The sequence below is a fragment of the Colletotrichum truncatum genome, assembly GCF_014235925.2.
Source record: "Colletotrichum truncatum strain CMES1059 chromosome Unknown Contig_0001, whole genome shotgun sequence".
NCBI classification, from domain to species: Eukaryota; Fungi; Ascomycota; class Sordariomycetes; order Glomerellales; family Glomerellaceae; genus Colletotrichum; species Colletotrichum truncatum.
This window is the reverse complement of record NW_027222398.1, coordinates 472,838-1,024,410: the sequence shown is the minus strand read 5'-3', so window position 1 is coordinate 1,024,410 and position 551,573 is coordinate 472,838. Positions and strand designations below refer to the sequence as shown.

Genomic DNA, 551,573 nt, shown 5'->3' with positions numbered 1-551,573 from the left:
CAATCAGCTGATGTTGACCGGCACGGTTGAACTGACTGCCGGAACGTTCCTGAGTAACCATGACTGCGAATTTTGAAACTAAACATTCTAAACGGCATCATACCCGGCTAGTCCTAGGGATACTCTCATGAACCCCTGATAGTAGTGGCTTACTTCAAAGTCAGGAGAACTTTTCATCGAGGAAAACACGCGAGTCGCCGGTTTCTGTCTATACATTATATCAGGGAAGATAGGCACCCAAGCTCCCGCTCAGTAGTCCTGCATGGCAGTTAAGTTAGTTTTACGTACCGGGATCTGGGTGGCATATAGAAAAAGTATTTTAAGGCTAGATACTCCCGCCCATTCATAAGGGTCGGCACCTCAGCGTGTCGCGCACCATCAATCTGACCTGACACGTTGTTGGCTGGTCAACATCATAACCGTGGACTCAATGACAACGCACTTGGCCCGCTCACTAGAGCAGCATGCTCATGATATTGCTCCGTCATGGAAATAAACACGAGCGTTGCCGAAATTTGGTCGCTTTATGCGATTGCGACTACGATGATCGCGATGAGAATCTTCTGCCGCACAAAGATGGTTGGCGTATCAGGCTATCGCCCTGACGATTATTTGGTTTTCTTTGCATGGGTAAACTCACATTCAGTTGATGTTGCGAAATGGAGGCTGATACATAACGGGCAGGCTGTATATACTACAGTATCCACGATGGCGACGCTCTTCGTGTTGGTCGCCCAGGGCAGATACACCTCACTGCTTACACACGAACAGCGAGAGACGATGCCAGAATCAGAATTGTATGTAAGAGCAGAAGAAATCACCAACGCAAAACAAATGGATCTAACCGGCTAGATCGCAGCCCGATTTGGGAGTACGGCTCGAAGAACTTCGTGATTGGGATGTGTTGTTATGCCACAATTGTCTGGACATTAAAATTAAACAGTAAGTGGGCGTCTTTTTTATGTCCTTCCTCTGGCCAAACATTGAGCTGACTAGAGGAATAAAGTGCTTTTCTTCTATCGACGATTAGTTGAGGGTCAATGGGTGGAAAAGTTCATATTTCCCGTCATGGGTCTAGTTGGGGTTACAGCGGTCGCTATGGTTTTAATTATTCTTCTAACTTGCCGTCCAATCACCCTGATGTGGCAAATACGGCCGGATCCTGGGGGTGCGCCAGCATCGTTAACCTGTTGTTCGAAGGCGTTCCACTAACATGCATACAGAGAATTGCACACCTCAAAACAAAGTTTATTTCTACAGTATTCTAGCCATGAATCTGACAACAGATTTATGTATCATTACTATACCTATTCCGGTCAGTATCCTGGGACAAAAAGAACCCTCCCTGTTAGCTCACTACCCTGGTTTGTATTTTGTGACTAAATCTTCATGTAGGTTATCAGTCTCGTCCGAGCATCGATCTGGCGCAGACTCGGCGTCTACTTCCTTTTCATTTAGGTGTTTTTGTCATGACGGCAGCAATTATCCGTGTGATTTTGATCTTCCATGCAAGTCTTCATCGACCGCATTAAACATCTAACACTTTACTGACTTGCGCAATCAGCCCACCGGACAGTTTGGCCCTGGTGCAATGTGGTCTATTCGAGAAGATTTCGTAGCGATATTCGTCGGACAAGCTCCAATGATTGTCCCCATGTTTAAGAAAAGATTTTGGCAACAACCAAGGAGCAGATTTACACCAAAGTCCAGTCAAGGATCTGAAGGCCATGAACTCGGTCACGGAATGTCGAACCAAAACCAAAACAAGAAACCAAAAGATCCATACAGCTTAACCCAAATGGGTTTTACTCACATCACCAATATTACCAATGTGACACGCAATACTCAAGCTGAGAAGAGTGTTGTAGGGAAAGGTAGCCAGGAAGAGATTACCGTGACGGAAGAGAATATTGGAACTGAAGGCGCCAAATCACAAAGCGAACATGTCGGCGTAGGTTTGGGGGTGAACGGCCACGTGGAGTATGACGAAAGAAGTCACAGTCTTGATATCACACGTGCTCCAGATCTAGAATCTTGGAGGCCGGAGGTTTTGACAACAGCAAAAGGGACACCAGGCGTATAGGATTGTAATCAGCAGCGGATGGTTGAAAGCTCCGATGATTAATTAAGACTAAGTATAGCTACCTCTTTCTTCTCATAAGCCTTGGTGATTTGAATCCAGCGACAATCTTTTCACGTATTAGATCTGCCTCAGATATTCGACCTAAACACAACCCATTTCCTTATCAATAAAGAGCGTGCAATGTAGAAACAAATGCCCCCCAACACAACAGACGCAAGGTACAGTGCAGCGGCGCCCATGGGTCCAACTTGCTCAAGCACCGCACCCCCAGCGGGTAGTGAGGCGAGCGCGCCAAAGGCTACTACGAAAGTGCTGGTCCCTGCATCGACTCAAGGTTAGACTGAACCGTTGGCACACAAGTTACACCGTGGGTTAATGTTGATGGCAACTTACCGTAATATCTACCATAGTCTTTCGGGTCGCAAGTTTTGCCTACACACACTGTGATGAGTTAGCTGCTGAGTATTCAAGTTTTCTCCTTTTGTTGGATTCCTTTCTTGGGAGATATAACTTACCTGGCGTGATGGAGAGAAAAGAGCCAGATCCAAAACCCCATGTGGCAGCGAAGGCATACAAAACTTCCACAGATTTAGTTCCAAAAGGAACAAAAAGGACTGCTGTAAAAACTGAAGTGAGTGTAACCATGAACAGGATAACATCAAAATGCCCCACATGGTCTCCAGCAAGGCCTGGCAAAAGGCGTCCGAGACACGAACACCCATTAAGGGTAGCAACTAAGGTAAATCCCGAATTGGGCAGAAACCCTGCCTCAACTGCAAAAGTCGGAAGCAGAACACCTATACCTATGACTGAGACTTCGAATAGAAAGAATCCAACTGTGATGAAGAGAAAGGGCGTTGATCGAAAAGCAGCGAAATTGAGGGCTGCTGACTTTTGTTCGCTGGGGCTTTGTGCGGGTTTAATCAACTTGGGAAATGGCAAAAGGCATATCATCCCAACGATTGTGAGTCCTAAAATGATGAAACCAAGCATTCTAGCTGTCCAACTCCAGCCTATCTCTGGTAGAGTACGACGCAGAATCAAAGGAAATATAACTCCCGCAAAAGATGAACCGGCTAAGGCAGCCCCCATGGCCAAACCACGGCGGCGAGCAAACAGTTTGCCAATCGACGATATAGCAAGTGAGGATGATACAGCTGCACCAAAACCGCCAAGCACACCCAGACAGAGTAAAAACTGCCAATACTCCTTGCATTCAGCTAAGAAGAAAAACTTGGGAACTGTGAGGAAGATAGCAACTGGAGCTAGAAATCGGGGTCCGTAACGGTCCATCAACGGTCCGACTTGAATTCCGAATAGCAGTGCAATTGCAGTGTCTAGTCCAGTGATCCATCCGATATCTCTAGAAGAGTAGTCTTTCAACTGATTCAGTTGGAGATAAGACTGAATGGTTCCGATAGATTGGGAGAAACCTTTGGTAGCGTTAGCTTGGCGGTATTGAAACAAGGAGGCTAGTTCCATTACCGAAGGAAGACATCAGGAAAAGAGACGACCCGAAAACACAAATCCATCGTCGTAAGTCGGACTCATTGTGAGAAGATTTAGAAGCCTCTATCTCGTTATTACTAGTATTTTCGAAGTTGGGCTCGGCTTCAACAGTTGTACTTGTAGAATGTAGGTTAGGATGCTCGGGCGTGCTCATTGTGTTGCGACTCAAAAGAAATTTGCTAATCAAGTGAAAAATTGGTACGGCTATGCCCAAATTTGTGCAGCTTTTATGGCCTAGGTATTATTTATCTGCTTTCAACGTATCTTTTGTAAAAGTCTTGCCGTATGTGTGTGTCACCGAATGTATGATTGCGCCGTGCGTTAGACTAGACCCTCATTCTGTCATCCGCGCCCAACATTTAACAGATTTGCCTTCCTAAAATGGGCAAAAATATGACACACATTCGACATGAGCGCTGAAAGATGAAGAGATCCAGAAATAGAGGGGAGGGGGAAGGGCTTAAGATTGCCAGCTCGGGTCGGTTTTCCTCCGTCCCCTTACAACTTACGGCAACTAGGCCATTGTTTTCAAATAAAAATGGAGGTATGGCAGCCAAGTTCGCCTGCTTTGCATGCAAGCACTCTCAGAGTATCAGCTAGATTATAATGTTGAACGCCTTGACTTGGTGTAGTAAATTCTTCTATTCTGCCCTGATAGTTTCTAACGACGGCAGAAACAAAGCCCTCCTGAGTTCTGTTACAGAACCCTTTGCCACTCGAGACACTTGACATGGCCGGCTTCGGACGTCTACCAGCATCCCGTCAGACACTGACCAACAACCTCAGTCGATGGGGCATAGCGTTGTGGTTCTAGTGTAAGGCGTACTTGACGTATGTGCCGTTCAACCAATCACAAAGAAATAAAGGGTGGAGACGACCGCCGATTTTGGTATATCGAGTCAATGCATGAAGACATGGATTGACCCTCAGCACCGCCCTCCACATCATCTTGTGCAAAATATCCTCGCCAGCCACGTCAGGTCAGTATTTCGGGGGTCACACACATTACGCCCTACGCTGAAATTCGATCTCTCACGCAATCAAGTCTTAACTATTACGACTCTTTGACAAGGGGCTTGTTCCACTGAGTGCTACAACTGGCGGTGGAGAACCGAAGTATTGGCGCCATTATGAACCAAGAAACGCCGCATCACTTTCACGAGACCACCTTGTCTATTGCCAGTGGGCTTGCCGTAGAAGCGGTAGACTCAAGCGAACTTCGGCCCAGCCTCTCATTAGGCGACATAACAAGCGATGAATCTCTCCAGTTTACTTCGTTTGAGCCATTCAGCGGCGAGAACTCCCCTTTTGAATTCGACGGATCTCTCGATTACGTTGGTAATGGGCTTGGAAGCGGATGGGTGACTCCCATTGCATCTTGCGCCAACTGTATCACTTGGGGCTATCAATGTCAGACAGCACAAGAATGTGAGTCTCAAGGTCGCTGTATCCCGTGTGCATCGCTTGGGTGCGACTGCAGCTTTACCGAATCCTATCTAGGTGCACCTGGAGAAGGAATCAGTAACATCCTTGATGGCAGGAGACTGGAGCCAGACAACTTGCAAACGTCTCCCAGAGAAGACACTTTGAAAAGCTCGAGTGACGCATTCCGCGCCATCACAGGTTCAAACACCTCGACGCCTCCCCCTCCCAAGATTGGCACGAGTTTTTCTCGAGATTCAACTCGAATATTAAGGCAATGGCTGTCTTCGCACACTCACCATCCATATCCGAGTGATGAAGAGAAAAAGATTCTGCAGCATCAGACGGGCCTTAGCAAAATTCAAATCACGAATTGGCTTATTAATGCGCGAAGGCGAGGCAAAGTGCAGAATCGTCAACGATCCATCTCACCCTACTCAGGAAGTACAAAAACAACACCAATCGATGTTCCTAAGAGGCCGGGGACGCCAGCACCAAGAAACAATCCACGCCATCAGGGCCTGAACCCGTTGGAGCGATGGGTTGACTCCCCCCCGGAACACGAACCAGCAACAGTGACTGCCATCGCGCGGGCAGTTGCCTCCAGCCATGCTGGATCTTCAGGTATATTGCCCCAAGGATATGATTGACAATTTTTGCAAAGAAAGACTGGACGGCTAATAGGGTTTGGAGTTACAGACGATAGTTATATCGCCAGCTATATTAACGATGAGCCAGCACGGTCGCTTCGGTCGTCTGCCAGCAGCGCTGGTACCTCTAGCGGAGGCTCATTTGCTTCTGCATATTCCCACAACTCTAGTGGCTCTGTCACGATTCCTCGCCCACTTCCTCGAGGTCGTATACGCCAACGGAGACGACCGAAACGAACATCTTTAGCACATCCCCGAAATCAGTACCAGTGCACGTTTTGTACAGAAACTTTTAGAACCAAGCATGACTGGCAACGGCATGAAAAGTCTTTACACATGCCTCTGGAAAGATGGATGTGCTCTCCAGATGGACCCAGCGCTGTCAACCCAGAGACTGGACAGATCTGTTGCGTGTTTTGTGGTGAAGTTGACCCCAGCCAAGCCCACATAGACAGCCACAATCCTTCGGCTTGTCAAGAACGAACATTCAACCGAAAGGATCACCTTAAGCAGCATTTACGCTTGGTTCATAACGCTGGGCTACTTGAATGGCCTACCAAGCTTTGGAAAATGGCTATTCCAGACATCAGATCTCGCTGTGGCTTTTGCGGTGCGCTTCTGGATACATGGGCTTTTAGAGCCGATCATTTGGCAGATCATTTTAAAATGGGTCAAGATATGGCCAATTGGAAAGGTGACTGGGGATTTGAGAAAGACGTATTGGACATGGTCGAGAACTCTGTCCCACCATGTGAGTACAATTGTCCTTAAGGTAAGTGCTACTTCTGTTAACTTCTATGACAGATCTTATCGAATACGAACGGTTTTCTCCGTTCCCGTATCAGGCCAGCGAAACACCGCCGGAGTCCCCGCGAAATGCGTTTGGTCTGCTGACTTTGGAGCTCAACCACTTTCTGGGAATGTTTTATGAAAATACAGGAAGCATGCCCGACAATGATGACATTCAGCTCGAGGCTTGTCGCATAGTTTTTGCGTCCAAGACATCATCATCGCTAGAAAAAGACATCAGCGCACAGCACGAGTCGTGGTTGCGAGATTTAATTACATCTTCTCATGAGATCACGCGGAAGGCTCGCTTTGGTCCCATTAGGTCATCTGCCGAAGGCATGATGTCCGTCCTTCAGATCAAAGGGAAAAAGAGTCTGTTCGAGCAATGCCCATGCGAAATGCAACTTCAAACGTTCGTGGAAGCTCGCCGGATACTGGGCTCGAGAATCATCAGCGATCAAGAGCTACAGAATGAGGCTTGCAAGATTGTGGTCGACATGGGAAAGAATTGCGGTGTCTCACCTTCCGACTTCGTGGCTAATTGGCTCATTAACCTTATCGGATCATCAACGGAATGGCTTCATGGGTTTAGGGCCAGAAAACAACTAAACGCTGCCGAAAGCGCACCCAGCTTCCTAAGTCCGTACACAGCCAATGTAGTTCAGGAAGAACCAGCAGCACCTCTTACTGGCAAACAGGCCCTTTATGCGGAGGCACAATCGCAACAGTTGAATAAAATGACCACAAACAACCTGCGTGCCGACCTCCATGACAAAGGATTGAAGACCAGACTGGGTGAAGATGGCAGCTCTTTCCTTTCACAACTAGGAAACTTTGACGCCAGATTCGACAATAGTCTGAGCCCGGCAACTTTGTCCACGGTGATTGAGCCTGATGTACTGACGATGCCGATACCATCAAGCTCTCCCAATGAACTTTACTCTGCTTTGGCAGCAGGGCCTGGCCTGGAGTGCCAAGGGCCAGAGAGTCCTGAAACGGAAGAGAGTAAGATAGACAAGGACCTCCCGCCGACCTGGCCAAGAGTCAAAGCGAACTACTCTTTCTTCAATGATGCAAACTTCAACCGATGGCTCGCTCTGGAATTGAGGCGCTGGGTTGCGGCGACAATGTCACCTAACAACCCTAACTGCCATGTCCCATCGGATGAGGAGCTCCAGCATCAGGCCCGATTCATTGTTTTTGAAGAGTAAGTAACTCCACAACCGCCAATAGTTGCGACACTTTCTTAAACGATATTAGTGGTGATCCTTGGAACCAAACTTCAGCAGATAACCTCGAATGGCTGCGACGGTTCAAGCGCGACATTGGCATCTTGTCGGAAACAGATCCAGAATCGGCCTGGAGGCGACCTAGTACATTTTCAAAGAATTAACTGACCCGAGCCCAAAAATGTTGTACATTGGCAGGAAAATCAGGTAGGTCAAACCACCAGATGAGTACCTGTTGATCACCACAGTCTCTGTTTCATTTCATCGTACCTTAGTTGATAGAACTTCTTGTTCAAGCGGACGATGTAAGACTTATCGCAATTTTTAATAAAGCTTGCAATTAACTCCTCGGGTAATTTTCAGCATTTACCGCAGTTTCGAGCAAGTTAGATGAGGCTAAGTTATCATTCCGCAATCCCCCAGCAAAATTCGCCGTGTTGTCCCTCAATGGCAGTGATACTGAGTAAGATGTGAAGGTAAGGTTGTCATGACCAGTTTTCCGCGCCTGCTCCGATATTACAATGAAAACGATGCCAAGCAAGACGCTTTTTTCTTTGCTTTTAATATCCAAACACTCCCATCGCAGATTGGCCTTAACTTTTTCGAGCATTAGCTAATGTTAATCAAAGTTGAAATACGTACTGTTATTGCCAGTTGCAAAATGATCTTGAGATTGGCAACTATAATGGTGTTGGAGTTGTGGTGGGTAACGCCACAGGTAAGATGCCCCGCGTTCTGCGCAACAACCACCTGTGAATAGCTTCAACTAGTCAATAAAATCGTAAAGCAAATGCTTAATAGTTGTTACTGCGATATATCAGCAACTGTAGAACCATCTGTTTGGCAATTTGCAGATAAGCCCTAGTACTGTTGGCGCCCCAGTAGTTTAGTTAAAGGCTTCCATTTAAACATTGCTTTAGTGTCCGAAGTCTCTGGCTCAAGCACTGACTTCAAAAGGTGTCTCCGTCCAAAATGGTCAGAAAGGCTGAGGGGGACATAACGACCTTAGCCTGGTGCTATAGTGAAGTAACCTGTCTTGTCGAATAGCTGGCAGTGGCCTTTTTATGATTTTAGATTGGCCACATAGAACCAGGAAGCAACGGCACGAAAGTGCCGAGTATATTCCAACCGACCGGCTTCTACTGTTGTTAGTGGGTGTTGCGATAGTTGGAATACGGAGTCGTGTGGCACTTCCAGCCACACGCCCGCCAGGCTGAGAGGCCCAAGCCTCCTGTTACGACCCGACAGTTAACAGACCACTGACGACGACCCCGCAGGGGCTCAGCGGTTATAGGGACGGCCGTCAGCCGTTACGTCGTAACAACCCCCACGGAACGGAAGAACTAGGATACAGGTCACGTGACGATAAGCAGGACCGACGGTGCCAAGGGCGGTCCATGGCGATGGACCGACGTCCTGGGTGTCGGTCCCCCAGGATCAGGAAGTGTTCAGCATGGAACCAGACTTGTATATAGTTGGGACTCGAGTCCTCTCGAGTCCTACCTTTCCTAGTTCTTCAGCAATCAACTTTGTGATTACCCTAACCGGTACTTTCAGCTATACCTAAGTGACGACTACTCTACGACTCTTGTTGAGGCCTTGACTGATCACCAAGACCTTTGAAGATCTACGATCTATTCGACCAGGACCACGGAACGACTGTTACTACTCTCAATCCCTGGCTTACTGTTAACACAAACCCACTGTCAGTTAGCTGGCCGTAACACCTCCCAGACCTACGTGACAGGCCAAGGGGGAATATCCCTACCTTCTAGTTAACAACACTACTTTCAACTATCATAAACTATCGATTAAAACTAATTTACTATTATTTGTTATTTGACGAACGGAATTCCGTTTTACCCCTTGTAAAACCTATACTGATTAGTAGTAAACCTTATAGTTGCTATTAATTTAGTTAACTTTATAATTACTACTCTGCTACAGATAAACCGTAGATTAGCAAGGTTAATACTAGAAGAGACGACTTCTTGAACTAGATACCTAAGCCTAGGTAAAAGTAGGGATTTCGTACTAACGAGAGAAGAAGTAAGAGTAACTAGGATCTACGGAAACTAGCAGAAGAAAGCTTCTTTTCCTCGAATCTACTAGCAATCCGATTATTCGAGTAACCTAGGGACTGCTATGCTTACCCTAGGCGGGATAAGGTTAATCGTAGCTAATTATCGCTAGCAAGAGCGTTCCATCACGCGTTTTCAATTACTAGAAGAAGAGACCTACCAAATCGACGGTCTTCTAACCTTTTTACGCTATAAAGGCGAAGATTTACAAATCTTATAAAGGATAACAACTTCCCTAACTATAACTATCCCCTACGCGCGGTGCTAATTACGAGGCGCCTGCTAGTTTCTTAATAAATCCCTAGACAAGGTGCTAACCGCGAGGCGCCTACTATAAGAGACCTCCCTACTAGAAGAAGAACACGCCGAAAGGCAAGCGGAGACTACTAGCAGTAATCCGCCTATATAGCTATACGTATACGCCTCCGAGGCTACGGCTTAGGAGAAACGCACGTAGTTGTAGGCGTCATAAGGCTAACTGTCCGCTAGATTCTAAACTTCCTAACAGTGAGGAGCGAAGCCTGAAGCGAGAAAAGAGATTTACGAGAGAATCTACGAACATTAGCGAGAACGGCGCTGACGGAAACAAACGACGAACCGACGAAAATCACCGATTTCACAATTCTTTCCTCTTAGAATTAATTCAAGATTCTAAACAGAAGTAATCCTTTTATACTATTAGAATAAAGCGAAATTTACGAGAAGGATCGCTTGCAAGCAGCGTTACTACTAAAAGCTAATCAATAGTCCCTATCCTATAAAGAATCGAAAGTATAATCAATCTAGTAGTATAGGGTAACTAGGCAATCGACCTTATAAACGCTAGCCTATAGCAACTAGGTTCCTATATAGGTTTCCTACTTAAGACCTATAAGAAGAGGAATCTTATAAGCCTCGAGCTATAGAACGAAGTTTCTCCCGATTTCGCTAACTAGTTAGAAGAAGACTTCTAGAATATACCTCCCCTAATCCTATAATTCTTTAGAGACTATTTAATCGGTAACGGCGTCTACGTCGAAATAGATAGCAAGAAAATCTTGAAAAACATAGCATTAGCCTTCAAAAAGGAAGAATTCTACTACTAGTCACCCTAAGAACTCGAACAAGGCGTTAAGAGATATCGCAACCTAAAGGCTTTAATAAAAGACCCTGAATTCTACGAAGAGATCACGAGACCGGCAATAGTAGCTAACAGCATAGGAAGAAGAGTCGAACCAACCCTATAGCTACCTCCTCTACAAGAACAACAATAGTAGCAACTACCGTACCGACCGCTATATCCTACGGTCTCTCCGTTAACAGACTTCTAACTATACGAGTTAACAAACCGTATCGGAAAGCAATTAACAGAATTTGCGAAACTATACCCCGACGATATAAAATATAGCGGCGATATGTACGATGTACTTGAAAAGAAGATGCTAGTATTCGTAGATTACTATAGAATGCTAGGAATTCATACCTCCTAATACAATAGGGTACTTCCCCTAATACTAAAAGGAATAGCTAAAACCTACTTCTACGCCTCGATTAAAGTAATCAACCTATAGCCTAACTTCGAGACTATGATTAACTAATTAAAATCATACTTCGAGACTAGGGAAAGGCAATAAGCATACGTTACGTAGTAGAATATAACTACTCTTCCCTAAATCATTTGCAATAACCTTAGAAAGACTAAATCGGAGTATTTTGATATACTATATAACAAATTAAGCAAGATTCAGCCTGGTTTGCTATAATAGGATTATAACGACCGATCCCTTTATACCTAACTTCTATATGCTTATAGAGATATTCTAGAGTATGTAATAGCGTTATTTATACCGGCTAAGACGTACGAGGGACTTTATAGCTAATTAATCTCGTCGATCGAGACAGCTACCCGTCTTAACTAATAACAATTTAACATAGTAGCTAACCTACTAAAGTAGTACTAGACCGATAGAACTTTTAACGGTCGAGGGCGTTATTTACGATATAGTCGTTTATTACGAAGTCGATTATTACGAGGAAGAAGCCGTAACAGACCCCTATTACCGCTAACGCCTAAGAAGTGCTACGTATATAGAAAACCTAACTGCTAGTCAACTAAATATACTATAGAAGAAAGACGAAAAGCGTACGAGAAGTTTAAAACTACTTAATATGCTTAGGATACGTTACTTCTAGCATATAGCTAATTTCTTATCTAATACGAGGGTTTCGACGGGTTAGACTTATAACCTACCGCCGAAGACCCCTAGCAATACTACTACGTAACCGAATAAACTAGTAAAAGTAACGAAGAGGAAGAGACCGGCAGCGATAGTTAATTCCAAGTTACCGCCTATTTTACTATAATAGCAATTAATAGTAATAGGATCGCTACGATCCTAGCAGACTAGTTAACCTGCTATACTATTACGAAAGAAGACCTCTTCCGCAACTAACTAGAACCGAAAAAGCTACCTTCGCAATTTATACTCGAGGGATGCTACTCTGCTTAGAACTTCTAAGGGATTATGCCCGACTCGGGCGTAGCAGGATTCTTAACCGCTAGCTACTTATAATTCGTGGCTTTATAATAAATTTACGAAGGAATTACGTTAAATACTAAGGCAGCTAGCGGCGTTATAGTAAAATTCGGCGATAGGATACTACTAGAGTCTATAGGGACTACTAAAGTGCTAACGCCGTTTGGAAGCGTTAAATTTTACGTTATTAAGACTAATACTCCCTTCCTTATATGCTTAGGAGATATAGACCGATTGAAGGTCTATTTTAACAACGTTACGAATACCCTTATCTAAGGAAATAAGGTTATATTTATTATTCGTAAATAAGGCTACCTATAGTTATTACTTAATAAGGAGAAACTACTTGCCTAGAACTACCTTATAGACGCTAAATTGCGACGGGTTTACTATCGCTTTGGATACCTATCTATTTAACAATTATATGTTAGAAGTATAAGTATATTATACTTCTATTTTACTTATTTATCCTATTTAGTCTTATCTAAGACTTAGTAGGACTTACAAAAGTAACTAGCTAAGAATGGCTGCTTGCTAGTTTAAACATATGACATTCAGATCCCTATGGAATACTCTCTTTAACCTTATCTAAAAGTCTATTTAGTTAAAGAAGATTCTAGTCTGATTTATAAGCTGCTTTATAAGCTAGTTGACGTATATACTTACGTATACTAAACCTAGCTTATAGCTTCCTATATTAGCTATTATAGGCGACGTTATACTACTATATAACTAGCCTAATTCTCTCCCTTAGCTAGCTATTAGTTCCTCAACCAACTCAGCTTCAATATAAGCCTATACATTCTTTACTATTAAAGCCCTACTTCATAAGTACAAGTTCCCTTACTCTAATACCCTGTTATAAGGATATCGTACTATCTACGAGATTCCTACCTACCGTTCCAACAGCTACTTAGGAAGCCTTACGCCTCTGCTAGATAGATATATATTAAGGACCCCTAGACTAGCTAGTTACCGACGCTAGAATAAACTTCCGCTTAATAGAATTCCGAAACGCAGCGAGAAGAATAGTAATTAAAATCAAGGAAATTCTTATAAAATCTTATAATAGTATTAGGAAAGTTAAATAATATTATATACCTCTAAAGAAGGCGTACGAAATCATTAAAGTAAAAGACCTAACAATTACGCTAGAATTAGTACTTTAAATAGTAGTCAAAGTAGTTAACGATACTGCTAGCCTGAACGGAATAGTACTAATACTCTTAGTATTCGGCTTATACCTATGAATTACCGATAATTTGCTACTATCTCCTAAAGTTATAAGGTAGGCAAAAGCGATTAAGAAGGCGATAAGCGAAGTATGCGAACTTTACGTAAGGCGATAGGTAGTAGAAGCTATCGCTACCTGTAATAGCCTTGATATAAGGCTAATTATTAATTTACTACTACGGTCGTAAGTATAAGTATAGCGCAAAAAGAAGGGCTAGACTAGACCGTTTACTTTAGTAGCTATAAACGGCAAAACCTATACTATCGATACGCTACGTAGTCTAAAGACCTTCCGGTCTATTATAGTTAAACTATACTATGAAGATCCTAATTAATTACTTAATTCTATCGCCGTGCTAGAAGAAAAAGAACCTGAAGCTAAGATACCGTAGTAGGAAGTAGTATGCGACGAAATTATCGTCGCCGGCGGAAGTAGTAAACCGGACGAACTGCAAGAGGCACCGGAGCTATCGAGAAGACGCCCGGGCAGACCCCGGAAGAGACTATTACTAATCGCCTACTTTATAAAGGAATTTAACAATAACCCGGATTATTAATAAATATTCCTATCGATTAAGGAGTAAGTAGATAAAGAATTAGCAATTAAACTATAACGAGAAGGTATTATTACTATACTAGGCGAACCGTTCGAATAGTTAACTAAATAAGAGATTAATAGCCTTATCGCTAGAAGAGTATTTAAATTTACTTAGTTTAATAAGAGAAGGTATTAGAACGTACGAATCTTCCGATCTCGTATCGTTAATAAAGTCAAAGGTAAAACAACCGAACCCTACGAGAAATCGAGACTTATAATATAGGGTTACGCCGACGATAGCAAGAAGGCTATATTAACCTAATCGCTAACGATTTAGTAGGCGAGTTAATAGCTAATTCTATTAATTACCTTGTTACTCTTACGAGAAGGGAAATAACTATAGCTTCGAGATATTATATAAGCCTACGTTTAATCCTCTATAAGGCTTAATCGTACTATTCTCGCCTATCTACCGAAGCAAATTCAAGACTAGTACCTAAAAGGGATTATTATAAAGGTTGTAAAGCCTCTATACGGAATCGCAGAAGCTAGAACCTACTAGTAGGCAACGTATTATAAGCATTATAGAGAGAATCTCTAGATAGTTACTTCTTCGTACGATCTATGCTTATTAATCTTATCTACTAAAAATCTATACTTTAGCTATATTAGTATGCAAACCGACGATACCCTCGGTTTATTAGACAAGGCGTTCTTATAATTAGAAGACGAATAGTTAGAAAAAGCAGCTTTTATAGCAAAAGCAAAGAATATCCTTATAATTAACAAACCCTTCTAATTTAATAGAGGGATAATCGCGCTGTCAACCGATAATTCAATTAATTTAAGGTAAAAGGGATAAGCTAAGAAGTTACGATATATTAAGACTACTAAACCTAACCTAAAATAGCAATATATCGAACAACGCGCTAGAGGGGCGTATATCGCGTTAATTTGCTAACCCGAGGCCTGTTTCAATTTATCTACTACTGCCTAATACTAAGACCCCTCGCTAGAAGCGATAAAAGTACTAAATCAACGGATTTAATAGTAAATAGAATCGCCTAACCGAGGAATAACGTTTATCCTACTCGACCTTATAATAGCTAAGCTATTCGTTTTCGTTAATAGGTTATTTACTGATAACTATAACCTTTCTTCCTAATTAGGGTTTCTAATCATCCTAGCTAACGATACTTCTTCTAATAGTAATAATAGAGAATTTACAATTTACGGTAACCTTATTTATTATAGCTCTACGAAGAGTAAACAAGTTACCCATAGCATATTAACGTTAGAGATCTATAAGATAGTCGCTAGCATCGATATAGCCTACGCTTTTGCTATAACCTTAGCGATAATTACTAACTATCTTAACTTACTAACGATTTAGATAGTTGTCTATACTAATTCTTATTCGCTATACGAGTATCTCGTAAAGCTAGGCACTACTAAAGAAAAGCGACTTATAATCGATATCATAGCGTTAAGACAATCGTATAAAAGACGAGAACTATAAAAAATTCGTTAGATTAACGGCGAAGACAACCTTGCTAATACCCTCACGAAAAGCAAACCAAATCAAGCCCTCGAGAGATTCGTTAATAGCAACATAATAACGATATGTATAGAGGGATAGGTAACAAGACCGTAACTACGGGAGAAAGTAGGGATAGGAGGCCGAATTGACGAGGAGACGGAACTATATAGGGACAACGTATTCCAACCGCTTCAACACTATAAAAAGAGAGTTTCCAGTGTTGCGATAGTTGGAATACGGAGTCGTGTGGCACTTCCAGCCACACGCCCGCCAGGCTGAGAGGCCCAAGCCTCCCAGACCCACGTGACAGGCCAAGGGGGAATATCCCCACCTTCTAGTCAACAACACCACTTTCAACTATCATGAACCATCGATTAGAACCAATTTACTGTTATTTGTTATTTGACGAACGGAATTCCGTTTCACCCCCTGTGAAACCTACAGTGGGAAAGTCAATATAGCTGCGGCTCGGAACTACCCTCTCAGGATCAAGTCTCTGACATTACAGGGAAGAGGCCCAATTATGTCAGTTTCGATGGGAAAACAGTCCTGCGAAACGGTCTTGAGTTGCGCAAAATTGATCGCAAGGCAATAAACAACAACATGACCCAATGGCTGGATCATACTATTGCTTGCAACTGCACCTTCGACAAAAATCACTGCCTCATCCCAGAAACTATGTTTTTTTCTTTTTCCTATTCACAGTCTCACCATTTCGTGCATAAAATATTTGTTGCATCAATGACCAAGAGACTCCCCGATGGTTTATCACTAGAAAGGCGACAAGCGACAATCTCGTTGCTTCTGTAAGTTCCGGTTTGTTACATTTACATAGTAATTACTTAGCGTGGACTGGGGCTACTTTCCCCTCCACTATGAGAAATAATTGTCCACCACTGGATGGTTTCATGACAATAACCTGGTACAACCTTCCCCCACTGTATTGGACATATTTGTACACCGTTAGGCTGTTTCATGGCTATGACCTGTATAGTGGAAATGGTGAGGTGGATGTGAACAATGAACCAGGCCGGCCATTCTCCCCTGCGAGGATTTTCAGTCACCCGTATAGGGGTGATTTCCAGTCCTTAAGTCAATATCCGCAATCTGCTATTTTGTATAAAGACCATGAATCTGCCAAGAGGTACGATGCCTCTTTCGTTCAAACTGTTCCATTTCCAAACTATCCGTCGATACATTCTTTTCTCAACTTTCGGACTTTAATTATTCCCCTTTGCTCCAGAACCCTGCCATTTTCGTTTTCGCCCCTTCAAGATGCGTGCCTTCGCTGCTACTGCGCTTGCTATTGCCGGCGCCAACATCGTCAATGCTCAAGACAAGGTCAGCTTTGGCCCAGCCTTCTCTCTTGGCCCGACCAAGAGCTGGATCCGAGAGGCCATCACCACTATTGTTCTGCCCCCTGCTCCTAGCCCCCAGATGGACCGTCTAGCGTTGTGGCCCGGTATGGGTACAAGCGGCGGCGACCTGATTCAGGCTCTTGCAGTCTCTTTCAGCGATCCTAGCGCGTAGGTAGCAAGCACATTTATCTCACATTGAAAATCTAGCTGACAATTCTTCTTAAGGAACTGTGGCGCCAAGGCCGGTCAGTGGTGCACCTGGGCCAGTACCCTCAAAGGTAAATTCTCAATGCAACTTTTGTATGTTTGCAAAGCTGTCTTTCTAACACATGGGTGTAGGCGAGCAGCTTGGAGGAAAGCAAGTTCCTGCTTCAGCGGGCGATAAGGTTACTATGCATTGTACGGCATATATCATATCATCATGATCACTTCCATAGTCGCATGCTGACAAGATGATGACAGACAAGTACAATGACAGTACCGGCAATTATGACCAGACCGTATCCCTTAATGGCCAGGTCATCTCGACCCTGTCAACTAGTTCGTGCCCTTGCTTCCATAACAAAGAACTGATGTACGTGGAACATAGCTAACAAGTCTCAGATGATGGACATGCTCAGGGTTGGGGTACCGCAGTCGAGTGCCAAGATGACGCCTGCAAAGGCACCGTTATTGGTCACAGTAAGTTCTTTGCACCCGGAAACCCTGAATGTAACATAGATATTTATTTTTGGTCTCACAGAGTACACTGATACCACAATTATTCTCGATGCTGCCGACAATTCTTTCATCGAAACTCTCGGTCTCAACGAAGTGGACTCCACAGGTCTCACCACCGCTGATAACGGCAAAACCTGGACGGTCAAGACCATCAACATCCATACCCATACTTTCAACTAAATGGTAATGCGTAATTCGTTTTTACGTGAGTACTTTGTGATGGGATTATCTCATAGTTAAAAAACGGCAACCTGTACGTACAGAGGCTTGTGGACCATGCCTCAATAGAATTTGTACGAGAGGTTTCCTGCTACGCTGAGTATACACAGGCTCTGGATTGATTGTATAAATTGATAAAGACTATAAAAGCAGGAAGTAATACTTGAATATCACCCAGATTTTGATTTGTCATGCCTGCCCCGGAATATTTTCTCATATTGAGAAAGGTCGCAGTTCTGAATATCCTCCTTTAAGACCCATTTACCAACCGCGTTCAACCTCAAGGACCGAGAATACTCCCAGAAGATAGTTCAGTAAGCTTATACCAAACCAATTCGTTGGCCAAATCCTGAAAATAAATGAATCTTCGGATACGCCCTGCTGGACTTGGCCCACAAAAGATCGAAATTTGTCTTTATAAGCTTCGAAAGCCTTGGTAAGATTACTTCGGTCGACATCTTGCCCACAATGCCTGGTATCTCGCCTGCCAAAACGTACGCACCGACAATAGCAGATGTACCCATGCCAGTCATCGGCGAAGGACAGTACGCTGCATCTCCAACGAGACTGACACTGCCTTTAAACCACGTGTCTATCTTGACAAAGCCGATACGCTCACAGTAGAAATCACTCGAATCCCATCATGCCCCGGATGGTGACTTTTGTCTGCCAACCAGCGTCCTGAAAGACTCTAGCCATTACATTCTCCATAGCTTGGCCGTCAATTCTTTAAGTCACTTGTTGGATTATATGAGTGACGAGAATACAAATGTCTACCTAGGTAGTCAGTGACGTTTTACTCCGAATTTTGGGGATGGAGTTTGAAATCAGATTTCTTTTTCATGCCGTAAAAAAAAGCTTGAGAGAGAATAAGAAGCAGAGTCTTTTGTTTCTAAAGGGAAATCTATTGGACAGGAAGAAGTCCGAATTCCAGTCTGCATCGAAACGCTCATCTGCAAACTCAAGACAGTTTGATAAAAAGACTGCATTATCTCCCCACGGAGACTTTACATTATTAACCTGGATCTGAAGGATTGATTGGCAGAAATCTAGGGTCCCATCAAGACGCTGAATCTCTACCACAGCAACGTCCTCGATACTGATCATACTCGTGTGACCTGCTCAAGCCCCGAGCTAGCCTTTGCCCGGAATATTTACAACTACACCACTTCACAACTAAGACAGAAAGCTGGCCCATTAAATCAAGGTGGAGATGGCTCAAAAACGTCCTCCAGCACATCAATGACGCCGCTCATCCAACTGTCCCAAGATTCAGGGTCTTCCTCGTCCTTGAAAAACTTTAGCCATCTCAACAGTATACGATACGACCCTTTCTTCAACCCCAATCCTTTGGAAGCTGAGATGTCAAATATGCTGTAAGACCAACTGGCCTGATAGTTGGTTCGCGGAAGCCACCCTTCCATGATCTCGATTGTGCCGAGGATGGGAACGCCTGCCACAGTACCGTTCTCCACCATTTTCGTCTCGGTAAGGTTGTGCAGTTTCACGCTCGGGTCAAACCCGTACCAGTTTGGTGTGAAGTTGGTGCTTGCGCGGACGATATCGAGACGGTACTTGCGTACTGGTTGAAGCGACGTGAAGTAGGCCACGGGATAATCGGGATACTGGAACTTGAAGGATCGGTAGTTACCAATATCAGCCTTATCGTTATTACCGAAGACTTGGGGGCCAGAAAGAGGGTCGCGCTTGGGAGTTAGGGCGTTGATTCTCTGCTCCTCGGTGATAGGTTTCAGCCCAATCACAGGTGTGCTGCTGTAATTGTAGGCGGGTCCCATGTATGGAATGGTGAAGCTCTCATTGATGGAGGATTTGACATCGATAAATCCAGAAAAGATGGGAACAGCATTGGCGTCCACATTTGTAGGGGGGCTAACTTGGAAAGTGATATTCTGCGAACCTCCCGGTTGTATCGTAACTCGCTCTCCCTCGGTAAAGGTAACTTTGGCTGAAAAGGGTTGAACGATAAAACCAACCTCGGCAGATCTGCCACCTTCTGCGAAAGAAACCGCACCGCTGGCGGGGACATTGGTGAGAGTATAGGTCACAGCACTGTCCGAAGGGTTGTCAATAGAGAAGGTGATTGCTTCAGCGTCCAATACTTTGAACTCTCCAGGTTGAATGACAGATTTGGAGAAAATGGCGTCGTAGGCTTGAACTAAACCAGCTCCCTGCTGAATGGTAGGTGAAATTATGTCGAAGTTAGCCATGCTCATTTGAGTAGCTGTTGTTTGCATGAGACTGAAAATCTCTTCCACTGTGTAAGAAGGATATTGGGACTTTATCAGAGCATAAACACCAGATATGTAAGGTGTTGCCATTGATGTCCCACTGATAATCCCAAAGCCGCCGCTCTTTTCCATGAGTGGGAAAGTAGCCAAGATCATGCCACCAGGAGCTGAAATATCAGGTTTGAAGGCAAAATCTGCGTTAGGACCTGTATGATGGGCAATCCTGTTAACGTGGGTGCGCATACGGGGTTCAGAAGAAGCTAGTCTTACCAATACTGCTAAAGTTGTTAGGGGAGCCTCCACCAGGCTGGTCCCCCAGAAGAGGTGTCTGAGACTGAACGAGTAATCTATAGGAACTAATACTCTTGTCGACTTTTGACAAGGTCTCATCAATGGTGCTACCCATGGGGAATACAGATCCATCAGCGGTTAGGGAAGGAGTCGGAACAGCATGGCCCCTGATGAAAACATCTTCGACAGTGCGATCCACGTAGGTGATAACCCGGGTGTAATTCGCAGCAGAGGCATGGCTCTGGACTTGGGTTGGTGAACATGAGTAGCCCCTTTTGACGGCGAGAATGTACTTGGAAATAGGCTCGGATAGGCTACTGGCAGGAGGATAATCGGAGGCCGAGCAGCCAAAATTGTAGCTGGTAGTATTCCCACCAGCCCATGCGACTGGATATTCTCCTTCGTGGAAAGGGTAGAGAGCACCGTAACGGAACTCAGCACCGTTGGAGTCGCGGATCGGATAGGTTGGGAACTTGGAGTTCTCTACCGAAGCAACGCCAAGGGCATCATCCGATCCGCCGGGCAGATTGATGGAAAACATTCCAAGGGTTCCGGAGTTTCCAGCAGCAGCAATAACAGCGACACCCTTTGCCTTCAAGGCAGCAGCTACTCCCGGGAGTGGTGAACGAGGATAGCCGGACCACATGCCATACTCTCCAATCGAGATGCTAACTACGTCTGCGCCTTCTTCAACCGACATCTGCATGGCGGCCATAATGGCGTCGTCCGACGCAAATCCGGAACAGCCGAACACACGGTACATACCTAGGGTTGCCCGAGGAGCAACTCCAATTAGCCCCGGAAACAACGAGGAGTTTGAAGACACATCCATGCCAATTATGCCGGCGACGTGCGTGCCGTGAAAGCCGTCGTAACAGCCAGGCCTCGGGTCAGAGCTTGGGTTAAGGATGAACCCAGAATCTCCACCATAATCATCCCCAACGAAATCATACCCAAACTCGACTTTGCAACCTTTGCCGAAACATCCACCCAAAGCCGGGTGCTTCCAGTCGATACCGGTGTCAATGATAGAAATACGCATGCCTTCACCCAAGATACCCTTGGCATGAACGCGGTCCACGCCCGTCATAGCATGTGGGTTGTTCCAGTCAACCTCTGATCTGGGTGAGAGGATGGATCCCGTTTGAGGTTTCCTCCCGTCGAAATTGCGATTTTTAGGTTGGAGTTCCGTGGATGGGACATCATTCTCGAAGGGTCGTTGGGGATGCGCAAGTTGTTCCACCGGTATGACATCCTTGACACCTGGGAGAGATCGCAGCTTCTCGGCGTCGTTATCGTCGGTGAGGAAGACCGATACTCCGTAGAATAAGCTTTTGTCGTTAAACTTGAATCGTACCTGCATTGATATGGAAACCTCGGCTGCTTGCTTTGAGAGGGTTTCGGGGCTGACACCAGACTTATCTCCTTCGACATCTTTTAAGAGTTCCACGAAGTAGGCCTTCGGTATTACTTGAGAGGTTACCAAAGTCAAGCAGTATGCCACTGCAATGGCGAAAGGTGTGAAAAGACGCATTACCCGAGTGTCTCTTCAGTAGAGGTTCCAGATCAATTCACAGTTTCTTTGGTTAGCTGTATCAAGGTGAAGCCTGTTAACTCCCACTTCTATGGCTCAACTCACCAGAACTCATAATCTGGGCTAAAGAAACCTGAATGATCTTCGTCCCCAAATAAGGGAGAGCCATTTGTGGGCCCATCTAGAAAGGCGGGGAACATCTCGTATCGGGAGATTCGCAACCCTTGCAGTCATATGCATACCCTGCTACAACCTCAGTAACTACTGGTCACTAACCAAATAGTGGATATAGCAGTGAGCATCAGTGCTACACAGTCTTGGTATTAATCTGTAGTTCAGTCAAAATAGACCTAGTGTCTTGTTTAATTTTCTCCGTAGATGCCGGAGGCAACTACATCGTGAAAGGAGTGTACAGATACAGTTCGCTGTATCGTTCATACTGAGGCTCAGAACAGGCAATTCTACCAGGTATGGAACTCTCATGTGAGATTTTTTCTTCGTTCAAACGTCTAGCACATCGTTAGTATGGCAAGGTCAACAAATAATCAAACACATACTACAGTTGCCTACACGTTCATAACCGAAGAATATATCAATTACAGGCAGTTCAACCTTCAGCCCAAGGGTTTAGATAAACTTCTTCCAGTGTAGCAATTGCTGAATTTCTAGTGACATGTGTTCCTTTCCCCCGAGGTGTACCAGGAGACAAATCCATCACGTTTCTCGATGTACAGGTCTTTGAAAGCCAAGTTTCGACGACGGCATGGAGCGGTAGCCGTTCCATATTGCTTACAGACCCGTCACTGTGGTCGACTTGCTTAGTATCAAAGTTTCTGCGCGTCTCTTCCCCTCTGTTATCAGATTGCTCTTCACATTGGTGGAACGTCTTTGCGGCTGATTCAGCAGCTATCGCATCCATCTGGCATGTCTCTGTCTGTTGGTAACCCGGATCCTCGTAGATACCACTGTCCACTTTTTGCAATGCTTGAGCTTCTGTGTCTGAAGACATAAAACTTGGGGAAGATTCAGGCTGGTTTGATGACATCACAGAGGCGGAATCCAAGCCCAGATCTTCATGTTCATAGTACGGGCACATATGCTCCATTCCCTCCCACATACTTTCAAAGTCGGTCCGCGAGTAACCCCGTCTGCAATACGAGGCATGCCGAGGGTGGTCTTGCAAAAACGCCTCCATTTCTGAATGATAACCACTGTACGCCAGTGCAAAATCCCACATGTCGCGTGCATAGCTACCTCTTCGGCGGTTTCGCACCGCAGTGTCCCAAATAGACCAACCGCCATCATCTCGAGAAGATATATCTGCACCGCTTTCGATAAGATACACCAGTGATCGTTGGTCGTTTTCAATGGAACCTCCGACAAGTCGTATGTGAGACACCAGATATTGTAAACTAGTACACCCACGGTCGTCTCGCGCATCAACTGTTGCACCGTGATCGATCAGAGTACGCATCGCGTCAAATTCTGAGTTCAAACAGCACTCATGTAGCATACTGCCACCTGTTTTTCTTACTTCGTTGATGTCGATGAAATCGCCTCTTAACTTAATCAAGAGGCCGAAGTAACTCATTACCGACTGACCGAGAAAGATTAGAGAATTTTCAGCTTCAACCATGCCAAACCGTTATTCAAGTAAAAGAGAGACGTACTCTACTGAATAAGATTGATCTCCATAGCGGACGGTTTCTCCTGAAAACTCCCTTCGATAAATGCGCCTCGATGGTTGGGTCTGCACCAGCCATGAGCAAATGCTCAAAGATGTAGCATGACGATGACCTAGTGGTGAGAAACAATGGCGTCCTGGATGTTCAGATTGTAAGAGCGCTTTGCAAGATATTTTCTAACTGGGGCCTTCAGCGACTTACGCTTGCGCCCTCGTGACCAAGTTCAAATCTGCTATATGGTCGCAATAGGCCACATCATCAACGTCCGCGCCATGTTGAACTAGAAAGCGACATATTTCAGAATTCTCAAAAGCATACTGCTGAGCCAATATATCAGTAACTTGGCACACAGATGTAGTATGCTGGGTCACTTGCATGCAACAAAGAGGCCCCCTTTTCGTCCCGGTCTTGCAATGAAGCCTCTCCTGATGCGAGTAGACGTAGAAACTCGCTCATCTCTCCTGACCTGACGCACTGAAAGACTCTGGAGTTTCCGGGTCTCATACGACTAACAGAAATAGTCGGTAGGAGCGAATGAAAACCGTGCGTCGTTTGAAATTGCTGGACCGATATTTTGATGACATACCGCCGGTTACAGTATCTCGACTTGAATGATACGCTTGCAGCGTTTTCTTGTCGCAGTCTCTCGCCACTCTCGGCCACACAGGTTCGCCATCGCGTTCGTGTCAGAATCGTCCATCGTCCGTGGTGGCTTTTGTATCCGTGTGACATTTGCACTATTCGGCTAACTTTTCCGCCGGCCATCATGAACATGCGCTGGTCTAACCATAATGAGAAAACGTTGGGTTCTGGGGTTTGAACATGATTTTTTTTACCTTTGTTAAATTTATTCAGAAACAGCTGTGTGGTAAATCCCAAAATCCCACGCACCCTCCGTATGTCCCTTGAAAGTCCTTTTGTATCCAAAACAGACTGAGTTGCATATCCTTGGAAATCACCATCTTTCTCCAAAATTTCTACAGAATCGAGATCCTTCACCATGGTTTCCAAATTATCTATCATGTCTTGTGCTTCCTCAAGCTCAACGATGCGACCATTTTCACCAGCGAGAGCGCACAATCTCCCGATGGCAAGCAAAACAGCGGAGCTTTCCTCGTTATCGGATTCCACGTCTTCGGTGCCTGTATTAGAGAGACAATTGGAATCCAGCCTCTGGCAGCTTGGGGATGTCTTAGCCTGTAGCTGAAACTTTGCGATCTCCCCCTCAAGCTTTATTAGTCTCTCGAGAACGTCAGCAAGCTGTTCTGAAGACAATAAATACATTTCCGTAGCTTTAGAATCTAGCAAATCGATAGTTTCCTGGAGTTTCTGGGTCTGGGAGGCAGCACGAAAAAGCTCCCGGTCTATGGATTTTGTATGCTTCCCACAGTCGGTATTTAGTGGAGATATGCTGTTGAAGTTTTCTTGTGTAAGCCGCCTGAGACACGCAAGTTAGCACGGAACATACCAATACCTCCTTGTAGCTCACAGATGAATCACGCTGATCTCCAAAGTGAGTGCATTAAGGTAGCCCGACATTACACTCAACATGTGCGCGACATCCTTTTCATTTATGGCTACTTTGAGCCTCTTCCACAAAATGCCATGCATCCTATCCCGCGGCTGAATAGAGAGTCTCCCAATTTTCGTTTCGAACCTCGAAACATCTTCGTTGCATTGACGAATAAGATGCACTAGGGATTGACTGGAACATGTGCTCCCATGTGAACCCCCCAGAGAAGAGGTATGCTCGTACGCCGCGCGGAGACTTGCAAGAACTCTTCCGAGATCTCGCAGCTTTTCGGGGCCATCCTTGATACTTGAAACGAATTGGCAGGATGTCTTTATGGACGCCAGTCCGAAGCCGATAAAGGCAACTAGACTTGCGCCGACTTCCATGGCTCTGCCAAAACACAGTAAGGTGACGCTGCAATGGGAGAAGAGTCAAAAAAGTAAGACTGCGGGGATGACGAGACTATAAATGAATGCGTTAAGTGGACGGGGTTGAGCTGGCGCTGCGCCTCCCTGTCAGCCCAACTGGTGTCAATCAACCCATCTTTTTGGTACCTTACCTCACTAACTTGCTGTGGCTGCATGTCACCGAAAACGCGGCAAGCGATGGCTGTCAATGTCTGTTGTGGAAGTGGTTTGGCTTGCTTGAAGCGTCCCTTGGCCGGAACGAAATTGCTCTTTATGTTCAACAACCATGACGGCCTGGGACACATTACAACATCACCTCCGCGCCAAAGTCAACTCAAAAGACACTAAGATTAAGTCTAATCATATTGAACCCGATGTTCAAAATAATGCACAGCCCGGCACCTCGGGCTTCACCTCCTTCCTTCCTCTACCTCAACCTCGTCGTCCCCCTCCAGCCAGATTTCATGGCCATCTCCCTCCCAAACAAACAAACTCGCAAACACGCCGAGCATCGCAACGCCAGCTAACCCCCACCATACCGCCCCGACAATCCCGTTCGCCAGTCCCTGGCCGTAGAGATACCCGCACAGTATGGGGCCGATTGTTCTTGCCGCACTGCTGACGCTCTGTCCCAGCCCGTGGATAGTACCCAGGACGCTGGGGTGGGGTGTGCAGTTGTTGATGAGGATAGTCTGTCCCGGCAGGGCGAACGTACGGCCGAGGACCTGGAAGAGGAGCACCCCGACGATGGCGAACCAGATTGCCGGCCCCCCCTTCGGTCCCGGCGGCGGAGCAGAGTCGGTGGTGGGTACGACGGACAAGTAGGGAACGAGGAAGTACGTTATGGGGAAGAAGTACAAGAACAACCGCCACGCTCTTACTGTGCCCAGGTGCGCGGAGAGGCGCGGGTACACGAAGAGTTGGAGGGTGATGCCGATGACGCCGAGGATGGCCATGGCCATACCCACGGATTTGGGGGCCATGCCAAGGCCGCCGGTGAACCGGAACGGTAGATGCGGAGGTTCGGTTGACGTGGGCGTCGAGAGGAAGACGAACCATAGCGCATTGAACGTGCCGACGTGGAAAGCCAGGAAGAAATGCGCGGAAAAGGTCATGATTACGTTCCTTGTGAAGAGGCGCCGGAAAGGTAGACGATGTCGGTACCTGGGCCTGGGTTTCGGTTTCGGCTGGGGAGCGTTCTCCGGAGACATCTCGACGTCGGTGCTGCTCGCGGAACTAGAATGGATCTGCGCGTACGAGGTATCGTCCAAACGAATGGCACCACGGCGGCCGTGGCGGAGTCTAGCCCACACACGGCGGATGGTGTTTGCGATGTTGGAGCCGATACGGGTTCCGAGGTCTGGACCCTCTTCGCGCAGTGCGTCAAGAGTCTCGTCGAGGCAGAGCCAGACGGAGAGGGCTGCGCACGACAGGAAGATGGCGCTGAGGATGTTGGGAGTCGCGTATGGGTACTTTTTGAAGAACTCCACGTCGCCGAAGAGCGAGGGGTAGCTGCCCGCTGGGTCGGAGAGGATACCTCCCAGGATGGGGCCGATGATGACGCCGATATTGAAGGTCATGGGCAAGAGGATAAAAGCTCGGGCCTGGTATTTCTTTTCACGGACGATTTCGCTTATCCTGTTATACTGTCAGTCTTTCTCTTCCCTATTCTCATACATGATCCATAGTATCAGAGAGAGAGAAATGAAGAAGCGAGGGGAGGGCATACATCGTCCTTAATACACCGACATTACCATTCGTCGCACCACCGATACACCGGAAAAACAGCGCCTGCGCGAAGCTCCTGGAGAAACCAAAGCCAATGCACGAGAGGCAAGTGCCGAGCAGGCCAATCATCAACACCGTCTTGCGGCCGAAGCGCTTCGAATCTGCAAGACGGCCCCACACCATGGCCGTAATGAATTGCGCCGCCGTGAAGGAGGCGTGCAAGACACCGGCCTGGCTTGAGATGACCGAGTCCGGAAGGCTTGGGTCAAACCATTTGAGTTGGTAAAACATGTATGACTGCAAACATGTCAGCAAACTCAGGTCCTTACACGAAACGTCTGTTCATCATCTCGTGGGGGCAGACGTTGAGCGAACGGAGAGCAACGGGAACAAGACGAACCTGAAGCGACGTCTGCACAAGAGGTTCACTCAACCTCGTGAGCGTAATGACCAATAACTGCTGCTTCTGCGGTAAATCGCGCCACGCCACGGGCTTGGGCTTCTCGGGCGGCTTGACCAACGGTTCCTGGCTCTGCGGCGCGGGGCTGGGGAGCGACTGGGTGTCGGCGGCTTCGACCTCTGGAATAGCGCCATCGGGGTGTGCTAACAAAGTCGCATCCTCTCCGGCGTCGTCGTCCGAGTCTGGGAGTTCGGTATCTGCTTCGTCTCCATCGCGATACGGATGTTGCACCGGGTCATCTTCCGTGCGCGACGGCATGCCTTATTCCCACTCCCGCGACGAAGGTCCGGGCTGTTTGGTGTCGTGGGAGGCTACGCTACGTCACTCGCAGAACGGGTGTGGTATTAAGAGCAAGTTGATGACGTCGACCGTAGATTCCTACAATCTGGAGATTGTACTATTTCAAAGGCGTACAAGATGGGGAAAGAAAAATAAATAAGAATGAGAAAAAAACCGTTAGGTATATTTTTACCAAAAAGAGAAAATGCGACGTCTGAAATGCTTTCCTTGTCGGTAAAACCCCGACGGACGGGACGGGCTGCAGCCGGATGGGGGTAGTGGAGGCCAACCACCATCTTCATAAATCAAACGAAACGGAAAACACTTGCCGCCGCCTACTGTAGTGCAAGGGGGAGGCATGCAACAAGAGTCAGCAGCAGTTTCCCCGAACGAGCAATTTTCTTAACGCCGAGCTAGAAGAGTTCGCAAACCCGTTTTCTCGGTGCTATCCTATTCTTCCCCTCTCTCTTTCTCTCTCACATTTTTTCTGTATTCCCCCTGGTAGGTACGATGCCGAAGTTCCAGACCGCCTGACGTAGGTACCCGCATAGTGAAGAAGAAAAACAGTGGCGACTCATGTCTAATCGGCCGATTGCGGCGCCGGGGGAAGCGGACGGTGCCCGTTCCTGGTCTCTCCTCACTTGAGGTCGGGAATTTTGGGGACTACTACGGCCCGTTTAGGTTGACTGTTGCGGATCCTCCCCCCCGAGTCCTTCCGACCGACCGACCGCGAAACCGGGACCGTTGGTCTCGATTGATTATTATACTATGAACCCCATGGCACACAGATGTAATTCACTCCTTGCATGGCGAGGAGCGACATCTGCGATGCACATCATCCATTTATTGCCAAATCTGACTGAAAAGAGACCCACAACCCGCCAAACGCTTAAATGTCGCAATCGGCCGATTCGGTGCCGAACACCGTTATCGCTTGTGCGGCATTGCGCTGTAACACAGAGCTAGGATCTAGATCGTTCATAGTCACACACGCCGCTTGCCAATTTGATGAGTTGTCAATCTGACGGTCGAGTCCTCATTGGGAATGTTATTTTTTTGGCGCGAAGCCACCCAGGTTCCGGTACGAATACATTACATGTACAAATCGCTTTAGCTTAATCATACATCAAGAGAGCAAAATTCCAGGCTGTTACCGGTGGCCGTTCATTCAGTTTCGTTTCCCTTCCTCGCAACGCCAATAGTGCAAAACATCACCACATCAACAGACTTGATGGTCTGATTTAGACCATCTCCCGGGGTTGATGCGCCGAACCAAGGTCGTTGTTCCGGTAGTCACGGCTGCCGCTCCGCTCCTTAGTTGGCTGCGCCGGATTCGCCACCATGCTCGTCAACCCAATGTTTTGTTGAGAGGGAGGTTGGTACGCAGGCGGAGCGGCCGCGTACGAATAGCCGCCCGCTGTAGGAGCCTGGCGCCACGGCTCCGGGTTGTATCCACCGGGTTGGGCTCCGAACTTAGTGGGGCCCCGACGGCGGAGGAACGACTTGCCAAAGGTGAAGAACAACGAGACTGCCAGAAGTAGGATGATGAGGCCGGCAAGGAAGTAGGTGAACTTGCGGTTCAGGGCGAAGTTGAAGCCACTGCGAAATTTGTTAGTTAACAGATAGCAGGGACTAACAGTGCACGAACGTACAGGAAGGCGTTGAATGTGCCGAGGAAAATGACGATGCGGCCGAGCCACACGTGGACCGGCTTGTAGGGTGTTGGCTGTCCCGTCTTCTTGAACTTGGTGTGGTGCAGGAAGCCGATGGCAAACTGTATCATGCAAAAGGCGACAACAATGAAGCCGAGGATCTGGTGGGCAGAGTTGAATCCGCGGGACTAGCCTTCGTTAGTACGGTTGCCATCTCCTCCGGAAATCCACGACTTACACGGCTGTACCAGAAGCTGGTCAGGACACCTAGAATAAAGCCAACGATGACGATGAGCAGAGCAACGCCCTGGTTAAGGGCGTGCCAGCGCACCATGTCACCAAACCGGAGAAGCAGTGCGCCAAGAGGCATGAGGAAGACCAGCGAGCCGATCATTAGTACCGCGTGGAAGATGGACTTGTAATCGCGGCGTCCGTCGTTAGCGGAGACCTGCGCCGTTCCCTCGTTTGCCGAGTCATCTTTGAGCACGGGCGCATCACCAGGGCCAATTGTGCGCTTCATATTAATGGTGAACCGCCCAAACTCCTCGTGATATCTGACCGACGCATCGATTTTGCTGGAGAAAAAGCCTCCTTTGGGACCGACGGCATAAATGGCTCTCTGTGACTCGCTAGACACGTCGACATATCCGCCCGGCCAATTTCTGCAGTGGGCGGTGCACCTCGCGCTGAAGTACATGGAGCCATTAAAGACACCGGTGCCGGGCAGGACCTCCCACTTGACATGGTCGTAATACGTCGGCTCGTAGTTGCCGTAGGCCACACGGGGCGAGAATGTGACGTTGTTGCCCGTCGAGTCGCGGTAGATCATCAGGATCAAACTTCCGGCCATCTGGGCCTGACCGATACCGATGGCAGCCCACTGGCGGTCGAGCGGGGCGCGAATCGTGATAAAGACATCCTCGCCGCTGTTTTCTGGAACTGTAAAGCCGAAAGCGACGTTGTTTTCGGGGGCAACGAAGGTCGATTGTCCAAGGTCGGACTTTTCTGCAGCGAATGTGGGTGCAGCGAATGTAGCTATGAGACAGGGAATATTGTCAGCGGGGGGAAGCTTTCAATGACGAACATGTTCCTTCGCCATGGGTTTGCGTGGAGCTGTCGGCTGTACCTCTCCAGGAAACGTGAAGGAGAGGCCAAAGGCCCATTGTAGCAAGACGGGGATAGAACCCACGTCACAGGCGAAATCGCCTATCAGGGATGGCAGAAACAAGCAGTTGGACCACTAACCTGCAGCAAGGACAGCGCGCGCGACTCTGGAGAACAGCATCGTCGCGCGAAATTGCGTCGTCCAAACGGCGTTCGGGGTTTCAACGTCGTTGGTGTTGACTGAGGATGGCAAAAAAAGAAAGGGAGGGAGAAAGGAGGGGGAAGATAGGGAAAGTAACGTGATGGACCAGAGAGGGCAAGAAAAAGAAGGGAAGAAGAAAAAAAAGGCAGAAACGCAAATTACTCCCCCATTGAGCGCTTCAGAACGGACGACGTGTGTGCCTGTAAAGAGAAGCAGGTCTTGGCAGCCCAAGACAGCTGAGGGTACCCTCCATTTCCCTACGTCCCTCTTTGACTGGCTGTGTACCTCTCTGCCAGCCAAAAAATGACCGTCTTCGCCCGCTGGCAATTACGATTGTACTTCATGCTTGATTCACATTGTAATTTCGAGACCAGCACAACCCCAGCAGAGTCTGGGCAGATCAGGCACGCTATACTACGACGTACATACTATGTAGTAGGAGCAACCACCAACAAGGAAGGTTGGCAGATGGTGGCCCTGCTCCCCAGGGGCCGCTAGTGAAAAGCGGGTGCTGATTCATCTGCCTTTGGCCAATGGGAGGATCCGCTTACGATTTGGTCTCCTCTCACAGCGCTACCATCCCTTGCTCTGGGGGATGGCCTCCACCGCCCGTTGCTTTTTTCAGACTTTTAGCTTTTTGGGGCCCAGCAGGTACATACCCGCACCCGCAGCTACCATGTTGATTGAGCATGTGTCGAGAATAGAGCAGAGGCTTGAAGACCACACCCATATTTCCTCCTTGTCTTCCCGCTTTCGTCATTCCTCCTGCTTGTCGGAGAATATGTGTTGCGGACAATAAAAGCAAACATCGCACCGTCATTCGATCTATTCTAAGTACGGAGTACGGACACAAATGCGATTGACAGTTCCCCCCCCCCCTGGTACGAGATGCTCTCCAGGGTTTTCCAGCATTTTGCTCCAGAGAGAAAGATTACGATGAGCCAAGCTTTACGCGTCCTCTTCGTCCATCATTACTCAGCATGCTGGGACGGAATATCAAGCCAGAGCTTTCTCATTGGGACCTACATGCCTACATTGCATGGCAACTGACATTAGCTGACATTGAACCGACAGCCACCATGGCCAACAGTGTGTCTGCCTATCCAAGAGTCATGGTCGTTGTCGCATCCTGATTGGTTGCGGCCCATCCATGTCCAACGACCGTGCGATCATCTGTTGGTGTGTCTCTTCAGATGTATCCCAGCCCAGACCCTACGGTGACTGGCCTGTCATTCATTCACAGAGTCGTCATTGAAGTGTGTTCCAGCTTGTGACAAGGTTTCGTATGTTTGGAGGTTGCAACCAACAGAGCGTTTGCGTGGCCACTCACTCTTCGATACTAGCATCAACGTTACGAGGTGGGCAAACTCTACGGCATGTGAGACAATGGCGGTAATGACTGGCTATATTTATTCTGTTTATCGCATACTGTGATTTCGATGCAAGTCCTAAATGATTGGTCAAGGTCTTGTACGCATCGACCTCAAAAGACAAAAAAAGGCAAAAAAACAACAACCAAAAAGGGTTGCGGGCCACGTGGCACGGCAAGAACGGAACAGATTGACGGCCACTTATCCATGGCAATGCAGGGCGGCTCGTTTAGTACAACTTGTGCTCCAGCGTCATGTCGGATTCAGGCTCCAGACCGACGCAGGCACGAAAGATGTTTGTAAGCGCAGCACGCTGCTTGCTCAGTGCGTTGATGACAGGTGCGCCAGGGGGCGTCATGGGTGCCTTGAGCATGTAGCTCAGGATGCTGAGCACGCTGTGGAAGCCCTTGAAGTCCTTGGTCGCAGCACCGTCCGAAGATACCGCCTTCCACTGGATGCGAGTCATCATCTCGGCCACGAGCACGAGGTCGATGATGAGCGGCGACGCCAGCAGGGAGTCCTCGCAGACGTTGAACATGGAGATGGTCTGGTGGCCACCCATGAAGATCTCGGCGTAGTACTCATCCAGCGCACGCTTGTTGTCGCCCACGGCGGGCATGTACTTGATGACGACCGTGTGGTCCGGGTGCTCACCCTCCTTGTACAGCACCGTGTTGGCCTCGACCATGTCGTCGACCACGTTAGACTTTGAGATCTCCTTGGATCGGAACTGCTTGTGCGAGCTGAGGTTTTTGCCGTCGTTGTTGCCGAGGTGGTTGTAACTCGCGATCGAGGTGAGCTTGATACCAGCGTTGATCAGGAAGTCGACGAGCGCGGACTTCATCTTGGTCTGGCCCGACTTGAAGTCGTCGCCACCGATGAATGCGCCGTGCTTCTCGGCCAGCTCAATGGCACCGGGCACAAAGGTGTTTTGCGGGGAGCCGTTGATGAAGGGGACACCCTCCAAGGTACAGGCCACGGAGAAGACGGTGGAGGGGGAGACCTCCTCGTGACCGTTCTCGATGGCCTTCAGCAGGTTGTCGGCTGTGTCGTTGACACCCGGGATGATATCGGCATAACGCTCGGTGTTGGCAGTCCACTGGACGATAACCTTGTCAAGGCCGTTGGCCTCCTTGAAGTCGCTTTAATCAAATTAGCACCACCTCATACTCCTCCGCTAAGCCCACATGTGAAAACTTACCGGATATCCTTGCGAATCTGTTCAACGTGAGCGATGCAGGCCTTGGTTCCGGGCAGCACATTGTCAGCTCTATCCTCCTGGTTGGCGGCAATAAAGTCGGGATAGTAAATGCTTGGCAGGGGAACCATCTCGGCCATCTCCTTCTTGACCTGCATCTTCAGGGTCGGCTCCAGCACCTGGGCGCGGTCCATGGCCTGAGCAAGGTTCATTCCACTGATGTCCCAGCCGCCGATGGCAAGGTCGTTGGGGTGGACCATGGGCAGCAGGTCGTGGAAGGGGATGTTGATGTCCTTGGCCGTCTCGGCATCGGTGCCCAGCTTGACGGTCGATCCCATGATGACGGAACCGTAGTAATTGGCGGCGCGGGGTCCCTCACGGGTGTCCCAGACGAGACCACGGCGGTTGGCGAGGATACCGGCGGTGACAGTGGTGCCATTGTTGCCGCCCCAGCCGACGAGCATCATGCCGACCTTGGGGACCTTGCGGTCGGTCTTGAACTCGTAAAGGGTCTCGGAGGGGGTGGCGACGTATTTACCGGAGGCATCCTTGGTGACCTTGGTAGTGCGGTAGGTGTACTTGGACAGGATCTCGTTGTCGGTGTAGACGACGTTGGAGGAGTTGACGGTGAAGAGGTCTCGGTGTTGAGTGTTGGCGGCGAGGCCGTTGGCGGGGGAAAGGGGTCCATCTCCGTGCGCGGAGCCCGAGTCTACCTCTGCATGGGGAGCCATGGTGACAGAGGTAAAAAAAAAAAAAAGGAAGGGGTGGGTTTAAGTTGTTCTGGTTCAGGCGAATTGGGCTAGCTTTTTTTGGTGATTGGGACCTTTAGAGATCAAAGGTCGAGTCCGCTGAAGCCCCAGGGGCGGCAGAGCAGCGGGCTCCTGCGTACGGGTGATGGACCCTGGAGGCATCGTCAGCAACTGTCCTTGGCCATTGGCGTAAGAGGATGTGAGGGAACTTACGAGTTGAGGAGATTGGAAAACGTCTTGACGACGGGGTGATCGCGACTCGTAAGCGCGATCAGAAAATGAACAAGGGTTTTAGGGTTAAGGGTGTTTTGTTGTTGCGGGAGAGAGTGTGTGCGTTATCCTCGATGCTGAAAGTCTGAATTCGGGATGAAGAACAAGAAGAAGAAGAGGAAGAGGGAAACAGAAAGGGTGGCAAGGAGGGTTGCGGGATGGAAGCGGGTTCAAATAGTCATGTCAGTTCAACCGGCGCCGTCCGGGAAGCCGGGGACTAGGCGAAGCCGTGCTCTCTTCCAAGAAGCCATGGAGCTAACGACACGTCAGGCGTTATTTGGTCCAGTCTTTGTCAAGCGTCGAGCGGTGAGGCGTCTGCGCGCTTTCATTCAAAATGATGTGGAGCCTCGCTCCTGGGATGCGACAGATAACGCGAATTTGAGGGCTTGGCTCTTGCCGTGCAATGGGACGGGTTTGAATGGTTGGATGAACCGGAGGGACACGGTACAAAGTGGGCGATGGGAAAGGAAAGGTAATTTGCATTGCGCGGGACAACCGGTCTTCGGGAGCACAAGGGACGAGCAGCAAGTGGCAGTAGTAGCAGTATGTAGGTACCCCCAATTTAATGTACGCGTACCCAGGATTGGGAGAGGTACTTTTGAGCAGTTTTGTCAGGATTAGCTTGGATAAGGAAAGCGTCATCTGCAGTCAGAAAGAGACTTGCAGATATTGTCTGTGGTTTCTAATTGAGGTCTCGTGCCGTTTGCTATGTCGAAACCTAAGATTTGCACGGATAAGGCATAGATGAGCTGTGCGCGTTATCTACGTAGTTATCTGTTGTTGAATACAGTGCCCTTTTTTTTTTTGTTTTTTTCCTTCTTCCGACGAACATGGCATGGTTTTCACATGCCGTCGTGCCTGACCAGACAGTGACCTACTTATCTTAGTTATCTCAGCCACCTAGTCTAGAAAGCTCTCACACGACACACACTAGTTAGCTGCCTCTATCCCACTTTGTCTCTATCTGCAGAATAACCATGTCAATCCAACTTTCGCGTGATCTTGGCTGGGGTTCTTCTTTAGAATGTAGCTGTTTTCGCAGAGTAATTTGCAGTTCTCAACAAGTCTCTACTTTTCAGCTCGTCAAATCGGCAAGCTTTGGCGGAGTATCCATACTGGGGGATGCAGCTGGCACCGGCGTGGTGGGATGGCGGGGCCGAAGCTATTGCACAGGCACAGGCACCGTTAACCCACTGCAGCCAGGCGGTTGGGGGAAAATGGAGTGATTAGGTCATTGGCGTGAACAGGGGGGGAGGGGGAGGGGCACTGAACCGACCTGTCCGACCTGGGAAGGAGGGGTCAAGTTGCTGGGCCGCATGATTGGGCCCCCGTTCCCCGGCGACGTCGGAGCGGATTCTTCGGTTGGTTGTGGGGCCCTTCGCTAAAGTGCTGCTGCTGTTGTCACTGGCAATAGCGCTTCTGTGTCGCTTACCGTCCCTGAGGAACCCTGAGGGACTGGCGGTTTCTAGGTTGATGAGTATATTTGCTCTCCCGGGCCATTCCCTCCTGGGCGTATTATGGACTCAATACCTGGCATGGAGAATGTTGGGGGCGGAAAGGAAACGACCACAATGAACCAACCCTCCACTGTGTAGTAAGTTTCAATTGACTTCCAACCCGCCCCGAGAACTCCTTGCCCTTCTCATCACGATTCCGCCAGGCTCTTTTCCTGCATAGTTCCCTGTCCTTTAGTGCATCAACCTGCATCTCAATAACACGAGGGATACTAGCAGACAGGCACAACAAACAAAAAACAAACCCCACTCCGTTCTTCAACTACACAGGTTGAACGCCGTAACGAAAATAGAAGAAGAAAAAAAAAAATAACGCGAACCCTTGAATCCCGTCTGCAGGAGTTGTGCATAACCAAGCGTGATTTCCGCCGCAGGAATTCAATCCCTCCCGTATTCACAATCCCGGAAAACGGCTGGTCTAGCGGGCTTGGGCAAACTCGCGCTGACCGCTAGTCTTCCCAAACCCCAAAAGGCACCATCTACATTGCACCAGTGCCCCTTCGAATCGAACGAGGTTCTGGGTCATCCTTGCCTTATATGGGCAGGAGGGACATTGCGAGGGGGATATTGAACTGCAGAACCGCGGTAAGCTCGGGGGGGCTTCCAGCTGTAATCTCCTGCTGCCAACCTCGGGCTTTCCTGACTGTGGAGGTCTACCTAGCACAAGCCACCACTGCGATACAACCGACCGGAATGTCGGGTCCTCTCGCCGACCCGTTCGCCGACTGAAATTTCCGGTCTTGCGAGTCCGCTGGCTCGAGGATACGCCCGAGGGCCGAGTACCGCCGGGACACTTGCCCGCTCGTCGTCCCGCTGAGATCTCTCCCCGCCCACCATTCGTTTCAATCGTTCCGCGGAATTCCCCCCTCTTTGAGAGAGGGAGTCCGGTGATGCAGCGCGTATCCAGACAAAACAATGATTCTTGGCAGTAAAGAAACAACAGCAGGACTGGACCGGGACCAAGCATTTGGAATCATCAAAAACGGCCTGGAAAGCGAATAAACGCCAAGAAACGAAACCAATGATGCCGAAAACCTTTCTTCCCCCAACGGCTTTTCCATGGAGACCGCCATCTCCGCTGACTTCGTACAACCCTTCCCCTCAACAGACGGTCCCCCCCTTTCTAGAAGCGGGAAAACACAGTTGCGGGTGTCCATTTTTAAGCTTTCTTTCGTGCTGAGATGTGCATGACGGGGATGTCTCCTCCTTGTGCAACAGGAATAGGAAGTGAGGCGGCGGCGGCCACGGCCGTGGGGGTGTTCACGACTGGCTGGCACACCCACCCAGCCAGCCGCGGAAATCTTATATTATGTGATTTTTGCAAAAAGAAAAAGTCAACCACACAACTTTCTTTTCCCCGATTACGAATCCCGTACCGTCGGGACGGTGCGGCTGATTCCTCAACTGTCCGAGGGGAAACACATGTTTCTGACGCTGCGTCAAATCATCAGCTGGCCGTGGCGAGGAACTTTGGACGACGGAATGTCGGCGAGTGCTCCAACGGTTCTTTTTTTTTTTTTTTTTTTTTTCCCGTGGTTCGGGATCCCGCCAAGTGGTTCTGGTTACCTGGTGTCACCTTTTTGCACAGGTACTTCGCGTCGTGGATCTCCTTTGGTGGGAGTTTTGTTGCTGTTTCGGCCGGCGTGAACACCCAAGTTTGAAGAAAAAAAGACAAGTGCTCCACGACAGCTGATTAAGACACTGGAAAACTCCCCGGTCTACGTAGTCGATACCGTCCGTAAAATTTCTGGCGATCCTCCGCGTTTCATCCCAATACCAGGGCCCCCCCTTTTTCAAAAACGCACATCTTTCCACATTCACAAGTCAAGCATCATCTCATGTTTCTTACAGGGATGGGCTGAGTTACGGGAAGCTCGTCCACTGCGAGAAAGTGAACAAACGCCAAGAAGCAAACAATCACAGGGCAAAATTCACGAGCAGAACAAGACAGAGAGAGAGAGAGAGAGAGAATTTTCAAGAACCATAAGCATCGTTATTGTCATCAACCACAAGTCTAAGTAGCAGGATTATACACAAATGACCCCAAAGTATCCACAGGATATCACTGAAAGGATTGGTAAAAACGATACACCATGAGAAGGAAAAAAGTGACCATAGTATGCCGCTTATTCCCCTGTGCTGTATCCCCCCCGGGCCCGGTTCGCCATGCGGTGCCCCAGGCACGCGTGCGCGAAGACCGGCAAAAAAAGCAACAGCAAATTATAGAAGGGGCCCTCCTAGCTCCTTAGGGATGTGCTGTAACTGACTCCCCGATGCCGCTGAAAAGTGCGAGACCACTTCTTTAGGCCTGGAAAGAGCGAGCGGCGTTGCGCTTGCGGAGGTTGAACTCGACGGCGCGCTTGCGGGCAGTGGCGGACTGAGTGAAGGCGACCGAGCCGCCAAAGGGGCCAGCCAGGGCAGCGTTGCGCAGGCGAGCAACGCAGACGTTGCTGGCACCGCCGACGTTGGCGTCACAGGTCATGCCAGCGGGCATCTTGATGGCGACGGGGAAGTCCATGGTGGAGGCACCAGAGAGACCACCGATACCAATGCCGGGGACGTTCTGGGTGACCTCGGCCTTCTTGAAGGCAGAAGTGTCAGTACCGCCAGAGGTGCCGTCGACCTCAGCAGTGAGAGGGCCAGCGCCGTCCTGGTTGACCTGGTGGTAGGTCATCTTGAGGGTGCCGTCGTCGGAGGTGGTGGGCATGCCAGCGGAGGCAGCCATACCAGTGGCGGCCTTGACGGAGGTCTCGGCGGTGCCCTTGGGGGTCTTGGTGCCCTTGCCGGACTGGCGAGAGACAAGACTGCGGCGCGCCATGCTGGCTTCGTGGATCTCGCGGGCCTGCTTGACAGCAGTGGTGTTGCCACCGGCGCCGTCCATGAACATCTGAACCATGGAAGCGGCATCGACAGGGCCGCCGCCCTGTGTGCGGCCAAGGGCGGAGGCTCTGGCGGTGCCCATCTCACGGTCGCGCATGATGGCAGTATCGGCCTCAGAGCCGCAGCGAGGGGAGGCGCAGTCACGAGGAGTGCCATCAATCACTATTCATGTTAGTTGGAGGTGATTCCTGAGCTGGACAAGGTGGTTGTTGTCTGAGGCTTACAAGAAAGACCGGGCAGGTTGACGCCGTTGGCACCCTGGACACCGTCGACGACACCATGGCCGAAGACGTTGGTGGCAGCGAAGGCAGCAAGGAGAATGGTAGAGGCGTACTTCATTTTGGCGGTTTGAAAGATTGGTGAAAGTTAAATCTGAATAAGAATTTGTAAGTTATTAACTGTAACAGGCGATCTAGGAGCTCCGGGCTCTTGTTGGAAAGAAAGGCAGATGAAAGAAGGCTGAGTAGTTGATGAGATGCTGATGAGAGAGAGTAAAATCATGAAAGTTCGACCGGACATGCGAATGATTCTTATACAAGATCTTGGCAGACTGGATGACAGCTCTTGGGCAGGCTTGGAAGACAGTTGATGGGGCTTGGCAAACACGGGCCCAGTTCGTACAGCCAGGGATTACGGCCACAAGATCCTTCAGTGGTGAAGCAACTCGCCGCTGACTCCTCACGAAAGATCAGTTGAGGCATTGATCTGACGACTGGACGACACAGGCTGTGCTCTCTAGTGACGACAAGCCTTCCAAAGATGCGATTGGCTTGAAAGCCGTTTCGAGGGGCCGGCGGGCCCTGGTCATGGCCAGGGGAGAAGAAACACCAGGCTGAGAGTAAGACCGACTGCAGTTTAGCCGGCAAGATCGGCCAAGACGGGTTTACGCATGACAAGCCGTTGGGGATCTGAGCTCCGATAGGTAGATCTCGAAATCAAGGCTGTGGGGGAGCGACGAGGCTCTCAGGAGTAAGCCTAAACGCTTCTCCACAAGTGGTTTGGGGCTCGGCGTCGACGAGGGTATAGAGGTCGCTGGGCAGGGTTTAGGGACGGGAGCGTTCCTGGGAATAACAGGGAGAATCCCACATTCCCGAATAAAGAATTTGAGAACGACGCCAGGATGGTGTCGATCCTAAAACGCGAGGTGTGTGAGGATGTTGACCCAGGGTCAACGAGCTTGGGCCAGTTGCCTAGCTGCTGGAAGATTGAGACGGGGCAAAAACATTGTGGATTTGCAAGTGTCTCCGTCGTAACCAGGAGACTCTGGGAAGCAAGTGGGCGTGCCCTTGAGGTCTCCATAGCCATGTGCGGGAGAGCGGCGACACTATGCCCTCTTTGGCAATGGCCCCGGTTCGCTTCAGACAGTTCAACATACCACAGTCGGGTTGAAGTTAGAGGCCGAGGACATGCCAGGTAGAATGGGAGAGAAGCAGTGAGTCTAACGGGCCTCTGCGCGGTTTCGCCTTTCGGAAAGAAAACGGCAAAGGCTTGAATTATGGTCCTTTCTCCATAACAGTATGGAGCCTAGCGGTTAGACAATGACAAAACAGAAGCCCAGAAGGCCCATCTCTGAAGTCCAGCGTGGCAGAGAAGGTATACACGACGTGACGTTGCCAGTTGGTGTTGACGTGCCTTGGCAGAAGTACCATGGCGGGATGAAAGCTCGGCAATGACATGCCGACTCTACCTCAAAGCGTTGTGACAAGCCTTTCGACGACCGTTGACAGTGCTTGGCACACTTCTGGGCAACCCATTCGGGAGTCGGCGGTATTCCACGTTTCGTCATTGAGCGCACGGTTGTTTCCTACCAGCGGTTAAGCCGAAAAGAAGAAATACGGCAAAGTGGGCGGTTGCAGTGAATCTGCCGTTGTTTCCATAGGGGCAAGCAAGCATAACCAAATCTGGCTGAAGTCGATCGTAGGCCATGCCCGCTACCTTGCTCCGCTCCCGACACATATCTGAAAAATCTGCCCTCGATGGGTCACATTCTAAATTGTTTAGTTTGGCGATCCTGTAATCCCGACCTGGTCATAGTGTATGGGCGCTTGCTGTCTCATGAATTGTCATTATTGTATGCTCCTCACAGATTCATGCCACGCCGTGTTGTCCTCTCAACCCCGACAACATCGCAGTCTCGGACTCGGTGTAAACCAGTCATTAGATGCCTGCAGGTTTACTAAGTTCTATGAAAGCTCCTTTTCAGAGCGAACACGAGCGATGCGGCCATAACGGCAGCTTCGGAACGGACTTCGCCACAAGTTTCTCCACCTGATTAGTGCGGCCAGTGCGTGACTCGAGCCGTGATGCGCGGGAACACGAGTGAGGATTTCGAGTCAAGCAATGTAAACCTAGCAGTTTGAAGTGTCGCAGGTGGATTTGGAAGAACTTTTATTCACGAGGGCCGACCAACCAGCCGTTCCAAGTTCTAGCAGGCCATAGGATAAGCACGCATATTTACCACAAGGTTTCTACACTTCTACACTTCAGCAACCTGGTGCTGAAGAGGTAGGCAAACTGTATGCAGTACACTTCATTTATGGTGAGTTGGGTCTAAATGATGAGCCCCTTCCGTAAAACGTGAGACGGTAGGTGCGTATTCAACCACTAGCTGGTTTAGCTTGTATCTTCTTCTAGCGATCCGAGGTTACTCGTCGAGCGCAGCGAGGTGCATCGTCCGAAGACGTCGGCTGCTGCATAAGTGCATTCAACTTGCCAGAATGGGACGGTTGGGCTGTGTTCAACAGATGACGGGCGCTTGCTGTGTACTTGCGACGAGCATCTAACAAAAGGTGTGTGCTCGCGGGATGGCCTGTATGATTTGCAGATAAGATTGTCGTAAAGACGACGATATCGATATAGCTATAAGGTTTATCACAAAGGAGGAGGCCTGTACTAAAATATTATAACTCAACCGACATATTGGCGCGTGCGTGCATTAGTTATTGAACGGAAGCTGGAGACGATCTCGATGGGTCGGATTTCAGTAGCTTGACTCCTGTCCCTTAAAGCCAAGTTCTGACAATTACAAACAACTTCAAATGTCTGGAAAATTGGAGGAACGTAAATAGTTCTTGGAAGTGCTGATGAGGAGAGTTCGAAATGTGGTCGAAACTCCATCGGCTGAGTTCTAGATGTAGGCTTTACTAGATTCATGTCGTTGTTAGACGATAGACAGAGAATAAGGGTTGCACGCACCTCTCGGAGCGGCACTAGACCAAGACAACCTTCAAAAGATGCTTAAGCAGAGGCTAGCATCGTAGCGGCTGCCTTGCGTCGCAGTTGACTCTTGTTGCATATTTAAATGTAAGACTCTGGTCCCTTGATGTTGTTGAATGAAGACAAAGGCATTTCCCAAGAGGGCAGGAGAACATGGGTCCATCTGCAGAGCTGCAGGTGGAGCAATCAAGCGACCTCAGGCACCAGACCAATAAGGCCGTGCGGCCCCTTGCCAGCTGCCCCTCTCACTTTCCTCCCCTGAGCGGCTCCCGTTACTAGCCGCTCTAGCGCCATTTCCACTCCTCCTTCCAGCGCCCCTGGCTCCGGTGACCATCACCACGTGTGGATGCTTTCTAGACCGTCATTCGTCGACGTTCCTGTTTCACTTAACGACCATGGCGACCACCACTTTTGCCATCTTTTCCTTGGAGCCAACGTACTACCACTCAGATCAGTGCCTTCTGACAACCACGTCTTTAGTGTCTTCGGTCGCAACAAGCCGGTATTTGCATGCGCGATGAGTGTATCTTTCGGACATGCAGGCGACCAATGACGCGGGCGAAAGGGACACGGGCATATGCCACGCTCAACATCAACCAGACGAAGAAACACCTGGTTTCTTTCTCTCCTTATCCTCTGCCCGAAGAGGAGTGTTTCGCCGCTATCCAATGCGTGAGTGAGTAGCCATGCATCTTAGAGTTGCAGTTATGAATGGATGTAGCAAGCTATCCCGTCTTGGCAGGATTTCAAGCTCATGCAATTCACATTTGTCCTTAACAATCTTATTCGCCTCCCAAGGTCTTGCGCCGTGATCCAATCACAAGACTAAGGGCGGGCACCTGAAGAGCATATAACCAACGATACAGAAACCCGATGTCTTGGGTTTCATAGCTCACATGCCGGACGGTTCCATTAAGAGGATCTAGTCAGCTCCTGGCCAGAAAGAAATCCCCCAGTGGGCGCCCAATATTTTGCCCATGGCGCTGTCAATGGTCACATATGACACCTGATTCGCCAGCCCATCCGATATCTTAACTATGTTCTTTTAGCTATAGCCAACCCAAATGGACATTGAACCCAGATGCAGGAAGTGTAGATGAGCTAATAATCTAAAGCCGACATTATAAAACCGATGTGTCTTCCGTTGCGATGTTGTTCAGGCGTGCATGTTGATACCAACTCTTTCCACCAGCTCTCATTGTCTTTTTAGCATGCGCGTCGCTCGTTTTCTTCCTGCGCTTGTGGGCATCGCCGCCGCTTGCAACGGTAATCAGGCACTATGCGGGAAGAAGTATTCTGAGATTACCTTCGTTGGTTCTCATAATAGCGCTTTTGTCGGAATCGGCCCTGCGCACAACCAACTGGTTTCCGTACAGGAGCAGCTCAATCTGGGCGTCCGCTTCCTCCAAGCTCAGACACAGAACAAGAGGGGCAACATTCAGTTGTGCCATACTGACTGCCTTCTTTTGGACGTGGGTACGCTATCCGAATACCTGGATAAGATCAACAAATGGATGAACACCAACCCGAATGAGGTCGTCACCTTACTCCTGACCAACATCGACAAGATTCCCGTGGAGAAGTTCGCCGAGGTTTTCAAAAGCACAGGGCTGGAAAAGTACGTCTTCAGGCCTGGGAAGAAAGTTGCCATCGACCAGTGGCCCACGTTACAAACGCTTATCAACAGCGGAACGAGACTCATTGTCTTTATGGGTAACACACACTCTATGCAGTTGATTGACGCCAAGAAACTGATTTGTATAGACTATCACTCCGACACGAGCAAAGTAGACTACATCCTTGACGAGTTCCAGTACTTCTGGGAGACACCCTTTGGCGAAACGGATCCAAACTTCCCTCGTTGCAACATCGACCGGCCGCAAGGCGTTGACCCTAACGGGTACATGTATATGATAAACCATTTTCTGAACTTTGAAATCCTCGGGATCAAGATCCCTGATCTTCCCAATTCAGCAAAGACGAATTCCCTTCAGTCTATAGATAAGCAGGTCAACCTCTGCAGAGGTATGTGGGGAAAGACACCGAACGTCATTTTGGTAAGTCGGTCACAGTCTTCTGAAACGCCGGGGCTGGCTGTCATGTCAGATCGGGGCGATTATATTGCGTTGTTCTCGGGGTTGCTAACAATGCGGGCCTAAAATTAAGCTTGACTGGATCAACATTGGCGAAGCAATAAAGGCGCAAAACCAGTATAACGCGTAGAAGGAATCGACCTTCCATGCATGGAATGCAACCTGTAGCCTACACAAAAGCGGGCGGTTTTGTCTCAAAAATAGCAGTAAGGGTACAGGAGAGATGGAGAAAGAGGCAAAAAAATAATTAAGGCAGGGCAACCTTCGGCCAGCCCTGCAAGCCAGAAGGGGTAGTGGACGCGTAGTCGCTTGGCTTAGAGGAAAACATGCAACCGTGCCGCCCCCAAAACTCGTTGTCCAGCAATTAAATCGCGCGTGCAAAGGATTCGACGGCCTCTTTAGCAGGGCGGACGAGGTCACGTTTGCGCTGAAAGCGAGATGAGGGGTCTCATCCTGGGTGGCTCTTCGAGGCGTGAGCAAAGCCACTTTCGGTGTCCCGATTCGGGAAAGGAGCTTCGGGAGACAATCGCCAGATGGCCGCCTGCACCTCCTATCCACTTTCGGCCACCGATCTATGAATACCATGCAGTACAGCCTGCCCCTCGCTGCTGTCGTCAACTCTCACTTTTCCATCTGTCTTTTGTCCTCGATCCAGAACCGCTGTGTCGCGTGTCTATGCCCATCGACTGCCTGGGATAAATATCTTGCCATGGCTCGACTTCATCACTGACAGCTCGTTTTGAGTTTGTCCGATATTACCATCTAGTTCATCGCAACTTTTGCATTTTGGCACGCATACCGCATACGCTTACTCCTTTACTTGCTTGCCTGGAATGAGCATTGTTTTCTACCGCCATGGAGAAAGACGGAGCATGGCTAGCTGACGGCGAGTATCTGGACTTTGTCAGGTCACTTTCCTTCTCGGACCCGCGGCTTAGGCAGCGGGATCCCAAAGCTACCACCCAGCGCATCCCGTTCACAGATGACAATGTCAGAGTTGTCAAGCTTAGCCTCGAAAATGGCAAGTTCACAAGGAAGGCAGAGTTCAGCGAGCCGGCTAGCCTGCAAACCCACTTCCGCAATACCGCACTGCAACGCGGTCGTCAGAATGTCTATATTGTCGAAGGACTTGGTCCTGGTTTCGCCAGCGTGCTGGGAGAACAGTTTTCTCTTCACCCCTCGTTCTTCGTAGAGCATGAGCGCGTCGTTGTGCATAACCTCAACTGGACGGGAGAGAGCGACGGTGTACAATTGCCGTCCGTCATCCAAAGCCGTGGCCATCTCGAGGTGAAGTACTACGAGGTTGTCACGTTTGACAGGAAACCGACAAGTTTCCGCTGGGTATGCGCGGCTACCGGGAGACACATCGGTGTCTCTCGAGACTTCAGATGGGACAATTCTCCTGATGAGATTGACAATTTCATGGATGCTGGTGTTGTGCGGAGGAAGTGTGGTGTATGGTCCTGGAGGACTGAGGGTGGCGGTTGGGACTGTAAGTCTACTCATTCCCATTCCACATACAACATAACGTAACTCACAATTTCTAGGCCTCGTCCTCTGCGACCCTCCAGTCAGAAGCGTTAGGACAGGAGACCGGTACAACGTCGAGTATCTCGTCAAGACTTGGCCTTATCAGGGCGGCTACCTGGACTTTGTTCCCGAAGAAGAGCAAATCCGCGTCGCCAAAGAGGGCTTCTATCGAGGACCGCCGCGGATTTCCATGTTGGAAGACCTTTCCTTCTACCTGGAAACGCACTCGCGCCTTGTGGACGTTGCAGAGCCCGAATCTGTCGCCATCTTCGTCAAAAAACTCGTGGCATCCCATTTCCTCAAGCAGACTGAGCACCTCCGCGCAACCCTCTCCGCGGTTCAGCGCGGGCTCACGCGCAAGCAGGACCTGGCCAAGATGCCTATGAACAAAGTCGAGGCCTTGTGGAGCGACATGCAGGGCTGGGAGCGGCGAACGGGTGAATATCTTGAGGACCTCGAGGGCATAATGCTGCAGCTGGGTATTCCTCTATCACACCCCGCTGGCCCCGTTGTGGCCACGCCGCCGACGACGAGGGGGGCGTTATCAGCAGCCAGCATTGCGTGGCAGGATTGCACGGCGGACTTCCAGTTTCTTTACCTTCGTTTCCGAGAATTAAGGCACCGCACGGAGACGCTCAACGCTGCGGTGACGGGATTGGCGAGCATCACAGGCAATCGACAGGCTTACAAGGAACAGCAGCGGAGCATAAGCGAAGCCAAGCGGACCAAAGCTATTACGCTTCTCGGTCTCGTGTTCATTCCTTTGGCGTTTACCACGTCATTGTTCGGAATGGAATCGCCATATAAGCCTGGCGACGGAAAGTTTTGGGTGTTTTTTGTCACATCAGTCCCTCTGATCTTGGTGGTGTTGCTGGGGTACTATGTGTTGGATTTCGGGTACAATGATGAAGGAAGAGCATGGTCACTGGACAATTTCTATAATTCCGTGGCTGGGAGGTTGGACAGGTTGAAGAGGCAAGAAACTGCCGTCCTACAAGAATTACAGGAAAGTAAGGCGTGACTTGTTCAAAAGCGTATTGTTATAGGCAGATGAATAGAAAACGGAACTGGCTCCTGACTATCAAACAGCACCTAAAAATGTCGTCATTCATGCTGAAGCTACTTGTACAGTGGGAAAGGAGCTGAACCGATAACATTAGAGTGGGTCGGTCGCCCACCACTTCAGCGCTTCTTATCGGCGTGTTTAGTGGCGCCACGCTCGCGATAAGCTCCCGTCCTGCAAATCGACACTAACACGTCGCGTCGCCGCGACGCGTTCAAGAGCTCTTAATTGACGACCCGCTCCACCACCCACCACCCACCACACAACTCTACCCCAACACTCGTCTATGATAGAGAATATTCGTTTGTACCTTGCAAGTACATATGACAGCTTCATTTTAGTCTTTTCATGTTTTGATACCCATACTCCTACCTGTCTACCTTAATCATATTCCACAATGGCTTCGCAGCAGCCCGCGGCGCGTTCGCCCAGCGCGAGCCCGGCGCCCGAGTCTTTGCAAGCGCGAATCGCCGCCCGTTTGGCCGCCATTGACACCGACTCCGAAGACGACGAGCCCAAGACGACCGGCCGTAAGAGCAGGACGTCTCCCAGCCACATGGATCTTAGCGACTCTGAAGAAGAAGAAGTCGTCCGGCGGCCTAGAGGCCGTCTCGCTGCCCAGATGCAGGGCGGTACCCAGAAATCCGATTCAGAAGAGCCTGAGAGCTTCCTCGATCGCATACAAAAACGACTCGCAGCCGCAGAGAAGGCAAACGACAAAGATACGGAGGACACGGTTATGGAGGAGGCCGAGGATAACGAGGACGACATTCCTGTAGCACCTCGACGACTGCAGAGAAAACAAGCGAGGGAGGCCACGCCGAGGGCTGAAAGCCCCGTAGCCCGCTCTCCTACTCCAGGACTCTTCGTGTCTCCAGAAAAACAATCGCCAAGTAGACTGGCAAACCGAACAACAGCTAACGAGTCCGATTCGGACGCGTCACTACCCGCTCTTAAGAGCTCCAGATTCCAGGCCCTTGTGGAGCGCAAGCGCCAGGAAAGGTTGGCACGCGAGGCCGAGGAAGAAAAGAAGAAGGCTGAGCGCATAGAGCGCCAAATGGCCATGAATGCCGATCTTTTTGACGACGATGACGCCAACGTGTCTGACATCACCGACGACGAGGGCGGCAGGAAGCTCAGCCAGGCGGCGAGGCCCGCAAGGAAGGCGGGCAAGAAGGCCATCGAGGAGATGAACCGCGAGACACAGCGCATGGCTCGTAACATGCAGCTCGCTCATGAAGCTAAGACGAGGAAGAAGTTCAGCAAGTCAGACTTCCTGGAGCGCTTCAACTTCAGGACCGCCGAGACGAAGTCGGACCCCAAGACGACCAGCTCTAGCCGGCCAACTACACCGGTCTCAGCCCACCAGACTGATGCCGAGATGAAGGACCCCGAGACGCCCCCTAGCTCTCCACCTGTAGATAAGGCATCCACTCCCACTAAGCTTCAGGAGACTACCACTACTGTACCGCAGCTCACGGAAAGCACTGAGGAGGCGGACCTGCCTTCTCTGGACGTATTTGACGCCTCAAAAGTGCTGGATAAGGGCAAAGGAAAAGCTGTTGCTTCTCCCAGCCCCAAGAAGTCGCCTGTAAAGGCCAAAGAAGTTAAGCCGAAGCGTCAAGTCCGCATCAAGTTACCTTCAATTTCAGCACACCATGCTGTAATCGACCTGGATGACGACCTGGAGATCACCGACGTGAGGAAGGGCAAACTTGACGCGGTTTTCAACAGTATTCCTGAGAAGAAGTCCAAGCAGTCTACCTCCCTGCACGCCCTGCGCCGCCTCGCCCAGGTTGGGTCACCCGACAGAGGGAGGAAGAGGCGAGACGAGAAGATCGGTATGACTGTTGCGCAGTTGCAGTATACTCTCCAACAAAGGGCTCGACAGCAGGCGAAGATGGAGCGTGAGAAGCGTCTCGAATACCTCAAGTCCAAGGGCATTGTCGTACAGACGGCCGAGGAACGTGAGCGCGAGATGCAAGAAGTCGAGGACATTGTCACCAGAGCCAGAAGAGAGGCCGAGGAGATCATGGATCGCGAGAGAGAGGCAGCGAAACAGGAGAAGAAGGAGAAGAGGGAGAATGGCGAACTGGACGCCTGGGATGATAGTGATGATGAGTATGAAGGCTCCGAGGAGGAGGTTGAAGAGGACGCTGAGGTAGAACTTTCCGGTTCTGAAGAGGAGAATGACGCCTCTGATGAGGAGGAGGAGGGCAATGACCTCGTTGATAACGAGGCTGGCGACAGTGGCTCTGAGCGTTCAGATGCCGAGTCGGAAGATGAATTAGATCTGCCCACCAAGAATGTTCGCCGCGCGAGAAAAGCCCAGGTCATCTCTGACGACGAGGATGAGGACGATAGGATTGAGGCCACGCCCAGACCAAAAACCGCAACTCAACGATCGCCCGTCGCCCCTAACACCAAGTCACCCGCTGTACCTACCTCAGTCTTGAGATCGGCGAAGAAAACCTTCATCCCTGGCCTTCCCGTCACAGGAGCCGCAGGACTCGGCTTGACCCAAATATTCGCCGGGACCATGGATGACAGTCAGGCAGCACCCGGGACGTTTCCCTCCCAGTCACCAATGCCCGACTTCGACAGTCTTCCCGATTCAAACCTCATCGGCAACAGCACCCAGCAAGACAGTCTCATATTCGATAGCCAGAGTGGTGACACCCAGCGCGCTGAGACACAACCTGACTCTGCAGACGGCGTTCACCTGCACTTCACCCAGTCACAAGTGCACGGCTTTGACAGTATGATGCGAGACGAGCCTTCTACACAGATCTCTGTTGAGGCCACCCAAGACGCGGGCTTGCAAGACTACACCCCTCTGAGGTCCCGTTTCGTTGAAGCCCCCGCTTCAACCGTCGAGACGATGATGCTTGACGGTGATGCGGAGGTCGACACAGTGCTTGAGTCCCCTCTTGTACGCAGGGGCAGGTTGCGCCGTAAGGTCGATGTCGTTGCTACTCCTGCTGATGAAGAAGAGGAGGAGGAGGAAGAGGTAACACCCAGAGCTGTTAGTCCCGAGACTGACGAATTCGGCTTCAACACGACTGCCTTCAGTGTCATGAAGGCTGCCGTTGACAAGCAAAACAAACAGAAGAAGGCTGCAGAGTACAACCGCAAGAAGAGCAAGGCAAAGGAGATGATTGAGGAACAGGCCGAGGAGTCTGAGGATGAGTACGCTGGCCTCGGAGGTGCGGACGGCGAGGACAGCGATGACGACGATGCCGCCTCCGTCAAGGAGATGATTGACGACCAAGGAGGTATGACTGCCGAAGATGAGCGCAAGCTGGCGGCGCTTTATGCGTAAGTTGATGCCCATGTCCGCCCGTTTCACTCAACTAACACGACTCAGTGAGCGTGAGCGCGCAACCGATGAAAAGATGGTGGACAAGCTGTTCCACGACATCACCACCGGTATGCTCCGTCGCAAGCGTGGCGCCGATTACGACCTCTCCGACTCTGATGACGGCGGCGAGGCACGTCGGCGTATGAAGCGCCGGCAGTTCCAGAAGATGCAACAGGCCCTCTTCGCCGATGAGCGCATCAAGAAGATTGCAGAGAAGCCCGGCAACCAGGCTTTCCTTCGTACCATCGAGGACCGTGGCAGCGATGACGAGATGGACTTCCTTGACATTGCTGCGCCGGAGCCAATGGATACGGAAGAGTCTCAGTCCCAAGATCAGACCGTGCCGGACAGCCAGCCTACAACGCAGCGGGAGCCCCTCACATCGGGACCCGCGAACCGGCCGGCCGCCAACATGCGCAGGACCAAGGACGGCAAGAAGCCGTCTAACCTCGGCGAGATCCGCGAGTCCGTGTCCAGCCTTCTCGAGGACCTCAACGCCGAGATCATCCCCGCCACGGACCCCGCCTCCGACAGCGAAGCAGACGACGAGGAACGCCCGTCAACGTCGCGGAGTAACAAGGAGAACCACTCCCCCGGCAAGAACCCGCGCCGCACCGCATCATCTCGGCCGGCCATTGTCGACCGCATCTCCCTCAAACGCCAATCATCGTCCAACATGTCTACAATGTCCTCCAACCTCGCCTTCGCCATGCCCAACGTTGCAGGTGGCGTGGCCGCCGCCTCCGGCGGCAGCTTCAAGGTTCCCAACCTCCTCCGCCGCGCCACGACCAACTCTTCGTTCAAGTCGAGCTCAAGCAGCAGCATCACCGGCGGCGGCGGCAGCGGTGGCGCGCCGTTCTCTGCCTCCGGCGGCGGTACGAGTGGCTTCGGAGACGACGGCAAAATCAAGAAGAATGCAAGCAAGCGATCTGGCGTCAGCGCGCTTGCGAGAGAGAACGAGCGTAGGGCGGCGATCCAGGAGAACGAGAAAAGACGCGAGGCGAGGAAGTGGAAGGGCGCCGAGATGCGCGTCAAGGCTGTTGGCGGTTTATTTGCGGCGGGCAAGTTTGAGTAAACTAAACGGTGAGGTTTTGTGCGTGGTTTTTGGAAGCGTAGGAAACAAAACAAGAAGAATGCCGTGATGAATATGGGATTGGGATCAGGAATGGTCAAATAGTGATTTGGAGTTCTCGGTTGCCTATGTGGTAGGATTATTGGCGTTTTTGGGCATTATCATCATATCATGCCTTGAAGGAGGGGAGTCATCATAGTTTGTGGTTATCGACATTATTTCTTCACAATGAAGGCATGTTTCTACTCGGTGAGATGTGCAGGTGTTTACGTTGCATTTTGCGTTGCACCTTTGGTTGTACCAGTAGCGTGTATTTTGATCAATGATATGATACTCTTCACATTCTTTCGAGGCTCGTCTGGCATTTTACTCGGTTCTGTCCGTATACGTTCACAATGCTTTTCATTGAATAAATCGTACGTGTGTATGTAAAAAAGGAAAAACCCTCCTGCCGATTTTTGTCTTCCACGTCCGCAGGGTCTCTCTAGCTCGCTTCCTCGCTTCAATGCCCAGCACATTTCGCTTATTTCTTCTTCTGGCCAGCGACAACAGTAATCTCCTTGGGAAGTTCTGCAACGTAAGGCAGGAACTCGGGCTGGCCGGGGATGTACTTGCGGAGGACCTCGGGGACCTTGAAGCCGTCGGGGGTCTGGTAGTTCTCCAAGATGCAGCAAAGGGTACGCTCCGTGGCGCAGAGGGTCTGTGATGGGGTGTCAGCGACATGTGCATCTTTGAGACAACGAGGTACCGAATGGTGGTGAGAAAGGAAAGGTACTTACGGCGTTGAGGGCGTGGACATACTCCTTGCGTCCACCACCGGGGGCCTATGAAAATTGTTGGTCAGTTGGTGATCTCTTATCAAATTGGGTTAAGCTTGCGAACAACTCACCTCCTTGGCCTTCTTGACACCATAGCGAACCTCGAGCTCACGGGTCTGGTAGTCGGTGCCTGAGATTGTTAGCCTTTTTAAACGTCATACTCTGAGGCAATGCCACTCACAGTTGGAGCAGGAGACGAGCTCCTTGTACTCCTCCTGGAAGGGGAACCAGGCCTCCAGGTCGTACTTCTTGGCAGCGGCGTTGTTCCTGTATTCGTTAATGTCTCAGTTCAGGTCAACATGTACGCTACCAACTCACAGAGCTCCAGAGACGATGGAGACAACCCGGTAGGGCAGGCCAAGGCTCTGGTAGAACTCCTCAGAAGCACCAATCATCTCGTCGAAGTGCTTCCAGCTGTCCTCAGGTTTGCAGAAAACGAACTGCTCAATCTTCTCGAACTGGTGGACACGGAAAAGACCCCAGGCCTCCTTGCCACTGTTGGAATTATCTCGTCAGCACACCGTGTTCTCATAAGATGTTACCATCGAAGGCCAAGGGGAGTGACATACTGCTTGCCAGCCTCCTTGCGGAAGCACGTGCTGTAACCTGCATACTTGATGGGCAGCTGGCTGCCCTGGATCCACTCCTCGCTGTGCAGGGCAGAGAGAGGCTGCTCAGAGGTAGCGATGAGATACTTCTCCTCGCCGTCGCCGGTAACCTTGTACCTAGCTCGCGTGTCAGAGAAATGTCAAAGGGCTAAGTTTCCGGACTTCTTGTCTCACAGTTCCTCGTCGAATTGCTCAAGTTGAGCGGTCTTGGCCATCTGGTTACGGTTCATGAAGAAAGGGGGCTGGTTGGGAGTGTAACCCTTGTTGAAAAGGAACTCGAGACCGTAGTTAATCAGAGCCTGGTTGCTGTTGAAATGTTAGCATTAGTTTAATCTTGAGGAACGCCAGCCACTATTCGTAGCCGCCGAAGAAAACCCCCCAAAAAGCCCAGTGATATCTTACAGGAAGAGACCGTAACCGGTCAAGCAGTAACCTCTGTGACCGACAAGCTTGATAGCTCTTTCGGAATCATAACCAGCCAGACGCGTAACGATCTGGTGATGGCTGAGCGTTTGCTCGGTCTTGGGGGCAAGGCCAGCCTCGGGCTTCCACTCGCGTTCTGTCACATTGTTGTCCTCGTTATCGCTGATGGGGACGGATTCGTGGACGTAGTTGCCGATGCTCTTGGCCTTGGCGTTCAGCGTGACGAGCTTCGCGGCCGCCTCGTCCTCCTTATCCTTCTTCTGCTTCTGCAGGTCCTCCTTCTTCTTGAGCAGGTCGTCGGCGTTCTCCTTGTTCTTCTTCTTCATGCCAATCTCCTTTTGCGTAGCGTTAATGTCGCTGCCAATCTGTGTCGCAGCGTATTGAGTCTTGCGGTGATCTAATCATTGCGCGCGGTTGCGGTCAGCCCATTATATTTCCTCCACAAGAATGCACGAGATGGGCCGCCGAGAAAGAAGTTCGAGGTTCCGTACCTTCCCACAGAGCAATAACTTCATCTACAGCCTCAATAGGCGCATGGCGACGGCGCTGAGACTCGCGGATCTTCTCCGGGTCGCCGCCACGCTCCTTGATAAAATCCTGAAGGTCGAGCATGATGTATGATTTTTTTTTTAAATGGGTGGAGGGAGAAGGTTGGCGAAGCGGGGCTGTGAGGACGGTGACACGTTAATAAAATATCCCGACAGCAGTTCAACTCGATTCGACAAAGACTCACTCGTTCCTGGGATTGGGCAATGGGCTCGCAGGAGGTTCGGCGTGACGATTCCACGGTGACTCACGAGCAACTTGATCAGTGGTAAATTGTCGTTGCTGTGGTGGGGTTATTTTGGCGGGGGCGGGGCTGAGGCGGTCAAACGCAAGGGTCTCTCACACCCTCTCTCTTTACAGGCGCATATCAATTGGACTTGTACGATAAACTCCAAAAGCCACCAATGCAACCATAATCATGTAAATTTGAGGCTGTGTCAATCAAACGATCCCTACCACGAAACACATGCCCATTTTCGGCCTTCCAGAGCGTAAAATAGTATACAGTTCTGCCGTGCAAATCCCCAAGCAGTAACCCAAAGCCATTTCCTAGGACTCACGCTGTCCTTGTGATCAATCTCAACAGAAAATAATGATACAACATGATCTAAACCACAGCAGGTGATTCCTCGACCTTGGCCTTCTTAGATGCCTCGTCCTCCTCTGCAGGTTCCTCGGCCTTGCGCTTGCTACCATTGGCCTCCCCGCCATTAGACTGGGACGCAGCAGGCTTAGGCTCCTCCTTGTTCTTCTTCCTGACCAATCCAGTAAGGTCGGTGGCCGTCTTTTTGGCTTCCTCGATGCGAGCCTGAGTCTGCTCGGCCGATTCGCCGAGAGCGGCACCCAGGATGCCTCCCATGGCGTCACCGCCAGCATCGCGAAGAGCGGCATTCATATCGATAGGTGGCTTGCGGAGCTCCACGAGCTGCACATTGTTAGTATAAACATTTTCTGCAAAGAACGCCCACTTACACGTTGCTCCATATCCGTAATCATGTCTTTGACATCCGTAATTGTTGCTCTTGTAACCTCGTTGTCCTCTGGCGAGGCCATGGTGGCCAACTCAACCTCCTTGTTTTGAAGCTTTAACTTCGTGCTGTTGATGGCTGCTTCCAATTCATTTGCTGCCTCCTCACGAAGCTTCTCATCAAAGGCTTGCTTATCCGCCTTCTCACCTTCCTCCTGGGTAGTTGTTACGGAGGCGAACTCAAGAGCCAATGACAGCTTGAAATGTGCTTCAGCAATGATTTCGGAGTCATCAGTGTACAGGTCTTTCTTGTACTTCAATGACTTGCGAGAGTCTTCGATCGCATCGGGGTATCTAGCCGCGGTTAGGTCCTGGCCAGTTGGCTATGGGTAGAATGTCCTACCTCTCATTCTCTAGGGAAATTTCAGCAAGGAGATCGTGGGTATCGGCGAGGCGCTCCTTGACGTGCTTGATGGTAAGCTTTTCACTGTCAACCTGTTCTTGTGCCTTGCCATTGGGCTCCTCCTTCTCTAGTTGTTCCAGCTGGCGGCTGTAGAGGATGCGGGCCATGTCAAGAACACCGAAAGCAACGGCGAGATCGTCTTCGTCTTCCTCTTCTTCCTCGCCTTCGCCCTCGGCCTTGTATACAGTCAGCTGTCATCCGATCTGCTGACTGGTCCCCGCTTACCTCTTCCTCGTCCGAGTCGTCAAAGTTTTCGTCGCCGGTAAACTGGAAGAGAGGTTTCTTCTCTCCAGCCTTCTCATCTGTATCCGCTCCGGCCACTTCGCTGGCAACAATTGCGACACCCTCTTCTGTTACTCTCTCTGCGTCGGTCTCGACAGACGCATTGATGGATGCGACAGGTGCGGCCTTCTTGGTCTTTGGTTTCGATTTCTCGGGTTTTTTCTCGCTGGCGGCCTTGCCTCCTAGGACATCACTTTTGCTTTGGCCAACCTTGAAAACACTGCGGCCGTAGAGGAACAAGATCTCGGCATTCTGGGGCTGCATCTCGCCATTAATTTCGTCCTGCAGCTCAGCCGCTCTCGTGAAGCAGTCGGCTGCCTCCTCGTACTGTTTCTTCGCATAAAGCGCAGTGCCCTTAGCAGTCAAATCCGCAAGAGTCACCTTCTTGGAGTTGACGTCTTCTTCTGACTCTTCGCCGCCAACGGTGGCGGGCGTATCCTGCTGGGCAGGCGCATCTTGCTTGATCTCTGGGTTTGCGACAGGCACCTCCACAACTGGGGCCTCGGCAGCAGGGACCTCTACGGCATTCGCGGATTGCTCTGTTGAATCGGTCATCATGAAGGATGGAAGAATTGAATTGATGCAGTGAGTGATTGATAATAAATGGATAGAGAAGAGCAGAATCTCTTTTGAGAAGTGGATGGAACAGGAGAAAAAGGTCTTGCGACAGCAAGAAACGAGACTGGCAGCTGCCTTTGTCCGTGGTACGACGCGCGAGCAAGCTGCAGGAAGGTGCGTTGATTGGGGAACGAAACTGCAGGGATAGCTTCTTTCCAGCACGTCGACCTAGTCCTAGCCAATCACAACTCAAGCGCGGGATACAGTACTTTAACTGCCATTTACACTGTATTAGATCCCATCATTTTTGGGAAAGACCAGCTTGAAGTGCAGGGTGCTACTGCCGCTACCACTGCAACTACCGCCGCCTTCAATTACCCTGTTAAACTTGACATGTTCCCAGACGCCTCAATTCCGCCTCTGTCTTCGCCTTCTTTCATCGTAGATTACCGTACATGCTAGTCTTCCCAATTAGTCAAGGAACAGACGACTACAATTGCATGTTTGCAGAGGGCGTTCGGCTTGGTTGTCCTCTCAGGTGTGCCGACGAGCCCTTGAATAAACTCTGCCAAATAAATGCTTCACTCAGCAGCAGTTCAATATCCTTTTCTGTCCATGACTTTGTCGGCAGGCTCTGCAGGAACATCATTATCTCCTGAAAATCCATTTTAACCAGTTTATCCGACCATTTCACCAAGAAGGCAGCGCACACATATAAATGGAATTCTGAAAAGCCCTGCTCCTCAGCCTGTGACATGTTAGTTTTGTTCATCATGTTGGGGACATTGATGCACTTACCAAGTACGTGTCCCACATCCTGATCGTATTTCGCACACTTATCTCTCGCATTAAGAGACAATTCATCCATCGAAAACTAAACTGGATAAACTCAACATGCTCCGCTTCGAGATGTTTTGCCAATCCCGCATCAATTCGTGCTGTAAGGTCACGTAAGGCCGCGACTTGCCTCTGAATGCCTGGTTGAGCCACGATGTAGTGGTCTTGGATTCCATCCAAGAGTTTGGTCAAACACCAAAAGGAGTCTGCCTCCACGGCATCTAAAACGGTTTTGGGCAACTGGCCAGGGTCCATACCGGATTCTATGTCGGAATCCGCGATGTATACACTCAAAAAGACTTGCCAGAAAGGCGTCACAAGGTCGTTGATGCCTTGTACATAGCCACTGGCAGGATGCCGAACTGCCCAAACATAAAGAATTCGCTCCAAGGATCTTTGAGTCGCCTCATATGAGTAAAGCTCAATATGGGGGTTTGTCCTTGGAACGTCAATGCTGATTTGATGCCAGATTGCCTCATCTAATCCTCTCGCCTTGCCTGTCGGGGCAGCGCTCGTGCCACCTCGTTCAAACGCCTGCCGGACACCATCCAGGTACTCTTTTCGTTTTCTCTCCAGGGTTGCAACTCTTCTCTCGCTATTAGTAGGCAAGTAGCTGAGTAGCAATTGCCAGGTCATGGCGCGAACCTCTTGAGGAACACCAGACCAAGCTAGCTGCCGGAGCTCCTGCAGAGGGATTGTGGACGCCTGCAGAAGTTTTTTGAACTTATTGATCCGGGTTATCCTAGAATTAGCTGCGTCAATCTCTTTGGGCGTTGCATTAGCAGGAAGAGCAGGGTGGTCAATTAGATGTAGGGCGTTTGCGGGGTCTGGTATTGTCAGCGTAGCACGTTTTAGCCCTCAGGTCGATACTTACCTCTCAATATCTCCTTGTATTGCGGTCTCAAAATTTTACCCTCGCTCTTCTTTGGCATAGGATATGTCGGTGCAGGTCTTTCAATAGCGATATCCGCACTGTTAGAGTATCTTCTGGTATGAAGCCCAAGCCCAAAGGAGTCAACCATAGGCGACAGGCTTCCATTAGGGTCTGTTTTGTTCTGCGCGGCCATCTTGCGTGTTCGCCTTTTCATGTTGGACAGACTGGGCAAACCGAAGTCATCGCCATCGTCATCCTCGTAGCCCATCATATCGTCCTCATCCGCTTTCCAGTCATCATTCGTGTTGGAGAGGAAATTTATATAACTCTTGATTGGTGGCGATGACAGCCCTGACGAGGGCCTCGAGGTGGGAGGGGAGACATCGCTGGGTCGGCCTTTAGTCGAATGGGAGGAAGGAGGAGTTTTGGGTCTCGAAGAGGAGTTGGATAGGTTTCTGCCCGCAAGTTAGCAAAATGGCTGCGCCACAACACCAGCAAAGAGAGTCGCACAGGGAGTCGAATTTCAGAATGTCTGCATGTGAATATGCAGCCCCAACGACCAGGTTGGGATCGCGACCTGTCCTTTTCGCTGCATTCTCACGTGGGGGCGGCGGTTTCCAAAACGGTGATGAAGAACTACCCCATGTCAGTTCTAGGAATTTGGACTGCAAGTTTGCGAAGCCAACCTACTCTGAGCGGTCTGCGCCGTGTAAAATGTCATGTTAGCCAAGGTTTCCAAAGGCATCATTCAACGCCCGAGCCTCTGCTGCTCCAGGCATCTCAAGATGCAAAAGGTATGACGAAACCCACCGACTTGGACCATCTCCTGCTGCGGGGCAACTTAGCATGCGACGATGTCTTCTTGCAAGGGCGCTTCGGGGCATACCTGTTGCGAGGGCTTCTTCCCACTCCCTGAAGAGGAGAACATCATGTCGTTTCTCTATTGAGACGATATCATTGTGTGTCTTGTTGTTAAGATGCGCCAGGCGAGTCGCCTGAGCTCCGAGCAAGTGACCAGTGGCCGGACCCTTGCTTCACATTAGTGTACAGCCCGCCGCTTGGAGCAGCAGTTGAAGTGGAGTAGAAGAGGTCACTGTGGCTTCGGCCGCTTAGCTGTGGCGCTGTACGGTGATTCCGGTTACGGGCATGAATCGGACACTCTCGTTGTAGGTTTTCAAGGTTTCCCACAGCGCATCTACAGCTAGGTTGCAGCGACAATTTTGAAGTTGGCTCTGTAACTGTCAAGACAGGACCCTTTAACCTTGAGTGAGAGATAATGCAAGGGGGCTTCCTTCGTTGTTGTGGAAATTCCAAGCGGGTCGCAAACGGTTGCTCTAACAATTCGGTACCTTACATGAACCAGAGATAGACCCGCCCCGGCCTCAGTCGCAAACTTCCCCAAGCCCAGTACGTCTGGTCCACACGTATCTGGCTCTCAGACTTTTCTGATCACGTGATAAATGAGCCGTGCTTCCCTTTGCTTTGGGCCTAAGGAATCACTAGGTATCCCTAAGGTTAGCCTATGGCTTTGGGCTTCTTCCCCAGCCTTTGTAGCTCTGATTGGATTGGGCGCGCCCATTGGCTCCGCTTCCTCCCTCTAGCTCCACCTTCCCTCCTCTTCTACTCTTCTCTAAGAAATATCCAAACAACACGACGACGTCGTTGCCCCCCATCTTTTTCGTTGGTTGTCCACGTTCATTAAACGGCCTAGTTTTCTTCGTTTTATTTCCGAGCTGTGGCTATTAATCGACATCTGGGGTAGCTCACACGCGACACCAGTAACCTCTTCGACTATCGACCGACAAGATGACGGAGCCTGAGAACTTCGAGGAGGATCTCTTCGCTGACCTGTTAGTGACGATAGTCGCTGCCTGCGACTCTTCTCATCAAACAAGACGCTGATTTTCCATAGCTACGATGACGATACCCCCGCGAAGCCAGCTGCCGCTCCACCACCACCACCACCACCGGCTGCCCCTGCCCAAACTGCGGCTCCCGTCCAGAACCACGAGATCCATGCAGAACCACATCCTCCAGCCGAACCAGAGCACGGGGGCGAGGAGATGAAGTATGAAGATGACGAAGATGATGACGAGGTAGACTTTAACCTTGGCAGCGGCGGCGGCGGCGGCGGCAACAGTAGTGGCGGAGTCCCCTCTAACGCGACCCCTTCAAACGGTATGGGCGCGGTCAAGCATGAGGAACATACATATTCCACTAGCACTGCAAAGAACCCCAGTGCCAAGGAAGACGGGTAAGTGATTTTCGCACGCTGCATGATATTCGTATTTGCTCTACACCCCAATGGCATGGTACCTGTAGTAGGGTTGCCGTGAATCGATTAATCAGTAATGGTTTGATGGAGTTTGGGTATCAGTGCCCATGGAATCTCGTATCAGACCTGCGTGGTCTTGGGACTTGGAAAGGGAGTGAGAAGGTATCAACAGAAGATGTTGGTCATTCGCGTCTTTGGATCAAACTTCAGGGCGAGTCAAGAAAGCCAAGGAAGAAAGACATGAGAGTCCAGAAAGAGAAGCCAGAAAGAGGTGCCGCAAAATTCAGCTGGAAAGCAGCCTGAGAACACCGAGATATACCGCCGATAGTCAGTCACTCAATCAGTCAGATCAGGGTGCCCACGTGCGCCTTCTATAGCCCAGTCGCAGATGGTCTTAGAGCACGACGAGAACCGTCAGCGTTCTTTGGCTGCTGTAGCAAGAATAGCAGCGGATAGCGCTCGAGGCTAGAATCTAGCACAGACTTGACGATAGCAAAAGACAACAAACATTCGACAATGATCAGGCTATCCACTTGCGATTCTCCCAGATGTGAGAGTTTTCGTGGCTGGCTGGCATCATTTATCAACGGCAATTACTCTGGCCCCGTTTACGGACTAGAAACTCAAATCTCATACGGCTTGATGTGGTTGGTGTCGGGCGCCTCGCACTAATAATCGACTATTGAGTATCATGCTCTGTCTGAACTGCCATTGTTACCGAAGTGGACATTCTCGGCCGACGCATCCAAGATACGAAGACAATACATGAAAACCAGGAACCACATCAAGCCGCTGCCCTTATCCAGCCCCAGCTTCAGGATCTTTCAGCACCCTGTAAGAGGAGGAAAACTGCCCCCATGCCAAACGTTATTCTGCTGTTCTTGAATGTCCAGTCATGGCCAATCTTCGCTGAACAACGCGCATGCTGTTTGCACCTGAACTCCACGAATTGCAGTTACTTGAAACAATCTGTTCCATCAATAACAAAGTCGAGACGTATTTGCAGTTTTAAATTGCCGTCCAGGAATGCTGACCAAGCTCGTTTGCAGAAAAATGTTTATTGGTGGTTTGAACTGGGAGACAACTGATCGTAAGTCGTGCCACATGTCGGCTCCCATGCAGCTCGCTAACGGCTGGCAGAATCCCTGCGAGACTACTTCACTCAATTTGGCGAAGTCGTCGAGTGCACTGTGATGCGCGACAGCAGCACAGGTCGGTCCAGAGGTTTTGGTTTCTTGACATTCAGAGACCCGAAGACCGTAAATGTTGTTATGGTTAAGGAACATTTTCTGGACGGCAAAATTGTGTGTTTCTAAATCCTACACTTGATAATCAAACCCATGCTTACAACTACAGATCGACCCCAAACGCGCGATCCCTCGCGATGAGCAGGAAAAGACCAGCAAGATCTTCGTTGGCGGCGTCAGCCAAGATACCACGGACCAAGAGTTTAAAGACTACTTTGCGCAATTTGGCCGCGTTGTTGATGCCACCCTTATGATGGACAAGGACACTGGACGCCCTCGTGGTTTCGGTTTCGTTACCTTTGAAAGCGAGGCTGGCGTCGATGCGTGCCTCAGCACAAGTCTCGAAATCCACGGCAAGCCAATTGAGGTCAAGAAGGCTCAGCCACGAGGCAATCTTAGGGAGGAAGAAGAGGCAGCCCGTCGTGGAGGCAAGTTCCGTAAGGGCGAAGATAGTGCTGCGGCGCAGAGCGGGATGGGAGGTAATCAAATGGGAGCCACTGGCGGTATGACTCCGCAGGTCATGGCTCAGTATTTTCAACGCATGCAGCAAGCATTCGCCATGATGCAGCAACAGATGGCGATGAGCCGTGGCATGGGTCCGATGAACCCGGCCATGATGCAGCAGATGATGCAAATGCAACAGATGCAGCAAATGCAGAGCCAGATGATGGGCCGCGGCGGAGGCGGCAACGGTCAGAACATGATGGGCAACATGTCACCTCAGATGATGCAGCAGATGCAACAGCAGATGCAGCAGATGCAGCAGATGGGAGGACAACAAGGGGGTCCACCTTCTGGCCCTAGTGGCAGCTTCAGCCCTCAGCAACAGATGTTTGATCCGTCTCAAGGAGGTCAGCCGCAACAGCAGCCAACCGGACCGCGACGGGGCGGCAGCAGTGGTAGCGGCGGCGCTGGACGCGAACAGTACAATCAGGCTGCCTATGGCGGCATGGGTGGCGGAGGAGGCGGGCCGACGTCCTGGGAAGGCATGTATGACGACGTTCCGCAACCCAACATGAACCCCGGTGGCGGCCGTGGTGGAGGTTTCAACCGCGGACAACGCGGCGCGCATCAAGGATCGCCGGACCCGGCGCACGCCCCTCCGGCCAACGCGCCTACGGGACCGAAAAACGCTGGCAAGCCGGGCGCCAACTACCGTGGCGGCGGACGCAGCGGCACCCGCGGCTTCCACCCTTACTCGCGCTAGTAGGCGGTAATGGTGCGGCAAGGTCGCGGTCAGCAAGACGCAAAGATTATTCCTGGTTCAAGTGGAAGGAAGACGAATATATCCAATCGTCCTCTGGTTTGGCTATCATAAACGGCCTTTCGAAATGAAGGAACCAGGGAAAGCATAAAGTCGAGCGTCTTAAAAGTCACAGGAACACAATATGGTTCGGTCCGGCAGCTATTCAAGCGCAGGTCAATTCAAGTTCACGAAAAGAAGAACAAGACGACATAGTTCTTCGAAATTGCGGATTAGGGGGTTGATTAGGGGACAGGGTCTGGGTGGGCTGGCTTGTTTTCATGCTTTTACACACATTTCCTTGCACACTATCTAGACATTTTGTATTATATGAGGACCCCCAAAAAAAATCAATTACTAATCCGCCATCTTGGCTCGCAATGTCCTGATATCTCGAGTGACAGTTGGAAGTGTCTGTTCAGTCCGCATTACCACGATCTTGCCTGCTGCCAATTCCCTTGATACTAGCATTTCTTCGTGTGGCATTTTCTTGCACTTGAATACGGAAAAAGGTTCAACCAACCAAGGATGAAGTACCTATTTTAATCATACGCATGATGGTATGCAATAGATCGAAAGGTATCCTCTCGCCATTTATAATCCCCTTGTCCTACGACATGACAAATCCATGTGAGCCGACGATGGCGCCTAACTCGCTTCTACATACAACCCCTCTCAAGCTGCCCCCTCTTCTCAGCCCCTGACCTTGATGACTCGCCATCAGCTGTCCGAACCAGACCCGAGCCCGACATTGAACCAAACATTGAGAAGTGAGAAGAATAGGACGAGTTCTTTACTACTCGAATCGGATTTGAGTGGATACGCAGATACTGCTTAACACCACGGGATATATGGTCCGTTATTATAAGAATTAAAAAAAAAAAAAATAAAGACACTAACACCATTGCGCCGTCATCGGGGCGTCAACACTCCCTACACAACTGTAGAGCCCACTTACCGTGCCTACCCAAATCGTTGACAACAAGACCGTGCACTCAAAACGGCGCAGCCAAACCAGTCGAATCTGTGTTGTTCCTCTCCACCCCTCCAGGCGCGAAAGAAGCCGGACAACCGCCGAGGCTTCCCCAGACCTACCACTCAACAACAACAGGCCATCCATTCAAAAACCCGAGTGAAAATCATTAACCTCTAAACTTCCCGTCCCAGTCGGCCGCTCCGATGGCACCCGGAACTAAATTTTACATCACCCTGCCAGACCCCACGTCCATGGGCCTAGAAAAAAATGATAATAGTAATTAAAATCCCAAAACTGAACATGGGAAAGAAAAAAAATAAGACACGGCCCCTTCCAGCCCCGGTCAAGGATACCTAAGCAAGGCATGTGATTTCTAATCAACCCCTCCATTTTACCCCTCCATCGATTATCGTGCGGTACTGCCGCGACAGAGACAAGCGGGAAAAAATCGCAAAAAGGTCAGAAGAACAAGGAGAAAGAAAAAAAAAAAAAAACAAAGATTCCAACCCCACATACCATTAAACAATCCCGCGCTTTTACCTGCGCAATTACCATACCTTATCCCCCCCCTCTCTTCCCATTCTAGAATTTCTCCCCTCCGTCCAATCCCCTTCTCCTCTTTCAAATGTTGACGTGATTCGAAGAAAGAAACATTTCCCCGGGCAACCGAAATCACATTACCGCATACCAATACCAGCCCGGTTGTCCACCCCCCACCTTTTAGCCCGCCGTCGGCTGTCGGGCTGAGCCGCAAGTCTACATTTCACATCGCATAAACTGCAGCAACAACGTCCAATTTGGCAAGCATCCCCGTTGCCTAGACTATTGCGCCATCGTCGTCTCTGCTGAAGAAACAACCACACTCGCGCTGCCGTCATCGCATCCTTACCTCGCCTTGCCTTGTCTGCATCGGCATCGCGACCCAGCTTTGGTTTTGGGGGGGTCTGACGTCTTATCTCGTACCCGCCGCCCTAGATCCTTGACACCACAACGCGTGCCACCAAACTTTACACCCCTCACCAAGGGTTTCTCCATAGCGGCATCAAGAACACAGATGATCCAGCGCCTCTTCTTCAGTTCCTAATTACGGCCTTTTGCAAACCATCTTCTCATTTTTTGGGGGGTTGCCAGGAAATTCGCCACTTGCCTCTAAAACACTCGTCTAACAGGAAATCCCGAACCCCCCGGAGCCCAGAAACGGAACCCGGTCGTAGCCCGCCAAAAAAAAAGAAAAAAAAAGAAACCCCGCCAACAAACCGCAACTACCGCAACTACCGCACAACTCAATCACCCACCATGGGTCTCCTGCAAGTCTCCGCGCATTGCCTTCTCTTCTTTTTGAGATTTGCCTTTACTCTTGTAGTCGAAAAAGAAGGAAACTCCTAACATAAGAATCTGTAGAGCCCTAGGAACCGCCCTTGACTGGCCGGATGCTAAGCAGCGCGCCGATCAAGTCCGGGAGTGGGGTATCAAGGTTCGAATGACCCTGTCATATCTTACATGAAATGACTGCATCACTCAGGAACAACAGCTTTTGCTAATCTGTATCTTTGAGACGTGCAGCAACTCCTAGAGATATGGAACAAGGCCAAGGGCAAAGAGCGCGATGCCATGTTGTGGGGAGATGAGGTACGTAACCCTCCTGCCGCTCTCTCTCTCTCTCTCTCGCTCTCATATGAGCCAAGGCATCTAATTCGTCGATATAGGTTGAGTACCTAGTCGTTACTTACTCCAAAGATGAGCCAAAGGTCCGTCTGTCTCTCAGACAGGCCGAGATTTTAACGGCACTTGCCGAGAGCCCCGATCTGGCCAAGGAGGGAGGTTGCGTGCCGGACCTGCAGCAGGTAGCCAGAGAGTCGTGCGTCTCCCTAGTCCCCTCCTCACTCGTCAATAGTCACTCGCCATGTGCATATACACATGACGTATGACCTTGGTGGAAAAGTGAGAGAGTGAGTGGTATGCAAAGTAGCCGGCTAATATCGTGAACGCAGCACGACCACTCTGCCCGTTTTCCACCCGGAATTCGGCCGTTTCATGCTCGAGGCCACGCCAGGCAAGCCCTGGGGCATAGGCTTCAAGGAGCTCCTCGACGTTGAGCCAGACATGAAGCTCCGCCGCAAGATTGCAAAGGACCACATGCACTCCAACGAGTACCCCATTACCCTGACCACATTCCCCCGCATCGGCTGCCCCGGTGACTTCACCGAGCCCTACTACCCTCCCTCCGGCTCCAAGCTGCGCTCGCAGTTCGTGCCGGACGAGATTGCGAACCCGCACATCCGGTTCCCGACCTTGGCGGCGAACATCCGCTGGCGCCGTGGCCGCAAGGTCCAGGTGAACGTCCCCGTCTTCCACGACAAGAACACCCCCAACCCCTGGAAAGATCCGACTGTGAACTATGACTTGCACAACTGGCCCGAAGATGACGACGTCCGCAACGGCGCCGCGCCGGATAACTTCATTCACATGGACGCCATGGCTTTCGGCATGGGTAGCTGCTGTCTGCAAATCACGTTCCAGGCGAAGAACATCACCGAGGGTAGGAAGATGTACGACCAGCTCAGCCCGCTTGGTCCCATCCTGCTTGCACTAACGGCGGCTACGCCTGTATACAAGGGCTTCCTCGCCAACACCGACGTGCGGTGGAACCAGATCAGCCGCGCCGTGGATTGTAGAACACCAGAGGAGCTGGGAGAGAAGGTGAGCACAAACTTTTTTGGTTCCCAAAACCTCCCCACGTCGCTATTAAGCAAACTGACATGGCCATGTAGCCACTCAAGAACGACCGCTGGCGCATCCCCAAGTCCAGGTACGCATCCAACTCGACTTACATCTCGACGGACCCGCGCCTGCGTCAAGAGTACCTCTACCCCAACCTCGTCATCGACGAAGACATCAAAGCCAAGCTTATGGACGGCGGCATGGACGACCGGCTCGCGACGCACTTTGCTCATCTCTTCATTCGTGATCCCATTGTCGTCTTCGAGGAAGACTTGCAGGAGCTTGATCTGTCCAAGACGGACCACTTTGAGAACCTGCAGTCCACCAACTGGCAGCACATGCGCTTCAAGCCGCCCCCAGCCGACAACAGCATCGGCTGGCGCGTGGAGTTCCGGCCCATGGAGATCCAGCTGACGGACTTTGAGAACGCCGCCTTTTCGGTGTTTATGGTTCTCGTCACCCGCGCCATCTTGTCCTTTGACCTCAACTTCTACATCCCCATCACCAAGGTTGACGAGAACATGGAGCGCGCACACGCCGTTGACGCGGTGCTCAAGGAAAAGTTCTTCTTCCGCAAAAACCCCTTTTCCAGCCGGCCCCGCCAGGGCGAAAACTCGCGTCCCGGATCGAGACCGGGATCGGCGGTGCCGAGTAGGCCGCCTACGCCGGTCCTCCCGGTCGAGGAGGAGTACGAGGAGATGACGGTGAACGACATCATCAACGGCAGCGCCGATGGAGAGTTCCCCGGTCTGATCCCGTTGGTGGAGAGCTACCTTGACGGCGTCAACGTAGATGTCCAGACGCGCTGCGAGCTCGACACGTATCTGCGCCTTGTCAGCCAGCGCGCAAGCGGCAAGCTCACGACGGCTGCCCGTTGGCTGCGCGACTTTATTGACGTTCACCCTGCATACAAGCACGATAGTGTCATTGGGGAGGAGATTCAGAAGGATATCGTCGCGGCGGTTATTGCTATCGGGGAACGGGAGACGGCTGGCAAGGGCTTCAGCGGGCTCGATATCTACGGTTTGCCACAGCTGCTTGGCAACTTCAGGCGAGGCTGTGGAAGCGCGTAGAAAAGGGGCTTGCCTTCGTCTGGGCGCTAGCGATGCAGAGGGAATGGGAGGTGTCGAACGAATATCAGATAAGACAGGCACGCAATGGGTGGGGGACCATATTGTATAGGCTTTGCCTCCGTCTCTCCGCTAGGAGATCATTTGCACGTAATGAACTCATAGAATACAAAAGATACTTTAAAAGACAGCATAGTTTGTTTGTATTTCTCAGAGGCACCAGCCCCTGGAACGAGTTGCCAAGGCGGCGTCGATCAGCGGCAGATGAGGCTTTCTCAAGGGAACGGCAGTTGGAGGATTCCCTCAGAATAGGTTTGGTCGCTCTCGGACGAGCTTCGTCTCGACATAGAGACCATAGCCTGACCTTTTGGATTTGACGTCTCTCTCCTCTGACGTGAAGACAAGACGGACTACACATCGACATCGAGCAATATGATGTCTTGGATGAATGCAAACCCTATGCGGCATTGCGCCGCCTTTCCTTGCGTGGTATTCCCAGAACAGATCAAGTTCACTTATGAAGCGTCAAAGGACAGCAGAGTGATCCCTTAGGAGGGACTGGCCAGTAGCCATGTTCATATTTGGGGGGAGAGGGGGGGCTATATGTGACCCAGCCCCGCGGAACTGGAGTTATACTCGACCTGAGTGCCACTTCACACGGAATGTGGGTTGGTCAACCAAGCAGAACAAGCCGCTTCACATCATGCGCCATTTTGCTAGAAGCTATCTAGAGCTTTCGCTGAGGCTGGCTGATTGGAGCGCATAGTAGTATTCCAATGAGCCGGAATCGGCCGTAAAATGGGGAGAGTGAACGAAATGAAGGTGGCGTACGTTGATGGAGTTTCCCAGTACCAGTTTCCAGGGAAGGGATGACCCGGAAAACTGGTACCTTACTCTACACTAAGACGAAGGGGTGTGTGTGAGTGCGGCGTGTAGGTTGTGTGGGGAGGCGTGGTGTACTGTGATGTGCCCTGTTAGCAGCCCGCAACGCTGGGATGGACAATGAAATCGACACGGGGTTCGTGCAATGCTTTCCCGCAAAAGGCGGGAGCCTAGGCGCTGCTAGGCTAGCTTGACCGAGGTGGCTGCTGGGCTACCACCAGGCCGTGTCTTAAATCTACTCACCGGTGGCACGCCATAGTACGTGCGATCCTGTGGCAGAGATAGTTGTACCGGCAGTTCGGTTGAGAAAGGGCGTATGTCCTGGTTCAGAAGAGAAAAGGTCAACTAAGGGGCGTTGATTGGCGCAAGACCGACTAGGAACCAGCCGTGGGCCACGAGCTGCTCGTTGTAGTGACAGCCAACCCTCACGGCAGATTGCTGTGATGTCGATATCACATTCCTCTCTATTAACCAAAGCCACGTTGCTACATGGTCATGCGGCTTCAACACTGGCGTGTTGAGCTCCGTATCGCCAAGGTGACGAGATCGAGCCATACCAAACCTGCCCTCTGAGACACTATATGCGCCCGGCTTCGCCTGCCTGTCCAGGGCATGATACATTCATCTGCAGCACGGCACGGAAGAAGCTGAGCTTGTCTGAGGATTTCGAGCAAAACTTTTCTGAAAGCGGAGCCAAGCCCAGAGCTGTCAACGGAACCCTTCACTGGGGAAGACTTATGCGACTTCGCATCTCAGCTTGGCTGTTTGAGCTCCGGCTGGGCGATGTGGTAGTAGTAGCGGGCTGCATCGTCTCACCCTTGAGCCCAAGGATAAAATGAAGAGGCGGACCTTCCCTAAGGCCACGACCCTAAGACATGGTGGACAATCTGGAAGGATTCCACTGATGCTCTCGGACCTCTAAGGCTGACATAGAGAGCCCCATCCCAAACAAATGGAGATGAAGGCTGAACGGCGATGCATGGAAGTTCAGACCAGAATATGAAAGCTGTCGCCATTCTCATCTCCCTACATTCCTAGGTCAATAGTATTGCCGCCAAACAGCGTGATGCGGCAAGAAGAAAACATGCTGTCACGATCGTTCCTCGGCTTTGGATGTGTTCAGCTTTTCGTCAGGAAAGGTCTTTGCTCTGGTATGTCGCGTGGGAGCCGTGTGGGTAGGCTGAAAGGGCTAGGTGGTTGGTTGGCAACCGCAAGCGGCTGTGATCGAGGCGAGGCGCCATGGTTCGATTGCTGGACCATAATGACGTAACGGGCTGGGCTAGACGTGCGATGACGGTTCGCACAAAGCAAGCTATTGGAAGGAAGATGAGCTAGTCTCCTGCGGGCAGGATTGGAGAGCAATTTGGGGCTTGGTCTAGCAACACGAGAAGATGTTGCCATTGTAGTCTGTACTGGGGTCCAAGTTGGACCCTTCGTCAGATCAACATATGGGTAGGTTTGGCAGATAGTGGGCATCTAACCATAAACGAACTGAACGGCCGTAGGTACTGTGTAAGATCGCAACGGGTCATCAACCAAAAGTTGAATGCGGCCATATCCTGTACGGCTATTGGCGCTCGGTACGAGCTCATTACACGCCCCAGGCAGTCAGATGTGACAAAGTAATTAAGAGATTGGCGAGCCGGTTAGGTGGTAGCGCGCAAGCTGGGTGCGAAACGGGGTTCAATGGACCCTACCCTTGTAGAGTGTAAGATCGTCTAATGAGATCCAACCAGATCTCGGCCCGGTGACCTCGTGGAATGTTGCGTAGACAAAACCGGAGCAAATCGGGGCTGGAGGGCAGACAAGGGACCTCGGTTGACAAGGCATGGCGAAGCGATGGACGAAGCTAAGGCGGATCGTACGATGCAATTCTGGGGAAACGCGACACTGACACCAAAGTAACAAGCGTGTGCTTCGAGTGCTTTGAGTATAGCTAGTAGGCGAAACCTGTGAGGTGGTCTCCAGGGGCCTTCCTGCAGCGTAGCATTCTTTTAGTCCTATGGGTTCGAGTCGAGTCAGCGTGTTTGAAGGGGTGAATATGGGGGGGGGGGGAGACGATTGGTATGGTCGATTTGGTCATGTACCCATACCAAAGAGGGAGCAACGCCGTACATTGTTGTCAACCAAGGGCATAGTAGCCGCCTGGTGGTGGAATAGAGCAAAAGCCTGGTTATGGCTGTTTCCACCCTAGCGAGATTCGCACCGGTTTTAATTTCTGTTTCCTTCATTTTACACTAATTTGTCTGCGATTCAAGGTACAAGGTGCCAATAAGCTGTGCGTGTTTTGTCCTCTCCTGTATAAATCATTTAGACGGCAAATAGGCTGGAGCCCAGATCCAGAGATCTGAGCAGCATAGCTTATCTGCTTTCAGGGCTTGGGATCCCACGTGGCTGGGAGAGGCACGGAGTTTTGGGCCAAAGCAAAGATCAACGGGCAACGGGCTTTGTCTTGGTCTTTGGCCGTGGTTAGACTAGCCTAGACGACGAAGTGATTTCCCAGACGGTACTGGCGGCAGATGGAGGAAGTAAAAGTGGCAGATTGGATGGGCTGTTTGGTTGGGTACAGAGCGACTAAAACGCCAGGTCTTAGTCCTTAGTGCCACTCTCTAAGTGCCATCATTCAGATCGGCTTTGCCAACCTGGTCGACCATGTCGCGTGTCTCGTGGGTGTCTCTGCAGAGGGTGCTCTGACGTGTCCGAGGTACAAAGACCTGGTGAGGACAGACAGCGGGGGGAAACAAGACGAAGGAGTACAAAGCATATATTACTGTGCATCATCCATCTTCAAGGTTCGAAGCACCGAATGTGTAATCCGAGACCGAGGAAGGAAGCGAGAAAGACAGCAGTCGGTCGGTCAGTGTAGTGTAGTAGTCGATGCATCTGCACAATGTAAACCCAAAGATCGGGGTCTCCTTCCCTTGGCGGCCCACCTGGGCGAGGGGCATCTCGCAGTCAGCGACAGAGCAACGAACATGCTTCTCGTGAGTCACCCTTGGCAAAGTACTTTGGGCTGACAATTGGGGGGGAGGGGTATGGTTTCTCCAGCTTTGCCTTCTCGTGTTGGCTGTGAAGACGAGGGCGGGGGAATGACAGTGATTGGTCGCGGAGCACTCTCACCGAGGTGGAGAAATGTGCCTAATCTTGCATGGCATCACTGGTTTGGTCGATACGTTTCAGCACTCGAACGACGGCCTTGACATTGGGGTCGAAAAGATGGTGATGCATCCGACCAGTCCGTATAGTGCATAGCACAGGCAGATTCTTCGTGAGACCTCGTTCCAGAACAACCTCCGTTTCAGACCCTGCCATTGAGGGAATTTTGGCCGCCCCTCCACTGCGACCCTGACTGAGTAGCGTGCTTTGGTGTAGGCAGGCTGACACCAACTGCCCTGCAGACAGGTGGCAAAACGGCAAGGCGATTAGCAAGTCGCTACACCAGGTCAGATTCAAGCAGGCGTGACGGGTCAGGTAGGCCCCTTGAGGGACGATGGGTGATGCGGAAAGTAAGGCATGAAAGCTCCAGTGCATGAGATAACGAAGTCCGCTAAGATTTTGGCAACGGACGGGAAGTCATAAATCACGCCACGCACGAGTCGTGGAGTGTGAATATGGGACGAACATTCTGTGGGAGGTGGTGGTGGTGGTAGTGGTGGAGGTATTGGTGGTGTAGTGAGATAGTGTGTAGATGGGGAGCAGAGAGTGTGATTGAGAATGGAGGGATGCCTGGCTTAGGAGGATCCACCCCCGTTGCTCCCGCCCAAAGTGAATCGCAATCAAATCGACGCAAATCTGCGATCGCATCCGGGGAGCCTCCGGGGTCCAGTGTGGACCAGCAGGCTCAATTAGGTAAGCTACTCCAAGCAAACCTAGATGGAGGTGGATACCTCAATCCCAAGGGTGGGCATGGCTGGCACCTCAGGCGCCCAAGTACCCCGGCGTACCACACGTGCAGGAGACACACCCCCTTTCGAGGTCATAGCTCCAAGTACATCAAGTATACGCTGTACCTTCCCAGTCCGCGAGTGTTGTGCCCCACCCATCCACCCAAAATAGCGCCGGGACATTTTCCTTTTGTTCCCCGATCGAGCTCTCATCCCTGATGATGATCTGATTTCAGAGGATTCCTTGTTCCTTTTCATCTGGTTCAAGTGCCCACCGCCTACGAATAATGGAGACCCTAAGAAATTAGCGCTATTGCCGTTTCTTTGGATGTCAACAGGGACTATCGCAGTTTAGGGACCGACGCCGGCGCTTTCCCACGAGGTCCCATATTCAGGGATCCTGCTTGTTTGACCGCTAGATGCATCTTCGGCACATCGTGCTCATCTAAAGGTTTCAATAATGAAAACGATGGATCTTACACTAACCAACCGTGAGTCAATCTAGGGAACTTAGACTTTCGTCAGATGGCTACAAACACCCCGCTTGGCGATGATGAAAATAGTATGGCGAGTTGGAGACAGATGATAGAGGTCTAGCCGAGTCAAGCAGCACCATGCGAATATTTTCTGCTTCATCTGTCCGTCGCCGATCGTCGCTTCGTCGGACTGATTGCCCCCATCTGCATGGAATGGCATTTCCCCGTCAAAAGCAGCCAATCCCGAAAATCCACCGCACCGGCGCTAAGTGATAAACACGGCGTGCAAAATTGTTTGACAAGCAAAGTCCAGACAGACCGTTCAAGGGCCGTGTGTTGATGATGAAGACGGAATGTGTGCCCGGCAGAGACGACGACTGACGCTTGACCTGGCCACCGGCGAACGGGGTATATGGGCTTCAGAGAGGCCCGGCAGATGGACTCATATCCAGCGCAACCGTAGCCATCATCTCCCGCAACCGACACCTTCAGTCATTAGCGCCTTTGACTAAAAACAATTGAGATACTGTCTGATCCCCAGGCACCGACAAAGAAATACAGAGAGGGCTACTGTCCAACGCCTGAATTCCTCTAGCTGTGGCGTCCCCATCATTCAGCATTCCCAAGTTCCCACCCCGCAAGATTTAGGCTAGTTGAAATATCTTCTGGGCATTGCTCTCGCGTTGCGGTCAAACCAACTAGCAGCGTCGGCCTGTTGTCTCCCGACTCTGCAAAGCCGCCGACGGCACACTGCCTAGCCCAGCTCTCTACTGAAGATACCAGACACGCCCGCAAAAACGATTGACACACTCCTCATCGCCAGTACCTGCCCCATCATCCATTATATCCACCATGTATGCAAGATGTTGAGATGCGGTGCCGGTGTCAACCTTGATTTCAGTCACTAAACTCAGAATGATACGTCTTTCAGAGATCGGCTGAGATGATGGGCACGTCCGCAACCTTACTATGTAACTGCCCACCTCTAATCCCCACGATACACGGCCCATTTGCTCCTGGAAATGACTCGTGCGTTCTTTAGGAAGTCTCGGGCCTGAGCAACTATTAGACTTCCTACTTCACGCTAGCAGAAGAGATGTCGGCTAAATGTCACTGTATCGTCCTAGCCATTCGGCATATCATCTGGATCGATCATGCATCGTTCCCGGATAGGCCCGCGCATCTCAAGTTGTCCCCGCGGCCCAAGCAAGGTTCAACTTTGCGTCTAGAAGCCTTTCTGACACTGACTATAAGCAACGGTCGGTTAGTTGCCCCGATCTTGAATCATCTAGACACCAAACCCCAACATTTTTCTAGCGGGATACTCCCGCTGCTTTGCCGAAGTCATTGGCTCGAAACCGAGGAGACTGCGACCAATTAAGAATTTTCAAAATTGAAAACCAGCTTCGAGAAGAGATGCCTCCAGACTTGCCTGTTTCCGAATCATTTTTTGTTGCACTCTCGAAGTCTTGAATGTCGCGGCTGTGGCATGTGCCTCTGTCCGTGCATTAAGTGGTTCACCAATAGCCCTGACAACAAAGAGTACTCGGTCGTCGCTGGTATGCTTCGTACACTGACCTCACTCAATATCCTTCATTACCGCACAGCTTGCTTGGGCTGACTGCCAATCTCTTTCTGGCTTGGTTGGAATGATGCAACGGAGATTCTGTTCCTACAGCATTGACTTTGCGGCTGCCACGAGATCACTGCCGCGAAGTGGTCTCCCGTCACTGACACTTTTTGTCCTCGCCCGAGTGCAGCCCGCTAACCTCTACATCTACACTCTCGAACAAAACATATGCTCCACAAGCCTTTCTCACAGCCAAATCGTCCCGCTACCCAACCGCAATGGCCCGCACGTATTCAGCCGTTCTTCATCGGACAATAACCCGAATCGTTCGCTCTCGCATTCCCCCCTATGCCCTGGATCGCATCGCAGCTGGCTTGGGCTACGCCACAACATGACCATCGCTTACCTCTCTCCCTTTTTCAAATCAAGTTCACACAGCGCGACACGATGATCTCAAATAGATGCAGATCCGCATGGCTGCAGGTTAAGATTCTGATACCGTTGTACAGTCCCATTACCTTGTCAAACCATGTACAGTGGCAACGGTGACATCAACTATGCGATAATTAGTGTTAAGATACACCACGATACCTAGCCGACCTATAAAGGGCACACCCTTATGCTGGTCTCTCGTGGAAGGGAAAGACGAGCCGGCCAAGCCAAGAAGCGGGTGAGCACTTGCAGGTTTGCATGAATGAGCGCTAGCACTCTCAAGCAGAGACGAGAATGTTGAGAGACGAAATGACAACTCGCGGCTCACAGCCCCTCGCAGCCTAACGTACATGGTCAAAATAGCGGGCATTGAAGCTTGTGGCGGGAAGGGGTGTTCGTCCACAGGCCTGTAGCGCATGGGCGACACGCAGAGACGCCGCCACCAGCTGTGCGCTGCCACTAGTTGGGATACTATGCCAGCCCGGGCCGGGGCCGACGTCTACCAGCATTGTGCATACCGAGACTCCCGTGTGCCATGTGGCTAGCCCACTTTATGCTACTTTTCTGTTTAATTTTTTCTTTCTTTCTTCTTCTCGTTCTCGGAGCAAGAGTTTCGGCTTCTCGAGCAAGGGCAGGCGACGCCCTGTCAACGACCATGACAGGCGATGTCATTTGTATTGCTCATGCCCGTCAATATTATGCCAGGTATAGCTCCATTCCTCATCTCCAGTCCGAATGTCCCCGGGCCCCAAACACATCGACAGCCTTGTCATAAAGTTTAAATCATTCCATATGGCCAGGAATGTGACTCGTGAACCAACTTCGCGTATGGAAATGCAACCAAGAAGCTCCGCGGCACTTTGTAACAAGTCCTTTTTTTTTTTTTCAATCATAGAAACATTGACCACGCATATTGGCCCTGTCGGCCACAGCAACCGGCAGCCCACATCGAGGTCAAATGCTCGAAAGGGGGGGGTGGATGTTGATTGAGTGGCCAAACCAGATGTCGCATTGTCACGATGCCAAAGCGTACAGCGCAGAAAATGTTGAATGACACACCAAACGCCACAAGAGCCGAAATATACGTCTTCTTGACACAAAGGGGGACCATGTTTTCCTGCCCTAACCTTGTAATGATGCCACATGGGCCTCATCTCGAACACTGCCCTTACCATCCTCCCATACTACTAAAAGGGAGACAATGGCGACAACAGAAGGGCACAAGTTCTTGGCATCTGTTTTTGGCACGGGCAGAAAAAGACGCGCACGCGCGCGCAAGAGACCCCATCAAGCAAGCCGGGCATGTCCTGACTTGACGCCGGCGCAGGGCATGGACATATTACATCTCGCATGGTTGATGTGCGGGACGGGAGCCCCACGTCCCTGCGCATGTCAGCCTTTATTTTCACCCTGCTTTAATCTTTTTTTTTCTTTTTTTTTTCTTTAAATTCCAGTAGTAGTCCAAACGACCACCACACCCCCTGGGCATGCTAGTAAACTGGCAGCTGGAACGGTGCTGCAAGGGAACCGCAAGCTGCAAACCTCGCCGACCGAGGACGGTCGGTCGTTCGATTATTGTATGGTACACAGTATCAAAGGAAAGAATTACAGTCTGAAAAGCATCATTCCGCATGCCAAGAGTTGACTGAGGGTGAACGCCCGACCTCGTGAAAGCCAAGACATACTTGATGGTGAGACGAACAAGACAGCCCCGTCTCATTTGCTTTTGGTGACATGTCGTATTTCGAGTGGTAATGGAACCGGAGCTAGAATTCACAGAAGACCATACCAGTCAATAGTGGTGTTCGTTGGCGCGGAATCGAAGGATCTCGTCTTCTTCTCCCTTCAGCCACAAGTTTAAGGCTAGGACCAGCCAGTGTGGGAATTTGGAGAGGGGAGAGACCAAGAGCGGTAAAGCCCAGGTGGTGGTGGGGGGAGGAGGAAATGAGAAATAACCAAACAAGCCCAAGACGCAGATGAGTACCGAACCGAACAGCCGCACCAAAAGCCAGGAAAAAGAAAGAAAGAAAGAAAATGGAAGGAATCGTTTTGAGGGGGGGAGAAGGTGTGGTTCGCATCCAAACGATTGGACTACACAGAGCGAGCGCTGGCCCGAGAGACAAGACACGGACGAGAGAGCAGCTCACTCAGCCAGGGAAATCTCACCCTTCTCAGTGGCAGAGAGAGGCCCGTGGAGATGTGAGATAATGTGACGACTCACATCCCACAAAGACAAGTACCAGCTCGGCCATCGCCAACATCCCCCGACATCGTAAATATACGCATCCGCTGAGAAATGTGGCCGGGGAAAACAAAACCGCCCTCATTCTGTTTCCTCGTCTTGTGTGTGTGTGTGTGTGTTTGGGGTTGCTCCAGATTCTTGTCCCTTCCTGCGGCCGTAAGACGTAAACAGACAACATTGACTGACATGCGCCCACCCCCCCCATTTTCCCTTCTCATTCACTCACATATGTCCATCTGTACGACAACGACGACGACGACAACAGGCTCGAGTTGCCAAACCTGCGACTTGCTTTGGTCGTGGTTGGTGGCGGCGACGGCGGTGGTGTTGGTTACATTACACCACGAGGGAAGGGGGGGGGGGGGGGGGGCGGCAGCGATTGCAGCGTCAGCAACAAGAAGAGTTCACTCATTGCTCATCCCTTCATCAATTCTTCCTTCCCCCCCTCCTCTCCTCGTGGACCCTGTAAAACGTCCCACGAAAGGCCGATATGAACAAGCAAGCTACCCGTTTACGATCTGTGATCCCCCTCTTCGGTAATGGTCCGCATGTGGTTGGCCTCGTACACGATGTCTTCGTCGTCGTCGCACGCGGAAGATTTAGAAAAACCAAAAAAAAGAAAAAGAATAGACACACACCCACCCCCCCTAATCCGAACTTTGGTTGTGATATGACGGAGGTATTACAGAACCTAAAATACCTCCTCTCTGACTTTTGTTTCTGCTTTAGCATTTATTATTATTATTATTTATTTATTTTTGCAATGAGCGATTTGATGCTATTGCCTCCATTATTGATGCTGCTACTCCTCCTCCTCCTCCTCCTCCTCCTCCTGCTCGTGTCACAGCGTAGCGAAAGGACCGCAGCCACATATACCGCATGTGTCATTTGCCATGTGTCCGTCAACGCTAACGGACCCCTCTCTCTCTCACACACACACATTGACAAAACGCAATGAGCTCAGATGCAGGCGCATGTCAGAGGTTCATGTGATGGGGTAGCCTTGCAGTCCCCCGTAACAAGATAATGTCGTCCCAGCCTTAAGGCAAGCCCAGAGTAAAATAGAATACCTGGCGGTACCGAGAATCGGGTCGACCTTGCCAAGCAGGGAACTTGCCAGTTAGATGTTGTTCCCCCATCGGACGGGGGGGGGGGGGGGGGGGGGGGGGGGGGGAGGAGACATGTCAGGCAAGGGAGGTCCTTGTGACCAAGGAACTCTGGGTTGCTCGGGGGGGTGGACGGCAGGGAAACCTCGGGAAAAGCTGACCCATTCTTGATCTTGACGGCCGAAAACATAACCAAAAAAAAGGTTGTTGCTAGAGATCATCCTGTTTCGAGCGAGCTACCTTATCATTATCCGCGCGTATTAAGATTTCTCAACCTTCTGGACCCCTCTGGAGCAATTGCTCCACCATACTTCCCGGTAGGCCCGGCATGTCAATTCCGAGCGCATTCATTTTCCCTTGATCCTTTTTTTTTTTTTATCTTGCTCTCGTCCATCTGTTTGATCCTTGACACATGGCATGTACGGATGCCGTGACATGACATGGCGTGACAATTTCGGTGTTTAGTCACGCATTTTTTGTGCAATTACATACACGTAGTACGGAGTATGTATATGTGAGTCTCTTGCGCCTTATACGGAGTATGGGTCCGCCAATTATCATCCTAGGAAGACAGTTCTACCAGCCCACCCCCCTCCCCCCTTCCCTCTTCGCCTCCCCTCCGATCGGAGAACCCTGGGAAAAGGGAGAAGAGGCAGGCAGATAGATCTGGTGGAAAGAAAGGAAGGGGAGAAAAAAAAAAAAAAAAAACGCCCCACGCCACGAGATTTGATCAATGATTGTTTAAATCTCGCTTCATCGCCTTCTATGCTTACAAAGACCTTACATTTATTTTTAAACTTTCATTCTAATGGTGATTGCCCCCCTCCCCATCCCGCCGCTACACATTTAAATGGTTGGTGCTGATGTTGCGTTACGTTATCTAGTGAGTGAGAGCGGTGGTTCATTTATGATCACTTCTCATAACAGCAAGGTCCGCTCTCCGAGATTCCCGGCCCGCTTATCGTACGGGAATTGGAAGGGGAAGGAAGGTTTAAAAAAAAAAAAAAAAAAAGAATAACGGGGAGTGCTGCAGGACTACGGATAAACAGGCAGGATTAAAAAAAGAATAAGAAAGGATAAGAAAGGATAAAAGGGAAAAAATGCATAATTCGCCCCGCGCGGGTCCCATCTCCACCTAAACCCCCCTAGTACGCTTACATCTCATCGAATCGAAATCGCGATGAGATGCTACCCGTCCCGTCCAGCCCGTCCCATCGGGTAATTTGTCTTTTTTTTTTCTTCTTGTATCGTTTCCAGTCACGAGGAACCGGGCGTGGGAGAGAGAAGGGGGGGGGAGGAAGAAGAAGTGGAAAGGGGTGGAAAAAGGGGAGGAGGGGTGGAAAAAGGGGAGGAGGGGTGGGCTTGCTTACCTTACGGATACCACCAAAAGGCTGGCTGGCTTTTTTTTTTTTTTTTTTTTGTCACTTACGCTCTGCTCTTTTTATTCCTTCCTTCCAAGGGGCCCCCGAAACAAAGCGGAGAAAGGCACGTATGCTCTCATCTACATCATACAATTCCCACGGCGGAGATTTCCCAAAATTGCGGCTAGTTATAGCCCGCCAGCCCACTTTGACGGCTTTGGCTCTCCAGGCATGCCCTTGCGCTTTCGTGCAAGCGAGGTTCGTCTTGCCTGTCCCAAAACCCAATCTATTGGAACGGTCATATCCGCCCGCGCGCCTGTTGAGAGAGAGAGAGAGGATACCGGAGCGGGGCCCGGGCTTTGGCAGGGTCGATTAAGATGGAGGGAAAAATAAAAAGTGGATAAAGGTGTCACGCTCAGTTCGTAAATGGCCAAGTCAGATGTCACGCTGTTTTTCGAGGCTTAAGAAATAGTATGGAACAAGATATGTTGCTTGACCCAGTAAAAAAAGAACATGATGTGATGGTCTTCTTCTCTTTCCTATTTTCGATGCAACCGACCCACTTTCCATCCCTCACCATTGTGGTATCTGCGCATCCGGCTACTCTTACAATTAATAAAAAGAAAATCAGCTAATACTGTGTTTGTGTTTGTGCCCTACGCCTTTGTAGAGCCCAATAGCCAGAGAGTAGTACTTCCTCTTCCCTCGGTGTCCATCAATAAGAATATAGGGGAAAACAGAAAGAGAAGAAGAGATGTAACAAAAATCAAAATGCCATAATAATAATAAAAAACCCCATGGACTTGCGCCAGTCGGGGACCGATCTCAGATGACGACGCCAACGTCATTTGTCTACTTCCTGTCCTCAAAGGGACCACTGGCGAAATGCTCTTCCCTGAAATTTTCCCTTCATCCCTATGAACCACACCCAGTTAAGATCAAGAAAAACGATTTGTGGAAATAAAAAAAAATATTTGGTAAGAGGAATGTCGTTGTTGCCTGTTTAGATAGCGATCGACTGTCGGGGGTTCTGCGGTTGCTCGCTCCAAGGGACCTCCGTAAGCATCCTGATTGCATAGCGCCCATTTTCTCTAAAATCAAAAAGCACAGAACAAAAATGGACTTTGCAAAAGGAAAAGAAGAAAAAAAAAAAAGAATCCGCTTTGCTTCGTCGGGTTGTGAACAGGTCCAAGATAACGAAGCCTCGCAGGGTGTAAGAAAATGAAGATAAAATAAAAAATGTGGTAATGAACGCCGCCAGATGAATGCCTTGTCCCTTGGTGCCCATCCGATGAGTATGTTGAAGAGCATGATATATACAATAAAAAGAAGTGCAGGGGTCGATGCCGGGTATTGAGAAATGATAATGTAACCAGTTTTGTTGCTAGTATATGAAGTGTGACGCAGCGCGGACGCCGCTCATTTGATGAGATGCCTCTTTTTTGGGTCGGCCGGGGGTATCTGAGATTTGTGTGAAGGTGCAAAACTGAACCGAATGCAATGATGTAGTGTCAAGTTATGCGCGATCCACGAAGCCTATGCTTCTATCGGTATGTACTGTTTAGGTTTGGTGTGGGAAAACCATGAGCGGAGTTAGGTAATTTGATTTTAGCTCCTCTCGTCAGAGGGTTTAGGGCGGATTTGTCGTGCTTCAAGCTGGCGCTTCCGCTCCAATTTGGCGTAATGCAGTCCGCAAGCGTTGCAGAGCGTCCGGGCACCGTCAGGTCCGCGTCGCCATTCCGGTGTATCAATTCTGTTGCAGCTATGGCACCTTCCGGGGGGCGCGGCTCTCTGTTGCGGCATGTCAGCTCCTTCATTTGGGCTTTGTTAAGGGCGGCAAATGCTTACTCCTCGGCGCTTCTTGACCTCAGTGATGCCGTAGCTGTTCTTGTTCATACCGTCATACATCGGCGTGTCCTCGTCTTCGTATCCTTTTTGCTTTCCAGCCGCCCGTGCACGTTCGTTGCTTTCCTTGACAAGCTGTCGTACCGAGTCCAGTGAGTTTCTGATGTACTCAACGTTGTCGAGCATATCATTCACTTCGCGCTCCGTTGGGAGTCTGTCAGGCAGAGGATGGGCGCCATGCTGCTCCGCTGCAATTCTGCCATATGCCTCGGCGAAGTTGTAGATCGTCCTCGTCGCACCAGCAATCTGAGAGAACTTATTGGTAAGCTTGACGGACATGGCGTCACTCATGGGACCACTCACTCTAGAAAGGCAATCCTGGTAGCCCCATGCGTCCAAGTGGCGATTGAGGGTTCGGTCGTACTGAGCGCGTGCTGGGCCATATTCTGAATCCTCGGCGTGAACTCCAGGACGCTGGGCGTCGTATGGCGAAGGTAGAGGCGGGCCGCCGTGGCGGGGCGACACAGGATACGCCGGAAGGGGAACCTGTCCAGGTGGAAGCTGGCTTGGGTGAGGATGAGGATATATCGTGGGAGGCGGCGGCGGCGGCGGCGCATGATGATGCGTATACGGACCCGTCGGCTCAGGCGCTCTCGTATCAGGATCGCGCATATGTTCAGGCTTGTGAGGCGGGCTGGGTTGAGGGCCGGGGAAGCTGCTCATGGGTGCAGGAGGGCGACCAGCAAAAGGTGGCGGTCTTGGAGCGTCAGAGATGGCTGGTAACGCTTCCGGCCTGGGAGGGTAGGTTGAAGCAAGATGGAGAGGTCGAGGTGAGTTTTTGTCGGTGGACGATTCGGCATATGATCTTGGAGGCCCTGGTGCGAAGGGTGAAGGAAAGCTTTGAGAGCCCGACATGCTGGAGGCTTGAGAAGGCGGATACGCGCTGGGTTTCGCACCAGAGATGACCTCGGAGAGTGAAGGGAGCGATTGACGATGAGGAGTCTCGGACTCATCTGAAGGTCTTCGGGGCTCAACTGGCGAAATCATGCCTGCGATGCTGGGGCCGGGAGCTGCGTGCTGGTAGCCGGATGAAAAAGATGTAGGATGGCCGTACGGGGTGGTGCTCGGGCTAATAAGGGCTGCGGTCGCCATGGCGGGGCCGTCACGGTAATGTCTGTTGAGAGGCTCTCTGGGAGGAAGTTGAGTTTCAAAGCGATCAGGCTTGCTGGCAGAAGGTGGACGGCTGTTAAAAAGAAGTACTGGTTAATGTCTGGAACTGGTCTAAGGGGTAGGGCGAACGATATGATGAGGTAACGGAGGAGGGGCGTCTGTGAGAATTGAACGGACCTTTGCCTAGTACCAGATCCGCCCGCTTCCATAGCGGGTTTACCGGGAGAACAGATGAATGTTGACTAGAACCCCAGATGCGATCTATGAGTCTCTGTGCATCTGACTCGACCGAGGCGTGAAGGGACGAGAGCGGGCCTAGTCCGTGGGCTCGGTGTCAAGACGGGAGTCCGGTGAAGTTTGCTGTCAATGGGTGGAGATGATAGAGAGAATGATTGAAGGTGGGAAGCCCAGAGTCATGTAAGAATAAAAAGCCTGGCAGGGAAGAATTCGTGGAGACGAGAGAGGGTGTGAGTGTGAGTGACGGGCGGCCCAAAAAAAAAAAAAACCAAACCAAACAGAGACAGGGTGGTGTGGTGTGGCTTGGCCTGGGACGAGGAAGTGAGGTTAGGTTAGGTTAAATCAGTCGAACTTCTCCAGCTGGGTACCCGGTAGGCAAGATCTGATCAAGCTATCGGCGCGTGTGTGGTGCGTGGTGGCGGGACGGGAAGGTCACCGCATGTATCTTTCTTAGGGGGTGTGGGTGTGTGGTGTGTGAGAATGAGAAGGGGGGATGAGGGGAGGATCGGGGGTAATGCTGGTTCCAATTGGGCTTGTCAAGAGGTTCCGAGCTGAGAAAGAAAAAGCCGCCTAGCGTCGGTCAAGTTACCACGCTGCTCTTTGTGGCGGCTTTTTGGGATATGTGGTCCAAGACACACTGTTAGAATCCCTTGACGCCTCGTTGAGGCTAGTCGGGGTGAACCTATTCCGACGGGGTCTGGGAGTGAGACTCAGACTCGGCGAGGGGCGTGGGCGTGTCAAAATACCGTGGGCCTGGGCCGGTGGAATTTCTGAATTTCTTTTCGATGCCGTTGCTTTTTGGTGGCAGTCTAGCGTCTTGGGGGCGGGCGCGCTTCAACAGGCGTTGAAGAGAAGGAGATAGACGGAGAGCGGGAGAGGAGAGGAAGAGAGACAGCTAAAGTGGATGTGTGCGTGTCGTGGTTGCTTAGAGCTGTCGCGCGTAGCCGGTCTGGTATGTGCAGCAAGCGGGCAAATGAGGCGATCAAGTATGCAAAGATCGTGTTATTTGAGCGCGGGGGCTGAATCCAAGTGCTTTTCCGTCTCGAGGCTGAGATCGTACCTCTAGATCTGACACCCGATCCAGAGAGTTTCGGAGGTTGAGATGATGATAGGTCAGGTCCTGAATGGTCGCAGTATCGGTGCTGGGTTTGTCGGAGGAGTGAGATGCATTGAAATTTGGTGACGAAGGAGAAGAAACGAGGAGACCGGAAGAAGAGGAGGCAAGAGAGAAAACGCGGATGTGTGGGTTTTGAGAGGAAATGACAGAGGTGTTATGAGATCAGGGACTGACACCCAGGGCGAGCGAGGTGTGATTTTTGGATGGACGTATATTTCACACGCAGCTAAGGTACAATATGTACACAGGCACTTGCAAAAGCTACAGGGGGTAGGGGGCAGGTTAAGGTAGCCTACGGTACAGTGCCTCAACAGCGGTACGTCCATGCCCCTTTGCCTGCTTCTGATAACCCAGATCCTTTCCACGACTGTTCTTGGGGTTGTGTGGGGGGGAGAGGAGGGCAAGGAATCATTGCTTGGGTCCAGATGTGCGGTGTGTTGGACTGGGAACTGTCGCGAGGAGCAGAGAGATGCGTGTGCAGTCTGCGCCTTTGCATGTACCGGTCAAAGCGAACAGGGATGAAAGGGGGATCAGGTAAGGCATCGTATTGTCCAGGTATACATCCACTCGATGGGCCGGGGGGTCGGAGGAAGGGGCCAGATTTTAGCATCCAGATTGGCGGCGACGTGAGGTCGATTGATTGACTGATGTGCAGATTGTCTGCATTTCGGGCTTCAAGCTTTTGGACTCGTTCCGTCCGGCCGTGTCTTCTTCAGTCTCTCACCGGTTTATGGCACCGTTAAGGTGGCCTTCTAGCGACAATTGTGGTGCGAGACAAGCATTCACTTCTGACGGTGACGCTCTTTGCAGAGAAGTGGCCAGACACCTGCGAGAACAGCGTTGTTGCAGCCAGTCATTCACAGCGGCGATTGCGGTAGTAAGCCAGTGATGGCGACTGGCCCACGACCGGTAGGTATTGAGTCTCCTACTCAGCTTCTTCAAAAGCATGCTATGCACATCCGACTCTTTAACTACTGACGGCCCCAGGCCAGAGAAGCCTGGTAGTCTAGGAACAGCGGCTTCAAGTGCCAATGGACCCCTCCCCAAAAAACGAGGTCGAGTCTAGCAATCTCTGATGGCGAACAAAATGGTACGACTTTTTGCGGTCATTGCATCTCAGGCAGGGAATATGCCCCACGATAATTGGTCTGCTGTCACGGATGGATCGCAGATTGGTTGCTGAGGGGGGTAGCGGCTGGGCAGGGGGTTCACCGGGATCAGGATCAGTGATGACTGGGGCAGTAAAAGAATCCCAGTCAGTCATCAGTAACGACAGCCCCCTAATCCCTGTCCCGGCGTTGGCATTTGCACCTCCCAGTGATGGCTGGCGCATCGTTGGCAACGCTGGCTTTGTTGTTGATGGTGGTGGTGGTAGTAGTGGTGTGGCAGCTAAGATGGATGGAGGCAGAGATGCTGGGTGCGGTGGTAAAAAGTAGAAGAGGAAGACGAAGAGGGGAGAAGTAGCACGACGCCAAGCGATCAGCCATTGGTGTCGGTCGATTCGCGTCTGTCTGTCGCATCGTCTTGGCGAGATTGGGGTTGTCTAGATTGGGCCTTGACAGCTTTTTTGGAAACCAACGATGATGTATCATAGAGACAGGGCTGGGCCACAGGCTGAAGCAGAGGCGTGTAGATACTTAGCCAGATATGCCGCGGTATGAGACGGCCTGTGGAGGAGCAAAAGTCGAGACAGAACGACATCTTGATTGCCGGGTGAATGCTGGGCAGTGGCGTGAGATGGAAACGGTGCTTTGTCTTTTGGGGACTCTTCATTTCCATCCATGATCCATTCTCTCTCCCCGGCGATGTCAAGAACCTTGCGGTTACTTCTTTTGACCATGTCTTTTCTGACGGCGACCTCAGTTGCTTGGGCCTGGCCCTGGGCTTTGTGTCCTTCCAGTCCAACAGGCCCAGGGGTGGTTCTTGAGAATGAGAGGAGGATGGGAGACCGAAGGACAGGGAGCGGGGAAGGACTAGAAGGGGGGGGCCACTGGCATTGGAGGCGTTGCCAGGGATGAATGCTATGGTGAGAGCCCCAGTTCCAGTTGAGGTTGCAGCTCCCGTAGCAAGATAGCGAGTGGTTGGGCTCAGGTCCCGTACTGTGTGCTGTGAAGAACTCTGTGACGGTGCTCCATAGCTGTAGCCGTAGCCGCGGCGCATCACATCGCGGTGCATCGTATCGTACGCTGGCCGGGGCTTTTCTGGACGTCAGATGCCCGTGACCAGGGGTCAGTAGATGGCACGAATCCTGTACTCCCAAGTACTTAGCCCATGTCCGGGTGTAATCCATGTCCATGTCCTGGCATCGCCTCGTGTCAACCAGGCGCTGACTTCTTTGAGCGAGATTTGACCCTGAGTGTTGCCATTCCAAGTGAGAGTCGGTAGTTCTTTGCGCGGTTGTCTGAACTTTGGGGGTGACAATGGGCTCTCGCCCTTGATGAAACAGGACATAGTGGACAGACGATCGAATCGCATGCAATGACGAGCTTTGATGACGAGGGTTGAGAACGAGACTCAGACCGGAGCCAGGCCCGAACCCGACTGCATTTGAGGTTGTTGTAAGGTTTCCCCTCTCCTTCTAATTAAAGCCACTTCGGTCCAAGTTTTCACCGCGAGCCGGTATGTTACCAAGCTGAAAACAGTGAAAGGAAGCATTCACATGGAAGGGGAAGATGAGGATAAAGAGAGGGAAGGGTAGAAGAAGGTAGTCAATCTCACAGTCCAATGTCAGGTGCGATGAACACCCAGAGCTCCTTCCCTTACTCTGTGTGTGGTCTGCCTAAACTTACTTTTATTACACTACTTCCACAAAGAAGCACCACCCATGATCCCCCCACCACTCTTTCCTGAAGAGGAAAAAAAAAAAAAAAAAAAACTGGATGGTGCCCAACACTGGGAGGATACAGCGGCCACGTGCTGTAACCCGCCTCTTGAAGCCCTGTAGGGTAAAAAGCGCCCCAAAACATCTAGCCGATTACCGTAGTAGAGCTACCCATAGCTTCCCTCCAGTCCAGTGCTCTACAACAGACCATAGCAAAAAATACCAAACCACCTTCCCAGTACAAACAGTGCACATTATACAGTGGATGAAGTGACCGTTTTCTGGTTCTATCCTGCCTTGTTTTCAATCGTGCCACTATGTAGTATTGCACTGATGGCTTGGGGCAAGTGTGAAAAATAAAGAAAAGCGATTTGACGGGGTTATATGTATTAGGTAAGCTTGATCCATCTCTGGGTTTGGTGTGTGCCTTACCTCACTCTGTACATCTGTGCCCAGCGTTCCTTCCACTCACTTGCTTTCCTGTTGTTGTGTTTTATTTCACTTTCCAGCTTATTCTGTTTTGTTCCCATTCTCCAGCTCCGCCTTCCACCGCCGCCCGCCATCCATTTCCTCTCCTATCACATCCATTTCTTTACCCTTTCGTTCCTTCAGGGGTGTCGGAGTAAATGGAGAGAAAATCCATCCGACCTACACAGAACCCATTACCAACCCACCCATCAACCACATCCCAACCACCACCCCCCCGTACGTCATATCTTGCCCATGTCTTCAACTCCTTCTCGTTCCTAGCCCAATGTGGCTGGCGGCCTTTGACCGAGCTTCTATTTGTGCTCGGACATGCTGCAAAGTGCCCCGGCTCACCCCGTCATCTCGTGCAGCCGAGCTTCGTCTGTCATATTTTCACTCCGACAATCTGGTTGACAGAATTTGCCTTGTGACAGTTCACAATCCACCCGCAGCCGCTCCGCCTGGTCAAGGCTTCAAAGAGCCCTCTCGCCAGCAAGCCAGCTCTCAACTGGTCGCACCGCGCATCGCTATTGCTTACCTGCTGCTCGCTTTATGCACCCCCTAAACCTGGCTATCTGTATCGGGCTTAACCGCTGGACGGACTGCATATGTCACAGCCTTTACCGTCCGCCGAGACCACTGGCAGAAGCACAAAGATACATCCCATCAGTGTCAGGCTACACATTCTCTACCCTCCTCCTTCTCCACGATACACTAGCCTCGAGGCAGAGAGAAGACTAGGTGCCCTCCCCTGCCACATCATTCTCGATTCCGGGTCCACACCATAATACTGCCCCCGCCACTGGAGCAACAGATCGGGTTCCGGCTCCTAGAGGCATCTCGGCTGGCCTACACCGTCTCAAACGGCGAAACCCATCAGCATATTGAAGCCAAGCCATAATTTTCTCTCGTGCGACCCGCTCGAAAATCGATATTTACTGGTCTTACCAACGGTATTTCCGCCGGGGCGGCTATATTCGCGTTTGTACCACCTTGAACGATACGGCCTGCTTCCTAGGTCGTGTATTCTTGCCTCACCGAAGCAACACGTCAGAAAATGCAATAGCAACGCAAACCGCCTGCGGCAGGCTGTTTAACTGACTTTGCATTACAGACCAATGGATGCTTCAGCCTCTTCCCGTCATACTTCGCCTTCAGGGTTTTCTCGTCGTAACCTGAACCGGCGCCTCTCGTATCGACCCAGACAAAGAGACCGGCTTGGGTCCAGCTGCCCCATCTACTTGCCGCTGGATCATCATGGATGGTCACCGCCGACCAGCTAGCCACTTCACCGGTCTTCCAACGCCCCCGCCATGGAAACTGAGCCCTGGGAACCAACGGTGTCGATACAAATCAGGGGTCCTTCCTCATGGGCAGTTAGCGCATCATCTTGCCCCATCTCGGTGCATCCGCGATCAATGGGGATGTAAGAACCGTCCTTCGCCGTCCAGTCAGCCAGCGGTTCCTCCACCCAAGGCTCCTCTCCCAGTCGATTGGAATACTGAATCGTATCATCTTCTCTCCCTCCAATAAGGAAGCCATCGAGAACAGGGTCATGTGCGGCAGGATGGCAGGGCAAGCACGCTAGATCGATGCGCACCTGCTACAACAGCTCCTTATTCGCATCCAACGAACAGTTATTCGTCGTCCCAAGGAGCACCCACCTGCACCTTTGCCGGATCAAATTCTGGGTCCGCTAAACCATTAGCAGATCTCTTACCGGTTGGCGTACATTAACCGCATCGGAGGACATTTGGCTATCTCGATACGTGCGGCTAACATGCCAACTCTTCTTGTCAGTTTACAGCACGTCATCGGTTGTCACCACGAGCCGGAATTCCTGTCAGCGCATAACCGACACGGAACGCCTTGGGCCAAATTGAATCACCACCCATCCCTCTGTTTCATTACGACGCTTGGATGGACAGATTCCACCTCAACCAGTAAATGAACATTCGTTCTCCATTCCGCACCCACTGCAGCCAATACCGACGACCCCTGTCTCTGTAATTTGCTCGCACAGCTTTCGGACGGGGTGTCTGCACATCTGTCGTACCAGCGTCGATCGCTACCGGTCTTGTCCCTACTCTCTGATGTTTCGGCCCCACAAACTCAAATGCACCCAAGGAAAAAGTTGCAAGATCTACAGGTCTCATCTCAAGCCTCTCAAGCCTCTGTCTCTATTGATGAGCAGCGGGCTGGCTGACCTCAAGCTCGGTGTGCCATTGGGGCTCCATTATGTCCGCTGAACTTCACACCTCAAACTTTATGTCTGAGCGCTGATGCCCAACGAACCACGGTGTCGAAACCCAAATGACGAAGCAGTGCAGATTTTATATTACTTTTGTTCCATCAGATTTCGAACACTGAAATGTGAGCCAATTTTGGCCCGGTACTGTATCTGTATCTTGATAGGCATCTCACATCCCGCATCCCGCAAAGCTTAGGTTGTCTTGGGCAGCACTTTAAAAACAGTGAAACATTTCGCGACTGGCGCGTGACATGCGCTACAACACACCTTACCCTCAATGCCATCAAGCCTCATTCGCCCTTATCCGAGGATTGGCGACAATTGCGAATTGGCGGTCCCTCTCCCCACGGCGGGCAACGTCACACCAAAGAACCCCAATCAACCAGCGGTCGTCAATGTGGTCGCCAAGTCGAGGCCGTCGCATTGTTTCGAACAGCTCCCCCCCTCGTCATAGTTGCAAGAAGAGATGTTGAGATGGAACCCATGAAGTTCAACGCTCCCTTTTTGCCTTCTTGAGACTAGGAGTTTTGCCCCTAGCGGAACGCTCCACGGACCAGCATTAATGCGGCAATCTGACCGTAGGTCATCATTTCGTAATCCGATCCTGCTACATGCCTATTGAGGCGGACTTTCTTAGCGGATCCTTAAGGGGCCTGAGAAAAACCACCCGCACTGCGCCATAACTTATTTTTGACGTGAAGCGTCAACGCCTGGTCATGAAGACCCCAGTGAGTCGGAATATTGTTGTCATAACACTGGCTTGACGTCTTCTCAACAAGCTCCGGGCCAGGTCATCGCGCCTAGGTGAGATTAGGTATCTTGCTCGCAATAGAGAGTGAATTTAGGAGGACTTCCCCCATGGTGCCTCTGAGAGGGTAATCACCCCGTTTGCAGTACGAACGGAGATGGCATATGCACCATTGGAATTTTGTTCGTAGAGGCCTTTGTGACACGCTTGGACGCCAAATTGCCGTCTTCAATGTTACCATCTTCGACTCGCGATACCAAGATTGCTCTTGCCTATCAAAACTTCGAGCCTGGCCTTCCTGTGGAGCATGTTGATTCCGGGATGCGTCAGGTACCATTCCGAAGGCTGGGCAATACAAAGATGGCCACGCGAGAATAGACATGGATGTGCCCCAGCCGGCAGCTGTCTCACGAAGGACGCAAACCCTAATGTAAGAAGGGTATTGCCATACGTATGGTAGTTGTGCATGACATCGGAGCATTGTACTCAACGCTCACATCAGTAAAGGAAAATCCCTCTGGGCTCCTTGTTTGTGTACGTTTATTGCTCCCTTACACCGTGCTTTGGTTTGGACGAAAGCCAGCCTACAAGAGCAATGTGCTAATTTAGATTACGGGACGGTTTCTAACTGGGTATGCCCGGTTGACAACTTGTGATCGGTGCGCAGAGCACAAAGGATCTGAGCTATAAAAGCTCATCCTGGCCATTTATGTAACGTCCTTAACTGCGTTTATAAACCCAGGAACACTCAACAACGCAACGTGCATGGCCTGCAAAGCTTGGTTTTCGTCCAACATTTCAAGAAAACTGATTAGTGAACACGGCTGTCGATTAGGCTAGTCAGTGCATGTTGTCAAAATTGTAAACCATTTCAAAGCAGATCGAGGCCGATGCGCTCCTTCTTGCGCGACTCGCTGAGCTGCTAATGCGTTGTGCATAAACGCCGTCACTCATCTCACCGTCACACTTAAGCTACGTGGACAGGGGCAGCTACAACGGTCGCTTGCTTTATCAAAGCTTGTTCATTTGCTACGCCGACGCGGGAGTAGGTATCACAAAAATGGCAGATATGGTTTACCCTCCGAATATCAACATCAACAAGGGGCGGCCAGGGCTAAATCAGATTTGGAGCTGGAGCCGTCAGTGATCGCCAAATGTGCTGCATTTGTCCAGGTATGTGGCAAAATTGCAGCGAGGTATCCCCGCCCCGTCTCCCTTATCAAGTGACATTCTGTAGCTTCAAAGTGGACACTTCAAGTTGAGAGGCCGTTGCCGTTGAGCATTATCGTATGATGGATCTGGCTTCAACGGCGGCGTCACACGCACAGAAACGGATTGTTTGCGGGCAGTTCCGGCCAACGATAGGCTTAGGCGACAGCTAGCTACCAGCTAGAGATCCTTGGGGTTAGCGGAGGATATTCATGACGAGTCACAGAGGATATTGTGGCTCTCAAAGACACAGCAATGCCTGTAATATTACAGACGTCAAAGCGCATCATCATGTACAGGTGGCATGGTCGCTTCTGCCGAAAGATGGAGTACTTTCGATACCTACCTTTGGCAAACCACATGGCGGCAAAGACTCTGCAACATTCGCTTAACATTAAATAAAGACATGCGCCAAATATGTCTTAATATATACAACTGGAGCAAATCTTGTTAAGTCGAAGTGCAACGCTGGATGGAGATGCTGAACTGAACTTCCACGGAGGGAACAATATGCAGCATGTTAGCGCATGCGGCGGTGCGGTGGCTGGACAAGAGAGTTTCTCCCGTGTTCATCTCTGTGGACAGCAGTGGTATCAATAAGATCAGGAACAGACAGTCCGAGGAAAACGGATCAGGTCTACATAGTGCACCCCGGTGTGGGCCGGCGTCCCGCAATAGAAGACGGGCGGTGGGCCGGGCTCACGGTTATGGTGCAGCCGTCCGCGAGGTTGTAGTGGCTCGCATCTACACATAGGAATTCCATTATGTTGCAGTACTGCGAGCCCTCTCCACCAAGCGGTGGGGGCATCTCATCATTGGGGTTCCGGCGGCTTGCATCCGCCCCCCCGTCGAGTCGAGTCGAGTCGGGGGGGCTTAATCTCAGAAAGTTCATGATTATGGCTCCGCTACTGGCCTAGACGAGTTGTCCGAGCCGCACTATCCAGCATTCCCTGCTAGAGAATCTGCTACGCGGGAGCACGACGTGTGCTTGTGCTGTTCACTACGTACCTTTGCAAATGGTGATGATTTGCGGCACCGTCAACTCCGAAAGGTAGAGTTGTTGCCTCGCTGACAAGAGAGGATAAGGGGGAGGGAAAACACGACCCCCACTTGCCTTGTTCATACCATTCCCTGACCACGGTCCATCAACTAGGATCTTTTGCTTCCTCTTTTGAATCGTCATATCATGGGGGTAACTTGCTCGCCTGGTCAATACGCCGAACTCGGCAGAACTGGTTTCATTCTTTGTCAACCATTCGTGACCCCCCCGAGTCTTTTCTGGGCAGATCCGGGCCTACAAAGCGCTGTTTTGTGACACAAGAGCTTATAACGAAAGGATTCTTAAGCGGTTCATACGACAATGAGCAGGCTAGAAGACGAAGAAGCACTGGAGCGAGCAGGAGCAAATCATCTGGCAATGTCGGTTGATCGTGTGATGAGATGACACGTCACAAATTTAAACTCGTCAGTTCTAACAGCAGTGGGTGATGAAAGCACCCAACCGTCACGCCTCCACAGGGCTATCTGACCAGATTCGCATTGTCGCTTCATCGATTTAGGACCAAGACAAACGCGTTGACTCTGCTAGCTGCCATCTGTCTCGTATAGATGGATACGCAAGTTTCGGGCCAGTAGGGGGTCGAGCGCTCAGGCCTTTTCTCTGCTTTTTTGAGAGGCTTCCCGATGAGCCTGGCATATCAGGGTATCTCTGTACTTGGATCATTGCGACAGTGGAGAGCAGACGAATCACTAACATGAAGTGCCCATACAGCCAGCCCGGAGCATCTCCTCACAACAAGGTCCCCCGTACCTCGCTACGTTCCTGCCCGGTCTCACAACGCTTTCCCTGCATGGTGGATACTTCCCGTCATTTGACAGCTGCGGCGGATGCCAAAATGGCCTTTTCCCGACGTCCCTTGGGATCTCGCTTGCATCCCCCCCCCCGCTTTTCCTTCTCGAAAGATTGAAAATTGAAACCGAAACGAACACCGGTGGCCTCCCCCGAAAGAAGTTTCGATTTCTATTCCGTTGCTGCTCTGCTATTGCAAGGGTCTCGGAACATCAAACCGATCATCATCTACGCCTACAAGACAAGCGGGGGTAGCGAACAGATAAAAGGGGTTGTGTCGTTCCAGTGATGCCACGTGATCCCACAACCAAGAAGGGCATGCGGCACATTTTCTTCCCGTCTTTGGCCAGTGGATTAGAGCTAGTCATGGCCCTGGGTCGGCATCATACATGGTCACAATGTGGCTCTTTGTGTCTACTTCACTCAAAAGCCAACAGTCTTGTTTCAGCCGGAGATGAACCACGATAAACCTCACATCATCCAGCAGGATTCCTCCAGTCTCCTCGTGCTCCTTTCGGCCATCCACGTCCGGCACCCTACAGGACTGCTAAACATCACAACAGGACAATGGGTATTGCGGAAGAAGATGGGGAAAGGAATCAGACAAGCAGCTTGGGAGGTTATCTACGCAGCATCCTAGTTGCCGCCTCTTGATCTTCTTACCGCATCTTTACTTTATCTGCAGGATTGATGCCGCGTGGTTACTGCCATGCTACCGTTGCGCCGCTCCTTCTGCGCGCCTCCATCCACTAGAAAAGTGAGATCGACGATGCACAGCCAGACAACCATCTCATGATATGCTCTTCACTCGGTGCTACTCCGAATTTGGTAGGCCTGTCTGCTTTAGGCTGCCTTGCTCGAAGGACGTCTCTCCTTTCGTTCAAGAGCCGCCTCACATTTGTCGTTTTCCCACGTCCCCAACTGCCACTTCCCATCCCTTGCAAGAGGGTAACCGAATTGGACGACGTTTCGGAGCAGTACTACGCAGATTATCACCAAAGCGCTGACCAGAAAGAAGACACTGCTCACCTCGATATCCTCAGGGATCTAGCACGGTTCTCTCGATCTCCTGCAGGCTTAGCGAGCCATGTTGGTATATATCACACTCCCCAGCTTGCATCGCACCCCAGTAGCCTGAGATTCAGACAATACTCGATTGGCCTTCCATTTGATAGAAAAACACCAACTCATCACCCCCCCCCCCCTTGCCCGGGGGTTTTACCACTTCTGGAAACTTGTCCCTTCCAACAAGCGAATCACCGACTGTCATCGAGCTCAGATACCTCCGCTTTCCTGGGCTTTGTGCCAGATTCGGCCATCGCCATCAGAGCGCATCACATCTCAACCCGTCCACTGGGTCGTTTCCACTGTATTGACATGGGCTGATACAGGGGGGCAGCCCTTCATGTACCGGACAAGTCACCCACCGGTACCTTGAAAGTTCCTGCTCCAAAGGCTCAATCCTAAACCCACTGGCAGAGAAGCCTGATCATGACCGGGTTTGGCAGCATGAACTTCCCAAATCTCAGTGGCTGCCCTCAACTTCGGACCGACGGCCGGAAATCCTAGCAGCACAGCACCACCTCCAGCCGACGAACGCGGATATCGACTTAACCCACCAGCTTTTTTGGCGCTGGTTTCTCCGTATTATTTTTATGTCTGGAATGCTCTCGTCATTGCAAAAATTTACTTCTGGTCTGCAACGCGGCTTACCCGATGACTCAAGACAAGAAGCCATTGTCAATGGTATTGCATTTGGCAGATACAACCACCCACGACGCAGATAGAGCGGCGGCGATTATGAGCTAGTTGTGTATTACTAGGTTACCCGAGCCTCGTGGTTCACGCTGCACATATTGATGAACGTTCATGTGAGAGTGATCGTGTGGCGCCTATAATGCCACGACTGATGCGGTGCCAACAGGTGCATCCCCCCTCTAAGCTTACGTCGCTTTCCTCTCAAGAGAAACGTCTGCATTCAGCATCCTTCACTGAGCGGTTGGATCTCATCACCCCAATACAAAATTCACGTCGCTACCTCTCAGACATGAGCGGACCATGTGGCAATCCATGATGGGCTAGAGGAAATTCCGGGATGAAATTCAAGGCGAGCAGCTGGCGAGGCAATGATGATGGCCGCCTTTTGCCAAGCCAATTCAGGAGCTCGTAAGGACGGCAACCTTGGAAACTCGACCGTTCAAACCCATTATGATCCCACACAACCATCGTCCCGGATGAATTGCCAGCAGCATATGGTGGCACACCGGTGTCGCTCGACCCTTTTCTCACGCGAGCCGGCTGCTCTTTATGGCGGTCACTTGATGATCTGCTGCACCTGGTTAATGCAACCACAAGTCGGATGGTTGGTTACCTTGGAGCCCAAAGATCCTTGACTGGGAGATCTTTCCCCGTCGATTCAGTACCATGTTGCCGTTAATTGTGCCGAGGCCGGTATGCTGACACACAAAATGGAATGAATGGTTCACAACTCAGTTGTGTACGATTCTTCCGGGCCGAGGCTGGGTTGATGGGCAGGGAAAATCACTTAACTTTCTATTGCCTGCAACTTCAGGCCACATGTTGGAAGGTGAACGCAAAGTCTTTACGATTATGCTGCTGGCTTTCATGTTCAGCAGTCTGAAATGTTGCGTCTGATTCCGACCCATCTTCAAGGTCAGCCGCTTGGGCGATCGCGCTGTCGCCACATACAGGAAGTAGGGACGACAAGCACTCCTGGTGTCGCTCCCCCCCTTTGTATCTTCGATAAATCGGTGATCCTTTGAACGGGTATCTTGAAAGCGGCGCATACGGGTTAAAGCGCTTACTAGGTGCTACGCGCCATGCCCTCGTCAGCACTTCCCTAGGATCTGGCTCAGGTGTGCCACTGATGCTTGGCTCGTGGTGCGATCGTCTGATCTGGAGATCGGTCTGCCACGCCGTCCACACACACACGTTATCATCTCGCATCTCTGACAGTCAAATAACGTGTCATGGTTAGTGCTACTCGCCCCGTCCATGACGAATCGAAAGAGGCCAAGGGTCAGGGAGTAGGACCGGTGAGGGAGACTGCATCGGCAACCAATCTCGAAACCCCTACACATCGGGCGACTGACATTAACACATAGGAAGGAGCAGCATTCACAGAAATAATATGGCCCGACGATTGTCACCTGCAGCTTATGCATCGACATATCCAGCGCAGTCGTCAGATGGCTCCCAGTGCATTTACAGCGAACAACGTCCCGACGGTAGCTCCAGAAGTTACCGAAGAAACGGGTTAGTGCCCGAAGCGTAGTCCACCCCGCTTCCCGGCCATGTGGCTAAAACACTTGGAGCACCGTCAGCAAGGACAATTAAAGTGGTGGCAAACCAGGTGCCCCATGCTCGGTTTCTAGGTCTCGACGAGAGATCAGGCCAGAAAGAGCCCTGGTGGAATGCTGGTCCGTTGAAACATCCCCACGCCGCAAGCACTCGGAATGCTGGGACAGAAGCAGCGTTATGCCCGGCCGATTATGCAATTCGCTTGAGATTGAGACCCGTGAATAGCACGCACGGTCAGCGATTTTTGCAGGCAAAATGCGACAAGAAACGGTGCATGAATCACTTGACATTATAGCTAGCTATCATGTTCCGTTTCCACAGTGCGGCTTTTGTCTTTTGGGTCGACTCCTGGTCAACGGGGGAGATACTGCAGTTTGCTTGTCGACCGAACAAGGGTAATGGCAACGAGCCACATGTCCTCACGATTGATCACTCCAAGAAGTTATCATTTGTGTCTGATTTGATTTGTTCCAATCTCAAGCCGGGGCAAAGGCTCCTGTCGAAATGTTTCATCAGTAGGCACGGAAAAGTACCAACCTTGACAAAATGTCGCCAACAGCACCAGCAAACAAGGTATGTTGTAAGTCGATCGTCTCCAGGAGCCTTTCATAGCCACATGCATTTACATTGGGACAACAGTCACTTGCTCTGATCTACTCCAAAGTCAGTGATTGAACCTGGTAGTTTGGTGGATTATGGTTCTTGTCTGGTCGGCACAGCATTGGCAAAGCACTCAAGTTGACGGATGTTAACGTTATGTGGTTTTGGGTGTTCTCTTGGGGGGCCACAGAAGTGTCGGTTGGACCTTGATAGTAGTAACGCTTCAGTTATAACACTTTCCAGTACACAGGCAGTGTAACTTTACTGACCAAGCAGTGTACCAACCGACTGCCAGAGAACCAATCTCAATTCCCCAAATGGCACCTCGGCGACAAAACGCAGAAGAAAAAGCTTCCCTGGCCAGGCGATGAGACTTGCTCCCCACGCCCGGGGTATATGGTGGTACGTTGCACAATAATACGGCGAAGAACTATTACCGTTGCTTCTCACCCGCCATTGCATCAGATCATGATTAATATATTCCTTGTCTGTCCCCTGCTAGTTTCTTATTGCGAGCCGACAACCCTCCAACACGACAAGGAGCACTGAACAGCTCCGTTGCGCCATTAAAAAGACAGGGGTTTGGGTTTTAACGCACTCGCTTCACATTGTCCGCCGCGCTGTACATTTGCGCGTCACGTCAAAGCTGGGAGGCCGCCTGCTCCTGCTGTCGAGGTTTCTACGCCGCGAACGTGGTGTAATTGGAGCACGCACGCGACTTCACATGTCGGCAAGATACTCTCGGTTCTCTTCATCACCAAGTCGACCGGGTCACATTTTCGAATTCCGTATAGTATAGTAGTAATGTCGGCTCCGTCCCCGCAGATTCGGTAATATTTCTCATACGGAAACTCTCAGGGACTTAAAGTTTGACCGGAGGCTTGGTTCCCGCTGTTCAGCCTTACGACGTTGGGCCCGTCGGCAACACTAAACAAAGTATTATGGCTGGCCTTTTTGCTTGCTTTTTCGTGTTGCTTGGCCGTCTAGATCGGCAGAGCTGCGCTATCGTATGATCACGGGAAAGCTGATAGATCATCAGAAGGCTTACAGCGCCATTCGCTCTCTCCTTGACGCCGCTGTCGAACGTTCAGTCATTATCACGAACCACGAAAATCAGTTTTCTCGCCAGGTCTCGTCAGGCCTTGAACATGGTGGAGAGGACTGTTACGACTCTTCTCTCAGTTCATATCTAGCAGTTGCTAGTCACCACAAGATCGCCCGCCGAAAGGCAAGGCACGACATCATGTTTCTCGCACTTGCCACCGGGGAACAGGTCACTTTCTGCCGGACACTACTGTCTTATGTCCACGGCACGAAGCAAGGGCTGTGCCAGAATCAAACAGGGCCATTTTCCTATCTAGTCTCGTCCCAGGAGCGGTGCTTGGTACGGGCAACTGCAAGTTGTGATTGAATTGAGACATTTCATGAAAACCCAGGTACTGACAATGACCTGTCATGCTATGTCTCATGCAAGGCCCCTTTTTCTTTCTTTTTCCTTCACCATAATCAATTCTGCCGCAGGTCAACCAATCTGGGCCTGAACCTTCCTATTTCTACCAAACCTGTATCCATAAGGCATGCAAGAAAGGCATTAAGCAAAGTCTCTCCTCAACAAGGTTGAAGCACCATACGGTTTTGAAAAGCCCACAAGACACTATTGAAGTCGTTTTCACCCTCTGCATCTGTCCCCCACGTCTCCCAGAATCCTCGTCCATGTCTGGTGCCCCTGCTTGCCGTCTCACTTCGAACCGTTTTAGTAGTCTTTCGCCCCATTTCGCAAGTACCGAGAAATTTCTGTCTCTTCAACTTCTCTTTCCAGCGGAGGCAAGCCTCACTCTTCCTTTTGGGGCCGAGCTAGAGCTGCCAATGAGCAAGGGTGGCGGCCTCGAACGAAACATTGAGCTCGGTCGTCGTGTCTGGATGTGCCTCCTAATGGCGATCTCGAGCTAGGGCTAGGCAATCACAGGAAAACTTGCTATCCATTCTCCAACTAGATTACCGGCGAAGTCGTTCAAACCGTGAAACAAACAAAATCATTTCTCACTTGCATAACAACCCGTCGTCTTCCCGTCCCTGCCTCGCCTTGTTTCCCCCAAGAGGCTGTTACTCGGCCAATTCCTGGTGCCCCTTCCCTTCCTCTCAAGGGTTTTAGAAAAACAATCCCTCCAACATTGAACCTCAAAAATGGAAAAAAATATATAAAAAATACTTGGCAGTTACTATTCCGAGTCTGGCTGCTCTTGGGCCTTTGCTAGCGCAACACGGATGACCCCCGGGCGTACATCATTGTCAAGCAAACATGAGAAAAGCGCCTGTCTTATGTCGTTGCATTCGGCGGAGCTGGTAGGCTTTGCTGAGACCTGTGGTCCGCCTCATGCTTAGCCACTTGGTTCGACAACTCCGCGGATTCCTGTTGGGGCTGGTGGTGACATCGTCCCGAGCCCGGCAGCTGAAGAAACCAATACATGGCTTGATACTAGAGGGGTCTTCCCCAGACTCAAACCTTTTGTGTGGGTTCGATGGCTGGCTGCGACAGGCATGGTGGACAGGCAAGGTGACGAAGGGTGACGCTTTTCGATCGCCGGACAACCACCACCGGACAACGATCCCTAGACACCGGAATCTGGCACAGATGCTATGGGCTTCTATGAGCGGCATGGGTCAAAGCAAGGGCGCCGACGATATCACGTTCGGGATTTGAACTTACTCGAGGGGTCTCGGGTGGGCTTTTTTTTTTTTTTTTTATCGACTATCATGCCTTCCTTCGTTGAGACTGATGCCCCCGAGTGGAGCCTGGCGGCCGCAGTGGGTGTTTAGTTTGCCTGCCACGGTGGCTAACCTGAACTCGAGGGCTTTGGCCCAGAGAACCGGTTCTCGTCACATACGCGGGGGTAACGTGGTGACCTCCTACAGGCATCACTCCAAGCTGGCCGGGAGGGGGGTGAAGAAGGTGTCAGTTCTCTCTTACTTTAAAAGGGTCCATGTTGCATATGCCGGTGATTAGCCCGATATCCACTTCTTGACCGGTCGCTGACGGCGCATGCCTCCTGCGTTTCCCGGAGGAGAAGATCCACGATCGAGGATTTGCAGGAGGCTCAGCAGCCCAATCGCAAGAGTTGCGGATCGGAGGTATCACACTGCGGTACACGTAGAAGCAGCAAACAGTAGCAGCAGACTAGCATCGCCAGACGCGGATCTTGGCCTTGAGGAGGGGGGGGGGGGGGGGGGGGGGGGGGGGGGGGGGGGGGGGGGAGAGGAGAAGGGTGCGGGAGGAAGAGGGGAGGTGTGGAACTGTATTGGATCCAAGCCAGATCTTGCGTAGTAGTACAAACGTTAGGTCGGCGACTTGGCAGCGATGGTTGAGATGTCTCTGGCGATGGCGAGGATTCTGGTTCATCGTCTAGGATTCAGTTTACGACTAAGGTACGCTTCGACTGGTTATTCAGACATCTAGAAAGGGGACAGAATGAGGGCGGCGGGGATGGAATATCCAGCGTCTGAGATGCCGGGCGAATGCATTTCCCGATTTGGGCTCGACCCTGAAGTTTTGAGGGCGCATCCCTTGGCTTCATCATCGCGCGTTCTTGCGGGGGGTCCAGTCCTCGGGTTGGGTCTTTTCGTTCTAGACACGACGACACCTCAAGAAAGACAAGGGAAGCGCACAGACGCCGCACACCGGTCTGTCTGTCTGCTATCCTGCATTGCTTTTCGGGGAGTTTTTAATCCCATGGGATTTTGCTTTTCTGAGTGGGTGTTGTTTTTAGTCACATCTGACAAGCAAGTGACAATGACGGCGGGAAGCGAGCGGGCTTACAAGCAAGCAGGATGACGGAGGAACGGCCGCCGGGGGAGAGGGGGGGGGTCATGGGGAAGGGGGAATAGGGTGGTGGTGCTTTTGGTGGGCAAGGCAGGTAAGGTGCGGCGGCCGGGGGTTGCCCGGGGTCCCGGGGGTGAAGAGTCCCGCTAATGTGAACTAGATGATGCTGGCTGAGGACGGTTGCGTCGATCGGCGATCCTTGCTTGAAGGGAGGGGCGTTGAGATAGATTTTGTAAAAAAGAGGCAGAGGCAGAGAATGGATGGAGGAGGAAGGGGAGGGGGGCGGCGGGAGGTTTTTTCTTTGGTTGTGTTTTTGCTTTTTCCGAGACTTCTTGAAAGTTGAGAGGTGAGAATAACTGGGAAGTTTTGCTTTTTGTTATGGATTCGGTTAGTCTCCGCTGCGGGCCTTTTTTACGATTCACGGAGGTGAGGGGGTGGAAGGGGGTTTGATGGACGGAGTGTGCGTACGGAGGGGAATATGTCGTTGCTGCCAGCCCCCCCCCCCCTCCTCTTCTTTCTTTGGAACCCCGTTTGTGGATAGGAGGAGAGGAAGAGAGAGGGGCCAACAAAGAAAGAAGTAAAAGAGAATGCTGGCTACTTGCGTTAGAGATACACCCAACGAGCATCAACCATGGGATGGATGATTCCTGGTCCTTGTTAGTATTGCTGTTGTTGTTGTTGTTTTTCTTAGTTTGCTTGTTTTTCTCGGGTTGTTGTTTTTAGGATTTAATAGACGTCACCGGAGGCGAGCGGGCGGGACGGGGCTGGGGTGTAGGAGGGCGGTTCGACGGCGGCCGGTGTGAGTGAGGCTTGCAGATTTGTGTAAAAGCCGGGGCGTCTAACCGGGGGGGCGGGCACTATCTGATACCTAAGAAAGAAGAGGGAGGGGGCGGCGGAGGGAAGGGATTTCGCAAAAGGGAAGCTTGTGAAGCCGTTGACCGAGAGGCCGGGAGGGCGGCGGCGGTCCCGCTTGGCGGTGGTTTAGACTGGACTTGTTTTTTTTTTTTTTTTTCATTGACGGATGTGACTTGACGCTACGACTCTTTTTTGGGGGGGCGGTGACGGCCTTGGCCTCGGACTGCCGAAGGGGAGGGGATCAACAGGCTTTCTAGGCAAGTGTGAAGTAAGGGACGAGGACAGCACTCTGACGTCTCTGTCCTAGTAAGAAGGCTACTGTGGGAATCTAATCTAGGTAGGGTTTGATACTCGTAAAGTAGATGGGTATTGGGGGGGTCGAGCTCTCTTCGGTTACGGTAGTTTTCTTGGGCTACTGGTTTAGTTGTCTAGGTAAGGGTGTTGACGTGCATTGGTATGTTGAACGGATAGGGGTCCGAGATGGCTATCGCGGCAAGGAGTGCGAAAGGGAGTAACCTATTCCGGGAGGCAAACAACTGATCTATGCTACGCTGGAAGACAGATTCATTCTTCAAGCTGAAATTTGAAATGTTCTACTGCCCTCGGTTTTTTTATTTTAATGACGGGCTAGTTTCACGCTTTGAGTGGGGGAAAGACCCGAGTTTGTGAGTTGTGATGACGGTCGAGTGGCTAAGACAACTTTTGCTACGTGGACAAGCTTGCCTGGAGGTTATGGCGGCTGGGGAAGGTGGGCTATGGACTGGGACGTTTTTCTGAGATTCTCGGCTTTTGAGAGAGAGGGATGGCTTATGAGATTGGTATGGAGTTTTTTTTGGCGGTTCTAGAAAGGGGGGTGTGGTCGGTCTGAGACTTTGCAGTGTTTGTTTTGCATGCTTGAGATATGAGAGCCACGAAGGAGGGTAGAAGAAGAGCGGGTATTTGCGGTTGATGAGTGTGGGGGATTAGGGGGGAAAGCGATCCATTGGTAAAATGAGTTTCACGGGGTTCGATGATGAGATTGTGGCGGCTACTTTGGGTGGGTGGGAGTTGTCGTACTTTGGTTTGAGATCTATGGCTTGGTGGTTTTGGCTGCAGGGTTGTTTTTTTTTTTTTTTTTTTTGCTTTATCTGTCTTTTGGGGCGGCGTTGGCTGTGCCGTCCACCGGGTTTGTCGCTGAGCATCCTTTTTGACTCAAGGAGGGAAAACGAAGAGGCCTTTGGAGGTGGTTGTCTGGTATCTGTTGTCTTGGCTGTTGTTTCGAAACGCGGTGAGTGGCGTAAACAATCACTGGCCCGAGTACCTGGTGTCGAACTGTCGTTAACAACGTAATGTGTTCAAATGTGCAGAACGGTGGCGGTGGTGGCTTTGACTACTTGTTGTTGTTCGTAAGTCGTCATGATGGAGCGTAACGAGTTGTAACACCGGAAATGTTTAATGTGTAAGAACATTTAACAACTGTAACAACAACTGATGGGCTTCTTCTTCCATCGCCAGCAATGCTTGAAGAAAGTGATTAAAACTTGACTTGGTCTTGGCACTTGCGGCTTAACTTATGCCTGTATTATCATTTTCCATAGTCATCGTTGGAAACTTTTTGTAGGTAGGCAATTCAAGGAAAGTGGTGAATGCCCGTGTTATATGGATCATGCGTTAAAGCTCTTTGAAGGGTGACTTGCTGATGCTGCTTCAGTGTTGACCCTATGGGTATGCTCCTCTAGCCGCTGTTTTTATCAGATTGTCTAGGCGAGCACTTCTTCCGTATCTGGAACGCTAGTTTTGCTGGTTGTTGATTAAAAGGTCATTTGTGTGATAAACGCATATAATGGAAATTCACTTTGAAATCTCGCAACCGGCGTGTTTTATCAATGGCATAAAATTCATATTGCCTGTGACTCGAATGGCTCAATGCATTACATCAGTTGATCTGCCTTCGAAGCGTTAGTGAGATAATAAGTCGAGCTTGCTCCACGGCGGAACAGAATAAGTTGTAGCGCATTCCTGCATGGCGCGAGACAGAAGGATAATGCTGCCTTGTCACTTTAAGATACAGAAGCTCTAATAACGACTCAAGTTAAGCCCCAATCTCAACTGCTCCACTGATACTCCTTACTTAGTTTGATTCTGCCCCAAGCCATGGTTATCCTGCTCGGTATAAAAGCATTGTGGCCTATCCTCCGATTGATCAACTTAAGCAGGAGACTCGAGCAGCCTTCGTGGGATGATGTTTGTCGATAATTGGTATTAGTGATCACTAAGTCACGATTATGGGCATGGTCACGATTACTACAGCGTGCAAACTATGTCCAGGGTATTGTGAATGTCAGGTAATCAATCAGCGAAACCCCGTTATCAATGAAACCCTAAGGGCTTTAAGATCCTCTGCACCTTAAGAGGAGGGCTTTAGTATGGTTATCCCTGGAAACCAAAATTTCTGTTGCGAAGAGAGCGACAGTGATACCGTTGTGATACAGTTGTTGAATCAAGCGGCAAGTCAGAATTCCGTTTTTTTGTATCTTGTCGTTGATGAAAAATGTGCACAAGTATGCTAACTTGAGGTGGTCAATATCATGGGCATCGCCTTAACCAGAACACATCTACTTGTACAGTGCAGATTAGCCTTAGTCACTATCAGAATCATTGGCATCTCTCTTGCTCTCTGCCTTGTCGGTACTCTATCCTTAGTGATCTCGGCCACGGTGCAACGAAGCAGGTCTAAGTCTATATATCTTATGCGGCGATATGCAATCCTAACATTTTGTCATTTATGAACACCTTAGCTGGGTCATAGAATGTATGAAAACGGTTTTCATTAAAAGCTATCGAAGTTTCTAACTACGACGAGAAGTTGAACTCGAACTGATCTTGTAATTTGAGAAGGTTGTTCCGCTCAAAAGGTACAGGCACACTTGGAATCATTGAATTTCGGCCTGCGTGGGGGTTGCCCTTGCCTGCTTCGAACAGTAGGTCGACCAGGCCACCTGGCTGCGAATACGCAAAGACCTTGGTGTACTGACTCACAACCCTGATGTCGAAGTTGGTTCCAGCTGGTAGCCAGACCACTTCAGCAGGTCCGACGCGTGATGGATTGGAGTCGTTGACCTTGATCTCCATGTATCCATCGGTGACGTACAAACAATGGTCTACAGTAGGAAACTGTATACCGCCGGAGAGTACCTGAGTTTCATAGGCCTGAGACCCCTCAATTGTTCCTAAAGAAAATGTAGAGCCCGACTCAGCTGCTGTGACGTAGCGACGTATAACGGTGCCGCCCAACACAGCACTCGGACCTGTGCCGTTGCGTAAGAAGTAAGGGTCCTGAGTTCCCGGGAGGATGGTATCCGTGTCATTCCAGGGCTGCGGCTCGACGAGTTTGTGCTCCGGAACAGGGATCACGTCATACTCGGTTGCGGCGACGGCGGCCCCGGATTTCAGCTTTTCGCCGGCCCTTTCAACCTCCACATCAGGCCACATGGGTCCATCGTAGGCTTCACCAAAGAGACGGAACATCCCCTCAAATCCGCCAGGGGTTATAATTCCGAAGATCTCTGTATGGTCACCGAGAAATTGGTAACCATGAATAGCTCCCTAAGCGCAATAAGTTTGCTTTCATTCCCAACGTGTAGCACTTTTTGATGGGATGCTAACTTACTGGCGCTACGCTTGCGTAATCACCGGGGTTAAGAATTCGACATCGACCATTCAACCACACCTTTATCTGCCCTTTGATACAGAGGAAGTCATGATGTGTGTATTTGTGGTAGTGAAATGGTACCGGATGAGGGAATGGTAGTCCGCCGCTGGTTACAAAGGTGAATTTGTTCTTAGTTTCTTCTCCAGTTACTACATGACGAATTGAAGAAGGAGAACCCGGGAGGTAAATGTTCTCTCCGCCGAAAGCTTCTGTTGCGATAGTTGGAATACGGAGTCGTGTGGCACTTCCAGCCACACGCCCGCCAGGCTGAGAGGCCCAAGCCTCCCAGACCTACGTGACAGGCCAAGGGGGAATATCCCCACCTTCTAGTCAACAACACTACTTTCAACTATCATAAACTATCGATTAGAACTAATTTACTATTATTTATTATTAATAAACGGAATTCCGTTTTACCCCTTATAAAACCTATACTAATTAGTAGTAAACCTTATAGTTGCTATTAATTTAGTTAACTTTATAATTACTACTTTACTATGGATAAACCGTAGATTAGTAAGGTTAATACTAGAAGAGACGACTTCTTAAACTAGATACCTAAGCCTAGGTAAAAGTAGGGATTTCGTGCTAACGAGAGAAGAAGCGAGAGTAACTAGGATCTATAGAAACTAGTAGAAGAAAGCTTTTTTTCCTTAAATCTACTAATAATCCGATTATTTAAGTAACCTAGGGACTATTATGCTTACCTTAGGCGGGATAAGGTTAATTATAGCTAATTATCGCTAGCAAAAGCATTCTATTACGCGTTTTTAATTACTAGAAGAAGAAACCTACTAAATCGATAGTCTTCTAACCTTTTTACGTTATAAAGGCAAAGATTTACGAATCTTATAAAGGATAATAACTTCCCTAACTATAACTATCCCCTACGCATAGTACTAATTACGAAGCGCCTGCTAGTTTCTTAATAAATCCCTAGACAAGGTGCTAACCGCAAGGCGCTTATTATAAGAGACCTCCCTACTAGAAGAAGAATATGCTGAAAGGCAAGCAGAGACTACTAGTAGTAATCCGCCTATATAGCTATACGTATATGCTTCCGAGGCTACGGCTTAGGAGAAACGTACATAGTTATAAGCGTTATAAGGCTAACTATCTACTAGATTCTAAACTTCTTAATAGTAAGGAGCAAAGCCTAAAGTAAGAAAGAAAGATTTACGAGAGAATCTACGGTAGAACTTTCTCTTTACTAATTCGAGACCTATATATACCTTTATACCCTTCGAGAATATTAGCAAGAACGGCGCTGATAGAAATAAATAACAAACTAACGAAAATCCCTAATTTTACGATTCTTTCCCCTTAGAATCATAATATCTTAAATCGTTTTTTAACTCCTACTTCTAGGCTTATATCTTATACTAATCGTAGCTAACGCTATTAAGGATTAGAATTTAAGATTCTAAATAGAAGTAATCCTTTTATATTGTTAGAATAAAGCAAAATTTACGAGAAGGATCGCTTATAAGTAGCGTTACTACTAAAAGCTAATTAATAATCCCTATCTTATAAAGAATCGAAAGTATAATCGATCTAGTAATATAAAGCAACTAAGCAATTAACCTTATAAATGCTAGCTTATAGCAACTAGGTTCCTATATAGGTTTCTTACTTAAGACTTATAAGAAGAGGAATCTTATAGGCTTTGAGTTATAGAACAAAGTTTCTCCCGATTTCGCCGACTAGTTAGAAGAAGACTTTTAAAACATACCTCCCCTAATCCTACGATTTTTTAAAGACTATTTAATCGGTAATAGCGTCTACGTCGAAATAGATAGTAAGAAAATCTTAAAAAATATAGTATTAGCTTTTAAAAAGGAAGAATTCTACTACTAGTTACTTTAAAAACTTAAATAAAGCGTTAAGAGATATTGCAACCTAAAGGCTTTAATAAAAGACCCCAAAATCTACGAAGAGATTACGAGACCGGTAATAATAGCTAATAGTATAAGAGGAAGAGTCGAACCAACCCTATAGCTACCTCCTCTATAAGAATAATAATAGTAGCAACTACTATACCGACTACTATATCTTATAATTTCTCCGTTAATAGACTTCTAACTATATAAGTTAATAGACCGTATTAGAAAGTAATTAATAGAATTTGCAAAACTATACCCCGACAATATAAAATATAGCGGCGATATATACGATATACTCGAAAAAAAGATGCTAGTATTTATAGATTACTATAGAATGCTAGGAATTTATACCTCTTAATATAACAAGGCACTTCCCCTAATACTAAAAGGAATAGCTAAAACCTACTTCTATGCCTTGATTAAAGTAATCAACCTATTGTCACAGTTAATAAGTCGTTCTAGTCATTGTTGTCTATTAGGTTAGGTCTATCCTAGGTCTAGCGAACAGGTGGTCTAATATACCTATAGGGCGGTCTAGGGCGACAGTATCGCCCCACGTGTGGCAGCCCCACTGGCAGCCACACTGGCAGCCCCATAACTGTGGCATCCCTACTGTTGTGTCTAATAGAACTGTGACAGGTGCCCGTCCCGAAAAAGACGATCGTCCCGATCGTTTCGGCTGCCTAAACATGACTTTAAACGGCTTAATAACATGACTTCCTTAGGCCTCTATTAGTGCGAGGCGTAATAGGGGGGTATGCCTAAGGCTGGCTGTAATTAACTGGCTGGGCGTAACTGTCTGGCTGGCTGGCTGGCTGGCTGTAATTAACTAGCTGGGCGTAACTGTCTGGCTGGGCGTAACTGTCTGGCTGGCTGGCTGGCTGGCTGTAATTAACTGGCTGGGCGTAACTGTCTGGCTGGCTGGCTGGCTGGCTGTAATTAACTAGCTGGGTTGGCCCAAAGCGGGCACTTAGTCCCTTCTGTAGGCCGTACCATCCTAGGGCCCTATACCGGTTCCTTTCCACGGGCCTAAGGTGATATTGTCAAAAAGGGTGGTAGGCCAGGGGCGCTGGAAGCGATGCACACGCAGAGCGCCTAGGATGCCAGGAAGGCGCTAGGAGGAATGTTTGGCCGAGGACCGCGCTAGGTGCGCTTAGTCACAGGGAACACGCCGGAAGAAGGCGCGTAAGGGATACGGACAGGTCTTAGGAAAAGAAGAAGCACAATACACATCACGATTGACCCCTGAATGTGCGCCTACGAATATTCGAACAATTAACAGTCTGATTACCTACCAATTGGCCTACCTACAGGCAAAACGAAGCTATTCGAAGATCCGATCAACTGCAAAACACACGAACACCCCGTTTACGTCCCTCAAAACCCACGCGATAAGCCCGAATCAATAACGACATAAGCAAAGATGGAATCCATTGTCCTCAACAACCCCAGTCAATGGCCAACCTGGTATAAGGTTTTCCAGGGTAAAGCCACCGACTTGGACGTCTGGGAGCAAGTGGATCCCGGCGCCGAAAACCCCGAGAAGCGGATGCCGAAGCCGGAGCCTCCGGCCTTCTCCGACTACAAGAAGAAAGGTATACCGCGACATACCCGCGGATCAATCATCGAGGTGTCACAGACACCAGATATCGAAGAAGTTCGATCGAACGAGACGGCTAGACGCCTCCAAGACCTTGTCAAGGAGGACCGTGAGGAGTATGTACAGCTCCGGAGCGACTACAACCATGATATCCGTATCTACGAGCGTGAAGCGGCTGCTCTACGAGAGCTCCGCAACTGGGTCCTATCGACAGCAGCCGAGAAGTACGTCAATGCGTGCTGTAAACCTACGGAGACCCTCCACGCCTGGATGGTCAAGCTGAAGGGCGTGGCCTCGATCTCGAACAATGAACAAAAGAGCGCCGCGCGTGAGGAGTACGAGAAGACCGTCAAGCAAGCGGCTACAAAGCGGATAACCACGAAGGCCGAGATCGAGAACTGGCTCGAGCAATGGGAGGCCGCAATGTTGAAGGGACAAGAGGTCAACCTTGCCCAGACAAGGGACTTCAGCGAGTGGAGCGAGGACTTCCTAAAGGTCATTGCGAAGACCGCTATTTCTGCGTTCCACGCCACGTTCGAGGCGAAGTTCCACGAGTCGGACAACCCCTCGATCAGCGAGATCTCTGCGGAAGTACGACGATATATACGAATCCACGCAGATACCCTATCGACAGGACCAAGAGCCTCAAGAGGTGCCTTTGCCACAACAAGAGAAGGACCCAAGGAGACCATGCCTCGGAGTACAACCAAGAAGCGACATAGGGCCGCCGATTCGCGGACCCAAAACGAGATGCCAACGTGTCACGGATGTGATCTGCCACGACACCTACTTGCCAACTGCTTCTACTGCTTCCCAGAGGAAGCGTATGAAGGATGGAGGCCCAGCAACGACATCATGAAGAAGGTCACCGAGCGTCTCAAGGCCGATGACGACCTCGCGGACCGCGTGAAGAAGATCCGTGAACAACGCGAGAAGGAAGCGAAGCAGACCTGACTGTATGGTCGGTGTATGGGGTCAGCCAACGCATCGTGGAGGAAGCAGTATACGAGTGACCGTTCTGCGTTCATGATCCGGACTGAGTACCCCTTACACAACTCTGCGATATACGACTCAGGATCATCGCTACACGTGTTCAACAACCGGGCTCGATTCTCAGGTTTCAGAGCAGCTGAACCAGGGGATTACCTATGGGCAGGAGCCTCACAAGTCCCAATCCTAGGGTATGGAAACGTGGATATAACGGCTGACGCTGAGCGGGGGAAGAAGGTAAGACTCCGCTTATACAACGTCGCTTACTGCGAAGAATTCGCAACGAATCTAGTCTCCTACCGCCTTCTACGGCAACGAGGGATGTGGTGGGATAACCGCCCAGGCCAGAATTGCGTACGAAGAGCGGATGGGACACTCGTCTGCTACCTTCACGATCTCCATGGACAACAGGTTATCGAGGACAATACCAAAGCAGGATTCGTCACGCAGGCGAAGCAGCGCCACACATCGTTTACACCGCGCAAAAGACTCGCAGGAAGACCGTTCAGATAGCACCAGAGACTAGGTCACCCGGGCGAGGGGGTGCTGGAGCACCTCGTCAACGCCTCTCGAGGCGTGAAGATCATGGGTGACCTACGCAACAAGCTGCCTGACTGCTCAGCGTGTAGAAAAGGGAAGACAAGACGAATTGTTCGACGTGCCCCACGCGAGTCTATAGCGTGGGCAAAACCAGGATCAAGAGTGGCGTTCGACTTTCACTCGATTAGCCCTCAAGGATACGGAGGCTATATGTCTACGGTAATACTCTCTGACCGACTAACAGGATACTCGTGGGACTACTACCTTAAGGACCGTACAACAGAGACGCTCCTCGAGGTATTCGATCTCTTCATGGCCATGATGAAGACGCAATATAATATACAGGTCAAAGTCTTCGAATGTAACCGCGAGGTTGCAACGATTCATCAGCAAGTCGCCACTCACCTTCAATCTCAAGGGGTGGTCCTCGAACCCTCTGCGCCCAATACGCAGGCCCAGAACGGAGGCGCCGAGCGAATCGCAGCAGTTATCAAGGAGAAGGCTAGGACCCTTCGCGAGGCAGGCAAGTTCCCTGAGATGCTGTGGCCCGAAATCGTTGCCGCCGCGACGTATTTATACAACAGGACGCCGTCAGCGGCGCGCGGCTGGAAAACGCCCTTCGAACGGTTCCATAATCAGTTTCGCGGCCCAGATCTCGGGAAGCCTCATCAAGCCCACCTTCGAGCGTACGGCTGCAAAGTGTATGCGCTCACAACAGACGCACAGCTGGGCAGGAATAAGTCGAGAAAGCTTCAACCGAGAGGATGGATAGGCTACCTCATTGGGTACAGTACTAGCAACTCCTACCGCGTGTGGAATCCGCTTACTGCCCGCGTTATCACAACGCGAGACGTTGTGTTCAGGGAAACCGAGTTCTTTAATAGAGATATCAACGAGCTGCGGGATAACCTCAAAGACCTCGACGTGAACGAGCTCAACGCTCTTCTCGCGCGACTAGAGGTCTCGCCCACAGGGATAACATCTCCAGAGTACGCACACACCGCAGACGAAGAAGTCGATGAAGTCCAGTACATTGAAGACGAAGAGGCACAAGAATACACCGCACCGCCGTCGCCTAAGTACGTGGAGTCACGATTCGAACTCAATACACCACCGCGGACGCCACCCACCTCGTTCTTCGCAGGCCTTGAGGAGGCACTCGGAGTGAAGGGGTGGAGGAAGAGACGTGCTTCGATCGCTCCTGAGGCGGTTCATGCACGCGAATCGATCCACGAAGAGTTTCCAATTACCACTCCGCGTACCTCCTAGCAAGCCGCTTTCCTCGGCAGCACTAGAACGGGTAGAAAACGAGTGAAGATGAAGCAAAAGGCGAAGAACGCCGATACCAGCCTGGAAGCGGTAGTATGTTGGAACAACAGACTCGAAGGTCTCACCGTAGCCGGACGTGGTAATGGTATGAACCCTGCCCCTGGGCCCAGGAGGAGTCTTAGAAACCCTGGGTGTGAGCGTGCCTTCGACCTCCGTCAGGGAAGAAACCACGTTGATTCGAGGGTAAAGGAAGACCTTCCCTCTGGGCTAAGCTCCCACAACGGTAGGCCCGTGTCAGGTGACGGGGGGCCCGCGGTTGAGACCGTGGCCTCTAGCGTTCCGGGAGAGGACCGTCCTCTGCCCCAGCGAAAAAGCCAAGCAGGCGTACTACCCCCAGTGCCTCAGAAACATGCCGATCTATACGGCCACCCCTACGAGAGGGGATTCCGAGAAGCGGAAGAGAAGCACCTCGCGAGCCACGATGAGATAGATACATACGTCGTCGTGGACCGTAGAGAAGCCGCCGGGCACCAGATTCTGGGTTGCCGGTGGGTATACGTCTATAAAACGGACGAGAAGGGAGCACTCCAGAAACTCAAGGCAAGGATCGTTGTTCGAGGAGATCAACAGGCTAAAAACGCTTTCAAGGATACATACGCTGCGACCCTCGCTGGACAATCGTTCCGAACCCTTATTGCCACCGCGGCCCAGCAAGATCTTACCTTACTACAGTACGACGCAGTTAATGCCTTTGTCCACGCTCCGATCGACGAGACAGTATATATAGAGTTTCCACCGGGCCATGAGCAGCAGGGGAAGGTCCTGCGGCTGAAGAAGGCTCTATACGGCCTTCGCAGGTCCCCTCTACTGTGGCAACGGCATCTAGAGAACGGTCTGAAAGCAATGGGGATGGAACGCGTCGCAGGCGAGAATTGCTGCTGGCGGAAGGGACGCGTGCTCTTCTTCTTCTATGTCGACGACTGTGTTCTCGCGTTTCCCCCTGAGTGTAGAAACGCTGCTGAGCGCCTCATTAACGGGCTCAAAGAGAAGTACCACCTGGAAGGCGGAGACCCTCTTCACTAGTTTCTAGGAATCGAGGTCACGCGCGACCGAGCCAAGAAGAAAATCTGGCTATCTCAGGCAGCATACGCACAGAAGATCGCACGGTTGATTGGTCAAGGCACACATAAAGGATCACAGAGGAAGAACACTCGATTTACGACACCTATGACGAACGAGGAGCTACTGCCCGCCGAGGAGCACGCCTCAAAGAGCGAAATAACGGCATACCAACGAAAGATTGGATCGATCCTATACTTAGCGGTGATGACGCGCCCCGATATCGCCTTTGCTGCAAGCCGTCTGGCGAGGTTTAACCAGAATCCCTCTCAGAAGCATCATCGCGCTGCAGATCGAGTATTGCGGTACATCTTGGACACCTGCTTCCTTAGTCTCGAGTACGATGGCAACAACAAGAGTTTCGAAGTCGCATCAGACGCCAGCTTCGCAGATAACTCGCTAGATCGAAAGAGCTCTCAGGCGTACGCACTACGGCTTGCTGGAGGATTGATCGGATGGAGAGCGAACAAACAAGACACAGTCACAACATCAACGACAGAAGCAGAGCTTCTCGCCCTCTCACAAGCAGCACGCGAAGCTATATTCGTTAGCCGTCTGTTGAGTGCTCTTAATACGACGATTCCAAGCGGCGGAATAACGATCCAGTGCGACAACCTCCAGACGATTCGAATAGTAACTGAGGAACTCGTGACTCTAAAGACGAGGCTTCGTCACGTTGATATACACAACCACTGGTTGAGACAGGAGGTTGAGAACGGCACCATCAACGTCGTCCACACACCAACGAAAGACCTTGTTGCGGACGGACTCACGAAGAGCCTCGCAAGGCAACCGTTTGAAGACTTCATAAAACAGCTCAACTTGGTGAAGAAGGAGACGGAACCACTACGCGAAGAGAGGGACCCTCTCGCAGAGACCGCATGGAGCGGAGGGATCTTTGAAGGAGGAGAGGAATAAGGAAGAAGTCGGTTGGCCTGCCACCCCTAAGGGTAGCCTCCGCTGCTGCGTATGAAGCGCGCAGGAGCGCCCTAGGACCGAGGTCTCGAGCCGCGAAGGCTAAAGGGGTGTGTCAAAAAGGGTGGTAGGCCAGGGGCGCTGGAAGCGATGCACACGCAGAGCGCCTAGGATGCCAGGAAGGCGCTAGGAGGAATGTTTGGCCGAGGACCGCGCTAGGTGCGCTTAGTCACAGGGAACACGCCGGAAGAAGGCGCGTAAGGGATACGGACAGGTCTTAGGAAAAGAAGAAGCACAATACACATCACGATTGACCCCTGAATGTGCGCCTACGAATATTCGAACAGATATTCCCACCAGCTGAGTGCTTTACCTCTGAGTAGGCTCTGCCATTCTCGGAGGACTTCGTCTCGAGCGTATGGATTAACGATTTTCCTTCCAATTGCTAAGAGCCATAGATCTACGTCTCGGTAGCATAGTGTCTGTTGGTCATAGAATATAGGCTCCCTGCCGTACTTGCTGTCGGCGTCGGGCCAGAATACTCCGTATCGTTGCTGAATGTTCGTTATAGCTGCGAATCTTCTCCCTGGGTCTGGTAGGAAAAGCAGTTGCTGTTGTTGTCGTTGGGACTGTAGCATAGTCATACAGAGGCTAATTTCGGTATAGATATGGGCATGCTTAGCGGCGTTGAATAGGGTCTGTAGAAACGGCGCAGAAGCCCGTTCTATAACTTCTATGGTCTGGCCGGCAGTCTCGGCAGTAGTCTCGGCAGTCTCGGCAGTAGTCTCGGCAGTAGTCTCGGTAGTAGTCTCGGCAGTCTCGGCAGTAGTCTCGGCAGTAGTCTCGGCAGTCTCGGCAGTCTCGGCAGTAGTCTCGGCAGTAGTCTCGGCAGTCTCGGCAGTAGTCTCGGCAGTAGTCTCGGTAGTAGTCTCGGCAGTCTCGGCAGTAGTCTCGGCAGTAGTCTCGGCAGTCTCGGCAGTCTCGGCAGTAGTCTCGGCAGTAGTCTCGGCAGTCTCGGCAGTAGTCTCGGCAGTAGTCTCGGCAGTCTCGGCAGTCTCGGCAGTCTCAGTAATCTCGGCAGTCTTAGCAGTCTCCTGCTGTGGGATTCTAGCCCTACAGGCTGAGGGCTGGCAGCCCTGTTGTAGGTGTCGGAATAGGGCGTTGCGAGATGTGAAATCGCTATAGCAGATGCGACAGCGAAACTGGCTTCCACAGCTATTGGCATAGACGTGGCGGAAGAGAGCGTTCTTGCTGGGGAATCTAGCGCTACACTTCCGGCAGGGCTCTGGGCGCTGTTGGCGGGTCTGGATAGCCTTGAGGTCGTCAATTGACGGCCATACCGTTGGGTCCCACGCTGGCGTAGGCGTAGAGGGATAACGGCGTTGACGGTACGAGGGGTGATGGTCTCGCGTAGGGTCTTGAGGGGAGGCGAATAGTATAGCTGGTGCGCGCATATTGGCGGCGTCGGCGTTAGCAGCAGCGTTAGCAGCAGAATTAGCCTGGTGCGGGCGGATTGGCCACGGTCTGGTGTTTCTCAACGGATTGAAAAAAGTAGCTTATTTGCCCATGCTGAAAAATTAACTATGAGGTCGCGAGGGATCGCAAAGTAGGTTGTGCTACCACTTGTCACAGTTAATAAGTCGTTCTAGTCATTGTTGTCTATTAGGTTAGGTCTATCCTAGGTCTAGCGAACAGGTGGTCTAATATACCTATAGGGCGGTCTAGGGCGACAGTATCGCCCCACGTGTGGCAGCCCCACTGGCAGCCACACTGGCAGCCCCATAACTGTGGCATCCCTACTGTTGTGTCTAATAGAACTGTGACACCTATAGCCTAACTTCAAGACTATAATTAACTAATTAAAATTATACTTTGAGACTAGGGAAAGGCAATAAGCATATGTTATATAGTAGAATATAACTACTCTTCCCTAAATCATTCGCGATAACCTTAGAAAGACTAAATCAAAGTATTTTAATATACTATATAATAAATTAAGCAAGATTTAGCCTGGTTTATTATAATAGGATTATAACGACCGATCCCTCTATACCTAACTTCTATACGCTTATAAAGATATTCTAAAGTATATAATAGCGTTATTTATACCGGCTAAGACGTACAAAGGACTTCGTAGCTAATTAATCTTGTCGATCGAGACAGCTACCTGTCTTAACTAATAACAATTTAACATAGTAGCTAACCTACTAAAGCAGTACTAGACTGATAGAACTTTCAATAGTTGAGGGCGTTATTTACGATATAGTCGTTTATTACGAAGTCGATTATTACGAAGAAGAAGCCGTAACAAACCCTTATTACTACTAACGCCTAAGAAGTACTACGTATATAGAAAACCTAACTGCTAGTTAACTAAATATACTATAGAAGAGAGACGAAAAGCGTATAAGAAGTTTAAAACCACTTAATATGCCTAGGATACGTTACTTCTAGCATATAGCTAATTTCTTATCTAATACGAGGGTTTTGATAGGTTAGACTTATAACCTACCGCCGAAGACCCCTAGCAATACTACTACGTAACCGAACAAACTAGTAAAAGTAACGAAGAGAAAGAGACCGGTAGCGATAGTTAATTCTAGGTTACCGCCTATTTCATTATAATAGTAATTAATAGCAATAGGATTGCTACGATCCTAGTAGACTAGTTAACCTGCTATACTATTACGAAAGAAGACTTTTTCCGTAACTAACTAGAACCGAAAGAGCTACCTTTGCAATTTATACTTAAGGGACGCTACTTTACTTAGAACTTCTAAGAGATCATGCCTGACTCGGGCGTAGTAAGATTCTCAACCGCTAGCTACTTATAATTCGTAGCCTTATAATAAATTTACGAAGGAATTATGTTAAATACTAAGGCGGCTAGCGGCGTTATAGTGAAATTCGGCGATAGGATACTACTAGAGTCTATAGGGACTACTAAAGTACTAACGCTGTTTAGAAGCGTTAAATTTTATATTATTAAGACTAATACTCCCTTCCTTATATGCCTAGGAGATATAAACCGATTAAAGGTCTACTTTAATAACGTTACGAATACCTTTATCTAAGGAAATAAGGTCGTACCTATTATTTGTAAATAAGGCTACTTATAGTTATTACTCGATAAGGAGAAACTACTTGCTTAGAACTACCTTATAGACGCTAAATTGCGACGGGTTTACTATTACTTCGGATATTTATCTATTTAACGATTATATAAAGTACTTTAGAAGGCTAGCTACCTAGTTGAAATTACGGTAATTAAGTAACTATCAAAAGTCTATTATCGATACTAAATATATATACTAGCGTTATTACGGTTTAAATTTATATTATAAGACGATTACGAATTTAACTATAAGGTTATTACCGACGTAATATACCTTAAAGGTAATAGACTAGTCTTCTACGTTGTCGATACCGTTATAGCGTTTAACGCTGCCTAGTTCCTTAAGGATATTTCTACGAAAGCTATTTAGGAAGCCTTACGCTTCTGCTAGATAGATATATATCAGAGACCCCTAGACTAGCTAGTTACCGACGCTAGAATAAACTTCTACTTAATAGAATTCCGAAACGCGGCGAGAGGAATAGTAATTAAAATTAAGGAAATTCTTATAAAAGCTTATAATAGTATTAGGAAAGTTAAACGATACTATATACTTCTAAGGAAAGCGTACGAAATTATTAAAGTAGAAGACTTAATAATTATGCTAGAATTAGTATTTTAAATAGTAGTTAAAGTAGTTAATAATACTACTAGCCTAAACGGAATAATACTAATACTCTTAGTATTCGGCTTATACCTACGAATTATTAACGATTTGCTATTATCTCCCGAAGTTATAAGGTAGGCGAAAGCGATTAAAAAGGCGATAAGCAAAGTATATAAACTTTACGTAAGGCGATAAGTAGTAGAAGCTATCGCTACTTATAATAGCCTTGATATAAAGCTAATTATTAATTTACTACTATAGTTATAAGTATAAGTATAGCGTAAAAAGAAAGGCTAGACTAGACTATTTACTTTAGTAGTTATAAATAGCGAAACCTATACTATCGATACGCTATATAGTCCGAAGACCTTCTAGTCTACTATAGTTAAACTATACTACGAAGATCTTAATTAACTACCTAATTCTATCGCCGCGCTAGAAGAAGAAGAACTTAAAGCTAAGATACCGTAGTAGGAAGTAGTACGCGACGAAATTATTATCGCTAGCAGAGGTAGTAAACCGGACGAACCGCAAGAGGCACTAAAGCTACCGAGAAGACGCCCAGGCAGACCTTAGAAGAGACTACTACTAATCGCCTACTTTATAAAAGAATTTAATAATAACCTAGATTATTAATAAATATTCTTATCGATTAAGGAGTAAGTAGATAAAGAATTAGTAATCAAACTATAATAAAAAGGTATTATTATTATACTAAGCAAACCGTTCGAATAGTTAACTAAATAAGAGATTAATAGCCTTATTACTAAAGGAGTATTTAAATTTACCTAGTTTAATAAGAGAAAGTATTAGAATATATAAATCTTCCGATCTCGTATTATTAACGAAGTTAAAAGTAAAATAACTAAACCTTATAAGAAATCAAGACTTATAATATAGGGTTATGCTAACGATAGTAAGAAGGCTATATTAACCTAATCGCTAACGATTTAGTAAGCAAGTTAATAGCTAATTCTATTAATTACCTTATTACTCCTATAAGAAGGGAAATAACTATAGCTTCGAGATATTATATAAGCCTACGTTTAATCCTCTATAAGGCTTAATTATACTATTCTCGCCTACTTACTAAAGCAAATTTAAGACTAGTACTTAAAAGGGACTATTATAAAGGTTATAAAGCCTTTATATAGAATCGTAAAAGCTAGAACCTACTAGTAGGCAACGTATTATAAGCATTATAAAGAGAATCTCTAGATAGTTACTTCTTTGTACGATCTATACTTATTAATCTTATCTACTAAAAATCTATACTTTAGTTATATTAGTATATAAACCGACGATACCCTCGGTTTATTAGACAAGGCGTTCTTATAATTAGAAGACGAATAGTTAGAAAAAGTAGCTTTTATAGTAAAAGCGAAGAATATCCTTATAATTAACAAACCTTTCTAATTTAATAGAGGAATAATCGCGCTATTAACTAATAATTCGATTAATTTAAAGCAAAAGGGATAAGCTAAGAAGTTACAATATATTAAGACTACTAAACCTAACCTAAAATAGTAATATGTTAAACAACGCGCTAGAAAGGCGTATATCGCGTTAATTTACTAACCTAAGGCTTGTTTCGATTTATCTACTACTACCTAATACTAAGACCCCTTGCTAAAAGCAATAAAAATACTAAATTAATAGATTCGATAGCAAATAGAATTACCTAACCGAGGAATAACGTTTATCTTACTCGACCTTATAATAGCTAAGCTATTCGTTTCCGTTAATAAGTCGTTTACTAATAACTACGACCTTTCTTCCTAATTAAGGTTTCTAATTATCCTAGCTAATAATACTTCCTTTAATAGTAATAATAAAGAATTTACGATTTATAATAACCTTATTTATTATAGCTTTACGAAAAGTAAATAAGTTACCTATAGCGTATTAGTATTAGAGATCTACGGGATAGTCGCTAGCGTCGATATAGCTTACGCTTTCGCTATAACCTTAGCGATAATTACTAACTACCTTAACCTACTAACGATTTAGATAGTTATCTATACCGATTCTTATTTACTATATAAGTATCTCGTAAAGCTAAGTATTACTAAAGAAAAGCGACTTATAATCGATATTATAGCGTTAAGATAATTATACGAAAGACGAGAACTATAAGAAATTCGTTAGATTAATAGCGAAGACAACCTTGCTAATACCCTTACGAAGAGCAAACTAAATCAAGCCTTCGAGAGATTTATTAATAGCAACACGATAACGATACGTATAGAGGGATAGGTAACAAGACCGTAACTATAGGAGAAAGTAGGGATAGGAGGCCGAATTAACGAGGAGACGGAACTATATAGGGATAACGTATTCTAACCGCTTTAATACTATAAAAAGAGAGTTTCCAGTGTTGCGATAGTTAGAATACGGAGTCGTATAGCACTTCCAGCCACACGCCCGCCAGGCTGAGAGGCCCAAGCCTCCCAGACCCACGTGACAGGCCAAGGGGGAATATCCCCACCTTCTAGTCAACAACACCACTTTCAACTATCATGAACCATCGATTAGAACCAATTTACTGTTATTTGTTATTGACGAACGGAATTCCGTTTCACCCCCTGTGAAACCTACAGCTTCAACTAAGTATGGCTGCCCAGCCAAAGATTGTTTTCCTGAGATGGACGGTGGCACCAAGATTCGTTCCATCTCTGCGGGGTGTATCGGTTGAGTAATAGAGTCAAAAAGATGGTACTTACAAAAGAGTCTATTGAAGTGCAGAGCAGCCGCCGAATGAAGAGCGCTATCGCAGGGCATATATCAATATTAATCAGGGGCATCGACTTTTCGGCTAATTGTGATACGCTTCTTGCGATCGGATAATGGATCCGGGGCGTTTTCTTCATCGGATGTCGGCACCTCATATTGCCAGCATCCATTGGCACTGAGTATGACAAGCCAGTCAGTTGATCACGAAGTTGTTGCTATAAGTCGGCAGAAATGGGCGCCGATGGCTCGGCGCCGGACATGTCTTCAAGACCGAGGCCGCCCGCCGCGAAAGGCAAACGTGTTTTGGGTAAGGTACGTATAGTATTCGACGTCGCGACGGACCCTGCTTGGAACGATCCGATATATCCGATGGTTAGGGGTCGGCCACTCTATGATTAGTCTCACCAAACCAAGGCGACCATTCAGTTAGATGAACAATGATGTATGACTGCGTAGGCATCTGACTACATGGGTCTTCTTAAGTATGCTGATTGAGGTGTATATAAATAAATTACCTAGCACGAATGCATGGCACAACTACGTTGTTCAGTCCAATGTCGCTCGACACGAGTGGACTTCAGTTTCTGTACTTATCGCATATGAAATACGACACAAGGACTCTGTCCAAGACGAAGGGGAGCCTAGCAGGAGTTCTTATCTAGAGGCACAACGGCTTGATGCAGGATTTAAGCCTTGCTAGCGCTTTTACTATGCAATGGGGTAAAAGAAACTGTAAAGGCCCACTAGTACAGAAAAACTCAATTAGAGTACCTTTGTAAAAACGTAAAGCTACACTATAACGCAAGTCAGATTTATTTGTCAGCGGACTTTCGAAGGAAGAAAAAGGGGAACATGACTCCCTAGCAGAGTTGCCATGTCACAAGGGCCCGTTGTCTGCAGAGATACTTAGAAGAGTCAAGTATATCCCGTGTATCTGATAAATAAATAAACAAGATTTTGTCTTGTGCCGTCATCGAAGATACGGTTTTGGTATGATGATACAACTCCTAAATGCTACTGAGGATGATATTCTCCTTCGACAAGAAGTAAACACAATCCTAACATTAGTACGTCATGAGAGAGCGATGGTGTTGGATTTTCAGCGCTGTAGCACTTCCTAATCAGCGTCTACTATACTTGTTGTACCTAGCATTGACAAAAACAAACTTGAAAATGGAAACAACTAAGGTTATCAAGTGTGGTCATTCAGCAAACTCTTGAAGGTTCATCTCGGCATGAGTATTAGCCAGCTTACAAGGGTCAAATTTACTCTTCCGAAAGTGTCACTCAACGATAGTCATCTCAGAGAGGAGAAAGTGGTTAAGCAAAAGCTGCTGGAGAAACTACAAAGCGTTCAATTGACGTCGGAAAATTAAAGGTAAGTGGTTCCCTCGGTACACCACACAGAAGGTATATGCTTCCTAGATAATCCGTTAAATGCCCTGGATTGGAAACCAAATGCTTCCAGGCAATATGACTGCGAATTCAATCCTTTCGCTTATGTGTCAGTAATAGGCAGCAAAGCCACGTGATATCACTGAACCTATCTCTTCCTTTCATTGGGTCTACCTGCAATGTACCCAACCCCACATCAACCATCTGGCAAGGCTGTGCTGTGTTCAACTGCTATGATATTTATCTTCCCGTATCTCTCCACATCAGCATGTCAATCCCAATAGAAAGATTTACGACGAGACTTCGCCATCACTCTTAGTCGGGTCATGTGAAATCTTGGCGAGATGTCGCAACAGTTGGCAAACGAAAATTACACAGTCGGTTGGATATGTGCCATCGCCACGGAACGTGTTGCCGCGCAAGCATTTTTGGACGAAGAACATGCAGAACCCTCATTCGTGGCTGAACGCGACGATAACGATTACACGTTAGGAAGGATTGGGAAGCATAATGTGGTTATTGCTGCCTTGCCAGACGGAGAATATGGCATAGCTTCTGCAACCGGTGTGGCGACAGACATGCTTCACAGCTTCCCCAATATTCGAATCGGCCTGATGGTTGGGATTGGAGGCGGGGCTCCCAGCCCCAGAAATGATATCCGTCTAGGTGATATTGTTGTTAGCGCTCCTCGTGACGGCCGCGGCGGCGTATTTCAGTACGATTTTGGGAAGGCGATACAGGACCAGGCCTTTCGAACGACAGGATTTCTTGAACAACCACCAACTGTCTTGCGTACAGCTGTCAGTGGACTTAAAGCTCAACATGAGATTAATGGCCATCAGTTACAGGAAGCCATCAAAGAGGCTCTTAACAGAAAGCCAAGGTTGCGGAAGCGATATAGTCAACCAGACCCCTTAAGTGATAGGCTGTATCGGTCCGACTTTATACATCCATCTGGTGATGAAACGGATTGTGCGACCTCCTGTGGTTATGATTCTTCAAGGATGATCGCAAGACCTCCACGGGAAGAGGAAGATGACAACCCGGCTATTCACTACGGCTTGGTAGCCTCTGCTAACCGGCTGATGAAGGATGCCTTGGTTCGGGACAAGCTTGCCCAAGAGAAAGGGGTTCTTTGTTTCGAGATGGAAGCGGCCGGGCTGATGAACCGCTTCCCGTGCCTAGTCATACGTGGCGTATGCGACTATTCTGACACGCATAAAAACAAAGAATGGCGAGGGTATGCAGCCATGGCGGCAGCTGCTTATGCAAAGGACCTACTGAAGAGAATTGCTCCAAACAAAGTGGAAGCTGAGAAAAAGATGGCTGAGCTTCTTGGAGATGGTTAGTCGTTTTTTTTTTTTTTTTTTTTTTGCGTATTCGTAATTATCTGAAGACAATTTAAATTATTGGCTGATATTTATAAGTCAAGGAACAATTGTCCAACATTCAAAACACAGCCAACGAGACTAGCGACAAGATTGAGAGTCTTCAGGCTGAAAATCTTGTTATGGAGATCAGAAAATGGCTTGCACCCCCCGATGCCTCTAGCAACTTCAACAGAGCGCGATCGCAACATCAGCAAGGTACTAGTCAATGGCTCCTACAAAGCGACATTTATCAGAAATGGAAAGGAAAGAGCGACCCAAATACTTTCCTGTGGCTCAATGGCATCCCAGGCTGCGGCAAAACAATTCTCAGCTCTTCCATTATTGCTGATTTAGACGCTAACCCTGCTTCCTCTTCGGGGCTACTTTTCTTCTACTTTGACTTCAGTGATACAGAGAAACAGACTGTGAGGCAGGCTCTACGCTCGCTCATCAGCCAGCTATACAGCAAGCAACACGATACCCGGAAAGAGGTCCACCGCCTTTTCTCTTCTTGTAATTCCGGAGGCCGGCAGCCAAGCGACGGCGAGCTGCTCTCTTTGTTTCAGAGCATGGCCAAAGAAACGTGCGAGTTGTGGATCGTTTTGGATGCACTTGATGAATGCGAGGCGCGGAATGGAAACTCTGCCAATAGGCTTCTATCATGGATCAAGAGCCTTCACAACACGGCATCTAGCATCCACCTTCTTGTCACTAGTCGGCCTGAACAACATTTGAAAGCTGATATTGAGCAGTGGGCGAATGATGAAGATGTTATCTCTCTTCAAGGCAACCTGGTGGAGGACGACATCGCACTGTATGTTAAAAATGAAGTTAGCAGGATGAAACGATGGCATCAGCGACAGGATATCCAGCACGAGATCCAGCAAGCTCTGACGGAAAAAGCCGGCGCAATGTAAGTTGTTTTTGTCTTTGATACCCGGGAAGAGAAGGTTAAAGGAAAAACAGGTTTCGCTGGGTCTCATGCCAGGTTGACATGTTGCAAAACTGTCTCGATCCGCTTGCGATACGGAGAGAACTGTCAAGTCTTCCACGGACGTTGGATGAGACATATGCACGAATTTTGCGACAGTTGCGGCCAGAACACGTGCCTTATGCTACACGACTACTTCAATTCTTGACCTACTCTGAGCGACCACTCCAGCTCGAAGAAGCTGTCGATGCAATTGCGGTGGATACTACACGACGCCCTGGGTTCAAACCGGAAAATCGAATGCCCAGCCCAGACGAAATCACAAGGTACTGCTCCGGTCTAGTAGTTGTTGTGTCACGGCCAAATATCTACGGCAGACACATCGCAAGAGAGATACAGCTTGCGCATTTCTCTGTACAGGAGTACCTCAGGTCTGACCGCCTACAGCCAGAGTTAGCTCGAGAGCTTAACGAATCAGCTTCTAGAACCGCAATGGCGGAAGTATGCCTCTACTACTTACTAGACTTGGACCACTCCCTCGCAAGAGATGCCGCGAAGTTATATCCTACATATTTGGCACACTACTCCGCCCAATATTGGGTCAGAAATGCTAAAGTGGCTGAAATTTGTAACAGAGAAGCTCTTCCAGCTGTCAAAGAGTATCTTTCGTCGCCAAAAGCCTTTGGTTTTGGGTTCAATCTATATCCACCGGAACCTAAAATGTCTCGAAAACTTCCAGAAGAAAACCCAATGTATTATGCAGCTCTAGGAGGGCTGGTCTTTTCTGTCTGGACGTGTATACAAGACGGAGCAGATGTCAACGCACAAGGTGGAGAGTATCATAATGCACTTCAGGCTGCTTCAAACGGAGGTCACCGGGAAACAGTACAGCTCCTACTACAGAACGGTGCTGATGTTAATAAGCAAGGTGGATTCTTCGGAAATGCGCTACAGGTTGCTTCGTTCCGGGGTCAGGTTGAAACTGTAAAGCTCTTACTTATGAAAGGCGCTAACGTTAACATACAAGGGGGCGTGTATGGCAATGCTCTACAGGCTGCTTCACGATGTGGACATGGTGAGATTGTAGAGATGCTGCTTTCAATGGGTGCGGATATCAATGCAAAAGGCGGATTATACGGTACTGCCCTTCAGGCGGCTTCAGGGAGAGGAAATGAGAGGATTGTGTTGACACTACTTTCGAAGGGCGCAGATGTTAACATAGAAGGCGGCTGGGATGGGACGGCACTTTGCGCTGCTTCGCTGAATGGAAATGAGAGGGTTGTAAAGATGCTATTGGATAAGGGCGCAAACGTTCATGCAAACGTTCATTCAAACGGCGGAGAACGTATCAATGCTCTTGACGCCGCTTTATTGTCTGGCTACGGAAAGATTGCGGAGATGTTGTTGGAGAAAGGTGCCAAAAACTCGAATAATGTCACGAAGAGATACGGTAACCACAAGGGTCTCCTTTCAAGAGCGAAAATTGGCATGTTTCTGTTAACCTACTATTAATCATATAAATAACCATCTTTAAGGTTTATACTTTTTATAACAACCTTTAAGATTAACGTACATGATAAGCGAGTGAGACAGACAAGCGAGTGAGACAGACAAGCGAGTGAGACAGTAAACCAGACCTTCGCGACAATAATATCGAAATCTATAACAAGAAATCTTAGATTGATTAATACTACTCGGATTCCTGTTCTTCGGATGTTTCCTCAATAAATTGACATGTTCTCGCGTTGTGGCCTGTATTCCCGCATACGCCACACCGACGATGAGTCGTCTCAGACCTCACTTTGCGACCACTACTCCGTCGCGTTTCCTCTTGTAGTTGCGTGTCTGCCTCTCTTTGCGACTGTATATCCTCTCCAGTAGATATAGTAAGACTTCCTCCTTTCTGTAGACGTGTTTTCTTAGCCCTTCGACGCCGACTTAATATTGCATTCTCCTCTCGAAGGATTTGAACCTCTGACTCTAGTAATGCTACCCGATGCCCTAGTCCTTCTGTCCCTCTGGCTAGCTTACTCACAGCACTATAAATTGATGCTGGAGAGCTGCTTCGGTGGCGTGAGATTCGACTCTTAATAAAAGTAGACTGTGATCTTGCTTCGCTTAGGTTGCTCGGCGTCCTAGAGATCCAAGGGTCTGGTGTCTGAGGGACCCCCTCCTCAGGCGTTGGCGTTCGGAACTTTACATCCAGCTTTGAGAGAACACTTTCTGCATTCAAAGGGACAAGTCCAGCTCCTCGGAAACCTCCCTGGATATTTTTCCTCGTAAAAGACTGCTTAAAAGCTTCGTGAAATGCTGCAAAGAAATCTTCCTTCGAGATATGGGTTGTGCCTCGCCGCATCTTATTCTCAATTTGCCGACCGTAGGCATTCTTTAACGGCTGAAAACAACCAACATCTAAGGGTTGAAGTAGATGAGACGAGTGAGCCGGCATGCACAGTGTAATAATGTTGTTTTCTTGACAAAAGAGCTCGAAGGCTGCGGAGTGGTGACTTTCATGACCATCAACAACGAGGAGGCGATATTTCCCAGACGTACGTGGTTTTGTATAAATGTCGAAGTGTCTGATCCAGTCAATACCTCTCTCGTTTGTTGTCCATCCATTTTCAGACGTTGCAATAGCCCAATCGCCCGGAAGAGAGGTTTCTGTATACCAGCTTGAGAGGTGATACTGGCCTGCAACGATGATGTATGGCGGGATGCTCTCCCCTTGGGAATTAATAGCCTGGATAACTGTAACCCATTCCCTATTGCCAGGCTGTGTCATCTTCGTATTTGAACGCCTTTCAGCACTTGTAACAACCATTCCAGAAGCAATAACGCCCATCATAAAGCCGGTCTCATCAAAGTTGTAGATATCAGCATCAGCAATACCATACTTCGCAATTGTATTCTTCACAAGCGAAAACCAGCCACGAATCACCTCTGGATCTTCGCATTGAGCTCTCTTATAGTCATACTTGCGAAAGAAACGCGTCCTAAGCTGTGGTTGTCGCTTGACGAAATTAGAAGCCCAGCGCTTCCCAACTGGAGGCGCGTCGCGCTCTGCGAGAAGTCGATTGGCCATTTCTTCCACACCACTCAGCCGGGGAGGAAATGATCGCGCATCTAGGTCGAGAATATACTCAACTATTGTCTTCTCTTCTAAATCTGATAAATTCCGTGAATTAGGCATGCTGTCGCGTCGTGAGACTATTCCCTTTAGTCGCCGGCTTAATGTTGCGTGACTGACTGTATAGAGTGCACCTGCGGCCCGAGCACTAAGTTTTGGGTCATTTCTCATTGCTTGAAGGGCAATTTGTAACCTTCTTTCAATACTAGCTGATTCCATGATTTATTGTAGAGGAAAAGGTGCCGGTCGCGTCAAGGTGCGACGGTCGCGGTTTACTGTCTCACTCGCTTGTCTGTCTCACTCGCTTATCATGTACGTTATACTTCTTACAAAATAACCAAGCGTTGCCGAGTTATCCTTATCAGCTTGCCACTGTGTTCCGATGCAACCTGAGTTCCTGAAATCAGAAAGACACATAACAGAATCTACACAATGCCGTAAACATGAAGAAAATTTCCAGATCATCCAGTGTTGTTTCAACTAAGTGCCTACTCAACTTGTGACCACTGCTCCGTCAGCTGTGCGATCATCATCCAAGTGCTGGCGCTATTAGACTGGCTCATCCCCGCGGACATCTGGTTCCTGAACGCCGCGCTTGTGGCGCCTTCTGCCGTCTCATGCCACCCAAGTGTGCTGTTGCCGTGCATATATCCATCTCCTGTACCATTGATAAGCTTTATACTCTCGATCCCCTGATACGTAATGCTCATCATTCCAGCATGCATGGCGTTCATCATTTGCATCTCCTGCATCTGCCTCAACATCCGGATTTGCAGAACCGTCTGAACGTACACACCATGCCTCACCCTTGAAAACTCCACGAGTTCATCGGCGCTGCCCGTCTTACACGCTTCTACCCACTTTCCTCGCATGCGTGGAGAGTACATACAGCACATCCTCGTTTCGGCGACAAGCTGGTTGTCAAACTCCATTTTGACCCCAGGAGCAGGGGACGAGTCCTTGCAAAAGGTAACCCAGCATTCTGGACAAATCGTGCAGTCATCCCAGCCGTACCATTTGCGGTTACCAACCTGATCTATCTTAGGGCACGTCGGGATCCCCGAGAACTTACGCACCCAGGCAGAATATCTAGACCAGACTCCTGTCTCGATCCCCTCCTGCATTCTGTACAACTGCTGAAACCATCGCGGCGCCGAGCGCTGGAAGCTGCACAGGTACGCCTGGGAGCTGTCTAACCCCGTTACCCTCTGGTAGAATCGGTCGAGTTTCCATGTGTTGACGTAGGCAGCGTAGCACGCGGCACAGAGCATTAAGTCGTCGCAACCGCCCCCAGCCAGAGTATACCATGTCCCATCGACGATGCCTTGCTCGGTACATGAAGGAGAGGACACGATGACCTCTGCCGCCTTGACGAGGACGTTGATGTCTTTCTGTGATTTAGCCGCTGCTATCGCGACGTACACCGGAAAACTTGAGGCGCTGCAGACCCAGGGGTCGGGGGCTTGCGTGCGGTATCCAAGGGCCACGTCCATCCAGTCCAAGCCTGTCGCGCTAGGCTCTACATCGATCAGTTCAAATTCGAGTCCAAGGGGTGTGTATGCTAGTGTCTCCTCGTAACACTTTTCGCAGATCTTCATTTCCGGGACCTTCTTCCCGCAGAGATGTACCCATCGCCTAGAGGAGGGGGAGACAGCCTTGGTTTTCTCGCACTGAGGAAGTTTTACGTGCTTGGCAGCTGCCTCCACCCAACCCTCCCAAGTATGTCCGGGTAGTTTGGAGTATTTGAGTATGGTCCTGCCGAGGAAAGGAATGCATATATCGCAAGCCCAGCTTGCGTCTGCAGCTTGTATCTTATCGTGCGGTCCCCAATGCTGGCGCAGTGAGGTGCCGAGAATGATGTCTTCATAGCAAGCCTCGCACGAGATCATACCCATGTCCGAAAGACTCTTCTCAAGAGGTATGAACCATTTGATCCCCGCAGTCCCCTTGACACCTGCTTGGCCATGACAGTCCGGTACTTCGAGACGCTTGGACATAAAGTCCTTGATAGGCTGGAAATCTTTGGTCTTGAGATATTCCGGAAGGAGCGCTCTGGTAATGCGAGGAACGTTAAAGCGGCATCGTCCTTCAGGCCGTTTTACACGAGTAAACGAGCTTGAAGAAGGCGTTCCTGAAAGGTACATCTCATGGCAGCGGGTACAGACGATAAAATCCGGGATCTCTGGTATATGATACCACTCGCATTCATAGTCGATAACGCGCTGATCCGGACACTCCCAGATGACGTCGTTGGGTTTTCCATCTTCGACTACAGTAGGAATCGGCCTCTTCCACTCGTGGAAGTCTTCATCTTCAGGGCCCAGAGGGGTAGGGTCCGGCAAAAGAGTGGGCTTTAGGCTTACTCGACTCAGTTGAGAGGAGATTTGGTCAATGGCCGGAGCTGGAATTTGCTGTTGTGGAGCAGCCACATGTCCAGATCGAACATCCTGGACCGGATGATAAGGCGTCTCAGGCTTCGAGACTGGAGTATCGGCAGGTCCTGGCGGCCCTACTGGCTTAGAAATACTCGGAATGGGTGGAGTATATCCTGTAATTGGCTCCTGAGGGCCGGTTGCATGGCTGCCTACAGGAGGTGTCATCTGAGGCACTGGTGGGGGAGGAGGGTAGTAATTTTGCTGTACATGGTTGGATGGTGCGCCGCTTTGTGTTTCCTCCGCTGGAATGACGGTAGTTGCAGTTGTTTGGTTTGTGGGTGTGTTCAAATGACTTGGCGGTTGGCTATGATAGGGCTCATGGATGGAGTATCGAGCATCGCTTGGGGCCTCGTAAATATCCGTAGCGTGGGCCTGTTGAACGGATTGTGCCTGAGGAACTTGTTGAAGTATTGGCTGCTCGTTAACTGCTGGAACAGGAGGAAGCTGTGGCAGAATAGCTCCAGGTATGTTTGGGATCGGAGTTGCAGGGGAAACACTTGGGTGATGTTGAAAGGAAGATATTGGCGGAGATACAGCAGGGGAACTAAAAGCAGGGGAAGGTTGTCCTGCTGGCAGTGTTGGGTGATGGGGTTGTTGAATTATACTCTGCCTTTGTGGAACAGTCGTAGGTACCGTTGGTGTTGAAGGATGATGGTGGTTTTGAGGTTGTACCGGCACGGAGGCGTTGTAGGAGTGAGGCGGTGGCGTCTGCACTGCTCCCGGAGGAGTACCAGTATGTATGACTTGATGATACTGGGCGGCCTGAGGGTAATGATACTGAGGCTGTGAACTCGCCGTTCCTGGTTGAGTTGGAGGCACAGATGACGGATTGACGTTTTGATATTGAGCGTGAGGTTTCACATGGGCATTGGGCTGCGATGGTTGCTGTGGAGGTTGGACAAGATATTGGGAAAGTTTGGTTCTCGCTTTAGACTTGAGATCCTGATAGGACCCAAGTAGCTTTTGAGTGTTCAAATAGGGTTGAATGGTTTGCAGCTGGCTTTTCATTGGGGGTCTGGTAGAGGATGGAACGGGGCTAGGCGTCTGATACGCGTGCGTTGAGGGTGATCCGTACGGCTGCTGAGCAGACGGAGTCGTCGCGACATGCTGTGGCTGCTGTGGCTGCTGTAGCCAGCTTCCCGTAGGGTATCCCTGCGGGTTGGCTGGATAGGAGAGGGGAGGAGGGGCAGCGTGAGAGGGCATCGGTTGCACGTTGAAGCCACCAGCGGCTGGTACATACCCTCCCACATTCTGAGGAGGTTGATAGTGTTGAGCTGGGGGATATGGTGTCTGGGCATTCGGCTGCGGTGGGTACTGAGCCGCCTCCGGACTCACGATACGGGGCGGAAGAGGCGGAGGAACACCAGTTTGTCCTGGAGGAGGGGGAAAGTAGGGGTAGTTCTTATTAGGATCCATGTTTGCTTCTGGATTTCGAAATTCACTGACTCTTGATATTCCTCTTGCCAAGGTAGTGGGATAACTATAAGATGAGGTTTAAGAGAAACTCTGCCCTGGCATGCGGAATGAATGGGAAATGTTGTTGGGTATCAACTGGCGTAACCAGGGCCTCAGCCGCAGCGGGGCGCCGGGCTGATTTTTGGCCGTCTGAGAATGTGCATATGATTAGTTCGTGAGGTTGCAAGCCTGACTGTTTTGGAGTAACACCTGAGACCTCACATGGGTTAGCGCCATTGCTGGCTGAAGGCAACTATCAAGCCACAATCATGCAAGCCGTTGAAAGCAGCTTCCTAGGCGTTTTCGACTGCTGACTACATCACTTCTATCATGACCGGAAATGAACATAACTAGAGCTTAAAGAAAGAATTTGGATGAAAACCAATGATCGGCAGTCGACGGTCAGCGTGATTGCTGGCAAGGCTGATTTGCACAGATTTTGGTTTTGTGTTAATTGTGATACACTCTTAACTGCAACGTAACTTTTGATTAGGAACCAAGAACGCCTGTGAACAGTGTGTAAAAGAGCATCCTTTAAATAGCTAGGGATTTTAATCACCAGTCCTCCCGTTTTTCTACCTGCCCGAGATGATGTGTTGTTGCCTTCTAAATGGGAGGCTATCAAATGATTTTGCACTTTGTTTGTTACCAAAAAGTAGAATTGACACCAAAAATGCGTGACTGGAAGCCATCTGGTATGGGGAACGTATACTTCAAAGGTCGATTGCAGGCTCACGAACTAACATACTGTTTACCAAAACTGTTTTAAGTCAAAATGCAAGAAAACAGCCATGCGGTGGAAAAAGACTAGCGGCCACTTTATCTCCTAAACTAACCACGGAGATGTGCTAATATGGAAATAAAACAACTTCCAAAGATGTAGTCAGACAGGGTCCACGATCACCATCGTGTTCATCTTCTCAATGCGTCCATTTTGTTGGAGGACCTAGTCACCCACGAATAACCTCGAACTACGTGGAATAAATTAAGCTAAAAGATTCGCCAAATACTTCGGTTTTTTGTTTGATTCTGTAGGAAATCTCATATATGGTCGGTTGCTCAGTCCATGTTTAGAGCGACTAGCATGATAACGAGGCTTACCGTCGACACAAGAGCAAACTACCAAAGTTCCATTTTGAGTATCTCAAAGCTACAGATAAGCTAAATCCACACAATTCCTATAGGAATGAGCTTTTATGTTACTCACTTTATGCCCTAACATATTGGATGATCTTGGCCCGGCCGCACAGTCTTTAGAACTCAACCACGATCGCCTAGGGTTTCTTGTTGTCATAATTGTCCCTGTGACCATTGTTAACTTTAGGATACACAAACATCAACACTGTTGGGCAAAGAACCCTTAAAAGCGATACCAAGATGATTTTAAGTAGTTGTCATTAAATTTGATCTGATATTATACAAGAAAAATTCATGTACTGCCAAAGCAGATGTGGTATCATATTCGTACAACACAATTTCATTCCATCCATAACATTATCCCTCCCAATACGCCTGCGCTAGTTTTGGGCTGTCATATTCGTATACACATCATGTTTACAGCTCGGCAGTCAATGAAAAAAACTGCTGTTGGTCCTACTCGGCACGGAGCGTCCCAAGTTTAGTAGCGGCGACGGTGCCACCAGCGGCGGCGACGGTAGGCAGTATGGGTAGCAGGGGGAGAGTAGTGGTCGACCTTGGCGCGCTGCTGGCGGCGCTTATGCAAGCGACCGCTGCAGCAGGTGAAGAAGACGACGATGGTACCGATAAACAGGCAGATGGCGGCGGCCAGCAGGGTCCAGAGCGCGACGTCGAAGTGGGCGTAGCTGTCGCTGTCACCACCATCCTCGTCGTTGTTGACGTTGGAGCGGATAAGAGCAAAGCCAACCCAGTCGCAGACAAGGGACACCAAGGTGAGAAGGAAGGCAATACCAGAGACCAGGGCTGCAAAGAGCGAGCCAAACATGCCAGCGCCAACGGACAGGATGAAGGCGATGAAGGAGACGCCTGCAGCGATGGGGTGGATAATCATGACGCGGGTCAGAGCCTCAGCAGTGTTGGAAGAGTAGTCCGAGTACCGAGTGCCGTCGGACTCGGCCACGATGCTGGCGGGGTCGTAGCCGATCTGCGACTTTGAGCAACGGTCGGAGCCACTGGGCATGAGTTAGCTAGTATTGATAAAGTGAAGGAGAAGCTGTCTTACTCTGCGTTGGCACCACGGATGCAGTACCCAAAGGTGCCGAAAGTTATCTCATCGCCGGCAGAAGCATCTCCGAGCTTCACTGTCAAGATCGAGATGTTGTTTACCACTGGCGAGGAAATGCTGGTAACGACCAGGAGGACTGTTGCTACGAGAAGCAAAAATGTCCCAAAGTGGTGGATGAAGCCTGTGACAGCCATGGTGATAAAAGCTTTACTGCCGGCTGGCTATTTGGGAAAGGTGTTTATTGATTATTGTGAATATTATTTAAATTGATGAACGGCGATGGAGTACAGAACGGATGAGCAAATCGTCCAAGGGAGGGCGAGGCCGTCCGCATATAAGCACGCCGTCTCAAGACCCCTGAGCTGGACTGGGCATCAGGGAATTCGTATGATGTACGATGATCTGTGACCGTAACCACGCTGGGCAGAAGGTTCGGGACCTAAGCTGCCGTGTAAGTCAGGGACTCTACGAAGACTGACGGGTGCGACGTCATAATCGTGGCCGTGGCCAAGACTGGCAGTCAATTTTCGTGGCTTGAAAATTGGAATGGTCCCTTGTTCGTGTAGACACCTCCCCTGTGTCACGCTTGGCGAATTGGAGAGACGCCCCGGTGATTATTCTCTAAGCTTCGAGCAAAAGCCGGTGATGGCTTTGGCAATAGAACGTGGCATTGGGGCAGCCTATCGTGACGTACTAGCGTAATCGCTAAGTTGATTGGCCCGTCGCGGCGTTGCTTGCCGATCTAGGGTATTGCAGGCTGCAGGCGTTCCTTGTTTTGTGGTCCTGTAATGACGCCACGCCCTGAGCCAACCCTGGCAATCGTAGTCCAACTTCAACGTCAGAGTCGCTTGCCAGCTGACCGTCCCTATTGCCAGCCTTAGAGATTTCCTTGCAGATGGACCTGCGGCTTGTCGTCAGGAAACAAACATCGCGTAGCGCTAGCGAGGACCCTGAAAGACATTTTCGTCATTACCAAGACTTTTGTCTAAAGTTTTGCCGATGTTGAAATGTCAACTGTTTGTACTGTGGGTGGTTCGCTGGCAACAGCGATAATATTGACAGTTCAGTGCATCGCCGAGACCCGCATAAAATGAGTTTATGCAGCCGAAACATTAACAGTTCCGTCCGATGATCTGGCCCAATCCAAAGCCCTTTTTTGCAGCCATAACTGCCATCTTGTCTGCTGAAGGGGCTAGCTGCCAACGGTCGGAAAATGCTATTCCGTAACGTGGCATGCCTGGCCAAGCTGGGCCAGTTTTACACCAGCTAATCATAGGCCTGTGTGCAGAGGGCAGCGCCCTTTCCAAAATCCTCATCTTCGGAACAGCAAGGTTAAATCGCAAATTCTTGAAACCAGTGCCATGACTGAATCCTAGTGGTTAGTGCCATGCCATAGCCGAGTGAAGATGCGCAGTATCGATGCACAATGTTCATTCCGAAGAAGAATGTTGTGTGCTCATGTAGCATGCCGAGCTCACTGGTGTCGTTGCTGCTCTTGGAGATGCAAAAGTCCATCCATGATAGCAGGCAACTTCTCCCGTTGTTCACGGCGCTGTATACGGTCGATAACAGCGCGCGTGCTCGCGTCAACTGACTTGGTTCCTAGGAGAATATCTTCCCAAAGCTGGCCTCTGGCAGAGACTGGAACCTGGCCCCCGGTCTCCCAGTCTGATAACCCGTCCGTCATGATATCTTGAGGCAGGGACTCCTTCAATATAGCCGAAATAGCTGTTTCTCGGCGTGTCTCGGGCCAAGGCCCGTGAAGAGGTGATGACTTGATCGCAGCGGAGTGTATGTACGTATCGGCGGGGAAGATGTGCACCGTGAAGTCTTTATGATCATCCTCAGACGGCGCTTCTTTTGAATCTTCAGCCTTCTGTGGCTCTTTTGAATTGATAATTGGATCGGTCGAGGTCGCGGTCGTCAAAAACGTCTTTACGGATCCGTTGGGTCGAGGCATCGCGAGTTGATAATGCAGCGGGCTCATGTTGACAAGCTCCTTGGCTTTGGACTTGTCTGCAAGGACAGATATAAAGGATGAGTTATGGTCCTGAATTGAAGCGATCGAGTCAGCCGGAGGTCATAGTGTAAGTTACCAAGTAGAGCCTTACATCGAGCTTTCTAAACACGTCGACTTTGGCGAACTTTTGCAGCGAGTGCAGCACGGCGCGTCGCTCCGCGAAACTTGCTGGCCTCGGGGACACGGTGACCTGGATTGTACGGGAGGCCACCTTTTGAGAAAGGCCCTGGAGAACGGCGTACCCTTTGGAAGACATTGCGCGGGGCGGAACGGTGATTGCAGCGAAATGTCACATGTATCGCGAAATTCCCATCTTCGACTTGGAGCTCCACTCAAAGTTGTCAAGCTCCAGTGGAGTCTTTTTACCGTGTGATTTCAAAGATTTGTGGACGTTCGCACTGCCCCTGGGCTGGGGTGCCCCGCCATTGGCGGGGGGTGAGCGCTCTGCGCCCGAGCCCTTCTAGAACAGCTTGGAATGCGCCTACGACATCCAACTCTGCTATCCATCTCTCGAATCCAGACCCGAATCCAAGAAGTCTTGGTTACAGGCACAACTTACAGACACCGCATTACCCAAGCAAACAGTCTGCTCAACCCAACTTCCACAGCCGCCTCGAAATACCCAGCAAGTCGTCCCACTCCAAGATCGAAATAATCAACCATGGCCGCCATCATTGACGCAGACGACGTGATGGAGCCCACGCTCCAATCCCTCCTCGACCAGCGCTCGCTGCGCTGGATCTTCGTCGGTGGAAAGGGTGGTGTCGGAAAGACCACCACATCTTGCTCCCTTGCCATCCAGCTCGCCAAGCACCGCAGGTCGGTTCTCCTCATCTCCACCGACCCGGCGCACAACTTGTCGGACGCCTTCAACCAAAAGTTCGGAAAGGAGGCCCGCCTCATTGACGGCTTCACCAACCTGAGCGCTATGGAGATCGACCCCAACGGCAGCATGCAGGACCTTCTCGCTGGTCAGGGCGAGGACGTGGACGCCATGGGCGGTGGTTTGGGCGGTATGATGCAGGACCTTGCGTTTGCTGTACGTTTACTACGTCACCTTTTCTTCTCCGAAACCCCAAGACTAACTTTTTGCTTCTACAGATCCCTGGTATCGATGAAGCCATGTCCTTCGCCGAAGTTCTCAAGCAGGTGAAGTCCATGTCCTACGAGACCATCATCTTCGATACCGCACCAACGGGCCACACCCTGCGCTTCCTCTCCTTCCCCTCCGTCCTCGAAAAGGCTCTCGCAAAGGTCTCTCAGCTGTCCTCCCAATATGGTCCTCTCCTGAACGGCTTCCTTGGCCAGGGTGGCCAGCTGCCCAACGGGCAGAACCTTAACGACATGATGGAGAAGCTCGAGACGCTGCGGGAGACCATCTCCGAGGTCAACACTCAGTTCAAGGATGAGGCCCTGACAACGTTCGTGTGCGTCTGTATCCCAGAGTTCCTGTCTCTGTACGAGACGGAGCGCATGATCCAGGAACTGTCCAACTACGGCATCGACACCCACAGCATTGTCGTGAACCAGCTCCTCTTCCCCAAGAAGGGCAGCAACTGCGACCAATGTAACGCCCGCCGCAAGATGCAGAAGAAGTACCTCGAGCAGATCGAGGAGCTGTACGACGAGTTCAACGTGGTCAAGATGCCCCTGCTCGTCGAGGAGGTCCGCGGTAAGGAGAAGCTGGAGAGGTTCAGCGAGATGCTGACTACGCCGTATACCCCTCCTGAGATGGACGCGTAAAAGAGTTGATGATATATGGTGCTGGTTTGGGCTGTGGTGTTGAGGGCGGCGGCGAGTGCAAAAGGGGGGGGTTTAAACATGAACATGGAAAAGGGTTGTCACGAATGGGATTATAGCATAGGGCGTCCAGAGTCACTAGTGAAGACATAGAATACATTCACAAAAACTATTTTGATAACCCCGTGATATGTGCAGGAGATTTATTGATCATCTTGGATGCGTGTTTACATACAGAAAGAGCTCCACGCTGAGCAAACTGTTTTTAGACGCGGCATATTTTTTTCTTCTTGAATAGCCTTATTACCCTGCGGTGTGTCGACATGTCCCCGAGATGCGATCACACAAGTGTCGTACGTCACTGGTCCAACCTGAACCCCTTTCAACGTAAAAGAAACCACCTCCTATCCCATCCCATGAACGCCGTGGACTTCAAAAGAGTCCTGTCCAAGTTTCCCCCCCTTGACATGTGAAGACTTAAGTTATGCCATATTTCCAGAATGTTTGAGCCGTATTGTGGTGCGTGTCGTCTAAAATTACAAGTGAAGAGTTTGGGGGTGACTGAATAATGTAACAATGGTCTTGAGGGCGATACAGATGGCTATGGCTCATCACAGCTCCCTGTAGTCGCTGGGCCGCACACGTCGCTGGCGGTTTTGGTGACGATGGGGGTTGACTGGCCTCCGGAAATAGGCGTCATCCTCGTTGTTTGGTTGGGTAAAGTTATGGCGTTGTTGTTGGTTGAAGCCGCCGGCCATGCCAGCCACGCCACCTCCATTCATTCCACCATTCATGCCGTTCATGCCATTCATGGTGTTCATGCCGTTCATGCCGTTCATGTTGCCACCAAAGTTGCCGCCATACATGTTGTTGCCCATGTCAAAACCGCCCCCATTCATGGGGTTAAATCCGGGCATGCCCATCATGGGGTTCATCATGCCCATCATGGGCATACCCATGTTCATATTATTCATGTTGTTCATGTTGCCGCCCATGTTGCCCATGTTCGGCATGCCCATGAAGCCGTTCATCATGTTCATATTGCCAAATCCCATCATGGGGTTCATGGGCATATTACCCATACCGTTCATGCCGTTCATCATTGCTTGCTGTTGTTCTTGTTGCTTCTGCATCGCCTTTGGGGCCTTGGGGATCTTGGGATTCTCCATTAACTCATCGGCAGGGCGCTTTTTAGAGCTAGATTCCTCAGATCCGGCGCGATCAACAGGCTTTGCTGGAGCGGCTGCGGGTGTTGCTGATGTGGATTTAGGGGTGCCATCTGTCGTTGGAGCAGCAGCAGCGGTTGCTACTGTGGTTGAAGGTGACTTCTGGGGTGTCGGTGACTGAGCGGTCCCGTCAGCTGCTTCCGCCTTTACGTCCTCGGCCTTCTCCTTAGGGGAGGAGGCTCGAGATGGTGAAGCTGCGGTTGCGCTGGGGCTCTTGGCCTCAGTCTTCTCCTTAAGGTACTCTTTGATCTTGTCGGCGGACTCTTCATCAGCTTTAAGGTCGTCGATTAGAACACCCTCGTTAGAGCAGTTAGGGCAGACGAAGTCCGATTCGATGAGAGCATTTGTGATGCAATCATTGCAATACGTCTTCTGGCAGCACGGGGTCTTCATTGGGTCTATGAACATCTTCTTGTCGATGGGGCATTCCAGTCCCTTCTCCTGCAACTCCTTGTCTCCCATAGCAATTGCCTTGGCAGCGGAGGCTGAAGACTTAGCCTTAGCTTGGAACTGTTCCCACGACGCCTGATCAGGTTCAGCGATAACGAACTCTCCCTCTGCGTTGACCATGATGCCCGATGGTCTCTTGGTCTCGTCATCGCCACTTTGAGCCAGAGCGACCGACTTATCGACAGTACGCAAGAATGACCTTGGGATACCAGTAGTACGCTTTACACGGGGACGATTATCAAACTCTGGGTCATCGTTGGTCGGGCACAACTGGATCCAGTGACCCTTCTCCCCGCAACGATAGCAAATATATCCATTAGGAGGGTCATGATCAGGCACATTCGCTGGCTTCTTGGATCCCGGCTTGAAGACAGGGGTTTGACTACGGAAAGAATGATTAGCTTTAGTGACTTAATGTTTGGAGGAACTACGTACTGAGACATTTCCTCTTGTTGAGCAGACCAAGACTCAGTTTGGGCCTGGAACATGGCCGCCATTTTCTCTTCCTCCGTCATGGCGTTGTTCATCTGATTAATGGCATTTGATGCTGCCTTAACGGTGGCCAACTTCGTTGTCTGCTCCTTTCGAGACGAGTTTTTCGCGGCAACGGGCATCTTGCCAGAGACATATCTAGCGCCACGGCCGGCTCCAGGCTTCGCGGCCGGTAGGCGGCGGGCGACAACGGTCGTGGATCGGGGGATAATTGTCGTATCATCATCATATTCTGGTTCTTGTTAGAAATAATTTATCGTATCGGCTAGTAACAACGGCTTACCTTCACTACCGTCTTCTGAGTAAATAGCCAGGTCAAAGTCGGTACCATCACCTAGACCGCTTTTCAAGATAATATCGCGCTTTAGTTCGAACACAGAAATACCAGTGCCATCGAACTCGACTCGCGTCGGCTCTTTTTGAGACTTGAACTTGAAGAAGACGGAGGACGCCATTATGACTCGGGTCGCGTTCTCTGGCTACAGCACCAGTTGATCGGAGCAAAAGTCGGCAGCAGTAATACCTGTGTTCAAGTACTGATTGAATGCGGCGATGTGAACTCGGGGGCGACCACAAAGACGCGAAGCTAGGTGAGTAGAGAGTGATTTGATGCTAGTAATTTTTCTTGTTTTTTTTGTTTGTGATCTCTCTTGCGCTCAGCACCTCTCAAGAGTAATGGAAATCAATTCTGATTTACTTGGAAGAACAAGGAAATAAGGGTTGTGGAGTGTAGAGAAAGAGTACAATGCCAAAGAGGCCGACACCAAATGGAATATAGGCAGCCCTTTGAGTGAATCCCTCCAAGCATCCAAGTCACCTCGACACCATGCGTACCATCAGTTAAAAAGCCTCAGTAAGCCAAAGATCAATTTCCTAGTCAGTATTCAGATCGGTGCGAGATAAGTCGCAAAGCTATGCTTTGTTGCTTGCTGGAAAAAGGAGGCGAATGCCGGGGATTGAAATGATCGCAGAGCGGGCACTTGCGTCGCTCGTCGCTCGTCGCTAGTAATTCCCAACGTGTTTGGTCGAAGGGTTGGCTGGGCGGCTGAAAACGTTTCGCACAGTCGTACGGGAGCGTATATCGCAGCAGGGCGAGAGGTCGCGATTAAATGACGAGAAAGAGGGGAGCGTGGTGCTGATGTTCGTGGCAGGAAAAAGAGGAGTAAAGCAAAGGGGGAGGCGAGGAGATATACCCGGCTTGGGCTGCAGGCAGAGACGGAGAAAGAACTCTGGAACCCACTTGGGTCACTGCCACCGGATTCTGTAGCACAATTCTGGGCAGGTTGCGGATGGCGGGAGAGCTATCGGAATTTCTAAGCAAAGGGGAGTTTTTCCGACGGAACCTGCCACCCGCCTTTGTCAGGAATTTCTGCTTCTATCAAAAAATCGATCTGAGTCATCAAGACCCACAAGAGCAACCAAAGGGACCACCAAGGTGGGAAGGTCACGTGCAGTAGCACGCAAAAGTCCTTCGAGATGTCTTAGCGTCCCCACGTATTAGCAATTGGTGGCTCCTCAGTGCTGATACGCCGTTGCTTGCCGAAACCCCGCCATCCGAGAGCAGTGTGGGCAGGTGTGCATGTGGTGGTACTCTGCTGTGTAGCAGAGTTCTGGTCAGCTCTTTTGCGCCCGATGTAGAAGGTCCAGTCCAGCGTCATGCCCCGCACCTCGTTGTTGAGCGGCATTGTCCGCCCTCAAACTACTCGAAAGTTTCTTCCTACATCTCCCAGACTCTTCCCGTGTTGGCAGACGACTCGGATAGCTAACTCCCATCGTCCCTACCTTACTTCCGCAATACAAGCACACCAAGCTCGCAAAATGGCTCCTCAACTCGACGGATACTTCAAGCAGGTCGATGCCGACGCTGACCACTTCATCGAACGCCTCAGGAAGGCCGTTGCTATCCCCTCGATCTCTGCCGACGTCTCCCGCCGTCCCGATGTCGTCAAGATGGGCGAGTGGCTCGCCGCCGAGCTGAAGGCTCTGGGTGCTTCCGTTGAGCTTCGTCCTCTTGGCGAGCAGCCTGATATTCCTGGCCTCCAGCTGCCTCCTGTCGTGCTTGGTAGATACGGAAACGACAAGAATAAGAGAACCATTTTGGTCTACGGCCATTACGACGTCCAGCCCGCTGAGAAGAGCGACGGCTGGGCCACCGAGCCTTTCGAGCTCTCTGTCGATGACAAGGGCCGTATGTTCGGTCGTGGTGCCACTGACGACAAGGGACCCGTTCTTGGCTGGTTGAACGCCATCGAGGCTCACCAGAAGGCCGGCATTGACTTCCCCGTCAACCTGCTCATGTGCTTTGAGGGTATGGAAGAATACGGCTCTGAGGGTCTTGATGATCTTATCAACGCTGAGGCTAAGAAGTACTTTGCCGATGCGGACGCTGTTTGCATTTCTGACAACTACTGGCTGGGTACCGAGAAGCCCTGCCTGACTTACGGTCTTCGCGGCTGCAACTACTACTCTGTTGAGATCTCCGGCCCTGGCGCTGATCTTCACAGCGGTGTCTTTGGCGGCACTGCCCAGGAGCCCATGACTGACTTGGTTCGCATCCTCGGCTCCCTTGTCGACACCGACGGCAAGATCCAAATCCCCGGCATCAGCGAGCAGGTTGCTCCTGTTACTGCTGAGGAGGAGACTTTGTACGACGGCATTGCCTTCACCATGGAGACCCTCCAGGAGTCCCTTGGCAGCAAGACTACCATCTTCGAGGAGAAGAAGCCCACACTCATGGCGAGATGGCGCTACCCCTCTCTTTCCGTTCACGGCATCGAAGGCGCTTTCTCTGCTCCTGGTGCGAAGACTGTCATTCCTGCCAAGGTTACTGGCAAGTTCTCCATCCGTACCGTGCCCAACATGGAGATTGAGGCCACGAACGAGGCTGTCTACAAGTACGTCAAGGAGCAGTTTGCCAAGCTCAAGAGCAAGAACACGCTCAAGGTTTGGGCTCAGCACACCGGCAAGTGGTGGGTTGCGTCGCCCAAGCACTGGAACTTCAGCGCTGCCGCCAAGGCTACTGAGCGCGTCTGGGGTGTCCAGCCCGACTTTACTCGTGAGGGTGGAAGGTAAGTTTGGACGGCGTCCCCATTTCATAACATCAGCTGACCTTTGATAGTATTCCTGTTACCCTGACCTTCGAGCAGGCCACGGGCAAGAACGTCCTGCTGTTGCCCATGGGCAGCTCCACCGATGGAGCTCACTCCATCAACGAGAAGTTGGACAAGCGCAACTACATTGAGGGCATTAAGCTCTTGGGTGCCTACCTGCACTACGTTGCTGAGGAGCCCACCGCATAAGTGGTGTTGTGATTTCGGGCATGGAGTAAGCCAGTAGTGGCAGTCCGGCGACGCACCTTAGGTCAGGTGCACTTGTACAGCCAATGACGGGTCGAGCTCGGCCTACAAGCCGATTAATCTGATGGCAAACTGCGAACACACATATTGTGTAGCAGTAAACCGCTAAACAGAAGAAGCCCAAGGAGCTAAGTTTAGCTCCGAATCTTCATAGTTCAGATCAGGAGTTACGTAGCAGAAGTAAAATACCCAAATAACTCATATCATTCGTGCTATCATTCGTGCCTAATATCAAATCTAAATGTGGGGGTATTAATCTGTAAGACATGACACCTCGCATCCAGCTGAGGTGGTATAGCACTACGCCATAAAAAGAGCCCTTAAAACATGAGAGAAAGAAAAAGAAAAAGAAAAAAACAGCACAAAACGCTAGTGTCTGGATGGTGAGGCCCATATGGCTCCGGGATATCTCGTGCAATCCGTATGAGTGGGGGGGGGGGGGGGGTGGGGGGGTATATCGGAGCTTCGCTGCGCGCGAAGCTCTACTTCTTCCGGGCGGCCGTGACTCGACGGCCCCGCCTCTTGGCCACAACCTCCGGGTCCCACGTCCCGGAGAACATATCTTCCAAGTCATCCTCGTCCTCTGAATCGAACACAATCTCCACCTCGTCGTCACCTTCGGAACTCTCCCCGGCGCCTTCGTCGCCGTTTCGCTCGCTCACGTCATTATCAAGTCTGTTCCCCTCCATCTCGTCATCCTCATCTTCGCCCACGCTCCCTTGCGACTCGCCGTCGTTGTCGTCGTCATCATCCTCTTCAGAGACATCCTCCCAAGACCGAAACGGCACGACGCGCTCGACCTCGAGGATAAACTTGCCGACCTTGTATTTCTGACTGAGCTCCTTGGCGTCGACGTACTTCCACCCCAGCTTTGCGCTGCAGAGAAGACAGGTGATGTCGGCGACGACGTGCCACCCGGTCACGAGCTGGCGGTTCTCGCACTTTCCGATGCGGACGTTGGCCAGCATCTCGGGCCCCGCGGCGCTGTTCGCGATGGTACCCGGCGAACGCGGCGGGGCGGGGACGGTGGGGGCGACCAGGTATGCGCGGCCGTAGCGTCCCGTGAAGCCCTTGCTCACGATCTGAGAGGAGAAGGCGATGTCGCTGGAGCAGGTCGAGCAGCGGAGGGTATCGGGCTGGGTGCGGGTTAGGCGTTTCGGGCGGCGGGTTTGGCGTTTGCCGGGGGGGAGGTGGTCTGCGACGACGGGGCCGGACGAGACGATTGCGTCTTGGTACGACGGCGGCGGCGGCGGGGGACTGTTTGGAGGTGTTATCGTCTCGTCTGTCGTCGACTGTGTTGGCGAGGAGCTGAGCGAGGGGACTTGGCTTGCGTCTGGTGTCGAGCTCGGCTCCGAGGTTGTCGTCGAGGATGAGGATGGCCTCCTCCGGCGGAAGGGGAAGCTTATGCTCGGCAGGAGGTAAATGGGGAAAGTCGGGCGGGACACGACGATGTTTGGCGCCATGATTCCTTTCACTTTTTTTTCTTTCTTTCTTTTTTTTTTTCTTTTTCTTTTCTTCTTGTCCTTCGGGTTTCCTTTGTGTTGTACCGTTTCCCTTGTGTACCGTTCCCTTTGCACCTCCGGACCCGGTTCCGGACGGGCGCAAGTATACGGACGGCGAGCTGTGGTGTTGCAAACGTCTATGTACGCTGCTGCTGATGTTTGCGGCGCAAAACGAAATATTTCGGATTTCAAACCATGGCCGGTAGTTATTTTTTTTGGCAGTGTGTTTTTCTACATTCAATATTAATATGTAGCTGCTAGTGGTCCGGGACCGAAGGGCATGACTATTTGGGACGATGGAACGGGCTATGGCGTTGGGCTTGTATGTCACGCTCCCGCGCGACCGGAGGGGTCGGAGTAAGGAATAATTGGAGGGTTAGACCGTGAATTTTGGAGAAAAGTCCCCAAGGTAGAAAAAAAAAAAAGCCAGGACTGGTGTGAGTGGGCGAAGAGACAGTCCGGCACGAGACGGAGGGTAGGTCGGGCTGACTATCTAGGGTGGATGGATGGAGGGGGTCTCGCATTGGGTCTTGGGAGGGGGGCTCGCGCGCTGCAAATGTGTAAATTCGTCACAGTTTCCTGTAGTAATGGCATATGTCCGTTCCTTGACTTTTATTGCAGGTCGTTGCAACACCCCGCCTTGTTTTGCGGTGAGGGACGGTGTGTATGAGATAGTTCAAGGTCTGGGCGCTACATGTGTTTATTGACCTTTTGAGTCGTGACAACGGGGGGACGCACTTCTGCACTTGGGATCGGCTTTACGATGTGTAGCATCTCAGATGTTGAGAATGACGGGAAGATGCCATAGAAGGCAGTCACAAGCACTGGTTGAGAATTGTAAATCAAGGAGGAATCAGGCTTGGATACTTGTGACTGCTTCTTACAAGCCCGAACTGAGCCATCGACAGACCACCTGCCACGCTAGTACCATTCCCTCGGACCAACAGTCCAGTCTCAGACGACCATGGACCATGCTCGGAGGTGCGGGCGGCAGCGGCTTTGCATGAGCGATCAGCAGTCGTTAGCTTGGGTAAGGTCAGTCCAGGTTCAGGTAGCGTTGAGCGGTTGGGTTATAGATTCCTCCCCCCTTCTACATAGTTACCCCCCACCCACCATCAGAGTTATCGATAAAGCCCATGAGACGATAAGAGATGGGCAGAAGAAGGGTGGAGAAAGCTGCATCCACATACATTCCCACTTCCTTTTGGGGGAATTGGCGTCGGTACTGCGAGACAGCTCGCACTTTGTCATTTCTCGCCCTCTTTCTCAACCCACCACCAGCACCACCTCCTCCAACCTGAAGAGTGTGCCCAGCTGCATGACTGCGTGGAATGTGGGTATGATCACCTCATTCGACCACCCGTCAGATGTGACTCCAACAAACGGGTGTGCGGCAAACTTTGACTGTAGGTCTTCTTCCCCTCTTTTGGAGACCCGAAGGGAAGAGGGGAAAAACCCAAGCGAACCGAAAGTCAGAGAGCGCTTCTAGAAAGAGCGAAACCATGTTTCAGGGTCTTTTGGGCATGGAGTTTCGTTTCCTTTGAGATTTCTCATTATCGGGATTTTGATGATGAAATTGATTCCTTTCTTCCTGGAAACCCAAATGGCAATTCTTTGCGGCAGCATTGAGGATTGACTGGCCTGATGGTTTCCTCCGCTGTACACCGGGCGACGAGATGGGTCATCTGGTCTATCTCGTAGTTCCTAGCTGCTGACTGAACCAGTCCACCCGCCCCGGGCGGATGTCTCCGGGGGGTCGGCGATCGCAAACACTGCTGCAGTTGAACTTATCCGAGCTAGTAATCATCATGAAGCATCACCATTATTCTCGGTCTGAGACCCGTCAGACGAGCCGGATATTCTTAGCTGAGAATGATGGCATTTCAGGGTTATCATTAGCAAACGCCCAGCACTCTCATCCATGCCATGCCTACATAATACGTAGTAGGTGGTAGTAGTAGGGAGTAACGGAGCTGCTCAAGGCCCCGGAGTCGATGACTCGCAATCATTAATGTGGAGAACGGAGCGGCTGGGCGGTCAAGTGACCCCGAATGGAAACACTGACCCCAGAGAAGTAACTGTCTTTCCTCCCCCCTAAGAGGTGGCCTTCTCCACTCTCCAATACGTTCCTGGCACCTGGGCTGGCGGAGGCAGATTCATGGCATGGCATGGCAATCCTTCAAATCTATCAGCAATCAACCACATCTCCATACTCCCGTCACGCGGGTTGTGGGCTCCGATTATGCCGGTGGACATGAAATGGGAATCACAGCATTGACGCCTTGCCTTGCACTAGTTTGCGTTCACTTGCAATAAGACGCCACGTCGCATCCCCGTGGAGTGCTTTAATTGTTTTGGGCTATGTATAATTCTGTACGACGGGACAGCGAATGTCTGTGATAGACGAGCTTGGAGATCACGCAAGCCAGGCGTGGGCATGCAGGGAGAGACAAGTTCCTGAGTCTCGGAAAGTCAAATGTCTGAAGAGGAGGGGGGAAAATGCAGTGCAGATAAGCGTTGACTCTACACACAAACCTAACCCAAACTGTGGCGGTGATCTAAGAGTCCACGGTTATCTGTCATTTGATGCGACGATCTACTTGTCCTTGCGACCAGCGCACGCAATCCATGTGTTTGGGGGGGTCTTATTCGATTACCTCAATTTCTCCAGTCAATGTCATGATCGAGGCAAGGTTACTCATTCATGTGGAATCCATCACTAACAGAGGCGAATACTGTGTCGCCGCTGATGGGCTGGGAGGTACGGTACACCGTCCTCAACGCACTGGCTGACTGAGGTTGGACTTGGCCTGAGGGGATGCACATGGAGATAGAATGAGAAAGTATGTATGTGCTGTGCATGTGAAGTGCAGCTCCCATGTCACTGTAATTGGCAAACCAGTCAAAGTTGCCAAGCGCCGTGCCGGATCCGGATTGGGAGCGTCCAGCCGAATTACGATAGTTGGCGACGCTCGGTTTGACATGGGGGGAGCAGGTCGCCCGACGTTTCTGGTCAATTAGGCAAAATCCAATCATTGAGGCTTCTATGAATTCAGAGAAGTCCGTCGATATGGGCAATTGGGTCAGTCCAGGACCGGAGAAGAGGCGGACCATGTGGAAGTTAACCCATTGGCGGGCTGAAGCATAAAAAAAAGGGCAAGCAACCAAGTAACCAATGCAATGCAGTACAGCGGAAAACGTGCTCGACAGTGCAACATGTACGGCGCGCCGCAGTGGGCTTTACCAGCCGGTTTCGTAAGCCTAGACCCGTTCCACCAGCGGTATCCCTCCCTAGGGGATTTGGGGAGAAAGAAAAGTCTTGGAGCTCCCTGGCTAGACCCATCTTTTGAGGTAACGGGAATTGGTGATTTACTCATACTATGAAATCATAAGAGTTCCCCGTGACTTGGAAACCTAATTCGGTTTGCTCGATAATCATCAATAGAGTCAGAAAATCCAAGGCATTTGCAAACATGTTACGAATTAGATGCCATGCCGTGGAGGTGCATTGCCTTTTGAGTAAAGAGGGGGGATGAGGAACATGGGTCTTTGTGAAGGAAGATAAGGTGGAGATGACATGCAAAGCCCGATTATGACTGTCCGTCCTTGTCCTGTGTGGCCCGGTTGGTCCACTGAGAGAGAGAGGGGGCCGCTTCTTGGTGGTTGCCCCTTGGATGCTGCTGTGTGGTTGCGCTGCGGCTTCTGGGTGGTGGGTGTCTCCTCTCTTTTTCTCCGCCACACTAGACGATTCTACGCTCCGGGCTCCGCTGTGGTTTTAAAGGTACTTAGCGGCCAGTCTCACCCGCTGACCTCTTGCCCTTCTCCTCCCACACCGTTCTTCACCGCTGCAAAAGATAGGTACCGCTTCGCTCCTCCCGCAACAACCGCCGTTCGCAACGAAAAAAAAAAAGAAGTTCGACAAGAAAAAAACAACTACTCCGTCTCAACAACATAAGCAATCGCTGTTTTACAGTCATCACCACTAGCCCATTTCGCACAATCGACTATCCCAGTCTTGCACGAATCGTCGATCCAAGACTCGCCTCACTTTTTTCCCATCAAAACTACCTGACGAACGGTTCCGAATTTCGAGAACCGCACCTACCACCCATTTACCAAAACCATCCGATTCAAGACAAGAAACCCCAGGAAATCTGTAGCAATGGCGCCAATGAGACAGCAGAGTAATTACAGTAGTAGTAATTTTGATGGCGAGGCCGTTGTCCGTCAGGCCAATGTCCTTGCCAGCTGCTACATCGTCGACTCTACCGCGACTCTTCGCGGTCTCCACTACTGCACTACCGGGGCCGCAGGTATGTAGCTTCATTCATGTTTCCATTCCACCATGTCTTCAGCCTCATCTTCACTCCCGCCGATCATCTGTCTCTCCTTCACCCCGACCCCACACACTCACACAAACCCCCAACGCATTTGGCATGCATTAGACGATACGACGGTTTCCGCTAACATCAATTTCAACAGGGGCCGAGTGGTATTCCTGAGGTCCCCTCCTCAGGACTACCATCCCCTCCATCAAGTCCCCCCCTCGCGGCCATAACGGCATCCAACGAGCTCGCGCTGCTTCCAAAGGCCAGTCACAAGCAGCGGCGCGATGTCCCCGGCAAGAGGATCAGCCGTCGAGGGGGGGCAGCACTTTCGATCAGGGAAGAATGTGAGAGATTCTTTTGCGAGTCCATGAGAGCTGTGTTCCGCGGTGAGAGGAACACTGGTTCGAATGACTCCGGCCTGACGGGTGTTTATTTGCAGACTCCGCCGCCCGACGAGGACCTGGCTGTCCAGCCGCACTTCGGTGGTAAGGTGGGGGCCAACGCTCCCGCCCCCGCTACGGCGTGGTTGGAGATCTGGGACTTTGCCGGCGGTGCGAGTTTCCGGGCATTTGTGGCGGATGACGGGGCTGAAAAGTCCCTGTTCGCCTTGTTTGACAGGAACGTCATTGGACGTGACCTGAAGCCTGTGTATGTTGCATATCATCTTCTTGTATATCGACCTTGCAGCTAACGTATACCCAGACTCATGGCTTTGATGGAGTTGGTTGACGGTCCGCTGGACTGCCAACACCTCGTCATTTGCATCGACCGAGGCATTGAGGAGGAAGACGCAAAATCGCTGATGAAGAGCCTGCAATGGGTGGGCTTCGAGCTGACTTTGGACCACTGGGCGCATGATGTGGACGTGACGAGCAACAGGTGGCTGTTTATGGGCATGGAAATCTAGCACTTTTACAGCCACCTCGAATGTTTTTGTCTTTCTCTATTCATGAAGCTAGGCAGTTGGGAGTTTTCGGCTTTTCATTTTTTGTCGTTTTTTTTTTTTGCCCCTCTTCTCAGTTCTCAGGAGGAACAGCACAAGCACAGGCATCACCAGCAGTAATCGGAAACAGAAAAGGGGAAACGCCATAAAAAGCAACGGGGTTGACAAAAATGTATCACTACGGTCTCACGTTTTTGGACACTTTTTTTCTTGTCTTTTCTGTATCTGGGAAAAAGTTGGGGAGCCGGCTGTTTCCTAATTTTCTCTCCGTCGTCTCTTTATTTTTGCGCATCTCGACTTGGCTTTGGAGTTTGTTCATCGCCGGTAGGGGGAGGAGTCACTTCTTTCGAGGTTCATCTCTTGACTTTGCTTTCGGGATATTTGTGCTGCAACTTTTTTTTGATTTTGGAGGGAGTAACAGCACGTTTTGACATCCGATGGAATGAGATCATGACACACGCAAAGTCTTGTCTGGTTGTTTATAATCGGCGCTCGCGTCAGATTGTTCACTCATGGTAAAAGCTTCCAAGCTTTTCTTTTTCCGTAACGTAGCTTTAGCACCACAATATTCAACCAAAGGACAATACTTTTTTTATTATAAGTCTTCTTCTTCTCTTCCCAGTGCCAGAAATTGTCTAAATGCGTATGTTTTGTGACGACCAAATCATCTTATATCTTCATCCTACGTCTCTTGATATACATCCCCGACATTTTTTTTTTTTTTTTTTTTTGAAAAAAAGAATCCTGGCTATATGTCCTCCTCAAACTGCCTCACTTTAAGCCCCTTGGACGCCAGGAAATCCTTGACCTGCTTCACCGTGTACTCGCCGCGGTGGAACATGCCGGCGCCCAGCGCGGCGTCCGTCGTCGTCTTCTCAAACACCTCCTCAAAGTGCATAGGGTGACCGGCGCCGCTGGACGCGATGACGGGGATCTTGACGGCGGCCTTGACCTGGGAGATGAGCTCGAGGTCGAAGCCGCTGTTGGTGCCGTCGCGGTCGATGCAGTTGAGCAGGATCTCGCCGGTTCCCATGGCCTCGACGGCCTGCGCGAGCTCGACGACGTCCATGTCGCGCGTCTCGCGGCCGCCCTTGATCGTGCAGGCGTACCAGCAGTACTCCTCGCCCTTGGGGCCCGGCGTCGACGTCTTGATGATGTTGTGCCGCGTCGCGTCCGGCTTGGGCACGTACACCCTCTTGGGGTCCACCGACACCACGACGGCCTGGTTGCCGTACGCCTTGGAGATCTGCTCGATGGCCGTGTTGCCGAACAGCTTGCGCCCCGCGCCGTAGTACTCCTCCGCCGCGAGCACGGCGTCGGAACCGATGGAGACCTTGTCGGCGCCCGACTTGAAGTACATGGTGGCGATCTCCAGCGCCGACACCTTGGTGCCGTCCGTGTCGACCGTGTCGCGGATGCCGCCGCCGATGGTCAGCGGCACGAAGACGGTCTCGGACGTGCGGCGGAGGATCTCGAGCATGGGGACGTCGGCGAGCGGGCAGTCGCGGAAGGACGTGATGTTGAGGAAGGTGACCTCGTCGGCGCCCTGCTCGTAGTACTTCCTCGCCATCTCGACGGGCTTGCCGAGGTTGCGGACGTTGCCGCCTTCCGTCTTCTCGCGCACGTCGTACTGGTCGCCCTTTGTCACGACGAGGTCGCCCTGGTCGTTTGTGCGCACGTCGAGGCAGGCGATGACGCGCCGCGTGAGGCCGTCCTGGAACGGCACCGCCTCGGCGCTCGGGGTGATGATGGAGTTGCCGCCGGCCAGCGAGGCCGCGCCGGAGCCGTCGAGGAAGGCGCGGAGGCAGCGCAGACCTGCGGCGCCCGACTTTTCGGGGTGGAACTGCGTGGCAAAGATGTTGCCGCGCGCGATGGCGCCGACAAAGGTCTCGGTGCCGTAGGTGCCCGTCGCCACGGTCCATCCCTGGGCCTCGAGCTCGCCGCGGACGTAGGGGAACTTGTATGTGTGGACGTAGTAATATTTAGAGTCCGGACGGAGGTCGTAGAGGTTCGCGCCGCCCGTGTTGGCGCTGTTCCAGCCGATATGGGGGACCGACTTCGTCGAGGCGTCGAAGCTGTTGAGGCGGCCCTTTACGACGCCGAGACCGGGGACGTCAGGGTCTTCCAGGGAGCCCTCGAAGAGAGCCTGGATACCTACGCAGATACCCATGAACGGCTTGCCCGCGGCGATGTGGGCGGAGATGGCGGGGAGGAAGCCAGCTTGAGCGAGCTGGGAGAGGCAGTGACCAAAGTGGCCGACGCCGGGGAGGATCAGTTTCTGTGAGGGCGGCGGTTAGACTTTTCTTTTTGTGGTACGAGGCTTTGGGAATAGTTGCTCTGAGCCGTACCTCTGCTGAGGGAACATCTTCCGGTTTCCTAATCCATTCGACCTCGTAGCCGACCTTTTCGATGGCGTTGACCAGACTGCGAACGTTGCCGGCGACGTAGTCCAGCAGGTGGACTTTTGGCATGGTGGGCGACTGTTGGTGCGATGTAAGACTGTGGTATAATATGACACTTGCGAGTGAGTGTAGAACAACGTTTGGGAATGAATGAAATGCGCCGTCACAAAAGTCGTCACACGTCAGGAAAGTTCAATTATGAGTCAAAGATAGGTTGGTCCCGTCGCCGGTCACTCGGAGGGCGTCTAAGGGAAATTTACTTGCGATAGCGGGGCAGAGGGGTTGTGAGTCGGCGCGGCCTGCCCCGCAGTGAGGGGCCCTGGTCGATTATGTCGGTGCACTGAGGTAATCTGCCGCACTGGGGCAGCGAGAGCTGCTGCTGCTGCTGCTGGCTGGCTGGAATGGGAAATCTGCTTCATGCTCTGCTTTTCGAGCTCCCTCCAAAATTTTCTTCAACACCGCAACACCGCGTCTGGAAATTCTACCCCCGTAGCAACGCGACCAATGCTCTGAGTAGGTCTTTTAATGTCGGCCACTGCGCCTATTTTCCTTTTTTAGCCTTGGGCATCGACCTGATAGCACCACTTTTACCCTCCGACCAGAATCTTTTTATAAAGATTCATACGGTAACATGGCAACCAACAATGCGCCAACCTCCTCCGTTGCGCCGGTGATGGCGGCAACGGCACCTGCGGATAAGCTCCCGCGAGCGCCTAGCCAGGTCGACGATGGCGATGACTCGGAGTGGGAGTACGAATACTCGACCACTGAGACTGAGGTGGGAAACCCAGCGATTGCCTGAACCGACAGATTCCTAACGCGCCGCATCGCATCAGACATACTACTTGACCGTCGATCTCTCTATTCCGCAGCTCCTCCGTCGAAGACGTAACGCGCCGGTGTCAGGACGAGGCGGATATCACTATAAGCATTGGGCCGGCCCTCACAAGAAACCCGACGAACCCAAGCACCACCGCATCTTATCGGACGACGAGAACGACGATGAACCCGCGCCCGAACCCGAGGACGAAGGAGATCTGGACCAGAATCAAATGGACCCCAACGGAGAGAAGAATGCGGATAACGCCGACGCCGAGAGCGAGTCGGATCCGGCTGCAGACATACAAATTCTAGACTTGCACTCCGACAAGCCCATGTTTGCGTACAAGGGGAAGGTTTTTGAAGGGCAATGGGCACGGAATCTTGGAACAGAAGTCATCTTCGCTGAGCACAACGATGAAGATCTCTTGCCGACGCTGCGGCATCTACCTGGCGGTGTAGACATGCTGGCGGCCAGCTGGTCGCGAATCAACACTACAGAAAAGAGGCTACAACCGAAACACGAGACGGCCGCCAAGGACGACCCCCTAGGTGAAATTCGGAAGCAGTTTGGTATTCACATTCCCATCACGGCGGACAAGACGGGCGAGCGTAAGCGGCAGACACGATTTTTGGAGAACTTAATGGCAATCAAAAAGAAGAGGGGCGAGACGGACGAAGTAACAGTGTATGCGCATGCGGCGCCGCGGCATATCAATGAGGGCACGTCTGGGCGTAGGAAAAAGCGGAAGCCGTTGCCCGAGGGACCACCAAGGAAGCGCCGGGGCCGTGGCGGCGCAGCATCCGGCGGACGCGGAGGCCCTTCAGCGATGGAGATTGGTTTTGACAAGAAGAGCATCGGTGCCGCTGCGCAAAGTGACGCGGCTGGCGGTGCTGGTCCTGGTGGTGCGGAGGATGGGGCACTGTCAACGCCTACGCCAGCTGCATGGACGGATCTGCAGGGGCAGGCTGACGGAGCCGCGAATCAGGATGCAGGCGCAAATGAGTATGAGGATGGTAGCGATAAGGACTCGGAGGATTACGAAGAGGCTGAGGAGTGAAGCTGTCTAACGAACCTTTGACGACAACGAGGCTGGACTGCTCTACTCGTAAAAGAAAGAGAGTTTGGTGGTGCATTACGCACCGCAACTTTACCTCTCAATTCGAGTCTAGCTATGGTTTGATGCCCATCTGTTGGGTTTAGATCAAGAGCAAGAGGTTTCTTGGTAGGGATGTTGCAGCTTTGCGGGCAGCACGGTGAAACGGGGCAACATCAGTCGTTGCGGCTCGAGTTCATCCGGCGGCGGGCATATCCTGGGCAGGGCACATGATGCGTTGCGGGAGAGACATGCGTGGCTGCATGATGTGGTCAGGCTGGAAGAAAGTCAATCAGGGAACAGCCGTCTCGCGGGCACCGGACACCTCGAGGACGCGGAAACCCCAAACGATTATGCTTGAACGGCGAAAGCTATGTTGGCTCAAATTCCTGCACCGTGGGATGCTCCTGTTTGCACATCTACCAGTGCGTGGTGGAAAGCTATTGGAGTGAGGGGACGGGGATTGGATGGCGGTGTAGTAGTATTCCCCCCCTTCCTGTATACCCCCTAGTAGAGTGGATGAGGGCAAGGGACTAAAAGGCCTCACAATGCGAATTCCGTTACAGGAACAAGATAAGTCCGAAAGACCGCCTTGAAAAAAAAATACATAGAACATACAGGCTATTTAGCCCTGCTTTTGGAAAAAAGACACTCATCCCAGCTTGGCACTCAGAGACAGCGTAGTCCACCGGCCCACCAATGGCCAGCTCACATGCAATCTCCCTTTTTGAATAGTGCCGCTCGTGATGCGATGTCCCACCGAGTAGGCAGGTCGGTGTGTCTGCCCCTTGCGGCAAACATGGTCCAGCCAACTGAGCACATTCTCCAAAGAGTCGGTGGAGAATAAGAAGAAGAAGAAGAAGAAGAAAGGACACCAAATAAAAAAAGTCCGCAGGTGGCAGCGTCGCAGTGACTCCGCCAAGGACGCAGAGAACGAACTGGGCCAGAGTGGGCAGTACTCAATCGCCTCCCCTCGTGGGAAATCTGCAGGGATCTGACTGGCCCCGCCGATCTGAACCCTTTCCCCCCCCCCCCCCCCCCTTTGCCAGGTTTCGTTGATTCCCATTTCCTCCTCGGCATGCGGTGGCGGAGGTATCTGTACATCGGCGACTTTTTTTATTTTACTCTTTGCGAGGCTTGCGAAAAGGGATGAACGGACGTCCTCGTTGGAGAATATCACTCACACCTAAAGTCCCTTTTCTGCCGACTACCGTCTTGGAGGTCATTGACTACTTAGTGTTGATGGACGGCGCCAACCACGGATGGTGCGAAATCCCGTCTACCACGTAAGAGGGTGCGTATGATCATTGCTGGGCTAAGGGACTGGGTGTGACGCAATGACGCAGCATTTCTGCCTTTAACTAGTGATCTTGATCGGTTCTACTCGGGTTTGCGGGGCTGCATTCGTGTCTAGTTCAAGCTCGGGCATAAACAAACTCGTCGGGATACGGTTGTGACAGGAGTTTGGTTACTGAACCGCATCCCGCGGCCGGCTCAGGAGTTTATAGAACGGTTGCGACGGCCCCGACGGGGCCCACCAGAACTACCGGAGCTGCCGGGTTTGTCATAGATTGTCGAAACTCTTACTCAGGCGTCTTGAGAAGGCAGAGAATGAGAAGAAGTACATGGCCAGCAATACTTTGAATGGGAATTGTCCGGAGTGCTCGTATGCCGAGGTGAGTAAGTCGTTGTTGTTACTGATGACCTCTTGACCACCCTTAATACCACATGATGGTTCTCTACCAGCAAAGATCACTCCTAGATCTTCCATTTGTCTGGGCCTTTTCAATTGTGCATGATTTATATCATCGGGAGCCTATCTTCAGGTAAAGCAGTACACCACAACCGCCGCTAGTCATGAATTTGTTTGAAGATATCACTTCAGTCCAGTAAAGATCAGAGATGATGTACCGGTACTTGATTCCCCGCCAGAGTTCCTTAGCTAAGCGGCTGAATCCTCAGAAAGACCTGCTTCAGGTTTAGCGTGCAAACTGACTTATAGTGGGTGGCGGCTGCATTGCCCGAGCCAGACCGGGATGTCGCCCACCCTCAGCTCCAGTTGCAGCGTCCCTGGTGCCTGCTGCCGCTGTTGGTACCGCTGCCGTTGCCGCCCTGCCGTTGTCGCTGTTCGTTGTCGCTTTCCTTTGACATGCCCGCTGTCACCGCACCGTCAGCGCCCGCATGCGCATCCCTCCCACCCCATTTCGTCCAAAACCCAACCCGAAGCTTGCTGCTCCATCCTCTCACAAAGTTTCCTTTAAACAACAACACAAAACACCGTCCACGGGGCCTCAGCGTCCACCGGCCATGCGTCCCCGCTCGTTCCCCCTCCTTTCCAGCTCCTCTTGACAACTTCACTACAACTTATCAACATCTAACGCCCCAAGTTGTGATGCTGTGCGAGATCCCGCGGGCCATTGAAAGACGTGCCGGTATCCCGAGACCCCTCCAGAACATCACTCAGCCTCCGTAACCAAGCGCTGGTATTTAAAGAACTCGGCAAAACAACCACCAGGCAAAGTCGCCGCGGCCAGTCCGTTCCCCGACTCTCTCACTCTCCTTTAACAGCATCCTCCCAACCTGAGGAACAGGCCTGGAGCCGACCCTACGACCTTCCCGATGTACTACCTACGCCGCATTACCATCTTTCTCGCCTTCCTGCTATCCATCTCGTTCCTGGCATGGTTCCTACCCCGCTACCTTAATCCCAACCCGCCTGATCCGGCCAAGCAGCGTGAGGACAAGAGATGGATCAGTAGCAGCCCGTACTGGCTCGATCGCCAGGCATGCCGATGGTTGAGCCTTTGCGGTGTACACCATTTGTCGTGGGATCCTGCGGCTTTGTTCCCCTTCAAGAACAATACCGATGCTGGCGATTTGCGCCTTGAGCTCCGGTCCCTGTACAACGACGAGGGACGCCATCATGGTTGGGAATCGGTCTCCAGAGGTCGGAAACCGGAGGTCAAATCGGATCCAAAGACGCTCAAGGAAATCCCCGACTACGTTCTAAAGTATGCGCCGCTTGTTCACCTGTACTCTGGCGAGAACTTTTGGCCTGCCGACATCGCGGAACACATCAAGCACATGACACCCTACCTAAAGAAGGAAGCCTTGAATCGGTCGATTCTCCTTTCGGACTTGAACGAGCTCAACAAGGAGGATGGCATGGTTTACTTGACGAGCAACGACGACGTGGAGAAGAGACCGGAGTGGTTACACAGCCACGTTGGCATACCTGAGCCCTGGAACGACGACGCAGACGACGGTGAGAAGGACGGTGAGGATGACGGCAGGGGTGACCAGTCCACCGACGACCCCGACCACATGCGAAATCCCACAGAAGGCACGACATGGTTCGATGTCTCGCGCGACCACCCAGTTTCCCGCATTTCGGACCCTCGTCGCCTAGCCCCACAGTTTGCACCCTCAGCTGCTCGCTCCGGCGGCTTTCACCTCCGCCGCCGAGATCAAAAGCCGATTCCCGATACGCCTACCCACAAGCCTAATCAGGAAGGCTACTCCAAGGCCCCCGCTGTCCTCGTTCTCGTCGACAAGGGTTCGGGTATTGTCGACGCTTTCTGGTTCTTCTTTTACTCGTACAACCTGGGACAGACAGTTTTGACCATTCGTTTTGGTAACCATGTCGGCGATTGGGAGCACTGCATGATGCGCTTCGAAGATGGCGTTCCTCGTGGCGTCTTCTTCTCCGAACACGAAGGTGGTCAGGCCTACACGTACCATGCCGTTGAGAAACGAGGTGACCGCCCGGTTATCTACTCGGCTGTTGGATCTCATGCCATGTATGCGCAGGCTGGCGAGCATCCTTACGTCTTGCCTTTTAAGATGCTCAAGGACGTTACCGACAAGGGCCCTCTCTGGGACCCCGCCAAGAATGCTTACTCGTACTGGTATGACTACGTCCAGGACTTGGACGAAGATTTAGACGATGATCTCGATGACGAGGTCGATGTCGCCAGCGGACATCAAAAGGACAACAATACCAGTCTCGTGCCTACCGCAGAGAATCCCGACGCGCCAACCTCCTGGTTCCACTATGCTGGCCCTTGGGGTGACAAGCTCTACAGCCTCGCCGATATGCGACAGTGGCGTCTCTTTGCCCAGTATCATTACGTTTCGGGTCCTCTGGGCCCCAAGTTCAAGCGTCTTGACCGCGAAAAGCTTTGCATTACCAACCGGTGCCGTATCCTCAACAGCCTGAAGCCAGGACAGACTTGGTACGGATAGACACCAAGCTTTCATTTTTCTTAAGGGTATCGGTGTTCAAGGGAGAGACTATAGAGATCCTCACTGGGATACGTACGCTCGTTACGTCGACTGGCCTCTCAAGAGGTTCACAAGCAGACACACTGTGATTTCATGTAGATAAAGTTCTTTGCCACAGTCGCCGTATCTTGACGTGCCGGGATTAGGCGTTTTGCGGTACTTGGTGTTTTTTTGGAATTAGCCTGGGCTTGATACCCAATGACGAGCACTCAATAGATTATATCTTAAAAAGCTGGCGGTCTTTTGCTTTGATCGCATTTAGCCAGACGTTTGGCTGTGAGCTTGAACTAACTATGTTTTATCGTCTGCTCTAACGATCCTCATACTTTCTCACACCGACTTTTGGAGCGTCCTGGTTTGCCGTATTCGACAATTTTGGGATGCTTTCACCTAGCAGCTGTACCACCAAGGCCGCCAACAAAGACTTGACGAAAGCTAGCAGCTCATCCTTGAGCTTCTCGAACAAGACGGACAGAGCGACGCATTGTCGCACTTGTTACGAGCGCAAATCCTCACCATCGTAAAAAGCTGCGCTGGCTGCGCTGGCTGCGCTGGTATCGTAGCGAGTATCACGCAGCCTTGGGGTGTTGTTGTTGTAAGGGAAACCCAGAGCTTTCATGTGGGACCTCGACGGCAAGGGAGGTCGAGGGCCCTTGGACGAGAGCTGGAGGTTTACCGGGGGGCTTGCTGAGCCTCACGGTCGACGGTCACTTTTGTGGATGTCACCTAGAAACAAAACTACTCTGGTTGCATTACGGCATCGCAGTGCTGGCTGATTCCTGCGTTCGTCAAGGCTCATAGTCAGGAGTATCGAAGGTACCGAGGTCATCTTGCGACAGACGTAGGCCGTCCCGGATTTCAAGCGCAATACCGAGAGGATATAGAGGGGCCCAGAGAGCTACGGATCTTACAACCGCCTTAGAGGGTCGAATTGCTTGATTATTATCTCGATGGACCAAGTCCTTCGCAGGGACGTTTTCGGAGAGATAATATGGGAATCAGCGGAGGACGAAGAGAGCAAGGTCGCCAATGTCCCGCTGCCAAAGAAATAACACCCCCAACTATACAGTAGGCCCTTGGCTCGCGAAGAGTACTAGCTAGGCATGAGGAACAGCAATCACCTCCAACTAGGGAGACCAGAGCCCAGAGACAAAATCTGCGTGATGTCGGAAACGGCAACAGGGCGAGCATTGATACTCAAGTGCGGCCGGCCACTGGATGTGCAAAGGATGTACCCGGGCGAAATACAAGCACGCGCTTCGTGACTACTTTCAGAGGCCTCAGGGTTGCGGTGCGTTTCGGCTTAGCTTTGAGGAAGACCTGCCTGACAGACGTTACCAACCAGTTCAGCGAACTCTGGGTGCTGGAAAGTCTCCTGCTCTTTACAGACATGCAATGCACTCCTTTACTGCCTCTCCCCAGGCACGTGGATAGACAAATGAAAAGCTGCCGGAATTGCGACGAGAATCTGCTTGTGGAGGGGTAGAAGTGGCATTCCCAACCAAGTGCAGACTGTGGGAGGCCAAGTCTAAATTTCGGTCCGTCCTCGCCTGAAGACATTTTTTTCCAGGCCGGCTTGAATCATTTCTGAGGACATTAGAACACCGGGAATTGCCGTGGCACATGTAATATCACTCCAACTTGAATTCATTCTAGAGCAGCTCGGGGGTCATCAGCTTCGTTTTGGGCTCTGGGTGAACAATGACAAACGGGCGGACGTAGGAGCATCACTAATCAACGCGAGCCCCGGCTTTACTCGGCATTAGCTCAACAGACTAGAGGACGGTTTGAACGATTTGACGGCTGCTTATTGTTCCGCCGCATAGTGGGAACATAAGTGCTGGGGATATCGTCTTTCCGAAGAGTTCACCAAACCCGTCTCGGACTTGGACTGCCAGCACTTACAAAAGGAGACGGGCACTAGGGGGCCGCTAGCGAGTGTATTTGATATTCGAGATCTGGGCGCAACCGCTGGCGGCGTGGCTCAGTAATCGGCTAAGGAGCTTAATCGTTCAGACATCAAATTGCGTTCTGGCCGGGAACGGGAACAGCATTCTTGAAAGTGTCTGGTGATTTGGAGTGGGATTGTTGAGAGCACGCTAATAGTAGGCACGGACAGGTGCTGAAGAATGATCTGCGAGTGACTTTCGGTGGTGTGATTCGCGGAACCGCTGGGACTGGAGAGTAGAGTTTTTTGGATCAACCCTCAGTCTAAGCAGCTCTCGGTGGCATGTTTTGTTCTTTATTCCAGGTTTTTTTTTTTTTTTTCTTTCCTCTCCCCATCGTGGCCGGCATGGAGATGCCGAGTAATCAGGAGGGGCGGGAGTGGATGAACCGTGGTCGGGGTCGCCGCAACGGCGTCATGGGGAACAGTGAGCAAAAGGGCGGGCGGGGGAGGTCGGCAGATGTATTCTCTAGATTGGGTATAGTGGCGGCAGGGCACTGGGAGAGTAGCATTTGTGATCATTCTCGGTGAATGTTCCCCCGCCTCTGCCCAAAGCAGTCCCTCGGTTCAGTTGGGAAAGAACAATGATGGAAAGATTCACGGAGGCCGCGTAACGCGGCCACTGTGGCTGGTCTGGGCCTGCATCATTGGCGAGGACCCAATGGGACTGACATCCTAATCGGGGCATATCCACTATGCTGTGGCGTAGAGCACTGCGGACCAATGAGAGATGAGGCGCAGCTCCCCAGTTGCGTCAGGCACTTCAGGGTCCTACGGTGAGTCCCGCAATTCCTGGAAGAGGTATAGAGAGGTTGCTCTGGCACCGATTATACTAGTACTACTTTGTACGCTCCTGGATGAGGCAGGGGAGCAGGGGCAGGGGGTGGCAGAGAGGCTCATACTACAGAGGCTCCAGGAACCATGTCCAGCTGCGTGAGGCAGGCGCAGAGGCTTTTAGTGTGGGACTTAGGAGGGCCCGAGGGCAATGAAGACAAGCTCGGTCCCTTCGGGTCGCAGACATTCCTCATCTCCCTCAATTTACGACGGGCACCAGCTACCGCAATAGGGTTGGCGTTGATAGGTCTTCTTCCCATATGAAAGACCGGTCTCACGCTAATCCAAATCGGGGCTATAATCGGTAGTGGCGTGGTAACGAAGGGAGGAGCAAAAGAAGCATAGATGGATTTAGAAATAGAGATAGGTACCCTGGCGATGCTACCTTGTACATTTAGGATACGCCGACCCTAAATGGCTCTAAAGGGGGGCAGCAATCAACGTGGACATTTGGGGTGAAGGGACTGGACGAGCGGCGATGGGATCCTGTCAGACCAAAAGAGAGAGAGAAAAAAGCCTGTCTGCGGTCATCTTTGACCAAAAGAGTGCCTTGGGTAAATTCCGTTAGACATTCGTGTCGAGGTCTGCTGCGACACACATTGCCACACCAAGCCAGTAAGGCAATGGGCGGCGAGACAATGCCAGCGCCGACTTGCAGCGATGTAGGCCACACAGTCTACAGGTTTGATGGACACCGCCAGATCACCTGGAGCACTGGATGGTTCAAGGAAAACAGCAAGAAGCGGTTTTGCTTGCAGTAGATGAACGAGGTCTGGGGTTGTTTGTCTTGCGTACGCGCCTGGAGGGGTGGTGAATCGTTACTCTCTTTGGGCAGGTTTCTGGAGGGCATGAGTAGTGAGTCCCCCCCGACGTCAGCAGCGGCATATCGTTGAGCCAGTAAGGGGAGAGGCTTGTTTGCTACTGATGTGAGGGGGGAAAAGGAAGAAAGCAACTGTAAGGTAGCAGTGGTCCAGTGACACGGACACTTACCGACCACTTGCGTTATTACGATCTGAGGCTTAAACCGTAGTCTACTTTGTGACGAGTAAGGCAGAGAGAGGGTATGTTGGTCTTGCAGTTCAGGTTTACACAAAAAAGGTACCGCCTGCTACTACGTATTTGCCCCCGAGGAGAAAGTACCTGCCAGCCATGGACGGACATGACCGACCAGCCGGGTTGGTCTGCGGGCCCCCTCCCAGAAATACCACTACTACCTGGTGATCAACACAGGTATGCTTAGCTTGACACGTCTTTATTCTTTCAGTGTCTCTCGGTGTCTTCTCATGTGTGTTCTCATGATATAAACGAACCCTGTTGCCGCCTTCCCGTGGGTTCGGTTTTCCTTGTTCACCTAATGTCATCACTCGCCTCCACTCTCAGCATATCACATACAACGTCAACTGTCAATCACAACCCACTTCACTTACGACGACTACGGAACACGAACGAGTAATATTAACGACCCGACATCCCCGACCCAAAACCTAACGGGATTCTGTCCCACGATTCCTTCCCACTTTCTCTCCCTCCCGAAGCGTCCTACAAAACTTATCCGCCTTCACACGAAGTAGCGATTGCCTCACCGACCCCCGCAAATCCGTTTCAGCTTCGACCTCTGCAGGCATTTTGCTTCTCTTTTGCTTGCCTTCTTGTCTTTCGGGAAGCTGGGTTCTCTCCCACTAAACAACCCATATTCCCTACCGCGCGCTTGTTCAGTGGAGAAAACGCCGAGCCCATCTCCCTCGATTCTTTCGTCATTCCTGTTCTATCATTCGTCGCAGAATCCCGTTCGACAGCGATAGGACCTTGAGTCCACGGATACCTCTCGGTGTAAATCACACACATACACACACACTCAACGCCCAGCATTGCGCTCCGCTCCGCGGGTCTTACCGCCTTCCAAGTCCAGCAGGACCAAGTTTTGAGGTACCACCCTCTGACGCCCAGCTCCGGAATACCGGCACCGAATCGCACCAATGGCCTCGGCCGGACAAGGTAAGCCATGCCATTTCCCGTCATCCACTCTCTTTTCCCATGTCTCTTTTCCTGCCCTATTGTTTTTTTCTTTTTTTTCTTTTCCAAAGCTCTGTTCGCTGTCAAGTCACTTCACACACTCCCGATCCGTGGGAACTGGACCCTTGTCCTCCACTCATTACTACTCGGCTCAGCAAAGAGGAAACGCCTTGCGGTCACGCGGCCAGGTTATCCGTGCCTTCTAGAAGAAAAGAGGCTCCTCTATTACCCACCCCCAGTCATGTTATTTTGCCTTTTTTCGTCTTTTTGTTGGGCGGTTGGGAAAGTTCCTACGTAGTATGGGCACAGTCGTCCACTTTATCCAATGACGGCGACTCGATCAAAGTTCGGAACATGACACAGCCAAACGTCAGTCGTCATGACTTCCAACCGTACGTGCAATGCTGCATTGCAATGACCGAGTGCCTCATGCAGATCTGTCCATCCCCAGACCCAGAGGCTCAGGCCTCGTTGTTTTCCACTCTGGGCGAGCTTAGTTTGCTCTTGATCTCTGTTCCTGTGCTCCGGCTTAGGTTTGCTTCTGCTGCATTCCTGTAGGTTTATTGGGCACTCTAATCCCCCGCCTCCACTGCACAATCCCTCCCCCAGTCGTCACTCGTTGGCACTGCTGCAACTGCGGTAGCTGCTGCGGCCAGTCGTTTACGTTCATACCATTCGCAAGCGGAAGGCCGAGCTTTAAACGAGGAGCTGCCATGAAGCGAGAGCGACAAGCAAGACTCACACACACCACCCGCACAAGATGCGGGACGTTACGTGGTGTCAGATGCAGCCATAGCGAGAGAAGCATAGGCCAGTGGCCACCGCAATGCACCTCATCCTGCACCCCCTCTAAATACCCAGCGTCTCCCCCCGCCCAGTTCGGCGGTTGTTGGGGCTTCAGAAGAGGGGTTCACTGCTCGTAGTCTCGCTTTCCTATTTGCCTACCGCTGCTGCTGCTCTCGTCTCGTTCCTTGGGCCTGCCAGGTCTCATTAACTGGTCTCGCCTCTTTCGGGAGGGGATTCGTAATTGCCCAAGACGCTAAAGGATCGAACGGCAACCTCATAAACCGACGAGAAAGAAACCCGTCGGCGTCTCGCCTGAGCCCGGCCCAGTCTGGCCTTTATTTCCGTCTTTTGTTTTCTTTCCTATTATCCTGAGGATTCCAGTTACGTTCCTGAAACGAATACTGTCGCCTTATCTCTTTTTTTATTGAACAGACAGCAGTCTCTCGCACATTCCCCAGTCTTCTTATAACCTATTTCCCCTTTGTGCTATTATTCCATTGAATAACAGCCGCAAGGCCCTCACTGCAACCACCCTTTATTCCAAACCCTGTTCCACACTATTTATCGTCGATCGGCTGCTCCCCACAGAAAACTAAGATCGCATCACCACAGAGCCTCACACAATGACCAACTCACCACGGAGCCCGTCAACCAAGAGCACGAAGAGCCACAACAGCTTTCGTGATACCGGCTTTCCCGAACCTTTTAACGGAGGTAAGAATACTACATCTCGCTTACTAGTCAAGGATGAGAAAACTGACATGGGCAGAACGCAACACCACATTACCACATCCCGACGCCAACTTGTCACCAAACGCCGTCATCTCACAGGATGATATCAACTCTAGCAGGGTGATTGCCCGGACACGGCGTTCGTTCTTGCAAAAGTACAAGCGGACCATTAGCCATGGTGTTATTACTCCACAAATGGCTGCCATGTACGGCGACCTCGGCAGCGACGCCGACTCGACCGCTATTCTAGAGCACGACATCCATTCCAACGCCAGCCAAGCCAGCCTGCCCGCAGGCCGCTTCAGCAAGGACGGTTCCGACAGCATTCTCTCGAACAGCGGTGGAGATCTTTCACCCGTCACCTCTGAGCAAGGACGCAGGGCCAGTTTGCTGAAGAAGCTCGGCTGGCGGAAGTAGGATGCCACAGTCGAGATGCCAAACTTTTCAAACAACCATAGTCTGAAGAGTGACGACACCGCAAAGCGGGCAGAAGTCACGACGACGAACCGCAAATGATTAAACGGCCGAAGATTGTAAAAAAAAAACAGAATTACAGCGCAAGCGTGGAGTTGTTCATGGATTTTCTGGGATTGGGGGTTACCGGCAGGTTAGGTTTTCTGGGATTACGGTATCAGGAGTATAAATTGGAGGGCGGGCGGCTTTAACAGATCCACGAGGAGATATTTTTCTGTTTCCTCGTTGCTGTTTTTTTCTTTGTCATTATCGAAGCCCGCCCTGCTGGCAGGTTGCTGGCGGGGACAAACACACACCCCTCGCAAGGGATTCGCACCAACCTCATGGGATGAGATGATGGAAGACGACTATCGTTAATCAGCAGATTATAGTAATTCTATCGTTAAGATGCAAGGTTCTTGCTATCTGGATATCACGTTTTTATGTTTTGTCTGCCACATGCCTAGTGCCTAGTGATACCGGCAAACTTTGTGTTGTGTCGTTTGCCCTCATGCATCCTCACCTCCAGTCGCCGTCCATAACTCGCTCTCAATACGCCTTTTCAACCGGAACCAATACGGCGTTTGAAATACAAACGATTCTGACTAATTCCCAAACACACGTCAACTTCAACGACCATCAAACCCCCCCGCCTTATCTCTCAACCGGTTCCACAGGCGACGCTCAGCTGCCACGGTAGGTGGTGTAGCTGTAAGGACTCAGCAGCAGCGGGACGTGATAATGCTGGCCCTCCTGGACGGTGAAGACGACGACGGCCTCGGGGAAGAAGGTCTTGTCGTCGCCGCCAAAGTACGCGGCCGTGTCGAAGCGCAGCGTCCAGCGCGAGGGGCCCCTGATCTCGCCCAGGACGTCCTCGAGCGTGTACACGGGGACCTCGCCGGCGGTGTCCTCGGACGAGTAGGGGAGCCAGGCCTTGACGCGGCCGTCGTCGTCCGTCTGCGACTCGAACGTCTTCTGGATCGCCGGCTGGCCCGGCGGCGACGGCGCCGAGGACGTCGTCGTCGAGAGCTGGACGCGCACGCCGCGCGCCGGTTTACCCTGCGCCGTGTCCAGGACGTGGCATGTTATGCGGTCTTTTGTTTGGGTTGCCATTTTTGGGTATTTTTTTTTTTTTTTTTGGGATTTGTTTTCTTCGGATTCGAGGGGTATTGTGTTCTCTGGCAGCTAAGGTGAGGTGAAGAGAATTTGGCTGGGTATGAAAATGAAGGTTTGGAAGAGAGATTCGGCGGGGAATTTCAGTGGCAGAACCCCAGGGAATGGGAAGATGAGGGTGAATGAGTGTGCTTGTCGGGCAAAGTGAGCTGAGGCTGGCTGGAATCAGGCGTCAGTGAGGCTCTCTCTCTCTTTCTGTGTCTTTGTGTCCTTGTGTCCGGCCGATGGCGGGGTAAGGAATGGCGGTGTTGGTGGTACCGTGGCCCGGTGCTTGGCGGGGTCCGTTGGGCCCCCTGCCTGGGAAAGTGGGGTTGGGGGATGGCCCCAGGGGGGGGGGAGCATCAGCGGGAGGTTTCTTACCTTGTTTGCAGAACAACGAGAGGCTGCCGTTTGCCGATGCTCAAAGGGGTGCAGACGATGGTTCTTCAAAGGTTTTCATGAAGAGAATTCCAAAATTAGGAGAAGGAAAAGGTGAAAAGAGAAAAGAAGTAACTTCTTTTACTCTCTCAAAAACGGGATTACAGCCTTTTATGAAGTGCGGTCCCGAAAGGGGCCCGCTGGCATTTATTCGGACCCAGTCGATATCGCGTTTGGCGTCGCAGGGCGCCGGGCTGCGATGCGGAGACCCCAGCCCGTCCCAGCCCAGCTGAATGGCCGATTTGGAGTGGTTACCTAACGGGCTGCAGTCCTGTTTCTAGGACTCTGGCATAGGACAGGCAGATTGGGGTTTTCTTCCCCTTCTCGCTCTTAAGCTGAGGAGCTAGGGATCTATCCATACGACATGCCGTCTGAGGAGTCGTAGCTGGGTGGTGCAGCACAGCCCCTGTGAATTCACCGCTTTGGGTGTTTGGCTTGGTAGCTGAACATGTTCTCCACGTATGTCAGCTTTGAAAGGCATGGATGACATTCTGTTGAGTAAGAACACGTGGAGGACGCAAGAATGAGGTTTTTAAATAGAAACAGGATGCGGGAGATTGACGTGAGATTCTCCCCTTTGGTGTTGGTTGATGGTGTGTACCGGTAGGACTGCCATGTCCTCATGTCCTGTAGTCTTCAGCGTCAAGTCCTAGGGTTGGTTGTCTCTTAGACCCGACACCGGAGACGCGCCGACTGTAACCGGATCTGGACTCAAGTTCAAAACTGCTGTCTCTGAAATCGTAATGTCTGTAGTCGCTTGCTGGCCATCAAGCTGGAGCTTCGGCAGGCTACCGGCACATGCCGGACCCTGAACGGGATGCCCCGGAGGTCTGGGCCTCTGTCACTAGCGACTCACAAGTCGGCTCAGTGAAGAGAGCAGAAACAGCGAGGTTGCGTCATTGGCCCGTGCGTCAGCGGCATAGGACACCCCAGTGACGCTCAAGTAGCCAAACCTTATCAAACCAATCACAGGTCCCCAGTTTGACAGGCACAGCAACGAATGGACCTCAACCGAACATACACCAAGAAAAAGCCAAGACGAGCGGTTTCCGCATGGCATTTTACGCTCCCACAAAAAATCGAAAAAAAAACCTGTAATCTTGCCTAGGCCTCTCCCAGCCTTTAAGGTTACGCGCCAAGTCATGCCAGCGCAGCTTGTCGGGACCAGCTCGAGACCTGGCCGCGCCATATCACGCTATGGCTACCTCATAGACGGCTTAGAGGCTTGGGGTTCTCGCATACAAACATGTCGATAAGCCTCCAAAGGGACGATGATCTCACGCTGAAGTGAACCCTGGTCGAAAATAATGCTCTTGGTATCGACCCGTCGCATCAAACACCAAGAAGCTTGGCTTCCCACCCGCTGACGTACACATACTCGGCCCAGCCCGAAAACACCATGACCAGCACGTAGAGTAAGGGGTGGAAAGGGGAAATCACCGCCCAGAAGGCCAAGAGAATCGCGTCAAATGAAATGAATTCCACTACTCCTCTGTAGGCACCATACAAAAATGAGCCTGTTCCCCGTCCGCGCTCCCTCCCCTTCCCCCTAGGTTTTGGAGGAATCAGTCCTCGAGCGAAACACATTTCGTCCATACGGTAGCAACAGCACCAGTCGACTGAAGAAAGGCCCTGATGGCAGACCATCCCGTCACAAACCCAGGCGAGGGCGTTCAGTACCTCACCGAAGACGAAATCAACTCCTTTCTGGACGATCTCGACCACAACGACGACGGGTACATTGATTACGCCGAGGTCGAGGCAAAGCTCGACGCGGCGCACGATGAGCTTGCGCCCGCCAACCAGTTGAAATCCCACCACACCATCAAGAAATCCCACGATTCATACGATGACCAGCGCCGCCATGAGTTTTTGAGGAGCATCATGGGTTTGTCCCGGTCCCGTCCGGGTACCCACTCCGGCGCCGATGATGATGCTTCCGAGGGCGCGGAGACGGACGCACGTAAAATTCGCATCCCCCGTGCCGAATTCGCGGAGCGTGTACGTGATTGGAAGATTCCTTCCCTGAAGCAAGATAAAGCCTCCGAGGACAACCAAAAGACGTACGTACGCCGCCTGCGCCCGTGGCGCCGCTTACGCGCCTACTGGGCCGTTCATGGGCCCGAGATCGCTTTCCTGGCTCTAGTAGTTGGCTTCATCCTCGCCTTCGGCATCTGGCAGTGCGTAAAGTACGTGACGACACCGCAATATCGCGCTGCCTTTGGCTGGGGTGTCGTTATGGCCAAGACCTGCGCTGGCTTGCTCTACCCAACCTTCTTCTTCCTCATCCTCAGCATGTCGCGATACTTCTCGACGTTCCTCCGGCGGTCATACTACGTCTCACGCTTCATCAACTGGGACCTCAGCCAAGCTTTCCACATCAGGATCTCCATGGCAGCACTTCTCTTCGCCACGCTACACGCCATCGGCCACTTGACGGGCTCCTTCAACCACGGCAGTCGTCCCCAGAATCAGGACAGCGTGGCGGAGGTCCTGGGCCCGGATATGGTGCCCCGTCCGTACATTGAATATGTCCGCTCTCTCCCCGGATTCACGGGCCTAACCGCCCTCGGGCTGTTCTACACCCTCGCAATCTGCAGCCTACCGCAAGTCCGCCGTTGGAACTACGAGCTCTTCCAGCTTTCTCACCTTCTGATGTACCCGATCATCGGGCTGATGATGGCTCACGGCACCGCGGCACTTCTGCAGTGGCCTATGTTTGGCTACTTCCTCGCCTTCCCCACGCTCCTCATCCTCGTAGAGCGTGTCGTCCGCGTCGGTACGGGATTCCACCGCATTCCCGCGAAGCTCAAAGTGCTCGACGGCGAGACGGTCGAAATTACCGCCACTATCCCTAGCGAGCGCATCTGGAAGTACCAAGCCGGGCAGTATGTGTTCCTGCAGGTGCCCAAGATAAGCACCTTCCAATGGCACCCGTTTACCGTCTCGATTTGCAAAGGAAGAGAGTTCCAGCTGCACATCAAGACGGACGGCAACTGGACGAAGAAGCTACGGGATCTAGGAGGGGAGACGGGAGAATCACAGATTGACGTGGGCATCAACGGGCCTTTTGGCGCGCCAGCGCAGCGGTTCTACGATTTTAGTCACAGCATCATCGTGGGCTCAGGCATCGGCGTCACGCCCTTTTCTGGCATCCTCGCGGACCTCCAGGCGAAGGATGACGAAGATCACGGCGGACCGGCACATCACGGCCACCACCGGGACCGTCATGACTCCGAGACGACGGTCACATCAAGTAAGGAACAGACAGACGACGAAGAGCGCAGAAAGAAGCAATCAGAGGCGACAGACGGCAACGACCCTTCGAAACCGCCGCACCCCTCCGAGTCCTACACGTTCGCGAGCGACTATCGGCGCGTAGACTTCCACTGGACGGTCCGCGACAGGAACTACCTGCTCTGGATCGCGGACCTGCTCAACTCGGTATCGCGCAGCCAGGACTGGCACCGCGCGCACGAGGGCCCGTCGCAGCACCTAGACATCCGCATCGCGACGCACGTCACGCAGAAGCGGCGCGACATCGTCACGCACGTGTACCGCTGGCTGCTCGAGATGCACCGCACAGACGAGCACCCCGAGTCGCCCCTCACAGGGCTGCTGAACCCGACGCACTTTGGCAGGCCTGATTTCGACGACATATTGGACAGGCACTACGAGGACATGCGGAAATTCCGGGCGAGCAAGAGGCGCAACGGAAAAGTCGACGGCGGAAATGCCACCACCGGAGACGCCAAGCCTGTCAACGAGAAGGACAGTGGAGGAGGACAAGGGGGATCAGACAGCGCGGGGACAGACGAGAAGGCGAAAAATAGCAACGGCGGCGGCAATGGGAGTGCAAACGGCAATAGCCCCGACGCGGACCCCAGCGCTCGCCAGAGCAGGGCAGAGGAGGAGGAGGAAGAGGACGAGGAGATGAAGGTCGGCGTGTTCTACTGCGGAGCGCCGGTTGTCGGGGAGATCCTGGCGGACAAGTGCCGGCAACTCACGGTGCGGGGGCGGCACGACGGGAGCAAGATTGAGTACCATTTCATGATTGAGGTATTCGGTTAAGCGGGGGGGGGGGGGGGGGGTCTCGGTTGGTTTTCACTCCCAAGCAGAGCAAGGCAGAGTAGAGCAGAAGAAAGCAGAATGTATCATGTATATCGTATATCAGGGAAATATCAAGGCGTCATGGACGTCAAGTGAATTGCAGCAAGAACCTTACACGGACGTGACGACTACGACGACGACGACGACGAACGGCGTTCGGCACGCATTCCGAATTCCCCCTCCCCCCCATTTCTTCACTTGAGCGTCAACTTTTGAATTCTGACACGCATGGCTGACGTGTAAGGCTACGAGTTACTGGTACGGCTTCATGAATTAGAATGCTTAAGCAGAAGTGAAGAAGAAGAGGAAGGGGAAAAGAGGAAAATAAGGTTTCAGACTACTGTCTTATTCCCCTGTTTTTTTGTTTTTTTTTTTGACTCCCTTTAGGCATTGAATTCACGGCCGTCGGAACTCTCGCCCTGCGAACTCATCAAGGGTCGAGGAGGGTCGGGGGGGTGGGGGGTGTATAGATAGATTTGGCCGCGGGTTATGCGGTTCTCGAGACAAGGTGAAAAGTATACAAAAAACCCGCTCATTCACGAGGCGTGTAAGAGAAAAAAGGGCGGGAAAATAATAGAGAAGACGTGAGTTTCCATTTCGGCAACTCCTTTCTCTTTCGCTTTACTACTACAACTTTTACTACCATTACTACTATTATGACTACAAAACTCCCGACGACGCGCCGAAACACCCATGAACCTAGTCGATCAATCAAGTGTTTCCAGTTGTGGCATATGCGCATCCAGTTTTCCCCCCCCTCTCTACCCTTTTTCCCGTCCTCTTCTGCGTATGCCTGGTTGTTCCTCACTTTAGCCCCCTTGTTAGGTTTCTCCCGGTAGGGCGAGCCGCCCACTTCAAACCCGCAGAAGGGGAAAATAAAAAACAACACACGTCCCGCGCAGGAAAATTCTCCGGCGGGCTGACTGGAAAAAAACCCAGGATTCTACATGCCATCGGTTCCCTGCCCAAACCGTGCGTGTGTGCGCGCGGGCACGACTCGGTCTCGTTACCCACTTGACACACGTCTCGTCTTGGCCTCGCCTTACACTTGACCCTCTTCCCCTCCCCCTTCCCTCCTCTTGTTCTCTTTCTTTCACTGTTTAGTAGTGCTGCTAAACCCCGTAACGTGTGAAGCTTGACTTGTCCAGTCCTAATGGTGTCTCGAGAACGTGACCTGAATCCGTAATTGGATGCCAAGGTGTGAGTGTACAAGGTGATTTTGACCCGGGATTGGGCTTTTTGGGGTCGTCAAGGACTCCCTGTGAAGGTAGTAAGGAAAAGGAAAAAACAAGGGTAAATCGAACCAGGAAGCCAAGAAGAAACGCCGTGTGGACGTCGATCACGGGCATCAGTATCTGCAGCAATTGCAGCAAATACCGTCTTGAGACGGCGGGGTGTAAAATGATCTGACCATTCATGGTTTTTTCTTTTTGTCATTATTTCCCTTGAACTGTCAATGGTGTTTTTTCGCCGAGGCGCTTTGCTACAAATGCTATGCATTTTGCCGAAGCGGCAGCGAGGACGGCAGGGTGGGAATCAAAACGTAGCACTGCAGTGCAGAGCAGAGCAGGACAGGGCAAAGAGACGACACGACTTGACGGAAACTGAGAAGAGGGGATGACACACAGAGTTTTCCAGACGACAACGGACCATGTTCTCCATTCGCCCTGCTTCAATTTTTTTTTGCAGGAAAAGACGAGAACGGGCACGCTCGCAGTTTGGCCCCACGACGAGATGACGACGCCGTGTACTGTGGTTAGAGCAATATAATAAGAAGAAGAGAGCGCGAGGACCACCATACTCGCCTCACCTTCGGCGGTAAGCGAAAGATTAAAATTAGAAGAGCCAGATAGACAGACGGACCCTGAAGGCCACGGCCGAGAGAAGACCCTTTACGCCAGACCCTTCCTTTATTATTTTCCACCGAGGTTGATTATCAGCAATATCAATTCGAGACTCCCAAGCCTCGTGTGCATTGAGCCGCAATCGCCAAGAAAGCATTTGCTGATCTACGCCAGGCTAAAGCCAAGTCATTCAACAGCCGGAAAAAAGCTCGACTGCATTTGTCCTCCAGTAGTGCCTGCGCCCAACGACTAGGAAGGCAACGGCAGCGGCGGCGGCGCTAGGCGTAAAATGGATGTGCGTTTGGATCTGCTTGTTCTGCGTTACATCGCTTACTCTCATCATCTTGGCACACCTGATTGACATTCTGCTGCCAGAGCTTGGGTCGTGCAAGGTTTGGACCGAACATCATCCGCAAATCCATTTTTGGACACAGCAACATCGCCGCCCTATGATTGGGGAGCAGCGATGGAGCCAGAACGAGGTAAGCTGCGTGTACTAGTATGGTGCTGTAATCCTCCAAGAGGCGAAAAGGCAAGCAGACCGAGACGCTCTAAAACGAACTGGATCCCTGCTCTTCTTCTTCTCTCCCCCATGGTCTGGTAGTGCTGTCGATCGATCAACAGTGTTTCGCAGCGTCCGGGCAGGGGTGTCTGAAACGGACAATGCGTGGGTGCCGGGATTGACGTTGGAAAGAGAGGGGCCTGCCAGAAATTGCCGTTTGAGCCGCATCTGAAGCACTAGAGAATACTCAACTGGATCCATATGTTTGCAGTCGCAGCAACTCGTCACCACGTCGCCTATCTGCCGTGGCATTTCTATTGCATGCCATAAAAGTGTCAGGTTAAAAACAACAGTCCATGTAAAAAGAGTCCGTGATGTTTGCTCTCCGCCATCGCCTCCCACTTCCCGCCGGGGGGGACACGTCAGATTCGTGAATAGCGTGTAACGAACAAACTTCAGATAGTTTGTCAATGGTTAGGGTTCCGTAACACACAATTCATGTTCGAGTCGGCGCAGATCAGCCTATCGAGGGCCATTATTACCGCAAGTACAATCAGAGGTAAAGACAGGCTAGCTGCGTAGTAGGCAAAAGAAACGAAGCTCGAGCGTAGGTGGCAGTCGAGGGTTGACCCGTGTAAGCCAGTCAAGTGCCCTCCGCATTTGGGTTTTTCCTGCCACTTAGTTGAGGCATGTGTCCGCTGAACAGAGAATGGAAAGCGAGAAGGCCAGCAAACTGTGTGTGAGTGGACACAGCTAGCCAGGCACCGCGTAGCGGAAGAGAGGGTCGAGACATGCCATCTGAAGGGCGATTCGTTGAACGGGGGCAACCATTCTGGGGCTCAAAGTGCGTTTGGTATGTCGGTTTCGTGCGAGTGCCGTTGAGGGGGGGGGCCGAACATCTGAGATGGGATGAAAATCCACGGACGGTTGAGACCCGGGTTGGGCGAAATAGGTGTGGGTGGTATGGGTGGTGGTCCGCGTGGGGTGTGGGAAGGAGGGTTTGGTATAAGACTTGGCCTTCTCTGCCTCGATCCCACCTTTCACCGGTTCAGCGGCCTGCGGTCATCTCATCCCGATATCTTCTATTCTAGTAGCTTGTCTTTCTTTACTGCGGCCGGACCGCCTTTTTTTATTTCTTTATAAAAAAAAGTCTCATAAGCGTATAACGTATATTCCCTCGAAACCGCCATCATGCAGCTATCCTATCTTCTCCTGTCCGTCTTATCTGCTACGGCTCTTGCCAGAGACCACAATGGGGGTCGCAACTCGACACAGGCTCAGTGCAAGCGGTTCCTGAAGGGCGAGGCGTTGGTCAAGGTTGCCGGTAACGACACCCTCTTGGCCCAGATCACGCACAACAACGCTACCAAGATCGACCTGATCAAGAAGAAGGCGGCCGAGGTTCAGCCCAAGCTTGATGAGGCCAAGAAGAACACCACTTTGATGGCAACATGCGAACAGGTCCGTGCCGTCCAGATGGAGAACGGACAGTGCCGCTTCATGAACCGTATGGACCATCTTCAGAAGCTGGTTGCCAACGAGACCACTCTCAACGCCGTTACCAAGAACAACGCCACCAAGGCCGAGAAACTCAAGGCAAAGGTTCAGGAGGGTATGGCCAAGCTGGGCGAGATGCAGAAGAATCAGACTCTTCTCCAGTACTGCTCGGCAAGAACCACCAAGGGAGAGTGCAAGGAAATGAACCATCTCAAGTAAGTCCTCTAGTAGTGGAAGAGTCTGCCGAGACAACTGGCTAATCACAACCTATAGCAAACTCATTGCTCTCTCTAAGAACGACACCGCCCTGAACGACAAGTTCAAGGGCAACGCCACTAAGATCGAGAAGTTCAAGGCCAAGGCTGCCAAGAAGGAAGCCAAGCTCAACGAGATGATGAACAACTCGACCCTCATGGGTGTCTGCCAGCAGCTCAAGGCCGGCAAGGGCGGCAAGGGTGGTGCCAACAACAGCCAGAACGGTATCGACAGTGGCGCCGCTGGCGTCAGAGCTGCCGGTGCCTTCAGCTTGGCTGCTGTTGTCGCCGTCGCCGTTGGCTTGGTGATGTAAGCTGGCGACGAGGACGAGCTGACATTATCCTGCTGGACCTAGTTGGTTATGCACAGAGATGGGTGTCGAGGGGGACGTCGGCCTCAAGTAACAGCACAGAGGAGGCCGACGTGGTTCGCTACGACGTTGGTGTGCGTCCGTCTTGTACAAAACTGCAGTCAGTTAGCTGGGGATGCATTTTAGTGTTTCACTCATTCGGACAGCTCGACGTGGACCTGACCGAGGCAGTCCATCGTTGAAAGGGCTCCAAGCTATGATATATTCGTATATAATGAGTGGTTCTAAGTAATGTGTTGGTAGAGCAAAGAGAAATCGGAAAGTTACAGTCGTTACCAGGTCATTAGATTGTGATGCCACGTTGATAATATCGTTATATATGGATATTAGATATGACAAAAAACGCCTCTATTTCTGGTCAATTTGCTGAACGAACCGACCCGAAATATCCTGGAGCTGAAGTAATGATGGGACCGAACCAGTCACCAGTGAAAGTAAATGCAAGTGAGAGTTGTTGTCGCAGCCGAACACCATATGCCCTTCTTGACCAAGTCCAAATGTGATGCAGGTAAACGCCTGTTATAAATTAACTCATGTGTCTAGAAACGGGCTTTGGAAACTTACCAATACTGGAAGAATGGTGAAAGTCACAAACGACCAATGTGCCGCAGGGTCCCATCCATAAAAGTCAGATGCAAATGCACCTTTGCAGAGGTGAGTGGGAATGAGTCTGAAGTCCTTTGTAAGTACATCTCATTAAGAAAGAGCCTGTCTCTTACACAAATTGATGTCAAATAAGTATGTATTTGTTCTGTAAACCAGAAAATGTTGTTGTGGCTGGAGTTAAGTGCGTTGCTGATCAGGATGAGGTGTGATTCAACTGTCAGAATCACTAGCGGCATCATTGAAGAGACCATTACCAACTCTTGTTCCGCGAGTGCTGACAGCAAGTGTTTGGCGCAAAGAATCTCCGAATGCCATCTTTCGGCTAGGAGACCAAGGCATGATCGGTGACCAACGCCCTGAAGGCCGAGGCCGGGGCTGGCGACGACTGTGTCTGTGTTTACGAACTGATTCAAGCTCACGATATTCAGGCGTTTGAGCTCTAGAAATGTTTCGACGATAGGTTTTTTGAGGCAAGGTTGCAGGATTACGTGCATCTTTTTCATGGGAAGCTTCATCAATGCTAGCATTGTTAGACACCGCGCCGACAGCCGGCGATGTCTCAAGATATGGCTTTTTAGTAGGAATCCACATGCTGCTTTCGTGGCCTGCTTCGGCAATTAAAGAGCGCTGATTGTTGCCCCTACCATAGTTAGATGGTGTTTTGTCACGTTTTGGTAGCCCGACCCCTTCTTCCATCTTGTCTGTCAGTGCAACTGAGCTGTGGGCAGCTGTGTGGCTGCGATCATGCAGAGGCGAAGTTTGGGGGTGATATGGTGGGATTAAATGGTTCTGACAGACGCTGGAAAGAGTTGTACGACTGTGCGTTGGACTGACGGATGCAGAAAGCTGAGCGGCAAGCTCCACACCTGGAGCTGGAGCTGGAAGTGTAGCGTAGATACTCTCGGGGGTCCTAGGTGACAGCTGAGATGTAGTGTAAGTATTAGAGAGTTTGCGATTGAGAGTTGGGAAAAGTAATCCTTACCGTGGCCGTGATTGATGAGTTACCGAGTTCGGGATTCTCAGGGGAGGAGCAGACAATTTCGTTGCTTACAACTCCCTTTGCAACCTCAAACGTCACGGATCCGGCCATGGGCAGGCCGACATCGAGATTCTTTGATGGTGTAGAGCATAATGATTCTCTTGAGTTTTGCTCAGGCTCAAGCGCTTGGATGTCTCTAACGAGACGAAGCTCATCAATCATGTGGTCAGGTGTGAGGAGCGGCGCAAGAAGAAGAAGCGGAGCATCCTTGCAATTGACATTGTAATCATCAACGGCAGCCTTGACCGCTCCAACGAACCGGGCAAGTACCTCAACGTAGCTCAGGGCTGTGGAAGTCATTGGAGACGTGGTAGAATATTTGATGGGACCGCGGCCAGCCGACCGAAGGTTGTAGGCCTTCATCTCGTAGATGGTCGAACTAAAAGCTGGCACTTTTAGTGAGAGATTATTGAAGGATGAAGTGATTGGTGAAAGTGATGTGCCTGAGATTGAGAAAAAGCCGACGCAAGAACTGAGGAAGAGAAAAAGAGCACAGGAGAAAGTACTGTTCTGGTTTTCGTGGAAAGAACAAGAGCGCACAGAGGTTGCGTTGCCAGAACTGTAATGGAAGGAAGGAGGTTAGACTCTGTGGAAGTTCTTACCTTGATTGCTTATCAAACCCGTCAACATTGTCAAGCTTAACGTTTCCAATGGTATTTGAGACCGACGTAAGAGGACCTGTGCCGCCCCTTCCTTTTCGTTTCTTGTGTCCCAGTTTTTAAAAAGAGCTTTATAAAAAATCAAAACGACAAGAAGCACCGGGGCGCCTGCTGTTTGTGGTAGTTTACAGAGCTGGAAGGTGAAACCTAATGCCAACTCACCAGTGTTAGTTGTCCCGAAAAATGGTGATGCTGGTGATCCCCGGGTGCTTGATATTGTTTACTGAGAGCTTTCTGAGGTGAGCCCATTTTGTCAATTGACATGAGTTGGTCTGATTCTGATGATAACAGAGGCTATTCGGGACCATAACTTTTTGTCGAAAACATACACCCATTCAATGAGAGAATGTCACAAAAGAACCTTCAAAGACCGTATAGGCGAACCAGAAGGTAGGATTTCCCAAAAAAAAAACCAAGTAGGTAGCTATTGACCTATGGGCTCCTGTTGAGATGCGTAATACCTCATCTATCTTACAGCTCACATCCATGCCTGTCACCTCCACCAAGAATCGCAATGATCCTCCAGCTTCTATAGGTCAAGCCAACCAGCAACTCCCAACATTATCGCATCGGATATGCCATATCCATTTTCTGAGTGGGCGTCTTCAATTTCTTCAATCTTTCCAAAGCCGACGATGGCCTTCGCCGCAGGCTTACCTTTTGAACCTTCCACCTTGATTATGGGAACCCTTAAGCACCCTCCCTTCATAGCCGGGATCAAGATGCCTTGACCATCTTCCTCCTCAAAGTAGGGAAGCTTTATCCTCCCCCAGCTTTCGGGGTCCTTGCCCCCCGGACCCTCGGGCTTCCATAACCACGTGACGCTCTTGACCTCCAAGTCCGCCTCAGGGACGTTTTCCGCAGCAAGAGAGCCGTTCTTACGCTGCTGAAATCGCTTCAGCCATTCCTTGACGCGATCCGGCCTCTCCACGACTTGCACGTCCTCGAAAATGAGCCTTAATACCTTCTGGTCACCATGATGCATTGCCTCGCACCACATTGGGCCAAGCACCCGTTGACGAAGGACAATATCGTCAGCAGACCACTTGGACCAGTTCACCTGCCGGTCGTGCTTCGTCACCTTCGGCGCGTGGCATAGATTATCCTCTTCCTCCCCTTGAGGCTTCCAGCCAACATCTTCAAGAGGCGGGACGTGCAAACCGCGGCGCAGGCCATCAACAAGCATCTCCGCAGCTAGAGGCGTAACGATGTCATGCAGGTGCTGTGTGGTACAGTTATCAGGAACCGGGATGCCTGGCAGTGGAGTCTGGGAAAGGATAGTGCCATGGTCAAAAGTCTTATGGTGGAGGGTCTGGAGTGTGATGCCCGTATGAGTACGCCTTTGGAGGAGGGTGTGCTGGAGGGGCGCGGGGCCTCGAAAGCTGATGATGTTGGTCAACGACGGAGGCACTTGAGGGGATATGATGAAGTTTACTCTGGGAGAAGAGAGGGGTGGACGTTCAGTCCCCCGTACTTTGCCAGGTTCAGAAGCCTCGGCGGAACGAAGAGGCCGAAGGAGACGGCAATGATGAGGTTAATGTTGTTTTCAGGCTGTCCGTGTCAATGGATGAGTTGGCCTGCGGATCATCAAGGATGCCATACCTGCCACCCGGTAAACGTGTCTCTGACATGAATCGGTAAATCAAGATCCTGCGCAAGGTTCTTCAAAGGAACTGCGACGCGGCATTAGCTGAGCTCGTACAATGGCACCACAATCACCAACTCACCTTCACGAATCTTTTTCATCCCTCTCCCCGTCAGCTTTCCTGGGCGCACCACAACATCCAGGGATTCGATAAGGGCCGGGTTGCGCCTCTTCTCCGCGTTCAAAGCAGTAAGCGCCGCGCAGCTAAACTCATCGGAGCCGCAAAATAGGATCCGGAGCGGGTCCGAAGTAGCGGCCCGCGAGTAGTGTCGGCAAGTTGGCCGGCGTATGAGGCCGGATGCCCGCGCGAGAGCGGCTGAACGCACCGCCAGCCACATCGTCGGTTTTGAGAAGAAGATTAGTTATCCTGTGACATTACCTCGTACGGCGGCGCGTCTGAGGCGCTTGGTGGATTCTAAGAAACCCCGTTTGAAATAAGCAGGCACACACACACACACACCTGAGGACATAATGATGGAAATAGTGGGGCATCGCGTTGCTCCGAGTTGTCGATACTGGGTCACTAAATGCTTGTGAATTATGCAACTATGAGATTATGCAACAATCATTTCCTCAAGAAAGTGACATGGACGAATATGGACATGTAACATCTTGAATGCAAAGAGTCACGAAATGATATTGCAAGAGATTTTATATACATCGAGTATCCTGTGATTTTACTTTGGGCTAAGAGTGGATGCACAAGGTATATTCAGTTATCCGGACAGTTTTCCTAGCCCTTGTAGATCCTATTCACATCTAACCTTGTGTCGTGAGGTTCCAACAACTACAACAGTCTGCATTTATTTGGGCGTCCATAGTGACATACTTGGTCTCTGAACCGATTCCAGCCGCAGTGAAGCCCATTCACAAAACTGCCCAATCGCATGCAACAATCCACTTCGTTCCCTGCAGCACGACTTCCCAAGCAGGCTGCGAGATCGCAACACTGCTTCCCACGACGACGGATGCCTTCTGACCTAAGCCTGTCAGCCGTCCCTCTCCAGCTAACATTAATCTCGCCGCGATCTCCTCCCTCATCTCTCCCGCCTCAACAATCCTCCGTCCCTTGACGATACACATCCTATTGCCAGGACGTACCTCATCGATAACAATCCTCATGACCAAGTCTGCTGGCCTATGTTCATCTCCCCAACCTTTGACGTCTGCTAGCCACGATTGTAGCTCAGCGGCAAGCCCGCCGGCAACATACTTTGGGCCTCGACGCTGGGGCGAAAACGCAACCGCCAGACTTTCTTGGCGCGCCGCCTCTATGTCGGAAACCTTAAAGCGCGGTGCACGCTGGAACGTGGGTTGTATTTTAGTCACATCTGTCTCGTCAAAGTCGGGGATATCAGGTTCTTCGCTCATGCGTGAGTCTTCATCTGGAAGAATAGCGTCTTTGTCGTCTAGCAACATCTCGTTCTGCTCGCTTGTGGAATGATAAACATCATCCTCCTCCTTCAAATGTGCGGTGTCGTTGTCAATGGCGTTGTTTTCCCAGCTATGCGTCGGTGTAATCGAAATGCGCCTCCTTTTCGGTGTCCTCTCCACAAGGTCGCTTTGCGTGTCGCCTTGCGTGTCGCCAGGAGCATCTGATTCGATTTCGATTGAATCTTTCGCCACAAGCCGGCTAGGCCTTGATATATGCTCCTCGTCGTCATCTTGGGAGTTGCTGTCGGCATCTGAATCGATTTCGATCCTCTCCTTCACCCTCTGCGTGCTTGCTTTCAGAGTCGAACGCGCCGACTGTATCACAGTGGCAGTTGCATCTGGAGGGGAGCTGTTCAACGGAGAACTATCCAGCGCATCATGGATAGGATCCTGGTGTCTTGGCAGCCGTGCCGTACTAGGAAAACCAGGCGTGGAAGGCGGGCGCTGTGTCGAAGGTCGCTGTGTCGACGACGGCTGAGCGAAGCGTGGCGTTGTCTGGAATCGCTGACTGCTCGCGAAGACCGGGGGCCCGCTAACTGGAGTACGCTGTGATTGTGGCGGTCTTTTTGAAAGCAAAAAGCGACGAGGCGTAGGTGTCTGAATAGCTCGAAGTCAGCGGATGAGGTGGACAGAATGCGAACTGGGCGAAACGTACTGATGGTGGTGGTTGCGTCATTGTCCCAGGGTCAGCCGAAGGGACCGCGTCGTCGTCGTCGAGCGATGTCAAAAGCACAATGAGATATTGTCATTGCGGAGATTGCTACGCGCGGGCGAGATCGCCAGACTGTCCGTCCCAACGGTATGAATGAAGGGCGGATTTAGTGGTTGACGTCGACGATTGAGTTGAAGACGCGTGTGGGGTCGCGTAAAGCAGTGGTAGACGCGGGTGCCAGATGTAGTAGGTGGGGTATTTCATGAGCTTCGGTAGATGCATAGCTTTACCGGGTGTCGGATATGGACTTGGGGCAACAGAGGAAAGTAGCACATAAAGATCAAAATTTGGGGCGTTCTGATGAGAGTTTATTGGGCTAGAAAATTGTTTGGACGATCAAGTTCATTGGCGTTGAGGCCCCGGCTTGAATGGGTAAGGGATACAGTTATGATGCTGGGATTCAGGCAAAGGAGGCATACCTGCAGCCTTCGCTTCCAGTGAGAGAGAGATTCGGTTTTTAAACTTGTAGTAGACAACACTCAAGTCTCGAAAGTTTAAAATACATAAGCTTTCAGTCGAATCAATAAACTAGGCCATGCCATGACATAGTGCTGGAGGATCCTGAGTGGTCCTTTATTAAGCTTTCATGGGTACCTGCAATTGGATGGCTGATTATAAAACTGCCATCCTCTCTACCCGGGGGAAAGCTTATTGCCACTTAACCATTGTTCAATAGATATTGAAACGCTTGAGTGCAATTGTATCAATAGGTTGTTTGCTGTTTTTGATTCACAATATTCATTGCAAGATTCCAACACATATTTCAGACCTGATGTGCATGTTTAATGTGAAAGTCTCAATGAGCTTGCTAAAATGACAGCCGCTACGGTATTTAATTTATACCACCTTTAATGTTTCCCTCTTTTTCCGTTTCATGTTTTATCCACAAGAATGGCCTTCGTCTCTTATGGCAGTAGTAATTAGACACACAACGCCTGAGGGACGGTTGCCGAAGCGCTGCCTTCTGCCACCCAACGATGCTAGACATGGCCGACCAAAAAAAAAAAGGCTGCTCACCAGTGATCGTTCCCTCACCTACTCATCCAAGTAAAGCTATTTAACATATAATTGAATTATACCTAAGATAGACTGGTTTCATTTTTCTGTTTTTATTTATAGTAATTGAAAGCCTCACATACCGACCGCAAGACCGTCCTGATTACCAGATTTATCCAATACCTACCAATATCTTCTCCCTACACGGCCTTTCAGAAATAGGCAGCACTTTCGCTTGCATCACAGTATGGGATAAGTTGAATGCTGACTCCTTTTTTGGCCGTCCAATCGTGAACGAGATCCTCCCATTCAAGCTTTAGTCAGCTTACCTTGTTTCCCCAATCGCATTTCTCTTGGCTCAACAGCAACCAACTCACTTCTTGCACACAGCATTGATATTTCTTAAAGAGCCATGGCTAAAAAGGTTTACTCACGAACTGTCGTAGAAGAGGCACCAAGCCACGATGGCAAGATTTGCTACGCTGCCTGGAAGCTAACGGAATCGGATCCCGATGTCAGAACATCGCCGGAAGCCTCCAACCGGCCAAAGTGGTCTATCCAAGTCTACGACACCACTCCCATGGCCGGTGATCGAGAACATATAATAACAGTCGCACAGAAGCTAGAAGAGTCGACCCGCCAAGGTCGCGACAGGAGGGGAGCGCCCAACCGCATCGAGGTCCACGGCCTCCCGCTACACGCCGACACGCCAGAGAATGAGCGCGTGGCGCGTTGCACGGCGCATCACCGGGCCGAGGTCGCCGAGCGGAATGCCACCGGGGTGACGGACTTTTTCATTCCTCCAACGTTCGACGACACCTGGAAGCACCGGGTCCTGATTATTGACAAGCCCGAAGGCTCGTGGGATGAGTCGGAGAAACAAGATGGTGCTTTCCTCGCTGTATTTTTCGACCTGCAGCCACAGGCCAGGGCCGAAGATCCCGATGGATCTGACCTTCATTCAATACGCTTCACTGGTGCTGATTTGGTTGAAAATTTGCGGAGTTTCACCAAGTCAATTGAGTGGTTTTACGAATCATACGTTGAAGACGGTACCATCTACAGAGATCTGGAGAAATGGCAACAGAAGGCATAGGCACGCCATCGAACAAGCTAAGGGATAAAGACACAGCGGAAAGCGGAAACCAAGAATAGCAAAAAGGGCTGTTCTACTCATTTGTTGTCTATAGCAAAAGTAATCGAATCCAGTCATCAAAGACAACGTGCGACCCAACATTGTAGAAGAATACAAGGCCAGAACCAGCAACAGCCAAACCAAACGCCATCTTGACACCGAAATAACGAGAGCATATCGGTTAATGTCCTGTCTCAAGAACATACTAGAGCGCGGCCTTCACCGGCAGGTTTGCGACCGCGTTGCCAGCAGCGTCAAAGGTCATGGCAGGATTTCCATACGCCCCGTATGCCGACATGTGGGGGGGACTGTTTTCTGGTCGAGGAAATACCATTCGTTCTGCAGTCGCAAATCCGTTTGCGCCAAAAGCTTTTCTCACCCATTCTTTCTCGGCATTGGCTTCTCCGGCTCCGTAATTCAGCCGGAAGGCTTCTCTAGCCGCTGTAGCCCAGGTGCCAGCCTTGAATTCAATGTCGCCTAGATAGGTGTCGATCCAGTAGCTATACAGCGACCGCAGCGACGGATTAGCGCCGTCAACGCGCCTCGGCTCGTCTGCGTGCGATCCCCAAGGGTAGCTCAGATCGAACTCGTGCAGGACTAGGTCGATCCAGTTGGAGACGCGCATCCACTTGTTCCAGATACGCTCCTTGCCGTTTGGAGGGACGTAGTTAAGGTATTGGAAAACGCCAGCGTGCTGTCAAACGTACGGGGCCGGTCAGTAACCATTTCTGTCTCGTATCCCCAGCACGGATACCGTATATTTCTGACGCACTGCGCCGGACCAAATCACTTACAGTCCTGATCCAATTCCTATCCTTGTTCACTTTTCTGCCAGCCTCGATGTCCAATGGAGATGGCTGAGAACCTTTGAAGAAGGTCCCCTTGTTCTCGTTCACCTTGTCCTGGACAAGAGCAAAGTTTCTTGTCGTCTTGTCGATACTCATCCCGCCGCGCGCGGCAACAGGATCGGATCGTGCAATGCCGTAGGCCATGACATCGTCGACCGACGCTCCCCCGTTAGGAATTCCGAGGGCTGCCCTATCTGACGGCTGGAGAAGGAAGATCCGGTTGCTATCAGTCTTCAAGAGAACCTCTGCAACCCAAGCAGGGCCTGGCTTCAAAGTGGAACCAATTTGAACGCCGTCCCCGTTGCCGAGCCACTCGAAAAACAAGGCCAAAGTCTGCTTCTCGTACACATGGTCGTCTACAGTTTCACGGGTTAGTCTCTACTTCCACCATTGGCAGAAGAGACGGGTAGAAACATACTTTGAAATTTCAAGCCTTCAACTTGCGCGCTTGAGCCAACTGCAAAATCCCCTCCGCATTTTGCGTCTTGTTCGAGATAGTAATACTTGTCAATCTTGCTGTCAGTTCTGGCATCAGCGCAAGGCTTGTGCTTCCCGCACTCGATCACCAACTCCTCGCCATTGACCTTGACAACGGGGTTATCTTCGGTCAGAGCACGGTCTTGCAAGATTCCGTCGCGGACCTTGACGACGGCGTTGGAAGCTGGGCAAGCCTGGCCGCCTTTGCCGTTCGATTTGTCCAAGATGCAAGTGTCACCGGCAGCGCGAGCTTCGAACATGGAACCCCATCTGGCCTCCCTCGCCTCCCTTTTCAACTTTGGCGAACTGCACAACTGGCAATTGACCGCAGTCTGGCCAGGGGAATCGGAGCTCGTCGTAGTGCTTGTACTGCTCGTAGTGGTTGTCGTAGTCTGGGGATCTGCTGTCGTTGTGGCCTCCGGTTGCTTCGTGGATGCCGGAACTTCTCGGTCCTGAGTAGGTGTCGGACCATCCTCTTTCTTCGTCTGAGGGGGATCAGGCCTGGGGTCAAGTTTCTTACAAGCCTTCTTGTTCTTCTGTTTGCACCCAACGCTCGTTCCGACTGAATCCGGCGCGCCAACGAGTGCGTTGAAGGTGTCATCGTAGGCCAGGTCGATCTTATCTAGACCGCAGCTCTTGCTAACCCAGTCATCAAAGTAGGCGGCAGGCCCCAAGCCGTTCTCTGCGAAGGACTTTGCACCTTCGACAGCCAGTTTCGTCGCTTGTCTCGCCGCAGTGGCAGCCTGTCCCACACCCGGCACTAAAGCGAAGCCAATTTCGATGCTGTTCACAACAGCCTGGGTGAACACAGCGCAGATGACTTCGTCGAGTTTGGATAGAGCTTCGAGGACAGGCGTTATGAAGGCCTCGGCGATTGGTTCGATCTCCTCGGCGCAGAAACAGTCCCCTGGCTGCCATTTGTAGCCGTCGCGGTCTGTGGGATAGCTCCCATCAGGAACGGGTATGTGCGAGGAGTGGCACTTTGTTTCGGCGTGTTAGTCTCAGCTATAATGACTTTGAGGGTTGTTGGACATCTCTCTTACCCCAACAGAGTCCTCTGGCTGCCCTTTCGCCTTGCACCAAATCCTGCAAGGCTCCAAGCCGTCATTGGGGCTTGGATCTATGTAGTTGATACACTGGCCTTCCTCGGCCATGAATGCAATGAACTCATCCCAGCTATCTCTTCGAGCTAAGTTGAGGGATACATCTTGGGAGCTAACCGCAGCGAAGAGCATGCCGCAGAGCAGCGGTAGACCCGCAAAGACTTTCATCTTCGCAGCTTGACTGACGAATACTTGGAACCGAAAGAAAAGGAAGTGACTGACAAAGAAACAATGAAGGAATTTAGCTTGCTATTTCATGAGAGATACTCAAAATTCCACTGACAGGATCTTGATTCTTTATACACTTGAATGGTGAATGAGGTCCCTAGCCTACGGTGACCACGATTGAGATTCATCGCATCCCTGATCCTCTATTTTGGTCAATAGCGAGGCTCTATCTCGAAATCATCTGTTTCAGCCACGGGATATCGGCGTAGCTATTCCTGATGTCGATTGTCGCAATGGGGGCAGCAAGTTCTTCGCCATATCTCATTGCTCCAATAGGGACAAGAAAATAGCCAAGAGCGCGCTTATCTTATTCGCCCTCGGGGTCGCGCCTCTAAAATCAGACATCCCTAACTAAATTCGCAGCCGTGAGATAATTGAGTTACTTGTAATACTGCCAGGCACCCAGGTCGTAAGTAGATGCTGGGCAGCTGTCAGCTTACCATTGCAGGCAAATGGGGGGCGGTGTTCAGAACCGAATTAGACGCAGCCGCTACTTCGCCGTTCCGTGCTTCTGCCCCTGGACCTGCCAAGATATTACCCGGCGCTTAATTTCTGGTACTCTTTTTTTACAGAATGAAAATAGTTTGGCCAACATTGAAACTGCATCTGAGAAGCTTCTGTCCTGATGCCAAGGTTTAGATCTATATTCAGCAAAAGAATGCTGTTCCTTGGCGGTTTCTCATTACCAAATCTAGCTCATTCCCAGGCCAAGCATCGTTCAACAACAAAGGTGCACTGTCAATATGGTTGCATACTCAGTCCTGCATTCGGCTGGGCGTAATTATAGGTGGAATAAACTTCGGTGGACAGGAGTTAGCACAATTGCGCGTTACGAGTTGCATACGTTTGAAGACTAAACCTAACTCTAAATCTACACATAGTGATCAAGTTGCGCAATCATATACGGCTCATACGTCAAAGAAAAGTGCTAACACCCAGAGAGATGGATTGAAGGACTGGTTCTACTTAGTTTTGAACCTTGGGAAAGACTGAAACAAACGACAACGTCAGCAGAGACACGTCAAGATGCGATCTTGCAAGGTGTTTGAATATATTGTTCCAGACTAAAGATGGCATTATACTTGAGTACGTTAGTTCTACAATGCTGTGGTACTTACGGACGATGAAATTGACTCGAAGCTACGCCGGAATCCTTTCATAGAGACGGCCAAGCCGTCCTCACATTTTATTCAAGACTCCGGAGGCCTTGCCATCTACATTTATGTAATTGTACTGAAACTGATACAGCCGTGGTTGAAGTCAAAAGTAGTAAGGGCAAACAGTTTGTGTTTTGAAGACCGGGACTACTCAAAAACTTGAGAATGCTCGACTGTTAAAATACCTAGAACAAGTCAAATTTCTCACATCATCTTCATCTTCCTTGCCAAGTATAATATGGTTTCTGAATATGGGGAAGAATTTACAGCAAGACCACTAAGTAAACGGAATAGTGAGCTAAACCCTGCTTTCGAATGTGGTATGAGAGCCCTGGAGCAGTGCCCATTGCATTTACACACCTAATGAATGTGGCTGTTACGTGGCATCGAATTGAACGCGGCAAAAACAAGTGAGAACCACAATCTTCTATCATTACACCCAGTCCAGATCGCCAAACGGCCGTCGGATGAATGATTGCTTGTCTAACCGTCCCGTGATTTGATCCACCGGTAAAGAACAGACGACAGCCTCACTGGCGCCCCGGTTCCCACACCGATCACGTCCCACAACAGCCAGACACCACATGGCATCACCTCCGAGCCTGACGGTACCGCGATATTGCCACTGTCACAAGGCCGGATGTTGACGTGGCCGCCCTCGGCTGTCCGCAGCCAAGTATCTGCAACATCATGCTAGGGCCTGCACGGCAATCGGAGAATATCCCATTTGCCGGATACGCATTGATGTTGTGTAACCTCTGGGAAGTGCAGAAAGGCTTGAGAATAAAGTCGACATGTGTGAAGCAACTGACAGCAAACAGATGAGAGAGTCATGAGTTCTGCTAGCCGGCAAAACAGGATCCTCTGTACACAGACGACAAGAGGCCGCAATAGAAAGAACGTGAGGCATTCCTAGCATCTCAAAACCGTCGTCATTTCCTCTTAAGTTATGTTTTTCCTTGGATTTTCCGTTAGATAAATCCTTCTGCCTCAATCTTCCTCTCTAATCCTCGGCTCTGTAACCTCATCCCCTCAGTCTCTTCCCCCATCTTGTAGCAAGTAAGACTAACCTGCGTAAAAGCATCGAACTGGCTTCTATATAAGTATCACAAACAAGAGACTTGGGAATTTGAGTGTAGGTATACAGAAGCGTATGTGTCGCGGAGAGCCTGAGCTCAAACGGCAACGTAGGTATGTAGAGTATGATCTCAAGTCGAACATACCAGACGCCTACGTGCTGGTCTCAACTCATCCACCCTCACTATCCCCCTTCACAAGCACATGCGTCTCAACAGGCTTCAACAAGCTCTCACTCTTCTCTCTCAAAACGGTCGGCTGCCAAGTATGAGCCTCACACCATTCTTAACGCTCATATTAACAAATAACGCTTAAGTTCCTCGGCACAGTCACCACAAGGCCTCTACACAGCTTCCTTAGACTCTGGCTTCATCAACTCCTCAAAGTTAACCCTGTAGATATCCTTGTTCACTTCTGCAATGCCAAATGTGATCTTCAGCTCATGACCGCTCGTAGAAACGAACCCCTCTCCCCCAAAATGGCCAGTCTCCAGCAACAGGGACAACCAAAGTAGGGTTTCCGCACCTCAAGTAATGACAGTCTTCTGATGCTGCCGTGGTGGACCAGAACCATACAAAGGAGGAATAGCCTCTAGTTGCGCCTCGTCAATAGCCAAAACATACTCCATATCCCCCGTTTCGCCGTCCAACCTGCCAACGTCTATGATGAGACTACGCCGCCGCTTCTACACCACTAACCTGGCCCCAACATCTTTCAGAAACTCAAACCATGCTCTAGGATACCTCCTTGTGCTGGACCTGACATGCTAACATGAAATCATGTAACTACTATAGAACAACAAAACTCCCGTTTCCTTCACAGCCTGTCCAGCCAACGAATACGGGATCGCCTCCGAAAACGTACTTAGATACGTATTAGACAAGTGTGAAGGAATGTATAGCAAGCCAAAGCAGAAGTCTGATTGAAACCAAGATTAAAGATTAAGCGTCGTAGAAACAGTACAATGAGCAACAGAACCACCGGGTTCCCTCCTAACTCGTCCAACCTATCTTCGTAAACCTCATCAACACAAGTCCCTACAACTCATAACCCATCTCTCTGAACTCATCTTTCTTAAGAGGAATGAATATCTTTCTCATTTTTTCCCCTTGGAAGAACCACTCTCCCTCCCATCATCATCGTGATCACAGCTATCCCATGTAATGCGAGTCCACGCCCACAGCCTCGACAGAAGCTCGGTATTCAGATGACTCGCTAACCCCACGCTGGCCATGCCTTTTCTGGAGAAGTTTCGCGTTAAAGATTGATTGCGGAATATCTCCACGGGAACTGCTAAACTGAACCACAATATTGAAGCGCTTTGTGGCCGCGGCGGTCGCCAACCAGATTGTTGCCGCTGAGACCGGATGTCACGACTACGTAACGAACATGTTGGACTGTACTCGGGTGTATAATCAAAGGTAGCGACCTCAAAATGGATGGTGTTTCAAGGAATATGGACATACAGATTACATCTTCCGGTTATTGGCACAGTAGCGTATTCCACTAGAGGTTTTTCAATTTCTGAGCCTTTATAACGAGACATTTGAAAGAATGACATGGAAGCCGACTGAGTTAAACCGAAAAACAAACTCTACTGTTTCTATTGAAGATATTCTGTCTTCTTCTAGTTTCGAGTCTCCCAGTTCAATAGTTCGTGAGACGGGAGCAAGCGACGCAAACGTACCGATTCTTGTCATGACGGCTACCTAGATACTTGCATGGCCAAGAACTTCCATGATGGGCAAGATTGAACAAGTATTAAAAATCCCATAACAAGATGAACATCAACATACCCAGAGCTACGAGGCAGAGGTCTGGAGCGGTTGTCTATTGCAGTGGGCAATCCGGAGCGGAGTTGTGTCCTTCGGCTCCGGGAATGGTCGCCAGGCTGCTGTCCGGCGCTGTCCGTCGCTGCCCCATCCACATGTCTTTTGTTCAGTTTTGCCACTCAATGTCTCACGGGCCAGCCCACCACCACCATCATGTCGTTGTCACAGGTTAACAGCACTCTTTTGCGTTTTTCGCCTCGCCAGAGACAAAGTTCAGATCGAATACCGAGGCCACCATATCCTAGGTTGACCAGGCCTCCGATGCGACCTTGAAAAGGTTCGAGCGCATGGATTCAACTGCGATCGGACGCCCATTATACTTATTCGAATACTCTTAACTCTGGGGTTTCCCCATCGGATGATGACACATGTGAGACCTTAACTTGTCAAAGAGTAAAAAATGGGAAACCTGAGGGCAGCATGGAGACGTTGCATCTGTCCACGTCCGAAGTTTCCGGACAGTTCGCGCGAGGCAAACAGGACTGGAAGAACCCAAGGCAGAAGGTCTGATGGTGGGAGGCTCCCATCCCAGGGCGTTCGTTGCCCGTGAGACGCACTGCAACGCTACGACACAACTGACAGCCTGACTCGAAAAGGAAACTGGACGTTGGAATTGTCTCAAGCAATCACAACTAGACTGGAGGGCCAAGCGAAAAACGTCGCTTCCAGAAAACAAAATGGAATGAAACAAAATAACGTTGCCCAGACAGGTGTCGCACCCACGGGCCTCTTCATGAAGCCTTGGAATTTTCTATATTCGGCAGCGGAGGATGTCTCACGAAGCGGATGGAAATTGGAGGATCTTGTGGAGGATAAGGTAGCGGCTGAAATGACCGATGGCGGCCCGGCAGTAGATCAGCTTTGGGGCTCCCGGCTGCTGGGCTCATCACCACGGGCATTCTCCTGACTCGCTAATCTGTTCAGGTTGGCGGCCGATTGATGCTCAATGACAGGATCAAAATGGGAGAAAGATGGATGAATTTGCAACCGTGGCCGTGCATGTTGAATGCACCACGCCACAGCGGCGAGCATCTTCGAAGCCTTCCAGGCGGCGCTTTTTTTTTTCTCTTCTTGCCAAAGGCCTCGAAGAGTAAGTTACTTGCATAACACGCCCTAAAACATTCTGAGAGCTTGCAGAAGGCCAGACGCAACCAGACCAAGGTTGGTTAACCTTAATGTTAGCGGCTTCCCACTGCAGGCACCTGACACGCCTTTGCCGACTGATCGCACATGATAGGGCGGACTGAGCAATGTTGGCTCTGCGGAATATTTTGTGATTCGGGGCGCCGCTAAACCTACTGTCGTCGTCGTTGTTGCAGTGTATAAGTGTGGTCGTAGTCGTATTTTGGGATGGCGTTGATCCACGTCGTTTTCGGCGTCGTAACCGCAAGGAACAGGCCGCTGAGGAATATTCGTCCCCTCATCGTTCGAACTCTTGGGGCCACTAGCCAAATCCGCAAGGGATGGGTTGACAAAAACTACAGCAGAGTGGAGTTGTGGGAGGGGATGGAGGGGACGGGACAGCTCGTGCTGGCAAATGACAGCGACAAGTGGCAATGGCAGTGGCTCTGTTTGAGTGGCACTGGAGCATGTCCCGAGTCTTTGCCCGTATCATGATAGCTTTAGTGCAGAGGGCAAAAGTTGAGATGAAACCATTGTAAATCACTCGAGACCGGGATCAGAGAGTGGGTGAGTGTGTCGCCTCGAGATGATCGGCGCAGGGATGTCACCCTGCAGCAGTCCTTGTCAGAGGTTGGCCTGGTCTGGTGGGCTGTTGTGTCGGTCGCAGGGCCTGGAGACATGCCCTTTCCGTACGCACTCGCACAACGGCCTTAGGCCCGAGACCGAGGACTGAGTAGTAACTTTGGAGCAATTGCCAACAAACAATTCCCTCAATCCAGACCGCGGAACGTCGTCTGTTTTTGAGGACAGACGACGTGTCGTAAGGCATCCGGCTAACCGTGACTTGGCTCCGTCTCTATACAGGTCTAATGTGTATGGTCGTGGCCGGCAGCGTGGTGTAGAACCGGGGAACCAGATGCTGGCGCAGAAGATGGTCGGATGTGCCCTGGAGCTAGGCCTTGTCGACCTAAGCTTCTGTGGGCCGAGTTTGCATCGCATGCCCTCTCCATCAACCCATCTTCAGCCGGGGAGCCAAGATTGAGGTACCTTAGCTGCTACTCAAGCACCTTACTTGAGGCCACAGGAGAAGCACTAGATGACGTCCGTTGTCTTTAGTCTGGACTGGGCGGGAGCCTAGGTGCTTTTCGCAACGTGTATGATGGGTGGCCGTGCTCACCGACTTTCATCAGCAAGGGAAGCACTCGAACAGGAGGGAAAGGATGGGTCATTGGTAGGCGGGAAGGCGTTGTCCGTCAGTGAACAGCTGGCTAGTGCCTTTTGGTGGGGTTCAAAACTGAATAAGGGCATGTTGATGATGCATTTGCCGCAACAGCCCAGCAGTAATAGTGTCAGTATGGGTGTCAGCAGCGGAGACAGAGGCGGCGGTAGGATGAAGAAAAACAGAAGATCTTGTTTTGGGATAGCAAAGGCATGGGCAAACTTGAAGTGCAGATTGTAGAGTGCAGTAAAAGCTTGAGCGTGCGCGTGTCAGCGTTGTGTTTGTCTGACAGGCTCGCATCGTATTGCTTGTCAGACTCTGGCACTTTGCGAATGGGCCTTGGTCTTTCCTTGACTTTGGCGTTTTGCCTCGTCTCTGCTGCAGTACGTTGCCATCCGTTTTTTTTTTTTTTTCCCCTTTTGTCTCTCCTCGTCTTCTTCTTCGGGTTGAGTCCTGCATCGCGGACCTCGCATTCTCTGTTCCTTCATCCAAAGTGCGGTGGCCGGATGTTGAGCTTATCCGCAGAAACTAGTCCAAAAGGGGGGGTTGGATGCTGGAGCGGAAAGGGAGCGTGCAAAGCAAGCTGAGATAGTCGGGGCTTGGATTGTATGCGTCGAGGAAGCAGCAGAGAGGTGTGACCGGGACCTGGGGTGACCGTTGGAGATGTTCCTGAGTCTTTTCATTCAACGTTCCATTCTTGTCTCCAATGACAAGAGGTGTGGACATCAGCTGAAACATCTGCAGGCTGTTGAAGGGGGAAGATGGCCCCGCAAGACCCGCTGTACCCACCATCATAGGTGGTTGTCGCACCCTTTTCCAGCGGCGTGGCTGTTGTAGTGTAGGTATCCGTAGGGGCTAAGCTGAGTGGCTTCGACTAGTGTGTTCTGGCTATTGTGTGTTATGTGTATTAAGATGAATATGTGCCTTGCGTTATGCCCCGGTAGTTGAGTGGACGAGTGGGTTGGATGAGTACTAGCAGATGGTGGGATGGATGAATTAGATGGTTCAAAGATGGGACAGATTGATATTTCGCCTCTTAATGCTGTGAATAAGGAGGGTTATGCTTGTGCTAGTACGCGGTGGATAGATTGTTGAGGCTAAAAACTGCGCCTGGTATGTGATAGCCATACGTGGCCGTGGCAATGGCATTAAAAGTATTGGTATATGGCGAACTAACCACAGCTTCAATCTGGCCCTTCATGCTGAACCGAGAATAGAGCAATTGCTATGTAATAGAAAATGGAAGGCATGGTAGATAAGGCGGATACCTACGAAGAGGTTTCCTTCCAGAGAAACGGACAGTTTCTGCCGTATTGTGTTCTGGCTCCATCTTGCCTCCTTCGTTCCTGCCCCCGCTGACAAAAATAATCTTTAGGCAGGGAAGGCTCGTCCGGACCAGCTTCCCCCCTCGAACAACAGAGGAAAAGCACAGGCAAGAAAGAGAGGGGAAGAGAAAAACGAGAAGGAGTAACGCGGGACAAAGTGAAAGAGTTCCTTGTGGAGGGGAACAAGGAAGGTTGGCCTCAAAGAGCAGGACGCAACTAGTAGTACACACTTGCCTTGCTCAGCTCAGTAAAGATGGGACTTACTCCGTTACGTAGCGCCTACGGACCGGACATAGAAAGTAGCAGTCGCGTCTCCACCAATCTCTCCATTGTGGATTCCAAGCTGCAACATCCAAATCCACATGGGGGAGGGGATGGGGACATTGGTACACTGGACACACTGGACATTGAACACTGGATGCCGGACGACGGGCCACGGAAGGAGGTGTCTCGTCGTCCCACCACTGGCCTTCCAAATAGAGGGTTTGACCTGGAAAGTCACTGCGGGAATGGCGCGGGAGAGCTTCCACTTTCCTGCCTTTCTATCCCGCCGAACACTGCCAGTGTTGCAACCCCCAGTCCTTCTTCTGGGGTCGTGAACCTGAACACCAAACCATCTCTAGACCTTGTCCTGGACGGACCTAATCCTAGACCTCGCCCTTGAACAAGGGCAAGACCACTCACTATAGCACCCCCCCCCCCCCCGATTCCCCCGGGAGGAGGCTGCTCTGGACTCTTCACCTCATGCACAATCTGATTCTTTTGGCGCGCCCCGCCATCCATCAATCCCTTCATCCATCTACCCATTACACATGCACCCTGAGCAAGCCCCGTTATGGTGCTGCACCACCACCACCACCACAGCCAACCCAGCGTCCATTCATCTCTTCGCCCCAACATCCTGGATCGGTCCCATCCATCCCTTCCTTTACACTACACTCTGCATCTCCATCGCTGCGGCCACCACTGCTAGAGCTAAAGTAACGCCGCAGTGCCACACAATGCCCATCCACACCGGCCCGATCACCCTATCCCATCCCATCCCCATGCCCTTGTCCTGCTGCCCTGCCTCTTGTCACACCCTCCGTCCTTCGACATCTCACCATACCGGATTGCAGAGACTCCATTTTGAAACGTCGAGTTTGGTTTCCACAAGCCAATCGCAAATCACGCATTGCAGCCTCCGACATCCACCGTGGATCGTCGCCGCCTGCCTATCGAGATGGCCGAACCTGTCCAATATTGCCGCGCCGTGCTATAGGCTTCTATGCAGCAAATGCCCTTGCTACTATGCAATTCCCTGCAGCACATCAGTCCGCGCCGCCCTGATGACGGAGCCAGCCCACCATATGCTCGCTGGGCTGGCCGCCGCTCTCGAGACGCCGTCGGCTCTGCCACGTACGGGAGATGCCACCGGTTCTTTGATACCTTCCGCGCCTGGTCCCGTCTACTTGATGGCTCAGCGCCCATTGATGGAGCAATCTCTTCATTCGATTGGCTCGTCTTTGCTAGATAAATGTCCATAGGATTGGGCCATGCCACGTGACGCATGCGGTACGTTTTGCTGGGCAAGCCAACGAACGACTCGTCTAGTCTCGCATGCTGTCTAGCAGCCAAAGATACATCACAGGACAAGGGGGGTCACGAACCCTGCTGTCCAAGTGGCAGGCAGAGTGGCAGCCCGGTGCGAGATGCCGTCCCATGCGTCTTACACTGTCAGAAGGACCGTCATAACCACCGACTCGTTGTGCTGAGAAGCATGCCCATAGGAGACAGTAGACTAGACAGCTGCGCCATTACAGGAGCTGCCCTCAGAGGCATTGGCATTTTGCGCCATTTGCATATGCGTCTCCAATGTACGTCTGCGACGAAAACATGACACTGAATAACTTCAGTCAACAAGCGGCCGCCAAGGGCAACAGCCTGTGCCTGGACCTGTGCTCGATTGGATGGTAACGCAAATGGGAATCGTCCGTCTCTTGCGGGTTCGTAAACATTGCTCACTGACTGGTGCACTGCGCTATGCTACGGTGCATTGTCCATTGTCATGGGCCGCCCCGAGTTCCAAGCCTCAGCTACAACGATAGCAGAACGCAAACAAGAACCAAAACTTACCCTATCTAGAATGGGCCAAGAAAGTCAACACAATTCAAGCAATCAATCATCAAGGACCCACCACCTCGTGTTGGGAAGTGAGATGAATGGAAATATGCAGATAACAGAGACGTTTTCTACCAGCCGAGCACGGGCTGGCGTCACATCTAGTGGCAGTTGGAGGATTATGAGACACACCAGAAAAATTGCAAACCAGACAGCTCCCTCCTTTTCGCATCTCTTGTTAGATCAGAGTCGGCATGGCAGCTCTGTCCCAAGTCACCGTGTGGCTGCCGCGCCGTTGCTTAATTGAGTGTAACAGCAACACATGCACAAGCACAGCAGACACAATACGTAGTGACGACGACAAAGAGGCACTTGGCCAGCCGTTAGGCGGGATCCATCGCCTCTCCCGGCCGCCTTGTGGCTACTCTCGTGCGCCCAGCCATGTGGTTTACCTCTCCTCATCTGGTCGCTTGCATCCATCCAATTTGTCTCGACAGCACCGTTACAACAACAACCCACCAGCTGGTGGCCTGTCTTTAAGCCTCGGCGGGGTTTCTTTTGCTTGCCATACAGATGACATACAATGGAAAGAAAGCGGCAGCCGCCGAGCTACACGGGGCAAGATGACAGTTCCGGCATTCGCTTCGGCATCTCCCGACCGAGTGAACACTCACCTGCGCATGCCCGTGGGTTACTGTGCTAGTTGGGCCCCTCTCGCCCACGGTCAGATACCAATCCGGTCAGAGATCGCACACCTGAGCCCTGTCCCCATTCGCGACCCACCCCATCACAGATCCTGGTACCTTCAAACGGAGTGCTTCCTTGACAAGTTTCACGCCCAATCCCGGGTCTCAGCTTGCAGATCGATGGGTAACTGCGCCTCATGGCCTCCCATTTGCATCAACTGAGGAGGCGTAGTGCACTCTACGCGGGCCCAGCAGCCCGCCGCCCCAGAAGCCCATCACACGGTAACGTCTGTTGTTTTCGACGACCCTACTAATGTTGGGTGCGCCAATGGAACGAACACGAGGTCCATTTCGCGCGCCTTACCGCAACCTATATCACGTCTATTATCACGTTGCCCTGGTTTTCTATTTGGAAATCTAAGCCCTGCCCGGACATTTTCCCTGCGGAGATCATGGTTCAGACGGAGTATCTGACGCCATGATCTACTAAGGTCAAATCTGATGCACAACTCGATGTCAAAGGCAGTCGCCCTAGTCACCGGCAACGGCCAGCATGCCAAGCTACTTCGGCAACACACCCCCAAAAAGACGCAAACCACCGTTGTCCGCCGTCCGTCCCTAGTTTGTTAACAGGATTGGGGGCCGACGACGGACAAAAACAGCACAACAGGGCACAAATACAATTGTATTGAGCGGGCTTCAACCCGTAAGGCGGGAGGGGGGTGGGAAGGGGAGGCAGAGGTAGAGGCTGTCGCCTCTTGTGCCAGTTACACAACTTAACCCAGGCCACCCTTGTCCCAGAACGCACATGGACCCTCATTGAGCCAGCGGCCAGTCGGGCGCTTTTTTTCCCACCGGCGCCCAAACCTACTGTGGGGAAGTCTAAACATTGACTACATCCCTTCCCCTTCAACGCATAATGCCCAGCATCCTTGCGTTGCCGCAAGTGGAAACTCTGATCAGATTCTCTAGCTCCCACTCTACTCCTTGCGCAGTGATCATGCTGGTTCCCGTTGCGAGCCTCCTCTCCGTCCCCATCTTTTTCTCCGATGCTTGCTTGTGGTTTTCGGGCCTTGCGCCAGCCTAGTCTTGTCGTCCCTCTCTTTCCACGAGAGAGTGAGGTGTGTGTAAGAGCCCTGACCTGACAGCACCCGGGCTCGGTCCAGACATCCGTCGTCCTTGTACCCATTTCAAGCCTCTTGACCTAGTCATGACCTTCGATGCTGCTTCTGTTCTGACCATCTCTACACCCTCCACTCAGATTCCTAAACAGCTACCGTCTTCAATCCCTACCGTCCCTTTATGCGCTCTTCAGCACAGCCCTACTTCTGCGTGTCCCTGGCCAACCGAGCTCGTCCCTGGCTCTCGCTGACCATTCGTCTTATCTTTGTTTCTTCCTGACCTTTCCGAACACTGGCTTTGAACTCCCACCTCCCATTCCATCACCCTCAGCAACTGTCTGAAGCCTGCCAAAATCTGTCACAATTTGGTTATATCAAGCATTTCGTGTACCCTCACCCATGGCATGATAGTACCTGCGTTCCCGAAACGAAACTTTGACGAACTTCATAGAGACAGTCAAAACTGTTAGCAAGTACACCTTGAGAGAAACAAGTCGGGCTTGCCCCAAAACTTGCCGTCTTCTATTATTTTCTCTTTTCTCCAAGCAACAAGTATTCCAGTCCCAGCGTGGTCAAGACTACAGGACCTGGAAACGATACAAACGACACCATCGTTCGGAAAGCGAGGTTCGCGGATCCGAACGACATCCCCTTTATTCAACACCGCATGCAGGACACTGCCACAAATCACCCCTTGATTGTACAGCCTTAACTTCAGCAACGGAGAAGGCACTGTTTCCTCTGTTTCTTCTCGGTTCGAGGCCGATCCGACAGCTGCGAACCACTTGAGCATGTTCAAAGCCCATGGTAGTAAACCCTTCGGACGACCTTTCACGTACACCACTGGCCAGCTTGAAGGTGTTTCGGCTGTTTCAATCCACTTTTGGAACTGTCAGTGCGACTCTGAAACGGCGATCCCAACGATAGGTCTGATATTCTTATCGTTTGCTTCTTAACTTGTCATCGCCCTCCTGTCCTACCCCTTCCCTTCCCTCGTTGCCTCCCGCCCCCCGGGCGCCACACACAAAAGCTTTGGGATCTCCCACCAACCTTATCGCTCCCTTGCCCTTTCCTTCATTGCTGCCACCTTACGTTACCGACTCCAAGTTGTGCGTCCTTCGCAGCCTGGGTGTACAAGACGCGTATCCGATGTTATCGGACTGGATCCTAGAGATCGGACATTATCATTAACGGCGACGACGACTATAACAGTAACAGCGACTACCGAGAGGCAACACTTAACGGCAACATTATCAATAGCTATATTAGCGAGACTTGATCCACGTAGCCATTTAACGACGACGACGACGACGGCAACGACGATTCTAGGTACTGGGACGTTGCGCAGTCTGTAAATTTGTACAAGCGGAGAACGTCACAAGAATCTATGTCAACATCACCCCGAGGAACCGTCAAACTGGACTCTCCCCGGCGATAAACCCTTTCCCAAGTCGTCCGCGCTTGAGCGATGGACGTGACATCACTACTGAACGTAGCGGCGGGAAACAAGCCCATTATTCGGAACAACACCACTGAAAGCACTTTTGCGACTATCATCGACAAGAAGATTACAACTACCGCGTCCACGGAGAAGACTGCTTCTTCCAGGCGCACAAGCGACCCCCGAGCACCGCGGAACCGCACGCCATGGGATGCGGGCGGTTATTCTCTTCCATTATCAGTAGACACCACCAAGATTCCTGCTCCCTCCGCGAAGCCTGCGTTTTATAGCGAGTCCGACGTAGACCAGTCGGCATCCGCAAGTTCATACGACTTGCCTTCATCGGGCTGCCATTCCAGGGCCAGCTCTCTTAGTTCTTTGGCACACGAGATGGCGCACTCCGCCAACATTACTCCGATGACGAGTACACACCCCGGCCGGTACGTAATATGGTGCTTGTAGTTCTGTCTTGCTTTTTTCTTGCTTGGTCGCATCGCATATTTGCGACCTTGTGTGGTCGGGCCGGCTAATTCGGAATAAAGCCCGACAAACATGGGTGAGCTGGAGCCGCAACTTCATATTGCGACGGGCCCAAGGTGAGCCGGCTACTGGCGGGGGTGGTGGTTATTATAATTGCACTGCGTTCGCGTCCAAGTAGTACAAGGTCATTGGCTAACTATTTCAGACACAGTATATCTGGTGACTCGGATGCACAACTGACAGCAAGGTAAGCATATCTGGTCTGTTGGGCTTTATCGCGTTCAACAACTCACTATACTGCTCATTCACTTGGCCGGCCTCAGTGGGTCCCGCACTTTTCGGCACAATCCCATGAGCTTGACGTCCAAGAGGCTAACAAGGAGACAGGCCTAATTTGCCGCGTGAGGATGATGGCCAACATGTCACGGGCGGGTTTCCCAAATCCCCTAAGCACAAGTTTTCGGACAGCCATAGTAGTCTGTCTTCCTACACGTCCTCTACACAATCTGGAGGCCACTCTAGGATATCATCGCTATCCACAGTAAGCGGTATCCAGCCATTTACATCCTTGTTGAACGATGTGCCGGCCTTCGACACCAAGTTGGCAGAACACCAACAAAGCATGACTGGACCTGCCATGGTTGATATCCAGCCGCCCTCGCCGAGAACCATTCCTCAGTCTGATCCCAACGCACAAGGACCGTTGGATCCTAGTTTGAAGGGTCCGGGGAGACCAGGAAGTCCATCCGATGCAATCTTGATTACTCGGGGTATGGGCAGCAACAGGTCGAGTCCTACTGACGGTTTAAGGTACGTTCAGTTACCCCTTTTGACACACTTGCACCGCATATCCAATGGCACCACATTGCACAAAAAAGCACTTCTGGCGGGTGTATAGAATGAAGCCTTGAGGGAAAGAAGGATGGGGACCACCTTCATCTCATGTACAAACCAGGTTTTCGCGCCTTCCTCACCCAACAGTATTGGTCATGCTCTTTCCCTTCGCGTCGGTCTTTCCTCTTGGCTTCTGCCTCACTTCACCTCCAGACGAGCCTCTTGTGAGGGTCACGCGGGCCGATCAGTCACTTCCTTCACTTCATCTCAACTTCCAGAGTCGAGTGAGGTTGAATTAGCCTTCTCGTGATTCACTTCTAAACCTATATCGCCCACCAGGAGCAGTGCATCACAACTTCATCTCTCTCTGCCATATATAAACTTAGCTCTTTGAGCTGCACCAATCTGAATCTTCCTTCCAAACACAAACACGATCAATTTGAGCTGGACTCTGCTGACCATTCGAACTTTCAGCCCTCATTCAAAACACCCGCAGGACAACCTCAACTACCTTTCACTACCTCAGGATCATCCCCAGTCAAGGACTCACAAGCGCACGGTTTCTGCTCCAGACTTCGCAGCCATATCTGCCCCTACTTTCCAACCGTTCCCTTCCGTTTCAGAGACGGCCCCGTTCCCGCCGCAGCAGCCGTACGCCATGTCTCCCCCGCAGTCACCGCCGACTGCGGCTAATCAGGATGAGATCAAGTGTATGTATATCGAGAACTGCGACACCGGATCCCAACCTCGTAAGGCCATTTCCCACATTTTCGGCCGCAACAAACTCTGCACCCGCATGATTCCTGCTCACGTCTGGGTTCACTTCTGCCGCAAACATTACCAGCGCAGTCGTTATCGCAACGCCCATGAGTACTCGAAGCTTCAGGTCGACCTCGTTCAGAAGCAGATCGCTCGCGTTCAGCAATGGAGTGATGAGAACGAGCGCGCAGGGAAGGCGGGTGTAGTAAACAGCTGGTCTTTAGCTATCCGCAAGCGTGAGCAGAAGCGTCTGGAGGACAAGAAGGAGTCCAAGAAGCGCGCGTATCAAGACGAATCCGACGACGAGCAGCTTGATGGTGCAATGCTTAATGGAACTGCCGTCCCCGAATGGCTGCTAAGCAAATGCGGTGCTGGTTACACGACTGTTGCTATTCAGGAGATTGTGGCCCAATTAAAGACCGAGATCGACAATGGCGGTCTCAGCCAAATCCCTGATATCGAGATCCTGCCTACCATCAGCAGCGACGGCCCCGACGAGAAGCCCAAGACTTATCTTAAGCGAAAGACGAGCGGCGCCGCCGCCCACAAGCGTTCCCAATCGATGGGTGTAGCTCTCAGACCCGAGGCACTCCCCATGGCTAGACGTGTCAGCCAGCCCAACACTTATTGGGGTCATGAAGGTTTCGATGCCTCCTCCTTTGATAATCACCATCGCGTTACTGACATGGAAGCTGGCTACTTTGGAGACCGAAATGCCATGCCCGGTATGCCTAGAGTTCCCTCCGGCATGCGCCGTATGAACATCCCGCACCGTCCTGCATTCGGCAACATTCGCGAGGGTCACCCTGAGGAGGACTACTACCGACAACCTCAGATGGGATCAGGCCCCTTTGTATTCGGCGCGGGTGGTCCTCAAGGCGGCCCTCTGCCTGCCCCGACTCCACAGCGTCGTGGTAGCAAGTCGATGGCCTCCCATCTCGAGACCTCAACGACAACCATGCCAACATACCCCGACCCTCGCCGCGCGTATCACCAGCGGTCTCAGAGTGAGATTGGTGGATTCCACCAGGGACAGGCTCCCAACTACCGCCCTTCCTCATCCTCTGGATACGCCCCACCCGCCTATGGCTACGGACCTGGCCCCGTTGAGCAAGACAGCTATGATGGCACTTACCCTCGTCCCCATGACAACCCATTCGTTCAGGGTGCCCAACCCAACTACTATGAGGATCCGCAACGGCAGTATGCCTACGGAGCATCACCGTTCCAGCCCAATCCTGTGCCTCGACTCGGCCCGGTTGGCGTCAACAGGCACACCCGCCATCAGAGCACTCCGAACGCACCCCGTGCCATGCACCGTGCTCCCTCTACGCACGGCTTCGCGGTCGGCGCGAACATGGCTCCTCAGCATGACCAACGTGGCTATGAGCGCACGTCTTCGGAGCACTCACGCCACTCCTCATACGCCACGCCGCCCATGCAACCCATGCAGCACATGCCGGATGCTGCCCGTCACTGATCAGCACCTAGATCCGAGCAAAGAAGAAAAACAGCACTCTTTTGAAACGGCCTTCCTTATACCCGCACAATCATGTCACGTTGACACGGCATCAAACAGGAGTAAACATTGGGGAAGGCAAGCGGTCATTTGGTTTCTGTCCTATATCCTCTCTCTTTTAATCAGTCGCACACAACTCTCTCATATCTCTCTCTCGTTGCACACACAAGGAACATTGCATAAGGACAGCGGGGAAAAACAGCCAAAACTTAAACGGACTTTCTTTATTTCTTTTTTTTTGGAGCCCGAAGCCATGTGGGGGTATTATATGGCTCTTGGAGGCAAATGATGGATGACTGGACATCGTCAGGGATCAACGGCACAACCTGGGATTCACGGTTGGGATCAAGTCTAGAGAAAACAAAACAAAAAGGGAACCCTTTTTTTCTTTTTCTTTTTTTCGATTGGCTTTTGTCGGACACAGAGCGAGAGATAAGAGTTCACAACACACGTTGAGGGGATCGAGCGGGAGGATGAACGAATGGCGGCGGCGGCGGTCTAGGCTGGTCTTGGTCTCGGCGGGATGGGAAGGATTAAAAGTGGCGTTGGTTTTGGTAACTTTTTTTCCCCCCCCTCCCCCTTCCTCTTCTTTTTTCAGCTGCACTGTTTGTTCTTTTTTCACAATAGTTATCGTTATTTTTTTTTCTGATCCGGCTGCGGTTCCGTTTACAGCGCATGACGGATGGTTTGGGATGGGTTGATGGGGGGTTGTGGGGGTGGGACATCTCTACTTTCCTTGTACCATGTTGATAATGCTTCTTTTCGGCTTCCTTTTATTTCTATTTTTAAGCTCTGCAGGCTTTGAATGCTTAGATAGCTCGGCCTAATGAACACATGCAGTTGAGTCAGAAAGATATACGGTTCTGCCATTGTGATTGATGAAAGTTTTTTCTTTATGTGTGAAGTCGGTGACTGATTGGATCGTAAGGTCTTGAAATGTGTCGTGGCCCTGATTATGAATTGGTAATTGTTCAGTTTTCTTTTTTTTTTTCTTTTTTCATGGCATATAAATCCATTTTTTATTTATTTATTTTTTTGTATTAAATCGCTCATTCTCTATACATGATGGAACCTCCTCTCCAATCGGCCAACCTACCCACGTTTGCTTTCCCTTTGACTTCGAACCCTAACCTCTCGTAAAACGGCTCGACGCCCTCGAGCCCAATGAGCCACGCCGCCACGCCCTCCTCGTCAACACGCTTCAACCCTTCCCTGACGAGAATCGACCCGTACCCTTTACCCTGAAACTCGGGGTACACCCCCAGCGTCGAGAGGTACCACCCCGTCTTGCGCTTGGGGTGCTCCGGGTCGTCCTTCATGGGGTCGCTGACGACGTGCGTGTCGGCTAGCACGTCCAGCATGGCCGGGTCCTGAGACCGCGGGGGCCAGAGGTAGCCCGACAGGGAGTTCAGGCCGAGCAGGACGGGTTTGAGCCAGCCGCGGAGCGTCAAGAAGCCCTCGTGGGCCGCTTTCTCGGCGGGCGTGGGGTACGGCCGGCGCCACCACGCAAAGGCCACGACACGTTCGCCCGAGGCGGAGGATGCGTCTGGGATCGTGAGGACATGGAAGATTTGTTGCTCCGGACCCCAGTACCGCGCGTAGAAGAAGCGATAGGCCCATGCGCGCCAGTCGTCTGGGTGTTCGTGGCGGTGGGGGTGCATTTTGGCGATGGCCCAGTCGTTGCCGAAGGCTGCCATGAAGATCTCGGCTGCGGATGCCGAGTCGGCCGAGGTTCCTTCACGGATGCGGAATTCTGGCTCCGTCATGATGGGCTTTTTTTTTTATTCTTGTTGTATCGATGTGGATAAGAAGAGATAAGAGCTTCAGTTGGTTCCGTTCATGAACGGCTTCAAGATGCTTGGTGGAGTCTGTGGATTGTGACGCAATTGGTTGCTGATGCCAGAGCTTGAAATCCACTTGTCCGCAATGACACCATTCAAGCGACGAATGCTGATGGAGTCGACGAGGAACAATATGATTGCCGAATCGGATTGAAGGCTCTGTTGCTGTTAAAAGGACTTTTGTGTTGGTTCGCGTGGTTTAAACGAAGGGCGTACGGGCATCCCTGGCTCGTCAATAACGAGGCGAATGACTCAATCGGCAAGACGCAACGTGGGGAAACTGACTCTCCCAAAAGTTCCTTGCTGCAGTTTAGCACCAATACGGGGCCGGGCCGGCCCCCGGCACGGAAGCCGCATTTGGCCTCTTCGGGGGAACGTCTCTCACGGCGGTGGGACGAAATGTTCTGTGATGTCCGTCGAGTCGATTGGATTTAGTCGGCCGATTGTCAGTCACACGGCGAAACCAGAAGTGCCGTTTGCTTCGGCCTGTCATTTTGAGACATGGGTTATCCTTTTTTCTTTTTCGGGGAGTGCCGGTCCGAAGCCGAGGCCAGGATGTTGCGCGAACACCCGCCCGGTCGGCGGCCATCGTCCTGCCTCGAACATGAAGTCATTTTCGGCCCCCAATGCCAGCCCCGCGCCGGGAGAGTGTTGGGCAGAATTTCCACGTCCCCCTCCAGGTCCCCTAATGTGGTAAAAAGTGCTCATCCCGTCCACGTGGAATACACGGTCCGTTATCCACACCAAGAGTCGACCCAACCTTGCGGATAAAGTGCTGGGCGGACCAACCCGCGGCTCCCCCCCACGGCGAACGAACAGGGTAGAGGGGTGAAAGGTGAGCGCCTCGTACTATCTCGTGGAGGGTAGGGGAGGATAGGTAACACAAGGCCTACAATACAGCCCTAGCGGCTCCCATCTCGTTGGGAATGCCGTGATCAGTTGACACGGGACGCCCTCCGCTACTTTAGTAGCGTAAACCCCGGCGGCAACGGTAACGGCGGCGGTGTGGCGGTTCTCGAGCGACAGCTTGCCCGCAGACGCTGTGTAACGTCGGTTGGAAATCAGCGGGCGTCCAGAAAGAAAGCAGGCCATGTTCTCATCCCCCCCTCAACGCGTCAGCCCTACAGCGAAAAAGCGGTGCCAGAGCCAACCAACTGACCTAGCAGGACATATATAGGTAGGCGTATGCATTACTTCTTTTGTGGCTGACAGGACTGACAAGCTGGCGGTCTTTCACCCCCGAATTTTGCGTCACACATCGTCCGGATTCGGAGGACGAACGGTTCATGACAAAGCCGAATGTTGTGCGATTGGTTCCATAATGGGGAAGTCCTGCCCACGGGGAAGCAGAAGGCATGGTCAGACCACCACATTTGGCAGTATCTCCCGCATCTGCTGATTGGCTCGGACTTTTGCCGAGACCGTTTCTTTAAATAAAACGATGTTACCTGCCCTCGGGATTTGATAGAAAAAGAGACACGGGGCTGGGTTAGCCGTATGTTTTGTCGATGCGATCGGTGATATCAGTGGCCTCATTGGGAAAGCGCATTGAGGTGGGATCGGGGGACAGCATAAGTAGCTAAGTGGTGGTGGTGGTGGTGGCAGAACATGTGTCAGATATGATTGATTATGCTGCATTACCATGCTACTAGGACGGATGCGGGATGAACCTGCTCAAGGGGAAACTGCTGACTAAATCTGCTCTAAGGCACCTCTTTGTCACATAAGACAAAATGGCATCGGGGGGGAAGGGGCGTTGTTGCTGGAGAGAGGAAAGAGGGGAAAGGGGGAGGGAAGGGAAACAAACGATAAATACCCTTCTTGTCTCCTATGTCTTTCATCTGGAATCTGCCGTTGGGTAACTCTGAAGGGGAGAAGAAAAAAAGCTCCAACCCGAAATATTGGATCGTCCAAAGACGCTACGCATATAGGAATGTCCACCTACCTAGTGCGTCCGGATTGTGGAATCTGGTCTGGCCCCTTGTCCTGTTAAAAAAAAAAAAAAAAAACAGACCAAAGCAACATGTGAAATGGGCCTTGGCTATGTCAAGTTGGCAGAATTCCAACACCTTGTCTGTCCTAGGGTTACACAATGTCAGAAATTAGTATGCATCCCATATACTACGTAGCAGCATACACGGCACACTCTGGCGTCTAAACCGTCTATCCTGGTTACACACGCCTCGACGTCGTCAGTCCCGGCGGAAAACCTCTCCCCCTCGAGAAAGCCGTTCCCGTGTTACACCAGACAAAGGGAGTTGCGGGGTTGTCTTCAGTGGCCTACAGTGGCTCTCATTCGCGGTGGGGCCGGGATTAAGGCTCTGTTGAGAAAGGATCCGCTTGGAATCCCTCGATCCTCCTTTTTTCCCTCTCCTCCTGCCTTGCCCTCCCATACGATAGACCGGGGGGTCAAGTCTGGGCCTGTGGAGCAAAAACCCGGCACTGGACCAGTCGACAGTGGACTGCTTGGAACGCTACTGCCGACGGGTACAGGTAGTTAGCTCTACCTCACCTTAATAATCCTCACAACCCAGCCCAAGCTCTTCTCAGAAGCGAATGAGCTTGGCATGTTACTGCTTCTCGTTCGGCTTTTGCCTTCGTGCCTTTTGCTCTTGCTCTGAAAGCAAGACATTGCCCGCTTTGCTGCTTTGTGCTTCTTCTACGCCTGCAGTCTTTTTTCCACATTATTGTTTTTGTTCCTTCCTTGTTTTGTTTTATTCTTTCTCTTTTTGCTCCTTCGTTGCATTTTCTCCCGTTTTTTTCTGCGCCAATTTCCAACTGCGCCCCCCATTCGCCTCCTCCATCCAACGTAAGAGACGTCTCAGTCAGAATTGGAGTTCCTAAGGCCAGAAAAAAAAAGGGGGGGGAACATATCACTCGAAATGTCATCGCGGCCGCTACAGCGGCTCGCCGTGACGCCGCCATCTGAAGACTCTGACAACGTCAATTCGAGTTCGCGTTACACAAGTCGTGTGTCACCGGCCTCGTCAAATCATCAAACCACCCCAGACGCCCCGCCACGCGCGCACCGCGCCTGCGAAAAATGCACGAGAACCAAAAAGAAATGCGACAAGGGCTTGCCCGCTTGTTCGAGATGCACGAGGTGAGGCCACTTGGCTGAGAGAAGACTTCTGAGAACCGAATCTAACTCCTGCGATAGACTCGCCACCAACTGCTGCTATGACTTTGTCGTCAACCCACCGTTGCTGACCGTTGTCGACCATGGAACCTTCAAGGCTGCTGGAGACGTGCGGCCTGTCTTTGAATGGCTCAACCAGGTGGATTTCACCGCCGCCCAGATCATGCAGCTCCTGTCCAGCCGTGGCATCGACTGGAAAGCTTCGGTCAAGATCTACTTTTGCACCGTCAACACCTGGCTGGCCATCATTCACCCGGATCTCTGGCAGAGGCGCTGTGCTGCTGCCCAGCTCGATGTGAATCCCAATGACGTCGATACGGCTTTGATCGTACTGTGCATCCATCTCCTTACCATCTGGAACTGCGACGAATTCTCTTCGACCGCCATGTTCGAGCATCCCCTATATCAATCAGCCAAGCGGATATGGACCCTGAGGAAGGCGTTCTCGAGGCCCTCAATTGAGCTCATCCAGTGCGGTGTTCTGATATCCTTGTTTGAACTGGGTCATGGCGACATCACTCGGTGCTATCAGACCTTTGGTGAGGCCGCTGCCATTGGCAAGGTGATGAACCTGAAGCCGGGGAAATACGTAAAGGAGGAAGAGGACCTACCGGCCGACCACGAAGACGAGCAGAGGAGAGCTCTCTGGTGGGTTCTCGTTATTATGGATAAGTAAGCGCCGCCCGTCCTTGTACCCGATGAGTGGTGGGTGGAGCCTTTTGCTGACTGCCTAGGATCTCGCATGAACAATCGGCAACACTATGGACGCCCCTTCAAATGGACATGCCCTCTGAGGATGACCTTCTCCCAACCGAGCATTACCTGTGGGACAACGAGCAGAATGGAACCATCAAGATGTGCAAACGATACCCTGTGACAATACCGGCTTCGGTACGTGTCGGCGCATTTCAACGGTCATGCCAAGCTGCCATCCTCCTTGGTTATGCCGCCGCATGGGAGGTGGCCAGCTCTGAGCAAGAGGAGCCCCCGAGCGTATACTCGTTCATCCAGCTTGAGTCGGCCACACGACAACTCATCGAGGCTCTCATCACCCGCTCCGAGACATGGGGCGAGAACCTGAATACCTACGCTCTGTGTGCAAGGTGCGTCATTACTGACCCAAGGCGCAAAGTAACCGCTAATCTTTTTTTAATCAGCCTCTTTTGCCTTCTCTTCTACTCTTTCATGTACTCGGCGAATCGGCCGGATGCGCCATCCCGAGACCCCGAGACGGATATGGAGATGAAGAAGGCTGTTGCCGGCATCAACTTTACCATTTCTCTTGTGATTGACGGCTCCAAAGGTATCTTCAATGCTTATTCCAATAGAGAAGATGTCCTCGAACATTGCGCGCCGGTTTGGCCTTACGCGCAGTACCATACGATGCAGCTCCTTTTCCATTACGAGGCTCTGCTGGAAGATGCGGAAAGCCGAATGGCGGAAGTCAGACAGAGCGTCGAGAGTACTGCAAAGCGATGGGCATGTTCTCGTACGTCCCTTCACATGCCCAAAGTGTTGATTGGCTGCTAAATTTGTGTCATCGCAGGCTGGTTGCTGGAAGAGTTCGACAGAGTGCAGGCCGCACGGAGAAGCGGGGCGCAGATGTGCAAGAAGTGAGCCTCGATCGTGGTCCCAACTTGAGAAGAGTCAGAAGCTAACCCTGGTAGGTGCACTATCGGAAGCAGAACTTGCGGGCATTGTCCAATGCCCGAATGAACAAAGGCTGTCCTTGCAGATGGCAATCTCTGTTATTTACGGGTTCAAACCGACCAGTTGGGCCTCTGTTCTCGAGTTGAGCGAGACTGAGTTATCGGTCTTGGCGTTTGGCCCACGGGCCTAGCCGACCTCGACTTGTTATTGCGAGACAAGGACGAGGAAGGTGATATCTGGTTTAAAGATTAATCAGAGACCGACAGGAAGACGCGAGAGTGTAAGGTGTCTCGGAAGGCATTTCACCGTTGCCGTAAGGTGATCCGTGTCGGCCATATGCACCATCGTAAAAGGATGCCTCGTCATCCTTCATGAGGCTGTTGTCGACCACACAGACGATGATTGCGACGAACCATGTTATCCCAAAACAGACAGCAGGATTATGCGAGAGGTCCGGCAGTCAATCTTTACGACACAGACCGGCAAAAACTGCTGGTAGAGAGAGAATTATGCGTCGGGGGGTGCCCAATGTGTTTCGTAAGGCTCCTGCGCATTGCCAGGCAAAGATCTGGGGAAAGCAGCTGCTTCCAGGGGATAGGATGAAGACTAGGTCGGCCGTGAGAGCAGGCTTGCTCTCAATGGGCGTGAGTCGTGATTGCGAGATTTGCAGCAGCGCCGACGCTGGGCCATGTCCCTGCTTGAATCTTAACGTTCAAGCTGAAGCCTTTTCCTAGGGTATCGAGAGCCCATTACCAGTGCAGTGCATTCGAATGTTGTCCAATAATCGAGTATTGTATCCCTGGTCCACGATGTCGTCCGTCATGTCCATGGAGGCAGCTGGGTTTCGTATGCAGATGTATGATCACGCAGGTGACCCGTGAACGGACTCCCACTGGGGCATACTCTGCCCGACGCCGGACAAAATGGGTTTAGGTGGATAACTGACGCTGGAGATTGGACATGCGAGCTGATTGCCACACCTTGGCAGTTAAGCTAATAGTTGAGGCTCTGGTCGACTGGTGAAGCAGCAACTCCTCAGCCTCCTCTTACAGAAACAGAGGCATAATTTTACCTGCCACCCCGCCCGCATCTGGGATACACTCGGACTGGGCGACGACAGAATCAGCCGGACTGCGCGTGTCAAACGGCCCAAACCGTTGTGATCTGACGAAACGCTGCGCCTCGCTCCAATCCTTTCATTGGCCCTTTCCCCTCTTGTGTCTCTGTAATCTCTAGCCCCCGTCTCGTCCTTTGTGCTCGCGTGACCCATTGACGAAAGCAAACCCCGCAATCGCGTCGAGTTGCGCAAGGGAACTTGCCAATGCCGTAATGACTTTGCATCCGTGGTGGACAGCGCGCGTAGGCACTGCGACCCAAGACCCTCGAGTACAGCATTCCAGCAGGCGAGTGCAACATGGACGCAGGGTATGTTGTTTCTCTGTCTGTGTCTCTGTGTGTCTGTCTGTCTTCGTCGGTGTGCGTGTGCGTCTGAGACACTTACTCGTGTGGCGGCGGGGCGGCGTCAATGAACACAGTTAGTGTGTAGTTTCTCTCTTGCGGCTGCAGCCAGCCATTGGAAGTTTTTTTTGTTTTTTTGTTTTTTTTTTTTCGAAATGTTTCGCTGGGTGTGTCTGTCTGTCTGTCTGTCTGTCTGTCTGTCTGTCTGTCTGTCTGTCTGTCTGTCTGTCTGTCTGTCTGTCTGTCTGTCTGTCTGTCTGTCTGTATTCGTACTTCGTTACTCCCGTTTTGCGGATTCGTTATTTTACGATGATGATTCTTCTTCTTCTTCTGGCGTAGTATTCCTGCTCCCCCCCCCCCCCCCCCCCCCCCCCCCCCCTTTTTTTTTTTTTTTTTCACCCGAAAACAAAACCAAAACATGCCACATGCCGGTTTTCTGGCTCCACGATTTGGGAGTTCGATTGCAGCGGCGCAGGCACGCAGGCAACTAACTGACTGGCAGGGCACGACACGGCTTCAGTGTTTACCGTCGAAATGATCGTGTCAAGGTCTTGCAAGGCCTTTTTCTTCTTTTGCTTTTTTTCCTCCTATTATTTTCGTAAATTTTTATTGGGTCCCCGAGTCGGCCTTTTTTATTGTCTTGGCATCGACGAAAGCGCATTATGGGCCTGCTTAACCAAAAAAATGAATTGGACAGGCGGTCCCGTCCCGTCCCATCCCACACCCCTTCATTCCGTTCCGTGATGGCATCATTTGTGTATTTGAACGAGCTCAGTATGTTACATACTTGTCAAGTCTCTTCGAAAAGTCCTTGTCTTTGCGTCGTCGTTTCATTGGCTTCTACATACATCTTTGACAGATTGAGTTCCGATATGTATACTAGTACTAGTGTAGACGGTAATCTCAACCTGGTTGTCTTCGATTGGTAGGGAAACAAAAAAGATGTGGAGAGTGCAGTGCAGGCAGGCAGGCAAGGCGGGTGGGGAACCAAGTCGTGGGTGGAAGTGAAAGTGTGCTGGGGCCAGCGCATGTTAGTTACCGTAATAGTACTTTGTACGCAATAGCATGGTGCGTTGTACTAGTCAACGTCAACTCTTGACTCCCCCCCCCCAGGCTAGTTTCTTAGCATGGCCTAGATTTAGTGGGTCGGGAAAGAACAAGCGTGGCTTCCAAAAACAGCGATAGAGACAGCGATGGAAGCTGAACGGGACAATGAGAAAATATTTTGACAATTTCGCATTGGATTTTCTAGTAAAAACCTATGGCTAACAACAAAAGTTTTGTGATCCAGAGCCAAAAAAAAAAAAAAAAAAAAAAAAGCACAGCCTTCCCGGTTCTAATAGGTGTGGTATCCATGTGGGTTGAACAAAAATAAGAAAAGCAGTGATGCCGGCCGGTATTTGTTGAAAAAGCAGTTCAAAGAAAAAAAAAACCACAGAAACGCCATTCGGGAAATTCCTTCATGTCAATTTCCTCATCCGCCTGCCAGTCCCACAAAATTCAAGAGGATCCCTCCCGTTTCGTAGCCCGCTGCCAATGCAATGAGATACATGGGAGAGCGCATGGTCTGTAAGATATGACCTAACAAACAAAAGAAAAATAGGGGCTGCTCGGGGTGGTCCGGTGCGTCATTATGCCGCGTTCCCCACCACGAGAATTAGGAGCATGCCGTTGAGCACGCACGACGTGATGAAGGTGGTATACACGGCCACACGCTGCCAGATGCCGATTGGGTCCCGTCGGTAGATGGTCATCCCCAGACCGATGCAACCGCTAAAGAGGGAAGCGACGACACCGACCGTAACGCCAGCGTCGACCTCGGCGCGGAGCTTATGGCGGCCCGTGGAGATGAGAATGCTGGCAACGAGAAGCAATAGGAAGGACACGCCGAAGCAGCCAATGGTGCTCCAGAAGAGAACCCGTTCACGGTACAACCTCACTTGCTGCTCGTTAATGCTTGGCAACGCGGCGTAATGCGCGGCGTAGCCCGATGTCGGAATGCCATCTGAGCTGGCATACTCGTCGTCCGTATCAGTGCCCAGGGGTGAGATTCCGCCATAGCTTTCCAACAAGGGACCGTTGCCCCCCAAGAGCCGTTGTCCCTCAGGGGACTGCCGCCGCGAGAACCAGGTCCTGGCGTGACGGAAGGGTGCCGCGAGGATCGCACGCATCGAGTCCAATCCGGGAAAGCTCATGTCGTCGTCGGGGTTGATGTAAATGGCGTACTCGTCCTCCGGGCCTCCTGCTTCACTTCCATCGTCATATTCGTTCCAGTAGTGCTGCTGCGGCTGGTTTTGTTGACGGTGTGTTTGCTGCGGCGGCGGCAGCGGAGAAAAAAACTCGTTACCGGAGCCTCGGCGGGACATGTTTGGCTGCTCGTCGGATGAAGGCGAACTAGGCTCGCTCAGCTGCGGTGTGGAAGTGCGAAGGGTGTTGAGCAGTTCTTCGTAACGGGTTTGGAGTTGGTTGAAGTCTCGACGGGTGAAACTCTTGGGGTTAGCAAGTACGTTTTCGCGGAACCGCGCGCCGAGCGTGGGTGACCCTGTCCATTTCTTGACTCGTTGTCAGCGGGCGATAAGAGCGGACTTGTGAGACGAGGGATGGTTACCTTGTACTTCTTTGTGATCTTGCGAAAAGCGACAATCTGGGCATTGATGAAGCGGGCGAGTGCCAATATATCCTCTCCGCAGCGTAGCAGGTCTCTCTCATACTTGGCAAACCGGCGATGCCGCTTAAGGGAGATACGATCACCGTCTTCGGCGCATTTGACGATCAACTTCTGGACTTGGTCGGATACATGCTCTGCGATAATCTTGTTAGAGAATCCGCTGCCGTACAACTGCGAATTACCGTTGATGGAAACTTACGGAGGCGCCGGGTGATCTCGTCGGCCTTGCTCGTTACGAAAAGATCGACGCGGTCGTGCTGCTGGCAAAGCTCGTTGTAGAGATTGTCCTCGAACCTCTTGAGGGCGGCATCTTGGTGACCGGGGATTGCGATGGCGGTGGCCTGGTCGCGGGTCGTGTGGACTTTGATCTCGTGCTTGAGAGAGTTGTAATCGACGTTATCTGTATAGGGGGTGGAAGGTTCCAGTTAGTCGGGACTTTCTTCACATGCCAATTGGGCGGTGGGCCGCATCGACGGGGCAACTAACGTAGACTCCATTCGGGAACGGATTCCTGCTCGAGTTGTTCGCCGTATTTCATAGCCTCGAGGTCTTCCCTTGATCTAGAGGGATCGTCGCCAATTGCGTGAAGTGTAGGTTGAGATGTATTGGCGCGCCCGGGCAGTGGTTTTTTTTTTTGGTATTGGCGCGGGTATTAGTATCTAGTCGATTTGGGAGTGCCCGCGGGGATTGGGCTGGTCTCGAACGTGTGGCAGAGATAAGAGGCCGGGACTAGGACTGTGTTGGGATGACGCAATGACAATCACTTTGCTGGTCAATACGTGGCGTGGCGGGTGGGCGCAAGAGTCAGTTTAAAAAGAGATCGAGCAATTGAAGGACCCGGACAAAAAAAAAGACGGTTCTTAGTGCAGATGCGAGGGACGGGCTCGTTGTAAGAGGAATATGACTCGAATCGAGGAGGGAACTGAGGAAGGGGAGGGAAAGCGACGTGCGATGGCCTACCTTAAGAAAGGCGTAAAGTCTAAATATAATGGAGATTGGAGAGATTGGAGAAAAGGTACCATGTACTTTGGGCTCCGTACCTCCCCAAGGTAGTGGCCAGGACGGCGAACCAGGGCTCCTGCCTTGGTGTGGAAAGAAAAGGCGACATGGATTAGATTAGATGGAGAGAGGGGAGGGGGGGAGGGAGTGGTCAAAAGGAAGGGGGGGACCCGAGGCAGTGAAGGGTCTGGTTGCATGGGTGGGCTCTCTGGATCAGGCCGAGTCCAGGTTCAGTGCCCGGGGTGGCTTGCGATAGGTGCGATACGGCGACACGGTATCGGTGCTAGCGGCCCAAAAAAGCTGCCCGCTAGAAGTGGGAAGTCCATGAACCCGTTCCAGAGCTCACTCACTCAGCGTGTCGATTAACTGCCCTGGGACTAGGCAAGTTTCTTGGAGGGTGGCCGTCTTCAACGTCAATTGCTCACACCCGACTGGACAATTCTGTCTCGGCCAGTCAGGAACATAGTAGGCAAGGTCCCTGGCTCTTGAATGTGTTGGGGTCATTGCTCACGAATGAAGACGGAAGATCAAGATCGCTGTCTGCAGCGGCAGAGGCTGGTGCAGAAGCGTAAGAAGCAAAAAATTTAAATAAATAAAGGTGCGGTGCCTTGAATACGCCGTCTTGGCTCGCAGCAGTAGAATCATTTGGTGCATCAACCCCTCGCCTCAATGACGCCGGTAGGTGCCACATTGGTGGTCCATAGGAAAGTCTTGGCCAAGCCAGCTAGCACATCAGTACTCTTTCTGGGCAACGCATCACCGATTGACCTTTTGCAGAATAGAAGAGGCAAGTCTAAGCTAAGGCACGGCCTGGGATGCAATGTGCCATGCCTCGAGGAGGTATCCGCTCTCAGGGCTCCAGATTTAACATCATACTACTTGACTGCCACACTGCGTAGTAACGTCTAGGTAGCTGGTATCCTACACGTGCACTCGCTGGTAATGTCCCGAGAGGGGTGAACATTCGGGGAGGCGCTGCGCAGCAAGTGGATGGCCCAGTAAATGCACCCACTCCGGGTCTGAGGCCAGCAATCCTTCAGGGTCCCTCCTTTTTTTTCTTTCCCTTTCCTCTGTACCTCTGTAGAGGCCGCCAAGAAATGTGTATCAACGACTGCACCCAGATGCGACTGTGCATCCACCAGTGGTCTACTTCCATGTGAGCGCTGTGAGAGGTTATCGAGAGGTTGATGGTGTTTGGATTGACGCGGATTGTGAGATGGTTGCTACCCTTGCCGTTGCAGTCTTGCACCAATTGTCCAGGGAAGGTGATGCTTTGCCTGGTTCCTGCCCGCCTATGGAAGCTGTCTCGCAGCTGTTTCCGTGCCAGAGGTAAACTGACCGTATTCCTACCCTGCAAGGTGCAAGGCCATGCATGCACGCTCTTGCAGTTGCTGCAAGTTGTGGCAGGGAAGGCTGTCTCCACACTCCGACCCTCTTTCCCTCGTCCGTCCACGTCGTGTGTCAGAGAAGGATGTCCCCAGTCGCTGCCCTGCGATACGGGGACATGACCCCCGTGCCATTCCCCCCCTCTTCATGTTAGGCAATACTTGCTCATCTCGGCCATTGTTTCCATCTACGTTTTATCGTCTCCAATTCTCTGACCAAAACAACATGCATATTGGACTAGAAAGCCAGCGATGTTGCAACTCACGCCATGCAACTATTTAGCTCGCACTCACTCGTCGCTATCGTCAATCGATACCTTCTGCCAAACCCTGTCACCAAGAAGAACCAGATTGGCCCGGCTACTACACTAGAGCAGGAAAAAAAAGTTGAAAAAAACCTATTCATTTCTTTCCATGTCTTTTGCATTGCTACTATACTATATAGACCAACAGAGGCCCACATCATCCAATAGAAGTCACATCTTAGATGATAAACTTGCTTTCGATTTAGCCTCTGCAGCGCAGACACAGGCTCAGACCCAGTAACAGCTGGCCTAGCTGGCCTTACCGCCGTGCCTTTTTACTTTCCGTCATCCAATTCAGCTACTTTGCTCATCCAGCTACCACTCGGGCTCCCAGTGTCTGACGGAGACGCACTGTCAAACCCGAGAAAAGAAATCTGAGCCATACAGTGCTCTTGATGCTACTTCTGCACTGCTCATTTCTACCTTCGCGGTTGCTTGACATATGCCGTCTGGCGTGTTCAAATGACCATCTCGTCGCCGGTGCAGCAACTCACGTACGATTGACTTTGGCCTCTCCACGCCCGTTCGGGTTCGTCGGACTTGCCATCACGCCGCAACCTTGTCTCGTCTCCTCGTCTGCATGCACCTCAAGAAGAGCGGCAATGTATTATACCAGGACAGAGTTTGGCTTGCAAGGGCGCCTGACCTAGTCGCTCGCCATCTCGGCCTCCGTTAGATCGGCACGTACCAAGCCCAGCCCAGCACAACCTGGTCTGGAGAATGACCCGGCACAGATAAGATTTCAGGTTCCGTTCCCCCCTCTCTCGTAAGCAGATGAACCTAACTTAGTCAATGGGCACATGCTCACTTTCTTCTTTTGATAACTGGCTGTCTCACTATCACGACAACATAGACTTTCATGTCACCGCTTTGCTCCATCCTTCAAGTCTGACTGGCCGTGTCTCGGCTAAAAGCCCATGCTTTTACACCCCTCTAATTGCCAGCTACTAGCGAAGCATGCTCAAGTATCCCGACCAAATGCATGTACTACTGCACAGCATGCTCGTCCATTGCCTCATTTTTTTATTTTTTTTTAAACTGTTCCGCACATTTGCGTCTCTGCCGTCCTTGCGTTACTGGGTCTGTATCCTTGCCAGCCATTCGGCACCCTCCTGCTTCAAGGCCAGCTCTCAATAGGGGAGAATACCCGGAATCGGTGTGGGGGCCTCTTGTTCGTGTTGGAAGTGACCACCAAATCAAGTCTCGCAATAACACTTGGGGCAGCAACATTCCTGCATGTAACTCAAATACCGGCCATATCTGTCATTTCTCATCATGCATGGCGACTCCATACTTGATCAGTAACAACGTTGCGCACTCATCTTTGTCCCGCCAGTATTCCGCCCGATGTCCCCTCCAGGGCCTCCGAAGCGGACTAACCTGGTAGCTAAGCCGAGTCTATGAAAGGCCGAGCCGCTCCTACCACGTCGTCGACGGGGCCCGTTAAGCCTTTCTGGGCCTATCCAATGCTGAATAAGGATTCAGAAAGATTCTGGATTGGTTGGTAAGTTGGTTATCAAATCACAATTCATCAGGTAGTCATCTGCCGCCTTTCGTTCGTCCAACATCAGTCAATAGCACATAAGCAGCCACTTGTTTCTCCCCAATTCTCCACACTTCTCTATGTTGGAGATGCGGTGCAATGGGGCAATTGGTGATGCAAGTGCGCCCTGACCACCCTGCTTTTTCCCTCCAAGGGTCCAAAGTCCTCCCCGGCTCATGGCCCGCGAGCCGCTTACACCACATGCAACCTCCACTTTAATGCTGCAGTGGATCAACAAATGCCTGCTCTTGTATATCCCACGTGCTCGACATAAGAAATCTATTGGCCTCAACGACCTCTGCACCCCTGCATTTGCTATGTGAAAGTGCTGCAGCCGTGCATCATCAAGCGTCGCGATGGGATTTTTTGGCATCTAGCCCACTTGTGGCGGTTTGCTACCGATAGGCTGTCGTCCGTTCTTGCTGTCAAGACAAGCAAGAACGCCAAGCCGCGATTCGGCTCTCGTACAAAGTTGCTACAATACCACATTTGTATTGAAAGGCGTATTGATGAAAATAAGGTGATGGCACATGTGCCTAAAGGCCTGATGGGGCTTAAGTTGGCTAGCCCCATCGTTCACCATACGGTCTAGATACCTTGGTTGATCTCAAAGCCACCGATCACTGAGGTTCGAACTCGGATTGGAGCGGGAACAAAACAACATGTTTCGCCGTCTGCAGCTTCTGATTGCCTGCGGAATGGTGGCTCTCGAGGATCTAACAGCTCGCTTCAGGATCGAGACCTCAGACCCTGTTAACCGAGAGCTGCAGGGCCGTGGCCAGGTAATTGGACGTTTCCAGGGTTATCACAACGAGGTACCAGGGACTACCAGGGACAACAACGGCCCTGAAGACCTCAAGATACTCCACCATTGAAGGTGTTACGAGGGGGGGATATACCAGGAGATGTCCTCGCAGTTCACGGAGCCGCCTCTGCACGGATATCAAACCCCAGTCACAGGTGAAAAGTGCAACAGCAACTACAGTCATGCAGAAGTTGGCGGGGAAAAACAACGAGCGCGTTGGAGCCCTGGAGGGGTCAAACCCCCCAATGTCCCACCTGCCGGGCATTTTCGATACGGAGCACGCGACTCTATTCCGTATCCGTCACCGAGACATTCGTTGAGAAGAACCACAATCGTGGGCGGTTGGACATCCCAGATTAATGTCTCGCGGCAGCGGATAAGTGGCTGCTTGAAGGAGTATTTGCTCGCGTGCTCATCAACCACCCTCGGTCGCAGAGTAAGTGGAGTGAGCCCGTTCTGTGGGAAGAGAAGCAGAAAAAAAGGTTCCCAATTGCTGTTTTCGCATAGAACCTCGATTATCCGAAGCGGATCAACGGATAGTGACCCCCTCGACATCTTCCGATAATGACCCGCTCACACAGGTCTAGCCCCCCTGACCTGTATGGTGCTCTAGTCCCTCCATTTGGATTATTTTCCTTTTCATCAGCGTCTTGTTCCCGAAGCCCCGCAAGCAGCCCTCATTAAAAAGAGAAAAAAAATGAGGCCCAGTATTCGGACAATCCCATGGGGTTGAGTCTTACTGAGACTGGGGGTCAACGGTGCAAATCCCGCGCGAAGGCTCAGAGGTGACTGCGGATCTCCACCGCTAAGGAGACAACAACGTCTCCATTTCATTGAATGGTTGCCTCCTCAGCCGCTCTATACCCTGACATCGAAAAAAAAAAAAAAAAAAAAAAAAAAAAAAAAGTCGACCCGTTGCGGAACGGAAGTACGGGGCAGAGAGTATCGCGAGCAACTCGGTTGACATTCACGGTGCAACGACCCACTCCAACACGGCCGAAACTCTCCATCCTCTCGCAGATGCAGTCTTATGCCGGGCCCCGACTTAGCAGATTCTTCAGCGGCGACAAGTGTGCCGACAAGCGTTCTCGAACCTGTTAACCTGAGAACGGGGGATCTGCAATAGACGTCCAACGGGGATTCTACCTTCCTAAAACTATCTAGAACTCAGCGCCAGCCGTATGTACATGACCACTGCAGACCATTGCCACAATTAGAAGGACCCTTATGGGCGTGTAAGAGTGTGTAAGGGTAGTTTGGACAAGCGGTGGAGAGTCTGGGCTGCGAAACCACTGCCCGAATAGGAGATTCCCTGCGCTAACCCAATGTATGTTGTCGTTTGGCTTTACGAATAAGATAACGCAATCGATCTGATTGACTACGCGTCGTCGCTTAGCGGTCGACGGAGATGCATGTGTGAAGGCGAAAGAAAAAAAAAAAAAAAAAAAAAAAAAAGAAGAATTTGCTTCCCCCTCAACTTCCAAGACCAAGAAAATGAAAAATGAGATAAAAAAAATTTCACTTTGTTCAAGGGGAGAAAGAAGAAAAAAAAAAGAAACACTATGCACCTGTCAAAATCTAACCAACCAATTGACTTGGCCTCTGTTTGTTGGTGCCAACGTTCTTTCCGCCATGCTCGGTGAGCCGAAGCGGCTCAAGTGCCCAGCACGATTGCCAAGATCCCGATGCCAAGCGCGGTACGATGCCAAGATGGGTTTTTCAGGTTCAACGTGTGGGTCCCGGGTGGTCGGTGTTCTGGGGCCGGGTTCTCAAGAGCGGGACGGCGGGGCAGGCCATTTTTACCCCCTTCCCCTTCCCTTGCTTTCCCTTTTCCTGAGGAGGGGGGAGGGGGTTTCTATCCTCTTGCCTGCCGCTTCGTCTGTGGCTTTTTAGCCGCTTGAGCTGAAATCTCTTTTTTGGGAGTAGTTGCCTCGCTTCGATGATGCCGCGCCCCGCGCGCTGCGGCACTGCAGTAAACTTCGCCTATTTTTTTTCTATCCTATTCCTTTACACTAGTGGTGATGCTATGGTTTAGTGGAGGGGGAAATCGTACGTGACTTTTCGACCGATGTAAGGGGGGAAAACGGGGGACCTGGGGGTGCTTTTGAGCTACCTTACCTAGGAGTTAAAGGGTCCAGACGGTTTGAGAAGAGCCGCTGTTGATTAAAAGGCCGCAACAAAGTGAGACATCGGGTGTTGAAGGGGAACAAGCTGGGCTCGAACGGTGGAAAAGTGGACTTTGTGGAATGGGAAAAGAGAGTAGATGATAATATCTCGGGTCGGGAATCGGGAGTTGGGTTTATTACTGGATTTGTTCATGTAAGATTGGCAAGGTTGGGGCTTCTGGACCGCTTTGTGAGTTGTAACGTTACTACGCGTGTTCTGGAAGTTTCTCTATGGCTTTAGTTTTGAGGCGAGAGGCATTTTGGCGACTTGTTGGTCTTCAACAGGGCGGCGATTGCCGTTCCCCTTTTTGACATGGTAGTGAATGCTGTTCAAGGTACATCTTGAAGAGGTCTGCAAGGGTTTGCTGGTTGTAGGCTTGCTTCCAACGCCGTTTCTCCCTTCAGGCAGTTTGAAATTTGCTCGTATAGACAAATCCTGGAGTTGATACCACATTTCAGACGATGGCAGCTTTGAACCCGTTGGGTTGTCTGGCTCATGACAGGTGCGAATCTTTAGCAACCAGTCTTCCGGTTGCCCTTGTGAAGCTGGCTTCTCGGCTTCGTGTGGGAGATGCTATGGCGAATGATAAGTGTGATGCTCGTTGGACGGTAGTCTATCTACGAGTTACCTAGATCGCCTCGGGGTAATAATCTGACGATTCTTACAATAAGGCACATAGAAGCCGCTTATTCTGTCGCACGGTGACATGAGCAGCATCCCTGATTTCAAACTTCACTCTCGCTCCTTGGTCGATTGCATAGTCAAACTCTCGTCTTGGCATACGTAACCCACGGGAATTTCCAACTCCCAAAACCCCGACTATAAGTTATTAGACTGTAACAGACACAGCCAATGAGAGTTGGTTCACCCAGTTCACAGCAATAGTACGTGGCCCGTGTACCGACCACGCTAGTTTTAGACATTGTCGAAAGCGGAAGTTTGCTTAAGAATCAGATCCCATGGCAGCTAACAAAGATACTGCACGAAATTACAGTTTTAAAGTTAGTTATATCTATAATACCATTTGTTAAGATTGTTCATGTGTGGACACTCGTTCCCAAGAAACTTTTTGGACACATATGGTGAGTTGGCCAAGCTATTTCTGGTATCTTGGATGGACGTTGTCACATTGATTAAGCCAAGTTTTTGGTACATGCCCCTATCACTATGGTGAAGAACCCGTTACCGACATCATGCAAATGCGTTTCCGTTACCGGTAATTTAAAGAGTCGACGTAGGTTAAGAAATCACGGGATGCCCGACGGGTCCTTTCGTTGAGATGCGACCAACCACCCGCCGCTTTTAGCTGATGGGAATTGCGGTGACCAGGCAGCTTGTAGGCCCCAAGTGGCAAAGGAGACTTATAATATAAGAATCGTTGACGAATTTTGATTCGCGAGTTCTCGTTGTTATGTTTCCTACCGAATGAAACTAGATGGATAGGAGGGAAGTAAACTGATAATTCAATATTTAAGGTTCGATCATCAAGTCGCCTCAAGTATCACCTGCAGTCATACAGATCAACATGTACCCTCAAAAAAATATATATATCTTCAAATGGAACACAGCCTCTGTCTAGCTGGTTCTGACAAAACCTGCGTCAAGTCACAAAATGCAACCGCTACAGCATTGCAGCCAGCCGAACCCATAGCAGTATTTCACACGTAAGCAATGTCTTTGCGTGTATATTCTCAGCACAAACTAATTTCAAAACGTTTTCCATAAGTCTAACGGTTTTTAGAATGGTCTTAATGCTACAAGTGAGTTTAGAAATTAGATACTTTGATTTCATAGTGCTATTTAATGCACTCACGGCAAACAGCTTTGACCAGTGCGATATATGAGATTTGTAATTAGTAGGCGCCTCGTAACTACCAATGCTCGTGATATAATTTGAGCTTTCTAAGTGATTGTAAGAAGTATTGTAAGCCTGTTGTTTCTCGGTCATGGCTGGGAAAGCTTTAGGGGAAGGTTTAAACACCGTGAACAGGTAAATTTAGAACACCGAAAGGTGATGACATGAAAGATTAAAGAAACAGATGTGGACAGAGATTGGCGCAATATAAACTGTCATACCCAAATCACCAGTGATCGGGTGTGAATTATGATGTATTAAATCACGTATCCAATCTGTTGAAATATACGAAGGCCTAAGCCCATAGTTAGGGACCATCTCATGAATAGACCTTTTTATCCCTACGCCACTGATATCTGGCTTTGAGCGTTTGATGGAGTCCCGAATTCAGGTTCTGGAAGAAGGATTTGCTCGACAGGCTTCGAAACAAGGCCACAGCCACTTTGACGGCTCGTAGATTCCGGAGCTGGATGGTGGCTCTCTCATGTTAGTTGATAAGTCGAGAAAAGACACCATAGACGCAAAACCAGATCCAATCACCAACAAGGAGCAAAAAGTAGGCAGAATTCTTGTCTGGCAAATTCCCACGACTGAAAAATGATTTTTGAGCCTTCGATGGAGCCAACTTATGGAAAAGATTGTGACATTTTTAGGCTTGTATCATAAAGCCACCACGCCTGCCAAACTTGGGGGATTTTGCACTGCCATCTGCTACGGTTTACATCCACTCTAAAACAGTCAAGCGACAGAGCAAATCATCAGCCTTGGAAAGACGATCTAAAGCCAGGCAAGTTGATAGCAATTCAGTAGCGTCTCAATATAGCAGTAGCTATGGTCTTCTCAAAGAACACCTTGGAACTCGGGAAGATGAACCCAAATTTCCTGGGCATTCCCCACTACGGATAACATTATGGCGTCACAATCAAAGGCATTCGACACCCAGTTGTTCAAAGCCTCAGGGAGCAGAGTAGCATTGCCCGGAAATTGGTTTACCCTTCGAGGATGACATGCTACATCAAATAAAATGCAAATCCTTGTGGATACGACTGAAAAAGGTGGCCAGAATATCATTAACCAAAAAAAAAAAAAAAAAAAGAGGACCACTAAAAGGGAGAAAGCAAAGTCGTATGCGAAAACAAATACAGGATCACGAGGAATTTAACTTACCATTGGCGTCATTGTGTGTTAGGTGAACAAAACTGGACACGGCAGGAACCCGGTGGCAATCTAGGCAACATCTTTCGAGGGTCGCCATACTTAAGTTAAGCTCGGGCCGGATGTTCCAGTACCACGGACTGCCCCGGTGAATATCATGCCTCCAAACACGTGCAGGTTCAGTTGATGGCTGTTCCCTAAATCTATGTTAAACAAAGCCCATAACTCACCTAAGGGATGGGCGGGGTCTACCGTTGGTCTGGCGAGCCTCTATTGCTCAATAGTAAGGGTCATAGCTACGCAGTTAGGACAATTTCCTACATAATCTGAACGCCTGCACTGCAAGTAAACTAAATTCTGGCACAATCTGGAATCTAACACCGATAATCTGTTATGCATCCACTAATTCTCATTGCTCGTACCTGGTCTTGTCCTTCCTGACTTTGACTCCTATCTCAAACCCCCATCAGCCGACTGATCCGTAAAATTTACTCCAATCGGGAAAATTTTGGCCCGTAACCAGGATAGATGTATACCGGGGAAGAGTAGCATTATTATTGTTGTCTACGAGGCGCCGTCGGCGGATCACCAAAATAGCGAGACGGAAACTCGCGGTTACGGGTCTCCTGTTCCTAAGCATGGTTAAGTAACAAGACCCCGCAGATTTCTATTCCCAAATTGCAAGCTTAGAGGCTTAGCATGACTCTATATGAAAGGTAGACGATCTCGAAGCTGAATACATGGGTTTGATTTAGGGGCTGCCTGGATTGGGCAATATGATCGTATTGGCCGATCTCGATACCTAAAGTGTTGTTCCATTAGCGTGGGGTTAATGATGGGCGCTTCGGCAGTTCAACAAAAGAAGCTACAGCCGGCTTGGTACAGTTCAGCTTCTGGTTCAATCAGATAGTAGCTGTAAGCGACTATATCCACTGATTGCCATAAATGGTCACGTATATTTGGGCTTGGGTCTTCGGTCGGTTTACCACGTACTATGTATGAAGAGCCAATCCGATGTTAGCGTCATGTTCGAAACGGAAATTTTGAACTACACCAATGAAAATGTTGACATGTCTTGTAGGCCGTTTCACGTTAATTCTTAACCCCGCCGACCAGCGTTGCATCCCCGGGGTCAGCGCTTTGGGCTCGACTCCGAAAACAAAAACAGGAGCAAGATTTCATCGGAACTACCTTGTCGTTATGATGCACATCATTACCACATGTTTCTTTTTCTCTCTCGAACGATTAACTACATAACACCAAAAACATGAGATGACAGATATTAGGAGTAGCGTGCAAGTTAAAGAGATTTTAACGAATTACAGAACACTTGCCTAGCGTTAATGCCATAAGCCGTCGAGTTAAATCGACTTTGACACCATCAAACTGCCTCGTCATTCAACCAGAAGACATCACATTGGTTGTGGAACACGCACACAACTGATACAACCCTTGGATGAATATATAATGTAGAGCGGTAGAAGCCAGCCCGTCAATGTAGTATTCATTGCTCATGTCAGACATATCGTAGAATCTCAGGTGCAAGCTGTGGAACGACGGCAATGCAATTCGGGACGATTGCATGCTTGGCATGCAATACGGGATCATCACGCCACCAAAAGTGGTTTACAAAGACCGCACATAGAATACGAATTGTGCCCCTTTACAGGCCATCTGCCCATCAGATCTTGGAATTACCTGGGGCCTGGGGGAGAAGCTTTAAACAGGAAACAGGCCCACCTAACTAGGTATAGGCTTTCTTATGCACCCCTGCACCAGCATGCCTAGGCCCTTCGAATAGGTGAGGTAACCCATTAGAGTGAATCCCGCCAAGGAAAAAAACGAATAAAAGAGGCCTTTGAGCTCCCAAACCTCGCCCCGCAGGCGTCTAATGTGTGGCTATGGTCTCGGAGAAATTGGCAAACCCGTTAGCTCCTCCTGAATATGTCACATCTGTCATCCAAAAAACGCGCCCACAAACAAAAGAAGTAATTTCCGGGGGGCGGATCAAGGACCCCTACATGCCCTCAGCAAGTAGTCACGAATAGAGTCCCCTTTTCACTCTATTCAATGGCGTTTTCGTCCGGTCTTGAGTTGTACTACAGGGAAGCTATAGCCAAATTGAGCTTATTGAAACCCCAAAGCTTGCAAGGTCAAGAAACATGGGGCATGGCAAGGCTTGAGATTGGATCGACTGTGGTTGATCGCTGCAAAGGGGTCGCAACCTGCTCTTGGCACCTAAGCAAAGCTCGTAATGATCGCTCCATCTTGAGCATCCAAGGAGGGTGAATAAGGGGACAGCATTCCCACCAACCAGCCATTATCCCATCTCCCAGTTTCTCTGTGCTTTGTCTGCTCCTCTCGAAGACATCTTCCGTTCTTTACCTGTCTCTTTCCACTCGTTATGTTCTGAGAACACTACACATTCTTTTCTTCTAAACCTCAGTTTCCAACCAAGAGCATCCAAAATGCTCGGATCTTCCATTCTTTTGCTGTCGTCCCTGGTGGCCGGCGCTTTCGCCGCTGCCCGGACCTCGCCCCCGTCCGGCGCCCTCGTCGTCGCCAAATCTGGCGGCAAGTACAGCAGCATCCAACAGGCTGTCAACGCCGCCAAGTCCGGCAGTGTCATCTTTATTCAGCCCGGAACCTACAACGAGCAGGTTTTGATCCCGGCTTCCGTTGGTGCTCTTACCATTTACGGTTACACCACAAACGACCAGGACTACTCCAAGAACCAGGTCACTCTCACACACAGTCTCGGCGCTGACCAAGCCGGCAGCAACGATGCCTCCGGCACGCTCCGCGCCAAGAACGATAACCTCAAGGTGTACAACATCAACATTGTCAACTCGCGCGGCAAGGGCATCCAGGCTATTGCTCTCTCTGCTTATGGTAACCAGCAGGGCTACTACGGCATCCAGGCCAAGGGCTACCAGGACACCATCTTGACGAACCAGGGCAAGCACTACTTCCACGGCTCTTACATTGAGGGCGCTACCGATTTCATCTTTGGCCAGAAGTCCGTTGCTTGGTTTGAGTCTTGCACGCTTGCCATCAGCGGTAAGGGTTACATCACCGCCAACGGCCGTGACACTTCGAGCAACCCCTCGTGGTACGTGATCAACAAGTCCACCGTCAAGGCCTTGTCCGGCGTCGGCGCTGGTCAGACCTATCTCGGCCGCCCCTGGCGCACCTACGCCCGCGTCACCTTCCAAAACACCAACCTCGGCTCCGTCGTCAACTCTGCGGGTTGGATCAAGTGGGGAGACAACCCGACCAACAACGTCCAGTACAGCGAATATGGCAACACTGGTGCAGGCGCCAGCGGCACCCGCGCCAGCTTCTCTAAGAAGCTGAGTGCTGCTCTGAAGATCGGTGACATCCTCGGCTCCACTTCTTGGATCGACTCCCAGTACACCAGCGGCCAGAAGTCCGCCGCCGTCTCAGCCGAGGTTTCTGCTCCTGCCGTTGCCGCTGACGTCAAGGTCTCCCCGACTACATTGGCCACCGTCGTTAAGGCTGTTGCTACTCCTGCTGCCCAGGCTGCCGCTGCTGACGACTGCAGTGGTACCGCTGATGGCTTTGCTTCCCTGAATGGCGGCACTACTGGTGGCAAGGGAGGACAGGTTGTTGTTGTCAAGACTCAGGCCGACCTTGAGAAGTACGCCAGTGCCTCGGGCAAGTATGTCATCAAGGTCTCTGGCAAGATCACCATCACTCCCAAGGGCAAGGAGGTCAAGGTTTCTTCTGACAAGACCATCGTTGGTATTGGAGCGACGGCCGAGATCGACCAGGGTGGCTTCAACGTTCAGAACCAGCGTAACATTATCTTCCGCAACATCAAGATCGGCAACACCTATGTCGAGGGAGATGAGGAGGGTAAGACTCAGGACTTTGACGGCATTCAGATGGTAAGACTATATCATAACGCATGGGATTGATTTCACCAATGCTTACAAGTGAATAGGACAACTGCACCAACATCTGGATCGATCACGTCCACCTTGAGAAGGGCGGTGATGGTCTCATTGACAGCCGTAAGGACACCACCTTTTTGACCGTTTCCTGGACCATCCTCCGCAACCACAACAAGGCCTTTGGCATTGGTAAGTTTACCTTCAGCATTGACCAAACCTCACGCGACACTACTAACATATCCGTTTCCAGGCTGGACCGACAACGTCAGCACCCAAATTACTATCCACCACAACTACTTCGACCAGACGAAGCAGCGCAACCCTTCTGTAGACAACGTCAAGAACGCTCATCTGTACAACAACTACCTGGTCGGTCAGACCTCGTACGGCCACTACGCTCGCGGCAAGACCGAGATGCGCATGGAGAACTGCTACTTCGAGAAGGTCAAGAACCCCATCCAGGCCGACAGCACTGCCAAGCTCAGCGCCACCGGCAACGTCTTCAAGAGCACCAGCGGCACCACCGCCAAGAACGCGGGTACCGTCTTCGACCCCAAGAAGTTCTACAGCTACAAGGTCGACGCCGCCAACGACGTCCCCAGCATTGTCTCCAAGGGTGCTGGTCGCCAGGCCAGCATCTGCGCTGCTTAAACGTGTATATGAGGAGTCGAAAGTCAGGGGAGATGCCTGGTTGCTTTCTTAGCGAGCTACGTGGAAGCATAAAGGCGAGAGGAAGCTGAATTTCTATGTATTTACTTTTACCGGCATATTGCCATCGACACCGTGTATATACTTGCACGCCAGAGCTGTTCATATTAACTACGGACATTGACATCAATGCAAACTCATTTCAGTGACATTAATGACTCCCATCAAAACTCTGTGTTGTGGATTGTTTAGCTTGTGATATATTCTAGACTCGGGTGAGTAATGTTCATGGCCAATCACGTGGTGAGGAGGTAAACTTTCTTCTTGGAAATGTGGTCCAATGCAATTGAACTTAATAGCAGTTGCGCAACTAGCTGCGTTGTGGATAAATGATCCTATCCGGGTTGTTGAACTAGCTCCTGAACGCACCTTTGTTCCCAGCAACTCATGAATGACGTTGTAAAATCAAGGTGCGAGTTGCGAAGGTTAAGCACGCAAATGTTCATTCCCGTTGATCATGTCTTTAATAGCCTAGTTTTGAATACATGTCTTTTCTAATTACTAGTAGACTCGGCTTTGCTTCAATCCCAACCGCAACAGTAGACACATGACTCGATAGCCGGGTATACCAAATCCAGCGCGAAAGAAGAGCAAAATCGCTCTACTGTTAAACTTTGTTTCATAATTGACACTTGCCGCTGTCATTCAAAACCTTTAGAGCATGGCGATTGCTACTTTGTTTGCTGCAGTCTAGGCGTTGAACGGCCTCATGCAAAAATTCGTCGTCGTCCAGGATGATGTCTGATTACATCCACACAGTACTTGTCTACCCCCACACTTGCATGAGAAAGTCCAGGTTCTGGAAACGGTAATTTACGCCTAGCAAGTTCTGGGACAGTTGCTGGACATTGATTCTTGGCTGGTATTCATTGGCCGCAATGAAATGTCCTGAGCTGAATCGTTCCATTGGAGGGCTTAGTACCGAGTCATTCGCCAAATGAGTTCAGGTGGTATATTGGTTCACAGCTCTTTTAGCAGTATACCTCAACTCAATTGCAAATCGACTGACATCGCATAACACCTATCAGCTACGTCTGGTTATTGCTGGGCGATAGACTGCGAATAAGCTTCAATGAATGGATTTGTATGCTTGAGATGCAATGAGACCTTGTCCAGCCAAAAGTTGCACTCCTCAAGTGCCAGTCTGCCCTGCAGGCATCGTACGACTCTTTGAGCCCGTTATGCTGTGTAATTCTGTAAGAGTTGGACTTTACTGTCAAGCGCACTTATGGTTGTCATTGGACGATATTTCGGCGGATGCTGCTGAGTAAGTCGAGTAAACAGTCTCCATAAGGCACCTTGATAGTTGATCCACAGGCTACAATTACAGACATAGGTGCAAGGAGGTCACAAAGATGACCTATCAGCATCCCCAAAGAATGTGATGCTGTCCTATGCATTACCAGAAATCAAGACACGACAGCACATCTCACCAATCGGCAGGCGGTGGACTTTCTCCTCTGGCTACCACTTTCAAGTACGTCGAGAAAACCTCATCAACCGTGGGATATCATTCAAACGCTACCAACCCAGCTTTTTTGGCTCCGTCGCGAAACGGCATTCGTTTAGTTCCGCTTTGAGTACATTACATCAGTACAATTTTCCCTCCCATCCATGCTATTTTTCTTTATTTCCTTTTCCCTTTTACAACTTGGAGAACACCGTCGGTACGCTTCCACCCATCTCGACAAGGGTGCTCTTGTTCCGCACCCACGCATCGAGACCCTTGCGTCCGTTCTCCACGCCGACACCGCTCTGCTTCCATCCGCCAACGGCCATCTCGGCCGGCGACTCGCCCCACGTGTTAACCCACGTGATGCCGGCCTCGAGCTGAGAGATGACCTTGTGGCACGCGTCGACATCTCTGCCGAACACGCCCGCCGCCAGACCCAGCTCCGTGGTGTTGGCGCGGCGAACCGCCTCGTCGACGTTGTCGTACGTCAGAATGCACATGACGGGGCCGAAAATCTCCTCCTTGACGATGGTCATGTCGTCGGTGCAGTCAGTGAAGACGGAGGGCTGGATCCAGTGGCCGTCCTTGAGTGCGGACGGCAGGCCCTTGGGCTGGCTGGTGCCACCGACCAGCAGCGTCGCCTTGTCCTCCATGACGCCCTTGCGGACGTAGCTCTGCACCTTCTCGAGGTGGGCCTTGCTGTTCAGGGGGCCGAAGTTGGTGGCCGGGTCGAAGAGGTCGCCCGCGCGGACGTACTGCATCTTCTCCAGGATGACACGCTCAAAGTCGGCCTTCATGGCCTTGGGAATGAAGACGCGCGTGCCGTTGGTGCACACCTGGCCTGAGCTGTAAAAGTTGGCTAGCATGGCACCGTCTACGGCCTGCTCGACGTCGGCATCGGGGAGCACGATGACGGGGCTCTTGCCGCCGAGCTCCATGGTAACGTACTTCATGCCGCCGGCCGCGGAGCCGGCAACCTTCTTGCCGGTGCTCACTTGGCCGGTGAAGCTCACCTTGGCGATGTCAGGGTGCGTCGTCAGCGCGGCGCCGACCTCGCCGGCACCGTAGACGACGTTGAAAACACCATCAGGAACACCGGCCTCCTTGTAGATGGAGGCGAGGTACTGAGCGTGAAGAGGAGTGAACTCGCTGGGCTTGTAGACCATGCAGTTACCGGCTGCCAGGCAAGGTGCGGACTTCCAGAGGGCGATCTGGATGGGGTAGTTCCAGGCACCAATGCCTGCGCAGACGCCGAGGGCCTCCTTGGTGGTGTAAACCCAGGCGGAGGATCTCAGGCGGAAAGACTCGCCGTTGAGACCGCCGCTGGCGACGAGGTTGGCGAAGTACTCAAGGACATCGGCGCCGGTGACGACGTCGACGTATTGGGTCTCGGAAAAGGCCTTGCCGGTGTCGAGGGTCTCGATCTTGGCCAGCTCGTCGTTCCGCTCCCTCAGCAGGGCAACGGCCTTGAGCAGGATACGCGAGCGCTCGATGGGCGGGGTGCTGGACCACGAGGGGAAAGCAGCCTTGGCCGCGTCCACGGCGGCGTTGATGGATGCCGGCGAGGTGGTGTGAATGGTGCAGACGGGCTTCGCCGTTGAAGGATCAATGGACTGGAAGGTGCCTGGGGATTCCGAGTCCGGTTGCGGCTTCCCCGCATAGAAGGTGTGACGGTCCTGCTCTTGTGGTGCCATTTTTTGTGATATAAAGTTGAGCTGGTGGAGGAATATAATGGGACTGAAACCTCACTAACAGAAAGTTACGAAAAGGAGAAGGAATGACAACTGTGGATGAAATTGGGGGGTATAGTTGTTTGGGATGATGCAGGAGCAGCAGGTAGGAGATAGGGTAAAGAAGGGTTTAGCTGCAGGGTGGTTTACACCGGAGAATGGGCAGTTCGGTCGGACGTTCGGATCGGAAGTCAACGACGGTCACGGAAGGCTGAGGCTGGTGGTTAGTGAGAGCGTGGGAAAAAAAAAAATCGATACAGATCGGTGCAAGATCGCGGTTGCGCGGAGGGCCTCGCCGGTCAGCTGACAATCGAGGCTAAACTGGGGCTGTAGGCCGGGGGTTCCAGATTTGCCGGGAGGCCCCCTTGTCGACCCGCTTTCTACGGCGGTGTGATGTCATGATCAATACGTCATTGGATGGAACTCCACTTCAATGCAACAGTCCCCACAGAGGAGCCCTACCAAAGGCCACTCAAAAAGGAGTGATATGAGCTCCACTGCAGAAGTTTCAGAACTTGAGGATCGAATATTGGAAAGAAAAAAAGAAAGCAAAGGAATTCCGGGTGTTTGGCTGCCTACGTTTGATAGATCGCTGCAGCCATGGCTTGGTAGTCCAAAATCGTCCCGGGTCCGTCCGCTAGGATCGAACGACATGGCGGCACGAAGGGACTAGGTTATCAAGGGTTTACAAGGGTCCAAGACGACGTGTTTCGGTGGTTGGCTGGTGAGAAAGGAGGGTGTCCTGTAAGCGGACAGGAGATACGGCGTAGAGATAATCAGATACGGCTACGCCGAAATGTACAGATACAGAGATAAGGCGAGCAGTAAAGTTTCAGCCTTGCATATGCCGAGATATCTCCCAGCCTGGACAAAAGCATGATGACCAGGCGATAGATAGGGCGGTTTGGGGGTTCGTCTACTCGGTCGTCTTGACATCAGACACAAACAATCTTCTGGTGACACAGTCTTGGAACTCGGCGACACAAGATCAAGGTCAACGTTGGCTTGGCATGGAATCCCGGGCTGGACGGCGCGGCGGATGACCCGGATGAGGTCTACCGCGGTAAACGATGCAGCACGCAGCCACTCGTTTGGTGCCACCTCACCAAGCGCGAGGCAAAGTCAAGCAAACGACCGAATCGTCGTCGTCGTCGTCGTCGTCAGAGACAGGGCCCTTGGCAACGGATAGAATCCGAAGGCTTAGCGCAGGTGACGCATGGGACACATGGCAGATTGGGGAATGTCGAGTGCAAGTCTTGCATATGGCCCTGGCAACCAACAACGACACCGCGGAATTAAGTTAATGCACGCTTGGCGGCGGAAAGGAAGACACTCAAAGAGAGGGAGAGAAAAATCTGTCGTTTCTGCACTAGGCATGTAAAGCGCTTAGAGAGAATGGACTGAATATGGTACCGGGCAATTACTCGCGGGGTCAGCCAGACAGAGTCGAAACGTCATGATTGGTCTGTGCCGTCGAGTTGCTTTGCGGCAGTTAGCGTGCTCTGGCCATTATTCGTAATTCCAATTCAACTACGTCGGACAGTTTCCACTTAAGTGGACATTTTCAAAGAACTTGGCAATCCGAGGCCACCATCAAGGATGGAGGCAGAGAGTGTGTGCTGGTAAGTAGCCTCACAGTGCTGACACCTGCCTGCTTGCCTTCCTTGGCTTGCTGGTGAAGCGATTACACCGTGGTGGTTGCCCAGCTGTGCGGGAGAAGGGTGGAGCACGGGACCTCTACCTACCAATCAAGAGCAACGGATGTTAAATATTCCGGGCGTGACTTCTTTCTGCTGCAGTGGCGACAGGGATGGCAGGCCTTTCCCAGGGAGTAGGGGAAAGATGGGGTGGGGACCCTGCCTTGAGGGGCCTGCAAATAAGCGGAAACAGGGAGCCAAATAAAGAAGAAAGAGAAGGAAGGGAAAAAACAAAAAAAAGGATAAAAAAAAAAAAACTGGACGGTTGGCAGCAACTAAACGGCCATTGTCCAATAGGCTGTCGCCTCTTGCGCTGCCCGGACTTGGATGCCGCTCGAGCACGGCGAGTCAGTTACAATGCCTCAAAACCCGCTTTCCCTTCAGGGCCCCGCCACCCACTTTCGCGGGGTCTGTATCCACCTTCTTGTGCCTGTACGAAGGAAGGTACTATTACGAAGAGCTCCTGAGGGGCCCTAGACAAAATTTCTCAACACAATTCGGCCGGTAAGGATAGACCAGCTTTGAGTCTACGTCTCCGAGGCCATCCTCCGTTGATAATAAGACCCGGTTGTCCTCTTTTGATCGACAGGATTCCGATACAAGCTCTTTCTTTCTCCTCCGTGTGCCTCCTCGGTCCAGAAATCCCCAAAAATCTCACCTCAGACCGCCCTCGTGCCGAGTCTTTTAGTACATACTCATTCGGGTTTTATATAGCTAAACCCTTTCCCCTCAACCACTCATTTTGTATACTGGCCGGGCGCCTTTCTGTTTGAGTATCACCACCCTCCTATCCTACGTCGATCGCCAAAATGTCCACCACTCAGCTCCCCGTCTCCGACGTCGACAGATACGACTATGTTGTTGTCGGCGGTGGTACCGCTGGCTGCGTTATCGCCTCCCGTCTGGCCGAGGCCCTGCCCCAGAAGCGCATCCTCCTGATTGAGGCTGGTCCCAGTGACTTCATGGACGACCGTGTGCTGGACCTGCGAAAATGGTTGAACCTTCTTGGCGGCGAGCTCGACTACGACTACGGCACCACTGAACAGCCCATGGGTAAGCTCTCCCTTCACGATCCCCCCATTAGCTCTGACATGGGTTCATCCCATCGTGAGAGCGATTGATTGCACGTCAAATGAAACTCACACCAATCGCGCGCACAGGCAACTCTCACATTCGTCACTCCCGCGCCAAGGTCCTGGGCGGTTGCTCATCACACAACACCCTCATTTCCTTCAGGCCTTTTGAGTATGACCTGAAGATCTGGCAGTCCATGGGCGCCCATGGCTGGACCTTCCACGACTTCATGCGTGTTATGGACAAGCTGCGCAACACCGTCCAGCCCGTCCACGCCCGCCACCAAAACGAGCTCTGCCTCGACTGGGTCAACTCCTGCAGCTCCGCCCTCAACATCCCCATTCTCCACAACTTCAACAAGCACATCGCTCAGGATGGCGCTCTCAAGCAGGGTGTCGGCTTCTTCTCCGTCTCCTACAACCCTGACGACGGCCGTCGCTCCTCCGCTTCCGTCGCCTACATCCACCCCATCCTCCGCGGCGACGAGCAGCGCCCCAACCTTACCATTCTCACCAATGCTTGGGTTTCCAAGCTCAACGTCAAGGGCGACACCGTCACCGGTGTTAACTTGACCCTCAACGATGGTTCCAAGCGCACCATCACCGCCAAGAAGGAGACCATCCTGACCGCTGGTGCCGTTGACACCCCCCGTCTGATGCTCCTGTCTGGTATTGGCCCCAAGCAGCAGCTCAACGACCTCGGCATCCCTGTCATCCACGACTTGCCTGGTGTCGGTGAGAACCTCCAGGACCACCCCGAGTCCATCATCATGTGGGAGCTCAACAAGCCCGTCCCTGCCAACCAGACCACCATGGACTCCGACGCTGGTATCTTCCTCCGTCGCGAGCCTCCCAACGCCGCTGCCAAGAAGACTTTCTTCAACCCCAACGGCATCCCTGACGGTGACATCGCCGATGTCATGATGCACTGCTACCAGATTCCCTTCACCCTTAACACCGGCCGTCTCGGCTACGACGAGCCCAAGGAGGGCTACGCCTTCTGCATGACGCCCAACATCCCTCGCCCCCGTTCCCGCGGCCGTCTCTTCCTGACCTCTGCCGACCCCAACGTCAAGCCCGCTCTTGACTTCCGCTACTTCACCGACGAGGAGGGCTACGACGCCGCCACTCTCGTCCACGGCATGCGCGCCGCTCGCAAGGTCGCCGAGCAGGCCCCCTTCAAGGACTGGATCAAGCGTGAGGTCGCCCCCGGCCCCAAGGTTCAGACCGACGAGGAGCTGTCCCTGTACGCCCGCCGTGCCGCTCACACCGTCTACCACCCTTGTGGAACCACCAAGATGGGCGATGTCCGCAAGGACCCGCTCGCCGTCGTTGACGAGCGCCTTAACATCAAGGGCCTCAAGCGGGTCCGCATCTGCGACGCCGGTGTCTTCCCCACCATCCCCACCATCAACCCTATGCTTACCGTGCTTGGTGTCGCCGAGAAGGCTGCCGAGTTCATCATTGAGGAGGCCAAGGAGACTGCCCGTCTGTAAAAAATATCACCACCAAAAGGATTATGTGTGTGTGAAAAATGTCACAAAAAGGAGGATTGAATATTTCAAAAAGCATCTTGTTGCACTTTGTTTAAACGTTAGAGCTAGCTGTCAGGCATTATACCAATGATATCACGACATGACCATTTATGGCAAGCAATTTTTTTTTTCTTCGTCTTCTCTCTCTCCATCCCGTGATGATGTACCTACACTGTATGCGCAGCATAAATGGTGACTGTGCCGAGGCACGCCGAGGAAACCCACATGAGCCACCATAGAGCATGAAGAATTTTCTTTTTTTGTTGAACTATTCTCAAACGCCACATGTACTAGTCCATCAAACCATTGAGTGGATGCAAATCGTTCAACCAAGGGCAACTCGCACCACGATGTCGTGGAGCTCCAAACGTTGGCCTCAGGGGCCGGGTGATAATCCCGGTATATATCCTGGATCGCAGGACACCGCCAGCTGGCCCAAGTGTGGAAACTTTTCTTTCCATGCGCTCGCTCTTCTAGCGTAGCTGACCTAAGCTGGAACGATGGAACGATCGATCCCTTAACCAGAGCTGGTTGGTTTGTGTGGTTGGTTCCTGGGCGTGGCTGGCTAGTAGTGTATCTACCTAGTTTTCCATCCCGAGAGGTCCACTTTCGATCGCATGCCGAAGGACGTAGCCGAGGAGTTCCCCCGATATAGAAAGACCCCCCCCCCTTTTGTGATGGGCAGGATTCCTACTTGAATAGGAATGAATCGCATCCTACGGATTCTGTAAGGCTGGTTGGATCTGCCCGGTTCGCGGACATGCGCGTGTACTGCCATTGGTTGGGGTGAATGGAGCCTTGAGTCCTGTGGCGGGTGACTCCGTCTCTCCCAATCAAAAGGGTTTTCTTTAACCACTGGCTTGTTTGGTCTGGGGTATCGGTTAATTTCATGATTGGCGGGGAGATTTGCTGCGAAGATACGTCTGTTTTCTTAGGTTGTAGGTATACATTATGGAATCTGCAAGTATAAAAGTAGTAGGCAGCGGGCTTCGTTCTCCGTTTTTGGTCCTTGTGCTGATGGTATTTAGTCAGGAAGTAAGCGGAGTATCCCGTGGCTCCTGGCAGTGGCCTTCAATAAGCCATTTCTTTTTGATGGGATAGCCACTGACCCTGAGCTGAAGTTGATGCCTCAAGTTGAATTAGAATGGAGGGAATGCCTGTCTCGTCACGTTCTAACTGGCTTCTTTTTGTCCAACAGCAGGTCTACGCTAATACGTCGGAACATTAAGCCGGTAAGGGTCAAGGGATGCCGGAACCACGGACAACTGTTCGCTGATTTCGCGAATATAGCACCTAGGTAGGTATATCAAGGAAAGACATAAAGTAGAATCATACACTGCGCATACGAGGATTACGGAAATGCGAGAAACTCAAAGCCAAGCGCTTGTTATACACGATCAATAGTCAATCTAATTCCAGATTTACATATTTAATTAGCTGAATAAAGCCACTCTTTATTCAAGGCCCCCGTTCACCTATTCAACAGAAAGCCAATCACGAACAGTTGGCTGTGCCTGCTCCGAGCGGTATACATCCGTTTCCGAGGACTTTACACGGGTTACTCTGTTTGGCGTTACCAAGTTAGTAGTCTATAAACACCTATCGACATGTTTGGAAAAAAAAGAGTTACTGACCTCTCCACAAGCTAGGGCATTGTTCTCATTGCCATTCTCAAGGCAAAGTCCGTAGTCGCCGGTGCCGACGGGAAGCTTGCAGTTCTGTAGAGTCGTCAGCAAGAGAGCTGTGGTATTGGAGCAGGGATTCTTCTTCGTACCCAGTAGCCAAAGACTGAAGGAAGGAAACAGGTGAGAAGGACCGCTTGCAACTTCATTGTTCCTGATTTTGCAGATGAAACGTAGGCGTTGTGAGGCAAGAAAGATGGCTCGAAAGGCTCACATTATAAGGGGTAAGAACGGGCTTTAAATACAACGAGATACTGTGATTGTCACCTGTCACAATCCAACTTGTGGGCCGATCATGCCAGGCAGCATTCCATCATTGGATTTTAAATACATGAAACGAACTGGCATATGAAAGCTGCATCCTGGCTATACTCCTTAAAGATCCATGCCTATTGAAATGAACAAAGTTCTAAAGACGGCTATGCGGCTCTCCATGTGGTGTGCGACCCGCTTCTCTAACAGCAACTTCATGTGCGACGCTGACAGTGATCGTCGCTAACCCTGGCAGAAACTGATCTACCCTCCACAGCCACGAGTCATCGAAATCGATAATTCCATGGTGCGCAGCGTGAGGCCCTTCGAATAAGGGAATTCTCCCCGTGATTGTTGCAGTTCCCTCACACGTTTTGGGCGACCTTGGCGCACGTGGTGGCTATGCGCCGGGTAATGATATAGCCATGGTCCTGTCCTGGTGACAAAATACGTATATTGTTCTTCTCGCGCGTATCGCTCCCAATTTCGTATACATATATATACGTGACTTGTGCACAGATAATCGGTTCAATTGCCACGATATAGTCTTGTCCCACTAATTAGCCTTTTCGATATATTGCGAGATGAGGTTATAGGGAAGCACCACTATGTGGACAACAGCTACCGCCTTTGTTTAAAAAGAAGCTCTAGGACCTCCACCACTTAAAAATAGTCATGGAAATACAATACATTTGTAATGATACCGGGTTTCTTTTCTTTCTTAATTACTTCAAGCCCATTAACGACGCCTAGACATGCTGATTCCGAATGTTGAGATTTTCCATCCATAATTGACGTGACTACACAGACAACACCCATCGTCCCATTAACTCAGCCTTGGTTCCCCCTGAATCCGTCAGGATCCTCAAAATTTCCCAGTGGGAGCTGTGGGTTAAGCGGTAGACTCCAATCTCTCATCTGCAAGTATCCCGCAGACAGCCAGTCGTGGCCGCCGAGTGATAGGTTGGCCCATTCGCCTCCCACATCCAACATGGAAATGGGCAAAGTGGCCGGTGCGGTGCCCGTGTCACTGTTTAAACCAATTTCCGCAGCCAAGGCCTGCGGGCATGAAATCGTGGTCGTTGCCGGCGATGAACCCTGACTGTAAGCCCCCGACGGACCCAACACCACAGAGGAGGCGACTTCATACAGAGCTTTGACGATGTGGTACACAGCCACGTTCTGGTGGTTGGGATCGTAACTCTCGAAAAAATTAAGAACCATTCTGATCAGTTCAAGATCGTGCAGTGACGTGGCAGACGTCTTGTGCTCGAGGATGTTGACGAAAAGGATATCAATGCTCCAAACGACTTGATATAACAGATAGCTATTCTGGTTAGCATTTTTTTTGGGGGTCCAAAGGCAATATCGCAAATGGGGGGGTACTTACATGGTGAATGGATGCTGCAGGCGCTGATATTTCAACAACGAGATCGCCGCCCTCGCTGCGTTAACGCACAGTGCCACGCTCGGCTGTATTCCGTCCTCGTCCTCGTCAAGCAGCGGCAGCCTGAAGGCCGCGGAATGAATGGCGACGACCATCTGGAAATACATGAAGTGCAACACGCTCAAGGTCATCTGCCTGGCATGTTCATCATCCAACAATCCCATCGACGGCTCGGGCCGGATCAGTTCCGGTATGCCCTCGCGCCACTCCTGCAACTCGGCGTCAAGCAGTCCAATCTCAAACTCCAAGGCAGCAGCTGACGTGATACTTCCGCCCTGAGAGTAGAGCTTGGAGTAAATATGACCTTGGATCTGGGACAGCCGGACCTGCTGGTGAAAGTAGCTGAGCGCGACGTTGCCGGGGAAGTAGTACACCCCATACCCGTCCAACGGGTATTCTTCTGGTAGTTCGACGAGGAAGTCGTCGCTGATGAGAGGGGGCTTGCCGATGCGTAGCATGAGGTCATGGTCCAGCACGTAGGCCTGCCAGAATAGGCGGCGTCGGTGCATGTACTCGTCGGGCGGTGCTGTAGCCTTGATGGGGTGGTCCGGGTTGTGGTAACCTGCTAGAAGGATAAATTGTGTTGCAAGAGCGAGGATAGAGATTGCGATGTGATTCTCGGCGGAGAAGACGAAGTGGAGAGCCTGCTACGAGTAAGTACGGAGACGGACGAGATCTGAGAGAGAGGGACAGTTGAGTACTATTAAGAGGAGGGCTCCTATTGTCGTGGGATTTGGCGGCCGAAGTATCGCTTCGGGGATCAAAGCCAGCGCATTGTTGAGGTAATGCTCGTACTCGCGGGAGCCGCAGGTCCAGTCACGCTTCTTGAGCGTGTGCGCGAGGATGGCGTTCAGTGCTAGTTTCCATCCTGGCTCGTCGAACGGCTGGCCATACATGTATGCCTGAACTGCCGCACGAACTTTGGACTCTTGCAGAAGCCTCACCCCAGAATTCAGATGTTGAAAGAATTCTATGAGACCAAAAGTCAGTTGACATCATCACACAGAGGTGGAGGCGCGACCTACCATTCATGCACGATATGATGACATCGTTCGGCGGAAAAGGGTAATCCTTGATAGACGAAGCGAAGTCGAGGCTTTTTTGGGGCGCAACGGCCTGTACCCGTTGCAAAAGACTCCGCACCGCGTCTGAGAAGCGCGTGTCACCAACCAATGCGTCGATCTTGGCGATCCCCTCGTTAGAGAAGAGTGAACATGAGCCTTTTTGCACTGGTTAGAAGGATGCACCGAGATGGAATGGCTGTGGGAAAGGAAAATGGGAGCTTACCGGCGGTTCCGACAGCGTCTTCAGAGGCGGCTGCTCCGGAATAGTACGCCTTTGTCGTCCTCGGCGAACTTGCAGCCGGCGAGGGCGGAAGAGCCGGTGAGGTTTGAGTAGAAGTGGTAGCGAGAGCGGCGGCGAGAGCCGCACGACCTGGCTGAGAGGGTTTGGTACTGGACGTTGATTCTTCTGGCGTCAAAAGTGGTTGATTCTTTTTGGACTCTTTTGCTGGGGCCGGCTGCTTCGGCTCCTGGAGCTCTTCTACTAAGCGCTCCATCTGCGCCAGCCTTGTGACGATGTTCTCAAAAAGCCTGCGCCCCGAAAATTTTCAGCATGTTAGCTAGGCGCCAGATGAAATTCACATCAATGCGCGTTTGATCATCTTTACTCACTTTTTCTCCCCCCGCCTTGAGGTCTTCTTCCTCTCTGGCCAGACGCACTCCCCACCAAATTTCTCACATCCTGAACAGACCGGTCGCTTATGATCACACTTGACCTGTGAATGCCATTTGAGTTAGTCTCAGATGAGAAGTGATGCGATGAAAGTGAACTGCAGAGATCCAACACCAACCTTTCGACTCCTGCAAGCCGTGCACGACAGAGAGATAGCCTTGGAAGCCGGCTTTTGAGCCTCCGATGTTTGTTGCATCGTACTCGGCCGGGAACGGAAAGAATAATACCGAGGGCTTGATGGGCCAGACAGTTATGGAGAATGAAGTTGTCCGGTACAACGGGGGAGCCGCGACGGGATAAGAACAGTACGGGCGTGCTCGCCCGGGCCTACCAGTTTGCCCGGCGCGGCTTGACCGGTTTCGGTTCTCGCGGACAACGTAAACTCCGGCGCTAGGCCGGGAGTAGTACCCAATGGCAGATTTGGGAATGGAAAAAATAGGTTTTAAGACTGGACTGCTCGCTGATCCGCGCCCCCATTTTACTTTCGGCAAATTCTGTATCGTTGAAGTTGATTGGTTAGCCCACCGGCTTTTATCTCAACTTCGGAGGGTTTTTAGCTTTTTAATTGTCAATAATGAGTCATTACTGCCTGAAATCTCCCTTGAGTCATCAATGTTAACCTGTTTTTGAATTACTAATTTCCTGTCTGGCTTGGACTTAGAGTAGTTGGCTTGTGCTTGTAGTACACAAGTGGGTATCATCGGCTGTCTTGTTCTCGGGGATTACAAAGAAATCTACAACACGCACAGACGTTTTTTATGTTGCGCGATAGCTGAAAATCACAACAAGAACACCAAAGATGTCCTTCCGCGAGTCTCTCACTTTATACGACATCTGCGAGTTGTTTCGAGTCTTTAAATACTTTGCATTATGTTTGCTACTGATGGATTGCGATCAAACGCTTACAGGAGTGATGGATGAATTCAGGGCAAAGCTTTGAACGTTGATAGTAATGTCTAATAACAAAGGTAAGGACAGAAATGGAACTGAAGAATGCGAAATCCTGACTTAAACTGACATGCCACACTCAATATTCACCTTGCACTACTATCCATCCTGGTTAGCCGCCAAACTACACTTTTTTAGTCGAGTTACGAGGTCCTCATCTTCTGTTAAATTGTCCGGCTTGTGCAATATACTATCAAGTCGTAATTTCAGATCTTCTGACTGCAGACCTTGGTCCAGTGCTTCCTTGATTATATTCTGCCATACTTCGGAAAAGGACTGCTTCCAGTCTTCAACGAAAGCCTCTGCTTGATCTTTAGTTCTAAAATGTTTATGACAAGCGCCTTTCAAGCTATCAGTCTGTTCCTTCGCCCCACCCTCACCACTGAATCTCGTCAACAATAGGTACTGTTTGTGAATTGTTTGAAGGAGCACTTACTACCAGTACGCATGAATACCTGGCTTTGAACCATATGCAACAGCGTAGAATGCTTCACTGTTCCATTCCGGTGTGGTTGGAATGTTTCCGTTCTTGATAACCTCCTTGTGTTCGCTCGCACCTAGCCCTTTCAAATACAACCGAGCCTTGTCAATCGTATCAAAGCCTTTGAATTTAGCGTGGCATCCAGTCACACGAGGATGAGCATCTCCCCTGTTTGTAATCAGCTTGTGTCTAGATTGTAGAAGTACGGACCCAAGTTGTACCATGACGAAAATATCGTAGGCTCGTCGACACGCCCTTTGAATACTGCGTAGTATTCCTTATTCTTACGCTTCGATACCATACTTGGGATCCTCGATAGTATGAAGGAGCAGTAACTGCATATGCTGTCTAAGGTCAACTGAGAGAGCAGCAATATTGGTCGAACTATGGCAGAGCTTTTATCTTGATGCTTTGGGATAAATTGAAAAAAGCCGTGGGAATATAGCCTGCTCACTTGGGCATGTGAAAAAACCAGTGCGGGGAATGGTGGTGTGTTGTTTGCATCACCCAATCCTGCATTCACGCCCGACTTGTGTGCTGACGCCTGTGCATCGACAAAAGTATTCGTTGATTATTGGAGTATATCCAAGTATACTTGAAGCCTTGGAAGCTATTTGAGGTTCCCAAATGCAATTAAAGGAGGCATTTTGGGCGCGAATATAGTTGGGCTTTAAGAACGATATCACGCGTTCCCGCTTCTAGCGAGAGATTGCCGTGCCTAAATTGTCATTTGGCAGCCCAAGATGGCGTGCGAAAGAATATTCAGAGACTGGTCGCGAATCGCTGCGGATCCAAGCTGGAAGCCAACATGGTTATTGTTCAATAGGTATGTTAGAACAACAGCCCTATGGTTCGAATGTTTTAACGCTGTTGACCCCAATAGTGGTCTTGTTTACATTTCGATTAAATGTGTCACAATACATGAAGCTAACACTATCGTCTTTTACTCTCTACTGGTAACTCTGAACAAAACTCTTCAATCCCTTGTCGCCAGTAACGTGCCCTGTATATACCTTACTTCACACTCCGTTTCTTCACGACTTTTTTAGTCGTTTAGTTGTCAATTGCCATTCTCAAAGTCGATGATTCGAATTTCCTACCATATCAGCAAGGCCACGTACACGCCTTACGAGCATTACACCCAACCCGTTTGGAAATTCACTAATTTTTATTCAAGGCTTGAATACTCTGACGTCAGTGGCCATATCATGGCTGTGCCAAGAAATTTATACCGCCCTTAAGAACCCACCCGGGTGCCCTCGCTTTCGCGGTTGCATTTGACTCATCAGTTCACCATGAGAAGTAAAGTGAGCCTATGACCGGCAGAGGCTCAGTGTAAGAGCCTAAGCTGGTGGTGCGGGTTATGGGGGCGAAACGCCCGCCTTCTTCTGTAGGCCAACCGTGAAACAACGGCAAGAATGGTGAGATACTGTCCTTTTCTTCTTCTGCTCTTTTTTTGGCATTCCATCCATTCCTCTTCTTGACTAGTAGTGCTCACGGACTGTTGTTTCCAACAACCAGTAGGCCTCTCGCATCATTTGCTCCGCCGGAGACAATCATCCATTCACTAACAATCACTAGCGTAAGTCCGCATTCCCTAATCCATCACAATCTTAGCATCTTTCCGAGAAGTATGTAAATCCAATGTTCTGTAGAAGGCTAATTTTACATTCTTCCAGCTACATCTCTCCATCCATGGCTGGCCCGAGTATTGTAGGATAAGAGTGTTCGTATGGACAGGGGTCATGATTGTCATGCGACTTCATCAGATACAAGTTTTTCCGTTATGGATGCTGTTATTTCTCATTATAAATTGCCGGAGGCTGTCAATTACTCTTAAGATTCTACTTGTATTCAATAAAAGAAATCGTAGCTCACTGCGTATTGCCCAGTCCAATGTAGGTGCATGCAGGCGTCAATAACCGAAGATGAAGAGCTTTTAAATGCTCGTCAAATTGGCAGAAGCGGCAGCCCTAAGGAAGAGACCGGAATTTGAGGGAAATTCATACCGATCGGCTGGAGCGGGGAATTATGTTTGGCATGACGCAAATTCCTAGCAAAGAGTCCACCCCTTGGGAGATCCGCGGGAGAAGGCAGAAATTACATCATGCAAACTCGGCTTCTTTAGAAAAGGAGAATTGAACCAAGACTGGAATTTGATTCTCAACGCAGAGACATATTCGAAAAAGCCAGTACTTCCCTTTATAAATTTCGTTTTCCTACTATCTCACAAACTACATTATCATTTTCGACCACTTTCTCGTCTATTCAATTAATGAGTGAGCAGATGTTTGTTTTATTCTTGGCAATGGCTTCAGTTATCATCTGCTCTCATCGTTCACAATTCAGTCGCCAACTCCCTGCCTTTTGCCTCTTCTTTTTTCAAAAGAAAAAGTAAAGAAGAAAAGAACACCGGCACTCACTCCGAGACTTTCCAAATTTCTATCTGGGTGCTGTAAGATAGAGGCGCAAAGATGATTTGGGCAATCCAAATGGCGGTTTTGGCCTCTTTTTTCTACGCCGTAGTTGCTCAAGATACCTTGAACAACTTGGCGTCAGCGGACCCATTGGGTGGCGTGGGCTTTGTGCTTACTATCGTGGACGACATAGAGCCTAACAGCATCAGCTCTACGAGCTCTTTCAGCAATCTTGTCCCGCCGTCTTTAAACTTACCCACGCTACCCAGTATTTCCAGTACCACTTCATCTATTAAATCTTCGTAGGTAGCTTCATATGACCTCGTGACGGCCAACGTAGCTTCATCTACTAATTTACTTACTAGGAGTTCATCCTTGTCTAGTTCTTTGAACGACAGCACCACTGCCAATCCCACCAACCCCATCCCCGTCAGGACCACCAATTCTGCGAACATTTTCAACTACAATACCAGCAGCTTCACTACTCACTCCCCAATCACATCCACAAGCGCTTCCACCAACGCCAACGCCACCGCCACCATTGGTGCCAACAGCACAGGCTTCACAATTCCTACAGTGATAACCACTGGTGGCAGCTCTTACAACACTTCAACTATCACCTTTACTCCCTCAGACAGTAACACAGAGAGTACTACAACAACGTCCACTTCCATTAATAGCGCTTCAGACAGCTCTGCTACCACCACCCCCATTTCAAGCAGCTCTTCTACCATAACCACCAGTAATTCCAGCAGCTCTATTTACAGCAGCTCCAACAGTTCTACTATCTCCAGTAGTTCTAGCAGTTCTAGCAGTTCTAGCAGTTCTAGCAGTTCTAGCAGTTCTAGCAGTTCTAGCAGTTCTAGCAGTTCTAGCAGTTCTAGCAGTTCTAGCAGTTCTAGCAGTTCTAGCAGTTCTAGCAGTTCTAGCAGTTCTAGCAGTTCTAGCAGTTCTAGCAGTTCTAGCAGTTCTAGCAGTTCTAGCAGTTCTAGCAGTTCTAGCAGTTCTAGCAGTTCTAGCAGTTCTAGCAGTTCTAGCAGTTCTAGCAGCTCTAGCAGTTCTAGCAGCAGTGCTGTAGGTTTCCGTATATACATCTACGTAGAGACATATATATTGACTGTGGTTTAGGTTCCTGTCCCTACCCCTTGCCCTATTGCTGCTGGTAACTACTTTCTACAGGCTGTAAGCCCTGGTAACTCTGTCATCAACAACAAATTTGCCGTTGCTCGAAATGGCCAGTACATTGGTTTCACTGCCAACAGCTTAAACGCTGAAAGATTCACATTACGGTCAGATTGCACACTGGTCGTCTCCGTCGGCGGTCAACCTTTGCAGGCCCTTGTAATTAGTCGGGCATCTGCTACGAACGCAATGCTTTTCCCGGACGTTAGCTCTGGTGAATCTATATTTGGGGTTGCAATGGAGGCCATACTATGCCAAAAGTATCCTGACGATACTCTCGGTTGCACTGCCTCAAGAAACAGAAGTTTATTCACGTTTGACGTAGGTAACAACTTACTTGTGTTGGTTGCTCCGGATAGTACGACGAACTACGCCGAAATAGCCACGATCAAAATGACACCAGCGCCCTGAGCACCATCGATGTGATATTTAGATATTCTTTTAAACAGTTTAGTATCGGAGCATCTTATCAGTAGGACGCATGCCAGGGCAGAGAATGTCTCAGGATGTATCAGAGTGAGTCACTTATACTAGCAGTTTAGCTCCGATTAGATACCTTTGCAATTGCGTAAACTCTTCTCTCTTTAGTACTGATACTATTCAGATTTATGCTCTTGGACGCTCTATTCTTTGTTTGACAGCGATATTTATGACAAAAAAACATAATTGACAGTTTGCGTTGGCTAATTGACATGAGCCCAACTGACAACTCAGTTTTGGGAGCTCCAAATATGTTCGAATACAGGCAACGAAGATGGAAGAAAAAATCAGCCCATAGGCTCATACTAATTTCTGAAGCTCCTAGGGGAGTATATACATGATAGAAATGCCCTATACCACCAACCCAGGTCTTTTGGGTCACTCCCAGCTTCAAATACTATGATGTGACGACTACTATGTTCACTGAACACAACGAGCAAGGAGTGTTTATGCAATTCCTCTGAAATGAGCCCCGTAGACGTATGAGTATACGCTTTTCTACGCATATCCTCTCTTTCTAAACCAATTAACTCTTTTTCACATTTTATAGCCTGCTTCCTATATGACTAGGTAGTTCGTCGTATAGGGAAGGTATGTCTCGTCTGTTGCCTTAGCTGCAGAGAGAAGCTCTAAAAGTGGCAAGCATCCATCCATCTTGCTTATTGTCGGCGTGAAGGCATCAACCTTGAATTCTTAGTACCCAAAGCTCTATGAGTACGGAATAAACAATACTAGAGTTATATGCAAGAAGATAATAGTTTGTGAATCTACCCTATCCTAAACGGGCGAGTAGCCCAGCCGATAAAAAGACAGCCTGCTGAGGGGGAACCAACCCAGGAGTGCAACCTGAAAAGGAAACTAGGTTATATGCCTCCTTGAACTGAAGAAGCTTCATACTTTGTTTTGTGAGTGGTGACTGGGAGTCTATCTATCACTCATATGCTGCTCCTCTGAATTGAGACTGGCGATAGCGGCGCTTTGGTTTGGTGGATGTAAGGCGAGTGTGCGGCGTTTTTGGTCCGCTGTGGGGCGCTCAGCCCCAATCCATCATGACTGTAGTGAAATTCCCTTCACCGGGATGCAGCAGGGGGGGGGATTTAGGCGGCTGACTGCTGAAGTGGGTTCCTCTGCATACCAACAAAGCAAGAGTAGTCACCTCGCGCAGGATCAGAAAACAGCTAGTCCTAGTCTCGCTACACAACCAACGACGCTGGGTAATCCTCAGGGCCCGAACGCCAGGGAAATACAATCAAGACTTGTTCGTTCACCGCACTTACCCGCTTCTTACAACCAACATCTCAGTATGGCTGAGCCGTTTGAACTTCTCGGCCTCATCGGGGTGATACTCCAGATCTTCGAAACAGGCGCCAAGTACGGGTTAAACTGGGAAGAAGCCCCAAAAGAGGCGCGCGCTTTTAAGACTGAGCTTGAATCTCTGCGAACAGTTCTTTCGGAAACCAACGCCAACCTGGTTCTCAATGCAGGTTTCAAGGCGGCATTTGAGGGACGAAAGTCCGCGGTCCCATCACATGACGTTGCATCGCCCGAATACAGTACTGCAAACCTCCTCCTTGCATGTCGCAAGGAGTTGGAGACAGTTGTAGAAAAGCTAACAAAGACCGCCGAAGGAGATCGCTTGGGATGGAGCAGGCTGAAGGGGGCGTTTAACGCGGAGCGAACGCATTCGGCTGTGGAAGACTTGCATCGACGTTGCCAGGCGCTCAATAGCCTGGTACTAATCGACAGCGCCGAGACATTAACAGAGGTTCGAACAGCCAACAACGCGCTCGAAGATCAAAGGCGGACTAAGGAAGAAGCACAAATTCTCAATTGGCTGACGCCCTCCAACCATGGACCCCAGCTGAAAGACAATCTTGACCAGCGAGAGCTAGGTACCGGGCATTGGCTCCTTGAATCGCCGGAATACCAAGGCTGGGTAAAGGCTGACAAGCAGACTCTCTTCTGCCCCGGTATGCCAGGCGCCGGGAAGACTATCTTATCTTCAATCGTAATCGACGACCTGCACCGGAAGTTTCAAAAGGACTCAAGTGTTGGAGTTGCATTCATGTTTTGCAACTTCAGACTACACGATGAGCAGACCCTGAACGAGCTTCTGGCAAGCCTGCTGAAGCAACTTAGCCAAGGGCAAAAACCATTTCCTGAATTGGTATCAGAGCTCTACAACAAACACAAAGGCAGGAGTACACGACCGTCGACTGATGAGATGATGAAATCACTTCAGGCTGTAGGGTCATCGTTGTCAAAGGCTTACATTGTCATTGATGCCTTGGATGAGTGCAGTGCGGAACTTGGATGTCGAGATAAACTCATTTCCGCGATCCTACACTTACAAAAAGTCTGCAATATCAACTTATTCGCTACATCGAGGTTCACAACGGCCATTGCCGCCTCCTTTGAAGTCAAAGTTGAACTCGAGATCAAAGCCACCGAGAGCGACGTCAGGCGATACCTGGACAGCCATATGTCGCAACTTCCCATGTTCGTGAAGAAGAACACCGATCTTCAAGAGGAAATCAAGACTCAGATCACAAAGTCTGCTCATGGAATGTAAACCTCACACCTTCTTACCTTGATTCATGTTTCGTACTACCGCTTACAGGCTCTTTAGGTTCCTCTTGGCTCGTTTGCATTTGCAGTCTCTGAAAGGCAAGCGTTCTCCAAAGGCCATTAAAAGTACGCTGGCAAAACTTTGCTCCGGCCCTGACGCCTATGACATCGCTTACGAAGAAGCTATGCGCCGAATCGAAAGCCAAATAGAAGACCAGACCGTTCTCGCCAAAGACGCATTGTCGTGGATCGTATGCGCCAGGCGGCCCCTGACCACGGTGGAACTACAGCACGCCCTGGCTATAGAGAAAGACACAGCAGAGCTCGACGAAGATAACGTTACCGATTTGGAAGACGTTGTTTCAGCATGTGCTGGTCTCGTCTCGATCGATAAAGAGAGCGATGTTATTCGTCTAGTCCATCACACAGCCCAGGAATACTTCGAACGCACCCGCAGCCGTTGGTTACCTGGGGCAGAAAATCTCTTGGCATCCTCATGCATCACATATCTGACTTTCAAAACACCCGAGGAGTCTTCCGACTACTACGACATCTTCACATATAGAACACTAGATAAGTTCAGTCCGCTGTACGACTATGCGGCCAGAAATTGGGGATACCATACCCGCGAACTGTCTGTCCCATGCCAAGACACACTCAGCTTTTTGCAAAACCAATTACCCTATGCAGCTGCATCGTTCGAGTTAGTATGGGAAATAGATGTTCCGTATCAACTGGGCGGCTATCCGACGTCGGAAAACATAAGCGGTTTGCACATAGCGGCATACTTTGGTCTCAAATCAGCCTTTATTAATTTGTTGGAGGTGGCTGATCCGCAGGTAAGTAAGAGCCGGTCACTCATCTCTCGGAACGTAACAGCTAACTAGTAAGACTGGTCTGAATATCAAGGACAGCCGGGGTTTCACACCCCTTGTGTATGGCATCCTGGGCCAGAGCGGAGACTTTTTACGATTTCTCCTTGCGCTATACCAAGACGAATGTGACAAGGCGACCAATTTTAAAAATTGGAGACCGATATTCTTTGCTACCGCCACCGGGAATGAAGCCGTGGTTGACAGCCTCATACAAACAAACAGAATCAATATCGATCCGATTGATTGCGACGGCAGGACGCCCTTGACATTGGCTGCCAAAAAAGGCCACGTTACCATAGTCAAACGTCTGATGGACACAAACCAGGTTGATGTCGACTCTCGAGATAGACTCGGCCGAACTCCGCTGTCTTACGCCGCAGGGAGCGATTGTATTGAGATAGTAAGGCTTCTGGTACAGACAAACCGGGTCGATTTGAATTCTCGAGACGACCATGGCCGAAGCCCCTTGTCGTATGCTGCTGAAGAAAGTCACGTTGCCGTGGCCAAGTATCTACTGGAGACAAACCGGGTCGACGCCAACTCGCGAGGCCGACGAGGTCGAAGTCCTTTATCGTACGCCTCGACAAAAAGCAGGGACATATGCGAGCTTTTATTACGGATGGAAGGGGTTGAAGCTGACTCACGGGATAGCCGAGGCCGAACTCCTTTATCGTATGCTTCGGAATGGGGCAAAAAGGGAATCTGCGAGATGTTGCTGCAGACGGGAAAGGTTGATGCCGACTCGCGAGATTTCCGAGGTCGAAGTCCTCTATCATACGCTTCGGATGAGGGCCACGAGGACGCATGCAGACTCTTACTGCAGACGGGAAAAGTCGAACCCGACTCTCGAGATCAGCAAGGTCGCAGTCCTCTGTCGTACGCATCGGAGGCGGGCTACGACGAGATATGCGATCTTTTAATACAGACAGGAAAGGTCGATGTCAACTCCCGCGATAACGAAGGACATGGTTGCTTGACGCGCGCCGCAAGTGGAAAGTATGAGGACGCATCGAGGTGCTCGGAAAACGTCTTAAAGGTTATTATACTCCAGTCAAGCGAGGCGAATGTCGACTTACCAGACTCCTCGGGCCGGACCCCCTTGTCGTACGCCGCGCAGAGTGGCCACTTCAACTTTATCAAAACTCTCATGGCCACGGGGAAAGTCGATCCTAACTCAGCAGACGTTGACGGGCTCACGCCACTTTTTTGGGCTACTCATATGGGAAGACAGGAAGTAGTCGAGTACCTGCTCTGTGAAGGCAAAGTTGACGCTAGTTTATTCAGAGTGGATTCGGAGGGAGAAACGCCCTTGGATCTTGCCGTGAGAGTCCTAAAGCCAAGTCATCCGATTACAAAACTTCTTGCAGAGAGAATGAAAGCCGTTAAGAGGAGAAACACGGAAGAACTGGCATGATTTGGCAGAATATTTGCCTAGAAACAGAAGAACCTAAACAACACGGTCGAAGTTGACTGAATAAAACAAGCGCATCTACACTTGCCAATGACCTTGGTTCTGTAAGTAAAGCTGTTGTGTAGCTAGCATAATAACTGCCTTATGACCCATGGTTGCTGACAAAACCCAACTTCACAATGTTCAGAAACACAATTTGTTTTTTATGGTATAATAATGCAATGTTTACTAAGGAAAGTCTGCTGCTTCAGCTGCTAATTCTAATGAAAAGAGAAAAAAAAAAAAAAAACTCAGACTGTGAGCTATGGGAAAAAAACACGAAAAGCAAATGACATTAAAACTCCCAATCCAATGATTCCAATCTCATCCTCCATCCATCTCTCTTTCTCTCTCTCTCTCTCCATATTTCCGTCTTTGTCAAATCATGCCGCGATTTCCAGGCGGGTTTCATAAGCGTACACACGAAAATAGACACTAGACACTCACTCATAACAGATATAAAAACAAAAGCTGATCCAGCATTGTGGTCTGGTCGCCCTTGTCGTGTCGCCCTCCGTGTGACCCCTCATATCGGCCCTTGCCTCTGTTTCCCTGGTTCTGTTTACCAGCCCAAATACGCCCCCTATTAATACTTCCCACCTCCCAATCAAAAAATGGACAATCTAGTAATACTGCTTTCCAATCTTCATCTCTTCATGCATTGTGCTGTGTTGCTGTGTAAAATGACAAAATGCTGCTGCTGCTCATGTCGTCTTTGTCTAACTGCTCCAGTCGAAGCCGACGCAAAGCTTGCTCTTCTTGCAGACGGCCTTGGTGAGCGTCTGGATGCTACCGCTGGAAAGCAATTCAAGGACCTGCATGTTGGCCTCGAACTCGCGGGTAATGAAGTTGCGGATCTCGATAGCGACGAGGGAGTCCAGAGGGTAGTGTGACAAACTGCGGGTGACATCAAGATCCTCAGTTTCCATCATCAGGACGGCGGCAATCTTCTCGACCAGGCCGCGGCACACAACCTCCATAGCCTCGGCCTCGCTGCGGGAAGCCTTGAGGGCTGCGTTCAGAGACACGGCACCAGAACCGGCCTCGGCAGCGGCGAGCTCCTCGGCAGCCAGACGCATGCCCTTGAACTTGGCGTCGGGCGTCCAGAACGGCTGAACGGTAGGGGTGATGCGCATACCAGTGATGACATGGTGGTTGCAGATGGACGTCTTGCCGGAGATGGAAGCTCCCAAGAGAGCGAGAACCTCGGCCTCGCAGATGGTATCAGAGCCCAAGTTCTTCATGACCTCGGCAGCACGTTCAGCACCGCTGTCGGCAACATAGCCGGCATCGGAGACAGCGGTAAGATCAAGGGAAACAGCGGGCAGACCCTGGGCGAGACGGTGCTGGACGAAGGCGTTAAGGAAGCAGTTAGCGGCTGCGTAGGCGGCCTGGCCACGGTTACCGACAGCGCCGGCGGCAGAGGAGATGGCGACGAAGAAGTCCAGAGGAACGTTGCGCTCTTGCAGGGCGTTATGGAAGTTCCAGGCACCCTGGACCTTGGATTCGGTGACCGAGGTATAGTCGCTGTAGGTCATCTTCTCGAAAAGGACATCCTATGCAGTGTTAGTTTTATGCCGAAATGGGTACAGAGTCAGTATAAGCAAACTTACGCGAAGAACCATGGCACCGTGGATAACACCACGGACAGGGGGCAGACCCTTGAGACCAGTGTTGAAGAGCTCATCAACGCTGGCCTTGTCGGCGACGTTGCAGGGGCGGACGGTGATGTGAGCACCCTCCTCCGCGGCCTCGTCAATGAGCTCCTTGACCTTGCCAGTGGCAGAGCCGCTACGAGACAGAAGGACAAGGTTCCTAGCACCGTGAGCGACCATCCACCTGGACATGCTGCGACCGAGACCACCAGTACCACCGATGAGGAGGTAGGTAGCGTCACCCTTGAGCAAGGTCATCATAGCCTTGGAAGGAGTGGCCATGACCACATCGGTGGGGCTGGGAACAACGACCAACTTGCCGGGGCCCTGGTTGCTTTGAAGCGTCTTGAAGGCAGTCTCCATGGTAGAGACAGGGAAGACGGTTGCAGGGTCGATAGGCCGGAGCTCATCGTCAGCGAGAAGCTTAGAAACATCCTTGACGAGTCTCTCCATGATCTTGGGTCTCTCATTGGCGAGGCCGAAAATATCAACGCTCAAGAAGGAAGCATTGGTCTCGGCCTGGCCCATGTCCAGGCGACTGGCGCGAGAGCCATCCTTGCGGCGGACATCGACAAGATATCCGAAGCGGCTGAGACAAGCCCAGCTCTCCCTCAAAGCGTCAGCGCCAGGCAGGGTGTTGAGTACGACATCAACACCCTCATCGTTGGTTGCGCGTCTGACAGCGGCTCTCCAGGTGGTGTTGCGGCTGTAGAAGATGTGATCCTCAGGAATATTGTAGTGTTGCATGAGGAGCTTCTTCTTAGCTGCGGAGCTAACAGTGACAAACACCTCGGCGCCAATCATCTTGGAAAGGCAGACTGAGGCTTGGCCAATGCCACCACCGGCAGAGTGAACGAGCACACGCTGACCCTCACGAAGGCGAGCCTGTTCAATCAAGCTGTAGTAGGCAGTGCAGTAGGCAAGAGGGAGGGTGGCAGCATCCACGAATGACATCTTGGGAGGGATGGGCATAACATTGGCGGCTGTGGTGCGAGTGCGGGTGGCATAGGCACCGTTGCTAATGGTAAGAGCGGCAATGCGGTCACCGACCTTGTGAGACTTGACAGCGGAGCCAACTCTGGTGATGATACCGGAGGCCTCAACACCAAGAGCATGCTTGGAAGCGTCAGGAATCTGGCCCTTGGCGAGCATGACATCGCGGACGTTCATACCGACAGCCTTGACCTCGAATTCAACATCCTCATCACCAAGAGGCTGGGTGACAGAGACATCATCAACAAAGTGAACAGTTTCAACAGCGCCAGGGGTGGAGAACTCCATCTTGAGGCAGCGGTTATCCTTGCCAAAGGGCTGAAGCTCGACAATGCTGGGGTTAGTCTCACGGTGGACGAACTCGTTCATCTCCTCGTCGTGGACGATGCGAGGAGTGAAGAACTTGCCAGAGCGCTCCATGAACTCAAGCTCGCTGGTGGAGGAAGCATTGGTGTTGAAGGCAAGCTTGAAGATCTCGTAGATGACAGCGGAAGCATCATCCTCATCCAACTTATTGGTATCATCCAGATCAAGAGTGGCGAAGGGAAGGACAGCCTCAGAACGGACACTTCTGCTGAGACCAACAATCATGTTAGACTCGGGAGAGGTGGCCTTGTCATAGGCACCACGGACGACCCAGAGGCAGCCCTGAACACCGGCAATCATGTTGCGGATATCAGCGAACTGCTCCTTGGTAGGGTTGGCCAAGAATGGCTGCTCGATCTCGGTGAGCACGATGCAGAGCTTGCCCTCGGTGTTGACCTCATGCAGGGTACCCATCTCAGGAAGTCTGGAAGTGGAGCTAGCCAGTGCAATAGCCAGACCGTTCGCCAACATCTGCTGGGAGTTGGACTCGCCGTGGATGATAGCGAGGTCAACATCTGGTAGAGGGGCTTCAACCTTGACTCCGTTGGACGCACTCTTCTTGGCCTTGCCGGAGAGAGACTTGAGGTCACCGATGGCCTCCCAGTCGAGCTTGTAGCAAAGCTCACGAGCAGGGTTGTTGCCCAACTGAGTCTCGCCGTCAATGATGGGAGAAACGGTAAGCTCGTCAATCTCAATGACCAAGTCCTTGGCCTCGTTGGTGGCAAAGATGGAGACCTTGGTGGGGCGAACCTCGGTGGCAGAGAACTCAGCCTTGGCATAGGCCTTGAGGGTGCTGCCGGCCTCCTTGGTTAGGGCGGTGATATCACGAGAAATACATATTCTCGCAATCGATGATGGAAGGTAGACAGTGTTGATGTCAGTGCGCCCAGCGCCCAGAATGGGCCAGTACATCTCAATGAGAGACTCCAAGAAGGTAGGGTGGAGGACAGTGCTCGTCATGTAGTGATTGGGCATGTCATTGGCGATGTCGGCGGCAGCAATGCTTCCAACGGAGTACTTGTTGGAGGCCTTGCAATTCTTGACACCTTGGAATGTAGGGCCGTAGCCAACGCCAAGCTCAGTGAGGCGCTCGTACATCTCAGTCTCGTTAACGGAAACAGAGTCAGGGCCCTCACTGGCATTGATGGTAGCCTCAGCGCCACGGCGGGCAGCGAGCTTCTGCTCCTTGCCGTCGACCTCGTTGGTCTCGGTACCATGGAGGGCGATGAGACCGACGCAGTGCTCAGTCCAACCGCTGCCTTGCGACCAGGAGCAAATGCGGAACTCCTTCCAGGTCTCAGAGGCAGTAAGGTTGGTCTCCTGATGGGGACGGAGGTTGATGGTCATCTCAACATCAGTGTCGTTCAGCGCCAGAGGCTTGATGACAGAGACATCTCTCAGCTCAAACTTCTCGAATGAGATCTCCTTACGCTGCGCCCACTGAGCGGAGGCTTCAAGAGCCATACCGATGAAACCAGCCATGGGGAAGACAGTCAAGGACTGGATCTGGTGATGACGGAGCCAAGGAAGATCGTCAAGATGGACAATGTTTCTCCAGGTAGGCTCAAGGTCACTGGAGTAGATGGCCTCGAGACCGATCAAGTCGTTTCGTGGAGACTTGCGGTACTTGTGCATCTGAGTCATGCGAGACTCCTGCCAGTACTTGTTCTGGTAGTTCCAGGCATATCGAGGCAGATCAGTGAGCAGGGATGGCTTCTTGGTTGTGTTGGGGAAGTTGATGGCGTCCATGTTGAGGATGGCACCCTTGGTGATGACACTGCACGCCAAGTCCATGGCAGATTCGCAAGCGTCCTTCTTGCGGATAAGAGGAGCAGCATAAGGGATCTTCATGGCGCTGTCACCAACATGCTTGAGGATCTGCTTGATGGGGCCCTGGAGCGCAGAGTGGGGGCCCAATTCGATGATCATGTTGACACCGTGCTTGTGGTCACCAACGGGCTCCAGCATGGTCTCAAGAGCCTCAGAGAAACGGACAGCGCAGGTCAGGTTGTTAACCCAGTAGTGGGCCTGGCACTCGAAGCCATCGATCTGGTGGCCATAGAGAGAAGAGTGGAAGCGCACGTCAGTAGTGCGAGGGTGAGGGAGCTCAGAGATGGACTCTCTGTACTCCTTGGCAACCAGGTTCATGTGGTGAGAATGGTAGGCAGTCTCAACCTGCAGACGTCTGTTGAACATCTGCTTCTCCTCGAGGTTCTTCTCAAGCTCAGAGAGAGCTCCGGCGTCACCGGAAATGGTCAAGCTGGAAGGGCTGTTGTAGCAGGCAATTCTGACCTGCTGCTCCTTCAAAGCGTCAATCATGGGCTGAACTTCCTCCTTTGTGCCGCCGACAGCCATCATGGCACCCTGAAGTTCAGGGTGTCTCTTCTTGAGGATGGGGATGAGTCTGCCGCGGTGGTAGGCAATGGCCATGGCGGCGTCGAAGCCAATGATACCGGCAGCGTATGCCGCTCCGATTTCACCACTGGAGTGGCCAGCAACGGCCACGGGGCGGATACCCCAGGTGCGGAGCAAGTCCGTCAACGCGAGCTGGACGGCACTGCAAGCGGGCTGACTGATGTGAGCCTCAGAGACCTTGGAGGTCTCGGCGTCCTTGCTAAGCTCCTCCTTGAGAGACCAGTCGGCGCCGAGCTTTCTCAGGCACTCGTCGGCTCTGTCGATGGCGGCGGTGTAGACAGGGTACTGGCCATAGAGCTCGCGGCCCATGCCGTACCACTGAGCACCCTGACCGGTGAAAACAAAGCCGATCCTCAACGGCTCTGACTCCTTTCCGGGAATAACCTTGCCGCTGTTAAGGGTCTCGATGAGCTCGAAGGAATCATCAGCAGGGATGGCAACCCTCCAAGGAAGCATAGAACGGCGCGAACCAAGGGTATACGCGATGTTGTCCATGAGGTCGTTCTGGAAAATTTCAGGCCTCTGCTCGAGGTAGACGACGAGGTTCTTCATGACAGCTTGAACGGAGTTCTTGTCGTTGGCAGACAAGACATACAGCTTCTTGCTGCCCTTGGTCTTCTTAGCATCAAGATTAGGCAATGTCTTGTTGTCAGGCTTGGGGGCAGCGTTGAAAGGCGCCTTCTCAAGGACGACGTGGGCGTTGGTGCCACCGAAACCGAAGTTGTTGACGCTGATGTACTTCTTGTTCTTGGGCCAAGGCCTCTGAGTGGCGGGAACCTTCATGTTCCACTCCTTCCAAGGGATCTTCTCATTGGGCTTCTTGAAGTCATGGTTGGGCAAGAGGAAACCTCTCTCCAGCATCATAGCTGCCTTGATGACACCAGCAATACCAGAGGCGGCTTCCAAATGGCCAATGTTGGACTTCACAGAGCCAATAAAGAGGGGATCCTTGGCGGATCTGTTTTGGCCAAAGACATTATGGAGAGCGGTGGCTTCAATCGGGTCACCAACCTTGGTACCCGTACCGTGGGCCTCAACGTAACCAGTGTCGTGAGGGTCGAGGCCTGCGTTTCTGTAGACCTGCTTCATGAGTTTCTCTACAGTTTTTGTCAGCATTCGGTTTCACGGTGTTGGATACAGTTTTGTTGCGTACCCTGTGCCGCACCACTTGGCATTGTAATGCCGGGCGTCTTGCCATCCTGGTTGATGCCGGTACCGCGAATAACGGCACGGATGGAGTCGTTATCCCTGATGGCCTGGTCAAGAGGCTTGAGGACAATGATGCCGCAACCTTCACCGCGACCGAATCCGGTACCACGGTTGTCGAAGGCAATAGAGCGACCTGTGTCTGAAAGCAATCTGCGTGCGCACACATTAGCATCATCGAGAAAACACAAAAGCCCTGAACAAAAATGCCGAAAGTGCTTACCGGCATGATGAGAAAGAGATCCAGAACTCAGGGAGCATGTTCAGATGGCAACCGCCAACAATCGCAGAGGTGGCCTCGCCAGCGCGCAGACTCTGGCACGCCAAATGCAGTGCGACCAGACTGGCTGAGCAGGCAGTGTCTGCTGTGAAACTAGGTCCTCTAAGATCGAAGAAATGTGAGAGTCGGTTGGACTGCATCGCATGGGCACATCCTGTGGGGAATGTTAGAGCGAGGTTGTGTCTGGGGGTGCAGGGGTCATCCTCATACCTGTGGCCTGGTGCATGGGTATCGTGTCACTGTCGCGGAAAAGGTGACTTTCGTACTCAGCAAAGCTACCACCGACGAAAACACCAACGTCCTTGCCGACGATTGTGTGCTTGGGGATACCAGCGTTCTCAAGTGCCTCGAATGTGCACTCGAGCAACAAACGTTGCTGGGGATCCATTGAGATGGCCTCCTTCTCTGTCAAGCCGAAGAAAGGGGCATCAAAGGACGCCAAGTCGACGTCCAAGAAGTTACCACCAGAGGCGTGGTAAGCGCCAGTCTTGCCTGGGTTCGGGTGGTAGAAGGCCTCGTGGTTGAAGCGCTCCTTGGGAACGGGAGTGAAGCCAGTTCTGGCGCGGGAGCACAGCTCCCAGAATTCGGCAGGGCTCGAGACGCTGCCAGGCATGCGGCATGCCATACCGACAATGGCAATGGGCATCTGCTTCAAGCCGGCGTCGCTGCCACCGACCGGGTTGGTGTAAGAGGCACCGTTTGAGTGGCCGTTGGAGTGACCATTAGAGTGACCGTTCATCGGCTGGCCGTTGACGCCGAGGCCGACACCATCTAGGGGGCCAACAGAAAGGCTCGTGAAGCCATCGGACGTGGTATCGGAGTGATCGATTGGAGTCATCATGACAGGACTCCCGGAAGGCGATGTCCCGGAAGAGGAGTAGGACAGGACACCGGGCGCCATGGTGGATGACGGGGGAGGAGATTGCGGAGGCCGCTATTTGTGGTCGTTCTCTATGCTACAGGCATTCGTCGAATCAACGAGAGATGGTGCAGCGAAAGTTTGGCGCTCTAGGCGTTCCGTAAATGAAAAAAGGGGGTGAAAGAGAAGTGAAGTGGGAGGAGGAGGAGGAAGCGAAAGGCGGACTGCGAATGCTCTAAGACGTGCGTATCTTGGGGCTTGGAGGGGGGGCAGGCCGTGTTGATATTGAATACTTACCAAGCCTCCTTGATGGGGATGAGATGAGTGAGTGTGACGAGTATTTTTTTCTGGTCCGGTTTGGGATTCTTTGTAGGCTTTTTAGCTGATCAACGGCATGGGGAATATCATGGTGCTCGCTCCGTTGCGAGTGAGTTGACATGGAAGGGACTGGTAGGTGATCAGATCGCCAAGTCGGCCGGAGTTCTTTGCACAGACTAGCCTGTGTGATTTAGATTTGCTTGACGGTTAGGTAGATCATAGGGAGATCCCGAACGTGCATGTAGGCGCATACACTGTCTGATAGTGAGCTGGGCCATTACGGAGAGGTGCCAGGGCACATCCGATGCCGGGCTGTCCATGTAGAGCCGGAGGGACGGAGCAGCGGCAGACCTTGCTCGTCACGAATTTCCCTCCTCATGTTTTGAAAGCAAGGAGGTACCTGTGATGGCGGAGATGGAGGCGATGGTTCCATGTCAGTCTGTATTACAGGGCTTATAGTAATTTCGGCCAAAAGCAAGTTCGATGGACTGATTATGCGTATTAACGGGTGAGCACGAGGAACGATGCTCGAAACGGTCATACCGGAAAGTGACCGGATGGTACAGGGAGTTGGTGGTCAACTCTAGCCAGTAAGGGCCAGATTCAGGACCATCTGCAGGTCCAATCGCTTTCCTCGACACAGGGGCAGCAGAAGTGAGAGGGCTGCAAGACCGGTTTGTCTCTAATGGAGCGGATGTGCCTTAGTTTGTTTGCGATTGAACAGCACTGGCAGGCTGCCATGCAGTTTCCATGCAGATTGCAGAAGGCGGACGTTTGACTCGGACTAAGACATGGCAGCGCAATGAACCCTCGAACCCCCCGCGGACGGGGGCCCGGTGGCGTGGTTCGGAGTTGAGGTGGTGGAGGGCGAGCAGAACCACGTACGATGCGCAGTGCTGTGGTGCCAATGTTAGGTGTGTGTTGGTGCTGGTGCTTATGTTGGTGCAGCTTGGAATAGTGGAGTCGAGTGGGCACCTGGAATCGCTGGACACTGGGGAGTTGGGGGCAACGGGGGAGCAAGGGCCAGGCGGAATACCAGTAACGGCAGCAACGCAACAGCGCAATAGGGCGCGTGCAGTAACTAAACGCTGCGCCGGTATCAGCAACGGAGCAGGGCGTTGGGGGTGGGGGGGCAGAGCGCCGCCAATCCGGTTTTGCGGGTCGGGTAAACATCCCCTCGGTTATTGATTATGTAACGCAGCTTGGCTCCCAGCGAGAGGTTTATTTGCAGAGGGAAGCATTTGAGGCCCGATTTCCCTGACTGGAGATTCCCGAAGCAGTGGCGACCCAATGAATGGTCGACCAGTCCCAAGGAGAAGGATGAGGAAACAATTCAGCCCCAGTCAATGCTGCCCGTAGACGAGATGATGGGGCGAAGTGCCTTGCAGATGCTACATCTTGGCCTCCGTTGTTTGGGAGGGACGATATCAAGCTTCATCTTCACCGCCAGGCTGCCATCGTCCGGTCACGAAATGACAAGAGTCTTGAACTCTGCCATGGGTTGAAGTGAGGCCGCATCTGCAGGAGACGGGAATTGCATGAGAACCAGCGAGGCGGTGCTTGTTTCTTCGTCCGCTCTCATGTTTTGGTCTGGACATCGGCGCTCGTTTGTTGTTCGGTTTGGAAAAGATTGTGTCTTGTGTCAAAAGCACCGACAATGGAAATTGCGGCGGCGGAGGGCGTCGAGGCGTCGCGTCTGTTCTTGCCGATTTTCTGACTGCCGCCGGGTCAAGGCCACTCAGTTTATCGGGTATATTTCCAAGTAATATTGCCTCAGGATTGCCACACAGAGCGACTTCAATACCGTTGTTGATCGGAATAGAGTGGGGGAACTGCAAGGAGGTGGAGGGAAGGGGAGGGAAGAGGAAGAAGCAGGGGTGCATGTACAGAAAGATGCGGCTACTTTGCTACAGGAGAAGGTGCAGATGTCTCAACCACTCAAAATGCAAGAGCAGCCTGTGATGCAGGTCCGGTTCACCAATTTTACAGTAGCGCCTTCTCCAGAGCGTTGGTCGAAGGCCGCCGAAAAAGGAATAGTCGGGACTCTCTCCCGAATTGGTCACCTTGGGACTCACCGAGGCAATCAAGTGAGGTTGAGTCAAGGTGAGTTGGTCCACCGCGGATACTACTATGTACGTACCTTATCGACTTGAAGTGGGTCCATTTACATACATTGGCATGCGCACAGGGTACGTATCTTTAGCATTCATTATCGAGGGAGGCACTTCACCGTTTAAGACATTCCCATGCAAAGATGCATATCTCGTCATCCTTCTCCGTCCACCTCATCTCTTATTCAACCTCCATCATCAATCCCTCCTCCCAGCATCCTTATTCGCCTCCATCTCCGCCAGTTCAAGCTGATCAGTTTCGGACCCAAAAACCATAATCGCCCATATCCCAGCATCACCTATGAAATACGTCCCAAAGAGCCAGCCCAAAGGAGCGAGGGTGTTTCTAAAACTGCTTCTGTCAGAAAGCTTTGGCAGCTTCCAAATCACAAGCGCGTCTGTCGCACTTCTTCTCGTGCCGTTGCAGTATCAGAGCTCTCGTTTGACACGCGCCAGCCACACTAGAGCCCTTGTCCCTGCACCGCAAAGCAATTTGCCTTGACTTGCCTTGCCTTGCGCTGACGCTGTGCCCCTCTGTTTGCACTCTCCAGGAGCCCAGGTACTCGAATCGCTGTTACAGGATACCCCTACAGGACTCGACTAGACCAACTCAATCACTGAGCCTCGTCACATTGACCACCTCCATCATTTGCCGCTAAGACAGCGCATCCCATCTGTCTCTCTCTCAAAGTCTACTGAGCATTTGTTCCAAAGAAACGCATGTTTTTGAAAACAATGTTTCTTCTCTGCAAACACACGCGCCTACGCTTGCCCGCCGTAGCCACCCAGATCGCCCCATCTCTCTCACTCACTCACTCACTCATTCGCTCACTCGCTCATCCATCCTCATTCACGCTCCCTTTCCTACATCTACGCACGTACACACGCCCGCATACAACTCACGCACACAACCTTGCCTGCTGCGCTCCTACATTTGGCCACCCATCTCATCACGTATCCTCTCCCTCTTGTCCAGTCAGATAATCAAGCCGTCACACACTCCCACTGCGCCCCCGCGCGGGCGATTCCTTATCCCGTTTCAAGCTTACAAGGTGACAGAAGACCGGACCGAAGTCCAGCCCAAAAGCCCAATTCCCACCTATCAGCATCTCATCGGTTGCACCAGTGCATCACCAGCGCCTCGTCCACTGATGATTCGGATTTCGGGAGGCCCAGACCACATGAGCTGCCACGCCTGCCAGACGGGCTGCCAAGTGTCTCGCTCCTCTGCAAGAGAAGCGTCTCCCTCTGGGGAGAGACCCTTCTCGATTCTTTCCATGTGGCCTGGCGTCTCCTCGCGCTTGTTTCGCTTCTCCCAGCCCAAACTGCTGCGCATCATATCCTCGTCCACCTTTTTCTTTCCCAAGAGTTGAGGACCGGGTCACCCAGCCAAGCCAAGCCTGCCTTCCTGTACCGACGCCCACAGGCCTAGTCTCATACTTCACCCAAGTCGTACACTTCCGCCCATCTTATCCACTATCCAATGGAAACGACACTGCAGCAAGATGCCAGTATCATCACTAAGCAGTTCCTTACAGTCCCAGTTCCAAAGAAACCCCATTCCGTCTCATTTGCTGTGTGCTATGCTGGTCCCATACTCTCGGCGACAAGGCACCGCCACATCGTCCCTTGCCTCAATCATGATGAGGTGCATAGTTTCAAATTTTCCTTTTTTTGCTCTCGGCTTTCGGTCAATCTGAGTTGTTTACTGTTCCAGCCTGGGGGGCAGATGGATCACTCAGCCTCCTCCTGTCTTGTCATCGTCCCGCGTCGACAGCTGTGCCGTCTCATTGTTTTGTCTGAGCTGATGATTGCCTCATGAGTCGAATGCCCGTGAATCAGCCGCCCGTACATCATCTTACAGGTGTTTCTTAGATAACTTCAAATTGATTAAAACGCTGCCGTTTGGCCGGTTTATTTCAGACAATCCAATCCACACAACTCGCTGATTCATCAACATCACAACCATCAACACTCTCATATCATTATCAACATCCTACAACAGACATCTTCGCCGCGGTTTTTAGATTTACCATCCATTGCCTTCTTACTTCAACCGGCTCTCTCAAGTCACGCTAACCCATACCACTCTTCACCATGACTATGCGCTTTCTCTGCCTCCCCGGTGCCTACGGCAGCTCGGACGTGAGTACTCGCATGCCCCTAGTCCATTGTCTACCTAGCTAACGCATATTAGAAATTCCAAGTTCAACTTGGTGAGTCTTAAGCAAGAAGCCACCCCAAACCACCAAAAGTGGCTTCTTCTTCAAAGCTTTTGTTATCATACTGACCAAACCTTCGCAGCCCCCATCCTGAAGGAGCTCACCGGAGATGGCACGGCACAGTTCCATTTCATCCACGGACCTTGCAAGGCCGTTCCTCCCCCGGGCTTCGAGGACTACTTCGGCGCACCTCCCTACTACCGCTTCATTGAGCCCGATAGGGATGTCGAGAAGACTCACAGCGATGACGTCCTTGCCCGTATCCGTGACTTCCCTCAGTGCGAGAGCCCTGAAGACACCATGAGAGAGCTCATGAGAGAAGGTATCGCGACAACGCACCGCAGCACCGACAGGGCTATCAAGTACCTTAGCGAGATCGTCCAGAAGCGCGGTCCCTTCGACGGCATCATTGGCTATTCCGAGGGTGCCACCGTTGCCTCGACATTCATGCTCTACGAACAACGCCGCCTGAAGCGCTCAGGTCACAAGCCGGCGTTCAAGTACGGCATCTTCTTTGCTGGCTGGCCCCCCGTCGATCCCAAGACTCATGCCCTCGTGCTGTCTGACGAGACCGATGAGAGAATCGAGGCCCGTACTCTTCACATCAGTAAGCTACCTCTTTTTTTGCGGATTCAACCGATGATCATCCATTTTTAGCTATTGGGACACACTTGCTGACAATGCATCTTTTTTAGTCGGATCCTTGGATCCTTATGTGGACGGTTCTATGGCCCTGTACAACATGTGCGATCCTGACACCGCCTATCTTTTCGATCACGCAAAGGGCCACACCCTCCCCCGTGACAAGGAGACCATCAAGGAACTCGGCGACATTGTGCGCGAGACCATGGTCGATATGCAAGAGGAGGGCCTGTTGTAATGGTTGTGGCGTGGCCACGGAAGGGACATCCCGGCGAAGGGAACATTTCCGAATAATAACCATCGATACGGCTTGTTCGTCTCTGAGTTTGGGGGTAACGCAAGGGGCCGGTTTCCTATTTCCCATATAGCATCGGATAGAGGGCGCATATCCTGGGGAGCCTGCTGGAGTCGGGACATGATGATTTGGGTTTTTTGGTTTTGGTTTTTTTGTTGCATGGATTTCATGTCGACGTTTATTTCTTTATTGCTTCTTTTTTTTTGCAAATCATGGCACGCCGCTCAAACACCCTGGGTGGCGTCGTCCTCGTTGTTCTAGTCGCAACGCAAACCAGACTACACAAATCTAGATGGCGTTTCTGAAATATTTGACAGCAGTTCGCAGCAGTGCCCACGCCCGTCAAACTTGTCAAGCCTTGTTCCGTTCAGGGTCTTGCATAAATGCATGATCCGGTAAAAACGTCCTCCGTGGAGTCAAGTGGGCAGAGGCTGCCCTATGTCAAGTGTCAAGACGAATGCTCTTACAACATCCATCTGCCAAAAACGAACAAGAAAGAATGCCAAATCTCTTGTACAAAACAAAAGTGGCCGTGCCAGATGACAGATAGTCTTACTTTGAACAGTAATGAGAAGAGCGAAGCGAAAGCGAATACTATGCAAATGCTGTCACTTCACATGGTTCCTCGGGACAAGCCTGTTCGTTTCTAATTCGAACCAATCCTCGAGACACTTCCGCGAACTTGGATCAGACCAACCACTTGTGATATCGCCATTATTCAAACACTAGATGAAAAATCTTGCATGGAATTTCCTCATTAGGGCATCGATCATCAGAAACAGGTCGCACAAATGAACAGGTTGCAGGGTGGTGGCACATTGGGAAAGGGGAAAAGAGGAAGAAAGGTGGAGAGGAGAAACAGAGTAGAGGAGGGGTGGGGGGGAAGGGAAGTGCTATGGAAGGGGATGGCTGTCTCTCTCTCTCCCTCTCCTGTCTGTCTTGATTCGCAAAACATGCATGTCCTGGCTTTGCCCCAGACCCTGTTTTCACGAGTTCACGAGCGCAAGATTCATACTTGGCACAGGGAACCGGGCTCCAAAGCGTGGGATGGTGGCCCATTCCTCCCGCACGGGCAATCCCAGACTGACTAACCCCTCGACCTGCATATGTGGGTAAAACAAATAAACGAGCAAATACTACTCGGTTAAGGTCCCGGTACGGTACGTCCTGCGCTTTGGGATCTGGGAAAATGCAAAAACGGAAGAGTGTAAGACATTCTGCGGGAGGCAACAGAATTGAACGGGGGCAGAGGAGAGGGAGGGGGGGCAAAAACGGGGAGAAGGGATAAGCAAAGAACAATGAACAGATGCCCACCAAAGGTTCCCATATCGCTCAAGGTCACCCGTTTCATCTTTACCTCACACTGGTAATAGAGGAGAAGAAACCACGTCCGTTCATTACTCGTTTCCACCTTCCCAAGACCGAACCGAGCGAAGACAGCTACAGGACACTCACTCACTCACTCAGCCTCCTTTCCCATGTGCCTCCAGATCCTTAATTCTCCACGTCAAACCCAGTAAAACACTGATTGCGATTGGATTATAGAGTGCGTCTATCTTACGTAGGGGGGCCATCTGGGATAGATGACGGGGAATTACACGCACAACTCTCCTCTCTCTCCCTCTCTCTCTCCTTGTCTATATTTCCGCATATACTTATCCACTCACAAAGTGATACGATAGCCAAGATACAGTTGCATACTCCTCTAACAAGCAAATCGTTCCCTCGTCTCCACTCTTATCTAACATCCTCTCTCAATCTCACTCTCAATCTCGTCCCAACTCGCCGCCGCCGCATCCCAAGAATCTCACAAAGTCTCAAAACCAACTCTCTCGGCGCTGGGTCGTTTTTGTCTCCTACTCTCGCGCTCGTTTCGCAACAGGCGATGCACCAGCGGAGGCGGCAACGAACACAGCCGCTTTTTTGGTTCCCTTTGCAAGTCCTCACAAGTGATCCGTTGACATTCTCGCGCCGCGGTTTCCAGTGCCCTTCTACCAGTCGCCCCCCCATCTCACAACCATCCCCAATCTCCCTCTCCTACTAGTCCTTTTTTTTTTCCTTCCTTCTAAACCCTTGTCTTGTTCTCCTCTTACCCCCCCTTCCCCCCTTCGCCTCCTGCTACTCTCTCGTCTGGTGCATCTTTGGCTCATTTTCCTGCCTTGTATCGTCTCTACACACACCTTCGTCTTCGTTCTTCCCCGGTTCCCTGAAAGAACTCTTCCATTCAGTCGCCGCGGGACGACCAAACCGAACTCTCTTTCGAATCACGAATCTTGACAAATATCCTGATACGCGAGTTGTTCGCATAAGACAGAAGTTTCCATTTGGAAAAAATCCACGATTCAACACCCACCCACACACACACACACACTTTTAGCCTCTTTCCCTTCCCTTGCCAGCCCGCCGATCCCAGGCCCCCCATACCCCCACCCACACATGGCCCGGACCTCCACATAGCTGACCCCCGATAAAACTTCCTATTCGACCGGAGCTCTACCCCGATCGGAAGACCCACTTCGCCACCCCACCCAATCATTATGGCCACGCCGGCCGGCGCCGCTGATGCGGCAGTCCCGGGCCCGGCTGCCGGTGGAGCAGTCCCCGCCGACCCCAATGCCACACCCGAGGCTCCCAAGAGGGCGTGGTGGAAGCTCAGCGCCAAGAACGTCGCGACTCTGCGCAATTTCATTGTACGTTCTCGTCGATCACTCTTGGGATTCACCATGTTTGCGTGCATTCATCACGTTGCTAACTTGCTTCACAGAGGATCTTGTCCTACGGTACCTGGTATGATAAGCTCATCATCGTGCTGTCGGTGTTGGGTGCCATCGGCGCTGGTCTTACCATGCCGGTGATGAACATTGTGTTTGGTAGGTCCATTGCCATCTCCCTGGCGCAATCTTGCCTGCTAACACACACATAGGACAACTCGTCGGGACCTTTACCGGTTTCTTCAAACAAGGCACGTCAGAGACTCAGGAGGAATTCACGCGTACCGTCAACCAGGGCGTGCTGTACATCGTCTATCTCTTCATCGCGAGACTAATCCTGACCTACCTCTCCAACGTGAGTGCCGCTCATTCAAACAATCGTCACATCATCCGTCGCTGACAGTCTCCCCTCTAGCTTGGTTTCCGCATGACGAGTATCCGCATCTCCGCCGCAATCCGCCTGGCCTACCTCCGCTCCATCTTCGACCTCCCGATCTCGATGCTAGACATGCTGGCCCCAGGACAAACGGCCGCCATCATTACCATCACCGCCAGCATCCTGCAGCTCGGCATTTCCGAGAAGCTGGGCACCTTTTTCTCCAGTCTGGCCACCGTCATCGCCGGCTTCGTCATCGCCTTCGCATACAACTGGCTGCTCACGCTGACGACTGCTTCGGGCTTGGTTTTCATTCTCTTCGTCTACATGTTCACCACGCCGCCCATCATCACGCGCCTCAAGGACGTCCAGGACATGGACATCCAGGCTGCCTCCGTCGCCACCGAGGCTTTCAGCTCCATCAGGATGCTGGCTGCGTGCGGTGCCGAGTTCAAGATGCTGGAGAAGTACGGCATCCTCGCCGATCAGTCGAGACAGCGGGGAGCGAGCATGGCATGGCTGATTGCGTTCCAGCAGGGACTAAGTGAGTTTATTCTTTTGGTTCTCTTCGTGAGAAATTCCAGCCCAGCTAACCTTGGAAACAGTCTTTTTCGGAATCTATGCGTAAGCATCTCGATCACCCAACAGTATCTAGCGACACGAGTGGCTGTGTGACTGACTTTTCTTTCTCTCACAGGACGTTTGCGCTATCCTTCTGGTACGCGTTCAGGATGTACACCATGATGGCCTTGACCACCCCGGCGTCCCTCATCGTGTAAGTGGGCTCACTCCCCCTACCCCACCCCCAGGATGAAACTCGGTCACTGACCCTGAGCGTTTTTTTTTTTTTTTTAGCGTTCTTCTCTGCATCATGATGATGGCCTCGTCCGTCGGCCAGCTCACTGCCCCTCTGTCAGCGGCGTCTCAGGCAGCTGACGCTAACGGCATCTTCCACACCATCATCGACGCCCCGAAGCCGACATACGGCAAGATCACTGGCCCCGAGGCGTCCGCCGAGGGTGACATCGTCTTCCAAAACGTAAACTTTGTCTACCCCAAGCGGCCCGACGTCAAGATCCTCGGCAACCTGTGCCTCACCTTCCCTGCCGGCAAGGTCACTGCTATCGTCGGCCCTTCTGGCTCTGGAAAGAGTACCATTGTCGGTATCTTGGAGCGCTGGTATGAGTTTAACGGAGATTTGCAGACCAATCAGCTGGTAAGTGACTGCTGACTACTGTATTTCCTCACCACAAGACTAATTCGTTGCAGGTTCTGTGGCTCAGAAACGGCATCATCAGCTGCGGAGGTCGCCTCCTCAGCGAGATCGAACCCAAATGGTGGCGCAGCCAAATCGGTCTGGTCCAGCAAGACAACGCCCTCTTCAACACCACCATCTTCAAGAACGTCGAGTATGGTCTCATCGGTACCGAGTGGGAACACGAGGACCACGCCATCAAGGCCAGACTCATCAAGGAAGCATGCAGGGACGCCTTCGCCGACGAGTTCATCAGCCGTCTCCCCGAGGGCTACCAAACTGAAGTCGGCGACGCAGGCATCAAGCTTAGCGGTGGCCAGCGTCAACGTCTTGCCATCGCCCGTGCCATCGTCAAGCAGCCCAAGATCCTCATCCTCGATGAAGCCACCTCCGCTATCGACGTCCGTTCCGAGCAGATTGTCCAAGCCGCCTTGGACCGCGCCTGCCGCGGTCGCACCACCATCATCATTGCTCATCGTCTAGGAACCATCAAGAAGGCTGATAACATCATCCTCCTCCGTAAAGGACAGGTCGTACAACAGGGCACACACACGGAACTCATGTCCCAGATCGACGGACCGTATCACCTTCTCGCTACCGCGCAGAAGCTGGACATGGGTGTCGAGGAAGATGATGACATCCTCTTTGGCGACCTCAGCTGGAGACGCCCCGAACCCGAGAGAAACTCTGTCCGCAAGTCGCTTCCCTACGGCAGCAGCACTGGAGACCTTACCGAGAAGCGACCCAGTACCGATGCTGGCTCTTCTGGAGACAGCAACCCGGTCACTGAGCGCGATGGCTCTGACGAGGAGCTTGAGCGCGGCGAGGGTGCGTTGAGAGTCGTCAAGGAGCCCACCGGTCTGCTTGCTCGATGGAGGGCCTGGCGCTTGTTTGGAAGCTTCGGCCAGTTGCTCGGCGAGCAGAAGAAGCGGTGGAAGACGTACGTCGTGATTGCGTTCGCCGCACTCGGTGCCGGAGCCAGCACCCCCGTGCAAGCCTACCTCTTTGCCGTCCTCGTGTCTCTCTTCTCGTACTGGGGAACGTTCCTCCGCGTCATCGCCAACCACTGGTGCATCATGTTCGTCTACCTCGCCGCGGGCGTCGGAGTGTCCCACTTCCTCCTCGGCTGGGCGACCACCACCATCGGCTTCGGCATCACCCGCGTCTACCGCAAGGAATACTTCCGCAACATCCTCAACAAGCCGTCTGCCTTCTTCGACATTGAGGAAAACAACGCCGGTGCCCTCACGGCCCGCCTCGCCATCGACCCGACCATGCTGCAGCAGCTTCTCGGCACCAACATGGCCTTTGTCCTCATCTCTTTGTTCAACGTCATCGGCTGCATCGTCGTCGGTCTCGTCTTCGGCTGGAAGCTCACGCTCGTCGCTCTGGGGACATCCATGCCCATCATCGTCGCAGCCATGTTCTACCGCGTACGCCACGAGACTCAGTTTGAGGAGGCCAACAACGCCGTCTTTGCCGAGAGCGCCAAGTTCGCGTCAGAGAGCATCGGCGCCATCCGCACCGTTTCCAGCTTGACCATGGAGGAGGGTATCTGCCAGCGTTACAACCAGTTGCTCAACGACCACACCAAGGATGCGTTCCGCAAGTCGAGGTTCAGCGTGTTGCTGTTCTCCTTCAGCGACAGTATCTCTCTGCTCTGCATGGCGTTCGTGCTTTGGTACGGAGGCCGCTTGCTTTCCGACCACGAGTACACTCCTTTCCAGTACAGTAAGTATAAAGCCATCAGTGATATCTTGACCAGGGGACTAATAGTATTCTAGTGGTTGTTTACATTGCTGTTGTCCAGGGTGGCATGAGCGCCGGCCAGTGGCTCAGTTTCGGACCCAGTAAGTGTTGATCAGCTCACCACCGTAGAACGCCATTAACATTCCCCAGATATTGCCAAAGCAAAGACTGCCGCCGACCGCATTCTCGCCATGCGCGATAACGATGAGTATGAGACAAACCCCGCCGGCCGCATCAGTGACATCGTGCCATATGAGGTTCACTACGAGAAGGGCGTCGAAATCGACTTCAGGGATGTCTGGTTCAGCTACCCGACGCGCCCGACTCCCGTCTTGAAGGGTCTTGATCTGCACATCGAGCGTGGCCAGTTCGCCGCCATTGTCGGCCCCTCCGGCTCCGGAAAGACAACCATTATTTCCCTCCTGGAGCGCTTCTACACTTTGCAGGAGGGTCAGATCAGCTACAACGGTCACGACATCAACACCCTCGAACTCAACAAGTACCGTCAGAACATCTCCCTGGTCGCACAGGAGCCTTCGCTCTTCACCGGTACCATCCGTGATAATATCCTCCTCGGCATCGAAGACGAGTCTTCTGTTTCAGACGAGGCGATCCATGCCGCTGCAAAGGACGCCGGTATCCACGAGTTCGTCATGTCTCTGCCAGAGGGATACAACACCGCCGTGGGACAAGCCGGTGTCGCCCTCTCCGGCGGCCAAAAGCAGCGTGTGTCCATCGCAAGAGCTCTCATCCGCCGCCCTTCGCTGCTTCTCCTCGACGAGGCGACGAGTTCGTTGGACAGCGAGACAGAGCGCGCGGTGCAGGCCGTCTTTGACGCCACCAAGGGCAGCAGGACGATGATTATGGTCGCGCATCGTCTCGCCACCGTGCAGAACGCCGACGTAATTTTCGTAATGGCGGATGGCAAGGTCGTTGAGAGAGGTGACCACGCAAGTTTAATCGCCGAGAGGGGTGTCTATTTCCAGATGGTAAGTTTCCATTGTCTACACACCATTTCTACTCTATATTGAGACTAGCTACTTTTCGGACAATCACGGCTAACTTTTCTACAGTGTCAATCACAGGCGTTGGACAAGTAAATGGATTTCCAGAGGGACGGATTTATTGGGATAGAAGAGGAGCGAGAGACTATTGTCTTGGACGTGGTAGAGGTTCCCCGCTGACCTATTATTGATCGAGGCGTTGGAAAGATTGTAACAACATACCACGGGTTTACCATCATTTTATCATGAATCTTTTTTTTTTTTGTTTATTATCATAGTTGCCAAACGCTATCTCGGCTCCATCTAGAAGAACTACTTTCTAGTTTTACAAGACAATTCCTTTAGTTCATACGTTTACGATGTTGAGTTGCAAGACCGGAATGAGAGCAATTCTCAACCATAACCTGTGACGATAGCCACGCTCAGCTCACTAGCTCAGGCGTTTTACGCTGGTTCAGAGATTCCCATGAGTAAGCTCAAATCGAAGCATCATCACCTGCAGTTCAGTCATCACATGTCAAAACCTACACGAGTTGACCAAGGTTGTGCATTCTCAACACTATTCTATACATTGACACACTATGCTCTACTTTTACGAGACTATTTCTTTTCCCCATCCTGAAGAAGTACCGTGCACCAACGACAACATCGGAAAATAAACATACTGACAAAGAGAAAAACGCGATACCGAGACGGAGTGGAAACCAAAGGCACGGACACGCACACTCCCCCTCATCGCCAAGTGTGCCAAGTGAGCGCGGCGCCGCAAATCCCTCACGGGTTCATCCCATAATCGGCGACCGACGACGGAACCCCGTCCAAAACACTCGTGTAGAGATTCCCAGATTCTAAAACGTCAAAACGTGGGCGCAACCTTCTCCTCGCTCTGCTCCATCACGCTCCGCAGCTTCAACGCGCGTAGCGAGCTCGTCGACGCCCGCGGCACATGCTGTCCTCTGCCCTCTCTCCCTCCGCTGCTGCCCATGCTCATCAGTGACCGCGTGCGCGTGAGACCGTTCGGTTGGGTGTGCATGTTGCTATTCGCAGACATCACAGCAGCGGACCCGCTTCGAGGTCTCGTGTTGAGGCGGCTCATCATCGAGTTGAGCGCCGTCTGCGCGTCAACAACCGGGTGACTCGGCGACGGGGCCTGTGATCCGATTACGGGATACGGCGCAGCGTGCGGGTTCGCGCCCGATGACGACGCTGGTGGTGCTGCTGCTCCCCGAGTAAGCGATGCCCCGCGTGGTCGGTTGAGTTTGGAGAGGAGCATCTCAGCGGCAGGCCTGCCTCCGACGGCAAACGACTGGCCGAATCTCGTAGGCGAACGACTTGAACCGCGGCTCGACGGCGGCGTCGGCAGGATCCTGTTGCTCCCGCCTTTCCTCATCTGCAATGTGTCTATGTGCATATCGCCTGCCATCTCAGGCGGCGACAACATGCCGCCGTTCACGCCGCCGGCGCCGCCGCCGGTTTGTGACATCTCCAGGAGCGCGGCTCGCTGGATGTCGTCAAAGTTCATCGGCACGGCGGGCATCTTGCTCAGCCGCCTTATTGCACGGCTGTTCTTCTCGACGAAACTGTTCATCGCTCTGAGAGCATCAGCGTTCTCGCGACTCGCGACCGCGCTGACATCACCCGTGCTCCGGCCTCGGGCCTGGTGTACTGCGTTGAGGGTCAGAGGTTGCTGCTGCTGACTTGACATGTGAGCGGGATTCATTGACGACGACGAAACGTCCTGTCGCAGGCTCGCTTGCACCTGCGCCATGACTCGGTCAAAGTCAATGTTCTGATTAGGGTTGGCGCGCGACATGTAATAGGGCTGATGTTGCTGCTGGCTCAGGAGGTTCGAAGAGAGCTCAGCCTTGGTCGCCAGGACGAAGAGGCTGCCGTCACGGATTCGTCGGCGGACGAGGGCCCAGCGGGTGCGGGCCGGGTTCTTCTCGAGCTGCGGTTGGTAGACTGAGCACCGCGCGAGTTGCGTGTAGAAGATCTCCAAGTGTCTCGCCATGCGCTCGAGGACTTGGAGGAGGAAAGTGGAGAGCGCGGTGAGTCGGGCGTTTTCGACGTCCGGATCCGAGGAGTCCTTGATGGAGTCGGCGATGCTGTCGAAGGCGTCCATGCCGTTACAGGCCTCTTGGCGGAGGTCTTCCAGTAGGGCAATGTCCAACTCGACGCTTCGGGCGGCGTATGCGAATACGCCGCGTTCTTGGAAGCGGAGAGACGCATCTGCGTCGCAGACAAACTGGCCGACTAGTGCTACTTCCTTGGTGCAGGTTGCCGCGTCGCCGCTGGTCTTTGCGCGGGCGACGGTGCCGAGGACATCGGGGAGTTTGGTATCGGCGGCGGGGCCGTTTGCGCTTGCGACGACGAAGGAGAGTTTTAGGACAAGTTCTTGGAGTTTGGGGCCGAAAAGAGCCGCGAAGCCGCCTTGGAGAAGACGCGACTGGTACCCGTAGAAGGTTCGGACGGCGATGATATTGGGCAGGCTTTCGCGGAGCCAAATGTTGTTGCTTCCAGCAGGGTCGTGAGAGGAAGATGTCTCTAGAGACGCTCCCATGATTTCGTACATTTCGAACTGATGAGCAACAAGCGTTTCGACTGTAGTTCTGAGGTAGGCTGACCAGAGGTCGTGGAGGGCTGAGATCTCGTCACTGCCGTAGTCGGGCTTAGGGGTCAAGTGGCCGACAAAGTATTTTGTCAGGAGACTGGACACTTCGGGATTGTTGGTGTGGGCGAGGTTGTCGAATGACTTGGTGCAATCGACACCGGCGTTCGACTTGATGATAAGAGTCCCGCCTGGGTGCATAGGACAGAAGTCGGTGACATCGTAGACGCTTCCGTGAACTCCAATCCACATGCGTGATCCGGGACGATGACCTGTATGGAGTGCCAGCTGGGACAGAGGAATAGTCGGTAGTGTGCATGGCAGTGGCTTAGGTGTCATGAACACATCGAGCATGAAGCGTCTTTCGGCAAATGCCTTGTTGACAATGGTATCCACGCCGCTTTCGGTAGCTGTTCTGTAGGTGTAAATAGCTTTGCGGATGCCATTCATGACAGAGTCAAAAACGGCAACGGAGCCGCAGATATAGAGATAGCCACCAAGACCGCCCTGCTTCTTGGACATTACAAGGTCGCAAATCGCAGCACCTTGTTCGACAATCAAAGTATCGATGTAGCGAGGGGGAATATGCTTCTCAACGAGGTCCCGGCCATCGTAAGCCAACCCTCGAGAGTCTCTTGAGAATGCGATATGAACCTCCATAAATCCCGCATCAACGTATTGCCTCAGCTCTTCTTCAAAACAGAACTTCTCCCGTGACTGAACGCCGAGATACAGCAAGTTCTTGCCCCCTGATAGACCACTTTGGGCGAGACGAGCCTGCCAGAAGCTTCGGAAAGGTGCAATACCACTACCGCCAGCAAAGAAGGCACAAGGAGCCATGGAGTCCAGAGGAAGTTGAAAGGCAGCTGGCCTAGAAACACCGATAAGGATCTCATCATCAGAGTCGATTTCTTCCACCTCTACAGGAGGGTTGAGAAAGCCGCTGGCAACGCCTGCACGGGAGACTTCGCTGTTCTTGGCAAAGGTCGAGCACAACTTATACTCGGAGCGAGATACCGCCAAATCAACAGTCTCAGGAAGGAGTTCCTCAGTGTAGCTTGCGATAGAGTAGGTGCGCGGGACCTCGAGAGGGACGAGATCAGCCAGCCAAGATACGTTCTCAAGATTGAAGACTCGGTCCCAGATCTGGGGCGGAGTGTCTGTGACGGCATCCTGTAAAAGGTCACCCAAAGAGCCCCTGACGGGCCACTCATCGGTGCTCAAGACCTGTAAGACGGTGTTGGAGGAGGCGTGGAGCATGCCATGGATCTTGAGGGCCATATCTTTTGTAATGGGAGCCAGATGGCCGCGTCGCAAGATGTCGCCTATAGTCAGCTTGGGTGTAGCAGTTCTCCTTACTGAGCCTAGGTGCATTTCAAACCGGGCCCATGTTCCGGTAACATCAACAGGGGCGTCGATATGCTCCTCCAAGCCGAGAGCGGCGATCACTTTGGCGCATTCCTCCCAGCTGTTCAGGGGCATCACTGCCAAGCGGTCTCCAGGTGCAAATGTGATTCCAGTTTCCCGAATATCGAGTGTGGCCATTGCAATAGAGCGTGCTGGATCAGAATCGACAAATGATCTGCTCAAGACCCGGCTGACGTAGCGGCACTCTTCAAAAGTGCCTCGCATTTGGTGCGGCTCAACCGGCAGAGCCCCTCGGTAAGGTTCAAGTCGTTCCTTCATGGCTTCGGAGAATTGACGGTGAGTCTCTTCCCATGGGCGCTCGCCGTCGGCGGCTCCTGATGCGCCGTTGGTCTCAGTACGACCAGTTTTAGCTGCAACCTCGAGAATTCCAAAGACTTTGTAACGGTGAACACCCATAAAGCCTCGCTCGCCAGTGTAGGCTTCGACAATGCCATCAAGAACACCCATCAAGCGGGGGTCCCCAGATTGCTGAACGAACTCGGGAACACGGTAGTGGTACTCGATGGCTGCAATGAAGGCGCGCAGGTTGGATGGGAGCCAAGCACGAAGGTGGACTCCCTAAGCACCAAGGAAAGATGAGTACCTTCACGTCAGTTAGCCAGTTGAATATACCTACTTTTCGTCTTCGTTCGGAGTGAATATCCAAAATTGTAAATGTTAGAAACTTACTTCTTTCTGCCCAAAAATGCATCCATCACCAGATACGGCGGGAACTGCAAGCCGGAAGAGGCAGGGCATCGCTTTGAAAGGGGCGCAGAGAACTTGGCCCAGCGGACCCATTGTTGAACGGGAACATAGTTTTCGCCCGCATTGGGGTTTGTGGAAATGGAATGAAAAGCATTAGGCATGCGCTCGAGGATTTCCTTCAGTCGGATCATTTCATGAAGAAGACCCTCGATGTTGCGGTTCATGACATGCTCTTGGCAAGCAGCAATAGCATCAGGGCCGTGTTGAAAAGAAGCTATGAATCATTGTCAGCGAGACTTGCAAACCACTGACGATAGAGTGAAGAAGCTGGCTAAACTAACCAGATGTCTCTGCAACTCCTTTCAAAAATGCCACCTCGGCACGTTCGCCGAACATTGGCCATCTCAGTTCGATGTTGTCGAAACGTGCAAGGTAAGGATAGCTCGAAGTGACATCCTTGATGTTGAGGTTGTAGGAAGATTGGTCGACAAATGTGAGATGCGGTAGTGTTCTACCCATTCGACGAGATACTTGAAAGTACGGTAAAGCAATGCTGAGAGGAATTCCCACTAACTCCTCTCCAAGGTAGTCACCCATCTTGCAATTCAGCCTCAGTTTTGACGGGCTGGTTGTGGCGTTCACTCCATCATGCCCGTCATACTTTTGCTCGAAGCGGTATATGGAGCAGAGTATTCCCAGGGCGACTATCGCGGCCCAGAGTGCTTGGTCGGGGATGACGTCCTCGGTTCCTTCGATGACGGGTGCTGCGGCAATCGATTCTCTGACGCGGCCGCGAGACACACATCCTGGCATTCTCTCACAGAGGTCAGACCACACACGTCCCGGAGACCTGGCCAGGGCACCTGCAGCCTCGTCATAATCCGGTGGGCAAAAGCCGTGCTCTGTGCTGAGGTATCCATCTTTCCAGCCTGTTTGTGAACCGATTTCTTCCGCTCTCAGCATCACTTGTCTCGCTGGCGCTCCAAGGGCGACGGCTAGCAGGTCTTGTTCGTTGACATTAAAGGCGTCCATCTGTGCTTGGTCCTTGGCCATGTCGATTTCTTGTCCTGAGGGGTAGCTGGAGTATAGAATCTGGTTGATCGACCTTCGCTCTCTGTCACGATAAATTAGTATCTATTCCAGTTGGATGTTGTTCGACATCACCTTCCTCATACGAAGCCACTCCTCGGCATCAACTCCTCGAGGGATCTGTAAGTTTGTCAGTATGCTCCAAGTCATCATATCCCCCCAGGCTTTCACTTACATCGAATGCTGCATGAATGTCGCCCGGTTGAGAGAAGCCAGAAAACGAACATCCTCGGGGTCCCATGCGGCTGCTTGCTCTGCTTTGTTTGCCTTGAGCAGCAGCACCAGCTGGACATCTTCCTCTCATGGAGCCCGAAACCGGACAGGATCTCTCTGAGTAAGCCATTTCTAAATGTGGCAGTGGTTTGGTCGATGTCTGCTCGCAAAATATAGACAAAAAGTAGAGTAATTATGAACAATAGTCAAGATGGCCTCCAGGGCAGGAAGAAATTAACACCTCCAGGGCAAAGAATGAGAATGACCTCTAGCTGAAGGTCTCCATGCGCAGGGGCAAAAATAAAGAATCAAATCAGTTATAGAAGACTAAATGAAATGAAGCCCTCATAAGAACGGGATCGAAAGCATTCCAAAAGGGACATCAAGCACCGAAGACATTGAGGTCGTTTGTGGATCCTTCAGTCTATGACAGGAGAAGCGACATGGTTAGCCCCTGCATGCATGTCCGTCCCATGGGCAAACAAAATATCAACCCGCAGACTGGGGTTACTTGACGGGAAGTCTCCGCGGCCGTTTGAACTCTGATTCACAGCTGTCAGGAACTCGTGGGCCAATGGCAGGAAAAGAAAAAAAACACTTTGGTGGAGAGTTTTGGACGGACAAAGCTGCACTAGCAGCTGATACTCCATGTGGCCAAAACACGCTAAGCTGTCGTCTTAGGACGATGTTGAAGCCATCCAAAGTTCAGATCTTGGCTGTGTGTCCCAGGAGAGGTTGCTTGGGTTACATTCATATGAAGTGCCAAGACGATGGACATGCGCCAGGTTTCGAGAGTCGAGAACGGCCGGGGGACTTCATGCAGCCCTGGGGAGCATCTAGGCACATCAACGGCAGTACAGTTCTCGGTAATGGATGGAAAAATCTATCCTGGCGTCCGTCTAATTCATTTAGCATTCACGGGGGTTTAGTCAACGAACATTCCAGCTTAGGGAAATAGCCCGTTAGTCTGGCCCGCCCTTATTGATGAATCTAGGGGTACTAGCAAAGGCGAGGCGAAGAGAGCTGAAAATGAGGAGAGGCAGGGGATGGGAAGAAAATAGCCTCATCCTCAACAGCCGGTCACAGTGGTGTGGATGTCGACTTTAAAGTCAGCCAATCCAATGATATCATCTTGTCACACTTGGTTTGTTGCGAGCAATTCACATACCTGATCTACTGATCCACAATTTCTTTTTTCTGAATCTACGGGATGGTGGGGGGGTTTGGGGGCTTGGCATTTTGTTCCCAGTGAGTTTGTGACTTTCATCGTCGTAGGACAAGGTTCCGATGCAGTGGATATCTTGTTCCTGACCAGTTCTGCTGACAACGTTAGGTAGCCCAAACCGCCACTTCAAGTATCATCTGCTGGTCGTTTCTTTTCTTCTCAGATTTTAATCGAGGATACAGAGTCCTTTGAACGGAGTACATCCAATGACCAGGATTAAGGTCGAGAACCGCCCCCACACGGCTCCTTTCCCCATTGATCTCCTCAGACGAGTGGCAGCAGGGGTCAGCCTGGCAACGCTCCCCTGTTACATTTGATGCCGCCTTTTTCTTTAGAAATTGCCCAGGGTGAGCCATTTTTACACCTACCTCTGAATTGAATGACTGGTTGAAGTTTGGCTAAACTCCCGTTGACGCGCGTTCCAGAATCTCAGAGTGCTGGCCACAACTCTTGGCAACCGAACATGGCATAATATGGCCCATAATACGACCCAGCCACGCGTTTCTGCCATATCCAGGAGTAGACCGTTATTGACGAACGTATCCCTTGTGAATATGTCATGTCATCGTTGCAGGCCATAGCATCGTTTGATGTTGAATCTACTGTAGGTTTCACAGGGGGTGAAACGGAATTCCGTTCGTCAATAACAAATAACAGTAAATTGGTTCTAATCGATGGTTCATGATAGTTGAAAGTGGTGTTGTTGACTAGAAGGTGGGGATATTCCCCCTTGGCCTGTTACGTGGGTCTGGGAGGCTTGGGCCTCTCAGCCTGGCGGGCGTGTAGCTGGAAGTGCCATACGACTCCGTATTCCAACTATCGCAACACTAGAAACTCTCTTTTTATAGTGTTAAAACGGTTGGAATACGTTGTCCCTATATAGTTCCGTCTCCTCGTTAATTCGGCCTCCTATCCTTACTTTCTCCCGTAGTTACGGTCTTATTACCTATCCCTCTATACGTATCGTTATCGTATTGCTATCAACGAATCTCTCGAAGGCTTGATTTGGTTTGCTCTTCGTAAGGGTATTAGCAGGGTTGTCTTCGCCGTTAATCTAACGAATTTCTTATAGTTCTCGTCTTTCGTACGATTGTCTTAACGTTATAATATTGATTATAAGTTGCTTTTCTTTAGTAATGCCTAGCTTTACGAGATACTCGTATAGCGAATAAGAATCAGTATAGATAACTATCTAAATCGTTAGTAGGTTAAGGTAGTTAGTAATTATTACTAAGGTTATAGCAAGGGCGTAGGCTATATCGACGCTAGCGACTATCCCGTAGATCTCTAACGTTAATACGCTATAGGTAACTTATTTACTTTTCGTAAAGCTATAATAAACAAGGTTATTATAAATCGTAAATTCTCTATTATTACTATTAGAGGAAGTATCGTTAGCTAAGATGATTAGAAACCTTAATTAGGAGGAAAAGTTATAGTTATTAGTAAACGACTTATTAACGAAAACGAATAGCTTAGCTATTATAAGGTCGAGTAAGATAAACGTTATTCCTTAGTTAGGCGATTCTATTTACTATCGAATCCGTTAATTTAGTACTTTTATTGCTTCTAGCGAAGGGTCTTAGTATTAAGCAGTAGTAGATAAATCGAAACAAGCCTTAGGTTAGCAAATTGACGCGATATACGCCCTTCTAGCGCGTTGTTCGACATATTACTATTTTAGGTTAGGTTTAGTAGTCTTAATACATCGTAACTTCTTAGCTTATCCCTTTTACTTTAAATTAATCGAATTATCGGTTAATAACGCGACTATCCCTCTATTAAATTAGAAAGGTTTGTTAATTATAAGAATATTTTTCGCTTTTATTATAAAAGCTGCTTTTTCTAACTATTCGTCTTCTAATTATAAGAACGCCTTATCTAATAAACCAAGGGTATCGTCGGTTTATATGCCGATATAGCTAAAGTATAGATTTTCGGTAGATAAGATTAATAAGCATAGATCGTACGAAGAAGTAACTATCTAGAGATTCTCTTTATAATACTTATAATACGTTACCTACTAGTAGGTTCTAGCTTTTACGATTCTATATAAAGGCTTTATAACCTTTATAATAGTCCCTTTTAAGTACTAGTCTTGAATTTGCTTCGGTAGGTAGGCGAGAATAGTATAATTAAGCCTTATAGAGGATTAAACGTAGGCTTATATAATATCTCGAAGCTATAGTTATTTCCCTTCTCGTAAGAGTAACGAGGTAATTAATAAAATTAGCTGTTAACTTGCTTGCTAAATCGTTAGCAATTAAGTTAATATAGCCTTCTTACTATCGTTAGCATAACCTTATATTATAAGTCTCGATTTCTTATAAGGTTCGGTTGTTTTACTTTTAACTTCGTTAACGATACGAGATCGGAAGATTCGTACGTTTTAATACCTTCTCTTATTAAACTAGGTAAATTTAAATACTCTTCTAGCGATAAGGCTATTAATCTCTTATTTAGTTAACTATTCGAACGGTTTGCTTAGTATAGTAATAATACCTTCTCGTCGTAGTTTAATTACTAATTCTTCGTTTACTTACTTTTTAATCGATAGGAATATTTATTAATAATCCGGGTTATTATTAAATTCCTTTATAAAGTAGGCGATTAGTAGTAGTCTCTTCCAGGGTCTGCCTAGGCGTCTTCTCGGTAGCTCTAGTGCCTCTTGTAGTTTGTCTAGTTTACTACCTCTGCTAGCGACGATAATTTCGTCGCGTACTACTTCCTACTATAGTATTTTAGCTTTAGGTTCTTCTTCTTCTAGCATAGCGATAGAATTAGGTAGTTAATTAGGATCTTTATAGTATAGTTTAACTATAGTAGACTAGAAGGTCTTTAGACTACGTAGCGTATCGATAGTATAGGTTTCGCCGTTTATAGCTACTAAAGTAAATAGTCTAGTCTAGCCCTTCTTTTCGCGCTATACTTATACTTATAACCATAGTAGTAAATTAATAATTAGCCTTATATTAAGGCTATTATAAGTAGCGATAGCTTCTACTACCTATCGCCTTACGTAAAGTTTGTATACTTTGCTTATTACCTTCTTAATCGCTTTCGCCTGCCTTATAACTTTAAGAGATAGTAGCAAATCGTTAGTAATTCGTAAGTATAAGCCAAATACTAAGAGTATTAGCATTATTCTATTCAAGCTAGTAGTATCGTTAACTACTTTAACTACTATTTAAAATACTAATTCTAACGTAATTATTAAGTTTTCTACTTTAATAATTTTGTACGCCTTCTTTAGAAGTATATAGTATCGTTTAACTTTCTTAATACTATTATAAGCTTTTATAAGAATTTCCTTGATTTTAATTACTATTCCTCTCGCCGCGTTTCGGAATTCTATTAAGCGGAAGTTTATTCTAGCGTTAGTAACTAGCTAGTCTAGGGGTCCTTGATATATATCTATCTAGCAGAGGCGTAAGGCTTCCTAAGTAGCTTTCGTAGAAATATCCTTAAGGAACTAAGCGGCGTTAAACGCTATAGCGGTATCGACGACGTAGAGGACCGGTTTATTACCCTTAAGGTATATTACGTCGGCAATAACCTTATAGTTAAATTTGTAATCGTCTCGTAACGTAAATTTAAACTATAATAGCGTTAGTACGTATATTTAGCATCGATAGTAGACTTTCGATAGTTACTTAATTACCGTAATTTTAACTAGGTAGCTAGCCTTCTAAAGCACCTTATATAATCGTTAAATAGATAGGTATCCGAAGCGATAGTAAACCCGTCGCAATTTAGTATCTATAAGGTAGTTCTAAGCAAGTAGTTTCTCCTTATTAAGTAATAACCATAAGTAGCCCTATTTATAAATAATAGGTACGACCTTATTTCCTTAGATAAAGGTATTCGTAACGTTATTAAAATAGACCTTTAATCGGTCTATATCTCCTAAGCATATAAGGAAGGGAGTATTAGTCTTAATAACGTAAAATTTAATACTTCTAAACGGCGTTAGTACTTTAGTAGTCTCTATAGACTCTAGTAGTATCCTATCGCCGAATTTCACTATAACGCTGCTAGCCGTCTTAGTATTTAACGTAATTCCTTCGTAAATTTGTTATAAGGCTACGAATTATAAGTAGCTAGCAGTTAAGAATCCTACTACGCCCGAGTCAGGCATGATCCCTTAGAAGTTCTAAGCAGAATAGCGTCCCTCGAGTATAAATTACGAAGGTAGCTCTTTCGGTTCTAGTTAGTTACGGAAGAGGTCTTCTTTTGTAATAGCATAGCAGGTTAACTAGTCTGCTAGGATCGTAGCGATCTTATTACTATTAATTGCTATTATAGTAAAATAAGTAGTAACCTAGAATTAACTATCGCTACCGGTCTCTTCCTTTTCGTTACCTTTACTAGTTTGTTCGGTTACGTAGTAGTATTGCTAGGGGTCTTCGGCAGTAAGTTATAGGTCTAACCCGTCGAAACCCTTGTATTAGACGAGAAATTAGCTATATGCTAGAAGTAACGTATCCTAGGCATATTAGGTAGTTTTAAACTTCTCGTATGCTTTTCGTCTCTCTTCTATAGTATGTTTAGTTAACTAGCAGTTAGGTTTTCTATATACGTAGTACTTCTTAAGCGTTAGTAGTAATAAGGGTTTATTACGGCTTCTTCTTCGTAATAATTAACTTCGTAATAAACGACTATATTATAAATAACGCCCTCGACCGTTAAAAGTTCTATCGGTCTAGTACTGCTTTAGTAGGTTAGCTACTATATTAAATTGTTATTAGTTAAGACGGGTAGCTATCTCGATCGACGAGATTAATTAGCTACGAAGTCCCTCGTACGTCTTAGCTAGTATAAATAACGCTATTACATACTTTAGAATATCTTTATAAGCGTATAGAAGTTAGGTATAGAGGGATCGGTCGTTATAATTCTATTATAGCAAACCAGGCTAAATCTTACTTAATTTATTATATAGTATGTTAAAATACTCCGATTTAGTCTTTCTAAGGTTATTACGAATGATTTAGGGAAGAATAGTTATATTCTACTACGTAACGTACGCTTATTACCTTTCCCTAGTCTCGAAGTATGATTTTAATTAGTTAATTATAGTCTCGAAGTTAGGCTATAGGTTAATTACTTTAATCAAGGCGTAGAAGTAGGTTTTAGCTATTCCTTTTAGTATTAGGGGAAGTACCTTGTTATATTAGGAGGTATAAATTCCTAGCATTCTATAGTAATCTACGAATACTAACATCTTCTTTTTAAGTATATCGTATATATCGCTACTATATTTTATATCGTCAAGGTATAGTTTTGCAAATTCTATTAATTGCTTTCCGATACGGTCTATTAACTCGTATAGTTAGAAGTCTGTTAACAGAAAGACCGTAGGATATAGCGGTCGGTACGGTAGTTACTACTATTATTATTCTTATAAAGGAGGTAGCTATAAGGTTAGTTCGACTCTTCCTCCTATGCTGTTAGCTACTATTGCCGGTCTTGTAATCTCTTCGTAGAATTCAGGGTTTTTTATTAAAGCCTTTAGGTTACGATATCTCTTAACGCCTTGTTCGAGTTCTTAAGGTAACTAGTAGTAGAATTCTTCCTTTTTAAAGGCTAATACTATGTTTTTTAAGATTTTCTTACTATCTATTTCGACGTAGACGCTGTTACTAATTAAATAGTCTTTAAAGAATCGTAAGATTAAGGGAGGTATGTTCTAGAAGTCTTCTTCTAACTAGTCGGCGAAATCGGGAGAAACTTCGTTCTATAGCTTAAAGCCTATAAGATTCCTCTTCTTATAGGTCTTAAGTAGGAAACCTATATAGGAACCTAGTTGCTATAAGCTAGCGTTTATAAGGTTGATTGCCTAGTTACCTTATACTACTAGATCGATTATACTTTCGATTCTTTATAAGATAGGGATTATTAATTAGCTTTTAGTAGTAACGCTACTTGCAAGCGATCCTTCTTATAAATTTCGCTCTATTCTAATAGTATAAAAGGATTACTTCTATTTAGAATCTTAAATTCTAATCCTTAATAGCGTTAGCTACGATTAGTATAAGATATAAGCCTAGAAGTAGGAGTTAAAAGACGATTCGGGATATTACGATTCTAAGAAGAAAGAATCGTAAAATCGGTAATTTTCGTCGGTTTGTCGTTTATTTCTATCGACGCCGTTCTTGCTAATATTCTCGAAAGGTATAAAGGTATATATAGGTCTCGAATTAGTAAGGAGAAAGTTTTATTATAAATTCTCTAGTAAATCTCTCTTTCTCGCTTTAAGCTTCGCTCCTTACTATTAGGAAGTTTAGAATCTAGCAGGTAGTTAGCCTTATAACGCTTATAACTACGTACGTTTCTCCTAAGCCGTAGCCTCGGAGGTATATATATATAGCTATATAGGCGGATTACTGCTAGTAGTCTCTACTTGCCTTTCGGCGTATTCTTCTTTTAGTAGGGAGGTCTTTTATAGCAGGCGCCTCGCGGTTAGCACCTTGTCTAGGGATTTATTAAGAAACTAGCAAGCGCTTCGTAATTAGCACCGCGCGTAGGGGATAGTTATAGTTAGGGAAGTTATTATCCCTTATAGGATTTATAAATCTTTGCTTTTATAACGTAAAAAGGTTAGAAGACCGTCGATTTAGTAGGTTTCTTCTTTTAGTAATTAAAAATATATAATAAAACGCTCTTGCTAGCGATAATTAGCTACGATTAACCTTATCCCGCCTAAGGTAAGCATAGCAGTCCCTAGGTTACTTAAATAATCGGATTGCTAGTAGATTTAAGGAAAAGAAGCTTTCTTCTACTAGTTTCCGTAGATCCTAGTTACTCTCGCTTCTTCTCTCGTTAGTACGAAATCCCTACTTTTACCTAGGCTTAGGTATCTAGTTTAAGAAGTCGTCTCTTCTAATATTAACCTTGCTAATCTACGGTTTATCCGTAGTAGAGTAGTAATTATAAAGTTAACTAAATTAATAGCAACTATAAGGTTTACTACTAATTAGTATAGGTTTTATAAGGAGTAAAACGGAATTCCGTTCGTTAATAATAAATAATAGTAAATTAGTTCTAATCGATAGTTTATGATAGTTGAAAGTAGTATTGTTGACTAGAAGGTAGGGACATTCCCCCTTGGCCTGTCACGTAGGTCTGGGAGGCTTAGGCCTCTCAGCCTGGCGGGCGTGTGGCTGGAAGTGCCACACGACTCCGTATTCCAACTATCGCAACATCTACCTTGCCACACTCGTCCCTAGAGTAACAATAACCGGCCCATGCTTACTTTTCGCTTTCATATTCCCTTTTATAGCATGCCCCGACAAGACATCTGCCTTAGTGCCAGTCAGGGCTCCTTGTCATGTGGTGATGTAAATAAGGGATGGGCAATGTTGTATACAGGTTATGCAACATTCTACCGTGTTCTTTAAGAACAAAATGCCACAAAACCGTCTGGATGAAAACTTGCTTAGCGATCTCCTCACGACTTATTGAACGATGTCATTATAGCCCAAGTTGAAAGTGCTCAGCCCCAGTTAGGGTTCAATAGCACGACTTGTATTCATCTAGAGCATGGGTCCATGATGTGATTGATGCCTCGGGCTCCCCCCACCGATACTTGGCGTCCAAGCAACGACAGAGGTCCATCAACACGTGGGGAGAGTGGATGGTTAGCGCCTACGTTGTTGCGCACAAGCTTATTTGATGCCTAGCTTGGTTATTAATGGAATTTCCTTGCCTTGCGAGTCTTACGAATACTTTCTCTGAGAGTTGCGTGTTCAACAAAATCCGCGCCACGTTGGAAAGAGTTCCTCGGCTCCCGCTTAGAGTAGATGAAGCCCAACATTCCCTTGCCAATATCCACGTAACTCTCAAAAGTTCATTTTCGTAATCAAGATCAACGGCTTGTTGGATACATCCATCGCTTCTCCCGTATAGTGCGTCCAGAAGAGTTCGGATATGTGTGGAGAACACAACGGAGAAGTGGGGAGTTCCTACTCTAAGTAGCTGTACATAGAACGGATATGGCGTGTCTCACAAGTCTAGTTTTTTATCCATTTTTTCCCGATTCCTTCGAAAAAGTGCGACAATCGAAGTGCCACAGTCTTGTCTCACACAGATAGCTGCCGATCGTTAAAACGCCTGATGAAATGGACAAAGGTCAGTGTGTGAACTGTCTTGATATCAGCTCGTCCGGCGCCATCTCGTGGGGCATTCGAACTTGAGGAAACATATTGTTTATTAAAGAAAAGTAGTTTTAGTCGAAGACTTGAGGCTTGCGTCAGCAACATGGCACCTAACAAGCGGGAAATATTTCACGTCGGGGATGTTTGTAGGCAAATATCACCTGTCTTCCTCGATGAGGGACTGCCTCTTGCCACGAGCACAGTGTTTCTGTATATATGACTATTTGGCTCTATGTTCATCGATACGTGTCCAATGGGCCAGAAATGTTACTAACTCTGCATCACGAACTACTAGGCATAAGAAAATACGCAGTTTCTATCAAAAGTGCTAAAACGAACCCACTCACGTCACTGTCCATGCGTGGAAAAGGGCATAAAGTTGCACTCTCTAGTGGTTTTTATCCCACAAGCCCACCTCTTTTGCCCTCTCTCAAAAGATTAGTGGGGATTACGTGGAGTTGTAGCGGTTTCTTGCACGTGTTATGATGTTGTAAGGACCACCTCCTCCCACAGAGGGGGTTCTGACCTGTTTCAACTACTGTTCGCAACTTATGGTGCCCCGTCGCTCTCGGGCTAAAACGAAAGGCTTTGGAATTAGATAATGTCAAGCGGTCGACTCTTCTTTCCGTAGTTCTCTGCCAGTTCCCCACAGACCAATATGATGGTAGATTGCCATGGGATGCCAGTCGTTGAAGGTTTCAGGGCTCATAGCTACGGTCAGAAGTGAACCAAAGACTAAAATCGAGAGTTTAAAACAGGTTATTAATCAAACATGAAGTAGAGGCCAGGTAGCACAGTCATCGTGGATTTATGAGTATCAGACTGGGCTTTAAATGCCAATAGATAACAAAAGCCCGTAATTTATAGATGAACTGCGTTTCTAAGTGCCTAAAGGTTTGTGAACGTTGTGGCTACAAAATATCGCTTCATCTTGAAATGTCAGAACTCTTGAAATTTTCATATTCGCTACTCTATGATCGTAACTAATAACATGAACACGCTTGCTAATTTAAATCAGAAATCACAATCATCAAATGTTCATATCTTCATCGCGGCATCCATCAACAAATAGACCCTTTTCTGAATCGCACTCATAGTGCGTATGCCTTGATGGGAGGTTCGTTCTTGACCTTCCCCTTGTACATCAAGACGTTCTTGGCGGCCTGACCCAGAATGCCTTCTGTGGCTTTAATCTCCTCCTTGTCCATCTGGCCTGCAGCCGGGTCTTTACAGACTGATTTGTCGATTCTGGCGAGGTTCGCAGGTCCTTCATTGCCCAGGGCATCTTTCAAAAGCGCGAATGCTAGTGCGTTATACAGCATGCCCTCATGCGTAACACCCTGGCCTGCCGCACCTACAGGGCACGCTTTCTGGACCTCGACGTTGGTGACATCCACGCCGTTGCCATCTTTAAGAATAGCCGAGGCAGCGACGCCTGTTTGTGGTTGCACGATTTCGTCAGTAGCGCTAAAAATAGTCGTCGTCGGAACTGTCGAGGAGCCATCAGCATCAACGTAGCTTTTAAACATTCAGTGTAAAGTTCAACTTACCATAAGCACTGTCACCTCCATTCGCTCGAAGGGTTTGAACAAAGGTTGAATCGTACTTCTGCTGGTATACACTAGGTGTACATCCTAGGATCGCTGCTGCCGTATCACAAGCCAAGAAAGCTTCCGTAGTCCCATGAAAGTCGGGAGAAAATGACACGAAATCAGTCACCGTGTCTCTCGTGCTTGGCCAATACTTCAACGCCCATTGCACGTTGAGGTTGCCCTGGCTCCAGGCAGCAACCGCAGCTTTCTTTCCTGTCATGCTTTGGACGTAGTTCATGGCGTAGGCGACGTACTCCGCATTCACTTGGGCATCGCCTAATGACGCTTCAGGAATGTTAACCCATAAAGGATCCGCAAAGTCAGAGTTGGCCAACAGAGGACCGAGGTTCGCGCGATAGGTTGTTCCCGCCATGGCTGCTGTTCCAGGGATAAAAATTACTGGTTGTTTGTTTGAGGAGGCGGAAAATGTTGCTGGAAAATAGATTTTGCTCCGGAGCTCCTGTTCAGATAGGGAATATGGCGCGTCTTGTTGGGATCTTTTGGGGAAGATTTGGTTCTTGGGCGCAGGATTGACGTTTTTCATCGAGTTCATCTCTTGACCCAAATATTTGTTCAGGTTCTGAACTTCCATGTCCATTGATTCCAAGGTTTGGTTGGCGGCAATGTCGCGAACGTTGAGGTGCGGTTCGCGTACCGGTCGTCCAACGACTCCCGTACAGGCGAGAAGAACCCTCAACGCGGTGGTGTAGCTAGTTTTCATATTGATTATTTCAGGATGTTATTTTGGTGGTATGTGATGGTGAGATCCAAAAGATTAACGAAAGGGTCAAGGGACTCGTGGGAAGTTATATAGAAGTATGTTGCACTGGCGCTGACACCCATTTGCTTTATTCGTGTAAGCATCCTTCGGGAACCCCGGTCACATTATTGACTTTGATCAAGGTTAATACCTGACCTTAAATCTGAATGACGGCAAGTTGCTACTGCGTATCTGCCGTTTGTAGCTCCCAGTCATTGCTGTGAACACAACAACATCATCAGTTTACTTTACCATTAGCTTGGTTCGGACTCGTGATGTTCCCGATCAATCTACCCAGGCCGACTGAGCGTTGACGTAAATGTTCTGGCGGACTTCAAATGATGACACGCCGGCGCGTTTTTTGACTGGAATCATCTGAAGTTTTCAGGGCTGTGTAACTGCCATGATGTCCGCCTTGCCATTAGATCTCAGATGTCCTACTTCGCTGCGATTCTAGCGCTTGACATGCTTGGAGAACTCTGTCGTGTTCTGAGGGTCCCACCCAAGAGAATTGGGAAAAGGGTCTACTTCAGATGATGTGCCGTGGTCAAAGCTTGCCTCCCGAGGCTCCCTGAAGGCCGTCTCGGGTGACATCATGGTCCATTTCCTGGTGACTTTTCGGGTCTTTGTCCCAAATAGGCATGCAAACACTCATCTTACTGCCTCGGTAACCATCTGAACTTGGTGGACATAGCCAACATGAACAGGCTGTAAGTTTGGAAATAAGATGGAGTCGTGTTCGGCTCCCGTCTTATCGTCCGCCTCTCACTTCCAAGAAGACTCAGATTCGATTCCGAACTCTGCAAGCAACCTTCAATCGCGGGGTAGGAACGAGATTGGGGGCAGGCAGAGTAAACACAGTTACATAACTTATTGTGCATCATTCTTGTCGATTGGGAGCCGTTTCAAAGTTGGCAAAGTTACACAGGATTCGTTGTTTCTCCTTTTTCCGCTCTGGAAATTTTAGTGATTTCGCCGGTAAGCTTGTTTAGCTAGATGTTTGTAAGAACGACAATACAGTTGTTGCACGTGTGGGTTTAATTTGGTGTTCGTCGCGACCACAGACCCCTTTGCCACTTAATGGTATTTTAAACCTCTAATGACCCGGCGGGGTTGCTGATGACGGAACTTGTGAGTGCAAACAAAGTTCAGTCGCGGTACAACTTTCCACAGCTGCCGGGGGCTTCCAGAGCGGCCGATTACTTGGCCACTGAGGTAATTCGTCTCATCTTTCAGCTTACAGAATGCTTACCTGCGGACCAACATTTCCGTATCTCGCCGAATCGGGAATAAACATTGGAAGAAAAAACGCAGTTTACGGATGTCCGAAATCCCCGTTCAAGGCTGTCGGTCGTATTCGTAGCCGCTTACAGGCAAGCAGCCTAAAGACAACAGTATGTGTATAGTAAAGAAATTCATCATTATTGCTGGACTTGGTTCGTACTATAAACTGATTGCCACCGCTCACACGTAGAATATCACCGTGTTAATAGCCTTGACCAATCCTGCAGTTAATGGATGCTTGGAAAAGAGCGGCATTACTTGAATTGAACAATTTCGCGAAATTCATCCCATGGAATCCTGTGGCATCCGCCACCATGCTTGACTACACTTGGAACCAAGAAATCGCCTCCATTATGCCCTCGAGTGGGTCAAAGATTGCCACTTTGTCTAGTGAAGATGTCTAAGCAGTTGATTCACTTCATAGCCTCGATGTGTAGATTCAACCAAGATGTTGAGATCATGACAGCTGAAGATCTTATACGTCATAATCCGCAGCAATCGAGACAATTTTGTCGAAGAGAAGAACCAGATTCTCTGAAATGTTCAATGCGAGTGTTCATTGTAAGAGATACCGTAACACAACCTGCATTTTTACCTCTAGTTGAATTCTATATACTGCCATCATACGCTAATTATTATACTGAACCTCATCAACTGAAACCCTGATCACGAGAAACCGAACCCTTGAGCGTCAAGGACCCCTCGAAGTCGTTCCCTGCCGTCTAAATTCTCGCTTGCCATGGCAGAGGCAGCAAAGGAACTCCATGGCTCCCTGTTGAGCTTATTTTGACTCTCATAGAACGAGTTTAGAGCTTTGTCATATGAAGAAACCCGTTCCTCTTGTCCTTCGTCGTTCCAAACCTCTCGGTGAAGTACTTCGTCTATAGGCAACCGGGGCTTGACAGTATTCAAGGATTCCGGATCAGATTTCCCAACACTCATCCCGAAGATCGCAACGGCGCGAGGTGGGAGATTCAAGAGCTCGGTGAGTTGGGCGGCGTTGTTTCGCGCGGCCCCGACGTAGCACATTCCGAGGCCTAGTGATTCGGCAGCGATGGCCATATTCTGGGCCGCCAGCGTAGCGTCGATAGTAGCCATGAGAAACGAGTCCATCTTTTGGAGCGCCAGCCCAGGCTTTTGCAGTCTTTTCGAAATCTTGTCGAGACGACTAAGATCAGCACAGAATAGGATAAACAAAGGGGCTTGGCGAATGAAGTCCTGGTCGCCGGCAAGAGTCGCAACTGCGTCCTTGCGTGCTGGGTCAGTTATCGCCACGGCACTCCAAGACTGGAGCATTGATGATGTTGATGCACTTTGCCCTGCCGCAATCAGGATCTCTAAAGTGCCGGCGGGGAGGGCGTCAGGCAGAAAAGAGCGGACGGAGGTATGTCGTAGAAGGAGAGACAAAGTTGGTGACCATGGCAAATCACTCGACCCTTCTTTTGGTGAATGGCCATATTTTTGCTGAAGTAAAAGGTCCCTTTCTTCGCTCATTTCGAATGATGAGTGGCGGGCGAGCGACAGGTAAATTCAATAACACGATGTGCGGTAAATTATACAAGTATCAACTAAAAAACTTTGAATGCCGCTTATAACTTGGTAGACTTGCAAATCGTCTTAGTGGTTATTAGTATTTATAGCTTTAGTTAAGAGTGTGTTAAACTAATTTCATTCGATTCCCTTTTTTCGCAGCAGCAATAGCAATCCTTCACGATATGCAGCAAATTTTACCCTCGTTTGACGCCTTTCACTCCCTTTAACGGGTCTGGGGTCTCCAGTATGATAAAACACACTACGTAGTAATCTCAGTATGTAATCCAATCACAAATTTGACCGGTAATAGCAGTAAATCCAATGACGGATATATCCGAAAACGAGAGCTGTTCTGCAAAGCCATACCAAGCGATAGGCGTCATCCGGCGTACTACGTGGTGAAGACGAGTGGGTCTACGTGGGTGCGGTATGCGGGGCCAGCTCCGGCTGCTTTTCCTGGTATGCCCAGTTATCTGTTGGGTTGAAAGCCTCGTCCATTACAAAGCACTGTATGCTTACAAACCAGACGGATTGCGCATACTTGTAGGGTTACTGCGTAATTTTTTCCTCGTGAGACGAATTTTACGCAGTAAACATGAGAAGCTAATCAATACTCGTAAACAAACACATTCGCTGGCCTGTGGTGCTTTTTTCCAACTGCCCTGGCTTCCTTGAAGGCTTGAGTTTCTACATGAGCTCAAAAAGCCTCAAAGCACCCTGAGGAAACCGGACAATTCAACATTATGAGTTTCAGCTTCCTTTTTGTCGCACAGTTCCGGACGGATTAGGACGCTTGTGTTCGTAGGTTTCTTTCAAACACTGTCAGGAAACTTGAGTTCCTTCTCATCATGATAACGAGTAATGTCTTCTCGGCAAGATGACATCTTGTAGGCACGAGCCGCACTTTCTTGCACTCAAAAGCTGAATATCTTACTTTTAACCCCCAAAAATTTGCTTATCTGTTCATTGGCAAGCAGATTAACTGACAATTGACAGTTGACCTTTTAATATAATAGGAATTTGGACCATGGTAAAATGCTCTGCTATTGGAGCATTGATAGTTGGAAGGATCATCAAAAAGAGAATACTTGTAAATTGGGCTCGGTAAACGAGGGAGACCAAAATCCCATTAACGTGCTATTAGACCGCAGTGCAAACTTGTCCATTTTAAGCCCGTAATCTCCAAGTACTTATACCACGGTACTCATGATTCAAGAAAAAAGTCGTATTGTTGATCTCCTGGTACCCCGCACTTCACGCAAGGTAGACCTGTGGCACTCAATGGAATACCTTGGCCGCCAAAAGACCACTAGCTTTTCCATGGGGATCATACACACTAGCTCATTTACCAATTGCTCTTACTCCTTTTTTCTTTCTTTTTTGGGCATCAATGCCATGCGTGCTTGTGAAGCCTGACCTACTCATTGTCATCTATCTTCGTGTTGGAGAGATACCAAATGTCATTACTCCATGCTAGTGGTGCATTGGCCTAGATGAGGGGTTACGGGTGGTAGTGCCAGTTGGGGAAATCAGAGTGAGAGCACTCATCTCACCCAGCGTTTCACCAACCACAACCATCAGCCATTCCTGATACGGTAAGAACACTCGTTGAAGGGAATGTAACAGAAGCACTCTAGACTCAGAACCCCTGTTCACCTCATAGACCATATCGATGCAGAGAGACAACAAACAGAAGTCACAGATAATTGAAGTATAACTACAGACCTAAGCCTGGTTTTCTGATTAGGTTCTTTCAAGAGAGGAAACCCCAATTCATGAGCTTCCTCATCTCATACGAGCGCATAATTTCCACCCATTAATCATACTTCCTCATTTAACAGACAACATGTCTGAGCTAAAGATTTCCAAGATTGATGTTTTTCAAGTAACCCTTCCGTACGCAGGAGGCCTTTATCATCTTTCTGGCGGACGCACATACCCAAGCTTTGACGCCACGATCGTTCGCATTACAACCAACACCGGCCTCGAAGGCTGGGGTGAAAGCACACCATTCGGCTCAACTTATGTAGCTGCGCACGCACTCGGTGTCAGGGCCGGTATTGCAGAGATCGCCCCCAAACTCATCGGCCTGGACCCGCGGAAGGTCGACCGAATCAACGATGCCATGGACGAGGCCCTTGTCGGCCATCTACACGCCAAAACACCCATCGACGTTGCTTGTTGGGACATTTTTGGCAAATCCGTCGGCCTTCCCGTCTGTGAACTTCTTGGCGGCCGAACCGGCCCCGGGTTGCCGCTCATTTCTTCCATTGGTGTTTTGTCGCCGGAGGAAATGCGAGCGGATGTTGACAAGTATAGAAAGAGGGGATACGTCGGCCATTCGATCAAGATCTCCGGCGACGACCCTGCCATTGATGCTGCGCGGATCGCCGCATCTCTTGCAGATAGACAGCAGGGCGAGTTCTTCCTCGTTGATGCCAACGGCGGTTTGACGGTTGAGATGGCTCTCAGGATGTTCAGACTCTTGCCAGACGGGCTTGACTTTGTTCTGGAGGCCCCGTGCGCCACTTCCCGGGAGTCTCGTTCTCTGCGCCAAAGAACCGACATCCCCATCATTATCGATGAGCTTGCTACGGACGAGGCCTCAGTCGTTCAGCTCATTGCAGACGACGCCGCGGAGGGAATCAACTTCAAGATATCCAAGAATGGCGGCCTGACAAGAGGTCGTCGCCAGCGAGACATTTGTGTTGCTGCGGGTTATACCATGAGCATCCAGGATACGACCGGCTCGGACATTTCGTTTGCTGCCATTGTGCATTTGGCGCAAACGGTGCCTGAGCGTAATCTGCGGTGTATTCTAGGTTCTACGGACATGGTCACCGTCAAGACGGCAGATGGAGATTTCCAGGCTCGTGATGGCCGTGTCACAGCACCGACTGCACCTGGCCTTGGGATTACCCCTCGCTTGGAGGTTTTGGGCGAACCGGTCGCCACGTATTCTTAGGATGTATCTTAACTTTCTTTTAGGCTGGGAGATGTTGTGTCATGGCTTGTGCGTAATCCGTTTGTGGGTTTAGCATTTCAGTTTAAACTGCCAGGCGGTGAATACAAGCAAATACCATTGTGATAATTCAGCCAATTATTAAATACTAAAATGATTCCATTCTACAAATCGACTTGAGAAGTTACATGATTGTTCACCAATAACCACATCAAGGGTGATGAAAGTAGTTTGCTAGATGTCACGATTAACCAAGGCCTATTGCGTAGCAGAGTACCCCTTGCTGACTGACTCCTGGGCAGATTTCTGGTACGGTACCCATGCCTGATAAGTTATACATTAAAGGTGCGGGGTAAGGAGTCTCTATTCAGTGCATGTCAAAACTGGTTGCGTACAGAGCGGTACCCCGCGTAAACTTAAACCGGTTTGGGTAAAGATGATGAGAACACCACGACGTGTCTATGCATATTTTGGAGATGATCAATCGAACCTTTGAAAGATCACGGACCCTGTTGAACAAGGAAGGAGTGCACTTATGGAGTAGAGATTCCGCTGACGCTCATGTGCTCCACAGGACACATGTCGGAACTGGCTCGTTTTCGGTTTTGATACAACGCCCTCCGGTATCTTTACCAAGCTGCTCAACATAACGACAATGCCAATTTCTAAGCAGCATGCTTGATTTTATTACTAATATTCGTATGATTTATGACCTTTTTTTTCTAGCCGAATTGAACTCCCTCTCTCAGCCAGCGTATCTACTTCAACAGTATTTACCAATGTTAAAGGCTGGCAATCCCCTTGCTGTACTTCGACGGCTGTGCTGGTTACATACACCAAGATTGTAACTGCGTAGCATCTCTGATTGATAGTTTCTAGGTGCTATATTTGCTATCTCATTGTCTTTACTAATAACAGTATTGAGTAAGCCCTACGATAACCGTTGGTCCCCAATTGGGTATTAAAGGTGAGAGCAACTTGGCTTTAAGGCGTCATGTGTGGAGACGACTACCCCGCATCTCTTCAACGTTTGGGGGTAAAGCCTCTGTCTGACATTCAACGTCGCCTCCGATATCTCTTGTGTAATTTGATCGGCTTTGGTGCAAGGGTTGAGCCTTTCCTAAACTGTACTTAAACAGGACGAGCCCGATGAGCTTTATCAAAATCAAGAGAAACAGTCATATACTTGCTGAATATTTTCTGAAATCCATACACAGCTGTCAAGCAGTTAAGCTTTACCTTCAGTAATCCGTCCCGATCCCTGTAAACGAGACCGCCCTTATTCTCGTCTTGAAAAGGGTGCCACATCTTCTGGAAGAGTTTGTATTCAGCTCCCACATTACACCAAAATTAGCACCTGAAAACCATGGCCGGAGACCTCCCCACGCATCGCCGCGCCTGGCGCCGTACTGACGATTACGCCCCCGGCACTGCCAAGGTCAACCTCGTCACCGAGCCCCTGCCTCTCCCACTGGCCCCAACCCAGGTTCTTATCAAGGTCCACGCCGTCGCACTCAACTACCGTGATGCCAACATCGCCAACGGCGGCAACCCATGGCCCGTCATCCCTCACGGTGTCCTAGGTAATGACGCCGCAGGCGAGATTATTGCCGTGGGCGATAAGGTCAAGGCCTTGCGCGTTGGTGACCGTGTAAGCCCCGTAACCGACACGGAATTCGTCACAGGGCGCGAGACCGGCCGGTCATGGCTTGCTGCCAATGAGGATGGCGTGCTCGCGGACTACTTGGTGTTCGATGAGCATTTGATTGCCAAGGTCCCTGAGCATTTGGATTGGGTCAACTGTGCCATTTTGCCGTGCGCTGGGACGACAGCTTGGTCTGCTATCAAGGGCCTAACGATCGGCCAGAGTGTGTTTATTCAAGGTACGATTCAAATTTTACAGCTTGTGTCAAATGATGTACGCTGACGAATGAAGGAACCGGTGGTGTTTCCATGTTCGCCCTGAAGCTCGCACAGGCTGCGGGACTCAAAGTCATCCTGAGCTCATCTAGTGATGAGAAGATCAAGAAGATTCAAGAGTCTTTCCCCTCCGCGCCCATATACGGCGTCAACTATAAGAAGAACCCTGATTGGGAGAACGAGGTTCTTAAGCTCACAAATGGAGCTGGTGTCGATTTGACCATCGACAATGGAGGTGCCCCATCATTAGTAAAGAGCGCGCTGTGCACTCGTCGCGGTGGTACTGTCAGCCAGGTAGGGTACCTGGGCAAACAAGACCCTATCCACCTTAAGGATTTTGTCTCGACCATCATTGACCGACGAACAAATGTTAGGTGAGTAAGAAAGGGATATTAACCCGGCTTAAGTTAGGAATGCTAACATTGCGGCAGGGGTATCAACGCCGGATCAAGACTTGACATGGAAGATATGGCTGCGGCAATCTCGGCTACCGGTCTTACTTTTGATGATATTATCGACACAGTATATGACTTTGAGAAGGCGGAGGAGGCGCTTCAGTACCTCTGGGAGGGTAAACAAGTTGGAAAGCTGGTTTTGAAACTGTAGATCTAGCGAGTCGCATTGGTGGGAGACACCGCTAACAAGTCAATAAACAAGTCAATAATAACGTGATAACATAAGAGTGCCGTCACCTTTTATATTGAATTAAATTTGGAACAAGTCGAAGGCGACCCCTAAAAGCGCCAACTTTTTGTCAAAGGAGAAAGTGATTATCAACGATGTCTTAACATTCATTACTACTCCCTGGACCCGTGCTGGTAACAGACTCTGATTAAACTTTCGCTACCACGACGTCGAGATGACCGTTGCGAGGGCCCTCAAGGGCCACCGGCTTTGATAGCCACAATCGAAGCGAGGTCCAACATCCCGTTTTATGTGAGGGGTGACTACAAGAGAGGGACTTCTATGGCAAGCAGTTAAACTTTGGGCACACCCAAAGTAACGTAATACACGAACTAGTTGGGTTTCATGACTAATTAAGAGAATGTGTACCAATATTTGATAAACCAGAGCTATGAGCTGGCTAAACGAGCCTACATGCTGCATTCCATGTTGGAGGAAACTGATCCTAAGTATACGCTAATACGAAACTATTCCCTATCTTCCGACACAGAACTAAGCAACCTACGGGTTATAATGCTGTGGCTACTGGGGGATCAAAACCAAATTCTGCCCTTGATCGTAAACGCAAGTCTTATGAGTACTCCCCTGGAACGTACATTGGAACGCTCGAAGCAGCCAGGTTAGGCCCACTACCTGCGGCAGGAGCCACGCGCCTTCATTTCCTGTACGGGATGCTGCTATACTGTATATCTTCATTGATATAACCTCGAGGCGTGTGAGGGATGTTGCTGCACTTAAATATCATCATCGCTGTAACCCCTATTAGTTTTCACTTTTCTAGCACCGGCATTGCTTGAGCGGCCGCGGGATTCATCGGCTAGTGCGGGGCGCTCGTAATAAACCTCCTCGTGGTAAGGTGTCAAGTGATCAGGCTCCACTTGAATAGCTCGAGTGCCGAAAACAGTGTATCGAGTCGAGTACGACTGTTGATGGTCGAATGGAATAGCCTGCTCAACCTTGTGTCGATAGCTCCGGCGAAAAAGAGGGCGATCCGTCTCAGATTCTATTTGAGTACGGCCTCTCGACTCATAAATGTACTCCTTAGCGAGAGATTCAGAACCCCGATGTTTCCTCCGGGTTTCTTTTTTTTCTGCGAAGGTTGAGGTTAACGCCGCATAATCATAATCAGATGGAGTTTTCGATTCTTGACCAGAAGCTCTGCTCAAGCCAAGCTCATCGACCACGTCTCTAAAGGGTCCCGGGACAAACTTGCCGCTGAAACTATCGTTTTATTTTATTTCAGAGGATAGCTCAAGGTTTGGGGAGTTATTTAAGAAACGTACCTAGGGGACGGGCTCCTAGTAACGGGAGATACGGGCCCTGAGTGAGGCGAGAATGCATTCGCAGACGGCCACATATCTTCCTCTCTCTCGGCTGCTGGAGACGACAAGTGCGATCCCGGTGAACCGAAAAACTTCCAAGTGGAAGGAGGGAACCAACTTCTCATGTTGGAATCAGGATCCAGTTGCGTCTGGGCAGGCACGACGTGCGTGGTCCTGCTCACCTGATAGGTTGGAGGGTTAACCGGAATAACTGGCCCGAGTTTCGATATTTCCAACAAATCAGGCGAGATGGTCTCCGCATATGATTCCGCATAGTCTTTGTCTTTATCAAACAAGTTGTTAGAATGAGGTCCAGAGAATACAGAATCATTATCTGTCTTGTCCATGTGGAATGGTTGCTGACCGACCAGTCTGTCCCAATTCTGACGCAGACTTCTGCTGTTGGGTTGATGGCATGCTAACTTGCTTATCTAGAAGATGACGCTGCCTTTTCTGGCCCCATTCTTCGAGTAAACAATCATTTCGGAAGTTGTCACCTGCAGTATTGTCTCTAGATATTGTGTAGCTCATGGACACTGCCGAAAGGTCATTAGACGCCTTTGGTATCGCAGTTCGGCCGAGCCTTGCGCCAAAAGCACTCAGCAGGTGAATCTCTTGGTCAGGATCCATTCAGATATCAAGAGACCACGCAGAAGCCTGTTGTAGAGTAGGTTCGTGAAGTGTCGGGCGGGTTTGCGGAGTGGTTGTTGGAATCAACGTCGGGATTGAGAGCATCCCTCAAGGCTGAGGCGTGAAGGCAATCCATGTGAATAATCTTGCAGACGCGCAACAGGACGCATCTTAGGCCTTCTTGGCGGCAAGGCTTTCCGGGAAAATAGCGGAAGAGCGCTCATAATGTGACCACGTGCTCTGTGATGCTGCGCCGTAAAGAATCGCCGCTAATGCAGTTGGCATGCAAACGTCCAATCATAATTGAACGACGAGCACTATATAAGCTCAAATTCAGGATTCCTCTATTTCACCTCGCCTCTATATCGTACTGTATCTCATCAACAGAAAGCCCTTAGCAAAGTAAGGTAGTCATTAGACAGACTTTTTAGCCTCTATCATAGTTCCTAAATTTATATGTTAACGGCAATTCATGTTACCAAAAAAGCGGCTGAGCCGTTAAGATAATATTCCAAACTTCTTAACCGTTTGGATTTCAAATACATCTTCATAAGATGAACTAACGACTTTCAAACCAGCCAAGACTTAAACCTTTCTAACCAACTATATAATTTACTTTAAAGGTGCTTATTATCTATAGACTCTAACTATAATCTATGAGTAGCAGCAATTATCAAATTTACAATAACGCAGCTAGGGCAACACATGGATTGACAGCAAATAGTTATGTACTCCTGACTTGAGGAGAAGAAGGCTGCAAGATCGGTGGCCATGTACCTGGAGTTAAACAGGTCTTGATGGGATACTTCCGTTCACTTTAACAGGTTGCTTTGATATTTATCAATACTAGAGCCTGACCATCAACTTGCGCTTCACTGCTCCTGTTCTCAAAGTTGTTCCTCGAAAATTCCATGTTTGATTCAAGTCTATAAAACCAACGCTCGTGCAGTCATTGGTGGCACATTGCTTCACATCTACCGACATCAAAGACATTCAGAACACCGAAAATATAAAGCTCCATGGAAGAATAAAGGAAGCTCCCAAAACATGAACCACGCCACAGCAGTCTTTCATCATCTCAAATGAGCAGGAACCACAAGGTTTATTAGGCCAAAAAGTCTATGAATCTACCCTAGTTGTCCTCTACTCATATTTGTACATAGAAATCAGTAGTCTACGAAAGGCATGGCTTTTAACTCCAACAGTTTAAATGCCTTGCTTGATGATTTCCGCGGCCTGTCATTCAAAATTTCGTTAGTATAAAGAAACATCAAGGGGCAAGGAGACTCATTCAGCATCGACTCACCTTCTCGGCCAGAGCGTAGGTAGGCTGGCACGTGTTGGCTCCGGGAACCATGGGCATGACACTAGCGTCAACGACTCTCAGGTTCTTCACTCCGTAGACTCGGAGAGTTTGGTCGACAACACCGCCCAGTTCCAAAGGAAGCATGGACGCCGTGCCGACGGGGTGGTAGTCAGTGGGCGACATGGCCCCGGCAATGTAGGCCTTGAGGTCTTCGTCCGAGGTGACGTCAGGGCCGGGGGCGTACTCGACGGGCTCGAACTCAGTGGCCAGCGAGGTCTCGAAGTTGTAGCGACGGAGGAACTTGATGGACTCGACGAAGAAGTCGGCCTCGAGGGGGTTAGACAAGGCGCGGTAGTCGATGACGGGCTCCGTGTTCCACGGGTCGGCAGTGTTGATGTTGACGGTACCGCGGCTGAAGGACTGCATCGCGACAGGGCCCTGGGCGCCGTGGTTGGCGATGAGCTGAAGGCGGGTGAATGACGAGTGCTTGGAGCGCATCTGGGCGGCCAGAAGCTTCATCTGCGCTGCGAATCCGGCGACGACGGTGGCAGCGGTGCCGGCCGGCAACAGGCTGGCAAAGTCTTGTTGCTCCAGCTTGGTGGCAAGCTCATCAGCCTTGTTCGAGATGACGGTGAAGGGGAGCCAGCCAGCCAAGTTGGTCAGTGCAATAGAGTAGGGGCCTGTTTGGTATGAGTAACGAAACATCAGGGGGCGGGTTTAGGGTGGAGTGTAAGGTGCTTACCGGTCTTGTTGGCTTGCCAGACTTCGTCGGCCCAGGCCTTGAATTCGTTTCCTTCCACCAAGTCTGTTGGGTTAGGGTGAATGGAAGCGAGCTTAGTGACTATGTTCCGGTCAGATAATCCAAAGCCATCAGAAGCGCTTGTTACCAGTCCACTTCACTGGGTGGTCTCGTCACTTACGCGTGATGTTCATCTGAGACAGACTGCTGTGGTCCTGGAAGTTCTGGCCGACACCGGGCAGATCGACACGCACATCGATGCCACCCTCCTCGAGAACATTCTTGGGACCGATACCGCTAAGCTGCAAGAGCTGAGGGGTGTGGATGGTACCAGCAGAGAGAATGACCTCCTTCTTTGCATTGACGGTGATCAATGTGTTGTTTCCAGCCGGGAACTCAACACCGGTGACGGACAGCTGATCGTCCAACACCAACTTGCGAGCCAGGGTGTTGACTAGGAGGTGGTAGTTGGGACGGGTGGCGTTGACGTTGAGGTAGTGGCCGGTACCGGCATAGGAACGGGTGACAGTGCGAGGGTCCATGAGCGTGGGGAACCAGAAGACGCCGGGTTGTCCGGCACCACTGTCGGCCGGGAACTCAACGCCGTCGATCTCCTTGAAAGCTTCAACCAGGGGGGTCACGCCCGGGTAGTAGTAGCGAGGCCATCCTGCGTAGATCTCCGAGGAGTCGCCCCAGTAGGATGCGTCATACTTGACGCTGTCGAAGTTGTCGGTCAGCTCGGGAGGCGGCTGAGTGAAGTGGAGGCCCTTTCAAGATAAGTGTTAGCTTCGTGTCATGGTGACCAGGTAAGGGCAGGCTTAATACCTTCTTGAAGAACGGCAAGATGCCATTCCAACTCCAGTCGGCAGTTCCCTGCGCCGCCTCGGATCCGAAAAGGCTAGCCCAGCGGTCGTAGTCCTCCGCATTTCCTCGCATGTTCATCATGGCGTTCACGGACGCACCGCCGCCGACCTGCTTGGCGATGAAGACGTTGCCGGTCCTTCCATTCAGGCCGGGCTGCGGTACAGACTGAACTCCGGGCCACAACAAGTCGGTGAAAGCTGAAGTTCGAGTCGAGATGGAAACCACAAGGTTGTCAGTCATGTTGCCCCAGTCACCGGCCTCGAGAACCAAGACATTGATAGCAGGGTCCTCGGTCAGACGGTCTGCCACAGTCAAGCCCGCAGTTCCACCTCCGACGATAACATAATCATAGCTCTTCAGCAACTGAGAGGGAAGAATCTGGCGAGGAATCACGTAGGCGTCGGCAACACAGCTGGCGCCGAGGAGAGCCGCGAGGGCCACTCCCGACCACTGGGACTTAGTTTGGCTAAAGAATGGCATGGCGAGCAAATAATATTGTCGCCCAAGAGCAGAAAATGAGTGGAATGAGCTGGTTAGAGACACATCTAGAGCGCCAGCAAAAGCTCAAGTGATCAACAGCAATACTTATACATTGGTGTCCATGGTGCAATATAGATCCCTGTCAATGTGTCAGTTGCCATGTCTACCGGATGTCCGACATACGCATGTCGCATTAGAATTCTGATCTGGAAGGTCAAGATATGCAGGGTCGCAATCCGGAGATACGCCGGCTGGATAGGACAGGCCAAGATGCCAAGACGACATGAGTTGACGGTTGAACTCTGGTTGTTGCGCCGTTGGATCGTTCACAGGGGGCGGCGGAGATGCCAGTTCACGCGAGTCGCAATCAAGTTGGGCACCCATAAATCCTGCTGGTTATGTGGAACATTATTCTGGGCCCGCTTACACGACAGACACGAGTGGATGTATTATCCTAATTTGTCTTAAGAAAGTCATATAACTTGCCTGCGCCGTATTCCTGCAGCGGGTGATCACAATATGAAACTCCCGACTGAAGAAATTTACCAAAAAAGGGGCCATTAAGTAAGAATATGTCATATCGCCTTTTGTTGCTGTGCTTCCTTTTACCTATCTATCTGGTTCGCTTCAATTCGCACTATCCGTCTTACGTTACATCAATCAAGCACGCCTTTCCTCTAATTGACGATAGCCCTACCGCTTTTGTGGCTGTTCTCCCGCGCGGCAGTCCTGCTCCATTTATCGTGGGGTTTCTTGGCGACAGTGTTATTCGAGCAGGTGTCTTCCAGCGCCCGGGTCATATATCCGAGCTTTTTCCTCGATGCGGCGGAGAAAAGAAGGTTAACCTTCGGCGATTAGGGGCTCGGACAGGGATATGTGCATTGGGATAGACTAGCAAGCGCTGAGGTTACTTCAACGCAGCCATACTATATACGTCGGTTAATCTCGCTGACCTACTTGGCACGGAAGAGTCTATATTAGGTAGGTCAAACGGAGCGACCGTGATGGAGTACTGACTCTCAATCACCAGAAGGATGAGCCTTCTCAGAAGAATGATGTACGTGCATAAGAACTGTTTGTTGTATATGACGCCAAGATAATGGCGGTAACACGGCCACAATTAATCAGCAGTGGTGCTGAACTTTGGCCTCCTTACTATGGGGTACTTTCTCAAAGTCTAAATGACAAGGTTCACGTTACACATCTCAGATATAAGTGTCTATAAGGGGGATTCAACGCCGAGCCGGCTGGTAAGGGTCGGAAGCCGCGGAAGGCAAAAACAACGTCTCGCTTATAGTGTAAGATATCCAGCGTCTTTTGTCAGCTATTACGAATTGCCATAGGGACTGATAGGATTCAAGAAACAAGGACATGAGTTTGCGAACACATGTGATCAATTGTAGTTGATTGGCTTCGCCGCTAGGCGGAGAAGATGTATTTGTGAATTTGAGTTAGAGTTAGTTCCTGAGCGGTGTTAAGGATAAACACCGGCTTGGGTCGTCAGCAAGAGTGAGGCGTTACTCGTGCAACCCTGACATCGTCCAGCGCTCTGCTGAGGAAGAGCAGGGGTACCTAGGTACCCTATGCAAGGGACGAGGGGCTGCAGCTACTGTAGATCACCCATCAGATGACAAACAATACTACGCTTTCTGATGAGGTGTGAGTGTTGTGACGATCAGTTAACATTCTACCCAAGGCATCATCGAATAAACAAGACGATCTATAATTTCAAGCCTCAAGATATTTTTAGTTGGTTTTTTTCTCCACCTTTCTTAACACAAGCTGTCGCGCCCCTTTACGATAGTTATGTATGTATAGTACAACAACAGCGACCAGCACATTTTCTTCTCGCCCCCCTTGGTCACTTAGGCGACACGACCAGCTGGTATAGTAATCATGCCGATGATCTGTTCAATTTTTCTTCAACTTGCTCCACTGTTCGGGTTGCCTGTATAAACCTCATTGCCGGCCTCCCGCCGTGGCACTTTAAATGCAATAAGTTTGTTAATAGATTTCCCCAAGTGAGTCCCGCCTAGTATGAGATATGACAGGCGGGTGACGGGCCAGCATAGCCTGGAAAAGAGAGTGGAACGTGCGGCTTTAGTTACTGCTCTCGTCTTTTAGTAAGCCAGTTGGTACTCGAACCGAACAGGGAATAGGCGGGGTAATACCCCTCAGGGCGCATTACAGTTTGTTCGTCAGCAGCGTCCAAAAATCCATCATTCGTTATTTAAGCAAGATGCTGCAATGAGATGTAGCCAAAACTGCTCGCAACTTCATATCTGAATAACTGAACAGGGAAGAAACCCGCTACAACGAAAAGTATACTTTAAGAGTCGCTGAATTGGAGCCTATCTAAAGGTATAAGTTTTGTTATAGCGTATGCCTTACTCAATTAGTTACATGTATAATTTCAAATGGCTTTGACAATCTCGCCTTTCTACTCATTTCATGAAGTGAAGACCAAATTTTCGGACGTATATGAAGTCATTCTCTGCTGATCTGCTGAGCCTATCAAGAAGAGAATCTATCTACCTAAAGTTGACCAATCCTTGACCCAGATCCTCGTAAAGGCGCACCTATATTGACTACTATTGTACGCTTCATGTACACACGAGGCACCAACAACTGCAGGCAAGTTGCACGTGGTCAGCTGTGCATACAGCCTTGTCGCTGCCCAACAACATGATGGCTGCATCCTATCATACCCGTCGACTTAGTTCGCCTCAATCTGCCGTTGTCAACGTCCATCAGCTCGCGATCCATAGCCATGGAAGGACTAGGTGTCGCGGCCAACGTCATCGCCGTCGTGGACCTATCTGCGAAGGTCGCGTCAATATGCCTTCAGTACTCAAAGGACGTCAAAAATGCGAGGGACGAGATCATGAGGGTCGAGAAGGAGCTCAATACCCTCAAATACGTCGCGTCGGGCGCTTCAGACCTTCTTGAAGGCCCCCAGGGCGCCAAACTCGAAACATCGCACCAGCTTCTCGGTGCCGTCGTGAGCGCTAGGTCACGACTCGAACAACTCCAGGATGAGCTCAATCCTCGAAGCACTCGTAAGGCCATGAGCCGGCTAGGGCTTCGGGCTCTGAAATGGCCTTTCCAGAGCAAGGATGTCAAAAATATTATACAGGAAATAGCACGATGCACGCAGACCATCTCGACAGGTCTGCAGATCGACCAGACGTACGAGCTTCAACCACCTGCTTACCCTAAGCTAATTGAATTGTGCTCAGATCGATTCTTCTAAACCTCGAGCAGAAGGTTATCCTTGACAAGCTGCCAATCGCTCCCAACGCTTCCTTCGATTCCCACGCCGAGGAACATAACGCAACCTGCCTACCGGCTACGCGGGTCGAGCTCTTGGAACGAATACATGAATGGGTTGAAGATTCCCACGCCAAACCGGTCTTCTGGCTTAATGGCATGGCAGGCACGGGCAAGTCGACAATTTCTCGTACTATCGCCCGATCCTTGGCTGAAAAAGCCCAGCTTGGCGCCAGTTTCTTCTTCAAGAGAGGCGAGGGCGATCGGGGCAGCATGTCAAAGTTCTTTCCGACGATAGCTTCGCAGCTGACGAATACTCTGCCTGCACTGGCGTCGCATATAAAACGGGCCATCGACGACGACTCGATCATAGCAACCAAAGCCTTACGAGAACAGTTCGAGAAGCTCATTCTCAGTCCTTTATCGGAGCTACAAGTAAACGGCTATACTAGCAGTCCAATTGCTATTGTTGTTGATGCTTTAGACGAGTGTGAGCGAGACGATGACATTAGGCTCGTCATTAAACTCCTCTCCCGCGTCAAGGCTCTGCGTGCCCCCGGACTTAAAGTATTCCTCACCAGCCGGCCAGAACTACCCATTCGACTAGGCTTTAACGAGGTAAAGGGAAGTTATCAAGACTTGATTCTTCACGAGATCCCGCCACCTATTATCGAGCGAGACATTCAATCATTCTTTGAACACGAGCTTCTAAGGATCAGGAAGATCTACAACAATTCGGTTTCAAAGGAGCGGCAATTGCCCGAGAGCTGGCCAGGTCATCCTCAAATTCAAACTCTGGTCAACATGGCTGTCCCGCTTTTTATCTTCGCTGCAACAGCGTGTCGTTTCCTCAGCCAGCGTGGATTTGGGGGTCCGAATCATCAACTGCGTCTAATTCTGGATTACAAGGCCAGAGTCCAATCGTCAGAACTTGAATTGGCATCCAAGTTCGAGCTGACATACCAGCCAGCTCTCAACCAGCAACTCGTTGATCTGTCCCCCACAGAAACAGAGAAAGCAGTCAAGCAATTTCGATACATCGTCGGCACTATTATCATACTCTCAAGTCCCCTTTCAACTACAGCTTTAGGCCATCTCTTAGATGTTCCTAGACAAGTCATAGATGACAGACTCGACATGTTACATTCTGTACTTAGCGTTCCCAAAGACTCGAAGTCCCCTGTAAGACTTCTTCACCTGTCTTTTCGAGACTATGTATTGGACATCACACAGCGAGAGAGAAACCCTTTTTGGGTTGATGAGAAGCAAAGCCACTACAATCTTGCCGAAAAATGTCTAAGTACTATGCAAAAAAGTTTACATGAGGATATCTGCGATTTGAGATCCCCTGGCACTCTTCGGTCTACTATCGACTCTGACAGAGTTGACACGTGTGTGCCTCCAGAGGTCAAGTATGCTTGTCTTTACTGGGCATATCACGTACAGGAAGCAAGTAGCGAGGCCATGCTCGCTAGCTCCATCTACCGTTTCTTATCTCGCTATTTACTATACTGGCTTGAAGCTCTGAGTTTAATCGGGAAGGTATCCGAAAGCCTTGCTATCCTTCGGACGCTACAGCCTAGTGTTAAGGCGAGAAGTCTCCATCGTTATTATAGATCTTTAACTAACAGGACGCCCGCTACAGGACGACAAGTTTATTCTCGAGTTCGTTGATGATGCAATCAGGTTTATTCGATCGCATATTTTTATGATTAATACTGCGCCCCTTCAACTGTATTCATCTGCACTTGTATTTACACCTCAGAAAAGTCTAGTTCGTCAGGCTTTTGAAAAGGATATACCTGCCTGGATTTCACTCAGGCCAGTACCTGAGATGGACTGGAACCAATGCATCCAGAGACTTGAAGGCCACGGCAACGCAATCACTTCGGTTGCTTTCTCGCACGACTCAGCACTTGTGGCATCGGCTTCGCTCGACAAGACCGTCCGGCTTTGGCAGACCAGTACAGGCGACTGCGTGCAGCTACTCAAGGGCCACAACGAACCGGTCACTTCGGTTGCTTTCTCACACGACTCAACACTTGTGGCATCGTCTTCATACGACGGCACAGAACAACATGGGGTGATACGGCTTTGGCAAACCGATACGGGCGACTGTATACGGGAGCTCAAGGGCCATAGCAAAGGATCTTCCTCGGCCGCCTTCTCGCACGACTCAGCTTTTGTAGCATCAGCTTCAGACGACTGTACGGTACTGCTTTGGCAGACCGACACCGGCGACTGTACACAGAAACTCAAGGGCCACAGAAGGGCGGTTACCTCAGTCGCCTTCTCCCACGACTCAGCGCTTGTGGCGTCGGGTTCCTACGACGGTACAATAAGGCTTTGGCAGCTTGATACAGGTAACTGTGTGCGGGAACTACAATTCCCTAGCACATTTGTCAGCTCGGTCGCCTTTTCGCATGACTCAGCTCTTATAGCGTCGGCTTCATATGACGATACAGAAGCATATGGGATGGTACGGCTTTGGCAGACTGATACGGGCGACTGTGTCCAGGAACTCCACGGCATGGTTACCTCAATTGCCTTCTCACATGACTCATCCCTCTTAGCATCAAACTCAGGAGACGGGACAATACGGCTTTGGAAAACCGATACGGGCGACTGTATACAGAAACTCAAGGGCCATGGCGAAGAATTCTCCTCAGTCGCCTTCTCGCACGACTCAGCTCTTATAGCATCAGCTTCAAGTGACGAGACGGTACGGCTTTGGCGGACCGACATAGACAACTACATGCAGGAATCCCAAAGTCACGGCAGCTGGGTTGGGCCAACCTCGAAAGATGAGACGGTACGGCGTCGGCGGACCGATACGAGCGACTGCGTAGAGGAACCTCAGGTCCAAAGCGGCTCTATTAAATTAGTTATTTTCTCATATGACTCCGCTTTGATAGCATCAGTTTCAGACGAGGCGGTGTGGCTTTGGCAGAACGAAACAGGCAAATGCATACAGAAACTCCAAGGCTACGGCACGATAGGCTCGGTCGCCTTCTCATATAACTCGGCTCTTTTAGTATTTGCTTCAGCAAACGGGATATTGCGGCTTTGGCGACCCGATACAGGCGACTGCGTACAGGAACTCCAGGGCCACGACGACTGGATTTGCTTACTCGCTTTCTCACATGACTCAGCGCTTATAGCGTCAGTTTCCCGGGATAATACGGTACAAGTTTGGCGACCCGATACAGGCGAATGCATACAGAAACTACAGGGCCACGACGACTTTGTGGGTTCAGCTTCCTTTTCACACGACTCAGCACTTATAGCATCGGCTTCACACGACAGGACGGTACGACTTTGGAAAACCGATACGGGCGAATGCGTACTTGAACTACAGGGCCACGACGACTGGGTGAGCTCAGTCGCTTTTTCCCACGACTCAACGCTTATAGCATCAGCTTCATACGACAGGACGGTACGACTTTGGAAACCCGACACGGGCGACTGCGTACAGCAGGCTCACATCGGGACTGCCTACGATCACTTGTCATTTGCGATTAGTGATACCCATGTGATAACCGACGCCGGTGCTATATCTATCGAGAATCGAATCTCCGATGCCACACTCTTAGACTCCGGTCCCCAGCATCAGGATTCTCTTCCCGACGAGTTTCGAATTAGTCCGGATCGCTGCTGGATCACTCTAGGAGGTCAAAACTTACTATGGCTACCAGTGGAGTTTCGCCTTAGTCTCTCAGCTATAGAAGGCTCTACAGTAGTACTTGGCTGTAATTCTGGGAGAGTTATTATAATGCGGTTCTCTGTAGAGCTCCTGGAACAGCTCTCGGAAAACCAATTTTCCTAACCATGGCAAACAAAGTGGGTTGAAGGGGATCTAACCTCTGTGCATTCTGTAGAATTCGCAGCCTGGAGTGCTAAAACTTTTGAAAATTCCAGACGCTGCTATTTGTGGCTAACCCTCCCATCTAGGAGATGGTTCTGAGGGCTGGAAAGTGGTCGGATCTGTGATGACCGGCGAATGCTCCGTTATGCATGTCTTTTTGATATTTTTGGGCCTTGAGGGTCGGTAAATTAAGGTAGTACTCGGAGTGTAAGACTGTTTCAACGATTATGGCGAAGATCGAACCAGAAAACCGCCGCGGGTGCTTTCACAGACGTGTGGAATAAGTACGAAACACGACGTTGGAATACCGTCGCCGCTATCTTCATCACGAACCACACGATTGAAATTAGGCCTCTTTGCCGCGGGTCGAGGTGAGTTAAGTGTGACGTGTTTCTGGTCTTAGAAAGCCTACATAAGAGAGTCCCATGAGGCCACCGCGTTCCGGTGGGAATAGTGAAATTGAGGGGACTGCGAGGCACTTTTTCAACATATACCGCATTAACTACCGTTAAGGGCTGCAAATATATATCATGCAGGGGCACAGCCAATTGGGAACAGGTAGTATGACCTTATCTTCAGCCCATACCCTTTCCGACGGGGTTGAATATGTGTGGATTATTGTGTGGCTTGCAATGTTTGTAGCCTAACGGCAGTCGATTGGATAAATGTCGAAAATCTGGAGGGCTTAGAGCTCAAGACAGCTGTTGAAATGGGATTAGAACGGGGTTTGAACGGGATTGATAGAACGGAATTGGTAGAACCCAGGTAGAACGGAGTTGACGCAACGGAAATGGCACCAATCTCGAAGGATGTTCGGCAACCCAATGGATTGGAATCGCAGGGATATTCACTATATAAATTAGTGAAATATAATCCGTTGAACCAGGCTCTGGTTACAATGTATCGACTGGCTGCGCAACGCAAGTAAAAGACCGGCTGTCTAAACAACAGCCAAGGGTACATATCGACAACCTCCTTAAGCTCAGGTCACACTAAGCTAGGAGCTTAAGCAGCGGCCCGTGCCGTTAGCCCGAAGTTATTAGAAGGCAGGTAAGGAAAGTACAGTTCATATACATCTGCCAGGAATTAAAAGGTGATTTGTGAATTTGTCCACCGGTTGACGCTGAAAGCTCTACATAGTTGATGTTCTCCGGAATATTGTTACTACCATAGAAAACTAGGTGAGAGAAACAATACCAAGGCCCGCAAACATGGAGACCATCGCCACGACAGCCTTTAAGGTGCTTGAGAGGACTTGGGATATCAGATACCTCAAAGAATTAGCATGGGATAGCACTGATGTTTTCAACCTTCCCAGAGATATAGAAGAGTTTTCTCCAACCTCATCTTCACCGCGCCAAACCAACCCAGGCTCTTGTGTCAACCCACGCATGTTCTCTTGACACAAGGTTCGTGATTCCTTCCCGCAGCCTCGTTAAGACACCATAAGGACAACGATATCAGCCGGCGGTTGCAGATTTGGCGTGACCGCTACGGAACACTCTGCCAACATGGAGAAGCCTACCAGCAGCACTTCTCTACCCGCCACAACCCCAGAGAAAAGCAACCACACCGACGACATCAGCTACAGCGATGGCAAATCCCCAAACGCGAACAAAACACAGGAGCTGACCGACGATGGCGAAGGCGAAAAGCGCGAGTATCTCTCAGGCGTTCGGCTCTGGCTGTTGCTTGCCTCTGTTACCCTTGTCGCCTTTGTCATGTTACTCGACATGTCCATTATCGTAACGGTAAGTGTCCACCGTCCACCATGCCGTCCGGCTACTCTACAGACTTCTGACCGAGTGTGACGACAAGGCCATCCCCCAAATCACAAACGACTTTCACTCGCTCGCCGACGTCGGGTGGTACGGGAGCGCCTTTCTGCTGGCCAAGTACGTCAAATCCCGTCCTCACTGGTCCCTACCCCGATGTCCACTCACTGACTGTTATTGTCTATCAGCTGTGCTTTGCAGCCTCTAGCCGGCCGACTGTATACACTGACAAGCTACAAGGCACGCACACCATCCTCACATCTCTGGCTCGTCTCCCGTACCAGTGGCTAATGCAGTGCAGTACACTTTCCTTGCTTTCCTCTTCGTCTTCGAGATCGGATCTGCCGTCTGTGGATCTGCCCAGTCATCAAAGGCAATGATAGCCGGCCGGGTCGTGGCTGGTCTAGGCGCTTCCGGCATCATGAATGGGGCACTCACCATCGTCTCTGCCAGCGCTCCCAGGGACAAGCAACCGCGTGAGTGCCACCTGCCTCTGTGTTATCCGTACATCATTTGGGCGCTGGCTGACAATATCAAAAGTCATGGTAGGGACCATGATGGGACGTAGGTAATCCCGTGATTAACGCAAAGTGATGGTTCCACCTCTGACCTTTGCAGTGAGTCAAATGGGCATCGTGTGTGGCCCGCTCGTTGGCGGTGCCTTGACACAAGGAGCCAGTTGGCGATGGTGTGCGTATCCTTCTGCTACCCTCCGGAATGCGTCTCTTCTAATGATTCCGTCAGGCTTCTACATCAACCTACCCATTGGTGCTATTGCAGCTATCCTGTTCCTGAGCATTCGCATCCCTGAACATCGCTCCGCCGAAACCTTATCGGTACAAACGAGCTTGAAGACCGTCCTTTCTAAACTCGACCTCACCGGCTTTGTGTTCTTCGCTGGTTTCGCCGTTATGGTCGAGCTGGCGCTTTCGTGGGGAGGATCCGACTTCCCCTGGAACAGTCCCACCGTGATCGGCCTTCTCTGCGGTGGTTTCGTGTCTCTGGTCATATTCGCGGCATGGGAGCACCGAGTTGGCGACAGTGCAATGATTCCTGCATCAGTTGCCCGCCGGCACGAAGTCTGGAGCGCCTCCATTTACTTGGGCTTCTTCTCTGGCGCGTTGCTCTGCTTCTCGTATTACATGCCAATCTATTTCCAAGCCGTCAAGGGAGTATCTGCCCTTATGAGTGGCATATACCTCCTCTCAGGCATCTTGCCCCAATTAGTCATGGCCATCTTATCCGGCGCACTAAGTAAGTGATCAGCTGCATACGGCATGGGTTGTAAGAAGGGGATGTGGCTAACTTTGATAGTTGGGAAAACGGGCTACTACCTTCCCTGGGCGTTGGTTAGTTCTGCCATCATGCTTGTTGGCGCTGGCTTAACGACAACCTTAACGGTGCAGGCAACTGTTGCCCAGTGGGTCATGTATCAATTTGTCGCAGGATTCGGTCGAGGCTGCGGCATGCAAACGGTGAGTAGTTGAAGCATCTCCTGGTTCACCCATTCCATACAGACAAGCTGCTAACCGGGTGCCATCTCCCTCCAACCAGCCTGTCATTGCAATCCAAAACGTACTCCCAGCGGAGAAAATACCACTCGGCATGTCTCTGGTCATCTTCACACAGACATTTGGGGGGTCTCTCGCATTGACGATTGCGCAATTTGTTTTCAACAGCTCCTTGGAGACGGCCATTCCCAAGTTCTCCCCTACGGTCGACGCGGCAGCCATTACCCACGCCGGCGCTACTGGGTTTGCCTCGGTGGTCACGCCGGACCAGCTCCCTGGTGTGTTACGTTCATACGCCTACGCCATTGATAGGACTTTTTACGTTGCGCTGGGTGCTTCGGCAGGGAGTTTCTTGTTCGCTTGGGGCATGGGATGGCGAAGGATTGACCGGAAGAAAAGCAGCGACACCTCTCAAAGTCAACCAGCAACTATTGACGAGAGCAGGAAGAAGGGTAACGAGGTTTAGACTTTGTCCGTGAAAGAATATCGGTTGATTGGCATCGTATAGGTCGTCATTGTGTGTAACAAGGGGGGTTACCGCAATTGGACTGTGACTCCAGGAGAAGCAGAGTATGGAGTGCACAAATCAGTCTTCGAATGTGCTGAAAGCATAATCTTTTGATATCATTTATCTTTTGATACGATAGCGGTGGTGTGATCGGTATCGCCTAATACTATTTTGCCATACATTCTTAATAAATGTTTCGCTGTCAGTCTCCCACATTATCAAATCCCTGTTTGGCAAGCGGAAAGAGGTTGGGAGCGGGAGCTTGGAAAAAGCCTTTGTAGACGACCAAAGAGTTGAGATCTTTGCAGTGTGGTGATTCAAGATGTCCCTTGGGCGGCAACCGAGCTATCGCAGGTATAATCTGGCAGGGCATTCTAGGATGTTAGTTCGGCAGTGGTTGTCTCGCTAATCTGAGAAGAACGAGCACTAGCCCATCAACGGTTGACTGCATGAGCCGCAGCCCTTGTTCGAAAACGTTGTAAACAGTTTTCTACTATGCAGAACATTTCTTGAGGTTGCGAATCCTAAAGCGACTGGGTGAAAAACAGGGCTGGCAGCTTGTCATTCTGACTTTGAACATTGAACTAGATAACCTACGGATCGGGTTCCGACACGATAGAATGTGGGGGCTCTTATGGAGCCTGGTTCCTCCGCTCCGACTAGCGCAGGGACCAGGGTCTGTGAGCCGCCCCCTGTTCGGATGAGGTCAGCTTTCGATACTGGTTGCGTCAAAACGCCAGCAAGGCCCCAAGCTACATCACCAATTGACATTTCTGTCCAGCTTCATCCACCACCTCCCATCCCACCATCTGCTGGCCGACCCTCGCCGCACCTCGACCGTAGTCGCGAGACATAATTCTTCTTAAGTAATGCTTAAGAACTTAAAATGTCCAACGCCCTCTCCCTCATAGGCTGGGCCTTTTTGCCCAACGTACGCGATAATTCCTCTCCAACCTACGTCTGTGCTCGATAACTAACCCACTCAAAGCTAGCAACTTCCTGGGTTCAGACGATCTACTACGGCATCACCATTCGTGCAGGCGATCCAAAGCCCCAGCCTGGCAGCGCCAAATATGCCATCCACCGTCGAAGAATCCACATCCTCGTCGTGTCTCTCTATCTCCTCTACACCCTCATCGAGGCAGATCGCACCCTCCGCTTAGAGGGCACCTTTTACACAGACCTCGACGTCGCCTCCAATGCGCCTGTTCGGATCATCAAGTCCCGTTTTCGACGACTTGCCGCGGTTTACCACCCCGACAAGCAGACGGGCGATACAAGCGGAGCAGCGGCACGCTTCATGCACCTTAAAACCGCCTCCGAAACGTTGGCCGATGAGCCCCGGCGCTTCGCCTACGAGCGGTTCGGCCCCATTGTAGGCTCGTGGCAGAACTGCAAGACGATACATGACTACGTTTCCCGGGGTGTCTTCCAGAGCACACTTCCCCACTACGGCATTGCCGCTGCTGCTACGTATGGTCTCGGCCTGTTGGGCTACCTGGACTGGGGCCGCTACTGGCGTTGGGTGATTCTCCTCCTCTTTTTCGTTGGAGAGCTTATTGTTGTCACGCGTCCTGCGATGCCGCCGTATCTGGAGATGGCCAACACCGCACTCAGCACGGTTCTTCGACGTCCGCCCTACCTGCAATTCCAGCTTGTGTCGCTCGCGCGCCAGGCTGCGGTTACGATATACATCGCTTTTAGCCAGATCGGTCCCCTGCTGAACCCAGAAGGCCAGGCGGCGCAGCGGGCTGCGGAGGGATCTGCGGCGGCTGTCGACGAGGGGCTGCAGCGGCTCGAGATGCTCGTCCGCGGGCTCGATGGGGAGACCACTAGGTTGCTGGATATGGAGATGATGCCGTTCGCGGGAGAGAAGGCGGCGCTCAGCAGTGTGCGTGCCAAGGTCAAGGACTGGTTGATTCAGAACACCATCCGGTCTGATCCGATGGTGAGAGACGCGATGGGCAACTCGTTCCGGAAGAGGAGAGTAGATGCGCCGGCTGGCGCCAAAGGTAACAGGTAGAAGTGGCAGTAGACTTTGTACTTTAGAAGCAATGGGGGCGTCCTGAGAAGATACCGGCAACAAATATATAAATATTCAATATTCTGTCCAATAATACCAGGTTTTGGTGACTTGGGTATAAACTGCCAGAAAGGTGTCCAGAGTTTGCCATTACAACTCTTGTGAATCTGTCACAGTCAGCCTTGAAATATAGAATCAAATGTTTCAACATGCCTTTCCCTGACATCGTGAAGCAAATACGCTGTGGCGTTGTGGCTGAGTGTGGCTCGTGTCAAAAACCCTCATCCACAATATCCTCCCCTCAATCATCACTCAATGCCCCGGCATCGGACATGAGATCTGAACTGTATCTCTTTATCCATTTTCATTGTCTCATAATCTAACAACAAAAAAAATCAAAAGACGTTGAAATTCACACAATGTCAGCCTCATCATCATGGCTCCTCCTGCCCCCAGACCTCATCGAGCACCAAATAGGCCAAATAGACTTGTTGATGGCAATGTACCCTACAGAAGACGAAGTGACTCTCGACAGAGACTCTGAAGAACTCCTCAACTCCCTGAAATTGGACGTCGAAAACGGCACAACTACAATACAGTCACAGAGAAAATCAGCCCCCATAGTGACACTAGTCCTGAAACTGGCCGTGCCGGAGTACGACGATAAGACGCTACACCTCGACATCAACGTGCCCTTCTCACACGAGGGACCCGAATCGCCAGATGAACCGCCGCGGATAAGACTAAGGATACGCCAACCGGACTGGATGAACCGCGCCGCGGCGACGCAACTCAACTCGCAAATCCCCGAAACGGAAGACCTCTTCAGCACAATCGAGGCGGTAAGCGAAGCGGCATCCCGCCAAGCCGCCGCCGCCGCCGCAGAAGAAGAAGAACAAGAAAAGACGACAACCTCGTCAACTTGCGCGGACGCGGGGCCCTTGGTGCGCGTCTGGTTCTATTTCCCGTCCATCTCCACGCGTTCCAAGCGCGACGACTTCATCATCCACGCACCGTCCTACGGCCTCACGGGGTTCCTGTACGCGGGCAAGCCGGGGCTATTGTGCGTGGAGGGCGCGTCGCAGAACATTGACGACTACATGAAGTTCATCAAGACGGAGAGCTGGGGCGACATCCCCGCGCACCACAAAAAGGTCAGCGAGCGCCACCGCGAGAAGGACGTGCAGAAGAGGGTGTTTGCGGACATGGAGGAGATCACGGACTCGGTCGGCGAGAGGCGCGGGCAGAGGGCCAACCGCGGGGACATGAAAGCCGTGGAGGGGTGGCTTGTGGACAGGGGACTCGGAGACGCTTTTGCCAAGGTGCTGATGTAGTTGCTGCTACTGCTGCTGTTGCTGCTGCTGCTGCTGCTACGACGACATGTCAATGAGAAGCACGGGGTTGACGAGACCAAGAAACGAAAACTCCCATTTTTTTACGTATTCGTACTCCCCGGCAGTACCTCTTGGAGCAAAACACTCGACAGACCCTTCTAGATTCCCTCATGACGCAAACCTCTAGCGTGTATCAAACAGACAACCAAAAAAAAAAAAAAAAAAAAAAAAAAAAAAAAACACCATTATAGCCTCTGTCGTCCCCTCGTCTCGATGGGAATCAGACACATCCCCACGAACGCCGCAAGAATCAGCGCTCCAGACAGATAAATCGGCGTCGTCGTCCCGTCGCCAGGCATGTTCGCCGCCAAAAGCGGCGCCATGAGCCCCATTGCGCGGTTCAGAAAACTCGCCATCCCCGTGCCGGCGCCCCGCACCGGCGCGGGGAAGATCTCCGGCGTGAAGGCGTAGAGCACGCCGTACATGATGTTCTGCGAGAAGGCCTCGACGCAGGAGAAGAAGAGCTGCGAGGCGGGCGACGTCCCGAACTTTACAAACATGAACAGGAAGACGGCCGACACGAAACTGGAGGACGCGAGGGTGCCGCGGCGGCCCAGCCAGGGAGACTTGTGGTCGACCAGGTACGCGGCCAGCAGGCTCCCCGGGACGCCGACGGCGGAGGTGATGGCGTAGGTGCGGTACGTGTCCGGGGTGATGGGCGTCGCGCCCTCGTCGGGGGACCCCTCGGGAGGCGCGGAGCCGCCGTGGGAGAGGTACTGCGGGAGGAAGGCGTTGAAGAGCGGGTATCCCATGCCGATCGTCGCCCAGACGAACCAGACTATCGCCGTCGCGAGGCCGAGGGTGCGTGTTTTGAACAGGGGACGGAGGCGGTCTCCCGAGAACGACTTTAGCCTTTCGCGGAGGACGCTCGTGGTTCTTCCCGGGCGGGAGGACGACCGGCCGAGAGGTTCTCCGTCGACGACGACGCCTTCGGCGACCGCGTCGAGGATTTCTTCGGTGAGCCACGTCTTTGCGCCGTTGCGGAACGCGATGCCGTGGATCACGGCTACCGCCTCCGCCTGTCTGTTCTTCGACAGCAGGAACTTGGGCGACTCGAAGAGCTGGAAGGCGAAGAAGCGGACGACAAACATCAGAAAGGTCACCAGTCCAATCGTCAGGACGAACCTCCTCCACCCTTCGGCGGGCGGCCAGTTCGCGATGAAGTACCACGCCGCCAGCGACGACGATAACTGGCCCACGGGCCACCACACAGACAGCAGCGTCAGGAGCGAAGACGACGCGTCGGGGAGGAACTCGAGGAACAGCGCGCCGTCGACGGGCAAATTGCCGCCCACACCGAAACCGAGCGCCGCGAAGAGGAGGCAGACCCAGCCCCAGCTCGGCGCGAAGGCCAAAAGAATGCCAAAGATGCCGGTGATGAGGAGGGTCATGTTGAATGCGATGCGGCGGCCGAGGACGTCGGAACCGATGCCCCAAATGAAGGAGCCGAAACAGAGGCCGAGGAAGACGGATGAGGTGGTGTAGCGGACCGACTTTTCCGAAATGTTGAATTCGGCGGATAGTGAAGGGAGGGTCAGGGAGACGCCCTAGTGCTGGTCAGCATCTGTATATCTATGGCATAAGGTGAGTGAGGGTAGTTGAGGATGAAGACTTACGTGCATCCACAGACTTTGAAAAGTTAGTGAAGCTCAGTAAATAATAGATAAGATATGGTCAAACTTACTTATCTGCAAACCATCCAAAACCACATAGTACAAAGAGTTGCCAGTTGTACTTGCCCATGCCGATATCCTGAATAGCCTTGTTGATGAGTTTAGATTTCACTGCGCCTTCATCAGTATCCATCCCACCATCCTCACCCACCATCACAGAAACACTCACGCTCATACTCGGTCCACTGACCCTTCCCGCCCCTCCTAACCTCCTTCCTAAGCCCCTCGATCGTGTACTCGGCAGCACTCATCTCCAGCATCCCCGTGCTCTCGCCCTGGTCCTTGCCATCCTCCTCCTCCTCCTCTTCGGCATCCTCATCATGCCCCGGCCGCTCCTCAAACTCGCACCTTCCGATGCGCGCCGAATGACTGTGCAAATGCGCCTCTTCCAGCGGGACCACGACGCCGATGTAGTTGCTCACGGACTCGGTCTGGTCCGACATCAGGCGCCGCAGCAGGGAGCGCAACATGAACGCCATCTTCGGGTTCTTCGCCGTGAAACCGGGTCCTCCGGTACTTTGAAAGTGTCTTGAGATGGACCGACTTTACCAGTGGCGCGTCTCACGTGATGAATCGATGGGCGTCTCCAGGTCACGGTCGTTAAGGGAAAGTGGCCGAACAAACCGGCAGCATTCAATTCACCCTCCACACACCCAAAGATGGTCGCAAACCAGCCTTGCGTCTCCAACGTAACTCCACAGATGCAATTCAGAAAGGGTCCCCAGAGCGCTTTTCACATCTTTTCCATCTAAGAAAACAAAAAAAAGAGTATTATTTCCAAGTCAAAAGGTAAGCTGTATCTTGAGTGAAATGGAAGGAAAATAACGATGCAGCCAGAACAAAAGGCGGGAACGGATAAGATGGATGAGAATACGGTGTGTGTGTGTGTACCTCCAAAAGTCATCCATCCCGCTGTAGTTGGCCAACGCACCTGACTAAAAGAAACACGAACCGCCGCGCCCGTAGTGCTTACTTAGGTAATATAGGGGGGGGGGGGGGGGGTTGACTTTCCCCGACATGGCTAATGCCCACAGCGCCAGCGGCGACCTTCCCCCGCTAGATCACTCCCAGAATAGCGTTGCAGCTTTTTCGTTGAACGCTCGCTAACAGATCGACACCGCGTGGTATCGGGGTCGAGTTAGTGCAGTTGCTTTGATTGATTGATTGATTCCTACACGGTTATGAAGCCGCTCTTATGCTAGCAGCTATGCCCGGAAAGCGGGGTTTGGCAGACAGCCGAAGCATCGACGATAAACCGCGACGCCCCACTTCGCCCTGTTGTTGGATCAGGACCAGCTGTCCCCAAGCTCCCACTATGCTATCTATTCTTGTGTGTTTATGCCCTCTGTTGAAGATTGTTGTCCTCCTGCCTGCTCTCTCGCTTGGTGTTGCCTTCTAGAATCCTTCTTTCGCGTCCTCCTACTTCGGTTCTGTTGGTGCTAGGCACCATGTCTGGTTCTGTATACCTATAGTCTCCCCCCAGCCCTCAGCTTCGTCTCTTTATCTTGTCCGCATCCTCTCAGACTCGCATGTGCTATATCTCAGTTGAATCTGTAAATCTTTTTGTTGCCTCATGCTGGGTTCCTATGTGGCTCTATGTTTCCATCTTTCGACCACCACCTCCATCCACCGCCTGGAGTCGGACTCAATCCGCAAAACACAATGCTCCAACCGCTTCGATTCGTCCGATTACTAAGTATGAGAGCTCGTACACAGATTCCGCAGACATTGTCATACGTTGAAGGGGCGACAATCCTTCTTCGCGGAGGGGGCGACAGGGGACCAATCTGTCTGCAAACTGTAGTATTTTGTGGCATCGATCGTAGCATGCCTGGTGTCTGGTGCTTTCTCTATGCAGGAGGTGATACCGTTCTGTCGGGCTTGTCGTCGTTGTTGTCGCGGGACGTTGCAAACTTTGTCGGGGGTGATAGGCGACCCATAACCTATCGGTAGCTGTAGTATTGATGTTTGTTTGGGCTTGGTCGTTGTGCTCACGTGATAGCCCGTGACTCAACCGCGGTGGTGTCGATGGTGTTGTCTATTGACGTGTCATACTTTGTGGCTTGCTCTCGAATTTTTCGTGGTCAGAGCCCGCCCGCGGCCACGAGCAGGCTCTTTGGGAGCAGAATCAATGCCGAGGATGACATTATGCCCAAAGTGACCTCTGAGAGCGCGAGCGGGCGTGGTTTGATCAATTTGATGCTGTTTTCAAAAATTTCGTTCTCGCTGTTGTTGATGTTTTTGTTAGTGCAGTTGCGAGGGCAGTGGGAAATGTGAAACATGCTGCACATCGGTCACGGGCCGCGGCCAGCTGGCTGGCCTGTGTGGGGGAGATCCCTGTCATCTGCATCTGCACCTCTACTATGGTGTATGTATGCGGTGGATTATGCGCATCATTATCGCAGTGGGAGGGCAAGGCATGTGGACGGGACGGGTTCCGGTATTTATGACGGTCGATGATTTGCTGGATCCAAGCATATTCGTGAATGTGCAATGGAAGTGACTTTTTCACACACAAAAAGAAGCAGGGCTTGTTGCGTCGAGGATCTCCTACGACGAATCTCGATGCTGGGAGAGGGGAAAACACAAAGTTCGCCGTCTTTTCCGGAGAACCGTCGGTTGTGATAGGATCGACTTCATCTTGTACGACATGACATGTACTTCGCCGGTTCCCGGGTCAATAAACAGTACACTTGGTATGCAGCAAGATGTACGACGAAGAGTAAATCCATAGGTAACAACCAACTCGATAAACAGTCTTCGTTAAAGCTATCATGATGCAAACCTCGTTTAGAAACGACCATGCCAAAACGCCTGCCGATACCCCAAGACATTGCAGCGAGACTGCACATGACATAATAACCCATAAGTAACTCCGTGCCTGGTCTAGCAAACCTTGAAGACATCTACTCCTGCATCTTTTAAATCAACTCACCCTCGCCGTCGTCAAAAAACTCCTCATCATCCTCAATCTCCATTGCAGCAGCCCGCCTCTCGGCCTCACGCTGTACCTCCGCCAGCCCTGACAGCTCCGCCACGTAGTCTTTCTCTTGCAGAGCCTTCTTGACAAAGGCCCAGCCATCCTTCCTGTACGCATCCAACACCGGAGGGCCACAAGCGCTGCAGCATGGGTATGACTGACCACGGATCACTTTGTTGCTGAAGTTGTGGACGTAACCGCGAACCGTGTGAGGGACCAACCCAAGAGCGTGGTCAACGGGGTCCTTTTCGTCGTTCGAGGTATGAGGTGCCGCAGCATGATGCTTAAGAGGATGCTGCTGCAAGCTGGCGAAAAGCTCAACAAGAGCTGCCGAAGCCATGGGCGCTACACCTGGCCGTGTAACGGTGCACTGCTGGTCGAGAGTTTGATCCTTTTGTGACTGCATAGGGTTAGTACATGAAAGATAAAGGAGTACGAACACTCACATCAGCCGGTGCAACCACATCATTGCAGAAGTAGCAACCAAGCGTGGCACGCTCCTTGTCTTCTGGCTGAACATTCTCCGGTTCAACACCATGTCGCATAACCACCCACGAGTCGAATCCGAGAGCAGCGTTGAGCACAATCTTGCCTGTAGCCTTTCCTATCACACTCGGAAGCCATCGCGACTCTCTGCTGTCCATCAAGAGGAAGACTGCATCATGCTCGTCGATGAGCTTCTTCAACTTGTCAAAATCGGCTCTGGTTTTCGCCTCATCTGTAAAGGGATGACCAAGCATAGGAACAGACAACGCATGGCCCTCGCTTTCAACCCCGGGATAGATCTCCTTCAGTGCCTCTGCAGCGCGGATCGCTTTGGGCTTTCCGCCCTCTAGGCAGTCAGCAAAGTTGAATAGGGGCTGTCGTACGGGGTTAGAGTAAGAGACTCGGCCGTAGTCCACAAAAGTAATCTTTCGCACGCCCCAGCCCATAAGATTCCTGGAGACGTAGCTACCCAGAGTACCGGCTCCCAATAGTAAGCACTTGCTGTTCTTGATCGAATCCAAATCCAGGTTTGGTGATATGCGCCACTTCATGAGCTTGAGATTCAGGTCCACGGACTGGTCTGCAAGACGTGCCGGATCCATGTACTCGCCGAGGTTTGCGAGTCTAGCTCGAAGCTTCCCCTCCGCATCTCTCTCCCACCCAGTGACCTTGGGCATTTCAGTAACCGCAAGAGGCTCGACAGGGTCCATCTCAAGAGGCAAAATGATGCTTCTGGCAGCGTGTCTACTGGCTCTGATGTCTCTGTAGCAGAGAATCTGCACCTTTGTCAAACGGTACCGCTGCCGAACAAGCCAGAGCAGGTTGCGGAGAGGCCAGGATGGGTTCTCGGGGTATGTAGAAGGGTCGACGAAAGAAACGTATCTGTCCTCCTCAGCAACGCCGTCGAAAAAGCCGTTTTCGAATTCGCCCAAGTTCGCAACCTCCCACACATAGCCAAACGTGTCGTTAAGATCGTGCAGATCGCTGTTGGCATCCTTGTCAAGATCGCTGACATCAACCCCACGGGCCTTCTTCGCAAGGAAAAAGCCGTTCTGGCGCTTATCGCGGTTCGCCGCCCATGTCCCTACGCAATCAACCAACGACGTGCTCTCTTTGGGGTCAAGGCGACCGATAGGGCCTGTTCGTTTCCACTGGGGGTCTGAGTGAAGCGCGGGAAATGCGAACCAGTATGTAAATCGGTACTTCTTCAGGTCGGCGTAGGAAAGAATCGTGAAGGAGGAGAGGAGTGACGGTACGGAATAAATAGTGCCGTCGTTGATCGCGTCCCAGATCTAGAAAAAATTAGCAAGCTCGTCAGTGGATGCGCCGCCCGTGTCTGGGCAAAATCAAACTCACATGCCGCGCAGCTAGCTTCAGCATGGCAGGCTTGTCGGTGTTTTTGAAATCCTCGATGGTGTTGACGTTCTTGATCCAGCCCTCGCCGCGGACGTGCTCATCGTTGGGCCTACTCTCCTCATCAGTCCTGTGACGGTCAACATGATACAGGCCTCCAAGCCCATAGGCCAGGCTTACTGGTCGGCCTTGAGCGCGTTACCCAGGATGGACATCTTGCAGCTCTGGCCCGGCTCGACCGGCAGCGGGGTATACTGGCCCAGTACCCTACGCGCCGAGTCGTCCAGTTTGTCATGTTCAAGTTTGGAAGAAAATAGGGCAGCGTAAAAGGGAAGCTCGATCTCGGAAGAGAACGGCGCGTATTGGATTGCTGCCATCGTAGGCGAGCGAGCTGTGTGTGTGGGTGATCGCGATGCGCCTCGGAGATATGCGTCGGAATCTTTGGTTCGCAATACACGTAATGAGGGCGAATTATACTCTGGTGAAGATGGAGAGCTCTAGAAAAAAGACGCCTAGGATTTTGGATGTATACGATGGCGGGGAACGAGACTGAAAACAGAGACCGTTCAGGCACGAAATGACTCAAAAGTGGGAGTCCGCGATGCGACGGAAAAGGTAAGTTGCACGTCCGGGAGAGGCTCCAGGCAAACTAGATGTATGCGCTTTTGAGTTGAGGGAGGAGAAAAGAAGTCAGCTGCGCAGGCAACCAGGCACGTCTTCTTGGGATTATGAATCACGAGAACAACGAGACAACTTCATGAGAGTGAAATGGTAAGTATCTGACAAGGTAAGCATGATAGGGCTAGAGAGGGTAAGGGTAGCTTCCCCCTCCCCCATCGGGCTGTGACCTGCCACCTGCCCAGCTGGACATAAGGTGGGGGTGAAGCTCGGGGCCACGGGGTTATTGTGTCATGCTCTGCAGGTCCCGCCGGATAAACTCCGGTGCGGTCGGAGCGCGGGGTACAATCTACCGACCCGAACGGGAAAAACCCCTTTACGCGTAAACCGCGTTTGTGGAATTGGGGGCTTCAGAGTCGCGACTTTTCAATTGGACCCTCGTTGCCGGGTTGTTGCAGAGCTTTGCACATCAGCATTGGCTGTTTCTGCGTAGCTACACAGCTGTAGTTTGATACTCAGACCACTGCAACTGTGCCTTGGCGCTTTTTTGTTCAGACTTGTACCTTTTTGATTGAGAGAGTTTTGATTCAGATATTCGTCAAGATGCTTATTGGAATTTGCGGCGGTAAGTCACTCTCATCTGAACTGAGCCTATATAACAAACAAGTCTTTATTTCTTTTATATAAACCAACCTGACACCACAACAGGCATTTGCGCCGGAAAGAAGACTGTTGCTCAGTATCTGGTCGAGCACCATGGCTTTAAGCTGCTCCGTCTTACTGCCCCCTCAGAAATCTCTATCCGCAATGAGACTTCTCACAATGGCGCTGTTCAAGATAAAACCCCTGACAGTGCTACTCCCGGTGATACCAACGTCGGCGCCCCAGTCCTCGCCGCATCCTCGATGCCGTCGGTCGCACCATCTGTCAGCGGCGACACTGATGCTGGCGCTCAAAAGCAGCCAGGTAAGAAGGGCAAAAAGAAGAAGAACAAGTGCTTCTATTGTGACGGGGTGGGTCACACCAAGAAAGACTGTCCCATCGCAAATGCGCCCTTCGTTCTCGGTGTGACCATGCCCGTCCGAGGACCGCCTCCGCCTCCCTCCACCAGCGGTACTTCCGTCCGAGGGCCGCTTCCGCCCCCATCTGTCAGTGGCGCCTCCGTCTCTGCCGCTGCCGCCGCTACCGCCACAGAGGTCACCTTTTCTTCCGCCGACGCCCTCCTCGAATATGTCACAACCCGTTGGCAGTCTCGATTCGTCATGACCGATGTCCACACCGAGGCCATCCTCGACCAGCTCTCCCGCCGCCCCTTCTTCATGCTGATCTCCGTCGACGCGCCCCTGACCGTCCGCCACGCCCGCTACCGCGCCCTACACAACCCTCACTGCACCCTCGAATCTTTCGCCCTAACCTCGGACGCTCACCTCTACGATCCGTTCGACGGCCTGCAGCCCCTCATCTCGCGCGCCACGGTCCGTCTCCTCAACACTTCGTCTTCGCTGGCACACCTCTACGCCACGCTGGGCAAGCTCAAGCTCGCGGATCCCGTAAGATTGCGCCCTAGCTGGGACGCCTATTTCATGTCCCTCGCAACGCTCGCCTCTCTGCGCTCAAACTGCATGAAGCGCCGCGTCGGCGCCGTGCTGGTCGGCCGCGAGAAGCGCGTCATATCCACCGGCTACAACGGCACGCCGCGTGGTCTGCAGAACTGCTCTGACGGCGGGTGCTCGCGCTGCAACTCTGGCAACTCATCCGGCGTCGGGCTGGCTACGTGCCTGTGCATCCACGCCGAGGAGAACGCGCTGCTGGAAGCCGGTCGGGAGCGCATTCGCGAGGGGGCGGTGCTGTACTGCGACACCTGCCCTTGTCTTACCTGCAGCATCAAGATTTGCCAGGTCGGCATCGACGAGGTGGTGTATGCTCAGGGGTACAGCATGGACACGGAGACGGCAGCGGTGTTCCGACAGGCTGGCGTGAAGTTGAGGCAATACATCCCGGTGAGTCTTTAACAGCAGTCCTTGCTTTGGAAGAGAACTAACAGGTGTGTATAGCCTCCTAATGGATTGATTCACTTGGAGAATTTGGAAAAGGTTGAACTTTATTAAGAGCGTGGATTTGACCGAGGACCTTGATGGGTCGGCCTATCTCGACAGGGGGTATGCTTTGGCTCAGCCCTACATCAGCGTTGCAGTTAATTACGAAGACATGATGACTCCCACATTAGATTTCTTTCGAGTGATACTAGGTGATGTGCAGGTGATGTGTAGGTGATGCTCATGTAGCACTTCACTGCCATCATGACATGGAACGAAGATGTTGCATTAGCAAGACTCCAGTGTAAGCCGCATCATTTGTTCATTAGTGCTGGATACAATAGACCCAGAGACAGGCACCCAGGTAGGCATTTAACGATACTAGGATAACTTTCTCATCCTAAACTTACACACTGACGAGTTTCCTCCGGTACGCCATAACAGGTTTGCAAGTTGCTCAGCTTTCAAATAGCCTATTAGGGTATGCGTAAGCCTCAATAACAATAGTAGACGCCGACTTAAGCAACTCGCCACATCCCGACTTGAGAAACCGAAACCCGCGGAGCGTACACCGATGCCAAGACTACTACAACGCGCAGTAAAACGACGGCTCAACTCTAATTTCTTAAAATCTCTCCGGCGGCGCATAGGGCGTATCCTGGCCGAACTAGGACATGTTTTACCGCACCGTACCGGTCTAAAGTTGACAGTCATTGGCTGCGTGGTTTTAAAGTCTAACCAACATGGTTCCAATTTTCTCTCACGAACGACCCGTGGCGAATACGATGGAATTGGTTTCGCAGCTTGTCGGAACTCTGCTGCATCATCATTCGCCTTCCTGGCATGGCCGAGTCAGGGCTTCACTCTTCGCGGGTATAAATGCCTACATGACGGCTCCGTAGTTACATTCCGTGAACGTTCTCTTCTTGTGGAATTTACCCTGCACGCAACTCTGTGACTTCAGACTCCAACGCCACATTCTCAATACTCTATCCTACTGTGTCCTGCAGTTTCTCAACCCAAACATTCAAGCATCATGCATATCCTGTCTACTCTCGCCGCCAGCTTCGTCGCCTTCACCGGCGTACAATGCCTTGGTCTCAATTTCCCCGGCAATGCCGCGCTCAGCGTGGTAAGTAGCACGACCCCAACTTACGCTCTATCCTTATTGCTTCCGTATGTATCTCAGCTCCCGTCGATTCGCTGACCGTCATGCATCAGGCCCCAGTACTTGCTCTCGCAGCACCTGTCGCCGCTTTAGGCCCTCGAAAGGAGCAGGTAGAGGCTGCCGACAGATGTCGGTCCATTGATCCTGCTCAGTGCATGCAGGACTGATGAGGGGAAGGAGACAAGTAGATGGGCTGTGCCTTTCTGTCGACTCTTCCAACGTGAGGCAATATCTGGTAGTTCAATATGAATGCAACATGTTGTCTCTTGACCGAGTTGAATCATTTCTCATCACTTCTCTAGATCGTGTCCTAGTTGTTGGAGACGAACGTCCTCATTATTCTAGACTGCAAGACAGCTTAACGTCTCCACGCAGTAAAGCAGACAGGAACAGCGTTCTAGAGTTGGATTAACTGGGTTACCAAATTCGTCCAACGTAAATCGGACATCTAAAACGAATGGTGACGAAAGGGTTGTCATCGAAGACCGAAGTATACTGTATGAGACGTTTACTTGGTTTTGAAGATGTTGCTCTGCAAAGTAGCTTTTACCGTCCTCTTGAAGAAGATCAAAAGATGCTTGAACTGTACAGCTTGAACCTGGTCTAAGCGCGTTCTTCTACGTCTGATCCACAACTACATAAAACACCTCTTCACCAAGGTGTCTATCATCCCCTCACGCACCGATAAATGTAAGGCAATGCAAGTGAATCACGACAGAAGATATCTTCACACACACATCCAATCACTTAAAAGGAACCCTCAGCCCGATACTCCATGTCCGCCACAGGTATACCAGAAAAGGATCACAAAAAGGCTATGAAGATATAGCAAATCACATACACACACCCATACCACCACTCTCTACTCGTCTACCCAGCATAAACAACCTGCAAAACTCCAGAAATGACACTGCATCACCGCATTTTCAATGCCAACCCTCAAGATCCCAAATCCCCGGAACTCAGCTCCATCAAGCTGCCCCAAGAAAAGCAAACTTCACACCAAGTCGGCGGCCCAGCCCAACAAAACCAGACAAGCGGACAACTAAGCTGACGTCGGAGCCGGACGACCGGGTGAGACGGCACCGGAATGTGGGGAGGTTTGACCTCCGGGATACAAAAGCTGAGGTCATACCTTGCAACACCCAGATAACACGCCCAATGCAACAACAGCGGGCATCAAGCAGTAAAACCGCACCTTTCCTCCCATCCCTCCCGGCGGATTCTGGTCTTACTAAGACACCCAAAGAAACAGGAGTCACCGCGTAAATACAAAGTACCCGCGGACCAACGACGGCACTTACAATCTCACTGCATGCAGAACCACACCGATCCGTCTTCCTCCAGTGGAAATTAAACAATTTTTGAATTTTGACAATCATAGTCCAACTAAAAACAAATGCTTGAATCCCATCATCTAAATGGCACGTACCGAAAAAAAAGAGGCCCACGTCAAAAGGTATCCATGCCCGAAACTCCAGCTTATGCACGTACGCAAACTATTACCTGCAGCTCAACGCAAGCTGAACATGACATATGTCCAATAATGAAAACCCTTCATTCTTCCAAATCATTCGCTTTCGAGGCCGATCATTAGTGATGAGTCTAAATGAGTGGACTCAGATCCCTGCATCCTCGTAAAATGCACATGAGTGGTGTGTGAGTGTGGTCCGGAAAGGAGTATGGGCCTTTCCAACGTCAAATGGAAAGGGGAAAAAAATAAAAAACAAGAAGAAGCCTTAAGCGCTCAAAATCATGCCGTGGTGCGGTAGTCACGGAAAGGGTGTATGGCCACGCGACAGGATAGCCTACCCAAACCAAAAAAAAAAAAATTACTGTTGGTCAGAAGTAAAATGTGCATGCCGAGTAAATGACGTTGAAGGCTTGCGGCGTCCAGACTTGGTGCGCTCGTGTTGCCGCCCCGGCTATTGCTACGCAAGGCAGTTGGACGCCACTGCAGCTGTCATCAGCGCCGCCCTTTCTGTCCGATTTTCAGCCTCAGGCGCGCATCATTTACAACCCAGAGTCGTGCTTCGGGTAGTACGCTGTCGGGTAGTATCTCCTCCAAGCCTCGCAGTTGGGTTGCATGTCTTGTAGCTTCAGCGTTCGGGCAATCTCTTCCTTGCGCTCAAGGAACTGCACGCTGAGGCCCATGCTAACGTGCCAGGCAATGTGGCAATGCATGAGCCAGGCGCCTGGGTTGTCTGTTTTGAACGCGATCACCATCCAGCCACCGCCTGGGAGCTGAGCAACATCTCTTCGGATGGGATTCTTGAAGTTTAGGCCTTGGTGAGAGGTGGCAGAGTAAGGACCCGTGCCGTTGGTCGCGCCTTGGCTGCTTGCAAAGGTGCCACTGCCCGTGCCGAGCAACATAAAGTCATGGCCGTGCAGATGAATAGGGTGGGGAAGGGCGCCGGTGTTCTCGATAACCCACCAAGTCCAGACGTTAGCTGAGGGGATGTCAATGACGTTGGTGTAGTGTGGCCAAGAGTAGTTGCCCTCGGCGATGAATTCGAGGGTGGGCTTGTCCCAGTGCACATCAATGGAGGAACCATTGACCTTCCAGCGGAAGACCTTCTCGCCGTTGATGACAGGCTGATCCAGGGAGACGTCGAGGATTTGCTTATTGGGGTTGAACTCAGACGCAGGCGCGTTTCGGGGCAGCACGGGGGTGAATCCCACGGTGTCGGCGCAGCTGGCCCCGGCCGGTGGGATGCCTTTGTTAGAAGGGAGCGCGTCGCGTGCGCCCTTGTAGGTGAAGATTGAGGCAGGGAAGGGGTTTCTAGACTTTCCGCAGAGTCCGCCGCCGCCCAGGGTTGCGTTGAACCAGTAGTTGCCGACCTTCTGGTCGGCTTCGATGATCACATCGTAGCGCTGGCCGACAGACATGAAGAGGCTGTCCTTTTTTACGGGCTTGACGGGGACAAGGTCGGTTGCAATGACGGTGAAACTGTGGCCTACCAGGGAGACGGTGAAGGTGTTGTCGACGGAGGTGTTGATCAGCCTAAGAAGATGCTTCTTGCCAGGAGTAAGCTTCGTCTTTTGGTACTGACCGCCACCCTGGACGTTGACGTTCTTTCCGTTGAAGAGAATGTTATCACTGTCCGGAGGAGGTCCATTGGCGACAAGCTCAGCACGGCGCTCAAGGCGGTCGGCAGTGTCGTAGTACCAGTCGCTGATACTGTATGGGCCGAGGTCAATGTCGTAGTTAGCGGATGCCGGGCCATTAATCTGAATGGCGCCCACAATGCCGTTGCCGTATTGGGCGGAAAAGTGGCTGTGGTACCTGTTCCAGACGCATTAGAAACGGGTCCCTTGTTCTTCAACAGAGAAGAAAGCGCCTACCAGGAAGTACCATATTGAATCATCTGATAGGAGTAGGTCTTGCTGTGTCCAGGTGGAATGGGACACTCAGTAATACCGTTGGCACCGTCCTGATCATTGGTGTTGCGCTGGTGCATGCCATGCCAGTGGATAGAGGTACTGATATCTCGTTAGATCTGATCCGCAATGCATATTCTGGTATACTCACCCGTTATCAGTCAGTTGGTTGTGGACATTGATTTTCACAAAGTCGCCCCAATCCGCCTCAATCGTCGGACCTGGGAATTGGCCGTTGATTAGCATGGCTGGTTTGCTGACGCCATCTGGTGCGAAGTCTGTGTGGTTGGTAATTGTAAGATCAAACTGTAGAAAGGTGAGCTGGGATGCGTAAAATTTTGCGAGGATGAAGGAGCATACCACTCTCGTTTTCCCGGTAGGCGGCGTCACGTATTCATAGTCAGTATCGATGCTGTACTTCCCCTTCCAGCAGGCACGGTTTCTGGGCCCGTGAGTACCGCAGCCTTTTTGACTTATGCGTGTTTCTAACGATTGAAGAGGGTTGCCAGTGACAAGAGAAGCAAGGAAAATACCAGCTCCGAAGGCGGTTCGAATCATGCTGGAATGCATAGTGAGTTTGCTAACAGACAGGAGACTGTATTAGACAATAGGAGATGAGCGACTGACTTGTTGCTTCCATAACCTGAGATCTGCGAAGAAATGAAGAGGTTATATACATCTCGTGTATATCAGCAAGAGGCTTTGACAACAACTTAACCTATTTCGGAGAAGAACATCAATAGTTTTGTTATACCTGCAGGTTCATGAGCTTAGAGTGGCGTCTGCACAGGATGGATAGTCCACCAGGAGTGCCACGATGCGAGTGAGAGCTAGAGGGGTGAGTAGAAGTGAGGTACATTGCACCCCTACCTTTCGGGCAGATAACATACCATACCATGCCTCATTCTGACATGGAGGGAACAACTAGGCCAGGCCCCGTTCGTCGTGGGCACGGGAACACGACGTGGGGACGATTGCCTGTTCCACCGTGGAGGTGATGGAACATGCTTCTCTGCAAAGTCCCGCCTTGGCTTGACAGGCAAAAAGGTACTAAGGAGAATGCCAGGCCAAATAATGATACATTTGGGATGAGGCTGAGCTCCGGATTGCCGCGGGTGGCAGTAGCCAGGCAGACGGAAAGCAACAAAACGGATTATAGGAAAGGCCATGCCAGATCCCCAAATTGGGTACTCGATCTGCCCCTTTTTTGGTCCAATGTTTGCCCTATCCATATGAGGTGTATGAAATCCGGCAACATTTGACTGGCTCATTTGGCGGAGGCTGATAATAGTTGAAGGATGGGGCTGACGGCCACTTGGAGGCAAACTATATGTCATAGTACCCGGCAATGAGCTACACATGTGGCCGTGGGTCTACGGTCGCATCGATGGACGCCTAACTCGGCATATGTCACGCAGACAATCGGTGTAATCCAATATTGAAGCGTCCGGTTGCAATGGTACGTTCAAAGTTCTGATGTGATAATGGAGGGTGTCTTGGTGTCTCGGGGACACACTCGCGCCAACCGAGAAGGGTCTGACCACATTTCAGAGGAGACGTGACTGGCTCACAACCGAGAGAGCAATGAAAAAATGATCTCAGCACGGTATGGATCCTTGGGAAGTTGTTGGCAAAGCACTCTAAACTGTACAATCTCAGCTGGGAACCTCGTATGGCATGGTGCAGAACGCCCAGACTTGGCACGGGAGCCCCTCGAGGAAGACATGAGCCAGGCTACTGGGATCTCTGGCCCGGCAGGTAAAAAACTGGACCTGCTTTCATCGCCAATAAATCTCCGACAGGAATTTGAACGGCTAGCAGGAGGGAAACATGACGAGCCGGATGTCTGCTCTTGTTGAGGAGTACTCTTGAGTCGGCGGTGAGGTTCACGGGCCGGTTCCCATGCGCAAATCGCCGGAGGACAGAGGTTGTGAGAATACGAGTGACAGGCGCAAAAGCAAAAATGCATCTCTTGGTAGTAACAATCGTGGAGAAAGACTGCCCCCAGAATACGGACCCCGGCAAACGCGGAGATGGGCACACCTGATTTGTTGTGAGGTCCTAGATGGCCTGTCTACTTGCAGGCAGCGCGGTACCATCCAATGACCAAGCGGCGCGGTTCTTGAGCGAATCATGAAGCGTCGAGTCTCAGTCCTCTCGAGGCCCGGTTTCTGCTTGCTTAGAAGAGTCATCGCCAGATGAACCCAGATGGCGGTGCTGCCGCTACTGTTCGAATGATGGGACACGGCATCTGGGGGCTATTTTTAGGGGCAACCCGCCATTCAGACCACGAGGAGGATAAACGGAAGGGCGCAAGGTCATGGCAATAGGGATTATCTGCAGAAAACTATTAGCAGAAGTAGTAGCCCTATGGGACGAAAAAAGATGATCTGATGTAATGGCAATCGGCGACACTTTGGCTAGGATAGCCCTGTATCATTTCCAAGGACATGGAAGAAGGATGATGGCTGCAGCCAGCGATGCCATCATCCGGCGAATGATAGTAGCTGGATGAGCTGGAGGAAGGGCACTACTCCGTAAGCCAAAGTGCCTTTGGACTGCAGCCTGTATGTGCCGCACAGTGAGGTCAGGATGGACGAACCTAGGATAGAAAGATACTGACTGGTAAGTCTTGAGGTAGGGAAGTTGGCTGCGAGGTCGGGATTGGGTTGTTGGGAAGATGGGCTGTGGTCCGGGGAAGCTGATGCTGCTGCTGTACGTACCATAGACATACAGTGCAGTTAAATCACACACTGTCCTGTGCACACCCAAATATAAGACTCACCGCGTCCTGGTATTGTTGTTATTCACTGTGTAGGTACTTGTACTCGGGACTTCTTGGAAAGTCCTAGCATAAGGTAGCAAGTAAGGTGTGGCTTCCTTCCGCAGCAGGTCAGAGATAGCTTAGCGCCAGTAACCAGCCACAGGCCCACAGCCCATGGCGGAGGGCCAAAAGAGTAAAACACGCAGCACAATCTCACCGGCCATAGCGCTATTCTCACCGCTGAGGCCCCTAAACAGGGTCAGGGCCTCTTGCTACAGGCATCAGGATTTGCTTTTTCCCAACTCCTCCCGCCTTTAAGCCAACTATCAGCTGGACATTGATGGTGGCCTGCCTCTTCCGCCTAGCAAGGAACCTAGCAAGGAAGATTCTTCCTACATTTCCAGCAAACTGAATCAGCTAAGGCCAACATGACGGCCAACATCATGCCATCCGTTTTTCCAGGCCTCAACGCCATCCAATACCAACCAACACTCTCCACCTCTTCGGCCTCAGCTACCAACCCTATTACTACTGCTGCTGGTGCTCTTCCTCCACTTCTCACGGTCTCCCACTTCCCGCTATCTTACACTCACAGCGCATATGCATGTCTTACAGGATCAACAAGAACACGAGAGATTCTAGGCTCACACGCATTTTAGCTGACAACGCATAACTCGAGTACCGGAGAGCTCCATCCAATCTGGGTTCACTACGAACTTTGACCGACCCCTCATACCATGAAGCCGCAGTAGGAGAACTCATGATGCAAAAAATCCCTGATTTGGTGGGTTAGGCTGGCAGCCACTTCTGTTGTCTGTCTGATCCGATCTGTCCAGGGCGGCGTCGATCCCTCCAACCCATTCGCTCCCCGAGCAAGGCTGGCAATAACAAGACAATGTGCCTCTTCGGCCCTTTGGCTTTTTCCCTTGCTCCTCACCTCAGCCAACATATCCGGGCTACCCGCCCTCGACTATTTCCGTCTGGTCCGCTCCGTGGAACTCCGAGGCGAAGTCCGGGCGACTGGCTCAAATCATTGCCTATTCCACGCTCGACACGTGGGCGCCCACAGACGACTTGAAGAACGGTCGACCATGTTTTTTGTTTTTGTTTCTTCGAGGCTTGAAGCCACACTTTGTCTTCCAGACATGACTGACTATGAAACGGTTCGTCTGGTCTCGCGTCTTCTGCGAGATCCAGTCCATTCTGCTTGTCTAACCACCACGCGGGCCGCTGAGCACCACCTGTTTCTGTGTGAAGCCTGTCCTTCCTAGGCGCACTTATACCTCGTATCGCGAAGGAGGGGGGCTTGAGTTTGGGTGAAATTACCTTCCGCTCGGCCACTCATAGGTTTTAGTTCCGTCATTATTCTACATCGGTTCTATGCCAGCTTGTCACCCACTAATCATTGAGCCTGAGGCTCGTCTGCTATTCCTGGGCCAGTAGCGCCCTTCAAGATAGCAACCACACTTGCGCTTGCAGCTACTTCTCTTCCTTCTCGAAAGAAAGAAAGCTGCCGAAGTCACTCCTGGCCTTACATCACCCTATGGCATCACAGGTGCCGATGCTTGGTCCGATATCGACCATGAACGTGTTGCTCATTTCAGAACACGAATTCGGTGTACGTTCCACAGAAAATGTTCATCTTATGTCCTTTTTTGGACGCAGCTTTCGTTTGGGTTACAGCGCGTGGGTGCCTGTCAGCTGGCTTCTACCCCTGATGGGGATCTAGCTGGGGTTTGGCAGCCGGGGTCACTCTAGGTGTTGGTAAGCTTGCTATTTTAACATCATGTCTAATTATGCCATAATGAAAACCGTCATTGGGCAAAAGGCGCCCCATGAGACCGAAATTACCCACCATGGTCGCCCTTTCGCTCTGCTATGGTTACTGTTCACCACTGCTCTTTGCGTCAGCCCTCTCGGCGGAAATCCGGTGTCAGAGTCGGCACCGGCTTTCTTGTTCTCAGACTGCCTCGCAAACATCTTTGGCTGTGCACAATAATTGCGGTCTTGCGTTGTTCTCTCGGCATGCTCGGCAACTCGTCAAGTCGATTGTATTGTCCTGTGGCGTAGACACAAGGCGTCTAAGCATTATTGACGCAACGTACACATGCCGCGAAACCAAATAGTCAATATTCATCCCGATAGAGCCGCATCAAAACCAAAATAAGAGGTCAAAGATCTCAAAGTAACGGTAGTATGCTGACGTCGCACTGCGGATTTTCTAGTGCAGCACCGCTCTAACAGCCCATGTCCTAAAATCAATCTCGTATGCAAGGTCCCGAAGCCAACATAGCGTCGTACTAATATGCCAAGCACTTAAGTAACATCATGCCAACCATCCGTCCGATCGAGCCGCAACGAGCCTCCTCTCGGATGCCGAGGCCGCCGGATGGCACCTTTTACAACTTTTGAAATCTCGTGAATGCGGAGCCGGTGCCATGGGCCCAACGGTGATGTTGGGGTATCGACACCGTTAGAGTTGCAGCACCGGTTGAGACAGGGAAAGCAATTATGTCGGTAGGGTTAGTCACGTCAGATTCCCTGCGCTTCCTTCGACGAAGCGTTGGTCGCTGGGATGAACGTCCATGTCTCAAACCCGCATTCTTATCACCATTGACATTTACACATCTTATGGTGCATGCCTGCACGCGGGTTCCGATTAGGGTCCGTCGCCCCGCTTATGATGCCGGTGCCCACTGTGGAGGCCGGCGCGGGCCGCTTCTCTCTCCGGCGCCGCTCCGCTTTTTGCACGTTCCCTTGGCATGACCCATTGTCAGCTCACACCATTGACACTTATAGATGGCGTACGGAGATGACAAGCAAGAAGCACAATATAACACTGGCTTTTGGCGATCCTTGGGTACACCTCTCTCAAGTTCGACCTAATCATCGCTCATTATTCCAGATGAACAACTGGAAACTGAGGCTCAATATGTCCAAGTTGCTTAGTACTTACATGGTTTTGAAGCTGGTGGGTCAGGATGTGGAATTACCCCGTACTAGAGCTTGAAGTTTGACGTATTCCGCGATTGTCCCAACCACCTGTCATCCCCGTCACTCGACCTTTTCCTCTAGCATCAAGACATTGTAGGATAAGAGCAATCCGCCAAAATGGGTCCACAAGTTTCTTAATCTCTCTATCCTTGAAAGCCCCTTTTCCGCAAATATCGAAAGTTAAGCCAAACCTATTCAGACGACCCAACACCAGACCGCCTGCAATCGAAGAGTAATCAACAAATCCTGTACACGGCCAAATTCCGTTCCTCCTCACCGCCGTATCTAGTTACTTCACTTCATCGATGCCCCCCGGAGTTTCCCGCCAGTTGGTCTTCCACATCACGTATCCGGAGACGCCATGTCTCAACTCCATCTCTCCAACTGGACACAACCACTCAGCCGCACCTCCTATTGCAAGCATTCTTTCGAATATGAACGAGAGCAAGGTGTTATATCCCAACAACAAGATCAAGTGGGCGATTGGTTTAGTGGTATAACGACCGCTTCGCATGCGGTAGGTCCTAGGTTCGATTCCTAGATTGTCCAGCACATCTTCTTTTTGCCCTGTGTAGCTATTCTTTTGTCATGCCATTGCTGCCCCTGGAACTTCCCGCCTGTCAGTCTTCCACCTCACCTATCCGGAGGCGCCATGTCTCTATTCCACCTCCCTAACTGGACACAACCACTCAGCCGCAGTTCCTCTTACAAACATTCTTTCGAATATGAACGAGAGCAAGGTGTTTTAACCTAACAGCAACAACAAATGGGCGATTGGTTTAGTGGTATAACGACCGCTTCGCATGCGGTAGGTCCTAGGTTCGATTCCTAGATTGTCCAGCTCATATTCTTTTGGCCCTGTGTAGCTATTTCTTCATGTATGTAACCTACCCCTAAGCCTCCCTCGGCTCGTTCTGAAGCGGGGCAGTACCTACAGAGCCCTATTTAATAGTTTTATTTATCAGCATTTGTTGCTCACCTGATCCTGTCTCTAGTTCATCGTTAGAAAAGATCGTTGAGTCTGGAGTGACAGTATCAGGAACGGCGAGAGTGTACTCCACCCTACGGTTATTGAGGATCTGTACATTCCAAGAAAGCTTCACCGCCTACGTCAATAGCTTGCCTTCTTTGGCATACTTGATTGAAAATCCATCCAGACTCATCGATATTAAGGGCTAATCAGCATGATCTTTCTTGGTATTCAGTAAGGGCGCACGTCCCGACGCGTATTTTCCATCAAAACATCAGATAACGCTCTTGTGGAACTTGTCTAGTTGTGTCGCTTACCTTGCCTGATCTCTCCCTTGGTTGGAAGCAGTGGTTCAAAGGATGTCTCCCTAGCATTCATCACCACCCCACGCATTGAAATAGCAGCCGTTAATTCCGGTAACAGGCCGTACGCAACCACTGAGGTGTCGTGGCTTCTAGAGAAAGGACATATCCGGCACCCATTTTCAGTGCATATTTCATCTCGAGCAGCACAAACCACTATAATCTCTAAATCATAATGCCTGTATTGCTCTACTTTGAATGAAATTTTTGGCTGAGGCGTAAGGAACAACGCGTGGTTAGGGTGCAACTGAGGCATGAATATACTCGGATACAGTAACGACATCGTAATTATTGCTCATTATAAGTCAAATCCTCATCTCTAGATGACAAGAAGCGTTGAATTACAATCTGCTTCATCAAAACTACCACAAAATCATGAAACTTATCAAAAGAGCGTCACACACAGCACCAAAACGACTGACAACAGAGATCAGGAAAAGCCTACAACATGTATCCCCAGTCCCCCATCCCCGCAGGTCTATCAACGATCAACAATTTCCGACGACGATGAAGAAGACGTGCTCGAGGACGACCGGATCGACGAAGCATCATCGTACCACGGCATAGTCCCCGAGTCAGTGTTGAACTCGGTATCGACGGCATTCGTCCACTGCGCGACTATCTTTCCGAGGTTCTTCCACTTCTCGTCATCCAGGTCCTTCTCCCGCGTCGGCTCGGGCCCGAAGTCGATCTCAAAACCCATCTCCCATTCTTCCATCTCCCGCTCGGTGCTGGTGGTGCTATCGCTGCTGGCGCTGCTTATGCTCCCGGCGGCCCCGCCCTTCTTCTTGGGGGGCTTGCCGGCCAGCCAGCTCAGCATCGACGACTTGGCAGCAGGGCGGGGGCGTACGTTGACCACATGGGGCGGCCTCACGTGAGGCGGCATATTCCATCCGGGCGGCGCTCGCGGCGGTCCAGCGAAAGTCGGAGCTGGTGGGTAAGCCATGCCACCTGGCCTTGGCGGCATACCCGCGTGGAACATGCCTGGTGGTCGCCCGTGGCCCACGTGAGCAGGCCGGAACGCCCAGGAGTCATTGTTAGGTGTTATGGAGCTTAGGTCTTCGTCGTTAAATGCTGAGAGGCGCATCGTTAGGACAGCGCCAGGCTTGATGATGGCCTCCCAGGACCCAGGAGGGATGACCACACCCTCTTCATTGACGATTTCGAACGCGCCGTCTTTGACGATCGGCCACAACCGCGCAATGTCGGCGAAACGATTGTGGATGGCCGTGCGGGCACCCTTTTTCGATATATTAGCAATGTCTCGACTGTACGCCTCAAGTGGATGAAAACCTACCTTCAAAGTTCGGCACTGTTCATACGGCAAGACAATCTTGCGGTCCAAGGGGTCTGTCAGGCGGATAGGCTCCATTGCTGGATCTATGGACATGTACGCAACGATAAAGTCAGGCAGGCCGCGGGTATCAACGGCAATCAAGCTCCTGTTCCGGCCATCTTTCTTCTGAGCACGTTGGGGAGCGTCCTGCACGGAGATACGGAAATGGCGTTCAAGGCCGATCAACTGGTCTCCGGGTTTGTCTCCAACTTTACGGAGGACGCACTTGAGCTGTCGTAGCAGTATCTTCGGCTCGAGGGCTAAGACGGGAGGCTTCCGGTCGGGGAGCAGATGTCCTCTCTGCAAAATTGTCGCCTCCAGCTCCATATGATCAAGAGGTGGGAGACCGTGGCCGAAGAGACCTTGTACCCACTCAGCCATACTGATGAAGACCTTGGACGGGAATCGACGCTTTGGGGCCACCAGTTTCACATCAATAGGATCGATAGGAGCAGGAACAGGGGTCGGTATTTCCACTGGCGCAGGAGTGGGCACTGACGGCGGTGGCGGCGGCCGACAATCTTCAATGACAATAATCTCATCTTTCTTATCGGCTTTCAACTCACATACGGATGGCGGTCGGGATTCTTTGGCGGTCGCACCAGATTTCCAGGTTGCAGCGTCGTCGTCGTCGTTGGAGCAGACGCTAACAGCATCAGCCTCAGCGGCCTTCGCGGCCTTGGCAGCCTTTTTAGCTAGTCTGGCTTCGCGCTCGGCTTTAATCTCTGCGTCTTTCTCGCACTGTTCTACGAGCGTTTCGGCGGCCTTGTTTCTCTTGCAGAGGAGCCGGCTGGCCATTGCCCTTGAGGCAAGCTCCTCATCAAAGCTGCCGGGAGCTCTGGGGGCTCTGTAGCAGTTTGTTAGTGGAAATGCGCAGAAGTGGAAGAGTGTGACGACTGACTTGACTTGGAGGCGAGCGACATCGAACACTTGAAAGTGAAGCAGGAGGCTGCTATAGAGCCACTCCAACTGATTTTCGGCGTTTTGGATGGCGGTTCTCACCATGCGCCAGTCCATGTTCGCCTTGATAGCACACAGCCTGGCAGCCTTCAAGTCCTCCACCCCAACGGCGTCCCAGGAAACGTCCTCAACAACCTTATCTGCGAGACTGGCTCTGTATACGGTACGTATGATGGTGGTATACGTCTTCCCGCACCGAGTTGCAAGGTCTTCTACATCCTTGCGGCCGGCTTCCTTATACGCGGCCAACGTACCGTATCTGTCAGTGCTGAGGAAGTCCCAGAGCTGAACGAGAGCTGATGTCGTAGCATCAACGCCTTCTCCCAGCTCAGTGATGCGCCAATGAGGTGCCTTGGTACCCTGCCCATAGAGTCTCAGCTTGTTAGCTAACTGGAACCCCAAGTTCACGATAGCTGGCACATTAGGGGAGGGGGGCACGCTGGCCGGAAGCTCAGCCATGTTGACGGTCTGGATTTGGGAAGAAAATCAAAAAGGTGCTGGTTTGTCTAAGATCTCTTCGATTCATATCACGATCAGGAGCGGGGTATTTAACCATCAGCACTGCATCCGTTGTAAGCCTCTTTTGTCCATTGGGCTGGCAGGCCGAATGGTTGGTCATTTTCGTTGAGCTAGTTGGCGTGCGGCCAATGAGCCGCATAAACCGACAGTGGTTGGCACTGCAATATGATTATGATGCAGAGAACTAAGCCTGCAGGTACCTACAGCCCAATCGTGGCGATAGGTGTTTGTTGCTCCAAACGAAGTATTTCGTGTGAAACATGAAGCCATTGGGGTTCACCTGCAGTCGATTCACAACAATACACGACTAGATGTTGACCTCCAAAGAAAATGAGGCCGTCAAAAGAGCGTCATGTGAGCAAGGCTATTCAGTCCCGCGGCATGGTTCTTGGTGAGGTCATCGAGATGTGACTGGGGATGAGCGCATGATATGTCCGTTTGTTTTAGAGCCTGCCGAAAACCATGCAGGCTACGGGCTGCTGCGGCAGGCTGTAAGCCCGAGACAATGCGGATTCCCTTTTGCAGTGGTGGGAGTCCGCCTCGAAAATGTGCCTTAGGAGAGAGTGCGAGCTTGCAATGCAAAGGGACGTGGACGCCGCAACACCACTGCCTGAAGTACCATGCATCATCACGTGATGCGCTTCGGCCGCTCCGACCAATACGGGGCCGGTCCAGCTTCCCCCGCACCCCGTCCGCCCCACAATTATTTTACCGGAAGGCTTCGAAGGTAGAGCCGGGAGACGCTTCGCATGCACCTTCCGGATGTCTCTGATTCAGTGCTTACAACATACGATTGGCCCTCATTCACGCAACAAGTACCATCTTAATGCGTGTCAAACACATGTTGTAGCGGCAAATGCCACGACTTTTCTGCGCCATGTCCACGTTTGGGATCTTGAACCCGCCAGGCACAATCCTCCTCTAGGACACCCTGCTGGATCGTACTTCTCTGCAGCCTCACGCATTTTCTGAACATTGTATTCGCCGTAATTTCCAATGGAATCTTATGGAGTATTACAATGGCTGAGATAACGAAAAGGGACGTCGCCATAGATGAACTTGGCGTACACCTCAAGCTCGTCAGTAGCCTCCTTCATCATTGGAAATCCGACCTCTGTCCTACCTCCGACATTGCCACTGAGAAAACCCACAAGAAAAATACGTAGGTCCAAACATATTACACCCGAGGGTAGCCGAATGTTAACCGAAGGAAACAGGCAAAGGGACGCATGAACATGAAGGAGCAACAGTCTTGCTCGAGCTGAGCATTGAGAGTTTCGACACCCGAAGCAAACATTTCTGCAACCTTCTTCATAAGTCCCTCGATCGATCTTGAATGTCAAGGTGAGCCACAGGTGCCTGGCAAGCCATCAGTGAGCGGCCGCGAATACTGCGATGAATCAAACTTGCCCCTTGCCTCACGGAACAGCATCTTGAGACCTTTTAGTTGCGTCCGACTGATTTATTGTCATCTTGAATCCAGCAACATCTAGAGACCTTTTCAGAGACTTTGTCGCTTCTTCGCCATTCAAACTCGTCAAGATAACCCCGGTATAAGTATCCTTCATCCCTCGCAGGCGTGCCCATATGACCACAACGTGAGCATCGCGATGTGCCTTGAGAACATCGATAAAATCCGACAGCGCTTTGATTACTTTGGGTTTTTATTCGAGCCTGCTTGCAAACTTGATGCTTTGTACGTTATGCGCGGGAAATGTGGCCATATCGGTCGACAATGGCAAAAAGGTTGGGACCAGGAGCCAGGGACGGCCCAGCCCGTCACAATTTGCACGACCATCATCTGAAAAGACCAACCTACGTACCGCAAATATGCACTCCGTTGTCGCCACAAGCAGGTTGCTATAGCTGTGACTTACTCTTTTAGCCTATTTAGATGCTGCCGAGGCCTTCAACGACTACCGTTGCTCAAATAACGGATTGCAGCTGTCCTGGTAACTGGGCGCTTCAGTGTTTTATGGTAAAGTTTTCAACATTCATCGCAGCCTGTGAAGATGGTCAGCTAAAGCTGAGTCAGATGAATATCTTCTCAAAATAGGCAAAAGGAAGTATCGCAGTACCAGTAATCTACGACTGGATCCATATTCACTATGTCTTCAGTGTTGTCAACTTTGGTGTTCTAGGGCTCAGCTGTCCTATTAGTTATTCCCATGCATGCCCGAGCTTCGAGCTGGCTAAGAATCACACTTGTCTCTGACGACTGCCTAGCATTCAAGTTGTTTCGGATGACAGTCAATAAGTGGTTGATGTCCAGATCCTCTCTGAGGGCATGGGCATATCCGTGTGCAGTCCGTACGTAATTACGTATTTCGCGGCCGTTGGTGTGTAACTGGCCCAGCAGCTCGTATGTCTCCTCAGACCACTGATTCTTGCTCTCGTCGCAGTGAGTGCTGCCTCTCACACGTTCAAGGTGTTGGCGCCAGATGTTGGTCCGCTGAGAAAGATCCGGGTCGTAGTACCGTAAATGTACATTTATATGGCTGAAAAGGGGGTTCTTGTACGAAATCTCATCCGCATTCGTTGTGATAAAGAGCATACCTTCGTAGTACTCAATCAAGTGGCAAAGTACTGGCAAAGCTACATTAGCGCACTCGAGCTCCGTTTCATCAAGAACATTGCACGAAACATTAGTGGGATTGGTCCAGAAGAAAAACATATTTACCAGCATTTCGCGGAGACAATATTGTAGACTCTAAGAGAAACTCTCCAAGATTGTCAAACAGCACGACGGCACCCCAGCGTGACCCCAGGCGGAATATATCTTTGAGCTGCTTCTCCAGCGACGACGGTTCACTGCTCAACTCCCCTGTCGATACATGGTAAAGAGGCCGCTGAGTACTCTCGGCCACACTTTCTGTAGGGGTTCAATCAGTAAAGCTGCAAGCCCCTTGATGGCGGGATTGCCAGTTACCTGCCGTTAGGGTCTTGCCTACTCCAGGAGGGCCTTGGAGTAAGAATATTAAGCCTTTCCCTTTCCCTTCAATGACATCTCTGTAAGGATCATCTTCCAATTTCCAGGGTCCCTTATTGAACCCTTCGACAAGACTCTTGATTAATTTCTTCTGATCTGGTTGAAGTTGGAGAGAGATAAATGGATCTTCTTTCCACTCGATAGGCATCAGGTATTCAATGTGAACCCAGGACCATGATTTCTTGCGCAACAAGAATGCAACCATGGCTGACGGACACATGAGGTAGTCGTGATCTTGCCAACGATAGTCTGCATTCCAGACTTCTTCGGACCAGCGATCCATCTTCGGTTCCTGACAGAGATGTTCGTCCTTGACAAAATTAGACCACGACCTTTTCCTCATTTTCGACGCTACTTTTTCCTCGAATGGCGTCGACTCATCCAAGCAGTATCCAATGTGTTCGTCAAGGCACTGGTCAATGAGATGGCTGCTTTCACGCATCTTCAACATCTCTCTCTCGGCCTGTCTGTCGATCATGACTTTTTGGTCTGTCTGCGCAAAACATTAGCATCTCCATTATTTTTCTACCCACATACTGAAGCTGAAATTTACCGTCCAGTTCCAGTTGATTCTGTTCCGGCTTATTATCTGTCCATTGAGTACTTGAGCCTCGCCGTCTGGAGGTTGAGCCATATGCCCTCTGTAGTGCATCATGGTATTCGGGGTCGAAAGTATACTGTAATACTTTTTACCCCGCTCAATGAGCCTTTGTGAGACTTTTTGCAAGTCATCTTTGTCCAGAAATCGCAAAGGTAAAACAATGAGCTTGTCCGCATCAATACTGACAATTTCTTTGGAAGCGGATCCCAACGGCTTCCGACGTTGAATCAGTCCGAAGCTGAGACCATCGTGTGAGCTACTGACATAATGCAGCATATGCGTGGACTTGTCGATGCTGTCTGCCGTGACAGTTCTTTCTTCTATAGCCGTCACAAAGCCACACTTCTCGTCAATATAAGAGCCAATTTGATGTCTAATGTACACGAATTCATGTGGTCTAAAAAGTGACCAATGCAAATCCCGTGTGATGTTACCTCTAGGTACAAGTTCATCGTATGGTTTAATGATGCGCTGCAGGGCTGGTTCCGCGGAGATAAATGCCGTCAGCTCGGCCAATTCTCTTTTCACGTCTTCTTTTAAAAGGTTTGAGTGCTCCAAAGTCTTTATCTTGCCGCGGAGGTGAAACAAAGACCGAAATGGGTAGGGTATAACAATCGGGTCCGCATCCAAATTCAGCTCGATATACGGCCTTCCGATCTCCCTGAAGATATTTTGCAGGTTTTTGGAACGTAGCTCGAGTCGATACTCCTGCAAGCTGAAATTTTCATCAAGGATACGACGCAAAATAATGGAGTACTTGCGCCAACGGTAATCGATGCTTTTCTCGTTCGCTTTCTTTTCGTAAGAGAATTCCTCAACAGGTAAGACCTGTGTGTTCTTCCGAAGGTCCTGGAACTGGACCAGCCGCTTGACTTCCGGTACCCATCCATCTTTCTCATTTTCATCATTGACGCCCCCGTCTTGGGGAGTCGGTTGGTCAACTGTAGCCTGTTCCGGTGCTAGCTCAGCGCCTGGTGCTAAGGCATCTGGTGCGTTAGATGCGTCATTTAACTTCGCATTTGAGTCCAGCTTAGGTTGCCCGCCAACTATTCGGCTAAAAATGTCAAACACTTCGTCAGAGTCCATATTTGCCCGACTGAAAAAGGCAGTTTGACACTGCGGATGAAGTCTAGAGTGCTGGCTTCTAGAGACGAAACTATCACCTTCGATCGCTGACGGGATTTCTTCGAGGGTCCGGCCTGTTTCTCTCTTTCTAAGTCGCGTTCAAAATCAGCCTCGCAAGGCATATCTGAACAGATGAGGGGTTGGAAGCTATTGGGGGACGCATAACGATACCCAAGGTACTTAGAGGCAGCCGTTTGCCGAGAGGGTACAGATGCATGCCAAGCCTCATGCTGTTGGTTGTTGGGCATCATTGACGCTTACATCGTCTGGAAAAGTGTACCTTCAAAATATTACCAACCGATCGTTCTCACTTACGTTCTACAATCGCCGCAAGATGTAAATAGATGACTTGGACAAGTCACGTTAAATGGAGATGAAAGCCAAGACCAGCATCACATCTAACAATCGCCCAGCTACAGGTGACACACCTAATGTGCCTCGGCAACGGAAAGCGCGTCACTTCTTCCATGGCCATGGCAGAAAGAGCGATGCCAATACCAGCAGGAAGGAATACCATGGTCTAGAGCAGGAGCTACCTGTGCCGAGTAAGTTTGCAGTGCTGAGGACGACACACGACAAAATCACAAAGTTTATCCATTCGCATGAGTCCTATGTACCACCTGGCCTTGGCGAAGCGATTGTTAATCAGCCCAAATTCGATGATATCTGTCAATATGGTATATCCGCTGCCCAGGAGACGCAGCTCTGGCAGCTCGAGACCAAAAGGCTCATAGCCGCCTTCGAAGCTGCCCAAGGATCGAGGCCTTGCCGATTCACACTCAAGGAAGATCTGCCGGCCAGCAGACAAAATTTGGAGCTCCTGTCAAGCCTGGCTGATTGGGCGATGTGCAACATCGCAATATGCAACTACGATAACCAACTAATCTTGTTCGAACACCAACCGGCGACATTCGATGCCGACGTATACTTCACCGCGAGACGAACGATATCGCAGCGCTATAATCCACGGAAGTCAACCAGCGGCATATCGCCCACGGTACCGGAGAAGAACCACAGACTTTTCTGTTCCCTAGTAGACTATGTGACGACTGTGACGGCTTTGTACGCATGTCACGCCATACCGACCGAGTTCTGGCATATACGCGCGTTGGCGGCACTAGCCAAATGTGCTGCCAAGCTAAAATTTCTCATTCTAAAACCGGAAAAGTTCGCCAGCCAGGCTCTCGAGAACGGGATGGATATCCTAGCTACAGAAGAGGCTCGTAATTTCATCGCCTCCCTACAGAAGCAGCAGAAATCAACCTCTGAGTCCACATCCCCCAACTTTTACCAGACTCGAGCCTACGGTCAGAGGTCTCCTCAAATCGGGACCATGGAGAAGCTTCTACGTGCCGATGAAGTCAAAACTGACATCTACTTTACCGATATGGCCATGACATCCTCGTGGGCTCTAGACACCATGATGTATATCTTTAATGATCTCAAAGGCAGCAGACTGTCCGGGCTTGCAGTAGACACATTCGATATATGTTCCGTCGTCTATAGAACAGGCTGGAACGACGTGTCAACGCTGCTGAGCCAGGACCGCCACGGAGAGGTAACCGGAACGAGTGCTCGTAGTTCTTTACGAACGATTTACGGGGCTTTTTGTATAATTCGCCAGGTTGCCCTTGCCCTCGACGTCGACAGGATCAAACCTATTCAACCCGTTTTCAGGGAGCACGAAGATTACAGTCACCGAATCGGTGCAGACCTCATTTTCAACTTTCAGGACCGAAACGAGGTAGGACAGCATTGCATTGATAAGTGGTCGGGCCCTAGGTTGGCGGAGCTGCGATTGGATATGATTGCAGAGGTTATTTCGATCATGGTTCCTCTCCTCTACACCCAACTCGAACCTTTATCCTACCTAAACAGGGCATCGGGATTAATAATGAAAATCTCAACATCTCCCAGTGCCATCGATTTTGGTTCTTTCCCTGTCGTCAAGTTCTCTGCATTCGTGGCCCTACGCTCAAAGGCGTACCACCAGCAGCTCTTGGTGAGAGCTCATAATGTTGATTTCCTGCCACTCTCGCAATGTGTCCCATCCCAGAACCCCCTTTACGTCCGGAATACTTCAGAAGACGGTACAATGATGAACGTCCTTCAATCTCCGCCAGCACTCAGATGGTTCAAGCGGGTAAACGGCCTCGGACAAACTGGAGAACATGGGGCAAGGGATCAAAGGAGGCTGGAGCATGCCGTACGCAGCTGGGTCATTGAGGAGAAGGTCATCGTTGTAAGGCGACGGGTATTCGTCGCGATTACGATGACAGCATGCGGCGCGCTCGTCATTGGCGGCATTCTGGCGGGCCTGCTCATCGGCGAGCGCCTAGCGGGCGTTGACCCCTTCAATATCACCATGTTCGCTTGGGTCCTCGCCGGTTTCGTCACCCTCGTGGCAAAGAGCGTTTCTGTCCGCGAATGGCCATGGCGCGACTTTCTGCGTGGACAGGTTCCCTGCCGCAGCGTGTCGGAACTACATGCCGTCACAGGGGTAGACAAGCAGGACATCATGGAATACCTTTTGGCCAAGGAGTCGTATACGATCTTGGTCACAAAGGGCCCATTCAACCGCCTTTTCAGCCGCCAAAGCGACGACGGCTTCTCCATCGATGTTATGATGGAGCTGCGTACGCTCTTATCCGGAGGCATCGTGGTGGTGAAGGTGGCGACGCACATGGGACCGGCGCTGGTATGTCTCGACGTCCGGAGAGGCGCCGATGGCCGCACCAGCATAAGACACGCCGACGGCGCTGCAAAAGACGAACGCCTCCTAGGCTGCTTCGACTTTCCCGAGGCATTCGACGAGAACGAAGAGGTCCCCCTCCAAACTCTGTCTGCGTCAATGACGTGGACGCGGATTTTGGGCGTTTATAACTCGGCTAACAAAAAGTTTCGATAGGACATTTCATTCCGTTATCGGTCGTAAACATGGAAGTATGTTGCCTCGAAGTCATTTGTTGAGTGGAATTCTTCAGATCTGGATCAAGGTATCGCTGTTTCGGTCTCACTGGAGATGGCAAATACCTAAGGAGACGGAGGAGGGGGGGGGGCATTGTCTCCCGTTGCTCGGTTCATAAGAATCGTAGACACTGCGAGCGATGAACGGGCCGATGATGGGGAAGTGACCATTTTTCGATCTCCCGAACGACAAGAGATCCACGTCAGTCTGGAATGGGTGGAGGGATGATAATTAATTATTGTCTTTTGCAGCATTCCTCGGTTGTAGAGTTGAGAGCAACCATGCGCCGCGTACAATCTCCCAAAACCCCTTGTACAGCATCCTCAAAAGTTTAAAATCGGATCTGCCTGAACCCGTAGTCTCGTATATTTGAAAATGGTGCCGTTTTGGGGGTATCATTGCAGATGCTGAAGCACGAAGGATATCTCCCTCAGGATGTACTCGCGCTTTCTTCTCGGTGAAAGACAGGGTCGAGTTTCTAAAGGGAAGCTAGCCCACAGTCTCAAGATGAGCAAATTTCAAAGTTGTATTCTTATGGCGTTTCTCGGAATAGTATCACTACTGAGACAATTTCCATTCGTTGCGAGACCATTAAGATGAAAGTCTCGTCGTTTGAATCGTAAGCCGTAGTGTAAGCTGCAGCTGGTGCCAGCTGTCATTGTGACCTAGGCATCATAAGTTTGTAAAATGCCAAAAACTCCTATGCGGCGTGGTGGCAGAGTGGTCTAATGCGCAAGACTAGAAATCTTGTTCCTTCGGGAGCGTCTGTTCGAATCAGGCCCACGTCGACATTGCTTTTGCTTTTTTGGTTGAATTTGTGTAAGTACATGGTATTTTTGCTTGGACAAAGTCCATGTGTTTCCATTTACCACCAATGCTGAAGAGTCTCAATGTAAAACTGTCCGCATGTAGTGAGTCAGTTCCCTTACGGAATATTCAAAGAGCGCATGGATCCTTCAGGCACGAGATACTGATATGACGAAGAGAGGGGGTTCAATAAAGAGATGGCAAAAAAAAAAAAAGAGGATCTTCGCATGATCAGCCATGTCACGGTCACAGGTTCGACGATCTGTACAAAGGACGGATTTTGCTTCTTCTCTTTTTTTCTCCTAGTGTATAGGCCACATGGAGTATCTACACAGGGATGATGCCGGTTCATGGGCCATATGCTCGATCTGCAAAGCGTGTGTCGGACTGGACTGAGAAGAGGCGAGACGGCATCAAGTCGCGTCAATGTTCCGACGTCTCGAGTTCAGGGAAGGGGGGGACCGTTATTTTTTTCTTTACCCCGACGCTCGGAGCGGACTGCGGCGCGGCGGCTAAATGTCCTGAGTCGGGTTGACTCGGGGGGTTTCTGTCTCTGTCTGATTCTCGAATGTGACTAACAAAAGGAAGAAAACACAAGTACACACACACATTGGTGACTGGGGAGGAGGGGGCGCAGGACATGTATGCCAAGGTGAGACCTTCAATGCGCGAGTTTCTCTTTACGGTTGACATGCATCTCATTTGGGGAGGTGCGATGATTGGGAATAGAGGGGGGGGGGACCTGCCGGCGGCATTTGAAAGACACGGCGTAGTTAGTAAAGATAGGCGACGGGGGGTAAACAGCGATTCTGTTAGTGATGCTTGATATGGCCATCTGTCGGAGATCCTTATCAGCGGACCTAGACAGGCGGAGACGTGATATTGGCAGGTTGCGCCGCTGACCGCATGTTTGTGCGTCGTGAGCGGTCCCGTCAACTGTGAGCCGCATTCCCGGAGAATATATCACGTCTGCTGCAATTCGATAGTGTGTGTTCGTGTGTCCCTGTGGAAAGCCAACGGGGAAGAAGGTCACGGCGGACGCTGCAGATTTCCAGAAGGCCGTGATGACTGGGGCAAGATCAAGAAAAAACAATAAAATAAAAAAGACGCCATCGCTCGGATTGCGTCACGTAGCGTCCTTGATGCTCGGTGATGGGCGGAGCAAGAAGAGCACGTCCTGTTGGCACTGATGTGCCCCCCCCGATGGCTTGGTGGAATGACACCATGATGGCTCAGATTACTCAGATTAGAGCTGCAGCCTAGGTTCAAGACTAATTATTCATGGCTGTTTGTCTCTGGTTGATAGCCGTTCAGCCTACGGCGATTTATTGGACGTAATGAACTCCCGCTTGTCTGGTCTGGGGCCTCTGTAAATGACGACTGCCACAGGAACGGGCCTCTGGCACACGGCCAAGCGCGACTCAAAGCCAGTGTCATCTCCCGCACAGCGTCTACAAAAGCTTCACAAGAGGGGACAGAGAGTCGTGGTGGGCGTTGATCGATATAGCGAGTCTCATCTGCCGCCAAAGGGGTCCCGCCCAGACGATCATGAGGGGAGAAGGAAGCTAATGAACCTCCACTGTGACTTGCGGCGTCATGTGCTGTGCGTCTCTTGATTTGACCATGGGCGGTGGTGGACGAACTTGAGTTTGCGAAAAGGAAATGGCTCTGAGGAGGATCATCAACCAGTGAGCAAACAGGGAGCCACGGTTTGGTATGTGCGGCGGAACCAGGTCAGGGGGTGACGGTACCAGGGGGGAGGGGGTGGGTGGTCAGAGCAGAGAGGTCCAGACCAGCGCGAATTCGTAGGTTGAGATGCTTCGACTGCTGCTGCAGCGAGGTTCGATGCAGTTCTTTCTATACTTTGCCTGCAGTCTGCGACCCGATATTCCGACGACGTTCACCTCTTGGTGCCATGGAGATGCCCACCTTCAGCTCCAGTAGAGCAGCGTGGCGCTAGACCATTGTACTGCCAAGATGTTCCGGGGGAGAAAAATAAAATAAAATAAGCCGAACTACGACGCTGTAGTAGGAGGTGGTCGAATCGCCGTAGGGCAGTTGCCACGAGGCGTGCAGTGGTGTCGGAGGATTCGAATCATTAGTGCAGAATTGTGCAACGCCGGCTAAGGGCTGCAGGTAAATTGCGGTGAGATGGGTGATTCCCTGGAAACTCTACTCCGTTGAGGGGTGTTGGAAGGTGTTGGAAGGCCTCACGTTTCCAAAGGGGCCTTTCGGCAACCCCATTTAACTTATTCCCTTTTCGATATTGGAACTTTGAGTCCGTCGTACCCCGGTGCTCCAGGACTCTGCATTTTTCTATTTTATTTTATTTGGAGTCTGGACCGAGACCGGGCGGAAGATGGTATCCACTTTCCACCCACTTACCTCCCGCTTGGCAGTTGGGCAGACGGCGGCGCATTAGCATTGAAGTCGCAGTATTGAGTCGGACATCGGAGGGATTGCTCAATGCCGGAAGCTCTCCATCCCAGGAGGCCACATAGCATGCTACGAAGGCCCAATCTACTCCGTCGGAAGGCCGTCAATGTTACCAGTGGTGATGTCGACGACACGGTCTGATTGAGCCAGGCTTCTTATTAACTGAAATGATGCGTACCAAGCTTCAAAGCCGGTTGGCCCAATAAGGTTTCAGAGAGGAACGGCCGTCTCCACGACGACTGAGACGTCTAAGAGAAAGAGCAATATAGCAAAACCACATACTATGTTCCAAACAAACTCCAGAGCAGCACTGCGGGCGGACACGTCGGGTCGGCCGCTCGGGGTTGCGCTGGAGGCCCTGCGGTGAGAAAAAAAAAAAAAAAAGGGCCTGTGGTTGAGATGTGACAGCTTGGCGGGTGAGGAGTGACAGTCAGCAATGACAGGAAACCGTGCCGTTATATCGATGGGCTAAGACGAGGAGGCAGCTGACTGAAGGACGTGTGACGAGCTTAAGCAGTAACCGTACCCTGGAGTAGCGTTGATGATCGAGAATAGCGCAATCTTGTCAAGGTGCTGGGTGAGTATCCAAGCGAAGCCGCCAAAGGCGCAGGTGTAAGTGAGTATGGGTGAAGTGGGGCCATACGCACACGACATCGGCAGTAGTATAACTAATAGTACGGATATGGCGCTATGGTGAGTAGAAGTCGACCGGGCAAGTGCGGGTCGACGAGGTTCTGGTCCAGTTTTTACCTTGGTCAAAGACAGATGAAAGAGAGAAGCGAGCGAGGGGTGTTTAGGTGGTTTAGACGGTTGTGTGGATTGGAAGCCCGCCTGCATCGGGAATAAATCCACCCGCTATCTCCATTTTGCCTTGGGTTGATTGTTGAAGCGAACCAACTCAAGGAAGCTGGAGAGGGTACTCTTTCTCTATGGGAAGGGCTCTTTCCATGGTAGAATATGCTGACCACCCAGTGTCCAGCAAGATGGTTCCTGGCCGATATTATGTTTGGCCTGTACATAACAAAAGGTACGTACCGTTCAAGGTTCGTTTGGCCAGGGGCAAGCGAGGCCGCTAGTAGCGATAGGCTTCTGGAGGCCATGAGGCTCCACAGGCACCGTATCGTGCTGCAAGGTACCCGGCCCTCCAATAAGCTCCAATAAGGCACAGCGCCACCAGGTGCCCGCGTGAGGTCTTTTGGCTGGAGGGGGGCAGCATTCTGCGGCTGTGACTGGTCAGTAATGGAAGATTAGGGAAGTGACCGAAGGCTAAGACAGCCAGAAAATAGAGCCAGGAGGAGTAAGAGGGAAGAAGATGACAAGCGGGAGAAAAAAAAAAAAAAAAAAAAGGGTGAAAATGCGCCCCCCCCGCGCGGCGCGAACTCCTTTTGGCGGCGCCGTTCGTGTTAATTAAAATTTGGCAGAGATGAAGACAACCGAATTTGGGCATGTTGGATGGCCCCATGTCGTATTGGCTGCCATTTCAGTCACTACTAGGTAATATGAACCCGCAAAAACCTAATGCCTATTGCTTTTTTGGGTGTTTGGGGCTTGCCAATACAGACAGCTTTTACTTAATACTAGGCAGTCTGATACGTAGTAGTTAGCCTTGCCTTGCGCCGTGTTCCGAAAAGAGTGTCGAAGAGAGACTATTCATATTTAGAAATATTCAATCCGGACTCCGAAAGCCCCTCTTCCAAGTCATGTCATGCCGAATTCTAAATATGGGAACAAAAAAAAGGGTTGCTTGCTTGCAGATGGATGACTGAGTTAGTTCGTTTGTGTGTGTGTGTGTGTGTGTGTGTGTGTGTGTGTGTGTGTGGACTGATTGGGGCCGTTTCCCCCCCCCAGCTGGTATCACCATGATTGCAGCTTCACCTGAAAATAAGCCCTCTGCGCCCGGCAAGTAATCAATTCAGAAATATTGCGGCTTCATCTTGATTAGCGTTTACCGCGCAGTATGAGGGATGATGGATGATGAATGTTCGCGGTAGGGCCGGGTCAGGCGCTTCTTCCGTCTGCAGCGCGTCCTTCATTGTAGCTTGTATATTGCTGGATAGAGGACCTGAAACATGCGATTACTGGGGAAGGCTGTCGTCGTTTTCCCTCAGAATGAGAGAGAGGTGTGGTGGTCCTGCGGCTACTTTTTTTTTTCTTTCTTCCATCGTTTTTTTGTCGTTATTTATTTTCTGCGCATGTTTCCCACTGCAATCTGCTCCATTCCGCCCGAACCAGGTCGTCTTGCCCGGTTATCCTGCCAATCCATAGCGGTCATCCTCCTAATCCGGCCAAGGGCTGCTGTAAGGTGCAGGTGGAAGAATTCCTCTGCAAGGCAAGCAACGCCGTAGACCCTGATCCACCTCGCCGTTTTCCCACTTTGCCCAACGATCCTGTGCCATTTTGTTCTGCACTCGTTGGACCCCTCGCCCGGTGCATTTGTCGCAGGTGAACAGGTCTGCTCCTGGTGTAATTCGACCTCACAATCAAATCATCGACATGGTCTGTCTGCGTAACGGAGAGAGGGATGAAGTCGGTTGTCCGCTCCGATCTCCAACGCATCTATCTTTGTACCTGAATTTTAATTTTTGTTCTTATTTTGTCTCTACTTTGCGTTACCTTGCTGTTACAGGCACACGTGCGAAGTCTAAACAACGGAAAAAGCTTGCACATTTCGACATCATCATCATCACCACCACCACCATCACATCCACCCCCCTCAGGGCCACCCACCACACCCTTCAAAGGCCCCTCCGCCAGCTCCGTCTGGGCCCTGCTCCATCTCGTTCCCCCCCTGGGCGCGCATCAACACCAAGCAAATCACCCTCGTCCCCTGCTTGATGCTCGTCAACCGCCAGGCCTAACCTGGAAAGGCCCGGACAAGGCCGCCAGGGGTGCTCGACAGCCACTGTCCGTGCTTCTCTCTGACCACCCACACCATTGACAAGGGGGAGTGTCTCTTCATTGAACAGCTCCAGCTCCGGCACACTGAGACAGTCAGTGACTCTCCTCTACTCCCCCAAATCCGTCAAACATCCCGACACCATCTTTCCCAACTTCGAGACACGAGACGCAACATCTCTCCTCCAAGCGACTGATCCTCAGACCAGCTTATCCTGTCCCGTTTATCGTCTGTTACTCATTGTAGCCCATGTTTCTCGCATTTGCGCTGGTCCCAAAACACGCTCCAACACTGCATTCTTGACAGCAACCAAGATCCTGGGACGGACTGCGAGACTCTGCAGCAACGCGCTTCGCTTCCACTTGAGTCGAAAGAAGGGGGAGAACAAAAAAAAAAAAAAAGAAACCACAGCAACCCGTTCCAGACCAAAGCGGCGTCTGCTGAGCATCCCAAGGTCACACGCCTCTCCTGTTCAGAACTGCGCCTGCAACGGGGATCCATACTCCTTCCCCTCGACCCCGTCACATCACATTTACATAGTTTCCGATCTTAAGCTGGAAACAAGGCGTGATCGTGCGTCCACCCTGCAAACTTTCAGGGACAACGTCAGTTCACGTCACTGCCGCATTTGGTCTTCTAGAAACACTCAAGAGGAGCCTCGTCCCCCCATTGCTCTCTGAGCACCTTTCCTCTTCCGCTACTTCCGTTTTTGGACCACAGCCCGCGTCAACGGAATTTTGAACCTTGATGCGGTCTGTAAATGAGTCTTGAAATACAGACCGCTCGCCTTTCAGTAGACAACAAGACGACTTTGGCCCGTCCAGCCAAAACACGGATTTCAACTCTGCAAAAATGGCTATGCCGCGGGAGTCCAGTTTTATGCCCACCATCAAGTGCTCGTCATGCGGTAGACAGGTCGAGATCTCCATGATGGGCGAGCATCTCTGCAGTGGTCCCCCAGCAGCAGATGATGAGCGTATGTAGCAGCCCTCACCCATCACCTTGAGAAGACAGTCGGGACTTACACTCATCATAGCATCACCGCCTCTGGGCCGCCGTCCCGATAGTTTCGATTCATACGACCAGCCGCCTCCGCCGCTCGACAAGTATGGCCGGATGGCACCCCCTACTCTAGACACAAGCGCAGCTAGTATGTCTTCCCTACGCACTCTTGAGCACCACCCGCTGACCAGAATAGACATGCCATATATGCGTCAAAGTCAGCTCACACCAGTTAGCACGTCGACCGGATCCATCAGTGTTTCGCCCAAGACGCCCAACAGTCAAGCTCTTGGTCGATCAGATGACTACTTCCAACCACAGATTGCCAACGACTACGGCTCGAATCAGCAAACTCGACGACCCGGCGGCTATGGAGCGTTCGACGACAATGACGAGTTCGGTGATCAGATGTATCCAAGTGAGCCCAAGAAACAGGCCCCGAGCTTGCTTCAACGCATGAACACCATCGCACCAGGACCGTTCGACGCTGGTAGAAGGGGAGGAGCCGCGCCATCAGCCGCAAAGCTTGCCATGAGGTCGTCTCGAAAGGAGTCCCTCACGCCGGAGGACAACTTTGGCGACCGTCCACTAACGTCAGCTTCAAACAACTCTTTCATGTCTTCTGGGAGCAGTAACGCCGGCGGCATTGCACCACCAAGACTACCGAGAAAGAATGGGTATGGGGGGTTTGGTCCTCCGGGGACGAATCCGGACGAATTCGAGCCTGAGCCGTTTGGAAGCCGAGCAGGTACTTTCCCTCGCCCTAGCGAGCCGACGGAAGCGCCCGCGAGGACGCCGTCGGCTCCTGGCCTACGACCCGACAGGCTCAGCAGACCTGACCATGAGAGGAAGCGTTCCATGGGACCGGACACATCGAGAGCGCCCCCGCCGAGAACGAGCCTGCTGCGACCGACAACTTCTGGAAGGGACGCTGCGCCGCCTGTTGATTTAGCCAGCGAGTTTGGAGCGAACAACCCGTATCACACACCCTCTACCTCGACGTCATCTGGGGCCTCCGTGTTCAGCCATGGCCGCCAGACAAGCTCGCAGAGCAGCTCACAATCTAGCACGATGCAGCGTGGACGAAGGAAGCCTTCCGACACGTCTGGTTTTGACAGCTTGATGAACGAGCTCGAGTCGTCGATGGCTGCTATGCCAGGTATGAACGACATGCCGCCCCCGCCGCCCAAGAAGTCGCCGAGGGATCCGTATTTCAGCCGTCGTGAACCCTCTGAGGATTTCCGAAACGACCCTGCCATCCAAGGTGGACGCCCGCGCGCCAGATCTCCGCTTGCAACACAAGACCGCGATGCCACCAGGTACCCCACGGATCGCTATGACCAGGGCCACGAGCGTCAACCCAGTGATCTACAAAGCGTTTCATCACCGCCCCGCACCCGTCGCCGTGACCCTGCTGTTCAACCCTCTCGCGGAAACTGCAAGTCGTGCGGCGACCCGATCAAGGGCAAGAGCATTTCGTCCGCCGATGGCCGTCTCACCGGCCGCTACCACAAGGCCTGCTTCGTCTGCACGACCTGCCGCGAGCCCTTCTCGTCCGCCGAGTTCTACGTTCTCGACGACAAGCCCTACTGCGAGCAGCACTACCACAAGCTGAACGGCAGCTTGTGCGGAACATGCGGACGCGGCATCGAGGGTCAGTACCTTGAGGACGAAGAGCGAGTCAAGTATCACGTCGGCTGCTTCCGGTGCGGCGACTGCGGCATGTCTCTGTCCAACGGCTATTTCGAGGTTAACGGCAGGGCCTTTTGTGAACGGGATGCATGGCGCCGTGTGCAAAAGTCGACCCGAGGACCCCCGCCTGGCAGCCTCGGCGTTCCTGGAGGACCTGGAGGACCCGGAGACCGCGGTCGACGACCCAGTAACGGCCAGTCGGGCATGCGGCCTCCTGTTGGTCTCCCGCGCGGCCAGCGGATGCCTCCCGGAGCCGGCCTTGCTGCGCCGATGCCTCGCATGAACAAGCGCATGACGAGACTGGGAATGATGTAAGCTGCAAGAGACCAACACCGACATCTCTTGAAGGCAGCATTCCAATAACAACCACAACAACCGCATGCATGGTCTTTTATGGACCGTTATATCTACTGCATTTTTAATACCCACGAACACATCTCACGACTACGATATACCAACCCTCATCTCGCCACCTTGACACATTTTTTCTTCTTTTCTTTCTGCCGTCTGGAGTTATATATACCCGGTCCCTAGTGGACTCTGTTGATACCTGCATAGAGTGGACGACGTGGATGTCGTCTCGTTTGTTGTCGATGACTGGGAAGGAGCCCTGCCCTGAAAAAAAAGGGGAATAGCATGTTTGCATGGGGACAAGGCGTTTACGCTGAGGAGGGACGAAGACTTGGCAGGCAACAAACAGGGTGCACACGGGTGCTCGCAGCATTATTGGCCGTTTGATGGGCCAGGCGGCTACAAGGCCGAGATATATAGGACAAGCCAATTCAAGAAACGATTAGTTTAACTTTGTGTGTGTATGTGTGTGTGTGTGTCAGTGTCAAAGGGTAAACTTTTTGTTCCGTGGTGTGATGGTTTGGCTGTTTAAACGGGTTTTTCGTACCGTTGGGAGTTTAACGGTTCGGGTCGACATATAGTTTATTTATTTCCTTTTTCCCACTACCTCCCCCGTTTGCAACGATGTCTCGGTCTGAGGGTTAATAAATCGAATGCGGCTGTTAGACATTTTTTGATGGTAAACGGGCCGAAAACGGGAGGGTACGTTTATTTTAACTTTTCGGTTGTCTTGACGTGTTCAGGCAACAAACACACTTTGAGTAGTATTTATACCCTAGCTGGATAATGAAATTGCTTCGTTATCTAGGAATATGAGAGAGTGCAACCGTGTTGGCATGTCACTTTGTTACGTGGATATATATTCATTCATGCTAGTTAGTCTCTTGAGGGTGTTCCGGGGGGGACGGAAGTGAAAGTCTTGACACTTTTATCACGGTCAACGAGTCAACTGTCATCACTCGATGAGTCCCCCGTTCCGTCCCGGATGTGGGATTGGATATCCGCCGCCGAGACGGGGCGCCGTGTCCGATAACAATTTCCTCAATTTTTTTTTTTTTTTTAATTCTTTCCCTCAGGCATGCTCAGGCATACGTGCCTCCGCCGGCCCGAATCGGGTGGTGGTGGACGAGGTTACGTGGGTCCTACGGCACAATGTCTTTTTTTTCTTCATTGTTATTTTGGAGAAATGGCTATGGTCACGGTGTAATGATGTTGGTGTTCGTGGCCTTTGCGGGCGGGCAGTAGTATCCTACAAGATGGCAAGTCGGTGAACCCCGTTAACAGCAGATAAACTGCCTCAGCGGGTTACTCTCGATGAAAGGGTCTCCACAAGGGGGGGGAATTGTTTCATGGAGAGTGGTGGTTTGGGAAAGTGCGCTAGTGTCGTGGGTTGACGAAGCTGACTTGCTGCTGCGGCTGTGCTGCAACCTGTACGGTGTACGGTGTAACCCCCCCACGACGAACTCCTGCAGCCTGTTATCTGTGGTTGTGTACGCGGTGGTACCGTAAGACGAAGATAGAGAGAAGAGTGAGTGGGTGTGGACGGACAACCTGGACTGAGGTGCCAGGGGAATAGGGGTTCAAAGTGGGTACCTGATGCAACGTAGTGATTGGTTGGTTGGGCTGGTTTCAGCTTTTTTTTTTTTCTTTTTGCCCTTCTATTCTTGCCGCTTATGGGGGCTAAGTGGGTGGGATGGAAATAGAATTTAAATAAGGACGGCCAGGCCAGGGCAGAGGAGGATGAGGACGGAGGAGTACTTTGCAGAAGAGATTGCTGCGTTTTCTGATGAACCCGACAGAGGAAGTGACCATGGCGTGATGGAACGAGAAAATTCCTTCTCTATGCTTCAGAGTCGTTCAGCAATCAAATCCCTACGTAGTAAATCCTGGAATGACGATATGAGGCATCGCAGCTTCGTTGCTTTTTTGAAATTCTCCGGCCAGGTCGCCAGCGCATGTCTCACCCTCAAATAAGACTTTCTTCACTGGGAGCTCCCTACGTCGGCGGCGCTAACTTTAGCACCCCAGCTTATAAACGTGGCGCCCACGGCTTGTTTGTCCTGGCTGAGGTGCGACGACGCTGGCTGCTGCGTGGCGTTGATTGAGCATTGCAGATTATTTTTCTGGTCACAAGTCTTTTTTGCTTCCGGAAAAGTCTACTTCAGATAGAAGTCCAGGAGAGAGGCAACGTTAAGATGGTCCCACCAACGGTATGCATGTCTATCCGAGGTAACTCGAGGTGGTTGTCTGTCGTGCTTCTGCTGCCGCTTCGCTGTCCAAGGGTGATGATGATGTAAAGCACTGTCAAATGCGGGTGTCCGTGTGTGCGTAGGATTTCTTACAGCTGCCAGCTGTGGGTGCTCGTGTATGTCAATGTGCGCTCAAGCGCTGCGGCGTCCTTGACGTTTGAGCTTGGGAAGGGGGAAACTGTCGGTCTGGCGTCCGTGATTTCGCCAGTCTCCGTGGGTTCTAATCAGTCATTCCAATGTAACCTTCTTGAAGAGGGAGCATAGAGAGCCGATCCGTGACGATCTTGCTTCGGAGTTCCTGGCGCTTCAGCAGGCGTGGTGGTCGGGGTTTGGGACGGTTCGGGACCCGACTCCGGAGAGCAGCAAGTCGACTTATTGACCGTATGTCACCTCAAGCGGGAGCCTGAGTCGCGATGCATGTTTGTCGACGGGACCTTGTTGCCTCTTTTGATCTTTTGTCGTGCCGGGCTTCCTCGCGTGGGAGCTGTAATACCACACGTGTAAAGTGCTTCCTCTTTATTCCTGGCGCTGTGGATGGTACTTCGCTACGAGCATTTGGTGTCTCGGTACTTGGAATGATCGACAGGGGAGAGTAGCTCCATTTTCTTTTCTTCTTTTCTGGGTTTTCCCCTTCTCTCTCTTCTCTCGCCCTATCATAAACGCCACCTGTCGAAAAGCAGGTGCAGCATCTTGTCTGTCTGTGGGTTAGGCGACAACCAAAATGGCTTGAAGCTAAAATAGTCAGGGGAAAACGACGGGGGGGAAGGGAATGACGGCCGTTGGTGAGAAATTTTCAAAAATTGCCCATGCTCTTGTCAATGGGAAAGTTGGACAGGGCCAACCAAGCCTCAATTTTTACTTGCTTTTTTAGATCAGACGGTAGGTTTCAACCCATCCAACGGCCCGACGAACAACGCGTGGCTGATTCCATACTTCTTTGTTCATGTCTCACTGGGCGAGCCGAAAACCGGGATTGCAGCCAAGGGAAAGAAAAATCCTCCTAGGTTGTAATTGATAACGTCGAAGGAAGGAATTAAAGCCGGGCTGGCGCAATCACGTCCTAAGATTGGGACATCCACTGATCGTTGGCCTGGCGGCGAAAGCACAAAAAAAAAAAAAAAATCCACTACCCGCGCTTGTTAGCATCCAAAACTTGGCCCCCCCTTTACTTACTAGCAGTAGGTCTAAATCACATAATGTCATCCCGGAAACAAGAGAGTCTCCACGCTCCTACACCGCACGAGGTCGTGGAGGTCTTTGCGATGTGATGGATTGATTGCTTGATTGCCGGACGCCGGAGTACTAGGTAGTGTGTAAAGGCCAAGTCTCCCGCCCCCATCCAATCATTCATCGTCACTAAGGGCAGATGGGGAGGGGGCCCGCTAGAAAGTCGTTCCCTTCCCTGGAGATTAGTTGGTCTGTGGCCACTCTCGTTCTTGCTCATACTGGCGATCACCACCCTTTCGCACCCAGATATTCCGTGGGTCCCTTTTTCTCGTTGGTGCTGCCGCGCTCGGCAGTGGGTGAAGTGGTACGTGTCCCATCTCTAGGTAGTCTGCAGGTTTCCCCTTGGAAACACAAGACGGGGGCGGGTTTCCACATTACCATTTACATACTATTCAAGGCTTCTTGTTGTGTGCTGCGTGGAATCCACTTCCCCTCTGTATCGAGTACTAGTATTAGCAGGTATCATGACGATTCTGCACCGCAGCAGGAGAGTGTGCCTCCCCTGCGCCTAACCCTTGCCTTCAACCCCAACAAAGCCTTCGGATTGGTGGTATTCCTCCTCTATTTTGTTTCCTCTCCCCTTTCCCAAGATCCTGCTTTGCTGCTGGATGTGCCATACTATCTATGTATGCTTATGGATCTTCTACCACTCCTTTCCCTATCCATCGTTGATTGACCCTCATTTTTGGGTTCCATCCACCAGCAACGTGCGTGCCTCCCCTCCTTCTCCTTCTTTTTCACTGCCGCTCTTCTTCTCACAACTGCAGTTCGCAGCATCTGTAGGAGCCAGCAGCACAACCTTTTTTTCTTCTTTGCTTGTTTCATCTTTTCGATTCAACCTTCATCTTTATCCGTGGAGCTTCTCCCCGCGCCAACTGTCATCCACACACCAACACCAATCCGCACCAACCACGCCAGGGGGGAAAAAATACCGAACGGGGTCTTCTTTGATAGGAGCCGTACCACTCTTTTAATCATCAGGCCTTATCCAATCTCGCCAAGTCCCCAGTCCAGGTCCCGCTTCGACCGCCGCGCGCTGTTTGTTAAACCGGTTTGTCGATTAGGCTACCTGCGAGAAACAACTGTCGTCTCTTCGTCTTTCGTCCTTCGTCAATTACTTCGTGGCTGCGTACTGCGCCTGTCCTTTCATTTTGGTCCAGATTGCGAGCTTATCGCAGCATGCCTCTATAGTTACGAGGCTCTTTTGCACCATCGCCCAGCCACCACCGCCGTCACCGCCGCCACCATCTGATAGCGACATCATACCCGTTTCAAACCGTTGCGGTTTTTTGTTAATATAGTAGCTGCCGCCGCCACCGCGAACGCCGCCTGCGCCCGCATCGGCAATGATGACCATGCTTAAACAACAGTCATCGAGAGGCATCATTCTCCCGAGGGCTCGTCCCAAGACGTTGCTCTTCTTGGCCCTTGCTCTTGTTTCTGTATATTTTCTCGCGACTCGCGGTGCTCCCGCTGGTTATCGTGTTGTCCCTTGGGATCAAAATGGCGCCGTCGCTCCCGGCCAGCCCGTGAAGCCCGCCGAGCCGCCCAAGTCGGAGGAAGAGCGCAAGCAGGAGGAGGAGAAGTTGAAGCAGGAGCGGGAAAAATATGAGCAATCTCTTCGAGATGAATTCGCCGCAGAGTACGAGGCCGCCAAAAGGTACGTGCTTCCTTCCTGCTGATGAACCGGCAGAAACATCATCTGTCACGAAAGCCAGCATAAACTAACTCAGTCTAAACTTTACCAGGCTTCCTGGCAACGATGCCATCTACGGCAACACAATCAATTCGTTGGCCAACAAGGACAACAGAACCGCCGAGCATGCTGCCGCTCTCCGCGAGGCCGGCTCCCAGGAGCTGGCGTACACGAACCAGCGACCAGTTTACTACAACCCGTACCCCGACTACAACAGCGAGGAATGGAACAAGACGCACCGCGCGCCTCATGTGCCATGCATTGGAGCCACCGGCGAGGCTGTCGAGGATCTCCTTGTCTTCAAGGGTCAACCCAAAAAGTTTCCCGCGACCGGTTTCGGCAGCTTCGACGTTTTGAACATGGATGGAAACATCTGCTACGAGCGCGAGACTCGCCTTGGCCCTTACGGTCTCCTACCCCAGCTTAGCAAGGCCGGCCTCCGTATTGATTGGGACAACATCAACTGGGGCGACTTGCAGGAGAAGTGTATCGAGAGAAATGCCGCTCGTTTCGACGAGGGTAAGCCTAACCCCTACATCAAGACCGCCTATCCCGAGATTGCCGAGAAGTACGGTAGTGAAGTCGAAGACGAAGAGTCCAAAAAGCGCGGCTTCACCAGCAAATCAAAGGATGCGAAGGCCAAGAAGGCCGACCCTCGCACCGCTGTTCTCTTGAGGTCTTACACCGGTAAGAAGTATAGCGAAAACGACAAGCAGGTCATCCGCGCCCTAATTTCCGAGCTGTCGCTCCGATCTGGTGGTGAATTCCAGGTTTTCCTGCTGCTGCACGTGCGCGAGCAAGAGCTTGATATCTTGAACGATGAGGCCACTTACCAGTACGTTCTCAACGAGCATGTGCCTCTCGAGTTCCACGGCATTACAAAGTTGTGGAACGATAAGGCCGTTTGGGATGTTTACACGGCCCTCACGGACGAAAACGAGCGGAGCGTTCACTCTGCTCAGTGGCTTTCGGTGCAGAAGTTTAGCCAAGACCATCCCGAATTCGACTTCATCTGGAACTGGGAGATGGACGCCCGAATTGTTGGCCACCACTACGACTTCCTGAAGCGCCTTGACGAGTTCGCCAAGAAGCAGCCTCGCAGAGGTCTCTGGGAGCGCAACGAGCGCTACTACATCCCCGAATACCACGGAGACTATGACAACGACTTCCGCAACGATGTCGAGAAGCGCACCCGTGGCAACCAGATCTGGGGACCTCCCAAGCTGCCCTTCATCAACCCCGTTGGTCCTAAGCCGCCTGTTGACAACCCCGAGAGGGACTCGTACAAGTGGGGAGTTGGCGAGGATGCGGATATGATTACCGTCGGTCCCATTTTCAACCCCATCAACAGCAGCTGGATTATTTCCGATCATATTTGGGGTTACAGAGACGAGGCTCACCCTGACCCCGCCAAAACGCTCCCCCGCCGCACCACGATTGTCACTCAGTCCCGTGTCTCAAAGCGCCTGTTGGACATCATGCACGTCGAGAACCTCCGCGGCAACCACATCGCCTCCGAGATGACGCCTCAAACTGTTGCGCTCCTCCACGGCTTTAAGACCGTCTTTGCGCCCCACCCCACCTGGTTCGACCGCCCGTGGAACGGTACCTTCCTCGCCAAGTGGTTCAATCCCGGACCTCGCGGCGAGAGCGGTGGTGAGGGAAGCCCCATGGGCTGGGGAAGAGAGCGCAGATACCAGGGCATGACTTGGTACTACCGCGCCGAGCCTCCCGCGAGATTGTACAACAACTGGATCGGTTACGAGGACACGTCGTACGGAGGCAAAGAATGGGAGCGAACTCACGGCCGCCCTTGCTTGCCTCCGATGATTCTTCACCCCATCAAGGAGGTGAAGCCGACAGAACCCGGTTTCAAGACTAAGTTTGAGCTGTTCTACGGCTGAACGCGCTCATGCTACGATGGTGTATGATGTACGAACACGGCTGGCTTCAACGGGGTTCCGCGTTTATGATGGCGAGTGTAGGTAGCAGCGGAACGCCGGTAGTCGAGGCCACAGAGCCCAAGACCACACGTCCAGAGGGAAGCGCCTATGGCATGCCGAACCTGGTCATGAAAGCTGGTCGAGGTCACGAAAAGGACGGCAGACTTCTAGCTGGGAGTCTACGGTCTCAACCCTCGCGCATTGTGCATCCGCATGCGATGCGAGCTGAGAAAAAGAAGGGAGAAATCGGCGCAATTGTCGTCGTAGGAGCTCGGCGTTCTTTGTTTTGCTTTCCGCTTGTGGGCGCTGGCTTGTATCTTTACCGTACCAGCCCGCAGGCAACGGCATCTCGAAACATACCACTGTTTTTTTCTTTTATCTGTTTCATTACGATAACTTTTGTTCTTTCTTTCTATTTTTCTTACGCCTTGGGCATTTTGAAGCGACTAGACCATTTTCTTACCCGCTCACGGCTGTTGGGCCTTTAGTTGTACAAATGATGGTGTGGCGAGTAGACGGGTAGATACCGAGTAAGCTCCCAAAGGAGCATAGACGTGTCAATTGTAATTGTCATGGTCATTCAATCATACATAATGTGACGTGTTTACACATCAAATTGGCTTCGTATTGTGAGCCTTTGGATGCCCTCTTATGTCTGCTCACCACAGGTCCGGATTGACGACTTTCGGATTATGGGCAGAATATCGGGATTTCAGTTTCTTCCCTAAAATGGTATCGAAGTCCACGAGTTATCAGGCAGCCGTCGTAGTCGATAGACGTTGTAATCAACAGCCAAATCGGACAAATGGTAAACGGAAATTGTAAGAGGGCATGACCTCATCTAGACACCAGGGGAGAAAACGGGACAGAAGATTTGGAAATTAATAGATTAATCGGAAAGGACAGCTTGGGAGGGGGTAGTTACTCGTTCTCCCAATAAAAAAACATGACTTTCACACCTCATTACATTTGACGCCGTACACTTCCTCGTCCTGCCACCATCGCCACCCTCCGGACAAGCAACTCAGGGGCGCCCAGCATCCTTGAGCAGCCATATATCCGGACGGATTCCATCTTGGTCAGAGTGTGCCATACATACAGATCTCCGCACTATGTAACGATGTCTGGGGTTTGCTAGTTTATCGTGAATTACACCGACCACCCATGTTTGTAGTTTATGTTTCTTCGTTGTAGATACTTGTTCGATGTCCGGGTATTTTCCTATCCACCCTTCACGCCCAGTTAATCTTTGCCTTACGGAGATTAAAGTTGGGGGCTAGGTAGGCTTTCACCCCGTGGAAAAATTGTGCTGGTCGTTGTATAGGACTGTCTACATCTCACAGTCAGCGGTTTGGGTTCCGACGACAAAATGTCTATCCTGACAGGGGGAAAGGGGGGGGGCTTTTTTTTAAAAAAAAAAAAAAAAAAATTTTTTTACTTACCGTTGGATTTATGCACAGGTGCTAGCATCAATATCGACCGTGGCCGCTTCCCTTCGGGCATTCTCGCCGTCGCGCTTGCAAAGAGCGCCGATTACGAGAGGCGCGGCTTCTCTCGGGACGTTCTCGCCATCGCGCTTGTTGACGACAGTGGTGCCGAGGACGGTGGCGATGCCGCCGACGCTGTTGGTGACGCCCACGGCGCCCGCAAAGCTGTCATCTATGACGCCCGACTTGGACACGCCTTCCAGCAAGGAAGAAGGGCCCTTGCTGCTGCTGCTGCTGCTGTCTCGCTTTGGGATGTCCAGGATAACTGTACCGATAGCCCCGGTGATGGGGTTATTAAGTGTAGAAGTGACCCCCCCGATGATTTGACGGGGAACGACGCCGTGAGCGGGCTCCTTGTTCTCGCGCTTGATGACGCCTGACTTGGACGCACCTTCCATCGAGGAAGAAGGGTTCTTGCTGCTGCTCCCTCGCTTTGTGACGCTCTCGACAAGGTCATCGACTGCCCCGGTGACGGGGTCAGTAACTCCGTTGACGGTTTCCGTGATGGTGTCACGCGGAACGGCGCCGTGAGCGGGCTCCTTGTTCTCGCGCTTGGTGCCGGTGACAGCCAGTCCTTCCAGCAGAGCGAGGATGGCGTCGAGGGAGGCGGCGTCTCCACCAGTCAAGTCCTCGATCATGGCCATGATGGTGTCGATGTCGGTGCGGGCGCGCACATCGCGGGCGTTCCGCTTGTGTCTGGCTTCGCCGGGCGCCTGCCGGAGGAGGTCTGGGCTGACGGATGTCGTTTTGGCAGTCTCTTTGGTGGCCGTGTCATCCACGTCTTCTGTGTTTGGGAGCTCGCTTTCAGCGGGGAGTTTGGCGGCCGTTGCGTTGGGCATTGTCGTCAAGGGGGCCGCGACGGCCACCGAGGCGAGGAGGCCTGATGCGAGGAGGAAGAGTGTGGTACGCATTATGAGATTATTGTGTACGGAAAAGAAAATGTATTCGTGTATGCTGAAATGAATAGGATAGAGAGTGCGGAAGGGAATGAGGGAGAGAGGAGAGGTTGTGTATCTGTTAGGGGGATTTGTATCTCGGCTTGGCTTATATGTAGGAAGAGCTCGCAGAATAGGATATGGCTAATGTGTCTTGGTGTATATGTTCGTTGAGGCTGGTTTTCTTGTTCGGCCTCACTTCGTCTCCTATATGTGAGGCGCAGGTGTAATGAGACGACGGGTTTGATGAACGGAGGCGCACATCTTGTCCATCGTTGTAGAAGCTTCACGAGGCTTGGTTGACATGTTTCTAGGTGATGATATGTATGTTGTCTCCTGTCAAATGGCGCATTGAGACAAATTCTCGAAGGCCGTACTACCGCGATGACCGTTGCGACTGGCTTTCACGACCTCAGTTTCTTACAGCCATGACATCATATACCATCGTGAAAGCGACGCAGTAACCCCCTGTTTTTCCCACCATTTTACTCAGCTTGTAAGTGTTGTTCCTCGTGCAACAGGGTCCTTTCAATTTCGATCAGCATCAAGGTGGAAAAAGCACATAAACTGATCAAGTGCATACTCACTCATTTCGTAGCATCTTGGCAACACAAACACGGATTGCGATGGGCAACCGTCATCTCGACTGTCAGCCTCGTCGAAACCGAATGTTTAACATGGGTTGTAAGCCAAGAAGATCCTTTCGCCGACAGGCTAGCGCCTTTTCCTTCCCAACGTAAGCACTCTAAGTCAGCCTTAGTACCTGTAGCCGCGTATGCCTCGACGCGCGTTGCAATACGAGCCAGCTTACTTCGTAGCATCAACTGCTTTCTGTTTTATTCCATTTTCAGCATTTGGTGAGACTCCTTCACGCCACAGAACCTACTTCATAAAATCGTCGAGACCCTGGCACCCAGCCAAGACCGCGGAAACCCTTTTACTTTGTTTGATTTACTCAACAGCCACAATCAAAATCAAAAGATGGCTCACCAAGACGCATCATCCAATTCAATTCAAACCCAAGATGCGGGCTTCCCAGACCCAGCAGAATACATCAATGACCCTCGCTTCCATCAGACCTTCACCCTCCCGACAAGCCCGTCCCGGTCGCAAGAGTTCAAAGTGACGTACAGCGACTATGGCTACCGCAACCCAGATCATCCGGAGCGCGAGCGAGTCCTTCTCCTCTGCGGCCCCCTGCTAGGCAGGTAAGACCTCCCAAAGAAGAAGAAGAAAAGAACCCGATGAGTCGGTCTCGGTCTCACAAACCTCCCCGCTAAAACACATGAACCACCGCAAGTCGGTATCTCCACATCGCCAAGGACACCCTCGCCAAGAAATACTGCGTCCGCATAGTCGACGTCGACCGGCCGGGCTTCGGCGGCACCACCGCCGTCCCCAGCCCCGGCGACCGCGTACAGGCCTGGCTCGAGCTCGTACCTGCGCTACTCTCGCACCTTGGCATCCGCCACGGCGTCTCCCTGGCGGCGCACAGCGGCGGCGCCGTCTACGCTCTCAACTTTCTGCTCTACCTGGGCCATCTGCTCTCCCCTGCTCGCCCATACGTCGCGCTCTGCGCGCCATGGATACACCCTTCGCATTCTGGCGCGTCGCTCATGACGCTCGCGAGCGGGTTGCCCGAGGGAATGGTCGGCGCGTTCGACAAGGTCGCCGGCTTCTTCAACCGTAATCTCGCCCCCGTGACGGGGTTCAGCGGTGCCGCGAGCGATGCCATCAGCGGGTTGATCCCTAGCTTGCAGGGCAAGAGCCTGTATATCGCGCCTGGAGTTGATGCCAAGCTGGCTGAGTTTGAGGAGAAGCTTTGGGGGCCTCTTATTGCGAAGGTGTATTCCGAGAATACGCAGGGGCTGGGGCAGGATGCGGTTTTGCTGTTGAAGAGGCAGGGGCACGATGACTTTTGGGGGGAATGGAGGGATTACGACAAGTATGTCCCTTTGTTAGCGGAAAAGGAGAGGAGTTTGAGATCTGGTGGCGTGAAGCTGCGCGTGGACGTCTTCTTTTCCGAGTCGGACTCCATGATTGGGACTGGCAATGGACCGAAGTGGTTTGATCACTGCTGGAGAGAAGAGCAGCGGGGGGGCGGGATCGACTATACCAGCTGTGTGATCCCGAAAGCAGAGCATGATACCATTGTGAGCTTGAGATTCGGCATTTTGGAGCGAATCTTTCGGGAGATCGCTGGAGAGAATGAGGTTGGATCAGAAGCTGCAACACCTTCTGTTTCTGCGGAGCAGCCTACTCATTTGAGGGGGGTTGTTGCTTAATTTATGCCGTTAGACGATGTCATAGCAATGTGTAAATATCTACTAGTCTTTAACCTCTATTGAATCTGGCCTCAACCGCAAACCCTAGGCAGTCCAATTTGGGATATTTACAGTTTCTTGAATCTCCATGTTTACAAGGCGGGCGGAGATATGTGCACGAGCCGTGTACAAGAGATGATTGACGGTTGAGCTCAGTAAGCTAGGCCGGTAACAAAGTCCTAGTCTTTATAGAAGACTTCATTAAGGCGGCCTTCATCACAAGGTGAAGCACAAGCTGAAAATCCCATTGAGGCTTCTTCCTCAAACATGTGATCGATTCCATGAACCAACACATCGAAGATGAGGATCTAGTCGCAGGCCGAGGCACCTCCAAACGCCCTCTGTATCCTCGTGAACTGAACCCCGCCATTCCCCACTGTCTCCAAACAAGCAAAACGGCATCAGACGACGTAGAGTTTAAGTAACATAGCCTCGAACAACACAACGAACAGCTGAGCAGGCGGGAAATTCAGCGGAGAAAGGAACGCGAGATGGACTTTCGAATCAGCCTCTCCGAAACCAAAATGTCGACTGTGGTGGGTAAACCAGCAGCAGGCAAACTCACATTAGACTCAGGCTGGCGATAGCTTCAAGTAGCTCAGACTTGAAGAGCTATTTGAAGTGAGATGCCAACAGGAGTAGATTTATTACTGGACTCTGAAATCTTCAATTGGCAATCATTCAACTAAGCTGGCTTCTCTTGCTCTCGCGAGATGTAATCCATCAATGACAAGTATTATATGCCGCGAACCCAGGATGAAGCTGGCTCAGTTCGATAGTAATTAGTTTAGACCGTCCCTGCTCCTAGTCAGCTACATCTCACAACCTGATGAACCTCGGACCTCGTTAATAGAGACACCTGGGTCATTTCGTCTTTCCAGAAACAGAGTTGCCCTGATACCACTGCACGAGCCATGACTCGGCGACATCGGCGTCATACGACCAGAAGCTCGAAATGGCAACTCAGGGTCTCATGATGTGACTGCACACGGAGTTCCCCTGGAGGAGACGCAATGCGCTGGTCATGCTCATGCTCGTCCAAGTCAACAAATTGACCCCCAAAAAAACGCCGCTGCGTCATTGGCAACATCTACACAGCCATGGCCAAGTGTCAACCCAGCATTTGCATACCTACTACAGCTGTCAGCTTTTGGCGGCAATCAACCCATCATAATGAATGCCGGATAAACACCGACGACCACACAACCCACCCCGGAGAAACAATCCCCAACATGCTCGACGTTGATGTTGGGAGAGTTGGGGAGTGTCCGAGACAATGCGTTCCAACTGCGCCCCACCGGCGGCTGCATCTCTCTTTTCTCATCAGCTCCAGAGGAAATTGATAGGTCTAGATGACATTTGTTAATGACTCCGTGAACGGATCCCCACAATCCTTATCAGACCCCATCCGTCACCCGCACCGAGGCACACACGCACAGACCAACACTCACCCACTGAAGAGTAGCAAAGCTTCAGCAGCTCCGCCAGCTAGCTTGGACAAAGCTCCGCCAAGCTTTTTGCCCACCTCAATCAAGCTCATGAAAGCCGATCTGAGCTTCATTGAACCTCCCATATCCCCTCCCACCCCCTCCACCTCCACCTCCACCTCCACCTTCACCTTCAACCACCAACCGCTCATCTCAATCTCAAATCTCACTCAATCCCAATCCATCATCTCATCCAAAACAAACGGAACTTACCAACACTAGATTGAAGAAACAAAGAAAGAAAAGAAAAAAAAGAAAAAAGAAGAAGAAACTCAAAGACAAGAGGAAAGAAAAGCACTCCGCGCAATGCCGACCACACTCACAACCCCTCTCACCCTCCTCATCCCCGCCGAGCCACTCACCCGGGGCTCCTTCTCCCCCTTTGGCGACGTGATCGAGAACCCTCACCCGGACATCCGGCCCAGCACATCCCTCCCCTCAAACCTCTACCACCAGGCCGTCTCCGCGAACCAGGGCACCGCAATCAAGTACCAGAACGTCTCGACGCCCCTGGACCTCTACTCCCAAGCACCCTCAAAGTCATCAAAGCCCATAGTAAGCATCTTCTCCTGCGCCGCCCGCGCCCTCGAGCCCGCATCCCCGCCGCCCGCGCCCCCGATCTCGACCCTGCTGCCGTACACCTACGCGGGGCCCTCCCGCGGCGGCCGCTTCCGCGTGACGATCCTGGAGAGGCACCCCTTCACCACGCAGACCTTCGTCCCCTTCGCCGCGGCGGGAAACGTCGCCGGCGCGGGCTACCTCGTCATCGTGGCCCCCACGCTCCCCGAGTCCAGCGTCACACAGGCCCTCCCCGCCCCGCAGGCGGGCGGCAGGGGTCGCGGACTGCCCGACCTCAAGGGCCTCAAGGCCTTCGTAGCGAGCCCCGGACAGGCGGTGACGTACGGCGCGGGGACGTGGCATGCGCCGATGGTGGCGTTGGGTCCGCAGGGGACCGCGATCGATTTCGTAGTGAACCAGTTCGCGAGCGGCGTCGGCGTCGAGGATTGCCAGGAGGTCATCTTCGAGGCTGCCGGCGACGGGGCGGGCATAGTCGTGCAGGTCCCGGAGCGTATGCCTGTTGTCGCGAAGCTGTGAGTGTTGCGTCAAGAGGAATGCACTTTCGTAGATGTGAAAGTGGCCGCGGCGAACCCGCATGACGTATGAGGATGGTAGTCTTCTGTACGATGAGATTTAGTAAAGACACGGGCGAGTTTTGCGGATCTTCTCGCTCATGCACGTTTGGTATCGTTTGCTTTTTGGGATGGTTTGGTGAGGGCGTCGAGCATGTCTCAGAAAAACGGTGTGGCATAGATAAGGTAATACCACAGATTGATCATTGATTGCACATTTGACAAATATAGAAGCAGGTGCCATGATTGTATGTTTATTGATGTTTACTCTGGGAGAAACTACAAATATCGAGTCACGATGAGTGCTCCCAAGTATATGCTGTTATGGAGCGATTACAAGCCAAGACCATGTTGGCTCGACATCACGGTGAAGTGAAGCAATAGGCCACACTGCGGCCTCTCAATGGTGATCAAAGATCTTTTCTAGTTTTCAAAGCTACCTAATCGTCGATTCCCTTTTGCGTTCTCAGTATCCGTGGTACTCATACAATCTCAACCTTGGGTCCTTGGCCATATCCGAATGATATCCTCAGACACTAGTGACAAAAACCTCCCATTATGGGCTCACTCCGAATCTCAATCTTCCTCATATCCTCGTGGAGAATTCCAATTCCTGTCCAGTCTCTCGTATTTTCTCCAATTTTTGTTTGAGCACGACAAACTGCCTTCTGCAGATTCGTGCATGTAAGAGAAATCCCAAGCTGACGGCTCTTTTCTCCTCATGATAAGCCATGGCCATGTTTTCTGTTGGCCTTTAGCCTGTGTCGAGAAAATTGATGACACCAAATGTCACCCGCGTTCATATTCATTAACACTTTTTGGCGGCGGAATTCTTCAATCCAAGCCTCCAATACCCCACCAATATTACGAGAGCCAACTCCCTTATTTGTCCTCAAACTCACCGACTTCGATTGAACGAAGAAGCTTTCGTGACTGGGCCAGATCTAGGAATGGTCGAAACTTCCGAGGATAGTCAAGGTCGGCTGGAGCATCGTCGGGAATCGGCAGCGGGACAAACTCGCCCGGCTGGCCCCAGTTGCGGAGCTTTCCTTTCAATCTCTTGTTCATGACGTCGAACTCCATCGTAGCCGGTGATACAAAGTGATATATACGTACCGGTCGCTCCTGTCCCTGCCGAACAACTCTCCCCTTGGCTTGTTGCATGTACATTTCGTAATTCTCCGAGTCGGTGCAGAGGGTGCCGGCAAACATGAGATGGCTCGCCTGAGTCAAATTCGTTCCAGCAGACTCCGAGGACATGAGGCTCTGGATGAGCACTGCGCTGCCCTCATGCTTCTTGAAGTTTTCGATGCTTTCCGAGTCATCATGACCTCCATCAGTCATGTAGACACCAAGAGGGCCTGTCTGGTTTTCGGCCTTCAAGAAATTGTAGACCTCCTCTTTAATACCCTTGTGGGCCGCAAAGATTAGGACTTTCTCTCCAGGCTCGACCTCATCGACAATGGTATCATGGATACACTCGACCTTTAGGCTAGGAAACTCTGCCAAATCTTCGTGTAAATTGCCGTAGGTTGGGTCCACGAAACTAGTCCACGGAAGAAAAGTGCCTCGAGATGTGGAGGTGCACTCTGCCGGGCACATTTGCTCGTCGCTGTGGTTGAAATCATCACAACATTTCTTGCAGAGTGTATGCCCACACGCTACCGACAAGGATCCGGAGGTTTTATCCAAGCAGTGGCACTGATCGCACCTCGTAGCGTAGTCCCTGTGATCGCCAAGCTGGCCCGATACTAGGATGGCGGCCTTTGTTGCGAACGTGTTCCGTCGCCACGCTTCTGTCGTGATCTTGATGCCAGCTTGAATGCTTTGAATCACCAGCATAAAGTAGTTGAGAGTTGCGTCTATGCTTTGACCTCGAGGAGACGTGTTCTCGCCAACCTTGGGGCGCTTGGATGGAAGCTGGATCCCAAACTCGAAGTCATCCTTCGTCGACTTGCCGCTCAAGTGCTTGGCAAGGCGGACTGAAATGTCCTTGTCGGATGAATCTAGCTTGAGCCCAATGGGACGATTCATCATCTGAATACCCTCGACTTCCTGCCTTTCACGAATCTTGACAATCAACTCTTCCTTGTCGAGGTCAACATCATCCGGCAGATGATGCCGAAGATCCTGCATTTCGTCATCGGGCAAGTCTTCACCAGGTTCCAAAAGCCACCAATTGGCACGGTTATATCTTCCAGGCCCACCCTTGTTTCTCTTCCAAGTGCTGTAGTGCCACAGCTTGTTTGCGGGTGGTCGTCGGTAACAGAAGCCTGGGCCATTGATGTGGTGCTTGTGGATGATGGTCTCTTTGACGTAGAACAGGCAGTCCTGGTCGCCAAAGGCTGTGCTATTGCTGCCCTTCTTGAAAATCGTGAGAATATCCTCCATGTGTGCCATGTAGGAATCTTCTTTGGCCTTGCGAGTGTTGCTTCGCTCAGACTTGTCCTGCTTGATGGCATCAGCCAGGTACATCATCAAGTCCATCTGTGATGACAATATTTCGCAGCATTGGTTCAGGTAGGAAAGTGCTGTGCCCTTCGCATTTTTCATGATGGTGTCCATCGTAAGCTTCTGTCCTTCTTTGACCCAGCCCATGGCATGAAGGGCGCTTCGACTGTACGAAGTCGAGACCGAGGACAACAGTAGTAAAACGTCAATCGCTTCCGAATAAGTCGACTTTCCTGCCCCCCTCACCCTGGAGCCGATGCTCCCAGCTTTTTCGCGGTCAAGTATGTGGCGAGCCAGGTGTTTAAGATAGCTGGGTATCTCATTCACGTCCCACTTCGCACCGTATAGCACTTGTTGCATAAGGTTGTAGATGAGAGCATCATGGTGGCTCATCGGGGCAAAGACGACGTACTCATCAACTTTGACATGGCTAGAATTCGTTGAGTTTTTACGAAAGAAGTGTTCAATGAATTTCTGGCCCTGTTCATGCCGTTCAGTTGCGAGCTGCGCAGACGAAGGGTCACGGTAGCTAAGGAACTCTTCGCCAGCAGTCTGTTCCGTCACCCGGGGCCCAGTCGTGATATACGGGAAGTACCCTGGTGTCGGCGTAAAACGCGCAACATGCGTATTGATCAAACTGCTTGTGTCGCAAAGGTCCGCGAGCTTACTCATCGGAGGTGTGCCCGAAAGTATGAATTTTGCTTGTGCATTGACGTGCTGAATGAAGAGAGCGACCTGAGGATTCTCGTATGAGAACTCATCAAGTACGACTCGCCCAAATGCGTACATCTCCAATAGCTGACCTTTCTTGAAAATATCGAGTATGTCAAGGGTCTTAGAGCCATTGCCGTTCTTTGATGATTTCTTTGCGGCCGCCTTCGTAAGTGCCTTGGCTGTGAGCTGACCTTTTCGGGAGCTGGGCCCAACATTACCAGACGATGCCTGTTGAGCCTGGCTTTTAGAGTCGATACGGAGATTCGCCAGCCGCTCCTCTAGCTGAGATCCATTCATCATGTTGGGATTGGCAAAGTCGAATCCAGACTCGCCCAATGCTTTCAAGACGTCCAAGTACCAATCTTGAAAGTCTCGACCCTTGAGAGCCGACTTCGTCTGATGAATAGATGGAAGCATGGACATGGCGGCCATCTTGTCCAATACTTTATCAGAGGATTGGATCGAGGTGCTTGCAACAATGATGTCTGCTTTAGACATCTTCTCGCGATCAATGTCAGTATGTTTGCGGATCACATGGACCTTCCAGTTAGATCCTAGGAATCTTCTGATCTCCTCGACCCATTGGGACACAATATGTGGAGGGACCACAATCAGCGTGGCATCGATGCAGATCAACCCATTTCCTGGAATCTTGTGATACTGGTGCTCCTGGATCGAACCAGTTTGCGACTGGGGGCCCTTGGGCGATAAATCGATAAGGCCGAGAGTCACCACAGTTTTTCCGTAACCAATGTCGTGGGCCAAGACACCTCCTCGAGAACGGTTCATGATCTCGGCGGCGCCATACATACGTACGTTGACGGACGGCAAAACACACTCCTCGATTTCCTTTTCAATGAACGCTTTCTCGCTGTTCTCGCGCTTGAGCATCCATTCCACAGCTGCCAACTGGTCATCTCGCAAAGTCATGCCATTTTTAAGAAAGCTGGGTGGCTGTTGAATAGTAAAGGTGTCGTCACCAGCCGTAGACCGCAGACTTTCACGGTAAGGAGCCAGCTCTTTGAGGCTTGGGTCCGAGAAGTTGAATTGCACTTTGAAACTTCCCTTGCCATGTCTTAACTTGGCGATATTAGACAATGCGTTCGCATTCTGTGGGATGTAGCTGAATGCGCGATGAACAAGTGCCAGCGGGTTCAGAGAAATCTGCATGCTCAAGAGAAGGAAACCAGGGTCCCCACCATAGCCGCGGTTGAGCCAAGCCTCGACCTTGAAGGGAAACTCACGGCTGTGGTGGTTCCGGACGATTTGGGTAGCCACCTGTGAATCCTCAATTCTTTCAAGCGAGCCATCGTCGTGCCAAACATGACAAATTTGTGGCTGTGGCAACGCGCAGGAAACACACTTCTTTTCGCCATCCAGAGTAATGTCTTGAATATGAAGTCGGCTGCTGTTACCGTCGATCCTGTTCATAGCAAACGCAACTTGACCCAAAGCGTCCTTGACGTGATGATCTGGAACGGTGACCCAGGGTTCTTCGTCCTTGGTCAAATGTCCTTTAGGGCAAGAGTTTTGGTTAGGGGTCCAGTGTGCCGAGAGGGATGGAACTGGAAAGTGCATGTCGACGACATTAAGTCTCAATTTAATTGAGACTTTGGTGGACTCACAGCTACCTCCATGAATTTCTTGCGAATCCAAATTCCTTAGCTGTATCGCATTAGAAGTATCTCTTCCGATGGTGTGAATGTGGAAGCTAGGCTGCAAGCGCATCCACACGCCAGGCAAAGTTGCCAATATCTCTCGAGCTGAAGGATGTTCAACCTCGTCCATGTAACGGCAGAAGTGAACGTAGTCTTGGTCGAAAGACAACATTATGTTGCGTGTTTGGTCGGTTTCAAGCTTGCGGGGGTTGTCTGTCACTACCCATCGATCATGAGTGGTGACGGGTAGTGGTTCAACGTGTTGAATATGGTAAACACGGTGGGACGGGTCGTCATTGCGAACGTAGAGCAAGCCTCCAGGTGTTGCGCACTTATTGGTGAATTTGAAAACACCCTCAAGGTTTGGGGCAACGTCGGTCTTCAAGCTGGGAAATCCCTGGACTTCAGTGATGGTTTGGGAGAAGCTGCCAACATCGTTTTCAAGTGGTTCTTGACGAAGCTGAAGCTTGATGTCATGCTGCAAGAACAAGTTCTAGTGGTCCATGGTTGGCATGAATGAAGGTTCATCGGTAAGGGTAGCTCGAATGAGCGGCTGGCGTAGGTCATATTTCAGAGCGCTGAGCAGCTGGCTGGCATCGGTAGACAGACAGTTCGAGGTCAGGTCAAAATAGGCCACTCGCAAGTAGACACTCCAGGTAACAGACTCGGGAGTTGCAACGATAATGATTCGAGACTTTTCAGACTCGTAGGTGACGGTGAGGTCGTCGCGAAACTCAAGGTCAGTTTGGTAGTAGTGAACGCCACCGGTGCAGGTCCGGATAGCCGTCTCCAGCGCGTCACTATGGCTACCAAGTCCCTTCTCATCGATTTCCTCGAAAAGGCTATCATCAGAACTCGCAAGATTGAGAATGATCTTGGCAGGGAACAAGGCAATAGCAGCCTGGTAAGCGGTGTTTCTGTCGGTTGAAAGAGTAGTATTGACAGGGTGATCCTTGTCGAAATGATGCTTTGGGTTGCCAGCACAGGAAGTGCAACGAACCTCATCACAGAAATCGCAACGATAGTACTTGCCAGATTTCTGATGCTTGCGGTAATCATCACAGAGGCAGTATCGGCGGCCCTCCTGGCAAAGCATGCGAAGCTTCCAAACAGGCGTCATGGAATCATCCATATGGACTTCCGCGACCTCCCATTCCGGCGCCTCCATCTTCACCTCAACTTCCTGAGTATTGAGGAAAAATTCAGAAGCTGGGTTTTTTCCCTTGTTGCAATGGCCAGGAAGATTGGTGTGGAGGTTGTTGAGGTTGAAGGTTGTGTCTTCCGCAGTTGAAGAAGGGGAAAAAGTCTGCCGGTTCACTTGCTCAGTGAGGTGGGCGGTGCCTTCCATATCCACATCCATACCTGCCTGAGAAGAATTATAACGTCGGCGTTCACCGGCGACCACGTGATTGGCCTTAGGCAGGCCGGTTCCGAAAAGGTCGTCGGGGTCTACCACGACAGTGTGCTGCCGCTCTGCAATAAGAGCACATAAAATCGTTGCACCTACCACTGTAGTCGTCATAGCATTCCCAGCCAGGTCTCTGAGTTGACTTTCCTTGTCCACAAAAGGCTTGATACGGTCAATCGGAATACCTTGCAACGACATACACTCCAAACCAAGGATGGGCCGTCCGGCGCTGGAAAGGAATAGCTCTGCAAACGGTAGAACGCAGGGCGCTGTGCCTTGTTTCCGGTTTTGCCGGTCGACGTTCTGACCAAGATCGAGAATGATTGGTTTGTAGCTGAAATCTTGGCTCTTCTTCGCTGCTCGGAGAGAAGAAATGTCCATCAAGTCCTGCATCCGAGGCGTGGTGCCCTTGCCTACGTACCCCGTCCAACAGTCCTCGCGAGGTTGGACATTGCCGTAGTCGTCCATCTGCGTGTACGGGTGACTCCCGCCGAGACCCTCGTTCCGGCGAGCTGAAAGATGATCCATCCTACAATTCGTAGCCTCTACTTCCTTCTTGTTCTTGGTGGATACGGTGCGCTCCATTTGGAAGCGGGCTTGGGAAACCCGACGATCAGAAGGATTCAAAAGGAAGCTGTCTAACCTGGGCGGGTTTTGAAACCAGTTGCTTCGCCCCATCAGCTCAACCCATTTTTCAGAAATGCTCTCCGCTCCATCAAGTCCATAATACCGGGCGTCGATGGCAATGAGATACTTTCGTTGACGTGTCTGTGGGACAAGGAAGTTCTTTGAGTCCACTGGTGTGACGGCTGCATGGTAACCGATATTGGAAAACCAGAAAGTTCTAAACTCATTCCAAGGAGCGCTCATGACGTTTTCCAAAATCACAATCTTGGGCCGGTACTGCCTGGCATACTGCAGAATTGATATGAAGGTTTTGGTGGACTCTCTCTCAGCGTCGAGATTCTCTGTCAATGAGTTGAGATCACGAAGGAATGACTCGTCATCTTCAAGAGCAACAATAGGTCCACTGTCGTTCTTCATGACGGCTTTGAAGATCTTCTTCATCCCCGATAGTTCCGCGATCTTCTGCTTCTGAGTATTCAGACTCGAGAAATCAACACAGGAACTGCCTGCAATGAGAATGTCCACTTCTGTAGGTATGGGCGCCATCGATCCCGAGGCAGTCATTCTATGAATCGGTCAGTAATTCTGAATAACTTCAATATTGAACACTCAACGGGTGGTTTGGCATACGCTGTGACCGCTCCGGGCCTGCCAAGATCGTAAACATTGCGAAATATTTCTCCGGTAGGGCGAACATTTCTGTCAATGAATGCCTGCTTGAAGGGCTCAATCTCGACGCTGAATTTGTGCTCAAATTTCATCGTACCAGAGAGGCCACAGGCTCCGAGTGCGTCTTCAAACTCTTGAAGTGCCATGATTGGACCATCAGTACCCGAGCACATTGTACCAATAGAGAAGCTCACGCCGCCATTCTCGAGGATGGATTGTAAGCCAAGGCCGAGTGCCTTTAACGCAATGATTGGAAATGAATCTCTTGGCCGGTTGACAGATCTCTCATCCTTGACTTTATCAGGGTTGAATTCGGGCTTGTTGTCCGGGAGGGGAAGAGGAATCGCGCTGCTGTGCTGCACAGCCTCCATTATCGCATTGAAGAGATTTTCAATATCTGAGTAGATATCAAGCATGTTGAACTCGGGATGCGAGGTTTGCAACAGGCTCATGATGCTTTTGGCTGTATCTGTGCCGTTTTCTTGGTGACCAGTTTGCTGCAAATCTTGCTGGGGCTCGATCGGTTGCTCCTCTTCTTGCTGGACAAACATATCCGAATCGCCTTCTTCAAAAACCCTTGGAGGCTCATCAGCATTGCTGTCAGATATGTAGCCATTCTCATAGTCGAGGAACATGTTGCTCATATAATCATTGTTCTGCCGCGTTGAACCGCGCTGCTGCTGTGAAGCAGACCAATATTGGCGATGTTGAGGCTCATTATTTTCCTCTCCCTCTTCCATGAAGTCTTGTTGCTGCCCATAGGAGTAGCCAAGACTCTCCTGGCCAACTTCAGAAGAGTCTTCTTCAGTGTCCATCGCGAGAAGACTTGATAGATAACCTCAGGTGAATGGATGAGGATAGCAATTGGGAATGAACAGGGAATATTGAGGGAAAGGTAATGTTTATACGCGAACAACGCGACAGGAGACGACAAAAGGGCAAAGAAGTGTTTTGAAGGATGACAAGACACAAAGCCCGCCGATTATCGACAAAGCTTGATCTTTGAAGGGTGATAATCAGCAGACAATATGGGAGGCAAGGTGTGCTCAGTGAAGGTGATGATGTTTGGAGATGGATTTTTTAAGGGAGTGGAAAGGAGAGTTTTTTTTTTTGTTTATTTTGATTAAATTAATCTGTGGAAAGGGTTCATGTGTCGTCGAGATAATGCCTTGAGCCCTCACATGGACGAGATTCGTACCAATTGTGGTCAACGACCTGATAAAAGAAAATTCCGGCTCCCTTGGTTGAGGACAATATGGCATAATAAAGCGTCGTGAGGCAGTTGTGGGTCATGGTTCTCGCCATTTGACAATAGTCATGCCCTCACGAGCTCCCACCTTGAAAGCATTCTTGTGAACTAGAGACAGCTGCGAGAGAAGATTCTGGGCTCTTGCTAGGAGCATGAAGTCATGTCAAAAAAGACGAGAGTCATGGTAAACAGTAAAGGCATTGAATATGGAATTCCCTAAGTTCTATACTACTATTCTCATGAAGATGGGACTGAGGATTCTAAAAGAGCACCAAGGAAGACTTCGGGTTATGTGCATTTGATTTTGAGTCTTTTTCATTGTATTGTAACAGTGTTCGTCAACATGGAATACCAGCTTGATGCAAACTCACAATACGATATGCAGTGCTTTGTTACTTAATTTCCTGAGGTCTGTAACATGAGAATTTCCCTGATGCCAGAAATGTAAACGAGTGTCGTGAATGATTAATTCCATAGACAGATATGCTGTCGAGAAGAGCACCTTCACAATATCAAAACGAATCGTGGCCTGAGGGGCGTCAACAGAGGTCAAAGTACCTGACCTCATGCTTCATATTGTCGGTCACTTGTCAGCACACCCAATGCGAAATAGATGGTTATTTCCTTCTGGTTTGGTTTTCATGCAAGCACTAGTCTTCATCAGTCTGCGGTGCCAACCTCAAGTCCATTATTGAGGTGATCGTAGTATTGATTATCCCCGTAAAAGCTGGTAGCGCTAACCTGTTACACAAGTGTCTCTCTATGTCCGGCACCTCCATGACCTGGTATCTGAGTTCTTTCAATGATTCTAGTATGTCTGTGGAGTTTCCTACATATACCTCGCAGCGAAGAATCCTTTCTGTACCAAAAGATAGAGTATATCATTTGTGAATGATCTCCTACTTATGTGATTTGTTAGCCAATACCATGCGAAAACTGCTGTTGAATGCCAAATACTGCCTTTCATTTCATATGACTTGTGAAGGACTCATAGTAATCATTCAAGAATAAGAACAATGACAAGAGATACCTATGACCATAGCAAGAGTTAAGAAAGAGGGCAAAGCAAAGAATTGAGTTGAAAGGGAATAAATTACACGATGGAAAGTTATGAAGCTGCCAGCAATCAGTGAAAGAACAGTGGATACTATAATTAGCTACCACAGTAGCCTTATAATAACCTTCTGCTCTGACAACCAAGACTCGAACCAAGAGTGAGCTTCGGTTCAAGAGAAACCCGAGTGGTTGAGAGACCTACAGGCAGTGTTGAGAGGCTGCACAGATATGCCAAATACTCGTTCTGCTGAGGGGTATTCACCGTACAAGGATGAGATACGTCAAGCGACCACTCAAATGTCTGTAGCAGAGAGTTCTCCTTTTTCCTCAATTGATCAGCAGAACAATGAGAAACTGATGGCGGGCAACGCTCATCTATAGAGCAGCCCGCCTAGCTGAGCTGGACACACGACGACTGAGGAGGCCGAAAAGCACTGAGGAATGCCCCATTCCCATTAAGAAAAGACCACGAATTACAAACGACCCGTGACACTGGTACATGTTTCCACTCCCTGGCGTGGAGGTAAGGCTGCACTAGGTTTTCAAGAACGCAATTCAAAAGTAGTCGAACATACGTGCGCATATACCACAATGCTCACTTGACTTGGAATCGAGGCCCCAGCTCTACTCCCGGGCCAGCGGGACGCGTGTTCTCATCCCGTAATCCGAGGTCCGCGCATTTGGGTTGACGTGGAAGCCCGGATCCCCATAAACAGCCCGTTTTGACGGACCTCGCAAGGTCGGGATCCCATCCAATAAGACATCAGGCACACTGAACGGGAAAACTGAGGTCGAAACAAGAATAGTGAATCTTGGGAGGTGACGGCCAATTGGTGCAGTCTGATGGAACTTCTGGAGCCTCCGGATATGGTGACCCACCCAGGAGGATCCTGGCTTTTGAATGTGGTGAAATTAGTCAGCAGTCGGTTTTCAGCTACTGGGGGCGCGGCCCACAAAGCTCCAATTAATTGGTCTGAAGGGCGCACCAGAAAAGGATAGAGAGTTGATTGGCTGTGCCAATGACTCCCTTGTATGAGTCTTCAGCTTCTATCAACATCGGTCCTCCTATACGAGGTATTGATACGGGACATATTCTTGGTGTATTTTTTTTTTAACCCCTCTCTCATTAGCTGCTCCTCTTCTTAAAGGTGGTCTGCAGGCTGCCTTCGTCCTTGTTTCTCTGTTCTGATTGAACCAATAACCTCTTCTCTTCAGACGAAACTTGCAACATTAACACAAGATGGGCTCCCAACTTGTCTCAACTGATGCCAAAAACAAATTAGAAGATCTCTCCGGCATTACGATCTTGCCAGGCGAGAATCCTTACCAAGCCCTCATCAAGGCCTGCAATGACGACCCTGTAACGTTACCCGCATACCCCGTGAAGCATCATACATGTCCTGATATGGCACACCGTAGGCAGAGATCCAAGCCCTCTACCACGCTCATAGAACGAAGAGAAATGAACAGCAAAAGGGGAAATTTCTGAGTCCCGAGTTCAAGGAGCTCATCATCGATCCTTTCCTGTTGAGATTGGAGAATCCGGAAATGGAGCCCGGCTTCCAAGACCCGAGGAACTGCTTCGTTTTCTGGGCTCGCCCGCCTGATCATATCGTGAGACTGGCGGCCCATCTACAGGCCTTGCTGAAGAAAGTTGCTCCAAGTAAGTTATTAAGTCTTGATTATGTCAATGAATGATGTGTTTCTGTAGAAGTTGTAAATGCTTGCCGCCAGAGGACTCTCTATCTGGGATGTCTGCTTGAGGAATGACGGCATCCCTCCCAGACCTCGTCCGATGTCAGATTAGGCGTACTAAAAAACGGAGCTGACAAAAACGTCAGCCATCTGGCTCATGCCTCAACATAGAATGCACCTCACGACGCTGGAGGCCACCCACTCCAAGACGCCAGAGGAAATCGTCGCCCTTACCGACACAATGCGCCCCGGGATCCCCTACATCACAGACTTTACCTACTCCCACCGTGCGCGCCTCGTCAAGCCCATGATTTCGCACGACCTTTCCGCCTTCGCCGTCTCCTTCCTCCCGGCCTCAGGCGAGGCGGCCACGGGCCCGCCGCCGGGACTGACAGCGGCGCAAAAGGGCGTGGTTGGAGGCGACGCGTACACGTATCACCACCTCCGCCGTGACGTCTTTGACTTGGCACAGTCGACGGGCGTCCAGATCGAGAGTCGGTACCAGGTTCCTAGCGCACACATCACGCTGGGTAGGTTCTTGTCAGATGAAGATCACAAGACGCCCGAAGCCAGGGCGCGCTGGGTGGAGACTATTGATGAGATCAACGCTTGGCTTGAGAGGGAGGTATGGGATCGTGAGGGGGGCGAGTGGATTGGCGAGTGGGCTGTCGGGCAGGAGAGAGGGTTGGACGCAAGGATTGGCACGTTGTGGTATGGCGGTGGCAGAACAATCAAGGTCGGCGAGGGCTACTGAGGCAAGAGGTTTTCATCATCAAGCTACGATGTACCTCGATGGACACGCAAAGGGCAACCAAACAGGACTAGACCGTTTCTTCATAGACTCATGTATTTCATTGACCGGTTGAGCCTTCATAGAACGCATCTATCTTCCAAAGGCCACACATATGGGGGAGGAGCGTAGACACATCTCGACAGTGACGCCAGCCATCCCACATCGGATTCCCATACTGGTAACCCTCAGGACGCCTCGCCTGTCGAGCTCATACGCATTTCCCGCATTTTTCTTTCTTGTCACTCGTGTGGCCTCCAGGCGCACGACAGCGCGCAAAACAGACAGCGATGGCCTTGTTGAACTTTTTTTTCTTTCCGTTCGCAAGCAAGGGCTTTTATTTGTTCCCTATGTAGTGTTCCGCAATTGAGAACTGGTAACCCTCTTCGCCATTGTTCCAGCCTGATGATGATCCGTATGCCGTGAAAGGAGCCATAAAAGTCGGTCGACCGAAAACACAATGCGTTTAGAAAACCAGAGCAGCACCCTTAGTCTTCTTGTCACCACTGTAGTCATTGTCAGTACTGTTTCTCGAGATGGAGAGAAGGGATCGTACCCCAACTCGAAGTGCTTGCAGCGCTTCAGGGCGAGCTGCAGCTTGGTCTTGCACTTGACGCACTCCAACCGCAGGACAACCTTCTTGGTGGTCTTAGCCTTCTTGTGGAAGACAGGCTTGGTCTGACCACCGTAACCGGACTGCTTTCGGTCGTAACGTCTCTTTCCCTGCGCGAACAGCGAGGCCTATGATACACAACTAGTTTAGTACGTCGTCCTGGTAATGTTGATTTCTGAAAGGGGCCCGTCGCTCGAGTTCGTCGTCGGCGCGTTCGTGTGGACATACCTTGCCGGCCTTGTACTGGGTGACCTTGTGCTGGGTGTGCTTGCGGCACTCCTTGCCCTTGCAGTAGGTCATACGCGTCTTGGGAATGTTCACTGCAAATCCCGAGTCAGCCAACCATCCCAGAAGAAATCAAAAACCATCTCCCCAGAAGCTATCGTGGTCGCAGCCGAATCGTTTTCCCCCTTGAAGATCGTCATGCTGCGCTGTAGATGTGGTACAGTCGGCCGGTCGTCGTTGTTCGATCCCCCTCGTGCCCAAAATAATTTTCTTGTCGAGTGCGCATCATCGGCGGTGGCGGCGTGTTGTCGGTAATCGCGTGCAGTTCCTCCTCTTCTAAAATCGAATTCGGCTGCTAAACCACGCTGAGAAAATAAAATGCTTTCAAGCAATACTCACCCATCTTGGCGGCTGTTTGGTCGATGTCGCTTGCCGGAGTGTCGTGACGATGAATTTGTCGGCGGGGAAAAGTGAAATTGATCGTTTTGCTGAAATGTCGCTTGTGTGCGGCTAGGGCAGACCGACGCTAGTGAAATCCGCAGGTGTGGCTGATGACATGATTAGCCTCATCTCCAGCCATCCGGGCTATGTCATGTGACTTAGGTCGGGACTCGCTAGGGGAGGGTGCCCAGAGTGGAGCAGTTGTCCCCAGAGCAGCAGCAAAGCACGGTGTGTGTGTGTTTGTGTGTGTGGTGATTTACCGACGGAAACCCCCAATCAGCCGCCGTCAGCTGCATACGGAGAGTCCAAGAGCCGGCAGCAAGATTGCCCCTGACTAATATGGGACTACCGTTGGCTCTCATTTGGCTCCGTTACCTCATATCTCCCTCTCAACATTGTCTGTCATTGACATCTCGATCTTCCGTCTAAACAACGAAACACAAGCCGTTCAGATTTAGGGCAGGCGGGTTGATTTGGTCGACAAGAGCGCGTCAGAACAGTGTTTCCGCAATAGACACGCAATCACTTGTTTCGCTCTCGCCTTGTCTGGAAAGTCTCAAATCATCTCCCGACTCGGACGAGTCATGGTCGGGGAGGGTTGCCAACCTCATTAATACTGTTGTAGTGTGCCGTCTTCGACACCCTCTTTCACTCTTCCGTAACCAGCAACTCCCAAACTCGGCGTTTTCTTACTCTCCTCGTTTTCCCATCCGAGGCTACTGGCCAAATTCAGCTGCCAGACAATGCCATCGCACAACACATTACTGTCAGTTGTTCCCGGCTGCTGGCCGTCGGCACTGACGTCAGACTAACCCAGCCTTTGTTGTCCGGCTTTGACCTTGCAAAGCACACTCAACTCGACACCCAGAGGAGTCAGTTTCGGAAAAACTTAATCAATTTATTAGTGACGTGATCTGTTTATACCGGCTCACGCGGGTGCCAAATATTCACTAGCATGACGCACATTGAGTGATTATCCATTCCGATATCTTCGGAATTTCGGTTGTCTACATCAAACCTCTAGGTGGGCCTGGCTTGTTGGCAGGTCTTTTGGGGCTCCCTGGTTCGTGGTTGCGGGGGACAGAAAGGTTAGTTGATAGGTTTGTCTATCTCACGACAAACAGGTCGATTCTGACGGAGCTCGGTTGATGGAGGCACAGCGCCATCAATCGACCTGGGCGCGCTCTAATCTCAACTAGCTCCGTCGGAATCCCGTATTGGGCCCGTCAGTCACCCGTCATGACCTGCTAGCCAAAAAAATTCATTCGTTTCTGACGACGAGTGATGGCCTCAGGGCGTGGTTGTTCTGGCTAAGTTGCCTATGGCATGCTAACGGATCCCCGCCGCCTTGCCGCCGGCTTCGCGAGCAACGAAGCTCATGCAGTTGTCTGGGGCGAATACTTCCTGTGGCTCGGATCTTTCTGAACTATCAGCATCTGTAGGGGCAATCATCCGTCAGTGCTCTCTTTCCCTTGTGAACGTCCACGCCATGGCCCCTCGAGACAACACAACACTTGTGGAATGGAAGGGTCCAGCGGGTGAGAACGAAGACAGCGACCCGTCAGAGTGTCTACGGGATGAAACCTCTACGCAATACAAGCAATGGAAACAAAGCCTTGGTGCAGACGGGATCAGATTGATTTGGGGGCCCAGCAAACAAGTCGCGCAGAACCAAGCAAATGCCCAAAGTGACCAGACGAAATAAGAACTGAAATGAAGCATACACCCGACTGGAATTACGGCCATCCTGCTTGGACCCAAAGCTAAAGTACCGGAGGAACGGCTTTGAGTGGACGAGAAAGTGTTCGGCTTACCGTCAGATGGCCTTCCGGTGGCGGGCAATTACGACGACGTGCCAAAATAGACAAGAGATGGGATTTCAGGATTCGCGCATACAAGGCAACACGAGACGCTACTTGGTGGTTGTAAACGAACCATGAACTTCCCCATTTGTCGAGCTCGACTACGTCGTACGAACCACCAAAACCCGAGCCGCAACAGGGACGGCTCCAAAACGGTTTGGTCGTACCACACGCGTGGCGCGGAGCAGCGAAGCAGCGATGAGAACCAAACCCCAGACTCTGTAGGTAGGGTCCATTGTCTTTTGCGGAGCCGTTTTTTTTTTTTTTTTCCGATGAGTACAACCACGCCACATAACAAGGAACCAGGGCTACTTTGACAAACTGCGACTGTCCCTGCACCGGATTTTCCAAGTTGATACCAAAATTCAGGGCTTCTTTCAATTTTTCTGTAATTTCTTGCCTTCTTCGACTATCTATTCTTTGACAAATCGCACCAGTCTCGCAACGTGGGTTGATCTTGGCATGAAACGTCGCCCAGCGTCGCAACATCGACGGTTTCAGATGCACCAACTCCCGTGCACCCAAGCTACGTTCCTTGCATGTCCACACCTAAATCACTCGCCCCATTCGCGTCCCAGTTTCTTTCTTTAGCAACCGGTTACAACCACATCCCCTGATTGTCACCCTGCCGCTGAAGGATTGGGTGGAATAGTATCTGCGGTTTTCTGGGCGAGTCTGATCTATGCATAAGCCAGTGCCCCACAGGGGACGCGCAACCACTTTTCATCTTCTCGAGTGTCCCTTCCTGTTTTCCACACCAGCGAGCCGCTGATCCCATACGCTCTGATACAGGTCCGCCAAAGCCTGTCTTGCCTATGCTGCACATTCGTCTGTCTATCTGGCGTTCGCTTATGACGGGGCCCCGAAGCTCTAATTGTGACCAGCAGAGTCCAAGACCCAATCTCAAGGATGCGGCAAAGTGCGGCATAGGAAACAGCAACATCAAAAATTAGGTGCTCATTTGGTAATGTCAACCACAACCTAACCACAACCCCGACGGGGAAGGGGTTGACAACCTGGGGCCTAGGCTTAACTCCCGAGAATAACCTGCCAAGCTACCTTCAATCCAAACGATACGATGATGGGCTTGGGAGCTGGGGAAGGGATGGAAGAAGCACTTGGTTCGCAACAACTTGAGGCTCACTGCCCCTTGTTCCAAGCTTGGCACCTCAAGGGCCGTCCTTGCTTGTCCCCCCGCGACGTTGGGAGCTGAGACAAGCTGGCGTGGGATTTGGTGGGCAGTCAAGTCTGAGCAAAAGAGACAAGGAGGCTCGGCAGCCCCCGAACCCTGGACATCCCAACTTGCACAACCTCCTTGCCTCTCCGCAGTTCAGCCCGGCCAGACCCCCCTGACTACCTTCTCTTCGGTCCCATCTGCTCGCTCTGTTGCATAATATGTATGTGGCTTGCGTCTCCTCTACGTCCAACATCCTGTGCTGGGAGTGTGCTTGTTTTGGATGTAAGGTCTGAGCCGGTAGCTGAACGTAGAGGCAAAAACGTCACTCTCACAAACTGCGTCCTTTTCTTTATAGCATTAACCTTTGCCGTTTCCCTTCTTCTAGATTTCCCCTGCGTTCGATTTCTTGTTGCAACAGTTCCATCACCAGATGTTTTCGTGATACCCAAACACCCAACTATCTCTCTCCAGCAATCATGGAGCGAGCACACTCTCTTCTTACCAGCACCACCCGATCTATCAGCAGCAGTCGATCCAGTACTCGCTCATCTCGTTCAAATTCTTTGTACTTGGCCACACCAGGGCATGAGAAAGGGGAGTTCATTCTCCCAGCGCCATCCACAACGATTCACCAGCCGAAGATCCGGGTACGGGCGATTCTGGGCCATTGCCTCTACCGAAGGGTTGTGATATGGACAGTCACCATCTCATTACTGCTTGGGCTTGCTTATCTCAACACCCCATTATACACACGCGATGGCAAGATTCTCGCCGATGATTATAGGATAGGCGGGCTGGGGGGCGAGCCAAACAAGCAGGGAACCGTGATACCGAATGAGGAGATGCCCGAGATTGACAGCAGCATGCCGCCATGGCTCAAATTCAAGCAGTAAGTGAAGGCCATGTGGTCAGTGCTGGGACTCCTCACTAACAAAATGAAGCCTCAACGGCTACTTCAACGGCCTCAAGTCTATCGTTCCGTTTGTCAACCACACAGCAGAGTATCCCAACGCCTCATTTCCGGCACCTGTCACTACAGTGCCTATCTATCATGACACCCCTCCAACTCCCACACCTTATTCTGCTTACCCAGATTATGAGTCTCGCCAGTACCAGAAGGAGCATCACGCTGTCAAGGAGTGCTTCCTCGATGATGAGGACAAGATTGCGGTTCCAGATATTTTTGCCTATGATGGCGTTCCTCAAAACCAGCCCGACCCAGCTATCGGCTCTCACACAGTACTGGGGCTGCGCAACGACATTTGCTTCGACCGTTTCGGACGCTATGGCCCCTACGGTCTCGGATACGACATCCGCGAGGGAGGCACCTCTCAAGGAATGGATACCGAACAGGAGGGTGCCGACATCGTTTGGTCCAAGACGGGTCGAATTAACTACAGCCGCGTCGATTGGGGCTCTGCCCAGGAGCGATGCGTTGAACGTAACAGCGCCCGTTTCCGCAACAGCACCAAGGAAGTCGGCACTTCGTACGACTCAGTTTACAGCGAACCCGACACCACCGAGGCGGGTCTCAAGAAGATGGACCGCATCGCCGTCGTTATTCGCACCTATGTCGGTTTCGAGTGGACGCAGCTTGCTATTGTCAATTTCCGGGCCATGATCTCTGAGCTCTCACTGAAATCCGGCGGAGAATACACCGTGCATTTCCTTTTGCATGTCAAGGACAATGAGGCACCTATTTGGTCAGACCCGTCCGTCGTCCAAAAAATTCTCGACGACAACGTGCCTACTGAGTTCCACGCTCTCTGCACGCTTTGGTCCGAGGCCGAGATGAAACTCTACTATCCAGGACATTTCGCCGACGCCCTCGAAAACCCTTCTAACGCCGACATTCACGGTGTTTATCGCAGCGCCCAGATGCCCCTGCAGGTGTTTGCCCTTCAGCACCCTGAATACGCTCACTTTTGGAACTGGGAGATGGACATGCGCTATATCGGTTCTTACTACGAACTTCTCGACCGTCTCGGCTCATGGGCCCGCAAGCAGTCCCGCACTCTCCTCTGGGAGCGCTCGTCGAAGTACTACATCCCCTCCGTCCATGGCTCCTGGGACGAATTCGCCAACGTCGTCGAGAAGGAGCTCAACGCCTCCGGTCGCCGCGCTATTCTCGGTCCCCAGATTTTCCCCGGTCGCATGTCCCTGAGGTCCGAGGAGGCCGGTGTCTCCGTCATGCCGGCCTCTTGTGCCCGCGGTGGCGACCCTGCCGAGTGCGGCGTTGGTGAAGAGGCCGATCTTATTACGCTCAACCCGCTGTTTGACGCCGATGAGTCCGGCTGGGTCTTTGCTAAGGATGTTACCGGCTACGAAATGGTATTTGCCCCTCCTCCGCGCCGTTGCTCCATTGTCACTGCCTCCCGCCTCTCACGCCGTCTGCTGGCGGCCATGCACGAGGAAATGTGGCGTATGCATCACAGCATGTTCTCTGAGATGTTCCCGGCCTCAATGGCCCTGCATCACGGGTTCAAGGCTGCTTACGCACCACACCCGGTCTACCTTGACCGCGCGTGGTACCCCTTCGATACTATCGAGAAGGCTTTTAACGGTGGCCGCGACGGCACGACTGGTGGCCACGGCAGTCCTTTCGATCTGAAGAACGAGCATAACCACAAGGGTACTAGCTGGTACTACAATTCCGAATTCGCGGGTCTGCTTTGGCGCCGCTGGTTAGGCTACGCCCAGATGGACGGTCGCGGCACCAACGGCGGCCGTGCCAACGAGGGCACGCTCCGCGGTGGTATGACAGACGAGTCCCACAAAGACAGCTCGGGACGTCTCTGCATGCGCAGCATGCTTGTCCACCCTATCAAGTGGGAGAACCCAATCGAGAGAGCATAGGTAGACCGACTTGCGGTCGTATTACCTTTTTTCGGATTACTACATTTGGAGAAAAGAATTAAGTTTCCTCGGCAAAGTTTCAGCCTAAAATGACGAGCAGACACCACCACCATCATCACCACCACCAGTAGAGCAACTCTACCAAAGATTTGTCGAACAAAGTTTCTTCTCCATCTGTACTTGCTTCATCTTACTTGTCATTGTTTTTTTCCCTGCATTTACAACTTTAGAGTGTACATAACTACACACGACAGCACGGATTGGAGGTTATACCAGCCGGGATCACGGTTCGAAGGGTTTCAAAGCATTCGCATTTTCTTTCTTCCAAAAAAAGAGAACAGGAACGGGTGTGTCGAATGTCAACCGCGCAGGCCGCGCGGGAACATTGGCACAAGTGGAGATTTGTTTGTCTACTTTTTTCTTTTTTTTTTTTTATTCTTATGTACATAGAGCATCTACGAAGCCCTTTGATCATTGCTCTGTCTTATTTTTTCGAAGCACCCGTACAAGCACACGTACACACAAAGACGGGAGGGCACACCTTGCGACGGCGTTTGGGGTAAATTATTAGGGCCAAATTTTAGGTTTTTGGGAGCCTTGTGGATTATCAGATACTAGCGAAAGCCAAATGTCAGAGACAAATTTGAAAGGCGAAAGAAACAATATCCTCCACACATTCTACGTGACGATCAACCTATAAGTGAAGTTTGGAAGTATAAGATATATTGGCAATCTATTCGAGGACAAAAACACGAGGATTTGACAGCTCGGGAAACACGGCATCTAGTCTGGGCTCTGTGCTCGACGGCAGCGATGTGTTCGTCGCATGCCTGTACCAGAGGTATGGTATTCGTCTTGAGGCCCGCCTTTTACGTCTGCCGTTCTCTCCTCAGGTTTGTGTGGAAATCAGATGTCAACGGAGTTGTTCTCGGCTTTTCTCTCCTTTCGATCATCTTCTCTTACCCTTCATACCACATCCAACATGCCTCCGCTCAACAGCCGTCGATTCCATGGTACTCCACCTCCACTTCCACCAAGATCTTGGTCGCCACGGCCTTCCCTCCGTCGTCTCATCCTCATGAGGCGGGGGGTGGTGTTAAGTTCACTGCCGCGATTTTCCTCCGAAAATAGTGCCCCCCCCCCCCGGATCCCGCGTGTCAGGCCAGAGACTAATGGGACAAGGTTGTCCCGGCGGGCTGTAGGGGGAGGGGAAGGGATTCGGCCGCAGCGCAATAGAAATCCCGGGCCGAGTGGGCAGGGGCGGAGTCCGCGCAATCCCGGGCTGGACCGTGTTGCTACACACCATTTTTCTGAGCCAACCATGACTTCCCGCGCCACCCACTTCCCAGCTGCCGTGCCGCATGTGTGTGGATAATTACTTTCCACGGCCAACAGCATGGCCAGCCATGGATGAGACTGGGAAACATGGTCGGTGTCTCCGGACGAACTCGCCGAGGGCAAAATATTTCTCGCATGTCGGATTCGGGATGATGTAAGCTTGCCATGCATGTGTCAGTGGTAACCCTACAGCCTGACGCATGAGAGAGAGAGAGAGAGAGAGAGAGAGAGAGCGAAAAAGGTAAGGGAGTCCCACCCCCTCACTTGTGAGGGAGAGATTAAACTCGTGCTGAGTAGGTGTTTCGCCAACCTAGTTCGATGGTAATATAGCCCGTAATATACTTGCCTTTAATAAACACGAGAAAGGCAAAATCCGGGGGGGACTTATTAATCTAGAGCTATTCGCCCACGGAAGTATATTATATATCGGATCTTTAAAGGCTATAGCTACAGCTTGAGCTGTACTTGTTATTCTTTTTAATTCGTCCAAAACCCGGATAAGTTATTTACGACGAACTGTGTGCGTGGTAAGTGAGGCGAAGCACTCATTTTGTCCGAAGTTGACGATGACTGCCCGCCCGCCCAGTCAGGTACGGCTTAAAATGGCCATGATTGAGTTTTCTTGCCATGGAAAGATTAGGCCATGCCTGCATGGCAGGAACAAGAAACTTGGAATACTTGGCCAGAGGGTGCCACTCTACCAGTAAGCATAATACGAAGGGGAAGGATACAGCGGCACACGATTCAGGGCGGGTGATGAAGGCGAAACCGATCGGCGGTGGGAATGATGCTGCCGGCACACCAAAAACTTTGAAAGGACCTTGGTCATGCTGGATGGATGATACAGTGGGGACAGACGGCTGTTGACGTCGGCGGTCGATCAAAGAGGATGGGGGCGCGGCGGCACGGCGGCTATTGCGGGTGGGGTGTCACCGGGTGCCGATTCGCTGCCGGCGCGGCGGACCGCAGGCCGCTTTACGGACTACCTCTGTGCCGACCACGTCCGGAGAAAATGGCGTCCCTAGTCCTCTTTTATGAGTACGGATTTGCTGGGAAACGTTTCTTTTTCTTACCTGGCACTTTGAATGTTCGAAGCCGTATCAGGCGGGCGCTGACGATGAATAGGTTTTGACAGACTTCTCTTTGGCTTCTTACCAGCTGAGGCATGGCTAACTATTCAATTTTCCAGCTTGTTATTCAACCTATAAATGTAATTGTGAGAAAATCTACTTGGAATATTGAAACTTAGTTCGACTAATCACTTTTCTCGTTTGGTAAGGCCTTATTCCAGTTTCGCTGTATAGATGATCATTTTCACACTGAAGCTTCACAATCGACGTCTTTCACGTGTCGTCATACCATTTGTAGCTCATCAAGCGCCTTGGGCTAGTATATTCAAAGAGATTGCTCATAAGAAGGGTATACGCACTAAAGTTTTTTTTTTTAACACACACGAAGAATCATCCTCATCTCCCCATCATCCAAACCCACACACACACCCACGTCCACTCCCAAAGACCACCCCAAATCGAACCACATCCATCTAGCAGGTCTCAGTCAGACCCGTGACAGTGCAGAACTCGCCGTCCGGGCCGCTGCCAATCTTCTTGGGCTCGTCGCCGGACGAGTTGCCCGTGTACCGGTCGCAGCTCTTGCCGGCGTTCTGGCACGAGCCCGCGACGGTGCAGGTGTCGCCGTAGTTGGTGTTGATGCCGCAGAGCACGCCTCCGTCGACGGCGACGACGTTCTCGATGATGATGTCGCGAGGTCCGCCGTTGTCCTTGCAGTTGCCGCAGTTGCGAACGAGCTTGCCGTAGTCCTCGACGTAAAAGTCCTTGATGGAGACGGTGCCGCGGCCGTTGAACTGGACGACCTTGTCAGAGGCGTGGAACGCGCCGCCACCGATGATGTTGGAGGTTCCGGACTTTTGCTTGAGCGTGATGGCGTCCTCGCAGACGTCGGAGTGCCAGACGTTGATCAGAGTGCTGTTTGTTTAGGTGATTCGTTAGTGGGATGGGTTGTGGATGGAAGGGTGAGGTAAAAGGAGTGACTTACCAGCTTCCCTTGCAGTGGACACCCTCAGCCTGGCCGGGTCCGATGATGACGTTGGAGAGAGTAGCGCCGTCTTCGAGGATGAACATGGCGTCCTTCTCGCCCGTCTCGCTTTGGTCCTTGCAGACCTTGGCTGTATCACAGTCAGCACTCTGCGGTGAGTTTTTCACAGGAGCAAGGGCACTTACGGTTACGGTCGTACAGCTTCATGCCACCGTCAAACTCGCCAGAAACGGGAATCGCGGCATCTGTCTCAACGGTACCAGCAGCCTGGGGGAGGGTCTTGGTGACTCCCGAAGGCGCGGCGATGACTGTGGTAGCGGGCTTGGTGGCGGTGGCCAGAGTGGTAGCAGGCTCAGAAACAGGGGCCTCGGTGGTAGGCTCAGCCTCGTCCTCTTCAGAAGAAGTGGCCGTAACGGCGGCGGCCTCGGAGGTAGACGATGGGGCCTCGGTGACGAAGGTGGGGGCAGGCGCTTCGTCGACGGTTGACGGAGCAGCCGGGGGGTCGGTGACGGCAGGGGAGCAGTCGTCGTCTTCCTCGACGGCGGTAGGGGCAGCCGTGGACTCGGCAGAGGAGACCTGGGGAGCGCTGGGCTCGGCACTGGGCTCGGGCTCGGGCTCAGTTTCGTCACTGTCGCCGCCAGCGATGCACTGGCTGTACCACTCGTTGTAAGAGACGCAGGTGGCGCCGGAGACACAGGTGGTAGGGCCGGTCCAGCCTTGCCTGTTGAGGACGGAATCAGCTTCATGTTTTCCATTCGGTATCAAAAATCTTCAGCAGACACGGGGACAAGATGTGATTTTGGAAAGAGGAAAAGAGAACATACCCTCCACACTGGCCGTAAAGAGTCGCCTGGGAGACGGCAACGGCGCTCAGCGCCGAAAGTGAGAGAATGACAGAGGTCTTCATGTTTGCTTGGAAGTAAAAGAACGAATGTGTAAATGAATGAATGCACTCTAAAAACAGAAATGAATGACTAGAGAAACAACACAGCAAAAGGGGGAGTAATTCTTGACAGTACAGAGGCTCGACATCACCATTTATTCATCCAGCTTCATGTTGGACCATTTCCCGAGGGAGTCCTCGAAGGATGCCAAGAATCAAAGGACTGGGTCTAGAGAGTGATAACTGGAGCCTCACCTGAAAGCTCTCCAATTATTTCTTGGAAATTTATCGCTGGCTGTCGCCCCCTTTGGTCAGTTTGTGATGACCTGCGGGTACCTGCATCAGGGCCAAGAAGGCCACCAGCACGAAGGAGTCTCCCGATACGGCCTACTGTTTCTATGACACCTGCTGAAAACACGCAAGTTGGCATTAGAGAACGACACGGCGAGCCAATAAAACGACATCACTACCCTGTGTGTCATGAGAATATTGGACGATCCGGTTGCTACCGGGCGGCTCCGCCAAGCCCACTAACTGGTGAAACAGCGTCCAAGAGAAAACTCCATCACCCAAGAAATGAAAATGAAAGAAAAAAGAAAGATGGGGATGCTATGGTAGATCTCCTCGGGAGGCTCATTTGCCCCCCCCCCCCCCCCCTCACTGGCTGACTGTCAGGAACGGGGAAAGCGCACCGTTTCAAGGTATGCGCCAAGGCGGCGGTGGAGCAACTGTCGACGGGCTCAACGAACTAATGAGATGTGATGGAAAGATAGCCGTCTACGCCAAATGCCGCTTTGCGTACGGTAAACTTTAACGGAGAAAGAAAAAAAGAAAACATTGGATTGTTTGTCCGTCACAGGAGTCAAAGCCTGAAATGATTCATAGCAAGAAGAAAAGAGCGCTGAACACTGGCTCACCCGAGACCCGATGAATCCGGGGGCGAGGTGGAGTGCCATCCCGGTCCGGAGCTTGAGCCAACTCGGCGCATGCCCCCGTCCTTCATTTAACGCGCCGCCGGAAAACCCACCTTGGTATATGCGGGGAGATTTTTGCTGCAGGGGAAATGGTCAAGCCGCAGTCTGAACACAAACCACACGTTGGCTGAGCCGCTGAGAAACAATGCCCAGAGAGATTCAAGAACCAATCTCGGTTTGGTGCGCTACGAGAGAAAATATGTTGGTCCTCATTTAACACGGTCGGGCAAACAAAGGCCGGAAGAATGGCAAGCTGGACATCGACATCATAGCCGCCGACTCAAGATGCCCAGTGATGCTTCTTATTGAGCCAGCCCCGTGCCGATCAACGCTTACAACAGTCACAATGAACCACTGGTCATGAGCGAGAATTCAAGTTTCTTGGTCGACACATGTCTTCACCAGTCCTCGCCGGCGGACACCAGACTATCAAACCTATTGCCTCTTCCCGTCACAAACTTCATCTCCTCCCCTTCATCCCAATCTGACGTCTCACCCGTCCGATTTGGGATCAGATCCTCAATTGCCCATGCAACTCTCTCCGCACCCGCCCTTGCGCCTCCAAGATTGCCCGCTCCAGGACCAAGCCTCAGTGCAGCAAGCCGGCCGGTCACGAATAACGGCACTCCTTCTTGCCACATTAGATCATCATTGATACACGGCATGCCGCCGTGGCCGTGGATCGGATAATCCTGCAGCATGGTCTGCAAGTATGGAAGACTAGAGTAATCCGTCTGCACACCAGTAGCAAAGTAAATGTAATCCATCCCGGGCATCTCTACTGGCGGCTCAGTCCGCAAATTCCACACCTTTTTCTCTTCATCGAAATTTGCTTCCACCAGCTTCGTGTTGGTGTGCAGTGCCAGAGAGCCCTTGGCGATGTGATGCTTCAGCCTCTTGTGATACGGCGGCGTGATGCTTCCACCGCCTCTGGCACTCTGGATTTGCTGCAGCCTTTCTTCGTCAGAGTCAGCAGACCAGAAGTACGCTTGCTCGACATTCCTAAACTTCCCCATCCATGCAAGGTCCACGTCAAAAGGCTTCACCCTCAACGGGCCTCTCATAAGATGCCACACCTTCGTGACACCCCTTCGGATGGCGAGATCCGACAGCTGTGCCGAGGTCAACCCCCCACCGACAACAAGCACATTGGTACTCTTCCGCGCCGAAATCTTAGCCTGGACCACCGGGTCCGGAAACTTTTGAATCTGCATGCTGTGGCAGGCTTGCGGGGGAGCCGAACCAGGCACGCTGTTGAGGCCCAAGACGGGCGGGATAGTGGGCGCGTTTCCGGGACCGACAGCGAGCACAACTGCCTTGGCGTAGTGTATTGTTTTGTCTGTGTGTACTGCAAACAGATTTGTATCGGGAGACACGTGCTTGATTATGCGGTACTCGATGTCCTGGACTTTCTCGTTTTGGATCAGCCCCTCGCGGAGACCGTAACGGTCAACGATGCATTCGCAGTGGTTTGCGAATAGCGTAGTCGGTGGAGTGAAGTAGTCTTTCCTGTCTCGTTCGTCTACCTCAACGACAGCATGTTGTCTAAGGCGTGTTAGCGGCTTTAAGTATATAGTATGGGATCAGAGGACTTACTTTGGGTTCCGCGACTTTACTCTGGCTTTGCGCAGATGCTTGCTAATCTCCTTACCAACACAGGCCCGGAGTTCAACGAGCTCATTTTCCTGGTTCCGCTCATGTGCCCTGGCCAACAGGGAATCCCGATCCATTGGATCGACATGGAAGAACATGGGGCTGCGAAGGTGGGTGATGTCAAAGGTCTTGAAGAGGCGGTTCCATTTGTTCAGCCACTCATCACCCGTGGCGTCGAGAACGAGAGTCGAGTATCTCTGGCTTTGGCTGGGCGTTCTCTTCTCAATGATGCCGCCGTTTCGTCTGTTCTTCAGCGGCATCCGGCGTCCATACTTGCGGATCCAGTGGTAGCGCTGATGCTCCTCGTCTGTGAAGAGGGCCGAGGGGGAGTGTTCGCAAAGACGAGAAGCCACAGCTAGGCCGCAGGGGCCGGCGCCGATGATGATAACATCGTGGATGAATTGTTCAGTCATGGCGAAGCTTCCCTAAAGTAATTCACTCAAGGATGTATTTTCGCGGGGTAAGAAGTGATCTGAAGGAAAATCGGACAGCGAGGGTAAGAGGGGGTTTTGACATGACCATGGCGACACTGCCGACTCCGGATGTTTCTCAGTCATGGAGTCACGAGGGAGCATGTCATTCTCTGGAACACACCTTGATGGCCGGCAGACAATGGCAGAGTAAGCCAATGAAAGATATCACAGATAGTGATACCCCCTGTCTTGGTGTTTCTCATAGCTCCATTGAAGTTGGGAACCTTGATGGGCAGGGCTGATGGAGTAGATGAGGCAACAACACTTGACTTGAAGCAGTTGTTAAGGTCACACGTCTACTATTGATGGAATAGGAATATGACTCTTACTTTTGTCAATAAGAGCCAACAATGGAAATTATTCAGGTTAACAAAAAATCATTGAGCCGAGTTTACTCATAAACATAACCATTACTCCGTACTGAAGTTGGCTAAAGACTCTGTGGACCGAGCATTCTAGAACTGCATCCTGTACGCCGATGAAGAAGCAAGATAAATCAAGTAAAATCGGTGCATAGGACTTCTCCTTGTATCAACCCGCGTTGCAACTCTTGCAAGTCACGAAACTTGTCACTTTCGGTTCCGACCACGGCCCACGTCGGCGGTGGTCCGGTATCCACCTGCCGACTAAACAACCGGCCTACCCCGCACCTCCGACACCGTACGACGGATTCCCGGTCCAGAGCCCGACCTGAAGGTGTCCTCGACAAGATTGTCGACCGCCTCATGTCCCCTTGATCATCAAAATAAGGCAGTTGATCCATGCATGGCGTTCCATTCTGGCAGAAGCTTTCTTGCGGTGGGTCAGCCGCATGAACCGGCCAAATTTGATTCGATGCGCCTCGCATTGTTCCCCTTCGACAACGAAAATAGACAAACAAGGCGATGGAACGACAAAAGAAAAAGCCGCATCTTCCATTCGTTTCGATGCAAGGAGAGTCTCGTCTCAATCACTTCGCTACAGCACAGGCCTCGATCGTGTTACAGGAAAGTGTAGACCGATGCTCAGAAAAAGCCGATCCTCGTCACCTGACATGTCACGCTGCTATCTCCAAAGAAGAAGTCGGATCGAACCGGAGTTCAACCGTACCTGCCCACGTGTCGACTTTCTGTCACTGTTCGCGTCGGTTCCTCTCTCTTTCTCTTGGTCCTTTTTTTTTTTCTGCCCACATGGAACAGGTTAATGGGACGGGCGGTTGCGGTACGTACCGACTAGAGCGAAGAGAACCCACTTTCTCCCCAACAGAACTGAGAAATCTCGAACCATCCCTGCCCGGGTGGAAATGACCCGCTTAGATGCACCTTTTATTTTTATTTATTCTTATTTTTTTTAACTCCTACTCGCCCATGCAGCTATTGGCCGAGCTAGCAAGCCACGACCACTCCGACGTAATTGTGCGTGCATTGGTCGGGCTCAAGCCACAAAGATGACGCCACTGCCTTGCACAACGCTGGCAATTACGCATGTGCAAGGCGAAATCCAACCAAGCACAGCACAAATCTCCTTGTGATTCCCTCTCCTTTTCGGACTGTCCCAGTTCTCCGTCGGGGCAAAAAGAGGAGCAAGTGCAGGGGGGTTGGTTACCTGTCCGGTTCCCCGAATTTCGAAGAGCAATCCGAGAAAAAGGGAGATAGGAGAGGAGGACAGGCATGTTGCTCCTCCGCGTATGCATTTTGTGTGTGTATGGGTGAAATCTCGATGGACATCGTGGCATTTTCCCACCGTGACACGCGACTTGACCAAAAAAAAAAAAAAAAGATTCTTGGTCAAGAAGTATCCCTTGTGATTTTTTTCCCACATTAGCAACTCTCTACCAAATCTGATAGCCGCGATTGACACGTGTAGTCAGTCAACCTAATTCCATCATCAACATCTGTCACTTGGGTTTTGAATACGTTAAACACCCCAACTTAAACTTCCCTAAACCTCCCCCGTGGCCCGCATCCCGCCGACCGGACAAGACGCTCCCACCCCACTAGCTGCAGGTCTAATCCGTATCATATGCGCAATCTTGCTTGCTGGTTCCTCCTCCTTCTCCTCCAGTAACCTGCAATCACCCAATCACCCGAGCACTTACTCTTACTGGACTGGCTGAACTTTGTGTCGCCGGTGCCCAAAGGTAAACTTGTGAAGTCTCTCTAGAGCGGTAAGTTTCTATCCAATTCCGTCCCAGCTACCTAGCTGTGCGTCTTACTGGCCTGTCGAACCGAGCCAAGCTTTTTTCGACCTGTGTCTTGTCCTTACTTTGTGCCCTCCATTTGTACTCTACCCAAACCTACACGACATCACATACATCGTCATCAACCACTCGTCACCCCTCCTAACTAAAACCAAGGCAGAGAACCACCCACACCCGCCGAATAGAATCTCCAGAGTCCAACATCAACCCGTTCCTACATCCGCTGTGACCCGCCGATCACCAAGCAAACACCTCATTCGACCCATAGAACACACCCCCCTGCCTTACCTAAGGTTCCCCAAACTCCACGCCCGCGGAGCATCAGACCGCTTCCTACTTTGCCGCCAGCCCTTCATCCACAAAACCTGTTAAAACAACCACACCCTCAACCCGCCCAGCATGTCTTCCCCTTCAGGCTCTTCAGCAGCAGGCAAGCGCAAACGCACATCCGCCCCGACCTCCACAATGCCCTCCGCCGCCGACACCGTTGACGCCGCTCTCCAGGCCTCGTCGCGCGACGCCTCGGGTGAGGAGGGCGACAGCACCGCTCCCGAGTCCGGCCGTATCTCTGGCCACCGCAAGGCCGATTCTACCGCATCTGCAGCCGGCGGCCACCCGTCTAAGAGGCAACGCGCCAACTCGGAGCGCTCCTCTCATCCCGAAAATGCTGCTGCCAATGCGACGGCGGCGCAAGATCACTCCCTCGACCCCGGCGAGCCCAGCGACACCACCGAAGCCAGTGTTGATATTGCGGAACGCGTCGGACGGAAGAACAACCGCAAGCAGGTCTCCATTAAGGAGGGCGGAGCTTCAGAAGATGCTATGCCACCCCCGCCCATCGGGAAGCTCACTCATCCCGTCGGCTACAGGACCAACGACCCTCCCGTGGGCAGGCCTGTTAGAGTATACGCCGACGGTGTCTTTGATCTGTTCCATCTCGGGTACGTTTCTCAAGCTTCAGGCTAGCTTTGTTATTCCGCACATACCCTTGTAGAATGAATGCTAACTTTCGGTCCTGTCCAGTCACATGCGCCAGCTCGAGCAGGCCAAGAAGGCTTTCCCGGACGTTTACCTGATCGTTGGTGTTGCCGGCGACGTCGACACTCACAAGCGCAAGGGCTTGACCGTGCTTTCCGGCCGCGAGCGTGCCGAAACCGTTCGTCACTGCAAGTGGGTGGACGAGGTCATTGAGAACTGCCCGTGGATCGTTACTCCCGAGTTCCTTGAGCAACACAAGATTGACTACGTTGCTCACGACGACATCCCCTACGGCGCCGACGAGGGCGACGACATTTACAGACCCATCAAGGAGGCCGGCAAGTTCTTGGTCACGCAGCGCACTGAGGGTGTGAGCACGACAGGCATCATCACCAAGTACGTTTCTTTTTCTTCTCCATATAACCGCTATATCCTCCGAAAGAAGGTACACATGCTAACGTTGTCACGTCCAGGATCGTCCGCGACTACGAGAAGTACATTGCCCGTCAATTCAAGCGCGGCACGTCCCGCCAGGAGCTCAACGTTAGCTGGCTCAAGAAGAACGAGCTCGACCTCAAGCGTCACGTCCAGGAGCTGCGCGATAACATCCGTACCAACTGGTCTACCACTGGCCAGGAGCTCTCTCGCGAGCTGCGCCAGTACTGGCCTGCCTCCCGCCCGCAGTCTCCCGCTCCCTCTGCCCGCACGTCCTACATCCAGAACGGCGACCTCCCGTTGTCTGCCGCGGCGAGCAGATCCAAGCTCAGCGTCGAGATTCCCCCAACGACACCCGGCGGCACTCCCGCCCCTACGTCCAACGACTTCATCACGGGTTACGCCCTGGGTCTCGTCGGTGGTGTCCGTTCTTGGGTGCGTTCCCCCCTACCGTGCCGGTTTTAAACCCCCATATGATGAACCTCTTGCTAACGTTCGTTCCAGATGACCAAGTCCAGGAGAGAGCAGGACAGCCCCTCGCACCGCAACAGCGACGACGATTCCGAGAGCGACGGCAAGAGCCCCCGTGGCCGCGTCGTTCCCCAGCAGTCTTCCGCCGCCACCGCGAGCGCTTCATAATAACCGTCTATCCATCTAAAAAAATCCCCCGCCCTTTGGACGTCATGCTTCTTACCCCCCCTTTTCTCCCCCCTAATTATTTTGCGGCATGATGATGGGTTTTGTTTCTTTGTGTTGTCTTCTCCAGGCGCGAGAGAAAGAAACGGAAGGACATGGAGAGTATGAAGGGTTGAGATGTGTGTGTGTGGCCGGCTCACCAAAACAAAAATGAGGTCAGGGAATGTTCTATCGCAATGTGTATCTATTACTGTTGGGCTTTTTATGTCGTTTCTTTTAACGATGGCGTTTTGTGTGTCTGTCGTTTCATCCGGGACTTTTTTTTTTTTTCTTTCTTTCTTCTCTACGCTCCCGTGGTACTGAATAGAAGATGCGTTATCACAATATGTTATCCTTTTTTTTAAAATAAAAAAAAAATCAAATTGTCGAAGAAACGAAACGACCAAGTTTGAAATTTCAACTTATAAATTCATCTTTACCTGACAGTATCCGAGAATTCAATCTGTAATACAGCATGTCTATAACTCGCGTCTCCTATCGTACTCCTACGACTCGTAGTTACCTCCTCGCAAGAGAGAGAGCGCGTGACAACCAAACTAGAGAATGCTCTGCTCTAGTCCGTTCATCCCAACCTTTTTTTTCGAGCTCCAACCACCGGGATGAACCTAGCTTCAAAAGCCGAGGCACACGTATTACGTCTATACACACACACACATATACATACGTACCTAGAAAATGGAACAAGCTGAGGAGCCGTCTGTCTCTTCCCGCTCACACGTTCCCCCTCTTTCCCCTCCCTCCCTCCCCCTCCTTCGCTTGCCCTTCCCTTCCCGCGCTCATCCCCGCGTACGTGCGTGCGTGCGCCAACATACACATACACAAAACCACGCCCGCCCGGCCCGAATCATGATCGTGCCATTGGGGCCGCAAAAAAGCAGCAACCACCAACAGCTCCGTGCGGGCGCGCCGTTGGACCGTTCATCGATTGTTTGAGATGGACTGGCCCCTGCGCGGCGAGCGGTTGCCCCCAATTACATATGTTTTGACTTGACAGGATTAATATCACGGTGCGGCGGGGAAGGGGATGGAAGGGGAAGGTGCTGCTGGTGGTGATGTTGGAGGTTATCGCATCACATCGTGTGTCACGCCGTTGGACTTAAAGAAAGAAAGAAAAGAAAAAAAAAAGGAAAAAAAATGAGCTCATTGTATTGGCTTCCCGAACCACTTGTGACCATGTTGGGAGAAACGAGTTGGTGATGTGATGCGATGTAGACGCCGAGAGGTGGTTGATTCGCGAGTGAAGCAGAGACCATTACATCGCCGTCCTTTCGCAGTCCAGCCGCACTGGGGGGGGCCCTTTGCCATAAGTACGGGATATCAAGAGAGCAAGCCCCCAAATGCAGTTGGTTCCGCTCTTCTTCACAGGTTCTGCGGCACAACTAACGAAATGTTTCAAGTTTCACGCATCCGTTTCCGTGGAAGCAGAGGTACTTTTCCCCCCTCTTCCTCTAGAGAACCGGCCTTGTTCTAGGCCCCGCTAGGCAATTTGTAAAGGCTGTATGATTAGCCAGGCACAAGTCATGAGGGCTTTTTGTTTCTCCCCGGCTCCAACAAACCACCCGCAGTAAAGTTGGGTAGATCATGACCTTTTCCAGACAAAACGGGGGCGTCTGAGCGGGCTTCCGGCCTATTTCTTCACCCCCTGTTTCTCTTCATCATGGCTCTCTGTGATGCCCTGCAGATTGATACAACCGTACCATCATTTTAAGTCCGACGAGGCGCACCGGTCCGCCTGCCGAGACGCACGGCATGGTGGAATATGGGTCATTTAATTATGAGACGCAGTTTCCGAGGCCCGAGAAGTGGCGTGCGCGCGCGGCGCCGCGCCGGGTGGCTGGAGTTAATGTAATGTTGGCGCTAGGGCTTTCCCGTAGACGACCGCCTTTGTTGGCTTATCGATCTACCGGTCACTACTATTTCAACAGTATATCTGTTAAGTCATGGAGGGGGTGGGCTTTGGCCATCAGGGCTGTATTCTTAGGCTGACGACATTGATTGACAGAAGGAAGGCTGTGGTGCGTATTTGGGTTGTAGTCGTCTGAAGCAAGGGAAAATTGATGACATATTCCATTACACTGTTTCAGCGATGCCAGTACTATCTCATGATACTTGGCTTATCATCATATCATGCAATAACCGTTCTCTGTGTTCCGATCGGTCCATACTCTTGCTGGGGTGGGGAGGGCACAGCTTTCGGCGTGGATGGAAGGGGTACCGTAAACTGGCATCTTGTTCAGAGGATTCCGTTATTTTGGAACACGAGGTTCGAATCATTAGTTCCGTTCAGCTCACATTGGGGTCGGTTTCAAGCTTGCAGCACAGGTAAAGCACATGTCAGGTACGCGCTCTTCAGCGTGAAGTCACGCACATCATGCATTGACAGTCATCAGAATTGCTCTCATGGTGTTCTGATCCGATCTGCTAGCCGCCGCGAGGAGAGCTAAGATGGACAAATTGGGTTGAAGCTGATCTGAGCTGTAGAGCACAATCTCAGCCGATTATGATGGAAACTGAATGGTGTCGTGGGGTCTGCATGTGCACACTCAGCCCATGCTCAACACGAGGCACGGCGCATTAGATTTGAGTCGACCAGGATGTCAGAGGCTTCAGAGAGAGGTCGAACGCCTACCAGAGAGGCAATACCTCACTCTACTGGCAGTGTTGTATGCGCTAAATTTGGCGCCAGACGCCGGCAACATTGAACAAGACTCAAGATTCCACCGGATGAGGAGTTCCCGCTCCTAGTCGGCAGTTGACATCGATCCGAATAGAAAGGGCTTGTCTTAGTCCTAAGACTTTACACACCCAAGGTGGGTATTGGGGGGGCTGAGTCTGCCGGTTGTGATGGGATATGCGTGACGGGAAGGCTGAGTTTGATCCTATGGCCAGGAGGGAGTGCGCATATCCAGAGCCGCGAGCCGCAAGCCGCATCGCGTGTTACCCCACGCAGAGGAGCGACTTGGCTTGTCGATGGTGTTCCAGGCACTGCCCCCAAAACTTAGGTGGAGTGCATATCGCAAAGCGTATGCAATCTATGTCATCGATGAGTTGTGGGAAAGGGCGATACTCGAACTGTAGTCTGATGCCTGGCTGAGTAAGGTACTGGTCCGCAGCAAGTGGCGTTATTGGTGGAAAGTAATCAATGGGATTGGCTCCTAGCCATGTGCTGAACATGGTCAACTTGCCTTAGTCTGAAGCAGGAACATGAAGGAACGAACGTCCAGGGCCGCGTTGTTGGGTCCGACTTGCGGCAAAAAAGCTTTGGCCTCAAGTTTCTAGTTACCCATTTGTCCATTCACAGCGATGTAGCGACATTGCGACCGCGTGCTCGTCTCCCTCGGATACTGATCAAGCGTAGACCAATTGAGTCGTTAGACCACAGCGAAAGGCAGCATGGTAGTATTTGCTTGGAGGTTGCACTAGGCAGCGATGTAATCATTTCAACTCGTGGCCGAACTAGTATTGTCTGGAACGGTTGATGACGCAAGTTACAGCTTCCGTATCTCCGACAGATAAACGTGGCGGCGCTTCTGGCGGCAAAGCATCCTTCTAGATGGCTCACAGCTGCTCGTTAAGCCTTTGAAGCGACTAATGACTTGCAGCCAGACGGCGATGATGGTAGGCGCCCGATTTGCCGTAATCTTCAACCTTGGTTCGATTGGTGTGACTGGTGACACTGCCTCCCTCATGGCTTCTTGCTGACAGTGAGCCGAGGAAAGAGCCGCTGTATCCTGCCTGGATGACCGGCCGTAGGCTCGGCTGTTAAAATTGTGGGCAACAGCCAGACGACAGCAATAGCATCCGTAACCGTCGATCATGGGGCTTGTTCGCCCTATGGACATGCAGTGACTGTTGTAGTATGATGAAAAGGGAAGATGCAATGCACCGTGGATCGGGCTATGGCAGAAGGCGAGGTAGTGAATGAGCAAGGATACATACAGCTCAGCAACACCGCTGTGCGCCTAAATCAGGGGTGGGACTAGTTGAGGAGAAGGTTCTCCGCATGGTTCGCTGCCGCAAAAGACGGCCAAAAAGTTCAGATGACAGCAGCAACAATGTGTGGACCAGTAGGTTGGTTCAGGCTGCAGACAAACCGGTCAACGATGGACAGCCAAGGTACCAAATTGGATCCGTAGCTTCTCTAATGCCATACACGCCGCGTGAGTTGCGAGGTCGCATTGTAATCGACGGTTGCACCGTAGGATTCCCGGGAAGCATACGTACTACGTACGAAATGACAAACAAACAAGACTTGAAATCCTGCTGAAGCGGGTCTGTTTCCCCCTTTCCTTCTACTTTAAAAGGGCGCTTTAAAAGGGCGAGCGGGGGGGGAATTTGCGTAGGGCTCCAGAAGCTCGCTCGGCAACATACCGATGTCATGACGCAAAAAAATTTTCGTTCGCAATGGAGAGTGCGACTTGCAAGCTGGCATCAGACTCGGATCGCGGTAGCACTAGGCTGATGTGCATTAGCCACGTTAAGCATTCGTTTCGACATTCATGCCTGGTGTTTAATTCAAACGGACTTTGAACAAATGGGGTTGCCGCACCGTTGACAGCTGGTCTTCCGGGGGGAGGGGGGGATTTGGTGTGGTTGTCACCCCATGTCAACGATGTGGCAGCGACGCTGAACCGACGGGATCAGGCCGGGGACGGAGCTCAGACGGTACTAAAAATACCTTAGGTTAAGCGCCGACCCTGGTCTTTCCCATTAGAGGTTAGGCGGCCCCTGCCAGAAAAGATCAGGGATGGCAGGCTCTTTCTGGGCTAGTGGGGCATGGGTTACTTCCGAAATTGGTAAGGCAGCGACAGCGGAATGTGGTGTTGCTGAGAGGGAAGCGACAGATGGCCACGATATACTTACAACTAGAGAAATTATTGACATGGCCGTTGGCGGGGAAGGTGTTCATGTAGATGGGAATGCAATGCACATGCACAAAGTCTAGATCCCGCATCTTTGTTGCTAGTAGCTTCGTTTTGTCTTGGGGTTTATTCCCAAAAAGGGTGGTTTTGCTCTCAAGAATCCACCATGGTGTCCACAGAGCGCGGAAGGGTCAATATGCTGTTACCTCATGGTTATCAGATCATGGGAATGACGGGAAGTTACGCTGAAAGTTCAGCGATAAAGCCGCAGGGGTGTTTGCTAGGTTGGCCCGTCTTGTATGAAGTAAGTGGAAAGAAAAAAAAGAAAAAAAGGAAAAAAAAGTGATGCTATGCAAATACCACATTCAAGGTATTGTTAATTGGGGGCCCTGCAGTTTGAGGTAGCTTGGATGTCTATTAGTAGAAGGTCGAGACTTCTTGGCCGTCATTATTCTTCAGGAAGGTGAAAGCAGGAACCGAAAGAATAGCGTCGATTTAGAAAATCCTTCCCGTGCGTGTCGAGATGGTAGGAGACTGTTACTTTCGATTTGGAAACCGCGGCACGGTTAATTGATGGGGGCTCCTTACACTCACGCACATACACACAGCCCAGGCAAGGCCAAGATTGTGCTCCTTCCTTCCGATAACAAGACTCGATGTGAACAGGGCGAATAGGATCGAATGCAATCTATCCGGTAGGAATGAATCCTCCAACTGCAAAATGTGAAATTGCCGAGATCATCGGCGTAAATCCTTCCTCCGTCCCGCTTGCTTTCCCCGCTCTTCTTGGACGATACTGCAGCTCAGCCCCAAGACACCTTGCCCTGGTGGTGAGGTTTTTCGCACCACTTACTCTGCACCCAAACAACCAACAAGTAATTCATTACTCCAACATGAGCTTCATGCCCCGAAACTTGAAACAGGCCCCCATCCCCATGCGATGGAAAATTGCGTTCTCGATGGCTTGAATCAACCAACACTGCTGTTTCAACAAGATATCGCGCATGAGGCATGTTCGGTCGGTCCGGCCCCCAAACCCGATTCATCCAATTGACCCGTTCAGGTCTCAATTAGCCCCTGATAATTGTTCCCTTCCCGGAGGTGATCCTCTCGGCTGTCCGTGGGTAACAACAGGGGCCGTGGCCGTCTCCGTCTCGAGCCGAGAACCCATGTCTCCGATTCGGACCCCAAGATGTCGACGGGCTTTTCCTACCGTCAAAAGGACAACAGGAAACTGAAACACTGAAGAATTTCTCCCCATGGTCGCATTTCGCTATGCCCGTCTTCCCCTCCCTTGATTGAGATACACTACCACCGGGACCCGTTGTCCCTGCAGTCGGCCCAAGCCGTCGGTGTGGCCCCATTTTCGGATGCTCCACCGTCCACGTCGGGCCTCACCAAAAGGTCTTGCTTCCCCATGCCCAGGCTAAGGCAAGTCGTCTCTAGCGTGTCTTGAGCGTCGACGTGTTCATCTCCCTTTGAGGTGCTCACTCACAAAATATCCACCACACCATTTCGCTGCCCAGATACTCGATATACACTTTTGCGACCGTTTCAAGCAGATTGTGAATGGGGATATATTGAGCATCACCAAGTTGACGAGACGGACAAAAATAGGAATCCGCCAAAGTGGTCCTGCCCTTAATACCAATGGGGCTATTGGGCTGCGTCTAAGCCCCTGCTATCCCCGCTGAGTTGGGGCTATCCCTGTCGTCGCCCTGCCCCTCCCATGTCTCTCAGCGGGCCGGACGCTGCATGGCGTTTCTCTGATATCATCTCTTGATTGGCCACGCCAGCCAACGGCTCGGCTAATCCCCATTACTGTGAACGTCAGAATTTTAGCGACCGTTGTTGACCTCGCTTCCCACGGGCTTCCGAAATACGGCTTCTTTTGCTGTTGATCAGTGAAAAAATGTCACTTGTGAGATTATACGGATCAAAGTCGAAAACATGACGGACAAGGAAACGGTTTCGCAAACCCCTGAATTGGGGCTGATCATTGCCGACTCCTTCAATTTACTGAGTACTTGTCAGCATCCTCGGCTCTCGGAGTGGACTGACATCATACATGTCTCTCCCTTTGCGCCGCCGTGATGGAACGCCAGACGGTTGGGATCCCTCCCCCTGGCCGAAAGTGACATGCGTCAAGATTAGATCGAGACACCAAGACTCCAGTTACAAGCCGCAGGAGTGGTTGCTTATCATATTCGAGCCGAGAGTAACAAGACATGCGCCGCCGCCGCCGTCATCACCGCTGGTGCTGTTGTCGTCGCAGTGAGCAAAAGCGACCTCATCACGCAGTCAGCCATCCTCGACCAGTGGGGGAGTTTGAGCTGGCATCATTTTGGACGGAGCGTGCGACGCTGCCTATTACCGTTGGCTGCCAGTCACTATGCTGCTGCCTTCGCTGCTCCGTTACATTCCCTGTAAAGTCAAAATCCCAAAAGGGAAAGCTGGTCTAGCAGGGGGGGTTGGACAGGGACACCGACTCATGCAATGCACAGCAATAACAACGGTTCGATTTACGGTCGCGGCTGCGCCTCACTTCGTCTGACTTTTTTTTTTTTTACTTGCAGTGTATCCGTACTCTCTGCTGTGTTGTCTCTACAGCACTTCCCCCAGAAAAGACGCAGTCACAGCCACTTTTCCACCACGGACGCTAGCGGCCGCTACTGTGGGAAACGGAATGACCGCGCTCCATCTGGCGCCGCTATTCTCTCTCGTATCTACACGGTGACGCCATAACCGCATGTCGCTATTCCCCATTGAGGGCTCACACTCCCTCTCCACGGAATGGCGGCCTTGTTCTGCATTACAAGCATTTTCCACCGCCGGCAGGGCCTGTGTCAGCGCTCAATGTGCCCTATCAACGTCCAAAACCACCGCGAAATGAGGCGTCTGCCAGACAGCGAACTAGGTGGGCCTGGGGTTCGCCGACATGCGATCGATTTCACGATCTTGTCTTGATCTACTGAGACAGGAGGAGAGACACGGACACACGATGCAAAAGAGGCATCATCACCATGGTTTCCATCCGCGGCTACCTCATCTTGCCGCGGCTTTTCCGTCGTGCGTCGTGACAGACGAGACAGACGAGACGATCCCAGACGCGCTCATTCCGTAGCATCGCGGCAAAAATTGCATTCAAATTCGGGGAGACGCTGCGTGGGACCCATGGCCCCCGTCTACCAGCCTTGGAGGGCTGAGTCGTATGACAGGCATCTGGCCACCCTACCAATCAACCCGAGGCCATTTACTGTGGTGGGTGACCGAACCCCAGCTCGGTCAATACCCTTTTGAAGGAGTACCTTGCATTTTTTAAGCAACCTCCATGTCCAACACCTTTGAGCACCCATGTTCACAGCTGACAGGGGGATAGAGGCCTCTGAGAACAGCCTCCTTGAAGAGCTGTCATCTTCCCCTTCTTCTGTCACTCGCGCGCACTTGCATCTGCCTCTTCTCAATATAGCAATGTCTCCAACCACCGGCACCAACAGCACCAACACTATCTTTGTCTCTATTCTTCGTTCAGTTCCATTGCATATGGAGATCGCTTAGGGCCAACTGTTCCTGCTCCCACTCTGCCTGCACTGCAATCCGGTCTTGCCTGCACCTCTACCTACTGACCTAACCCTGAACCCCCCCCCCCGCTTGTTGGTCAGGCTGACAGTCCAAGTAACCGCCCCAACTCTTGCCCTACCGTCCGTACCTTACTGCCTCTCCTTCCCCCCCAGTTAGTTAGCCTTTCATTCTACACCGACACCCCCCTTCTTGGACCCTGATTGCTCTGCCCCCCCATTCACACTGCGTCTGGACGTTGGGGGTTGCTTCCATCTCCATACTCTGCACGAACGCTCTATTCCCAGGAGAGTACTCAGCTGGGCTGTGTATTACTAAGTTTGGCTCTTTTGATTCCTCTGCATTTTCCCACTCTGGTCACCACAGCTCTGCCTCTCCTCTACCTTCCTCACGTCCCAGTTGTGGACACCATAAACCATGGCCAGCCTCCAGGATATCATGAACGTCGATGAGGACCAACTCGACTCCCATACCAATAAGAAGGACCAGCTCCCGGCTTCGTCAAGCATATATCACCAACCCTATCTGGCACCCAGTCCAACATACAACTCGGGTTATGCGACAGGCGGAGAACAACCAGACAGTCTAACGACAACGAAGAAACGCAGTCCATCATCACGGGCCACCAAATCTTCTACCAGTCCGTCGTCTTCGTCCGGCCGGCCTACTACTACTCGTCGACGAAGCAACGTTAGTCCCGAAACCATGGATCCGTCAAGCTACGCACACGGTTATGCCGGCCCATCATCTGGCGCATATGACCCTTCTGTTCCGCCCACGAGGCCATTCAGTCACTCGCCGTCCGGATCAGAAATGCCCGTCAAACTGACTCCCATCACCGGAAGGGTCAGTCGGGCAAAGAAGGGTATGAAAGTCCATACTTGCGATATCTGCCGTCCTCCTAAGGTAAGCCTGACAACTCGGAGTGACTCAAGACATGTTCTGACTTTACTCAGACTTTTACTCGCGCGGAACACCTGAGGTAAGACATTGCGCGGCGTCGTAACCGCTTCAACTGGATTGACAAATATGCTTTAGGCGACACCAGCTCAGTCACGACACCCCACAGTACGCGTGCTCTGTGCCAGGATGCGACAGGGCGTTTCATCGCAAGGATTTACTTGAGCGCCATCAACAACGACAGTATGTTCTTTTCCTTTATTCGGACAAGACTTGAATATTGATTACATTTACTGACTCACTTCAGCGAGCTGGAAGGAGACAGGGCATCGAGAAGTGGAGGTGCAAGCCAGAGCCGACGAACGTCTGCCGGCTCTCTGGAAGGTGGTGTACGGGCCCTGGGACTTCAACCACCTGTGCTTGGATACCCAACAAACACTTCAACTCCGAATTCAAACCTTCCGATGACGCCGAACATTTCGAATTCGGGCCCTTATCAATCAATTAGTGCACCTGACGTGGGAAAGTCATTGTCTCCTCATATGGGCAACGACTACCGCCCTTCATCCGGTGGTCCTGGCTACGGCGGGGGTTACACCTTGTCTGGCCAGTCGCAGCAACCCATCCTTCAGCATTCGCCCAACCACGGCTATGATACCACCCCGACTTTCTCTACCGTCGACTACAGCAGCCAGCCTCGCACGACACCTGAGTTTCCCCCATTATACCTGCAGACTCACGGGCTCGGCATTCAACTGCCTGCATCGGACGGTCCGCCGGAGCTCTCTCATACTCAGGACAACGCTGGATGGCAGTCTTCCGCTTCCGACAGCACTTACTCTACACCTTCTGACAACTCGCGTCGCAATGCGCTTTGGCCGACAGCAAGAGCCAATACTGAATGGCAAAGTAACCTTCTTCCGCCATACAGAGACGCCAACCTCGATGCCATCGCGACAACAACTCCAATGTTCTACCAGTTCTCGACTTCACCGCAAATAAACGCCAACCAAGTATTCCCGATACTTGACGTATCCATGTCTGGCTTCTCAGATGAGCACACGCTCCTCGACCCCCACCAACAATCACGGTTTGCCAATACTGTTCGTAGCCCGACCCCGCCGGTGACATCGGCATCGGCTCAATCTTCTGAAACTCTAGTCACTCCGTCGACGGCACTACCATCAGACCGGATGATGAACTCACTAGCTTGCTTGGGCCGCCAGAAAGAGGTGGCGTTGGGCCTCCTGGCGGCCCCAACCCTGATGCAAGGCTCTCTGCCTCTGCCTCCTGCAAATGTATACAAAGCCATCCCCAACTACCTTGAGGTCTACTGGGAAAAGGTTCACCACGTTTTTCCTATCGTACATCGAAGGACCTTCGAGGCCGCGGCGGAGCAGGTTGACGTGCTCCGCTGTGCCATGGCTGCAGTGGCTACTCAGTATATGAGTGCCAAAGAGGATCGCATCAGGGGGAGTCAATTGCATGAGTATGCTTGGCAACAATCCAGGCGCGTAAGTGCAAACCACCCTGTGCGATAAAAGGATTTCTTCTGACAATACAGGATCTACAGTTCCTCCAATGGGATGTGCCTGTCATGCAATCGATTTTGCTGTGTGAGTTCTTCGCCCGCTTCCGCGGTAGACGAGCGGCCATTAGGCCATCTAAAGAATTCGAATCGATTTACTCTAGAGTAAGTTCCCTTCCGTGGTTATTTCATTCTTTGATCTACTTCATTCTCTTCTAGCTTCTCGCCTTAAGTGATATCATTTCGTTTTTTCTTCTTTATTTTGGATATCTTCTTCCTAGCAACAGCATTCTAAGCCCTCATTCCAGGTATCCGACAACTCGGTCATCTTCGGCACGGTGCCCATGACTGGTCCCAACACCGTCAGATGGCACACTTGGCTCGACATGGAGACCCGCCGCCGGCTCCTCGCTGCCTGCTTCGTGCTGGACAGCCACACCTCGGTCTACCTGGAGCAACAACGCGTCCGTGACTTCGATATTGCAGCCAGCGGCATCCCCCCAATTCCACTCACCGGCCCGACTAACGACCTCTGGGAAGCGGCAAGCGCGGACGCCTGGTCTGCCATGGTCGCTTCCAAGGGTGATACTTCTAACGAACAATCCCTTTTGTCGCTCATCAACCCAGATACCCTATCTTCAACAAGCATCAACGCCCATGTCCCCTTCGACCGGTCTATCATCCTGGCATTCGAGTCACTTCTCCTGCCCACCCGAGACGAAACAGAGAAGGTGTCCCTCGAGGTGACAGAGCCCGAAACCTATCGCATGGCCAACATCTTCCCCGAATGCCCAGTCGCAAATACCTATCTTGCCCTCCACCACACTCCCCTCCATGACCTTCTCGCGGTCTCTGGTGACTCCTGGATCTTCAGCCAAAAGGTACTCCAGCCAAAGTCCTTTGCAGAGCACCAGAAGCGCCTCAGCAAATGGTGCGATTCCCGTGACGCTGCCGTTGCGGTTGTGTTTGCTTGCCGTGCCCTCCGCGCCTTCACGGAGCATGGCAATGCGGACGAAGATTGCGACGAGGATGAGGAGATGGATGTCTGGGAGATGGGCCGCCCGAGGATGTGGAAGGACGACATCTCAGATTACTGGGGCATGTACGTTTGCGCGCTGATCTGCTGGGCCTATGGACATCGGACCAACCGCAGTCAAGAAAACGGCTACAATACAAGCAACGAAGCAGGCGACGAGAGTTCTGCGCTACGATGGATGCGCACTGTCGCTAGTATGCGCGCCAAGGACGTCCTCAAGCTCCGGTCCAAGAAGGATGCTATCACCGTTGTGACGCTGGTTCGAAGATGGCTTGACATGGACTGCATCGGCGGGCGCAGTCGACTCTACGTTGATGCCGTTGGTGTTTTGAAGAAGCTAGAGGAGGGCGTGAACTGGAAATGGTTCTAAGAGGGGGTTTTGATTTTCTTCTTTTCTTCTTTATTTTTTTCTTTCTTCTCTTCTGTTCGGACTTTTGAAATATGGCACAACAGCACACCGACCGCATTGGCCAAGAAACATTAATACCTATTTGCATTGTATACTTATGAATAATGACGGATCATTTGATGGGAGACACAGACAGAGAGACCGGCTCAGAGGCGTTGAATGCCGAATGCATGGTGGAGAATTTCTTAGACGCATACACACATATATATATACACATGGGGGTTGTAGGGATTGGGGAACAATACATTGGTACACTATATATTGTATTAAAGGGCTATGCCGTGATATGGGAGAAAAGTAACCATGGATAAGTGATATGTGATTGAGAGGAAGAGGAGGCAGCAGCACGAGAGAAATACCCCTAGTACTCAAGTCGATATTTTGGTCTTGAATGTTGATGTTGCCACATCATTCATCGGTAGGCTGGCTATAGCACCGAGGTTGCAGACCACCCGTTTCCAGGCTTTTCACTTCCGTCGGAGATTGCCGGTGTTATGGGAGATTACCATTGCGTAACAGAACAGAGGTGATGGCGATGGATTTTGGATGGGACTGGCGCTCTTTGGCTTTTACCGTATTTCTTCCCCCCGTTCTTTTTTTGATATTCACCCATGACCGTCGGGGACGGTACGTTACCTGACGTTTGCCTTATGAAATACCAAAAGGAAACCCGAGGGTTTCTATTTGAAATGGCGTTGGTACGGATGATGGGTTGGTATGTTTATTATGGGGATCAGAGCTTGGGAAAGGGGGGGGGGGTGATGCTTGGCGACTTGTTCCCGTGTCCGATACGACAACGATGACATGGGCGTAGAATAATACTGACGGAGCGATCGAGGGTTGGGTATGTTAATGCTCCATCTGTTAATGTGTATCCCGCGAGGAAAAAAATAACTCGGGTGTCGGGATGTCCAGGCTTGACTGTAAAGGTGAGATGGCATTTGCTCCCCCGCGTCCGTATTTGAAACATGAGAAGGCGACGAAATATAAGGCCCACACACAACAACATGTCCAGAACATGCGAATCGTAGCATTCATTCTTCTTCTTATTCAACGTGTCCAGAATGTGATTCAAGTTTGCAGCTTTACTGCCTCCCGTTTCCGTGAGATTCTCAACAGGGCCTTGGTTAAACCCAACCCCAACCCCGCTCGAGGCCAAGATGTCGATAACAGGTGGTGATGTTGTCCAGGCAGGTTCTCTTGCGGTTGAGGGGTCCGAACAATATGCCGCTCCGGATTATATAACACGACATGATCCGCCAGTCACTCGGTACTCCTGACGTCCAGCCGTGTCGGGGATGGCTGTCGTCATCGCGTGGAAATGCCAGGTCGAACCTGATGCGTGCAGACGAAGTGTGCTTGCGTACGTCTGTATATGCTCCAGCTTTCTTCGGCGTTCAGTTTACTCTCTTCTTATCTTCGGGATTCACTGGGGGGTTGCAGGTTGTCAAGAGTAGACTGAGTTGTCTCCTGCCCATTTCGGTCACTTTGGGTTATTTGTCAGTGGCGGTGGCCAGGCATCTCTCTCGGGTCTTGTAAATGCATCATGATGGACGACTTCCTCTGTGAGAGAGCTGTATTTCCAAGCGGAAAAGAGGGCGCCTGTGGTCCTATTTCAGGAGTACAGCCGATGGAAGCATGTTGGTCAGAAAGCAGTCTAGAATGTGACTGGAGGCAAAGTTGAAAGATGGCATGTGGATTCATTTTACATGGGTACAAATGAGGGCACTCGTTGAACTAAACACTCAATATGCTCATAATCAGTTCTCTGTATAAGATAAGGTCATCGTGATGGCTAGCAGTTGAGGGGTTGTCGGATTGGGTTGTAGTCGGATACGTCTGCGTGGGAGAGCCTAGCTACAGCTCACTCACATACGACACTCATCTGAATGGTGGTTGAGATGGACAAACGACACTAGGCAGCTTCAAATGAGTCCATGTCAATGGAATTTCATTCTAAACTCACGCGACGTATTCACTCCGCATCATATGAATGCCACTCGTTGGGTTGTTCACCGTGATCCAGTCATCTGAGCTCTCACCTCCAGATAATGAGCGAAGTCAGCAAGACTTTTGATGAAATCCAAGCTAACTTCTCCGGCGGCGTATCATCGGCTGAACATTTTCATGCCCAAACAGATTTGGTCTGTGGGCACTGACAGTATGTAATAATCGCGTCAGGCTAACGCTCGAGATGAGACTTGAAACGGAACGGCGAGGTTGCGTCTGATGTTTGACACGTGCGCGTGCTCTGACGTCGATCTATGGTTAAGTCCGGGGATGGAGGGGGGTCTGTTCGCGTCAACCCCTGAAAGCGATGCGGTCGCAAAAGAAACGAAATCATACACCGATGAAACTTTGGGGGTCACCCTCCGAAGCATTTTTTTCCCGAGAACAGCACGCGCCATGAACGTCTCTTGTCTGGATACTTGATCTCAGTTTGCGCCTTGTCTTTGGGGGTATACATGAGATTCCCGCGTGAGGTGCTTTGAGAGAAGTTTACTTCGAGGCACGTGTACGCGGGAAAGCTCAGCTGTTTGAGACTTTGTGTGTTTGTTACAACATCGGTTGAACACCCGCTTGACAAGGTGAGAGGTAGGGCAGGGATGTGCTGGGCAAGTCGATCGTTATCAAACGAAGGGGTTCAATTGGTTGGGGTTTTGCGCGCCATTTGCGACAACGATCAGATTTACTTTCAAATGAGCTTTTACATCAATTATGGAGTGGCTCGTACTTGAGGGTAGAGATGTGTGTCTGAAAGAGACAGACTGATCTTCGTTGGGTGTACGAGATTGAGGCTCTGGAAGGGTTGAGGGTCGAATTTCGTTCGAAAGACGACGAGGACCATGGTTTTGTCTCATTCGGGACCGTCCCAGACTAAGCCCGGAGCTTCTACCCCTTCTTCCCCGCATATTTCTTTTGGCGTGGTAGGATGCAAGATTGAGACGGGTTCACGAGTAGTTGAGCTATGGGAAACAACTGTGCCAGATATAGATTGGGCTGGACAATAAATTGGTGGAACGACGGGCAGATGTAGCCAGAGCTTTCTGGTGCGGAACGTATGCCGCCACCAATAATTATAAGTCTGCAACCCGATGATTTCAAATGTCGAAGGAGAAGACGTATTTAGTGTCTTTCTTTCCAGGCTTGGTCAGGTGACGGAGGCAGGCAAATTTGCTTGGAGGGAGGTAAGTCTGACGCTCGGCTCGAGATGGTTGTTTCTGTTGTGTCAGCAGCCACAGGAGACTTGTATGGTCGGACCTTCTTGTCAGAGAGGTAGTTGCAGCAGCTGACGGCAGGAACAGAATGGGGTTGGCGTTGGCGTAGGGTGGCTGGTTTGGCTTCAGGGGCGCGTGGGATGATATAAGAGCGAAGCATCTCTGGCTCGATTGGCAAGGGAATTGGGTTCCGGGGGTGGCTGGGTGGCTGGATGGCTTAGGAGAGAGGAGGGTGCAAGAAACACCGGAAATCGGGCCATGACCGTAGAATTAGCGCAATCGGGCATGATTAAAGTATCTGATGAAAAGATGCCATGCTAGGAGACAATTGTTACAGATGAACGATATTAACGGTTGAGTCAGGAAGACTTCCGTAAGGCAAGGGGTACGGCCCGGCTGCGAGCTGCGAGCCAAGATTCTCGGCCCTCCAAGTCCGATTAAGGATTTACAATGTTGTATCGGGGTTTGTAAGGGATCGATGCATCAAGCCAGCGGTGGCCGCGGCGTGCAGGGCCAGGCACAAAGGCTGTCAAACCCCCTGGGCGGCGTCACGAACAGCAAGGCAGAGGCGATTTGGATTACAACTCATGAGCACAGGTCCACATCGACGGCGGAGGATAAGAGAAGGAAAAAAAAAAGTGCGTCTTCAACTGTGGTAGCGCCTAGGTAATCGAAATTAGCTGCAAGGCTAGCTTCATCCCACCCGATGAGGTACACACACCAGGCGTCAGACGAGCCTTGTTTCGCTGTCTGTGCCTATGCTATGCTCGAGTATCGTCCAGTTGCGGCGACATGATAAGGCAAGGCAAGGCAAGGGCAAATCAAGGCAAGGAAGAAACGGTGAGGAGGTGAAGTGAAGCTTGCAGGGGAATTGGAGGTTGGGATTCAGGTAGTTTGCATCATCGTGGTATCGTTCGGCGTCGGCCTTCTGCGGCGGAGTGGAGAGGCGAGCGTTCTGGATGTCACCTTGGTGCGATATTTGGGCGTCGATACATGACGGTGCCTTTTTTTGCGTCGTTCTTTCCATACGGTTCTAAGCGCAAAAAAACATGAAATAAAAATATGCTTGCTAATTTTTTGCCAACAAATGCGCGTGTGCCTGGCTCGTCAGTTGTGACTGCCCAAGGTGCACTTTGTAGAGTTCGTTCCTTCCTTCGTAATTCACCGGCCTCCCCTCCTGCCACCCTCCCCATCCCACCCCCCCTTGCCCCCTGTCTACGCCTTCCTTCATTGATGTGGGAAGGAAGCAGCTGCGCTTGTCCCATTCTGTAACACTGCGACGCTGTGACAGCGACGCCTCACCTTGTTGAGCTTCCTTTGCGCCAAGTCTCCCTCTTGTGAAGCTACTTTTGTCATGTGTATTTTTGGCTTGGTCATTGCTTTTGCCTCCTGTCGCGTCTTTTTTTGCTGGCAAAAAATCAGGGGCCAGGGGGGGAAGGGCATGTCATTTACTGTCAGCGAAGAAGGGGGGGTTCTGTAACCATGCTGTAGATAGGCATCGAAATAGTTGAAAGACACCAAAACACACAAGACAAGATTGCCCGCTGAAGATTTAGGGTCCCTCTTTTGCCAATTGACCGGATAGCAAGTGAGTCGAGACTGATTGACACCCCCCAAGCACCCAGTAGAGGCAAGAGAGTGAGGGAAAGAAAAAAAAGACCAGGTGTAAGCGCCCAGGCCTAGTCAGTTGTCGTCATTTTTCAGAGACACTCACCGCTGATGATGAAGCAGCATAGCGAAAAGCCGGTGGGGTGGGGTCGCCATGAGCTCAGCCCGCAGACCGCAGATAGTAGACCGCCCACGCCGCACCACTACAGCGCAAAGATTAGGCACAGGCCAGCCGCTGGCGCCGAGCAAGACAAGATGCCTCCCACCTCCTCGGTGTTCCACCCCCCTCTCGGCCCCAGCAGTTATTTTGTCTGCCATGCGCGCAATTTGGGGGTTTTCTGACGCTCAACCTTCAACTTTTCTTTCTCTTCCATTTCCCCCCCAATCCTGCTTTCTCGCAAAGCAAAAAAAACGCATCTCGAACCGCGGCTTGTTTCCATTATACCCGACGACGACGATACCCCTGTGTGCGCCGACCGCACTAATCGTAATCCCCTCGAATCCCAAAGAGAAAACCCTCTAAATCGACCAGAATGGGCACTTTCAAGTTCACCTGGTATGCTCGCCCACCCAGCCCGCATTCCCCTCCCTTCTCTCTCCGCGCCGTCGCTCTACTCATTCCTTATATCCCGCCTGGAATGCGACTATGGATACCCTTCTCTCCTTGCGTTGCGCTTTTGCCGTCCTTAGAAAAGTGCCGTCTGGGCTTGCATGCTCTCGTCCATGGCCATGTGGAATGCGGACCTTTCTTTCACACACACAAGTTTGGCGCCGCCGTCTATGGCCGTGGAGAATCCACTTGCGCCGCCGAATCGCAATGCTTCATGCACTCCAAGACAGAAAAAAGAAAGTCTCAAACTCAACGGATAACATTGCTAACCTCCGTGTGTATTATACAGGGCTCACCCGGCTGAGGAGGTCTACGTTACTGGTACATTCGACAACTGGACTAAGAGTGAGAGGTTGGACAAGGTTGGCGACTCATTCGAGAAGACCGTCACCCTGCCCGAGACTGAGGGCAAGATCTACTACAAGGTTCGTAACCGCCAATTCGGGCGATTTCTATTTTCACATCACCATTACTGCTTCATCCTACCCCGAGTCGGAGCACTTCACCACCTCCGGGTTTCCTTATCGCGGCGCAGATTGTGGGAAGCACTCACGGCACGGAGGGGCAGAGGTCACTGAAAGCGAGATTGCGCAAGACGAGCGACACGAGGATCGATCGAAAACAGCGACGCCTCGCCCAGCCCACCGCAGCATCCGTGCACTCTCATCCACGTCTCTCAATTCAGGTCCCTTGCACAGTCTTGCAATTGCCCGACTCAGCTGGGAGCAAGAAAGGGCTTCTGGCCAGGTTCTGCTAAGCCGCACGCTGGTAATAGCTTCCCCCAGCTCCAGCTCCAGCTCCCGCTCCAGCTCCAGCATCAGCTCCAGCTTCAGCCCAGACCTGGCTCGGATGCGGCATGTCAGACAAGGACGGATCGGGGCTTTATCATCAATCTCGCAATTTGGCTTGCCCCAGGTCCCCCTGGCGCTCCCGCAATTTGCTTCGCGCTCCGCTGTGCTGCGTTGAGGAACCAACCATTGTGGTCGCTGCTCTTGCTGGCTTTGTCTCTCCGCTGCCAGTCCGAAATACCAGCGTGACCTGTCTCTGGCTGTGTTGTTTGCCCTACCTCGCTGAGTCGCTGTCGTTCCCGTTGGATATTGCCGACCCATCAGTCATTTCTTTTTTTTGGTCCCTCCCCTACCCTCGCCCCCAGCGCAATCGACCTGCAGACACAAAGTCGATCCTCCCTGGTCTGGTCCTGCACCGGACTGCAATGGGTAGATTGGGGGAAAAAAAAAAAAGAGTCACACATGCGTTGCGCAACACAATTTGCTCACGAGGTCATCCTGGGGCCTGCTGCTTTCGTGCTGGCCGAATATCCCGGACTGGTATGACGCAACCTTGCTGCGATCGCAGCTCAGCGGCGCGGTTTGCCTTGGGGGGGCAATTGGCGGTTGGCTGGCGGAACCCGAGAAGCAGCAGACAGTGGCCCAGTGCTCCGCTTTCCTCCCACTGTCCCAAAAAGCAATGAACAAGGTTTTCCAGGCTCATTACTGCTTTTGAATAGTGGGGAGCGAAAGCAGTGGCCAGCGACCAGGGTACCATGCAGGCAGCCTGGCGGGTTCGCAGCCCTTGGCTGAGCATCAGCGGAGCGGCACTACCAGCAGCCACCAACTCTCATCACTGGACCACCTCTGCCTGGCAATCTTCCGCACCAGGAACGATCCCTGGGTACGAAGGTACAGGCGCGACAAAGTAGATGCCACAATGCCTAGCCCCGGCCTTCCCTTCCGTCTGCTCGTCTGGGTCTGGGTCTGAGCTTAGGTAGCACTGCACGGCACCCAGGAACATGCTGCCATCCCATCAAAGGGCCAAGGAAAACCCAGCGCCCCAGGAACGGCCGCTTCCTAATTTGCCTGCCTCGCACCTGCCATACCTTGTTTGGCGTCGCCCTTTATAACATCGGTCATCTCCCACATCGCGCCCCCGGCCGACCCAATTCGGCCCCCGCGCGTCGTCATATTTGTCCAGGATCCATTGCACCATTGCTGCGCTGCCCACTGATTCTCGCTTAAAAACATTGTCATTAGAACTTGCCGTGTTTAATTTTACTGACCCCTCTCTTCCCACCCTATAGTTTGTTGTCGACAACAACTGGATCACAGACCACACCGCGCCTCAAGAACCCGATCACGAGGGAAACGTAAACAACTTTTTGACTCCCGATCAAATCGTAAAAGAAGATTCTTCCGCAGCAGTCATGAACTCTGTCACTCCCGACGCCACCACGGCCGCCTTGGCCAAGGACGTGCCTCTTGAGAACGAGAAGAAGAAGAATAAGAAGAAGAACAAGAAGAACAAGAAGAAGACCGCCACCGAAGACAAGGTTGACGATACCGAGAAGACGGAAGAGGAGACCGATGACAAGACGGAACCCCAGGCCACCCCTTCTGATATCCCCGGTGGCTTCCCCATCACTCCCGCCAACGAGCTCGAGAAGACCATTGGCGTTGACCCCATTCCCGCTCAGGACGTTACCGCTGAACCCATCAAGGTTGAGGCAGGCGAGCCTCTGCCCCCGGCTGCCAAGGCTGGCGACATCAATGAGCACGTCAAGCTTGACAAGGAGGGCTACGAGGACTCTAGTGCTCTGCCTGGTCTGTCCAAGGAAGAGACTACCCTCCCTGCCGTCACCAGCAGCACCATCCCCGAGTCTAGCTTGCCTGTCGCCAGCGTCGCCGATGTCACCATCAACAGTGCGGCCCCGACATCCACCACTGCTGCTCTTGCCGCCGAGGTGCCCGTAGAGACCAAGAAGGTCGAGGTTCCCGAGGTTGTCAAGGAGAGCCAGGAGAAGGCCCACGTCGAGCCTGAGGCTAGCGCTAACCCCGAGGCCGTCGTTGAGAAGGCTGCTGTCGAGGAAGAGCTTCTTGAGAAGGTCCCTACCGCCCCCTCTGCCTCTGAGGGCACCTCCGGTTTCGGCACTCAGAAGACTGAGGACGCTGGTATTCTCGCCGCTGCTGCCACGGCTGGTGGTATTGCTGCTGCTGCTGTTATCAACACCAAGAACGACATCGCTGAGGCCGCTGCCCCGACCGTCAACCAGGCCTCTGTCGCTGCCACCGACGCTGTCAAGCAGGCTTCTGTTGCTGCCACCGACGCCGCGGCCAAGCTGCCTGAGCCCGTCAAGGAGAACCTGCCTGTTGCTGTTCAGGAGGCCATTGGCACCGAGACCAAGGAGGAGGTTCGCCAAGAAGTTGCTCCTGAGGTCCCCACCGTTGTGAAGGAGGCCATCACCGAGTCTGGCAAGAGCCCCGAGGCTGCCGCTAACACCGAGGCCGTCATCGAGAAGAAGGAGGTCGAGACTGAGCTGCTCAAGGAGGTCAAGGCCGTCCCTGCCGTTGGCGAGGAGGCTGAAAAGGCCAAGGCGGAGGCTGCCAAGGCTGAGGTCAAGGAGACCAAGGCCGAGGTCCAAGAGGGCGAAAAGTCCAAGACTGAGGCTGTCAAGGAAGAGGCCAAGGTCGCCAAGGAAGAGGTCAAGGAGGCCGTTACCAAGGATGAGCCCGCGAAGGAGGCCAACGGCACTCACGCCGTCAACGGCAGCAACGGTACCCCCACGATCAAGGAGCCCGAGGCTCCCGCCACTCCCGCCAAGGCTGCCTCCTCCGTCCCCGACTCGACAGCACCAAGTACCGGTAAGGCTGCACACAGCCCTGCCGGCACCGAGAAGAAGAAGAAGAACCGTCTGAGTGCCTTCATTGGCAAGCTCAAGAGCAAGGTGTCGGGCAAATAAGCGCCTTCATAATTATGACGTCCGCCATTAAACTTACGCGTGGATGGGAGGCATTGTGTTTTGCCTCATTTCATATGGTTTATCCTGTCGGGTGCTGCGTATTTGGGTTATTTTTCGTTTCTATGATTCCCCCGGTCCACTTTGCATGTGCAATAGCTCGAGAGGTAGAATGAAGCATGGCAGCTGTATGTTGGGGGCGTTGGAAGTAAAGGCATGGCGGTGGAGCCTCTATAATTAATCGAGGATGTTGTGGGCTGCCGCCTCTTCTGATTTCGCTGCTCTCGTTGGCACTTCACGGCTCATCTGCATCGGACTATCTTGTACCATAATACCTAGTTCGAGTCTAATCTGCATAAGATCCGTTCAGCCAATGCGTACCAAGGATATGACAAGCATTTTTGGTGATTACAATCCCGTCTTGATGACCTGTATAATAGCATATATGCCCCTTACAATGGTCACTTGCATCGATTCAGTGACCCTATATGGCCATGCCGTCTCGCTCTCTTTTGCCATTGGCTCATCTGTGGGCAATGCACACTCTCTTTGGACTACATTGACGCAACATGCGAGTTGACCCACGAAGCACGATAGTCTCCGATCACGTGATTAATACAGCAAAGTACGTACTCCCAGTTCCCGAGCTTCCCTCAGAGTTCGTCACGGCAACTGCGATTTTGCCCCGCTAATGACTCTATGTACTGGACTGCTGCTTCAGCATCCTCTCGACGTCCGATTACCTGATCCCCACCTATCACTCATGGGGTCCGTCCACCTTGGACCCCTTCTGGTTCTACAATCTGCATCTCATTCATCCACCACCAGCTCGTCGGCCGAAGTTCTTGGATCTCGGCTCGGGAGGATATTAGATTTTTTCGTTCAATCCAAATCACTAGGGACTAACCGATCAGCGGAGCCACCCTCCGATTCTCCTTGCTTCCTCTTGTGCCGCGGATTGCATCACGACATTGACCTGGGAGGCAACTGAGACGATTGCCGCTTCCACCGGAGGGGGAACCTTCACGACATACGCCCCCTAGTCTTCGAGCAACCGAATATGAGCTTGACACCGTCCAACCTGGGCAAGTCCCTTTCAGCATCGACTTCCCATTCGCCTGCGATTCAGCCAGGTCCTGTCACCACGAGTTTCGAGTCCACCCGCCGACCAGCACAAGCCAGCCCTTCTCATCCTCACTCTGCCCCGCGAAAGGGCCAGGGCGCCAGGAAACAACACAAGATGCAGCGACGACCGGGAATGGGCGACTACAGGCAGAACTCGAATCCGGATGACGATGACGCCATGGCCGAGTTGAGAGCCGTCCGGAACCCCTCGAGTCGTCGGGGCCAGACCTCCATCACCCATCTGCTCAACTACAGCATGCCGCCGAGGCCCTATGCAGATCATCACTCGTACTCTAGAAGCTACAGACGCAATCCGACCTGGGGGCCCGGCTCGGGGCACCACGCTAACGACAAGGCGAGGTACGTCCACGCCAACTATCGCTTCGTCGTATCGCCCGAGGGCAGCTATACCAGCCAGGCGGCCGATGCCGACGTACATATCGATTGGAACAATGTCTTGCAGATTCTTGCGTCGTCTGAGTCGCAGACCGCCAGCTGCCCGATTTGCCTGTCGGAGCCCGTCGCGCCCAGGATGGCCAAGTGCGGTCACATCTTTTGCCTGCCATGCTTGATCCGATTTATGAATACTACGACCGAAGAGGACTCGAAGCCTGTGAAGGGTGCAAGATGGAAGAAGTGCCCGCTATGCGAAGACAGCGTCTACCTACACGAGACACGGCCTGTGCGGTTCTATGCAGGCCAGGAGAGCCCTTTGCCGCGTGTCGGAGACGACGTGGTACTGCGGCTGATGGCGCGGACTGCCAAGTCAACTCTTGCGCTGCCGTGGGAAAACGGCTCGGATGCACTCAATGTGGCGGACGATATTCCTTGGCACTTCGCCGCGAACGTCCTGGATTATGCTAGAATCATGAAAGGCACCGGCGGCTACATGGAGGAGCAATACGATGAAGAGATTCAAGCGCTGGAGAAGCAAGGAACCGAAGACCAGCTGCTCTACCATGAGGACGATGAGTGGACCCAGAAGGCGATCCGGGCTATCAATGCCGCAAAAGACAAGGTCAAAGACCTAGGCAAGAACGATTCGATGCTGCCGAGCGGCTCCAAGGTGGAAAACCAGAAGCCTGTCGAGCCAGACTTCTACTTCTTCGCATCACAACCACATCTGTACTTGTCGGCACTCGACATTAGGATTCTCAAGACCAAGTATGGCGATTTCTCTGCATTCCCGTCAACCCTGTTACCTCGTGTCGAGCATATCTCCACAGGACATGTTGTGGACGAAGTACAGCGAAAGCGAGCCAAATACTTGGGACATCTCCCATACGGTTGCCGCATTAGTTTTCTGGAATGCGACTGGACGGACATTGTGTCGGCAGACGTTCTTGAAAAATTTGCGGACGAGATTGGTCGTCGAAGGAAGCGCAACCGTGACAAGGCCGTGCAGGAGGAGCGCGAGAGGCTTCAGTCCGAAAGGATCGAGGCTGCGCAGTTCAAGAGCACGGCGGCCATGCGGCGCGACTACGGCCCTATTGAGGAGGAGCAAGTTCCTGCATTAAACTTGGAAGAGTTTCAACCTCTTTCCAGTCATGCCGGCGCAACGCCCCCAGACCCGCGACCGGGCTTTGAACACCTCGCTTCCCTCTCTACGAGTCCCTCCACACAGAGAACAGTGTGGGGTACGCAGGCGGTTCATGGCTCTCCAGAACTAGCGCCAACTTCAAATCGTCCCTTTGATGACGGCTGGTTGAAGGACGAAGACTTGTTTGGTCCAGCCGAGCTTTCGTTCCAGATGGAGGCATTGGCCGTTAGCGAGCCTAGCGCTTCGGCCGGTAACAGCGGCGGTAGCACGCCTGCTGCCGGTGGCGGCGGGAAGGGGAAGAAGAAGAAGCAGAAGATTACGTTGATGAGCACCGGCGGAAGAAGAGGAGGTTGAGCCCACCGGTCTATCTCTTCATCTTTGGACGTCAATGGAAAGGAAGAAGAAGAAGAACAGGCTCAAAGGAATCAGCGAGTTAGAGTCAGTCGAGTAAGCCAGCGTGGGGGTAGAGGGGGATTTTGACGGGGAGGCGTGTTATAAATGCTTCATACAACTCAGATTTATGAAATCACAAGATGGACTATAGCCGTGTTTCAAGGGTTGGGCAGAGTATGCTATTTTACATATAGGCCGCAAATGCCAAGATCGCATCTACAGGTGCCAAATAAATTCGTTAAATATCATGTACCTCCACCCGGCCATGGGTGTCATTACTCTACTGGCGACTGCGCAGTGTTTGCCTCTCACCAGGTACATCATTTAGACACACGACTTGCATGGCCCTGACATACTGATCCGAGGACAAGCTCGAAAAAAGATGAGAGGTCAAAAGTGTATACACACCAATGCGCGTCGTATTCTCATTACATCATCTCATCTAAACATCTATCCCCGTTAGGCTTTATACCACGCTCCCACTCTTTATCACGCACTCTCTCTACTCGTGATGCAAAAAGCTTAGAAAGCGCTTCCATGGCAACGTTGCCACCGCTAAAAACAAGTCCGAGATCCCATCCGACCTCGCCGGCCTCCTTCTCGACCATGGCCCTGAAATCCTCGTTGAAGAGCGCGACGGCGAGCGGGACGGCGGCGCTCGGCTCGACGACGAGCTTGAAGCGCTCAAAGACCAGCTTCAGGGCCGCCTTGATCTCGTCCTCGGAGACGCTGTACATGTCGCGCACGAGCCTGCGCTCGTAGATGACGGACCAGGGGAACTTGCCGACGGGCGTGCGCAGGCCGTCGGCGATGGTCAGCGTCTTGACGCTCTCGACGCGCCTGCCGGCCTCGAAGCCGCGCTTGCAGTCGTCCGCGCCCTGGAACTCGGGCTCCGCGCCAAAGACCCTGATCCCCGTCCCCTCGCAGCTGAGCGCCACGCCCGAGAGCATGCCGCCGCCGCCGCACGGCGTCATGATGGCGTCCAGGCCTTTACCTTTACCTTTACCGGTACCGGATGCGTCGTCTTCCGCCGACCGCGGCTGTCCCGTCGAGTTGAACGTCGGGTTCTCGGCCGAGTGTCCCGCGGCGATGAGGTCGCGCACTTGCTCCTGCAGCTCGAGGCCCATGGTGCCCTGGCCGAGCATAATGTCGGGGTGGTCGTAGGGCGGCACGAGGCGCGCGCCCGTCTCGGCCATCACGCGGTCCGCGACGGCCTCGCGCTCGACGCTGGTGCTGCCGCTGAAGATCACGTTGGCGCCGTACCCGCGCGTGCCGGCGATCTTGTTGGCGGGGGAGATGTCCGGCATCACAATGTGCGCGGGGATGCCGGCTTCCCTGGCTGCGAGCGCGAGGGCTTGGGCGTGATTTCCTGGGTGGGCTGTCAGTATGTTTGTCTTTCCCGAAACTATTTTTTTCTTATTTTTAATTCACATCCTGTCTTTTTTACGAAAATGCAGAGCGGACAGGGTGGGTCAATGAGTTGAGTTGAGTAAGAAGCTCTCACCGGAACTGTGCGTGACGACGCCCTTCTCCCTCCCACCACCTTCAAGCCACCCGGGCTCCTGCTTCAGCCTCTCGACGGCGTGGAACGCGCCGCGCACCTTGAAGGCGCCGATGCGCTGGAGATTCTCGCACTTGAACCACAGCCTCAGCACGGGCTTCGCCGGCGTGCGGCCCTCCCACTTTGTGCCCTTCAGGTCCGCCGGGTCGCGGGGCGTGGACGCCAGCTTCGTGAGCGTCTTGTTGGTCAGGACCGGCGTGTAGTGGACGTGCGGCTTGACGATCTTGTGGGCCTCGACGACGGAGGCCCGGGTCAGGGACAGGCAGGTTGAGATGTCGGCCATGTTCTCTTTTTTTTTTTTGTAAGACTTGGTGGTTGACTGCTGACTTGAGATGCTGCTGCTTATCTTTTATGGTTGATGGTGGCGATTTGAGATTGGGTATGCTAAAGGACAAGTTTCCTCAGGCCTGGGCGTGGTCCTTATATATATATAAAAAAAAGATTGTGTTTTTATCTCTCGTATACCTCGTATATAAACGAGACTGATGCTGGTGCTCAAGTTGGATGCCTTGCTCCGCTCCAATCGGTCTTGTACAAGTGAAGAAAGGCTGTATGGTAATGGCCGTGCCGACGTCGGGAGGGGTGTGGCGGGGCTGCGCCTTCCGGACGGGGCCACCCCGCTTTGCCGATGACTCGACCGAAGCCATGTCCTGAAGCGCGTTGCCAAGGGGTGCCGTTGCCTACCGTTCGTTGCCTGTCAACGACACTTGCCAGATTGGTACAAGTTATGAGTCTACGATGAGAGTGCCGTAAAAAGTTCTCAGATCGGTCGGCCAGTTCATGGAAATATCAACGTGGCAAATCACTAAATCGGGGATCGTCTATCAAGTAGAACGGTCAACGTGATGCCAAGCACTAGGCTTACCTTTCAACACTTCTTATGAAACTACCGCTGTCCAATATGCGTGGCCTATCGGTTGGACTTTGAACCTGTCAAGAGCATACAGGAACATGTCAATCGTTTGAAACGGGCTAGTTGTCGAAATATTCCCACGCTGTTCGCCCTTGACGCTTTGCTAGCTTTGTGGACTGTGAGCATATACGCTAATCAGACAAGAGCAGAGGCTCTGTTGGAAACACAATCACAAAAGACTCGATTTTGTGCGCTCAAACATTGTCATTGACAGCCTTTTGGAGTTCAATTTGCATTTTATCTAACTTTTTTTAGACCACCCAATCCTAAACCCAAACTGCCCTGATAATACCCATTTAGAACTTGATGCCAGCCTCAGCCATCTGGAGACCGTACTATCACCTAGTTAGCGTCTTGAACAAAATATCTTTGGCTAGCGAGCATGGTCTTACCTTCTTGAGGCGGATGGCGTTGATGGTGATGAAGCCGGACTGTTTGTCATATTAGCAACCAAAACTTCCGCAAGTCTCAACCGGGTAGCACTACGCACCGTCTCGGAGGGGTCGAAGGTGGTGAGGGAGTCCATGGAGGCATCCTCCTCGGAGTAGAGCTTCTCCTGGGAAGAGCGGCCCAGGACGTAGGCGTTGCCCTTGTAGAGGCGGAGACGAACCTCGCCGTTGACCTAGAAACATCAGTTAGATAAGGCATGCGACCACTCGGTTACCTGAAACCTACACGCTGCTGGGCGAAGTCAAGGGAAGCTGTTGTCATAGTTAGCGCAGCCTCATGATTTCTAGGAGAGTAACTTACGCTGGAGGAAAGCCCGCTCAGGGCTGAAGTACATGCCGTTGTAGAGGAGCTCAGACCACTGCTTGCTCAGGTTGTCACGCAGGGAGCGGACACGGCCGTCAAGGACACTGCTTTCCGTCAGTTGAATTCCTCTCTCATGGCTTACTAACTTACAGGCCCTCAATGGAGACGTGGGCAAGACGGAGGATGGTCATGGCGGGAGAGTCGTCTGCAAATTGTCAGTGCATGTCCGGACGGTACGAATATGACACAACTTACAGCAGCCACGAGACTTCAGGCCGACGAAACTTGGACATGTTAGTAATTCAGTTTAGAAAAAAAACCTAAACAGGGACTAAATACCGGTTCTCGACGATGTCCTATTCCATTCATTAGATACGTTTCTTGAAATGATGAAGGAGGGCCAGGCAGAACTCACAATACGGCCAACACCGTGCTCCTTTCCAAGGTCGTTCAGAAGACCAAAGAGCTCAAGAGAGTCGGTAACGGTCTGGTTGGGGGTAACGACCTTGACGGGAAGACCCTTGTCGAAGTGGACAGTGATGTCGAGGGGAGCGTCAGGAGCCTTAAGAGGAGAGACGGTCCTGGTCCACATGTCCTCGGGGGGAGTGACGTCGGGGTCCTCGAGCATACCGGCCTGCAATGTCGTTAGCTAAGCGGGAGTCTAACGGGGTTTCTGAATTACCTCGTAGGAGCAGTGGGCTATTCAAAGTTAGCTAGCTTTTCATACACAAGTCAGATGCGAGACGCTTACCGAAGTTGTCGTCCATGGAGTAGGGCTTGGCCTTGGTGGAAGTGACGGGGATGCCTGGGAAATCTCAGCACAACTTCAGCGACAAGAGTTCCAACTATCACTCATACCCTTCTCAGCAGCGTAGTCAAGCAGGTCGTTGCGGCCCTGGAAGCGGTTGTAGAAGGTGGGATCGCGCCAAGGAGCGATGACCTTGATCTCGGGGTTGATGGTGTAGAAGGCGAGTTCGAAACGGACTTGGTCGTTGCTGATCTAGGCGTTAGTCTTGCGTGCTTTGGTCAGATTACAGAGGTTAACATACCCCTTGCCGGTCTGCGAGTTGTGTTAGCATTGGAAGCAGATTATGTGTCAAAAGAGGGAAAGATGGTACTTACGCAGCCGTGAGAAACGAACTGGCAGCCCCTGATGCACACTGTCAGTCTCCTCATACGCACAAGATATCGTTAAGGCAACTGACTCCTGCTGGGCGGCCCTCATCTGGCCACGGGCGATAATGGGACGAGCCAGACTGGTTCCTTTTTTAAACTTTTAGCCACTGTAGTATATCCTTGAGATCTCGCGTCGAACATACCCAAAAGGTACTGGTCCTCGTAGATGGCGTTCTAATAATCATTGTTAGCGAGATTGTGAGCCAAACGGGTCCAGTGTGGTGACCACTTACGCATTGAACAGCCTTCCAGCAAAGCTCCCTGTATTGCCTTAGTATACCATACCAATTTCGAGAACCATGGGCCACACTTACTCGACGAACTCGCGCTTGAGGTCATCGATGATCATCTAACAATGCCAGTCAGTAAGGTTGTCGCGTCGACGAGGGCAGTCGGGCCTGAGCCACGGTTCGCATCGTCGTACCTTCTCGGCACCAATCTGGAGAGCTGTCTGTGGGGTCAGCGGGGGGGTTTCAAGCGGCTAGGCGACGGCGACGGCGATATCGCAACCTAAGCTAGCGGGGTCGGGAATGAAACTGACCCTTCTTCTCGACGGCAGCCCAATCTTCCTCCTGGCCGACATTGGCGAGGTAGCAGCTAGGTAAAAGGTCAGAATGAAGCTCTGGAAGGCGGCGATGCTAAGTTTTGAATGGCGGGGCATAGCTGAGTACATACACGACAGAGTAGCCCTGCTCCAGGAGCCAGGCCAGGATAGTGGAGGTATCAAGCTGGTAAGCAAGTTAGCATTGCAAGCTTATGACAATTGACGTAGATCCGAGCTGTCGAGGTCGCTCGTGCTTGGAGTTTGGAGTGGAAAAGCACGTACACCTCCAGAGTAACTGTGTTTGCGTGTTAGCGCAATGAGTCTTTCGCCAGTGAGGATGAGAGAGTACATACGCGAGGCAGACCTTGCCCTTAGAACCAGCCATGGTGATTATATGTGTTTGGGTATTAACGGGAAAGGGAATTGGGGTAGTGATTTGGTGTGAAGGACGAGGTTGAGCTGCAATTGATGTGACTGTGAAAGATTGAGGATGCAAAAACTTTGGGAGCAGCAAAAGAAATGGTATTGGAATCTCGGCCAAGCTGTGAGCGGAAGAGTCACCAATGCGCTAACATGGGTAGTGATAAGATAAGACCGAGGGGTTAAGAGCAAAAAAAAAAAAAAAAAAGCACTAGCCAGGGGGGTTAGTGCGCTGGGGGTGTAGGTTTTGGTTGGGCGTATGGGTGCTACAGGGGGGAAAACAGCATCTCTCACTTCCCGCAATCGGACCCTACACCACTAGCCCTACCCACGCTGTGCCACGCTCATAGGTAGGTAGGCATGCAAACCAGCCAATGTGGTCGCATCAATTCATACTTTCATCCTTCCATCTCGAATTAGCCGTCAATAATTTTTTTTCCCCCCAACGGCGCCGTTCGAGGCGGTCAGCCATGCATTGTCTGACGACTCAGTCGACAGAAAAAAGTCATGCCCCCCAGCGAGGAAAATCCCGGGGATTCTCGGCCCACCATCGGAGGGCACGCCAAACGATAAGACGTCAGGCCAATGACACAGAACGGATCATTGAGGGGGCCACATGAGCACGCGCCTCTACGATGTATGGGTTACACACAGTCACCGTGGGGATGGGTGATTGAGATTGCCCACGGTGCCCTACTTTCCTCTAATTACCTGGTACCTTGCGTCAAACGTCATACACGTAACTGAAGAAAAAGCAGGCCGGTAGGGGAAATGCGCATGGCTTGGCTTGGCTGGGAACCTGTGGTATGACCACTTCCTTTCCCCTTGCAGTCCGGGGTAACGTTTTATTTTTACCCTCATTATTTTGTTCCCGCCCTACATAGTAAAGAGCGAAGGCAGATGATGTGTGTGTGCGTGCGTGCGTACGCTCAACACTGGACAGGGATCCGTCATCGCCGGCCTCTAAACGCGGGGCAATCTCATCGTGGGGTCGGCTCTTGGGGGAACTAAAGACGTGCCCGGGTCCGAACCGTTTGAATTCATGACTTCACTCGGGTTCTCTTCCGGTCGATTTTCGACAGGAACAATTGTCTTGAAAGGCAACATCTCTCGAGTCTATCTTATATCAGACTCTTCTACAAATATATTCCCACTGAACCCGCGTTTATTCACCAACCCCAAGCCAGCAGCTGCTGATTAAAGAACCCTCCCGGATCTCATTCCGCTACACACCATCCCGTCCATCTCACCTAACCTTTGAAACCCCCTCCCCCAAAGCATGTCTTCCAAACTCTCTGATACGTTCTCGGGCTCGCCCCTCTCAACCCACGGCTCAAAATGGTCTGCCTTGTGGGAAGAAAAGTACACACCCTGGGACCGCGGCAGCCCCTCCCTTGCTCTATTTGACGTCCTCACCACGAGGCCCGATCTAGTACCTCCTCCTCCTCCTCCTCCCACACCAAGCCAGGGAAATATCAGCAGGCCAACAGCCCTGGTACCAGGCTGCGGGAAAGGCCATGACGTCCTTCTCCTCGCGGATCTCGGTTACGACGTCCTAGGTCTCGACTTCTCGCCAACCGCAATCGAGCAAGCCAAGGAAAACCAAAAGACCGAAGGTTCCGGCGTCGGCTCCGTCCGCCGACCTGACGGCCCGGAGCCCGGAACCGTGACTTGGCTGTCGGGCGACTTCTTTTCAGACTCCTGGCTTGATGAATGGGGTCGCGGGAGGACGTTCGATCTCATTTTTGACTACACAGTAAGTTCCCTGTCCATCGCCCGTAGTAGTCCCCCCCCGCCCATCCCACGAAACCTATTTTTGTCCATGTGCCCCCAAAGCCCAGCCCTCAAAACACATCATCATCATCATTATCATCGCAACCACCAAGACAGAAACCGCAAAAGGCCTAACAACCAAAGTTCCTCTGCGCGCTCCCCCCCTCAGCCCGTCCCCTCTGGGCAACCCGCATGACTTCCCTCCTCGCGCCCAAAGGCCGTCTGATCTGCCTCGAATTCCCCTCCGGCAAGCCCCTGTCCGCCCCGGGTCCCCCATGGGGCCTCACCCCGGAAATCTACCTCGCCCTGCTCGCCCACCCCGGTGCCCCCCTCGAGTTCTCGTCTTCGACAGAGCAGGGCGACGACAAGGACGTCGTGATGGTGCCCCCCTTCCGCGAAGACGGCCTCAAGCGCCTCGAACTCATCAAGCCCGACAGGACACACCCGGCGGGGATGAACCCAGACGGTACGGTCTGCGATTGGATTCACGTCTGGAGCCGTTGACACTCTTCCACGATGCTCCCGCCGTAGATGAAGAATAATAGTAAAGGGGAGGGGGAAGGGAGAAGTGGAAGGGGTTAAAAAAAAAAAAAAATAACACATTAAAGTCATATCTTTGTCCCGCTTCTCCATAGTCAGTCATCACGTTGTCTTCCGCAACGAGTTGTAATGCTCCCCGAGCCCGTAACCATGCCGGTAATACGCCAGCCAAATCTTCTTGTCCTCCTCCTCGGCGCTCCCAATCTTCTCCGTCCTGCCGTCCTGCACAACCCTGATCTCGACCCCGTAGATGCTCGCCAGCGCAACCAGCTCGAGCTGCCCGCCCCACTCCGCCGTGTCGCGTATCCTCCCGACGTACCCCTCCAGGTCCTCCTCCAGGAACGGCGCGAAGTCGTCCGGGTGCTCCGCCATCCAGTCCGCCGCCCTCTTCCTCACAATCTTGTACGGCAGCACCTTTGGCTCCGCGTCGGGCGCCAACGGGATGCCCCTCTGCTGCAGCTGATCCGCCACGGCCGAGAACAGACAGTGCCCGTCCGGCGCGATCTCCTTCTCCGTGAGCGAGTGCGTCTTGAACTCTTTGAGCATGTACGTCTTCTCGACGCCCCGGTGGTCCGTCATGTTCTTCGCCTCTTCCTCTGCTTTGATTGCCGCGGCCTCTTGCTCCGCCGCACGCCGCGCCATGCGCTCTTTCTGCCTGTTGCGCTTCTTGCCCTGGCCCTGGCCCTGGCCCTGCGTAGGCTGTTCCTGCTCCTGCGCCTGCGCCTGTGCCTGTGCCTGTGCCGGTGTCGGTTCCGATATGGCCGTCTTCTCGAGCTTGTCCGCGACTTCGCCCGCCTCGTCCCTATCTGCCGCGGGGGCTTCTTCGTCTTCGGGCGCGACGTCGGCAGTGCCGCCGCCCGTCAGAGCCGCAATCTCCTCTTCTTGCTTCTCCTTCAAACTCCTCTCCATTTCCGCACACTCGTCATTGACGCCTTTGCGTGTCTTCTTCGTCGCATTCTTCTTCTTGCTCGTGATGCGCCCGACAAGGTCGCGCTGTTCCTTCCGGTGCCGGGCCTGCATCTGTTCCAAGGTCTCTGACTCCATGCTTGTGGTCGATCGGCGTGCTTATGACAAGAGAAAAATATCGACTGTTCGGAAAGAAGGGGGACAAGTAAGAGGGTATGTCGAGGTGCAGGCGACCTGCCAAGTTGGACGGTGATGACGACGGATGAAGGCGGGTGTCGAAATCGCGGGGTGGCGGCTGAAAGTGGATATTCGTTTGAATGCGGGCTATATATGTAGGTAGAGCTTTTTGTAGGAGGTGTAAGCCCACAAGCTATCGGACGGCATAAAATCTTTGGATCCAAAGAGATTGTAGATGTCGGGTCTTCAGGCCAATTATGACGATGGGAGGAGCTCGGCAGCTCAAAGCTCTCAATCCAGCTTGAGCGAGGGGTGAAATTTCTTAGTGGGGTCGGTGCGGGGTCCCCGTTCGCCAATGTCACTGTCTACTGAAGTGAAGTCTTCTCTTTCCAGTAAACTCATCACAGCAATTGGGGGATACAATACTCAGATAACAAAGCTCTGTTGCATTTTACAATATTTCAGTTGTTTGAAAATAAGCGTCCCTAATGGACCTATATAAAGTAACAATTGCCTACACCGAATCTCATCGAGATTGGTCACATCCTACAATTCCCATCCTCTCACCTGGCATCCTGCTACAGCGATGCCGTTCCATTCACATTTTAGCCACGGTCAGCGCGGTAGCCCGACCTAGGAAGATACAGCAAACGTCTTTCTGGCATATGGTGTTCAGCATTGCTCTGCCTTTTCCTAATCCTCAACTCCAAGCATCAAAGGCGATCTCAAGATCCCTCCTTACATCCCCAAAGTTACACACGAAGAATAATACGTAATGGGTATCGGTATTGAATAAAAGCAATCCTGCGCGCTCCGGTCCAGCCCGTCCGCAACGGGGCGTTTGTAAATTACAGAAACTGCTGAGACTAAAAGCCCTTGAACGGGTCGTCTCTGAAGAAATCATCCTCTGTACCCATGCGGCTGTAATAGCCGTCAGTAGTGCGCGTGCCACGAGAGCTGTAGCTGTCTCGGTGACGGCTGCGGCTTTGTCGGCGTCGAAGCTCCTTGCTTCGTCTCCTGGCTCGATACCTGAACTCTTCTTGCTCATCGGGGTCCCCGTCAAAGCGCGAGTACGCTAGCGGGCTGATGAATGCCTCCATCCGCACGGTGCCGATAGCGTCGAAGAAGTTGGCACCAGGTCGCGATGATGCTTCCGACGTACGTTGGGAGCCTGCGGTACTCATGCCCCAGCTTGGTGCGCCACTTGAAGGTTGGGACTGGTGAGACTGGTAGATGTCAGATGATCCTGCTGTGCCCACGCTGTTACCAGCATTGCTATTGGTATAGCTATGCTGCCCGACGCTGCCAGGTCCAGAGAACCCGCGGAATGATAGCGGTGGCGGAACGTGGCCGCCAGTGTTGCTGCGTTTGCGACCATGAACCCCTCCTTGCGCCCCACGGTCCGTAAAACGAGGGATAAAGGGCGGCTCGGCTGCGTCGCTGGAACGCTCGCGCTGGTGAGCGTTATTGTGATTGTTGTTGTTGTTGTTGTTGTTGTTGCTGTTGCTATACGGCATGGTTGCATACTGCTCTTGCTGCCTATAGTTGCCGCTGTCGCCTGTTCGCGATGAAGGAATACTAGGCATACTGGGAACGCTTGGTATACTCGGGGGTGCGGCATTCTTTGAGGGTGCCTTGTTCTTCGTGAGTCGGATGGAATCGCGAATGCCAGGTCGCCTACTAGGCTGGAGCATCTCAAAATCTGGCACAGCTGTTTCATTTGAAGGCTGGGGAACGGCAAGCACGTCTGGAATGGCCTGCGTAGAGTGTGCGAGGAACGATAGAGCTGTCAGCCACATGTAGTGCCGTTCAGAAGATGTGGCTGTAAACTTCAGTGCTCTTTGTGGAGTCAGGATGAGAATAGATCGGTTGAAAACGTTGCCTTGGCCACGGGGAGGCGGGTTGTCGTCCTTGACATCAAGCACAGATTGGATGGTTACTAAGTTAATGTTAGTCGCAAAAGCATGCATGCCTAGGAGAGACGGGACTTACATTTGCGGCCTGCCTTGCCCATGAGCGCAGTTCCAGAATTGGGTTGCTTGCTGCTCCAAAGGATAGCTCGTTCGTAAGGGGCCAGCCATACCCATCTCTTGTGCCGATCGTTGCTAGAATCATCTCTTCCACCATCGGACACGCCAAACGACTTGCGTCTCCTCACGTACTTGAACATCCACTCGCCAACCATGGTTTGTGCAATGGCATCAACCACCCCAGTAGCCTGAGAGGCTCCGCTAGAGGCCGCGCCATTGGAGGTCGTACCATTGGATGTAGCACCGTTGGATGTGGCACCATTCGAGACACCGCCAACCGAGGCGAGATCTGTAGTAGCTGTTTGGGCGGTGTTTGTGGACAGCCGAGATCTGTGAGACCTGTACTGTGAGCTCATATCGTATCTAGGGCTCGTAATATCGTTGTACGGGAGAGGAGGCAGGCTGGGGCTCTCTGGCGTCTCCGTGGTCTCCGAGAAAGGCGGTGGCGATCGGCTACCATGCCTCCGGTACCTTTGATTGCGGGGGAGAGCGGCTGCCGACCGGACTTTGCGAATGCTGTTGGCACGGTAGTGACTGCGGCCCATACCCCGACGATTCCATGGGGCGTCCATCTTGGTCGGGCTTCGCTGGCCATCACTTGGTGCACTTGCACTAAATGGAGGCCGCCGGGAACTGGCCCTTGTTGGGATGGGAAAGGGCGGAGGCGTAGCCTCGGGGATGCTGGGGCTTCTTGGACGACCTTGATGACTAGATATGCCGCTCTGAATCAAGGCAGCCTTTCGCATGCCATTGGGTCTGCCTGAAGGGCCAGCGTTGGATTTCTCGTATCCGCTGCGTCCTGCAGGTTTCATTGCCGTCTTTTTGGATACCGTCTCCTTGTTTTCCAAACCGAGGCTGTAAACTTCGTTGCCCAAGGAACGCACTGAGCTTCTCGCAATCGCGGATTTCTGCAGGCCTGGCTCTGGTGACGCCGGTGATGCCACGTAAGCGCTCACCGATGTCCGGTTAGATGCCCTAGAGTCTGTCATCCTCATCCCAGGGGCAGAGAGAACGGTCCGATACTCAGAATCGCTAATATCCGCATCAGCAAACTCGTCCTGCTCGTCAGAGCTGTGTTCGTCAAAACCAGCAAAGAGGCTGCTAATGCGATGCGGCCGTCGCATAGGCGCCTTGTGGCTCGACAGAGGCCCATCATCGTTGTTTCCAGGGTAGGCGTCTCGTGTTTCCGTGTCAGAGATGGGCGAGACAGGTGAAACAGGCGAAATTGGCGGAGAATAGGGCAGATCGGAGAGACTGCGCTTAGTGGTAAGTCTTCTAGGATTTCTCGGTGGCAGATGGCTAGGGACAGGTGTAAATGTGTGAGACTCCTCGCTCGTGATAGCGGTAGCAACATTGGGCGATGTCGGTCTGGATGAAATTGCTGAAGGTCTAAGGTGTGCAGGAAGGCTAGCCATACGCTGGTCCACGCGGATTTCTTCAGTTTGGACAGCGGTGGATTTCATGGTGACCGAAGACACGATGGAAACCTGGCATCCAAAGTCCTTGAAATGCTGGGGAAGTCGAGGTTCTCGAGGCGTGGCTGGGCGACTTGTCGGTGGAATGATACTGATGCTCGGGATAAGTAGCTCCTGAGCTGGCTTCGGCTCAGGAGCAGGTGCAGGCTTCTCTTCAGGTTCAGCCTGTGGCTCAGGTTCAGGCAGGTTCGTCTGAGTGGAAGATGACACCATAATCGGAGCTGGCTCCTCGGGAGGGGGCGGTGTCAAAGACCTGTATGGCGACTTGGGTGTTTTTGGTGGACTTAGTGGCTCCTCGACAGTTTGAGATCCAGCTGAGACCATGGGATTGAATGGGCGCGGCTCAATGGACAATGGGCGGTTGATCTGAACTCGCTTTCGTCTTTGGTTTGCCTCTACTGCTTCAACTTCCGATTCACCTCGGGGGGCGGCCTCAACTTCGACAGGCTTTTCGAGCTTGAAAGGTTCTTCAACCTTTACAACGGGCTCTTCAACGTTGGCGGGAGGCTCCGGGGCGGGTGGCTTGACGGGTTCGAGTTTTGGTGATGGAGGGGGCGAAAACTGGATGCCCGTGTCCGTGTAAGTGGGTTTTGGAGCCGGGGGCGGGGGAGGTGACATTAAGTCCTCGTCATCCTCTTGGATTTCATCTTCCAGGGCCTCCAAGACGGGCTGGTTCATCCAGAGCCTGCCTCGCGTAACGCTTCCAGGACGCTGAGGACTTTCGACGCTCTGGTTTCGCCGATGCATTCTTGACAAAACACTCTCACGGCTGATGGTTCGTGTGTGACGGTGGTAAGACAGTGCACTCTCTCGCCCACCATCGTCAGTTTGCCAGTCATCGTCGCCATCGAGATTCAGTTCGTCAGCAAGGGAATTGATGTTGTTGACCTTGCCGGGACTTTGCTGCAGTGAGAAGCGAATACTATTTGTTAGGCTCATAGTGCGGACACTTGCGGCATCGTTGTCCTTGTTGTCCTCCACGTCACTATCGGCAGCATGACCGTTGGCTTGTGCAGCTTGATAAGCAGTGACTTCGTCCAAGACCACTTTCAAGCGGCTCTCAGCAACATGGATTCTGCGCTCATATTTGCGCTTTTCTTCCTCCCAAGAATCTTTTTCCTGGGACCAAAGCTCATGTGCCCTTTGCAGATCCTCCTCTAGGCTTCGAATTTTCCTCTGAGAGACCTCAAGTCTCTTTTTCGTTTCCGAAATCGAGTCAACAGCCTCATCTCTCTCACGGGTAATTTCGCCTAGTGCTGAAGATGTCCCTCCCTCAAGTAGAGACAGTTGGCGTTTTAAAGATCGGCTTTCCTTGTTGGTTGTGGCTATCGACTCCTGGAGTGATTCCTGCTCCTCGCGTGCGGCGTGCAACGACACTTCCAGGTTTTCAATAAGCTTCGTCTTCTCTTCCTGATCCCGCCTCAGATTCAGGATTTCCGCAACAAGATTGGCGTGCAGGGTTGGCGTGAAGCGGCGGGGGTCGAGGACGCTGATGTTGTCCTCATTGGTGATGTTTCTCGAAGAACGCTTCGAGCTCTTTTCGGTGGGAGGTACTGGAGGCGGCGAGGGGCTCTTTTTTCCGTTCGGCGGAGTGACTGAACGCCGTGACTTTCTCGAACCCCGTGATGGTGTTCTGTAAGGTGTATCTTGGGGGGTGGGCAGCGCGGTGGCGGCGACCGGGCCGTTATGCTCATCCTCTGTATCCCAAGCAGCCATGTTGACCAACTTGCTGACTTAGATACAGTAGAGGACTTACAATGAGATGCAATGAGGGCGACGGTCCTCAATTGAACCCCTCAAAAAAGGAGTGCAAGCATTCAAGTTGTGGTTCCTGTCGGCTTACAGCGAGTCAAGGTGCTTGGATCACCAGCTGTTTCGGGAAAAATCAAAGGCAGGGGATCAAAGCACGCAGCTAAGCCCAAGGGATCCTTGCCAGCGGTGGAAATGACAGGCGCTCAAGGAGTAGTCTGACCGCGCAATCACGGGTGCATTGACGTTTTTCAACCCCCACTGACAAGTTAGTGCTCAGTGCTAACGGGAGAGGCACACAAGACAAGAGAACAGCCGAGAAAATGGGCAAGGAAGATGCATGAATTGCCACTGGTGAAACTTACGAGAATATGGTAATACCGCTGCGTTTCGGGTGCGGCAGTGTCTTGTACGATAAGTGAGAGGTGACGAGAAGGTGAAACAGAATAACAGGAGAGAGAAAGAGAGGTTCGCTCAAGCGGACGGTATCTGGATAATCAATCTGGAACTTAGCACAAAGTCATCAGAGCCAAAGCCCAAGTGGCGAATCCTTGTAGGATAAGTGGCATATAGAAACCGGGGAGGGATGTTCGGGAGTGGTTGAGAGGGATTGCCCACCTTAAGAACAGGGAAGTACAGAGAGAAGAGAGTGAGAGAGAGAAAAAAGCACAGTTGAAACTGGTAGGCTTTCGAAGCGGGAAATCAAAGGTTACAGACAAAGGAGAAATCTGAAGGATAGGCAGTCGCAGGGATAAACAGCAACAGTCGTAAAGTCGAAATGGGTCGGTGGCCTTTCTAAGCCATGTCGTTTAAAAATGAGGTTTGAGGCCGAGATGAGAAGCGCAACTTCTGGAAAGGCGGGCGCAGCAAAGTGCTCGTCTGAACTCGAAGGAATAAAAGGAACTGGCGGTGTTGGGCGCAAGTTCGGATCGAAACACCGACTACTTATATAAATAGTGACAATCTTGTTGGAGAAGAAAGTTTGGTCAGGAGAAATGGTCGAAGAGGCGAGAGTGAGGCTTGAACCGTTGGTTTGGTTTGGTCTGGTGGGGGAGATTTGTGGTCAGCCTCCTTCGCCGCGGACCTCCTTCCATCTTTCTTATTCTAGACCTTCTCCCGCAATGATCGACCGCAAGACCCGACCTTCTCTGAGACAAACGGGTAACTTACAGAGGCTGGCAGATTGAAAGGGCCGTTAGTTTGTCGGAGGTTGTAGAAACAAGCCGCGGTGGTAAAAGCAACGGCGCACCGTTGATTGCGAGACAAGGCACGGGTGAAAAGAGAAGGGGACAAAAGACAAGTGCCAACAGTCAAGTGGCAACTCGAAACGGATCTGGCGCGTGAATCGGTGCTGCGGCGGGAAGAAAGGTGGTTATCCCCAAACAATCCGGCATCCAAAACAGCTGCATCCGAGGCCGATTGGAGGGTCAATGGCAGCGCATGAAAGAGGGCGACTCGACTCGGCTCGAATCGATGAGGAGTGAGAAGGGGAAAAGAAGCCCTTGAAAGTTGGTGTTGAGAGAGAGGACGAGGCAAGGCGCAAAGAAGCGAGTGACGGCCGGGTGCGCGGCGTCAGACTATTCAGTTATTTCAAGCATGGGACAGGCTGAGATGGGATAGGAATAATGGGACGGACAAGGGTCAAGAGCATGGAATGAACAGCACTAAGGGAGGTAGGGTAGGTATGGCAAGGCCGGGGGGGCAGAGAGTGGGAGGGAAGGATTAGGAGAAAGTCAAGGTGGGAATGGGGACATCACACTGCAGGTGCATCAGCGAAGCCGAGAGAAAAAAGACCCCAGACGGGTTATGTACGATTTAGTGATGAACTCCACATACAACGACACGGGCCAGCAAGGGAAGGTGATGCGTGATGTGCACACCTAGTTACTACCATAGTATGTGTGCATACCGTTCAGGATGCTGGACGCTGGGTTCTTGCGCCCAGCTAACATCAGCCGTCGATAGGCCGGCCGTACACCTGCAATGTGATGGGATTATACCGATATGCCCCCTTGTACATGAGATTAATACGTAGGTACCAAAAAAGAAGTGGACATGGAATCGGAATCGTCAAATGGGACGAGGTAAGACACATAACGCGGATGACATGGGGGTAAATTGGCTAGGTTCGCGGTCACGACGCGGCGGCCAACGGCTACAGTCCAGGCCCAATCCCAAAGATCCCTCCCAAAGAACCACTTGCACACACACTTAGTACTACAACACAAGGCTGTCATATCGGGGATGTTGGGGCCAGCCCAGCCGAATGAAAAGGCAGCCGCCGCCATCGGATGTACGAGGCAGTTGTCGTGGCCCCTGGCGCGGCTCCTGTCTTCTTTTGATGGTGTTGTTACATCTGGTCGTCCAGATCGAGAGCTCTTACAGCCGGTTTTAATTGTAATTAATAAGGCGATATGAGCCTGTCCCGCCCCATCCCTTACCCCCCCGCCGCCTCGCCCTCTGTACTTATCTCAGCCATCCCACATTCCAGTATAGCGAAACGGTAGGTGCATGACACTTGTACGTAGTATCTCGTTCAGATCTTGATTCACGCTACATACATACCTTACCTTGAGACTAAGAAGCCACGGGGTCAAGAGGTAAGAAGGGAAAGGGGAGGGATGAAGAAAAAAAGAAAATAAAAGACAAAAAAAGGAGAATGCGAAAATGGAAATCGGTAACGGCATTGGCCTGCACTAGCTGCCTCCCGGGCGCCGCACAATGCCCGCTGCAGACCCTACTGACTGCTAAATTATCTGTAGCTAAAGTATCTTAGCTACTTGTTAGCGGAACAATGTAAGGCAGATCATTTGGAGGAGGAAAAGAAAAATCGGCCGCAAGAAGGGTTTTTCAAACTTCTCCAACAGAGAGTCAAAGAGAGACACTGATTGGGGCATGAGCCTTCTGCCCGTGAAGCAGCAGCAGTAACAGGGCAGGGGGGGCAGAAGTACGTAGTATCCGTCCTGCTCAGATCAGCACGTGGGCAACGAGAGCTCTCTTGCTCTCTCCTTTGAGGAAGGAAGGAAGAAACGGAAAGTACCATTAGACTCCGCTCGTACTACTTACTGTGTACGCAGTACCTTCCTTCCACTAATACCATATCGCTATATTTCGTGAGCTCTCTCCACTTATTACAGTACGGAACTGCAGTGATAATACATTGTAACTTCTTCCAGCCAACCTAGGCACTTTCCACCAGCTACTTTACAACAGCCGCACCTTGACTAAGAAACAAATCCTACGGTGAAACACCCGCGAAATCGACGCCCGCTGACCAGGTCACTCCGCAGACAGCCTCCTCATCATTCATATTAATTACTTCCACGATGCCCCCTGTTTCGCTAGCACCAACAGGAACACTTTGAAGTGCCTAAGAAGGCTCAACTGGGGATATCCTCAGTTGGGAGAGCCCACGGCCCGCCACTGCCCTTTGGGGAGAAAATAGTGGGGGGCTATTTGACCAGACCATACGCTAGCCAGGGGTTTCTTCCCAGGGGTCCCAGTCCAACCCAGGGGTAACATTGCCTACTAATCCTCGTTGGTCTCCTAGATTGGTCGTCCTCGACCATCGCGTCGAATGGGAACCTCTCCAACGACTGGCTCGCAATTTCCTGCCTGCGCTGATCACAGTTCTCGTCACTCGCCGTTATCGTATCGTCGTCCTTCTGTTCCTCTTCCTCGTGTTGGACCGGACAACCCATTTGTCAAGGGCCACCGCCACCGTCACAACCACGCGCTCCCCATTTACCCTGTACTCCGTTCGCAATCTCTACCAAGGACAACTGGGACAGCCAAGTGCCTGGGCCTCGTCGCCAGCCACATGTCCGTACATCCCCCCCCCCCCCCCCCCCCCCCCCCCCAAAACACTCTCACTTACATTCCGGAGCTTGGTTAACAATGTAGGGTTCGCGCATGTCAACGTCTCACAAGCCTGCTGAGCCATCATTGTCACCGCACAAAGAGGATTTGCCTGTGCCAGATTGTCTCGTCCTGGCCTCATCCCTTTCTTTTTTTACATTGTTGCGCCCCCGCTTGCCAATCAACGCCCGGCCCTCTCATCTTAGTGGGCGCATCTAAGAGGGTCATAGCTGAATCTCCTGGCAGCACAAGGTCCTCCGCTGTCAATCTCTGCTAAATCTGTGAAGCCAAATCCTACAGCGAGATGTGCCGACAAATGTCAGTCATTCGAGAGACTGTGCGCGCCAGTCCACTGACGGGATGCCCTTGCTGTATTCGAAGCGCCCCTCGGTTCCCTCGCCTCCCTCAAACTGCCGGCCGTCATGTACCGTTCCTTGCTGGGAAGGTCAGAGCTTCCCAGTCGTTATACCGGTTGAGAGACTTATGCCACATCGTACAGCACCTGAAATAAACAACAGCCCCAGTTTCACTCTGGTCAACCTGACGATCGGGCGTTGTGGCCGCGAGACTTGACTCGAACCCTTGAGAGCTCACTGTCAAACAACCAATGCACAGTCCACTTCGTCTGTGTCGTTTGTCATGTCCCACGACTGTCACTACATGAGCTGATAGATCGACAAGCACAAATGGCCTGCAAAAACTCAAATACAAGCTAAACGAGACTCCATCACCATCACACAATCGCTGCCGCCCATCACCAAGCGGCAGCCGTTTCCGCTCGCCTCAGACGCAAGTCAGAGGCACAGTTACTGCCGCGGAATCACAGTGGAGCAGTCTGCTGGGCGTTGAATTTCGTGCCTCGCCTCTCTGCATCCGCATCTGCACTATGCACCTGCTATGCCGCAGGGCCCGCTACTTTATTACTGCACAAGGCTCCAAGGCTTCGTGACCCCAGTAAGCCACCCTGCTCGCCCTCTTACAAGAGCCAGCCAGCTCGACGGAAACGCCGTAATCCCCGCGAGGGGAGGCGCTGTCTAACACAGTCATTGGTCCCATCCATGGTGGCTACCCCAACCAGCTGGTGTCAGCCTCCCGATATCACCACGGGAAGCGGATCGTTATCCATTGTCTGTTCGCGCGACGGAAAGCCCAAGCCCAGGAGAAGAGCTTTCTTGGTTCGTCCTTGGGAGTGCGACGTTACCACCTTCCAGTTCCTGGTTTCCATTGCCATCACCGCCCCAAGGTATAACACCTTCTTTTCAAGTTTTACACCTCTTCGACCTGTTGCTTCGCCTCCAAAGCGCCTCCAGTGACACAAAACCACAAAGGTAAACAGCTTTTGAGGCCCCAAAGGTGCGGAATACGGCTCGATATCCGAACGAAACTGGGTCGCTTGCTGTATTTTCCAATTCCAACGACCCCCCCTTTTCCTAACCAGGAGACCAAGACCGCACAAGCAAGATTGCATCCCCAGTCTCAATAACCCTGTAAGCATGCAGCGCCGCCCCGTCGGTTCGTGGCCCCTCCTGATAATCTAAGGCTTGATCCTTTTAACTTGGTCGCACTAATCAGAATGCCATCCGTCTTTGTTGGTGCTTAACTCAATACTGGGCACATCGTTTCTGACGACCTCCCCTCACGAACCGTCATGGTCCCTGGTAGGACATCGACAAACTCTCTATCCGGAGGCTCTGTCCGATCCCGCGACGGCTTGGTGGCTGGCTCCGCTCTCATGTCGTTTGCCAGGAAAATGTCCGCTGATCTCTCCATTCTCGTGTCACAAACAAACGACGGGGCTTGAAATAAGAAATTCCCGTTTGTCAGAGGCTTCACGCTAGCACGAACCGTCCAGGTTTGTGTTTTTTGTGTTGGCCCGGGTGTTTTGGAATACTCCCAGTGCCCAACTCAATTCAGGGATCTCTGGGTCCAACAACCTGGCGCAAGGAACATGCTTCTTGCTGCAGACTGGGCACACGTATGGAGAGTGCAAACATCGTGGGGAGTGGAGTCGACTCTGACTCTCTCAGGCGGACGTCACCTAGCACAGCAGCTTCAGTCTATTACAAGTTTCCCAAGCCTGGTGTCTTCATCGCATCCTGCCTACTCTGCACCAACCCAGATGAATCCTCCGCCATTGTGAACCAACGTGCATGATCCGCGACACCACCTTGTTAGTCGAATCGAACTCTCCACCGGAACACGGCGTGTTGTTCGATGGGACGAAAACCACCAAACATAACATTTTTATTTTTGGCGATAAGCTCCTAACGTTGCAAGACATACGCCAAGACGCCATGTTGCCCGCAGCCAAATTGAGTTGGTCGGTGGCCGTCTAGTCAACTGGAACCACGACCCGTCAAAACTAATTACTGATGCTACTGTTCGGCCCGCGTTTCTTAGCACCTACCACTTCATCTCTCCGTAACGCCCAGGCGCCCCCCGCATCCCTGATATCTACGCAAGCTCACTTGAGAAATGAGCCGAATCTCACTCTAACAAATTGACCAGCCTCATTCAGCCCGCAGGAGATTAGATGGTAAACGACGCAATTGAAACTTTTTTCCATCGGGCTTGATCTAGTACCCTTTCAGCAGAAGCGGAGCAGTTGCAGCTTCATCACGTTCGCTTGTGACGGCAAGCCCTAGGCGCATATGCATGACTACTTGAGAGTGGCATCACACTGCGCCTGCAGAGATATTTATCTTCCGCAAACGAATGTCATGCGTTTCTGTACTCCAGCAAAAGGGTAATAGTTTGCTGCGCTAACTGCAATTGTTCAGAAACGGGCCCGGATAAATCGAACGACACCCAAGGCCACATTCGGTGGGACGTCTCACTTCGTACACTACATCGGTTGGATCTTACTGCTCACAGATCTGGGCAGATCTCGTTAAACGTGCGAAGCTCGCCAATTCACTGCATCGTTTTCTCCAAAACTCCCCAAAAATGAGCATGGCGCTTGAATTGAACACCCAAAGCTCGATCCATGACAAAGCGATAAGAAAAAGTGAGGATGTCGCACGGCCCGGAAATTTATCGTCACAGCCCCATCATTGTCCAGAGTAGTACCACATCGTGAACGGCGTCATACGAGCCTGGTCCGAAGTTGTGTGCAAAAGATGGGGTTTTTCATTTCCCATCGCTTCCCAAAGCAGCCTCATCTCTGGGTCAGCCGAGACGCCCCATTCATTTCACAAACTTGTCCTCCTTTGACCGGGGTGTTTATTTGCAAACATGATTGCTTCGGAGGGTCCATACCACATAGGTCTCGTTCCTTGGAGGTACGAGCCTTTGAAACTCCCTCCTGACTCGTCCAGCCGTTGAAGCAGTTTCCAGGTCCGGGAATCCGGAGAGCTGGGGCACTCAGATGTCATGTGCGTGTGCGGGAGGGTTGCCATCCATCTAAAGATGCCAAGATCTCGGATTGATCGGGCCAGCCGCGCGAACACCATCAGTGCACAATAGACATATTCACCTCACCGGTGAATCTCGGCAGGCTGCACTGCGACAATGCTTTGTAACGACTAGGTCCCAGATTCTAGTAAAGACGCAAGAATCGAGGTGAGGAGACGCTTGCGGATCATTCATACACGGGTGGCTCGCAAAGCTTCCAGTTGACTGAACTTGTTCAAAGCTGCGCGCGGGCTTAAAGATGACGTTGTCGACCTCGAGACGGGTTGTTACGCCGCAGCCGAACTCGCTGGATAGGTTGGAGGTGTTTCAGCCCTCATTACCCATCACACATTTACTTGACCTATGCTCGTCTGGCGGCTGAAACCATGCCGTCCGGCTCGTTTGCCGTTGTCGAGGTCTCGCTCGTTCGGGCCGGGCCTACCAAAACCTGTTACTGACCTCGATGTGAACGAGACACACGGTAGCCAAGCCGGCTTTTTGCAGCGGATGACGCCCAAGAGCAGGGGAGAGAAGTCAGTTGCTCCATTGATAACATATGATAACATCAGTTGTAGATTATCAGTGATGATGTGGCCGAGACAGTCGGTGAGCCTGTTTCTCATGCCGGAAACTTTAATGGATACAGGCATTGGCACACTTACGAAGCTCGGAAATGCCTCTGGGTCTAAAGCCTTGGCAAAAGCGAGATGAGGCGGCTGTACACCGACAGCAGTCTGGGAGCAAAGACCGTAGAGCAGGTTACTAGAAAGAACGACACCCTGAAATCTAAAGCCGGTATGACGGTTCGGCCAGCCTGCTATCCTGGATTTCCGCAAAGAACCCATCATATCCGGGTGAAACAGGCTTCACGAACAAACCATGCCGAAATTTCGGTTTCCCCAAATTTCGTTTCTGGGGGACATAAACAGCCCCAGTCCCGTTCCCCTGGCCCCATTACCCCCGTCATGATTGAGGCGGTGCGTAGACCTGGCCGTTGGCAATGAGCCAGAAATTGGGTTTCGGTGAGCAGGTGGCGTAACCCAAGCCATCTTTTCCCCCTCCCCTTCTCTCCTGCTGACCGTAGACCTTGACTGCCCTCATGGTGTTCAGATAACCCTGCTGTTTGTACGTCTCGGAGCGTTGGGACGTGTTAAGTCCGAACCATTGTGTAATCTCGTTGGCGAGAAGATCGCCTCCGCTGCTGCGTTCCGGGATGCCCGGGGAGCAATTACTGGGAGATTGACGGCTTCGCAGGCCTCGCTGCGCCTCGTTATTTTTGCTTGTCAGCCTTGGTATCGATCTTTTGCCATGTCATGGAGGAATATGTCTAGGTAACACTGTGTGATAGGAGGACTGCAAGTCGAGCTCTCACCTGCTTATTGGGGATGGGGAGCAAGGCTACTGACGGGACGTCCGACATGATGTGCTGATGAGAGCTATGTTGGTTGATATGAAATTCGGCGAAACAGAGCTGCAGTGACTGGGTCGAGACGATAGACTTGCTTCAAGTATGCGAACACGAAGCTGAATTTACATAGAATAAAACTCACACTACAGTTTGCAGGTGGCGCCGTTGCGTCATCGGGAGATGGGGGTTGGACGCAGCAATGACATTGTTGGAGCATGTGCGGGTGCGATTTTCCATTGGTTTCACCGTCTGAATCTACCGCGTGCTGTCGATTGTGTTTATGGAAATGATGGTAAGGTTGTTTTGATGTTTTCTGAGTTTGGATACGCCTCTTTGAACTCGGTCGTTTTTCCGGGGTTTCGCAGTAGGAGTAGTTTACTGTCTTCTCGTTGTTCATTCCTTTCTCAATATGTTCCTGTTTTAATACATATAATGATTCCTCCAAAGGAATCTCCGAGACTCGGGCAAATATTTGTGCATGTTACAAACCATCGAGGTGACGCACGTCAGCTTGAGAAGCCGGCAACGACTCTTCTGGCCGTGACTAAATCAGCAAGTATCTCGAGGACAACCAAGAATGCATGATATTATCCGGAGATAAAGTATTCAACCTACCGTCGAAATAGAGATCATCTGTTTTTGAAGAGGTTTAGTATCGACGTGTTTCCCCCCTCCTCTCACCCACTGCTGGTTCAACTACACTTTTCCATCGCAACACAGCACTACGGGTTTCCATGATCATTCAAGGAATACAAGGTTTTCAATAACATCCAAAGTCAATTCCTCTAGAAGGATGAAAACCGATTGAAAATTGTAGTTGCAGTGACGTTACACAACCGTCCGGGCGCCCGGCATCCCGGCAGTCCTCGCCCGGATCCGGAGGAGGTATTCGGATAAGTAAGCAGAACGACACCCGACCCCGCATAACACCATCATCGCTCGGCCTCGGCTCTCCAAAATATACACACAAATTGCGTCCCAAACGGTCCGGCGGCCTTCTCGCTTACTTTTCTCGTAAAAAGAAAAAGAAAGAAAAAAAAAAGATACTAAGGGCCGCGTTACTGGCAACCTACGTTTCACAATATAGCCAGCCATGTCCGGCGATCTAAGCAACCTCAAAACCCTAACCTTTGACGTATTCGGGACGGTGGTAGACTGGCGCTCCTCCGTAACGGACGAGCTCAGGTCCCGTGCCGCAGCCAAACTCGCTTCAGGCAAACTCAGCCCAGACGACAAGGAGAAGCTTACCTCAACAGACTGGGCAGAGTTCGCGCAGGAATGGCGGAACTCCTACAAGGCCTTCACTCTTGGCTACGTCGCAGGGGAGACGGAGTGGAAGGACATTGACGCGCACCACCACGAAAGCCTCGTCTCCCTTCTCGACGCGCATTCGCTCGAGAACGTCTACTCGGCGGATGAGGTCCACGATCTGAGCCTCGTGTGGCACCGGCTGCGCCCCTGGCCTGATTCTGCGTCCGGCCTACGCCGGCTGGGAGCCAAGTTTGTGACGGCGACTTTGTCGAATGGAAACCGCGCTCTGGTGCGGGACCTCGACTCTTTCGGGAACCTTGGATTCATGAAAATCATGTCTGCTGAGGATTGGAAGGTGTACAAGCCTGATCCTGTGGTTTATGACGGTGCTGTCGCGGCGTTGTTGGGGGATGGTGCGGAAAAGGGTGAGGTTGCCATGGTCGCGGCGCACCTGGGCGATCTCGCCGCGGCGAGGGGGCGGGGGTTGAGGACTATTTATGTCGAGAGGCCGCTGGAGGAGGACTGGGAGGTTGGGGGCCAGAAGTATGAGGATGCGAAGGGGTGGGTTGATGTTTGGGTTAAGGAGGGCGAGGGTGGGTTTGAGGAGGTTGCGAAGAGATTGGGAGCTTGAGATGGCTAACCTACGACATTTGTGCGCAACTTGTAGCGACGGTAGGCTGAGGATAGAAGAGAAGGAAGTACTGGTGACAACGATAGTCATGCCATCAACCCTCCCATTGTCCGAAAGTTATGGTTCCTTGAGGATGGACCTGTAGAAAGCTGCTTGCCAGCATAGATCGTATATTAACTTATTTCTACAAAAAACAGGGGTGACCAAGTTTGTCACGAAGTAAAACGTAGAAAAGGAATAAAGGGAGGTGTATTCGAGTAACCGCCTTTCCGCCGTGCCACAAAGTCTGGTGCTTTGGCCGTCCAGCACTTAATATGCGTATGAGAGCGGAAACTTCTCCTAACAAACCACCGTCTCTTTTTCTGTTTGTTTACAAGTCTGTAGATATTAGATTCGCTATGGATGGAATGTGTTTCAATGTGGACGGCTGGGCAAAGAGGTGGCAATCATGAGACAAGGAGACTCCAGTGAACACTACGATGGATTAAAACATTAAAACCATAGATATGCAAACCTTTCATGATGACTCGCAGTAGCGGAATGTGTGTTATTCTGCGTGGCAAGGCAGCTCCATAGATCCGGAGTGGCATCTTACTGTGACGAGGCAAATCACGCGTCAACATCAGCGAAAAGACGAGCACATAATCGCGAGCAAGCAACTCGGAACTCGGATGAGGCAACCTTTGAGAAGTTCAGAAGTAAGTCACCGGGCTCGCCAGGCTTGACCGCCTCTACCTCAACTGTTCTGCTTTGGCCATCTCTACCATTCTTTGTCCATTTTTCTATCGCGTATACTTAACAACGACGTCCACTTGGTGTAAACGACATCTTATTACTGGGTGTCAGAGTAGCTGATTGTGAGTATCTTTCCTCAACAACAGCGTGATCATTGTATTACTGCTGTAATACCGTATACATGGTACACAAAGTGGCAAGTTCCATGACCAAAGCCAGGAAAATGTTTAACGCTGACAGAACAATTGCAGTTACTCCGGTCCACGAAACCGGAAAAGAGAGTACCGAGAGACCAGTAATACAAGACAGTAATAATTGCCAAGAACAACCATTTGAACATGCTAAGCATACCCGAAAAGATCACCAGGGAGTAGACCACCCACCGTATCGTTCGAGTCTTACCACAACCAACGTGGGCTAATTGCCACTCATTCCCGTGCTTTCTTCTTCCTGGAGACAGCTTCCCAGACTCTGCATGATCACACGAACCCCCACTACCTCATCACAATCTCGCAACATCCCAATTCACAAATCTCACGCACAAGAAGCCATCAGCCTCCATCCACCACCAAAGACCATCTTAGTACTCCCGTTTGAGAACCTAACGCGAGCCTCTCACGGATCTTTCCCCCCACACCACCACCCCGTATAAGCCGCATGCGCCATACGCAGGGTCTATCAAGATGGCATCATGTCTCAGTTGGGCCACTTCCTCAAGGAAATCCGTCAACCCAACCCCAGCCCTAAAGATCTGCACAGGGGGGGAAGAAGAGAGCCAGGCGCAAGCAGTTCGGGCTGGGGAAATTCCTGCCTAACGGGAACCAAAAGAATAAGTGAGTCCGCGGCTGAGGTACTTACGCGCGAAGTTTGACGTATAAGAATGCAGACGCCTGTCTGTCTTCGTTACGGACGTAATCCGCCTCTTCCTCCCAAGACATTCGGGCTCGGTCAGCTGAGGTGCAAGTATGCCACACACATCATCACCGACGACGGTCTCGTAGCTGTACGACGTAAAACTGCAGCTTCAGGTCGAAAGGAGCGCAAGTCCGGTGGACGGGCGTTTGGTTAGTGACACCGAAGGATGCCAAGTAGCATCGGACGCCCTCCACATTCTACCTGAAGCAATCTCCCTCATACAGACTAAATGAACATCTGAAGAACATGGCTTACACGGTCGAGGAGTTCACAAAGGCACCGGCCGGGCACCTTGTTCCTATCACCCCCGCACATTCTACAGGACGTCGGAAGAGCGGGGTGGCATGGCACGGAGGCGACCCTACACGGAGCAGTCGCTAATATCGGACTTCGCCGCTCCGAGGAGGGTGTTCATCTCAAAATCTCTCTTCATGTGGCAACCCACGCGTTCACCTGTCAAAGCCGTCAAACCTACCATACCCTCCTTACCTCGCTGTAGCCCACACCGAAGCCACGAGTCTCAGCCAGGCGTGAAAAAAGCCCGCCTGATCTCGAGACAAGAATTCGCCAGTCACACCGTCAAGCAGCCACTGTTGTCTCTTTCCCGAGACAGAATGGACATGGGTTGGCGCCGATGTCTCTCTGTTTCTCTTCACTTTCGCGCGCAAAGGCCGGCAATGGTTCGTTTCATGACAAAACAAAGAGGTCTCAATAGGCGGTGCCGTTGGAGGTATTTCCGTCTGTTTTTTTTTTTCTCTTTTCTTTTCTTTTTCCTTGCCTAATGTCTTATATATCCCGTCCTCTACTTCCCTGTCTAGACCAACGCTTCACGCGGTTACATATATTAGTCAAGGAACGACGAACCCAGAGCCAGGGAACCTCGCTCTACCGGAGAATTTCGGCCCAAGGATGGGGAACTTGCACATCATTGCGTGATCTACGTGGCTTGGTAAATGTTGCCTGACGGTATGCAGGATATCTTGGCCGCACTCGCTATGAAGCTTGGTCGTCGATGATCAGGTCGTGAAAAAGGATAGGGGGAGGTGGGTGGTGATATTGCATGGATGTGTTTGCAAATGCCGCATCGGAAGATACCAGGCCGTCCATGGGGCCATCAAAACGAGGCGGACTAGAAGAATATAGATTCGTGGGGGAGATGGGCCGGGGAAGTTGCATCGCCTAGGCCAATTAAGATTGCTTCAGTGGTTACGCCCATAACTCCCGTAACTCCGGTCCACATTGCGACGCTGGGTTGATGGGTAAGGGGCGCAACTGCTACCCTCTCGCGTCTTCCTGTCTTGCGCCTAAGCACGCAGTAGTAACCTGTTCATTTTCCATTCAGTCTGGGAAAAAAAAAAAAAAAAAGAGTGCCATCCCTTACCCTCGCTCGCGTGCAGGGGAAGTGGAAAGCAAGACGCAGGGAGTGAAGCATTGCATTCGGGCCAGCTCACAATATCACCTTACTTCGGCAGTTGAGGGGTGACGGACGAGATATATCGGAAACATGGAACGAAACGCGGTGCCTGAGTAAAATTTTTCATATGCACAATTGCGTGGGAAGTTTGTCTTTCTTTTTTGTTCTTCGTTATTATTCCCTTTTGGTGAAGCGGCAACGGTTGGTTGGTTGGTTGGCTTGTTTCGTTTCTTTTTTCCCTCTTTTCATCCAAGGATTGTCTTTTTGTCCCGTCCTTTCTTCTTTCTTGGAAAAAACCCACCGCGGGCCGTTACGCGGGCATATCCGCTTGAGGTACAACATGTCATTGCGCCGTAGTGCTTATCTTGAGAAACGTGTTTCGAGTTCAAGGGAATGGTTCTGGACCTCTTTGCTCTTTCCAAGGCTTGGGTGCTTTGTGTGGAGATGACGAAATGGTTCTGTCATGATGTGCAATGACTAACATCTCGTCTGGCAGGGTAATGACGGCATATGGGGACGTGGAGTGAAAGGCATCTGGAAAGTATGTAGAGCCAACAGTTTCGTAGTATACAGGCTGTAAAGTAAATTGAGATTATGCCAGGGCTTTTTTGCCTTGGCGTCGAAGGCCGACCTTGTTACCACACCAGCCTAAACAGAAAGGAACATATGCTACGCGAGATCTTGACGATGATGAATCATGTCAATCATATAGTGGCCCGAATTTGATCTTGACGCTGGCAGTAGCTCGGCACACGCTAGCTTACAATCGCTAAATTGACAAAAACTGAGCGCCATGACTTTCAATCCTGGCTGACTGCAAGACCTCATGACTTTGGCCACTGGCTATGATATTCAGGGTACATACAGCAAATTGACACATGTATTACACAAGTCAATAGTTTGGCACCAGGGTCTGGTTGCCAAGGCAGATATGAGGCTGACCTTGATTTGCCAAACACGGAATTCCCATGCCGGTTGAGTCAAATAGCCTCATGTAACCATTTTTCGTTGCCAAACAACGTGGCATCACGATTCAGTGTACTTGTAACTGCGCCGACATGTCGGCCCGTTAGACTCGATCTGCACTCAGATACTATGTCGATGACTTGCGAGTCGTTCTTGCATGACGCCTAGTCACCAAGCTATCTTTAGACCGATTTAACAATGGTCACATATATATATATTCCAGGAGGGACGTATCCGATTGGATTGACTTGGCCTTTTGGCGCCGTTTGCTTCGACTTGGCGTGGAGGAACGACACGGGAACCAATACCCATTGTTCCTGCAGTGTGACGGCACGGGATGACAGTAGACAGTGCGCCGTTGGTGTAACAAAAGCCACGAACCATTAGAGTCCAAGGGAAAGCAGGATTATTCAGGTGTTGCAGCTCAGCGTTCACGTGCCGGCAATGCGGGTGAAAGACAACTGTCGGAGATGTTGCTATTTGGCAAATTGGTGTCTTGAAGACTTCAACCGCCACTGAGTTGGTTAGCAGGTAGGAAAGCCCAATCAGCCTCCACTGTGACCAGTTGCGAGGTTACCAACAAACAACTACTGTCACTTTCAGACTTTGAAAGCTCAGAGGACTGCTGCCCAATTCAGCACCCTATTTCTTTTTGCCGTTGGAAATCTTGGGCGTGAAGGGCCCAAAAAAGAAAAAAAAAATAAAGAACAATTTGCCTACAGAATGTGGCAGCAGGCCTCAAAATATGGCGGAGTTCAAAGAATAAGAAAGCTGATGCATGGGGCGCAAGAAGAAACTGGATTGTTAACTGTGCATGTATGCATGTGAATGATTCGTTGTTGAGAGGTTGTCGTCGACTCAGTTGCTCCCAACTCTCCACTTTCGAATCGCTTACCAAGAGGAGACCTCAATCATTTTCAGCCAAGGAAGGGTCTGACCAGAGCTAGCCTCTTCTTTTATGGAGGCTGGAAACACAAGACGGTGTCCAAGGTTGATAGGTTCCTGATGGCCGCCAATTCACCGTGTCCGGGCTGGACGGCCCAAAACGGGTGCTCAACGGAGCCGTGCCGAAGCCGGGAACTGACATATCGTGGTAGTGCTCAGTAAGCGGTTACGGAGGAAGACCCGTCAGGAGAGAGGAAATTCAAATAGGGGCCTCTTTGCGGAGTTGCCCCGGAAGACTGGGTCTGAAAAGAGTGCAATAAGATGGCGGTTCGACAGAGAAAACGGCTCAGGGCATATGACGGCTTGCATTGCTTGCTGTGCGCGTGTGTGCATATGTGCGCGCCACCGTATCCGTGGTCTTCGATTGGTAAACACATACGGCTAGAACCAATATCATCGCATGACGGGTAGCCATCGGGACCGCTGTCAGAATAGCAATTATGGATACCAGCTGAAAGTAAGGGCTCTAACATGACTCCTCATATTGATTGAGTAGAAGGCGATGTGCTTCTCAGCTTAGGCCGATGACGTCGGATTGTTGGTCAGGGCGTCTGTCTCGTGATGTCAATCTGCTGCGGATACCATTGAGCGAGGGCCAACTCCAGCCCTGAGCGGGACGTGGGAGGTTGCGAGAATAGACCGGATTAGTATTCTGCAGATATTGCAGGAGTGTGGGCTTTTTTTTTTTTTCTTGTCACCGTCTCAGCTGAAAATAAAAAAAATAAAAATTTCCAATCAATAAAAAATTTCAACCACGTTCAGCCACTAACACCAGGAATGCCGGGGGGTGGTTCGGCCAAGTGAAGAAGGCAGCGGGTTGGAGAAGAACGTAAGGAGGGTTGGAGGGGTTGAAGACATTGCGAAAGGTGGTTGGAGACTGGAGACAAAGGGTGGATACCTCCTGGATACCTCCGATTGGGTCAGGGACCGGCGCCGGGTGGGGTGTTGTCCCGGTAGTACTGGCTTTAGTGGTCCCAATCGTCATTCCATCCCGGATCGGTGATTCTGATGCCTCAGAATGGGGGTAAAAGCTTGGGAAGGGACCAGGTGCGAATGGTACGAACCCTGGAGCTTTCTGCCAGACCCCAGTGAGTTTGGCAGGCATCACGGCATCTAAAAGTTCGGTCAGCACCTTGCTGGGCTACTGATCCGACTTGATGATGCGAAAGGAATTAGCGGACCTAGTGGTCTGTGAGGTGCATGCATCTGCTGCGTTATTAGTGTGCAATGTGGACATTGGTGGGCAGCTTTCTTGGGGGTACGGGAAGGAATTGTCCAGTAGGATTCAATTGCTGGTGACCATACTCTGTGCCGTGTGGCATGAGCGGTGCGAATTTTGAATCTTTGCTACGTGTATGGATGTGTGGATGGATGGGCAAAATCAAGACGGCGTGGAGTGGTGTTTTCCCACCCTCTCTTCCTATCTCTTTCGGTCTCCGCATGAGCATGAACGAGCGAACGAACGAAAGCGCATACGTGCATTCTGAACATGCCACCCATACAGGGGAAAGCCGGTACGCCGTCCTCGGCTGCCTGTTGATGCCCGAGCCGTTGTGAGGTATACTCCCCATTAAGCCACCTTAGCGAGGGAATCGTAGCTTGACTAGCCGTGGCTCGCCCAGCAGATGTGCGAAGCTGGGGTAGCTGTCCTTAGCAGGAGACTAAAACCCGTAGGCTAGATCGCATCATCAGACACCAGACGAGGCGAACAATGTAAATGGATGATGGGCTGGAAGAGGCGGACTGGTCTGGATCTCAGTCTAATTAGTGCTGGTCGCCCTCTCGGCCTGAGCTGTCAACGGTTTGTACTGCTGCCCTGATTTTAGGTCTGGGTCCGGGGGGCCGCAACTCCCATACCTCGACGTTTGCTCACCTCAGGTTTTAACTGACTTGGGCAAGGGCGGGTCGGATACAGCTACCAGACCAGGGAGCGTCGAGGTGGTTGATGTCGGCGGTTGTACTGTATCTGGAGCTGCAGGTAGGCAGCCAGGTTGACCGTAAGTCTGCTATGTAGTAAGACTTGCGGATTAATCGATACGACTCTTCGCCTTAGTCACGCAGGAACTATTCTGCAAAGAACGCCAAAAGCGGCGCGTTTACTTGGCTGGTGGACACATTCATGATCCTTGGACTCCGCGGATACCTTACCTGTATGTTAGTTATGTGTGGTATTTAGCGTGTAGGGCAGAAAAGAGGCGGCGGCGGACGTCAATCCACTTGAGGTTGGTGCGGACACAAACGCAGGGTTCCAAATCAAAACAGACACAAAAACCGGTCAAGTCGGCAAAAAGATATGCCTGTAAGGCAACGATTTTTTCTTCTTCTTCTTCTTCTTCTTCTTTTTTTTCCCTTTGGTTTTCAGTTGATAGCAGATGTATCTGTAACCCTTTAGCCGGCGGAGAAGAGCCAGCTTCTAGCTCCGCCTTGCGTTAGATCGTCCAGTTGTTAAGGCAAGACAGGTTCGGTCAGCGAGGTGAAAGAAAATTAAATTAGTTTGGACATTCTGCAATCCTGTCTGTCTCGAGCAAAAACAGAGAGAGTATATGATCCAATGGCATGTGTGCGGTCTACTGCGAAAGAGACATGGTGCATGTTTTGGTGTGTGGGCGGGAGGCATGGACGACAGCGACACGAAGGTTGTGAGACTTGGGGCGGGCTGTCAATTGGACCCAAGACTGGCCAGTTCGTTAGGGCAGTCGCGCTAATGTGGGAGGAGGGAACACAACTCTGAACCTGCAGACCAGCTGCAGTTCGAACCCCGGTTTGTAGACAAGTGTGTGGTGTTTGGTTTCCATTGTCGTGCATATCTGACAAACGTCACCTTGCACGGGTCAGTCCACGTCCAAAAATGCATCGACAGCGTCTGTCGAAACAGACAGGCACTGGGCAAGGCCGGTGGACCAGGTGATCCATATCTCGCGATGTGTCCGCCGAGTCATCCATCTGCTGAGCCTCTTGTTCAATCTGGGGCTCCAGATAAAGGGCCGCGGACATGAGCTTGCAGGTTGTGGCTGTGGCTGTGGACAATGTTATGTCCCCTGCGTAGAGATGATCAGCCACTTACCAGTGGATCCAGAAGCCTTCGTTCAGCTCGACACAAGGAGCATGCATGGATGGCCGACACACATTATCTGGAGCTGTGACGTGAGTTCAAGCAAGGTAAGTTGGAATGGTAGCGAGGAGGGAGGATGGGAGGTAGGTACAGGCAATGGCAGGTATTTGGCTCCTCTTGCTCCGTTTCCATGCTCTTTCTCTCTTCCTTGTTGAATTGAGATAGGAAAGCGCGAGGTACAAGGAAAGGAAGAACGGAACGGAAGATGCCTTCCTGGTGCCTTCACTTTTCCGTCAGGTACTGTACCATGTGGTATGGACCTCCCTCCTCATTGAACTAGTGTAGGGGCATAGACAGTAACGAGGATGCACCTTGCTGTCCTGCCGTGGGCTGTCACTACATCTTTGCTGATTGCTAGCAAGACCTTCCTTCTCACTCATGCAACCGTTTGCAGTGGCCCCCAATTTGAGCAAATCTATTCCGACCCTCGGGAAGGGGGAGAAGGAAAAGAAGAAAAGTGAGAAAGTCTCATAAATATCTAGGTAGTGATAGGAGAACAAGGCAGAAGAAACAACAAGCACCACGTGTAGGAGGAAAGCAGAAAGTAGGCAAGACCCCTCCAATTGCTCAAGGAACCCATATAAAACACTGGCCAGGTCGAGATCAAGCCAGGCCATAGTACTAGAATGAAAAGAAGAAGAAGAATAAAAAAAAATTACCTACTTATCATATTCTTCCCCATCATTGTCTGTTACTTCTCTCTTCGAAGCACTCACATCTATTCCGTGCTGTTTTTATTTATTTATTTTTCCCCCTTCGCTTTGTCACATTCGACACCAAACCAAGCCGGCTCCCCCACACCCAATGGCATCTCAGATTTCCCTCTGATCCCCCTCAGCAAAAAGGGCACTAACGGTACGTGGACACGCTACTTCCCTTGCGCCTCCTCACCTTTCAGTACCTTGTGCTGGACCGAGCGCACGCCAAACAGCGTTTTGCTGGCTTGCCGTCACCGGCTTCATCCTTGGACGCTGCCCCTCCTACCCCATTGATTGCCCTGCTGCCTCATCCTCCTCCCCCCCCAATCGTCACTGTGCTACAAAGTCCACCACTACCAACGCCAGCGCCGTCTTTGTTGACGTTTGTCCAGCTCATTCATTCCGTAGAACCCGTTCCAGCTCGTCTCTTTCTCGCCGGCATTGGCATCGCTATAGAAAGCACACCTTCATAACAACGTTAATGCCACCATCTTGGCTGTGGGCATCCATTTCGCCTTCATCATTTCAATTCCGTCCATAGAAGGCCTGCTTTGGTCTTGACCCAGCTCCCGCCAATACTGCGCATAATACCGACCGCCGACCACCAACCGAGGCCTGCCTTTATCCAAGTCCCTTCTTCGGAGGGAACGACATTGCCGTACCGAACAATCGACAGAGTACACACCATAATTCAGACCCTCATCGTACCTCATCAACCCCCCATACCTAGACCCAACATACCTTACCTCGAGCAGGGTATCCGTACCGACCGACCGATTCATTGTGACCGGGCCACGGCAGTACACCAGACCAGGTACGTCCTTAAACAGACCCTCAGCACCCGGACTCAGGCACCCTAGCTTGTGGCCCTGCATACGTACCCTACCACTACGTACCTTCGTGCATTTCTGCTGGCTTGCTGCTTGTGCTTCTGCTGCGATACTGGCGCTGCTACCAAACAAACCCCCCAACCTGGGATTTGAACCGCTTTGCTAGGTTGGATTACCACCCCCCTGTATCCTCGTTGAACCCCCCTCCCCTTCCCCGTCTCATCCCGGATAGCCCAAGTCGCCGCGGATACAGAGAGAGCTGGGTGGCTCGGGTTGGCGCGTGGAGGCAACGAGGGTTTGACAGCCTCTTAGGAGAGGAACAAGCTAGCCAACAGTCGGCTCTGCGCCTCCGCTCCGCTTCGCCTTTATCCCGGTATCATCCTTCTCCCTACCCAAGCATCAACACACGCCCAAAGTCCTAAGCTGGACCCGCCAATCCATTTTGCTATGCCATTCTCCACCTGCAGCCCATCTAAAGAGACCGGGGAGCACACGCACACGCACATACACACAGAGTCCGCACTGCCTGCCAGTTGCCAGGCCCAGCCCCAGCCCAGCTAGCCAGCCTGCCCTTCGTTCGAGTTCTCCCCACCCCAGTCACAGTGCTATTGCTTTCCTGCCCGCTACTGCTGATACTGCCGCCGTCGCTACGTACTGACTGCTGTCGGGTCCAGTCCGGTCGATCCAATCCACCAGTCTGCTGAGGGGAATCCACTGTCCATGTCCAGGGCTCGGGCTCCAAAATCCAACAAGATTTGGGCTCCTGCCTTACTCCCAACTCTTGCTACCACCACCACCGCCGCCTTACCTCCACTACCATTCGTTGCCTACCTTACCTATCCTATCATCGACTCTCGACTGGCGTTTGTCGTCTTTTCCTTTACCACCACCACCACCACCACCACTTTCGCAACCACCGACGAACCATCCCCTCCATTCCGCCCTCCACGAATCGCACCTTCTGTCCGTCTCGCTTGACTTTCAATCTCTCATCTTCAATCGAGCGAGGTGGTTTCGACATATATTCGGCCGCATAATTGCCGTCAGCCCCCCATAGTTGCCCATCATGGCGGGAAAAATGGTGCTGTACAAGTTGGTGGTCCTAGGTGACGGCGGCGTGGGGAAGACCGCTTTGACAATCCAGCTCTGCCTGCAACACTTCGTGGAAACAGTAAGTCGTCGATCTCCCCGTCGCTCATCTGCGCTGCGTTGCGTCGTGATTATTTTCGTCGATTCGGTTTCTCGTTGTTTCTCTCAATTATCCCCCCGCCTTTGTCGTCGCCAAGAGCCGCCCGCTGACCGTGCTTTCTTTCCCCTGAAAACAGTATGACCCCACGATTGAAGACTCGTACCGCAAGCAAGTCGTCATCGACGGTCAAGCATGCATGCTCGAGGTTCTCGATACCGCCGGTCAGGAAGAGTACACAGCCCTTCGGGACCAATGGATTCGAGATGGAGAAGGCTTCGTTCTCGTCTATAGTATTTCATCACGATCATCATTCTCGCGGATCAAGCGGTTTCATCATCAGATCCAACGAGTCAAGGAATCGTGTGCATCATCACCGTCATACCCGGGTTCGCCTATTTCCGCAGCCAGCCCTCAAGCGCCCGTACCCATCATGCTCGTCGGCAACAAGAGCGACAGAGTCACGGAGAGGGAGGTGTCAACACAAGAAGGTCACGCCCTGGCTCGTGAGCTGGGTTGCGAATTCGTCGAGGCGTCAGCCAAGAACTGCATAAACGTTGAAAAGGCCTTTTACGACGTTGTCAGAATATTGCGGAGGCAGCGACAGGCAGCCTCGCGGCCCCAACCCGGTGGACGCAGCAGCACCCGACCGATCAACGGCGACGCTGGGGCGAGATACGACGACAAAGAGGGTGGCGACCGCTACCGCCGCAAAGTGAGAGGAAGAGAGGGCAAGAGCAAATGCGTCGTCTTGTGATCCCGCCCACGACACCAACCAATACCTTTGTTCCCTTATCGAAGGACTTGCTTGGATCCACGGCCGAAGCCCCGATCCATTCGATTCGCAAATCCGACGGGTCCCACTGCCGCGAGGCAAAAGAATTTCCCACGTCACGACTTGATGATTGCCAGCATTAGAGAAGCGGCTGGCAAAGGCCGTCATGGCCACGACTATTGGACGCACGAGATTTCGAGTTCTGCTTTGAAGACGATTCGGATATTTCCCCACACGTCATGGATGAACAACCAGCTCCCCATTGGGCGAACGGCGCACGAAAAGAGAGAGGCATATTCTGGGGCGTAGGTTTCTTGATATTTTTCAATCAAACCTTGGGCAGACTGGGAGTTTCGTTATTTTTTGTTCATTCCGAAACACATGAGGGCAAGCTGGCGGTGTTATAGGAGTCTGTCTCGCGGGCCTACTTTTTTTTTTTACGTCTAATCGGTCGCGAAAGAAAATGATGCCACATATCTGGCAAGTTCCACCTCCGGACTGTTTATATGTTGTGTGGTAGGATTCTTTTCGCACGCGAGGGCAGAATGGAGAGAGGGAAGGGAGAAGCGAGAGAGAGTTGATCATCACACCCACGAGAGGAGGAAGGCAGAAGACTACGGGGGCCGGAGCAAGCTCTAATCTGTGTATACCGAAAGAAAATTTCCCCTGATACTCTTTCGATTGAGGCTCACAAAAGGCCAGAAAGAGTATCTTTGGAAATACGACGTCCAAGGTGTAGGTCCCCCAAGTGGGATGTAGCTAGAACATCCGGGATAGGCAGCCTTCTTTCTTGTTGAATCTACGTTATCCGTCCATTTTCTGCTCAGTCTTTGCTACTTTTTGCCGTTGACGCCTCCGGGGTTAGAGTGAACCTTGTTTGACCGGATAAACCGACTGAATATATCAATACCATGGCTAACATAGGAAAGTGTCTGCGTATAGTGGAAAATTTAGAAGGTCGCGGTGTCAGAAAATCTTCAATGTTTTTTAATTTCATTTTTTCTTTTCCTTTTATTCCCTTTCCCTTCCCGAGCAGGGGCGGGCTCATTCTGGAAAAGCAACGGAGGGGGGCATACGTGCTGATAGTCTGCGTGCCTTGCCTTGGTTGGGTTGGAGCGGCACGGCTCCTCCGCTGTACCCCGCGATTTCCGCCGCCTCGGGATTGGACCACCTGCGATGTTACTAACGACGGGCACACGTCAAGCAAGTTAGATTGAGAGGATGGGGGGGGGGGGGGGGGGTTGAAGCACAGGCAGACCACTTTGTGTGTTTGTATGTCAAGGTAGGCTGCTCAGTTAGATGAGCTACATGGGCGGAGAAGACACGACGGATGGGACTGCGCGTTATACGTACGCCAACCTAGCCAAAAAAAAAAAAAAAAAAAGTACATCAATTAAAAAACAACACACAGGGAATGGATGGATGGAGTTTGGTGATGCTTTGACAGGTACCCCCTCCTCCTCCTCCTCCTCCTCCTCCTCCCCTTCCTCGTTCTTGTTCTTTTCCCTTTTTTTTTTACTTTTTTCTCCCCTCTACTTTGCCCGTGTATTTTCTGGTTTCCCCCATCTTCCCAGCTTTTCCGGCCCATCGGCGAGGAGATTCCCGATTGTCGAGACACACGAGACAAAGGGGGACCAAGAAACGTGTGGAATAGATTGGTCTAGAACAGTAAACACAGACCAAGTTCGGACTCCTTGGATGTCATTCTCGATCAAAAGTCAAACGGGCACCATCCCCTTCGCGCCTCGTGCAGCGCTGCATGGCCACCACCACAACCACCAGTGCAATCCCCTCCCCCCCGCTTCCCTCCCTAAAACTGTTCTCTCTCTCCCTCCTTTGATAAGGGAAAAAGGCGTACGGCATTGTTAGTTTTGCGGTGTTTGGTTTGGTTACCGCGCGGGTAGACCCAGCCTTGGGCCTGGAAGGGCCCATGACTTTTGTTCTTTTTTATTTTTTTTTCCTTTCCCCTTCCCCGTGGAGGGGAAAGGATGTTTCGGCTAGAAGAATTTGTGGAGGGAACACGCACGGAGCAAGCACCACGACGACGACGTCGACGACGAAGGTGAACGACGGCTGCGTTGTATGTCTCCTTTGCGCGGGCGCGGTGTGCTTTATCCGTTGGGACTAACTAATCAACTAACTAACGGTGCTCCCTTTCGATGGGGGACCAAAGCTCGGGTTTCCGGAGGCCTCGGAAGAGGGTTCCCGATTATGGATGGAGGGGGATTCGATTTGATCACGTTGGTCGTTGGTTTGTCCTTTTTTGCGTTTCCGTAGGTTTCGATGGTGTCGATGTGGCTTGTTACGGGTTTTTGTGTATGGTTTGTAATGGCGTTGGGACTATGTGAATGCGGCTATAACAGAATGGCATTGTGGTGTTCATTTTTTGTGTGTGGTAACTAACTCCTTGCCGTTCTCCCCCCTCTTTGGGGGTGGCATTGCTACCTAGTACATGTTGATATACCTTAACGATCAATGGCTCGTCGTTTTTTTACCTTTTTTAGTGGGAGACGGCAAGCCGGTCTAGTTTGGTGTATACCAAGTATGTGAGTTCCTCTGGGTTTCCTATTCGCGGGAGACAACCCCGATGGTCTGCGAGTTTGTTCTATTAACTTTCCTCCTTCGGCGCCGGTAAAGGGCCCCCTTCGTTGTCACTAACACTAGCTGGGGCACGTCATCTTTTTAAATGCTGCTGGGGAAAAAGGGTCCATGTGCGGAGGCTAAGGATAGTATCGTAGACTAGCGACGAACGATGGGGGCGATGCAAGTGCTGGAGGGTTTAACTGGCAGGTTTGGGGGGAGGGGACCGGCGGAAGGTACCCCGGATGTTGCGGTACGTGTACGTTACTGATGAAAGGAATGATCAACGTAGATGTGTGTGGTGGTTTGTGAGCCGTCGTCCGGTTCGTGGATGACTGTGGTTGGCGTTCAGGGACAAAGTGTGAGTGGGGATCGATGGAGGGAGGAACGATCTATCAGAAGCCCAGCGCGCGCCTCTGGCGGTATGGAGTTGCAGCCCATGTTTGAGGTATGTTGGGAGATGGGGGGACACAGAGCGTTGGAGTCGTAACCCCATTGGCATGGACGTGGATGGACTTGGGTCTTGTTTCTTGGTCTGGCTTGGAGGGAGGGAGGTTCGAGGCCAAAGCTGAGGATGTTGTTGGGGGAGGGAGGGTTGCAATGTGAAATGGTGATGTCGGTTGACGTTGGAAAAGTGGCATGTTTGGACGACTGTCTATGCCATAATAGGCGGCTATAGCCGACGCGGGGAGCCGATCTCACAAGCTCACGGGTATTATTTGATTTATTCAGTTTCTATCAAGACATGTTTGTGGCGTCTCTCCTACTCAACGGAGTCGGAATGCCAGGCTTGTGAACCGGTCCTGGATGTTGATGGAGGTGGACGGAGTTAGGGTGTGGAATGATACCGATAAGAAATAAACGTTTTTAAAGGCAAGCTTGTCAGAATCGGGGGCCGCTTGTTACTGCGCCGCCAGGCCTTTTTTTCCCCTTATTTTTTTGCTGCCACCTGTCTACTTAGTCTCGATTTCCGAGGGACGCCAAATCTGCACGAGTGGTAGGAGGGGTTAAAGGGAGATAAGCAACTCTGGGCGAAAAGTTTAACACGAGTTTGGATGATTCCTGTAGTCATTTGCCCCTTGTTGTTGCCGTTGAAATTTGGTTTTTGGAAGTCGGACCGCTGATGTCATGTTACGGCATATGAGGTTGTAATGACGGACCCTTTGTGCTCGACTTGGAACAAGGTTGAAGGCATGAAGCTGTCACTGACCTCGAACAACAACCGCAAGCAACCTTCAGACAAATGTTGCAGTTGCCTGGAAGTGTCGATGTTCTTGTATGATTACCTGAGACGACTCCTGAATGCGGATATGGCCCCCGAAGAGCACCGCTTCTGAAGGAGGATGGATAGATACATGGCTGGGAAGGGAATCCTGTGAGCCTCGGCCGATGTACGATTGGCATATGCTTTTGGTATCCTGGCAAAAAAAGACAGATTTGCCTCGGGTTGGACAGGAACAACACGTTTTATTTTTCCCCCTCTTTCTTACTTGTGTCGTCCATTCCAGACGAAGTCACTCCTCATTGACGATGGCGTCGACTACGAATTCCTTTTCCGCTTGGCATTCGCTGTGGATTGCTGTGGGCGAAACCAGCACAGAACGCTCAGAATGGGAAAAGTGGTGTTGTTGGTTGGAAGAACTAACTAACTGGCTAGAGGGCTGTGGAGGCTGGCTAAGACCAGTGGTGGCGGCCGTCAGCCCACGTGACGGGCCGGCGAGGCCTGCCACCCACACCCCCTCTCAGACTCCTCAGCGAAAAAGCAGTAGAATAATAGGAAATACAGGAAAAGTCCCAAATCCTCCAAATCCGAGGAGTTCTCAACTATTAGAAAACTCGGTCAATTACCGGTTAAACCTGGCCAATAGGAGGCCGTGAAATCCTCCGAATCCCGAAGTCTCAATATCAATAGTCCCACAGTCTCAAAATCCCCCTCTCAATCCAATCCCTCCGCCATGCCCAACAAACGAACGAATTCCTTGTGTTTGACCGCAACCAGTGGCTTCGTGAGTCCATCGGCGGCCATATCAGCGCCCTTGATGAGTCGGAGTTCGATGCTTTTCGCAGTGTGAACCTCCTGTATGATCCATTTGTATCGGACGTCGATGTGGCGGGTTCGTGCCTCGTTGAGTGGGTTCATGACGTTGTCGTAGCCGTTGGCACTGTCAGTGAACATGATAGTAGGCGTGGTGATGGGTTTGCCGAGCAGTTGGGAGAGGCAACGTCTGATCCACTTCACAGCAATTGCCGTAGGTGTGAGATTGATGAATTCAGCCTCCGTGGTGCTCAAAGTCACGAAAGTCTGTTTCTTTGACTTCCAAGCAATCGGCGCACCAGCGAGGAAGACGACGTAACCACCTGTCGAGACTCGTGATGGCTTGTTGTCAGCGAAAGAGGCATCTGCAGCAGCGTAGAGCCCCAACTCGTTGATCGTGGGGATGCCTCCAAGTACAATACCGAGATAAACGGTGCCCTTGAGGTATCGGAATAAGTGCTTAATAGCACGAAGATGGGCCTTAGAAGGCCCTGAATTCGCCTGTGACAATTTACTGACGGTGTAGGCCATGTCAACGCGAGTTCCAGCCACCAGGAAGTTAAGGCAGCCGGTTTGTTCGATGTAAAGTTGTTGTTCGTCAAGCGAGCACTCGTTCTTGTCCCAGGTGACGGGCAGATCGTCAGTGGTCGCCATAGGCGTCTTGACAGCACTCAAACCATCAAAGTCGAATCGTTGAAGCACTGCTTTTGCGTACTTGGCTTGGGAAACGAAAATCTTACCGGCAGCTCTGTCGCGTTCAATCTGGAAACCGAGAAAATCGGTAGCCTCGCCGAGGTCTTTAAGAGAACAGACCTTCTCGAGGAGACGACGAACTTCCATCATGACTTGCTTGTTGGGAGCGGCGATGGCGTTGTCGTCGACGTACATAAGAACGTACGCTTTAATCTTGTGATTGACGAAGAGACAAACCTCCCCATCAACAGCAGTGAAGCCAATTCGTTCCATTTCACCCTTGATAAGTCGAAACCACCAAAGTGGTGATTTTCTCAATCCATAGAGTGCCTTGTGGAGCAGCCAAACCTTGTTGTCTGCAGTGGCGTAGCCAGCGGGGGGCCGGACGTACACCTTAACCCCCTCTGGAATCGAGGCGGCTAGGAAAGCAGTGTCGAAATCATATACTTCGTATTCAAGATCGAGAAGTGCGACAACTGCGAAGAAAAGGCGGGTTGCGGTGGCAGAGGCAACTGCAGCGTAAACCTCTTGCGATGACCAGTCACCTTTCTCGTGGTTTCCACAAACCACATATCGGGCCTTGTAGCGCACGATTTCGTTGTTTTTGTTGGTTTTGATGTCACATACCCACTTGCCGGGCAGGACTTTAGCGTCACGTGGTGGGTAAACGACTTCGTAAACCCCCTTTTCCGTGAATTGAGTCATCTCTCGTTCGAAGGCTTGTTCCCACTGGGGCCACTGTGGGCTCTTCTGCGCCTCACGGTAGGACTTCGGGATCACCACGCCGTCGGGTAGGACTTTCGAAAGGGCAGTAGCAGAAAGCACGCTGAGAGAGAATTGACGAGAAGTTAGTGAAGCTGGAATGTCAGCAGATAGAAAAGTCTTTTTAGCATAGGAGCGTACGCCACTGGCGGCTCGGTAGTGACCAGGTGGTCGCTGGGCTGAGGCGCGGCGAGGTCGAGAGGACTCTGCCGGTTGACTCGTTGCTTCCTCAACAATCGTGGAGAGGGAATCAGGGTCCTGGTGATCAGTTTCCATTGTTTCCACGGAAGCGACGAATTCGTCATCATTCAATTCGTTAGTAATGCTGTCACGAGGTGTAGCAGTGGTCTCCAACAGGTTCTCTGGTGGCGGAGACATGAGATGTGTATCAGTGGGTGCCATCGCTTTTTCAACGATGGTCTCATCTGGTTTGGGATCACCAGTCACGGGTTTTTCACCTTCAATAGGCTTCTGACGGATGGTGTACTGGATGATGATATCTGGTTCGACAAACGCAGCATCATGTTCAATTTCATCAATGTTGGGTGTGCCAGTAGTTGGAGGCAACACTGTCTTGTGCGGTTCCTCACGAAATCGAACATCTCTGCAGCGAATAACCTCCTTTCGATCAGGCAGGTAAACGTAGTAAATGTGGCCACGAAGAGAACCGTAACCGACGAGGAATCCCTTGATTGCTCGTGGTTCCATCTTGGCAGAGCGCATAGGGCGTCGAGGGCCCTTCTTGTGTACGTAGGCAGCACAGCCAAACGTTCGGAGATGTTCAATGTGGGGGGCCTCACGTTCAGCAGCCAAGTTCAGCTCTCTCGCCATGATCTCGTGAGGGCTCAAGTTACCCTTGGAGGGTGTGGGCAAGAGGTTGAGAATCTGAGTCACCGAATCGATGCTGTAATCCCACAGTTCCTCTGGAAGGGACATGTCAATCAGCTGTGTCCGGGCGCCTTCGACGATGGTACGACCAGCACGCTCAATAGTACCGTTCATGGAAGGCGTGTAGGCAATAGTCGTGTTGTGGCGAGTACCCTCGAAGTAGGGGTCGTTGAAAACCTTGATTAGCTCGGGAGCATTGTCAGAAACCCAAACCTTGGGCTTGAGGCCGGTGAGACTGTAGAATTCAGTATCCCATTTCTTGATAGCTGCCAGGATGGTGGCAAACTTGTGGTTGGGCAGAAAAACAACCCAGTGGTAACCACTATACTTATCCATGAGGTGTAGAACCTGACGGTTCCCTTTTGTTGATAGGGGAAGAACACCAACGAGATCAAGGTGAATTTCATCGCCAATACTCGTAAGTGGAAGTGGGTGGTCTCGACTAATCCGTTCAGTGGATTTGCTGAGATGGCAAGACTCACAGAAGAAAGCGTCAATTTCTGACGTTGTGAACCGAATGCCAACACGGCGGCAAGCCTCCACAACACGTGATGGGTGGGCGTGAACCAGCCGGCGGTGCATCAGTTCAAGAGACGGTCGCTGGGTAGCCCGGAAGGCGGCGAGGCTGACAGCAATATCTCGAGGCACGTGATTTCCAGTATCATGAGTCTCAACGACGCAGACGTCAGAAACCCAATGAACTTTGGCAAGGGAAGTGCGCTGTGTCACGTGTATGAGGCTTGAGGTCTGCCAATCATATTCCACGTGATCACGACGAAGTTTTCCAGGGCTCAGTAAGTTGGCTGGGCTGGAAGGGTTGTACTCAACGTTGTGAAGTGTCCAATCGTGAATAATGTCAGGGTTGGTGGGGTCTTGGGTCTGGAAGAAGACGGTGCCCACGCCAAGTGACCGGACTGGGGCGCCGGAGGCAGAAGTGGAAGGTGTCAAATCGCTCTTTTCAGCGTACTTGACGAAATATCGCAAGTTGTTGAAGGTTGAAGTAGTACAACCAGAATCGAGAACGATATCGTCTCGGGTGATGAGGTCATCGCGGGCAGCAGTGAAAACTGCTGGGCTGGCGATGGAGGCAAGGGCAGACTGACCCAAGATGGCAGGTGACGCTCTGACAACAGTCTGGCGGGTGCCATCAACAGAAGTAGGCTGATCCCAGCGGCAGCGATCGCCACACACGTGCTTTCTCGCTTTTTCAATCAACTTATCCCGGTTGACGTAGTGTAGAGGGATGAGATTGGGGTGGGCGACATAGCACTTTGTGGTCTCGTGATCACAGTTGCAGTGGTCGCACTTCTTCTTTTCCTTGGAGGCAGTGACAGTGGAGGTGACGGTGGTGGTGACGGCTGGAGAGGCAGGACCCCCACTGCCAGCAGACTTGCCTCCAGGTGTGTTGCGAATAGTGGCATAACTGCGCTTTTGATCCTCGTCTTGGGCAAGCGTGTAAATCGTATCAGCCACCTCATTCCACGTGGGATGGGTGGCGCCCTTCGATGTGAAATGCTTGTACGTATCGGGAAGTCGGTCCTTAAAGAAGTTAAGGAGGAAAACAGCGAGGAAGGAGTCTGGCAGACGACCGTGAATGGTCTCAATACGCTTTCTGAGGTGGTGACAGCGATTGAGGGCATCGTGAAGAGTCTTGTGATCGTTGGCGGTGGTCTTGGCAAACTCGTCAACAAGGGCAGCTGTGGCGTCTTGTGAGATTCTCGGAATGTGCTTCTCGAGCGCCTGCCACAATTCGTAAGGGTTTCCATCGTCAACCCAACCCGCTGTGCAGAGTCTGTCAAGAACCGATTCGCTGGCGTTCATGAGGAGACCATTCGTGACGTTACGGTTCTTTCTCCATTCCTCTGCAGCGATAGGGTCAGCAGGGCGAGGGACGTCAGTCTCGAGGAATATCTCGAAGTCGTATCCTCGCAGGGTCGCTGTAACAAGCATGCGCCATGTGTTCCAGTTGGATTCACCTTTCAGGCGAGGAAGAGGCGTGAAGACGGTCTTGAAGTCGTTTTGAGACATCTTGAAGTGAAAGTGAGGGTATCACAACAGTGCGGGACAGACTTATAGTCGCACCTCGATCACAGGCGTTTCTCCGAGGCCGCAGCTTTGGAGGCGTGTCTGTACGTTAGATGGCTTACTTTCGCTGCCACCTACGCGTGCTGTTGGATTGTGTAGGAGGGAGAATCTTGCGTAAGAACACGAGAAATGGGTGGAATTGTGAGATCCGACCGTAGAAATACGGTGAATCGAAGGGAAGAATGAATACTCGTAGAAGATACGAGAAACTGATGGGCTGGTTCGAAAAACCGAAGCTGAAATGGTTGAATTCTCGTGAGAACGAGGAAATCGAAGTAAAAGTATGGTTGTAGTGTGGTTGTGACTGAAAAGTCTGTTGTTGTGGTGGAATTCCGTGGTGTTCGTGAAAACCAGTGGGTTGTGGTGGTCGGTCGCGTGCCACGTGATATTCGTGCGCGCCAGGCAGCCAATATCGCGTCAGAAAGTGAAATTCGTCAGCGAAGGGAAAATAAGGCGAGAAAATCGCACAGAAGGGTAAATAAAGCGAATAAAATCGCAAAAATTCGTGAATCAATAGAAAATTGACAGACGAGTAGAATAATGGGTAAAACGACGTTATTCCGAAAGAATAACGCTGGGCTCATAACCTGTGGGCGAAACCAGCACAGAACGCTCAGAATGGGAAAAGTGGTGTTGTTGGTTGGAAGAACTAACTAACTGGCTAGAGGGCTGTGGAGGCTGGCTAAGACCAGTGGTGGCGGCCGTCAGCCCACGTGACGGGCCGGCGAGGCCTGCCACCCACAATTGCACTCATGCATTGCAACCCTGCCCCCTTTCCCGTGAACCAAGTTTGTTAACATTATTTCTTGTACCCTCGCCCACACCATCTCTTTCTACTGTAATACATCCCGTTACCCTTCTCAAACCGGACGACTTGGAAGCTGCTTCGCCGCGCTTGAGCCAGGTTGTAATCAGCCGTACCTGGCAGGCAATGCCCCAAAAACCCCTCACTGAACACGGACCTCCCCTAGTTTCTGTTTAGAGAGGAGGGGAATGGGGGGACACTATCCATAAGTGTGGTGTACCTCCAGCGTTGACTGACCCATAAACGCAAGCACCACCAGTATCAAGGGTCCCCCCTCTAATGCCGGCACTGCTTAAGTGTTAAGAGGGGTGCACCTTGAGTGCTCCATGCAGAGATGGCACTCTCAGCTCTGCTGGAGAATTGTTGACATGAAGGGAGGGGTGGGAAAAAGTGCCCTTGCTACTACGGTGAACGGTGATGAGTGGCCCAGCCAGTAGATGGCGTGTCCTTCGCACATGCAGTTCATCACCATACGCCAACACGATTCAAGGCCCTGCTTAAATTCCTTGGTGTAGCCCCATGGATGGAGAGACTGGTGGCGTCTCCCGTCGGGACGAGGGTTTTGACAGGTCAACACACGGACTGAGATCCACGGGCGCGGGCGCACATGCTGCCGCACAGGCATCTCTACCAGGCTCAATAAAGGGCGGAGCAACGAGAAAAGTCATGCTTCGTTCATTGAGTTTCAACCAAGAAGAGCCTGGCAGACAAGAGTGGTTGGAAGAAACGGAGAGTCACCGAGCCCACCACCCCCGGCTTTGAGGCCAGAAGGGACAAAGAGAAGCAGAAAAGATGGCAGAACGGCAGCTCGACGCGGCAGGGAGTCCGAGCCCACGGGACGCGGGAGCTGGAGCCGGTATGCTGCCCGTGCGTATGCATCCGGAGAAGCAGCCGGTCGTAGTGTAGTGGTCCATTTTTGACATGTTTTGGGTCCTGATGATCCTTTCCCACCTTTTTTCCTGACTATTGAACACCCGCACCAGTTCAGTTGTCAAAGAAAGCTACTGCAGAGCCTAGCTGCCTCGTTCAAAGACCAAGAAATCGACACCCCCCCTTGTTTCTCCAGGTGTAGTGAGGTGAGAGAGAGAGCAGTTCTCGGTTGGGTAAAACGAGCGAGCGGCGGCAGACAAAGGAAGACATGATGCATGTGCTGGCTGCATGTTGGAATGCTTTGGGTAGGGGATCTGGGCGGATATGCGGTTCTGCCCCTCCCCTTGCTCGGTCAGGTTCCCACCGAGCATCCAGGTTCGGGGTAATTGAGGTGAGAACCAGGTGAGAGGTCGGTGTACCCTTACCTCGCTAAATCCTCTTGGTAACCAGGTTTCCGTTTGGCGAGGGAGGGGCCTCAAATTGGCTTGTTGCCAAGCGTTGGTCTTTCAATCTCGGAACCAACGACAGCTCATTCTTTACCGTATTCTCTTCTTGGTCCTGGCCGATCTCCGTTCCCTTGGGTTTTCCTTTCCTCCGCAGGGTATCATCGCCACTTACAGTTCCTGGGCAATATCAAAATCCGCCGCCGTTTGGGGGGCTTCATGCTAACGAGTTCTTTTCTTTTCTTTTTTTTCGTTTTCCCCCTCCTTTTGGTAACTGCAGCCTTAGGCTTGGTGTTGACATGACAAACCATAGCCAGGGCTCACATAATCGGAAGCAAACCCAAGAGACAGACGCCCACGTTATGTTTCTCGGATGGGCCAGTCAATGCTCTTCGTCTCTTTTTTCTTCTTTCAAACCCCTCCCCGTCTGCAGATGTCAAGCTCTGCTGATGGATATTAATTGACCTAGACAGGGAAACCCTTTGAAGGTTAGGTATCATTATGAATAACTGACCCGGCTAGCGAGTGGGAAAAGTGGACTGCGGATCAACAATTAGACCAAAGTTTCTCTTTCCGCTTGCCGGTGAGTGATTCCGCACTGACGATTTGTCAGGTGAGAAGAACTGATGATCGGCATCTAGACCAAATGGTATTGCCCATCCTGCCCCCCAGTCACTCTGCGGTCCGATGCAGCCTGTTTGTTTCTGAATCCAGTACTGGCGTTGCCTATCCTGTTGGACCCCTACCTACCTAGGGACCAAGGAACCAAGGTCCCAGCCAAAATGGCCATATGCAATAATGCGGCGTTTTCCGGTGCGAAGGAGCGAACGAGGGAAAAAAAAAAAATCCCAAAGGAAAAAAAACAACTCGATGGACTCTTCTCAGATTTGGGGTCCTTCGGGGTTCCCAGATCATTGGGTAACTGAGAGAATCGTCCCCCCTCTTTCACAAAGCCCGATATGGAAGGTGCTTCGCCTACTCGTTCCAGCGGCACTCCATCCTCACCCACGGGTGCTTTCGCAAGACTGGGGACCCGTCTAGGGTGATGGTTCTTGCAATAGAAAAGAAGTCGTAGGGATTTGCCAACGAGTCAGAACCCTTGTTGGAGCAGGTGCGGCTTTTTGTGGGAAGCCCTCACCCGCCCAGTGTCCGCGGAACGGCAGACACCTACGGTCGTTCAAAGGGGAGAGAAGCTGGGGGGAGAGAAACTGGGAACTCCCGGGTACCTCGCTCGTCGTCCTCCCCGGCGCGAAGCTTGGCTCGAGCAGATCGCAGACGAGGATTGGGAGGTTGGTTGCTCTCATGGGGTTACCGTTCGGATCGCACTCCGGCGAAGACCGTTGGGTGCTTTCGTACGGGACCTCCTTCACGGTGTGCCCGTACATGGCACGGCTCAACGTCTTCTTCCCCGGCGCTGCCAAGTCGAGAAGCATGTGGGAATCGACCTGCTCTTCCCCCCCAACATTCTCATCGTTCCCCAGCTTTCAGGAGGGCCGCTGGTCCCCTGGCCATTTCCTTGGCCCAGGTACAGTTGCCGAGGACAGAACTGCCGTCCAAGGCCAGCAGATGAGGTTCGTCACATCTCGATTCCAGGGGGGGCTACGAATAATTCTCGGGATGGTCTTAATTTACTAGTAGTCATGGAAGATTGGGGGAGGTTGAGGTTGGAGAGAGTTTGCCTTGTCCATGTCTCTCTTGTAATCCTTCTCCCTGACTGCTCGGGGTGCTTTTGGCCGCTAGTGTGAACTCAAAACCGAGCAGTCCTGGGATGCCTGCATAGCAGTTTTCTACTGGCTCAGGAGCAGCCGTTCAGTAATCGGCGTGTTACATTCGTAGTAAATTTCCGAGCGTCTTCACCGGGAGGGTGGTCGCGCAAAAGGCGATCTTCCCGCGTGGGGGGCCGGGGGTTTCTGTTAGTGTGTTTCGCACGTCAATGCCTCCAGCTTTGAGGTGCTGAAGGAAGACGTGGGAAGTGGAGGATTACCAAGATTCGGCTGACAGAGTCGGGAAGCCCTTAAAGTTGTTTGCGGTTAAGCGGCGGAGCAGGCTCGACGAGTAGTAAAATGCTGAAGGGTGGTTGCCTTGTTGAGAAGGTGTCATGGCAACATCTCCGCTGATGGTGGCTGCATGCTGTTGGGCACTCAGTCGCAATTCCACCTCATCACCGCCAATGAGTGTGTCTTGGCCGTTAAAGGTGTTTCGTAGTGCCAAGGCCAACAGGAGCTTGTGCCGACAGAAAGGTTTGAAAACTGTCGGATGGTGGTTCAGTACCAGCCTTCTAGTTCATGGTAGATGATGTGACGTAAGTATATCGATTTTGAAAACAGCCAGCAATAAGCAGTAGCCAACGTTGTCCGCAGAACTCCCAATACGAGCTTCAATAAGGGGGGGTCGGGGCTAGTGGCACGATGTTACCCTCTGCAGGAGACGTCGGTTTGGGATTATGCACGTCTTTTGTTCTTGATACTCGAGCTTCACGTTGTTTTCGTTTCCACACATTCTACCGAGTGAGATTTAACAAGCGGTAATCTATTGGAGTGACTGCCACTGGAGGTTTCCATGTACAATGCCAGATTCATGAATTCAAGGACTGGCATGTTAAGCCCTCACTAAGCTTCGCTAGGGCTTTGTTATCTGACATGCCCAGGACTAGTTAATGAGTTTACTGAGACGTATGAAACTTCTGGCCGCCGGGAAGTGATCCCTTTGGGAAACAGGACGACTACCGGTGACAATCGTATCAGAGTGTTCATGATGGAAGTAAGGTCTGCCTACTCTTGCATCTGAATGAAGTCTGCTCATTCTCCTGTCTGATATCTGATGGGAAGTTGAAGATCTAACTTGCCTTTGATATGTTCCTGTGCATATCATCGGAATGGTCAAAGTGGCTTTCACTTCTTAATCATACGAGACATCATCATTGACAGTTACTAGTCATATTTTTTTCCCTTTCTTTCCTGCTTCCAAGACTAAGTAATAATGACAAAACTGTAGTGAACGTGTCAGACAGGCTGTCGCCTCATAGTATTCAGTAAGGCACAGCACATGTCATGTGTTGTCGCGAAACCAGTCATCATGCATCACAGTTTCATCCCCCAAAATCAGAGGCGCTGATCAGTGATCATTAAAGCAGGCTCGGAAGTGGCTACAGCCGCTTCGCATGGGTTTCTTTCTCATCGGAAAACTAAAAAGCCTGAGTCATAGAATGGCATGTCTTGATGACTGGCAACATGAGCCAGATACGAGATACTCGGGTAGCACTTGGAAGTCACGCCACGGACAAACCAAATGGAAAAAGCCGCACTGTAATCAAAATCAACAGACTGACTCAAATATCTTTTGTTTTCACGGTAGAACTTAATTATGCCGCGTGAATTTACGAGACTGAAAAGATGCCCCGGAAGCTGCGGCCAGCTTCTCGCGTCTGAATAGTTTCGAAACAGACAAACTGACTTGAGCAGTCGGGAAACCTCCGAAAGCCACACACAAGACCTCCAAAGCTCCATGAAACCTTCCTTCAGAAGAAAATCATCCCAAGGCAGCCTTTAGTTTTCGTTGTGCTGTGGACATGAGCTGTCGTTCGCGTAGACTTGACCTACTGGCATGAACAACTTGTTCTTACGCAGAGGTTCCCTCAGCTCAAAGTATCATCAATCGATTGCATGATTCAAATGTTAAATTCAGCAAAGTAGTCTAAGAGTAACTATGGAATGACTCAAACAGATGTTGGAAGACTGCTGCATCGGGGGTTCAGGTCTTAAACATGGCAGCATGCAAGTCATTACTGTCTCTTCTTACTTCCGGCAAGCATTCCGAGGCTTCTGTCTTGCTTCTCTCGCAAAAGAAAGCCCATTCAGAAACGGTACTGGTTCCCATTGTCCCAGCGAGTCTTCATGTCTCAAATTCACTTCCCAAGTGACTTGCTTTTTGAGGCTGTTAATAACCGAAAATTCACCTGGTTCAACCTTCGACGAATAGAAAACTTTCTTGAAACCCTGGTATCTCTGAAGCCTTCAAGAGCCCCTGTTTGAATCTCCACGGGTCGCAACCCAAACGTGAAATCAAATTGTCGCGTGGAAAGCAAAACCATTTCGAGTTTCGATACCAGTGCTGCCCACTCATACTACTTACTAAACCTACTCTGGGACAGTGTGAGCGAAAAAGGCCACCTAAAGTTGGAATCGCGGTTAGCAAGAACTGTATCTTGTCTTCTGGCGTACTTGGGAGCAGCCGCTTTGAGCTTACTGCAATGGCAATGCTCCCCTTTAGTTCCCAGAGCAACTGTATGCTCTTCTGGCAACTGTAAAAAACCTAGCCCCGTTCTCATAGGTTGATGTCGAACAGAACTGCTAACTGTTGCCCGTCTCTCCATTCATTTCGTTGTCGGCTTGGGCACTTCTTGGTCTTTTCACGAAGCGCTGTAGATTTTAATCCCAACAGAGGTAAGGACACATCTTTCTATCACAACGTTCGCTGGACAGAGTATACATGTTTAGTCAGCCACGTTTAAAACAACAGGATATCAATCTTAGAGTTCAGTCTGTGATGAAGCCGGCCTTACGCAGACCTGTTGACGCGAGATTGGGGGACAACGTAGTCGACCAGCCCCGCCGCTGTATCGTCAGTATCCTAGCATGGCTCAAATATGGCTGTTTTCTGGTCTTTTTAGTATCATAAGATGTAAGCGCCAAGGTCACTGTAATGCAAAGGAAGTTTCCTGGCAGCCATGGCTTCTAGAATTAGGAATCATGCGTTGAGGTAGCGAGCAAGATACCCGCGAAAACAAACGTTGGAGAAAAACATATTAGACTCCGAACCACCTATATTACAGGTCTTGCTCCATTATAGGCGAAGAATATTATGCAAAAATATCGTCAACACAGTTCTGGGGATCTTGGACAACGCCATGTTTCGTTCAAAAGACCTCTTTGCTCATGTGTCTTTGTTAAACCACAAGGGAGTTGATACGGCAGGTGTCTGCTTCACCGCTTTACTGTTCCTACCATCTCGGAATATCACCGAGTCCTTCAGGACATGTCTTCTATGGCGAAGACCTAATGTTGGAGGTTTTTGTAATAATATAACATTGCATTCGTAGATGATTTTGCGTGAAGGGGGTGCTAAATCCCAACGTCAATGTCTTTTGCGCTGCTTGCACCAGAGAAAGGCCAAGTGTTAGCATTTACTCTCTAGCACTTCCTACATTCATTATATCCTATGAGGTATAGTTGATAATAGGCTACCTTGGACTAAGACGGATATGAACGACTGTTCATCGTTAGAGAGACCGGCGAATTCAGCCTGCAACAGTTTCTGAAATCCTAAGCAATCACTCTCTGAAAATTCAGGCTGAGGAGCGACAAGACACAATATCTCGTGCACACTTCCGATGAAAAGCGAATGTGAGTATGTTCAGCGCAAATCAGTACCTATGATGGTAGGTGAACACCGGAGAATGATAACACTCCCCATTACCGTTCTCGGTTTTTTTCCATCAAATGTCGTTGAGTCCAAATCACTTAGCAGCAACTAAACTGCGCCAGTTGACCCATGAAAAACAAGGAAACCGGTTGAAAATGGGCAGTTATCGTCTACCGACACCCCAGATAGCATATTTGGGAATTGTCCTCCAAGGCTGGTCGCTTCATGGGTGACATGGCAAGCCACAAGCGTCCAAAAAGAACAAACCCACCTTCCAGATACATGACTATCATCACATGATAAATGCTATAAAAAGACACTGTCAGTTTTCATCTATCCAACCCCGTCTTCCAGAAAACCAGGGGAAGCCATTGTCCTGTGACGCACTTGACTCCAACCCCAAGCTGAGACGTAAACGAAGACCAGTCTCACGCACATGCTCCCCAAACGCACATGTTTAACGGCGGCACTTTGAGACACAAGGTCCACTATCTCATCACCCAAACGTCCGTCAACTGCCCAGAATGGTAGCCCTTTTCTCAATGTTGAGTCCCGCAGGAATGACGTCCACTCACGCTCCTTCCGAGACACCGATAACAACAATGACGTTCTGGTGGTATAGCACACAAGATATTGGCGTGTATGAAGCGCTTTCACGTGCCATTTTACGGCCCAATTTGATATATGACGCGTTTGTGGCCGGTGGCAAGGACAGTAGGTTCGTCGTTGATGACGTCTGAGCAAAGACACTGGCGTCCGAATCTGTCGCTGCCCATTTGGTTCGCATCCCACAATCTGCAATATGCTGATTCGGTCTCGAATTCACCAAGCACAATACCTGTTCTATTTATATCAGGACGGATGAATACTTTTGCATTCTACGCAGGAGAACAAATGAGTAAACCAGCACATTCAATGTCTCCAGTCCCAGCCCCCCGACACGTTCACAAATGATACAAAGAACCCAAATAATCCGCCTTTGCGACAATCGAGCTGACCGTCTAAATTAAGACACACACACACTCCCCTCCTCAGCCCGAGTCACAGGTAAACTGCCCCCCTCGCCCAAGCAGACATGGGTCTTGGCCTGCCCGATTTCCCACCCGCCAAGATCAACTTCCGATATGATGTAGTAGTCAACATAATGCCCTCTCATGATCTTAGAGTAAGTGAACCATAGCCCGGACTGTGATTATCAGTTTCGGAACTTAATCTTTTGCGTTTTGAAGATGCCTTATTTTGTTTGGTTGGATTTGGGTTAACTGTTGTCGCTGTTGACGTTGTTTTAGGCAGACATTCCAAAAGTTTCAATCATGTCTCAATTTCCCCTTCCTCACTTTTTTTTGTGAAAAAAAACATCAATGAGCACATTCTATTACAATTCTAAATGCGTGAATCAATCGTGGAATGCGTCCCCGTCCAACAACGCCCAGTTGCAGGTCAGCCCTCGGGCTTAGTTGCGTATCCGAGTGGACGAACCAACCAATCACGTGACACAACTACGGGACAAACGTCGATACGACATGCCGCTGACGACAAACGTCTAAGCCTCCCGGTATTCGTATCACATATACGAAGAGTGGCGTGGGATGCACATCACCGAACTCACGTAGATGAAAAGAACATTTGATCAAAGTAATGGATGGAGTATCACAGCTTTATTCAATAGACACATATAGGTAAGGGGCGTAATGGGTTGACGTACACCTCTACCGTCATACCATATATCCTTCCTCCAAGTTAGAGCTTCAAAACATCCACGACGCCAGTGCCTATCCATAAAAAGTCCTGTCCATCCAAAGTCGTCCCTCGGTCTGGTCCCGTAGGTATTCCAACCGGGTCGTCTAACAAAAGGTAGATACGAGAAAGAAACATGGGAGGTCATCCCTGATATATAGTCAAGTAAAAAATAAGAGATAAGTAGATCGTGATTAGGGCCGACGCCCATCATGTAGCTTTTTATGTTTTTCTTTAAGTTGTTTAATCCTTGGTGGCGTGCTCGTCACCGAAGGGACTGCGTCCCCGCTCGTGAGAGCTTGTCCTTGTGGACCGCCTATCGGGCCCTGCGGCGGCTCGCCGTGTCGCCTCCTCAATCACCGCACTTAGACTGTGGGTGCTGCGGATGGCTGCGGCCTTGTCCTCTGGGGGGTCGGAGAAGGGGCCTTGGTCCCTTGACGGGCTATCCTCGCCGACGACAGTGACGGCAGCAGAGTCACGGCCGGCGCCAGGGGAATTTGGTGGTGGAGTGCTGGGCACAGAAGTATCATCTGCTGATGATGTCGACGGCGGTGTCTTGGATCCGACGCTAACTTGCCTGGGGCCATTGCCGCTTCCCACGCGGACAACCTGTACTCTTTGCACAGGAGCGGCGGTCGCGGTGTTTGCATTGTTCAGGAAAGTAGATCCGACGCTGAAGGTGCTATCACGGCTCTTGGGGCGGCCGTTGTACTTTTCATAGTCGACGCTCGGCACAGGAGGAGTGCTGGTACCGCTGCCGCCCACACCCATGGACTTGACGCTGACTACAGCAGCCTTGGCGCGCATTCCAGTCTGAGCGGGTGCCACGACAACGGCGTTCTTGCCGTAAATAGTCGACGCAATACTGGGGGCGATGCTGGACCGGGGTGCGTAAGACGTTCTCGCAACGGAGGTTCGGTCAGAATAGCCGGAGATGCCGGAGTAAGTAGAGTCGCGAAGCTCGCCGGGAACGAAGAAGTGCGGCTCCTCGTAGGGAGGAGGGCTGCTGACGGAGGAGTTGGAGGCGTGGATGGGGATGGGGGGCACCGGAGGGACGAGGAGAGTCGGCGACGTGGGCGTAGCTCGGTTCGTAACACCGGGAATATAGGCGATCTGGATTATGTTTGAGGCGCGGGTAAGCACCGTCGACGCAATCGAGTGAACGGTGTGTGTGGAATCGCGGTTGGTTGCCCGTGGCTGCTCCGTCTTCTCGATGACTGACTTCTCGCGAGGGTTCTCGATGTAGGATTCCTGGATGATGGACTGGCGTTTCGTCTTGATGAAGAACCTCCATACAAGGTAAGTGATGATTGCAATGACAATCAAACCACCAATAACACCACCAACAATAGCACCCGTGTTCGGTCCGTTGCTTGATGACGAACTGGATTTGCTGTCGTCCTTTACGCAAATTGCTTGAGCACACGAATTACATGTCGGAATAGTAAATGAGCAGAACTCGTCGCTTTTGCAGTTGGTCGGGCATGATGGCGCCTTGTCCTCGCACTTGAGGCAGCCGTTCTGTCGGGGAAGGATAACTGTAGGATTGTGTCAGCAGGTTTCATCATGCAAGGCCGTCATGTTGGCAATAGCATACCAGCTCCCAGCTCCTCGAGCGACCGGAGGTGAAGGTTAGGATCGAACTGAGCCATTGTTGATGACGATCTGGCTATTGTGCGGAGAGTAATAATGGTCGACAGCGCTGATCCAGCGATGCCGATCTACGATGCGAGACCGTTAGGGTGAATGAGTGCCGATCACTCTCGGGGGTGATCAGACACGAACGAGTCGAAGGGACCAAAAGTCGGTACTAGAGAGAGTGTAGGTCGAGGGAATGGTGATTGATATACCGGGAGAACGGAAAACAAAATAATAAAAAAACGTCGGTTCCTGATGAGACAGTGACAGGCGGCCTGGTTCAGTTGGAGGAATGGATGCGCGGAAGGGCTGGCGTGATTGGCGTGATTGGCGTGGTCCAGACTGGAATGAACAGGCTGATCTGCGAAATATTTCGAGAAAGGGCGACGGATGATTGAAGAGGAAGTGAGCGGGAGGGAGAGAGAGAGAGTAGACAGTTGGATAACGAGTGGACTGAGAGACTAGCTCGACATTGGTGTTGGTAAAAGGCGGGTTAGGCGACGAAAGTGAAAGACATCAACGGCGGTTGTTAATTGTCGGCCGCTTGTCGACGACGACGGACGGAGGGAGTTGATTCTCTTTTGTCGTCGGACAAGATCGATTAGGAACTCGGCAGCGGTGGCGGCGGTAGTTGTTGATGGAGAACCAGAACCGAACCTGGAGATGTTTGGTGGAGGAGCGAAGGGAGTGATGAAAGAAACGAAAGTCAGTAGACCAAGAGAAGCGTCCCTGGGCTGAAGCGTGGACTGGGCCTGGGGAGGGGAGGGGGGGAACTGGTGGATTGGATGGAAGGGTGGACGGATCGGAGGGGGGCGAAGCAAGCGAAAGAATGAGAGACGAACGGGGGGGGAGAGAGACCAGACCAGACCAACCAGACAGACAACAGGAGAGCGTAAAGGGACTGACTGTGTGTGTGTGTGTGTGTGTGTGTGCGCGTGTGTGTGTTTCTGGGCGTTCGTTCGGTGGTGCAGGCTGGCGGAGCGAGAGCTGAAAGGGGAAAGGAGGGTATCCACTAGGCCGACTGGTTGTCTATGAGGACTATGAGGAGTAAAGGCGAAATCTGCGGGACACAGGCACGAGAGATTGAACCGACAGGGGGGATGCTGCTGGCGAAACGTGATCAAGGGCCGCTACGGACCATGATTGGTGGCTGGGGCAATGAGCGAAAAGGCAAAGGAGGGGGCCCTACTGGGAGGTGGATCCCTTGATTCCCCCGACACCCCTGGCTAAGCCAGTCCAGGCCCTGGGACCCTCTCCTGCACCTTGGACTGTGCCCTTTTCCATCCTTTCTGCCAGCCCAGTAGCCCCAGCTCAGGCGACTGTTCTTTAGAGTGCCCAGAAAGCAAGCCATTAAGCCATACACTACCATGTAAGTACTATGTATGCACACAGGCAAACCTGCATAGTGCCGTAAACTCTGCTGCTGAATGCTGGCTTACTCGCTGCATTGGCCGCACCGGTGCTGACTGGTTACTGGTGTTGTGGATAGTGGTGGTGGCTTTTCAGTGGACATTGCGGGAATTGAAGCTCTCCACTACCACTTTTAACAAACTTGGCGCTAGTGCCTGTCCTTTTTGTCACTGTCAAGTCAAAGTTCTCATCTGTCATCATTTCAATGTCGAAATTGGCCCTGGGTTATCCTGTGTAATAATTTCTACTTCACTATGGCGTATCCGGTTGACAGTTGGAATTTTGGCCTGGCCGTAGAAAAAACCACATTTGCTGATGCCTGGGCCAAGCAGAAGCTTCTCCAAAAGCTCTGTTGCCGTAATCAATACTGACTGGCTGCGCTTACACTAACAGTTTTTTTTTTTTTTTCTTTTTTTTCCTTTTTTTTTTTCCTTCCCTTTCCCTCTCTCCCCCCTTACTTGTTGGTCAAAGTCATGTTTCTTTCACAATAGTAATAGAATATAGTTCGTGCGTCCCAACTTGGCGACAGCACGTCATCCGATACGAGAGACGGAAACCTAACACGGCAATGTCTGCCCAAACTGGACTGTTGTAAAACGAAAGGACCCTCTCTTTGAGAAACAAAAAAGGACCCGTTTCCAAGCGGCCATTGCCTCCGGAAACCCAAACTTGACAGTTTTCTGGGCTATAACATCTACGCGATATTCGCTTTTGTCTCGTTTGAGCATCTTGCTCCTGCTCCGTATGGGGCCCGAACCGTCAAAGCATCCTCGTCCATGTTGCAGTATCGCTCCTCACAAGCTCAGATGTGCGGATCTCACTTTCTCTTTCCGGACTCCCTAAAGCTTGAGGCTCTCTTTGGGCTACCACTCGGCCCATAAACCACGCCAGAAACCACCGTTGATGATTGACTTCGCCTCCTTTTCCCGATTAAATCGGTCCCCTCCATTGGGGGCAGCAGAAAGATACGAACCCAACTGAAACGGGAAGGGGCTCAAAAAGGGACGTCTGACAGCGGGAGCATTGAAGGCCATTAAACAAGCACCATGATTCGAGTCACGACCGACATCAATGACGCCCGTCACATTATTCCCACGATCCACATATCCTCGACGACAAGAGACAGAATCCCGCTCTTCTGCCAGCCCAGTAGCCCCCCTCAGTGTCAGGTCTCCCTGCAAAAGCCCACCCATCTCATACCCCAAGCGTCTCTTTCCCCTCCGCCGCCCGTGCTCACCATGCCGTGTCCTGCCATTTTAATCCCCCGAACCAGTATCTATAATGCGTCCCCCATCACTGACCCAAACCATTCAAGGTCGACTGGGCTCCGTGACAGGACCAAGCCAAAGAGGGGAGGCCTCTGCGCCCCGAGATCCTGAGGCATTGGATCCAAAAACACGAAACGTAGACAAGGCCTTTCGTTACCCCCACGACTCTTAAAGATAGCGTGCGATTGTCATTGAGCGTTCTGGACCCCGCCGATCCCTCCATGGGCAACATTGCGAGCTGCTCAATGTTCCTCCCTCATACTCTTGGGAAGACCAGGATAACCAAGAACTAGTGAGAGAAGAAGCAACAAGGCCCGTATTGGTGTGGACCCGGAGGTTTGGAGGTGGGTAGATCGCCAAACCCAACTCATCTGTCCACCGGCCGCTCTCCCGTCGCACAGTCCCCCCTACATCCGTTCACCACTTACACAAATGTCCTCTCTGGCGTCGCGTCTGGCACCTCACCACGCGGCGTGGCTGTTCGTCCGCCGGAACTAGCGCAGGGCCAAAAAAAAAAAAAAAAGGACGCCAAAGCCCTTCCTTTTCAATTTTTACGCACTCCGGCCGGCGGCGCGCGTGCAATCTTTGGTTAGGAGTCACAGGTAACGGCCAGCGTAGGCCGCCTCGCATTCGCGTTCGAGGCAAGGGGACTTTGACACCGCTGGGCTGTCCTGACGGCGTCATGCTTAGTTCGGTCTTGGTCTCTCTCGCCAGGATATCACTGTCGTTGCCCGTCCTCTCTTCTCTGTGCGTATTGCCCTGCTTGCCGCAACAATGGGCTAGTCCTGAGTTGCCTCGACAGTGGACTCTGACATGTCAAAACCCTTTCTTTCTCGGGCCAGCCGTCCTCGTCCGAGCGACGTAAGGAGAGTTTACGAGGTGGTAACCACAGCATTGCAGATCACAGCACAATCAAGGAAATCCTGCAGAATATTCCATCTACTGGAAACGTGCGGGGTGTGGGCGTGTGTAGGTTATGCGTGGCAGAGGATTTCGCGGAGCACAAAAGGTCGAACAAAGCAATAACCAGCTCGAATCTCCAAGCCGCCTTTTCAAGCCAAGATCGGGTGCGGCGACCAATAGAGACACGTGATGATGTCGCCGGGCGGGAGAAAAAGAAAGAAAGAACCAAAGGCAAAACTACCTTCTTCGCCTTCTTCTCTTCTTGCCTTATCTTTCCCGCCACGGCATCGGCCGCATTTGCCCGTTGCTGCATGCGTCCAATCATCCACCCCCTCGCTTCCACACATCTCGCTTTAATCTGCCGTGCCGTCGAATCAGCCGTCCCAATGATCATCTGTAGCTTCCCGTTGACATTAGCCCTATCGCGTGGTTTTTCGACGACCCGGCCCAAACGTAATCCTTGTAGTAGGGAATAGTATACGCCCTGGCGACTGACTTTCTTTGTGTATGTCTTCTGCTGGCTGAGTTGATTGGGACGTAGTTACCCGCTCCCATGGCCCTTGGCTCGTCTGTTCCTTTCACTATAACGGAGTGTATTCCTCAAGCTACACATACCCAGTCTCGTTTCTTCTTCGGTCCCTTTCCAAATGTCTATCGAGAACTGAACACATGGCAAAACAGGGACCCCGCAACAGCCTAATTCAGCTGAGGCTGGACGTCGGACAAAGAAAACCCATACTCTGCTTTATTTTTTTTCAGTCCACGCGGGTTTCCGGAGGGAGAAACCGGAAAGAGACAAGGTGAGGTTCTTCTCTTCGGAGCCACGTGCCGGTGTAACTTTATGCTCTTCCCATCAGGTCATCGTAGGGGTATTCCCTCGGCTGAAAGGGGAGAACCGGTCCCGGTATCAAAGCGAGACAATGTCGAATTGGTGACTGTCCAGTACCGCCTCTGAAACTGTAGAGCTTCGTCCGCATTGCCTGTCTTGGGACGAGCGATAGTTCGATGCGGACCAGAGGACTGTACGGAGTCGGAGGGTGCTGATGGCCATGCCCACGTGAGCCCGAGTCATCGAATACCTACCTACCGGTGAAAGAAATGTCCCATGCCGGCCATCTAGCCTGGCTACATCTGCAGATGAAGGTCAAAGGTAGTGGCCGTTGCCCATGCCCTAAACCGGCGAGGGCGGGGAACATTGCGCCGTCTACGACGTGCCATAATCCGGCGTCTCCAAGCGCCCGACGTCGCCGGCCCGCGGCCCCCGCGGCGGACGCCGCTAGCTTATCCGGCACATCCGGAGATGCATCGCCCAGTCTCCTAGGCGAAAGATAGACTTCTCGCATCATCGCGATCTACGTCCACACGGGAAAGGGGGTCGAGACCTTAGTTCCCGTCTTCCCCGCGTCCCGGACTCCACTGATCGAAAGAGCCCATCTCTTTGGTCATTTCTGATATCTCTGGCCCCCCCCTCTCCGAGCATGTTCGTGAGATATACCAGGATATCCACCGCCCGGGGGCACCAGGTCATGCCTCACTCACTCTGCGGTAGAATATGGGTCAGCAATGTGGTTATTGAAATGTGGAAGGTATCGAAATGCGATAGGAGTAGCAGTTTGCGTCATTACTTCAACCTTGGCTATATATTCACTCATGCTCTTTTTCCTGGGTCAGAAATGACGAAAGCATATGAAAGGGAAGGGGAGTCTGGACGAAATGTTGTATAGAGTTTATGTGTTGACGGGAGGCAAGGGGGGGTTGCCTGTAAACTCAAAAAAAAAAAAAAAAATGCCTCGACTCATGACAGCGAAATGACTGGATGAACTCGTTTATCGAGGATTGACTTTCCGCCCCCCTCCTCTCCCCCCCTTTCCCCCGAAGCCCAGGCCAGAAACAACCCAAAGTCAAGCAGGTCCCGGCACGAACGCATGACGCGAGATAGTAGGTTTGTCTGTTGTTGACCAGCTTGGGATGGATGATAGTAGCCGACGTAGGTGATCGGCATACATCTCTTGTTTCTGAGGCGTACAGCTGGGCGAAAGATTACATATCGGCCAATCAATTGAACCACTGTAGAGGTTATTCGTTGATGCAAATTACAATATAGAGAAATGACAATGCGGTGGCCTCTGCTTCATGCTGCATATCGATCGGTATGCCTGCGGTTCTCAATTGTAGGGTATCGGCATCCCCAGACTTACCCACGTCTTGTAGGATTCCAGGTAAGCTTTCTGCAACGGTTGAAGTCGACTTGACCCAACCTGAGAACATTATAGGCGATAGGAAGCACTTGCTCATGCCAGCGCCGCTCAGCAGATAAAGCTCTTACCATCGCGAACACCGGCGGTCCTGTGCTTTATTTGTAGCTCCGCGGGTTGGCTAGACATGAGTCAGGAAGCTGAGGTCCAACATGAGTTGAGGTTGTCACGTTCATCTAGAATGTGGCACGTGCCTTTCAAGCAGACTTTTTCGAGGCCTCCATCCGATGTTGCAACCGTGAACCCTCCCATACTGACGCATGATCACTCTTCGGTTTCCAAGACACGTCAGTCGAGGCTCGGCTTCGCCTCCGCGGCTTTGGTTACTGATCCTGATCGGGCTTGTTATAGTCCCAGCATCATGCTATCCACCACATCCCGCACAGGGTGAAGCCTTGGAGGCCAAAACAACAACAAGGACAGCGAGAGTCTGCTCCCGAAAGCCAATCCGGCTTCCGAACCCAACAACATCAGCAAACTTCGGTTAACGGTCATAGCATTGAGTTGCGGGAAGCCCTTATCCCCAGGGTGTCGATCACACCCACGAGCAATATCCCTTTTTGTTACAAAAGGTCCGCTGAAGTGGAGGCTCCAAACAAGAAGTGAGAAAGACGGTGTGAGAAGGTGAGGATCCTGCCAGGGCTGAGGATCGTGGAGTTGGCAAACTTCCACCAACCAGCGCCACCGCTTAAAGTGCTCCAGCCACTCTGCTGCGATGGCCTTGCCGATAAAATCTCGATTCTGCCCTTTGCCGACCCGCTGTGCTGTGGCCGAGGCAGATGTCCGTAATTACGCAGAAAAGGGAAAAAACAAAAAAACAAAGAAAAAACAAGAGGGGCAAGACGAGATTTTGCAGACGGAGCCGAGTGCCAGGAACCCGCTGGGGAACATACTCCGACGTATCGAGTGACCACAAAAGGGAGTCCTTCTTCCTCAGCGCCCGAACGCTGGTGGAGAAAATCGACGGCAGCGCAAGAGATGAACGCGGCGGAGGCTTCTCTCGGGCGTCGTTCCAAGGCTGAAAATCCATCACCTTGAGTCTGCGGTCGGGAAAGTGACCGAGCTGGATCCGGGCCGCAGAGGATGAATGGCAGTCCGAGTCAGCTCCCTCACCATCGGTTCTGGAGGACCCGGTCGCCGCCCCTCCGGAACATGCAAGCTGGGGACAAACCAGTGTTGCTGAGCTAATTGATAGGACAGACCGGACAGCAAAGGTACTGGGACCCTGCCTTTTCAATCTTCGTGCATGTGTACAGTCAGCGCTTGCAAAGGTACATACATACATGTATGTGCCTAGAAAGTACTACCTATGTAAGCTGTAGAACGGCACCTGGGGCTGACGGCTTATGGCTTATGGCTGAAGACGAACTCCGGAACTGGCCGCGACCACGAAGAGAGGCGAGGTGGTGGCAGGCGTTACTGACTTAAGACGAGCTTCTTTGTCTCATCACGGTTGAGTGCTAGCGCCAATCAAGGCTTTTGATTTGCAGATACTTGGCATCTTGTCTCTCACAAGGCGAAGATGCTTTTGCTGTACGGAGTCCTGCACCGCACCATTCGATATGAGGCAGAGGCTCGGCTAGGTGGAGCACCGCCTCAGCCCCCGTCTATCAGCCCCAACCCAATCTTACTATTTTTGGCTTTTTGGTGGGCGAATCGCAGAAGCTAGCCTCCGTATCCGTAAAAAAAAAAAAAACAGTAGGCAGGCAACGAACGGCAGCGGCAGCGGCAAAGAAGGGGAAGTGGGAAGGGGGAAAAAAAAACCAAACCCGAATCTCGGATCATACGGGGAAGTACGTACGCACGCAACGAAAGCTCGGATGGAATCCAGTCCTGTTGTTGCCGCTGCGACGCATTATGTGGCGGATGAAGAGAAAACGGGGTGTCGTTGCCGGGCGAGGCAGCAAAAGGAAGTAGGAGAAACAGGAGAGGATCAGGCATTACAATGATGAACAAGTTCGAGACATGGGGCTGAACGAATGGGGAATCTAGGCCGGCTGGTGGAAACAGCCTCCTGGAAGACTGTCAGAGCTGCTGTTGGATGGCGGGTTCCAGTTAGTGAACCAGCAATGGTTGAAATTAGTGCACCAGGCAGAATATTTCAACATGCAACAAGCGGGTAGGTTCTCAGATAAGGGCCATCTGGGGGAAGAGAGAAAATGATCAAGGGAGTCTGTAGCTTGCTGGTGCTGATGGAAGCCTAAGGTCGACTTGACGATGATCACTAGTGGGACACTGGAAAGGAAGGAACAAGCCAGCTGGAAAAGCCAAGTCTCTGGCTAGGGCGAAGAGGCGTTTCAGAGTGTTTGTGGAAACTACAAGATCCTGGAACAGAAGTGGAGTGTTAGTAAGTACACGCGTCTCACTTAGATGTTGGAGGGTCCCGGCAGCATTGGTGTTAACATCGCAATGTCCCTTCTTAAATGCGTCCGCCTTGTTCAGGGTCTGCATTTTTGTGAAGCCTGGCTTTCTTGATGGTGCTCACCAATTTCGCAACCAGGGGACCATTTCCTGCCATCCTGGCGGGTGGTTCCTCAGGAACGGGACACCCTCGGGAATGCTTGTCAGTCAGCGTGCATATTGCTTGCTGGGCTTGGTCTCCCGTCAGCTTCCTGATGACAAGGTAGCCGCAGTAAGATGGGTACTCTGCTCTGTGCGGATGCCTGCTTGCCAGGTGCTGAGTGCGAGTTCTCCCGTAAAATAAGCCAAAGATGAGATGAAAGGGGACACATTAAAAAAAAAAAAAAAAAAAAAAAAAGAGCTGAATACACAGCAAAATCGATGCTTCCGAAGCAGAAGCCAAGCCACCGGCCGGTACCCATCCGAACCGCGAACTGCCACCGCACTGCACAGGCTCTCGGGCGGTCAACCTCAATGACAGCCAAGGATTACGGCTGATGCTCGTAGTGGCACGACACATGCCGATTTGAGGAATGGCGTCTTTTTAGCTTTACTCTCTCCTTTTTCAGCAGCAAGAGAGCCATGACACTTTCGAGTGACTGGTGCTGGCTTCTGGCCGAGTATCGTAGCTAGTCGCTGGGCTGCCTCGCCTTCTGTGATCGCTGTTACATCCCCCTATTGAAGGGCATTAGGTGGGTGACTGAGCATTAATTGCCAGGTGTTTCTGGAGTCGATCCTATCCCTAATGGACCGATTGAAGGTGCGAGCTCAAGGGGTACGCGAGATGCAAGGGCCAAGGGAGCAACGACCGGGGGTTTCGGTTGGAGGAGACGTGACGTAGTTGGGTCAAGACCCGGTTTTATTTTTTCGACTGCCGTTGTTATGGCGATGTGACTGGCTGGATTGACCGCTCGTGATGGACATCTTGCAGGTGGAGTTCTTTTTTCATCCCCAGCAAGTTGCTTGTTATTTCTGCCGTTATTCATCCAGGCTTGGTTGGAAGGCGATGGAGTGGGTAGCAACCCACGGCATTGGCTTCTGGCTGCCAGCTACGAACAAAAAAAATAATAAAAAAAAGGGGACACACAACACGGGACGGACCACCCGCTGGCCTGGGGACGAGACTTGTACCAGCCATTCCCAGCCAGCCCATCTGTTGTCTGTCACTAATTAGGTAGGCTGATCTCAGTGCACTGACATTCTCTGATGTGTACATCAAAGGCTGTGGACAGGGTGGGCTGGTCCGAATTTCTTGTTCCGCTCGAGCTTGTTGACCAAGGTCAATGGTCCCTGTTTGATAGTTGTGTGCATCCTCGGGTTGTATTGTCTTGTTCATCGTGCAGCACCACGGCCAGCGCGATGCCTGGTACTAGGCAGCGCTAAGCCACAGCTTCCCCAGTTTGTGTTGACGTGAGGTGAGCATTATGGGGCGGGCTACAGGGTCAGGTACTTCTTCGCATGTACCTACAGCTCTGCAATGGGGGTTGCAGCAGCTACTTCGTGGTATAGCCAAACCCGCCAGCGCAGAGGAAGGAGGACTGGGGGAGGGGATTCAAAAGTGACTTCTCCTATTCCACTTCATGTACCTCCTTGGACAGACACAAGGCAGGAGCTCACCGTCACCGCGGCTTAGGCTGTCCACACTCAGCCCAGTTGGGCCAATCCCAATGCTATTCTGATCCATCCAAGCCATCCTCCACTGGGCACCGCTCCCACACCCAAATCTTCCCATCCCATCCCCATCAGCAAGGCCGCCAGCCCGTAAGACCCTTTTTTAACCATTTGCTGCCCCGTCCTACATCACCACCTTCTCCCCTTCTCCTCCTCTTGCCCCCCTAGCCCTCTCATCAATTTTCATCCTTCTTTAACCCTTCGGTTTACCTTTCGTTACCGGGGTTGTGGCTTTCACGCCCACACATCACCTACCTACAGGGTCTTTGTTTGCGACAAACCGAGACACCTCAAAACTCCTCCCCTATCCCGTCATACCTGACCTGGGTCTTGTTTACTTTCCGAGTGTTTTTTTTTCTGGGAGACGAACATCATCGACCCTGCCTAATCCGCCCACCACCATTCTGGGAAAAGCCTTTCCGACTGTTGCCAGTATCACTATCAGCATTCGCTATTTCTGTGCTCACCGGCAGCAATCATGGCGTATCGCGGGGGGAACGGGAACGAGTACGAAGGCGGCCATAATATGCAGGACCTTCCTCCTGGCTCTGGTAGAGTAAGCTTTAGACCTTTTATCAACGACTTGACTGTCTTTTTTTCTCAACCCGCTAACCTGCCTGCCTTTTTTTCCAGTACCACATGCCGCCCCAAGATGAGGGAGTTGACGATGCCGGCCAGTCTCTGTTGAGAGACCCTCACCCAGTAGCTCCCTATGAGAGCCACCTAGGCCCTGCCGAAACGCCTGGCCGCCCAGTTTCCGCATACAGTTTGTCAGAATCATACGCTCCTGGCGCCGGCGCGCGAACACCAGTTCCCGGTGAAGCCTTCGCTAGCGGCTACCGTTCCGAGCTTGACACTGGAGATGGCGGGTTTGGCTATGGCCGTCCTGCTTCCACTGTCGACGCCGACGAAAGTTGGGTCCGAAGACAGCAGCCCGGTGGCCAGTCTGGCGGTCTGAAGCGTTACGCGACCCGTAAGATCAAGCTTACTCAGGGCTCCGTCCTGAGTATTGACTACCCCGTCCCCAGTGCCATCAAGAACGCTGTTCAGCCCCAGTACCGCGATGTTGAGGGCGGCAGCGAGGAATTCCACAAGATGCGCTACACCGCCGCTACTTGCGACCCTAATGACTTTACCCTTAAGAATGGTTACGACTTGCGGCCTAGAATGTATAACCGGCACACTGAGCTCCTTATCGCCGTTACCTACTACAACGAAGACAAGGTTCTCTTGTCCCGTACACTTCACGGTGTTATGCAAAATATCCGCGATATCGTCAACCTCAAGAAGTCCACCTTCTGGAACAAGGGTGGCCCCGCCTGGCAGAAAATCGTCGTCTGTCTTGTTTTCGACGGTATTGACAAGACTGACAAGAACGTACTGGACGTTCTGGCCACCATTGGTGTGTACCAAGATGGTGTTGTGAAGAAGGACGTTGATGGCAAGGAGACTGTTGCTCACGTCTTCGAATACACCACCCAACTGTCCGTCACTCCTAATCAGCAGCTCATTCGCCCCGTCGACGATGGCCCGTCAACTCTTCCCCCCGTCCAGTTCATTTTCTGTCTGAAGCAGAAGAACACCAAGAAGATCAACTCCCACAGATGGCTCTTCAACGCGTTCGGTCGCATCCTGAACCCCGAGGTCTGCATTCTCCTCGATGCTGGTACCAAGCCCAGCCCCCGATCGCTGCTTGCTCTCTGGGAAGGCTTCTACAACGACAAGGACCTCGGTGGTGCTTGTGGTGAAATTCACGCCATGTTGGGCAAGGGCGGCAAGAAGCTGCTCAACCCCCTCGTTGCTGTCCAGAACTTCGAGTACAAGATTTCCAACATTCTGGACAAGCCTCTGGAGTCATCCTTCGGATACGTCTCTGTGTTGCCCGGTGCCTTCTCTGCCTACCGATTCCGCGCAATTATGGGTCGCCCATTGGAGCAGTACTTCCACGGTGACCACACACTGTCTAAGATTCTGGGTAAGAAGGGTATCGACGGAATGAACATTTTCAAGAAGAACATGTTCTTGGCCGAAGATCGTATTCTTTGCTTCGAACTGGTCGCCAAGGCTGGCCAGAAGTGGCATTTGTCCTACATCAAGGCTGCCAAGGGTGAGACTGATGTGCCCGAAGGTGCTGCGGAGTTCATCTCCCAGCGTCGTCGTTGGCTCAACGGTTCTTTCGCTGCCTCTCTCTACTCTCTCATGCACTTCGGCCGCATGTACAAGTCCGGCCACAACATCATCCGCATGATCTTCTTCCATGTTCAGCTCATCTACAATATCCTCCAGGTTCTCTTCACGTGGTTCAGTTTGGGTTCTTACTACCTGACAACAACGGTTATTATGGATCTTGTCGGAAATCCTGTTGTCTCAGACGATCCGGGTGTGGCACGTCACGGTTGGCCTTTCGGTGACACTGCGACGCCTATGGTCAACGCCCTCCTCAAGTACTTGTATCTCGCCTTTGTTATCCTGCAGTTCATTCTTGCTCTGGGTAACAGACCGAAGGGCTCCAAGTACACGTACATCGCTTCGTTCATCGTCTTTGGTCTCATCCAGTCATACATCCTGATTCTTTCCATGTACTTGGTTGTCAAGGCTTTCGAGACACCTATTGGAGAGCAGATCAGTCTCGATTCTGGCGAGGACTTTGTCAGGAGTTTCTTCGGTGGTACCAACGCTGCTGGTGTTATTCTTGTCGCCTTGGTCACTATCTACGGTCTCAACTTCCTCGCCTCATTCATGTACCTCGACCCCTGGCACATGTTCACTTCGTTCCCCCACTACCTGGTGCTCATGTCGACTTACATCAACATTCTCATGGTTTACGCCTTCAACAACTGGCACGATGTGTCCTGGGGTACCAAGGGTTCAGACAAGGCCGAGGCACTTCCCTCTGCTCAAGTTAGCAAGGGTGAGAAGGACGAAGCCGTCGTCGAAGAAATCGACAAACCGCAAGAGGATATCGACAGTCAGTTCGAATCCACTGTTAAACGTGCCCTGGAGCCCTTCAAGGAGGTTGAGGAGGTTGAGAAGCCTGATCTTGAGGACTCGTACAAGTCTTTCCGTACCGGTCTGGTCGTGTCTTGGCTCTTCTCTAACACGTTCTTGATCATCGTCATTACGAGCGATAACTTCGACTCGTTTGGCATTGGCGTAAGTTATCTTATCAATCCTCACGGAATCTCTGGACTAACAGATTTTAGAAAAACGCATCATCTCGTACCGCCTCCTTCTTTGCATTCCTGCTGTACTCCACTGCCGTGCTGTCCTTGATCCGTTTCTTCGGCTTCTTGTGGTTCTTGGGCAGGACTGGTATCATGTGCTGCTTCGCCAGAAGGTAACCAGACCAAACAGAGGTGTTCAGGCAGGCTTTGGACGTCTCGACGTCGTTGTATGGTATACCAGAGGGAAGACTGTACTCTCACTGTCTTTGGCTCATTTCTAGGAATCTGTCGGTGTTTGAATTCAGGGTATGTGTTTGATAATAAAGGGCACGGGACGTGGCAGATCCTTCATGAAGTGGCCGAAAAGGTCAGTAAAAGTAGTATTCGACTAGTAGCATTCCGGGCGTTTTTACATGACTCGATTATCCTATTCCACGAAATGAAAATGATTTCTACAATGCAAAACTGGACTTATTTGATTGATGAGGAAGTGTAATGTCCAGACTTTGGATCACCTGATCAGTGAGCCGAATTGATAGACGCTCAGGCAAAAGCACCTTGTTGGTTGGTTCCATTATTGGTAGGAAAACTGGGGCCGGTAGATCCCCGGCAGAACCAGGCTCTGACCCTATCTTATCGCGAAGTGATGTGACCGCATTGACTGGTGCCCAGTCGGCCCGCCCAAGGCTGCCTTTCGCTGTGGCAAGAATCGCAACATCACAACAGGCACAGCTTTTCCTTCCGGCTGACATATCATAGCCTGCAAGATCTAATCGGGGCTGCCAGGAGCTTCTTTTCAGGTTGCGCACCTCCTTTTGACGTTTTCCCGCCTTCATCTTTCTTGCGACTGCCCCGCCCAAAACACCCCATCTGCATTTCCCCTCCTCCGCCAGAGATCCGTCAAGATGTTAAAGATTTGGTCTATGGTGCGTTGGCTGTCGAAAAGTACTGGGGAAAAACATATCACTAACTCTCCTGACAGAAGAAGGAGCAGCAGAAGGCCGAAAATGCCGACGCTGCTGGTGGTAAGAAGAAGAAGGTGACAGCAGCGCAGCTGCGGGTGCAGAAAGGTAAGACGGCCCCATGACTGAAGTCTGACGACTAGTTCGCTCACGAGTGGTGTTGCTAGACTTGTCGGAACTTTCTCTTGGCTCTACAATGAAGACAGACTTCCCTGATCCTGACGACATCCTCCATTTCACCCTTACGATCGAGCCCGACGAGGGCATGTACCGCACCGGACGCTTTACATTCAGCTTTGACATTAACCAAAATTTCCCCCACGAGCCGCCAAAAGTCCGCTGCAAGGAGAAGATCTACCACCCCAATATCGACCTGGAAGGCAAGGTGTGCCTAAATATCCTGCGTGAGGACTGGAAGCCGGTGCTGAACTTGAATGCCGTTATCGTCGGATTGCAGGTAAGCTGAGACAGTCATGCATGTATCAGAGATCAAGAATTTGACTGACTGATGTTTTACTGCAGTTCCTCTTCCTCGAGCCGAACGCGTCTGACCCTCTAAACAAGGAAGCGGCCGAAGACCTGAGACTGAACCGCGAGGGCTTCAAGCGCAACGTCCGGACGGCAATGGGAGGTGGTACCGTAAAGGGCGTGAACTACGACCGCGTGCTCAAATAAGAATATTTAGACACGTTTGCGGCTTCCTCACCTGTAGCTTGAGCCCTGGACGCTAGGCCCTTGAGACAAGGCCGGGGAGGCCAAGGTCTATTGAATACCAGTGGCCGGTAGACAGTTTGTGGCCGGGGGACGGCACGTGCGCATTCGGAGGGCCGGTGGGCATTGCAGCAAAGCATCATCGTCCGGCGTTCATGGATATACAGATTTACGAATTACAGAAGGCGAATATTGGGCAAAGGCATCCATTCAATCTGGCTAGAAGAGATAAGATCTGCAGCGGGGGGTTGAGTATGGAATTCGAGCTGGGTGCTCGGTCAGCGGAGGAAAATGGAGCAAGTAGAGCAAACAGACAGATGATATGCGGGAGCGTGTGAAACACAATTGAGAATCAATGAGCAGTGTCTGGAATGCAAAAAACGTTACTGTGTTGACACGAAGGAACCGATCAAACCAATCATAGGACCATGTTTTTCCTGGCAAAAGGCAAGTAACCAAGCAACCAAGCAGCCAAGCAAGCACGCAAAGAGTCACAGCTTCAACGAGAGAGGAGTCATCAGGGTCCGACAGCCTAAAGTGTTGGACGCAGGCCGTTACCGCAGGCACAGCTAGAGGCCGTAGCCGGCGAGGTGGCTGTCGGTGAGAGCCCGCAGCGGTCCATCGTGTATGACTCCCAGCTGGAGATTGGACTACGAAGTCGGCGTGGTGGGCTTCGCTGCCCCACAGCACCCGCGCTCGCCGGCAATAACGTTGATTGCTCCGCGAGGTCTTAGGTAAGGTCGCTGTCAAATAGGAATCGGCTCAAGTACAGGCTACCCCGTGGTGGCAGCAAAGGCCCTGCTTTCTCCAATGTCCCCAGTACCCGCCCTCCCACTTGACGGCCCCTTGCCGCCCCCTACCGAACCCCGGACGCTTCTGAAGGTTTCCCCACCACAGGCATAGGCCAGACGACGCTGGCCAGCCCACCAACGAGGCAAGCTGGGCCGAAGTCGGGGGTCAGCTCGCCCGTCACTGTCCAGTAAAAAATTTCCCAATTCCAAACGCCTTTTCCCATCAGTGAACTCTGTCTTTTCTCATCAATTCCAATCTCTCCTCCTCTTCTTCTTCTTCTTCCTTACAAACGACTTGTACGGATACCCTCTCCACTCCCCTCTCCCCCCAAAACACCACAGTTCAGAATGGCCTCCCGCGGTTTCTCCAAGGCGCTTCGCCCTATGGCTCGCCAATTGGCGACCAAGCCTGCTACCCAGCAGCGCACCTTCGTTGCTGCCCGCAGCCTCGTCCGCGCCTCTGCCCAGGTTTCCAAGGCCTTCGCCGGCTCTGCCCAGCAGCAGACTCGCGGTGTCAAGACCATTGACTTCGCTGGCCACAAGGAGGATGTCTACGGTATGGAATAGACGACCCAGCGAGTCCCTGAAAAATGACTGGCGAGAGATTAATTGCTAACTGTTTTGTCACAGAGCGTGCCGACTGGCCCCAGGAGAAGCTCTTGGTGAGTCACAATCGAGCAACTTGAGCAAAAAAATGGTCAATTGGAGCTAACAATCCCTCTAGGAGTACTTCAAGAACGACACCCTCGCCCTTATCGGCTACGGCTCCCAGGGCCACGGCCAGGGTCTTAACCTCCGTGACAACGGCCTCAACGTCATCGTTGGTGTCCGCAAGAACGGTCAGTCCTGGAAGGACGCCCAGCAGGATGGCTGGGTTCCCGGCAAGAACCTGTTCGATGTCGATGAGGCCATCTCCCGCGGTACCATCGTCATGAACCTGCTCTCCGACGCCGCTCAGAGCGAGACCTGGCCCGCCATCAAGCCCCAGCTCGTCAAGGGCAAGGTACGTTAATCTAGCTCGCAATTGGCAAGCTAATTCAGTGAAATTGACACCTCCAACAGACCCTCTACTTCTCCCACGGCTTCTCCCCCGTCTTCAAGGACGTCACCAACGTCGACGTCCCCAAGGACATCGACGTCATCCTCGTCGCCCCCAAGGGCTCTGGCCGCACTGTCCGCTCCCTCTTCCGTGAGGGTCGTGGCATCAACTCTTCCTTCGCCGTCTTCCAGGACGTCACTGGCAAGGCCAAGGAGAAGGCCCAGGCCCTCGGTGTCGCCATCGGCTCCGGCTACCTCTACGAGACCACCTTCGAGAAGGAGGTCTACTCTGACCTCTACGGTGAGCGTGGCTGCCTTATGGGCGGTATCCACGGTATGTTCCTCGCCCAGTACGAGGTTCTCCGTGAGCGTGGCCACTCCCCCAGCGAGGCCTTCAACGAGACCGTTGAGGAGGCTACCCAGTCCCTGTACCCCCTGATCGGTGCCAACGGCATGGACTGGATGTACGAGGCCTGCTCCACCACCGCCCGCCGTGGTGCCATCGACTGGACTCCCAAGTTCAAGGACGCCCTGAAGCCCGTCTTCAACTCCCTCTACGACGCCGTCAAGGATGGTTCCGAGACCAGGCGTTCTCTCGAGTACAACGGCCAGAAGGACTACCGCCAGAAGTTCGAGGCTGAGATGGAGGAGATCCGCAACCTGGAGATCTGGAGAGCCGGCAGAGCCGTCCGGTACGTCTACATCCACATACCCCACCTCAACCACTTGAAGACACCTAGCTAACAATTCTTTCTCACAGCTCTCTGCGTCCCGAGAACCAGAAGTAAACGGTTCGACCTTGTTTTTTAGATGATGAGCGGGGAAAAAATTTTACTCGGAACGGCTATTTCCTAACCACTGTGCTGGGGAGACGGGGAACTTTTGTACTTATAAACCGGATTCTTGGGGATCTGGGAGCCCGGTTCAAAAGTTTGCATCTTGGACTTTTGGGATCCTTCAATACCATTTCATTTTACGTCAAAGTCACTCGACGATTCATTTTTCTGCTTCGAATGTGCTCTTCGCATTCTGTTCCGTGTGCGTGTGTGATTGTGTGCGTGTGTGTCTATGCATTGGCCTGCCTCAGGAGAAACGAAAGAAGGTTGGTCCCTGCATGAAGGAAATGACTCGATAATTGTAGCTAGCGTTATCTTGCCCATTGCGACCCGATTTGATGGCCCCATGTTTGTCTGTAAACTTTGGCAACTGGCGGGGACGAAAATGGAGTTTCCTGGTGTTGCGAGGATTTAACATGTGCATCGGAGGCCGCCGCTGCCGCCAATTGTCGGGAGGCTTCGCAACTTGTAAAATGTGCATCAATCGCCCTCTTTCATAGCTGTCCCATTACGTCTCGTTTAAATTTGTAGAGATGATGACAGACCGTTGTTAGTTCGACTTTTTAAAACTGAATTGATAGCGTGGGAACTGTGTGTGGTGGGACAGGTGACGCTTGTGGTTTGTGATTCTAGCAGAAAACATCACCACTCTGGTACTGGTGGTGAGCGTAGAGGCCTGTACTTGTTCCCTGCCCGCCCTTAGCGCGCGAGTGATTGTTTTTTCTGGTGCTCGGGTGTATCCGATGTGTCCAGAATTCAAGACACCAGAGACACTGCCGAAAGATCGACATGGGTAGCGCCACTACGGCGTTTTTAACTCATTCGGTGGGCGTGGATTGAGCAATAATGGCTGCTACAGACATTGGGGCCGGGCCATTGATATGTTTGTTTGGGTGTTTGAAGAGTGAAAGTTCAATCAAAATCAGCCATGGAGGCCGGATGCTTACCAGCTTCATCCGTGATAGTCTCACCGTGACAGCGGGCTCACCTTGAGTCCAATTCGGTGGCCTCGGTGAGTCGGTGTATGATTTTGCCGTAGCGACGAAAAGCCCCCACCCCCTTTGTCTGTGCATCCCTCCGGCAGTCGTTGCTGCGTCAACAGCAAACAAGCCAGGGCCCCTTCCCACCCCCTTCATCTCACAAGCGAGCCCAAAATGGCTTTTGTTCGGTATTCAATCGAAATATCAATCAATTGACGATTCACTAGTCTCTTTAAACATTCCACGCGCTTGCGAAAAAAAAGAAGCCTACCACACTCGAACTCTTCTGGAGTCGCGCACAATGACGCCGCTGTCACCAGCAAAGGAATCTAGACTGAACATTGCCACATCCCCTACTGAAGAAACAACCCGCGGTTCCTTTGAGCAGCACCAACGCTACTACGAGGTCCACACCGACACTGAGACAACCACGAGTGGTGATGGTAGTAGCGACAACACCAACACCAGCAGCACGAACACTACTTTAACTTCCCCCACAAACGACACCGAGAATATGCCACCGTCTCCGCCGAATTCTTCGCCGTCGCCGCCTTCCGCGCCGCCTACGGCAATCAAGCCGCAGCGCCATTCTCGCGTGATGTCTGGCACCGCGCCCTCACCGCTCAAAATACTCGCGGGTTCCGAGACAACGGAAAAGCAAGCGCGGAGCCCTCTGCGCAAGACACTCCTCTCTCCCGACAAACGCTTTCCCATCAGGGTGAGCAACTCGACCATCGAGTCTCCTCGTTCTTCCTCTGTCACATCCTCTTCTCCCCAAGAGCGTAGCATCAGCTTGGACGAAGCCATGAACGACAACGAGGGACTCAAGCACGCTATCGAGATTTTCGAGGACGACGATGTAACTGGCCTCGAGAACGATGATCAAATTACAAATGACACAAGCATTATGACTGTTGCCGAGACTGGCGACCATCAGCCAGAGGCCGATATTGGCTACGAGGACCAGAGCAGTCTCAATGCCCCCGACGAGACCATGATGAGCGCTTTTAGCACCTTCTCCGCCGTTCCTAACCTGACCACTTTCGCGAAGCTTGGCCTGACACCCCAAAAGTATTCCAGCATGAGCGGCACGACCCCGCGAGGGAGATCCGAGACCATGCACGAGCAGACTCCGCGAGAGGGTGGAAATACCACAAATCTTTTGGATTTTACCGGCAGCCAACGGTTTCCCCACAAGTCGCCCTCCAGGCGGGGAAACACGTCGCCTTCCAGAGCAAACCCTAATGCCACTCCCGCGCGTCAAATGTCAAACCTACTTGACTTTGACATCCCCCCTCTGCCTACACCTCGCAGTATCCCGACCATCACACCGCGAGAGCTCGAGAGCCTGAAGTCGAACTTCCTCTCGGAGATTAGCAGCCTGAAGGCGTCGCTGAGCGGCAAGGAGGCCGAGGTCCTCTCCCTCAAGGCCGCTATCGGCGATGCTGAGAAGCGGGTCGGGCAGAGCCAGGAGGAGGCTCGTGAGGAGCGGTCGCTGCGCGAACAAATCGCCGAGGAGAAAGATGCCTGGGAGAACAGTAGCCGCGAGATGGAAGCAGTCCTCCGCAGCGTAAAGGAAGAAATTGTTCAGAGCACCCGCGAACGCGAGGAGCTCGAGTCCAAGCTGGCCGAGAGTGAAGCCCGTCGCGAGGCCGCTGAGACCATGGCTCAAGAGGCCGAAAGCAAGCTGGCCAGCATGCGCGCGGGCAAGCCCGAGAAGGAGGGTTCGTCCGATAAGAAGGCCGGCGCCGCTGCGACGTCTAAGGAAGTCGAAATCGCCGTCGAGCGTGTCGCCCGCGAGCTACACGCCCTCTACAAGGGCAAGCACGAGACCAAGGTCGCCGCCCTCAAGAAGAGTTATGAGACTCGCTGGGAGAAGAAGGTGCACGAGCTCGAGGTCAAGATCGAGGAGCTCACCCAAGACAACGAGAAGATCCGCGTCAGCCGCGACGCGGCGCCTCGCGTCGACCCTGCTCAGCAGGCCATGCTGGAGGAGCTCAAGGCCAACGCCATCACCGACTCAGCTCACATCAAGGAGCTTAGCGCCGAGGTTGAGAAGCTCGAGGCTGTAATTATGACGGTGAAGGAGGACAACTCTGAGTTGCGCCACCTGCTCGCTCAGGAGCGTGTCGAGAAGGGTGAGCTCGTCCAGCTTGCTGAGGAGATGATGCAGATGCAGAGCAGCCACGCCCAAGAAGCCGAACGCGAACGCGAACGTGAACGCGATCGTCAGCGTGAACGGGAGTGGGAGCGTGAGCGGGAACGTGAGCGTGAAAGAGATCGCGAGCGTGAGCGTGAGCGCGAGAGGGAGAGGGAGCGTGAGAGAGAGTATTCCCAGCCCCTGCCGCAGCGCAAGACGGCGACCACGCCTGCGCGTACTCCCGGCGGAGCCCCCGTCAGGAGCCACACGGACACCAACAACTTCCGCAGCAGCATTGGCCGCGGCTCGGGCCTCAAGGCGCCCGGTTCCATCGCTGGCCATGGACGCACCGGCAGCGCTGGCCCTGCGACCAAGGGTCTCCCTCGTCCCAGGCCCATGAGCGAATTCGGACCGCGAAGCGGCATCATGAGCTCCATCGAGAAGATGGGCAACCACCGGGCACGCGGAGATTAAGCAATCCCAGCATGAATTTTTCTCCTCTCTTTTCTTTTCCCCCCCGCAAAGACTTCTTACGACGGCAACGACATGAAATGGACGAAGCATTTACCCCCAGGTGGAGAGGAAGAAAGAGAGCATTGACGTAACGAACTGGCGTCACGGTCCTGTTTCGGCTTTTGTTTGATACCAAAAGGGACACAAAATGTCTGATTAAGGACTTCCAAATGGAAGATGGTTGTGGCGTTTTTTTTATAATGTCTTTTTTTTTATGGAGTGTATTACTGTTGATGTTGAACGGGGGCGGCTGTCTGTGTTGTTTTTTAGCTGTCCCGTTTGTTTGCGGAGTGAGAGGGGGGTGGGTTTTGGATTCAACAAGCCTCTTCTGTCCGCGGCGACACGTACATACTCCTCCTTGAAAATGGTAATGTTCAGTCCATCGCATTGATTTATTTTTTATTCACTATTCTTCATGTTGTTGTTGTTGTTGTGTATTGTCTAATCTCGGGCCCGGTGGTTTCGTGATGCATGTTTGTTGGATTTTGTCTAGTTGTGTTTTTGTGCTGTGTCGTGTGTCTTTTCGTCACCGGCATCATCATTTATCAACTTTTCCCTTCATCATCATCATCATCTTGCTACGCACCGGCTGGCCGGCTCCCAATGTCTGCTGAGAAACCTTTGCTCTGCGAGGTCGCGGTCGTTAGACAGTATTCAACTTTTATCAAATTTCTGAAAATGAATTGTGTCGTTACTTGTGTTGTGATGTGTGTCGCATGTCTTTTGTGTGTAGGTTGTTGTCCCTGTGTTATATAGGACTCGTCTGGTTCGATATACGCGAAGATCTTATCCGTATACTATACCTTAGTTTGTGGTTTCATGTGGTACCCGATATGAAGTCTGGCTGGCGGGTAAATTTTGTCACGAGACTTAGTATATCATACGAAAGGTAATTCTAACCCAACCCTGTTAGACACGGCCAACTTGATCATCAGTTTCCTGTTTTCAACTGCCAATGGGTAGATCCTGCTAAACAAACCGAAAAGCCATTATTCATCTTCGAAATGATAACATTGATAAATTTACTCAAGGACACTCTAGTCGTTTCTGGCAGTTGTCATCGAGGTATTCTCGAGGGCCCAGGCGAGCACACTCGTTCATGATCCAACCGGTCTCTATTATCCCTATTCTCCAGGAGAAAAAAAGCCGAACCCTGAATTTCATCAAATCACAGTTTCTACTCCTGGCGATTACCATGTGCTACATATGCAGGGGGAGGCACCCGAGGTATCAGCTCCCCATCCAGCTCTTCAAACTCAAGCCCGTCGAGCGCCGGTGTACGCCGATGTTGCACCACAGGCCAAACTCTGACGCGGGCCGCCGCGAACACGATAGCTACGCAGCCAACTATCAGAACAGTAAATTGATGACGGGAGGCGGGGTCCCTTCGACTGATGATGTTCATGATGGGCAGGACTATCAAAGTAGTAGCGCACTGCAGCGTATAAATCACACCAGCGACTCGACCTGCGAACTTGGCCCGGATACGAGAACCGACGAAAGAAAAAAGCAGAGCGGTGCCGTATGGCACGACGCCCACGCCAAGTGCCGCAAAAACCATGCCTGCGATCACGCAGCCTTTCGATGGCAGTGGGATGAGTAGCGACCCCAGGCCAAGGGAGAAAGCCGAGGTAAGAAGAATGATGTGGTCGCGGCGCTGTGGAGTTCGGTTGGGGTTTCGTGACAGGAGGCAATTGAAGATGGATAGCACGCTTCCCAATGTCATTGCTGAGAGGCAAGGAATGAAGTAATCTTTGGTCAAATGATCGGTGGCTCCAGAGTTGTCGTCGAAGCGCGCGGGTATGAATCGCTTGAGAGATGCCATCGAGGCGAACGCCAGTGGAGTTGCGGTAACCGTAATGATTAGCAGAGATTTTCCAGGCGAACGGAAGACAGCGGATAGGGCTTCTTTCACGGGCGATCGAAATTCGGTGTCCACGATGTCTTCCTCCTCCCTGTCCTGATCGCTTGCCTGTTGCTTGTGTCGCGAGTTGGCATATGCCCACAACAGAAGCAGCGTCAAGCTGCATAGAATGCATAAGATGGCCGGGAACATTACACTCTTATAATGGTCCTCTTGGCTATTTTCAGCAAAGAGCAGGCTGGTTAGGTAGCCTAGGATAGCGGCGCAGATGATGTTCGTGAGGTTTGTAGATCTGCATGAAAGTAGTTAATAGGGGGAAGTCTATGAGATAAACCATGCAGTGTGACTAATCGAGGCAAAGCCGAAAAGTTGAGACTTACAGAGTTTTACTGTCAGAAACTTCAGTAACCATGGCTAAGGCAGTTCCCTCGATGACCGCCCCAGACATGGCGGCAACGATTGTAAAGCACCAACACCACCACATACTCCAACTAACCAGGCTTACAATCAAGAGTGCTTGGAAAAACAGCCAAAACACCATACCGACAAATGATATAGAACCGCGTCCGTATCTGTCAGAAAGACCGCAGAAATATTGTGTAAAGAGGAGGCCTGTAGACAAGTTAGGATCTCACGCCGTGCGCAAGAAGAAGCGCCAGAAGAAGCAGGCATGTACTTACCACCTACGGCCTGGAGAACTCCCGTGATAAGATCGTTATGCCCCATCATCTTATTTACATCATCCATGTTGCATCCCAAGTCATAATTCGGCATGGAACGGTCCTTTGGCAGGCCATAGTAGTCGTAACAAATGGCTCTGCGGGTAAGAGAAACGACAGGCCGTTCGAGCAGAGAGGCCCCCATGTAAAAGCAGTAGGCCATGGGAATCATGAGCAACGAGCGGCTATCATAAGCCCCAAGGGCACCAGACCGATTATGGGCGGTGATGCTGGCAGACATCCTGGCTGGCTCTCCGTGATCGGATTGTTGAATGAAAAATGTCGTAAGGGTCGCTGTCAATTTGAAGATTGATCCGCAGCGCGTACAGAGAAATGAGTTACCCTGGTAGGTGCCAAAAAAAATATAAAGCGATCCGTGTTCTATTGCCGTTTTGTCTACTTATTCTTTTGTATCTCCGTTATCTGCTCCTGAAGCCAATGCAAGAGTGAATTTTAGCTCTTGGTGGTTCAAGGGCCCCAATCTACTGGACATATGTGAACCAATCTTTGAGTTTATTTCTGAATGGGCCTTCCCATTTTATAATATCCCCTGACCTTGGGCTTTCTCTGTGTTAAAGTTCCCAAGCGAAGCGGCTCTTCGTATCTTGTTAATCATAAGCGCGTGAGTAAACTTGCTTTCCGCCAACCCAGGTCTCCTTAACCTTGAGGTCCCGCAGGTCATCAATATCCATGGACTCTAGAGGCTCGTCTAGGACAACCCAATCGGCCAAAGCACCTTCCTTAATGATGCCAGCGCGCCCTTCCATAAAAGCGCCGAAAGCGGGGGCCTTGGTGAACCCAAGCAAGGCCTCATCAAGGCTTAAGGCTTCCTCGGTGTGCCACCCACTAGGGCTTCCATTTGGTCCATAGCCCGTGCTGGGATCCTTTCTGGTCACGGCAGCGTAAATGCCCTGGAAAGGGTTGGGAGGCTCAACAGGGAAGTCACTACCTAGGATGGGGTGGACGTCAAGGAGTGAGCGCATACGATAGGCCTCGTTCTTGGTTCGCTCAGGACCGAGTCGCAGCTCAGCGTACTTCATGTCGGAAGTTGCGTGAGTTGGCTGAATAGAGGGAAGAATACCGATGGCATGGATTCTCTTCTGGTCGTCTTCGTGAATGATTTGTGAATGCTCGATACGGAAGCGGCGCTGGGCCTGGCATTCTGCCAGATCTCCTTCAGGGCACGCAACCTTTAACCCAGCCTCCAATGCATCAACGGCAAGACGGTTTGCTAGGTCTCCAATGGCATGGATATTCACTTGATAACCAACAGATGCCCATGATTTGCCAAGTTGGAGCAATGTTGAAGCGTTGACAAGCAGAGATCCAGAAGTGTCGGGGCGATCGCTGTAGGGTTCTATCATAGCACTTCCCCAGCTTCCAAGAGCGCCATCTGGAATGTATCAGTATTTAATCATGGGCATAAAGAAACTAAGCAGCTGGGAGGACAGACCTGCAAAGAGCTTCACAGACTTGACACTAAACCGATCGTTCTCCTGGAAGACGCGCGCGGCATCATCCGGACAAAATGTGTTCCGCTGCGCACATTCCAGCATGGCATAAACCCGGACAGTCCAGTCGTCCGTGTGAGACATATCTGCATACACGTCGAGCTGGTCCGGGAAGACTCCGGCATCGTGAATGCCAACCAAGCCGACTTCGTTCAATTTCGCCATAGCTGCGGCGACAAATGCTCGCTTCTTCTCCGGGCCAGGCTTAGGCCAAATATTGGTGATCAAATCCATGGCATTATCGCAGAAGACACCCATACCCGGTTCCCTGACGATCTCGCCACCAGGGACATCGGAAATGTCTGCCGGCAGAAGATCCAGAACCGCTTTAGACACCCACGTACAATGAACATCAATGCGATCAAGCATGAAGTATTTGCCCTTCAAGAGCTCGTCTGCTTCAATGTCCGCCTTTCAGAATCTTAGCACAGTCACTCAACGAAGAGAGATGAGGTCCAACTCACAGCAGTTGGCATTCTGCCATACACATTCTGGTCCCACCCGATTCCTCGGATCCATTCGTCCTTGGTGCCGGCCTCAGGATTGCTATCAACATAGTTTCTCAGACGCCCTCTAACGTCGTCCAGTGTGGCCGCGCCGAAAAGATCGGCCGAGGAGAGAAACTCGCCGTACTGAATGAGATGGCCATGACCATCCCACAGGCCGGGAATCACGTAGCCGACATTCGTTGTCAAGCTCGCGTCGTCCCAGGGAAAAACTCGGGTGAATTTCCCATCAGAAACCGTGAAACATTGGGCAGATGGCTGGTCTTCATCGTGTGTGCGAACGCCCTGGTAGCAATAAGTGGCTTCTGAGATATCACCATGTAGAGGTTGTTGGAGACGCACGACTGCCAGTGCAACCACGGCAACGGCAGCTGAGAGACCGAGACCCCACCTCAGGATTGGAGTTGAAGCCATGATGGTGAAATCTTAGTTGAGCATCAAGATAGCGTCATGGACTGTATGATGGCAGGCCTCGAAATTCAATGTGGAAGGTTGATATTCTTATCGCCGATGTGATAAGGATCTGCGTTATCTTATCGCTGGCTTCGGGGACGGACCAGGGATCATGGTTTGTGTCTACTGTACTGATCAATTCACATCCGACGATGGAATTAAAGGTTGTCCTAATCATGGCCAAATGTTCAATTGGCTTAACGGCCAAGCTATGAATAAGGTTTAGCGAAGGAAGTAAGAGCAGGAAAGCTTTCTGGAGCCGAAATTAGCACCATTTCCCCCACAGTGGGCTGCTACGTATGAGCTGAGGAATATGACCGGTACTCGTGACAACCTCACCTACATTTTTTATCACCGGCGGCCTGGCCTGGTACCTGACCAGCAGCATACGAAGCTTTACATGTCAGATTCCGCCAAGACGGCATAACCCTTTGGGGGATTTCTTGGATGAAGACTGTACAGGACTCTTCATTCGCAGCCTGCCTAATGCTTTCAGGCTGCAGTTGGCTTAATCAGTCCACACACTGCGAGCACGTAAAACAAAGATTACTGTACCGTAGGCTAATGCAGGTCATACTTCACGTAGAAGAGGAACCCGAGTATTCTGTGTCATCCTTATAGAGTATCTTGGCCCCAGCCTTACAGATTCAACTCTTCATTCTTTCGTTGTTCATATACCAGCTAGTATTTGATAGATGTCGCCAAAATGAGAGTGTCCAAAGAACAGCTCGAGAGTCTCACGGAGACAGACGTCCGAGATCCTATTCCCAAAGAATCCCTCCTTCCGGCCCTCACTTCACCGCCATTCATACTCTCCGCATCGCTCATCAATGTCCGAGACCTAGGTGCCGTTCCGGGCTCCGCCATCCGCCCAGGTCTCGTCTACCGCTGTGGCACTCTTGAGGTCGCAGCCCAGGACCCTCACGCTTTGTCCTGGATTGCTGCCAACGTAAAACATATCTTCGACATCCGTTCTCCTCGGGAACGTGAGAAGGCTCCGGACCCTGATGTCGAGGGTGTCCAAAACACTTGGTTCGACAGTACAGGCATTGACACACAGCCTATTTTGGATGAGTTCGTCGAGGGCGGTGGCGAGGCCGGGGTCAGAAAGGAGTACCTCAAGGTACTGGACATCTACCAGCCAAGCTTCCGCGCCGTACTGGAGCACGTACGCGATGGGCCTGGTGAGGGGTTTCTATTCCATTGCACAGGTACGTGAGCCATATTAAACGAACGCCTCAGTTGCCTGGTGGGCGAAAGGCAATCCAAAGTGTCGCTCACAGTCACCCAGCCGGTCGAGACCGCACAGGCGTGTTGGCAGGCATTCTACAGTCTCTTGCCGGCACAAAGCCTGATGACGTTCGCTTCGATTATATGCTCTCGCGCATTGGTACCGAACCAGCCCGTGAGAGGCTGCTTAAGTATGCACTTTTGGGCACCGCGCTTGCCGCCGAGGATGATCACCCCGGGTTCTACAATATGTGCAGCCTGCGTAGGTCCTGCTGGGATGCCTTTGTCGCTGGCGTTGAGGAGGAGTATGGAGGGTGGGAAAGCTATGTGACCAAGACACTGGGGTTTTCAAATGAGGATCTTGAGAAGATTAAGGATCACCTTCGCGGGACACAAGCGCTGCCCAACTGACATGACTGTGTTTCAAAGCCCGATTGCGGCGTACATATGCCGCAATAGAACGCACACCTCTTTGCTACTGGCTAAATTATAAAGCCAAAGTAATCACTCCAGAAGCTGGTAGTAGTCTACTCAAGTTGTGACCGAAAAGGCAACTTCCACCTCAAGTAAGAAAAATTGAGTATCGCTAGGCTTGCTTGAACCCTCCTGAATAGTCTGCTAGCTTCTCTGAACCACAATCTCGACCACAGAGGTTATGAATCTTGAATTGATTAAGATTGCACATGTAAAGACATATGACCTTCCACATAGAACTCGAACCTAAGTAGGAAACTGTAATGAACCGTTAGCAGCGTCAGCCGGTCAGAGCTCCAATATCAACATATTGGCTGCAGTTTCAACACAATCATCATTGATCTTCTCAGCAACCAGAAACTGCAGCACAGCAAGCTCTAACATCTTGCGGACTGAATCCGTAGATACATCAGAGTAGGGAACAGTGTTTCACAGGTTTAAGACAAAGGGCAGCTGGTGTTTCTCTCCTCTGAAATTTCAGACCAGTAAAATCCAGCACTCTCAATGAGGAAAAATTATGCGCCTCTCAAACTGTGGCATTAAGTGATTCCGCCAGGAGCCTGAATATTTCTGGCATATCTTCTTCATATCATAGTAAACTGGCGGGATGATTTCCTGGTATCATCTGAGCAAGAACACGCACGTAATCGAGGCTGGCTTGCTTGTGCGCTTCACCTATGCCTATGCCGACTTTTCCCCGTCCGATCGACATGGCACAAGACGAACAGCAGATGAGAGCAACGCCGCGCAATTGTAAGCAAGATAACAATGATAACAGCCGCGGACGGCGATGAGAAACAGGGGGAAGCTGAGGATGAGAGGCAAAGTGCAACAATGCGCATCCTTGGTGCCTTCGTCGGTTGTCTCATCAGAGGATTCACTTACGCTTTACGGCCCAAGTTAGAAGTGTGAACGCATGAAGACCCCTCAACCACGATCCGAAAAGGTGTGATAGGCTTCAAACAAAACGGGGGATGGCCCTTCCCCTCAGCGATCCTCCGTTCTATCACAGGCTGGACTCCAGCGTAACAGCTTCCGCGACCACTCGACGGCCTTGAGCCCGCAAAACTGACGTCGATTCCTAGGCAAACCTTCGTGTACCGTAAATTGCCTATCGTTCAACCGCACCGTCATTCCGACGGATGGACCTTGGCGAGCACCTTGAAAACCGTTTTGGTATAGATGGACTTACACATCTACGCGTACCGTTGCGCATGACATCATATCCCTTCAGCCACATCACCACACAACTGTCGTGTTACTCACTCTAATTGGCTGGATCATTATCTAGCGCCAACGTCTGATCCGAGCGGGACAGGGGTATGAGGCGCAATCCAATAGACGCCCTTCCCTTACCACACCCACTACGTCACCAGCCACAGGACCCTTAAACTTGTTTTTGGTCTTACAGATTGTTCTGGACCTCTCTTTACCACACACACTCAGGCTGACCTCAATTCCATCGAAGGAGCACTCACCTGCCTGCTATCCAGTCCGGTTTTTGCTTGTGGCTTCACACCCAAAATAGGTCTTCCTACGTAAGATGTAGCACACCAGGCTCCCCCATCGAACTCACGCCTTCAACTGCAAGGGACGTCACATTCAGGGTCCAACCCCCTCTCGTCATCCGCCAACAGAGAAGCTAGTAAAGAGACATGGGCTAAGATGCAGGTTTTGGACCCTTTGCACATCATTCCCGCCTTTAACCCCCCATGCTGAGGACTTTAGAGAAGTGAATAGTTCGTTCACAATGTCGTAGCCCCTCCCTCCCCTCGCTTTGAAACGCACATTGGTTCCCGTAGATCTCCCAGGTTTGACATCATCCCTTTGGACCCCGATCTCGAGACCCCTGTTCGGGCTGCGAACTCTGTACTCTGATGATGCCATCCCCAACATACTACCGCTCATCTGACCAACCATCGAATACAACTTGTAAACGAAGCCAGCCTTACAACGTCCATCCTCAAAAAAGCATATAAACATTCATCCTTTCCCACCATCTGCTCCATTTCTTTCTACATCAGCATCAAGCATCAAACAAACAACCAAACAACTATTCTACAAAGCCTCAGACTTACAGTCTACCCAAAGCAAATCAAACCAAACCAAACTACTTTACCAAACTTTTACAACCAAAAAAACCACCCAACATGCCTCTTAGATCCACCCGCCACACCACCACCACCACCGCCCCCCGCCGCGGCCTCTTCTCCCGCCGTCGCGCTCCGGCCACCACCACTCGTCGCCACCACCATACCACCACCACCAGAACCACCCGCCCCAAGCGCGGTGGTCTCTTCTCCCGCCGCCACGGCGCTGTGACCACGGCCCCCGTCGTCCACCACCAGCGCCGCAAGCCCTCCATGGGCGACAAGATCTCGGGCGCCATGCTCAAGCTCAAGGGCACCTTGACCCGCCGCCCCGGCCAGAAGGCCGCCGGAACTCGCCGCATGCACGGCACCGACGGCCGTGGCTCCCACCGCCGCTATCGCTACTAGATGAGCGGCTGTACCAACACGAGCAATTCTTGCAATCAATCAGCGTCTCTTTTGTAACGGTTCATGATGATGAGAAGTCGTCAGCTCTCGGGTAGAGCTGAGCGAGGATAAAGATGGATACCACTTTTGTACCACTATTGTTTTTGAGAAGAGCGAGTTGGTTTGAAGATACCACGTCTGTATATGACTCTACAAATGCAAGCACATGGCACTTTAGACATTGTACAATATCACCGATGATATAATTGAAAGAGAACTTGTTTGTGATCTGATCTGGTCTGATTTGAAGTACAATTGTTCCTAGGTAAACTTATCTGCCTACTACAGTGACAGTTTAGTGATTCCCATGACCGGTTACTTCCCAGACGAACCCAAGTTAACAAACAATCTCATGCTGTTGGTTAGTGTGTCTTTCCTAGCTGATCTAATCGTATGCGACGTCTCATTTATAGGAAGAACCTTTCTTCCAAGGCTTCCGTATGTAATCGCCCGTTTCTGGGCTAAGAGAGACAGACCGATTGAAAAGGACTTCTTATACCTTGGTATATCCGGCAGAGTTCTTAACCACGTCGAGAGTTGGCAAAAGTCGGATGCCTGAGCCAATAAGGCTCCAGGACTTGTATTATGACCATGTTGCCTCAGTTAATCTTGTCGACGGCGAAAATCCTTTTGTCGTGCTGTGATGAAGTAGGAAATGGCGCATGAGCTGCGCAGGGCGGACTGCCCCTTATACTCTGCTAATTTGTATTAGTACCTCAGATGGGATTTAGGTTAAGCAATAAATTGTATTATCTCACTTACACAAATTGGTCAAGGGGGAAAATCGACTCATAGCTTGGCGTTTCGGTTGGTAATCCACTCTGGTACTGGACAGGAAACGCAGCCGCAATGAAATGCGAATTAGTCGACCCAAAAACCGAGGCGGTGGATTATGATTGGTGAACCAAGGCAGTCGTTAAACAGAAAGTTATAGTCCACGTCGCGTGTGGTGCTGCTTCAAGGACGAAACAAGTGCCTGCCTTGAGTGGCAGCAAACAAGTGAAGGCGGTCGAAGAAAGCAACAAAGAACTCGAGAATTCCTGCTAAATGGACCGAAAAGTGTACGGCCATCGTCCCTTTGTTCTCTAAAGAGCCTCAAATATGACCCAAGAATCGGCGAGGAGCGCACTTGGTCGCATCCTATTGCAACTCATCGATCTCTAGCGCATCCGAGTTTGTGGGCTGGTATTGAGGCCCAAAGCGACGGGTCGGAAGGGACGTGACAGGCTCGATTGGGCGAGGGATGCGAGACTGCCTGGAAGAAATAACAGAAGACTCCCTATGGTGCTTGCGTTCATTGACGAGGCCAAGGTCGTCAGTTATATTCTCCTTTGCCGAGCAAGCCTTCATCGGAAGGTTCTTGTCACGCAGAGTAAGCGCATTAGTACCAATCAAGCCAGCGAATTTGGTTGTCAAAGCATCGCGTTCGTTGGCTGGGGCATTTTGAATTTGGAGAATGGCATAGGCGCGGAATTGCGTCTCTAGATCATCCAGATCATCCTTGCTGGGCGAAGGGTGCTTCTTAGTTCCAAGGTCATATTTATCGTGGAAAAGGCGGACACCCTCCAAATCGAGCTTAAGTTTGCGCTGATTTATGCCACTAGAAACGCCCTCTTCCTGGGCCAGAGTTGTCAAATGGCGATCATCGATCTTTGCATATCTTCGGGAAGGGCTCTCCAAGGGGACAGCCTTCTTGTCGCTCCGAACACGGGGAGTCGAAGCGCAAAGGGGTTTCTCAGAAAGGAATCCCTCGAGGTCATCGTCAAAACCCTTCTCGGAATCGAAAGGGTTCAGTGAAGGAATCGGTGGGATGTTAGTTGAGTCGAGGCTGCTCTTGAGACGATACTCGAAGGGAGTAGGTGTTCGAACAAGCTCATGTGGCCCAGAGAAGGGATCGTCAGACGAACTGGAACCACCGCTAAGGAGCGACCGCCCATCGTCAGAGACCGGCTTTCGCAATATGCGACCACCGACGATACTCCGTACCTTTTGGTTGTTCAGATTGTTTCCTTCGTTGAGCCGAATTTCGATAGAGCTGACCGGAGACGCTTGGCCGACTTCCTCAATGTGGAAGTGTGCCGCAGGGTTAGGGAGGTCGCATGTGGTCAGAGCAATCGGTGCAGAAATCTTGCCACGAATCTTCGACTTAGGGGTGGCTGTGTTCGGCTGAAAGACATCTAAAACCTTGCGGACTTTGGATATGACCTTCATGGTCCGAAACCGTGAAGATTTAGAGGAGTTGGCAGGGGTGCTATTTTGAGAGCCACGAGGCTTAAGTGCCTCGGTGGCAGCAAGCATTGCGGCAACTTTGTCATTAATCATGATGTGGTTGTCAATTGGGGGAGCAGGTGTCAGCATCCCGCTATCCATCTCTTTTGCAAGCCCGCCAAGTGGCGCCGTCGTGGACCCTGTGAGAGGGACATCGTACTTTTTGCCAGTGTCGAGAATGCTGGTCTTTGATTGTGGGAATGGCTGCTTGGAAAGCTGTACCTCAGAGCCTTCAGATATGTCATGGCGAGTGTTACGCTTGGCTCTGCGGCGTGAAGACTTTCGAGGAATAGCTGGAGCCAGATCAACAGTCTCTGACGTCTGAGTTCGGGACTGTTCTGAGGCAACACCTTCCTCAAATGGAACAACAACGACGTGATCATGCGAATCGACGGCCATGTTGGTGTTCGCAGGAGAATGTGCAGAGGCAGCGCTGATTGGTCCGATACCGCAGAGGAGAACAGATGGATGGCTGGCCAGCCCGTTGGGATGGTTGTAAATAGTGCTCTCCAGGAGAGCACTTGCCAGACGGTCAATCGTTTGATCTTGGCTGCCTTGAGTCATAGGGTGCTGACCGTGACCAGCACCCGTATTCAAGACAGGCACCGAGAGGTTTGTGGTCTCTGAACGGAGTGTCAGTTGAGCCTATACAACATGATCATATGATTCTTTCTCACCTCGGGGCTCGGGGGCTCGGGGATTGTTGCTTCTATCCCGGCGTCGAGACGCCAGGGAAGCGAGAGTACTCATCGACTTCTTTTTCATCGTGCATGAGTGCCGTGTTAACAAGGGGTTGAAATGGAAAGAATAACAAGAGTAAAAGGGAAAAATGAAGGAGCAGAACAAATCAAGTTGAGGTGCTGATGATGTTAGAGAGAGTGAAGAAGGAAGCAGAGCAACGAGGAGACCGGTGCTTTACTCCTCTGATGTCAAACCACAATATACTTAGCTGTTGAATGGCAAGTAAATAATCTGAAGGCAGAGCTGCCTGGAGATTTACCCGCCTGATGATGGAGTCGAAGACCGAGCGTTCGAAGCCAGCAGCCGCCAACCTGATGACAGGCTGACGTTGTTGCGATCTATGGTATGGCAGAAAGAAAGGTTGTTGCGCAGAAACCCGTCGCGTTTTTCCTATGCGGAGGAGGGCGGTGCGGCGTTGAAAAAAGGAAGCGAAGCGGCCACGAGGGGGATGGGGCACCTGATCTCTCGTCCGAGTTATTCTTTGGGCAGGTTCGGTCTTGCCTCTGGTAAACATCAAGCTTGATATCGTGGCTTCCCGTTTGTAGCTTGGAGCCCTCTGTTTCAGTTCATGTTTGGTTGGCTCTCAGGGGAGGAGCAGAGAGCGGAGACTGGGAACAGCCTATCACATTCGCCAGGGGGTGTCGTTCGTGATTCTTCAGCAGGTTGCGGCTTGACAGTATCCAAGCCGCAGCTCACTCTGAAGAACGTGGACGAGGCGTCGGGGCTTTGTCCGGCGTGACGAAGCTTACTCCGAAAGTCAGAGGCGTCAGGGCTTTGCTCACTCAAGAGTGCTCGCTGGAGAAAATCCAAGTATTCCATCATGGAAGCACCGCAAAGGGCCGAGAAGACAAGTAAATCCAGCACCAGGAAAGGTCCGATCACTTCTGGGCAGAACTCTGGGGAAGCCATTTCAAACGTTTCGGAGAGACTAGCGAGAAATCGTGGCTGATATTGACACTCGATCCAAGACAGACACGCCGTGGCTGTTGACCAATGAATAAAACCAAGAAAATAGAATTAATGAGACTCATCCTGCGAACTCGTCGGGCCGGCAGACGGCTCGCTTACCATAAAAAGCCGAAGTTGGGTCTCAGTTGTGGTGGACGAGTACATCGAGATCACATCTTGGTATTTGTCAAGGGCGTTTCGCCAAAACCTGTTATTGTAAGGCGGATGCAATGGGAACTACTCTGGGCATCTCTCAGATGATGAACAAATGAAAGTTCAAATCCCTGCTGGGGGCCACACTGCTACCTACAGAACGTTATTATTGAATAGAGGATTTCTTTGTTGAGAAACACTATTGACGAGCTATAGCTAGTACGAGACCAATGCAGAACATGCGAGGAGGAAAAAGAAGAAAATAGGAAAGGGAAAAGAAAGAAAAAAATAAAATAAAAGACCCGACAGGCACTTCCGGCATCACCGGCCATCATTATCATCAGTGACGGGTCGTTCGGCTGCCGTTTTGACCGGTGAACGTTAGTTGCGGCCGGAGGAGAAACGGAGTGGCAACGGGCCCGCGGGTGACCGCGGAGATCCTCGGCCTTTCCGAGATAGGGATCTAGATCCTTCAAAGGCTTGTTTGGTGTGTGTAAACGCATGAGGCAACAGACAGGGAAGCGAAATCTCTGACAGACTGTGCATCGGAAAGGGCCCATCACGATACAATGGGCGTATTGATTGTTGCTGACAATGACAATTACTGAGCTGCATTACTTGCCGAGGCTCAGCTTCCATCCCCAAAATGTTAGTCAGCCACAGCCAAGGTAAAATGCGATGTCGCTTTCGCTCACGTTCCCACCGTTGGGAGCTTGGGGATTTCAGAAAGGCGAAAAAGCACCGCCGGAAGGGGGCCTTCGGGGGCGGAGAAGCCGCCACCGGAGATGGCCAATTAGCATTGCTCAGCCTGTGATTGGCCAGCTGGCGGTGGCATCGTGCATTTCCATTTGCTGATTCATTAGAAGAGTTGGTGAGTGGACCCACGGTCACCTCCGTCTCCTGCCGAGTTCAGCCAAAGCGGGAAGGATAGCTGGTCTGTTTCAAATCCCGTCATCCTCTTGGTGTGCGCGACCCTTTACCACTATTTTTCCTCGTGCCATTTCCACCGTCTGTATTTTCCTTCATCTTCAGCCCCAAACATCTCCGACCGCGCCCTTTCTACGACTTTGGCCTCACCGCCCATTCCTCCCTTGGAATTCGACATCCTCGAACATTATCGGTCGCGACAACACAAATAATCACTCCGCACTCCTTTCGCGAGTTTGAACGGCGCCACCGCCCCGACTCCTTGATATTTCCCAACCACTTCCTGGCGACCATTGCCACCTTACGACTATCCAACTCCAAAACTTGCGATTGAACCATCTACATCGACAAACTATCACCATGTCCTTCTCCAGCCTTGTTCAGGACCTCACTTTGAGGGATTCCGGTGTTCCGCGCCGCTCTCGCGGTGATGCCTCTGTCTCCACCATTGACGACAGTCGTTCGCAAATCTCGCGTGCCATGTCCTATGCCAGCACTGCTGCGACCAGCGTCAGCATCTCGGGAGACATTTCTAGCCAGCTGCACGGCGGTTACTTTCATCCCCTTGCCCGCTCATGGCAGGCGGAGAGGCAATTGACCAAGGTATGTCACACAACGCGGGGTTTTCGCGATGAATCACTGCTGACTTGTTGTACAGTCGATGCTGATCTATCCCCTTTTCATTTCCGACCAAGACGATGAAGAAGTCCTCATTCCCTCGCTCCCCGGCCAATACCGCCGAGGCATTAACAAAACAATGGCTTGGTTGGAGGTGCTGGTGCGCAAGGGCCTGCGCTCCGTGATGCTCTTCGGTGTGCCCGTGCGCCCCGGTAGCAAGGACGCTCTTGGCACCTCCGCCGACGACCCGGAGGGCCCTGTTATCAGAAGCATCCGCGCCATCCGTCAGCGCTTCCCCCAGCTCTTCATTTGTGCCGACGTCTGCCTGTGCGAGTACACTTCTCACGGTCACTGCGGTATCCTCCGGGACGACGGCAGCTTGAACAACCAGCTGTCAGTTGACCGCATCTCCGATGTTGCCATCGCCTACGCCTTGGCTGGTGCACACTGTGTCGCTCCCTCAGACATGAACGATGGCCGTATTCGTGCCATCAAGCTCAAGCTTATCGAGGAAGGAATTGCCCACAAGACGGTACTGATGTCATACTCTGCCAAATTCTCCGGCTGCCTTTATGGACCCTTCCGGGACGCGGCCGGTTCTGCGCCATCCTTCGGAGACCGCAAGTGCTACCAGCTGCCTCCAGGTGGTCGTGGTCTGGCTCGCCGCGCAATCGTTCGTGACATTAACGAGGGTGCGGATATTATCATGGTCAAGCCTGCCAGCCAGTACCTCGACATCATCAGTGATGCCAAAGACTTGGGCAAGGATCTGCCTGTCGCAGCGTACCAGGTCAGCGGCGAGTTTGCCATGATTCACGCAGCGGCCAAGTCAGGCGTGTTCGACCTCAAGACAATGGCGTTCGAGTCAACTGAGGGTATCCTCAGAGCTGGTGCGACGATTGTTATCAGCTACTTTACCCCCGAGTTCCTTGACTGGCTTTCCACCTAAATGACCATGATGATGAATTAGTAACCTGGACTGTATGATAGAGGCATGGTGTTAAGCGGCGTTGTTATTTTTATGTCTTTTTTTAACGGATGGATGAATGGACCGAGTGTAAATCGGTTCTGGTAATGGGTAGGGCAAGGCATCAGTTTCGTGCATACATTCCCTTAACTTAGAAAGGATACCAAAACCAAGCTAATGGGACGGCGGGTATTATTGACACATGAGTCGATTTTGGCCATAAACCTGACATGTTTGCAACAGACTGGTGGCACCTTTTTTTTCACGTCCCAAACCTTTAAGACGGTATGGCATGCATTACTAAGAAACGACATGGTTAAGAAACAGTTTTGTGCAAAATTAGACACGACACTCAACGTTCTACTGACGGCGGGTGTTACCCGAGGGAACATGGGAAGGGGTTAGTAAGTACAGACACGGGAAGCCTTGTTTTTGTCTTGGCGGCCGAGGATGACGGTTGGTCTGCCAGGTGAATTGCAATGTGTGTGTGTGTGTGGTAGCATTCCGCGAGAAAGGCCTTGTTCAGGGCGTGCCCATGATTGCGTGGCCTCACTCGGCTTTCGGAAGTTGATCGTCAGGTCGACTTGATTTAAACTGGGACCCAGGAGATACAGGTCCCAAAACAAAATCTGGCTGGCCATGAGGTTAATTGGGTTACCCTAGGAGGCATTGCCAGGTATGCGTCCCGTAAGTGGAGGGGCGGTGGAAGCAGTCATGGAAGGTTCTGAGCCTCTCATCCTTCGAGGATGAAGGCCGACACAGGCGGTAACCGGAGCACGACTGGGAAAACACATAGTAATGGCCGAAGCGAAGGCTCTGCTGTAACGGCTAAGAAGGTGGCGGACTACGGTGCCATGCACTCGACGTGACGGATTGCCAATCTGGAACATGGCTAAGGGGTTTGACTGCCGGGAAACATGCTGCACCCCCTGGCAGTAGGGGGGCTACCCACCTTTTGTCCCAGTCCGCCAGTAAATGTTCTAGTTGGTAATGGCTGGCCTCAACACTCGGGGACCATCAAGAGGCAAGTGTTCGTAGTTGTGTCTGTTCATCCAGTGACAGATGCCATACAACACTGAGAGCAGGCCAAAAAAGAGAGAAGGGGAATAAAAAAAATAGAGGGTGGACCCACCTAACCCAGCAAATGACGGACAGTTGGCTCACGCAGTGTCTCGACTCTCAGACCCCGGCCCCGGCCCCCCGAGCACGGCAGCGTGGATCCAAGCGCCGATCTCAACCTTGACTACTGTGCCGCAGCTGCAGAGGCCCCCCCACCCTTCCCCAAGCCAAAACAAAAAAATTACTGCGTTGAGAGGTCAAACAAGAAAGCTGATTCTCGACTAATTCCAGCAATTGCTGAATTTCGGAACTCCATCATCTAACCCCCGTCGTGTCCCCAGGCCGCTGACGACGGCACTTTACAAAAAGTGGCCCATATTCTCATGCGCCGAGAGTTTTCATCGGACATGCTGTGCCGGAGTCGCACTTCAAGGCGGCCATGACATTTCTGGGCAACAATCGTTAAACGTCCTCCCACGCAATCCTTTTGGACCCTTTCCCTATCGGACTCCATGCGCACTGCCCACCTGTCCCCATACTCTTTCCTTTCCCTCCCATGTTACCTTGGCTAGTCCTCCAAGTGCCGTCGCGTACCTGATCTATGGCGCAGAATGACGAGGCGGAAAGCGAGAAACGACGGGCGGGAAGATGTTGTGATGGGTGGAGGGCCCCGCGGCGGACTGGGTCTCATTCCTTGGAGGAGCTGGGAGGAAGCCGGGGTGTTCACTCTAGGATGGGGAAAGAGGAGGCGAACTCCCGGGCCCCGGGCCATTCAGAGGTAAAAGGAATCGAATATTGATTGATTTGACTCCGCGTACATTGCGTGGCTTCGTATCTCACACCTTCCATTTCGTCCCATTCTCCATCCTACTTTGTCACCTCCTGTCATGCAATTCTTTTATGCCTTATTATTATTATTATTATTTTTATGTTTTCACTTTTATTAATAAGGAAGTTTGGCGTTTTGCATATGCCAGAGCACTGGCGGAGTCCACGCCAACGTTGGGGGAGTTTCGCTTCGACCCTTCTTTGTCAAGTCCATCGTCCTTCTTATTGTCCAGGTCTCTGACCTTGCTTCTTCCCAGTTCGAGTTTAAGCCTTCCTTGCTTTTCTATGCCACTCCTCATGTGCCCATCTTGACTATCATTTCCCGTGTAAAGCTTGAAACCCCTATTGTTCATCTCCTGCAATCCCCCTGCGAATCCTAGTTTGATGTTTTTTGGAACTGCAACAAGACCCAAGACCTGGTGGTAGCTAAGCTGAGCCGTCTTGATCATCCCTCTCTCTTTCTCTCTCTCTCTCTCTCTCTCTCTCTCTTCTCTTATTACTCCTCTTCCAATCCATTCTTCGTACCTGTCCCGAGAGCCGACTTCCATCGTTTCATCCCTTCTTTTGTATCTGCCCCATCAGACCCATCTCGGTTGTGCGGTTACTTCATTACATGCTACGCTATCCGAACGGATAGTCATTACCGCAGGAGCCAAGCCGACAGGAATGCACCGTGACCTGATCTGAGGTCACAAACCCATGGAAGAGAGTGTGCACAGGCACCTTTTTCTTGACATCTGCGCCTCGACTTCCTGTTCCGTGTGGCACTGTTCCTGTCATCCACCGACCTTACAATTTTTGGTTTGGCCCGGTCCCTGTCCCTTACAACTTTTGCCTTCTGCTATTCGTCTTTAAGAAAACAATAAAATCCCCGAGAAACGAGACTGCACTGGATAAACCAAGCCAAGAATCGGGCTTGGACCAACAAACGGACTATCCGAATTGGTGTGGACGGACTATCTAGACTTTACTCTTTGTCACCTGTCCCCCTGGGCCTAGAACACAAGCAGCGGGAAGTATATCTGCATTTCTGGCTTCCTCTTCACATATACGCTATTTTTGAGGCAACAACCCACCGCATTCTACTCCAAACCTACCCATTATGCAAGGTGCCTTCCCGCCTCATTGACGACATCTCTGCGCATACTCCATGGTACATCCTTTCCTAAACCCGTCATAGCTGCCACACCTAAACCTTTCTACACGCTGAAACGTTGTCTCCCCTTCTACCCACACACGCTTCCCTCTGCTGCAGTATTCTGCTGCCTCACGTCCCTTACACGCCTTACATCCATGCTTGACACTCCGCCCGTGTGGTCTAACTCTCTCGGTCTGTCCCTCTCTCACGCTACTTAATTATATCCGGTAAAAACGTTAGGCAGGTCCTGTTTCCCAAGCCTGCTTACCCGCGCTCTTTTTATGGGAATATCCATTTCCCATCTCAGCCCAGCCGGAAATCTCGTCTCTTTGCATCTGGGGCCTGTTTACCGTCTACCCACCTCTGGAACATTGTCCAGAGATTCCCCACAACTCTCTTGTTAGAGCCCACGGCTTTGCTCATAGAAAGGCCCGAGATACAAGGTCTTCCTGCTTAAGCTGCAAGGTTAAAGTCCAGGTCACGGGCTTGTTTGACGAGACGAGGACAAGACGGGATACAACCAGACTGTCCCTCCGGAAACATCCATCCATTCTTCTTCTCCATAGACCCGGGGGCCTGTTCTCTATTACAATTACCTATTCTCGCCTACACCTACACTCTCCCCGTCCCTTTCCTATTCTACTCCACCCCTACCTATTGCAGATCCAGATCGTCTGAATTACAGGGGGCCACTGGATCAAAACCACCACACCTCGCCCTCTCCTTCCTTTTCCTTTTTCGACTCTAGTCCCTCGTCTGGTTCAAGCCGCGCTTGCTATTTGTCTACGCCGGCTTCGAAGAGTCTATCGTATCCCCCAGTATCCAACCGACACATTGCTGGACAATGAACGGACACGCTGCTTCGAAAGTGTCCCTTTCACACGAGGAGGGAATGGGGCTCCTAGACGAGAAGACCATGTCAGATGTCGAGAGCGAAAGCGGTAGAGCCGACCTTGAAGTCCGCTTCGGTTTACCACGATGGTCCACAGTCGCTCGGAATGTCGTTGGCTACGCGCGGGCGGTACCATGGAGGGTCACACTGATTCGCGGCGCCATCTTTCTGCTTCCTAGTTTCGTCCAGAGTCGCTTCACGAGAGAACGAACACGCCCCGAGAAGCTATTCCCGACATCCTACCTCGACGGCATGCGTGGCCTTGCCGCGTTATTCGTTTTCTTTTGTCACTACTTCTACCAGGCTTTCATCATCGCCGAGGGCTGGGGTTCGTCTGAGAAGAACTATCACATTCTCAAGCTACCATTCTTCCGACTCTTCTACCAGGGCCCGCCTGCCGTCTGCCTGTTCTTCGTCATCTCAGGATACGCCCTCTCGCTGAAGCCGATCAAGCTCATTCGAAGCCGCAGCTGGGATGAATTCTCCGCAACCACGACGTCTCTGATCTTTCGACGATTTATCAGACTGTACTTGCCCACGGCAATTTCAACCTTTGGCATCATGCTCATGTTGCAGATGGGCATCTACGAGCGTACTAGAGACTTTGCCATTGACCGAAAGTGGCACAAGAACGTGATGGAGCCTCACCCCAAGCCGTTGGACTCGTTCTATGAGCAGTTCACGGATTGGGTATGGAGCATGTTCAACTTTGTCCACGTCTTCAGCTGGGAGCGATTTGGTGGAAGCACATGTAAGTTGGTTTCTGAAAGAGCTCGTTTCTTGGCGTTGCTAATACACTCCACCAGCCTACGATGTCCATCTCTGGACCATCCCCGTTGAATTCCGCTGCTCAATGTATCTCTTTATCACTCTCATCGGTCTGGCCCGTGTAAGAACAGGACTTCGCTTCCTTTTCCTGTGGGGCATCATCGCCTTCACCTACCGCAATAACCGCTGGGAACTGCTCCTTTTCTATTTTGGAATGATGCTCGCCGAGTACGACCTCATCCAGGGCAACCACAACAACAACCAGCCGCCTCCTGCTCTGCCATTGAACGAGGCGCCCCCGCGCAGGAGCTGGTTCAAAGGCTTTTGCTGGGCGATGCTCAGCATCCTCGCTCTTTACTTCATGTGCCAGCCTGATATCAACTACGAAATCACCCCTGGCTGGGTCTGGCTTTGCTCTTTTATTCCCAAGTGGTGGGAGGAGGAAGGATACCGCTTCTGGCAGTCCATCGGGTCCGTCCTGTTCGTTCTGTCCGTCGGCCACTCCCCGAGATGGAAGGCCTTCTTCAACATGGCTCCCATCCAGTACTTTGGCAAAATCAGCTACGCCCTCTACCTTATGCACGGCCCGGTGATGCACACCGTCGGCTACACCATTGAGAAGTTCGTCTACAGCTACACGGGCGACGAGGGCTGGTGGTACAACACGGGCTTCGTGATTGGGTCCTTGGGGTGCATCCCCGCCGTTATCTGGGCTGCCGACATTTTCTGGAGACTGTTTGATATCCCAACTGTGCGACTAGCGAAGTGGTTTGAGACAAAGTGCTCCATCAAGCAACAGTAAGAAGAGCAAAATAGAGGAGGCGCTTGTGCGTCTGCGTATATGTCTGCGACAATCGCTCAATAAACGAGCTGGGTCTGGAATGCCGGTATGGAAAACCGGCTAATAATAGCATGACAACGGCGTTTTACATCACGACATTATTACTATACCTGGCGTTGGGAAACTTGTTTTTTACGGGGGTGGGAAACGGGCCTGGCCAAACTTTTTGGGCATGTTTTAGATAAGCATTAGCAGAAATGCACCCTTTCAGAGCCACATTATACTCGACTGGAACATATATGTACTATATAGTAGTACACACAAGAATAACAAGATATTGAAACGTGGCAAACGCGACAGAAATGCAGTAGATACGGCCGGGCCAAACTCATTTGGTTTTTTTTAAACTTCTGGTCGAGTAGGGGTATCAAATTCATTCCTTTTATTTCATTTTTCTTTTGATTTGTCCTAAGACAACTTTGCTGTATCCTTTATAAATCCGTGACAACAACCGGCGCCGTCTCGCCTCAACCGATCATGCTCCTCTTGCGGCCCCGCATCCTCACGTCCTCGAGCTTCTTGAGCGTCACGGGCGCCTGCTTGTAGGACTTGCCGTACGCTTCCAGGACGTCCTGGAAGAACTCCTCGGCGCGCGGGTGCGTGCTGCCAAAGGCGCGCTCCAGCACGTACAAGTCGACGGCGCGGTCTTCGTCCGAGGTGCTCTGGCTCGCGAGGCCGAAGTCGATGACGAAGATGTCGCCGTCCAGGTTGGAGCTTTCGTGAGCGGCAGCGGCGGCGGCGGCGGCGGCCGACCGCGGAGGGGGCCGCAGCATCATATTGGACGTCGTCAGGTCGCCGTGCACGATGCCGATCTTGTGCATCTTGCCTATCGCCGCCCCCATCCTGCGCATCAGGTCCCGCAGGTCCGTTGCGTCCCGTCTTGTCCCGACCACCTTTTCACCGTCTGCCTGTCCTGCTGATGCTGCTGCTGATGCTGCTGCTGATGCTGCTGCTGATGCTGCTGCTTTTGCCTCCTCCGTGCCCTCCATGACCACTTCCTTGTCTCCTGCTGCTGCCGCCGCTGCCGCATCCTCCGGTATCTCCGCGAGTCCTTGTCCCGGGACGGGGACTACGCCGTCCAGCCACTCGTTGATTCGCACTCTCACCGGCGCGCCAGGGATCCATTCGAGCATGATCCAGCCCGCTGACTCATCGAGTCCGTAGAGGGCGGGCACGGGGCATCCTTCGCGGCGGCATTTGGCGAGGACGCGGGCCTCGGCGAGGATGCGGGAGCGGGTGAGGCGGGCGTCGAGGGTGGGGTGGCGGTAGGGTTTCGGGGGCCGGTATTTGAGCGCGGACGGGAGGTTAGGGGAGAGGAAGGTCGTTTTGTAGAGGCGGGCTTCGGCGCCTTGGGTGATTAGAGTCGGGGCGGATGACGAGGGGTGAGTTAGGAGTTTTGGGAGGGGGAATTGTGTCGTTTCTGTTGTCGTCGCCGTCGCCATTGTGTCTGTTGGGAAGGGAGCGCGGATGAGCCCTTATCGATCTGGGGAGAGAGAGAGAGGGGTTCTCTTGGCGGCTACTAGTGTGGACGGGAAGGTTGCGTGTGTGATGTTGGGAATATCTTCACTTTTTTTTTTTATTTTTACTTTTTTTTTGGGCTGGCTTTACTAACACCAGACGTCAATCGAGGGGCAGGAAGGAATGTTTGTGGAGGGGTAAAGGGTGGGGTGGATGCTTTTGCGGGCTGACCGCCTGCCTGCCTTGTGAGGGGTTCTGCCGGGCTAGTTTGGGGCTGGATGTGTTTTAGGGGAAGGCCGTTGGCGCTGAAGATGGGCGGGCCGGGCCCTGGATTGGAGTGTCGCCACGGATCCTTGTTTTGGCAGGAACTTTGTGTGCTTTAATTTAACCTGCATTCTGATTGATGCTGTTACCTTTCCAATCTCTCAACAATGTATTATTCGTCCGAGTTTGCCGTTTACATGAATGCGTTAACTCTCCATCTGGTGAGAGTTTGCGAGATGCAAAGCTTCTCGTGAAAGATCTCGACTGCTTCTTCTGCTTTGAAGCAACTGGCTGTTGAGCTGAGCAGCCGCAAACCACAGGCCCATCAACTTCTCAGTGGCAAAGGATTTGGATCCGGTGCTCTTATCGGGTAATCAAAGACGAAATTAGCCGGCCTGGGCAGGTCCTAACACGGCCGATTACATGCACGAGTGTACATGTTCTCGTCTCCTCGCGCTTATATGCCTAACACTCAATGACAAAGTCGCAACACCTTGACAGCCCTCCTTCTAGGGATACGTAATTATTAACCACGTCTCCCAAACAAACTTATGCTATTCTGTTCCGGCTGGCTATCTTCCCGCTATTACCGCGGATAGCAACAAGAAATACATATGCAAAAGTTGCCCTTGGCCTAGGGCCTCCCGAAACGCAGCCCAGCGGCACAGCAACACCACCATCTGCATGAGCAAGCCAACGATGTGCCAGGCCACCAATCACCGCCCGCGAACAAATCCCTTGGCGGCGGCCGAGAGGGGGCAGGCACTCAAAATCGAACCCTCCGTCGATCAGAAAAGGGCTGGAATATCCGCCCCAGATGAATGCAGGCCGAGTGGTCTTTCGTGCCGTCGGATAGCCTGGGCTGGGGTGCTATGCCCGCCTCCTCGTCCCGACAAAGTTGCATCGGGGCCTTGGGTCTCAACCCGCGCGTGCTGCGCTGCTGGTCCCCGAACAAGAGGAGAACACAAGGACCCTGTCACCAGTGAAGGCCGGAGCAGTGCTTACGGATTACCTACGAACTATGCTCCATTGAGTCGCATGCATCTTCCCATCCATCTACTGACCCCGATGAAGGGTTGCTTACATGTGTCCTCCGGTCCTTTGCCAATTGTTGTTGCCTGCGTGTGTGAGTGTGTCTCTTTCAGCCGTGTTTGCATCCTCCGCCACTTGCTCCCATTTTGCCGTCTTTCGTGCGACCTTTGGGCGTTCTGGTGTAGCCTCGCTCGTGGCACGCTGGAAGATGGGCTCGTAGGCTCAGTTCGCTAGGTACATTGAATATTGAGCTGTTACCAAGTTCAACCTGAGCGACAATCTCCCCGTGTGAGAAAGCCGAACCATGTCGGTCATCATCACCATCACCGCCGCCCTGGCCGTTTGCGCCGGCGCGGCCGTCACGCAGCGATACGCCGCCGTCGACATGTCGCCCGTCCAGGACGGCCTCATCCCGCGCTTCTTCCTCGATGCGCCCATACTCGCCGCCCGCGACGGAGCTCCTTGCCAAGCGAATGCTCATTCTTGTAAGACCTCTCTCTCTTCTAAATTCAAAGCTTAATTTCACTCGTGGCGCAAAGCAAGAGGGGAGACACCGACAAACTAATCACACGATTCACCCGCAGGCGTCGACGTCGGCTTCCCAACCTACTGCTGCTCCAACAACAACTACTGCTACGTCAAGCCCAACGGGGACCCGTGGTGCTGCCCGATCGGTTCCCCGTGCGACTCTAAATGCCCCTCTGACAAATACCAATGTCCCTCCGTCGTTGCCGTCACCATAACGCAGTCCCCGACCACCGGCGGCGCGGCGCTGACAACAGTGACCTCCTCGACCACCTCGGCATGCTGCGGCCGCATCTGCCCCGGCACAAGCAGCTTCCGCTGCGCGAGCCAGTTCGGCGGCGGATGCTGCGGTTACGGCGCGACCTGCGCATCCGACAAATCCTGCATCATGACCATCACCGCTTCCAGCTCCGCGACGGGTCTCCTGACGCCCGCTGACCCGGGGTGCACCGCCACGACGCAGTACGCGTGCGAGGACGGCCAGGGGTGCTGCGATAAGGTCAGAAAGTGTACCGTCGTCAGCGGCACCGCGGCCTGCGCGCCCGGGGAAGCGACCGTGTCGGGCGTCGTCTCGGATCTAGACGGCGATGGTAGTGGTAACGGGCTCTCTTCCGGCGCGAAGACGGGCATCGGTGTAGGCGTGGCTGTAGTCGGGTGCGGGATCGTGGCTTTCTTCGCGTGGTTCTGTCTCGTCCGCCGCCGCAGACGGCGCCGCGGCGCTACGACGACGTCCCAGCGCAGCGGGGGCGCAAGCCGTGTAAGCGGTGGCGGCGGCGGGCTGAGTAACATTATCATGGGCGGGGGTACTAGCGAATGGCCGGGTCGTAGCGCGAGAGCCATGTCGGAAGTGACGTCCGGGTCTCGGCCGACGGCGCGGCGCGGCGCGACGCAGGATTACTTTGGTCCGGACGCCGTCACGGGTCCGTATACGGAGACGGAGACGGTGGCGTCTGATGTGCCTGCGTCGACGCCCGGTCGGACGCGGGGTGTGCCGTTGCAGGCGCATTCACCCAGCGACGTCGTCGCGCCGGTGGAGATTGATTCGCGCGGGGTCAAGAGGGGTTTTGGGCACGATGTGACGGCCGTTGCGGCGCCGGAGCAGCAGCACACGCCGCCGACGACGGAGGGACGCTTCGAGTTGTACGGTTCCGAGATGCTGTCCCCTTCGCCGCCGATGCCGTCGCCTCCGTTGCTGACGCCGCGGAGCGTGGAGAGCGCCATGAGTGTGTCCGTCATGGAGCGGTCACCGATCGACAGGTCGCCAGGTCCTGTTCCGAGTCCGGATCCGGATCGGCGGAGGTGATGAGACACGAAAGGAAGATTTTGTTAGACGGAAATTTGGTTACCGGTCTCCATGTCAATTCTTTTTTTTTTATTGGTTTTGCGGTTTGTCTTCGATAAAGCTTCAACTTTGTGAAATACACGATGACCATGATACCTTTGTTATACAAATTTTCCCCGTCTTTACGATATCTCGAAAGACTCTCTCTCTCTGTCTAAGAATACGTATTAAGTAATGGGGGAGGGCGTTTGGTGGACGTGCTGGGAAACTTTTTCGTAATGAGTAAAACTCCATTTCTCCTCAAGAGACTCCGACTTTCCCACCGTTTCCAATTAGGAAAAAAATGGACTAGGATAAAATAAAAATACTGAACAACCAAGCATTGATTCTTCGTAGCACATTTCTGCCCTCCGCTAACGCCAAACAGTATGAAGGATGCAAGTGATGACTGGATGAAGCGATAATGAACGCATGCGAATCTAGGAAAGAAACCCAATATGGCAACCGAAACACCAAACATGGGGCATAACAAGGGCCTCAGCAAACGACGCCGCCAAAGGGCGTACAGGTCCTCAGGTCCTTGACCAAGTCCTCAACGCTGCTAAGGTGGCGGCCCAGCAGCTCCTGCTTCTCCTCCGTGGTCAGAGTGTCTTCGGACTCGCTACCGGCGCGACTCCGTGCGTACTGCTGCGTGTCGGAGGCCGTCGAGTTTCCAGGCCCGAAGGCACCGGCCAGCTTGCTGGGGCTGCGCTGGAGCATGGCGGGGACGGAGGCGCGGGCGTCGGCGCGGGGAATGGATGGCACTTCGGGCATGAGGTAGAAGTAGAGAAACTCGACGAGCTTGAGCTTTACCTCACGGGAGGTGGAGCGGGACTTGAAGAGCGAGGTGACGGTGAGCAGGCCGTCGAGGGCCTCGAATGTGCGGGTGTTTTGCGGAGTGTCGATGAGAGCAACGACAAGCGTCAGGAGGGTTGCGGACTGGATCGCAGGGCAGTTTACGGGTTCGAGAAGGTCGAGAAGGAGCTGTGGCGGTCAGGTCAGTCAGACGGATTGCAAAATTTGAGCCAGGGGGAAGGTTTTGGGGGCCAAAAAGTACATTCATATTTTGTTCTCGCGAGAACAGGGCCTTGCTGGGCGGATGAAGCAGCAGGACGCCTTGGATCAGATCCAGCGCGCTGAGTATGAGAAGGTCGTTCTGCCCATCGGTGCCCTTTCCCATCAGGCGGTCGAGGGTATTGATTAGACGCAGGGCGACGTTCCATTCGAAACCCTCCTGCAGCTTGAAAAACTCTCGAAAGGCCGGATCGTCTGACAGATCCGAGAGGGACTTGCCGGGGGTCTGAGAGGATTCTTCGTCAGTCGCCGGCGACTTTGATGACTTGCTCGGCGACGAGAGGCAGATCTGGGCGAGGAGTCCTTCGACCTGACGCATCCCCTTGCGGATCTTGGGGCCGTCGTAGGACGACAGGTAGTCGAAGGCGAGGCTGAGTAGGTTTTCCATTGTGTATGTGTGTGTGCGCGCGCGCGCGTGTGCGTGATGAGGCTTGATGATATTGTTTACGTGTATGTGTGGGTGTGGCTTGGTGGCTGATTGGACGTGAGCAAAATGGACATGAAGTGCGCAAAAAAAGACGGACAAAAAAGGACGATGCTGTTGAATTGTGTTGATGCGATTTTTGATGTAGATATGGCGGTGACAATGCGATGACGGCGGATTGAATAGTTTGGATGAGCATCGACAGCAACAGCACGTCGTAAGGTGTTAATACAAAAAACAGAGAAACAAAAACTGACGAGGACAAGTCCTCTAGGAGGTGGAGGGTATCACGATCGGTGAGGATGGAAGAAAAAAAAGGAGAAGAATCGCAAAAATCAATGGATGGCGAGCGCGGCGCGCAAATAGACATTTGAGAAAGACACAGGCAAGACGTAATTAGGAGCAGGAGCCCCCCCTGTGTGGACAAATGTGGATGTTTGTGTTGCGACCTGACGATAAATGCCCCGGCAACCGGGTCGATCCAAGGCGTTGGGATGGGGATTTAGCGTGGCCGCTATGGAGGGAATCGAGCTTTGTGTGGTCAAACGGGCACTACGACCAGAGCAACCTGTGTGACCTCACCTTAGCTAAGCGGGTCGATGTGTGTGCGTTGGCTTATTGCGGGGGCCGGGCCGGCTGTTTTTTCAGGGTCAAGGCCACTGTTGTTGTGGCTGCTACCTTGTCGTGTTTACCATGAATGCGGCGATCAGACTTGGGATAAGAATAAGCGAGAAGCCCTGAGGAATCCGAGCTTGTTATCTGCCTAGCGTGGCCCTTTCCTCCCCAAGCTTATGGGTACTTGTAACGAGTAGGAGCTGTGATTACCGAAGCCAAGATAGGGTGCATATCCTATCTGCCTGACCTTATGGAGTACTTTGGGTGATAGAGCAACCGGTTTGTCTGCAGGACTTTCTCTCTCCGTCTCTATCTAATGAAGTAGCAACACCAACAGCACCAGCAATGCTTAATACCTGCACATATATGACGGATGAAACTCGAGGAACGAGGGGATGTCACATTTCAACGTCTTGAATTCCTGTTTAGGGCCGTAGACAACGGCGACATGTCGTCCCGTTGGCAGCATGCGAGGTGAAAGCATGAAGCATGGCAGCTGGACGGGAGGGGGTTGTTCATGGGCGTGTTTTACGTGCCATCCGAGGGCTGATTAGCTTAGTGGAGGTTGAAGCTAGGGACTCTTCTTCCAGAACATCTGACGTCCGTGTTACTCTGATTCTTAAGACGAAGCGTTCGCACGAGCCTCTTGTACGACTCGTTCAAGGGTTTGTTTCTTCAACACTGCATCCATCCCATCTTTTCGACAATTCTCTCTTGCAAGAGGGACGGACACGACACGATAACCTCCCGGAAAACTGTTTCCATAGTCCAGCACCCCGTATGTTTTTCATTTAATTTCCATCACTGAATCATCACTCGGAGCAAGGTCCGCTCTTCCCCCGTCTGGCCTTCGGCATGTACGGAGCTTCGAACAAGAATTGATGACGTCTGTTAGATTCCACCGCAACCTAAAATCACCTCTCCACTACCGTCGCCCAATCGATAAGAGCTCCAACGGCGACCGTTATCTATCTACATCAAGCACTGGCCGGTACTGAAGGCTATTACTACCTGCATGCTCAACATCGGTAAGCTGCATTCCCATTGGCATGTGATTATCGTTTAGGATTCCATCGTTTGCTTGCCCCAATTGCTTTTACATCTGTTGCAAGTCCTGTCTAGGACTTAGGACTGTAATAGCTAGATGCCTGCGCTTCTCTCCCCGCCGGAGAGCTGGGAAGCGCATTCACTGCAAGGATCAGTGATCCAACTGCCTAATCTCCTTTTGCCTACCCCTCGCTTTCCCTGCAGAAAAAAAGGCCCTTCATACAGAGTCATGACGGTCTACATGTCCAAATGCCCCGCCAAAAATTACTATGCACCCGGACAAATACGGCTCTCTGGGAAAGACGTAGCAGAACCTGCATATGCGCCATCAAAGATGCAACTCCACCCGGGCAGATTTCAACCTTGGCTGAACAAGTGGTGACGTTTACGCGGCTAACACATGAGAGCAAGCAGCAATACCACCACCCATACGACGACGTCCACCACCACCACCAGCTGACCACCACCGATCCCCCCTCCGCAGCCCACCGGGGAAGCAGAGAGCTCCACAATCCAGCCCACCACGCGAGCTAAGCTGAGCTTCAGCCTGTAGCAGAAGCAGAAAGCCACTGCTGCCACAGCCGTTGTTCCAGATCCTGACGCTGCACATAAGAAGCCACGCAACTTCCCGCCCCGTAGAGCTGCCTTTGGAAAAAGGGCCTTCCTTTCACGATGGTCGTGCCTAGCGAGACCTCCCCCTCAAAAGATCCAGGCAACAAACCTGCAAATAATACAAGTACCGCCTCTTCCTATACCTTCCCCTCCTCGCCGCCAAACGCCATTCCTCCACGTAGATCATCCACCGGCCATTCTTCCTCGTCTTCGTCATCTTCTGCCGCTGCAGTGCTCGCCTCGTTATCCGGCCAAACCACGGCGCCCATGCCGAACTCCTCCAAGGCTCCCCTGCATACCGTTCCCGAAACCGACTGGCTGGCCCGCGCCGCCTCCGTCGCAACAAACCACACCCGCACCCACTCTCACAAACACTCCCACTCCTCCTCCCACCGTCGCCGGCCCTCCCTCGGCGTACCAACAACCTCCTTCACTCTCACGATGCAGCCGCCTCCCCCTCCCGACCCTGCGCGCTATGCGACCGCCGACCTCAACTTCACTCGCAAGACCTGGCCCGAGGAGAAGGACAAGGTCATCACCGGGCCCTTTGACTACCTCTTTGCCCACCCGGGCAAGGACTTTCGCGCTCAGCTCATCCAGGCCTTCAACGCCTGGCTCGATGTGCCGCAGTCCAGTCTTGACATCATTACCAACGTCGTCGGCATGCTTCACACTGCCTCCCTGCTGATCGACGACGTCGAGGACTCGTCCTCACTCCGCCGGGGTCTGCCCGTTGCACACAACATCTTTGGCGTCGCCCAGACCATCAACTCGGCCAACTACATCTACTTCTGTGCCCTTCAGGAGGTCCAGAAGCTGAAGAACCCAAAAGCAATCTCCATCTTTGCCGAAGAGCTTGTCCACCTCCACCGCGGCCAGGGCATGGACCTCTTCTGGCGCGACACTCTCACCTGCCCCACGGAGGAAGACTACCTCGAGATGGTTGGCAACAAGACGGGCGGCCTGTTCCGGCTCGGTATCAAGCTCATGCAGGCTGAGTCACGCAGCCTGACGGACTGTGTGGACCTCGTTAACATCATGGGCCTCATCTTCCAGATCCGCGACGACTACATGAACCTCTCGAGTCAGGAGTACTCGGACAACAAGGGCATGTGCGAGGACCTGACCGAGGGCAAGTTCAGCTTCCCCATCATTCACAGCATCCGCTCCGACCCTTCCAACCTCATGCTCATCAACATCCTGGGACAAAAGACCAACGATGTTGAGGTGAAGCGCTTTGCAGTGGCGCGCATGGAAGGAACCGGAAGCTTCGAGTACACGAAGCAGGTCGTCGGCGTCCTCATCGACCGCGGCCGGAAGCTGGCGGACGAAATCGACGGGGGTAAGGGCCTTAACAAGGGTATCCAAAAGATTCTGGACAAGATGGTTATCTGAACCCCCCATCGGTTTGCCACAAGAAAAGAAAAAGAGAAGCTAAAACAACAAGTATGCTTGTATTCAAATGATGATGGGTATGAGGAAAAGGTCATAAAAGCTAATAATCATCAGCGGTGTTATTTGGGTGCGGACGACGTCGACGGTTGGTTTCATACCCGGATTCTCATGGCGTGGCTTTTGTCACTTGGGGGGAGGAAAACATTTGGACAGGAAACAGATTACTACATACATTCCGGCATGGGTGTGACACGACTGGACTTACTCGTCTGAATGTTTTGCCCCCCCCTCTCTTTTTGATGATTTTTTTTTTTAATTCTCTCTTCCGCTGTTTCTGGGTTATTGCGGGGACGACCAGGTGAGGGACAGATGAATGGCATTTGATTTTGCCTCTTGGTGTTACAGAGTATTCCGGTTGGCATGCCGGGCGGCTGCATTTAGACTTGCTGGACTGGTACAGAGACGTATTTGGAACGAGACTGCGAGAGACAGAGTCAGAGAGAGAGAGAGAGAGATAAGGAGAACAAGGCTCTACCTGGCTTCTTGTTCTCGTACATTTTTTTTTTTTTCAGACTCAATGGACGTTTTTATGATGATCAAGTATGAGTAAGAGTAACCCTGTGTGATTTCCTTCAAACATATTTGACATGTCCACCTGCCTTTTGGTCATGTGTCTCATAAAAGTGTAATTGATGTTCATATCTTCATTATAAGTGTACATATTACGCTTCGCTCATTAAACGACGTTGGTCGTGGCCCTCCTCTTGACAAGCCTAACCCACCGCCTCCTTCTCCATTCCCCCCTTCGCCCCGTCCCGTCCTCGCCCTCCTCCCAACTGGGCGTGGGCGCCGGGACCTTGGCCTTGCCTTTACTGGTAGTAGGCGAATCCATCACGCCGCCAGAAAATGAAGAGTTCTCGTCGTACATGTCGTATACCCACCGCTCACCCTCCGTCTCCACCTCGACACCGGTGATGATGCGCTCCTCAACCCATTCCCTACTCCAGAGATCGAGGGCCCATTTCTTCTCAGACCACTCCCAGCCGTCCGGGGGGAGCACGTCCTCGAAGAAGCGGGTGCCGCGAGGACGCTCGCCCGCAATACGCGGCTGGGAGAGCGGGTCGTAGGGCGAAGGGGAGAACAGCCACGGCTCCCACTCATCGTGCGACTGGCGCTGCAGCTCAAAGATTTCCACCTCGCGCGTTTCTGGAGCCGAATCGAGAATGATGTCGGAGGCGATCCAGGCGTCGAGGCGCGAGCGAGCATGGGCTTCTCGTGGGGCAACGTGGGTGTCGTGAGTATGTGTGAGGAGCGGGGCGATGGCCGGATGGCCAGAGAGAATGACAACCCAGCCTCCTACTAGAGCGATGAGCCGCCACGGGAGGAGAGAGGCAAAGGTCGTCATGAGAACAGTGGTGAGAGTGAGGCCGAGGAAGAGGGCGGACGAGACGGCCTCGTTGGAGAAGTTCGTGATGGGGACAACAGTGTTGACGACGCCGTCGTGCGCGACGCAGAAGTCGTCCATCGAGTTCTGGAGGTCCCGCATGTTGCGGAAGAAGTCCTTGCTGAGCTCCTTGACGGGCTTTACTGTTCGTGCCGGGGCGAGCGGCGGGCCTTTCGGGGAATAGCCGACCGACTGTTCCGAAGACAGGGTACCGGACGGCGGGGCCGGGTAGCGAGCCAGAAACGAGGGGATGAAGACGGCGAGAAGAAAACCAGCGAGAGGTACGACGGCCAAGAGGTATGGATCGAGGCAGACGAATGTATATACGGCAAGGAGGGAGAGTGTGTGTGTTGGGCGACGCCAGCTGAGCAAGCGGACCACGCGGGCCTGGAACTTGAACACAACACCAATACGGGCGTTGAAGCGACGGAAGTTGTTGGACATGGTGGTGATATTGAAGTTGGGCCGCTGGGAAAACGAAGAATTCTTGTCCGGAGGGAAGCCCGGGGCCAGTGTATCGTCGCCGCCGGTGAGGCCATCGGAGCTCTCGGGTATGACTTGCTGGAGGAGTCTAGTATATGTTAGTTGGGTGGTTAACGATGAATTCAGGTAGTATAAAAACCAACTTTTCAACAAGGCGGTCTTGGATACTCGTCTTCTTGCTCAGGTTGTTGGCGATGCGCGAGCGCAGACCGGTAGGTGACTTCTTGGGCGAGGTCTCATTGGCGTCGGTGTCCGGATGCCACTCGTCCACGACAACGGTGGGCGGCGGCTGTGGTGGCGACGGTTGTTGCGGCTGGGTATCGGAGGTATCCTCGCGGGAGATGAAAAGATCTGCCGTGTATTCGTCCATGGTCACCGATACCGACACCGATGCCGTGTCTTGCGGTTGGTAGTTGTAGACGGGGAGGGCGGAATGCGCCGGCGGATGTTTCTTTTACTGGGTAGTTGACGTTTTGGGGGGTCACGTCATCGTTTGGCAGACAGGCTGCCAGCCACCCCGAGTAACAGACTAAGTGCTCCCAGTGGTAGGCTTGGACGTGCGAGTTAGCGACAAAACCTTGGGTCTTGTGGCTAGTGTTCTTCTACTATGCTTTGGTGTTTGGGTTGAGGGGGTCCGAGGTCTGAGCTGGAGGTGTAGCAGAGCTGTATGATGGGGGGTGAAAGCTGTGATGGAGCATGCCGTTAGAGCTGCATATCCCAGCTGCATGTGATTTGGACGTGGGTGCCAGGTCTGGTGGCAGTGGAGGCAGCGGCAATGGCAGCTGCAGTGGTTTCCATCACATGCGGCCACCACTAAGAAAATCAAGCCAGCCCCTGTACCTACCACCGCCATCCGTCTTCTCCAGTCCTCCCCACAAGCCACACCAAGAACTACAGTTGCTTCTTTGGTTGCTTCTTCAGTTCCCAAGAAGCAACTACAAATTATAGGTATACCATCGAATACAGATGGTCAACACCAATAGCAGCCGAAACCTTTTCAAATATGATGCGCATACTTTTCTGGCATACCCTGTGTCCTCCGTGTCTACACAATCCGGCCGACTGATTCTTCTCCGCGGGAAACTCAAGGGAGAACCTTACGTGGTAGGAGAAAATTGCCGACGCGGGATGGCAGCAAAAGATCTGACGGCGTGGTGTACCGATGATGCAGCAAATCGTACGCCACGCTAGCCCTCCATCTTGAACAGAAGCCATCCCAAGACAAAAGACGATGGGCAGTCATACCACTCCTCAACGCTCATCGGTTGTTTCAGTCCCTGAAGCATCTGGGCTCTTCTCTCTGTAGAGGTTGCAACCTGCAACCCGCTGAATGGGGAACTTTGGCTGTTCATACAAACTAATAACGTCAAGTGATTGATGAACTTTAAAGCCAATTCTACCCCCTCACACTACGAACAAGGCAGCGAGGGGCGCCAAGAATATAACATCTCGCAATCGAGAAAAAGACGGGAAATTGGGCTAATTCTTTGGCTGCCTTAAATTGGTCAATGCTTGGTGCACTACCTACACGTGTTGGCATTTGTGGATTGGATGGGAACAAAGGAGCATTAAGCGCCCTTTTTGCGCGTTCGCCGTTTTCGACAAGACAAGCCAACAAGCCCAAAAGGGGCCACGGAAAAGGGCAGGCGGCGCGCTAGAGGCATCCCTTGACTTACTCTGGCCCCGGCTTGCGTCTCCCCGCTGCATGCCAGCTCAAGTCAATCAGACCAAGGCACACTAAACCACGCCAACGCGGCAGACCGGATATCCCAGACTCAACTCTAGAATAACGGCGCGGCGTCTTGGGGTGTGTCAGAGACGACCAGCCATGAGAAGTTCGTTGGGCTGAAGCTACAGGAGCTGGGATCCCCGTTGTAGCCCGCGCTCTCCTCTCGACTGGAACGAGAGCCAACCTGCTAGTGTTTCCCCTGACTAAAAAAGGGCAGCAGATCGCTGAAGTCGGAGCATCTGTAAAGTTGAGACTGACAGAAAGTAGTTCTTAACATTTTCGACATCGGACACTACAATGGAGTATTTACTAAATCAGGCCGGACAACAGCGCGAACTATCAACGACATCTCGTTAGGCCAAGCTGAACCTTAAAAACGGCTCAGGTGAGGAGATACTGGAGACGGAAGTAGGTTGTCCATCGCCGATGACTCGGGTATTGAGGGGTGGGTAGGTATCTAACGTCGAACCTTGGATGGAATAGCCAGACAGTCACTACCCGGACAATGCGTCGACCTGTAGATCTCGAAACCAGTAGTTCGCATTGAGGAGAGAGAGGTTCGAAACGAAGGTCGACGGGACCAACGACATGATAGTGTAGGCAGGCGGTGAGGCTAAGGACAACAGCACAACCCCTGCTATGAAAACAGTCGAGCACGGGTGATAGAATTGATGTTTTGTGATTGGCTGTGGTGGCGAGCAGAATAATGTCCCACGAAATGACGGTCTGCAGGAGGAACCAGCCACGGCCGATGCAATTGAGATACCGTTCCTTTCGTACGGAAGTGACGGTTCGGTAACAACTTGGCTCATCAAAGCGATCCAACCTGAACGAGTTTCTGGGAATGGCCCGTTCTTTGTTGACGGGATGATAATAAGAGGTGCTCAAAACATTGCTGGGCTGAACGGCTGCATGGTGCAATCAGACTTCTACAGTATTGAGACCCGCAATGTAAGGCGGGCAGCTGTCAATGCCTTCGCTTCATTTTCGGCCGGTCTGCCACATCGGCCACTCATTCCGAATGGCCAGGGACATGGTCCGTTAGCTGTGGAAAAGGAACATAGCTCCCCATTCCGTGCAAGCCCAGAACTGGACGGCCTGTTCCTGGCAGCCCAGAGCCGGGCAACGCTCAGGCTGTGTTGATCGCCAATGCTGCATGCAGGCGGTTGGCCATACTGTCCTTGGTTGCTGGGTGCTGAAGAACGAGTTGACGATAAGTCGGCCTATCAATGTCACTTGCCGTGGGGTTTCATCTTCATTCTTCCACCAGGACTAAATTGAGCCAGATGCCGAGTGATGGTTGACGGGTGCCCCTAGAAACAAGAGGCAGTAGCTAGCTACCCACACTCGGCGCAGAGGAAAGCTTGCATGACGGATGTCTGCACGAGGACTTGCTTACTATCTATCTAAACTTGGCTCCTATCCAATCCTCTTGAAGGACCGACCAGTGTGCAGATGGGCCCCCATGGATCCCGTCCCATTGTGATCCCACCCCGGCAGGCCGTTTTCTCCCCAAATAAAATTCGCAGCTCCCACTGGACAAAACAGACATCTTGCTTTGGGTACGGAGACACTTGACCCATGCATTCTGTCCAGGGTCCTCTTCGTGGTTGATGCGGCGACGGAGGGCAAACAACAACGTCCCACGGTGACGCAAGAAAACGCATCGGCTTTTCTCTCTCAGTGCTGAAGAACGCGACTTTGGGTGGATGAGCGCGTGCACACAGTCTTGAGCGCGGTGAGCTACAGTTGGAAACGAGATGCGCGTCGAATAACGACTTTGGACCGTTGAAGCGTTAGCTTGGTCCTTATTGGGACGAGTCTCGTAAACTTTGGATAAAGGTGCAGTTTGAAGGAATCTACCAGTCAATCCCAGCACAACCAGCACGCAAGCTGTTTGACCCCACACAGGTATACACACACACACTCGAAACCCGAGCTAGGTTGTCTGGGAGAAGTTGAACGACTCGCGTGTATCGTTTGATTGACAATTGAGGTCGGTCGGGTGTGCGGGGGGCTTACAGTTTAATCTTGAACGCGATGGTCCGCTGTGAGAGATGCTGCCGGTTCCGGGCGGCTCGTACAAAGGTAATGGGGAATGTGATATAGCATTTCATCTCGCTGGCGACGGCAGACAGTGGAAGCGGAGCCTTCATCAAACGCTATCGCCAGATTTATGTCGTATAACGGCGGAGGTCTGTGAGGACTTTTGGCATTTGGTTTGTGGTAGGACAGGCAGATTTGGGGTTATCCAGCGAAGCTGCTAGTAGTGAAGGTTGCGTGTCTGTCAACGCTCCATGTCTCCCTTTCTTCCGCTCGTTCCTCTCTCTCTCTCGCTCACTCCCTCTATATCTCGGTCTTTTTTCTCCATCTCTGTGGAGAACGGCAAGACTCGCCCGGCCCCTCCTCTGCTAACGAAAGATGATCCACGTTGACTGAAATGCCTGAGGTGCTCAGTCTCATGTGCTCGGTCTGTTGTGATGGGATGGGCGGCGTGATGAGATGGGATGGATGGATAGATGTATTGAATTTGATACCCGCCCGCTCCATAAGATTTGCCTCATTTTGGAGAGGTTATTTAGCGGCCATTTCACTAAGGGAGGGGACAGAAGGGGAGAAAGCACGCTATTTTGCGGGTTCCATTTGATCACACCGCCCGCATCGTGGCCTTGGTAAAGGTTGAGGTCGGTAAGGTACCGTGGACACCTGCTGGGCACCCTGCGGAGTACCTTTTTTTTTTTTTCTGCTAGCCCAGAGCTCGTGCAAGGAACGGGTCATCCCTGTTAGGCCGGTACCTGACCTCCCTTAGGAAAATAGGAAAATGTGAGGTGAGGGGACCACCAGACACTGGCACCCACCACCGCTATTTGCGCTACTAGCACCATCACCCGCCTTTTTGTTTTTTTTCTTCCCTCTCCTTTACCATATGTTCCTTCCCCTTCCGCTACTCACGTCCCCCCAGTTTTGGTGTTTCCCCCTCCCCGATGCAGTGCATCCTGCCCGCCCCCCAAAAAAGCGCGGCCTGCTTTTGGCCCTGCAGATGCAGTGTGTAATTGTAGCGTAGCCGATGCTTTTTTTTTGGACAGACCATGTACCTTTTCACCCACAAACCAAGAAAAGATACCTCTCCGGATAAAATCAAACGTATGCGTCGGTCTCGTTCGTACCTTACTTTCCCGGCCTTGGGTGTATGTATATTGCGTATAGTAGATCCTCACCAAAATGTTCAGGGACCAAGCTTGCCTGAGCCAGTCTGCAGCCCGGTCCTCTTTCCTCTTCGCGGCTGGATTGTTGCACCCTTTCCCCCTTTAACCTGGGCCCTTTTCCTTGCCTCCTCCAAATGTCTGGTCGCCATTCTATCTACCCTGAGCTTGGGGGTTGGTACGGGAGTACTTTGTGCTTCACACTACAATCCAAGAAGGTACCTGCACCTACCTAACCTAAGCTACCTTTCCGACCTTATTTGCCTGCAGCACCTGCAGTGCACATGCACCCCCAAATGATAATCCACTCCTTCTTCCACCAGTCCAGTTTCGTCCGCCACTACGCTCCTAGTACTCCATACACGCTGGTAATCCGCATCTTCTCACCCTTTTGACGGGGGTTGAGCACCGAGAAAGAGGCTCCAGTGCTCCAGCGCTCCACCACCCTGACCGTGACTTGCCTGCCACTTGACAAGCGGCGACCGGGGCCCTTCTTTTTCGACAAAAACAACCACCACACCAGACCAGAACAGTTCAGCCCTGTCCTGTCCCGACTGCTGCTGCTGCTACTACTGTCTGCACCGGTTCAGTCCAACCTCACTCCTACCTGCCCCCGAAGGCTTGGTGGTTACGCCTTCCCGTGCCCGCCTCCCTTCGACGACGTCCCGTCCTAATCTCAATACTGTCCCTTTTACCCCATTCCGACTCCCGGCCTTCATCCATCAACTACTCCACCATCATCTGTTGTTCTCCCCGGAATGAGGTAACATCTCCAATGCTCTCAGCTCCCTGACCGGACTGAGGTTGCCCGCTCGCGAAATCGCCCATCGTCGTCGACTCAGCACTCACATCTCTTCCCGTCTATTTTGCATATCTCGGTCCGCCCAACTCCTCTGAACACACGCAAACACACAACGACTTTGGGTCCCGCTTCCACGCTCGCATGACCCTACGCGCTGGCCTAGTTGCATCGAGTACACATGATAAGGGAGCATAGAGTACCTGCTGGCCCGCGACCGGCAAACCAGTCCCCGACTAGATTGTATGTAATGCTCTCATCATTTTGTTTCTCTGATCCTCCTTCCCTTCTTTGCACCCCCCTGCTGCCCGCTCTTTTGCTGCTTCTCAACCCTGCATCCCTGGAAAAGGCTTTTATGTGCTAATCCGACAAAAACTTGCAGTAATAGGGGCATCCCGGACTCGAGAACCACTTCACCCTCAAAGGGCTCGCTTGCCAACGGTCCAATGCTCAGTGCATCTTCGGCCACTAATCACCCTCTGTTTCAATTCGGTCGGAATGGCGCCGCGAATGAAGTAGGAGAGTCGACCAATACATACGACTTTCTGCCCTCGGTCAACTTCGACGACCTTCAAAGCAGCCTCGAGTCCGCCTCCAACGATTTCAAATTGACCCAGTTCCCGTCCCCGACCGGTCAAGGGAGCATTTTGGAGACTCAGGGCATGGCCGACAAAATGGGCGGGGGTTCCAACTTGGCCCAGAACGGCGGATCTGCGCGCGCTGGAATTCCCACGACCGCGACCCGCTCTGGAAGATCTGGTTCTATCCTGAGGAGACCTAGCATCTCCAACAGGCAGCCCAGTGTTGCTTCCACCGCCTCCGGCCCTTCATCGGTCGCCGATTCCTCGACCGGCCCCTCGGCTGCAAGACCCCGACGCCAAAGCCATTACCCCCCAGTATCGAATACCAATATCGCGAAACCTCCCAGAAAGTCCATTGGTCCAGGCGTTGAGACTGATTTGGGTAGTCGCACTGCCCAACGGAGGAGACCGAGCCTGATTGGCTACATGGGTGGTGGAACGGATTCCACTCGGACCTCGATCGACGTCAGTTCGGGCGCTGGATTTGAGACTCCACGAAATCCCACAAGCAACAGAGCGACGAAAGCTAAATCCATGCACCAAGCGCTTACCCGGACAAGTACGGCGAACCTCTCGACCCCCGACGGTGGCCGTCTCTCTACGATATCACCTCGATCCCCCCGAGGTGAAAGCAAGGGAAGCAGCGCTTCGGCTCCGTCGAGACGACAATCCGTTATGCCCGGCATGCCTCATGCATCGCACGTAAGCGGACTGGGTGCCAGGACCATCAGTCCTACAGACACGCGGAGAATGAAGCGCATGTCTATGCATCATGTCCCGAGTCCCAGCCAGCCGGGCGACGCGCCTCCTCCACCGCCACTCGAGCACCGAGAACACTCTAGATCTCCATCAATGATACCACGAAAGGCCTCTGCAACGCCGTCCTCATCTCGAACTACCCCCGACATGAATAGAAAGTCCTACAGCTCCGGCCTGTCCATTACCTCGACCAACAGCTTCAACACGGTGAGAACCTCGACCGGTTCTTCAATCCAACCCAGAGCACCTGCAGCGGGTGCGGCGTCGCGGCTTCCTGCACCAAAATCATTTACCCCACATAACCACAATTCACATTCCGCTGACGACGACGAGGACGTTCCGCCCGTACCTGCTATTCCGAAAGCGTACGAATCACCACAGCAGTCCGCCACAGAGGGGTCGTTTTTGGACAAGCGGAAAGCCAATCTCGCTGCTGACGCGAGCAGTATCAACAGTAATTCCACTGGCAGTTTTTCCATACCCTCGCTTCCTGAACCCGCTGTCAAGGTAGCACGAAAGGCTAGTACCCGGAAGTCGACGAATGCGGCAGCTCTGGACGCCGAAAGGAAGGGGAACCCTACTCAATCGAGAAAGAATCCCCAGCCTGTGCGGCTTCCCCCAATCACTGTCGGGCCTTTGAACCCTTCCACGACAGCCAAGATCGCTGCACTGGGCCAAAATGTCCCTGACAGGAACTTGAGCCCACCCCCGTCGCGCATCATTGCGAAGACGCCCACCACGCCCATGACCGCGTCCAAGAGTTCCTTTTTCTCCAGGAACCGACAGGACGACAAGGGAGAATTTAGTTTACGAAGCAGCAGCACCGTTCACCACGCCCGCCTTGACAGCACATCCGGTGCCGATGGCACAAGCTCGTCCGAGTCGTTTGAGGGCGTATCGAAGAAGCTGATCGGCAAGCCCAGCGTGTCCCCTTTCTTGTCTTCTTCGGTACCCAAAGCAGGTCCTGATCCTGCCTTCCTCAAGAGGTCAAAGACGAGTGACTTGGCCAACGCCACGGAGCCTGTCGACGCGAAGCCCGTCCAAAAGCCTTCCGGCCCTCGTGCTCCGCGCCCACCCAAGGCGAAATCGCCGACACCACCGGCTTCCGATCCGGAAGAGCCACCCACACCGTCTTCTATGAGCTCTCTCCGTAGAAAATTAAGCTTGTCATGGAAGCGTAACACCTCCAAGAACGACTCAAAGTCCGCAGCGGATAAGACTCTGGAGCGAAGCCTTAGTAAGGAACAGATGCCTCCACCGCGGTTACCAATTTCTGCAACGGTCGGAAATCTGAACTCGGCAAAGAACAGCCCTAGCCCCTCTGTGAAGACAAACACTTCTTATCTCGACTCAAGGAGGCGGAAGAGCTCGGCGGCAAGCCTGGGTCACGATAGGACCAAAAGCGAGAACTGGACCTCAGCTTCTGTACCCAAGACCCATCACGAATCAACTCACCCTCACAATCCCTCTGTGATGCAAAAGATTTTACGCCCGAAGGCGTCTGCGACCACTATGCGGCACCAGGACCCCTGGACTGCAGATCTTGACAGGGACGATCTTGTTGCCGAGGAGGAGATGAAGAAAATGGGTGCCAGGAGGAAGGAAACTGAAATTGCGGCCAGGACCCTCGACGCGTTGCGAAAACGGGCCACTCCCAAAGAGAGAGTCGGGTCCCAGGAAGCCATCCGGATTGCTATGCTCAACATTTATGAGCGAGGCGAAATCGTTGACTATAACGATGTCTACTTTTGCGGAACGCAAAACGCCCGCAAGGTTGTCGGTGACCTTCAGTCCGAGGCACCCAACTTTGGCTATGACGACGAGCGTGGGGATTATACTATTGTCCCTGGCGACCACCTCGCCTATCGTTATGAGATCATTGATATTCTTGGAAAGGGAAGTTTCGGCCAGGTTGTCCGCTGTATTGACCACAAGACGGGCGTGCTCGTGGCTGTCAAGATCATTCGCAACAAAAAGAGGTTCCACCAGCAAGCTCTAGTCGAAGTCAACATTCTTCAAAAGCTTCGCGAATGGGTCAGTGTCACCGGATTCATCCTTCTCGCACCAATCCCACTAACTAGTTTTCACAGGACCCCAAAAACAGACACAGTATGGTCAACTTCACTCACAGCTTTTATTTCAGAGGACATCTCTGCATCTCTACCGAGCTCCTGGACATGAACCTTTACGAGTTCATTAAAGCGAACGCCTTCCGTGGATTCTCACTCAAACTTATCCGCCGGTTCACCAAGCAGATGCTTAGCTCGCTCAACCTCCTCAAGCAGCACAAGGTAATTCACTGTGATCTCAAACCAGAGAACATCTTGCTGCGTCACCCGATGCATTCGGAAATCAAGGTTATCGATTTTGGCTCTAGCTGTTTCGAGAACGAAAAAGTCTACACTTATATCCAGTCCCGTTTCTACCGATCCCCGGAGGTTATCCTGGGTATGACATATGGTATGCCCATTGACATGTGGAGTTTGGGATGCATTCTGGCCGAGTTGTACACCGGAGTCCCCATTTTCCCTGGCGAGAACGAGCAAGAGCAGCTCGCCTGCATCATGGAGGTGTTTGGCCCGCCTGAGAAGCATCTCATTGAAAAGAGCACACGCAAGAAGCTGTTCTTCGACTCCATGGGCAAGCCGCGCCTGACAGTTTCTTCCAAGGGACGAAGACGCCGCCCTTCCTCGAAGACTCTTCAACAGGCACTCAAGTGTGACGATGAGGCATTCCTTGACTTCCTCGCCAGGTGTCTCCGCTGGGATCCCGATAGACGTCTCAAGCCAGAGGAGGCCATCCATCACGAATTTGTAAGTGGCAAGAAGGTGAGCGCACCTCTTCCGCGACTCCCTACGGCTCGCGATACATCCCCGGCGAAGCGCCACACCACCGCCGCTACGCCTCGCCCACTGCCCGAACCTCCCGCTGCGGGCATTAAGAGCAACCCGGGTTCAAGACATGTGAGTGGTGCGAGCCCTCATAAGCTTGTCTCAGGTTCGTCCTCTCGCAGACCTTCAGTAGCGACCGCTGGTACTGTCCATGTCGCCACGGCCAAGCGCACCAGCACAGGGCAAGGTGGTATTAGCGTTGGCACCAGCAACCTTCCTCGCGCGGCCATCAGGAGCGTCAGCGCCAAACAAGATCTTGCCTCGGCTGGAGCCACTGCGGCCATGAGTCGGCGGGGATTGTAGGAGACGCGTACCACGCGACCGCGTGCAGCGAAAAAGACACCGAGTGGATCGAATATTTACTGGCAAGGTGGCATAAGATCATTGGGTAGTTGATTGCTTTTGTTTTTGTTCCCTCTTAACGCTACATCCTTGACGGGCAATGAACACATTCCCTGCGCCATGACCACGTTTGAATGGAGTGACGGAATACCCAGCGCGAAGAGTCACAGCCGGAAGGAAAGGAGTCAAATTTGGGCATGGCGGGGTAATTTTCTTCATGATGAGCGCGCAGCCGGGGTATATGTCAGGTTAGACGACAATGCCCTCTTATTTTTGTAACTCAAACGCATCCCCCTTTTTCTTCCCCCTTTTCTTTTTCATAACCTTATTCTTCCCTTATCTATATGCAGACGCAAGTCTAGCCCCTCTCATGGAGGCCAGAGGAGGCGGTCACATTTTGCGCGTGGTGGCGGAGGAGGACGAGGAGGAGAAGGATGCGGCATAGGGCGGGAGTGTCCGCGAGACGATCAAGGCAACAGCGGCCCATCGCGCGGCCCGTCATCATTCGCCGCCGCCACCAATACCGCATGGATAGAAAAGAGACGAAGGCAAAAGATGTGTATATTAATAATGACGAATGGCCTTGGAATGAGTGATGCAGGCCTGGGAGGCATGTGTGTTTTGTTATTTTTATTTTCTTTGTGACCTGGTGCATTGAGATATGGAGAGGCAGCAGCGGCGAAAGGTGGACGAGGTAGTTCCGGGTCTATCTACCTGTCTACCTATCTACATCCTGCCGCTGCCTTGCGGCACTCCTTGACGGGACAAGATGGCTACAGACGAGGCAGGCAAGGATGAATATGCGGAAGGAGAAGGCAGGCTACATTTAGCATTTTGGGGGTTCACCCCCCTTTTCTCTGTGGCGGCGGTGTGTATATCGTTTGACCCTGTGAGGTCCTTTTTTTTTTTTTTTTTTTGAGGAGCAATGGGAAGAAGACGAGGAGAGGAGGAGGAGTGAGGTAGTGAGGAGTAGTGAGTGGAGGGGGAGGTTTCAAAAAATACGGTCACGGTAACGGCGCACATTCTCCATCATAGAAAAAGCATTTCTGCCTGCGATTCAATTACGATCCCAGGCCGGCAACGGAAAGGGGTGATGCCGGGCCTCTTCCCACCCCCCCGGCTTCACCTGGCCTGCATGTTGGGGCCAGAACATCTATACAAATGTTAATAGAACGCTATTGCGAACATTGGGAAAGTAAGAAATTATGATCTGCAAGGGTGTTGACTTGGGAAGAAGAGAACGAAATCCCCCCACTACCTCTCGCACCCGTGGGTTCCCATCGATGAGCCTCAATGGTCGATCTTTGTTACCATATTCGGAGCATCGTGACGGGTTGAAACGCGACTTAGTGAGCGTTGTTGTACGGATATTTCACCCTCCCCCCCCCCCCCAACATGCAGACTGACTTCTAGGCAACCAAGACCAAGCCACCACTACAACCTCTCGGGTAATGTAGAGAGCTTGCTTGCTTGGAGGGGACGGGACGGGACCGGTGGGGAGGGGGGATGGGAGAATGATATGATGTCAAAACGTGGCGAGTAGGATTTTCCCACCGACGGCGGAACATCCGGGGGGGTGGTGTAGGAAAAAGGGGATACGATTCATAGGCAATCGATGGGTTTTGTTCGAGGCCTCCTTGGCCAGCGCCGCTTGACACCCCCTCCCCGGTCGAGTTTGGGGGCCGTAAAATACGCCTTTTTCATTCTCACTTCTGGCCCCCATTACAGTTGAAGGAGGTTTTTTTTTTCTTTCATGAGAAACGGAGAATTATGGGTAGGGAAAAAAAAAAAAAAAAGCACAAAAAGGAAAAAAAAAAAAAAAAAAAAAAGGGTTGAGACAAGTTTCGTGCTTTGAAGGATCTTCATCGCTGAAGAGGCAGCGCGTCTGTGTTGGTGATCCTCTGCCGGGAGGATGTTTCTTCATCAGGGAAGGAACCGAGCGTTCCTTCAACTTCGCTTGTAGGTGACAGGCGGAAGGACGAGGGGGGTTGGTTTGTGACAGAACGACTACAGAGCATATGTGACCCGCCCGTCAAGTGGGCAATGAAGTTCGTGTTCCGATTCTCTAGGACAGAATTAGGAACGAACTGCACCCATAGAGTTTTTTCCCCCTTCGAGCTTGACCGACAGGCGCGCGGCAGGGACTGGATTCGTCTCGAGAACGTGCCCACAAATGACTGACTATCAATACCAAGAACATACACATCACTCCCCAATTCGATAAGAGGTAAGTAAGAGGGGCACCAAAAGGCCCCATGCTCATCTCTCCCCCTGGACTCGTTTCCAAAGAAGGTAAACGCGCATCGCGGGTCATGAGACGTTCTCCCCGTCCTCAGGACTCCGGAAAGGAGCAAAAGAAAAGAAAAATTGGCGTCAAGGGGAGATCCTAGTTAAGCTGAATGTGAACCCCCTGGAAGTGGAGTAAGTCCGCGCTTGTAGTATGCATATTTGCGAATGTTTGACAAACATAATTGCAAGTTTTGGCTTTACATGGGAAACATGCGGAAGGAACAGGCACAAGTGTCTGGCGAAGGCCACAAATGCGCGCAAAAGTAAAACAAAAATAAACATAATAAACGAGGTTCAAGGGGAGTGCCGCTTTGTGGTAGATCGTGAGGTATGCAGGTCCACCGGTGGCACCGGGAAGGAAGGGGCCTCATCGCGGCAAGGCGGCTGATCAAGAGGTCCAGAAGAGTCAAGTGGGGAGGCCGAAGCGCAGAATGCCTCGTAGGATTCTTGTCTGCCGAGATGGTGTTCCTTTGCCGTCTGACGCGATGGGGTCTGCTCGAGTGTCTGATCAGCACGTCAAGCAACATCTGACAGCCAGACATAGTAACAGAGATCGGCCGAAGGGGCAGGCGGTTGTCTCTCGTCTCTACACTGGGGCCACAACTGAGTGCCCTCGTACCGAAGGAATGATACCCCTTGGACATCGGAGGGGGCCCGACTTGCATAGGATGACGGAGCTGAGAGGCGGTTTGGGTAGGTTCACGGCCCTGGTCTAGTCTGGTCCCTTTTGAGCCTCAGATTTGCCACTGCCATGCCATGTTTCAGAGCAACGTCGACGACGAAGGAGTCACAGATGACTCCGCTGCGGATATCTCTGCCGCAACAATCTGTGTGATTTGACTGGTAAAGAAAACTGCGCGGGAGAAGACCCCAGACGATCCTTCACAAAAAATGTAGGCGGGCGGCCGCGGAAGGAGGCCAACGGCGCAGCTGAGGCATGGGTGTTGGAGGAGAGCATAATTTGCGGCACAGTTCGGGGAGTTTTTTTTTTTTTTTTTTTTTCGCTTTCCTCTTTTTTACTTTTTTTTTCTGACGAGGGCCCTGGTGAGGTTCCAATGTCTGTGGATGCGTTGGCATGGTTGGTCTGACATGAAAGATAGCCAAGTGAAGAAACCGTTGAACAAGAGCATCGGCCGAGTGCGGATTTGGCGGCGGGGCGTGGCTGGGGAGCGTGAGCCAGGCGTGATCGTGG

At 51.5% G+C, this 551,573-nt stretch overlaps 123 protein-coding genes across 123 annotated transcripts; 65 read left to right on the top strand and 58 right to left on the bottom strand.

The window, feature by feature from the left end:
* Positions 1-1,040: 1,040 nt before the first annotated feature.
* Positions 1,041-2,083, top strand: CTRU02_200243 (uncharacterized protein; the record flags this gene model as incomplete). Its single annotated transcript, XM_070203658.1, has 4 exons — positions 1,041-1,168; positions 1,224-1,348; positions 1,396-1,508; positions 1,565-2,083. The coding sequence occupies 4 exons, from the start codon at positions 1,041-1,043 to the stop codon at positions 2,081-2,083; spliced, it is 885 nt and encodes a 294-aa protein (XP_070062240.1).
* Positions 2,084-2,211: 128 nt separating this feature from the next.
* CTRU02_200242 (MFS monocarboxylate transporter) lies at positions 2,212-3,581 on the bottom strand (the record flags this gene model as incomplete). The annotated part of the gene is made up of 4 exons (XM_036723363.1): positions 2,212-2,402; positions 2,477-2,524; positions 2,599-3,516; positions 3,569-3,581. 4 exons carry the CDS (start codon positions 3,579-3,581, stop codon positions 2,212-2,214), a joined length of 1,170 nt encoding a protein of 389 aa, XP_036585152.1.
* A 1,141-nt stretch (positions 3,582-4,722) lies between these two features.
* Positions 4,723-7,664, top strand: CTRU02_200241 (C2H2 type zinc finger domain-containing protein; the record flags this gene model as incomplete). The annotated part of the gene is made up of 3 exons (XM_036723362.2): positions 4,723-5,638; positions 5,678-6,415; positions 6,469-7,664. The coding sequence occupies 3 exons, from the start codon at positions 4,723-4,725 to the stop codon at positions 7,662-7,664; spliced, it is 2,850 nt and encodes a 949-aa protein (XP_036585151.2).
* A 9,201-nt stretch (positions 7,665-16,865) lies between these two features.
* On the top strand, positions 16,866-17,848 carry CTRU02_200240 (uncharacterized protein; the record flags this gene model as incomplete). Its single annotated transcript, XM_036723361.1, has 6 exons — positions 16,866-17,116; positions 17,174-17,226; positions 17,288-17,347; positions 17,411-17,488; positions 17,552-17,629; positions 17,691-17,848. 6 exons carry the CDS (start codon positions 16,866-16,868, stop codon positions 17,846-17,848), a joined length of 678 nt encoding a protein of 225 aa, XP_036585150.1.
* A 1,241-nt stretch (positions 17,849-19,089) lies between these two features.
* On the bottom strand, positions 19,090-21,961 carry CTRU02_200239 (subtilisin-like protease; the record flags this gene model as incomplete). The annotated part of the gene is made up of 2 exons (XM_036723360.1): positions 19,090-20,342; positions 20,407-21,961. 2 exons carry the CDS (start codon positions 21,959-21,961, stop codon positions 19,090-19,092), a joined length of 2,808 nt encoding a protein of 935 aa, XP_036585149.1.
* A 607-nt stretch (positions 21,962-22,568) lies between these two features.
* Positions 22,569-24,023, bottom strand: CTRU02_200238 (ankyrin repeat protein; the record flags this gene model as incomplete). Its single annotated transcript, XM_036723359.1, has 4 exons — positions 22,569-22,699; positions 22,865-23,558; positions 23,632-23,782; positions 23,848-24,023. 4 exons carry the CDS (start codon positions 24,021-24,023, stop codon positions 22,569-22,571), a joined length of 1,152 nt encoding a protein of 383 aa, XP_036585148.1.
* Positions 24,024-25,131: 1,108 nt separating this feature from the next.
* CTRU02_200237 (uncharacterized protein) lies at positions 25,132-25,545 on the bottom strand (the record flags this gene model as incomplete). Its single annotated transcript, XM_036723358.1, has 1 exon — positions 25,132-25,545. One exon carries the CDS (start codon positions 25,543-25,545, stop codon positions 25,132-25,134), a length of 414 nt encoding a protein of 137 aa, XP_036585147.1.
* A 431-nt stretch (positions 25,546-25,976) lies between these two features.
* CTRU02_200236 (MFS multidrug transporter) lies at positions 25,977-28,012 on the bottom strand (the record flags this gene model as incomplete). The annotated part of the gene is made up of 3 exons (XM_036723357.1): positions 25,977-27,204; positions 27,296-27,591; positions 27,695-28,012. 3 exons carry the CDS (start codon positions 28,010-28,012, stop codon positions 25,977-25,979), a joined length of 1,842 nt encoding a protein of 613 aa, XP_036585146.1.
* Positions 28,013-29,274: 1,262 nt separating this feature from the next.
* On the bottom strand, positions 29,275-30,970 carry CTRU02_200235 (cellobiose dehydrogenase; the record flags this gene model as incomplete). The annotated part of the gene is made up of 4 exons (XM_036723356.1): positions 29,275-29,632; positions 29,686-29,873; positions 29,924-30,720; positions 30,931-30,970. The coding sequence occupies 4 exons, from the start codon at positions 30,968-30,970 to the stop codon at positions 29,275-29,277; spliced, it is 1,383 nt and encodes a 460-aa protein (XP_036585145.1).
* Positions 30,971-32,590: 1,620 nt separating this feature from the next.
* CTRU02_200234 (myo-inositol-1-phosphate synthase) lies at positions 32,591-34,290 on the bottom strand (the record flags this gene model as incomplete). Its single annotated transcript, XM_036723355.1, has 2 exons — positions 32,591-33,503; positions 33,563-34,290. 2 exons carry the CDS (start codon positions 34,288-34,290, stop codon positions 32,591-32,593), a joined length of 1,641 nt encoding a protein of 546 aa, XP_036585144.1.
* Positions 34,291-38,394: 4,104 nt separating this feature from the next.
* CTRU02_200233 (uncharacterized protein) lies at positions 38,395-39,311 on the bottom strand (the record flags this gene model as incomplete). Its single annotated transcript, XM_036723354.1, has 2 exons — positions 38,395-39,134; positions 39,197-39,311. 2 exons carry the CDS (start codon positions 39,309-39,311, stop codon positions 38,395-38,397), a joined length of 855 nt encoding a protein of 284 aa, XP_036585143.1.
* Positions 39,312-43,399: 4,088 nt separating this feature from the next.
* On the top strand, positions 43,400-44,411 carry CTRU02_200232 (phosphoinositide-specific phospholipase c-like phosphodiesterases superfamily; the record flags this gene model as incomplete). The annotated part of the gene is made up of 3 exons (XM_070203657.1): positions 43,400-43,901; positions 43,953-44,245; positions 44,334-44,411. 3 exons carry the CDS (start codon positions 43,400-43,402, stop codon positions 44,409-44,411), a joined length of 873 nt encoding a protein of 290 aa, XP_070062239.1.
* A 725-nt stretch (positions 44,412-45,136) lies between these two features.
* CTRU02_200231 (uncharacterized protein) lies at positions 45,137-46,832 on the top strand (the record flags this gene model as incomplete). Its single annotated transcript, XM_036723352.1, has 2 exons — positions 45,137-45,773; positions 45,829-46,832. 2 exons carry the CDS (start codon positions 45,137-45,139, stop codon positions 46,830-46,832), a joined length of 1,641 nt encoding a protein of 546 aa, XP_036585141.1.
* A 439-nt stretch (positions 46,833-47,271) lies between these two features.
* CTRU02_200230 (MRC1-like domain-containing protein) lies at positions 47,272-51,310 on the top strand (the record flags this gene model as incomplete). The annotated part of the gene is made up of 2 exons (XM_036723351.1): positions 47,272-50,192; positions 50,242-51,310. 2 exons carry the CDS (start codon positions 47,272-47,274, stop codon positions 51,308-51,310), a joined length of 3,990 nt encoding a protein of 1,329 aa, XP_036585140.1.
* Positions 51,311-51,830: 520 nt separating this feature from the next.
* On the bottom strand, positions 51,831-53,768 carry CTRU02_200229 (Serine-tRNA ligase, cytoplasmic; the record flags this gene model as incomplete). The annotated part of the gene is made up of 9 exons (XM_070203656.1): positions 51,831-52,007; positions 52,087-52,131; positions 52,197-52,255; positions 52,307-52,404; positions 52,444-52,620; positions 52,695-52,850; positions 52,908-53,039; positions 53,136-53,553; positions 53,648-53,768. The coding sequence occupies 9 exons, from the start codon at positions 53,766-53,768 to the stop codon at positions 51,831-51,833; spliced, it is 1,383 nt and encodes a 460-aa protein (XP_070062238.1).
* A 541-nt stretch (positions 53,769-54,309) lies between these two features.
* Positions 54,310-55,969, bottom strand: CTRU02_200228 (histone H1-binding protein; the record flags this gene model as incomplete). The annotated part of the gene is made up of 4 exons (XM_070203655.1): positions 54,310-54,627; positions 54,675-55,035; positions 55,073-55,317; positions 55,358-55,969. 4 exons carry the CDS (start codon positions 55,967-55,969, stop codon positions 54,310-54,312), a joined length of 1,536 nt encoding a protein of 511 aa, XP_070062237.1.
* A 493-nt stretch (positions 55,970-56,462) lies between these two features.
* On the bottom strand, positions 56,463-58,611 carry CTRU02_200227 (GTPase activating protein; the record flags this gene model as incomplete). Its single annotated transcript, XM_036723349.2, has 5 exons — positions 56,463-56,720; positions 56,771-57,636; positions 57,684-58,138; positions 58,194-58,348; positions 58,570-58,611. 5 exons carry the CDS (start codon positions 58,609-58,611, stop codon positions 56,463-56,465), a joined length of 1,776 nt encoding a protein of 591 aa, XP_036585138.2.
* An 878-nt stretch (positions 58,612-59,489) lies between these two features.
* CTRU02_200226 (nuclear polyadenylated RNA-binding protein) lies at positions 59,490-62,412 on the top strand (the record flags this gene model as incomplete). The annotated part of the gene is made up of 5 exons (XM_036723347.2): positions 59,490-59,533; positions 59,596-59,937; positions 61,008-61,048; positions 61,099-61,262; positions 61,315-62,412. The coding sequence occupies 5 exons, from the start codon at positions 59,490-59,492 to the stop codon at positions 62,410-62,412; spliced, it is 1,689 nt and encodes a 562-aa protein (XP_036585136.2).
* A 2,308-nt stretch (positions 62,413-64,720) lies between these two features.
* CTRU02_200225 (glutamate-cysteine ligase) lies at positions 64,721-67,218 on the top strand (the record flags this gene model as incomplete). The annotated part of the gene is made up of 6 exons (XM_036723346.2): positions 64,721-64,731; positions 64,826-64,898; positions 64,988-65,053; positions 65,131-65,282; positions 65,416-66,124; positions 66,196-67,218. The coding sequence occupies 6 exons, from the start codon at positions 64,721-64,723 to the stop codon at positions 67,216-67,218; spliced, it is 2,034 nt and encodes a 677-aa protein (XP_036585135.2).
* A 4,017-nt stretch (positions 67,219-71,235) lies between these two features.
* Positions 71,236-71,409, bottom strand: CTRU02_200224 (uncharacterized protein; the record flags this gene model as incomplete). Its single annotated transcript, XM_070203654.1, has 1 exon — positions 71,236-71,409. The coding sequence occupies one exon, from the start codon at positions 71,407-71,409 to the stop codon at positions 71,236-71,238; it is 174 nt and encodes a 57-aa protein (XP_070062236.1).
* A 9,367-nt stretch (positions 71,410-80,776) lies between these two features.
* On the bottom strand, positions 80,777-82,392 carry CTRU02_200223 (GATA zinc finger protein; the record flags this gene model as incomplete). The annotated part of the gene is made up of 3 exons (XM_036723345.1): positions 80,777-80,959; positions 81,017-82,256; positions 82,361-82,392. 3 exons carry the CDS (start codon positions 82,390-82,392, stop codon positions 80,777-80,779), a joined length of 1,455 nt encoding a protein of 484 aa, XP_036585134.1.
* Positions 82,393-104,308: 21,916 nt separating this feature from the next.
* Positions 104,309-104,947, bottom strand: CTRU02_200222 (cupin domain-containing protein; the record flags this gene model as incomplete). Its single annotated transcript, XM_036732904.2, has 1 exon — positions 104,309-104,947. One exon carries the CDS (start codon positions 104,945-104,947, stop codon positions 104,309-104,311), a length of 639 nt encoding a protein of 212 aa, XP_036575427.2.
* Positions 104,948-108,473: 3,526 nt separating this feature from the next.
* Positions 108,474-109,604, top strand: CTRU02_200221 (gag protein; the record flags this gene model as incomplete). The annotated part of the gene is made up of 1 exon (XM_036723342.2): positions 108,474-109,604. The coding sequence occupies one exon, from the start codon at positions 108,474-108,476 to the stop codon at positions 109,602-109,604; it is 1,131 nt and encodes a 376-aa protein (XP_036585131.2).
* Positions 109,605-113,812: 4,208 nt separating this feature from the next.
* CTRU02_200220 (uncharacterized protein) lies at positions 113,813-114,937 on the bottom strand (the record flags this gene model as incomplete). The annotated part of the gene is made up of 1 exon (XM_036723339.2): positions 113,813-114,937. One exon carries the CDS (start codon positions 114,935-114,937, stop codon positions 113,813-113,815), a length of 1,125 nt encoding a protein of 374 aa, XP_036585128.2.
* A 1,413-nt stretch (positions 114,938-116,350) lies between these two features.
* On the top strand, positions 116,351-116,557 carry CTRU02_200219 (uncharacterized protein; the record flags this gene model as incomplete). The annotated part of the gene is made up of 1 exon (XM_070203653.1): positions 116,351-116,557. The coding sequence occupies one exon, from the start codon at positions 116,351-116,353 to the stop codon at positions 116,555-116,557; it is 207 nt and encodes a 68-aa protein (XP_070062235.1).
* A 5,120-nt stretch (positions 116,558-121,677) lies between these two features.
* Positions 121,678-125,146, top strand: CTRU02_200218 (ankyrin repeat protein; the record flags this gene model as incomplete). The annotated part of the gene is made up of 3 exons (XM_070203652.1): positions 121,678-122,677; positions 122,761-123,616; positions 123,670-125,146. The coding sequence occupies 3 exons, from the start codon at positions 121,678-121,680 to the stop codon at positions 125,144-125,146; spliced, it is 3,333 nt and encodes a 1,110-aa protein (XP_070062234.1).
* A 178-nt stretch (positions 125,147-125,324) lies between these two features.
* On the bottom strand, positions 125,325-126,980 carry CTRU02_200217 (transposase; the record flags this gene model as incomplete). Its single annotated transcript, XM_070203651.1, has 1 exon — positions 125,325-126,980. The coding sequence occupies one exon, from the start codon at positions 126,978-126,980 to the stop codon at positions 125,325-125,327; it is 1,656 nt and encodes a 551-aa protein (XP_070062233.1).
* A 269-nt stretch (positions 126,981-127,249) lies between these two features.
* CTRU02_200216 (uncharacterized protein) lies at positions 127,250-130,612 on the bottom strand (the record flags this gene model as incomplete). The annotated part of the gene is made up of 1 exon (XM_036723337.1): positions 127,250-130,612. One exon carries the CDS (start codon positions 130,610-130,612, stop codon positions 127,250-127,252), a length of 3,363 nt encoding a protein of 1,120 aa, XP_036585126.1.
* A 1,657-nt stretch (positions 130,613-132,269) lies between these two features.
* On the bottom strand, positions 132,270-133,048 carry CTRU02_200215 (ph-response regulator; the record flags this gene model as incomplete). Its single annotated transcript, XM_036723336.1, has 2 exons — positions 132,270-132,801; positions 132,852-133,048. 2 exons carry the CDS (start codon positions 133,046-133,048, stop codon positions 132,270-132,272), a joined length of 729 nt encoding a protein of 242 aa, XP_036585125.1.
* Positions 133,049-134,328: 1,280 nt separating this feature from the next.
* Positions 134,329-135,130, bottom strand: CTRU02_200214 (uncharacterized protein; the record flags this gene model as incomplete). The annotated part of the gene is made up of 2 exons (XM_036723335.1): positions 134,329-134,904; positions 134,966-135,130. 2 exons carry the CDS (start codon positions 135,128-135,130, stop codon positions 134,329-134,331), a joined length of 741 nt encoding a protein of 246 aa, XP_036585124.1.
* Positions 135,131-135,535: 405 nt separating this feature from the next.
* Positions 135,536-136,617, top strand: CTRU02_200213 (arsenite translocating atpase; the record flags this gene model as incomplete). Its single annotated transcript, XM_036723334.1, has 2 exons — positions 135,536-135,913; positions 135,976-136,617. 2 exons carry the CDS (start codon positions 135,536-135,538, stop codon positions 136,615-136,617), a joined length of 1,020 nt encoding a protein of 339 aa, XP_036585123.1.
* A 608-nt stretch (positions 136,618-137,225) lies between these two features.
* CTRU02_200212 (retinoblastoma-binding protein) lies at positions 137,226-139,237 on the bottom strand (the record flags this gene model as incomplete). The annotated part of the gene is made up of 3 exons (XM_036723333.1): positions 137,226-138,672; positions 138,726-139,014; positions 139,066-139,237. 3 exons carry the CDS (start codon positions 139,235-139,237, stop codon positions 137,226-137,228), a joined length of 1,908 nt encoding a protein of 635 aa, XP_036585122.1.
* Positions 139,238-140,438: 1,201 nt separating this feature from the next.
* Positions 140,439-142,081, top strand: CTRU02_200211 (cytosolic non-specific dipeptidase; the record flags this gene model as incomplete). Its single annotated transcript, XM_036723331.1, has 2 exons — positions 140,439-141,850; positions 141,901-142,081. The coding sequence occupies 2 exons, from the start codon at positions 140,439-140,441 to the stop codon at positions 142,079-142,081; spliced, it is 1,593 nt and encodes a 530-aa protein (XP_036585121.1).
* A 539-nt stretch (positions 142,082-142,620) lies between these two features.
* CTRU02_200210 (Yippee family protein) lies at positions 142,621-143,601 on the bottom strand (the record flags this gene model as incomplete). Its single annotated transcript, XM_036723332.1, has 1 exon — positions 142,621-143,601. One exon carries the CDS (start codon positions 143,599-143,601, stop codon positions 142,621-142,623), a length of 981 nt encoding a protein of 326 aa, XP_036585120.1.
* Positions 143,602-147,848: 4,247 nt separating this feature from the next.
* On the top strand, positions 147,849-148,875 carry CTRU02_200209 (ornithine decarboxylase antizyme; the record flags this gene model as incomplete). Its single annotated transcript, XM_036723330.1, has 3 exons — positions 147,849-147,953; positions 148,123-148,616; positions 148,671-148,875. The coding sequence occupies 3 exons, from the start codon at positions 147,849-147,851 to the stop codon at positions 148,873-148,875; spliced, it is 804 nt and encodes a 267-aa protein (XP_036585119.1).
* A 784-nt stretch (positions 148,876-149,659) lies between these two features.
* CTRU02_200208 (imidazole glycerol phosphate synthase hishf) lies at positions 149,660-151,382 on the bottom strand (the record flags this gene model as incomplete). Its single annotated transcript, XM_036723329.1, has 2 exons — positions 149,660-151,189; positions 151,260-151,382. The coding sequence occupies 2 exons, from the start codon at positions 151,380-151,382 to the stop codon at positions 149,660-149,662; spliced, it is 1,653 nt and encodes a 550-aa protein (XP_036585118.1).
* Positions 151,383-151,944: 562 nt separating this feature from the next.
* CTRU02_200207 (transcription factor tau55-related protein) lies at positions 151,945-153,193 on the top strand (the record flags this gene model as incomplete). The annotated part of the gene is made up of 2 exons (XM_036723328.1): positions 151,945-152,091; positions 152,150-153,193. The coding sequence occupies 2 exons, from the start codon at positions 151,945-151,947 to the stop codon at positions 153,191-153,193; spliced, it is 1,191 nt and encodes a 396-aa protein (XP_036585117.1).
* A 2,655-nt stretch (positions 153,194-155,848) lies between these two features.
* CTRU02_200206 (vacuolar protein sorting-associated protein) lies at positions 155,849-157,474 on the top strand (the record flags this gene model as incomplete). The annotated part of the gene is made up of 1 exon (XM_036723327.1): positions 155,849-157,474. One exon carries the CDS (start codon positions 155,849-155,851, stop codon positions 157,472-157,474), a length of 1,626 nt encoding a protein of 541 aa, XP_036585116.1.
* Positions 157,475-163,714: 6,240 nt separating this feature from the next.
* Positions 163,715-164,240, top strand: CTRU02_200205 (uncharacterized protein; the record flags this gene model as incomplete). Its single annotated transcript, XM_036723326.1, has 2 exons — positions 163,715-163,805; positions 163,861-164,240. The coding sequence occupies 2 exons, from the start codon at positions 163,715-163,717 to the stop codon at positions 164,238-164,240; spliced, it is 471 nt and encodes a 156-aa protein (XP_036585115.1).
* A 720-nt stretch (positions 164,241-164,960) lies between these two features.
* On the bottom strand, positions 164,961-165,389 carry CTRU02_200204 (transthyretin domain protein (hydroxyisourate hydrolase); the record flags this gene model as incomplete). Its single annotated transcript, XM_036723325.1, has 1 exon — positions 164,961-165,389. The coding sequence occupies one exon, from the start codon at positions 165,387-165,389 to the stop codon at positions 164,961-164,963; it is 429 nt and encodes a 142-aa protein (XP_036585114.1).
* A 2,112-nt stretch (positions 165,390-167,501) lies between these two features.
* CTRU02_200203 (nadph oxidase 4) lies at positions 167,502-169,937 on the top strand (the record flags this gene model as incomplete). Its single annotated transcript, XM_036723324.2, has 1 exon — positions 167,502-169,937. The coding sequence occupies one exon, from the start codon at positions 167,502-167,504 to the stop codon at positions 169,935-169,937; it is 2,436 nt and encodes an 811-aa protein (XP_036585113.2).
* Positions 169,938-173,513: 3,576 nt separating this feature from the next.
* Positions 173,514-174,387, top strand: CTRU02_200202 (uncharacterized protein; the record flags this gene model as incomplete). Its single annotated transcript, XM_036723323.1, has 2 exons — positions 173,514-174,034; positions 174,093-174,387. The coding sequence occupies 2 exons, from the start codon at positions 173,514-173,516 to the stop codon at positions 174,385-174,387; spliced, it is 816 nt and encodes a 271-aa protein (XP_036585112.1).
* Positions 174,388-175,990: 1,603 nt separating this feature from the next.
* CTRU02_200201 (uncharacterized protein) lies at positions 175,991-176,389 on the bottom strand (the record flags this gene model as incomplete). Its single annotated transcript, XM_070203650.1, has 1 exon — positions 175,991-176,389. The coding sequence occupies one exon, from the start codon at positions 176,387-176,389 to the stop codon at positions 175,991-175,993; it is 399 nt and encodes a 132-aa protein (XP_070062232.1).
* Positions 176,390-177,277: 888 nt separating this feature from the next.
* Positions 177,278-180,503, bottom strand: CTRU02_200200 (formyl transferase; the record flags this gene model as incomplete). The annotated part of the gene is made up of 6 exons (XM_070203649.1): positions 177,278-178,130; positions 178,184-178,299; positions 178,351-178,421; positions 178,476-178,709; positions 179,551-180,373; positions 180,483-180,503. 6 exons carry the CDS (start codon positions 180,501-180,503, stop codon positions 177,278-177,280), a joined length of 2,118 nt encoding a protein of 705 aa, XP_070062231.1.
* A 1,444-nt stretch (positions 180,504-181,947) lies between these two features.
* On the top strand, positions 181,948-182,631 carry CTRU02_200199 (uncharacterized protein; the record flags this gene model as incomplete). The annotated part of the gene is made up of 1 exon (XM_036723320.1): positions 181,948-182,631. The coding sequence occupies one exon, from the start codon at positions 181,948-181,950 to the stop codon at positions 182,629-182,631; it is 684 nt and encodes a 227-aa protein (XP_036585109.1).
* A 244-nt stretch (positions 182,632-182,875) lies between these two features.
* Positions 182,876-185,266, bottom strand: CTRU02_200198 (uncharacterized protein; the record flags this gene model as incomplete). The annotated part of the gene is made up of 4 exons (XM_036723319.1): positions 182,876-183,364; positions 183,465-183,874; positions 183,937-184,975; positions 185,039-185,266. The coding sequence occupies 4 exons, from the start codon at positions 185,264-185,266 to the stop codon at positions 182,876-182,878; spliced, it is 2,166 nt and encodes a 721-aa protein (XP_036585108.1).
* Positions 185,267-198,433: 13,167 nt separating this feature from the next.
* On the top strand, positions 198,434-201,959 carry CTRU02_200197 (ORP1 like protein; the record flags this gene model as incomplete). Its single annotated transcript, XM_036723317.1, has 4 exons — positions 198,434-198,846; positions 199,038-199,133; positions 199,274-199,696; positions 200,195-201,959. 4 exons carry the CDS (start codon positions 198,434-198,436, stop codon positions 201,957-201,959), a joined length of 2,697 nt encoding a protein of 898 aa, XP_036585107.1.
* Positions 201,960-203,047: 1,088 nt separating this feature from the next.
* Positions 203,048-203,764, bottom strand: CTRU02_200196 (GNAT family protein; the record flags this gene model as incomplete). The annotated part of the gene is made up of 1 exon (XM_036723318.1): positions 203,048-203,764. One exon carries the CDS (start codon positions 203,762-203,764, stop codon positions 203,048-203,050), a length of 717 nt encoding a protein of 238 aa, XP_036585106.1.
* A 2,957-nt stretch (positions 203,765-206,721) lies between these two features.
* CTRU02_200195 (fungal specific transcription factor) lies at positions 206,722-208,694 on the top strand (the record flags this gene model as incomplete). Its single annotated transcript, XM_036723316.1, has 6 exons — positions 206,722-206,942; positions 207,000-207,650; positions 207,713-208,081; positions 208,136-208,467; positions 208,525-208,591; positions 208,646-208,694. 6 exons carry the CDS (start codon positions 206,722-206,724, stop codon positions 208,692-208,694), a joined length of 1,689 nt encoding a protein of 562 aa, XP_036585105.1.
* Positions 208,695-211,717: 3,023 nt separating this feature from the next.
* On the bottom strand, positions 211,718-213,391 carry CTRU02_200194 (spx domain-containing protein; the record flags this gene model as incomplete). The annotated part of the gene is made up of 4 exons (XM_036723315.2): positions 211,718-212,638; positions 212,695-212,888; positions 212,954-213,154; positions 213,241-213,391. Coding segments are annotated over 4 exons (1,467 nt in total), but the record flags the coding sequence as incomplete, so codon positions are not given.
* A 12,044-nt stretch (positions 213,392-225,435) lies between these two features.
* CTRU02_200193 (Pectinesterase 3) lies at positions 225,436-227,535 on the top strand (the record flags this gene model as incomplete). The annotated part of the gene is made up of 3 exons (XM_036723313.1): positions 225,436-226,878; positions 226,935-227,073; positions 227,135-227,535. 3 exons carry the CDS (start codon positions 225,436-225,438, stop codon positions 227,533-227,535), a joined length of 1,983 nt encoding a protein of 660 aa, XP_036585102.1.
* Positions 227,536-229,236: 1,701 nt separating this feature from the next.
* CTRU02_200192 (betaine aldehyde dehydrogenase) lies at positions 229,237-230,739 on the bottom strand (the record flags this gene model as incomplete). The annotated part of the gene is made up of 1 exon (XM_036723312.1): positions 229,237-230,739. The coding sequence occupies one exon, from the start codon at positions 230,737-230,739 to the stop codon at positions 229,237-229,239; it is 1,503 nt and encodes a 500-aa protein (XP_036585101.1).
* A 2,542-nt stretch (positions 230,740-233,281) lies between these two features.
* CTRU02_200191 (choline oxidase) lies at positions 233,282-235,041 on the top strand (the record flags this gene model as incomplete). The annotated part of the gene is made up of 2 exons (XM_036723311.1): positions 233,282-233,525; positions 233,633-235,041. 2 exons carry the CDS (start codon positions 233,282-233,284, stop codon positions 235,039-235,041), a joined length of 1,653 nt encoding a protein of 550 aa, XP_036585100.1.
* A 2,804-nt stretch (positions 235,042-237,845) lies between these two features.
* Positions 237,846-241,925, bottom strand: CTRU02_200190 (fungal specific transcription factor; the record flags this gene model as incomplete). Its single annotated transcript, XM_070203648.1, has 8 exons — positions 237,846-238,341; positions 238,405-239,105; positions 239,163-239,431; positions 239,487-239,681; positions 239,749-240,053; positions 241,364-241,525; positions 241,580-241,792; positions 241,846-241,925. The coding sequence occupies 8 exons, from the start codon at positions 241,923-241,925 to the stop codon at positions 237,846-237,848; spliced, it is 2,421 nt and encodes an 806-aa protein (XP_070062230.1).
* Positions 241,926-247,006: 5,081 nt separating this feature from the next.
* On the top strand, positions 247,007-250,560 carry CTRU02_200189 (uncharacterized protein; the record flags this gene model as incomplete). Its single annotated transcript, XM_036723308.1, has 4 exons — positions 247,007-248,271; positions 248,333-249,110; positions 249,163-249,719; positions 249,798-250,560. 4 exons carry the CDS (start codon positions 247,007-247,009, stop codon positions 250,558-250,560), a joined length of 3,363 nt encoding a protein of 1,120 aa, XP_036585097.1.
* Positions 250,561-251,315: 755 nt separating this feature from the next.
* Positions 251,316-258,412, bottom strand: CTRU02_200188 (polyketide synthase; the record flags this gene model as incomplete). Its single annotated transcript, XM_036723307.1, has 5 exons — positions 251,316-252,152; positions 252,210-257,122; positions 257,179-257,384; positions 257,455-257,665; positions 257,722-258,412. The coding sequence occupies 5 exons, from the start codon at positions 258,410-258,412 to the stop codon at positions 251,316-251,318; spliced, it is 6,858 nt and encodes a 2,285-aa protein (XP_036585096.1).
* Positions 258,413-262,902: 4,490 nt separating this feature from the next.
* Positions 262,903-263,901, top strand: CTRU02_200187 (duf341 family; the record flags this gene model as incomplete). The annotated part of the gene is made up of 3 exons (XM_036723305.2): positions 262,903-262,944; positions 263,085-263,628; positions 263,717-263,901. The coding sequence occupies 3 exons, from the start codon at positions 262,903-262,905 to the stop codon at positions 263,899-263,901; spliced, it is 771 nt and encodes a 256-aa protein (XP_036585094.2).
* Positions 263,902-266,495: 2,594 nt separating this feature from the next.
* Positions 266,496-271,149, top strand: CTRU02_200186 (ABC transporter; the record flags this gene model as incomplete). Its single annotated transcript, XM_036723304.1, has 11 exons — positions 266,496-266,648; positions 266,723-266,828; positions 266,882-267,024; positions 267,085-267,589; positions 267,651-267,669; positions 267,743-267,820; positions 267,901-268,261; positions 268,315-270,031; positions 270,085-270,150; positions 270,200-271,038; positions 271,123-271,149. 11 exons carry the CDS (start codon positions 266,496-266,498, stop codon positions 271,147-271,149), a joined length of 4,014 nt encoding a protein of 1,337 aa, XP_036585093.1.
* Positions 271,150-271,909: 760 nt separating this feature from the next.
* Positions 271,910-277,208, bottom strand: CTRU02_200185 (NADPH-ferrihemoprotein reductase (cytochrome b5-like Heme/Steroid binding domain-containing protein); the record flags this gene model as incomplete). Its single annotated transcript, XM_036723303.1, has 6 exons — positions 271,910-275,647; positions 275,706-275,712; positions 275,759-276,050; positions 276,118-276,888; positions 276,952-276,985; positions 277,041-277,208. 6 exons carry the CDS (start codon positions 277,206-277,208, stop codon positions 271,910-271,912), a joined length of 5,010 nt encoding a protein of 1,669 aa, XP_036585092.1.
* A 10,342-nt stretch (positions 277,209-287,550) lies between these two features.
* On the bottom strand, positions 287,551-288,604 carry CTRU02_200184 (lipase b precursor; the record flags this gene model as incomplete). The annotated part of the gene is made up of 2 exons (XM_036734103.1): positions 287,551-287,948; positions 288,010-288,604. 2 exons carry the CDS (start codon positions 288,602-288,604, stop codon positions 287,551-287,553), a joined length of 993 nt encoding a protein of 330 aa, XP_036574179.1.
* Positions 288,605-290,761: 2,157 nt separating this feature from the next.
* On the bottom strand, positions 290,762-291,589 carry CTRU02_200183 (nitroreductase; the record flags this gene model as incomplete). Its single annotated transcript, XM_036734102.1, has 1 exon — positions 290,762-291,589. The coding sequence occupies one exon, from the start codon at positions 291,587-291,589 to the stop codon at positions 290,762-290,764; it is 828 nt and encodes a 275-aa protein (XP_036574178.1).
* Positions 291,590-293,474: 1,885 nt separating this feature from the next.
* Positions 293,475-294,593, top strand: CTRU02_200182 (mandelate racemase muconate lactonizing protein; the record flags this gene model as incomplete). The annotated part of the gene is made up of 1 exon (XM_036734101.1): positions 293,475-294,593. One exon carries the CDS (start codon positions 293,475-293,477, stop codon positions 294,591-294,593), a length of 1,119 nt encoding a protein of 372 aa, XP_036574177.1.
* A 1,363-nt stretch (positions 294,594-295,956) lies between these two features.
* Positions 295,957-297,116, top strand: CTRU02_200181 (putative alcohol dehydrogenase; the record flags this gene model as incomplete). Its single annotated transcript, XM_036734100.1, has 3 exons — positions 295,957-296,473; positions 296,527-296,884; positions 296,942-297,116. The coding sequence occupies 3 exons, from the start codon at positions 295,957-295,959 to the stop codon at positions 297,114-297,116; spliced, it is 1,050 nt and encodes a 349-aa protein (XP_036574176.1).
* Positions 297,117-300,352: 3,236 nt separating this feature from the next.
* Positions 300,353-302,535, bottom strand: CTRU02_200180 (GMC oxidoreductase; the record flags this gene model as incomplete). Its single annotated transcript, XM_036734098.1, has 5 exons — positions 300,353-300,382; positions 300,453-301,165; positions 301,195-301,293; positions 301,373-301,958; positions 302,017-302,535. The coding sequence occupies 5 exons, from the start codon at positions 302,533-302,535 to the stop codon at positions 300,353-300,355; spliced, it is 1,947 nt and encodes a 648-aa protein (XP_036574174.1).
* A 2,770-nt stretch (positions 302,536-305,305) lies between these two features.
* On the top strand, positions 305,306-307,479 carry CTRU02_200179 (Vegetative incompatibility protein HET-E-1-like protein 7; the record flags this gene model as incomplete). The annotated part of the gene is made up of 2 exons (XM_036734097.1): positions 305,306-305,724; positions 305,775-307,479. The coding sequence occupies 2 exons, from the start codon at positions 305,306-305,308 to the stop codon at positions 307,477-307,479; spliced, it is 2,124 nt and encodes a 707-aa protein (XP_036574173.1).
* A 34-nt stretch (positions 307,480-307,513) lies between these two features.
* On the top strand, positions 307,514-309,631 carry CTRU02_200178 (vegetative incompatibility protein HET-E-1; the record flags this gene model as incomplete). The annotated part of the gene is made up of 3 exons (XM_036734096.1): positions 307,514-307,756; positions 307,868-308,617; positions 308,705-309,631. 3 exons carry the CDS (start codon positions 307,514-307,516, stop codon positions 309,629-309,631), a joined length of 1,920 nt encoding a protein of 639 aa, XP_036574172.1.
* Positions 309,632-311,181: 1,550 nt separating this feature from the next.
* On the top strand, positions 311,182-313,422 carry CTRU02_200177 (efflux pump; the record flags this gene model as incomplete). Its single annotated transcript, XM_036723294.1, has 8 exons — positions 311,182-311,421; positions 311,489-311,565; positions 311,686-311,921; positions 311,986-312,009; positions 312,064-312,135; positions 312,190-312,699; positions 312,760-312,920; positions 313,000-313,422. 8 exons carry the CDS (start codon positions 311,182-311,184, stop codon positions 313,420-313,422), a joined length of 1,743 nt encoding a protein of 580 aa, XP_036585083.1.
* A 928-nt stretch (positions 313,423-314,350) lies between these two features.
* CTRU02_200176 (DnaJ domain-containing protein) lies at positions 314,351-315,487 on the top strand (the record flags this gene model as incomplete). Its single annotated transcript, XM_036723293.2, has 2 exons — positions 314,351-314,395; positions 314,453-315,487. The coding sequence occupies 2 exons, from the start codon at positions 314,351-314,353 to the stop codon at positions 315,485-315,487; spliced, it is 1,080 nt and encodes a 359-aa protein (XP_036585082.2).
* Positions 315,488-315,906: 419 nt separating this feature from the next.
* Positions 315,907-316,821, top strand: CTRU02_200175 (uncharacterized protein; the record flags this gene model as incomplete). Its single annotated transcript, XM_070203647.1, has 1 exon — positions 315,907-316,821. One exon carries the CDS (start codon positions 315,907-315,909, stop codon positions 316,819-316,821), a length of 915 nt encoding a protein of 304 aa, XP_070062229.1.
* Positions 316,822-317,066: 245 nt separating this feature from the next.
* On the bottom strand, positions 317,067-318,272 carry CTRU02_200174 (major facilitator superfamily transporter; the record flags this gene model as incomplete). Its single annotated transcript, XM_036723292.1, has 1 exon — positions 317,067-318,272. The coding sequence occupies one exon, from the start codon at positions 318,270-318,272 to the stop codon at positions 317,067-317,069; it is 1,206 nt and encodes a 401-aa protein (XP_036585081.1).
* Positions 318,273-320,150: 1,878 nt separating this feature from the next.
* CTRU02_200173 (uncharacterized protein) lies at positions 320,151-320,507 on the top strand (the record flags this gene model as incomplete). The annotated part of the gene is made up of 1 exon (XM_036723291.1): positions 320,151-320,507. The coding sequence occupies one exon, from the start codon at positions 320,151-320,153 to the stop codon at positions 320,505-320,507; it is 357 nt and encodes a 118-aa protein (XP_036585080.1).
* A 75-nt stretch (positions 320,508-320,582) lies between these two features.
* CTRU02_200172 (uncharacterized protein) lies at positions 320,583-320,831 on the top strand (the record flags this gene model as incomplete). The annotated part of the gene is made up of 1 exon (XM_036723290.1): positions 320,583-320,831. The coding sequence occupies one exon, from the start codon at positions 320,583-320,585 to the stop codon at positions 320,829-320,831; it is 249 nt and encodes an 82-aa protein (XP_036585079.1).
* A 644-nt stretch (positions 320,832-321,475) lies between these two features.
* On the bottom strand, positions 321,476-323,750 carry CTRU02_200171 (e1-like protein-activating enzyme; the record flags this gene model as incomplete). Its single annotated transcript, XM_036723289.1, has 4 exons — positions 321,476-321,934; positions 321,981-323,312; positions 323,377-323,503; positions 323,554-323,750. 4 exons carry the CDS (start codon positions 323,748-323,750, stop codon positions 321,476-321,478), a joined length of 2,115 nt encoding a protein of 704 aa, XP_036585078.1.
* Positions 323,751-324,594: 844 nt separating this feature from the next.
* CTRU02_200170 (DCMP deaminase) lies at positions 324,595-326,099 on the top strand (the record flags this gene model as incomplete). The annotated part of the gene is made up of 3 exons (XM_036723288.1): positions 324,595-324,616; positions 324,700-325,991; positions 326,046-326,099. 3 exons carry the CDS (start codon positions 324,595-324,597, stop codon positions 326,097-326,099), a joined length of 1,368 nt encoding a protein of 455 aa, XP_036585077.1.
* Positions 326,100-327,063: 964 nt separating this feature from the next.
* CTRU02_200169 (uncharacterized protein) lies at positions 327,064-327,362 on the top strand (the record flags this gene model as incomplete). The annotated part of the gene is made up of 2 exons (XM_036723287.1): positions 327,064-327,159; positions 327,249-327,362. 2 exons carry the CDS (start codon positions 327,064-327,066, stop codon positions 327,360-327,362), a joined length of 210 nt encoding a protein of 69 aa, XP_036585076.1.
* A 1,846-nt stretch (positions 327,363-329,208) lies between these two features.
* CTRU02_200168 (multicopper oxidase) lies at positions 329,209-331,146 on the bottom strand (the record flags this gene model as incomplete). The annotated part of the gene is made up of 4 exons (XM_036723286.1): positions 329,209-330,481; positions 330,541-330,678; positions 330,728-330,882; positions 330,937-331,146. 4 exons carry the CDS (start codon positions 331,144-331,146, stop codon positions 329,209-329,211), a joined length of 1,776 nt encoding a protein of 591 aa, XP_036585075.1.
* A 7,001-nt stretch (positions 331,147-338,147) lies between these two features.
* Positions 338,148-340,421, bottom strand: CTRU02_200167 (uncharacterized protein; the record flags this gene model as incomplete). The annotated part of the gene is made up of 3 exons (XM_036723285.1): positions 338,148-338,906; positions 338,964-339,849; positions 339,904-340,421. The coding sequence occupies 3 exons, from the start codon at positions 340,419-340,421 to the stop codon at positions 338,148-338,150; spliced, it is 2,163 nt and encodes a 720-aa protein (XP_036585074.1).
* Positions 340,422-342,618: 2,197 nt separating this feature from the next.
* Positions 342,619-343,690, bottom strand: CTRU02_200166 (AAA family ATPase; the record flags this gene model as incomplete). The annotated part of the gene is made up of 3 exons (XM_036723284.1): positions 342,619-343,076; positions 343,162-343,353; positions 343,411-343,690. 3 exons carry the CDS (start codon positions 343,688-343,690, stop codon positions 342,619-342,621), a joined length of 930 nt encoding a protein of 309 aa, XP_036585073.1.
* Positions 343,691-347,468: 3,778 nt separating this feature from the next.
* On the top strand, positions 347,469-348,104 carry CTRU02_200165 (uncharacterized protein; the record flags this gene model as incomplete). The annotated part of the gene is made up of 1 exon (XM_036723283.1): positions 347,469-348,104. One exon carries the CDS (start codon positions 347,469-347,471, stop codon positions 348,102-348,104), a length of 636 nt encoding a protein of 211 aa, XP_036585072.1.
* A 7,732-nt stretch (positions 348,105-355,836) lies between these two features.
* Positions 355,837-357,312, top strand: CTRU02_200164 (Paxillin-like protein 1; the record flags this gene model as incomplete). The annotated part of the gene is made up of 1 exon (XM_036723282.2): positions 355,837-357,312. The coding sequence occupies one exon, from the start codon at positions 355,837-355,839 to the stop codon at positions 357,310-357,312; it is 1,476 nt and encodes a 491-aa protein (XP_036585071.2).
* A 4,858-nt stretch (positions 357,313-362,170) lies between these two features.
* On the top strand, positions 362,171-364,424 carry CTRU02_200163 (uncharacterized protein; the record flags this gene model as incomplete). The annotated part of the gene is made up of 2 exons (XM_036723281.1): positions 362,171-362,484; positions 362,573-364,424. 2 exons carry the CDS (start codon positions 362,171-362,173, stop codon positions 364,422-364,424), a joined length of 2,166 nt encoding a protein of 721 aa, XP_036585070.1.
* Positions 364,425-365,913: 1,489 nt separating this feature from the next.
* Positions 365,914-366,861, bottom strand: CTRU02_200162 (uncharacterized protein; the record flags this gene model as incomplete). The annotated part of the gene is made up of 1 exon (XM_036723280.1): positions 365,914-366,861. One exon carries the CDS (start codon positions 366,859-366,861, stop codon positions 365,914-365,916), a length of 948 nt encoding a protein of 315 aa, XP_036585069.1.
* A 1,005-nt stretch (positions 366,862-367,866) lies between these two features.
* Positions 367,867-369,170, top strand: CTRU02_200161 (interferon-induced gtp-binding protein mx2; the record flags this gene model as incomplete). The annotated part of the gene is made up of 2 exons (XM_036723279.1): positions 367,867-368,093; positions 368,186-369,170. 2 exons carry the CDS (start codon positions 367,867-367,869, stop codon positions 369,168-369,170), a joined length of 1,212 nt encoding a protein of 403 aa, XP_036585068.1.
* Positions 369,171-371,002: 1,832 nt separating this feature from the next.
* On the top strand, positions 371,003-371,791 carry CTRU02_200160 (ureidoglycolate hydrolase; the record flags this gene model as incomplete). Its single annotated transcript, XM_036723278.1, has 1 exon — positions 371,003-371,791. The coding sequence occupies one exon, from the start codon at positions 371,003-371,005 to the stop codon at positions 371,789-371,791; it is 789 nt and encodes a 262-aa protein (XP_036585067.1).
* A 917-nt stretch (positions 371,792-372,708) lies between these two features.
* CTRU02_200159 (DNA repair protein RAD8) lies at positions 372,709-380,168 on the bottom strand (the record flags this gene model as incomplete). The annotated part of the gene is made up of 3 exons (XM_070203646.1): positions 372,709-377,142; positions 377,191-379,249; positions 379,315-380,168. 3 exons carry the CDS (start codon positions 380,166-380,168, stop codon positions 372,709-372,711), a joined length of 7,347 nt encoding a protein of 2,448 aa, XP_070062228.1.
* Positions 380,169-382,898: 2,730 nt separating this feature from the next.
* Positions 382,899-384,107, top strand: CTRU02_200158 (uncharacterized protein; the record flags this gene model as incomplete). The annotated part of the gene is made up of 3 exons (XM_070203645.1): positions 382,899-383,039; positions 383,078-383,321; positions 383,500-384,107. The coding sequence occupies 3 exons, from the start codon at positions 382,899-382,901 to the stop codon at positions 384,105-384,107; spliced, it is 993 nt and encodes a 330-aa protein (XP_070062227.1).
* Positions 384,108-384,609: 502 nt separating this feature from the next.
* CTRU02_200157 (60S ribosomal protein eL42) lies at positions 384,610-385,384 on the bottom strand (the record flags this gene model as incomplete). The annotated part of the gene is made up of 4 exons (XM_036723275.1): positions 384,610-384,649; positions 384,700-384,884; positions 384,985-385,076; positions 385,381-385,384. 4 exons carry the CDS (start codon positions 385,382-385,384, stop codon positions 384,610-384,612), a joined length of 321 nt encoding a protein of 106 aa, XP_036585064.1.
* Positions 385,385-388,937: 3,553 nt separating this feature from the next.
* On the top strand, positions 388,938-391,317 carry CTRU02_200156 (uncharacterized protein; the record flags this gene model as incomplete). The annotated part of the gene is made up of 2 exons (XM_036723274.1): positions 388,938-389,350; positions 389,403-391,317. 2 exons carry the CDS (start codon positions 388,938-388,940, stop codon positions 391,315-391,317), a joined length of 2,328 nt encoding a protein of 775 aa, XP_036585063.1.
* Positions 391,318-394,198: 2,881 nt separating this feature from the next.
* CTRU02_200155 (pectate lyase) lies at positions 394,199-395,617 on the bottom strand (the record flags this gene model as incomplete). The annotated part of the gene is made up of 4 exons (XM_036723273.1): positions 394,199-394,640; positions 394,711-394,840; positions 394,896-395,431; positions 395,535-395,617. 4 exons carry the CDS (start codon positions 395,615-395,617, stop codon positions 394,199-394,201), a joined length of 1,191 nt encoding a protein of 396 aa, XP_036585062.1.
* A 1,348-nt stretch (positions 395,618-396,965) lies between these two features.
* Positions 396,966-398,633, bottom strand: CTRU02_200154 (FAD binding domain-containing protein; the record flags this gene model as incomplete). The annotated part of the gene is made up of 2 exons (XM_036723272.1): positions 396,966-398,112; positions 398,164-398,633. 2 exons carry the CDS (start codon positions 398,631-398,633, stop codon positions 396,966-396,968), a joined length of 1,617 nt encoding a protein of 538 aa, XP_036585061.1.
* A 2,638-nt stretch (positions 398,634-401,271) lies between these two features.
* On the top strand, positions 401,272-402,924 carry CTRU02_200153 (cholinephosphate cytidylyltransferase; the record flags this gene model as incomplete). The annotated part of the gene is made up of 4 exons (XM_036723271.1): positions 401,272-401,813; positions 401,896-402,246; positions 402,324-402,720; positions 402,790-402,924. 4 exons carry the CDS (start codon positions 401,272-401,274, stop codon positions 402,922-402,924), a joined length of 1,425 nt encoding a protein of 474 aa, XP_036585060.1.
* Positions 402,925-411,839: 8,915 nt separating this feature from the next.
* On the top strand, positions 411,840-415,256 carry CTRU02_200152 (C2H2 finger domain-containing protein; the record flags this gene model as incomplete). The annotated part of the gene is made up of 6 exons (XM_036723270.1): positions 411,840-412,328; positions 412,379-412,404; positions 412,461-412,565; positions 412,630-413,836; positions 413,887-414,015; positions 414,159-415,256. The coding sequence occupies 6 exons, from the start codon at positions 411,840-411,842 to the stop codon at positions 415,254-415,256; spliced, it is 3,054 nt and encodes a 1,017-aa protein (XP_036585059.1).
* Positions 415,257-420,654: 5,398 nt separating this feature from the next.
* On the top strand, positions 420,655-421,309 carry CTRU02_200151 (uncharacterized protein; the record flags this gene model as incomplete). The annotated part of the gene is made up of 2 exons (XM_036723269.2): positions 420,655-420,677; positions 421,021-421,309. 2 exons carry the CDS (start codon positions 420,655-420,657, stop codon positions 421,307-421,309), a joined length of 312 nt encoding a protein of 103 aa, XP_036585058.2.
* A 278-nt stretch (positions 421,310-421,587) lies between these two features.
* On the top strand, positions 421,588-422,202 carry CTRU02_200150 (uncharacterized protein; the record flags this gene model as incomplete). The annotated part of the gene is made up of 1 exon (XM_070203644.1): positions 421,588-422,202. One exon carries the CDS (start codon positions 421,588-421,590, stop codon positions 422,200-422,202), a length of 615 nt encoding a protein of 204 aa, XP_070062226.1.
* A 729-nt stretch (positions 422,203-422,931) lies between these two features.
* On the top strand, positions 422,932-424,464 carry CTRU02_200149 (uncharacterized protein; the record flags this gene model as incomplete). Its single annotated transcript, XM_070203643.1, has 1 exon — positions 422,932-424,464. One exon carries the CDS (start codon positions 422,932-422,934, stop codon positions 424,462-424,464), a length of 1,533 nt encoding a protein of 510 aa, XP_070062225.1.
* A 1,057-nt stretch (positions 424,465-425,521) lies between these two features.
* On the top strand, positions 425,522-427,480 carry CTRU02_200148 (ring-15 protein; the record flags this gene model as incomplete). The annotated part of the gene is made up of 1 exon (XM_036723268.1): positions 425,522-427,480. One exon carries the CDS (start codon positions 425,522-425,524, stop codon positions 427,478-427,480), a length of 1,959 nt encoding a protein of 652 aa, XP_036585057.1.
* A 467-nt stretch (positions 427,481-427,947) lies between these two features.
* Positions 427,948-429,363, bottom strand: CTRU02_200147 (pyridoxal-phosphate dependent enzyme; the record flags this gene model as incomplete). The annotated part of the gene is made up of 2 exons (XM_036723267.1): positions 427,948-428,888; positions 429,024-429,363. 2 exons carry the CDS (start codon positions 429,361-429,363, stop codon positions 427,948-427,950), a joined length of 1,281 nt encoding a protein of 426 aa, XP_036585056.1.
* A 926-nt stretch (positions 429,364-430,289) lies between these two features.
* Positions 430,290-432,851, bottom strand: CTRU02_200146 (argininosuccinate synthase; the record flags this gene model as incomplete). The annotated part of the gene is made up of 22 exons (XM_036723266.2): positions 430,290-430,328; positions 430,386-430,424; positions 430,484-430,615; positions 430,669-430,694; positions 430,744-430,850; positions 430,897-430,951; positions 431,002-431,030; positions 431,086-431,102; positions 431,162-431,380; positions 431,429-431,445; positions 431,498-431,551; positions 431,605-431,741; positions 431,796-431,806; positions 431,869-431,896; positions 431,952-432,009; positions 432,066-432,096; positions 432,156-432,183; positions 432,237-432,271; positions 432,347-432,369; positions 432,464-432,519; positions 432,598-432,650; positions 432,816-432,851. 22 exons carry the CDS (start codon positions 432,849-432,851, stop codon positions 430,290-430,292), a joined length of 1,230 nt encoding a protein of 409 aa, XP_036585055.2.
* Positions 432,852-434,165: 1,314 nt separating this feature from the next.
* CTRU02_200145 (thiol methyltransferase) lies at positions 434,166-435,163 on the top strand (the record flags this gene model as incomplete). Its single annotated transcript, XM_036723264.1, has 2 exons — positions 434,166-434,642; positions 434,804-435,163. The coding sequence occupies 2 exons, from the start codon at positions 434,166-434,168 to the stop codon at positions 435,161-435,163; spliced, it is 837 nt and encodes a 278-aa protein (XP_036585054.1).
* A 138-nt stretch (positions 435,164-435,301) lies between these two features.
* On the bottom strand, positions 435,302-436,243 carry CTRU02_200144 (OTU domain-containing protein; the record flags this gene model as incomplete). The annotated part of the gene is made up of 1 exon (XM_036723265.1): positions 435,302-436,243. One exon carries the CDS (start codon positions 436,241-436,243, stop codon positions 435,302-435,304), a length of 942 nt encoding a protein of 313 aa, XP_036585053.1.
* Positions 436,244-437,148: 905 nt separating this feature from the next.
* CTRU02_200143 (nuclear migration protein) lies at positions 437,149-441,503 on the bottom strand (the record flags this gene model as incomplete). The annotated part of the gene is made up of 2 exons (XM_036723263.1): positions 437,149-438,221; positions 438,275-441,503. 2 exons carry the CDS (start codon positions 441,501-441,503, stop codon positions 437,149-437,151), a joined length of 4,302 nt encoding a protein of 1,433 aa, XP_036585052.1.
* Positions 441,504-449,750: 8,247 nt separating this feature from the next.
* CTRU02_200142 (uncharacterized protein) lies at positions 449,751-450,207 on the bottom strand (the record flags this gene model as incomplete). Its single annotated transcript, XM_036723262.1, has 2 exons — positions 449,751-450,047; positions 450,160-450,207. 2 exons carry the CDS (start codon positions 450,205-450,207, stop codon positions 449,751-449,753), a joined length of 345 nt encoding a protein of 114 aa, XP_036585051.1.
* A 1,081-nt stretch (positions 450,208-451,288) lies between these two features.
* CTRU02_200141 (haloacid type ii) lies at positions 451,289-452,077 on the top strand (the record flags this gene model as incomplete). The annotated part of the gene is made up of 1 exon (XM_036723261.1): positions 451,289-452,077. One exon carries the CDS (start codon positions 451,289-451,291, stop codon positions 452,075-452,077), a length of 789 nt encoding a protein of 262 aa, XP_036585050.1.
* A 10,681-nt stretch (positions 452,078-462,758) lies between these two features.
* CTRU02_200140 (ras family protein) lies at positions 462,759-463,635 on the top strand (the record flags this gene model as incomplete). Its single annotated transcript, XM_036723260.1, has 2 exons — positions 462,759-462,863; positions 463,018-463,635. 2 exons carry the CDS (start codon positions 462,759-462,761, stop codon positions 463,633-463,635), a joined length of 723 nt encoding a protein of 240 aa, XP_036585049.1.
* A 4,534-nt stretch (positions 463,636-468,169) lies between these two features.
* CTRU02_200139 (reverse transcriptase domain protein) lies at positions 468,170-472,639 on the bottom strand (the record flags this gene model as incomplete). Its single annotated transcript, XM_070203642.1, has 1 exon — positions 468,170-472,639. One exon carries the CDS (start codon positions 472,637-472,639, stop codon positions 468,170-468,172), a length of 4,470 nt encoding a protein of 1,489 aa, XP_070062224.1.
* Positions 472,640-475,460: 2,821 nt separating this feature from the next.
* CTRU02_200138 (uncharacterized protein) lies at positions 475,461-475,568 on the top strand (the record flags this gene model as incomplete). Its single annotated transcript, XM_036723257.1, has 1 exon — positions 475,461-475,568. The coding sequence occupies one exon, from the start codon at positions 475,461-475,463 to the stop codon at positions 475,566-475,568; it is 108 nt and encodes a 35-aa protein (XP_036585046.1).
* A 6,647-nt stretch (positions 475,569-482,215) lies between these two features.
* CTRU02_200137 (Protein OPY2) lies at positions 482,216-483,624 on the bottom strand (the record flags this gene model as incomplete). Its single annotated transcript, XM_036723256.1, has 2 exons — positions 482,216-483,510; positions 483,570-483,624. 2 exons carry the CDS (start codon positions 483,622-483,624, stop codon positions 482,216-482,218), a joined length of 1,350 nt encoding a protein of 449 aa, XP_036585045.1.
* A 10,371-nt stretch (positions 483,625-493,995) lies between these two features.
* On the top strand, positions 493,996-498,318 carry CTRU02_200136 (chitin synthase; the record flags this gene model as incomplete). Its single annotated transcript, XM_070203641.1, has 8 exons — positions 493,996-494,073; positions 494,151-496,670; positions 496,714-496,913; positions 496,963-496,987; positions 497,482-497,607; positions 497,664-497,751; positions 497,811-498,100; positions 498,166-498,318. The coding sequence occupies 8 exons, from the start codon at positions 493,996-493,998 to the stop codon at positions 498,316-498,318; spliced, it is 3,480 nt and encodes a 1,159-aa protein (XP_070062223.1).
* Positions 498,319-499,493: 1,175 nt separating this feature from the next.
* On the top strand, positions 499,494-500,971 carry CTRU02_200135 (ketol-acid reductoisomerase; the record flags this gene model as incomplete). The annotated part of the gene is made up of 5 exons (XM_036723254.2): positions 499,494-499,701; positions 499,776-499,807; positions 499,870-500,148; positions 500,208-500,875; positions 500,944-500,971. The coding sequence occupies 5 exons, from the start codon at positions 499,494-499,496 to the stop codon at positions 500,969-500,971; spliced, it is 1,215 nt and encodes a 404-aa protein (XP_036585043.2).
* Positions 500,972-502,300: 1,329 nt separating this feature from the next.
* CTRU02_200134 (uncharacterized protein) lies at positions 502,301-504,613 on the top strand (the record flags this gene model as incomplete). Its single annotated transcript, XM_036723253.1, has 1 exon — positions 502,301-504,613. The coding sequence occupies one exon, from the start codon at positions 502,301-502,303 to the stop codon at positions 504,611-504,613; it is 2,313 nt and encodes a 770-aa protein (XP_036585042.1).
* Positions 504,614-505,829: 1,216 nt separating this feature from the next.
* On the bottom strand, positions 505,830-507,290 carry CTRU02_200133 (major facilitator superfamily transporter; the record flags this gene model as incomplete). Its single annotated transcript, XM_036723252.1, has 3 exons — positions 505,830-506,808; positions 506,897-507,128; positions 507,197-507,290. The coding sequence occupies 3 exons, from the start codon at positions 507,288-507,290 to the stop codon at positions 505,830-505,832; spliced, it is 1,305 nt and encodes a 434-aa protein (XP_036585041.1).
* A 553-nt stretch (positions 507,291-507,843) lies between these two features.
* Positions 507,844-509,666, bottom strand: CTRU02_200132 (amidohydrolase 3; the record flags this gene model as incomplete). Its single annotated transcript, XM_036723251.1, has 3 exons — positions 507,844-508,628; positions 508,689-509,157; positions 509,211-509,666. The coding sequence occupies 3 exons, from the start codon at positions 509,664-509,666 to the stop codon at positions 507,844-507,846; spliced, it is 1,710 nt and encodes a 569-aa protein (XP_036585040.1).
* Positions 509,667-510,411: 745 nt separating this feature from the next.
* CTRU02_200131 (uncharacterized protein) lies at positions 510,412-511,346 on the top strand (the record flags this gene model as incomplete). The annotated part of the gene is made up of 2 exons (XM_036723250.1): positions 510,412-510,916; positions 510,997-511,346. The coding sequence occupies 2 exons, from the start codon at positions 510,412-510,414 to the stop codon at positions 511,344-511,346; spliced, it is 855 nt and encodes a 284-aa protein (XP_036585039.1).
* A 2,213-nt stretch (positions 511,347-513,559) lies between these two features.
* Positions 513,560-513,907, top strand: CTRU02_200130 (uncharacterized protein; the record flags this gene model as incomplete). The annotated part of the gene is made up of 1 exon (XM_036723249.1): positions 513,560-513,907. The coding sequence occupies one exon, from the start codon at positions 513,560-513,562 to the stop codon at positions 513,905-513,907; it is 348 nt and encodes a 115-aa protein (XP_036585038.1).
* A 1,179-nt stretch (positions 513,908-515,086) lies between these two features.
* On the bottom strand, positions 515,087-516,979 carry CTRU02_200129 (uncharacterized protein; the record flags this gene model as incomplete). Its single annotated transcript, XM_036723247.1, has 2 exons — positions 515,087-516,837; positions 516,892-516,979. The coding sequence occupies 2 exons, from the start codon at positions 516,977-516,979 to the stop codon at positions 515,087-515,089; spliced, it is 1,839 nt and encodes a 612-aa protein (XP_036585036.1).
* Positions 516,980-519,343: 2,364 nt separating this feature from the next.
* On the top strand, positions 519,344-520,550 carry CTRU02_200128 (delta-aminolevulinic acid dehydratase; the record flags this gene model as incomplete). Its single annotated transcript, XM_036723246.1, has 2 exons — positions 519,344-519,586; positions 519,642-520,550. 2 exons carry the CDS (start codon positions 519,344-519,346, stop codon positions 520,548-520,550), a joined length of 1,152 nt encoding a protein of 383 aa, XP_036585035.1.
* Positions 520,551-524,437: 3,887 nt separating this feature from the next.
* CTRU02_200126 (hard surface induced protein 3-like protein) lies at positions 524,438-526,055 on the top strand (the record flags this gene model as incomplete). Its single annotated transcript, XM_036723244.1, has 2 exons — positions 524,438-525,236; positions 525,292-526,055. The coding sequence occupies 2 exons, from the start codon at positions 524,438-524,440 to the stop codon at positions 526,053-526,055; spliced, it is 1,563 nt and encodes a 520-aa protein (XP_036585034.1).
* Positions 526,056-526,561: 506 nt separating this feature from the next.
* Positions 526,562-527,536, bottom strand: CTRU02_200127 (serine threonine-protein kinase; the record flags this gene model as incomplete). Its single annotated transcript, XM_036723245.1, has 1 exon — positions 526,562-527,536. One exon carries the CDS (start codon positions 527,534-527,536, stop codon positions 526,562-526,564), a length of 975 nt encoding a protein of 324 aa, XP_036585033.1.
* A 1,616-nt stretch (positions 527,537-529,152) lies between these two features.
* CTRU02_200125 (transcription factor C2H2) lies at positions 529,153-530,676 on the top strand (the record flags this gene model as incomplete). Its single annotated transcript, XM_036723243.1, has 2 exons — positions 529,153-529,333; positions 529,433-530,676. 2 exons carry the CDS (start codon positions 529,153-529,155, stop codon positions 530,674-530,676), a joined length of 1,425 nt encoding a protein of 474 aa, XP_036585032.1.
* A 516-nt stretch (positions 530,677-531,192) lies between these two features.
* On the bottom strand, positions 531,193-532,156 carry CTRU02_200124 (cell division control protein 14; the record flags this gene model as incomplete). The annotated part of the gene is made up of 2 exons (XM_036723242.1): positions 531,193-531,678; positions 531,752-532,156. 2 exons carry the CDS (start codon positions 532,154-532,156, stop codon positions 531,193-531,195), a joined length of 891 nt encoding a protein of 296 aa, XP_036585031.1.
* A 2,370-nt stretch (positions 532,157-534,526) lies between these two features.
* On the top strand, positions 534,527-535,861 carry CTRU02_200123 (polyprenyl synthetase; the record flags this gene model as incomplete). The annotated part of the gene is made up of 1 exon (XM_036723241.1): positions 534,527-535,861. One exon carries the CDS (start codon positions 534,527-534,529, stop codon positions 535,859-535,861), a length of 1,335 nt encoding a protein of 444 aa, XP_036585030.1.
* A 736-nt stretch (positions 535,862-536,597) lies between these two features.
* Positions 536,598-538,158, bottom strand: CTRU02_200122 (integral peroxisomal membrane peroxin; the record flags this gene model as incomplete). The annotated part of the gene is made up of 2 exons (XM_036723240.1): positions 536,598-537,876; positions 537,932-538,158. 2 exons carry the CDS (start codon positions 538,156-538,158, stop codon positions 536,598-536,600), a joined length of 1,506 nt encoding a protein of 501 aa, XP_036585029.1.
* Positions 538,159-543,700: 5,542 nt separating this feature from the next.
* CTRU02_200121 (uncharacterized protein) lies at positions 543,701-548,053 on the top strand (the record flags this gene model as incomplete). Its single annotated transcript, XM_036723239.1, has 3 exons — positions 543,701-543,762; positions 543,902-546,893; positions 546,950-548,053. 3 exons carry the CDS (start codon positions 543,701-543,703, stop codon positions 548,051-548,053), a joined length of 4,158 nt encoding a protein of 1,385 aa, XP_036585028.1.
* Positions 548,054-551,573: the final 3,520 nt, after the last annotated feature.